The sequence below is a fragment of the Lissotriton helveticus genome, chromosome 1_1, assembly GCF_964261635.1.
Source record: "Lissotriton helveticus chromosome 1_1, aLisHel1.1, whole genome shotgun sequence".
Classification (NCBI taxonomy): Eukaryota; Metazoa; Chordata; class Amphibia; order Caudata; family Salamandridae; genus Lissotriton; species Lissotriton helveticus.
The window spans coordinates 1195721817-1196298532 of NC_136057.1; the positions used below are offsets into that span (position 1 = coordinate 1195721817).

Here is a 576716-nt window from a genome sequence, read left to right on the forward strand (position 1 = left end):
GTGGCACAGTCATATTCGTAATAGAGGCACACGAATATCGGCAGACAGAGGTATTCTATTCATGGATACACTTTCCAGCAGCAAACGCTGTAACAAAGCACTTCCACTATTACAAAACAGAGGAACCTCCTGAAGAGTACACTCCTTTCGAGGAGGTGGAAGTACCACTTAAATTTCAAGAGCACCTGCTCTTGTTTAATGGCGCCCTAAAACATAATAATCACATCACCAGGCTCGGTCCACTAGGTAGACCAGGAGCAACGTGGCCGGTCCTAGCCGGATACACACCACATCCAGACATCGAAAGAATGTCTGCAGCTGATCTTTTAATACAAATAAAACAATTAATAAAAGTACATAGACAATTAGTCCAATATGTAATGCAGACTTCAACAATTCAACCAGCAATTAAAATTCCACAGCTGACCCCTCATCAGGGGAACACAAATAAAATTACACCACAGAACATACAGTCCTGCCTAGGTAAAGTACCAGCTAAACGGGAACAAATACCATTCTGGTTAGCACAAAAAATCACCCAAATAGAGGCGGTGTTTCCAGACACCACCCCGTTGGAAAAACACAGGATTCTGACTATCTGTCTTCCAATGGGAATCGCACCACACGTGGAGGACTGTGACACTTGGGGTACAGTCTTTGCTTCCATTTACACAAAAACGCATGGTGTTCCATCCATCTCGGTAATACCAGATGTGCTAAAACAAATTCAAGATGAATACGGTCCAGAACCCGCTTTAACTCTTGGTATGAAATTACTAAAAGACTTCAAGCAGGTCTCGGCAATACTATTAGCCAACATAAAGGGAGAAGCAGCAAACGTGGCGATCCGCCAAAGGTTAAAAGAAACAGATATAGCAGACCAACCAGCTGAAATTGCCAGAATTATAGAAAAATCCTATGAGGAACTAGGTAGAGATAGTTTAGGTGGAATACCGGTAAAACCCCGACTGATTGAAAGTCCTGAAAAGGTATTTTTTAATAATTTAACATCACAAAAAAAGAGCTGGGATGGAAACAAACAATCCAATCCTAAAGAAAAGAAATTCCAGTCCAGAGGAAGGTCTCCTCGGCGGAGAGAAAGATCTCCAAACCAAGGACACAGGTCTCCCCAAAGTGAGCCCTCTGGGAAAAGATACAATCTTAGAAATGGGGATAATATTAAGAAGCCTGATAGATATCAAGAAATTGATACACGCCCCTCTCAATCTTTTCAGACTTCCTCGCAGAAATCGGAAAGAAGAGGACGATCAGAACAAAGAGAAGAGCACGCCAAGTCCAAAGACAAGGAACCTGCTCATCTAAAAAAGAAATTACAATTTCCAAAAAAGAAGGTAGCCAGTATTAAAGTAGTTAACAATGGCGAGAATACTGAGGACACAACTGAAAAACGGAGAATGGGCTCAGACAATGCTAGACAGCGCAGCAGAAGTGAGCATAGCTCGCAAAGTCCTTATGAATCATCTGGAGACAGTGGACACGAATGAATATCTTCAAGTGGAAACTGCAGACACCAGAGTTAGCAAACCTCACAAAATATATGAAATAACTTTACGTATAGAAGGGGATAAGACTAGAAAAATAAGGGGACTATTTTGGGATAATCTCTCCAAGGGCTATGACATCCTTCTAGCTGAAAAAGACTTGCCCCCAGAGTTTGTCAGGGACTGCCCTCATGGCGAAGAAATAATTATGCCTGCCTTCTCAAATCATATCCCAATTCATAAAAAATACACACTTGCCAGAAAGTGGGCAGTAGCTCAAGCTCCTGCTTTATATAAAAATCACGTAGGATGGGATGAGGACTCTCCTCCTCACAAAATCCAGTTAAAAACACAACCTACTGCACAAAGACAGTACCCAATTAAGCAAGAAGCTAAAAAACAGGTAAAAGAAATCCTAGATCAACTAGAATACCAGGGGGTGATTGAAACTTGCACCTCACAAATGAACAACCCTTTGTTTCCAGTTTCCAAACCAGACAATACATATCGTCTAGTTTTGGATTACAGACACCTTAACTCATGTTGCAAAACTTTTGCAGTGCAAAACTCGCATAGTGCTGCACTAATGAATAACATAGTGCGCAAAAAATACAAAACAAGATTAGACATCTCTAATGGATTCTTTTGTCAAAACATAGCACCAGAGAGCAGATATTTGTCCGCGTTCTCAATAAATGGCGCTCAAAAACAATTCTGTCGGTTACCCCAGGGGTTTAAGAACAGCCCAGGATTATTCTCAGCGAGAGTAACAGAGTTACTACAAACATATGATGACGAAGCATTATCTTATGTCGACGACATATACCTGACAGATGATGACTTGGATACTCACTTGAAGAGAGTGAACACCATAATACTTTGGTTCGCAGCAGAGGGTTACAAATTCAACTTTAAAAAATCTAGAATTGCCCATCTAACAGTCCTGTTCTTAGGATATGAATTATCAAGTGAAGGCAAAAGCCTGGCTGACAATTTCCTCGAGAAATGTGCCGTACTCCAAGCACCTAGAACACTAAAAAACCTACAGTCAATTCTAGGCTTCCTAAATTTCGGAAGAACATACATTGCAAAGTACGCAGAAAGGGTCAAGCCCCTTTATGATCTAATAAAACCAGATTTTAAAAGAACCAATTGGACTCAAATACACACAGAAATTCTGAGATCCTTACAAACAGACATGTTAATAAAAACAAAATTAGAAACACGTGATAACACACGCAATCTTGTGATTCGAGTCATCCCAGGAAGATGCGGATTCACATACCTGACCTCTAATGAGGGAGAAAAGGTACCAATTGCATTCAAATCACACTTGTACACTAAAGCTGAAATGAAATTTAGCCCAACGGAAAAAATTCTAACTGCAACACAGACAGCTATAGCGAAAGAACGAGCCCTGGCACAAGGTAAACGAATAATAATCGTAACACCGATACCAGCCTTAGAGGCTGTAACAAAAGCAAGCATTCCAAATGCTAAAGCGCTCCATCCGAGATGGATACAATGGGCTAATTCTCTTGCTGCAACAGACGTGGTATACGAATTTGATCCCAACTTAAAAACACAAGAATTTCTCCAATACGAGTTTGAATGTCCTCCGCCGACCGAAATTCTGCCTCTAGAACATTACTGTATAATATATACAGACGGATCAGCACAACCCGCAGTGGGGGGTAAACAAGCTTACAGTGCTGCGTGCGCGATTGTTAAAGGTCGCTGGCACGAAGGGAAGTTTAAACCAGCTATCACTAAAACACAATCTCTAGGAGATTGTACAGCTCAGCGAGCTGAACTACTGGCATTCAAGATGGCGCTTGAAAATACCGATCGAAAATTCCCCACACTCATAGTGTGCGATTCGTATTATTGCGTTCAGTCTTACAATGAATACTTGCAGATCTGGCTTCAGAATGGTTTTAAGGATGCAAAAGGAGGCACAATCAAGCATAAAATGCTCTGGGAACAAGTAGTTCTTTTACAAAAAGAACTACCAAAGACTCACGTGATACATACACTGAGTCATCAACGTGATGGCGTTCACGTTGCAGGGAATTCATTGGCTGATGAGGCCGCGAAGGCAGCTGTGCAAACGGCTTCCGTAGCTGCCATCACACGGTCAAAAAAAAAATAGACAGCGAAATATTACAGGCTGTCAGCGCTACAGAAAAGGATTAGATAGAAACACTCCCGAAAGGCTTTCCAGTAAAATACTCATACATAACTGATGCAAACAATGTTCCTTTTGCTCGAATCCCTGGAGTGGGGGATAGGGCAATTCCAAACACGGAACATTGGTTAGGACTAATCATAGCGGCACACGAAGGGCTTGCTTCTGTACATGCTGGCGTCTCAGCCACAGTATCATTATTAAAACAGAGATACTGGTGGCCACAAATGAGAAGACAAACACGGAACTATGTTCTAGAATGCGAAATATGTCAGAGAATGAAAGTATCAACGGTGAGATGACCAGCACAGACGCCCCTTCTAATCTCAGATAAACCATTAGCCTGTGTTTATCTGGACCACTGTGGTCCCTTACAAAGGGATGGTAACTATAAATACATCCTGGTCGCAGTGGATTCATGCACGAGATTCATATGGATGTGGCCCCAGCGATCGGCTGACGCCAGAACTGTTATAAAAGATTTGCGAGTCTTCATCGGCACATACGCAATTGGCATGCTGCATTCTGACCAGGGTCCTGCTTTTAGCTCTCGAGCTTATAAGGAGGCCATGACCAGCATGGGCATTGCATTGCGGTACTCTTGTCCATTTCATCCCGAGGGAAACGGAATCGTAGAAAGAAAAAACCGTGACATAAAGCAATCTATAACAGCAAAGGTATTAGGTTCGGGAGCTGGGTGGGTCAAACATCTAATAAGTGTCCAACGTAGTCTAAACAACCTGCCAAGAAATTCTCTGAAGGGATTCAGTCCGTACGAATTATTGTTTGGAACTAGGATGTTAGTCTTAGATCTTGACAGTCAGACTTCAGTGGTGAAGGAAAAATGCTTTGATATCAAAGATCGTTTGGCTATTTTGCAGGACTTAAACAAAACAAGAAAAGACCTGAGCAACATAAAGTTGAAACAGCAGCCAACAACCACTGAAGAACCACCACCTGTCCCAGCAAGACCTGTCTGGATTCCAAAAGTCGGGGATCTAGTCAGAGAAAAGATCGCGGTAAAGAAGGAATTTGGGCCTTCTTACAGAAAAGCAGTTCCTGTCTTGTCTATCAACGGGACAAGATCAGTTGTACTACCGCCGCTTGCTGGTAAAAAGGAGAACCGAGTTGTATCCATCGACCTGGTAAAACCACAATCATGTGGCCGATAACAAACAGTAGGCCAAGTGGACTCCCGATAAGTAGTAGAACACCAAGGTTTGCTACCAATACAGAGGTCCTAACTAAGAGGCTAATCACATTCGAAACGCCTACAGAAGAACAACAAGGACTGTGCAACAATGCAATGGAACTTAAACCTCTGAAAACCCAAATAAAAACATTTAGTAAAGACACACCAACCTACAATGAAGTAACAAACGAATATGCAAGAAACAGTAATCCTGAAGCAATTGGAACAATTGACAGAACTGCATCCGGCTACTTCATAAACTTCGATGATTCCTCTGAAGACCTCAGTGAATCAAAAACACAGCCATCAACAAAAACCTTTAAAGATAAAGCTAAAGAACTTTTGAAACAACTGAAAGAAACCTATCTGATTTCTCCATGGATTGAATTTTGGGTGGGCTTTGGTGCATTTATCCTCATACTTTGGCTCATCATGGTACTAACTTTGGGACGCTTCATTGAGGGAAAATATGCTAAAATGGACACAGCAAGTCAGAAAATCAACTTGATCCTCAAACCACACACATCTTCACACGTCGAGAAAAGAGAACTTTCTTCAGTCAACTTCACAGCCAATCCTATACCGGGTGGGGTAGCATGGGACAATACTGACTACGAAATTTATGGTCCGGTCGAAATCCTGAAATATCCACACCAAATCAAGATCTCATTGAGTGACTTTGTAAAACCAAGCTCATTTGCTGATGATTGGGACTTTGAAAGTATAAATAATATGATGTCTGACCTAGTGATGTCTGCTAAATTTACCAAACATGATTATTTGCAGGGTTCGACTAATTATGATAGTATGTACTGTTACAACCACTATGGTAACCATTTTTTACATAAATCGGCACAACCTAGAAATGTTTTAAATTATAATCAATGGGAACATTGTGCAACCCCTCCAAAAGGAAGCTCAAGAACCTTTTATGACAAATATTCATACTTTTCAGGGTTCAACACAAGTAATGCTGAAACATTTTATTTCAAATTGTCAAATAAGACAGGGACAAAGACCATGCTTACAAACACGAAATTGATATATTCAGACTCATTTTTTGAACAAATTAATACTTTTGGTTTTGATTATTGGGACAAAAATGTTGAAGTAAAAAGTGTTTGGGGTACAAAAGAATGGCAAGTACAAGGTATAGAATCATTGTTTAGAGCCTGCATGATCCCAGAACAAATTATATTTTTAAATGACACTGTTCAACAAACCACCTGTCTTGGCTTAGCCAAAATCAAAGACTTAAATAAACCGTCTATTCCAAAGCCAACAATGAACAGCAATAGCTCTACAGATGAAGAGATAGACGTAAACTATGTATTAAACCAAAACAGAACACATCCTGATTGGAAACAATGGTTGATCTGGCCCACAGATACTAATAACTGTCAAGATAGATTCCTGAACAAAACACAGGGGTTCACATTGACCAGGCCAGACCCTAGATATTCCCAAAGACAACACCCAGGGATAATAACCACCTACAGTGTGGGCAAATTATGCCTTCAATGGCTACAAACTTCCACACTGACAGAAATTAAGCAACACCTAACTTTACTTACTGATGGTGCTGACTTGCGTGATTTCATTATGGGACCGCGCAAACAGCGTCAAAAACGCTTCATAGCAGCCTCTGTATATGCAGCTTACAACGAGGCCTGGAAGGTAACTCAAATTGAGACAGCGGAAAGTATACGGGAAATTGACCGTATTAATTTGGAAAAATCACTTTCTGTAGTGGACAATGGGTTAATGACTCTGTCCTCCAGAATTTTTTCTTTGGACAGCATTGTGTCTTCAGCAATCGACATAATATCGCAAGACTTACTGTTGTTACAACACGGTCAGTCTCAATTGCGTTCTATTGTACAGCTTGGCTGGACGTTACAAAATCTGCGTTCAGGCTATGTGCCTTGGCGTTTAATCAACACAACGTCACTATTCAATATCTTTAACCTTACTGATAAACAAATCAGTATGGCACAGAAGGGTGCTGATTATACAATCCTGAGCATTGAGAAACTCGATAGATTACCAGTGACAATGTCAGAACGACCTGTCAGTGAATGGATAATACATGGGATAATTAATATTCCAATATCAACCTTCAGGTTTCAATACTGCCAAAAATATATTCAGGCTGACATGTACGAAAAATTGGGAAAAGGGTACATTAAGACAACATGGAATTTGCCCTATTCACATGCATGTGTCAGTAATAAAGGACAGAAAGTGTTTCTTAGTGGCAATAATTGTGCGATGTCACTAAGCGGTACACTTCTGTGTAATGGAATTAGTTTGCATGGAGCCTGTGAAGGGAACTCAAATAACCTTTCATGTCACCAGCTAGGCACACCTGCAACAGAGATAGAACCATTTTTTCAAAGACTCTATAATGGGAGTTACATTCTAATTGTGGACCGCAGATGTTGTAGTCTTATGCCCGGGACTCCTTATCTCGTAACTACGACTGCGAAGGTCAAGTGCTGTGGACGCTTATTGTTCCCCAGCTCCTTTCCAGACAGGGAGGCAAGGGCATGGCCTAACTTGAAAATTACTTCTATTCGAATAGATACTTTAAACAGAATGAAAACAGTGCTTCTTCAGACGCCGACCAGGCTCACGTCATCAAAAGAAACGTATGATCTCCTAGTCGCAAGGACGACTGCAGAGATTCACTCATTGTTATCAACTAATTCCCCCATACATTTCGCGGAAATCCTGAATGAAATCTTAAATATTTCTGATACCAGTGGAGTCTCAAAAGTATTTAAGACAGTATTTTCAATGGCATTAACACCATTCAAAGCCATACTGGGTATTTTTCCTGATTTCGTCCATTCGATTTTTGGCGGACTTCCCCTCATTTTGGGACTAATTGCAGGAATCCTATTCGTAGTCCTTATATTTCGTTATGGCAAACCATGTCACAGACAAAACACCTGCGACAAGGGAAGAAACAATCCGAGCCATTGGATACCGGGACCGGATATCAAAAATCCTGGGACTTTCCCGGCTTAGAGACCTGAACATGACTTGGTTTCTTTCATTTCGACCAATATGGCATCGATGTGTTTTACCTGTATTAAGGTGCTTGCTGTGCGGAGAAGAATGCGTGTTGGACACCTGTCTGACGCTACAATCAGATGCGCCAATGGATGCAGAAACATTGTTGAGTCCAATAACGGCTCATGCTTTGTGCTGCCCTCAACGGCTACCAATCCTGATGACGGCATTCGTGGAAACTTCACCACTACGATTTAGGGGTAGTGAAGTTCAAGATGAAAGCAGCATCGATCAGGTACGACCTTCTGTCAGCAATACTAATCAAAACGTCAATGGAGACAATCATGCGCACGAATGCATGGTTACACCTTTTTCCGAGTTAGTGGAACTCTCCCAGGAAGCTGTTGACAGCTTTTTCGACAGTCTAAATGATATGATGTTCTCACCAGAGCAGAAATAGAGACTTTTGAGCAAGCTAGCACACGGCGTTCCAAACACCCTGAATTTGGCCTTCAACTTTAATGATAAAATTACATGAACAATTTTCCCTCCAGTTCACGGACAGCAAATTTTTCGGCAGCCCCAAAATATTTTTACGATTTTTTCGGGACACTAATCATCTGCTTAAAGTAAGAACTATTCTTAGAGAACTAAAATTTCTATTTTTAGAAACTTTATAGACATTAGCTGCCCGCTGGTATGTTCATAATTATGTTTATTCTGTGATGAACTGGTCTCGAACTTTTTTTCTGTATTAAGAGCCATTTCATGTGTAAATTCTCATATACAACTTAGCAATAGTGTATACATATGCGTGATTACTTTAGCATTATTCTACAGCGTGAGTGCATATAATACATATGACTGCTTTTTCCGTATATTAGATAATTTCGAAATGCATTATGCGTATTTTGGGGTGGTAAGGTATACATGATACTCTACAGTATGTTTTACTATGCCTAGATTCGTAAATATGGCCATAGTTAGCGTGGAGTGGGTGTGATGTATTCCTATAGGTTCTGTATCGATCCCCCTATTCCTGACCCTGCTCTGGTTAACAAGTTAACTAGCAGCCATCCCATGATGCAGAAACCGTTATCTGATTAAGCCACACCACGGCACAGGAACGTGTTATCTTATTAGGTCATAACGCTTGCCATCTAATTAGACAAGCAATATTCCTCCAGCCCCTGATAAGGCATACGGAGTTCTCAAAACAAATCAAACCTATGACAACCTGGGAAAAACCATGCGGCCATTGTTTTGATTTCACCGAGAACTTCAGCAAAAGAATGTGCTAACGACCAGCTCCTATGACATCCTTATTGACGTATCTATGTCCATCCTTACGTCAATCTCGGCACCTTACAGGTATAAATATTACCGGTATTGCCTTAAGCAGACACACGCGGTGGTGACGAGATCGGAGCAGCCAGACTTGCCGAAGCCCAGAGCAGAGCAGACCCCGCTGGCGCAGCCCCGCCTTCCTGACGCGCTGAGAACGAGACGCTGCTTTCTCCTGCCGAGAAATCCAGCTCCGGCGCTTCCGAGCAGCCCTCGCAGGCAGCTTGGAATATCGAGACCAGAGACGAGAGATACCATCACTCATTCATCCTAAATTCCAGGTACAGAACTGAATAACCCCTTGCAGAGAATTCTTGAGTCAGTCACTTGGCAAAACAAACTTAACTTAAACTGCTACTTTCTATTCCCGCCCACTTATTAGGCTTAGGTCAGGTACACTGGGGTAGGCGTAGTTAGAAACACCAGTTGAGTACGATTAGTCAAATGTATATGTGTATGTATCTATTTTATCCATTTTAAACCACCTTATGGCTTAGAAACCATATAAATGTTTTTACAGTATTATTTTATACTTCTGCTTTTATTGTATGCACTTTACTTAACCATAAGTATTGCGATAATATCGATTCATTTCTCTTGTATGAGAAAAGAGACTGATCAATAAATACCATCTTTTTATTGAACACGCCCGTCTCTTCCTTTTCTCTACAATCTGGTGAGACTAAGAATGCACGTACTGACTGAGTAAAATAAGTTGTCTTTTGTTTTCACACGACTCTAGAGATACACTCTTGATTAGGGGAGAGCAAAGTTGTCATGTTCTATGGTTGTCAGAAACTAAATCCCTTCTTGTCTATCCAGGGAGGTTCAACTCCTCCTTGCCTATTCGAGAAAGTTTCTAGTGAACTCTGAGCTAGCTGGCAAACCCAAAACTTTAAGTCTAATATCGACAATAGAAGACCTAGTTAACGTCTGGTCTAGGCCTATACTATTGAAGGTATTATTCCAATGCGCAGAGCCTATTGGGATAATAGGAACTACACTACATGGTGATGCTAGCCCCTGTGTCTCTAAAGGCCTCAACTTTCAAGCCATTGATGAGGGGCTCCTGTCTGTACTTGCTCAAAGTGTTTGGGCAAGCAGTGAAGTTGGCAAACCCCATGCCATTTTCATAGACAAGAGTATCTGAGGTAGGGGACCTGGTTAGGCCAGAATCCACCTGTGTTCCAAAAGTAAATCCACCCAAATTCTTGGGGGTGCTCCCACCACCTGGGGGAACACTGCTAACAGTGACAGGAGGTGTTGGAGCCTTACCTGGAGGTATATTTTCCTTATTACCATTCTTTGGACAACAGCTGTCTGTTTTCCAATGGCCAACCTGTTTACAGGCATGGCAGTAAGGCTTTTTCTGTGTAGAGAAAGTGTCTTGGGACCCACCCCCATCCTTGGAGTTTTGGGGCCCTGGGGAAGTTTTCTCTTTGGTTTTATCCCCACCTTTCTCTTGAGGCTTGGTAGTCTCTTTCTTTTGGTCACCACCCTGGTTCTTAGGCCTGATCCTGGTTCTGACCCATTTGTCTGCCCTCTTACCCAATTCTTGTGGAGAGGTCAGATCAGAGTCCACCAGGTGCTGATGTAGAAGCTGATTTTGACAATTACTTAAGATTTGCTCTCTCATAATTAAATTATACAATCCTGTATAGTCTGTAACCTTACTTCCCAGCAACCAGCCCTCCAGAGCCGTAATGGCACATTCAACAAATTCAGACCAGTCCTGAGTCTGTGTCTTCTGGGGGTCTCTGAACATTAACCTGTACTGTTCAGTGGTTAAGCCTAACCCATCAATCAGAGCACTCTTCAGGACCAGGTAGTTTCTAGAATCCCCATCACTAACTGTGAGGAGTCTGTCTCGGCCTCTACCTTCAAAGGAGAGCCACAGGATTGCTGCCCACTGCTCCTGAGGGATCTGCTGTACTCTGCAGGCTCTCTCAAGTGCAGTCATCCACTTGTGGATATCATCCCCAACTTTGTAGGGGGGCACAATCTTACTCAGGTTTCTATTGTCATAGAACCTGTATTAAATCCTTAGGGATAGTGCTGCCACCAGTGGATCCTATTCCACTCTCTCTAGGCTGTCTTGCTCTAGCAAGCTTCTCTTTGGCCAGGGCAACTTCTAATTCTTGCTTCTGGATCCTAAGTTCAGCCTCTCTCATTTTGGCCTCATGTTCCCTTCTCTGAGGGCTAGACATCACTCTTCTGGAGTGACCATGAGAACCTCTAGAAGCTTGGGAGGTATTGGATTCACCTGGGTGTTTCCTCCTCCTCCTGGGCTCCTGGTTAAGTCCACCTGGGGGTCTGAATGGGTTGGACCCACTTTCAGTCCCAAATAGGCTTAAGTTAGTCTGGTTAAGCCTGCTGACTAACACCTGACTATTTCTCTCATCATCAGACCCACTTTCTTCCTCCTCTTCCTCTTCTTCCTCATCCTCAGGCTGAGTATCTCCAGTGTTCTGGTCTTCCTAATCTATCTGGATGACAGGGACAGGGGCATCAGTGTTTTCTTCTTCAGAAGGAGAGCCTCTATCTCCAGTCCCTGAGGGGCCTGGTTTAGAGGTCTTTAGAGCTTCAGACTGGTCTAAAAGCTCTCTGAGGTGACCTGCTGTAGGGGTAGGACCCGTTTTGATTCCTCTTAAGGAACACAGCTGCCTCAGTTCTTTAAAAGTAAAGATAGCAAATTTGGATGGTGCCCTTGGAGGGTCACTCTCAACAGAGATAGGTCCAGTGGATCCCTCTGCTCCAGACATTGCTCTAGTGTGGGTGGATATGTTGCAATCTACCTACACTGGTGTTTTCCTACTAAAACTAAACCTATCTAGTAGTTGTAGTCAGGGTGTGCTACTCCCTATCCTCTACAACAACTAAGTTCAGTAGAACTTAAGTATACTAGTCTTGTTTTAGTGTACCTATTAGGTACCTGTATGATCTTTCAAATGATACTCTCAAAGATTGTAATGGTAAAACAACAGCAAGCTCAAATCCCAATCTGCTGCTCACCAATGTGAGAAGTTGGCCTGGTATATGATGCTCACTAGTTCTAGTGATCACCTTGTACCATGCCAAGCAACCCTTATGATGATTGGTTGTAAAGTCAACCTTATAGACAAGCTATCCTAGGGGTAGCATGGACTAAGCAGTCTTAGGCTAAACTCTGTAAAGGCATGTGAAGCAAGCTTTTTTACCATACACAATCCCCTTGAATACCAAATGAAAGGACACCACACAGATATATATTGAAAATATATATAGATTTATTTCTACAAATATCCCCTATACTATGAGCACAGAAGCAAATGCGTTAAAACAAAACACAGTTTAAATATACAAAAGTTGCAAAATTTTGGATGAGCCCTAGGGGCCACCTAAACCATATACTAAAATAGTGGTATAAGAACCACTATGGGGAAAGTGAAGAGGCCTAGGGCCTGGGGAATCGCTGGAGCTGTTCGGGACTAGCAGTGATGAAGTCGGGAAAGGCCCGCGGGACTCAGGTGCAGCGCTTAAAGCGCACGCATGCACCAATGCAATGAGAATGGTGCGTAAAAGTTACAAAGTTAGTGTTTTAGGAACCTTCCGATGGACCTACAAGGATAAAACTTTAGACACAGGCACTAGAGGTGTATACCAGTGTGGGAACACCGGCGTTGCTGAGTTACCTCACCCACAGGAAGCGGGTGCACAGGTGCGAAGTAGTGTCGGGTTTCGTCACGCAGGTCGATGGTGCTTGGAGCTGAAGATGCTGCAGGCGGGTCGTCGAGAAGAGTTCCGGTGGATCCAAGGGTGGATCTGAAGAGGTGAAGACCTGAAAGCAGAGGGGACAATGTTCAAATTCACTAGCCAGTGACTACAGTGGAACCAGAAAGGAACCAGGCAATGTCGGGTGCAAACAGGTGAAAAGGTGAAGATTGTCTCTGCAGCCACGTGGACACGAAGAGGCCAAGGACGTCCAGGCATTGGTCACTAGCTGTCTCACATAGGCTCTCGCTGATGGCAGTGTCGGCAGCTTGATTGGAGCAAACAGGCCTTGGCTAAAGCAAGCCACGCAGGAATCAATTCAAGCTTCTCACTCGGACCAGCAAGGTCAGAGCGGGTGCTCCTTTTCAGGGGAGCAAGGGCCAGTCTGGAGCAACCAGACCAGCAGTGTAGTTTGTCGTTTTCGTTGCCAAGATGGCCGCTAGCCACGTGGCAAGTGGCCGGGATGGCGCATCAAGTGGCAAAGTGCAAAAGGGCCCCACGCAGATCGTGGAGAGGCTGGGGGGCTGATCTTCGGTGCAAATGCTGCTCGGTATCAGGGCTTCTCAAACCCCAAAGCACAGCATGGAGGGTGCCTCGGGTGCTGCGCAGTCAGCTTCTTGGGGGTCTTTTAAGATATCTGGTCCCACATCTCTCAGTGCCTCCACGGGTCTCTTCTTTTCAGGGACTGTGGATAGGGCTGTGGGATGTCTGGGAGTCTGGGTCTTGTCAGGCTCTGGGCTCGGGCTCCGGCGGGAGGCGGTGGCAAAGCAGACGTCGAGTTGCTGGTTGGTGCCTGTATTCACAGGGTGGTCACTCCTTGGCCACAAGGGAGATTCTCTTCAGTCTTCTGTGCAGCAGAATGTCGAAGTCCAGTTTTCTTCTTAGTTTCAAGTCGAGTTCCGGATGATCTGAAGTCTCAGGAGCCAGCTCCTACTCTTATTCCAATTCTAGGGGCCGGATCACCTGCTAGGTCCCTCCTCTGGGTGGGACCAGGAAGTGGGGCGGTTACACCCCCTTTCCTTTGTCCAGCTTCGCGCCAGGACTGGGGCTGGAAAGCCCCAGCACCGGTTTGAACTGGCCTATGCACGGGGACACCTTGTGTGCCCCAGGCATGTCTGATTCTATTCAGCCCTGTCCTACCCAATACACAAAATCCTGTCTGGGGTGGTGCTAGCACCTCCCAAGGCAGGAAACCCTTTGTCCAGGCCTCCCTCGCTGGAAGGACTCCCAGCAGCAGGAGGTCAGACTTGTGTCTGTGGTGGCAGCATCCATTTTGTGATGCTGAGGCTCAGTTTACCTTTAACCGGGGTTCAGGTTATGTACATGTCGTGTCCCTCTAGAAGGGTGGAATGCTACCCCCGTTGCCAGAACTGGCGAGGGGGTAGTATTCCAAATCGTATGACACCTTACTCGACATGTTTTGATAAAGCCAAACCAAAGATAGCATATAACCGCGAGGATTATAATGCACTTAAGAGTATATGGTATGGCAGTATCATGAAACAGCTAAAGGACATGGTTCCGAAAGCTGCAGACAGGCTCAGTTCCTGCCAGAGCACCATCTCACATATTTCCAAGCACTCTGCCTCCAGGATTGATGAGGCCTTCCATAGGAGTGGCTGATAGGAACATATGTGTCCATTTTAGGTTAGATATAGGCATACTATACCTAAGTAAGGGGTGGTTACACCGACTTACCCCAGCTGAGTGATCAGCCAGTTGTGTCAAATATGGAGGCCAGGCCAGGGGTGGCACAATACGTGCTGCAGCCCCTGGTAGGCCTTGGAAGCACCTATGCCCTGGGTACCTGGGGGACACTGTTACAGGGGCCAATAAGGTGAACCAGTTCCAATTGTGTATGAACCTAAGGTACATGGAGTCCATTTTAAGGAGAGAGCAATTAGCCTGGGGCCCTGAATAGCAGGATCCCAGGCCAACTAAAGTCAAAAACCATCTAAACACCAGGCATAAAGTTTGGGGGTAACCATAGTCAGATATCCACCTTCCTACAGAGCTCAGGTGAACCTTATTCTTAGGATCACAGTCCACTATGGGGGGCTGCTGGTACTTGATGTCGAGCACCCAAAGTTCATTCCCTGCAGTAAGAGAACTTCAAGTACTCATGTCCAAAGTGGGTCGTGGCGGAATGAAGACTAACAGTGTCAGGCTCTGCCTTCCGACCTCTTCGGGGCTGTGTTGCTAGGCCTATAACCTCCCCTTCTGAACCACCTTAATGTCTGAAGGATAATGTACAGACCACTAAGGGTGTCCACCCGGGGAGGGAAAGGAAGGGAACAGCTGGGAGGGAGACCTGAAACGACAAAGAACAACTAGATGAAACAACAACCCCCCCCCCCTTTACTCTGGATCTTCCAGTTCCCCACTCTTTCACACTCTTTACCACCCAGGAAATACCCTCAGATTCCTGCTCATACCTGTAAAGAAAGAAAGGTATGCGTAAATCAGTAGTAGACTCTCAAGCCTGAGGGAACAGGTACTCCACCCATCTAATAAGGAGACAAAGCACAAACACGTTGTAGAACAAAACCCTTCCTCAAAGAGACTGTTCTCACTCAGATTTAACAGACACACATACCTAATGTGCACAAAGTACTTTCCTCAAAGGGGGAGCAGTTCTCTTTGATTACGCCCCGCTTGGAGTCTGCTACCTGTGCAAAACATATGAAATAAGGTACATGTACAGTTAACTGATATAGGGATAAGGAACAACTGAAAAAGTTATTGTAATTAACCTGGTGTTATAAAGCACACCAAAACCAGGTTCTTCCCCACGTTAGTTAACTAACGTTTGCACAACTATGGGGGGAATAGTATTGTGCTCGACAAAGTTGTTTCTTCGCACTCTTGGAAGAACACTTTATAAATCCTGTTTTGTATTTAAGGCAGGTTGCTGTCGATAACAAATCTTTGCGGAACGAAATACAAGCGTCCTTGTATTCCTTGCCCTTATCCAAAATGTCCGAGTTTGCAATGTTCACATTCGCGTGCTATTTCAAAGCACGCCAACCACCACGAACTCAAAGTCAATAGTACAAAGGTGCCGGGTGTTACTCTCACACCCAGCTGTGATCCGAGTTTGCGTACTGTTCCAGTGCACGCTCACCACCTCGAATCCAAAGTCGACAGTACACGGGTACTGGGCGTTTGCTCACACACTCAGCCGTGCTCTTTCCCTCCAGCCGAAGGGAAATATCAAAGTGCGTTATGCGGTGGTCACAAGAGCGGGATTCCACAGGATATTCGAAACCAACAACACTGAATCCCAACCGAGGGAAGAATCCGCTTCCTTACCTCTTCAATCCGCTACACACCAACCGCTCGCCAGGAAACCTCGGAATTATCGGCGCTGGCTTTGTCTTCTCCGCTCCCTTTGAGGACTCGTTGCGCACATCCTGTGCGCCCCTTGTGACGCTCCCACGAGCATGACGGGAGTTGTAGTTTTCAATGAGTCTGTATGGCGTAATAAACGGGATCCGTTTTCCCCCTGCCTGACGGAATATGACAGTACATCCCCCTTCTCAAAGGGACGGAACCGGCCACAGGACGGTCCGGACACAAACGATGGAACCTGGCCACCAACTTAGGAGCATGAACCGCCGCAGCCGGCTCCCAAGAGTTCTCCTCCGGGCCATATCCCTTCCAAGAAAGCAAGTAATGCAGGTGACCTCTCACCCACTTGGAATCAAGCACCCTATGCACCTCGAACTCCCGATCCTGGTGAACCCAGACAGGCACAGGGGTATGACGCACAGGACAACGAGAGGGCTTCAGGAGAGAGACATGAAACACAGGGTGTATCCTAAAGTGAGCAGGCAAACGTAACCAAACCGTCACCGGGTTCACATGCCCTACCACCCTGTATGGCCCTATAAATCGGGAATTGAACACGCTATGTTTCTTAAACGTGATGTTTTTGGTGGACAACCAAACCAAGTCCCCCTTCCTATACACAGGGCCAGGCCTACGGTGTTTGTCAGCTTGATGTTTGTAGCGAGCTTTTGCTTTGGTCAGGTTTTTCCGTGTGGCCAGGAGTACCTTGCGAACACGTAACAACCTCTCCCTGACTTCAGGCACCTTGGTGCCAGCATTAGGTGATAACATAGGAGTGAAGCGAGGGTGAAAACCATAAGTGCTCTGAAAAGGGGAATGTAACGTGGAGGAATGTTGGGAGTTGTTGTAGGCTATTTCCGCCACCCAGAGCCAATCCACCCACGAGTCTGTGTTTTCCTGCACGTAACACCGAAGATACTGTTTCAGCGTTTGGATCAGCCTCTCCGTTTGCCCATCGGTTTGAGGGTGGAAACTGGTGGACAAAGAGGACTGAATTTGCAGTTCAGAACACCAAGCCTTCCAAAATCTAGCTGTGAATTGTGCTCCTCGATCAGATACTATGTCTCTCGGGAGCCCGTGTAGCCTTACCACATTCACCAGAAGTAGGTGTGCCAACTGGCCCGCTGATGGGACCTGAGCACACGCGATGAAGTGCCCCATCTTGGTTACGTAGTCGACTACCACCACTATAGCAGTTTTCCCCTGGTCTTTGGGTAGGCCCACTATAAAATCAACGGAAAACCTTTACCATGGAAGCTCCGGAGTGGGCAATGGCTGAAGCAGTCCCTGTGGTTTTTGATGATCCGCCTTCATCTGAGCGCACTTCGTGCAGGAGGCAACCCATTGCTGTATATCTGGACGAATCGAAGGCCACCAAAACTGTCTCATGACTTTCTCAAGTGTCTTCATAAATCCCATGTGTCCCGTGCATGGAATGTCATGGCACCATGAGAACACGGTTCGGCGTAAAGAAATTGTAGGAACGAGAACCTGTACACCTCGCATTGGGATTCCTTGTTTCACCTTCCACTCAGGATGGTGTCTTAGCCAAGTTCTCCACACACACGTTTGGCTTCCGATTTTCACCTTTGTTAGGAAGTCCTGTGTTTGGGTTACTCCTATGACCTTGGAGGGTGCAATGATGGCCCGCACTGGTGTAGAGGTATGCAGGGTAGGATTTTCCTGCCTCGTTAGTGCATCCGCTTTCCTGTTTTGTGCGCCGGGTCCGAAGGTCACAATGAACCGATATTCTTCAAAGAACAACATCCACCTTAACTGTCGGGGTTAGATGTTTTGCTGCTCGGAGGAATTGAAGATTTCTATGATCCGTGTACACAGTGACTTGATGTGTCGCCCCCAACAGCCAATGTCTCCACTCCAAAAAGGCATCACGGATGGCCAGCAGTTCCTTTTCCGCGATGGTATAGTTGTTCTCTGCCGGGCTAAGTTTTCTTGACATGTAGGCAATGGGGTGCAACATGCCTGTGTTTTCGTCTCATTGAGACAGTACTGCTCCCACAACGGCTTCAGAAGCATCGGCTTCTACGATGAACGGTAAGTCAGGTCTGGCATGCGAAAGCACTGGGGCTGCCGAAAAAGCTGCCTTCAATTTGTCGAAGGCGCTTTGTGTTTTGTCCGTCCACTGGAAGCGCTCATTCTTCCTCGTGAGACGGGTCAGCGGAGCCACCATTCCAGAAAAGCCTTGTATAAAACGCCTGTAGAAGTTAGCGAACCCTAACAGGCTTTGAATGTCTTTGACGTTGCACGGACGAGGCCAGTCTTTGATCGCTTGGACCTTCCGTTCTGCCATCACTTGTCCGGAGGGAGTGAGCATCACTCCTAAGAACTCCACCGTGGTTACATGGAACTCACATTTTGTGATTTTGCAGTATAAGTGATGCGCTTGTAGAGCTCGTAGGACCAAACGCAAGTGGTGTACATGTTCTTCTGTGGAGTCTGAATATATGAGTATATTGTCGATATACACATTGACATGACGGTCTAGATACTCTCTCAATACTTCATTAAGGAAGTATTGGAACGCGGCTGGGGCGTTACATAGCCCAAAGGGCATGACCAGGTATTCGTAAAGCCCATACCGCGTCTTAAAGGCCGTCTTCCACTCGTCTCCTTTCCTGATACGAACAAGGTGATAGGCACCTCGAAGGTCCAACTTGGTGTAAATAGCAGCGGATCTGACTTGCTCCAGTAGAACAGGAATTAACGGCAATGGATACTGGTTCTTGACGGTGATGGTATTCAACGCCCTATAATCGATACAGCAACGTTTCTCGCCGTTTGCCTTCGGAATAAAAAACAGTGGCGAAGCTGCCGGAGACCTGGAAGGGCGGATAAACCCCAATGCAAGATACTTGTCCAAATAAGCCCGAAGAGTTTCATTTTCAGGTAACGTAAGAGCATATATTCGGCCATTGGGAATAATCGCCCCAGGAACAAGATCGATACAGCAATCATATGCCCTATGCGGAGGGAGCGACTCCGCTTCTTTATCGCTGAATACTGCTTCGTATTCCTGATAGCAAAGTGGTAGAGACACTTCTTTTTCGGCGGCCGTCGCTATCCGGGCTGTTTTGGCCAGCGCTTGTGACGGACCGCGTGGCCCAGGCAGACAGTGCTCTTTGCAATAAGGAGACAAGAACTGCACCTGTCTGTTCTTCCATTGGATCACCGGTTGGTGTTTTTGCAGCCACGGAAGACCCAAGATTATGCCATATTGGGGTGCCTGAATTATGTTGAATGCCATGAGTTCACTATGAGCACCTTCATATGTGAGCCCATAGTCTGCTGTGTGATGTGTGATGGGTCCGGCCTCGAGTTCTTTCCCGTCAACTGCATATACGATTTCAGGTCTTTCTTTCCTAAAGAGTTGCACTCCCAGTCTCTGGGCTCCGATATGGTCCATAAAGCACCCAGTAGCCCCAGAGTCCACCATGGCGCGCACCTCTTTTTCCTCATCACCCATCGTAAGCGTCATGGTTAAGAATAAATGGGTTTTTTCATGGTCCAATTCAGGGTTTATAGAAGGGATAGTGTACTTGGTTGACGGTTCCCCCTCGCACACCTTCAAGCTTTGTAGTTTCCCGACTCTTGTCCGGAAAGTACTGCAGAGGATTGTCCAGGTCTCATTCTACCAGGTTTGGGTTTTACGGGACATTCCAGAAGGAAATGCCCTTTTTTTCCACAGTACAGGCACAACCCTTGTTTGCGACAATAGTCTTTTTCTCCTGTTGTCAGGGAAGCTCTCACCGCTCCTATCTCCATAGAATCAGATTGAGGAACGGCCTTCTCTCCCGCGGTAGGACCCTCATATGGCGTAACGGGTCGATCTCTTTTCTTGTGGTCCCCCTTGCGTTCCTTCATTCTATGATCCAGCCGTAAGGTGAGTTCTATAAGGGCCTTACACATCCGGGGTTGTGGATCGATTTGAGCCAGGACGTCTTTGAGATCTCCGTTCAATCCTTGATAGAACAAAGCGGTTTGTTTAGCCTCGGGCCAGTCGGTTTCTGCCACCAACCGACGGAAATGGTTCAGATACGTAACCAAGTCTGTGTCTCCCTGTTTGAGTTTCAACAGCTCTCTATCCGCTGTGAACGTTTCCGCTCTTCTGTCAAAAGTCTTTTCAAATTCAGCACGGAAATCGTCCCAGTTGTAGAGAAGAGGGTCGTCTCTTCGAACCACAGGGACTGCCCACTGAGCAGCCTCACCCCCTAAGTAAGAAATCAGGAAGGCTACCCTAGCTTGGTTAGTGGCAAACATCTTGGATTTGCACATAAAGTGCATTAAGACTTGTGTTATAAACACCTGCACCTTTTTGTTATCCCCGTAGAATCTTTCGGGCAGGGCTAAAGGGATATGAGCGGGCATCTCTACCACCACAGAGGTGGCGGCCATGGCTCCCCCACCCCCTGCCACCAGAACAGTAGGTATCCTATCTAAGCGTGCTTTTAACTGGGCATTTTCTGCTCGGGATGCGGCCACTTCTCTATTTGACGCGGTCAATTCTGCCTGAACCAGCGCTAACGCTGCTAACACATCGTCTAAAGTCGTCATCTTAGGGATCAACACAGCCAAGAAGCAGATAGAATTCTTGGGCCGATAATTCTGTCAGGCTCTGCCTTCCGACCTCTTCGGGGCTGTGTTGCTAGGCCTATAACCTCCCCTTCTGAACCACCTTAATGTCTGAAGGATAATGTTCAGACCACTAAGGGTGTCCACCCGGGGAGGGAAAGGAAGGGAACAGCTGGGAGGGAGACCTGAAACGACAAAGAGCAACTAGATGAAACAACAACCCCCCCTTTACTCTGGATCTTCCAGTTCCCCACTCTTTCACACTCTTTACCACCCAGGAAATACCCTCAGATTCCTGCTCATACCTGTGAAGAAAGAAAGGTATGCGTAAATCAGTAGTAGACTCTCAAGGCTGAGGGAACAGGTACTCCACCCATCTAATAAGGAGACAAAACACAAACACGTTGTAGAACAAAACCCTTCCTCAAAGAGACTGTTCTCACTCAGGTTTAACAGACACACATACCTAATGTGCACGAAGTACTTTCCTCAAAGGGGGAGCAGTTCTCTTTGATTACGCCCCGCTTGGAGTCTGCTACCTGTGTAAAACATATGAAATAAGGTACATGTACAGCTAACTGATATAGGGATAAGGAACAACTGAAAAGGTTATTGTAATTAACCTGGTGTTATAAAGCACACCAAAACCAGGTTCTTCCCCACGTTAGTTAACTAACGTTTTCACAACTATGGGGGGAATAGTATTGTGCTCGACAAAGTTGTTTCTTCGCACTCTTGGAAGAACACTTTATAAATCCTGTTTTGTATTTAAGGCAGGTTGCTGTTGATAACAAATCTTTGCGGAACGAAATACAAGCGTCCTTGTATTCCTTGCCCTTATCCAAAATGTCCGAGTTTGCAATGTTCACATTCGCGTGCTATTTCAAAGCACGCCAACCACCACGAACTCAAAGTCAATAGTACAAAGGTGCCGGGTGTTACTCTCACACCCAGCTGTGATCCGAGTTCGCGTACTGTTCCAGTGCACGCTCACCACCTCGAATCCAAAGTCGACAGTACACGGGTACTGGGCGTTTGCTCACACACTCAGCCGTGCTCTTTCTCTCCAGCTGAAGGGAAATATCAAAGTGCGTTATGCGGTGGTCACAAGAGCGGGATTCCACAGGATATTCGAAACCAACAACACTGAATCCCAACCGAGGGAAGAATCCGCTTCCTTACCGCTTCAATCCACTACACAGCAACCGCTTGCCAGGAAACCTCGGAATTATCGGCGCCGGCTTCGTCTTCTCCGCTCCCTTTGAGGACTCGTTGCGCACATCTTGTGCGCCCCTTGCGACGCTCCCACGAGCATGACGGGAGTTGTAGTTTTCAATGAGTCTGTATGGCGTAATAAACGGGATCCGTTTTCCCCCCTGCCTGACGGAATATGACAAACAGTTTGAGAAGTAACTCACAAGGGACTGGGGTACCAGCAAAACATACAAGCTAACCAGTTGTGATGAGAAAGTGGGATAATGATATTTGTGGAGCCATCAGGTCTAGAGAAATAATTTAAATAGTTACAGAATCAGAGTAACCATAATCAACCAATGCACACTCACTTCACTAGGGAGGGGAGTAAATATGAAACACCTTGCTGTCCATTTCTGGGTAAAATACACAAACATGAGCACCAGAGTAGAGTGCCCTTTAGGGAAAAGTCGAGAAAGATTTTCTTTGCGCGCAGAATGTTCACAAGGAGTATGGGCTAGTATAGACTGCAAATGATAATAAAATGAAGACACTTTTTTACAATAGTCGCATTCCCAAATTAGGCCTGGATTCTGGGTTTATAGCTATACAGGTGATTTTCTAGCATCAGATAAAAAACTATACCCTGTGGTACGTTATTTATCTGGTACAATAAACAGCACCGATTAAGAGTATCTGGGGAATAAAATGGTACTGTAAATACTTTACATTTTTTCTCCATTAGATGCTGGTATATTTGAGCTGTCAAAATGTAATGATTGCTGGGATATGTAATCCACCCAGTGATTATTGGATGTGACAAATACCACCCAACTTCAAATCTGTGGGAGAACCTGGCGGCTAGCAGTTAGCTGGTCGTGGAGGCTCCAGCGGTAAGGGACGGAGGTGCAGCTTAGCGGACACATCTTCGGGCAGTTGACGGCACGGTGGAAAGACGGGGGATGACAGACACGCCCCAGCGTTTTTAAAATAAATATTAAGGATTTTGCGGCTTACCGTCGAGCAATGTTGAGCACCGTCAAGCACCTTGAGACATACCCGCGTCACTTCGCGTTACGGAGCTCCAGGGCGGTCCGACAGCCGGCAACCCAGCATATCGACAGAGAGAGCGCCGAGCCATAAGACGCTCAGAAGGCATAAAAATCTCTCAAAATACAACCTCCCCGATGCCCCTACAGTGAGTTGTTTTTGGATTACTGGGGGTATAAGAAGAACTTTTGCTTTTTATAGTTTAACGCCCCAGGAAAGGCACTGGTGGTGACGGGGCTGATTGTGAATGACGCAGCAACAGCCGCGAATGAGGACGCGGCAACAGCCGTGATTGAGGGCTCTACAGGAGATAGGGAGAGAGCCTGTAATGAGACAGAGGAGGGGGGTCTCACACTGGACGCGGGCTGCCTTATAAGTCAGAAGGGGGCGCAGAGCAGCTGCCAGACTCTCCCATACCAGTAGAGGCTGGAGTAACCGGGGCAGCTTAGGACTCAGTATTCCCAGAATCCCCTAGGAACGGCCCAGAAGAAACTAGCAAATGAGTCCTCACATTAGACTCACCCTATATTTTAAACAGTGTAAGTGCAAGTCTTGTCGAGAAAGGCAGGGCAGTTACAGTTGGCGACACTTCAGGGAGGTACGGGAGAAAGAGCTTAGGAGGCAATATTGAAGGGACCCTAGCACTTAGATATGCTCTCAGAAGTACAAATAGGAACCATGATTTAAAAACGGCTGACGTATTTAATGCTTCTGACAAGTCAACTAAGAGCATAAAGACAGCATTCTCTGTAAGGTGTCCCAAAACTGCCACCATAATAAAGCCTAAGAAAAGGAGATGCAACAAAAACCTTAAGCTGACTCCACCAAACCTTATAACACAATCAATTCAGCTCAAAGCAAAACCTGTCCCTTCATTAAAAGAGTATTTTTAGGTCAGTACCTGGTACCCTAACTCTAAAACAAATGAATGGTGTCCCGGACACCCTGAGTGGTTATGTAGAAGGGCCTTATAGCTTTCCAGAAGGGGTCTTAAGTCCTAATAGGTTCCAAGTACTGGGGGCGCAACTAGAAGCAGCTGAAGTAGAAGGTTTCATGATGGCTGACGCAAGTCAGAAGCGGAAGATAGAGTCTCCATTCCTGACTCCAATGTTGATACTGTACCTAAAGATGGGAATGAACTAAAGGTGCAACAGAATATAGATAAAGGAGTGGGGAGTACATGTTCCCCCAATAAGAATAATGGGGACTCTCCGGCACATCAGCCTGTTTTGCAAATTCTTCAATCTTTAAGTCAGGAGATAAAAACGGGTTTTGGGTTAACCGGGCAGGGATGCCTCAAAGCCAGAGCAGGGCCACAAGAGGAAGACTGGGGGTTCTCCAGGGGAGCACTAGGGGGGGAGAAAGGAGGGGTGGGGGGCAGTCACTGGGTGGGGAGCATTGGGGAAAAAACCCCCAAAAAATAAGTCCGAAGCGCCAAAATAGGTCGTTCAAGAAAGATACCACTTGTATCGATAGAAATGTCACAAGCTAGGTTTGTTCAGGAAACATACCTGAAGGTTTTATCGTCGAACTTGAATGGGCTGAGGGCAAAATATAGAATAGAGAGAATTCTACAATACCTTAAAGACACTCCTGAACAAATTCTCATTCTTCAAGAGACTCACCTCACAGAAAAAGAGATGAGAGACTTGTGTAAAACCAAAAAATGGATCCAGGAAGTAATATGTACCACACAGCAATTGACTACAAAGGGAGTTGTTATTCTTATCAAAACCAACGCAGCTCTCTCAGTGGAAGGGGCTAAGGTAGATAAAAGGGATAGGTGGGTCATCTCTAAGATTAGGTACCACATGCATAAATTTACAGTGGCAGGCTACTACGCACCTAACCTGTATGACCCAGCTCCGCTCCGGGAGTTGCTGGCAGAGTTACTAGTTTATCAAGATCCATTAATTCTGGCTGGAGATTTTAATTTGGTGCTAGATCCCCTAATGGATATAACCTATAAGAATAGATCACCACATCATTGTAAGAAGAGATCTCTCCTAATAAATGCAATGCAGCAAATGGGATGGGTAGATGCATGGAGAAAAAGAATGGGGAATAAAAGGGGGTATACATTCTATAATAAAAAATATGGTCATAAATCTAGGTTAGATTTGTTCTTGATTAGTATGGAGTTGTTAGGCTGGGTGATAGACTCTAAACACCTAGGAGGTCATTTATCAGACCATTCAGTGGTCTTGCCAGTATTAAAACTACCCACTATGCAGTTTACTAAGAGATGGACCCTGGACTGAACCATTCTGTCAGAGGATGAAGTTGTAAAAAAGTTGATAGAAGAGACAGAGAGATATTTCGAGACTAACTTAGAAACTTCTCCAATCGAAATGGTATGGGACGCATACAAGGCATTTTTGAGGGGCCTGATTACATCTATACAAATTGCTAGACAAAGAACGTTCAGGGCCGAGATAGCCGGTATAGAGGCATTAGAACACGATGAGGAAACGGTGAGAGGCCAGTAATCTGGCACATTTTGAATATGGAGAATCAAGTGGGAAGCTCCTATCCTGGAAAACTAAAAAGGATCTAAGTAAAAACAGGATAAAAGGAGTCTTATGTGAGACCGCTGGGAAAATATTGGAGAATCCCAAAGATTGTAGAAGCTTTGTATAAGCATTTGGAACAGGTTTATAAGGAAGATCTAACCCCACAAGATAACCTGATTCACTCATGGCTTGATCAATATTCTCCGAAAAAATCGAGGAGGATAAGTCTAACAATCTTAATAAAAGCATTAGCTTAAGTGAGATAACTAAGGCAATCAAGACGGGGAAGAAGGGTAAAGCGCCGGGACCTGATGGGCTGCCAGCCGAGTTGTACAGAGGCGGAGATTCCGGCTTGGAGACGGAGCTTCTGGCTGGAGGCGGAGCTTGCGGCCCAGAGACGGAGCTTGCGGCCCGGAGGCGGAGCTTCTGGCTTGGAGGCGGAGCTTCCAGTTCAGAGGTGGGGATTTAGCCATGGCTGAGATCTCCACCTCTGGGCCGGAAGCTCTGCCTCCGGGCCAGAAGCTCTGCCTCCAAGCCAGAAGCTCCGCCTCTGGGCCGGAAGTTCCGCCTCCAGGCCGGAATTTCCAGCTCGAGTGCGGACGTAAAGTTAGTAGTCATAAATCCATTCTGTGAATACCAAAAGTAGTAAGTGCATTCTGTGAATACCAAAAGTAATAAGCTTAGGATTTTGTCTTAAGTTAGTTCTGTGAATCGGGCCCGAGTGTATAGCCTGGAACATAAATGTCCATCTTCCTATATTGAAAAGAGAGATAAGGTATCTGGGAATCAGCGAATCACACAGGATATCGATCATATCACCGACATAATTCTAGTTAGGATAGATAAAGAAATAGCAGATTCCTTAAAAAGCTGGGCGTTTCTTCCTTTGACATTAATAGGAAGAGTTAACATATTGAAAATGATGCTTTTACCAAAACTTATATTCCTATTTTAGAATATCCCATTAGCATTTAAGGAGGAGAAGCTAAGGAAAATACAAGCTAGAATGAATTCTTTTGTTTGGGCCTCCAAGGGCATAAGGATTTCATGGAAAAAGCTGCAAAGGAAGTAAAATAAAGGGGGGTTGTGTGCACCGGATTTGAAGCTGTACGCCTGGGTATTTTTATTAAGGGCAGGGAAGATGCTTCTAAACCAGCCTGATGACTCAGATACAGAAAAAATGCTCAATGAAATGCTAAGGGACATTAAAGGAGGAGACCAAGCCTTTATGTATAAGTTTGGCGACCCACGTTTCTTTAAGAAGGTCCGCTTAAAACTGCTGAGAGATATAGCGACCATCTGGTATAAAATCAGAAAAGCTTTGAAAATTGGTTACTATAGTGCTCTGTCTCCCATATGGGACTCGCCAGGATCTCCAGAGTGGTCCAAAGATGCACTTGCAAAGCCATTGAAAGTGGCAGGGATAGAATGCTGGGCTCAGTTAATGCCCGAGGGCTCTCTGATATCATGGGATGAGATAAACAACATTACAGAAAGAAAACTTTCAAAATTTAAATATCTTCAAATTAGAAGCTGGAGCCAGGCATCTGGCTCAGTAGCGGGCGTTTCAAATGAACTGGAGAGGGCATTACATGAGACAAAGCGGAACAAGAAAGAGACAGCGAATCTTTACTGGACGATGCTGGATATGGCTGACGGAGACTTTACTTTACCGATCGAGCTCTGGGGAGAATGCTTGCCAGATGAGAATACAGAAGAAATATGGCAAGTATCTTATGACTTACTACATTCTATAGTAGCTGCTGCCAATTTAAAAAGAAACCATCCTTTTTCTCTCCACAGAGTTTACTGGTCCTCATTTAGGCTGTCAAGATTTTCGAAGGGTCTTATCCCCTGCAGTCCGAAGTGTCAGCAGGAAAAAGCTGATGATATTTACATGTTTTTAAGGTGACCAATGACACACATTTTGGGGTGTGTTTATTGAAGGTATGAAAGCCATGTTCAGTTTTGAAATCCAGGTGAGCATTATTTTAGTTTTTTTGGGGTATTTTTCCGAATTACGATCTACTACCTCGAGATGTTAGTAAATTGTCTTTATATTTAATCTTACTTGCTCACAGAGAAATATGTTGCCTTAAAAGCACCGCACCGACCTACCTAGACTGGGTAAATGCGATCAAATTTACATTAAATCTAGATAGGGTTAATTAGAAAGGGAAAAAAGATTTTTGGCTGCCTTGTATAGAGTGGCTAGACAAGCTGTGATAATAGAGACCTATTTGTCCAATGATTATGCCTTTTCGCAGATGAACATATCCCTCGGATTAGTTGTATGGGCAATCAAGTTAGAAGAACTGAACTGACTAACTGCAAGGGTATTTGTGGAAAGTGTATCCATTAAGATCAGATCAGATTCTATATACTGCTGGTGCCAATCATCCGAATGGGGGGCCGCAGAACGAATACAGCAGATTCTGGGCACATCTTTTGGCGTATGAGGACAATGAAAAAGAAATTAAAAAAAAATACCACCCAACTTGAAATTCTGATTCCTGTACAAACAAGGGTTTCCATGGGATTTGGAAAACACAGACCCACTCATAATCAGGGTGAAAGTGTCAAACCTTTCAGCCCATATCAGAAGAATGCTTCATTCACGTAAAGATACTATGCTTACCAGTAAGTTATTGGAGTATTAGTTGATGGGGGATGGGTAACTACCCACCTCAAGTAATAATCGCAGTCCTTGTTTGGGTGAAAACACAAACCGAGAAACATTCCAAGCCAAATTAATAAATACAATAAATTGTAGTGAACAAAATTAGGCGAAACAACAAAAATCCAGTAGGGGAACCAAAGATATGAATTAAAAATGTTTTAAATAAAAACAACACCAAACGCGGTCAGCTAGTCAGGGAAGATTGGGACCTAGGCTCGATTGGAGGTCGACTGTGATGGAGTGTGGGTTGGCTACAGAAACCAGGTTTGACGCAATCAGAGATTTTACCTTCGCACTTCTGAAATGGAAGTCCAAAACTTCAGTGGGAAAAGGCAGCAGACTATGGCAAAGAGGGCTCCATGAGGTCAGATAGCTGTAAGATGAGGTACCAGTGAAGTCATTGACTTTTGGTGGAAAGCTCAGAGTAGGAGACATTCAAATTCACACTCAAGTAAGGTCCCTCACTGGCCGGAGACATTTGGCGCCTTGGGCCGCTGAAGATTTCTAATTGTATACTTAGACTCTTTTTGGAAGATAATAATCCTCAATTGGGGCAAAGCTGCAGGCTAATGCCAATGAGATCTCCACGAGTCCAGATACCTTCTCCTCAGGGTCCACCTGAATTGGATTTGCTGCTGAGGAAAATTAGCACCCAAGGAAGGTCCTTTACCAGCAGGATCATTTTGGCTCCTTCGCCTTGTGAATATTTCTTTGTTTCCAATTAAAAACCTCTATAGACAGATTCCTTCACGGTAACAAGCCTTCAAGTTGAAGCTGAAGAGGGTTCCACAAGACTGGATACCTTCTCCGTGAAGTACAGCTAAATCTGATTTTTTTCTGCGGAAAAGTGACAAATGGGAGAAACATAAATCTTAAGCCCAGCAAAAACACACCTTTGTAGGATCGACTTGTCATGTTTGTCCCTGTCCTCCCGAGATCTTTGGAACTAAAAAGTTTGTAAGTCCTAGGTTTCTCAGGATGTTCGGAGTAGTGCACATTGTCACAATTCAGGGTTCCAACCCTAAGAAACAGCACTTCGGGGGCAAGGCTCACTCCAGCAGAATCCACCAGCGGGTCCAGGACAAGTTCAGTTGGAACTGTTCAGCTGGGCAGTTGCACGAAAGGTCTCTCGAAGCTTGTTGCATCCCTCTAGTCTGAACTGGAGATTCAGCCTTGTGACCCATATACTCCCCTTCTTTGTCATGGGTACAAGAGGACTAACAGGTGAAAAGGGTGCTGCTCAGATCTCAGATAGCACGTTCATTCCTCTTCTGTTCTTCCATTGTGCCAGTGGTGTTCTACGGAGGGTACTGGGGATCCCACATTTATGCATGGCTTCAGCCTTTGGGTGGGAATGACTCCTGGCTCTACCCTAACCAATGAGGTAAAGGTTTCCAGGGGATACTAAACCCACATGCTGTTGCATTTCTTACGTGCTCTGGTACAAACAATCCTACAGTACCCCTCTATGTGTAAATCACAAATTAAAAAAACCTTCTCCTATTGTGCAGAACCTGTCTGCCCACCTCAGCTGAACCTGCCATGGATCCTGCTGGGGATTTCTGCTGGAGCAGGTCTTGACCCCAGAGGTGTGGGCGAGGGACATCAGCAACCCCTCTTTTGTGAGCACTTGTAATCAATTCTGGGGCAGCTCCCTCCTCAGTGTGATTGGAGCCTGGTTGACTGGGGGAATAAAAGAGGGACCTGTGCTGGTGTCATTTGCCTGAGACAGGGGTGGCCTATTTTAAGGTAAAGAAATGTATTAGCATGACCAATTGGCCATCCTGCTAGAGGAACAGCAACATCTCCCCACACCTTGTCTCATGTTCTAGCCACAGTTTTCAGACCTCATCCAGAAGTAGGCAATCAGTGGGCTGTAGCTTAAGGACAAAACAAACTAGCCTTCAAAGGCTTTAGGAAGGTTAAAGGTACCTTTCCAAAAGTAATTCACATTAATACTAATTAAAAAATGTGACTTCACCATTGAATTGGGCTTTTAATAAATATCAAAAACAGTTCAAGAATAACATTTCTTGCTGTTGCTTATTATTCAATTGAATATTGCATCTCAGTGTTTTCCTATGGAATAGCTAGCTTTGCTTCAGATAAATTAGATTTTGGGACCTTTTCACTGTAAGGACATGTGTAACATTACATTTCTAGATTTGAATACCATATACCCTGCCTTATTGGCAGTCAGGTCTGCTTAGAGATGACTTACCAATATTTAAAACGAAGATTCAGACCTGTTAAAAAAGTTTAGTTTGACAAATCGCATTGCAGTTTAAAAACATTTTTTAGGTTGCCTCTATATTGGATGGCACAATGGGTGCTGCAGTCCACTACAGCATTTAACTTAATTACAGGTCCTGGGAGTACTTTGTTACATATATTAAGGACTTATAGGTAAGTTAAATATGGCAATTAGGGGTATACAAATTTCATCATGCTCTGTGCTACCATTGTGATCATTTTTTTATATTATGAGCACAGGATGAAGCATGCAAAGAGGTACTTGAGTTTGCAACTTACTAAGCTCATTTCTGCAAGACAAAAAAGCATTCATTATTTTGTACACTGTATACAACAATAAGGTGCTCATTATAAACTTTGACAAATTGTTGTGCGGTAAAACTGTGGGTCCATAATCTTTAATTGCAGCTCATATCCCCACACTAAAATCTATGAGTTTGATCCCTGGAATGTGGAACCACATGGACCGCGAATACTGAATCTAATTTGGTGATATTTTTCATAGGAATGTCCGCAACGATTCATACTAAAACTTTGATTGCGATCCATTCTAAGTTGGGACAGGATGTTTTTAACTGGGAGAACAACTAAGCATGATCACAAATCATGCATTCCTCTGCCAACACTATGCATTGGGAATCTGTGCTATGTGAACATAATTAATAAGGATATTTTAACATGATTTAAGTTTGAAATCCACTTTTAATACAACTATGTGAAGATCATTCAATTGATTAACCACAATAATAAAGACTATTTTGGCACCCTTCCCGGGGTAATTTTATTATTGTGAAACAGCTTACGCTGTACACTCAGCTGTGCAGTGTTAAAGTCCCCTTGGTCAGATAACTAGAGGCTCATTACAGATTACATCAGCACATATGAACAGAAACTGCATCCACAATAGCATGCATAAATTGTACTACTGACATAACATTCGAATTACAAGAAGTGCATATCTGAAAACTCTTCAATTTATATTGTATAAAACTCTGCTAATGAGTTTCTTACACCCACCTTAATATATCTTTTGTAGAAATAGCACACCTTACTAGAAACAGAGCCTCCACATTGGCATATAGCCAATAAGAGGCCTGAGAAATCTACGCGCTGATCAGAGAAACAAAACATAAGAGGAGTCCCACTGAAAACATACAGTAAAATCGATGTCATTTGAAACGTCTACTATGCAGTGAAATCAAAATGTACATGCAACAACACTTATCCAGTAACATAAGCCTAAATGTATTCCGCGTGGTCTACAAGTAGCTCTAAAACCTACACTATGCTAAACAAACAAAAGGTTTGTAGAGCACTGGTATTCCATCTCCAACAAATGCTCTTTAGATTAATTTTTCTGATAGTGGAAGAACTTTCTAGAGTCATCAATGAATTAGAGGCAGAATTCACATAAATCAAAACCAAACTATCCATACGATTGTAAACATCTGAATGGCAAAAAACCTTGGAGGAGGGCAGCTGTAAACTCACAATATACACCAAAGTAAAGCAAACATAAGGAGATGATGGACGGAGCGCTGACACCTTTCAGCCACTCACCCCAGTCACATGTCTGGGTTGAATCCATTATCATTCTTTAGCTCACTTTGCCACCCCAGTTCAGACACGCTATAGCCAAATCAGTCTTGACACCATTGGCAACAAACTGGATGAGGTGTACTCAAGGAGAAAATTAAACAGAAACATCACCAATGTGCCATCAGAATAATGAAGTGCTTCAGGTGAGGCTAGGTCACCCACATTTGATAAATCAATTATTACATTCCCAACAAGACCAATAACAACCATGGATAATGCAGAAGCGCTTACAAATCCCACAACAAACAACAATGATTTTTATATCTATCAGTCCTGCATCAAACAACAGACTGCAAAAAAACACCAGCAGGAATCAAATCGGGGGGGGGGGACCTGAGAAGGAATCAGAGAGTTCATCATTAATATATCAAGTTCCATTCTACCAAACACAAAAAGCAATTCATAGATGAAGTGACTACTTATGTTCCAACATGCAACACCAACAGTTTGATAAAGAAAATAAATACGTAGAAGATGCACTATTTAAGGAATTCAAACCACGGAGTACATTTATGTCACCTATCATCCATAAAACATTGGACACTAGATTGGGACAAGACACCGTACAAATGTAAAAGCTACACCAAACAAGATAGAAATATCCTACAATTCGTGGCCAATGACAGTGAGATCAGTCTTAAATTCAACAATATAGGAGGCGGACTAGTGTTGAACGATACCGGTTACTACAGATGCAAGTTCTGGAACACATCCAAGACACCAACACATGCGTGCCTCTGTAACAAGATCCTACTACACAGGCTTTTCACATGACTCTAGAAACCACTCTCACTAAAGTTCTAGAATTAAAATGGATAACCACAAAGACAAAACATAACACCTTAAAAAAGACCTGCTCTATACATGCTGCCAAAAATACTTTAAAATATCTCGGGCCATCCAATTTGCCCAATTGTCTCACAATGTAGCTTGTCATAAGGACCCATAGGTAGCTTCCTAGATGAGTTTCTACAACCAATAGTTCATCTCATACCTGAAGGACGCCACCGACTTTCTCAACAAACCTGCAGCCATTAGGATTTCCAATGTACATAATGTCTAGCTGCACACTGGCTACATACAGTAGATGCCAGCTCACTCTATACTTCCATCCTCCATGGTGAAGGTATTGAAACAATAGAAGAGGCACTGCTCAACACAGGACAAATCAACGCCAACAAGGTATTCCTTATTGAGTTCCTTTGATGTTCTTTATACCATAGTGTTTGTCACTGGGAAGAGAGATTGTACTTAGAAAAAAACTGAACCTCTATGGTTTTTTCTAGGGCACCAACTTTGCAAAACTATTTATGATGAAATTTGAAGAGGAATTAATTCTGAAAAAGGACCGATGGATACAAGTACTCATCATGTAAGTAAAATTCATTGATGACATATCCATCATTCGGCATGGAGAGCACAATAAGGCACAACTCAATTTATTGGAAGTAGATCATATAAAAAACACTGAAAATTCAGTCAATACATCAGTGGAACCAACATAGCTTTTTTAGATGTGTTGGTGAAACTTCAGGAAATACGGATCATCACTGAAGTCTATCGAAAACCAGCCTGACCAAAACAACACACTACATTAAAACATTTTTCACCTGGAATCACTTAAGAAACATCTAACATTCTCCCAATTCATCAGATTTAAAAAATCACATCAGAATCACTAAGTTACAAAACAAGCTCTACAGGTATGTAGGTAGACTCTTGCACAGGAGATTACTTAGATTAATTGTAACTGATGCCAAAAAGAGAGCTAACGAAACTCAGAGATTACAGTTGCTAACCAAGACACATAAGCCACCTAATATATGTTTCACTTTGGTCTCTAAGATTCCAACACTAAGTTCCTGATTGATATATAGGTTGAAGAACGAATGTTTCACCATGGGGAAAGAGTAAATTACTCCCTTCCCATGATGGTGGAACTGCCTGCCTAATTTATAAACGACCAGGCAGTCAGTTATTTATAAAAGCATTGTCAGGAACCGCTTTAACGGCGGTTCCTGTCAATGCATTTTACTCACTGCTACAGGGCTGCGTTAGCAGGATACAACCCCATAGCAAAGTGTATACCTTTTTTTATTTACAAAACGAAAATCCTGAAATTGTGTTTTCTTTTTGTAAATAAAAAAATGTATGCTCCCCTTGCCATGGGCGTCATCTCCCATGGCAGGCAGAGTATTATTTCCAATTTAGTGTCCCTCACCTCCATGGTTTGCCTGGGTGTGAAAGACAGTAAAAATGGCTATATATACGCCCATCCTAATTGTCCATTTTCCCCAAACTCCTTACTCCACAGTGCTGTCGAAGACGTTTGGCCATGGTGGAGTTGGTGTGGTCTAGTGGCCAAACTTAAGGTCTGCCTACATATAGATAGGTCTGGTGAGTGGATCACTACATTGGCAGGGAGGGAACTCTGTCGCCACACTAAGTGCCAAGGTCAACAAAGATGAGATATCCTCCCGATAGAAGACAACTTTAGTAAATTTTACAATGAGAAGTCATTATTTGCCTATGAGAGGTCCACAAACATCAAAGAACTGATGACAACAAAACCACGGGTGATTACTTATCCATAAATCATGAGCACTACACCCTGCAGACGATGCATTCATTGAAATAATGTCACCATAACTTCATCAAGGGAGCATATGTGAATCATTCTCAAAAGGGCCACAAAATAAAACTTACGTGCAAGGTTAACTATAACACCAGCAATTGTATCTATGCTTTAAAATGCCTTTGCAGTCTTCTATATACAGGTAAAACAGAGCGAAAAATCAAAATTCATGTTCAGGAACACAAGAGTAATATATGTTTAAAAAAATCAAAATCGCAGTGGCAACATACTTTACAGAATACAAACATAACATATCACAATTGCGCTTCAAAATATTACAAACTCAGGAGGCTTTCCCAGGTACCAATATATACCAAAGTCTCCTACTAGGGGATTTACATTGGATTATACTTTGGCCACTCTGCAACCAAGGGACCTCAATGACGGAAGGGAAATGTAATTTTTCTTGTGATTGATTAGCTTATAATGTATTGCTAACAGAAGTAGATATATACTCCTATTAATATATTTGCCAACTTTAAGTAACGTCATTTACGAGGTTATTCACATTGTGTTTTGCAGCTGCAGGAAACTTATAGGCTTCGACCTTTCTTTCATTATACCTTAGACTAATGCACTTAATTCATTCTTTTTCACATGCTCCAACATGGCCGCACTTTTCTCTTACCAACTTGTGACCTTTCAGTTCATACTATCCTAGCCATGTTGACTTTTCTTGTTCTTTTCACTTTAATACGATGACAGGGATTTGTCCCTTCGAACACATGAGCAGTGGGCGTTCACTTCCTTTGCCTCTTAGATTCTCGCAGACCCTTCTCAGGCTCATGTCTGCTCTTGTAGTCCATGGGTTTTCACCACACTGTTCCAACATAGAGAAGTACATTCACATTGAAGATAAATAAGTGCCATCACTTAGCACTTCTACACTTAAATGCTCTCAATCATCTTCACGAACACCCAGTGCATTTGCAACCCACTTAGTTCTGATTACTTTGTTTGAAATTCGCACATGTGCTAAACGCACATACTACACTGCATGACTGCTACTATTCGACTTTAAAGCGATTTTCGCTCATCACCAGCCTTTCTATGTTCCTTGTTTACTTTACCACTGCAATTCACTAATATTTTTACCTCAACCACTCGAATGGCATCTGGATTGGGCATGTTTGCAACTAACCACATTGAAACCTTTATTGTTTTCTGAAATAAGTTCCTATAGGAAGTTTTTATCTGTGAGATCAACTATGCTCACATATAACATCTGTCTGTCAACTGTCTTATCTTGCTTTCTCTGTTCAACAAAGTTCAAATGCTGATTATTTATTTTTTTGATTCCAGAGTGATGTTGTACAACAAGTCCTTGATGAAGGATACATATATCGGAAATGCATTTCGAATGTGTATCATGTGAATATAATTCAATGACAAGGATTTTTGATTGTAATTGAAATAGGAAATCCACTTCTAAAACAACTAAGAATGTCATAAGAAATCAACAGATCATTCAATTTATTATGCTAAATAATGAACGCCGTTTTTGCACCCATGCAAGATTAATTTCATTATTGTGAAACAGCTTACACTGTGAACTCAGCTGTGCATTGTTCTAGTCCATTTGGTCAGATAACTAAAGGCTTATGACAAATAATGTTTATCGACTTCAAGACAAACAAAATGTGTTATTAAAATTATGAAATAAGTTGCTGGCCATGTATGATTTATTTCTTCATCCTCAGAATTCATAAGGAGTCCATGTCTATGGCTTACTTTGTTGTTTATTGCTTTATTTATATTTGTAAATGCTGCATCCTTTTGTGTCAAAGTTGTGCTTCTTTCGTGTGATAGTCAACTATACATTTTTGGTGTGCTTTCTTATCTTTTTGTTTTCTAATCCTCCGTTGATACTCGTACCACTAGATGTACAGCACGTTCTCAGTTTTCTTATGATATATTCCATTTGCCAACTTTCTCTTATCTACTTTACTTAACATTCAAGTAAATGTGTTTGAATACCAAACATTGTCAACGCCAATTGGTCTCAACGTTTAAAAGCAATACAGGTCTATTGACTTTCCTTTTGAAAAATGTTCTTCATCAGCAAAAAGAAAACCATCATTCATTGTTGATGCTAAACAGCATGAAAACCAAAAAATAAATACATGTAGGCTCTTGCTCGAATTTGATATCTACTGCCCTCCTCTTCAATAATTATTACCCTTTTGAATTTACCCCTGGTTTTCAAAGTGGACCCTCTAGCTAAAGTTGACTTAAACGTTTTGACTTGAATAGTGCATGTTTTTTTAGCCATTGCCTAGGTAATACCGTTATGTAAATTAGGATCATTGTCTGTCCAGGCCCCTTATATACTGGTTTCCCCAGGCTGGTTACTGTTGAGAATTAGTCCACATTTTCATCCTGAATTGGTGTATTCCATACTTCACAACCAGGAAATTACTCATCCCTCCTATTTTCTTCTCATTCTTAAGCTGAAGAGGAATCATGACAACAACTGGGTGTAACACTTGCATTCCAGACCTACCTTTTATACTCGGAGACTCTGTGAAAGCCTCTTTAGTGAATTTTTGATTTTCTGGTGGAGATATGAGGCATCTGTTTCACCTGCTCAACCGATTGATAAAGACTGTGGTCTCTCTGGCCTGTTATTTACAAAGATTCTCTTTGCCAGGTGTTGTGCAAGGGCAATCCAACAGTGTCATGGCTCCTCATGAGCATGGGCTAGGGGTGCCTGAATCCAGGACGTTTCCTAGGCAACAACGTGGGCAGGTTCCTTCTACATTTGCCTCTCACTACATGCTAGACGTGGGCGATTAGTGGTCCTTAGACTTTGGGAGTTGAATGCTTGTTCTCCTGGACTGAGTCTCTTCTGTAAATTAAAAGGTTTACAGCCACATGCATCAAGCTAAAATCCGGTCGCAAACGTGCAGATTCTCAGAATCTGCCCCTTTGCGACCGGTATTTTTGCATTAGGGATGCATCAGTCGCAATTAAGGAGTATTAAGAAATCGCAATATTTTTAGCGATTTCTTCATACATAGCCTTTTGCTATTACTTATTAGCGAATCCTTATTTTACGCTAATAAGGAATCGCAAATGGCATTGTTGATGCATGTGGCCCTAAATGTACAGCATTACTTTGAAGTTATTTCATTTGTTAGGAGTTGTGTCATGAGCTAACTATTTTGTTATATCTTCACAGTTTTAAGGACTGGGCTGAAGGAAAGGTTTAGGAGATAATGTACTTATTACCTACCAGTAATCCTCACGTCTCTGATTGCATTTCCAGAATCCAGTACTTACAACCTGCCCTCCTTCTCATTGTGGCGACCTGCATTGCTGGAGCTTGGAGATGACTGGATGTTTGATGAACAAGTGTATCTTTCTGCTAAAGGTACGAGTCTGGGACCAAAGGCAGAATACATATGAGAGCAACGGAGGGTAGGGAGTATTTTCATTTGAGGCTAGGCCATGTTTCTCTTGAGGGAGGTGGACCCCCCTCGTAGTCGTAAATTCTGGGTAGCAAACTAATGAAGAGTAGTGGTAATCAGTACATTTCACAGCAGAGTGAGTCGAACTTGCCAACCTGAGACATCAACAAACATCTCTGGCTTCGGTTACAGTTACTCTTTTTTTCTTCCCAAATGATTCTTCCCCAAAGCCAGACTATAAACACTGATCTAACTTCTCCCTCCACCCCATCTGTTCAATTACGCTCACTGATAGGAATGCAGGGTTGATCAAACTAAGGCACTCCAGCTATAAATCTGAGATCCTCTGCTTCTCTCTAGCCAAAGAACACTGCAATATGTTTTCGATTTGATTTGAAAGGGCAAACTACAGGCAGAGCACAGCTGGAGATCAGAACAGAGCGAAACTAAATGGCCTCCTTTAAAAAATAGATTTAAATGATCTTGGAAGATATCTGTCTTCTCCATTTCTAGGTTTCAATGTAGTTGCTCATTTATTCTAAGTGTTAGAACCTAAACTGGGAGAGCTGTATTCCCACGCGGTGTTTCTAAAAGCAGGTACACAGCATGCACGTGTCCAAGACAGGTTTATTTCTGGATAAAATTATACACTCCACCCTAGGTCCTCTGAGTTTAACTTTTCTCGCCAGTGTTAATTCCCTGCTGTGCTATTGTTTCATCCAGCGCTCGGAGTTGTTACTGTAAACTGGCTCTGGTTTTCTCGTTTGTTCCCACTGGATAATTATGATCCTGGAGTTTTTACTCTTAAAAAATGCTCTGCTATCCCACAGAAAGGGAAAATGACAAGTGGAAGATTTACTGCGACCGGTGTGGTTTCCGTCCAACTGTGCACACTCTATCCAGTGAAAAATTAGAGAACTCATAATTTCAACTGCTTTCCACTAGTTTCTAACTCCAATTTTATATAACATGTTGAGTAAATTTTAACTGAGAGTGTGCAAAAGAGCAGAAACCTGCCATTACACCCCAAAGAGCACCTGCTTTATGACGCTCTATCTATTCCATCTTGTTTAAATGGACTTGGGGGACGGGTCACTTCCCAGAAAATTTGCAGCTATCTGTCTTATTCCAATGTTAATTATAGGAACAAAGATTTTCAGAACTTATAAAGTGTAATTATCGTTTTTAGAGCGTTATATTTTTGTAGATTTTTTTAAGGGGATTGGTGAATTTTTGGATGGTTTGCACCATCACAAAGTTGATGTCTCAGGAAAATACGCGGTGTCTCGCGACTGCACGGCCAAGGGCAGTGGCAATGTTCCACTCTTTCTGCTCATGTCCTTTAAGGGTAGAGAGGCTGGGGTTCAATAGGATCAGGGCTTGGTAAGTGGAAATACCGCTAGCCCACAAAATACCAAAGAAACAGACTCGCAAAATTGCTGTGGTTAGGGAATTACCTCTCGAATCATATATTACAACAAATATATCAGTGTTAAAAACAGGGTATCAAAACAATAAAAAAGAAGTCATGAGTTATGTAGTAGATGTACATATTTACCGTTGTTGCAATTTATTGTAGACTCTGTTTTACACACCACACATACTATGCCCGCTGTCTGCTGAATTAATGCTACTCTTTTTAACTGTAATGGGGATGAAGCCCTAATCCAATTATTTCCTTAACTCTAACGCCCCAACCATGGTGCCCAGTCTAACCATTTTCATTGTCCCGAAGCCATACCAGCAGATAATCCCAAAAGACTCTGTACTATAGCTGGAGGGCAGGATCTTCATACAAGACTATTGAGCCATTCAAGTAAGAGGTAGGTTTTTATTCCATTTTAGGCTCTTAGGTTGCAGTTACAACCGGTAGGTTCTATTAGGGCTCCAGACTCCCTCTAGTTGTAATCAATGCCCTTGCTTCACTCCTCGGACAGACACTAACATTCCATTCCGCATCACTTTCTCACAACATCTACACTCCTGATTCTACAGCAAACCACCTCAGCCTATGCAAGTACAGACACATCTCATCACTACAGTCTCTTTCTGCTCCCCTTCTGGGTGGCAATCCTGGACAACCGTGTCAGAAGCACTGACTCCTGGCACAGACCCATCTCCATCACACCCCATGAGCTACGAGTGAGCACCCAGTGAAGGTCCTAAATAGCCGCATTAGCGGCCCTTAGTCCCTAACACTAAGAATCCCCAAGCCCACACCGAGGTAAAATGATAATGTTATGTTGGTGATCCTCTCAGATCCATGCTACCTACCTGTTTGCACAAATATGCAGCGCGTTGTAATAAATTATTACATTTTTCCTTGTCATTGTCTGTCACCGGGCCCCACCACCCCATCGCTCTAACCTGCAAAGGCCGTTGCTGAAAATAAGACCGACCTAAGTTGTCCACCAAGTTCTTAACCCAATTAAATACCTCAGGGAAACGTAATTAAATTAAATGGTAATTGATAGAGTATAACAAGCAAAGGTTTTATAACAACATTTGTATTATGCTGTAAGCCTATTATACTGCTATGGTCTGGTCTTGTGTTTCAGTGGCCCTGTTTGATTAATTTCTGCAGGGGGGGTGTAGTTTTCAAGTGCTAAATGTGAGTAGGTGGTTGCACTTTGTGGCCACTGGCGGTCATTATAGCCTGGGACTTATTTTTCATCACCATACTTTGTAGCAGACTAAGAGAGAGAAAGGCAAAACTAAAGAAGAAACAGGAGGAAGAGAAGCATAGTGAAGAAGTGAGAAAGCAGGGATATGAAAGAACATGTAATAAGTGAGAAATATGAAGTGTATGATTGTGGAAGAAAGATGTAAATGGAATCAAGCCTACACAGTCTTGGCATGCTTCAGTCCTGTTATTGAATAGTACCAGTGATGGGCTCCAAAGAAAAACGTTTAGCACCAGCACTTACTATTATTGTTATTTTTTACAATTAAGTACTTGCCTTATCTATTCCGGTTTCGCTAGGTTTGCCCTAATGCTTTTCTCTCCTTGGTTCTATAGTTGTGCAATGTTTCATATTCGATCATGGTTTGATGGTTTAGTTGGGTTCTATCTGCTAGCCTGCCCATGTGGCACTGTGCAAGTGTCACGCTTGTCTGAAGCTCTGCCTCTGCCTAGAACTGTATTCTTTCTTTTCGTGCAGTTCAACGGTCTTGATGTTATCTTGTTAAGCTATGCAGCAGGAACAGTACAAGAATGTTTTGACACGACGGGTGCAATATAGCTTTGCTGCTGAAGCACTTCCCATCCACTAAAAAAAAATTTTTTTAGGACCCCTTTGTTGCATTTTTTTGTCCCATCTGGTATTGGATCCGAAATTGCTTCTCTCAACCTATGAACACGTTGTCCCCGCCCTCGTCCGTAGGCTAGGATGAGAATTGTCCTCACTGTCATTCGATAACCAGTCAGCATATTGTTTTGACTTCTGTTATGGTGATGCTGTGCACTGTATCCCTAGTAGTTACACAGTGTTGCTGTGTTTTGCCTCTTCTCGTTGTATGCACATGGGGTTGAAGGTGGAGGCGGGTGATTAATTTCTCTTGGGTATCTGAACCGGATGTAAATTAAGGGCTGGCAAGGGCCCAAATGCACATCACACACTCCCACTGTGCATAACACACACATGCACAGTGCACAACAAACTAACCTTGATCTACACACCCTCTCACACTTTCTGTGCTCTTCACCTCTTCACACTTCTCAACACATACTCACTTTTCTGCTTTTCGCATACTTTCTTCATTATCCCTAGGACATACAGAGCACCACATTCATCCTTTTCCTTGACCACAATACACTACTGCATACAGAATACAATCATTCATTAAACTGTATGCTATTCCAATTGTTCACTTTGCATTAGCTTTTTGAGCATTACAGGAGAAAAAAAGGCTTTGCATCATCATTCAATATAGCTTTTTCAAAACAACATATTGCCCATGGATCCTTGGTAATTCAATGTGGGGGGAAAAGGTAGGCCGCCACAAAACCAAGCCTACTGCTCCAAAAGTAATGCTGTGTTTTGGGGAAGGAGGTGTAAGGAGATGCTGTAGAGCTGGTACAAATGAAGCTGACCACCCCAGGAAGAGCATTCTGGACTGCATGGCCTCCAAGACCTCTTAGCCCATAGGATCAAAGTCAATGATCGTGGAGTTGTCTGCTCCAAGAATTGCCATCATCGGAGAAATTGCTCTTGGGGACAACGTTAGATGCATAGTTGTTTACAGCTCTCCCAAGTCAGAGATACCTGAGGGAGCGACACCCTATTGGTAGTATACCATGTTACGCTCCCTGCATGTGATGGGTGACTGGAGGCTAATGGAGCTACAGTGTATATACCCAGCTCTGCAACCTTTGCCAGACCACTACTGCAAGATCCCCATGGATGAAGTGATAAGGGCCTCCCATGACTTCCAGTTCCCTCCTCCCCAAAAAGGTGTCCATAATGTGAGCATGGCACAGGACTTTGATCTTATGATTAGGGAGTTGCCTCACATCTGTGGCTATTCCAGTTTCTTCATGACACGTACTTGAATGGAACACATGATCTAACTAGAGCCATACCTCTTGGGGCCTCATTTTGAAGAACTGCAACACAGTGATGCGTCAGAAATACTTGCACCACCTTAAGTCATTTTTAACGCAATGGATGTGTCGTATTTACAATATGATGCACCATAGCCTAAGGAACAAGCATGAGTAAAAAACACAGATGCGTTGGTGGGGAAGGATGGGGCAGCGGAAAGTGACGCTGCAGCTAGAAAGCCGGTGTATGGCTGAACATGGACTTACAACAAGCTCCACCTAAGCTAGGCGTCACAAGCAGAGGCCATGCACCGCTTCTAATTGACACAGAAGGCCCAATGTAACAGAAATATTGTGAAGAGTGTAATTATGGTAAAGTCAACTAGGACACCATACCATATGTCCCGGATGTAAGGCATACAAGTATGAAGTATGGCAATGTTTCACATTACAGTTGGCATAGTGTACCTATATGTAAGATACCTAAGTATGTGTAACGTGTTGAGTAAAACAGTAAAATGAGCGGATACATATAAGTAAAGTGATGTAAAGTGACAGATCCTGTGTTACCTACCTTATTTGTGCACCTACTTATCCCAGGTGTCGGCATTCTACTAGTTGAAGGGATGTGATGTAATGACTAATTAGAGTGTTTTAAGTGAATTCAGCTGGCTGGCCAGAAACCTACTTCACAGCCAATGCATCTGAAAACTGAAGAAATTGTCTGGCCACCCACCAACTTGCCGTGGCCTGTTGGTACCAGATCAACCAGATCTAATCTTGCATGATCTCAACTACAGCACAACTTACTCCTGCTGCTCTCTACCTGCTTACTGACTGAACCCATGACTGACCCCATGATGGCCGCCCAAGTCTAAAACCCTGTTTATCTGCCATCGTTCAATCTAAAAAGCAGAGAATGAAACTTTCCATTTCGCTGGTGCTAGTGTTGCTATCGTAGCAACAGGAGAAGAAGATAATCTTGCAGAAATCCATCTTGGAAGGAAGAAGAAAATGTAGCATTAAATCCTATAGCTTCAGTATGCTTTTGAAAAAGGTCATTGTTTGCACATTTTTGTCGCAAAGCAGGAGGCGAACAAGAGGATTCCTCCTCACTTCATCCCCCCTGCTCTGCCTCTAACAGAGAATAATGGGGACCAACTGAATTCAAACTTCAAGGACTCATCCTCCTTGCCTGACCTCACGTTGGTTGCCTCAGTGGGACCCTCCTCGATGCTCTATCTCTCCTGGTCTAAAATCATTGGTCATCGTCCTGATCTTGACCAGCTCTTACCCGACCCTGGCCCTGCTCACCCACCAGGACATTTACTCTGAGAACTTTCCCTAGACTGCTGAGACATAGCAATTTTGACTGATGCCCATGGAGCTACCTTGCGAGCTAAAGGGGAGATAGACTATGGATTCCCTCTTTGGACATCACCTACCCAGCCGGTCTTTGAGCAAACTCTCCTGCGTCTCTTCTGACCTTATCACCCTCCTCCCCTTTCACCCAACCCCCTACCCCTTTCGGCTGTACTCTTCTCCTCTTTTGAGCTTTTGACCTTTGCCCTCACCCGTCCTTGCTCATAGTTCCCACCCTGTTTCTCCACTGGACTCTCTTCTGTGAACTTTCCCTCGTCAGTTGAAACCTGGCTATTTGACTGATGCCCAATGGAGCTACATTGTTTAGCTAAAGGGGAGACCGGCTGTGGATTCCCTCCTCGGACGTCACCTACCCAGTCGGTCTTTGGGTAGACTTCCTTTCGTCTCTCCTGACTTCCTTTCCCTCATCTTCCCCCTTCACACTTCCCCCTTCCCCCTTCCACTCTATTTGTCTCACCTTTCTTTCCTCTCTCAATGTGTTGCTTGTTTTTGATGTAATGCGTAATTGTTATCATTTTCTGTAACAGTGTGTAACCCAATGTAAACGCTCTAATACCTACGGGTCTAGCCAGCGCTATATAAAACTCATTAAATAAATAATGCATCATTCTTACACCTGGGTTTTTGAGGCTTAGGAATTTTGACACATTGCAGGCTGTACATGATGCTTGCAGATGCTGCATCCCTTTCCCTAAAACTCGTAAATACTGCAGTGTCAGTTTTATGATAGAAAATAGAAGAGAACGCCTACCTTGCATATGATTAACGCAGCCCATTCAGACACAGGAACAAACTGACTCAGTGCAAGGAAAAGTGATGCATCCACCTAGATGCATCACTTTGTAAACATGGAGCAAAGAAAGCGTTGCCAGTGCCTCAAAAAAAGTGATGCACCAGCATTACAAGCTCCATTGCGTCCTAATGTTGGCTTAGGTAGTTGATTTACAGTCCATAGAGTTGCCTCTACTCCTCTCCTACCTTTTTGCATTCCTGCAAAGGCCCTTTGGTGCAATGGTCTTGTGAGGCCAGGCCCAAAGAAGATTTTTTCAAGAGAATGGAAAATAATTTAGAATAAACTAATAGAAAAACATTCTGAGAATGGACCCAAATGAGTACTTTAAAATACAGACTATAGTTGCATGGTTAATAACTAGAAAAGTATGTATAATAAAAATTTGGCAACTGGAGCAGGTTCCTGTGATTAATGTTTGGGTGTCTTTACAGGCAAAGATGATTTGCACAGTGCCAATATGTGTTATACAGTTTATGATCCAAGGGTAAGTCAGCATTTCTCAAATGAGACCTGCACATTTTTTTTGTTTGAAATCTGTTTTATTTTCAAAGACAAGAAAGAAAGAAAGAAAGGGCCATGTATACACAGCGTTAAGCCTACAACCCATTCAGGGCCGGCCACGGACTTATGCAATCATTGCTTACCAGAAAGAAAAAGACTGGAAAAGGTCAATTTAAACACAGCATGCTGCCTACAACCCTCGTAGGGCCGGCCGCATGGTCTAGTATGTGCCGCAATAACAGCTCATTGTAGGGTTTCTTGAATCCTGTCTAGAAACAACAACGTTTTGAAGAGTCAACTCAGGTCTCTATATACACAGCGATAAGCCTACAACCTATGCAAGGCTGGCAGCGTTAATTGCAAAGGTTTCACCGTGGGGCCCAGGCAACAAAGGACCTATGATGAAAAGACATGTCGCCTACTACTCGCGTGGCGGACCAACTGCGTATACCAGTAGATGTGTCAATAATTACAGGTCATATTACATTGCAGGCCCTATTAAAAGAAGAACAATAACATTGCGAACATGGGCGAAATGCCCCTATGAAGTGGATAGTGAAAGACAGACAGAAGCAAAACAGGGATAGATGTGGAAGGGAAAGATGTGGTCAGATACAGCTATCTGGGTAGGCGAGTGAGCAGGTCATGGGTGACACGCAGCAATGGCTAACCGGAGGCACTGTGGGGTCACAGTGAACACGCTGGGAGCTGGGTGACTATAATTAGTCTGGACATGGTGTAAGTTTAGTAGGATTTGGCGGGACCAGGGCATCCTCAAAGAGACGTAGCTCTCTAAGCTTAACAGGTAGGTATCGTGCACGTTCAATTTTACAGAGGTGTTGAACCAGGGGACGCCACACAGTATTAAAACGAGTTTCTCGCAATTGCAATCGCGCATAGAAGAGCTCCATAGTTAAAACGTGCCACAGTCGCACAAACCAGGCAGCGATCGGAGGCGCCTTTGGCCTTTTCCAATAAAGTGCAATGAGTTGTTTGGCGGCCCCAAGCATATGCAAGGCTATAATCCAATCGCTGTGCGTAAGTGCTTTCAAGGTGGCAGGTTTGATGCCCAGGCGGATCGTGGGAGTGGATTCGGGCAGGGAGAACCCGAACACCTCCTTGATGTGACTACGGACTTCCTTCCATAGCAGGGTCAGGAGCAGGCAGGCCCACCAGATGTGAATGAAGTCGCCAGATGCATTCGAACATCTCCAACACAAAGGGGACGTGGAAGGGAACATTTGATGTAGCCGGACCTGCGTCATAATTTTATATGCATTTTCTCTCTGTGGGATGCTGCGACCCTAGGAATGTCACGCCAGAGAGGATTCCACTGTCCAGGTGTGATGTCCATTACCGACGCCAGGTGCCATTGATGTCGATATAAATGTAATGTCAATGTAGGTGGGTGTTGAACGATCTGGTATGTCCGTGAGATAAGTCCCTTTGAATCACCAAAGGAGTGGACCAGCCGCTCAAAGGGGGTGTAAGGACGGGTAGCCGCCTGCCACAAAGCAGGAAACGTTACCCAGTGCCGCAACTGCGCAGATTGTAAACTCGCTGCTGGCGGGAGACGAAATTCGTCCCTGCACTGGGCGTACGTCTTTAAGAGTCCCCCCTCAAACATGTCCCCAAGGACTCTGCACCCTCCCTGTATCCATTTGGCGAAGGCTTGTGTGTGGCAGGCCGGTGGGAGGAGCAGATTGTCTGCTATCGGGGTGTGGGGTGAAGGGAATGTCGTCAGCCCTTTGCGTACGGCTATTTTGTCCCATATATCAAGGACTGTTTTGGTAGGCATGGCCATATAGGCGCTGCAGGACCACGCCGTACGGTGGAGCCATGTGAGGTCCCAGATAGTGCGTCCCGTTACCATCTGGTCCATATGAAACCACACTTTTTCGCTTTCCGTAGTTGTCCATTCCGAGACAATACGAAGGTGTGAAGCCCAGTAATAGTCCAGGAGATTAGGGCACGCCAGACCCCCCCTATCCGCCAGACTCCCCCTATCTCTGGCAACATAAGGATCTTGTGGGAGAACCGTGGTTGACTGCCACCCCAGATAAACTTGGTGACCTCCTTCTGAAGGTCCAGTATCTGTTGTTGCCGTATGGGAGTGGGGAGACATTGTAACAGGTACAAAAGTTTTGGGAGGATAGTCATTTTGACAACGTGGAGCCTGCCAAGCCAGGAGATAGTCAGGGACTTCCACCTCCTCATGTCCTCCCGAACAGCTGCCTAGCATTCATGCCAATTTACCTGAGACCACGTGGCTAGGGAGGGGGTAAATTTCAGGCCCAAATAACAAACATGGTCTGCAGTCCACCGGTATGGAGCCAGCGCTTCCAAGGCTGGAAACTCCTCCTTCGGGATCATGAGGTTTAAGGCCCAGGACTTGGCATGGTTGATTTTAAGGCCTAACGCCTTTTCAAAGGTCTGCAGGAGGGCATGGAGCGCCGGAAGGGAGGTGTGTGGGCGAGCAAAGTAGGAATAAGATCATCCGCAAACAACGCCACTTTATTCTGGCAACCTCCTAAATATAGGCTATGGATTGCCGCCAGGGGCTCCACTACCAGAGCAAAAAGCAGAGGTGATTGGGGGCAGCCCTGCCGAGTGCCCGGTGTATATAGAAGGGGTCCTAGAGCTGCCCGTTAACACGGACCCGCGCCTGGGGGGAGAGAAAAGGCATCATAATTCTCGAGACCATGTTGTGTCCCAGATCGACCTTGTGTAGAACTGAGCAAAGAAAGCCCCATTCCATCCGGTCGAAGGCCTTCTCGGCGTCAAGCGAGAGAAGGCAAGCCTGTTTATCCCAATGATGCGCTTTCCCTTCCAAATGAGCAATTCTGCTCACGTTATCTGCCCCCTGCCTTTTGCGGATGAAGCCAACCTGATCAGGCTCCACAAGTCCCAGCAGGTGATGTTCCAGGCGTTTGGCTAACATTTTGGTATAGAGCTTGAGATCTGTATTCAATAATGCTATGGGGCGGTAAGAGGCGCATAGGGTAGGGTCCTTTCCCTGCTTGGGGATTTCAGCCATGCCCAAGGAAGGCGACGGCCCCTCCGTGTCCGAGAAGGATTTATATAGACGCAGCAAGTGGGGCTGGAGCTATGATATGAACATACGATAAAAGGCTACCGGCAGGCCATCCGGGCCTGGTGTCTTGCAGAGGGGAAGGTCTTTCAGCGCTGCAGTCAGGGCCCCCCAGCTGGGCTGCATGATTTGGGTGTATTGGGGTCCACGGGCAGTGGTCCCGCACCTCATCAATATGGGTTTGAGAAGGCGTGTCTGCCTTGTAGAGGGCAGTGTAATACTACCTAAAGGCCTCGTATTTCACCCACTCCGCCGTAGCCCTCCCTCCCCCAGGCACCTGAATGTTTGCGATGTGTGCCTTCGCCGCCCGGACCCGTAGGCGCCACACTAACAACCGTCCCACTTTGTTCCCCCCTCACAGTACCGCTGCTTCAAGGCCAGCAGAGAGTGTTCGGCTTTGTTAGTCCGCAGACAACGAAGCTGACCCCTAAGGTTTGCAAGTTTCCGTCGGGATGCGAGGGTGAGGGTGCTCTCGATCCTGCACCTCTAACTTCTTTATGTCCTCGCAGAGGCCATCTTCTAGTCTGCGGGCCTCCAGGGAACGCGCAATCACCAGAGACGTGATGTGGCCTCGGATCGTCGCCTTGAAGGCGTCCCACATCACGGGGAATGGAGTCTCGGGGAGGTCGTTGCTTGCAAAATAAGAGTCTATGGCAGTCCGTATTAATTCCACAGCATCCGGGTCCTGCAGAATATACGGCGATAAGCACCACCGCAGCGGACGGGCAGGGCCAGAGGCCGGGCCCTGCAGGAGAAGCTCGACATGAGCGCGGTCGGAAATCGAGATGTTCGACATAAATGGTTGATGCGTGAGTACGAGCTGTGCACATGCGAGTAGTACGAGTAGTCCCGCACCTCCTGGGAGTGATAACGCCACAAATCTATTAGGCTGAGGTCCGTTATCTGGTTATGAAGCACGGAGTACATGGCACCCGATCCGTTCGAGGAGGCTTCACTACGGTCCAACGCAGGATCCCACACCAAGTTAAAACCCCCTCCCACAATGAGAGCGGTGTCGCCCTGTGGCACCTGTTCCCTAAAGAGCGTTCGGAGAGAGGAGTCTTGCATCTGGTTTGGCGCATACACATTACATAGCGTGAGCAAGCGTCTGCCAACCACCACTCCCGCCCTGATGAAACGCCCATCTGCACTACAGAAGGCCTTAAGGGTCCCCCGCCCGATGCCCCTTCTGCAGAGGTTAGCCACTCCCACCGTTTTGGTGTCTGCGGCTGCCCAGAACTGAAGGGGGTATTTAGGATGTGCCATGCGTAGGGTATCGTTCCTAAGCAGATGGGTTTCCTGAAGGAAAACGATGTCTGGGCAATGCAGTAGGATGTAGCGCCACACCTGCCAACATTTATTGTTGGAGTTAAGCCCCTTAACATTGAGGGAAAGGATCTTTAAAGGGTCAGTAAGAGCCATTAACACCGCATGTCACTGGTTAGAGCACTAAACCTCCCACATGTCCATAGTCGGGCCCAAAAAGAGGGTAGTAAAGGGGGACCCCCCTACGCACCAACACCCACAGCAGCCTCCTAGACATCCACCCACCACACCTCAGGGAAAGCGTAAGAGAGGAGAGCAGAAAAATAGCCGGAAAAAAGAGAAAAAGAAGAACAGGCAACATCGGCCAACCGGGCCACATTGTTCCGTTCCAAGATTGGGCCATCCTGCACCCTAAGGTTTGGAGAACCCCAGAGACGTAACTCTCCCAGGAACAGTAGAGGGTAGGTCGTTCGCTGCTCGCAAGTCCCTTTCGATAAGGAGCTCCGGCACCAGCCACTCTGTCAAGCACAGGAGGAGGAGCAGTAACCAGAACTCAACAGCATACGGTAGGGGCATGCCAAAGGGAAATCGCAGAGAACAGTGTAGGGACAAAGGCTGTTCAGCTAGGGCCCAAGGAACCCAGGCCCCCATCTGAGCTGTCCCCCTCCAGGGACCGGATATGCTCGATAATGTCGTTTTTGGCCTGTAAGGATGCATGTGTGTCCAAAGGTGGCGACCGTCTGCGCCAGCGCACAGTAGACCAGGAGGCCTTGGCTGGCACCCGCAAAACAGGCGGGGGGCGAGTCAGGCTGGTAGGCCAGGAGGTGGGCAGACGTAGTAGTTGAGCCGCTTCCTGGTAGGACCGTAGCACCCTGTGATAAGGGCGAATGGATGATCCCATTGATATGGGATTTTCAGGCTGCGCAGTTTGTCCGTTACTGGCCGGCAGACCCGCCGTTGTCGTAGGGTATTGGGCACCAAGTCTTGGAAAATATGCATGGCATGTCCATCATATGTGAGGTCCGGCTTGGCTCTCGCCGCCCGAAAGATGGCTTCCTTATCTGTGAAAAAGTGGACCCTGGTCAATATGTCTGGGAGGAGACCCGACCCCCCCGCGGGCCCGGCAACACAGTGAGCCCGATCCAAAGCCAGCGGGGAGGCGTTCTCATCCCCCCAAACTTCATGGAGAAGCTGCGCCACATAGGTCATTATGTCCTTCCCTTCTGCCCCAAGAGGAACGCCACAGATAGGGAGGTTGTTCCGGTGGCTTCGATTTTCCTGGTCCTCTTGCTTCATCTGTAGCTCAATATGTTGATCTTACAGGGCAGCCAGGCGCTGCCAGAGCTGTTCTTGATCTCTGTGTGGGCATCAACCGTCTTCTCCAATCCGTCCACGCGTTCGCCCAGATCCTCGACATCCTTCCGAAGCTCCCGGACACAGGAGTGTACCTCCGTACGCAGGGAGCCAATTTCAGCTTTCAGTTTGGTCATGAAGGAGGCCATGAACGCTTCTGTCACTGGCTGCGACGCTGGCGGTGCTGACTGAGATGCCCCTTCAGGCTGAGAGGCCACCTCCGCCAGGGCAGACCCGCCCGCCTTTCCCCATAGTGTCGCAACCGACGTATCCTTGGAAGATGGCGCAGGGGCGTCTTTACCACGATTAGTACGAGTCATCATGAAGCTTGTATGGGCCGGCCAGGCGGCAGACCCGAAGATCCAATGTGGAAGGTGTCCTAGATGTACTCGTAGAGGCTCCCAGCACTCCCAGATAGGGCCCACTCCTGCGGGCCTCACTCTTGTCGCTTTTCACCTGCCCGTCAGGCAGTCCGGAGGATGCAACATCCTCAGCCACTCGTCCCTCCAGGATCACTGGCAGATGTAGATGGCGCGTGCCAGAGTGCCCTCCGGTCTGCAAGGCGACATAGAAGCCCCCAGTCGCTAGTGAACGACCATGGGTGTACGCAGGAAGATGGTTCCGTGAGGCGCTCGGCCACAGCGGGGATCAGCGCGGCGGAGTAGTAGGCTGATGGTCTGTCCCACCTCCAGCCCGGCAGGCCTCCTCTCGCCGGTCTCTGTCTTGGCTACTGAAGCTGCACACCCCGCGTCGAAGGACCCCCACTGCCGCTGATAGTTCTTGATAGGTCACCTCCACCGTGGAGTGCTGAGGATTAGTGCGGGCCCACCAGAGCCAGCGACCTCCATGCTGCCGATTCCGGCCAGGCCCAGGGGGTCAGAACGCTGAAACACCTATATGCAGTGGGGGAACCAGGTACAGGGGGGTAGGGCCGCTCTCAAGTCTGCCTCCCCAAAGCCCCGGCCTCGCTGACAGTGCAGGTGTGGACTAGTCCAATGTGGGGCTGGGGGCCCTAGGCCACAGGCCGCGTATCCCCTGGGCTCAAAAGGCAGTGCCACAAGTCCCCCAATGCACGGGTCTCCCTCGGATAGGGGCCACCTCCCTGCGCAGCCTGGGAAAGCCGCAGAAGCAGCACCGAGAGTCCCAGGGTCGCAAGGCGCAGGCAGGGCGCGCACCACTCCTCAGGTGCCCCACACCGCAATGTAACTTGAAAGGGCCGGGCACCGCCATAGGAAAGATGGTGGCTAGGTTCGCGCGGGCCCCCTGGGGTAGAGGCTTCCACTCACCGCGTCACTGTAGGTGCTCCCGTCCAACTGCTCGAGACTGGCCCGCACTCTCTTGGCCGTCGACTCAGGAGGGCTCAGGAAGTAGCGGTGCCCGCTCCCCACCGCTCGTCACCGCTCGCTTCTTCGGGCGCCGCTCCCCAAAATGGCAGTACAAGTCCGGCACAGGAGGGCCAGAGGTCCACCCCTCCTGTCCGAGCCGCCCTCTGCACTGTGTGGTCCCGCGGGGGGTCCAGATCCATTCTGCAGCGACTAACGGGGCCGCGGGGGCCGGGCAAGGGCCGCAGCGCCCCAGCATCCACCCCAGTCCTCCCGGTCCAGGCGCCACAAAATGGCGGATGTGCGGCCTGGCCCAGAGACCCAAGCAGAGCCGCACCGACTACACCGCTGCTGTCCGCCTCCGGGGCACACCCAGCACACCGGACAAGTCCTCACTCCCATCGCCAGGTACGTGCCCCCAGGGGTGGTGCTGAGCAGCCCCAGCTCCGCTGTAAAGGCGTATAATCGGCGGCGGACGTCCGGAGCTCCTCCGATGCGCGTCTCAAGGCATGCTCAGTGAGACCACGCCCCCCAAGACCTGCACATTTTTAAGGGGCTGGTTATGCAGGACCCTACTGTGAAAAACACCCTTATTGAAAATACAGTAGTTGGCCACATAGGGCATGCTACTGACAAAACACATGTGCTCTGTATGGCAGCAGAACTGAAATCCTAAGTATGTGCTTTATGTACATTGCCCATCCTCAGAGAATGCATTCTCCCACTGTTGAATATATAGGCCTTTATGGCATGTTACTTAGCTTTAAAAAAACGGATTTTCAGATATTTAAATAGCCTCTTGGCATTGAAAGTTTTTCAGTGGAGCCAGCTGCTCGTTTGGGTTTCCTATAGTGGGCGCTCCACTGATGGAGTTAGAAACTGTTACTAACCCAAGACCTGTGTATGTGAAGCCAGTGGTCTGTGTGCTTGACAGATATATGTTTCACAATGCTGGAGCCTAGCGAGTGTGTCATGCCTCACTGATCAATTTTCTATCCTCCAAAAAAATATATAAGGAAGAGGCAGAACTGTACCTAACGCGCACCTATAAAAATTATTTTATTCCTGATATGACTTAGGAAATCTCTTGAATATTTAAAGGTGTGCTGATAAGATAAACTTAATTCTACTCACCATGTCTCTTCCTCTCGTGTTCAAACTGACAAAAGCCTTCCTCCTGTAAATGCATCTCTGCCTTCAAACACGCATCAGCTGCTTTACTAAAACTGCTTTCTCGTTTCCATGAAATAATGCAAATAATATCTGAAGAATACGTCAGAATTGCTGTCCAGCTTTGTCATCACTCAGCAAAAGCAAGGCAAAAGCAAGGGAAAGGAAGGACGAATTTTCGTGTGCAACATAAAGGAGTGATGAGAATATGACAGAAAAGATTGAGGTATGGTACTGGAGGTTGTGGGGGACAAGACATTGGCTACTGGTGCTGAGGTCCAGGGAGAGGACCTTCCAGGTTAGAAAAAAAAGTACAGGTGTAGATAATGGGAGATGTGATTCAGGGACAATTTAGGAAGCAGAGGCTGATTGAACAATTTGCTTCGTAACTTTTTGGCTGTATGGATCCCTTGTTCGAATAGTTCATTCATCCTTACATGTCCTGCTCCTTTGTTTGTTCTCACTCTCTCACTATCTCACTTTGCATTTTCTTCCCTCTTGATAGAACGTACGATTGATGTAATCTCCTGTGCCAGCATCAGACCATCCATTCTGGGCTTGTGCACGTGGCAGCTGCACTTCAGTAGGGCATGCCTCCTGGTGCTCTGGAGCTCTGGAAGGATCTCCTGTTTTTGTCACTGATGTTCCCATTCAGAGCATTGGGTGAATCCAGACCTTTTTCACCTAATTAAGGGGCATATTAGCAAGGGCAGTATTGCCGCTTTAGCTGCACTTTTTGCCGCTAAAGCGGCGATGTTTTTATTCCCTATAAGCAAGCTGTCGCTAACATCTGTTAGCGACAGCTTTATGGCGAAAGCGACCGTTTTGGGTGCCGCTTTTGGAAAGGCGGGATTTCACCTCTAGAGTCAGCTTACCATTCTCCAGAATCCCGTCACGGGTCGACTGGACCTTTTTACCTGTCATAGAGTGAATTTAGGCAATCTAGTCACAACTAAATAAATCAATTTCAGAATACCCAATTGCTTTCCCCAAAGAACCACTGACTAAAGACTGAATTTAAAGGGTTTATTACATAACCAAAAATAACTGAAGGTACAAGCACCTCAACAAGAGGTTCAGAAGATAAACAGGTACTAATACAAACATAATCCTACGGAAAAGTCTCAAACGACTAATGAAAAGAACGAGAATCAACTCCAGAACCATCAAACTAAACAGGATAGCTATACCTTGAGTTCTGATACTCATCAGGATAAAAGACATAAATTCAGACTAGTCTGTCCCTACTCTATGCTAGATGACATCCCTACTCAACAATAGCTCAACCTAACCAAAGGTGTCAGCCGTGGAGACTTCCTAAGAAGTTCGCCACCTTCTCTCCTAGACTAAATTTCCATCACTGCTGCTTAGATCCTTGCCCATGCGACCGCTCTCTCTAGCTCCTCAGCCATCTGCTCTGCCTCCACCCTCGGGGCACTGTCCCTAATACAAAACCCCACAAAGTTGTTGACACGCCTATAGATACGCCCTCTAGAAGGTGTTAAGTTCTGTAAAATTCCACATGGCGAGGATCCATCTTTGTCCGTTCAGCCGTCCTTGGGTCTCAGGCTCTTCATCCTTTCAAGTTGCTTCTGTAAATTCCTGGTCTACTCCTCCATGTCTGAGTCTAGAATTCTAACATACTCACACAATGGGCCCTTCTACTCTACTATCTGCTTGATGAGGCGCCTGCAAAGAAATACACACATAACTCGCAGTCTATGATTATTGCAACATTTCTTAAAGGTCACATCTATCCCTCCTGTCTACAGCTCAATGTTTAAACAAGACATTTCTCAACCGGCCTGCACTGTTTCCATTAACTAGGCCTCTGCTTGGGTTTTAGGCCCAACGTTTTACATTAACTTGTTTTCTTAGTTCACTAGACATCAACCTTAAACAATAAATGCATCTTCTACTTTAAGCAAAACATATATATATATATGTAATTCGTTTAGTTTCAGACAAAGCAGATCTCAAGTTCTATTGCATTGTTAAACACACGTTGCATTAGGAGAAGGTTTCATTTAAAAGCATCTATATATGTCAGCAAGCATGAGTTGCACTTTGTAACGTTGGCTCTGCACATTTCTGATACCAATTTACTTTAGCACTTTTCATATCTTGCATCTAACTATGATTAACAGGCCTCTATATATGCGGGTGCTGACTACTTGTACATATGCTGCACCCCTACAAATTTCACTGTAAATGGCGCTCTCTCAGTTCCCCCCTTTGATGACCCGTGTCATCACCACCTTCACATCATCCTCAGGATAAGAACTGAACTAAACAGAGCTTGTGGCCATTTTTCCTCTCTTGAGCATCTCCAATGCCCTCAAACTGCGGTATTGATTATCTTGCAGTCTTTCCATTCGCATCTCTTGCACTCTCATTGATCTCGCCAATCTATTCGCCTTGTACCACTTGCACAACCTCACTAAACCCCACAAGGCGATCACACATGCCACTGCTATGATAAGGGGTTTCAGTACAAACCCAAGGAAACCCTTTCCTAGGTTGGCAAACCAGCTTCCAACCTTTCCAAATCCCTTACCAACAGTCTCCCATGTATTCTCTTGGGTCAAGTCCTCGATCTCATAATGGATCGCAGTAATGTTGCTTATATAAGTCTCCAGATCCTTAGAGTTGTCTGGTATATAAGTGCAGCATTCCTGAATCTTCAAACGTTTACAGACTCCGCCCTCTTTTGCTAGGAGGACGTCTAGGGCAAGACGGTTCTGTAAAACGATTGTCCTTATCGACAACATCTCACCCTCAACCAACACTAATGACTTGGCTGTATTCATTGACAGTTCATCCACTACAGTTGCTAACCGTCTTATCTTGATGTCATTCAAAATGACTCCTAACATAGGTATCGCTGCTCCAAACACATCTCCAATCACTGCTCCAGCACTCTCCCCCCGCTTTACCCTCCTCTGAGACCCTCCCTCCAAGAGAGCAAAATCCTCAGTATGGTAAATCTTGGGAAAGATAATTGCTAGATAACATGTTCCATACCACTTCTCTGGCAATCTCACATACGCATTCTTTCCACAGACAAAGTATACAGTAGGGATCACTTGCACCACGCTCTTCAAGAAGTCCTTCGTGTAGTACTCTAATGTAAAGGTGTGTTCGCACGTGGTCTGACCCACATACACATTTTCATAATACGTCTGTGGTCTGTGGAGACATAGCTTCCCTTTCTGTACTTCATCTAAAGCTATTGGACCGTAACTCCCTTTTGACTTGTGCTTCTTCTCTTCTTCGGTCCAATCTACCTTTCCTTGTTCTGAATCTCGCAACTGTTTTTGCTTCGTGTACCTATCTTCCACCTGCTCAATGAACTTCTTTTCCACCTCTGACAATGAGCAAGTCAAATTGTGTCGGTGTGCATACGGTGTGTCTAGTTCTCGTGTGGGAATGAAAAAATATCCCAGTCTGTCTTCCGATTTATAATAGTCCCACTTATTCAAATGCTTGTAAATTGGGACTTCTGGTAACACAGCATCATAATTTGAAAAATAATATTCAAAATGATTTCTACCATACAATATGCTAATCAACAAACTACAGGAAATTCCATATGTCAACAGAAGGTGATGATATCTAATACCCTCATCTACTGAGGCTGGCAATTGCATACACACATAGCAGTCTTTCGCATCCTTCGCATCAATGTATTCATACAACAGTTTTGCATAAGCGTTCTGTCCAAAATTTCCTTTAGACAGGTCAGTATGTAACCTACGACTTTCTGCAGCCAGTAAGGCCTTCTCTCTTCTTTCTCTTTCTTCCTTCTGGCTAGGGGTGTCAGGTGCCTGCGTCCCCTCAGCCTTCTCTACTGTTTCATGTGGTGCAAAATAGGAAACTGAAACTACTATAACTATAAGGAGAATCACTCCTGCTAAAAGGGTGCCTACTATGCACTTGGCTCTGCGATTCGGGTTTCCAGGTGCCATGGTTTCGGCTCAAGCAGTTCGTGCTCGGAAAGCACCCAAGTCTCTTTCTTTGCTATATGAGTCTTTTGAACCACACCTGGCAACTTGAATATTCTGTTTCAGTTCTTCTTTTTCTTCAATCAACAGACAGCCCTAACCCTTCTCCGTCCTCTGTGGAAAGTCCCTACTTTGTTCTTCTTCCACTCGGCTCTAGGTTAGTTTTAACAGTTATTCACAGCAGTCTTTTCAAAAGTCTTTCAACGCACATTTTTAAAGCTCAAAGTTCTTTTTAAAAGTCCAAAGTTCAATTTTACCGCTCTTTATAGTCTATGATTATGCCTGATCCGATTGCCTGCAACACATAATCCAAAAGTTCCATGCGAAGCACAACTACATCATAGGCTGGCATGTCCGGAACGAAGGTAGGAAAAATCAGTCTTTCCAAGAGTAAATCACGTATCTTGCTTAGGAGAGGGGAATTAGGAATGGTGAGTGTCAGGATACCTTCAATTTCAAGTCCAGGTATCAACAGTACCACTTGCAGCTTAACATTGGGGATTGTGCTGGTCACTTCCACTGACCTCATCCTCCCGGACCTCAGTACCCCTGGCATTGGTAATCCTAACATTTGTGAAAGGATAGGTCCACTCTGGAGTGGCATATCTTTGGCACGGCACTCGCACCCTCCTTGACCTTCTCGGTCCACTCTGCGCCGCTCCTTCGTTTTCTCCTTCCAGATCGGACTCTTCGGACACAGGGGCGAGTTCTCTTTCGGAAGCCAATCTCACATTCATTCGGCTCCGCCTTTCGGGCCAATGAGCTTCTGCACCTCTTGCTCGCCGGCCTCTCATTTGCACACCCTGTTCGTCCTCCCTGTCAGCCTCTTCTGCACTCAGATCACCTTCTCCGCCACTTCCTTCTTCTGGGGCGGATTCAGTGTCACTGTCATCGTGATCATACACAGCTTGATCAGGGGAGTTCCCAACTTCTACCGGCTCCCCCACAGCTTGACTTGTCCCCTCTTCTGGATCCTCTTCGTCGTTATTGTTCTCATCTACAAGAGGAGCTGTTCCTTCTTTAGGTGCTGGAGCTCGTCGGGTGTGAGAAGCATGGACCCAATTCGGCAGTCCGCCACACTTCACAGCAATAGTGGTCACGAGTATCACCTGGAAAGGTCCTCTCCAGCGTACATCCAAGCAGCTCTTCCTCACGTGCTTCCGTACGAACACCCAATCACCTGGGCACAGGTCGTGACAGAGGTCGCTAGCAGCCGGAACTTCAGCAGCCTGCACCTGAAGGGACACAGAACGGATGACATCAGATAGTCCCCTACAGTAATCAAGAATCAGGTCATCTGTGATATTCAGCAAGGCAGTTGTAGGAATAGATGGCAGTCTCATAGCCCTCCCCATCAGGATCTCGTGAGGTGAGAGCCCTGTCCGCCTATCTGGGGTACTGCGCATACTCATTAATACCAATGGCAGTGCATCGGGCCATTTTAGGGACGTGGATGAGCACACTTTTGCCATTCGGGCCTTCAGGGTCCCATTGATCTGCTCTACTATGCCAGAAGCCTCTGGACGGTAGCTACAATGCAGTCTTTGATCAATGTTCAGAGCAGAGCAAAGCATCTTCACAACTTCGCTATTAAAATGTTTTCCTCGGTCCGATTCCAGAGAGGTCGGAACCCCGAATCGTGGCACCAATTCCCTCAGCAATAGTTTAGCCACTGTGAGTGTATCGCTCCTGCGAGTAGGGTATGCCTCAACCCATCTAGAGAACACACACACAATCACCAAGACATACCTAAGGGTATTACACCTCAGCATTTCAATGAAATCTATTTGCATCCTGTAAAAAGGTCAGCCAGACCTTCCAATGTGACTCAGTGTAACTGGTGTTCTTTTCCCAACATTTATCTGTTGACACATCTCTGACATACTGCTTCCGCAGCCTGTCTAAATTTGGGATTATACCATGTCTGTCTGAACACACGCAACATCGCATCCCTTCCCAGATGCACAGGACCATGTATCTGTCGTGCCATCGCACTCACCAGCTCATTCGGCAACACAGCCCTTCCATCTGCTGAAACCCACATGTCCAGATCTCCCTTGACACAACCAGCCAATTCCCACACCTTTTTCTCATAGTCTGACGTCTGTCCTTGCATGTCTCTCAACTCTTCCCAGGTATCTGCCACTTCAAGCATCATGCTTAGCTCAGTTCTCTCCTTTGGCCCCTCGATCGTCTGTTCAGTATATGAATATCCCTGCTCTGCACAGTAACGTGCAACTTCATCTGCATAACGATTTCCCATAGTCACGAAGTCCGTGCCTTTGGTGTGTGCTGTACATTTAACCACTGCTATCGCTGCAGGACCCTGCAAGGCCTCCAGCAATAACCTGACAAATTCGCCATTCCTGATTGGGGAGCCAGATGACGTCATGTAACCCCGCTGAGACCACAACTGACCAAAGTCATGGACCACCCCAAACCCATATTGGCTGTCGGTGTAGATGGTAATCCGAATTCCGTTGGCTGCCAAACAGGCACGCGTCAACGCAATGATCTCAGCCACCTGTGCAGAGTGTACTCCTTCCAGGCAGGCTGCTTCAATTATTCCAGAAATAGTACAAACAGCAAACGCTGCTCTCAACTGACCAGTATTGTCTCTTATGCATGAGCCGTCCACAAAGTAAATTTCATCGGGGTCTGTCAACGGCACATCAACAATATCCGGCCTTGGTTTGGTGCACAGTTCAGTTACATCGAGACAATCATGGTCTTCCCAATCATCGTCTATATCATTTGGTAATGGCAACAAAGTAGCAGGATTCAAGACAGAGCACCTCCTGAGAGTCACATTCTCCGCAGCAAGTATAACCTGCTCGTAGCGTGTGAGCCTGTTGTTGGTTAAGTGCTGCGTCCTGGTCCTGGTCATCAACAATTCCACAGAATGAGGTACATGCACTGTCAGTGGATATCCCATAACAATGCTTTCACATCTTTCAATGCTGACACCTGTTGCAGCAACGGATTTGAGACATCCGGGCAACGCTGCGGCTACTGGGTCTAAGGTAGCCGAAAAGTAGGCAACTGGTCTACGGACTCCTCCATGATCCTGCACTAAAACTGCTAAAGCACATCCTTCCCTTTCTCAGCAGAATAATGCAAATGATTTATGGTAATCTGGCATTCCCAGAGCCGGAGCACGGCACAGGTCCTCTCGCAGCTCGAGAAAAGCCATCATACAGTCTGTGTCCCATGGTACCGGATCAATTACATCCTTGTGCGTCAGTTTCTGCAAGGGTTTTGCTTTCAGAGAAAAGTTTGCAATCCATTGTCGGCAGTAGCCAACCATGCCCAAGAACATTCTAACCTCTCTCTGGGTCGAGGGCACAGTCATTCTCATGATCGTTTCTATTCTGTCTGGTGACACCTTCCGCTTTCCCTGCTCTATTCTGTGACCCAGATACTGCACTTCTTGCAGGCAATACTGTAATTTGCTAGGTGATACCTTGTGCCCATTCTCTCCCAAATGGTTCAACAAGGCTATGGTGTCAATCCTACAAGCGTCTTCGGAGTCTGACGCAACAAGGAGGTCGTCTATGTACTGTACGAGAACTGAGTTCTGTGGCAGTACTAGACTCTCCAAATTTCTTTTCAGCAACTGATTAAAGATAGATGGGCTCTCTGTATACCCTTGTGGGATACGGCACCATGTTAATACGCGACTCTCTATTTTGAACGCAAAAAGAAATTGGCTTTCCTCATGCAGTGGGATGGAAAAGAAAGCTTGACACAAATCAATCACAGAAAACCACTCAGCTTGGAACGGTATCTGAAACAGTATTACTGCTGGATTCGGTACCACTGGACAACATGGGACAACTATGTTGTTAATTTTTCGTAGATCCTGTACTATCCTGTACTTCCCGCTTGGCTTCTGCAAGCCCATTATCGGAGAGTTACAGGGGCTGCCCATAACCTCCTTCAGGATACCTTGTCTAATCATGGACTCAATCACAGGTTTTATACCTTCAAGTGTCTCTGGGGTCAGCTTGTACTGTGGCGTTCTAGGGAAGTCAGCGTTCGGCTTTATATGTATTCTAACAGGCTCCACCCCTTTGATCAGTCCGATCTCTTCCCCCGACTGAGTCTCTCAAATCCCAGGGAAGTTCTTCCACAGTTATGGCAGGGTACAGTTCAATGCACACATGCGAATTTGCAACCTTAAAATCGGCATCATCATCATTAGTCTGCAACTCTACTCCCTTGGGGGTACAATAGATGGTGCAATTCAGCTTACACAAAAGGTCTCTTCCTAGCAGACATACGGGGCTAGAATCACACACCACAAACTGATGTCTATCCCTGAAACTTCCGATCTTTACCGGAACTGGCTCTGTCAGGGGATTTGTCATTCTTCTGTTTGCAACCCCCACTACTTGAATAGTCTGTCCTGAAAGGGGCAAATTAGGGACCACTGCGGACCGCACAGTAGACCTGGAAGCACCAGTATCCACCAAGAAGGTGGTGGGGTGTCCATCTACGTCAGCCTCTACAAAGGGTCCCCTCTGATCTACCTCTAGTACTGCTCCCCATTCAGGCACCGTCCTGACACTGGATCAAAGTAATAATGCTCATCTCCCTCGACTATGAAGGGCATCTGCTTGTAAACCTTGTTCCCTACTGAAATCTTAGGTGGTTGAGGAACCGGAGCCCTGGGGGCCGATGTCCCCCCTTTTGTCATTTGGGGCTTAGTCACTGTCACCTTCCGCCTCGGAGGGGCTTCGACTTCCTCGACTTCCTCCTCCTCCTCCTCCTGCACCTGGTTGTCCGGATTATGGGGGCACTCGCGTTTCCAATGCCCGACCTCGTGACACTGATGGCACTTGGTCGTCCTTTTCAGGGTCGCTATATCTATCCTAGGTCTCGGACCCTCCTCATTGTCTCTTTTCTGTCCCCCTGACTTCCTTCCCAAGGTGCCATTTCCTGATTGGCCCTGTCCTCCTGCTTGCATCTGAACTAGCATCAGTTTGTCCTTAAGCTTCTTCGTTTTCGAATCTATCTCATCACTGCAGTACCTTGCATACCTCAAAATCTCGTCTAAAGGCTTGTTTTGCCAACAGATCAAATGTTGCTGTATCATGAGGCAGATATCAGGCCTCAATCCCAGCACAAACTTGGATACAAACTGTCCCATATCCTTCGGATCCATCACATCTAATCCACTGTGAGTCTTGCATCTAACTATGATTAACAGGCCTCTATATATGCGGGTGCTGACTACTTGTACATATGCTGCCCCCCTACAAATTTCACTGTAAATGGCGCTCTCTCAGTTTGCATGTCAGCGATATTTATCGCTAATGACATGCAAAGGAGGCGTTCCCAACTTGAAAGCGACTGAAAGCAGTCGCAAACACACCTAGGCCCGCGCAGCGATAAAAAAATGCACGCTAACCATGTTTATTGCTGGATTTTAACACCTGCTACAATCCTGACTTAGGATGGGACATCATCCTGCCCCAAAACCTGTTGCACAGCTCTATGTGGCCACTTTGGCACACATGTATCCATTTAATTATAGCCCAGTGTTCCTTGTACTCTCATATTCAACCATTCTTTAAACTCGTCTTTCAACATCTTTTCTTCTTTTATCTGAATCCACAAGCGGAGTATATTGCAATTTTCAAATTTCTTATATTCAAACTGTGCCCATCCTGACCTCTTGTAAGAATACTAGTGGTGCAGAGTTCATCACAAGCAGTCTTTATTCAGTAAAAAACCCATTGCATTTCGGGCTACTCTGTGCCCTTCTTCGGGGGTCACTACAAATAACAACAAATAACAGCAATATAATTGTTATTAAATTTGCTAGTCATTAGTGCACATTTCATTTTGTCATGCAACACAGGTTCATAAAAGTTATACGTTGTGCCCTGTGGACTCCTTATTATTTGCATAATTCCTTAACCTTGCATAACGCACCACTCCCTTAATCCAATCCTCCCGCAACCTATATTAAACTTTCCCCCGACATTCTAATGTGACTGATACTCGTCACTTCGTTGTCCAAATCCATCACCCTTCTTTCACCATTACCGTCCTAAATGCCTCTTTTCTAGATGTACACCCCTCTTATTAGGAACATTTAACTCCGCACGTGTTTTCAAAGATAACCATCCTGATACCAATTGCATTTCTATATGCTTCTTCTTCTACCCAGTTTCAAGAATAAACTCATGTCCCCCCATGCCCAAGCTCGCTTACATTACGACATCCATCTTAATTGCTTGCATACCTGCCGTGAGAGCTTAAAAACCTTGCCGTCCTCACCGTCAACCCAAACAGTAATGGTGTTACCTTTCTCCCTCCCACTTAACAAATCCGCCACTCCTTCCTTTCACCCGATTGGCCCGATATTCAAAATTTCTCACCTTCCCTCCTAAAAGTTATTCAAACTATCTCTCCCATAGTGCATTTCACCGGTACAACGTCCCCCTACTCCTTGCAATCATATCAAATATGCCATCATGTAAAAAATGCCACGGTCATTTAAAGTGAGCTTCCGTCCAAGCGCAATCAATACGTGGAATCTTCTGTTGCCCTTGTGATGAACCGCAAATTAATAAAATGAATTTCGTAGCGCGCTCTGCATCGCATTTTGCAATGCAGGGCACGGAACGAAATTTGTTTTATTAATTTAATTGTTTACTTACCTGCAATCATCCATATTCCGGTGTTTATCACACCCCACCCTGCCCCTCCCCCGCCCTGCCTGCCTGCCTCACCGCAACTCCCTCCACGGGCCGCGGCTGCTTCAGTATTGTTGAGAACAAAAAGAAGTAAAACAGCGGCTTCTGAAATGTTTATTAAGATACAACAACCACCCCTCAGAGAACGTTGAACTTGCTTGAAATGAAGAGTGAATAGAATATATTTGCCACGGCTGTCCTGTATATATGTGTGTGCCGCTGAATATACAGTGGTTTGGCCTCTGATGCTGATGATTTTCCAAGAATAATACAAGCTGACATCGGTTGTCTCTTTCACTTTCCACCTATTCTCAGTATGCCAGTCTAACAGTGCATATCTTCAATACATGTAGTATTTTAGAGAGCTGAAATTTCCTTTTGTTGCAGATCCACACCTGCGATTATTATATGGAATTAGTGCATTTATGTTTCGCGGAAGTGCATCGTGATGTCCAGTGACTTGTTTAGAATAGCCTCTTGTAAACCAAGGGTCTTTTTTAAGAGAGCCCTGCATCACTTTTACACAAGGTAAAGTGGTACATGCGTGGTGCAGGGCTCTCATAAAGATTTATGAAGCCATGCAAAGCCACCCTGCGTGGTTTTGTTTGGCATCATCAATCATGAGTAAAGAGACACAGCGCAAATCGTGGCGTCACATGACTCTGTGCTTTTGAGGTGTTCCATGCGCGTTGCAGTGGGTTTTCCCATGCAACACACATGGAATTTGACCCTGCCCCAGATTTACATAGAGATGTAAAGCCAGGGAAGTGTCAAATCCATACGCCTCCCGAGGTGAGGCGTAACAAGGAGAAATATGGTTATTTCTCCTTGTTTTTTCCTCTTTCCACGTGTGCTGCATTCTGCCTCGTCGTTATTTTTGTGCAGGAAGGTGCACCTTCATGCACAAAAATAACCCTACATGCAACAGAAGCATCTTTGCACCATGGTGAATGGGTACCTATGTTGGCGGTAGGCTGCGAAAATGCTACCAGCACAGGCATAAAGGACAGGAATGCACCATATTGGTTAAATACACTGCTTTCCTTCCTTTTCACTTTGGCATAGGGTAGCGCAGCAAGGTGCCCTCCTGCGCTGTCCTCCGCAAAAATGCCAAAAATTAGGCCCCGCAAGTTTAGTCTACTGCAGAATAGGTTTTCAGTGGCCTGGTATCTTCCCACATACTATGAAGTAGCTTCTGTTCAGTTCAGAATTATCCCAGTGAGGAAATTAAAAATGGCAGCCAAGCAGAAAGCATTGGATACTTGACAACTGTACCCTTGCAACAGCATTTCATCCACAGGCAGAAAGGCAGAGGAAGCAAATACATCATTATGCCAACCCGGATAAACTGTATTCTATTTAGGTTGCGATTAAAAGCAACTCCAGTCTCAGGGGCATATTAGCAACAACCTCGTTAAAATTATCGCTGTTTTAGCGGCAGGAAACTGCCGCTAAAACGGCGATAATGGCCTTGCTAATATGCGTTATTGAATTCCAATAGAAGCCCAGGTTAGATGTGCAGGACATCCAACCTGGGCTTCTATTGGAATTCTATAACGCATATTAGCAAGCCCATTATCGCCGTTTTAGCGGCAGTTTCCTGCCGCTAAAACAGCGATAATTTTAACGAGGTTCTTGCTAATATGCCCCTGAATTCTTTGTTGTACATTCAAAGGCTCAGTGTAATTGTGGGGCTTCCCTAGCATTGCGCTACAGTGCAAATATTAAATTGTAGCAAGTAGTTTAGGAATATTTGACGTAAATATAAGTGGCCCACAAAACCGTGTTTATCTTGATATGCTATGCCTGAATATGCCATTTGCTCACACCCTCTGTCAAAATGGAAAACAAAATCAGGCCTGGCAAAAACGTTTCAACCCGTACTGCAGGTGGTTGCAACTAGAATGGGGTCATAGGGGAACGGTTGAGTCTTGGCAGTGTATACTACCCCGATTCCAACCCCTTGGCGTGCATCCAACCAGTAAAATGACAGAGTGGAAGCATAGCCTGCGTGGTGAGTCCCACCCCTGCACACCTTGAAATCTGAAACTGACATCATTACAAGAAAGTATTCTTAACTCCTAATAAGTACCCAGCAAACATAATGGATTTGGTGTTCCTGAGTTTTTATATGAAACTGGTTTGATTATAGCATTACATAAAATAAACATAAAACATGGGCACGGGTCCAAGTCCTACTTTCTTACTTATATTCAGCACGACCTTTGGCAGCAGCTTGTCTAGAATCTGATACAAAGAGAGAGTATGTATATTCGTTCATTATTGGAGTTATGTGGCTAGCTTTATCTGTGATGTGTGAGTTATTGTTTCCAACAACTAGCTTACAAAGATGTACAAAACTTAAACATGCTCTTAAGCCTGACAGCAATGAGTTCTGATGTACATTTCATCTATCCCATAAAACACCTGATGAAGTATATTCGCCTGCACTATCTTCTCATTAGCACAGCTGTGCTTCCCAATGGAACATTGTATTTAGGAAGAATAACCCCATATAGGCAGTGTTTTTCCTTTACATGCCTTCCACAGAGCGCTCTTTGTTACCCTCCACATCTGTCCATGCACAAGGGCTACTCTGCTCTCCTCTTTGTACAATATTTGAAGTGATGTATTTTTATTGCAAGCACAGTGAATTTAATATTGCGGGAGCACCACACAGCAGAGCTTATCAAGCAAATAATACTCTTTTCATTAGAAAGCCCGTCGAGATGGCTCTCAGCTGCAGAGCTAAAAGTTACATTTCTGTCTTCTAAAAGGGCATCTGTCTTGACTTGCAGTAATATCTTTGTTAGTGTCAACTTCGTATGGACCTGGAAGTCCAATATTTCTCTGAGCCACAACTGAGTTTTGTCCTGAACCGCAGAAAGACAACAAAGGATCTCTCTATAGCGACTTAAACTAATTCGCAGCACATTGAAAAATTCAATTGAAAGAGCAGCATTGATAAATTCACGGAAAGCTGGAAATAATGATAAATCGCTCTTTAACGAAGCGGTTCAATCGACACTTCTGCCGGTGCCAAGGACAGTAAGTAACAGGTGCCACTGCGGACCTATTAAATTGTGCCCAATCCGCCGACCTTGAAAGGGGTGAAAGCTGAGTGTACTTTCCAGGATTCAAATTCATTTTTTGTAGAACACAGATAATCTCGGCGGTGAGTGTCAGTTCGCTAAGCCATCTTGCTGCCATGCTGTACGTAGTACGTGGATGTCAAATAATGGCAGATAGAAGTAGCATATGCCCCCCTTATTTTGTACTTCGGTATCGGTGCCACTACCATCGCACCGAGGAGTGGATCAATTTTAATTTAATCTGCAAAATTTTCCTTCATTTACAAAGTTTGCGACGGTTGAAATGGTTTGTAACCTTATGCCAAACTTTGCAAAACTATGATGGGGAAACATTTTCCAGAGCTAACGTTTTTTTTTGCGAAAGAATCTTCCTTGTAAAATTAAACAGATTTCGGTGATCATTTTCTACAAAAACAATTTAAAATTCGTAATATACTGGAAGGTTGTGAAATTTGCAAAGCTTTCCAAAACAATTCACAATGTTTCTGGAAGAAAACTTTCACGCATATCCCTGCTTGCATGCTTGGCATGCCATATCAACGTTCTTCAGTTTCCACTCGTTGCCACAACCAAGCCACCTCAGCAATGAATAATTCACAGTTTAGGAGTGATGGGAGGCTCGAAGTATCATCTCTGTGGTGTCATTGGGTGTTAAAAACAATGGCATGTGTGCGTTCCTGTGAACTGATGTACATGTTGCAATTTGAGGACTAGTGTGCACACAAGACATGTGAGGCATTACAGTTATCTCATGTTAGAAATTAGGTTGTTGAATGACTGACGTGTGAGCCCTGGTGAAGCAGCAACCACAATCCTTGTCAGTGTTAAGGCACAGGAAAACCCAAAATTTACCTGTGCTCATTCCCTAGTAGCTTGGCACAGAGAAGACAGGCTTAACGTAGAGGCAATGTGTAAAGTATTTTGGCAACACTTCAAACAATAACACAATGACAACGGACCACCAAAGTACCCCACAAAAGAGTTAGAAATAAAGGGCAATTTTTAAGAAATAAAACAAGACCAAAATGACAAAAATCCAATTAGTAGGACCAGAGATATTCAATTTTAAATATTGTAGCAAAAATAGCATCAAAAGGCATAGAGTGCTAACTGTGGGTATCTGGTTGCGCTGACCCAGGACAAATTCACAAATTCAAGCAGACCACAATGGAGCATGGGTTAACCACAGGGACCACTTAAGATTCGCTGAACAAAGTACCTTCAATCCTGGATTGCAAAGCATTGCAAGGATCCACGTCAAAGGTGCTTCACGGAGCTGAAGCAGTGCGTCGGTCCCAAGATACGGTACGAGGTCCAGGTTGCATCGTCGTTGAAGATCCAATCAACAAGAGCTTGTGATGAGAAGTCCAGAGTCGGGGATGCGTTGGACAGTCTAGCAGAGTACTGTTGAGCAGAGTAGCAGTCTTTCAGCTGCACAGCAATCCTTCTTCTCGGCAGAGTATCCAAAGGTCCAGAAGCGTACTGAAGATTTGTTGTATGAGGCCCAGTATTTATACACGGTTGTGCTTTTGAAGTGGGGAATAGCTTCCAGAGGCATGCCTTTGAAGTGCACAGATTCCCCACCTTCCTGGCCCTGGCTACAGACCAACTACTGGAGGTATGCAGACCTTTGTGTGGAGACAGGACACAGACTATTTAAGTATATGTGGGGCTGGGCCCGGCTCATCCCATCTATCCTGCCAATGATGGGCCATCTAGTCACTCCTAAGCTCCCCACCGTGTGTGGCTGTCTAGGAGGAATACACACAGCCCGGCTGCCAACTACACCCAGCCATGTGACCCAGGCAGGCTGCAGGCACTAAATGGCTAAGGCAAGAAAATACCAACTTTCTAAACGCAGCATTTTGAGAATTGCAATTTAAAATCGGACTTCACCATAAGTAAGGCTTTTAATTTGTAATTCCAGAAAAAACAAACAAGAAATGGGCATCTATTCCCATTTGGAAATTGCACTTATAAAATGCAATAACGTAATCTTAATGTTATCCTATTGAAGAGGTAGTCCTTGCAATAATGAATAACGTATTTAAGAGTTTTTCACTACCAGGAAAAGTACATGCCCAATGTCTTAAATGCACTGCACCCTGCACTTGGGGCTATTGAGGCCCACCTTAGGGGTGACATGTGTATTAAAAAGGAAGGATTGGGCCTGGCAAAAAGTTTATTTTCCCAGGTCAAAATGGTAATTTACAATTGCTCACACATAGGCTACAATTATACTCTTGAGACATGTTTAAAGTGATACTTAAGTGTGTGGCAAAATCAGTGCTGCAGACCCACCAGTAGCATTTAATTTACAGACCCTCCGCACAGGTAGTGATGTTAAGCTAGGAACCTACAAGTAAATTAAAGTTGGCAATTAGGTGTAAACCAAACAAACATGTTTTAAGGCAAGAGCACAAGCACTTTAGCGCTGCTTAGCAGAGGTAAAGTGTGCAGAGTCCTATAGCCAACAAAAAGAAATTCAGCAAAAATAGGAGGAAGGCTCAAGGTCTCAGGTGACACTACAGAGAAGGCCGGGTTCAACATTCCATGTTTGTATATTAGTGGTTTATCAACATAACACCTGGTTTTAGGGCAAGTTTTAGTACAGAGACAGCTCTCTTGGAGGTGGCTGAGTTGGTTAGACAGGCGGCCGATTCAGGGGCATCCTCAATGTTGGTGCTCCTGGATCTGTCGGCGGCATTCAACACCGTCAACCATTCCCTACTGGCCAGGAGACTACAGGAACTGGGCATTGGTTGCACGGTTATGGCCTGGCAGAAATCGTATTTGGGCAATCGCACACAGAAGGTTGCTCTTCAACCATTTCTGTCCAAATCAAAACAACTCTGGTGCGGAGTCCCTCAGGGGTCAGCCTTGAGCCCCCTCCTGTTCAACCTGTACTTTGCCCCTTTGTTCTCCCTGATAACCACCTGGGGGATCAAAGCGATCTCCTATGCGGGTGACACCCAGTTGGTCTTCACATTAAGGGGCCGATTCCGATCTCGGTCGGAAGGACTCCGAATCGGGTTCGGGATTAGCGGGTCGGATTCGGAGGCTGAATTTCCGTCTGGTTTTTACACAGGTCCGGATAACAAAGTACGATGCAAACAAGCGCAAAATCTCCGTCCGAATCATTTCCGGGTCCGAACTGCTCCGTACAACCCGGCCGTAAGCTAACCGTGGCGTGCAATGGAGTTTGCATCGGGCCCCCTGTTGCCCGCAGCATTACGTCTCCTACCCAGGGGGAGGCCCATGGGTCTCCCCAACACAGGCATGCACGGTGCGGATGGCACTGACCGTACTCACTGTAGGGGCCGCACTTCTCCGTAACGTACCCATTCAGTCAATGGGAGCCCATGTACGCGTTGTACGACCGGCTCCCATTGACTTCAATAGGAGTCCTACCGAAACGAGTCTGACAGCATACGGCTGCATCGTACTCGCTCGGTCGGACTGCAGGAGTCCGGGTCGGTCGGAAAACACCCCGGATCCGGCTCGGTCGGAGTGCTTTCCGACCCAGATCGGAATCGGCCCCTTAAAGAGCAGATGAGGCCACATTTGAGAGTTTCAGGGGATGCTTAAGAGATATTGCGCTGTGGATGAACAGCAATAAACTCAAGCTCAATGCTGGAAAGACAGAGGTGCTGTTTTTTGGGAAAGAGCCACCCCCTGCTCCGGCCCTCTGGTGGCCTACAGAAATGGGCCCTCTCCTGCAGATTGTATAAAAAACTTAAGAGTGAAGTGGGAGGCTGACCTCTCATTTTCGACACAGACACGTCAGATTACATCTAACTGTTTTTGCAAACTAAGAAATTTGAAGAAAGACCTGCATCTGCTGCCAGAGGAGTGCTGGAAAAGCTTAGTTCAAGCCTTAGTGACATCTAGACTGTACTATGCAAATGGCCTCTATCTGGGCCAACCAAAGTTTTTGGTCAAGCACCTGCAGCTGGTGCAAAATGTGGCTGCGAGGCGGCTTAGGCAAGTACTTTTTCGTGAACATATCGCTCCGCATCTAAAAGCACTTCACTAGCTCCCAGTAGCCAAGAGAATTGAATTTAAAGCCTTGACATTGGCATTCCGAGCCATGCATGGAAAATGCTCTAACTATCTAAAACAAAGATTACGTGTATATAAGCAATCTAGACCCCTGAGGTACAATTCACAACTTTTACAGTGTATTTCCCGTCGCTTATGGGGGGCAGATCTTTTACGCTTGGAGCAACAAAACTGTGGAATTCCCTGCCCAGTAACTTCCGCACCATTGAAACTGAGACCCTTTTCAGAAAAATGGTTAAAACCTGGCTTTTCACTGTGGACTAGGGCTCGGAGACCTGGATTGTGTCCATCCTCTACTGCACTGCTTGCCTCTGTGGCGCCGGGACACCTCTGTTTGCGGTAGCTGTCGCGCTTTGCAAATGTTCGTATTATTACTATTAATATTATTTGTAAAGCACACATTCACCCAGAGGGGTGAACAGACAGAATATCGAGTTTAAAATGTCGACATACACAAATATGGAGTTCTAAATATCGTCATACAGAAATATCGACGGGAAGAATATCGTGGTCAAGAATATCGACTCGCATGTAAGAAACATCGGTTTTGTTAATATCATTCGCAAAATTATAGTTGTTTAAAATATCGATGTTTTCATTAGTGTTATGTATTTTAGTATGTAATTTAAAAGTATATGATCTATTTTTCTGTATAACAATTTGTTATGTTTTTAAATATATTTGTTACATTTTTAATAGTTAGTAATTTTATCTTAATTAAATTTTGCATTTTTAAGTTCTGTAGCGGGTTCTGGGTTTATAGGGGAATAGGGTGGGAAGTAATTTAACTATAACAAATGAATGATTATATTTTATGTATAAGTATTTATTTAATTTAAATGTTCTAGTGTTAATTGTGGGAATTAATTTTGTATTCATTATTAATTAATTGGCTGGTAATTATTAATTAATTAATTGCCAATTATGTTAAATGTGTAATTTTTTAGGAGTGGGTTGTGGGTTTATAGGGGAATAGGGTGGGAAGTAATTTAATTATAATATATGTATTAAGATTTTTATTAATATTTATTTAATTTATATTTTATAGTGTTGCTTGTGGGAGCTATTTTATTATTAAATATATATTAATTGATTGTTAATTATGATTAATTAATTATTTTGTAATTATTTGTGTTAATTGTGTTATTTCTTTAGGAGTGAGTGGTGGGGTTTATAGGAGAATAGGGTGGGAAGTAATTTATTTATAATTAATTAATAACTGTTTATTAATTAATGCTAAATAATTAATTAAAATTAAAATATGGGAATTGTGTAATACATTTTTTAGCTAAGTTGTGGGGTTTATAGTGGTAAAGGGTGGAAAGTAATTTATGTTTAATTAAGTAATAATTAGTTCATTATTAATATTAATTTATTAATTGATAAATATTTATGGTAAGTGGTTTATGTTATTTTGTGAGTGTTTTTGTGTTTATAATGGTAATGTTTGGAAGCAAATTAATTTTTATTTGTATAAAAAAGAATAATATTTGTTTAATTGATAATTAATTATGTTGATTATTGAGGTACATTTTAAAAATAATTTAAATGTAGGTTGTGAATTGTGTGGTGTTATAGGGTAGGAAATAAAAAATATTACATTTATGTAATAAATAATGTTTTTGTTTATAAAAATGTTCTATTAAAAAATAGTTTAAAAAAATATATATTTTTTATTTATTAAACATAATTGTTCTAGGTATTTGTTAGATCTTTTTAACATTCTAATCTGTTCCTCTCTTTTGTAATATTTAAAACATATATATGTTATATTTTTTGTTTTTAAAATATTTTGTGTTGTTGTTAATTTGTTTGTTTTTAATTTTGAACTGACTCCAGTGGAAATATACATTTCCCCCCTCTGCTATCCAACAGTTTCCCTACTGTTGCACAAACTGGAGTGGGAATAGTAATTTTTACCCATCCGCTATCGAACACTTTCCCTACTGTTGCACTCGCTGGAGTGGGAATAGTAATTTTTACCCCTCCGCTATTCAACACTTTCCCTACTGTTGCACTCACTGGAATGGGAATAGTCATTTTTACCCCTCTACTATCCAACACTTTCTCTAGTGTTGCACTCAATGGAGTGCAACATGTAATTTTAAAGACTATTACAAATTTTCATTTTCTAATTCATAATATCATGTTTCTTATTATATTTTATTTTAAAATAATCAACATGAATAGTTTATTAATAGTTTTAAAATAAATGTATATATATATATATATATATATATTATATTGTATATGTATGTTTAAATATTTTGTAAATTAAAGTTATTTTAATATATTTGTTAAAATGTATATTACATCTAAGAAAAATGTTAAAGTTAATTTTATTATTTTATATATTCAACATGCAATTTTATTTAAATAACAAAATTGATATTTTGTACATCTATATTTTTTCATCAATATTTTCGTTTGGATATTTTTGTATTTACAATTTTAAATATAGGATGTCAATATTTTTGACATCGATATTTTTCCATCAATATTTGTGCATGGGGATATTTAGGGAATCGATATTCTATCAGTGAACCACCCAGAGGGTATCTTGGTGCTGAATAACATATGTTTATTCTTACCCAACTCAATGGTACTCATGTTAGTGGCCTCAGAAGGATGAAAGGCTGAACTATCCACATAGGGCCGTTTTCCAGCTTTAGACAGGCGCGGCCTGTGCAGGTAAGAGGGGTGGGGTCAGGTGGGAGGGGATTTTGACAGATGAGAAAGAGGGAAAATTAAATAATTAATTCATTTTGCCTCGTCATCATCTGTCGAAATATCCCCCCACCCAGCCCCACCGCCCCATCTTTTTACCTCCATGGGCCGAGGCTGGTTTCAGATGACTTTAGGCAATCAACTTAAAAACTTGCTTGCCCCTACCCTGGTTGCCAAAGCAGTGAGCTTTGTGAAGAACTCTACATTTTGCAGCACTATTTTAGCTTGATGTCTCCTGGCAGTGGAAAATTGAACGGTGCCATCAGGCTTCAAAATGTGGCATATTTTGTACACATAAAAGTAATTTACGTATAGAAAAAAAATACCAATATATTTTCCATGTAGTTCCCTCTCTAATATTCAGCACTGACTGCTTCAGATTTTTTTCAAGATATTCACTGTGAACCCTGACAATGATTTGTAATACTTTTCAACACTGCAAAGATATATTTTACCCTATCTGCCAAGTAGTGATTGTTTGGATTGTGAAGCTTGTTCTCCACAAAATACTTTGAAGAGTTCACAAGCTTCATGAGGTTCACAAATGCTTATGATATTTGGCAAGATGTGGCAACATGTTTGCTTACTACAGGATGCAAGACATCCTCCTTTTTTTTATTCATGAGTGGGGAGAGTGAGAATAAAATTATATTGTCTCCACCATACATCATTTTATTTTTACATTTTCTTTATTCTTTTTGGTGAATTATCTGTCCATTTAGCAGAGTATGTATTATTGCATAGGTTGCATTACCAGCGCTATTTTTTACTCTCTTGAACACTACTCTGATTTATGACATCATTGCTTTCTGAATTTGGGCCATTACAACATTGTTACTGTGTTGAAACATTAATCTCTTCCATCCAATCATAATCCCTTAAGTCCAGATCATTTAGTTCTTGTTTATATTTAGCCAATTGACTTAAATGGCATACTCTCCCATCACTAAGGAGCGCTGAATTTCAAAACAACTTACACACTCTTATGGGATCAGAAAATCTGCTTTCACCTTTATGTACTTTTCTTTCTTTCTTCACTTTGATTCAAGAACCTATTTCAATAGTAAGTATTTTGACACCCTGTTTCTTGTTGTACCAATCTTTGTATGCTTCCTTAGCTACAAAAAGTTTCTTTTTTATACCCTCCACTACGCTACTCTGCTTGCAAGCAACCATGCTAAATCTTTACTAATAGAGTCATGTCCTCTTATTTTCACAAAAGGACATTTACCAGTATTGTTTTTAGGGGGTCGATTCCGATTCGGAAAAAAACTATCCGAATAACCGTTCAGAGCGTTTTTCCCGTACGAATCGTACCCTGCAACGTCCCGCGTACGTACGTCGAAGTACGATTCGTACCAGGAGCCGGACTCCGTACGAATCGTACAGAGACAGTAACACTCAAATCCCTGTACGACTCTCCATCGGAACCCGCTGTACGCAACATCTGTATGAATCGCGGCTGGTTTATACGACCCAGCAAGTACGATACATGTCGGGTACGCACCGTACGACCCTTTTTTTACGGGAGCTGTAAACAGCCTTAAAAGCAGAGTTCGCGCCGAAGCAGGTACGGAACAGCTTCCCCCCGGGTACGGTGCGTAACCCCCATGATCGCAGGGGTATGCCCCGTATACCCAGCATACATGGGGTACGGTGCGTACCCCCCATGATTGCAGGGGTACACACCGTACCCCATGTACGCTGGGTGTACGGTGCATACCCCTGCGATCATGGGGGCTATGCACCGTACCCCATGTACGCTGGGTGTACGGGGCATACCCCTGCGATCATGGGGGGTACGCATCGTACCCCATGTACGCTGGGATTCCGGGGCGTACCCCTGCGATCATGGGGAGTACGCTTTTCCGTACGAATGGCCCTTACCTGACCGTACGTATCGCGTCCTGATGCCCTGGTCCGGATCGTACTCGTCGGGTCGTACTGCGTGTGTTCAAGTCGTATGGAGAGGGCTCCGGATACGATTCGTACGGACGTTATTTTTACCGGATCGGAATCGACCCCTATGTGTTATTCTGTATGCCCTTATTAGTTTCTTTACTTCAGTTTTCCACTTCAAACCACCACTTGCATCTAATTGTATCACACATTTTAGGACATGGTTAAAGCGTTCCACTAAACCATTCCCTTAGGGATGGTAAACTGAAGTGGTCTGATGGATAATACCATTTCTTTCCAAAAATTATTTGAATGCTTCAGCAACAAATTGCGGATCATTGTCAGGCAAAATACACTTAGGTAAACCTTTCTTCATGAAAATGTTGTCTAGGAATCTATTCACACATTCACAATCCTCTTTGTCCACTATTTGTTTATTATGAAAAGTGGTCCATCACTACAATAATATACTTTTTGCCATACATTTCATCCTCAACTCGATCTGTAATGTTGATATCAATTATTTCCCATGGCATGTTGGGACATGCTATGGCGACAAAGATGTATGTAAAGTTTTTTTTAGATTTTTCTGATCTGTTGCAATCTACACACTCATATATCAATTTTTCAACAACACTGTCCAATCCAGCCCATCAATACGTACACTTTGTTCTCAAATTTGTCTTAACTATGCTTTCATGGCACAACCTGAGTAATTGTTTCCGTAAAGATACTTGTGGAACACATTTTTCACACCTTAACAAAACACCACGTTCTTCGCTTAATTCAGAATGAATTTCCCAAAACTTGTATTCTGTTTGGTTCATTTTCCTCTTCTCAGGCCATCCATTATCCATATGCAACAGTATATTTTGCAATTCCTTATCTAGCTTCATTTGTTCTTTCCATTCATCCACATTGATGCCAACCATTCACTCGTGGAATAATCCAGCCACACACTCCTCATCTATATACGCACCTTCAACTCCATCAGAAGGTAGAGGCAATTAACTTAAAAAATCTCCGACTCTATTCCTGATCCCGGGAATATATTGTACCTCATAGTTTAAGTCTAATAGTTTTTATGGACATTCTGGCTAACCAGCGGCAGCTCCTCTGCAATGGCGGAGGAGCATCATCCCACTGCCTGGCTCAGAGCCAGCAAATGTAAAATAAAATGATTAGCCAGTGATGTAGCGAATGGCGGGCCTAGGCATGGCAGGGGGGAGGAGCAGTGCTCAGTGCACTCCACTCCCTTAGTGCTCATGTGTGTTTGACCGGCCATGTCAGTCCTATCAAAACACACATGTGCACTGAGGTTTTCTCCAGCCCAGCTGCATGGAGCAACCGTTCTGGAGAAGCCCCCATAGACTTCCTGGTCTGAGCAGGGTCTCTTTTGAGTCCACTCAGGCCAATCCCGCGCTGCGCTGCAGCACAGGGATTGAATGCGAGTCTGTCAGAGGGGCTGCTGGGAACCCAGAAGAAGAGAAGAGGCGGCATGATGCTGGAGGCGGCTGGCAGCTGAAGGTAATTTTTTTTGTTTAAAAGCTATTATTTCTAACCACCATTGCGTCCTCCCCCGTGCTCCCCTTGCCGCCTCACCACTCTTTGGGGGCCATTAGTATGGTGGGTGGACTTTGTCCGCCCACCATACCCCCGGGAATCGGGACCGCCCGCAATGCTTGTGGTGATCCCGCACCCACAATTAGAATGCGCCCGCCACACTGGCGGGCGCATCACGCGTTTGTAACATTGCGGTGGGCGGTGCTGAAAGCACCGTCCACCGCAATGCCACAAAGGCAAGTTGTGCCTTTCAGTGCACAATGTGACAGGCACCGTGCGGTGCCTGCCATGTTGTACATTGAAATGCAGTGGGGTACCGTATGTACCCCCCATGTGCACCCCCAACCCCCCAGAGTCCCTGGGGCCCGCAACGGCCACCATAAGAAAACTCTGCATGCCTTTGCGTGGCAGCAATGCCGCCACGGAAAGGCATATTTCCACCCCATTGTAATGTGGCTGGCGGTGTCTAACAGACACCACCATCATATTGAACCCTTTTCTGCCCGGTCGACCGGGCGGAAATGTGGCGGACGGTCTTTCCGTCCGCCACGGACCCCCCAGCCATCATAATATGTGGCTAACCGGGGTGAAGCTTTTTGTAAACCAGAAGTAATAAGTACTTTGGTTAATGGTTTATTATCTGGTCTGACTGTCACATTGTAACCTCATACATACTGGCGAAAATGAACGAGGCCTCATACGCATGAAAGAGTCTCCCTTTCAATGACTGTTCATTTTTCCTCCGCTTTGAATAATGCCTGTGACGCAAAATCAACAACCTATTCAGTACCATTATCATCATATTTAGATAATACTGCCTTTACTTGCATCTGCCATAATGTAGATTTGATATCCTAGAATAAATACTTTTAAAAAAGGTGTTATCTCAGCTTTATCTTGGCTACATCTTACTTTGTTCTTAAGAGGATACCTAGTAGCATATGTTTTCTTAGAGAAATTTAGAACACATTTTGCATCAAACTCTATGAGTCTTAAAAAGCTCTAATGTCATCTTTGTTTTGGGGTGTGTGTGCAATCTGAATAGCATTAACTAAAACTATTTTTGGTTATAAACATCTTCTGCTTATGGGATGTCCTAAATAGTGCACGTCCCTCATTGCAAATTAGCATTTCCCATTTCCACTATAAGCCCCTCGTTCTCAAAATTTTCCAACACTTGCCTCAATTTCATATAGTGCTCCTCTTCAGTCTTACCCATAATTAATACATCATCCTGGAAAAACATAACACCGTTAAAGTCCTCAAATAAATTACTAATTCGTCTTTGGGACATTGCTGCAGCCGATGCCAAGCCAAAAGGTCCTGGCAAAAATTAAAAACACCCTATGGGTGTGATAAACTTCGTCAATATTCTACTATCAAGATGTTACATCACCCGATGATATGCAGATTTTAAATCTAAGGTGGTATTTGCAAACAGTTAGTTAATATTTGCCATGGGATATGGATCAACCATTATGCTTTTATTCAATTCTCATAAATCTACACCCAGCCTAACTTCGCAGTTGGTGCATCTGACTACTACCAAGGGAGACACCCATTCAGCCGACTCCACCTGTTCAATTATTCCTTCTTGAACCAATCTTTTTTAATTCTTGAGACACCTCATCTCTAATTGAAAATGGAACATGCCTAATTTTGTGAATACATGATTTAGCACATGCCTTAAGTTCAATTGTATGGCACAAATCATTTAGAAGTCCTACCTTCCCTGAAAATACTTTGGGATATTCCTCCAGCAGTTGTTCCATATCCTTTCCACCATCATCACTAGCTACTGATAATTCCAGCTCTGCTTCAATTAAATTAATCTGTTTTATTTCTTGTAACAGTAACACGTCAACCACAACCTTTGCACATCTGCTCGTAAGTTCTGTCTTCTTCACTATGCAATGACATCTTTCAATGGAGCTTCCTCGTTAACCCATAGTTTGTCTTGAATATTAGGATTACTAGAGGGCATTATGATTTGGTCAAGGATTAGCTTCGCTTGCAAGGCCCCAAATCTACAAGTTTTAGCTAGATGCTTAAGCGCTGAGACATACTCATCTGCTGTTTCAGATTTTCCTTGTTTGCACTGGAAAAATGTATATCAGTCCACTGCTATGCACTACTCCAGTTAAAAATGGGCATCTATATCTTCCAACACATATGTGAACACATCGCCACACATTGTTGTTCGTTTTCTTATCTATTTAATTGTAAGTTCTTAACCCACTTGACCAATGCAAATCAACAATATTTCCATTTTTTTTCCCCGGGTAAAAGTCTTACATCTCATATTTCTCAATATAATTGCAAAGATCCTTCCATTCCTGCCATGTCATTGTAGGTTCACCCTTGTTAGGAAGGTAGACCTGTGGAGTAGATAACTTCAATGAATTCACAGCACTCATTTTCCTTTATGTAGGCAACCTCTTCAAATGAAATAACAGCAGTCTACACGTGGTACGTCATACAATAGCGCCCATTGAATTCAGCTCGCACACTGAAGTACTCATTCAGATAGTGTGTCCACTGGAACTGAACCACAGGCTGCGTGCTTTACTCAAGGTTCCTTAGCTTTCAGTGAACACTTGAAATGCATACACTAAATGCCAGATGAGTCAGTGCATAGAAATATGTGAAATATGTGCCAGATGATTTAGCGCTTGTATATTAAGTCACTGCTAGAGCAGGCATGTGAAATATATGCCAAACAAGTGAGAGTGAGTAGCTTTGACTTGCCTGTAGCAATGCTTTCACTGTGCTCCTCCGTTTCAGGTAATTTATAATTGTTCTGTACTGGAGCGTACAACGAATGTGAAAGTATGCTTAAATACCTTGAATACGGTAACCGCCTATTACACGGGACTCTGAAGTCTGTTGTGCAGCACACCAAAAATTGTCTGACATCAGATCTAAGCTGGTATTACATATCTGCTCTGCTAAACACTTTCACAAGATGGTGGCACGCAGCACTTACCGAGGTCACGTATGTGACCTTTCATCAGCCAATATCTTTCAATGCAGGAAGAGCATGTCACAATTGCTGAAGTAATAGTAGTTGAATGCCAGTGCTGACGTCTCGCGGATGCCACACACCTGATGATGATTTCACCGACAAGAGGTACCATTGAAGGAAAACCATTGGTGATGTTAAATTTTGTCAGATTTTGTAGAAAATCCTGTAAAATTGACCAGTAGAGCCAGAAAATACCTTGCCAACCTGTAGACAATCTTAGATCGCTATATCAAACTGCCGGTCCCACGTGCTCTCCACTGGTAGAGAAAGGGACAAAGTAACTTGTTTTTATCTTTGTTGCAAGACTGCAATGTGTCTTTAGAGCGTTGATACCTTCAAATTTCTCCGGTTCTGAGTTGTGCCTGAAGAGGGTACACTATAACATGGAAGGTGCTCCAAATGGCAGATACCTGATTGCCATGTGCCACCTTTTTGACTTCCTGCCAATTCAAGCCAAGATATTTGGCCCTTACACAGACATCCCGATTTTTTTTATCAAATCCTCACAATATTCTGCCAAACACTGGAAGATTCTTTGATTTGGGAAGCTGACTTCAACTTGCCACTGTATCCAGAGCTTGATACATCAGGTGTAAGGCTCAGACCTCCCTCTGTATCTGAAAGAGTGCTTGCTGGTGTTATGGCAATGTTGAAAGTGGCAGATGCATTATGATTGAGGCACAGGCATCAACAGATTTTCTTATACTACTCATAGGTTGTTGTATATTTGACTGCAGAGCAGTCACCATTACCTATTTTAGGCTAGTGTTTGTAGAGTGGTGATTCATCCGCCTGATGCTTTTTTGTTTCTTGTGCCGCTCTGCCAAAGTGGGGACACTTCGAAACGCATCAGGCATCCAGGGCAGTTTGAACAGTTAAAGGATATCGTTGTGCTGGAGGCGTGCTTACCATTCAAGGCTCCTTGTGTGCAGCTGAGGTCCGGGTGCTCCTTTGTACGTTGGGTACTTCTGAGCTGGAATATTTACGCGGCGTCCCTTGCCGCGGAAGGAGCACCACCCTGAAAGAACCGGGGGCCATGCGGTCTTGACTACGGGCCGAGAACATGGGACAGCAGCGTATGGATTGTGTACGAATTCCACACAGCGAGGCCCATCTGTGGGCTTGAAAAGATACCAACTGAACATTAGCGCGACGTGAGGCACTACAAGTCCCATAAGTCCCATCCAGGGCGTGCATCTAAGCAAGAAGGGGTGTGGTGCCTCAAGCGCTCCTTCATAACTGCCAAAACCTCTGAAGAGAAGTGGGGACACTTCGAAACGCGTCAGGCATCCAGGGCAGTTTGAACAGTTAAAGGATATCGTTGTGCTGGAGGCGTGCTTACCATTCAAGGCTCCTTGTGTGCAGCTGAGGTCCGGGTGCTCCTTTGTACGTTGGGTACTTCGGAGCTGGAATATTTACGCGGCCACCCTTGCCGCGGAAGGAGCACCACCCTGAAAGAACCGGGGGCCATGCGGTCTTGACTACGGGCCGAGAACATGGGACAGCAGCGTATGGATTGTGCACGAATTCCACACAGCGAGGCCCATCTGTGGGCTTGAAAAGTTACCAACTGAACATTAGCGCGACGTAAGGCACTACAAGTCCCATAAGTCCCATCCAGGGCGTGCATCTAAGCAAGAAGGGGTGTGGTGCCTCAAGCGCTCCTTCATAACTGCCAAAGCCTCTGAAGAGAAGTGGGGACACTTCGAAACGCGTCAGGCATCCAGGGCAGTTTGAACAGTTAAAGGATATCGTTGTGCTGGAGGCGTGCTATACCATTCAAGGCTCCTTGTGTGCAGCTGAGGTCCGGGTGCACCTTTGTACGTTGGGTACTTCGGAGCTGGAATATTTACGCGGCGACCCTTGCCGCGGAAGGAGCACCACCCTGAAAGAACCGGGGGCCATGCGGTCTTGACTACGGGCTGAGAACATGGGACAGCAGCGTATGGATTGTGCACGAATTCCACACAGCGAGGCCCATCTGTGGGCTTGAAAAGTTACAAACTGAACATTAGCGCGACGTGAGGCACTACAAGTCCCATAAGTCCCATCCAGGGCGTGCATCTAAGCAAGAAGAGGTGTGGTGCCTCAAGCGCTCCTTCATAAGTGCCAAAGCCTTTGAAGAGAAGTGGGGACACTTCGAAACGCGTCAGGCATCCAGGGCAGTTTGAACAGTTAAAGGATATCGTTGTGCTGGAGGCGTGCTTACCATTCAAGGCTCCTTGTGTGCAGCTGAGGTCCGGGTGCTCCTTTGTACGTTGGGTACTTCGGAGCTGGAATATTTACGCGGCGACCCTTGCCGCGGAAGGAGCACCACCCTGAAAGAACCGGGGGCCATGCGGTCTTGACTACGGGCCGAGAACATGGGACAGCAGCGTATGGATTGTGCACGAATTCCACACAGCGAGGTTCATCTGTGGGCTTGAAAAGTTACCAACTGAACATTAGCGCGACGTGAGGCACTACAAGTCCCATAAGTCCCATCCAGGGCGTGCATCTAAGCAAGAAGGGGTGTGGTGCCTCAAGCGCTCCTTCATAACTGCCAAAGCCTCTGAAGAGAAGTGGGGACACTTCGAAACGTGTCAGGCATCCAGGGCAGTTTGAACAGTTAAAGGATATTGTTGTGCTGGAGGCGTGCTTACCATTCAAGGCTCCTTGTGTGCAGCTGAGGTCCGGGTGCTCCTTTCTACGTTGGGTACTTCGGAGCTGGAATATATATATATATATATATCTATATATATATATATATATATTATATGTGTATATATTTGATGTGAGTGTGGCATCTAGAGTGACAGAGCATCCCTGGATGGATGCTGGGCAGGACCGTGATGTTTTTTGTTGCCTTTTTGGCCCATCTTCCTCATCTGTTTTATATATATAATTAAGGGATCCTTGTTTCTTTTTGGTGTACCGGTGTACCCCCTAGTATGACTCCTGCTGTTTGTAGTTAAAGTTTCCTGGTCATCCACTCAGTCATTCCTGTTTCTTCTACTGCCAAACTATTTCATGCTGAATTGGAGTTTAGGCAGTGAAATGTCCTGAGTTCAAGGGTATGTGGCTTGAAAGCTGCATACCCTACTTATCAATACATGACTCAATTAACTAGCTGGGCTATTGTTTTGTTTTTGGAAGGCTAGGAACAGGTATTACAGAATAACACATAAATCATGCACTGTCGAATATCCATTTTCGGTATACCCATGTGTGCTTCTCGAGGTTTCCAGAGGTTGCACTGCTAGACGCAGTCTTTAGATCTGAGGTATGGCTAGTGAAAGCCAAATATTTAAAGATTAATGTGGGTCCTGTAGCCAAGATGGTGACAGTCTGGTCAGATTTTAAGGCATGTATTTCTAAAAAGCCTGGAGTTGTCTGGGTCATTTGCTGTCAAATCCAGGAATCAGAGACTCAGTTGGCTGCTCTACAGGACCACTGTGCACAACTAAAAGATAGAACACTATTGGTTGAATTAAATCAAAAACTGTTATCACATAGAAAATGTGCCCCACAGGCAAGTGGGTTTCTTAATCTAATATGTTAAGGCCAGTCTGTATGTATGGTGATGGAGAAAAACACAGGATAACACTTGAGTTCTGCTGGAGAGGTTCATGGTGCAAAATATGGCAACCAAAATTGAAAATTAATTGGAACAGGGAATAAAGAATACAGTGTGAATACTCATGGTAATCACAGGTTATTATCAACACCTGTACACCTACAGATGTACAGATCAATGAATCACATGTGAATGAATACCTACGAAAGGTACATTAGAATGGTTGTCGGAATCCCATAGGCTTTTCTGGTCAAAACCCATAGGTATGCCTGAGATGAAGGTATCTATTGATGGCTTAGCTGGGGGGAAATCCCCAGGAGAGAATGTTCTCACGCCCAAATGGTATAAGTAGTCTAAAGATGTGCTGGTGGACACCTGCTAAGGGTCTATGTAGAGACACTAGCTGATACACAGGAAAACCTGAGGCAGAGGAGGGGCAGGCAAAAAAACAAAAAACAAATAAATGAATTAAATAATTGCTGGTGTCCTTCCAGTGCAAATGGTACCCTTGTGGGAAGCGAGGGGATGGGGACAGCAGGCCAACAATTAATAAATGAATAAAACAACTGTATATTACAATCTGCCATAAACACAAATATATATAGCAGGGAAAACAATGGCCACAAATGTCATGGGCTTCTACTGTCAATGTTCCTAGAACAAGTTTTTTGAAAGTGGAATAAAAGAATTGAATAACACACTTGCTGCACAGAATGGTGGTAGATAACACTTCCACCACATGATCATCGAAGAAGGAGGAATTGAAAACAAAAACAAAATGGCAAACCCACACATACACTCACTGGCTATGCAAAATGGTGGTCCCCGTATGCCCAGCAAGGAAGGATACAGAGAAAACTAAGGAAAAAAAATGGCCATCTCACACACAAAAGCTATACAACATGCCTGCTGACGAATGGCCAGCAAAGAAGGAGGCATGGGGAACAAAGAACGTGGTTTCCCTATCCTGTCTGGAGCAGCTCCCTGTACTTCCCCCCTCCCCCCCAAAAACAATGTTGAAGCATTGAAGCATTGCAGGGAAGGATTGCACAGCTATATATTATTTACCCAAAATGTGCCTAGGCCCAAACACAGAGCTGCCATTATGCACTGCTAATATATGAGCAATGTCAGAAAGTAATATTAATCCCTTGTGTGCTGTTGACGAGCTCAGCTCGTCATGAGGGACGGTTGACCTGCCCTAATGACGAGCTGAGCTCATCACAGCTGTTGGAACGTTCGCACGCCGGGATAATTTCCCCGCTGTGCTGAAAGTTCTAAAAACGGGTGTGGTGTGACGAGCTCAGCTCGTCACAAGGGCAGCTCTGCTGTGCCTCATGACGAGCTGAGCTCGTCAACAGCACAGCGGCGCCGCGCGTGGCCTCCCCCCCCCCCCCACACAGCGGGGGGAAATCACCCCGCAGCCAAGGGGTTAAATAAACTTTGTAAAATGTTCCAACTACCACCAGGCCCACTGTAACCTCAATTACACATCCAAAAAACTTTTAAAAGTTGCAGAAAGGAAAGTAAATTACAATATCAACCATGCCACACATACACAAACAAAAAATAATGGGAACGCACATGGAAAAGAATGTAACTGAGAACAAAGGAAGATGTCTCGCTCAATGGACCTTAACTCCAGGAACCTCTGGACCGTAGTCACCAGCATACAAGCAAATAATAACCTTCATTTAATACAAGGCCATCTGCAAGAGTCTATAATTATTAAGAAACCTGTAACACAGCAGAACCGAGACTATAAAAGATGCATTAAACAACACATCCCAAGGCCTACTACAGGGCAGACTAGAGACCAACAGTAAAACACACTGTATAATTATTAACTAACGAGTACAAAATTCAGAAAAAACACAAGACAATGGAAAACATGTATATTCTAACCCCCAGACCACCAACCTCCCAAAAAATGCGCAAATATCCCTTACAAAAAACGTAACCCCGCCTGGGCCCCTACTCCAGATACAATAAAAAGGAATAAAAATAGTAGTGGCTTTCCCTCAAACAACAACGTTTTTGCAAAGTCCTGCATTGAACTTACTTGATTTTTCCAAAACAGTAAATGATTCCAAGGGTGTGGTGCAGCAGAGACTGCAGACAAGAGAGTTATGCTTTCCCTCTATAACCCAAATTCAAAATGACCAAGGACTGAACAAAGCTGAGGGAGAGTATTCATGATAGAAGGAGGAAGTTGTTGCTGTAAGTAGTCACCTAGTTTTATTGTACTTTCTACATGTTAAATAATAGGAAAAATGTGTTTCATGCAAAAAGAAATATTTGAACATTCCGTTGGGGTTAAAAAACCAACGTAAGTATGTAGTTTGAGTCGATTTTCTGGTTACTCGCCTTAGAAGAACTGCAGATTGTGTTTGGAATTGTAGATTCACCCTAAAAAAATTACCCGAACCGAACGGTCCATCCAGGTAAAAAATCAACGTGACATGTTTTTTGTTCAGCCATGTTAAAGAATTGCTCCTCACTTTGGGAAGATGCAACTCGAGTTTGTACTGATTGTGCTTCCATGCTTCACTGTACGACTTTTTCTCAAACAGGGCTTCATTATGCAACATGGCATATGGCATGGTCTCACTAATTCTGTGCAAATTATGTTACTTGAAATTACAACATTTTTGCCAATCATGCCTGCATAATTAAATTATGGCTTGTCCTACTCCTAAAGTCAGCGTTTTCCACTGCTAGGCCAGCAGCTTCTTCAATTGGGCTAGCTTTACAACCAGTCTGCAAAATTAGCTACTTACAGGATTTCCTGCTGCTGGTATCCCACATGGTCAGCGACTAGCTGCCGCCTCCCCCCCAATCCGGCACCCAACACCAAGGAACGTGGACACGAGACGTGTTTACTCTTTGGAAGGCGGGCGCTAGTCGCCCGGCCGTATTTATTAAAGTATGAAATTAAAAAAGGGTTTTAATTGCATAATCAACAATGAAATACAAAAATCAGCAGGACATTCAGTTATACAATCGTTATCAACAAGTTTGAGAGCCTGACCTTAACAAAACTCTAATACAAGTTGTTCCTAGCTTAACTAAACATCCTATCTTGATTTTTGTACATTTCTGGCCATATGGCAGGGTCACTACCGGTGTCAGGTCCTACAAGCTGCGCCTTCCCCTTAGAAGTGCGCATGCGCAGTGTTACCCCGGGAATTGCCCGGTCTACGCCCCAAACTCCATTTACCCACTAAAGGAGGGCCCTTACTCTGCGCCGGTGGCGTCATGAGTCCACGCGCGCGGGGTGGCTACCAGCCTAAGGAAAGCGTGAACTACTCCTACCCGCGCTCCTTTGCATATTACCTTGCCCCTGGAGTACTGGGAGTGGCCCGCAGGCTCCTCCCCCTGGGCGGGAACCTCCATAGGATGATGCCCGCCCCCTCAGACCTCAAATATGTGCTCACCGATAATGACCTTACCGCATGCCCCATACCTAATAAATACGACGACCTATGGAAAGAAGTCTAAAGGACAACTACACTGGCTAATAAATAACAGTATCCACGCATAGCTAAAGGGAAAAAAGCCCTAACGACCCATGGCATAAAATTACAATTCAGTTCACGCATGTTGCTCATAATCACAATATCTACATATATCTACAAAGGGAAAAAAGGCCTAACGACACATATCCTCAAATATAGCTCACTTCACACATCATTTTTCTACAAAGGGAAAAAAGGTCCTGACAACAGATCACAAAATACCCCAACAACCTACTCTCTCCCGCGGTCTATACCTATGAAACTTACCATTAGACCGGACATAACGCTGCTTAAACTTTGTACCAAGGGATGGTGGGTGGGAAACAAAGAAGCCCCGAACGCGGGGCACAGCGTTCAGCGAGGGAGCGTCCAGGGACAAGGGAGTCTCCTGGGCGCTCCCTACTTCTTATTCCCGAGGGGCCGGGTGGCCCCTCCTCACGCCCGCCCCCCCCGACCCGGAACCAGTCCATTGATTCCGGGTCAGGAGGGGCGCCGGCCAATCGGCGGTGGGCCGCGCCCCCAGGGCACGCCCCCACCGCCGAAGGACCCGCGGGGAGAGGGGGTGAGGCGGTCGCCGCGCCGCCATGCGTGCGGGGGGGCCGAGGGCCCCCCTTTTCACATGGTCAGCGACTAGCTGCCGCCTCCCCCCCAATCCGGCACCCAACACCAAGGAACGTGGACACGAGACGTGTTTACTCTTTGGAAGGCGGGCGCTAGTCGCCCGGCCGTATTTATTAAAGTATGAAATTAAAAAAGGGTTTTAATTGCATAATCAACAATGAAATACAAAAATCAGCAGGACATTCAGTTATACAATCGTTATCAACAAGTTTGAGAGCCTGACCTTAACAAAACTCTAATACAAGTTGTTCCTAGCTTAACTAAACATCCTATCTTGATTTTTGTACATTTCTGGCCATATGGCAGGGTCACTACCGGTGTCAGGTCCTACAAGCTGCGCCTTCCCCTTAGAAGTGCGCATGCGCAGTGTTACCCCGGGAATTGCCCGGTCTACGCCCCAAACTCCATTTACCCACTAAAGGAGGGCCCTTACTCTGCGCCGGTGGCGTCATGAGTCCACGCGCGCGGGGTGGCTACCAGCCTAAGGAAAGCGTGAACTACTCCTACCCGCGCTCCTTTGCATATTACCTTGCCCCTGGAGTACTGGGAGTGGCCCGCAGGCTCCTCCCCCTGGGCGGGAACCTCCATAGGATGATGCCCGCCCCCTCAGACCTCAAATATGTGCTCACCGATAATGACCTTACCGCCACAGGCCAGTATTGTTAACCGACGATCTGGCCTCCCCCTCTAGCCCCTATCTAAGGACACAGCCTCCTACCCCAGCCCTCCAGCCAAGCCCAGATATTGTCAGCCCATAGGACATTACCCTCTTCTGTCAGATGAACCCCGTCTTTCAAGTAATATTTTTGACCCCAGATGCACCCATGAGGTATTGACTGTAACACGGGGGTTCGGAACAACCTATCCAGCCGTGTGTTGATCCTCTTTACCGAGTGATTCAACGCCCTGACTGAATCGCCCCCCCGCCACTGAAGTCGAGGTATTAGTTGTGACCATACTAGTGTGCACCCGGGGCAGGTCCTAGCTATCCAACCCGCTGTTGAGATAATCTCCTCAATCAAGGTGCGCCTGCCCAGTGTTGCCAAATCGTTCTCCCCAAGGTGAAGTATCACCACTGACGGTGGAGCCCGCTGGCGTGCTAACAGCCCTTGGAAGAATCCCCTAAACTCGTGAAGACACAACCCTCCTCTGCCAAAGAACGTGATATTCAACCCTAGTTGTGCCGCCCTTTCCTTCTTGTCACCTGACAGGAAAACACATTCCGCTCGCTTAACATATGAATGACCAACAATCCAGACATTGTTCTTTGTTGTTTCCTGGTCGCCGCTCCGTGCCGATGAATATTGGCGGTGCCCGACGACAAATTCCTCCCCTGCGTAACAGGTCTGAGAAACTGTAAGAGAGCGGAAAAGAGACCAAGCGTGAGTGACAGGTAATCATAGCATGTCAATCCGAACATAACGTTTATAGCAGTCTGACGACCACCTCCCAATTGTCTTCACTCTTTCCACTGGGAGGCCCCCCGCCACCGCCTCAGTTGCTGCCCCAATCCTGAAGGAATGAGATCCAAAATCTCTAGGATCAAGACCCGCTTTTGTAACCCCTATTTCGAACACTCTCCTGAATTGATACCTGGTCAAGGGGCTCCCGTCGGCGTGACAGAGCAACGCCCTGCCTGCTGAACCGACCAATAATCCCATGAGTGATTCCACGTGCCTCACCGGGCAGCACGGGTTGGCGGGGGCCCGTTGCAGAACTATGGTGTGACCCCTAGCTTCTTGATCGGTCTTTGATTTCTGGATAATCACCCACATGGTGTCACCCCTTATCGTCACCCCAGCCTTCTGCAAGCCACCTAGTATGTCAGCCTTAGATCCTGCCACAAGTTCACTAATTCTCAGTGCCCCATAAAATGCCAGGGAGAATGCCGCCCTAAAAAGAAGCACTTCCCACTCTGAGTTACAGACAATCTCCAGCGTGCCCAGTAAGGCTGTTAGCCGGGCCAACCCCATGGGCTTCCTCTTATCCTTCTGGTGTCCTTGAATACGGCGCCATCCCCTTAAAGCCTTGCGTATCATAAAGGTATTGGTGGGATCCCGGAAGCCCCTAGCTTGAGCGAAGAATGACACTGCTGCCCTATGTCTGGTTGCCGCTGCTACTGAGCGCCCCTCTTTGTGCATCCATTCTAAATAGGCTGCAAACCCATCCTCCTTCGCCCAAAGCACTTCCCACTGTGGCCCCAAAAAAGAACAATAAGACAGAAACGCCCCTTCGTAAGCCGTCTTGGTCCTGGGGGCTAGGCTAGCGACCACGAGGTCTTGTAATCTGGGGCACCAATCTGCCAAAGTACTGCTGGGAAGTGTGCTGGCGAGGGGTCTGCTGTGGGGAGATGTTCCCTGAAAACCTGCATTTTGAAGCGAGAAAGGGCGTCAGCAGCATTGTTTAAAACACCAGGGACATGTTTGGCTCTAAAATTAGCATTCAGTTTAAGGCAACGCAGAACAATTTCTTTGATCAGACGAAGTATGAAAGGACACCGCGCCCCCTGCTGATTGATACATTCCACCACTGTCATGTTATCTGACCAAAACACCACTGATTGGTTACATAGGTGTTCGGGCCAAACCATCAGTGCCACCCATATTGGAAAAAGTTCCAGGAAGCCAATGTTGCCGAGCAAACCCCATGTGTTCCATTCTTCTGGCCATTGTTGAGCGACCCACCTATTCCCTAGGATGGCACCAAAGCCCACACTACCGGCCGCATCGGTCCATAGTCCTAACTCCGCTGATGTAGTGAGCGGGCCGGGCCAGACCACCCTACCGTTAAAATCCTCCAGGAATGCCATCCAAATAAGCATATCCTGGCGAATTTCAGACGATAGGCGCGTGCGGTGGTGCTTTTCCCTCAGCCCCTGCATCGCGTGCGCGATGGAGCGAGAGAAGGGGCGAGCCATTGGGATGATTCTTAATGCGAAATTCAGTTGCCCCACCACCTCCTGTAATTGCTGCAAAGTGACCTTCTCCTTCCGGAGGCATAACTGTAGCGACGTCTTGAATTTGCGCACCTTGTCCTTAGGTAGTCTAAAACATTTCTCCATCGAGTCAATCTCGATGCCCAGAAATTCCAAGCAGGTGGTCGGGCCCACCGTCTTCCCAGGCGCAAGCGGGACCCCAAAAGCCCGCATGAGCACGCAAAATTCCTGCAATGCTAGTGCGCACTCCTGAGAACCCGCTGTACCGAGGAAGAGGAAATCATCTAAGTAATGCATGACCCTTTGGTGGCCTGTCACCTGTCTCATGGCCCATTCAAGAAATGAACTAAACATCTCAAAGTAGGCGCAAGAAATAGAACAACCCATAGGCATGCATTTGTCCATGTAGAACCTATCTCTAAAGGTGAAACCTAAAAGATGTTGGTCTGCCGGGTGGACTGGGAGGAGGCGGAAGGCGGACTCTATGTCTGATTTCGCCATCAGCGCCCCGGGTCCAGTGGCCTGTAATAAGGTCACAGCCTGATCAAAAGAGGCGTACTTAACACTACAGATATCTTCGTCAATGGCATCATTCAGTGAGGCCCCCTTTGGCGCTGATAGGTTATGAATCAATCTGAATTGCCCCTTCTCTTTCTTGGGGACAACTCCCAGTGGGGAACACACAAAGTTGTGTACTGGCACTGCAGAAAAAGGGCCAGATATCCTGCCTAAGGAAAGCTCCTTGTCAATTTTGGCGGCCACAACAGCCGGATTGTGTGTGACTGATAATTGATTTCTACAGTGCGCACTGCCTGTGTATCCCCCGGCCGGGATCCTAAAACCTTTAGAAAAACCTTCCTGGAGTAGGGTGGCCGCTTTGTGGTCAGGGTATCTGTTCAAGAATGGAATCATTGCCACCACATCCACTGGAGTGGGGGGGCGTGACGTGTCTGACTTATAGTGGCCTTCCCCTACCTCTCTGTCCCGTGTTACCTTGCTTGGACCTACAGGTAGATTCTGGATGAGAGGGGTGCCCACAGGAGGCACATGCATGCCTAAACTTACACGCGGCCCTTGTGCAGGTACGCTTATTAAAATCCCAGCACACTCCTTTCTTCTCTGGCCCACCTGCCCTAAATTTCCCAGGTACTTCACTCGTTTGGGGGGGCCGAAAGGGCTGCTGCGGTCTAGCGAACACCCTGCCCGCACCGAACTGAGGGGGAGGTGCAGTGTCAGAGAACTGTTTGTGCCAGGCCATGGAATCTACCGAGTCCCATGGTAATGCTCTATTGAATTCCAATGCCTTCCTAAAATTTACATCATAACCCTTCCATGCTTCCCCAGAATACTGCTGACTCCACCCCACAATCCTGCTCGAGTAGCAAGCCAATGCAGCCTGCAGATCTGGAGGACGCTCAGCCTTAACTGCAGTGAAAACGGCCCATGCTTGCATCCAATTATTGAGATTTTCCTCAACCCTGAATCTAGTACACTGCGCCCTCCATTCACTTGGGAGCATCCACTCTTTCAGTGCTTTTGCCTGCTCCATTTCCCTATTATCCAATAATAAAGAATAAATGTACACGTATTTATCAGCCCAAATCATTTCTTTAACAGCTAAAGACACATGTTGCGCTAGATTTTCGCTCCTAGAAGGTACTACACCGTCCCCCAAGAGTGGCAATGCCACTTCCTTACCAAGTGCGGGCACCTGGGGCGGCTGCCCTTGTACTCCGTCCGGCTGGGGAACACTTGGACCTGCAAGGGGAGAAGAAATTGGCAATGCAACACTGTCGGCTATCGGTGCCGATCTGATTTTTTCCACGAACCTTGCCGCCTCTGCCGCATGGTCTGCAGAATTCGGGAAGGCTCCCCCTTTTTGGAGCCATGGCATCATGGCCGTCAACTGAGATACCAATTCGGGCGGCATTGAGTCTACGTTACCCCCCGGGACAACAGGTACCACTGGGGTTATGCCCAGTGGTCCTGGCACAGCTGGCGGGGCGGGCGCCGGGTGTGGCCCGCCTGTACCCGGGATTGTGGGCACCGGTGCAGGAGCAGACCCAGCGTCTACTGGTTGACCTGCCGGCACCGGCACTACAGGGGCAATGGGTGTAGGCACATGCGGGGGTGGGACCACCGCGGGCGGTGCGGCGGGTAACGGATCCACTGGGCCTGGGGCGGGGACCGCCTCCTTGGGTCTCTTGGACCTAGGTTTCCCTTGCGGGGTGACAAACTCCCCTCTTGGCACTGGTGCCACCCTCTTGCGAATCGGTCGCCCCGACGGGCCCGGTGCCTCGCTCTCTCTGTCATCCAACCGAGCCTCCCGCTCCTTTATTTGACCTAGCTGTTGCTTAATGTCACACATCTCCCGCATCATAGCCCGCATCATAGCCTCCATGTTGGACCCCCTTTTTCCACCCCTTGGGCCCGGCATGACGTTTACCCAAAAAACACCCGCTGCCTACTCTCTTAGTTCCCAACAGTTCAACTGTGTGTACCTTGCAGATGGAGGGTCACCAGGGGGCTTTCAGCACCATGCAACGGCGACCGCAACACTAGCGGCTTGTCCGCCTATGTAAGGGGTGAGTAAACCTAATGTAGACCCACCCGGCGGCCACCAGGAGCGATGAATGCTAGCCCCCCGTACCCCTCTTACCGATCCCTCCTGTATCCTCGCCGGCGATGATGGTCTGCGGTCACAGCCCCCACCACGTTGCGTGCCCTGTCTGCGAGTGAAATGGGCCAAAAATGCAGTTTAAGGTTTGCCTGGAATTGAAAACAAGTATTAATACCGTGTAATAAAGCAGGAACAAGACGATTGAACCCTCTCTGTTAACCACACTGTTGCTGTGGGACCTAAAAACACCTTGTATCAGTGACCTTCAAAATAACACATATGCCAAAGGCCGGTACACTTCTGCACAAAGATTTGCATTCATTCCCCTGTATTGTGCGCTTTTGTGCAACAACAAGTAACTTAATAATTAACACCACACAGTTAGTCAATACCATACAGCAGTGAAACAGTTATCAAATGTCACTTCTCGTTTCCTTGCAAGACAGCCATGAAAAACCTTTATCACAGAGGGGCTCCGATCCAGGTGCTGCCCTGGTCGACCCTGCTTCCCTTCCTTGCACAATAGCAACGGCCTAGACTGCCCTGTGGCCACAAGCGTGTGAAACGGAAGGCGCAAATGGTGGATTATGCAAAGACAGATGCCACTCTTTCCCGCGCCTCTAAATTACCCTTTACGGCGGGAAAATTCCCTTTGCCGGCCAAACAAGGCGCTTAATCCTTGCCGCTGCCGTGAGTTTTAACGTTTGAGCTCTTTACAGCTTTTACCAATTCTGCAGCTCTGGCAGGATCCGAACCCTAGCCTGTGATGGCTGTGCCCACCGAAGGTAAGTAACTTAACTTTGCAGTCGAGCCGCCCCTCTACACGATGGTGAGAGTACCGCTGCGCTCTCCCGTTCACGAGTGCGGCGCCCTCCCCGCCAAATACCTCCACACACGCCGGTCTCCTAACCGCGGACTCGCTCAGGTCCCCGATGCGGCGCCAATCCCTCGCTGCTCCTACTACCAACGCCCGTTAGACCTGTAAAACAAAAGGTGAAAATTATAGACAAAGGAAGCCCCGAGCGCGGGGCACACCGTGAATCCTTCGCCGCTCCTAATACGAGCGCCTGCTGGTTCCAGTGCGATACCTTGCTGGATCGAGTCAATGAACCTGGAAAAGAAAACGAAAAAATTATAAAAAACAAAGAAGCCCCGAACGCGGGGCACAGCGTTCAGCGAGGGAGCGTCCAGGGACAAGGGAGTCTCCTGGGCGCTCCCTACTTCTTATTCCCGAGGGGCCGGGTGGCCCCTCCTCACGCCCGCCCCCCCCGACCCGGAACCAGTCCATTGATTCCGGGTCAGGAGGGGCGCCGGCCAATCGGCGGTGGGCCGCGCCCCCAGGGCACGCCCCCACCGCCGAAGGACCCGCGGGGAGAGGGGGTGAGGCGGTCGCCGCGCCGCCATGCGTGCGGGGGGGCCGAGGGCCCCCCCTTTTCACATGCCTCCTTCTGTCTCACACCACACAGGCATCCATCTTGGACTTTCGTTGGGGCTGCCAGTGGGGTACATCACAAGCCTCTATTTTTAGATGGGGGGGATCGCCTCCAGCCCTTGACGGATTGAGATATTTGTTGTTTAGGAGGTTGCAAAGAAACTTGGTGGTGACATTCAGAGAGAGGAGGGTGTACATTGCGAAAAGGGAATCTCTCATGTAGGAGGGAGTTAGCTTTTGTCATTCGAGGAGAGACTGGTGGTAGAGAAGCGGAAAAGTGAATGTACCGAAAACCATAAAACAGTAAGAAGAGTAAGGGGAAACACATGTTATCATTTTAGCCTTTAATATTTTAAGTTTTAGTTCTTAGCTATCTAAAGGCAAGAAGGAGACTGACATGCGTATGAGGCTGCAACATGCATCATGAGGACCTACAAATACCACAAATGCTCAGGCGAAGGAGGTTTGCACGGGAACCATACATTTAAGTCCTGATCAGCCTTTGAGTCCCAGTTGGCACTGCATGAGTGCCACCAACATATTGGCAACCTGACAGAGGTGCTCATTTAACGTTAAACAAGTACTGCTGAAAGAAAAAAAATCCAAGCATTGGTAAGATCATATTTGCACGTCATATAGTACAACATATCGAGGATCAGCTGAATGCAGTACACGAGCAACTGTTGGGAAAAACCACACAAAATGGCCATCTCACTGTTTCCTGTTTTTTTTTTAATTAGATAGGTCGCTCCTTCTATGTATGGCTCAGTGAACGTACCTTAAGCTGAATAGTAAATTGTTGCGAGCATTTTCATGATTTTTTTATGCAAGCTTTATTTTAAATGTATTTTATCAAGTTTTAGAATCGATTTAACATGGTCTTTATTGTATGTTTTTGATGTTACAACACCATAAAGATCACTTAAATCAGCGCTACATGGTTATTAAAATAGTTCTTACACAGTAAAAACTCAGACATGAAATTCAATGGTGCATTTGATATTACTAAAACAAATTAGAATATTGCACATAAATAACTACGTTTCCCTACTGACGCTACAAGACTGCTTTATGGCACACGCAAAGAATGTTAATACATGTGCTTTTACGATAATACACAAACGTTGGCAGAGTCTTAGATCAGATTTCCAGTGGGGGCTTCCGATGGCGCAATAATATGTGATTTCTCGTTATTGCAGCAGGTTCTCCCGGAGACCAAGGCGACCATTTCTGTGCAGGTGCAGGCCGTGCTCCTGGGAAAGCCCAGCAGGCGCATTGGTTACGACTCGCCTGGTAGTTGCCTTGTTGCTATCTGTAGTTAAATTAAGAGCAACGAACGTTTATCGCCGGCATACATCTGCTCCCGCTCTCTGGGGTTTTCAGGCAACCGGCCTTCCATTCCAAGCAAGGTTCTCCCATTCTATGCGGGAGGCAGCCTTTTCCACTTTAAGAGCCCGTAAAATGCAACCTTAGTAGCAGCAAGCAAGTTACAGTGAAAAGATCACAATACAAATCAATGTGCATCTCTTGCTTTCACAGATGTAAACGCTACCAGTCCATTTCTGTCTGCCATGAACACCATGGACCACATGTATCAAATAAGCATTTTGCGATTACCAAATGGTAATCGCAGAATGCTATGTATGTAAGAAAGCGCTAAAGATTCTGCGATTCCTCAATATTACCTAATACCCATTAGGGGTAAATAGCAAATTGCTATTAGGTAATACTTCTCCATTTGTTCCTATGGGGCCTTTGTGATTACCTAATTGGTAATCGCAAATTAGCTAATGCATAGCCAAGGGTGCCCGGGGCCTAAGGCCCTTGTGAAGCCCCCCATAAAAAAAATGAATGTGGCATTGTAAATTCCCTAGGGGCATGTATACTCTACATGGCACTTTAAAAAATGGAGTTTTGTGCATTTTTCAACGTTTGCACATGGTTACCATCGACTTGAAGACATTTTCCTAAATGCACCGTTTGCATTTGGAAAATGCTTCATATATGTGCCAAGGGAATCACAATTTGTGATTCCTTATTTGTAGCCTCAATTTTAGGTAATTATAATTGTTGCGATTACCTAAAATTGCGACTACAAAGCCTTTAATACATCATGAAAGGCTATGTTGCATTAGCAAACGGCTGATTTTACGGAATTGCACAGTTTGCGAAGCGAAAAGCTATCATACATGTGGTCCCATATTTCCAAAGAGCACAGTCAATCAATTCCACCTTGTAGAAGCCAGTTATTTGTCATTTGTGATTCCACCTACAGTGGTTTGTCAAATCAAAACCTTTCACAACTTCATGAACTGTATGAAATTTTCCCAGCTCCACTTTTAATGCGATATACAGCAGTAAAGTACCAGCAGGAATTGTACATTATAACAATACTGCTGAATTCTTCCTCAAAATGCATAGTCTGTTTTTTGGCAAAAAACCTAATATTTATACAATTGTTTCACTTGTAGTTTTGAAATTTGGCCAATTATGTGGGTTGAGGTGGCAAAATGACAAAATCATCTTTTCAAAGTGAGCAAACGTTATCTATACAAACTGTTCACATACCTAATTATTTTCCTTTGTGATTCGCTCCAGAGTGACAAATCTACTAAATTGTTACATTTTTCGAAGATGGAAAAAGTGGGAACGTTTATTTGCACTAGTTTTTACTTCTTAAATAATGTCAGACTGGCCCACTTACATGGTTCCACTGTGTGTCACACAATATCTGCTCCCTTCATACGGTCACGTCAGCCAATATCACATTGTGGCAGTGAAGGCAAGCTGGAAACCTATAAAAAGATTGGACTTTTGAGCCTTTGAAGAGCAAATGTCCATTAAGGGGTGTGAAAACACATCATAATCAGCACCAGCATCAGCAGACATTTTGGGAATGGGTGTTTGTTGGAGGGGAGGGGCAAAACTGCCTCTTATTTACTTCTTGGCAAGAGGACCCACCCCTTCCAAGGCACACCACCTCCTCACATAGTGAAATAGAGCATAGAGCTCACAGCTCTTGCTCTATAGTTCTCCACAAGGTCAGAATATGGATCTTTACTGTCATAAGAATCAAATGTCACATTAGTTCTGTTTGTCATGCTTTCCACTTGGGAACTATTAAATTTCAACATCCCCTATCTGCTGGTCAACATAGACTACTTGCTGATTGACATTGACCGTCTGCTGATGGACTTTGAGACTATGCTGATCGACATTGATCACTGGAACTATTAATTACAGCGTGAAGTCAAAATACATATCTAAAAGGAACACATAAAGAGCATGCTCATGATAGAGATTGCAGCATAATGGGATATGTCAGGGTTCAATAGAATACACGATTCAAACATGTGGGAAAAGGCTAAACTCAGAATTATAAACCAAGGACATCCAACTCAACATATTGGAGAGCCATCATGACCTTTTGACCCCAAAGGAAACACTGCCTATTCCCCTTCCTGTTATAAACCCTTCTTGTGATGGCATGCATAAGTAAAGCAGGGCCTACCAAGCCGGACAGTGGCACATTTAGGGTAGCTCACCATGAGATCAGGACACATTTTTCCAGAAAGAATTATAATTTGCATCCCCTGATAACATAAAGAGGTGCCCAATGCAATACCAGTGATGTTCAAAAGTGTTCAAATTCATGGTGAAAGAACTAGATGGAACATACTGGAGGTGTTGGCAAAAACAATGATTCTTATCAATTTGATAAACATGATTAGTCAGAACATGGACAATTACAACATAACAAGAGGCCAGAATTAATTAAGCAAAATGTACAGCCTGGTAAGAAACTCTCAATCAATTATATAGCGCAGAGACATTATGTGTGGAGTCGTAGTGATAAAGTGATCATCTCAACAAACAGACACAAGAGATTTTCAACAGTGGTAGTGGATCTTTACTGTCATATGAATCAGATGAAGTGTTGGCTGGCATGGTCGCGTGTAAAGCTTCATTCCCCAGCATGTAAGGCTGGGATCTTTAAAACTCCACAAAATTGGTACATACTGATCCTGAGGAAATGTTTTAATCAATGTTCTTGTTCAAGAAACCGTCCAAGACTTCTCAAATTTGAGTACTATCATCAGACACTGCCCATGGGAATGTTGTGCTACAAAATATCTCTGATCACTTTCATTTTTTACAAAATTATTGGAGGAATTTCATTTCTACATCTTCAATGTTTTGACAAATCACCCCCCCCGCCCCCCCCCCCCCAAAAATAGAAAAATCCAGACACTGGAATCTTGCACATTCCCAATCCTCAACTATGTGTCCTAGGGAGGAAGTCCTGAACATCTTCGCTCCCACAATGCACCACACATGCCGTCCAGCATACTCCTATGCTCCAGCTTATCCCCGTACATGATGCCTTGAACATGCATACTGAGCAACACAGCCTCATACCTAATGACCTGCAGAGTTACCTCCCCAGCAATGCAAAGGGTTACCACCCTGGATACCTCCCCTCCCCCTTTAAAGTGCCATATCAGAAATCTAGCACACCCTTCCACCCACAAAGCCTGTTATCCTGCTCCCCCTTCCTCAACAAAGTTCCAAAACAAATTACTTGGTCACACCAATTTCCTCTGCAAAACCATAATGCCTCAAAATGTGTGCCCCCGCCTGATCTAAGCTGACACTTTATTCCTTGTTCTCCCTTCCACTAACAAAACCCATATCCGATGTTTAACACACTCTCTATTGCTCAAAGTGTGGATAAGTAACTGGCAGTCTGCACCAGTGGCGTAGTTAGGCTTTAGGCCCCCCGTGGTGCCCCCTGCGTTTGTGCGTTTGCTGCTCGCGGCGGCCTGATCGAAGGCGGGGGTGCTGGCAACAGCCGCAGGCAAGAGCTGGCGGGGGGGTTTGAAGGGGTGCTGCAGATTGGCTGAAGGTAAGAGCGGGGAAAGGGAGGCCGGACGCCACCCCCCAAAACTCATGCTGCCTAGGGCGGTCCTCCCCCACTGCCCCCCAGCTATGCCACTGGTCTGCACTTCTAACCGCCTCATACTCGGTAAAGAACATACTCTTCCTTTCAATAATGCTCCGTACGGGGGGGCGTGGTCTCGGCGCCAGCCAAGATGGCGGGATAGCGGCGGAGCTCCCGTGACGGACTCCGTTCTACATACCTTTGCTCTGCACCAACGGGCTCTCCCTCGACTAGGGTTACGCCCAGCTCACCAGCATGATGTTGTGAGCCTAGCGGTGCCTTTTTCCTGGTGATTTTAGACGGCCTTCGTCATCTTCCTGGAGGACTTCGCAATTTCGCGGCTCCGCCCGCCATTTTGTGCTCTGAGGCGGTGAACCGCGAAGCACTCGGCGCGTTGCGCTGTTTTTTCTTGGGCGGTGCCTGCAGATTGGAACTGCTGTATCCTCCTTCAAAATTGAGGTGAGCCCCCCTCTCATTGACTGCTAGCAGATTTGCGCATTTTCTGGCTCTCCTCAACCTGCGGTCCCGCTCTTGACCATGTGACCGCCATTTCCTATATTGGGACAGCGCTTTTTTGCCCATTCACAGCTGGCACTCCTTCTGCCTCACTTTCTTTGCTCCAGCTCATTCATTTCTTAAATTGCAGTGGCTCCCATGGTATCTGCAATTCGCTCCTCATGACGCCTTTAGTGCTACCTGTATATGGCTGATTTTCTGCCTCACCTTGGGACTTACGCTTCACCACTGGCTCCCTCACAGAGAAGTTGGCATACTGTGGTCATGAAAATCTAATAACAGCGTTTTATCATTGATTTCTCTTTCAGTGGAGGGGAGCTCCTACATTTTCTCTCTGCCTTCAATTTTACAGTGGGGCTATGCCGCTTTGCTGGTGTCCTTGTCACAGGGAACTCCTTCTCATCCGCCTTTTTCTGTTTTGCCCCTTGTGACGCATAGCCCTTTTTGATCTCATGGCAGCGCTATTTATGTGACTGATTACTATGAGCGCTCTCTTCTACGATAACTTTATCCTTCAGTGACTTTCTCTCTTAGTGCCATCTCATGTTCAGTTGGTTGCATTCTGGATTCTTGTTTTTCGCCTTATTTATGACATTTACGCCCAATTGACTTACTCTACCAATTCTTGACCGTGGGTGGCAACTGTTATATTAACTCTCGATACTCTGCTACTCATATATGGGGAGGCTTCGCAATTTGAAATTGGCCACTTCTTTCAAGGGTTCCGTCCCCTCAGATTCTGATTCTCCCTCACAAGATATGGAAGAAGGTGCAATGTCTAAGCCTGAGTCTCATCTGGGAGCGGTTTCTAAATCTCATAACGGCAGTAGGCTTCCGACCACTCTGGCCTCTTCTAAGCGTCACAAAAAGGACCCTCCATCTCCTGATAACAACTCTTCTCCTTCTTCATTGGATCTTATTCTGGATGAGCTGCGAGCTCTCAGACCCTTCATGGAATCAACTTCGCAAACACTACAAAGCATGCAAGATAAATGGACGACCCTGGACTCCCGAGTCCTGCTTCTCGAACAGTCTACTGAATCTGTCCATAGTTCTGTTTCTCGCATCCCGAATATGGAAGCTGAAATCCTTCAACTTAAGAGGCAGACGGAGGATTTGGAAAATAGGAATCCTAGGAACAACTTACGCCTTTATGGTCTTCCGGAACTCACGGAAGGGTCTAACCCAACTGCGTTCTTCCAATCCTTTCTTTCAAAAATATTGGATGCAGCTTCGGTGAATATACAACGAGCTTACCGTCTGGGCCCCAGAGTATCCACTAAACCTCGCGGCGTCATCATGTTGTTTCTTCAGTACACGGACCTTTTACAAGTGCTATCTGCCGCTAAGGTAAAAAAGCAAATCGTCTGGGAGGGCCATCGTCTCTATAATCTGTCTCAGGATGTCGCCAAAGCCACGGCTGACTGCCGGAAGAAGTTTCTGGACATGCGTCCACAGCTGAGAGCGCTCAATGGTAGGTATGGCCTGCTGCACCCGTGTCTTTTCAAGGTCACCTATCAGGAAAGAACAACTGCCTTTGAGGACCCGAAGGCTCTGCAAGACTTTCTTCGCCGACATGGAGCAACTGATATGGACACTTCCAGAGTCACCTGATGTGTTTTGGACTTGATTGGTCCCCTTTTTTGTCCATCTTGTCTGACCCACGTGACCATTGTCTTCTTTTTGTGTTTTGATCTCCTCCTAATGTTTGAACCTTTTATCATTGCCCTATGTTTTATCTCCCCTCTTGCAGATTTCCTCTCCAACCTTTTTACCCTGTTGTTACATCTGTTACTTATGTTGACTATTCATTTCACCTTCTTTTCTATTATGCAAGCGAAGGCCCGGTTGCGGTTGCTGTTTTCGCTGTTGTTACCGTTGTCTCTGGCGCCGTCACCCCCTGTTCCACGTTTGTCTCGTAAGTACGTCTTTTTGTCGTCTGTCTTGGACTGTACTGTCTTCATGTTCTCTATCTCTTTTTGTTCCTCCTTTTCTCTAGCACTGACTTTCTTCTCTTCTTTCTTATTTCTCTCTCCTCTTCATCTTTCTTCCTCCTCTTCTTTCTCTCTTACTATGTCTTTTCCATCTTTTTTCTATCCGACTATTTTTCCTTATTTCTCTGCTACTGTGTTTAATTTTTCTTACCTTTCTCTTTTTGTTGACTTAGTAAGCAGGATTTTGTCTTGCTCTATATATTCCTCATTGTTTTTCATTCCGTGTCATTACTTGGAACGTTAAGGGTTTAAACAACCCTATTAAAAGACAACGAGTACTGTCACATTTGGCTAGACTAAAGGCTGATGTGGCCTTCATTCAAGAGTCTCATCTTTCAGAGGCTGAGGCCTAAAAAGTTAAACGTTGCTGGGTGGGTCATGTTTTCTCTTCTCCCACTGATACTTAGAAGGGTGGAACTTTGATTTTGCTTCATAAAAAGTTAAATGTTTCTGTTATTTCTCAGGAATGTGATGATCAGGGTCGCTGGGTACAAGTTAGGTTGCTTATCGATAAGATACCTATTGTGTGGTTTAATGTATACGCCCCCACTGGTGTTGATAAATTAATCTGGCCCTCTATTTCTGTCAAACTCTCTACTCTATCTGATGATTATATCATTTTTGGAGGGGATTGTAATTTAATTTTTGACCCCATCCTAGACCGACACTCTAATGTTAAGTTTTCACCCTCTAAAATGCACTCCCAGTTCACAAATACTATTCACAACAATGCTTCAGTAAACATTTGGAGACTATGCAATCCAGATCTTCGAGAATACAGTTTCTACTCTCCTGCCCATAACTCTCAATCACGCATTGAATATCTTTTCCTTAGCAAACTGTTATATTTATATGTTATGTGGTTCATCACTTTATTATTGCTCACATGTTTCTCTCATTAGAATGTTGCATCCTTATGATGCCTTAGATGGTTCTAAGATGATGTCATGCCTGTGGCATCAGTGTCCAGCTGTGTCTGGCATGAAGATGTTCAGGTCTTCCTTTGGAGAATAAATCCACTTGGAAATATTACCCGATCTACTTGGTTTATATATCATAACACAAACCTCTCACACAACACGCTATACGTTCTGACATCGGTTCTATTCTGATCTCTGATGATGCCCCGGTGCTCGTTGACATTGACCTCCTCCCCTTTTCTCCCCATTCTGGAAGATGGAGGTTCAATAATTCTTTACTCCTAGACCCTATCTTTTGTACAGAGTTTTCTAAATTTACAACTGAGTTCTTTTTGCTCAATCACACCCCTACCTCCTCCTATGTTATGGTTTGGGATTCTTATAAGGCGGCCTCTAGAGGTTTTATTATTAATTTTGTCTCCCATAGGAAAAGGGCCAACGAAGCTAAATCCTCTTCCTTACTTGCAAATATTAAAAAACTTGACCTTGCCTATCATTCCACAAATTCAGACTCCTCTCTTAAAGAACTCATAGAAGCCAAAGTTTCTTTTAATAAATTCACCACTTAGGCTGCTTCTAACTCGCTATTGAAATATAACGCGCGATATTATGGGGGTCAAAATAAGATGGGGAAGTTACTTGCTAACTATCTCAAAATTCGAAAGGAACGCACAAAAATTGAGCAGATTAAATCTTCTTCCGCAGACACCTTGTTTAAAGATAAGGACATCCTTACTGAATTCATGCTTTTTTATAAGAAACTTTACACACCTGAGGTCGTTCCTTCTTCAGCTGATATCCTTTCTTACTTTCAGTCTCTTTCTCCTCCTCCCTCGTCTCATGTGAATTTCGAGCCTCTGAATGCCGACATTACACTTTCTGAGGTCTCTCATGCGGTCTCTAAACTGCGCAATGGCAAGGCTCCGGGCCCTGATGGGTTTATCATTGAATTTTATAGTCAATTTGCTTCCCTTCTTTTACCAAAACTGTTATCTCTCTATCAAATCTTTTTGGCTTCCGGTCTTTCCAGTGGTTCCTTCCAACAAGCCTTAATTTGTTTAATCCCTAAAGATGATAGAAATCACTCCTTATGTAAAAACTACCGCCCCATCTCATTAGTTAACACTGATTATAAGATCTTTGCCAAAATTCTAGCCCTCCGACTGGATCCTATATTACCTGATTTGATCGGACCCAAGCAGTCCGGTTTTGTGAAAGGTCGCCTCTCTTCGGATAACTCCAGAGTCTTCTTCAATATCCTCAGCAAGGCTTCTTCTCTAAATTTACCACTTGCTGCTATTTCCCTAGACGCAGAGAAAGCCTTTGATAGGATTGGCTGGGACTTCATGTTTCAAGCTCTCTCTTGGTCTGGTATTCCTTCCAAGTTCATTTCACTTATCTCTCTACTCTACTCCTGTCCCCAAGCGTCGATCTTTGTTAATGGTGCGGTTTCCGATTATTTCTCTCTCCAGAGAGGGGTTCGACAAGGATGCCCTCTCTCCCCTTTACTATTTGTTTTGGCTTTAGAACCCTTTCTTACCAAAATTCGTCAGGATAACTCAATCTCTGGTTTTCTTTTTGCCTCCCAGCAAGTTAAACTCTCGGTATATGCCGATGACATTCTTTTTTATTGCTCGAATCCGGTTTCTTCTCTTCCCTCTTTCTTGCAGCAGGTTTCCTCTTTTTCAGCTGTCTCAGGTTATCACCTCAATGTTGACAAGTGCGAAATTCTTCCTTTGAACTCGCAATGTCAAAAACATCTTTTTGATATTTCTGGTTTCTCGTGGCAGCCGACTAAAATTAAATATCTAGGTGTTTGGTTCACCCCTCTTTTATCAGACACTCTGAAGTTCAATTTCGATTACATTTCCCAAAAATTGGAATCCGCCATCACTCGTTGGAATCCGCTTTTCTTGTCTTGGTGGGGTCGCCTGAGTTCGATCAAAATGATGCTCTCTCCTCTCCTATTATATACTATCTCCATGATACCAATTCATATCCCCGAATATTATTTTAAAAAGACTGACTCTATCCTGTTGAAATTTTTGTGGAAAGGTAAAAAACCTCGCATTGCACTGTCTTCTTTGCGAAAGGAAAAATCTCAATCTGGAGTTCGTTTCCTTGACTTCAAAGCTTATCATCGTGCCTTCTCCCTCAAACAATCGGCTCGTTGGCTGTCCTCGGAGCTTCCTTTCCATCCTCCCCTTTGGATATCGATTGAGTCTTCCTTCCTTTCTCCCTTCGAATTTCGCGAATTCGTATCCTTTACCTCCTCTTTGAATAGTCTTTGTAACCCCGTTCTTTCTCATTCTCGTAAACTTTCCTCTCTGTATATGTCCTCTTTTTATCCTTGTATTTCCTCGACACACAAGCAGCCTATCTGGCATAACAAACGACTTTTGATTCGCAACCGTACTTTCTTCTGGAAGTCCTGGCATTCTTGCAGCATTCGATGGATTTCTCAGCTTCTTTCCCATAATCTCCCCCTATCTTTCTTAGATCTTCGATCTCAGTTTTCACTGCCCTCCGGTTCGCGCTCTCAATATGAAACACTTCATCCCATCCTACTGTCTTATCTTGCATCCCTGCCGGATTCTAACCCCATCCCCCTTACCCATCGTGCTATAGCCTCTGTTCTGGATTCCTCTCCTTCTGCTTCTTCCTTGTATAATTTGATCCATTCCTCTGCAGACAGGCCCAAATCCAAAGTTGAACTAGCATGGGAACAGGATTTCTCTTTAGTTTGGTCGATTGCTTTATGGGACAAAATTTGGTCCAAACTTCATAAAACTTCTAGGGCTGCCAACACGACCCAAACTCTTTACTTTATTTATAACCGTACCCTTTTTACTCCCGTTGTTTTATCCTCTTTCTCGGCAGACACACTCCCTACCTGTTGGTCTTGTCCCTGTCCATCTGCAAATTTACAACGCATTCTTTTTGAATGCCCCCCCATTTCTCAATTCTGGAACTTGGTTTGGTCACAACTTCAGGACATTTTTCATTTCAGCATTCCCTTTTCTCCCGCTCACATATTTTTGGACTCCTTGTCCCCTGCACTCCCCCAAACACATAATCACTATCTCCTAATGGACCTCTTTATCGCCATTGCTTTTCACCATATCACTTCCAATTGGAAACAAGCCGCTAATGTCTCCTTCCGGTCCTGGTGGAATGCTTCCACCATAGGTTGGATACTAATTTTGTTTACCCTGTCTCTCTAGCCATTAAGCGGGATCTCCTTTGGCTCCCTTTAGTGAATTATCTTTCTTTTTCTGCCCCTTCCTCCGTCACTCAAGATGTTCACTCTACGGAGGTACGCAAACCACCTTGAATCTTTTTTTTTGTCTTTTCACTTATGTATCTGTTTTTAGTTTTTACTGCTTGCTTTGTCGTTTTTCAGGTATTTGATTACTGATGTTTTTCTATTTTTACACCATCACATGCTGTATGATTCTCCACTCCCCTTCCTCCCTTTTCTTGTATACTTTATTGATTTTCATGCATTGACTGTTTCTTCACTGCTCTGATTTTCTTTGTTTTCTTTACTGTTTAATAAACTAAAAAAAAATAATAATAATAATGCTCCGTACCTGTCAGACCTGTCTCCTGCAGTGAAACACAGAGATGCAGTTTGAACTGCAGTTTAATGTTTCAGTGATGCACTTTCCATATCGCGAATTAGCACATTTGCAGATCATGTCTTTTTTATGCAATTGGGTCCCGGTTTCAGTCTATATGAGCAAACCGAAAGAACATGAGTCCTGGTGTAAACTGCGATTGTGATCCCAGTTACGCAATCCAACCTAGGTGCGATTCCAGGACTGAATTTAAAAGTGGCAGAAAAGTGGTAGCTCACAGATCAGAATTTTATTATTCATTTTGCAGCACTAATATTTCAACTAGAAAGTTTTACATAACAACAATGAAAGTACATCAATGAGGGTGAAGCTGTTAACACGATGTAGTCAAATAACAGTTGTTGCAGGGATAAGTTGTCCGATTGTGATTTGTGATGAAACACACACTAATAATGTTATAATGTATATCTAACTGATTACAATATACATAATTACAGCAGGGACATGATCACTGTCTTGTTTCAGGTTGCAGAGCTGGTTTTTCTGCATGCACTATTTTGAACTGCTGTAGATGAGAACCTCCAGTCAGAGGGGTTTAACAATTTGTTTAGAGGTCAACAGGAGGGTTTGAGTGTTCAAATGGTGATTTCAAGTTTGATAGTACGAGACAAACGTCTCCGATACCTCAAGTGGATAAGAACATGGAAAAAGGAAATATACCATACACTGCAATAAAACATGCAATATGGAGGCGGCATGTCACTATATTGAAAGGATGGTAGAAACAAGACTGTAAGGTAATGCACTTTTTTGTTTTCAAGTGAAATGAGCTAAATACATGAGAACCACAAAATAACTTTCCAACAATTTTCTAAACTACAGTTAATATTGTCCCAATAAACTAAGAACATGACGCATTTTGAAGATTTTCCTCACTTTTGATTCACAGTGATTCATGGTGAAGACGTTTTTTTCGTTAGACAAGTCTGGTTTTTTTCATGGGCTACGGCTCCTGTGCAATTTTCCACAAATTGAAATTCAGTGGATGCCAAAGAAGTACTACTAACAAAATGTAGCTGCACCTAGTTTATTGGGCACGCACCCAAGTTTGGGTTTGTCAAATTTAAATAGGATTTTACCATGGTGGGCAAAGAAATAACCATGACAGTATTTCCATTGGTGTTGGAGCAGATTTAAGAAAAAAAGTACAACATATATTAGATAAGCCTCACACTTCCTCAAAATGCATCAAATATTATAACCGGAGTGTGGGATGTGTTCTGAGCATTTTAGTGAGCGGCATAATGTGAAAACAAGTGTATCTATGCGGAGCCTTTCTATGCGACGCTGTATCGGCAGACATGGGAAGTGTCTCACTGCTAAGGCCTGATTTTTATTTTGGCAGACAGAGTATTCTCCATTGGCTTGGCGGAAAACTTTACATTTCCAGGCCGAGAATACCTTTCCCACTAGATTTATAAATGACCACCTAGCAGGCGGTCATTTATAAAGGCATTGGCAGTAACCACTGTCATGGCGGTTCCTGACAATCAGCCGCGGCCTGTGCAGGTAGGAGAGGTGGGGCCAGGTTTGAGGATGGAATTCAACAGACGACCACGAAGGAAAATTAAATAAATTATTAATTTTCTCTCGGCAGCGTCTATCAAAATCCCCCCCACCTGACCCCACTGCTCTTACCTGCACGGCCGCTGCTGCTGTCAATGCATTTTACTGTTTGCTACAGGGTTGCAACGGAAGGACACAGTCCAGAAGCAAACAGTATTTATTTTTTTCTGCCAAAAAGAAAAATCTAAGACGGAATTTTCGTTTCAAAACAAAAAAAAGTAATGCTTCCCTCGCCGGGAACATTAGAATGATTTTACTGTTCCTCACCTCCAGGTGTGCAGTAAAATATGGCTACATTTCCTCCCATCAAAATTTGGTGGACGAGCATGTAGCCATTTCTCCGATTGGCCATCGGAGAGGTTTGGTCACACTGGAGACCAAGTAGTCTCCGCCGGGGCCAAACTTAAGGTCCTCCCACAATTACATTTGCAGCCATTGTGACGGAGCATGCTCTCCGCCAATATATAAATAAATCAGGCCCTAAATGATTTACATTATGTTAGCCATGCACAGATTTGAAGGATCTGATCCCATAACACTTAGTTGTAAAGTTCCCTATTTAGCATCTAAATCAAATCCCACGTTATATGCGCAACAAAAAATTGCAGCAGTTTTTTGGACACAGCATAATAACAGGGTTTGGTATGTGTCTCTGTGCCTTTCAGAGCAATACCATGGCAAACACACATTATTGTGTTCTACATTACAGTCCAGGCAAACACTACAGTTCGGAGGCTCGGTAGCACACTTGAAAAATGTATACCTCCTAGTGATGTGTTCCTTTATAATCCTGCAGCAATTTGTGCTCTGTGGATAACTACTATTCAACACCTCTGCATATCCAACATAACACTTTCGTTGCTGGTGAGCAGTGCTTAATGCGAGCAGGTGATTACAGGTGGGACCCAACCCCCCCCCCCCCCCAACTCATTTTCGGGAACCATCGCTTACTTTTCCTCATCAGATTTTGGCGCAGAGCAAAATAGGGACAAACTCTTAAAGGAGGAAAGAAAGACGAAAAGATAGATGAAAAACAGTGAGAAAGGGAAAAAGTAAGGATGAAAAACAATCTAAAAGTGTGAGATAAACGGAAAGAGAGTGCCTGGTGGTGGATGAAAGAAGCATGAAGTGAAATCAGGACTATGCAGCCTTGGTATTCAGCACCTCTGAGGCTCTGACAATTGAGCTTCAAGCATAACTTTGGGCATCGGCCTTATTCATTTACAAATACGCACTCTCTGTAAGTCATGCATAATAGCATGTATTGGGTTTAACAGCGCTGTAAAGCAGCAGTCCTGCACCAAAAGATATGGGTGCTTTAAAAATGAAGTTCAAATTGTGCCACATACCATGAGACATGGTATGAAGCATTTGGAAATCGAAAGGAAGTTGCATAATAGTGTTTGAATGAGAATGAGCTACAACATCTGAATAACATGCATGTATTTGCAGATAATACCTATTTCAGTAATGTAGTGCAGCATAGGCGTGACACATAAGAAATGTCATTTTTGTATGCAACAATTTGCAGATTTGGGTAAGGGATGAGCATTGGTTTAGCAAGCAACAGAGAAGAGCTGGCTTTTTAGATGTTTCCTGAAGGTAAGGAGGGTGGGTCCTCTTGTGATACATAGCCGTAAGATGTAACAAATTGTGCTGTGACCCCAGAAAAGAATTGCAGCCTTAAATTGACAGAGTTAGTGCTAATGAGTCCTTCATGTTGGCTAGAGTTGGGTGACAGTTCCAATAAATAGGGAAGATTGCTAGGTTGGATAAATGTTTATGCAAGGCGGCTCACTTTTGAAGGTTCTCCTTAAATGTAGAGGCAGCGGGAGCAGTTTATGAAGTACGGGGGTGATGCTGTCAAATTTTTCTGAGACGGTGATCAGGCTTGTCAATGTAGAGAGAAACAATCCTCTCAGAGGTTTATTGCCATGCATATTCAACAGTTCGTTTGGGGTTAGAAAGAGAACTGTGTGATCAGCATATGATAGTTACATTTGAAAACAAAACACTATTTTTTTTAAGATTCCAGGATGAAGAGAGCAGTCAGCTAGACATAATGCAACAGGAATTGTAAGCTGTATAAATGTTGATGCTTGAGCCTCACACAGACATGCTTTTGATAATCTATTGAAATTTAGCAATAGTTTGGGGCATATTTACAAGGCTTGAATGTCGCTGCCATAGCGTACATTTTTTGACTCTACACCGGCTTTTTTTTATCGCCATATTTACAAGTTAGCACTAACTCCAGTTAGCGGCATTTTTCTTGCATAAGCGTGAATTTTCAACAGAGCCATTTCTGTCAGCATGACTTACCAAAAATGAGATGCAAGGAAGGCGTTCCTGCGTAAAAACTCACAGCGCGATATTTACAAGGATTCCCTTGTACGTCGCAAAACAAGTCCAGTTAGCGGTAGTTTTCTAACGTCAATACTTACCTGGTCTTAAAAATGATGCAAACACACCTGTATGTAAGGAAGACAATCCCAGTTCATCATTGACAACCTCAACAACGCCATGGAGCTTCTGCTACTGCAACTTGTAGCAACCAAAAAGACCACCACCACCAACACAGAGGCAGCGCCTCTGAAAAGAGCAGATGTATCACCAGAGGATCACCCTCATACACCTCCGGCCTGAAGAGTTCATAGCCCATTACAGCCAAAAAAGGGCCTCCTCAACGAGATGGCGCCAAGGCTGCTGTCAACATCACAGAGCAGCACAAACATCCCTCCACAGACAAAGGTATTTGCTGTGCTGCACATGCTTGCTTAAGTGACTTTTCAACTGACCACCACCAGATTGACCGGAGTTTCCCAGGCATCAACAAGCAAGGCTTTTATGCCATTGCTAGTTTCTGCACTGCCCACATCTATGGAAAAAGGAAGTACACCTACTCCATGAATGTGCAGGCAATAGTTGGCCATCTTGGTGTGTTCCTGAATGTCATGGCCAAGTACCCTGGCAGTGTCCAATATTCATTTATCTTCCACCAATCTGTCATCAACCAGCGGTTCCAGAATGGCACCTATGGAAATGGACTGCATGTTGGTAAGTACAACTTGAACACACCACACACCTCATGCCGCTCTATCATGTAGGTCAACAAATGTAAATTGCAAATTTAGGAAATTGCTTTGTGCATATATTGTTTCTGGGCCACAGTAATACACAATCCTATAATATCAAAGCACAGCATATATGTGACTAGTCCCACCAAGGGAGTGGCCTGGAAATGCACTTACAAAACACTTTATCACTCAAGGAATACATATCTTCCAAAATTAATTGAGCTTTATTTCCAAAGCATTAATGCAGTGCAGTGCTGCAACTCATTTGACTGTGCCGTGCTGGTTAATTCTGAAGGAAAGGGATGCTTCATATGTACAACAATATGTCGGATCCCTCTTCTCTCCCCAGCGCTGGTGCACAATTAGCTGCCATGCACCAACACAGGCACCCTTGCACCATGGTGCAAGGCTGCCTGCATCACAGGTATGATTGTTTACACCTTCCTGCACAAAAACAATCACAAGAGTTGATTTCCTCTTCCTATGTATGCTGCAGAATTCTGCATGCATAGAAAGAGGAAAATCGCAGAGATTTGTAAACATTTCTCCTCGTCGTGTCTCCCTACGCCTCCTCTGGTGAGGCGAATGATTCTGATGCAGGGATTGCTTTCTTGTAAATCTGGAAATGCGGACGAAAGCCATGGGTGTTGCAATGGAACACCCACAGCAACATCCATGGCAAACCCCTTTCACGCAAAGTTTTGCATGTAGAGGTGCCATATTCACAAGGACATGAAAAGCCACACAGTGTGGCTTTATATGTCCTTGTAAATATGGGGCATCAGGTTGCTTCTTCGGTGGGTCACATAAAGGGACTCACCTGCCGAGCAAGGGGCTTGTAACTAAGCCGTATTGAGTTCAATGCTTACCTTCAAGTGCCTGTGGTGTTAGCTCCCCTTAGTTCAATGCTTCACAATGATGGATATTGCAGATGCACATTTTAAGTAATGTGCTAAAAGTGCACACTCAGCAGTGACATTTGCTCACTACATACCTCACCTATTTAAAATATGTATGTCCTAACAGTATTTGATTCATGTCCTCAAAACCCCAGTGCATCATAGTATTTTCAAGTCATACCTCACTTTGGTCCATTCCCTCAGCATAGTGTTCACCTTCTAGCTTTCAGCATTCCTCATTGTCCATGTTCCAATATTCTTAAGCAGCTTCACAATTATTATTGTTTTACACTTTGGCTTGTCCTGTCGGATAATCATAATTGTACTAAGATGTATATTACATAAACAATTTTCAACAGCTGACTCTTTACATCACTCACACTCCTATTATTAAACAATGACCTATGCTGCATGTGCAATCAAGGTCTATCCTGCATCAATTACCTTACCTTTCACACTAATTTTCAGTCTGTCATCATTCTGTCCTGCTGTTGCCATGGCTTTGTAACTAACAAAAGGTTATCCATCAAGTGTTCATAATTCTTGCTTTGTGGGACACAGTTCCTAAACCCTCTGTTTACAATTGTAGCCTAATGTGAAATGTTGCCACTGTTGTTAAGTTTCTCCTTTGCCCTTACAATGCCAGTCCTGCCACAGATAGCATTTAAGAATAGGATGCCAAACACATCTGTCACAATCTCCCCAGCTCAATCAGATATAGTGTGTGCTACACTATGCCCTGATGTTGGTCATGTTGACATTCAATAAGACATTGTGGTCCACCAAAACCAGTCTCAAGAGATGAGGGAATGTCATCTAGCATGATGCTATGGTGGAGGACATGGCCATTGTCCCACTACCTGGTCATGTGGAGAAATAATGCTGAGCGTTTCAAATACAAATAGGTAATCAGTAAGGCAACCCATTGCAAATGGCAACATTGCCTTCCATGGATAATTTGATAGCCCGCAACATTCCAGATATCTTGAGACCACAACCTCAACATACCCCTCCAATGTAGTGCATCAATTTTACTGTGTTCAAGGGGTGTGCCAGCCTCTAGAATCCCACCCGAGGATACAGAAGCATATGGGTAATCCTCATATACACCATGATTAGTTCCTGTAACCTGTATCATACAATGTAAGCGGGAGTAACTCAGCTTACATTGCAAGGATTGTGACATATGTATTATATCCCCTAATGTCAGCTCCCCACAACAAGATAACATGTCCACAATGCTCAAATGCTGTCAGCTCAGTCATTGATAAATTATGTTTGAGCATGAACAACATGGATGTTGTGTATGTCAAACAAAAGCACCTACCAACACTTTGCTCTGCATTCAGGTTAGCTCAGCCCTCGACACAATCACTGATGTACAGTGGCACACCGAACATCATGATGAACCATGTGCACATCCAGATATTGTCCTGGACATTTATGTAAGCACACTTCATATTAAACAGCTACAACCAGGCAGTGGGAAAGCAATGTATCCCTGTTGTGAACTCAGTGGCCCAGAAGGTGTTCCCATGGGCAAGAGGAGAGATGACATTACACACTTCTATGAGTAAGCAAATGAATCACAGACACTAGTACTGAAATAGTCATGCTAGACAATGCTGCTTAACATAACACAACTAATGAAATAAATACCAGACAATGTAAACAACCAGACAATTATTGAGAGAAACTTCATCACCCTAGCTCTCATCCAAGGGACCAGCCTGTGCAGCCAATACACATCCCATTGCATACACAGAACACATCTCCTATCAGAACTAATAACAATGTCTACAAGGGCATTGTGTGTGTGTCACAATGGTAAACAGCACTGCAGCTGCCAGCGCAAACACACAATGATTGGATAACAAACAGTGTCAAAGATATGGTATACATTTGTACCAAGGTGTCTTGCCTTGCAGTGTATGCAGTGTACTTGTGCCAATGTTAATGCCCCAGCTCCATACACACATAGTAAATAATGTATGGTGTCTCAAAAATGGCCAGTTTGCACTAACATGTGAAGATCAAAACTCACAGGGTCAAAGACATCGGCTTTCATGTCAATGCCTGACACTTTGAAACTTTTACATCCAGAAATTTAAATGTAACTACATGTTTGCACTAATGGAAGTAACTCCTACAGCCATTGCCATGTGTCAAGTGAGCGTAAGGATGATGAGTGCAAATTTGTGTAAAGGCACCCATACATCCTGACAATTACACTATGGAAGTATTACAGTGGACCGGGCCAATTGCATTTTAGTGATGTGTAAGCTGTAAACAATAGGCAAGTTAATGGCAAAGATGCAGGTTATTTGTCTGAAACACACCATGTGGAAGGTGAATGTAGAATGCTGCACACTGGACACAAAGTCAAAAAAATGTAACCTCAAACACATCATGCTAATAGAGTTGAAGCTTAGTATGCCTGAACTCACAATTTAATAACACACCTTTTTGTGAATGTGGTTTTTGCATTGTGTGTTTAGAAACCACACTTTTAGAAGTGGCTGTTGTTTTGTGTTCTAACATTTCAGTGTGTCTCTGCCTGGTTGTGGATTGACTGTCTTGATTTAAATGCGATAGGCCCTGGGGAATGACTTGACCCAGGGGAGGAGGTGGGAGAGCATCTGGCTGACCTGCATCTGGAGTGTAGGGGGAGGAGTAGCCCCTGGAGGTGAAGAGGCCTGGGCTGCCGCCATGAAACAAGGGCTTCATCTCCTGCTGAGTGATTAAGGACCCAGACCCCCACTAATCAAAGGAAGAAGGTGTCACTGGCAGGGAGACACCCAGAACTAGTTTGGACAGGGGTCAGTCCCCCCCTGAACACAAAGACTTCAAAGACATTTAGGGGTATAACCATGAGAGCTGAAGCCCCTCAACATTGGAATTGGATTGATCAAGACTGAAAAGGATTGAACCTACTTCGTTGTCATGAGAAACCTTTGCCAAGGAAGAAACAGCTGAGGAGACTGAAGGAAAGGACTGACCCTTGCTGTGTGTTCTGTGACTGGCCTGCAGTTTGCTGCTGTAACCAAGGAGAGGCTAAAGGGACTTTGCTGTGTGCTGTGTCCTCCTGCTTGAATGGACTTTTATGTTTGCTGTGTCCTGAAGTAACTTATCCCCAAGGGCCCGAGGAGAGTTGGCTCCCTTTTGTGTGAATTTAGGAACACAAAGGTTTCCAGGTGTATCTCACCGACGCTGTGTGCGTGTGCTTTTTGCAGCCTGAACCCCTTGTAAGAATTGCCTTGTGATCGTGGGCACCAGGAATTCAAGTGAGTCTCAGCAACGCCGTGTGAGTGTGCTTTGTGCAGCCTGAGACCTTCGTGAGGATCGTCCTGTGATCGTGTGCTCCCAGAATCCAAGTGAGTCTCTACTGTGTGCGTGTGCTTTGTGCAGCCTGAGACCTTCGTGAGGATTGCCCTGTGATCTGGTGCACCCGGAACTCAAGTGTGTTTCAGCGATGCTGTGTGGTTTTTGCAGCCCGAGCCCCTCGTAAGAAATTGCCCTGTGATTGTGGGCACCACGAGTCCAAGTGAGTCTCAGCGATGCTCTGTGTGTGTGTGCTTTGTGCAGCCTGAGACCTTCGTGAGGATTGTGCATCCGGATCTCAAGGCAGTCTCAGCGACGCTGGGTGCGTGTGCTTCGTGCAGGCTGAGACTTTTGTGAGGATTACCCTGTGACCATGCACCCCCGGAGCTCAAGTGAGTCCCAGCGACGCTGTGTACGTGTGCCCTGTTGCAGCCTGAGATCTTCGTCATTGCCATCGGCCTGGCCCGGCATCCCCAGAGGAGCTGTGGCGCCGGTCTGGGCCTGCCTTTTTCCAAGGAGGGACCTCGAACCATCTCCATCGTCGTGGGGGTCCGAGTTCCACTGCCCAATTCAACAAAGTCGCATTGGAGGCCCAAGTCGCGAGGGAGAGAGAGGAGAGCGAGGTCGCACTCCCGGGTAACGCTCAGCGAGCATGCGTTTGTCGACGCCTGGGGTGGGGTGCGGGCCTGGAGAGAATCACTCTCGGCCTTTCCCATTCTCGCAGCGCAAGCCTCTACTCGGGCTCATATCACTGCCCGTACTTGCTGCGGAGTGGCAGTACCGGGGCTGGAGAGTGGAGCTTCAATTTGTGTTGCATCATACCCGTGTTGGGGCATATTTTGGCAGTAGCTGACCGCGAGTCAGCAGGAATGGCCTGGAGACGGTCCCGAGCACCATGATCAGTCCTGGAGAACATTATTTTGGTACTACGAACTGCCTGAGTATTGCATTACACATTACATCATTTTGGTATTACGAACTGCCTGATTTGTGCATCAAGCATTGCATTATTTCTGCATAACAAACTACCTGATTGTTGCATTACACATTGCATTTTTTTGCATAACGAACTACCTGATTGTTGCATTACGCATTGCACTATTTTGCATAACGAACTGCCTGATTGTTGCATTACACATTGCATTATTTTGGCATTATGAACTGCCTGATTGTTGCATAACGAACTGCATTAGGTTTGCTTCATGAAGTGCGTGATTCTTGCATTACGTACTGCTTAGCATTGCATTAGGACTGCATTGGATCATCTAGAATTGCTCCCACAACTCCTATAGTCGGATAGACTATATACTAATGTCAGAAACACACACACACCTCATAGACCACACAGAGATAGGACCCAGAACAATATCAGATCACGCACATATAAGCCTATCCCTATCAGGCAGACACAACGAGAAGCCAACACGCAGGTGGCGATTCGATGACGGCCTTCTTCAACACACATCGGCGAAGGCAGAGATAGACACAGCAATTAGAGAGTATCTGACAATCAACGACACACCAGAAACACCTAGAGAGGTACTATGGGACGCCCTTAAAGCGACCATACGGGGGATAGTAATGACAATAAAAGGGAAAATGAACAAAGCAAGGAACAAAAGGATCGCCGACCTGGAGAAAGAGATCAAAACACTAGAGAACAGCCACATAGCCAGCCTAGAAGACAACAACACACTCACAGAGCTAACCAAACTGAAGTATGAGCTCAACAGGATATTAAGCGAAAGAGCAGGGACCTGGATCAACAAATACAAATCAATCAACCTATGCACTGCCAACAAAGCGGGGAAAAACCTAGCAACCTATCTGAAAGGGAAACAAAAGCAGCACACAATTGGGGCAATCAAAGACAAACACAACAAGGCCCAGACTGCCAATAAGGACATCCTGGAGGTATTCAGGGACTTCTATGAGGGTCTATACACAAGAGACGACACGCTAAACAGACCGAGAACGAGACGTCCTAGAGCTAACAGTCACAGAGGATGAGATAAGGAAAGCCACGGCCAGCCTCAAAGAAAACAAGGCACCAGGGCCTGACGGCTTTACAGCAGGGTTCTATAAACAATACCTGACCACACTCCAACCCACTTTGAAACAGGTATTTGAGGAGTGCGTACGCAAAGGACGCATGACCCCATCAATGGCTGAGGCAAATATAATAGTCATACCAAAGGAAGGGAAGGACACGACAGAGGCGAAGAACTTCAGGCCGATCTCACTCATAAATGTAGACTGCAAGATATACGCGAAGATACTAGCCAACAGACTTAACGCCTACCTACCTAAACTCATACACAACTCCCAGGTAGGATACCTCAAAAACCGCATGTCCCATGACAACACCAGACTACTATGCCATATAATCAACCACTCGGCCCAGAGTAGCAAAGCGGCCGTAATGATAGCCCTGGACGCCGAAAAAGCGTTTGACAGAGTCTCATGGCCCTATCTAGATCACTGCATGGGGAAATTCGGGCTAGGACCCAACTACAGGAGGATGGTGATGGCGCTTTACAACAGCCCCAAGGCGCGAGTGGTAGTGAACGGCGGCACCTCAAACATACTAAACCTGGGCAGAGGTACGCGACAAGGCTGTCCACTCTCACCCGGCCTCTTCCTATTGGCAATAGAACCGCTCCTAACAATGATACGAACGAACGAAGATATAGCTGGGGTGCCAATAGGAGGAGAAAAATTTAAGCTAGCGGCGTATGCAGATGATGTGTTAATAATGACAGAAGACCCTGAGAGATCTATCAAGGCACTGACAGACACAATTGAGAGGTACGCCCAGGTCTCAGGGTACAAACTCAACAAGGACAAATCAGAATGCAAGCCCCTAAACATCCACACAACAAGTACAGTACTCGGAACGTCAGGCCTAGCGTGGCAAAATAAACCTATTAAGTATCTAGGCATTCTCTTCGAGAGGAACTTGAGCACGACACTAGAACATAATGAACAGGTTATAATCCAGAAAATCAAGGCCAAAGTAGACGGATGGTCGCCCAAGTTCACAACATGGTGGGGGAGGGTAGAAACAATAAAAATGATGCTCACACCAATGGTCAACTATATGCTAGCCATGTTACCCCTAACCAACACAGATGACTTCCACAAAAAGATAGACAAGATACTGAACGATTTCCTATGGAGAGGGAAGAGGGCCAGAATAAGCTTGCAAAAACTCAGACTATCAAAGGAACAGGGGGGGCTAAACATAACAAACTTCAAACGATTCCATGAGGCGTGCCTAGCTAGACAGGGACTGCACTGGCTAGACCCAAGACAGGACTACACACCGGCATGGCTAACACTAGAACAGGGGTTGCTAAAAGGTATGAAACCCATCACCCTCCTCACGGCCACCAAACACCCGGCAATCAGAGACAACCCGGTACTCAGAAACACAAAACGAGCTCTGCTAAAAATTGACAAACTTCTAAACACGAGCATCAAAGGAGGGCCCTTTGAATCAATCTGGCACAACCCATCCCTAAAATACAGGGGTAAGGTCCTAGACATGCACGACTGGTATAGCCAAGGGATATCCACAGCCAGGGACCTTAAGAACAAGGGCGCTGACGTAACATTCGACACCCTGAAAGGAGAGTACAACCTAAACAGCGTAGAACTATACAACTTCCTGAAGATAAAAGTCGCAATAAGGAAGGCGAACCTCAACACCCAGACACCCTCGATAATACAGCTGGCTAACAGCCTGAACACGCTAGGACACCAGGTAGCACACCTCTACAAGATCCTAGGCCCCAAACACACCAAACTCAATGACAAGGTCATAAACTTCTGGGGGGAGGCAGCAGGTCAAGCACTCAGTGAGGAAGCTAAAGCAGAGCTATGGAGGTCCACTAGTCGGAAAAAAGTGACGGCCACGCTGAACCAGACAAAATTCTGGCTGATACACAAGGCATACTGGACACCAGCCCGATTAGCCACCGTAGGCATTAGAGACAGCGACGTGTGCTGGAACTGTGATAAAGAAAGGGGAGACTTAGAACACCTCCTACTAAAATGCCCAAAAATCAAGGACTTCTGGGGGAAGATCAGAACACTTATCCACGAGATCACAGGCATAGACATACAAACAGACCTCACAAGCCTGGCCCTAGGGTTCACGTCCCAGGCAATCACAAAGACAGAGGACCGGGACCTCATAGATCTCCTGCTGACAGCCGCAGTCAAAGTAGTCCTAACTAACTGGAAGGACACATCAAAGGCGGCTCCACAGGCGTGGCTCAACTGGGTCATGTTCCTTAGGGGGGCGGACAACATGACAGCAAAACACACACCGAAGACGCACAAGCAGTCGACCATGTGGGGATCCTTAGACCACTACCTGTCATCACACAAGCCACCGTAGGCGTGAACGAGATACATCTGAGGGCGCTTGCTGAAATAGGTCAGTGCTAACAGAACAACGTGCACATCTCCTACTTTATCTATATCTCTCTCCACTGTCCCCCCGGGGCGGCGCGGGGCACAAGATGATTGATCACAGAGACGTACAAATGCCATGGAACACCAATGGACGCAATATGGACTATGAGACTATGAGACTACGAACTGGCGAATGATCTCAAGAGTACGGACTACCGCCCCCCCCCCTTTTCTTTTCTTTCCTTATTTCCTCCTTTCTTTCTCCTCTTCAGCCTATTTTCTTTTCTCTTTCTTTTTCCACTCATGTATAAGCCTCTTCCCTGTATGTAAAATTATATTTTTCTATATACAATAAAGAATTTCGGAATTAAAATACTGAAAGAGCCTAAAAGGGCTTTATCCTGACTTAGAAGCAAGGGTCCCTATTTGGCCTAAGGTACCTACCTCAGCCAATTAGAGACTCCCAGTTTTAACTTGCCCCAACAGCCGCACAAATGTCGTCTGCTCAACCGGCTGCACCAGCACCACCTGGCTTCCAGCCACAGCTGCACAACCGGCTGCACCAGCACCATCTGCACCACCAACTGCAGCTGCCCAACCTGCTGCAGCAGCACCACCGCCCACACAGAGACAGGCTACAACTTACGCCTTGGGCGACCCCAAATTTTTGTTGGACCTAAATGTTAGGTTTGGCTTGGCAGTTCGGGCTGGACTGTTTCCATGAGGCACAGGGTCAGACTGATTTGCATATAGCCATGTCTGAACTGGGGTGGCAGAGTGGGCTACAGAACGGTGATGGATCAAACCCAGATCTTTTGACTGGGTGTGAGTGTTTGATTGGTTCAGATGCTCCGTCCATCACCACCCCCTTTTGTACCGCTTTGGCCGCCATAAGTGTGGCAGGGTATGCTCAGACGTGAGTCCCTTGCTCACTTTGCCACTGGATTCAAGCAAGCCGGGCTGAAGACGGCTGTAATGCCAGAAACCGATCCTCGGAAGCTTGTTACCGGTCCAGGGAAGGCATGGCTTGGCAGTTCGGGCTGGACTGTTCCCATGAGGCACAGGGTCAGACTGATTTGCATATAGCCATGTCTGAACTGGGGTGGCAGAGTCGGCTAAAGAACGGTGATTGACCAAACCCAGATCTTTTGACTGGGTGTGAGTGTTTGATTGGTTCAGATGCTCCGTCCATCACCACCCCCTTTTGTACCGCTTTGGCCACCATAAGTGTGGCAGGGTATGCTCAGACGTGAGTCCCCTTGCTCACTTTGCCACTGGATTCAAGCAAGCCAGGCTGAAGACGGGTGTAATGCCAGAAACCGGTCCTAGGAAGCTTGTTTCTGGTCCAGGGAAGGCATGGATTGGCAGTTCGGGCTGGACTGTTCCCATGAGGCACAGGGTCAGACTGATTTGCATATAGCCATGTCTGAACTGGGGTGGCAGAGTGGGCTAAAGAACGGTGATGGATCAAACCCATATCTTTTGACTGGGTGTGAGTGTTTGATTGGTTCAGATGCTCCGTCCATCACCACCCCCTTTTGTACTAACCTGCTGCAGCAGCACCACTGCCCACACAGAGACAGGCTACAACTCACGCCTTGGGCGACCGCAGATTTTTGTTGGACCTAAATGTTAGGTTGGCGTCATTGGAAAGAGACATGGCAGAAGTGTTGACCCACCTTAATTACATTAAGGGTGCCTTGGGGCTCCCTTTCGGAGCCACTTCTGATTGGACAATGCCCCTCATACAGTCCCCCTAATCCTTGTTTTTTACTTGTATCTTGTTTATACATTGTATAATGTAGTGTTAAGTGTAGGTTTAGAGTAGGTTTATGTTAGTGTTAGCTTAGGTAAGGTTTTACATTAGTTTTGAGTTTGGACTTAAGTTTCCTTCTCCTTTGGGTGGGAGGTTAGTGTTTTTGTACTTGTTTAATAAAAAATGATATATATGTGTGTGTGTGTGTGTGTGTGTGTGCGTGCATGTGTGCTTGTGTGTGTGAGTGTGTGTGTGTGTGTGTTTAGGAGATAGGTTTAGGGAGCGTATGTTTAGGTTAAGTTGTTTTTGTCCTTTCTCCACATGTGCCTTAAGGGTAGGGGAGTTGATGTTTCATATATATTGTGATGTGGATGGGTTAAGTTAAGGAAATTAGGTTAGTGTTTAATATAATTAGCATAAGTTAGAATAGTGTATGTTATCTTAGCATTTTACATATAGGTTACGCTTAGGTTCTAGATTGTTTTAAATAAAGATATAGGGCCATATGTAGGTAAATACTATTTACCGATTCTAAAATAGCAAATTTTACCGATTTGGTATTTCAGAATCGGTAAATGGTATGTAACTAAAAATTCGGTAAATATTACCTATTCTGTAATATTCGGTATTACCGAATCGGTATTTACCGATTCGGTAATTCCCATTCATTCCTATGGGTCTGGAGGCTCATAGGAATGAATGGGAAGACATTCACTATTACCGATTCGGTAAATACCGAATCGGTAATAGGGAGATCTCATTCAAGGGTGGCAGGGTGTCACATTGACACCCTGTTGCACCCCTGAATTGTGCATGTGTGTTGAAAAAGCACAAAATTGCTTTTTCAAAGGTTTTCGATATTTACCACCAACTTGTAGTTGGTGGTAAATAAGGAATCCTTAATGCACATAAGCACTCTTAAATGTGCTTCCTACATACCTGATTCGGTAAATAATGATTCGGTAAATACAGATTCGGTAAATACCGATTCTGTATGTTACCGAATCATCACCTACATTGGAAATAGCTCAATACCGGTCGGTAAGCCTGAAATTTATCGAATTTTGGGTTTACCGACCGGTAATGAGCCACCTACATTGGGCCCATAGTGTTTAGCAATTTGTGGTGTCAATAATGTATAATGTGAATCAGAGAACTTTTGAGTTAGTATTTTGATACATCAGATTTATTCCCCCAAAATTTTTGAGGATCATAATTTTGATTGTCATGGCCTAGTGACAGGCTACTGTCATACTGCTGATTGATTGGGATTAACAGAAATGCATGATATGTAGGATGGAAAAGGTAAGTTCTGCTGTGCATAGGGATTGTGTGCTGAATAGGTTGGCATCTTAAAAATTTCTCTGAGTTGGAAAACATTGTAGGCATTGAGGTCCCACATCATAGTTTCCCTGATGTAGGTATGTGTGGTGGTACCTAATTGTCTGCGTCTTGAACTATGACAATCACTACATTTACCTCTTACAACAAAGGTACATTTATCAATGTTTGTCATTTTTTTACATTGTACTTTGGGTTGGACTGGTTTGTGTATATACTTTGATGAGAAATTGACAGTTCCTCAATGCAGTTTACCACTACTTTTTGCAGTCAATGTTTTTGAGCCATTTGTGCATATTTACAACTACAGTGGTGAAGACCAGCAGTAGGGCAAGAAGGCTAATTCTGCATTCCCTAACTATGGAAGCACAGGGCTGTGCCGTAGTTCAGACATTACAGCGCTGCGCTGCTTTTCTCCATGGACGTGTGTAGTATATCAATGCATATCGCAAATGCAGGCACACTTGCACCATAATGCAAAGGTGCCTGAGTTCTGGAAATGTTTGATCATGTGCTGGAAGGTGCCCCTTCTTGCACATACACTGACAATCAGAGTGTTTTGCTGTCTGTATGTGTCCAGCAAAATGCTGCACAACTAGATATATCAACAAAAGTTTTATTTACACAGCATGTCTTCTCATTTTCCAACATTTGTACATCATCCTTGGTAATATGGTGAATATTCTATCTTAAAATGTGTTTCAGCTGAAAACACATCTCGACACCCATTGTCCACCACATTGACACTAAGTATAGGGTCAAAGTGTGCCTCGTTAGCAAGGCAATGTTAAGCAACTTCAAGTGGCTTTACACTGACTTGATTGTGATCCAAGGCACTATCAAGACCTCAACATTGGGAAAAGTGATGATCCAGTGGCAATGGTGCCTTGGAAACTTGACCAATTGAGTCATTCACACATGTTCTGTAATCTCACTGCCTATAAAGGACACAGACTCAGCAGATCCCATTTTTTGGGATGTCCCCTGTATTTGTTGTACTGTCTACACTGCTTAGGCATTGTTGACACCTCTCCAGTTTGATAATCACAGACCACACATACCAGACAAATGAAAGTGCATTTATTTACACGCGTAAAGTAGAAATTGTCACACCAGACCAGTTCTTTTGACCACAACCCTAAAATTGTGTAGACAGAGTCCTTGTAGGGGAACATGTCATGAGATATGTCTAGGAATCAGAAATCATCAGTCAGGAGGATGATTAAAGTGTCTTTGAGGATCAATGGCCACATTGACAGTCGATAAAATGTTCAATGTGAATGTGCCATTGTCAATCTGAGGACAGTGACTGGTGATGTTCTGAGGCATGATGGTAAACAAAGGGCAAAGCCGAAACTGGCCATTTGACACAGATGAATGGTACAGCTGGCTTCTCCATATGAGAGATGTTTCCTCCACATCTTCCTCCTCTGATGTGTGTGGTGTCACCTGTGAGGGTGATGTTGGATTTGTGGCAGCCCAGGGAGACACAGACACATCAGGAGAAGAAGATTTGGATGCTCTAGGTGCAGCAGCATTCACCTGTGCCAATGGATGAGGCATCACTGCAGCAAAGATGATCTGCAGTGCTTGCAGGACTCCAGCAACATCACAGTGGTAGGCAGCAATGGCAGTAAAGTGGGAATCCTGCTTTCGCTTCATGTTCTCCAAGATCTTCCTCATTGCCCCCAACTCTTTGGCCACATCGCCTGTGCAGCTTTAGCAGGACAGTTCTTGTTGCCTCTGCGCCATCACACCAGAGATGTCCGCCAGGGACTGCTGGAGGCCACAGAGAGGACTGTAGGTGCATCTGATGGCAGCTGAGTGGACACAGATCCCCTCAAATTTGGCAGCCAGGATTTCCAATCCCGCCCGCACCATGTCTGCCATCTGATGCTGGTCGCCTACAGCATCTCACTGAAATTGTATCTGTCGGTCCTTAGAGTCCAGGTTCGTGGCTGTGGTAGTAGGTGGAGCCTGCTGGATGTTTGGTGGGGCATGTGAAGGCACCAAAATGGTACTGGATCTCCCCATATCCAGATATGGGCTGCATATGCAGTTGAGCAGCTCTTGGAGGGTGTCATGGTTAATGGGTGTTAGTTCTTCATCCTCATCGCCGTCATCGATGAAGAGTGGGACAGGCTGCTGAACAGAACGTGAGGTTTCATCCTCTGCAACATAAAGGGCAGATACTGTTGAATGTGTCTGTTACATGTTACCATTTCTTTTTGCATTTGACAAGCAAAGTGCATGACACTTTCCATTCTCCTGTGTTACATGATACACCTGTGACACATAGATTTGTAAATCAATGTACAAACTCCATAAATGTTACATTTAGGTTGTTCATTGATTTGGAAAGTTGCCCTGTAAGCCAACAGTGAGGTTCATATCATATTTATAAGCCACCTACTGCTACTGTTACATGATCTATTCAGACCTTTAGGTGGTGCTGGTTGCTTCACCTTGTTTACAAGGCAGCATTAAGCTACTTCATGTGGCTTAACACTGCATTGGAGATAAGACACCCTTACATACTCCAGTTTGCGTATAAGTGTTGGTCACTGAGTTTTCAGGGGGATATTCCACTGCACCCCCCATTGATGTTGCCACTTCCACCTATTTACAAGTGTGGCATAAGGAGGAGGCCACTCATGGACTTGAGCCCAGGGATACAGTGATTTCCATTTGGGAAAGACAAGGAGATGTGTTCAGATTCTCCCAATCTTAGATGTATCTATGTGTCTTAATGTATGCAGCACACATTCAAACAGGCCAATCCCATGAAGGGATGTTTGTGTGCAGGGAGGAACACCTTCCTGTTCATTAACAGTCATTCCCTCTATCCAGACACCCTTGAACTTTGGTGCAAGGGTGCCTTTGTTCATGCAAGGTAGATTTGACGCCCACAGGTACAATTGCAAGGGCAGGGTTGCAGCTTAAATTAGGAAATCTATACAACCCAGATTTTTCATTATGGTGAAATATTATATTGGTAATTTGAACTTAAACACACACATTGGTTTTCTGTGGTTAAGCACTAAAAAGTGTCTACATCATTAACCTATGTTTCAAATGGTAATCACTGACATCCTTTGTATTCAATTGTTTTTAGTGTGGGTGTTAAGCAAGATGTGAGTCAGATTAGATATGTCTTTTGAACACATGTATATGTCCAGTGATCCCTCAGTGTGTTTAAGAATGAGGTCAGGACAAACAACTGACTGCCACACAGTTATGTGACCCTGTTGACAAGTGTTTTATCATGTGGCTACTACTTGCCACAACAGGAAGATGGTGCAATCTGTTAGAAGGTGACATGTATTATGCAGCACACCAGAGGGTGACTTTCTTGGGCTGATGGTGTGATTTCACATCATACACTCCTTAGGCCAGATTTTGAATAGACATGGTGCTGCAAAAACTTAAAGTGTTCCAGCCAGCATTTGTCTACAAACACGGGGCTGGGCCAGTTTACAGATGTGCGTGCCATTCCCTTGTGTTTTCCACAGCAATGACAATTATGACTTAGTGCAAGCAGGAGGAAATAGGACTTTGAGGCAGGCTTCAAGGATTGGTGCATTGTTGTACAGCAGACCTTTGTTGAACAAAACAGAGGTGAGCACATGGATAATACATACTGTAGTGTACATGGGCCTTCAATGCATTTGTTCCTGGAAGACTGTTTACAGACATCAGTAGCGGCACTCAGGATTTATCGGGCCATGGGTGTAGACGGACGGAAGAATTACGTTTTTCACAAGCGCATTTTGAGATGTAAGGGATACTCCTATTTATTCGAGGAAGTGTTAAAGGGACCTTTGTGATGTGAACAGACATTGGGACAATTTATTAAGCCGATGGTTGCGGAATACTAATATTGAAAAGAAAATCTGGAGGAGGGAACGCTCCCAAATAAGAAAACGGGCAAGAAGAGACTACACTTGATTAATATAGAATATTTGCGTATTTCACAACGATTTCAGGAATAATACGCTAAGAATCATTCTAACATCGATAACAAGTTGAAAGCAACATTTCAGATAATAAGCCCTGATGACGTCCTAGACATAGGACGAAACGCGTTGGCTGTTGTTTATGTTGTGACTTGCACTCAAGAAAGAGAAAATAAAAGAATACTCAAGAAAACAAGACTCATCTGAAAGATTGTTTTTGATAATATTCTTATTCTGATTGTGCTATGCTCTAATTGATATAATACGCTCCTACATTATTTGCTGTATTGTGTTTGGTTGAATAGAGGTAGGATGATGCTTCTATAAGTGGTAGAGCGTAATTTTGCCAAAACCTGGTTGGAGAATTGCTTCTGCAGTGCACCTTTTAGATGCCCCTATATCGTCCACTTTGGTAGTATAGACATCAGTAGCTATGCATTTTCTCCCAGCCACAGTTGACTTTACCTAAAACCCTGGTTCCACGCATGCCAATATGTGTCATTGATCACCAAACCCAGGACCCTGAATACAATAACATACTGCCAATGGAACATCACGTTAAGCAACTTTCATGTGGATAAATGCATCTTGAGGACTAATAGCAAGGCAGTGTGTAGCCAGATAACTTACCATGAAAGGAACAGGGAATGTGTGGTTCAATGAGCATTGCATACACAAAAGACATGTTGATATTTAAATGAACCCATTCCTACAATGCTGGGGCTGTAAACAATACTTAAAATGCAGAACATGTGTGCAAACATTGAACACTCCTTGCACCTCCAGTATGTAATGTATAATCATTATGGAATGTGCCCATCAGCAACGCAAGGTGCTTGCAAGAGATGTGCGGCTTTTCATATAAACAACAAGGGTGAGTCAATTTCAAAAAGTTCTATCGGACATTTTTTGATGTGGTTATGTGTGCTGCATGCAGCTGCACACATCAAACTAGCAGGTAAGCAATTACAATTGCTTGTGGCATATTTCAAAGCCACTATCGCCACAGGATGATCACTCTTTTTAACTTTACTGTGGGAAACCATGCTTCGCAATATTTACAAGGCAGTGTTGACCCAATTGATGTGGCTTGGCAACACCTTGTAAATGAGGCACACTTTCACACTGTACTTGGGGACATATGTTCAAAACTGTGATGGAGCACAGCGTTAGCCTTCTTGGCTTAACAGTGCTCAGCCAATTCTGAAACGCAGGTCTGAACCGTCTTAACAACAATACGGTGCACTATGACATTTCATCCTGCGCTAGTGCAAAATGTAGATGCCTAGCACCAACGCAAACTCTCTTGCACCATTGTGCAGGAGTGCCTGCTTTGGCGCTAAGCAGCTACATATATCACCAGTGTAGGATGAAACACAAGACTGAGCTGTATTGTTGTACATACAGCGCAGCACTGCATTTCAAAAGTGGTGGAGCGCTGCGTTAAGCCAAGAAGACTAATGCCACACTCCGTCACTCTTATTGTAAATATGCCTTAGAGTAAGAAGACACATTACTGGTCAGTTAAGATTGTATGTATGCATGTGTGCTTGATTACTGGGCCCTTACACAACTCTTATGTGACTTTCAATGTATTTGTAAATTATAAGAGTTCAAGGAACATGTGTCCGCACCCCCAAGTACCTATGTAGCTAGCATTTGATCTGTGCACAGTGTGGGTGGGCAATGAGACGTTGGTAGATGGACAGAACAACATTACTCACACCCCCACATGTCCCTGGTTGTTGCTTACCCTGTTGCTGATGTAGTTGGTCATAGTCATCACTAACCTGTCTCTCTACTCCAACCACCGACTCCTCACAGATAACTGTGGACACCTGTTCCTCCGAGCATCAAGCCCCTCCTCTGGTGCTGGACTCCCACCTCTGGTCTGCAGTGTTGTCTGTGGATTGCTGTCCAGTTTCTGAGTAGTTTTGCGCTTGGCATCATGCCAGCACTTTTTACAGCTTGTCCCTCTCCTCTGCTACGCAGTTCACGTTGCTGACAATGGACTGCCAAATGACATTTTTGGTCCCCAATGACACCTTAGAGCTGACGGAAACTGGTGTTGATTCTCAGGCATCTCTGCAATCAGGATCTCATTTTCCTCCTGACTGAATCTGGTTTTCCTTTTCTATTCCCATGGCTGGTCATCCTGGCTGATGGAAAGGTTAAGGGGGTTGTTGTCTAGTTCTGAACTGGGTCCAGGCAGCTCCATTTGGCATTCAGGAGTATTTATTTGTATTTTTGGGTGTTTAAAGTGTTTTGGGGTATTATTTCCCACTAGACGCAAAAAAAGTGACGTCCAGGTGCCTAGCGTGAGTTTTCTTGCAGCTAGTTGGCCTACGGCCAATTTTTTCGTGATTCTGTCAAGATTTTTATCACCGTCCTGCTCGGGTTAGCAGAAAATGTTGCCGCTGCTAGCTGATCCTAATGCCATGTAACAACATATTGTAAATACGTCGTAAAATGGCAATGGGTTTTGGAGATAGACAGCGGTAAATAAATTGCCACTAAGCAGTGTCAAAACTGCTTAGCGGCAATTCTTTTACATATACCTCATTGTTTTTATTGATGTTAAAATTTTTATTAAGTGATTTTTCCTTCCATTTTAAGTTAACGTTCAAGGGTTTACATACCTAACTAGTGTGGTATGGAAAGACCAGGCCGGGTGGGCCAGAGGAGGCTGAGCCTGGGATTGTGTCTGCATTGAGGTGCAGTGAGTGATGTACAAGCCAAGGCACATACCCTGATACATGTTTTGTCTAGTTTACTTTGATAATATATTTGTATTATTTATTAATGCCAATTAAATACTTGAAAACATTAAAACACATAATGGTTTATATTTACTACTATATATTTTTAAATATGTGAATGAAGGATTATTGTAACAATTCTGATGTTCGATACAATTATTTTACTTGTAAACCCGCCCTCAGCATGGCTGACTATATTATATTGTTAATGCAAATCTAAATAATGTTTTACTTCATGTTATATCAATTTAAATGTTGTCATATTACAGAATACATTAAGCAGTACCAAATGTATTGATAAGAAAGTATATAATTGAAGTTCCATAAACATGTACTTCAGGTATTATTGCCTATGTCATGTTTTATATTATAATTCTAACCCAACAATTAGTATGAAAAGTACATATATGTATATATTTCACTCAATCAATCAGACAAACAGACAACGGTTGCAGAACAGTAATTTACTGTATGAAGTTAAAATATATTATTCTATGCCCAATCTTACAAACATTGGGTAAAGCAAATATATTCGACGGGCTTCAAATTTACATCTCCAACTACAGGCTCAGTAACTTTGGGAAAATTACGTATTCTGCAATTGGGTGTGAGTATCTGGTCAGATTACTATTCTAATTCTAATTTCAACACATGTTTGGGGTTTCTTTTTTTTATTTCAAATACACCAAATTAATATTGCTTTTATTTTCTCTGAATGGGTTGAAACCTATCTGTGTTTTCATGCATATGCTGATGAGAGCATTACTAGGCCTGGCTTGATGTTCTACTTATGATCAGGAGTAACAAAGGGACTTATTTTTACCTTCTGAAGTTCAGCTACTATAACAAAACTTTACAGATCTGACAGCATTTTCTCTATGCCTATCAACCAGAGTCCTCAGGGACAGTGGAACATTACAAGGGAACTCAGGAAAATAAGCTAAGATATGTGAATTTGAGGGGGCTAACCCTCTACATTTAGCTCTCATGTAGATTAGGGACACCTCCGGTCAAAAGTCTAAGATGAGTCGAATTGAAATTGTAATAGCAGACCCATGAATCTTCCTTATGCCTCTACTGTGTCTCAGTCTTTACTTAATTTTCATTTATAGATGATGTGACTCTAGAGTACTGCAAACAATTGTTTTGCTATCTCAACTTCTTCTACACCTATGTTCAAGCTGGACTTCACATAAAAATCCATCAGTAAAAGTTGGCGCTCCAACATCCTTTCCAGATTCTGCTTACTATGAACATGGCCATGAAGTATCAAGAACTACCCTCCTGGATCCCTGCTTCACACTACAAGGGAACTTATGAGCTGAAAGGCATCCTTAACAGTGCACTTTTACAACGTCATTAGGGGTGTATAAAATTTGCTAAATTTTCTTTTGTGTAATTATGCAGAATTTAGTAAGAATTTGGCAAAATGTGTCTTAATTATGAAAAGTGAAAAAACAGCATTTGGCGCTATAGTTTTAGGGTGAAATGGTCCTCGCTTCCATCTTGGATGTGGGAACGTATTGCATGCTAAAAATAGCACAAAAACTCAAGTGCCACTAATAGCTGCTGCTTGCATTCTGAATGTTTGTGTTGTTCTAATGTGCTCAGACAAAATCTTTGACAGAAATGACACATAATTACAATCATGACAAAATAGTGTAATTTCAGGAATTTCAAGTAGTAAGGGTAATATGAAATTTCCAAAATTAGATGAGATTTCGCTCGTCTAACAGAAATTTCTCTTGGGCCTACATGTTGTTAGGATGAAGTCCCATCACATGCAAACAGCTTCAGCCCATAAATTGGATAGTGAGAAGCCTCCCAGGAACAAAATCACTCAATGGGTCTAACCAGGATTGGATGGGCCTGTAGGGCAATCAAGCAGTGCTTGATGCGTTGGTTTACCAGACCAGTGTGTCGCATTTTTAGCAGTTGCTGGCCTATTGTATGGCCAGGTGGGATGGTTTTACTGTTGATATCTCTGAAATTACCCCTTTGTTTTAACTATCTGCTCCACTAATGTGGGCCACTTTTATTCTGGTGCCTGGGTCTATTTTTTGTCACAGTCTGACCCTGCGTCTGAACTTGCCATCTTTGCTACAAGCCTCTTTGATTGGATCATCATGTGGCTGTGCCAGGAGGGGGGCAGGTTGTTAGTTAGAAGTCAGCCTCACTGAGCCCACCGACCTCCTCCAGTGCAAATACAAAGTCAATGAATTCCCGCAAGTTTTTGATCTGTACAAACAGGATCAGAACCTCTATTCATGCTGCCTGTGCTCTAATGTGCCCATTTATTCTAATGGGATATTTTAATGGGATGTGCCAATGGTCCCAGTTACCTTTGAACAATGTGATGACCTACACCTGCGCAGACACTTTAGCATTGAGTGTGATAAAACTTGGCCATCCACTTTACAGCAACAGATCTTACTCCCTGCTATTCTTCTCCCTTCTTTTGCATATGGTCTGGTCTGTGTTGTTTGAAAAGGTTGCATCTTAATGGGAAGGAGGGAGATTAGTGAAGCCATTATGCAACACACTGAATCAACTCCTTTTCCTGTGTTCACCCCCATTGCGATTCCAAGATCAATCTGTTCCTCCTCACATCTGATCAAACTGAAACTTATTATGAAAGTGGCAATCAGGCTAATGTGTCACTATGCAAGGACTGGCCTGGAAGTATCCAGCTATTCTGTCTCTGCTGTGTCTGCTATCAGATATTTTGTGAAGCGACCTCCTGCCTTGCATAGGAGAAAAACCGAGACATTTTTCAGACAGCTAGATTTTTCTCCATTCTGATCCCAACCTATAGAATGGTACCTTCCATCTATAGGATTTGCAGGGTTGCCAAGTCGCTGGAGGAGGTAGCTCATGCTCTCAAAACAACCATCTGGTGCTTCAGTGGACTATGATATGGCAAAATAGAATGGCTCTTGATTTCATCTTGGATGCTATGGGTGATGCATGTGCTATAACTTGAGTAGATATTGTGCTTGCATTCCAGACATGCGCAAAGGCATGGATAAATGTGTAGTAACAATAGAGGAAAGTGTCAAAGACCTACCTACAATCAAAGGTTGGGAAACTCCGGTCATTCCTCAAAAGCTTTTTTGGAGGATGGGGTATACAAACACTTCAAGTTTTGTATAAATATTGTTGACATTCTACTAATATACATTCATTCATGTCTGAGGCTGTACTGCCAGTATCAAGATCATTACCAGAGGAAAGATTACAGTTTATGATGGTGTTAAGGAATATGATATTGATTCGAAGTCTGAATATGACACTTTGGAAAGTATTGAAGAAGATGTTGATCATAAAATATATTGATCAGTGAACAAGGAAATGTCTCAAAAGCTTCACAAATAAAATAGTGCAAGAAGAAGGGATTCTGAAATATTAATAATGTATTTTCTTCAATCAAGTAACTAGCCTGATTGAGGCATGTGTTCTTACTTATGCTATCATTACGGAAAGATGTGTTCATCTCTGATGTTGATGCAGGCTACGGATTGTCACTCAAGATGAGAAAATGAAAAAAGCTTGTTCAGGAGAAAATCTTAAAAAAATTATAACTCTTGAAGGCCATTTACCTAGTTCTCATTGAGTTCAGCAAGGCATCTGCTTATTTCCATTGCAAAAATTCTATCATGCAACAAATAATACAACCATGTATAGTAAAGAATAAATTAGATCTGTACTTATCAAGCTTGTCCCCACTAGTGATTTCACTAGGACCCTCCTCGATTGACTCCCTGATTCATAGACTATTATTTTTTCTTTTTCCCATAAATCCTTTGGGACTCTAAACTCGACATGTAAAGAGATTTCTTTGACACTTTGTTGATTTCCCCTCTAGGTTCAAGTTACCAAACACCAATGGATACCTTTTTGAGTGAGGCCTTCACTTAATCAATTCTTGCTTCAATGATTTTTACTTAATCATTTGAAATACCTTTTGGCAGACATCTTCACTTACCTATGTGAAACACCTTCTTTCTATTTTCAAATACTCTATGTTTCAGAAAGGTTGTCTTCTTGATGAATGTTATTCTAAGAGTTTGGGCCCTTTGATGTGTGACTCACCATGACTCTAATTATTACGTACCTGCCCAGGAACATTTAATTTTCACTTTAGTAGTTAGGCCACTAATTTGTTTTTGTTATCATTTTCATATGTCAGAGGACATTTTTGATCAGCATTGCAAGTGAGCACATGTTTTCAAAAGCTTGTAAATTCCATAGATATTGCAGCATGTGTGACTTCTATCAACTGTAAAAATTGTAGATTAAATACTTACTGTCTGAATGACTGCACACATTCAGTGCGAACATCATTGTGCATGCTATCCCACTTAGACATTACATCATATTACCTCGTGTGACCTTCTGCAACCTTATCTGAACTAATATGATGCTGCCTTACCGCAGTAAATTCTAGCCATGGACACCCTTTCATTGTTTGCTTTTTTCATTGGACTTTTCATGTTTAAAGATGTTTGGCAAGATCATGTCAATTGCATCAGTACTATCAATATAACACTAGTTCCAACAATAGTCTACCTTTTTGGCAACTTTGCAGTGACATTTGCACCAATAGTGATCAAATAAAGTTATGTGCACCAAATGACCAAAGCAGATACACCATTTTGTACTATCAGGGAGGTGCAAGATTCCGTTCAAAAGAGGTATACAATTACTTGTAGCAAGTGCAAAATTGCTCATTTTTTTTTTTTGTTCCTCATCTCAACCATGGCTGGCCCATTAGTACCGTGGACTAGGAAAACTGTGACTTGAGAAACAGACATTCTGTCTCAGTGCAAAACTGGAAGGAGTCAATTGTTATGAAGGAGCGCCAGGACCCTACAGCCATGTCAGTTTCACAGTAAATCACAAACCCTTATGTACTATTAGGATGGTGCTTGCCATTAGCCAGATTCCACCATTGCTTTAACCACAGATTAACCTTAAAGAAAAAGGACAGACGTGATAAAACGAAGAGAGTGCGACATGGCTTCATAATCATTGGAACTGGGGGGGGGGGGGGGAGGGGGGTAGGGGGGTGAACAAAAAAAAAAAAACCAGGTCCGGTTATTGAGACCAATCGAGTTTCAACCAAAAAGCTCCTTTTTCAGGTTTACCACCCCTGGAAAGATCCAATTTCGATATATGAAGCATGGAACAACTCCAGTCTTGTAGTGTCGGGGGAGAGGACTCTTTCCAACGCCTACAAATCTCCCGTCGGGCCACCAGCATTGAGTAGAACAAGAGGTTGTTATTTACAGTACGTTTTTTGTCCTTTACTCCAAAAATTACAAGGCTTAGATCTATATTCACAGTGGTGCCTATAGAAGATGTTAATTTGTTGCTTATTGATTGCCAATAAGATGCTAAATGTGGGCAGTCATAAAACATATGTGCGTCAGAGGCTGCGACCTGACCGCAGCGGGGGCAAACTACTGGCATACCTAATGAGAATTTGGACAACTTCTGAGGAGAATAGTAAGCCCTATGAAGGGTAAAGAAGTGGTTTCTTCGCAGCAAGGCAGGTTTAACAATATCCCAGAGAACAATAAGAGATATTTCTCATAGTTCATTTACATTTACTGCAGGTAGTAGAGAACCCCACAGCTGATCCGGAAGATGGAATATTCTGTCTATTTCCTCTAAGATTAAGTTGTAAAAGTGGGAAACCTCTTTAGTTTTTGGGGCGTTGTCGAGTAAGCAAGATTCTAGTTGACTATTGCCTCCCAATGGTCGTTGTGGACGGCGTGTGGGCCCAGATTTTTGTGCTAGCGCCCAGCTAGAAATCTGAAGGAATTTAAGTCTAGAGAAATTGGGGCCTACCTTACTCACTAGATGTTCCCAGGTAAGCATTTCCCCTTCAAAAAACAATTCTCCCCAAGTTAAGATTCCAGCATCTTTTAGTGGACTTGTCAATGCATCTTTAGTCCATCCCGGAGGAGCAGGAAGATCCCATATAGGAGAACCATTAGAATAGTAGCCTATTTTGGTAGTTGTTCTAAGATTATACCAGGTTCTCGCTAGGCCTTGCAATATCTTCAACTTAATTTTCTTAAAAAATATTGGGTCTCCAAACTTGAATAGAAATCCCATCTGGTTTAAACCTTCACATTTTAATAGTGTTGAAAACATGAAGCCGATACCCTGATCTGATGGAGTTTTGAGTAGTATTCGGGCATGTGTCAGCTGAAAGGCCCAGGCATAGATTTGAATGTCAGGACCTGCCAAACCCCCCTTCTCCCTACGACGCCTTAATTTATTCCAAGAAATTCTTGCAATCTTGTTCCTCCATATGATTGAGGTGATGTCGCTCTGCATCTTTGCTATCATTTTTTTTCAAAGTAAAGAGGCAAACTATTGAAAATAAAGGTCAACCTGGGTAAAACGGACATCTTAACTAAGTTGGATCGGCCTAGGAGCGTCAATGGAAGATGTCTCCAAGAATTAATTAACTTCCTACAATCTTTGGCCACCAGAGTAAAATTTGTATGGGCGATCTGATTGATATCCTTTAGGATTTTTATGCCTAAATACCTCATACTGTCACAAGGTTGTACTAGGAGTAGCGCTGTTATGCTGTTCCATGCCATAATCTCAGTCTTTGTGGCGTTAACTTCATAGCCAGAGATGTTACCAAATTGTTCTGCTAAATTAATGACTGACGGAAACGCTGTGCTGATATCTGAAGTTAAGATCATAAGATCGTCAGCATACAAAGATACTTTTTTTACCCAGTCTCTATATCTAAATGGAGCGATGTTAATTTCTTCACGAAATAATTGAGCGAATGGCTCTATGTAGATATCGAAAAGTAGGGGCGAAAGCAGGCAACCCTGCCGGGTGCCCCTTGTGATTGTAAAAGGTTCCGACAGTCCGCCGTTAACCAAGACCGAGGCCGAAGGATTGTGATACAATAATTCCACTGCTCTGCTGAAAGCCCGGCCTACGCCGAATTTTTCCAAGGCCCCCGACAGGTATTTCCAATTGACCCCGTCGAAGGCCTTGGCGGCGTCCAGAGTGAGAATAGCCAAGGGTAGCGATGACTTAGTTGCCATATCGATCGCACCTATTAGGTCGTATATTAGCTCGTAAAGTTGGCGACCTTTAACAAAGCCCTTTTGGTTGGGATGTAGGACTGAGGGGGCTACCTGCCCCAATCGCTTGGCTAGTAATGACGCAAAGATCTTATAATCAGCGTTAAGAACTGAAATTGGACGATACGAACCGCAGGCGGTGGCTGCTTTGCCTGGTTTCAAAATAAGCGTGATGGAAGCTTTGTTCCATGATGAGGGAGGTAAATCGCCATCTACCAGTATTTGATTGAATAATTTGGTGAGAAAGGGGGCGATATCAGCTGCAATATGTTTATATACCTCTGCCAGAAGGCCATCTGGGCCCGCCGCCTTTCCAGATTTACTGTTTATTATAGCAGATAATACTTCCTCAAACATAATAGGTTGATCTAACAAATTCACTTGTTCTTTAGAAAGTACTGGTAGTGAAATTTTATTAAGCCAATTTCCTACATCCGTAGAGGTGATGTTATTGTCCTCTCGATATATTGCCTGGAAAAAATCTTTGAAAGCTGACCTTATTTCTGGGTCCGAAGATGCTATACCGGAGCCAGTAATTATAGAATCAATATTATTACGCGTTTGATCTGTTCTAGACTTCCAGGCTAGTAGTTTGCCTGCCCCTTTGCCGAATTCAAAATTGGCTAATTTACTGGCTTCCCACCTTTGCAGAATACGCTGGTTTAATACAGAAGCCATTTGCCCTTTAAATTTCATCAGCTCCTCCTGCTTAGCATGTATGACATGTTCTGAGCAGTTGTTTAGATTTACTAATTCTGATTGGGCTTTTAATATTTTGGCCTCTATCAGTGTAACCGCTTGTGTGTGCTGTTTCTTACGAAACAAAGTTTTATTCTTAATGATACCTCTCAAAGAGCATTTAAAAGCATTTAAAAGCGTCCCATACTGAGCTAGAGCACGCAGAACCAATGTTGATTTTAAAACATTCTTGCGTCTCCACCTTAATATACTCCAAATCTTCGGGGGATGTAAGAAAAGATCTGTCGATTGACCACGACCTTGTCGGGGTTTGGGACTGCAGTTCGAAGTCTAAGAATATAGCCGAATGATCGGACAGGTGAGATGGTAGATATTATTCCTAACTGACTTATCCAAACATTTGTTTACCAGTATATACTCGATCCTTGATCTGTGACGGTACTTATAATTTCTAAAGGAAAAGCCGGATTTCTGACCCGACCTTACCCTCCAAATATCAATAAATCCATATTGATACATGTTTTTAATTAGAAGGTCTCTAGATTTAGAGTGTGCAAGTTGTCGACTAGAGGGAGATTTATCCAGCAGCGGATCAAGCACAATGTTAAAATCTCCCGCTATTATCATGGGTTCTGGAAAATGTAATAGCTCGGAGAACAACGTGGCCAGGGCAGATGGATCATCACGGTTAGGCCCATAATAGCCAACCAACGTAATGCATGATCCTCCTATCATAACAGCCGCAATTGCCCACCTACCATAAGGATCGACCTTTTGCTTCAAAAGTCTTGTTGTGATGTTTTTTTTAAATAGAATGACAACCCCTCTTGTATTAACTGTCTGAGATGTAGCGACTGATAAATCTATCCATCTGTTCTTTTTTACCAGATCCAGTACTTCAGCTTCAACCAGGTGTGTCTCCTGGAGAATAATGACCTGCGCATCAAAGTCTCGGATGTATTGTACAATTGTGTTGGCTCTAGGTTTGGTACGCAGGCCATTAAGATTCCAGGAGAGAATCTTAATGGTACTCATAGTTGGCATACCTAATGATAGTGATTAAGGGTCCAGCTAATACATTCCCCTTGGTACTACTAAGGTGAGCAAGATTCGTCCATTGTTCATTTATAAAGTTATCGACCGCCATTTTAGAGATGAGAAGCATTTTATTTTTTATTTCCCTAACCCTTACCCACGTGAACACCAACCCCCCCACCACTGAGGAACCCCTGATTATCCAACCGGAACAGATCCGGTTTGTGATACCCCTGATACTCTATCCAGGCTCAGGCGGGGCGTCACACTTTGAATTTTTAGAGGACTAAGTATAACTAAATTTAGTCAAGCCATTGGTAGGGACACTCCAATTTAATTAGATAGCTTAAAATGATATTTTTGTAGGGTTTTGTAGAAGTAAATTTGTAGACTCGTGCTCTATGTGATTTGATATTGAAAAATATGGTTTTTGTTTTTTTTAATAGAACATTACGTGATATTCAAGTGATTCTGAGTTTTTTTTGTTTTGTTTTTTTAGTGTCTTCTTTACTGAGTTAAACTACTATATTTGTCTTCTATTAGAAAAGTTCATATTGAGCTAGGTTTTTTATACTTTTCTTTCATAAGTAAGCTCTATAAACTGCTATGTGAGAAGAAACCTCAAACTTTCTCGGCCTGAGATTAAGCTAGAGTCAATTTTTAGAGGTGCCAAAACTTAAAAATAGTTTATCTGCTGCTTGAACCGTACGGACGTTGAACATTTTGTTGTTTAGCATGATCTTGAGTGCTGCAGGAAAGCTCAACTGGACAGATGCTCCCAAGTTTCTGAATGCCTCCATCCTCCGACCCAGCTCCCACTGTCTATCAAGGGTTGCCCTCGACAAGTCAGAGCGCACTTGAAAGGAAAAGCCTTCGCCTGTCAAAGATTTTTGTTTTAGGGCCAGATTTAGGATGTGATCCTTCAGTTGGAACGTGTGGAAATTTACTAGAATCTTGCGGGGCTTTGCACGCTGCGGATTACGCCTGAATGGATCCCTATGAATCCGCTGAATATCCATGTTGAGCTCCTCCTCTGTATGTTTTAAATTTAAGGATTTTATTAGGAGTTGGATAATGTATGCCTTAATGTTGGAACCTTCGTTTGCTTCTGGTACATTTAGGATGTGAATATTACATCGCCTCGCGTTGTTTTCCAAAACCTCTATTCTTTCAGCCAGTGCAGTATCCTCTCTTTTAAGCTTCAGTATTTCCTCCTTAGCATTGTCTAGTTCTATGGAGATTACTGCTATTGTCTCTTCCAAGGCTCCCGTCCTTGAAAATAAGCCGTCAATTTTGCTGTCCAGTGATTCACAGTAAGACCTAATCTCTCTCTGGATTTTAGATGACTCCTCAAATCCTCGTTTAATATCAGCTGTCAAATTGGAAAACATAGTTAATACTGAAGAGAGATCTAGAGGTGAGGTAGAAGTAGAGACAATGACTTCCGGTAGCAACTGTGCTTCAGAGCTGAGAGATAGCGGTATCTGAGTTAATTGCAGTATAGTGCTCTGAGTATTCTGATCTGGAATTGAAAGAACTTCAAGTACTTGAGACTGATTGTCTGACTCTAGTGCCTGACTTTCGTTTGCTGCATGGTTGATACAACTATCAGGGAGACCAGGGTCTACCAGTCCTGTGTTGTTAGATGGGACAGAAATACTCTTGTGGGGATTTAATGCATTAACACCACCAATATCATCATTAAAGTCTGCAGGGTTTTCTAGTGTAGCGGGTGGCTGTGTGTTTTCCATATTTAGAGAGACAGAGGCCATATTGCGAACTAATGATGGGCTAAGGATTGTCTCTGAAGGTTTTGTAGTAGAGATATGACTACTTTTTGCAAGGCTCAGGACCTGGGGTATTGCCTTAAAGTAGGAGCGGAGAGATGGTGTTATCTTTGAACCCGTGTCCAAGACTGATTTTATTGCCTTGGATCTCTTGGATCGTTTAGGCTTAGCTTCTGCCGAGAGGTAAGAAGAGGACTTACCAGGCATATTTTTAGTGCCGTCAATAATAATACCACTAGACCTAGTAGGCGCTGCACTAATTGGAATTTCTAATTTAGAACCTACAACAGTGTTGTCCCAGACCTCCTGCCCAGTGACCTGTGTGGACTCCAGAACTGAGGCGGAAAACGAGTTTGATTTGTCTAAAATTGCCCCCCCTCGGTTATACTGTGCACTCCCTACTTTAACTGCTTTAGCTGTTTTCCTCCCTCTACGACCCTTTCTGGGTACTACTAAGGTCAATTTTGTCGATTTTGTAGCTAACTCTGGTTGAGTAGTGGTTCTACTTCTAAGAGAGTATGGATTTTTTACTGGGCTGATAGGCTGCCTTGTGGCCCCCAACGTAGAACTTATATCTACCTTGAAACCAGAATGTGCAACAGCGGGACACTCAGACTGACCCATGAACTTAGTCCCATGCAACTCCCGGAGTTGAGCAGCCACCTCCTCCTCCACCCCTTGACCCGCTTCACCTCGTTTGCAGACCGATCAGACCGATCAGACACCGCGAAGCCTCCTGTCACCACCAGCAGCGCAGGAGCCGGCGTCAAGGAGCTCTTGAAGGTGGTCTCACTCTCCACCACTGCCGCCGCCGTTTGCTGTCCTTCCTTACCCGCAACCACTGGGAGAATGTCTCTGTAGAGAGAGCGGGCTTGTCTCCTGCGGCGGTACTCCAGGGCAGCACGATCCCACTTCCAAGGTGCCGGCGTGAAGAGGGTCTGCGTCCGTAGTGCTGGCTGAGCCGGCAATGGGAGAGTGAACGCCAGACGAGAGCAAAACACGCCCCCAGCAAGCACAAGCATGGAGACCGAAAGGAGAGCGAGCTAACGGCTCCGATGTTTTTCGGTGAACACAATCGGCAGAAAAATATTTTAGATAAAAAATAGCGGCTGTAAGGAATTTCCGCACACTCTAATCATGCTGGCGCATGAATGTAGCCCTCGTCAGGAAAGTAAAAAGCCAAAACTCTCCTTGAGAGACCAGAGCGGGGTATTGCGGCAGCTAGCCTGCTGCCGCCATGTTCCTCACCTCCTTTGGGTCATTGTTGTAGCAGTGTACTTGAACCAACCCTTGATTGCCTTACATGAGTTTATTCGCAGTTGTTTAGCACAGTACATCAGTGATAACATATCTCTAACAGATCAGGGTGGGTTCTAGACATCACATAGATTTCCAAAATATAGGTCTAATTTTTGGATGAATTTTGAATGTGGTTAATATTTGATACCACTGGCATATGGAAAGTTTATGGATCTCTTCATGACTAGATTTGTTGACCTTTGGTTTGATGCAGGCGAATCCAACTCTGTCTTTGATCATTCTAACTTACTTCAAATGAGGATCAAGGGTAATTGTGGCAGTTATTGTGCAATCAATATTTTTGTAAAACCACTTTGAACTTTTAAAGAGATCTGTTTTTTTAAGTTTGGAAATAGATTAAAGCACAAAAAGACCATGCCGGTCACCCTATAGGTTAATTAGTTTGCCAAACGGTGATCCAATGTGGTTCCAGGAGTGTAAAGCTCAAACTTCAAACAACACTGTTGCAATAAATAAAGGTTTTCTGCAATGGCTACAGATCTGTCTATGGATGTGATGAAAGAAATGGCTTCCTTCTTTCGATTAGTAAGAGTTGTCTTCTATTTCCTAAATGTGTTCTGCACAGACTCCTCACTGGTGCTCTTCTAAGGCTTCTTAGACAGTGTCACCTCACCACACCATAAGCTATATGTAAGTATGCATACATTAACTAAATAGTGTGTTTGTTTTGTGTATAAGTATATATATATATGTGTGTGTGTATATATAGTCACTGAAAGAAACAAAGGTTACAGGGACATTGTAGTAAGGCTCAGATTTCACTCATACAAAACCATTGAAATTCAGCAATTTTTAGTTATAGTTATAGTTATCTCAAGTAAATATAACTGATGCCATAAGGTAACTATTACCCATGCCCGCACCATGCACATTTTTCGCATCAACAATTTCACAGTAAATGTTGCAGTTATGTTATTAAGGATGTTATAGAAGATGTCATGAGTGATGTAATATGTGGGGTAATTAGTATTGCTTGGTAACTCTAACTATAACTGATTAATTTCAATGGTTCTGTACAAGTGAAATCTGAGGCTAACTATAACGTCCCTGCAACCTTTTGTTTCTTCTGTGAACTTTAATGATCTTTCAATGCTTTCATTCAAATCTCTGTTTATCACCTATAAGGCCCTTCATGACTAAACCACTGTTATTGAAGAAAACTTGTTCCTGGTACACCATCACCAGAAATCTAAGATCATTGGGATCCTTCAAAATGAACACAGTTAGATATAGAAAATCCAAATGGGGAGGAAGCAGCTTCCTGGTAGGAGCAACCAAACAATGGTATTGCCTCCCTTTGCATATAAGATCAGCCCCCTCCCTCACACAGTTGAGGAAGGCCTTAAAGGCCTGGATTTTTAACGAGTAGCTTCTACCTCTACACTTGCTCAGCACTCTCACTAGCGCCAAGACACCTCTGGGTATCTGTTGTGATTTACAAGTTTTTTAACACAAAGAAAACATAACTTAACATATTTCCTAACTATAACATTTCTGCAACCTGGATGTGTGAGGGGGTGTATGAGTGGCTGTGTGAGTCGTTGTGTGGGTGAGTAAGTTCATCTGTGAGTGTGTGGTCGGTGTGTGAGTGGGAGTCTGAGTGGTTTTGATTCTGTGAGTGGGTGTCTGAGTGGCTGTATAGGTGTATGAGTGGCTGTGTGCAGGGTTGTGAGGGTGTGTACGTAGATGTGTCAATATGTGAGTGGGTGAAAGCTGTGTGGGTCTGTGAGTGGGTATATAAGTGGTTTTGAAGGTCTGTGAGTGGTTGCATGAGTGGGTGTGTGAGTGATTATATGGGTGTGTAAGTAGGTGTATGAGTGGGTGTGTGAAAGCTGTGTGGGCCTGTGAGGGGTGTGTGAGATGTTTTGAAGATCTGTGAGTGGGGGTGTGTGAGTGGCTGCATGAATGTATGAGTGGGTATGTGAATGGCTGTCTGGGTGTGTGAGTGGATGTGTAAGTGTCTGAGTGGGTGTGTGAGTGGCTGTGTGAGTCTGTGAGTCCGTGTGTGAGTGGTTTTGTGGGTCTGTGAGTAGCTGTATGTGTGTGCGAGTAGGTGTGTGAATGGTTGTGTCGTTGTGTAAGTTTGTGTGCGAGTGAGTGTATGAGTAGGTTTGTGGATTTGTGAGTGAGTGTATGTTTTATTTAATTGGGGTCTGTATCCCTGGATCCTCCCCAAATCCACCTGAATCCATAAGGATCCGGGAGAAGCCAGGGAGGATCTACTACTCCTCACATGATAAAAAAAAGGTTTTGGACAATTTCTTGCCCATGAGGTGTACCTCTAACCTGACCCCTTCTACCAGTTTTATCTTTTTTCTCCCCGCTGGGAACTGAATCCCGATAAACAAAATGGTGGCTGCAGCTTTCCTCTCAGGTTGCGGCCAGCCAATTGCGACATTGCTGTTGTTGTGTAGATTCGCGAATCCAAGGCAGCTCCACATGCCTACATATACAAATTATGTTTTCAGTTACCATCACTGAAACTACTGAATGGATTTACATCAAATCACAAAAAGGTCACTTTTGAGACCAACCTGTAGCTTTCTGACAAATTTGGTGTAATTCTGTTCAGTGGTTTGAGCTGTAGTCATGTTTTATATCCTTATGGTAATTAACATGGTAAACACACTTTAGTTGACCCCCCATTTTTCTCGACCCCCACATGACGGATCAGTCTGAAATTTTCCATGCACAACTAGAATCAGGAGGGCACGTTTCGGAAAATGTCATCAAGATGCGTCAAAAAAACACTTTTTCCTATGAAAACTATGTCCTTACAATAACTACCTACTGGCAACCACCAGTAGGTAATGTATAGTCATGAAAAAACAAAGTTTGAAGGGATGTTAAAATTAGGTGAAAATATCAATTAAAAGAGACTGTTCTAAACAAAAAAAACAATGAAATTCACAATTTATAGTTATCTCAAGTAACTGTAACTTGTGCCCTAAAGTAACCATAAATTTTGCCCCTACCATGTACAGTGTTGTTATCAGTAATGTCATATCAGATGTTGCAATGATGTTATCTATAATGTAAAAGAACGTTATGAGTGATGTAACATACGAGGTAAATGGCAGTGCATTGTGAGAGTGCAAGATATAGTTACTTTAGGGCACAAGTTATGGTTACTTGAGATAACTGCAACTTGTGGATTTCAGGAGTTTTGTTAGTTTAAAATGGTATGTTGTAACTGACATGTTCACTATAAAAGCCCATAACCCATTGTTTATTAGTGAATTTCTAGTTGTTTTTTATATAAAGGAAGATAATATCACAATTCCTAACTATATTGTCACTTGAACCTTTTTTTTTTAAAGTTAATTTCTGTGTTTAAATTTTTTTTTAAATAAGAAGTCCATCACTGTGTGTGTTGTGGCGTTGCACACATGGCACCTTTTACATTGTTAAATCACATAGTCAGCTGAGCACACAAGCCAGGCCCTGTGGCCAACTCCTAGCTCGTACCCAACCCTTGCTGCTCATGGCCTTTGGACATGCGCAGCACTGGGTTGGGCATCCTTCTCCCAGCACCGCACAGCCTTTGGCTGTGTGCAGCATGGGGTTGGGCGCAGGGTCTGGTAGGGTGCTCGGCGGACCATGTGAGGTAACAATCTAAAGGGTGTCATTTTAAGTAAGGCAGACCTACTGAATTTGTCAAAGGGTCAGAGCACCAAAATCTAAAAATCAGGCCTATTGGCTTTTTCAAGGGGTCAGCACATCAACATATATAAAGTAGACATAATATCTTACTCAAAAATTCACCATTAATTTTATTCAAATGTATATTTAATAAACTCACACATTGCAGTTTAATAAAAGTGATTTTCTCAAAATATTTTTAATAAACACATTATTTTTTAAACATTAAGCAACTCTTTGAGTCTTATTTTTAAACATTTTTCAAGCCACAAAGTCCAGCCAAAAAGCCAACAATAAGGGATCCTTGCACTTTAGGTTAAAATCATGCATCTTTGGCTTTAAAAAATATGATAAGCTCTCCTGGGGTCATACATTTAATGACCCAGAAAACTTACTGTGTTGTTTTCATTTAATATCACTGTGGGCTGCTGAGCTCCGCTTCGGAGCCACTGTCTTGTTTTAAGAAAAAATATAAGTTGATGGCACAAATGGGGCCAACCAGGCCTCTGGAGGCAGGCTATCCCTATCCTGACCCCTATATAAACAAGATCAACACTGAAACTGTTAATGCTTCTAAGTCATTCTTGGGAGGCAAAACAAATTATCAGCACCACAAATGACAGATCCTTATTCACAGAATCAAGATGTGCAGATTTGTTACAGCCTCAGGGTTCAGTCAGTAATGAAGAAATCAGTTGATTGTCTCGATTTCCACAGAAATTAGAATGGCATGCAGAAGGCAACACCAAGATTCATATGGGAATGCCAATGGAAAGTGGAATTGCCAGGTTGGTGAATATCTACAAAGTCAAAGCTTTGTAAGCTTCAATAAAAATTGACAATGATTTTTCTGATGTTTATTCCACTATGTCCACTTCAAGTAAGCATAGCTGAATAAACAAGCAATTGAAATTGTTCATAGATCCCTAGTTTACCAGGGTGCATTCCGAAAGAAACCTCTTTACATGGAAAATGCTATCTCTGTCAAGAAAGGAGAAATATGTGGAATTGCCTATTTAAGGTAGCCCTATGACTACAGATAATTTGTAGTTGTATGGTTAGGTCTGACAGCTGTGCACCGGTTAAACTATGAAAGCCACAGTTCATCATAACAAATATTTGTGAAATACAAATTTACTCCTACCCATTTTATTGAACTTACAGTGATGAAAGTCTGGGTTGACCAGCTGGGATTTGAACCTGTGACCATGAGGTCAAACACACAAAATAAGTAAAGCTTTCTAAATTACAGACATATATGTTTCTGGACGGTTGCATGACATTACAACGAATGCCTTTACCATGCATGCCTTTACCAACCATCCTTTACCACACATTGCATTTACCACGCATTGCCTGTATCACACAGGTCTTTAACACACATATGCCTTTACCATGCATGACTTTACAAAGAAATGATAAGTATATATCAGGTAAGTTTATAAGTGCTGGTAAAGGCATTGCGTGGTGATTGACGTGTTGGAAAGGTTGTTTCTCTTTGTGGAGTTATCTTTGTGAACGGGGCTCACATTTCAGTACAACATTAATAATACATTTTCAAATTCATGTCACATTATCATTTTCATACCTGACCATCTAGGAGCACTTTCACTGATCCTCACTTCTTGTTTACAATTTTGTATGATTTTGTTTTTCACTCTGCCCAGCTCTCAGGCTGTTTAATTACAGGTGATTACTTATTCTTTCCTGGTTCTACGTAATTATTGCGATGACTTGTATTAATCATACAGAATAAACCAGTGCAATTTAGGAAACCTGTGCCAGTTTCCTGAAAACATGTTGCCAATTTCGACTGGCTTTCCTTTTGGAACTAAGCATTTTATGACTTTTAGAGCCTCAGAATTATCCAGTAGCGGCTCCTCGAGGGAGTGCAGCGGGCGGTGAGGTGGGGTGAGGGCTAGTAAACTCCGGAATGCCGCCGAATGGAGTTGAATAAAGAAATAAAACGAATTACATTGCGTGCACTGCACAGCCAAATCGGCGATGCAGTACCCATTTGAATTCATTTTATTTATTTATTTCTTTTTTCAATTCCCTTCAGCAGCGTTCCGGAGTTTACTACCCCCCCACCCTGCCCTCCCCCGCCACACCACCTTGCAGCACTCCCTCGAGGAACCGCTACTGGAATTATCTTGCGTCTGACCGACGTCCTTGAGAGAATGGGACCGACCGACAGGTAGTCAGTGGTCCCATTTGCCAAATTAGGATCTGACTGCCGTGGAGGCTGTCGGGATATGCCTAATTTCTAATTTCTAATTTAAAACATTTATAAAGCGCAGCGTGCACCGTGCGGTTTCTTGGCGCTAGTGGATAGTTCGTCACCTGAAGAAAAATAAAACCTGTCGTGGGTAGGAGGGGGAATTAAACAGGGAAGTCTTGTTTGAAGAGAAGCGTTTTTAGGTCTTTACGGAAAGAAAGTTAGTGAGTTGCAGAGCGGAGGTGATCGGGGAGGGAGTTCCAAAAAGTGGGGGCAAGGGTAGCGAAATTAGTTCCACCCCACTTTTTACGTTTGAAACGTGGGATTTGAAGGAAGGATTTGGAGGAGGAGCGAAGCTCTCTGGTGGGGACGTAATCATTTATTAACGAGGAAATGAAAGCAGGGGCAGTGCCTTGACGAGCCTGAAAGACCATACAACCGGTCTTGAACAGGGAACGCTCCTTAACAGGGAGCCAATGAAGCTCTCTGAGGAGGGGTGTGGAGTGGTGATAACGTGGGAGACCATAGACCAGCCGGGCCGCCTGGTTCTGAACCATCTGGAGTCTCCGCAGGCTATATGCTGGAATGCCGTTGTATATGGCATTGGCATAATCTAGCCTTGAGATCACCAGTGCGGCCATAATCAGCTTAAGTGCCTGTGGGGTGAAGAAGCGGGAAACAGTGCGGATAGTTCGGAGGGTGAAGAAACAGGAGGAGACAACAGTGCTAATTTGTGAGTGGAGAGTGAGCTGATTGTTAATTTTAACCCCCAGTGTTTTCACTGTGGTTGAGGGGGTGGGGGAGGGGCCGAGGGAAGAGGGCCAGAATCGGGAATTCCAGGGACTGGACGAACCACCAGTGAGAACCAACTCGGTTTTGTCCGGGTTCAATTTAAGATGGTTGTGGTTCATCCAGTCCCTGATGAAAGACATGGTAGACTGAAAGTTAGAGACAGAAGAAGGAGAAAGGGACAGATCAAAGATGAGCTGGAGGTCGTCGGCATAATTGTACACGGTAACCTCCAGCTGCTGGAGAGCAAAGATGAGGGGAGAGATATAAAGGTTAAATAATAAAGGAGAAAGAGAAGATCCCTGGGGTACACCACAAGTGACAGGAAGTGGAGTGGTCATAAAGTCTCCTAAACGGACCGCCTGGGTCCGGTCCCTCAGGAAGGAGGACAGCCAGATCAGAGCTGAACCCTCAATTCCAGCCGCCTTGACACGGGACAATAAGATGGTATGGTCAACCGTGTCAAAGGCGGCAGAGAGATCGAGAAGTACCAGCGCCTGATGATTATTATTGTCCATACCCTTCCTGAGGGTGTCCAAGACCGAAACCACCACTGATTCAGTCGAGTGCCTAGGGCGAAAGCCAGCCTGGCGGGAGGCCAATCCCCCATTAGCCTCTACGTGGGCACTGAAAACCGCGGTGGCATGGCGTTCCAGCACCTTGCCCAGGTAGGGCAGCAGGGAAATTGGGCGGTAGTTTGCGGAGATGGAGGGGTCAGCGCCAGGCTTTTTTAGGATGGGCACTATAGTGGCTGTTTTGAGCGCCGGGGTCACTACTCCCTGGGTAAGGGAGTTATTGAGGAAGGTAATGGGGGCTTCGGGACAGGAGGAGTAAATATGTTGCAGGATTCGGGCCGGACAAATGTCTGCTGGGGAACCTGACTTTACTTTGGGGATTATCTCGCGGAATCTAGCCTCAGTAAGGGGAGGGATGGAGGTAAGATGAGCATGGACAGTGGGAGAAGAGGGATCCACAAAGGTAGGTGAAGGGGGAGGAATATTAGCCTTGATGGTAACAATTTTCTCTAGGAAGTAAGCATTGAGTTGGTCGCATAGTGACTGGGATGGGGGAATTTGGAGTGAAACTCTATCAGAGTAGGCTAGGTCATTCACTATACTGAATATTTCTCTAGATTTGTTTTCAGCTGCCATTATTTTTGTAGAGAAATAGGTGGTTTTGGCAGAGAGAATTGCAGTTTTGTAGTCAGCAAGTGATTTGAGGTAAAGGGTTTTTGATAAGGGGCAATAGTTTCTTCTCCACTGTCTCTCCGCCTGTCGAGCGGTCAGTTTTAGTTCTTTTAGGTGGTCGTTAAACCATCTATTGGACTCCTTTGGTCGTCGGATGGAAATGCGACGCAAGGGAGCCACTGAGTCGCAGCCTTCAGTCAGCCAGGTGTTAATGGCGTTGGCTTGAGAGTGGGAGGAGAGGCCGGAGAGATTCGGAGTGGAGTTCCGGAGCAGGGAGGACAGGGAAGGGAGGTCGACTCTGTTCCAATTCCGCGCCCAAGTATTTCTGGCGTGTGGGACTTTGGATGCATGGTAGTGAAAGATGGAAAAGGAAATGAGGGCATGGTCGGACCAACAGCAGGGGGATACAGTCACCGAGGATATTTGGAGATTGAGGGACCAAACCTGGTCAAGTGAATGACCGTGGGAGTGGGTGGGGACAGTTATGTGCGGAACAAAGTTCAAAGAAGAAAGAGATTATGCCTCTTTGCATTCATGCTTGTGTTGCGGCACGGGAAAGCGCCACAGCACTAGCCTCAATGCAAAGAGGCATGTTTACAAACATCCTTGCACCCTGTGGTGCCTTCCACACGATACAGGGATGTTTAGGGGAGCACCATGAGTGCCTATAGCGGAGGGCCACAGGGGACAAAGGCCCTGCTAGGAGCCTCAAAAAAGATTTTTCGACAGCCTTTTCACGTTGGAATAACTGACGTGAAATGGCGGACGGAAAGGTGGATCGTAATCCCCACGGCAGTGCCTGAGAAGGCACCATCCCATTGTGGGGAAATGCGATCAGACCACCCGACGTGCTCCCTTCGTGGTGGGGGAAGAAGCATAATATGTGGATTCGGTATTTACCACACTGATTTCTGCATGTGTTGCCTTTGATTCTGTTATTTTTCCCTGATAACTGTTGCCTTTTTGTCTAGTGAAATCAGCAGATTAAAGGTTTGGCAATGTGATATATACCCCAGTACTTGGAATTCCGATTTCTTCTCATATCCCGGCTTGCTTTGAGACAAGACTTTATTCTCCAACTCAGAATCACGGGCATTGTGCCATTAAACCAGTAGCATGCCCCAAACCATTCCTGCCACTCACATTTGTAATTGATGCATGTGTAAAGCACACATAACTTGTTGACATTTCTCACGTATGAAATGTCCATGTTGACTTTTATTGTTAAACTGTGCATACCTTAGGTAAGTGTGCCTAATCTTTCTCTGGTGAACTTCCAAATTGCTTCAGGAAAAAAGCTCTGTAAGGTCTAATTCTCTGCCTCAAATTAAATGTTCTGAAACTCAAACACAATGATCTTGATTCACATAGCCATAAGTACAGTTTTAAGGCCAAAAATGCCTCTCTCAACATATTGCACGTACCCCTACAAAAAGATACCTATCCGACATAAATGCTTTCACTACTGCATAATTAATATGCCAAACCTACATCAGTTATGCAGTAATAAACCTCTCACAAGGGTGGAAAGTGAGTAGCTCAAGGTGTGGTTTGCTTTGGGTATTTGTGAACACCGATTGTCTTGTGAGTTTGTTGCCATTCTCTAGGCCTTTCCCTACCCTACAAATAGTCGGAGTCATCTGATATTTCTGAGTTTTGCTCTTGCCACGTTGTGACATTGCAAGCACAGTATAGTTAGTTATCCATTAGGAAAAGAAAGGAACATTGCACAGTTGTATTTTTTAACTTCTCTTTTTTTTCTTCAATGTCGATACTAGTTAGAACACATTCTTGCATTTCAAATGTGCTCTGTACCAATGCAAAATAGAGGGTAAAGGTTAACAATCTATTTTGCTTCGTTGCAAGTAAACATAGACTGCAGTCCAATGTTTTTCCAACCGAGCACACCCCAAGCCATAGTCTGCCACTGTCCCCAAAGCGCTTTGGTGCCTTGTGAGGGTTATGAAGCGCAACTAAAATATAGTATTCCATACTTCATTGAAGGAGACACCCAGGGTGCAAGGACCATGACGCTTCAAAGGCAAGACAGCTGTCACTACTTTTATACATTTTAATTCATTTTTAGTATGCTAAATGTTTAGGGGATTCAATAGACATAGAATATGAATGGCTCACTTTCCCTATGCTTCTCATCATTTCAATTTCCACAAGATCCTAAAATACTTTTTATGTATCCTTAATCGCTCGTTATGTTGTGCCACCGCCAACCATTCACCCTAAACCCATTCTGCACTCGCCATTTCCTTCATTTAAATGGCAATTAGAACCCGCTAGTTCAAATTAAAGTCTAAATTACTCTTGCATATTCATTAAATCCCTCAAAAGCCCAAGAGTGTTGGGAAAATATTAATGTACGATGCCAAAGGCAATTGAAGGGAACACGTATATACTATCTTTCTCATTACATTAAACCAGTTCGCAAACAACACTAAAATATGCACTTTTAGAACGAAATTATGAATTAGGGTCATGTACTAAACGTTCTCAAAATAGATAAATGCAGAAAGAAATGCCTTACCTTTATTTAATTTTTGTGTGAGTAGAAACAGAAATGCAAATTAAAATAATAAAGCACCCTTTTTCATAAACCTCTGTGCTGCATACCAAAGTACTATACATCCGACCGTGAATGACCATTTTGCAAGTATCTGTAGAAAAGGCCTGCATTGCAGACATTCCAATCATTTTTAAATGAACGAATCCTTGTTCAACACATCTCCCCAGAGGCCTAATGTCATGTGTTGGGAATACATTCCTCGGCATGATTTTGTTTTAAGCCACTGCCGCCAATCTCTTCTACTTTTTTCTGTATCGGTCTTTGTACTTTTCCCCCAGTAAACTCTTAGGTCATGCAAGGACACTGAGAGTTCTCTCGTTTTTCTAGAAACATCAGAAGTGGTTTCAGATCTGAAGGAGACATTGAAGGTGCAGCCCTCTTGGTGATCATAATTACACCAGGTTACAGGCCATTTCACCGTTACCCCTGTGGGGGAATTGCCTGACAGTTTTCTCAGGTAAAGTCTGTTTATTCTATTGTAACTGGGAGCCCTTGCCTTTTATTATGTTTGGGGCAGGCTAGCATTCTCTGCTTAGGGGTGTGTACGCTTTTACATTTCTGCTTGGATGGGTGAATGTATATTTTTTTACTCCACATGTGTGGACTGTACTTGAAAGTGGTGAGGGTGACCTTAAATTGGACTGTCAATATTGAGGCCTGCACGGGGACATGAGGTCATTTTGCCCACCTGCTCAGCAACCTGCAACAATAATCTGGGCCAAGGAGCTGCTCCATTATTTTTCCAGTTTGAGTAGGATGACCCAGACCCTTCTTGTACGCCTAGGGTGATTGTAGTTTCCTCTACAGCCATCCCTTGCCAGTTTTGAAGATCCTTGACTGCAGCCATGATCCTGTGGTTTAACCTGAGATTACCATTCTTCCAATTCTGCTGCCAGTGTTGAGAGATATTTATGTGCTCTAATTGAGGAAGCATTAACATTGAGGCATCTGTATACAATTCTTGAGAATTCATTTTACAGGTAATTGGCATTGTGGAGTTAGGTTACCGTATACATTCATTATTTGAAAACAGAAATTCCAGTTTTGATTCATGTCCTTCATCATCAATGTAATTATATTCCCTGCTTCAGGGAGCAAAAGGGTCTAAACTACCCTTCTATGATCTTCATGATAAATTCATCAGGAGTTCGAAAGACCCCACCCTACCCAACCTACGAACGTTTATAGTATATAGGTGTTTTAGTGTTCACTCCCTAAAGCTGGGAGGTGTGAAGACGCTGTGGCTATATAGTCAGCTGGAAAGCTAATTACAAGGTTTAATGAGCAAATCTGAGGCTAAAATGGAAGAACATTGAAGCCAGGTCTTTACAAGAAACACACCCAGTTATTGCTCGCCATTGTCATATATTTGGTTGGGCATCGTAGTTGAGTCGCTGCCATGATTCGTAAGCAGAAATAATCCTAGATTCTCATTTCGGACAAACTCAACTTGAGATTAATTACATCTCTACTCCTGAGCTTGCTCCCTTCCATTTATACCTCATCCAAGCAGATGATTCTTATGAGGTTAAAAGTTTACTTCTGCTTATTCTAGCTAGGAAGCAAGAGCCAAAGCATATTTGATCAATAACTATAGCAAACCTACTCCGGAGAAGAAGAAATACCAAATACTTTGCTTTCTCCACTGGACGGTTCAGGGCCACGAATTGGAAAGTAGACAGGTTCAAATTTCTCCTAAACGTTTAGAATTGCTACAACCAGTGATGAAGATTCACAGCACATTTACAGGCTAGAAAATGTAAAGGACATTTTATGTCTAGCATGGGAAACCCTGCATATTGTTAATTCCATACCAAGACATGAATAGTAGAGTGCTTTAGGAATGAGGTGTCATTCCAGTCACATCATGGGGGAGATATATACAATTCATAGATTAGGTCAGTCAGCCAGATAGGATAATTATAATGGTATGTTCAATAAAGTCCTAGGCCAAGGACGTTCATATAAGAAAGTCAGTGAAGGTTCTGTGTACTAGGGGTAGGTTATGAGTTGTAAGCAATTCAGCAAAGTAGAACCAGGAAGCTCAAGGAATGTGTTTGGGCCAAATATGACAATGTTGTTCAAAGACGAGGAACTTCTCCTGCTGGAACACACCAGAGTCAGAATTGGTTCAGATGGCTGGAGGATGTACTTACACACCATGGGAGCACTACCGGAGGTTTGTTTGCCAGTTCTTTATTTCAAGAATGTTGTGGTCTCTATACACAGGTTGTCAGCACCTCGCAAAGATTTGGAACCTATCCAGATGCTGTTCAGACAATGGGACGTTTAAGTGTTTGCAGCTCTATGTACTCTGCAGACCTATTTAACAAGGCTTCTCACTTCAATGTGAGCCAGTTCAGGGTGACCGAAACTGATGTCTTGTGTGCATGTCTTCTAGTTCCTGAAACTAATCTTGTAGCTTCATGGAAGGCAGGTTTTGAGGGGGGAGGGCAGCTGTAGCTAGCGGATTTCAGCGGCTAGAACATTATTCTACTTGCATTTAGTTTGTACTAAGGATTGTGCCAAAGATTTGAGATAGTTGTCAGGAATAAAAGATTGAGCTTCTGAGGAATTTTATCTGGTGTAATGCAGCTTTTCCAAAGAGGGAGTTTATGTGAGCTTCGATGTTTATAGTTTTGTTGAATACTCATCCAAGAGATTTGGCACATGTGACATTAAAGTGATAAGTCAAGGCACCACTCTCCTTTGTATAATGGAGCAGAAAAGGCATACATCTGGAAGTCTACTGCAGAAGTACAAATGCTAAAAGCCACAAATCAGAGACAAAAAAGTAGCAAGAAGGGAAGAATGTGTTGAAAACTCAGAGAACAAACGTTTTACATCGCATTTTCCTCTCATTATTGCCTTATTTATAAAAGCTTCAGAGAGAAACTGACATCACAGAAAATGACTCCACTTCATCTTAGATTGATAATCACAGATAACATCCTAAGGATAAACCCCCATCTTGGAAAGGGGTGATTATAAGTTGTGTCCATGCCCTTTACCTTGTATTTATGCCTATCATTTGGCAAGTGAAAAAAATGCCTATGTTTGACATACTTTATGAGGCATTAGATTATGCAATCCTGCCATCACCCTTTATGTTTTGCACTCTTTTAGAAATGGGGTCTATGGTTGGCAGTAGTTCACACACTGTCCGAATAGGGACTCTCTCTCTAGTCAGTATAAGTAAGTTAGACCCTCCGAATAACCTGTGCTCACTCCCTTGGAGCTTGGCAAGAGCCGCCAGGTTTATCTCCAGAGCAAATGTGTAAAGTACTTGTACACACCCACACAGTAACACAATGAAAACACCACAAAAGTACTCCACATGAGTTTAGAAAAATTGTCCATATTTATCTGAGTAAAAAAGGCCAAAATGACAAAAATCCAACATTCACAAGTCAAGGACGCTTTCTCAAAGATTAAATGCAGTTATAGCGCTTAGAAACCAAATAGCTCCAACTAGGGCTAGAACGATGTGCTTGATAGAGTCAAATCTCAAAGTTCAGGCTGATTGCGATGTAGCGTTTGGCCAGCTATGGAGTTGTACATACCCTGGTTACTGTACTTTGGAAACTATGACAAAACAAAGACGTTGCGAGGAGCTGGGAGGTGAAGCATTGCAGGTGCCTGTGCAGCGTCGTTTCCATACTGTTGGTGTAGGTTGTTGGCACATCGGTGCTCAGGACGTTTCCTAGATACAGATGAGGTGATGCAGCTTTGGTGCAAGGCGTCGGTTCCGCTGACGATGTGGGGTCGATGAAGTGTTGATAGTCAAGCCACACAGAGTCAATTTGGCTGTTTCAATGTCACACCACAGTGCCACCGGTGCAGCGTCGTAGTCAGAGTAGGGTGCCACTGAACACTTTGACACAGTACTCGGGACTCCCTCTGTGGCGGTTTTCCATTCTACGGCAGCATCAAGGCCTGTGTTTCCCATCATCGTTGCTTTGAGCGGGGACGGTTCCTGTGCAGTCAGCGGCATGGTGCCAAAGATTGACACTGCTCCGAAGTCACACTCGAAGTCAATGTGCTTCTTTTACCATGCTGATTACAATTTCAGTTTTGAGGAGGTCCTTTTGTGACTCTTTTATGTGGTTCCAGATGGGCCAAACATAGTACCTAATGAATGCTCCTTAAGGTATGTCTTGATAAGGCACTTGTGCTGACACACCACTGACATCTCCAAACTCCCTTTTGGGGTATTAAGCGAATCAGAGACAGCCATGGTACATGATCCTCATCTCATGCTCTGTCACTTTCCAGCATGCGGGTGATCTTTAACACAGTATTATTATGGCTATCTACCTGTTAACCTCTAGGTGATTCTCTAGGTACATCTCCTCTCTGGATCTTCCTATGCAGAAAACTCTTCAACACTGTTTGAAGTCCTCATTTGAATCACCTGCACAGAGCTGAAATGCGAAAGCTTGCCAAAATTCCAAACTCTCTCTTTTTTTGGGAGAACAGTTTGAAGTGGCAGCCAGCAGCTCTTTGTCTTTACTGACTCATCATGCTGATCACTCAAAATGCTGTGATGCTTATCCTGTATATTTTTCAAAGGAAACCTCTGGGTGTCTCAATGAAAATATGTTTTATATTTGTTAAATACAACATCCATTTACAGGGTGGTGCAGTACATCCAGTGCATCAATGTTGTGATAATATCAGTAAAATGAAGGTTAATGGAGATACACAGGCATGATGCAAAATCATTATTGAACCAAACCCTGTTTTTAACCTCTTAAGTGTGGGTGTCGGCTATCGCCTGACGCCCACACTCCATCCCAAATGTGTCTGTCATCCACTGGCTGATGCTAGAGAGGCCTTTAAAGGAATCTCTTTTGCTCGCAGAGGGCTTCCTTTTTCTTTTTCTGGTTGAGCTGCTGTGGAAGAGCTTCCCCAGCACCACAGAAGCTACTGAAATTATGCTAACGCTCATTTAACTTTCACTGCATATATGCTCCGGCCTATTATAGCCCCCAGAGCTGCGATTTTCATGGAGCAGGTACCATTGTAAAGGGTAGAAGCTCCTTTTCCCAATGGTATTCCTCCCTAGGAAATCCCTACTTAGGGATCGGTATGGTGACCCCAAGCAGGGATCTACCCACTAGACACCATGCAGTAGGTTTGGAGGGTGGACCATCACACCAGGCAGTGGTCTAGTCCTCCCTCCTCCATCAAGCAACAAAAGTCTTTCTGCCTCCAGGGTCAGACAGGAGAGATTTACTTCCCCCCTGCCAATGGACTGGTGCTCGACCCTCCCTTAGGCCCCGTAAGTCTTTGTGAACCCCCGGGAGAAGATAGGTCGGTTTAAACTCCAATCTTCCCTCTGGGGCCAGAAAGCCCACCAAATGCCAGGGAGATCTTTTTTTTATAAAAATGGATGCAACAACCTGCCCAACCATTGGGTCAAGCCCCCATATCAACATATGCCTGGTCATTTTTGGGTATTTTGCCACTAATTGAGGCAAAGGGGGCATTTGCTCCACTTAGTTCCAGAAGGGGTGGGGGCAGAAATCTCACTGAATGCCAGAAATATTTTTTATAAAATCATATTGTGGGGCCTTGCTCATATTGACATCAAACACCCCCCAAAATCCCCACAAGACTCATGGTCCGATTACGATGATGGTAAGACCGCCACCGACAGCCTGTCGGTGGCGGTCCTACCGCCTACGTTTGCATGTTTTCCTCCCGCCATATCATAATGGCGGGCATAGGATGGGGGTCGGAAAGCCCTACCGCCACGCATCCGATGGACTCCTTCAGCCCGCCGGTGCGGTGGAGGGCCTCACATTCCCTACAATAGTGGCTGTTCTTACCAGGCACTGTCTTAGGGATTACTATGTCCCTTTCCGCCTCCCTGTTCATGGCGGTTAACCCGCCATGAACAGGCAGGCATAAAGGGACTTTGGGGGCCAGTAGTGGGCCCCCCTTCCACCCTGGCCCTAAGCTGTGGGCACTGGGGGCACCTCTGGTGCCTCCCTACAGACCACTGCACCATGTGGCAGGCACCGCATGGAGCCTGCCACGTAGTGCAGGGATATGTACAGTGTTCTCTTTTTGCATTGTGGAGGGTGCTGCAGCCAGCAGCACCCACCACAAAGCAAAATATGGGCTTTGCGACGGCCGTGGTTGCGGTCACATCCTAACGCCTGCTGCGGGACCACCAACAACCTGTCTGGTTGTCCTGTCTGCAACAGGGTGGCAGGTGGACGATAGTCCACCGGCCATCCTAAATGGGCCCTCAGTCCTTCTGCTACTCCAGAGACTAATGCGTCGCTGTCTGTATGGCAAGAGAGAGGAAATTTTGATTCTTTTGGGCGTTGTTTTTACATATGGGCCATCATCAAAACAGGGTCAATAGGAATGCCCTTGTGGCTACTCATAAATTCCAGAATGTATCAATAACCACTGATCAGGATCTGGTGTATATTTTAGAAATACCTATGTTTCCTTCTTACCCATTTTTCACTCTTTATATTTTACCATATGAATTTCTCCATACTCGGTACAGAATGAAAAATCATTGTAAGGTGCAGCTCAGTTGTTGGCTCTGGGTACCTTAGGTTCTTGGAGAACCTACAAACTCTATATAATGCCATGACCAGAAGAGTTTAGCAGACGTCATAGTATATTGCTTTTGTAAATTGGCCTTTGTGAGAAGTTACAGATGAAAACATTGTCGCAAATGGCAGTTTGATCCTACTCATTTTGAATATTTATTTAACCCAACAGTTATTTTCCTCAGTAAAACATTGAGGGATCTTCACAAATGACCCCTTACTATTTTCAAAATGTTGTGTACCTTTTAGAAATGTATAGCTTTCTCAGGTCACCCAGGGGTTTCTCACTTGTTTCCACCACAAACTGAAAGTAGGTGGAAAGCACAAAAATTTGGAAAATGGGCTACCTCTTAGAAAATGTCAAATTGTGATACAAATCTTCCTTTTTTCTCAAAACCCCCCCAAATATATAACTATATTATGGCTATTTTCTTGGTTCCTTCCTTGGGAATCCAAAAACAATGGGTACCCTTAAAATCCCATGATTTTGGAAAAAAAGACACAATTTTGGGAGGATGCCTTATGTGGAAAAAGGTTTTAAACAGTGTACAAAATACATTTCACGCTTGCTATTAGAAAGTAGAAAGCTTGCAGTGTTTAACACGGACAACCAGGGCTGGACTCTGAAACAACAGCAGCCTTTTCAAATTTTGTCAGACCAGCCCTGATAGTGCGAGCCTGATCATTTCAATGGAAGTTTCACAGGGATCTCCCGTGAAGAAAGTTTTGAAAAAATTGCTATATATGGTGCATTTTTCAACACCTTTTTTGTTATGGAAGTTTGTCCAATCATTGAATGGATCTATGGAGATAAGAAACATGGCCGCATGACTCAAGAAATGAATAGTTAGATGAATGAGGATGGGGTGGATGAATTAATTCAAGAATGGATGACATTGAATGAAGACTTTTATCTTCATGGAACAAATAGGCTCAATGCACTGTTCAAGGCTGTGTGCTCTGATTTACATTTCAGCTTCTACATTATAACATCATCCACCCAAACATTACCACCACCTATCCTTGTGAAACATGCATAGCCAGGCCTGCAGGCATGTGTTTAACACAGTCCGGTATTTTGCACAAAGTGTTAAGCTTTAATCCAAAATGAGAGAGAAAAAGAGAAAACCATTTAGTGACTGAATTTCATAAAATGAAACCACAACATTTTATATCATCAATCCCGGCTTCCACTAGACCACGTTGTTGATAACCAGCAATTACTTTGTTCACAGTGCCTCCTTTTCCGTCATCATCACATGAGCGCTCCTTGAAAAAAATCAGTTTAGGGTGTGTGCTGCACAAAAACAAAAGACTGTAATGCTACTCCATCTATAGTAACACCTTAGTTGACATAGAGGGGACAAAAAACAACTGACTTCACTCACTAATAGCATTGTTGTCTTGCCAGTGGCAGAGGGACATGAATGTTTCTAAATTCACCTTGAGTGTCTGTCACTTCTAACAAGTGTCACTCAATGCAATGGAGTAATTAATATACGAAACTGAAATGCGTTGCAACGGTCACATTATAAAGAAATACACTGTTTTAAAATTTGAAGAGCCTTTATCATATATCTACTGGACTGTCTGAGCAAAGCAACAGCAAACCCCTCACTCCTTTCCACTAAAGCCCTGAAGGTCTGCTTGTGGTGACCCTCTGGGAGACAAGAAACAACCCAATTCAAAAGCATGATTTTGAAGTGAGCATGGTCTGACTGTCACGAATTAAACCAATGTTTTGCATTCTTTGAGCGTAAAGTGCCAAAGTGCTGCAGACAGAAAATGTGGGCAGCCCAGCTCCTAGCAACAAAACCGGCCCCCACCAGCAGTAAAACCAGCCCCTACCCTGCCAGCCCACTGGGAAAATACCCTGTGACGGTATGGCCAATCCGGTCCTCCGGGCAACTGTAATATTTAGCAAACTTCTCACACCAAATAAAACGTATTCACACTTCCTCCTATATGTGCACCTATAAAAAGGTGAAACTCTAAGCTGTTGAAAATGAATCATAGATGAAAAATAATAGCAATTAAAAAAATTACAAGCTCACGAAATAGCAAAATGTATTTTTTGTGTTTTGTAATTTGTTTTGGCACAATATACAGTAAAGGGCTTTACTTAAAATAAACAATATTCATGTAACCCTTTAAATATGTGCTATGCAAAATTTTCTGTGTGATGAGTTTATTTCACAATATGATTATTTACGGGAAGGAGCGAAGCTAACAGCTGTGCAAGAATAAATAATCGGGAATATTTCTCTGAAAACCCGACAGACTCCATAAATTCAATTGGCAAATAATCCTGAAACTGCTTCACAGTTTTGTGTCATACTGCTTTCCTATTTATTAGTCATACACTCTGCTCTCCTTTTAGTTTCAATCAATAAATTAACCTCCCCAGATAGAGACGCGTTCCCATTATTCACTTACTCAAAGCCTTAAATGAATTCCAATGAATTCCTGATTACAGTTATGTGACAGGCTATTACTGAAAACCCAAGCTAAAGGAAATATACAGGAAATGTCGGAATGCCGACAGTACACTCAGCCAGGGCAACCGGCTGCGACCCTGCGTGTCTGCGTTTCACTTTCACAATCCATAGCCAAACCTATTTGACAATTCGTAGTAGTTTGGGCACGATCGTTATATTACACATTTTATTTGCGTTCTTTTATATTCCGTGGTGAGAATTTCAGTGATTTGATATTGTTACAACCGGATCCGGTGGGTAGCTTATTTTCATGAGGCTATACTTGACTTCTATGAGGAAAGAACCAAATAGTTATTTTAGGGATTTTTATTTAACAAGTAATACATTCTGGGTCATATGTACAATGAAGTGTCGGAGAGAAGCGTTATAGGCTGCACTATATCTACAAGAAGGTGGTGCAGCCTTGTGTTCCCCCCTGCGGTGGCACTAAGTTTATCAACTTAGCGCCAACGCATGCCCATTGCACCATAGTGCAAGGCTGTCTACGTGCAGGGGAGGATTGTTTATGTGTAGGAAGGTGTCCCTTCTTGCACATAAACAATCCTAAAATGCCATTCTGTCACTTTCAGGTGTGCTGCTTCATGAAGCACTCATGAAAGTGACAAAATGGCATTTTTTGTAAAGGTTTGTTTATGTACAGGAAGGGACACCTTCCTGTACAGAAACACAAGGCAGCACACATGGAAAAAGCAAAAACTAGGGGAAATAATGCTTTTCTCCTCGTTTCGCCAACTTAAGACCAGGATTTACCTGGTCTTCATTTTGGCGATGCCTCCTATGTACGCCACCCTTGTACATAGGGGGCAGCACCAAAATCAATGGGTGTTTCTGTGGAACGCCCATCTCAACACCCACTGCACACCCCTTTCACGATAACCATAGCATGAAAGGGGGTCTTATGTACAAGGCAGCGTTAAGGCACGTTAAGTGGCTTAACACTGCCTTGTACCTAAAGCGCAGTCCCTTTCGACACCACAACGTCGATAAAAGTGATGCTGTGGTGGCTATAGGGTCTTGTACATATGCCCTTCTGTGTTTTTTGTCGAAGAATACCATGAAACTGCGCCCAAGACCAGTATCGCCAGAAAGAGGTACAATTATTCTGAGTGACATGTAACTCCTAAATAGGTGCAACCATTCTAATAGGGATTTTTCAGTTCACAGTAATTTGCACATATAATTTAAAGCTGATGGGTCTATGGACACTTTTATCAGGTCAAACTTGGAGGATTTGGTCCCTATAATATGGCCAGCAATTCGGGAAGGCAGCTGACATTGGGTTACATCAGTAGCGATGTGTTGGAACTCAATAGTACTTTTGCGTTCCAAAATGACTGATAGCCACAGTATTGGTAATGTGGGGTGTCTGATATTTCTGCATCAAAGTGCCTAAATGAGGAACAAATCCAGAAAGATGTCTAAATGAGCTAACTCATACCCCTGATATCTACCATAACATGCAGGTCATATGTTTGAATTCTGCAAGGCCAGTGAACCATTTCATCCTTAAAAAGATAGGCTATTTAGTACCACTGTATTTGAAAATCATAAGAACTGTGGTTAATAGTGCTTACAAATAGCAGAATATTATATTAATATATATTTATTATTGTATTATTATTATGAGCTGAAATCTGGAGTGTGCGAATTAAGAACAGAGCTAGATTAATGTGAGGATTTTAAAAACATGGAAGCAATGCTCTAAATAAGGGGACTACTTTATATGCTTGCCTATGCCTACTTAGACATTTTTTTAAGTAGTTCTTTCTCTGAATATTGGGATTCTAGTGTTGGAAAGAGGAATATTTTTCACCTTGTGAACTACTTTTATACAGTGTCCATAACTACTGCTTTGCTTTTGATAGCATCACAGCTAGTATAAACAGTTTACACTCTAAAAGGAGAAAGGTAGAACTGTGTGAGCTTCTTGTGGTGGCGATTGCCGGTGCATGTCCAAATCGCTGGCGGTGCCTCCTAATGGCATCTCTGCTTCAATGCCAATATAGCTACTGGACTCTGTAGTATAAATGGAGATCGGCACTCATGCATGGGGTCAACAGATTTTTATTTATCAAAAAACAGCAGTGTCAACATCAACATGTTTCGGTTCAAGATCAGTCTTGATCACGATGGAACTGTATGTGAGTAACTTTTGCAATGTTTACCTTATTTGTCCTAATATGTGAGGCCTGAGACATATGCTGTTTGAGGAGCGTGTGCTATGAATGCTGAGTAATAATTAATACTCCCTGTTTCATTTTTTATTAGTGATGTTTACAGATAAATACATACCGAAAACAATTTAATTTCTTGGCTGAATTTATTTGCAAATGAGTAAAAAAATGGAAATTAGGTTGAATTCATTGCATACGCTCCTCAAACATCAGATGCTTCTGCCTTCACAAATAGACATAGATTAAGCAAGTTATTTAAAGAGTCGGAAGCATTGCTTGCAACATGTAGAGCAGGAGTAGCTCCTTCGGTGTGCCGGTCAATAATCAAGCATCTCATTGCATCCCTGCCACCCAGCCTGGTACACCTTTTTTTCTGTTAATGCCACAACCAAACCCTTGAGACTTGTATACCTTTATTTATCCTACCTAACCACTGCCAGTAATTTATGTGAATAGGCTTCAAATATGTCAAACCATTTAATGTAATGTGTTGTATTGTCACATTTGTACAGTGTTTCATACCCCTGATGATGATGTGAAGTGCTCTAAAGTGGTACTTGAGTGGCCTTTTAGAGCTTATGGTTGGAAAGTTCTTGGGTGTAGAATGCTCGATGAGCGAAATATTTAAGGTGCATTCGTTTCATATAAATGCTTAAAACATAGTGCAACGAGCATTTCAGGATAGACGCAGCTCTTCGTATCTGCTTACAAATTTGGTTTAGTAGCTCATGCTCTGAGTATTTTGCTTAAAGTGTTGGAAAGAGCTATGGGTCTGATTATTACTTTTGCGGTGCTGCACTGTCTTTGCGCCGGCATAGCACCACTAAAGCATTGCAAAGACCACCCGCCTGATTACGAGTTGAACTGATGAACACTGGCATCGGATTTGAGAACGTTGCACTGGCGGGTATTGTAAAGTGGATGCTTGGCCAGCTCCTCCTTTGCCATGTGGGTTTCATGTTGGTCATCTAGCGCAGCCCTAACTAGTGCTACATAATCAAGGAAGGGATGGGCTTTCAACTTGAGGAGGATGGTTTGACAATTACTCTAGAATGCAGCAGACACACCAAACTAATGGGGATCATTAGTCACCAATCAAAACCAGTTTGCTAGTTCTCGCTGCCTTATATCATGACCCCACAGTGAACAAATGTTCATGCCTGTTTATAACCCAACTGATGTCATGTGGGAGAATGAGAATGGCTGTGTGGTGGACTATGGCGACCATCTTGGTATGGCTGTGTCGCCTTCAACACTGTTTAATAACGTGTCAACTTCATCTTCCGTACCTAAGTTATAAGAAGTGTAAGTTACTGTTGTAGCTCAGTAAGTTTGGACGTCTTCTGCAAAGAAGCAAAGTAATATACGTTAGATATACTAATTTTTAGGAGACTTCATTTTTAGGTGATTTTTATGTAAGAGTCGTGTATTTAGGAAACCTCCCTTTTCCCTCTCAGAATTATACAAAGGCCAATTGTAATGCAGAATTCACAGAAGAAATAAAGAAAGTAAGCCAGTGGTTGACCAGTATATAGTTCCAGTAAGTCAGACCCAACGGGTCTCTGAGCAATACTGAACTTTAAGCCGCAACATTCTGAAGTTGACCAAGCTCGAGCAGCGGATGAGTACCCACACACGTTTTGCTGGCATAAAGGGTTACCTCCCTGGAACGGAACCCGGTTCTGGCAGATATTTTAATGCCAGTACCTGGGGTCTAATGTCCTTGATTTTGTAGGTGCACACATGCGTGGTGCTCATTCTTACAAAATTATGCCACCGTTCAAAAAGAAGAGTGCTTTTTTTAAAATTCTTTAGCCTTGCTGCATAGGATCAGGGATGCTGTGCAGAATGGGCTAAACCCTATGGCAAAACTACTAGGCCCAAGGACGAGACCTATTGGCTTTGCCAGTGTTTGTTGTATTTGTGAATAGGTAAAGAAACACTACGGAAGTGCTACTTTTCTTGCTAAAAATGCATTGCTGAAATGGTCAAGATATATATTTTCCTTTTGCCCAACCTCAACTGGTTTGGAATTTGCATTATTTTGTTTTCTAACTTTAATGTCATTTTGGTGCTGCCTAAATACCTAATATTTTTTGAGGACCAGCCTGCTTCTTTGTACTTTTGTAGTCGTACTTAGTAATACCATGTTATATAAAACATAAGTAATCAATATTTAGAGATAAAAATAACCAAGTTTGTGTCTTGGTCCCATGTTTATTATCATCTAGTCAAAGCAAATTCTCTCTGGTTTGGTATTTTTTTCGGTCCTTCAAAGTGCTAGGAAAAACGGACCTTTCATCTCTCATATAAGTATTATGGACAACATTCTTTACATGTGTAGAACACAAACTTCAGTCTGTTTTAATTAAATCAGAATAAATCAAATCTTGCCTCTGGAAATTATTTTTGGGCTTGAAAAATGTAATCAGATCAAGACTATTTGCCTGGAATTAGATCTTCCTAGAATAAGTTGGCCACACTCAGATAATGTGTTGTTTTTATTACATGTGTACGGCACCAGACAACATTTAAAATATTTTGGAAAAACTTTGTAATGATGTTAGCACTAAGTTTATATTCCCATCCCTTTTAACCATAGCGGTGAAACAAAAAAGTAGAACCGCAATTAAATCCTATTTAGGGCTATTGCAAAAAAAAATACTTAAGAACATGACATCCTACATGCACCCTCCTTCATACAAACATGTGGCTTAAATTAGCCAATGTTGTCATTTAGGTCATGCTCAGTTTAATACACATTAATTGTAATGGGGTGACCCAGTGACCCACAGAACCTGGGTTCTAAAGTATAAACAAAAACAATGGTTCTGTCGGAAGTTTTTAGAAAATTTCTTTGTAAGGTTATCAATATAGATATAGATACTCTTCATACGATTCTACAAACAATAATTTCAATGTTAAAGAACACACCACGCAATTCTATTTTCAAGAAATATTTTCATTATCGATATATAGCACATGGATCAATCAAATGATAGAAACGGCTGTCCAAGACAGAAGCAACATGAAATCACAGATGTGGTTAAATGCTTTTAAGTGGCTAAAGGTGAATAGTGATGTGCTGTACAAGGGAAAGTGAAATAACACATGTATATACAAAAACATAAAATTATCATCAGTCCATTTTTCTGATAGTCATAACCAAGCAGGGTTAATTTCTTTTTGAGAGTTATGGCTTCCTATGGACATATTGACAAAACAACGTCGACGTTTCAACCCTGAATTTTGGTGCTGAGTTATTAGCATCAATGGCGGGTCTTCATCAGGAAAAAAGGGAAGAGGGGACAGCCTGAGAGTTGGAAAGTACTATGTTTGTCTTCTATAGCTTCCAAGTACTGATGATAATTTTATGTCTTTGTATATAAATGTGTTATTTCACTTTCCCGTGTACAGCACAATAATCAGACCACTCCCCACATGGTGCACTCCAAGTGCAGTGAGTAAGCCTGACCACTACAACGGAGGCTATGGCAGGCACTCCCCCCAAGAAAATTTAGGAAACAATGGTGCATTCTACAACACATTTATCATTATATATTTAATTGTATTAGCTTTTAAAGAATAGTAAATGATGACCTTACTGTGTACCAGGATACAACAATCTTTGTTGGAGTTTTTCACTGATACCCTTACTCTCACCATCCAGTAGTGCCTCTCAACTCTCCATAGCCCTCTATCACATGTATTTCATTTGTTTTATAACATCTCTCATACCATTGTAGGATGTCAGAGCACTTTGCATCACACACATATAGAGACAATGAATCACACATGTAAATCAGTGTTTAGAAAATGTTACATAAGGCACAGGAGACTACAAGGTGTAGGATTGACATGTCATTCATACTGGTAGGCATTTTTAAAGAGGGCTTGGTCTGGAGAAGCACAAACTCAGGATTCGGAACATAACATAGTAGTTAGCATTGACTTTAATAATAAAAATGTATTTCCACCCAAGTAAATCTTTTTAGCAGCATCAGGATAGTGAAAGACTGGGAAAAAACATGTTACTAACTTGTACCATGCAGTTTGCAAGCAGCTCTTTGATGACAGTTTACAGGTCACTGTGCTAGATTACGATTGTAACTTATAAACTGCACAGTAACAAAAGAATCTCTGTGACAAAAGCAGTAACACACTAGCCTATGCACATAAAATACAGTTTTTTAGGTCAAGGACCGTAGGCTGCGCTTGCGCTGTCTCGGTCAGAGATTGATGATTCTTTGTTAGGGGGCTTGAACCCGCCCCTCTTCTCCATTGGCTGGCTTCCTCAACGGAGGCAAGCAATTGGAGGAGAGGGGAATCACTCCATTCAAGCCCCGTCTTTTTCGGATTCGGGAGCGTTTTTTTTAGCTTCTTTCTTGTTTTCTTTCTCTCCTCTTCCCATTGGCTGGAATTTTACCTTCCAGCCAATGGGAAGAGGAGAGAACAAAAACCACGCCCCCGAATCTGAAAAAGACGCTGGTTTCTCCGAGGCCCTTGCCTCGGAGAAACATGGTGGTGTTTAAGCCTTCCGTGGCTTTTTTTTTTGTTTATTTAATTGTTTATTTAATTATTCAGCCGTGTATTCACATCAGCGTTTCTAACGCCGTATTGGGAAGTCAGAGAGCTGAATGGTGTGCAGAGGTGTCTTAAATGAAGGCCGGCCCGTGATCAAAGTGAAGCCCCGAGGGCCAGTATTGTTTTGTCACCGGCCCTCAATCTCCATAAGTGCTGCGGGCATGTTTTAAATTCACCGCCGACTGCCCGAGGCCAGGTTCGCTGTAAAGAGGAGCCGCGTTGCAGCAGAGCCTAGCAACCAGCGTGCTGCGCCAGAGGACAGGAGAGATCTACGGTGCCTGAGACCATTGCAGAGGGGAGCGCTGCCGGCGGGCCGTGTCCTGCTGATTTGGGAGCTGGGTTAGCTGGCTCACATGCACGCCATTACAGGCGTCTGGTACCGGGCTCAGCTTACAGGGGGCATTTCGCAAATCCTACTTCCTCACCTCGTGTACAGAGCTGAGGCGCTAAGGGGAGCTGTGTATCGTCTTTTTTGTGCATTAAATGCCACATACACACAAAGCTAGTCAGGGATTTACGGAGCCCGATTCTGCTGCTGACTGACTCTCTCTTTGTCCCTCAGTACTGGTCCCTGCGGGCGCTGATTGTGCGCGCTGAATCCGCACTCGGCCGGGGCACCCCTGCCCGTCTGTGGTGGTAAATTTACTGCTCATCTTGAGTGAGGGTTAAAAGCATGATCCGTGCTACCCCCCCAGCCACTGCTCCTCCTCCCCCACCTGCTGCTCCTCCCCCCACTGCTCCCCCCGCTGTGGTGGCACATTTACTGCTCATCTTGAGTGAGGGTTAAACACATGATCCGTGCTTCCCCCTCACCAGCTGCTCCTCCGCCCCCCCGCTGCTCCTCCGCCCCCTGCTGCTCCTCTCCCCCCGCTGCTCCCCCCGCTGCTCCTCTGTGCCCTTACACGCGCCTCCTCCTCTTCACTCTCCTTCATCTTTCATTTGAGTGTCGTGTTTGCACCGCCTAGTTCCTTCCATGCCCCCCCATTACCCTCCTTGTCTCCCCCTTCCTCGTTACACGTTCTCGTTGCATTTCTGCCACTTCTCCTCTTCACCCTTTCTCAGGGCAGCAACTTTTAACTGCCTTGGGGCATGGGGAGAGGAACTCACCGACCGAGATCTTGATTGGGGAGGCGTGGGGTGATGGCAGAAATGAGACATGACTGTATTCCTTTATTGGTTGTGAAGCGCCACTATAGCAACAGGGAAGCTTCAGACCTCTAGTACGAAGCCAAAGGTGAAAAGGAATTCCTTTGGCGATGATAACCAGTGTATAGACCACAGCTTCTTTGGAGATGAAGCTCTTCAGCCTATTGCAGTTGTTCCTGAGGTCAGTGTCCAGGTGAAGAGGCTGATCAGGGATGCTTCAGATCTCTAGCAGGAGGCCAAAGAATGAAAAGGAACCAGTGTAAAGACCACCGGGCAAAGAGGCAGCAGGAGAGTTCCAAAGCATGATGTTTTGAAGATGCATAGGTCTCAGGTCAAGCCATTTGGGTCTAGGTATGTGTACCAACACGCCATCGAGGGAGGCCTAGCTTATGTGGCACAAGCACATCAATTTCCAAAGGTAGGATGTAACATCACCCTACAATGCCTCATTGTTTGTGCTTGCTCTCATGCCCCCTCATTGTTTTTGCTTGCTCTCCTGCCCCCTCGTTGTTTGTGCTTGCTCTCCTGCCCCCTCGTCATTTGTGCTTGCTCTCCTGCCCCCTCGTCATTTGTGCTTGCTTTTCTGCACCCTCGTTGTGCTTGCTTTCCTGCCCCCTCATTGTGCTTGCTCCCCTGCCCCCTCATTGTGCTTGGTCCCCTGCCCCCTCGTTCTGCTTGCTCCCCTGCCCCCTCGTGCTTGCTCCCCTGCCCCCTCGTTGTTTATGCTTGCTCCCCTGCACTCTCGTTGTTTGTGCTTGCTACCCTGCCCACTCATTGTTTGTGCTTGCTCTCCTGCCCCCTCGTTGGTTGTGCTTGCTCTCCTGCCCCCTCGTTGGTCATGCTTGCTTTCCTGACCCCTGTTCCCTCGTCGTGAGCTTTTTTTCTGGCCTCTGTTCCCTGTGTGTGGCTCTGTGTGTGGCTCTGTGTGTGGCTCTGTGTGTGTGTGGCTCCGTGTGTGTGGCTCTGTGTGTGTGTGGCTCTGTGTGTGTGGGGGGCTCTGTCTGTGTGTGTGTGGCTCTGTCTGTGTGTGTGGCTCTGTCTGTGTATGTGTGTGGCTCTGTCTGTGTGTGTGTGTGGCTCTGTCTGTGTGTGTGGCTCTGTCTGTGTGTGTGTCTCTGTCTGTGTGTGTGTGTGTGTCTCTGTCTGTGTGTGTGTGTGTGGCTCTGTCTGTGTGTGTGTGTGGCTCTGTCTGTGTGTGTGTGTGGCTCTGTGGGTAGCTTTTTTGTAGGTGGCTCTGTGTGTGGGTGGCTCTGTGTGTGTGTGGCTCTGTGTGTATGTGGGTGGCTGTGTGTGTGTGTGGGTGGCTGTGTGTGTGTGGGTGGCTGTGTGTGTGTGTGTGGGTGGCCATGTGTGTGTGTGTGGGTGGCTTTCTGTGTGTGTGGCTCTGTGTCCGCGAATAATCTCTACTACTCTCTAATGCTCACCTCTTGCCATTGTAAATGACAATACCATTTATTTATGTTTTTTTTAAAAAAAATGAAAAAAGTCATGAGCAATGCCAATAGCTCTACCATTAATAATGCCGAGACCATTGCATTGTAAATGCTTGTTTTAAATGCATGGTACATGTTCTTTGCAGTAGGCATATTAACCCTTTGTGCTACCGTAGATAAGTCAAAGCTGCCAATGGACAAAACGCTCATCGCTCTCCAGCAGGTACGTTAATCACTCGTGTTATCTTGACACTTTTATTGTTGCCTGAAAACTGCAAATTTTACAAGGAACTATGCAGTGCTTTTAAAACTGCTGCCTGTGGACCCCTTGGGAATGTATTACTGATCCCTGGGGTTCCGCAGACCACAGTTTGGAAAACACTGCCAGCACATAATATGGGATGCCACCAATGATGTAATTTTTGATACTCTTGGTAATCTGTTGCCATGAGCCCTGGATTAAGAGCCATTATGGTTGCCACTGTGTTTTTTTTTACTTTCTAGTGGTACAGGGGTATTTAACACCACTAGAACCTGGCCGTGTTCAGGTTTGCACTCATTTTTTGCTTACAGTTCACGAGTGACAGGGCCATCAGTAAACCGGTTAGGCACATTTCATAGATGCCTGTCAAGCTAAAATGTTATTCTTATATGCACCCCCACCTTTCTCTGTTAAATGTTATTCCCGTTTGTACCTTTTAAAGGTTTCCCAGCATTATGGGCAGTGAGAGTGAGTCACTTAGTCATACATCTATAAACATATTGATTGTGTACTTCCACTCATATTCTGTATTGCTGATGCATACTTTCTTATTAAAGGTATAACAAGTCTTATCTAGAGGCCTCTGCATTGTATTTTGCCTTCCTGTTTCCCTGTTTCCCAAGGGCTGGACCTTCCAGTCCCTCTATCCATTTCTATATAGTGCTGGGCCTTTTATGCTTCAGATGCATTTGGGATGGTACACAAACTGTTGTTTGTTACTCATTTCTTTTTACGACAGGCCATGACAGATGAGGATGGGCAGGTGTCCTCTTCAGGACAAAGAGGCATCAGAGGTGGTTTCACCTGTGCCGGGACTCCCTCATCCTAAGATTCATTGAGGATGAAGGAGACCCTTGACTTGTGACAGCATTCCTGATGCCCACTTTGCAGTTATGACCAGTACTCTGGTTGGAGCTGTCAAGCACCCCGCGTCTCCTTGGTCTGCAGCGTTTTGTGCACCAAAAAAGAATGTGGGAGCTGACAAATGCCCTGGCACCCCAGTGAAAATGAAACATTTTCTCTGACACTTGAACAATGTGGGGGGGGGGCTTGCAGAACCCACCATGCCCAGTCCGCAGGGCTGAGGATATGAATTAGTGCTACTATCTTAAGACCTTGATTACGAAACCTGTTTTTTTCTGATGGGACTGGTAGCAAGAGCAAACACCCCCATAGGAGCTATGAGTTTTGTTAAAACACAGCGGTCCAGTGTCTTTCACCTGCCAACTCAACCTGTTAGTAACAGCTGGAGCCTTCTGGTGAATTATCAGGTGAGGAAATGGTAAATAACCAGGGGAACCGGAACTGAAGTGACTGATTCCTCATTAAATCCTAATTAATTTTTAAGAAGACCCTGAAGGTTCCAGTTTAAACCCTGGTAACTCGGCTCTAAGAGTTGCCATGCCACACGTGACACTACCTCAGGATGGGGTTACTCACTTGAGTGATCACCAGGGACCTCGCAATGAATCTCCAATTTTTGTACTTCCTGTCTTTTAAGCGTTTGTCTTGTATCCAGAATGCACCATCAACCTTATCTAAAGCTTAAACTAGGGTAATTCTAAAGTGCAAGGTGTGCTAGCCCTGTCTAGGGGCTTGCTGGACCTAAGTCTTTCAGGATACTATAGAGAACAAGCATTTGCAGTGCAATAAGACTTGTATTTACAAAACTCTCGCAAGTGCAAGACCTATTGTATTGCAAATGCTTGTATGCAAAAGTGCCCATGTGGCGCTTTCACTTTAATGTCGGCTGCGCTCCTTTTGTTAGACGAGCTGTGCCTAAAGAAATGGGTGTGGCTGCCATTAAAGTGAAAACGCGGTATGGGGTGCTTTTATTTAAAAAAGAATTTGTTTGTCAAGTACATTTTTTTTTCTCCATAGCACCCATTTCCTTAGAAGCAGTTCATCCTCAAGACCACCATTAAAGTGAAAGTGCGTCATGGGGCAGCTAAACAAATAAAAGTTAATAGTAAAAATAGACATGCTGCAAATAAACCAAAGGCATAGCCACCACTGTATGAGGGTGGTGTGCCGTGCTATGGAGCAAGAAAAATTGAAGCAATGGGGGAGAGCAGAGAAAACCATTTAAGCAAATAGTGCTTGAAAGCTGTAAATAAAGTCAACCAAGTAACAACACATGTAAAAGGGGTTGTCCTCATGGGAGGTTACAAAATGAGACAAGGCGGTACTAAGGAGGGACTAATAAGCCTATTGACCAATGAAAAGCTACAGTTCCCAAAGGACCAGTGGCAGCTCCTCCACTATGGTGGAGGAGCGTAACCCTATTGCATTCTTGCAGTGTGAGAAGCAAAAACATAAAATGGTAATACCTTTTAGTTATTACTATTTTATGTTTGCTTTGCGGACGGGCGGGTTGAAGGGGCAGCTCTGTAACTTACCTGTAATCGTCCGTCTCCCGTATTTTACACCCCCCCACCCTGCCCCTCCTTTGCCCCACGTCAGCACCCGGTGGAATGCCCTACACGAGCCGGCACTGGTAGGGCATGTTAGGGGTACAAGAAACGTTGTGGCCCAAAGCATTCTGTGGGTCTTGTAGAAGGGGGTAGGTGGCACCATCCCCATTGCCCTATTAGTAAAAACAAATAGGGCGAATGGATAGATGTGTGTTGTCCAGGTCCCCTCCATAAGCTACACGAGTTTGCAGTCTATGGAGGAATGGTACAACTGTCTGCTGCTCTGGTGCTATCATTTGAAATGAAAGATGAATTGAGGCAGGTGATACCTAATCTATGCGTTTATTTTGTTTTTTTATTTTGTAAATCCATTTCTTGCGCCTGGGCGAAGGAAGGAGTTTGATGGGCAATTTTTGCTCCTAGGCCTTCAGCTAGGTGTGGGGGTTATCAATATCCTAACAAGTTTCAAACAGAGGGGCTAAGGGCACATTCTAGCAATGGGCAGGAAATCTAATCTATTCCTCCTAGCAGTAGCACTATGCCAAGATGGAATTGCGAAATATCGGGTACATTTTAACCTCCTGCCTTTTGAAAAGTAGATGGGTCTAATCAATTTACCCACTGCACTTCACGAATGCTGGGATTGAGGTCATTATTTTCCCTTACAAATGGGGCAGTTCACCAAATGGGAGCAGGAGGGTTTGCAACCACCTTACCTTTGTGCAAGCATGATGTCTAATTGATTTCCCATGTAATTCAGCAATGTGGAAAAAGAGCAGGGGAACATTATTTATCTCTGGCCTTTTGGAAATCCCCCAGCATTAGGTCAGTGGGGGTGTGACTGAGCTGTACAAATACCATCCTTAGGGTGGTGTTTGTAAAAACTTTGTGCGGCTCAGTTGTCCTCCCGGTAGCTGGAGAGGGTCAGAGATTCTTCAATATTTATAAACCCTGTGCCTGCCAAGACTAAGATGTACTTCCAACCACCTTGGCTGGCCAGGCCTGACTGCATGGAGGGTATGATTGACCGCTCCCAGATCTGCATTATTTGGTCAGCCCAATTATGCATCATTCAGCATTGGCTTTCCCATCGAAATTTTTTGTTTTATATTTTTGAGGGCTAGCTGTTCAAAAGCTAATTTGGAGCATGAATATGTTTTGTATTTGACCCTACTTTGCCTTCAATTATCGATTTATTTCGGTGAACGTGAACAATTACTGATTAATACTTTGCTGGAAAATGCACAATGAACAATCATATTATTGATGATAGTTCCAAAATATCTGTACAAATAAGCTCCAGACCATGAAAAGGCACCAAATGAAAGAAAAGCCATAAGCCATATAAAATTGGCAGTTTTTTAATTAGCATGGTATCCTAGTGACTCAAGGTGGTGCCTGTGGACTCTGGAGATCCAAGTTCAAATCCTGTCCTCGATGCTAGACTCAACATTGTGTGATTGTGGGCAAATCAGTTAATCTCCCTATGCTGAAAAGGTATTTGTGTAATCCTCATTGATGTACTTGATCTTGAATTTTGTCTCCTGACCCCTCATGTAATGTGCAATAATCTGTCACTTCATAAATTGGCTTATGGTATATAAATATCAACACATACTTGCTATGAATCTTTTCTATAGGACAACTCATTTCCTTTGCAAAACTCACACATTTTGAGATTCCTTACTTAACTTTTGATGTGGTTTAGCAAACTGAACTCAATATGAACTCAAAAAGTGTGCACATTCAAAGATTGCTTACTGTAGATTGTTGCGTATTTGGTGCATACTTTCCAAGTTCATAAAATGCTTAAATGGGATTTTTTGATTGAGTGAAGAATCAAACAACACAATAGAGGCTTTACTGTGCCTCTGTAATATATGTTCAAATTATGACAGTACATTTTATCTATGTATACCTCCAAAACGTATTTTTTAATACAGGCATATTCTGACATTAGAATGCTCCTATAATAAAAATAATAATCCCTCTACTCACTTCTCGCTCCAATGTCCCATTCCTTTCAATTAATAAGGCACTATCCTGATGTCCATCAGAAGTGATGTTCCAATGTCACTTACCCACTCATCCTGTACCATACTCACACCCATCAAAGGAGTTAGTTAATCTTGAATGTGCCGGTGGGGAAAGGGGTAAGGGGAATGGAGCTTTTCTTCTACAAGTGTTTGTGAGATGACTCGGAAATCTGTCCTTCTTCTCGGGTATTGTGACTCTCCTACCACAATTATGGTTGTTTGACACCTTAAGATTAAGGGTCTGATTTGCAAAGGTAAACTTACACTTTTTTGTGAGTTTATTTTTTTTCGGTATTCAAAAACTTGGAGCTTATAGTAAGTTTGCGACTCCGGAGACTCCTCAGTCGGGCAGGCATGGCCCATGCAGGGCGTTATACCGGGGTGGTGATGCCAGGCGGGGGATGGTCAGGGTGGGGGGTTGTAAAATGCGGGATATGGACCATTACAGGTAAGTACCAATACTCTTTTTACCCTGGCACAGAGCATTGGCATCATGTTCTCCTTCAGGTAACTACAATTTGCTTGTGCAAAGTGTGTTGTTAGCATGAGGATTTGAAGTTTTTTCAATTGTCAATATACTTACTAATCAAATTATATGAGCTTCTTATGTTTCCTTATAAGGCATGTTGCACAACTAAACTGTGCGTTTTCTGTTGCATTTGAAGCTTGACAAGATGCAATTTCAGAAGCTTTGTTGGACGAATGCATCCTAGGCGTTAGCAGAATTCTTTCAATTAAGTTTTTCCAGAATAAGCAAAGCTGACTCCCACATCTTGGGCCTCATTTATGAGGCCTTGCGTCAGTTTTCCGCTTCCGATGCGTCACTTTTTGTGACGCATCGGCGGCGTAAAACATGCCTCCTGTTACGCACTATTTAAAAAGTGACGCATCTAAGCAGATGCGTCAGTTTGTAAACCCCTGCGCTACATTATACCTGCGTCAGGTATAATGTACGCAGAGGGGGCGTTCCCCCGTAAAAAGCCTCGTAATAGTGACGCAGTGAAATCTATGAGATTTCACTGCGTCACTTTTAGGACGCTGTTGCGTCAAAATCTTGCGCCTGCCTCACAGCAGGCGTAAGACTGACGCAAGCCCTTTCACATGGGGCTTTCCCCATGTGAAAGGACGCATTGCTGGAGTTGCGTCACTTTTGTGACACACCCCAGCAATGCGTGACTTTTGCGCTTACAGATACGTCAGAAATACTGACGTATCTGTAACTCTTTGCGACATGATGCGTCATACTATAAATATGACGCATCATTGGTGTTGCAAGGAGGACGCAGTGAAAAGTGACGCATCGCTGTTTTCACGCAGCGATGCGTCACTTTTCATAAATGAGGCCCCTTGTTCTCAGGTTCATGATTGCCTGGCAAAGCAAGAAGGGATTTGGGAATATGTTTTATTCGAAAGACCCCAAGATGTCTACTGAGATCTAACTAGTCATGCATGTACTCCATGTTGTGATTCCAACAGTAGTCTTGGTTCTGCTAAACCAGCAAAAGACCCAATGCACCACCCAGATGCCATCCATTCTTCATTCCAAATGCTGCACCCGAGAGGACGAATCTGCTGACAAACCACACAAGGGTCACTGTGACACAGATATAGGGAAAGAACATCTTCCATCAGACACTGCTGAAGACACCCTGTACTTGGAAGCTGGGAGAAAATAACAAAATCATTACTCTTACTGCACTCAGAGAGTGTCTGACGCCATCTTCCTAATACCCTGTGAGCAGCCATCTATAAATGGAGAACAGTCACCCAGCATTCTAATGAAACGGATTGAGAAAGTAGCACTGTGAGCTAAGGTGGAGCTGCAAGCAGCCAGCCAGCTCACACTTCAATTCAGAGCAGCCGCTATATGGCCTTGTGCCTGTACAGGGTCAAATAACTCTTCTGTGACTTGAAATGTTTTATAATGTCATTTTCGAGTGCTTTAGTCCATATACAAAAATAATTGTTTTCATTCTTACGCCTATTTTAATTCCTCCTTGGCCTGTTTTTGTTTATATAGTCGTCTTTGCTTTATTTTCCACACTCACTACAAGTTACCCTGCGAGTTATTTTCATTATTGCTTCAATTTTGTCCCTTTCTTCATTTCGATCTCCATTACTTAACTCATCTTAAACTGTGGCGGGTTCTGAAAGTATCTGCGTTGTTTATGTTTTTATCTATGTGTCTTTACTTCTCTAATAAGGACATTTAAAAAAGTGTGTTTTTGACCACCTACGGGTCCACTTTCTGACTCCTTTCAGCCCGTAGGCCTATTTTTTATTTAATGTGTTCCCCAGACACAATAAAATATTTATATCTGTTTGTCGCCTATTTACATTATCTTTTTCCTTGCAGCAAGATTATCTAAGCCAGCCCAGTTCTCACTTTAGCGCATTCAAAAGAGCTTGGGTGGATGTTGTGCATATTGCTCTGTCTAATATTGGGCGTCTAATATTGTCGACATGTGCACTTTTCCTCTGGCTGCATCATCATACACCATCATTAGTTTAATGAGATTGTCTATTTTTAATCCACCTGGTAAATGAATAGTTTATGAATGCAAATTCATTTTTGTTATGCCACATGGTTTTTGTACAGCACACGTTTGCCAATTACTTATCCTCTTAACTATATGCTTGTCTGTAGTTGTGGGTTTGCCCATGAGATAGGGGCTCCATGCAAAGAACGGTAGCATGTCAGTGGGAATGCTCTTGCCTAATGAGTGTGGTATGGCTTGAATGTAGAGTTTTCTCTCTGGAGGTGGCCTGTAAAGGAGTGGGTCTTGCAACCTGCTTCCATCACAAGATGGTTGATGGCCCACTCATTACAAGTTTGTAGTCTGTGAGCAATTTTTTGCTCTCTGATTCCACCTTTGTATTCATAGACAGGCGCAGGTTAGGTAGGACCAGTTTCTGCTCATTATCAGGACTCTCTCATCCCTGACTTCATCCAGAGGCCAGAAAATCCTCATTTTTGCTTAGACTGCTTACCTAGGCGGTTGTGTCTAGCGACAGTTGTTTGTGTAATGTGTGTGATATAAATTATAGTAATCAATTAAATAAGTCTCACACATAACTTAAAATTGAATTTAATTTGTGTTTAGCTATTGGTAACTACAATATTTTTTACGTTATGGGGAGCATAATATGGATGTATCAAAGACGTTTAATATTAAGAGCGAAGTAAGCACATTCATTGTTTTTAGAATGAGAGTTATTTTGAATATTTATTGATCATATAAAAAATGACAGACCACAACAAAGTTAAGTTAGAAAACTGGCTCGGCTCTAAGATTGACTTCATTGGTCATGGAAGATCCATCAAATATAAAACAGATAATGGCATAGTAACGGATGAACTAATAGGCACAAGACTAAATGCATATTGCTATGGATTGGTATTACAAGGGCAGTATGAAAGTAGGCAGTTTAATATGCTGGACTCATTATGGACACCCAGATCAATTTCTATAAGATATCATGATGTGCTTTTAGACTGCACTTGAAATAAAATTGTAGTATATAGAAACATTAAAATGATTATGCATGGGGGGGCGTGGCTACGAGCCGACCGAGATGGCGGCGTAGTGCAGGAGCTCTGTGACTGAAGCGGCTCCTTATGCATTAATCCGTCTGCCCAGCCGTCATATGGTGACATCTGAAGCCGGACTGGAGTGCCGACGCTGAGAGGTGCGGTCCGGTCTTATCCCGGGTGAAATCGACAGCCGCCAGGCGAAGATACGTCGAGGGGACGAGGAGGGCCCTGGGCGCCGTCCTGCCGCTGATCTCCAAGCCGACCGGAAGTGCCCTGTGGTCGGGGAGCCCGGCCGGAAGGTACCGCTGACCGGTGGCGGTCGATACTGTTGCCCGACTTGCTTGTGGCCGGTGGAGGGCCTGCCCAGGGTCACCATCAACCTGCCGTCGCTGCCGACTGTGAATGCGGAGGATCTGCAGCCCCGGAGATAGAGAGCCCCGGGACCGGGAGGTCCGACAGACTACTGTGCGGGCGGTGCGTGAAGGCGGCGCCCGCCCCCACCTCTCCCCGGCTTCAACTATAGCAGCCGGCCTGGTGTGAGGGCTCGGGCGCTAACACGCAGAGGGGCCGGAGCGATGTCCCCCGGGACCGACATCACTGTGCCTGGTGCGGCGCTGCAGGCGCTGGTGGGGCCCGCATCCATCGAGAAGCCCGGGACTGTGTCTGGTAGGGCTTGGTGTGGGCAGTGCAACAAAGAGATTTTACCGCCTGGGACACGAGCGGTGAGGGCTGGCAGGCAGTTGGAGGTGTGGTGACAGTGAGCTCTTCCCTACATCTGGTTCCCTTGCGGCAGAACAAGGGCCCTGGGCGGCAATGCCATTTTCCCGCCGCCATTTTTCCTGCCGCCATCTTACTGCCACCTCCCCACAGCCTGGAACGGAGGACGAATAACCATACTCGGCAACAATAACACGGGCCCCATACCGTGACAACCCGCAATTACTATGGCGGGAAGAGGTCCCAGGCAAACTGCGGCGCAGTCGAAGTTGGAGAAGTTCGCCTTTGAAAAGAACGCCGTGAAACACCCGGAAGGTCGCACGTCCACTGACAAAAGTCTGGAGGGGGATGGCTCCAAAAGAGTGACACTAGAGGATCTGATGAAGATGCTCTCCAGCGTCCAGACGACGGTGGGGTCTATCTCGACGGACGTTGGCCTGCTGAGGGCCGATCTCCACAAGATGACGGAGCGTGTGGCGCAGGTGGAGGTAGTCACCAAATCACTAGTAGAAGACACTTCCGAACTACAGCTCGCTGCAGAACGCATGGAAGCGGTCACCAGAAAACTACAGGAACGTCTGGACGATCAGGAAGGGCGCTCGAGGAGGAACAACGTCCGGATTTTGGGCATTCCGGAGTCGGAGGGCAAGCAATCGATGGATCTATATGTGGAGGACTTAATCAGGACAAAGCTGCAACCGAAGGGCCTCTCCCATTTCTTTTCTGTCGAAAGAGCCCACAGAGTCCCCGGTGGGAAGCCTAAAACAGGGGCACAACCGCGACCAGTGCTGGCTAGACTCTTTAACTTCCGTGATAGGGATGCCATACTTCAATCAGCCAGGGTCTCTGCGCCTGTCAAAATACGCAACTCCACCATTGCCTTCTTCCTGGATTATACGGCGGAGGTGGCCCGGCGACGGAAGACTTTCATGGGTGTAAAAAAGGCTTTGCAGGCCAAAGAGATACCCTATTCCATGCTTCTCCCGGCAAGACTGAGAATCGTGGATAATCATAAGGCATGGTTCTTCAACACCCCGGAGGCAGCGAGGGACTGGCTGGATGGTTGGAGGCGAGTGGAGGCACCACGGCGCCATGACAGGGGTCCCCGCAGCCAACAGACAGTTCCACGAGCGGATCACCAGACAACACAAGGTCATAGTCAGGACCTATTTGCAGAATCAGGTCTGGAGGACGGAGAACACCCGGAAGAGTAGACTCCTACAAGCACGAACGTTGACCGACACCTCTTAGGATAACGGACGATGTGCCTCTTGCAATTCCCTCCATGTTCGGCGGATGAGGCCCAGTGGAGCTGCTCGTGCGGTCTCAGAGCTACTTTTCCCCTTGCAAGCAAGTACTATGGGTTGGGATGGGACTAAGCGCTCTGCTAAGTTGGGGAGGCGGGCGGTTTCAGACCCGTGCAGCAGGGAGGCAGGGTGGGGGGGGAAGGGGAATGTTTGATTGTTTTAATTCCTGTAATATGCGACGATACACGGCACGTGATACATAACTCGAAGGGGACACTTTCCTTGTAGAGGTGCGATGCGGGACCCGTCCCCTATTGCCCTGTACGACATCACACACACACCTACACGGCAGTAATTGTGACGGCTACACCTGAGAATCACGCGCCACATCCCACTCATGCATCGACTCTGTCAGTCCTAACATGGAATGTCAGGGGACTGGGCGACAGGGTGAAGCGGGGCCTAGTACTACAATCCTTGAAACGCTGCAACCCAGCGGTAGTCCTCCTGCAGGAAACCCACCTGGTAGGCTCTGCCACAAAGGCGATGGATAGATGGGGGTATGGATTCGTTGCCCATGCAGATTTCTCCTCTGGCTCCAGAGGGACGGGAATACTTATTAGGAAGAACTTTCCGATGGTGTGTCGGCAGACAAAAATTGACTCCCAGGGCCGCTTTGCTGCTGCGACGATGCAGTGGGAGGGCCAACTTTTCAACTTTGTGTCCGTGTATGTCCCACCGGGCCTCCATGCCACGGCGCACACGGGCCTTGCGGCCTTCCTACTGTCATTGCCAACGGCGACGCTAGTAATAGGGGGCGACTTTAATGACGTTCTAGATCATGCGATGGACAGGCACCCACATGCAGCAACAGTGCGGGGAGGCGGGCGACTCACTGGACTGCTGGATGCCCTTGGCCTAACAGACTGCTGGCGATATAAGCATCCCTACGAGAAGCAATACACTTACTACTCGGCAACACATCACTCCCTCTCGCGAATAGATTATATTCTAATGTCCGGTGATGGTCTACACGGCATTGTGGAGGCGGACATCCGTCCGAGGGGAATATCGGATCACTCGCCATTACGACTCACATTCACAAATCACCGTTCCCATAGAAGACGCGTCTTTCATATTCATGCGGGCTATCTGCTGAGCGCCCCTTTGAGGAACACCCTTTCCGACACTGCTATCCGCTACTTTCAGGAGAATGCGGGCTCAGTGAGCTCCCAGAGTACCCTATGGGAGGCGTACAAAACAGTCATACGTGGGCAAGCAATTGCATCCTTTGCCGCCCATAAACGCACCCAGCGTCAGGAGCTTACCGCCCTTGAGGACGCACTTCAGGGCGCGATCTCTGCCCAAGAGACCCACCCTTCCCCGGCAGCCGCTCGGGCAGTTCGACTGCGGAACGTTGAGTGGCTGTCGTACCAAAGGGAAATGGTTCAGACCACAATTCAGGCCTCCCGCCATAAGATCAATGAGTTGGGCGATAAAGCTGGAAAGATGCTGGCCTGGCTCGACAAAAAAGAAAAAGCAGGCAGGGTGGTTGCTCAGCTGACACTACCTGAGGGACATTTGGTCTCGGACCCCGGAGCCATAGTCGAACTACTGGCTGATCACTTCGAGACGATATATGCACCCCAGGCGACGTACTCGACGGAAGAAGCTTATGAATATATTAAAGATCTGACGATCCCCTGCCTCTCACCTGAGGCAGCACTTGTGCTTGAGGCGGACGTCACCGTGGAGGAGATACGGGAAGCGACTGACGCACTAGCGTCCGGTAAGGCTCTGGGTCCCAATGGACTTCCGATAGAACTGTATAAGCACACTGCTCAGATAACAGCCCCCCATTTACTCCAAATGTTTGTGGACAGTCTGGAAATAGGGGAACTCCCTAGGAATCAATGCCTTGCCACAATAATCCCGATACATAAACTAAGTAAGGCGCCGGTGGCATGCACTTCCTACCGCCCCATCTCCTTACTGAATGCTGAACCAAAGATCCTTGCCAAATTATTGGCACAACGTTTGGCTCCCCACTTGGCCACTCTGGTACACCCGGATCTGTCTGGATTTATGCCAAGTCGTAACACCTCGCATAATCTGCGCCGACTCCAGGCGGTGTTGGCTCACCGGGAGTACATACAGGAACCAGCGGTAGTTCTTTCCCTTGACGCCACTATGGCGTTTGATACCGTGGAGTGGCCTTACCTGTTTGCGGTGCTTCGTCACATGGGCTTCGGCCCCAAGTTCTGCGCGTGGGTCCGCCTGCTCTACACCAGACCACTAGCCCAGGTAGCGGCGAATGGACATATCTCCAGAGATTTCCCGCTTGGTCGTGGGACGAGGCAGGGCTGCCCGTTATCCCCCTTGCTGTTTACGCTAGTCCTTGAGCCATTGGCGATTTGGATCCGGTGGGAACCATCCATCAAAGGCATCAGCTGGTCACCATCATGGGAGGATAGGATATCTCTCTATGCGGATGACATCCTTCTGTATCTAACCTCCCCCAAGAAATCTATCCTAGAACTACTGAACGTCTGCGAGAAATTCGGGAGGGTCTCGGGATATAGAATTAATTGGACTAAATCAGTCTTGTACATTCTTGCTGGTGATCCGACCTCACTTCCGGCGGACTGCCCGCTACGTTACACTACTGGGCCCTTTAAGTATCTGGGGATCCTGGTTTCTCCCGACCCGGACAACTTTCACGCCCTCAACCTGAAACCCCCACTGGAGCGTTTCAATCGGGACGTGAAGGTGTGGCGTTCCCTCCCTCTCACCCTCCTGGGCAAAGCCGCCCTGTTCAAAATGATGGCGTTGCCCCGCTTCCTGTATCTCCTTGAGAACACACCGTTCCCGGTCCCCCCCTCATACTTTAAGGCTATCTCGGCAGCAGTGTCCACTTTGTTATGGGACGGGAAACCAGCACGGATAGCGCAGTGCAAACTGGTGAAAGACTGGTATGATGGAGGTATAGCGCTCCCTAATATTGAACTGTACTATTGGGCAGCCCACCTTAAGCAAATCAATTACTAGATACATGCCCCGCAGACGGACCCCGCCTTTTTGGCGGATAGGCAGCGGATTGGACTCAGGGGACTGTTGAGAAATCTGTACAGTCGTAGCGTCCCGTCTGATCTCATAGGCCCGACCCGTCACACAGTTCATCTCTGGTATAGGGCACATGGACACCTTCAGTGCGCGAACGTCATTACACTGATGACACCCCTGTGGGACTCACACTGATTGGGGTTTATGGGTAACAGTAAAGGGTTCCAGTCATGGGACGACATAGGTATTTCAGTGGTGGGTGATCTCTGGAGGAAGCACAACATAGTAGACTTCACCTTTCTACAACTCAAACATGACATGGCCCAATCAGAATATTTCAGATATATGCAAATACGACATGCGTTACTCTCGGCCATTCCGGCAGGGACGAAACTACAGGACTCTACCCCTCTAGTGGACAGGCTACTAACAGAACATATGCCCCACAAAGCGACATCCTTCACGTATTGGAAACTGGTTAACAACCTCCCTGACATGCTAGTCAAACTGCGCCTCTGTTGGGTGGGTGATATTGGTGACCTTGATGACTCAGAATGGCAGGAGGATCTCTCCTCACCCAAGGAATCGGCGATTCTATCCAGACTTAAACTTGTTCAATTGAAAATTCTTCACCGCACATACTACACCAGAACGGTCCTTCACAAAATAGGGAGAACCTCTCACGAATACTGCCTCCGTGGCTGCGGAGATAGGGGGACATTTTACCACACCATTTGGGATTGTAGCCATGTAGCCGCGTACTGGGCAGCGGTGATGCGAACCATTTCCCAAACCTTGACTGTTTCCCTGTTACCAAACCCGCGTCGCTGCCTATTAAACATTTGGGAGGCGGAGGACCTCACCCATCGTCAGCAAGACTGGGTTGTGCTGGGAATGATGATTGCAAAACGAAATATCGCCAAACTGTGGGGCTCTAACGTGCTGCCCACGCTGAGAGACTGGTGCAGGGACATGGATGACGCCATGGTGGTCGAGAAGGCGGTATTTATCCATAGAGGATGCCCTGCTAAATGGGGGCTAATCTGGGGGGCCTGGAATAAATTCAGGGGTGATATCTGTGAGCCGCCGAGTGTTGACCCAGACGAGTGCCTCTCAGATTGAGGGTTGGGACTGGACTTTGTGTGTTGGTAGTTGTGTCTCCTGATGTGCTGATCTCTGCCCCTCGTCTGGATGGGCATTGTGATGTGGGGGTCGGGTTGTTGGCCGCACTGCCAAATATACAGTATACTGCTAATGTGAACGATTATTTTGTCACCTTCGAAGGAATGTTGGTACTTCACGTGCTTTTAATTTACATGGAAGTTTTGTTACTTGGTTAAAGTGAAAATCTCAGACCTAAGCCCTATCGTATACCTGAAAATATTTGAATTATGGTACACTTGGTTTCTATTCGCCGCCGGACCCCCGGGTTGTCGGCCACGCGGCTGTGTTATCCTGTTTATGATGCCTCAACTCTATTGCTGCTGCGGCCGGCCCGAGGGGTTGTAGGCCTTACGCTGTGTTATACTGGATATGTACAATAAAGGTCTTTAAAAAAACAAAACAAAAAAAAAAATTATTATGCATTATATATTGAAATTGGTGCTCGAAGCCTCTTTTAAACAGCCAGGGTTTGTGGGAGAATTGTAAACCCTGCACGCCATGATGACGTGATTTCTTTATCAAAGGCAACAAAGAAGAGGAACCATCAAATAACTTGGTTTTACAAGGAGAATGGCGTAACCTTGGATATAATACAGATGTCTCAGCCATACATGGAATTTTATCCTTAAAAGGCGCTACGAGGATGTGGAATTATATACAAAATCAAGCCTTTGTACTGAATGATGGTAAGGGACATGGTTTTGAACTTCTAACAGCGAAGTACTATGGATCTTGTAGTCTATAAACTTGCACTAACAAATTAACATCAGTGATAATACTGTGGAGCTGCAAAGAAATACATTTGAACTGATTTGACAGCGCATCAGAAAATCTTTCTAAATATTCCCTGATTTTGGAGACTGAATGTGTTATTTTGTGACCATTTCCATCAGAAGTCCTCTTTCACTTTTCAGGTACTCGGTTCACTGTTAGCCCTTCTTCACTGCCTATGTACTTCATTATTTAAAGACCAAACAAATGCCAAATTCCTGTTTATGCATATGATTAAGGCTCGTATTGAGTTGAAACGCGTTATGCTGATACTGCTGCCATGATTAAAGGACTGTCACTACTGATTGGTTGGTGGGCCTGTTTAAAGTCTCTCTGAAGGTGGAGTGTGTCCCTGTGCAATATATATACTCGCAGTTTGGATTTTCTCCGGGGTACCGGAACCCACAGAGTCCACCACGCAGCAAAGAAAGAAGTACGACGGTGAGGATGACATGGTGCATCACGCCGGGCCAGTCGGATTTCCAGACTTGCCCCCGCCAGAAAGGATTCCTGAGCTGCGGCGGTTAAAGCGGTATGGGGACTGGAGGAAGCGTAGCTGCACACATGTACTTTTGCACACACAGACTATGCAGAAATTGTTTTTCCCTTCCACTTTACTTCTGCGATACCTACCCATGCAGTGCTGTGGCATGCTGGACCTTGTAGGCGCCGAACATCAAGCGGACTACAAGAGGTGTATGCTATGTGAGGTCATCAAAGTGGGAGGAGCAGTGGTCTGTGAGTGAGAAGGCAGGACATTTCATCCTTACTCACACTCATTCATTTAAGCACATGCACCTGGCGCTGAAGAGGCAAAGAATGCCAAAATGCATCCGCCATAGGATGAGATTGAACTCTCCGTTGTTTGTGCAGCACAATAAAGCGCTTCCAAATCCGTTCCTCAGCTGTGGCCTTACTCGTTCTTTGAAGGAGTGGAGTTGATATATATATATATATATATATATATATTTTTTTTTTTTTTTAACGTAAAATGGGCACAGTGAGCAATGAATTCTTCTATAAATCTCAATTGTTGTCCTAATTACTCATACTGTGAAAATTGAATGAATGAAAAGTATTGACTATCAATTTCATAATGTTACTTGTTTTTAATGAGCACAATGCACTTTCACGTCATCACCATTGCATAGCCGGCATAATAATGTATTTTGCACACTACAAGATGGCCACTAGAATGTAGTAAATAACATGTCCCTCTTCTATGTTTCTGGAGAGTGTAGTGAACCAATGGCTTTAAAATGGTGATTTTAATCGCACAGTAACGTTACACTGACGAAGCCTGTGAAGGCGAAACGCGTCTGTAAGGGGTGAGGGGGGTTTGGTGATAAAAAATTCTGCAAACGGATACCAGTGTGCCGGCCTCCTTTTTTCTGACACCGGATTGGGACACGGAAAGTGTGCAGCAATATATATATATATATATATATATATATATATATTACCTACTGGCGGTCGCCAGTAGGTAGTTATAGATAGGATTGTTTTCCATAGGAAATCCGCAACATTCTATTGGGAATAACTTTGGCGCCGGTTGAGGAATCTACCTGAAATTTGCCTCGTGGTGCTCTGGTCCTTTCCTGAAAGTTTGGGGGGAATTCGTCAAGCGGGGGCCGAGATAAAAGGGGAGTCCCAAAACGTGTTTTCCCCATGTTAATTTCCATAGGGCGGTTGGACTCACTTTTAGCTCGAACGGCTGAATGGATTTCCACCAAACTTGGCAAAATTGTAGGGACTGGTAGCCCGATGTGCCTTTGCTATGTCTCAAGATATGTGCTCCAGTGGATTTTGAGTAATTTAGGTTCAAAAAAATATATATATCTATAAGCGCGCCCTGGTACGCGCACCGGGGCGCGCAATAGCGCGTACCGCGAATACGCGAGCGGAAAGCTGATTGGCTCTCGGGTGTTTGTAAACATTCCAAACAGACTGGAGCGGCCGCCATCTTGTGTCTCGGTAGGATAGAGACACAAGAGGGGCCAAAAACAAAGGGGGAAATAACCAAAAGGGGGCAGGGTAGACCCCCCCTGACCCCCTAGGTTTGATGTGGGGGACATAAAAGGGCCCCGGCGCTGAAAACGAAAAAATAAAAAATCGATTTTCGTGGGGGGAGCGACCGTTACGCGCCCCGGTACGCATACCGGGGAGCGTACCGTGGAGAAAAAAGCATGACAGAGTTTCCCCAAAAAGTTGCTTTTTTCATACATTAGAGGTAGTTCTAAAAAGAACTGTTGTTTTTATTCTTTTTGTTGTTTTATATTTCTTTTATTGTTTTTTTGAACATTTTTAACTTTTTTTGACTTTTATGAACAGTTTTATATTTTTTATGTATTTTTTAAGGGGAGAAACAAAAAACAGGGAATTCTAAAGGGCTTAACAGGAGCAAAAAAAAAGCGGAAAAAATTAATGTTGCCTTGGGCACTTGTGGTTATCCCAAGCACGGTTAATAAGTGTGATGCTTTGCTCTCCATAGCATATTGTTTGTCCACAAAATATACAAACCATTTTAAAATTAGAAAACTTTGTTTGTATGGTGGAGCACATCTCCCTAACTTCCGGTCGCGATGGGGTGGGAACATTAGTTTGGGAGGTGCTGGCAGAAGATTGGACAGGGTTTCTGGCCAGTTCCCTGACCTCTGCCCTAGCATAGTTATTTGGATGCTTGCGTTGCATATGCCTGATCATGGTGTGGTTGCCAAAGGAGTATTTTTTGTTGGGATTCCCCCTTGACAGCTCCTGATGACATATTAAGCAGGTTGCCTTAGGCGCATTTACTTTTTTCTTGTCCTTGGGGATTGAAAAAAACTGCCAGATGATGTGCTCTTTAGGTTTGTAGGTAATATTGTCCTCTCGGAGGAATCTCCTCTCCTCCTCGTCCTCGTCCTCCTCCTCTTCTTGATCTCCACCACTGTGAATTTGTGGTGGTCCTTGTGGTGGTGGTGGTGGTGGTGGTGGTGGTCCAGAAGCTCCAGCAGCTGCAGCTAATGTAGCCATTTTTTACTGAAATAACTGCAGGTCTACCTCTCTCAAAGCACACAGGTAGAATGAAGAAAAAAGGTGGGGTCTTTCATCATTTGGAAAAGAAAACTGTTCTGAACCAATGAAAAGTGTTATTTTTAGGTCACATGACCTGGCCTTACATCATTAGGAAACCAAAAGTGAAATGAACCAATAAAAAGTTTTATTTTCAGGTCACATGACCCGACGCGCTTACGCTACGCGCCCCGGGGCGCGCCTGGGGACGTGTACGCCGCGGGCGTCATACCTACTGCGCGGCTACGCGATACGTCACGATGTTGTTTTCGTTTGCGGCAATAGAGTTAACGGGACGCTCCCCGGTACGCGCATCGGGGTGTTTACTGGGGCGCTTACCGGGAAGCGCACCGTGAGCGCTCCATGGCAAAACACACAAAAAAATAAAATAAACATGATCACTATAGAAAAAAAAATAGTATTACATAAATATACAATATAGGATTCATTATAAAAAAGTAAAATATTTAATAGCTACAGAAATTAGCTATTAAAAAACCTATGAAATTCACTGAAAAAACCATAGGTTTCAGAACAGTTATAGTTAGGAATTAGCATTAAAAAAACCTATTAAATTCACTGAAAAAACCTTAGGTTTCACACCAGTTATAGTTACCTGGAAATTTTACTGACATAAAACCATTGAAATTCCCACGTTATAGTTAGTTGGACTCACTATAACTCGCGCGCCCGCAATGCACTGCTGATGATGTCACATATTACATCATTCATGACATGATTAGTGACATCACTGATGACATCACTGATGACATCTCAAATGACATCACTGATGACATCACTGATGACATCTCAAATGACATCACTGCATGCTCAAAAACGATGTTGCAGATTTTGGTCAAAAATGCTTGGGAGGAGCATGAGGAATTGTTAAAGGAAATACAATCGCTCCTTGACGAACTAGCTAAGGAAACTGACCAATCAGAGGTATCAAAAACTCTGCAGATCGTGGATGATAAGATACAAAAATTTGAAAAGGACTTAATCGCGAGAAAACAACGCAAATGTGAGCGCGATGAACGGGACTATGCATCAGGAAGAATCCTGACATTCGCAAAGACATTCGATAAGGCACGTTCTTCATTACTAAGGGACAAGGCACTTGGAATGGCAGACAAAGACAGAAGGCAATCTGGCACCAGCCTGAGTTCTGATGCAAGTTCAACTGATGTAAATATGCAAGACAACTCCAATGTAACGTTTTTTTCCGACGAGATGCGCCTCGTGATGGAGGCCAACGAACAATCTATAAGAGGGAGAACCCGATATCAAGGCCGAGGAGGCAAGGCAAAAGCAAGAAACGACGGCAGCGGCGCAACAGGCTCAGGAATTACTGGAGTGGGAAACAGAAGCCAGACACTGAAGAACAAGTAATGGATGCACAGACTACAGAATTAACGGTAATGAATTTATCAAAGAGACAATTAACTGATAATGAGGAAAAGGTCCTTAGGTTAGGATTAACATTCTGTCCTGACCTTCAATTTGATTACACGCAGACGCGTATAGATATGTATATGTTTGTGAGAAAACTTAAATTGCATAAAATACACTCGCATAAGAAAAATGACCTTGAATCAACTAGTAGTACTGTTGCAACTTTGAACCAGAATAGGGAATTGCAAAATGTCTTAGACACTCTCCATGAGGAAGGTAGGGTAGATCTGACACAATCCCAGGTCCCTGCCATCCAAGAGGGCACTGAACCTGCCCCCACACCTGATGTATTGTTAACCACTAACCTAGAATCTAATATTACCAGTGACCACACCATTCAGACCCAAATCGAGATACAGACCTCAGTTACCAAGGGATAACATAGACCTATTCCATGACCTTGTCAACAGTGACATGTTAAAACTTTTAAACAAACCTTTGGGTAAACAAAATATCACGCCAGAAATGAGGGCGGCATTAATTGAATTAAAGAACGACGATTCAATCGTCATTAAGCCCTCAGATAAGGGAGGGAATGTGGTTTTGTGGGATAAGAAAATGTATATCACAGAGGCCATGCGGCAACTATCTGACACCACGTGTTATACCAGAGTGGACCACACCTATTTGAATAAGCTACAGAAAAGGGTACACCAAAATATCTACGATTGGGAGAAGGAGAAACTGTTGAGTTGGGATGAGACCAAATTCCTAATCAATGAAAATCCCACTACTCCCACATTCTACCTACTACCAAAGGTTCACAAGAATCAGACACAACCACCTGGAAGACCTATTGTGTCCTCCATCAATAGTCTTTTAGAAAATGTTTCGCATTATGTCGATTACTTTCTCAAGTACTATGTCAAGGATCTGACCTCCCACCTAGAAGACACTAAAGACTTCCTACAAAAAGTAGAGAATATTAATTGGGAATCTCACTTCTGGCTTGTATGTTTAGACGTAGAAAGTCTATATACATCTATTCGACATAGGGATGGCCTGAGGGCTTGCGAATACTTTCTGAAAACAAGGAGTAGGCATTTGGAAGCACACTCAAGAATGCTACTTCAAATGATTGAACTGTGTCTAGAAGAGAATGTTTTTTTGTTTAATGGGTCATTATTCAAACAAATCCAGGGCATTTCTATGGGCACCTGCTTTGCCCCCAGCTGTGCCAACCTTTTGGTAGGCTGGTGGGAGGAGCAGGTGCTCAGGAGTGATGACCTGGAACATTGGACTACCTGCGTAAATGTTTGGCTGCGCTATATTGATGATGTTTTTTTTGTGTGGGAGGGAAATGAACATGAGCTACTGAAATTTGTGGATGCACTTAACTCAAATCGTTTGAACCTGAAATTCACTAGGCAATATAGCCAAAAAACCATTGACTTTCTGGACATCAAACTGAATATCAAAGACAACAAGATTGAGACCGAGATTTTTAGGAAAGAAACAGCCGGAAATTCCGTGCTCCACTCTAAAAGCTGTCACCCTCCTAGTTTCAGATGGGCAATCCCTTTTGGCGAGTTTTTACGCGCCAGGAGAAATTGCAGCACCAATGAAACATACCTGAAGCACAAAAAGACAATGCATGAAAGGTTCACTATGAGAGGTTACCACCCCAACATGCTCAAAAAGGGTGAAGAAAGAGTGGCCCTCATAGACCGGAAGGATGCACTGTTTAGAAACTCAACTGCCAGGCAACTACCTCTCAAACCTCCAATAAGACTAATAACCACCTACAACACTCAATCCTCCGCATTCAGCCAGATAATACGAAAGAGGTGGGACATCCTCTTACAGGACAAGGTGTTAAAAGAAAGATTAGACCCACACCCCTCCATAACTTACAGAAAAGGCAAATCCATCAAAGACCTGATAGTGCAAAGTCACTTAGAAAAGAGAAAAATATGGCTGACAGCGAAGGGCGGATTTTTTAAGTGTGGAAAATGTAAGGCATGCAGCTACAGTACCAATGTAAGGGAAGTTGAACTCAAGAGAGTGAGGAAGACATGGAAAATCAACAAAAACATTCAATGTACCACGGATTATGTTATCTATGTAGTAACTTGCCCGTGTGGCAAATGGTACATCGGTTCAACTACTTTCCCTGTGAAAAAACGAATCTTAGAACATTGGCGTGCGATCACGAACAAGGATTTCGCTTACAGCACGGCCAAACATTTTCACCAGTATCATGATGGAGACTGGACCAAGGCGAAATTCTTCGCTCTTGATTCAATCCCCAAACATGTCAGAGGAGGTGACCACTTGACAGCACTACGCAGAGCAGAATCCAAATTTATCCTACAAGCAGGCTGTATCGTACCATTTGGGATGAACATCGATGAGGAGATGTATGTACATTTATAAATTATCAAACCGTGAGCTTCCTATACCCCCTTCTTGATACTCAGATTCCATGACAAATATCTGATTTTTAAACCCTTTTTTTTTTATGAGAGTTGTTTTATTAATTGTAGTGTTCTGTGGGTGTGCCATTAAGCATTGTCGTATTGAGTTCCTGGGGAGACTAGACAGTTTGGATTAAGTGAAGGAGGACATGGTACAAATATGTGATTATCTTCTATAATAATATATTTGTCAAACTGCTTTGAATTAATTATTTTTCTTTCCATTTTTTCCCTTCTCTTTAGAAACAAGTTGTCCTGAAAGGAGTTATATACCACAATTAGTGAATACTGTTACGGGCACCATCACTCCACGAAAGACTATTAATTATGATTAAGAGCACGGGATTGAAAACTTGGGAAGTTAGCAGTTTGATTTACACAAACACGATTTATTGACTAGATAGAGATTATAGTTACCTTTTGATTTCCTCATAGTTGTGATTTAGATGTCACTAGACATATGGGCATGAAGACTACTAAACATAGATGGACATAACTGGGAAATAATAATGATTAAGTTACTGATTCTTTGATTAGGGGTACTAGACCCAATCCACTTGGTTATTCCCGTATAGTATTCTCCATCTCTTTTCCTTTTATCTCTTGCCAGCCCTACTTATATATCTACTGCATACTTTCTCTTATCTATGATTATCCCCTTTTATCCCCCTTTCTTTTAAATCTTTGATGTCTCTTCCTTCCAAATAGGTCTCCGCTATAATGCACAAATTGGGTACTATACCCTCATGCGTTTTTTGCGTTCTCTCTGAATTACATCTCTATCTAAATGCTTGTTTGGCCTCTAACAGAATACTTGGGAAATGTGCACTATTTCTTTCTTTTTGAATAACCCTTTTTTTTAAAGGTCTTGCACTAACTCAGCCTCCGTGTGATGTTTGTAAACACGGATGCTGTTTTCCCTTTCTATTGTTTTCAATCACTATAAATATCAAGTAAAAAAAATGGTGGTCATGTGACCAAGAGCCCGTGAGCTCGAAACGCGTCTGTTTATGCCCAAATAAACAAACTTTCCGGTACCTGGATGGTGTGGCTTGTCGTCCTTTTGCTTGGATTTCAAGAGGAAAACCGTGGATATATATATATATATATTACCTACTGGCGGTCGCCAGTAGGTATATATAGTTAGGATTTTTTCCCTATGGGATTTTTGAAAATTCTATGTCTAATAACTTTGGCGTTTGTGGACGGAATTGGCTGAAATTTTCAGCAAAATGGAACATTTTGTTTCTGAGCAGCCACTGGAAATTTGGGGGGAGTTGGTCCAGGGGGGGCCGAGAAAAAAGGGGGGTCCCAAAACGTGTTTTTAACATTGAGTTTTCCATAGGGCGGTTAGCCTCATTTTTAGCCCGAACGGCTGAATGGATTTGCACGAAACTTGGCAAATTTGTAGGGACTGGTAGCCCGATGTGCCTTTTGTAGGTCTCAATATATGTGCTCCAGTGGATTTTGAGAAATTAACGTTCAAAAAAAGATATATATCTAGAGCCGCGCCTGGAGCGCTCCCACGTACGCGTACAGGGGAGCGCTCCAGGCGCGCCACGCGATCTGCGCACGGCAAGCTGATTGGTTCTCGGGTGTCTATAAACATTCGAAACAGTCCGCAGCGGCCGCCATCTTGTGTCTCGGTAGGATTGAGACACAAGAGGTGGCAAAAATCAAAGGGGGAAATGAGCAAGAGGGGGCAGGGTACACACCCCCTGACCCCCTAGGTTACATGTGGGGGCCATAAAAGGCTCCCGCGGGTGAAAAAAAAAATAAAAAAAAATTCGATTTTCGCGGGGGTGAGCGCCCGGTACGCGCACCGGGGAGCGTACGGGGGAGCGTACCATGGAGATTAAAAATGACAGACTTTAAAAAAAATAAAGCTTCTTTTTAAAAATTGGAGGTAGTTCTGAAAAGAACTTTTTTTTTCATTTTGTTGTTTTATATATATTTTTTTTTTGTTTTTTTTGTTTTATATTTTTTTAGACTTTTTAAAACAATTTTATATTTTTTTTGTATTTTTTTCAAGGGAAAAACAAAAACAAGGATTCCAAAACTGCTCAACAGGAGCAAAAAAAATTGAAAATTTAGGGACTGGAAGAGCAGCGGTGTTGCTGTTTCTTTAGGGCAATCAGTTCAACACTCTGCTCCCCATAGCAGAGCAGTTCGTCACACTCTGCGCACAAAAATTTGATGCCCGCAAACACCGGCTGAATGTTAGGGATCATTCTTCCACGGGGTGGTCCCGAAGGTGTTGCTCCACCAGTGGAGGTGCTGCCGCCATCTGTTGGTACATTCCGTGCCAGCTCTCTGACACTCTCCCTGGCAAAGTTGTTAGGGTGTCTTCTTTTGACATGCCGGATCAAATTGGCATTGCCAAAACTATATTTTTTCAGAGGATTGCCTCTGGATAAACTACTCCCACATATTTTGCATGTTACTTTGGGAGCGTTCACTTTTTTCTGTCCTTCTGGGATGTCGTAAAATTTCCAAATGAAATGGGTTTTTTTCTTTTGCTGAGGAGGGTCCTCATCCAAAAATCCCTCTGAATCACTGCTGGATGACTCTCTTGCAGCCATTGCTGGAGATCAGAAAAGTAGGAGATAGAGTAGACACAACAGCTCTTGCTCTCTCCAAGTACAAAGCAATAGTGAGAGAAATGGGTGGGTTTCACACAATTTGGAAAAAAAAAAGTTCTGAACCAATGAAAAGTGTTATTTTAAAGTCACATGGTTTGACGCGCTTACGCTACGCGCCCGGGGCGCGTCCCGGGCGTGTATCGTAAGCGCATCGGGGCGCTTACGTTGCGCGATCGTATGCGCTTCCGGGTGCGCTTACGCGGTGCGTCATAAGACGCATCTCGCGGCTACGCGATACGTGTCTTATGACGCAAGGCGTGGCGGCTACGCGATACGTCACGATGTTGTTTTCGTTCTCGACAATAGCGCTTCCGGGACGCGCATTAGTACGCGCCTCGGGGCGCGCCGCCAGATTGCGCTTACCCGTGCGTTCACCTGTCCGCGCCCCGGGAGCGCACTAAAAATAATATTAAAAAAAAATAAAAAAATTATAAAATATAAAATTAGATTTAAAATGTATTATTTTTATAAAGATTTGCTATTAAAAAACCTATGAAATTCACTGAAAAAACCATAGGTTATAGACCATATATAGTTAGGAATTAGCATTTACAAAACCTTGAAAATTCACTGAAAAAACCATAGGTTATAGACCATATATAGTTAGGAATTAGCATTTAAAAAACCTTATTTTACTCACACAAAACCATTGAAATTCCATATATAGTTAGTTGCAGTAACTATATATCGCGCACCCGCAATCCACTGCTGATCATGTCACATATTACATCATTCATGACATGGTCAGTGACATCACTGATGACATCACTGATGACATCTCAAATGACATCACTGATGACATCACTGATGACATCTCAAATGACATCAGTGATGACATCATGACACACCAATACCAGTTACTACATACGCACTCACTGATTCCTACGTCTACACACACATTCACTCATTCACCCATACAATCACTCATAAATACAGTCACTCATTATTACAACACTATCATATGCACTCATACACCTAGTCAGTCCTGTGAAGAATCAATCACACTTCGATTTCCTCATCTATACAGTTAAACACAGAACACCATACTTTTCACACATAAACTAACACATACTTACTCTCTTATACAATCACTGATACAAGTACACATTGATATGCACAGTCACACACCTCCCAGCCAGCCACACACACACTCAGTCTTCCATACATCCACTCATTCTTCAATATGTAAAACATATTTAAACTTTACAAAAACACACAGACACTAGATGATGTCATCAGTGATGTCACTGACCATGTCATGAATGATGTAATATGTGACATGATCAGCAGTGGATTGCGGGTGCGCGATATATAGTTACTGCAACTAACTATATATGGAATTTCAATGGTTTTGTGTGAGTAAAATAAGGTTTTTTAAATGCTAATTCCTAACTATATATGGTCTATAACCTATGGTTTTTTCAGTGAATATATATATATATATATGTATATATATATAGGCTCTGATTTCACTCGTATAAAACAATAGAAATTCAGCAGTTGTAGTTACCCGAGCTAACTGTAAATTACAACCCCGCAATTCACTGCTTATGACGTCACATATTACGTCACTAATGACATGGCCCCTTTCAGTGGTCCAATGTGGCAATTTGGTTCCTATGCCTCTCTCAATCATCAAAGTGGCAGGCTTTCATCCCTGGAAGAATGGGGAGTTTACCTGTATGCATGGAGCATAGACTGAAGAAATGATTTAAGTTCAAGCTTTTCCAGGGCAGTGTGCTAAACGGTCTTCTTGAGGGTGCTCACAAATCTCTTGACAACACCATTTGCCTTTGGCCAGAGAGGTGTGTTTTTCTGATGCACGACATTTAGATGAGTGAGAAAATCTTTAAATTCTCAAAATTTAAAAGGTGAGTCATTGTCAAATATCAAAATTGAAGGAACACCATATATTGCAAAAATACTTTCTAATCTCGCAATGATTCTGTCATAAGTAGTTGATGACAGATCTTCCACATGGGGAAAATTAGAATAATCATCAACAATGACTTGTAGATGATGTCCATTGGCAAGGGTTTCAAAGAATTCAATTACAATCTTCTCCCATGCATGTTTTGGAAGATCAGACATTTTTAACGGATACAGCTTGTTTTGGGTGACAAGCAGTTGCACAAATTACAGGCCTTAATTCTTTTTCAACTCTTTCATCAAGACGAGGAAACCACACTCTGTCCTGTAGAGCTTGTTTATTAGCAATAATTCCACGATGTCCCAGTTTAATGACTTGTTGTCTCAGACTCTCAGATATGACAATTCTTTATCCTAGTAATATAAAGTAATTAAAACTTTTTACTTCACATATTTGAATTTCTGTCATTTAAGGTCATGAAGTGGTCAAGAATGTTTTAGTCACAAATCTCTGTCAGTGCTTGTGGCAGCAATGATTTGTTCCACCAATATGGCAGCAGGGGTGCTGGATTTCATGACGAAGTTAAGATAAGCATCAGCCACTTTAGAAGTGGAGCCATTGCACGGCATAGGTATACATAAGAAGTAGTCAGCAGGGTTTTAATCTTTTCCTGGACAATGTACAACCATATAATCATATTCCTGCGTTCACAACCCCCACCTCTCAATGCGAGGGGGGTCTTGGCTTTAGGTTTGCCAAAAATGAGGAGCAATGCTTGGTGTTCGATGACACCAGTGAAATGTTTTCCATACAGGTACACATAAAAAGGCGCACAAGCCCACACCACAGCGAGGCTTTCCTTTTCAGATTTTGAATAGGCATGTTCCATTGATGACAAACTAGCAAAAGAAACAATGTGTCTTGGGACATTGGGATGTTGAGTGTGCTGGGCAAGGATGGCACCCTGCCCCACCTGGCTTGCATCAACAACAACCTCTGTCTGCACTTTTAGATCACAATTTGCCATTTCAGTGGCATTATCCATTGCATGTTTGATTTTCTTGAAGATTTGTTCACATTCATATGACCATAACAAATGAAATATTTTGTTTTGTTAAGTCTCTCTAAATGGGGCACTTACAGTGACAAAGTCAAATACATACCTTGAACAGTAACTGGCCATACCAAGGAAGGATCGCAGCATAGTTACATCACGTGGGGGAGAAGTGGATGACAAAGCTTGTACTTTATTTGAATCCCGAGTCATTCCCCCATTAGAAAGGATATGACCAAATAACTTGAACTTGTTTTAGGAACACTTTCAGCATTTAAAGCGAGACCTGCAACAGCAAGTATACAACATACTTGTGTAAGAGCTTTCTCAAGTTCCATTCGTGTGGCCCCAAAAACTAGTATGTTATCACTGTAATTGAAAGCATTTGTGACTGTCTGTATTATGCGATGAATTCTTCAAATCAAGGCAGGTAAAGACTTTATCTCCATTCAACTGCAAAATCATGTCCGCACTGTGCGGACCTGGATGTTGTTCTCTTTCAATTGCCTTGTTCACTTGTCGCATATCAGTGCAGATGCCCATGGCTCCTCCACTGTCCTTCTTCAGCTCTACCACTATGGGTGACAACCATGGTGTCAGACAAGTGGATCGCTCAATGATGTTTTGTATTAATAGTGTCTCAATTTCTTTCAACAGCCTCTTGTAAATGAAATGCATTTTGACAATGTCATAAGCAACAGGACGGTTGTTCTCATATATGTAAAGTTGCATTTTTATTGTCTTAAGTCTTCCTAGTCCATGAAACAAACATGGAAACGGAGTCACTATCTCATGACAGGCATTGACGCTGTAGTTTACATAAATCAGCCCCATGTCAGCAGCAGAGTAAACATGCATTCAAAGAAGTGCCTTGCAGGACATGAATTGGTGCTTGTACTTTTGTCTTTTCATGCTACACTGTTGTAATGAATGAACCTTGACTTTGCTGTGGCGTTGAAGCAGTACAAGTATACACTTTGGGTTTCGACCAGGTTAAGCGGGCGCTGGAGACAATTCATTCTACTTTTCCGCTGGCATGATGTTTATCAACATGCCACTGTTTATTATAAAAGGTATGGAGGACTCATTCATTTTCAGTGTGATTTTGGGACAGTGCCTAAATTAATTTGCTATGATCACTTGCCGATCTCGTTTCGACCGGCATTCTACCTTGCAAAAAGCTAATCCTACATGCGCACGCCGTTTAACAGTCAACATCGATACTGCAGGGCCATCTTCCTCACTGTCACTTGACAATGACGGTGCCAAACTTTTAGACATGGAATTTGAAGACAATCGACATCGTTCAGTTTCTATTTGCCCCAACTGATGTTGTCGCTTTGCCTTGTAGGCGTGGTTGTAACGTCTCTGGAACATACATTTTGTTTTCTTAACATGACGCACCTGATCTTTCCCTCACTTTGCAAATTGTCACAAAATGGTTCTCTTTCCCACAGGTTTTGCATATCTGCCCATTGATGAGACATTTACCTTAATATGTAAACGAAAATCCACACAGCTCCTTTTTTCTTTGGAGACATTACTTTATGACTAGAAAGAAGGGGGTCCCCCTGAAACGATGTAGGCAGGTAACCAGGGGGAAATAATCAATCAATAAGAACAAAGGAAGTGCCTGCCAAAATTATTTAGATCAGGTCCTGCAAGAGGATCCTTACGATTCAAGCATAGGTAAAGGAGCACCCATCAATGGAGACAGAAATCAGATCCGCACAGCTTCTCTTGTCTCGACATTACCAGAAAACCTTTAGACAAAAGAAAACACATTTTCTGTACAGCCTTCACTTTAATTACAGGCATTCCACTGGCTGGAGTGGCACGATGACTCCACATATGGCAACCGTCAATTTTCGAGCAGTTTGATTAGACCATGGCAAACTCTCCGGGAGAGCCGTGAGGTTTACATATTCCTCTATCTCATCACTAGTTGTAGCATCCCCCCCAGTCCAGGTACATGCAAATGAACATGCCACAGATGGTGCTTGGTATTACAAGTCTTTATTCTTCAGCATGTAACCATTAACTGAACATTCTACATCAGGAATTCTTTCACTATACCCAAGTACTTACCTCACTGTTCTACAGAGTCTGTCAAGACCCAAAAGAGTCCATCATCTCTACCTCACAATTCACAACATTCTCTGGCTTTGAGATGCAAAACTGGAGCAGCTATTCTCTTCTCATACAAATCTCACACACAATTATTAACTCATCATCATGATTCTGAAAGCAGATTTGTCTATTACCAAATTAAAGTTGTTAAGCACATACTTAACCTAGTTAACATCTATGCCCCCACATTACATTACCCTTCTTTTTGTCAAAATATTACTACAGAAATTCTTCAATTAGATAATATCCTCTTTATTATGCGGAGCCTTAAATATTACTCGGGATCCATTGTTAGATCGCTCCTCTACATTGAAATTTAGACCTACTAAATCTTTTCACATATTGAAATTCTTTTTTACTACTACTAAACTTGTTGATTTTAAGAGACTCGCACATCCTACAAATAAATAATTTACTTTCTTTTCTAATGCACACTCCACTTTGTCTAGAATTGACTACCTCTTTTTAATACATTTTATGAATGAGTTTTTAAAAAAGAACGTATTTTCTTCTATTCTTTTTTTGTAGATAGATACAGTATGTAAATCAATTAATATTTAATTTTGTATTAATTATGTTTTGATGATTGTGTGAAATTGAATTATGCCTATGTCTTTTTATGATATTAATTTATCGAAAATAAAGTATTTTGACTGACTGACTACCTACTATTCTCTCCTCCACCTATGTCATATGATTACTGAACTTACCCTTAAACCTATTACAATCTCTGACCATGCTCTAATTTCCTTTTCGTTGATCCTGAAGTCCTGGCCTACTAAGAATAGAAAGGGAATGGATGCTGACATAGTCTTCAATCCAATTAATTGTACAGAATGTTCTACTGCCTTTAATTACTATTCACAAATTAATAACCCTAAAGATACTTCTAAAATGATCCACCGGGACACATTCAAAACATATATGAGGCGTCACTATATCCTTTATGGCTCATGAAAATAAAAAATGTTATGCTCAGCTTTCCACACTAGAGAAGCAATTAACTTTCCTTGAAAGACTTTTTATATCCTCACAAGATAATAAATACAAATCTCAACTACAAAAAGTATGACATGAATATAACAATTTGTTAAGTAAAAGAGCAGGCTTGTTTGTCTCTAAAGACAAATCAACCTACCATTCTCACTTAATTAAATCTGGATGACTTTTACCCAATTACTTACATATAAAAAAATACAGGACTCAAATACCAATTAAGAAATCAGATGGTACATTACTTCTCACTACAAAAGGGATAACAATATACAGTCTATTCTTTTATTCTTCTCTTTATCGCAAACATGCAGAGCTCCAAGATGATATTATTAATACATTTCTATAGGATCAGAAAATCTCAAATGTATATTCAGGAGATTAGCATGGAAAACACAATCTCTAGGTTCCAATATATCCAGATGGCATCCAAGCTGATTTCTATAAATGGTTTCTGTCTCAACTTTCCCCTATTCTACTTTCCCAATTTACTGTCTTTCAGGATACTTCTATGGTGAGTGGTCCTTTCAAAGAGGTATCTATTATTGTTGTTCCGAAACAGATAAAACTCTACTTTTTCAATCATTGTCCAATATCGCTCATTAACCAGGATTGTAAAATTTACACCAAACTCTTAGCTAACAGATTAACACCCATAATTAATACTATTATACTTCCAGACCAGACGAGATTTATGAAGGGTAGATTGGCTGCACATAACACCTGTCTTTTTTGTCACCACATTTCATCTGTTAATAATATCAAATATCCAGTGGGCTTATTCGCCTTAGATCAGGAAAAGGCAATTGTTAAAGTAAATTGCTTTTTTGAGTTTGGTTAAAGCACTATAACCAAAGCCTCTTCGACTACAATATATATCAAAGGTACTCTATCTGCTCCATTTAAATTACATAGAAGTACTAGACAAGGATGTCCTTTACCTCCCCTTTTATTTCTTATTACTATTGAACCTCTTGATGCTCTATAAACAAAATACTGAAATTGTTTAAAGAATACTATTTTGAAAATGTCTGATATCCTGGCAATGTTCTGTTGTATGTAAGCGGCTCTCTTACTTCTCTACCTATTATTCTTCATATTATTCAACAATATGTTCATATTTCTGGCCATTCTTTAACATCTTGAAACAGAATTGTTCCATTAAATATTTTATGTAATTCCTGGATATAAAATAAGAATATTCTATCGACTCCTGCCTTTCTAAAATATTTGGGTATTACTTTTTCTAACTCCACAAAAAACACAATGGATGTCAACTGCACTAAAATACTGATTAACACAAAGATAAATTAGATAAGTGGTCAGCTCTCCATTTATGCTAGTGGGGCCGTATTGAGGCAATTGAAATGGTTTTACTTCTTACGTTTTCTGCATTTTATCTATGTTAACATTATGCTTATCATCCACTTTTTTTTAATACAAATTATACAAATTAATTGCTAACTTTTCTTGGAACAACAAACCTGAATGCATTAGCATTAAAACTTTTCCAATTCTCAAAAAGGAAGGTGGTGTTGGTTTACCTGATTTTAAGAAGTATCAGGTGTCTTTAGCTAATTGCATACATATCATTATGCTTCCAAACTATGAACCTTGTATCTAGTCCCAAAGGGCGTTTATTAGAAAACAATCTCCTACAGCAATTTCCTTCACCTGTTTTTTTGACAATGGCTAACACCCAAGTTGGTAAATTCTCTCCCATCATTACTACCTCAAAACTTGCACTATTATTTTTATTCCCAATCTAAAACTCAAAAGGGTATCTTTTACTGGAATTCATAGATTGGTGCTGGTATCTTTTGTATTAGTGATATTTGCCAAGGGGATATGTTTTACTCCTTTGCTGAACTAAGTACTAAATAATACCTTCCTCAATCTGACTTCTCCAAATATTGATTGTTATGTAATGCACTCCTCAGCATCTCCCTTAATTCACTACCTTCCGCAAAAATATCTACTATGGAGTTTTATATGAGCGTCTGTGATCAGTCAGTTCACCTTGCCTCTAAAGTGTATACAAAGTTCCCTTCCATTTCGTCTCCTTTTACTGTTGTGGCCCAAAAATGGTCTTCAAACTTAGATATACAATGCTCTACTGCACACTCGAAATCTATCCGGTTAAACACAATTGCTAGCTATCCCCTGGTAACAATTATACAAACTTGTATACCAATGTTTTAGGTCTTCAGTAAAAATGTTTAAAGCAAAACTATTATGTACACCAAATTGCTGGAATTGCAAAACTGCTTTAAGTGAGTTTACAACATATATTATATGAGTGCCGTATTGTTCTTATATTTTGGAAAGATCTTTGGAATATTTTTTTACAGCTTTTTAACCTCCATATCCCTTTATAATTTCATGTACTTATTTATAAATCCTACACCTTTAAAATGTGTTCTCTAATGCTGATTTAAGCTTTTTGATTTCATTATCTCTGTGACTGTTAAATCAATTGCTTCTACTGGAAAGATGCAACTTTATGATCTATTAATGCTTGGTGGGAATAGATTATCTTTCTTAGATATGGACACTTTTCATCAGTTTGTACACACAAGGTCTCTACTATACTTGCATCTAACATGTGTTATACTCTCAACTTCTATATTACCAAATCTAATATATTGTAAGTCATATAACAATTTGTATTCTATTCATAATAATAGGCCATTTTATTTTCGCTTTTAGTTATTAGCTATTATGACTGTATAAATATACTGATGTAATTTGATGTTTGCATACTTTTCAGATAAATTTACCATTTTTATTCCTGACAGTTACAGTGCTATTTTTTGTATGGTCTTCACTCTGTATTCTGAATAAAATCAATAAAATTTGTGAGAACTAAAACAAAAAAAAAGTAGGACAGTTGGTCGAGTCCACCTAACAAGAACCCCACAAATAGGGTCAAAGACCCGTTACTTGGCATCAACCAAGAACACATTTCCAAGCACTCAAAGAGCCATTCTCTGCCTTTCTACAATGAATCAACATTTCAGTAAAACTCTGGATTTAGTATTAAGAAGATGTTCTATCAACACAGGCAACACAAATTCAGTCAGTTCAAGCTGTGAAACTATATCAGGAAACATCAATGAATAGATTCCTTGAGTTTATTTTAGAGGCAGATCATATGTTATAACTTCTGTAGTATTTTACTTTCATTGTTTTGTTTATGCTAATACCAAATTGATTAACTTACTAGTTACTTTTTCCTTTCTATAATGATCATAGAAATTGGCTTTGAAAAGGGAATATAAATATAGAGCTATTTATTAAATACTTTTTAAATTGAAATAAAATGGGTTCTGGAGTCTTTTAGATGGATGACGTCCATGCACAATATATATGCAAGGATTAAAATTTGAATTGTTTTTGGACGAGAGGTGCCTGGCATTGTTTGTTAGAATTGCCAAAATAACTTTATTCAATGTATGGTTGACGTTTTATATTCTTGTTGGTGGATATTATGCAGTGTTGTCTCTGTGCTACCTTTGTGAAAATATTTTCTACCTGAGGATAAAAGGGCACTCTTCTTACTTTCACTTGCTTCACCGTGTAGTTCCAAAATGCCATGGCTATACCATGCACCTATAAGCTAGGTATAACTACAATATCATACCACTTGGACTGATCAGAGACATCTGGAATCTTGTCTGGTGCTTGTTTATTAGCCTTATGAAGGCTCACTGAGTCGTATAAAGACTAAGCCGATCCAAAATTTGAGCATCAATGCTTTTAATTAATTACTTATAGCGTCTACAAATCCAATTGCCTTACTTATTATCTTTTCAGTGTGGCCAATCCTTCAAATATATCCATTCATTGCTGTTTATGGATAGTAAAACACAACAGATTGCCCCCTCTCAAATTATTTTGTATTAAGGACCAAATACACTCTTATTTTAATCCGGTCCGGTATATTTATTCATACCTTTTAATTATATTCTTTTTGTACAAACACTGTTTCAAATGGCAGAAAAAGAATACACCAAACCAACAATTACTTACAAAACATATTGGGTGAACAATTGACACAAACACATATTTACAAAATTGTCAAACAATGGATACACATATTACATCCAACATTCAATATAAATTGCAGTGCGAGATTTTGCAATATACAAGATCAAATCAATGATCTAACTTCGAAACTAAACAGAAGTTACTACATTCAAATAAGAATAAAGGAATGTATCACAATTATCCTGAAAACACCTTATCTGCACTAAGGTGTTTTCAGGATAATTGTGATACATTCCTTTATTCTTATTTGAATGTAGTAACTTCTGTTTAGTTTCGAAGTTAGATCATTGATTTGATCTTGTATATTGCAAAATCTCGCACTGCAATTTATATTGAATGTTGGATGTAATATGTGTATCCATTGTTTGACAATTTTGTAAATATGTGTTTGTGTCAATTGTTCACCCAATATGTTTTGTAAGTAATTGTTGGTTTGGTGTATTCTTTTTCTGCCATTTGAAACAGTGTTTGTACAAAAAGAATATAATTAAAAGGTATGAATAAATATACCGGACCGGATTAAAATAAGAGTGTATTTGGTCCTTAATACAAAATAATTTGAGAGGGGGCAATCTGTTGTGTTTTACAATTATATAGGGCCCAGCCCTCCTCAAGCCCCACCAAGGGTCTACCTCCTTTTTGTGTTTATGGATAGTGTCAGGATATTTTTGAAAGCTTGTTTAGCATCTATTGTGGAAAGATTCTAATGTGTTCTTTCGAATAAGTGGGTGGAAGCTGCATTTTGGACATAATTCATGATAGTTGTTTTTGTAATACTTTATTCGATAAAAATATATCATAAAAGTAAGTACATTTTCAATCATAAAACAACCATAAAATTCATCTGTCCAAATTTACAGCCAATAAAAATGATAAAAAGACTTATATACAATAAAAAGGAGGAACCCAAAGGACCTAAAGTATGACGCCAATACAATCATGTAAAACGAATCTGATTGAACTACAGTTGTCTAGCTCATTTTATTCTTTAATAGCTTTGTGCGTATCAGCCTGACCTTTCCCAGGTACTTAGCAACCCCACATACAATAGTCAGAGATGTTGTATCTGTTGTAAGGATGCGCAGGGCCATCCTATATTGTCTGACTCCCAACTTTATACATACTGGTTTCAGCCATCTTATTCTGGCCCCCCTGTAAGCTTTACAGGTAAACAAAAAGTGCAGTAAGGACTCACTAGGGCATGAACAACCTGGACAGGTAGCTTGATGGGACCGTGACTTTTTCCAACTCTCAGTAAATTCATTTAGTGGCAGTGTCCCGTATCTCAACTTTAAAAAGAGCGATCTGTCTCTTGGGATTTGAATAAAATCTAAAAAAAGGTTCAAGCTTCCTAACAGGTTTACGCTCTAGAAATTGATCGGTTAGAGTCCCCCAATTAGAGTCGTGTAATTCCTCAGCCTGCACCCAATCCCAGTATATTTTCTTAACAGTTTGTTTGGGTGGGGGGGATTGGGTTATCCAAGATTCATCCATCCCCAGGTTTATGACCAACTATCACAATTTGTTCAGCCACACGATCTTCTTTGAGCTGTTCAAATTGATGAGTTCGTCAGACACTGCTGCATAGTTTGACAAGTCGGGTGTCCTCCTCAGGCGCACCCAAAACAATAAAGGGCGAAGGCGTACTATGTCTTTGATTGAGCGTTTACCCATGTCATGGAAAAGGGGCTTTAAGGGTGTTGAGAGTGGGAGGGAAACTAGGTCTCTCAAAAACTTGTTCTCAGCTCTGACCAAGTCTGCGGTATTCTCAAACCCCCACAATTCTGAGCCATAAACTGCAGAGGCCAGTGCCTTCCCCTCATATACCTCAAGAGCCGGGGCTATTGGTCTGCTGATAGAGGCCCGCTGGTCTCTTAAAATTACTCCCGACACTCTTTTGTGGTTAAGAAGCATTTTGGCCACATTTCATTCTGTTATCAACCCTGACTCCCAAGTAGTCAAATGCCTCCACCACCTCTAACGGAGACAAATTAAGGGTAATATTAATCCTCCTTGATTTTTTTGACAGTGACAATACTATTAGTTTTGTTTTGGAGGTATTGATGATTAGACCCCGTTCTTCACAAAACAAACTAAATCTGTCTAACAGTTTCTGGAGGCCCGAGGGGGTTTTAGACATCGGGAGGGTATCATCTGCGAAGAGGAGGGTCGGTGTTTTCTCTCCCGCCAGGGCTGGGGTGTCGGCTGGGTCCTCTCTCAAATGGTCTATCACCCCATTAACAAAGAGAGAGAACAAGTCAGGGCCATCACACAGCCCTGGCGGACTCCCCTATTCACAGGTACCCTCTCTGTCAGTTGACCCTGACTACTCCATCCGATTTTTGCATAGTTATCCTCATGAAGTCTCTTAATAAACTCGAGGAGGTATCGAGGGAAGCCCATATCCTGTAACATCTGCCAAAGCTTATCGCGGGGCACCAGGTCGAAGGCGGTTTTCAAATCTATAAAGGCCAGGTATAAACTGCCTTTCGCGATGGACACAGATTTCCAGTATATCGCAAAGAAATTGAAAACCTGGTCCATCGTACCCACCTTCTGCCTGAATCCTGCCTGAAAATGTGTCAAAATATTTCCTTCGTCCAACCAGGACCCTATTCTGGAGACAATGACCCTGCCCGCTACCTTCTGGACCGTATCGATTAAACTAATCGGCCTGTAGTTGGCCGGGTTCTCTCTGGCACCTTTCTTGTATATGGTTACAACTTCAGATCCCTTCCACGACTCCGGGACAGATTGACCCTGCACAATCATATTCATTAGAAGGGCAATAAAATTAGCCCACAGCATAGGGTCGTGCAGAAAAAAATCGCCCGGAAGGCCATCCGGTCCTGCGGCCTTACCTGGGGCTATGTTCTTAACAACCAAATGTACCTCTTGGATTTTGAAGGGTTCTGCTGGTGCATAAATCTCTAAGGCTGGTTCTAATAGGGCACCTTGCGTTTGTTCCAATTCTATCTTGCCACAATACAGTTTTAAGAAATGGGAATGCCATTGCTGCTCAGTTATATGATTTGGAACAGGCTCTGCTCCCCTTCTATTGAGTTTGTTTTCAATTCCCAGAATAAGGTTGAATCCTTTAAGTGGGCCGCTATTTTAAGCTCCTGCCAATGTTGTTCCTCCCAGTTCCGCTTAGCTAGTTCTACGCTATTATTATACTCCTTTCTGGCCACCCTTACGGCTGCAGGATCTTTTTTCCGGAGGGCTACGGTTATGGCCTTTCTCTTTTTACTACACAGGGCCGTATACCATAAGTTACCACATTTAATTACTTTGCTTTTATGCCCTATGGACATCCTAGCAATAAAAAAGGAGCCCAATTTCGTTATTAAACTCCTGTAAGGATCGCTCAATTGGAAACCCTGCTCATTACCCTGGGCGATGTTGAGCGATGAAAGTTCTATGCTCTTTAGTTCAACTAACTCTCTAATACTAGTCAGCATATGCTCCTGACATGCAACCTTATGCCATTTTAGTCTACGATTGCAATTAGATGGGACTACCTCTTTTTTTTTTAATAATATGGGATTTGATACTTTTCCAATGCTTCCCCGTCTAATTTTCATGCACAGGGGATTGTGGTCACTATCCTGCGATTGTTTGACCTCCATGTCCACTAGGTTCTCCCATAGGAGGGTATCGAGCAATAGATAATCAATACGCGAGGGGCCGCTAAGTCTGTTAAAGGTCATAGCCCCGTTTGGGTCAGAGATTGTCCTACCGTTCAATGCTCGTAGGATATATTCTAATGTTAGGGCATTAATTTGGATCGCCCTAGGTGACCATTTCCGGATTGGCGCCAAACTCAGTGCATGGATAGACTGTCTCACATCATCTTCACTAGTTCCCAAAAAATCTTCCTCACTTAAGGGTTCATATGTGCAATTTAAATCACCTCCCACAATAATATTGGACAGGGGGGAAATACCCGCTAATGCTGTTTCTAGCGATGCAATGGTGGCTGAAGTTTGTGCCCCTGGGGTGCCTCTAGCATACACATTGAACAACTCCACATTATTGCCATTGTGAGGACCTTTAAATGATAAGTGTAAGATGTCATCCGCGGGTGAGTTACGCATGCAAATATCCCAGTTCAGAGCCACGCTGACCCATATATGGAGCCCCCCCGATGGTCGACCCTTCCCTAGGCTTGTCGCTGGAATAAAGTAGGTTGTATACCCAGACTTATATAAGGGGATCGTGCTCCAAGTCTCCTGGAACATGCAGACCTCGTATTTATTGATGAAATCATTTCATTCTGGAATTGCCAATTTCTTTTGGAGACCTGCTATGTTCCAGGAGAGGAGCTGGATCACTCTTGAATTTTCTTCCTCAACCCTGAGCAGATCCTGATTATCCAGACCCGTCATTTCCATGATATGGTAGTTGGAGTTGCGCTGATTGCGCGAGTCAAATTCTCGAGCTCGAGTGGACCCTGAATATCCAAACCCATCACTTCTGTGCTAGGGGGGCTTGGGGTTGCACTGATTATACAAATCGCGTTCTCGAGCTCACCCATATTGTTTGTTTCTACCGGTTGGTTCGGGTAGGTATCCTCGGATGGTCAATCTATTCTGTTTAGTTCAGAATCATCATGCTCCCTATCTATAGACCATAGTGGCAAACGTCTAATTTGGATATTAGAGTGATTCGGGGAACATGTCTGATACACTAATGCCACTAAGTTCTCCGCAATTACTGCGTTGCATAGCTGTACTTCAATGCAATCTGTGTGGGAGCTATACAAGGACAATCTTTTTACGCCAATCATGTCATCCCAGATAAGTGATCTGCATCCCCTCACATGGCGAAGCCAGTGGATTGCTTTCATTACCAGCGCCCCTACTAAGCTTTGTAACCCCTGTCATGTAAACAATTGCAGTTGAGTTTCTGTGGGCGATGTTTTTTGGTGGAATACTCGGAGGATCACCAACACTCTTTATTTTTTTAGTCATAGTCGTGCAACTGGGATCTATTTTACAAGGGTGGGGATTCATAATCTTGGCTGGTACTCCCCGTGATTTCGTGATTTCTGTATAAGAACTAGGGCTGGGCTGGCCAGCAGAGGTATTCCTGCCAGGTGGCATTTGGGCCGAAATTCCTTTCAATGTAGGCCCCCCTCCTGTCATAAAGTTAATACATGGAATTTCCCTTGTATTGGTTGCTGTAGGCGGAGTGGGTAGTGTTAGGGATTGTGGATCTTTGGCCCTATGCAATTCCCCTTTCTGTGTTAGTTCCTTCAACGTTTTTTTTATGAAGGCCAATTCCAGCTCCAGATTTCCCATTTTTCTCCAAAAGAATCCTATTGGAGTGAAGGCATCTAGAGTAAGCCACAAGACCATCACAACTTGTCTCTGGTTCCCTGGTGCCTTGAGCTAAGACTTCAATTAGATCCCCTGATTCCCCTTCTAGGACAGCAAAACTGTTGGAACAATCAATTCCTTTCTCACATGGTGCCTCATACAAGTTCCCCAGGTTTATGCTCTCTATTGTCTTGCTAGAGGAGTTAGACTTGATAAGGGAGTTGGTCTTATTTGATGACTCTGTGGGACCTGTCACAAAGGGGTCTTCAGGGGAACTATGAACTTCACAGATAGGGGAGGTAAGTGGGGGTTTTCTATTAAAAGTTGCAGGGATCACTTTCCTCCGGTTCTGCTTTAAAACCTCGGTCAGGGGGTCAGAATTATTCGCCACGTAATTGTTGGAATTCCCCACTAAAACCTCCTCACATTCACTGACAATGGCTTCAATTCTTGTGAGGACGCAGTTAGCGGCCGCATGTGGAAGCTTTTTTGCCTTTTTCCCCTTTTTTGCATGTACAGGTGGTACTCCCCCTCCATACACTTTCTTTTGCCCATTCTTATCTGAAAATTTTTAAATCAATCACTCCTGCACGACTTGAGACGCTGGGGGTACACGTTATAAAAACAATTCAGCACGAGGGAGCAGTGGACACGGAATTAATGGCTGCAAACCCCTTCCGGATCCCCACAGTACCTTTTAGTCCTTTAGTCCTTATATTCCAGATGTTAGAGGGGGGCCCTGCCCTGCCTTATCCTGCCGATGACGGGCAAAGATGGAGACGTTATCCAGGGATATAGTCAGTAAGGGCGGGCGGGAGCCGCAAGCGGTGATGAAGGCGGTGTGGGAGGGGCGAGCCACAGCCCACGTGAAGCAAACTGCTCCCTCGCAGTCAGGAGGGAGATCCAGGCACACGGAACCGCTGCGAGCGGCACCCCATGATAGTTATATATATTGGATCCCCTAAAATCTTTCTCAATATTGTGAAGAAAACTATATTTTTTACAAAATAAAGTGCAACAGTAGTTCATCTGGAACAAAAAACACAACAGTGATTTACCTGGAACTCATTTCTGTAGATTAATCTTTTTGCAAAGGAGCAACTCAATGTATAAAATAAATATAAAGATCCAACCGTATACGTTGTTTTAATACGCAGAACAATGAACAGTAACAAAAGCAATTGTTCAAATGGCACATGTACAATTCCAAATAGACAAAAGATAAAAGTGCAATGTGTCTCAGTTAAAAGTGAAAAATAGTGGTGCTATGAAGGAAAAAAACTTTTAAAAATGTGTTCCTTCAACACATATCCAAGGTCCCTCATATTGGAAATTTCGTTTGGCCATATTAATTTGGGTGTTTTGGAGTCAACAGTGTTTTGAACTCATTTGCAGGTCTCAATACTTAATGCCCCTGTATGATTAACATGAAACATGACCTGTATCAAACAATGTCTCCTTCTGCAGGCAACAGGGTGCCTTTACAACACCAGTTCACCTTAAAAATCTAAATTGTGACATCTTAGGGTGACCAATCAATCGGCTTTTAAAAGAAAATATAGACATAGAGAAGTTATTGAATACTTTTTTAATTTATATAAATGGTTCCTTGGGTCTTTTAAATAGAGGAAGTCAATGCAAAATATATCTGTAAGGTTAAAAAATGTGATTGTTGTTGGTCACGTGGTGTCTGGCATTGTTTTTTAGAATTGCCAAAATAACTTTATTCAATGTATGGTAGACTTTTTATATTCTTGGTGGTGGATATTCTGCAGTGTGACTCTGTGCTACCATGCACCTATAAGCTAGGTATACCTACAATATCAGACCACTTGGAATTATTATTATTATTAGACATTTGTAGAGCGCACTGTAACCCTGCGGGCCTCCTGGCGCTAAGAGGTAAACCGGAAAAGAGACTGTCAGCTGTGAAAAGAAAAAGGCATACCATCATGAGAAGTCTACTACTACCCCTGGGGATTATACCCTAGGAAAGAGCCAGGTCTTGATTTGTTTGCGGAACAGCAGCAGACTTTGTGTTCTCCTGAGTTCTAGGGGGAGACCATTCCAAAGGCAAGCTGCTGCCACGCTAAAGGCTCTCCCTCCCAGGGTCACTTTCTTTACACTGGGGATTCTGACAAGGTTGGTGGAAGAGGAGCGAAGGGTCCGGGTGGGCTCGTACCACTGAAACTTGCCCTGGAGAGGCTTAGGACCCTGTCCATGCAGTACTCTAAACACAATGCACATTGATTTGAACAAGATCCTTTGAGCTACTGGGAGCCAGTGTAGCTCCGCCAGTGCTTCTGTTGTTGAAAATCGACAAGTTCGGGAGAGTGCTAACTTAGCTGCTGCCGCCTGGATACTCTGCAATCTGGCAATCAGGTATCCCGGGGATTCCAGAAGCAGGGCATTACAGTAGTCCAGGGGGCTGAGGATGATACTCCTGACTACCGTTGTTCCTGCCTGTACAGGTAGCAGAGGCAGCACCTTCCAAAGACCTCAAATTAAAGTAAAGCAACTTCCCACCAGTTTGTTAACGCGGGTCTCCAGATTTAGATTCTCATTAAAACTGACCCCCAGATTGCACACCGTTTTAACTGGTGTCAACATGCCATCTGATGTTAGAGGCCAGAAGTCTGATGGCAGACTTCGGGTGATCCCCCACCTCTTGCACTGTAGGATCTCCGTTTTCCCACTGTTAAACTGGAGCGAATTTTCCTTCAACATTTTGCCATTTCACGCATACAAGCATGAAAGCTATCCAGTAAATCCGCCTGAGCACCATCCAGGGATATCAAAAGCTGCGTGTAGTCAGCGTAGTTAATCATGCTGATGTTATGAGCTTTGATAATTCCCAGCAAGGGTTGCATATAAGCATTAAACAAAATGGGACTGATAGACGATCCCTGTGGTACCCCATGTAAAACTTTCACAAATTCTGATTGGTACGGAGGGAGTGCCACCGCATGCCATCTATCAGACAGATAGGATCGCAGCCAACTAAGCGCCACCCCTTTCACCCCAAAGGTTTCCAGCCTTAAAAATAGAATGTCGTGGTTCACCGTATCGAAAGCGGCGGACAGGTCCAGCAGGATTAAAATTGACAACTGGCCCCTGTCCGCCCGTATTCGAAGGCTGTCCAGCCCCACCACCAAGGCTGATTCTGTCCCATGACCTGGTCTAAACCCAAACTGTTTCTCCTCCAGTATGTTGTTTGTCTCCAAAAAGAGGTACAGGGTCCTACTGACCCGACGTTCCACAATCTTGATCGGGTAGGGCAGGAGGGAAATTGGTCGGTAGTTCTTGTGACAACATGGATCAAGGGTGGGTTTTTTCAGGAGTGGTGTAATAACAGCCTGCTTCCATTTGGACGGCACAATACCTGTATTAAGGGACTGACAGCATAGCTGTCGTAGGATGGGAAAGATCTCTGACCCGAGTTCCTTCATTAGCTTGTGGGGCAGAGGATCCAATGGTGAACCAGAGGAGATTCATAAGGCCACTTGAATGAACTCCTCCTCCGAGGGAATCGGAAAATTATCCAGGGAGTCCCAAGGTGCGGCCAAATCAACAGCACCCTCTTCATTTAAACTTCTTGCCGTTTTTTCTGATCTAGCAGGGTGGGTGGAGGTATATCTTCCATACTTTCCACTATTTTATTTATTTTATCTTGGAAGTAGAGCGCCAATCTATTACATAACTCCTGGGAAGGTTTGATTTTGCTGTTATTGCAGTCAGGATGGGTCATGCCTCTCACTATCCTGAAGATGTCCCTAGATTTATTGGAGCTTTTTAGTATGGTAGATGCAAAGTGCTCTGCTTTGGTAGTGGTGACATCTGGTTAAATATAGATGATCAGTTTTAATATAGCACTAAATAAAGGGATTATTCTATTTCAGCCTATAACGTGTTTTAACAGAAAACTGAAAGCTTTAAACAATGCAGACAAATGGGGTAGCCAGGAGTTGAACTTAGATCTCCTCGGTTAGATGGGCGCAACTTAGTCACTAGCTATGTTTTTTTGTATCCCCTTCCAAGGAAGAGGACGGTTGCAATTCCTTTGATGGGTTCCCCTCAACAAAAAACTGTCAATGTATTTATTTTACTGCTGTGCTCAAAGATACTGTGTGAAGTGCATTTAGGAGTCAAACAGGACACAGTTGTTTGGAGTGGGCGAACTGATCTGAAAACAGAAAGACGGGAGATATGAGCTTGTGTAAGTGCTGCCAAAGACACAGGTAGGTATGTGGGGGTTACATGGGGAGTTATGAGAGTTCTGAAGAGAATCGAACTTGGGTTAGGGGATATATGAGAGTGTCAAATCGGACACAGGCAGGGCTTTTCAGAGTGGGAGACTGAAAGGGGGTTATTGGAGTGTAAAACAAAACATAGGCAGGGCAAAGAGTATGGGGATAATAGAGAACCTTGATAGGGAAAGGGTGGGACAACAGGATGAAGACACAGAAGAGGGGTACACATGTGGTACTCACAATGGAATGTGAGAGGCAGGACACAGAAGCTATAAAATGCAATCCCTCCCTTCATCATATCTTCAAGCACCATTACTTGTATGGCTGTCTCAGTTCTTCCTTAGATACTGAATTGGTGTATGACAAGATAGTTCCCCCCTTGCCAATGATAGTGTTCAAGCTAGTGCTGTCTCTCAGCAATGTCAGGATATAACATAGATCCAGCCTTCTCTTTATGGAGTAACTTCTCCACCAACGAAATGGTGATGTGCCTTATTCACAGCCACAGGAATTTGGTGTGTCAGTGGCTGCGGAATTTTTGGCATAATTATCGATATATCAATCTTACCACATGATCCACCCGCTAGAGCTTTAATTAAAAAAGATGAAATGTGTGATGCCATACAGTGGCAGATCAATTGCAAAGGTTTACTGGTCTCGCTCTAATTGTTGTTTTTTTATAGTCAGGTGTTAAACTGGTCATAAGGACAGCAAGCTGTTGTCCATACAGTATTAATGTGTGCTTAAATGTTAAATTAGTGAAATAATGCATCCACCGAATGAGTTACAATTCTTCAAATTGCTTATTCATGGCCTATAGTTTGTCAATTTAGTCACATAATTTGGTTCTGTATATTTGCTTAATTCTGTGTGATGCAGCCCTTTTATTTGTGGAATGACAGAACGTCCCTTGACAGCTCCAATCAACCAATAGCAGATTAATGTGGTCTGACACAACAACGATTGACTGAGTGCAGCTGACCTCGCCCTCTCCCTCTCAGTACACTTCATTAGCTCTATGAAGAAGCCAAAACAGTCTTCAGCCAGACCAAAAGAACTCTATGAAATGTCGATGAAAATGCCCGCATTTTTACAGTAAGAATGGCAAAAAAGGCATTGAATCATTCCATAATATAAAGACAGCAACAATGTCCAAAAAATACCCTTAAATTTGTAAGGTCTTGAGAAATTGCTAGTCATGACTTAGGTTAGCATAACCGCGCAGAGTCCAAACCGAGAGGTGTAATTAGTGAAGAATAACAGTTCACACACACAGTGCTTCATCAATTTATTGTTAAGTAAAGGGTAGCTGGTTTATGGGTAAAGGACAGTGAAGGGGAATTTCAGAAATTTACCCCTCATTCTGGATATTTCAACCAATTAAAAGCAGATTTCTCTTCTGTGCCAGAATGTGTATATTGACATTTCTCGGGAGGACCCTGCCGTGCAGCTTACCATGAACAATGAATGCTCAGAGACTTAGACATGAAAATAAATTCCCTACATAACAGTAAAACTCATCTTTCAGAAAATATTCAATATTTATCATGTGAACAAATAGAATAGAATGTGCAGTGCCTAAATATTTCACACAGATGTGCTTAATATTTTTTTCCAGCTTTTAGTAGACACTGCTCGACTTCTTTTACTTCATTCAGTAGATTTTCTGCATGACCTTACTTGACTAGAACGTGAATTTGTATTTCCCATGCCACTTTCACACGAGCTTTCATCATTGGCTGGCATACATATACCGGTTTTTTTCCTCGAAGGCCAACTTTGTAGGTCCATGGAAGCTTGTGAATTACAAATAACATTGCAGTCGTATAGCCAAAGCATATTAACAACTGTGTCAAGCTGCTTTTTCTGAATCAAAAAACGATATGAAAATATAGTTCTCAATGAATTTGAGAAGGATGTCAATTAATGCAATGTTTGCACCGTACACACATTTGCACACACGGATGTCCTTCTTTAGCAAATGTTTTCTACCTTGCTTGTTGCACCAGAAAACTGGTGACTGCAATACAGCATGCATATGTAAAATCTGTAAATCTGGCTTTGAATGCCCATCTTTCGTGTTTGTCAATGCTCGTTTTGTTTTGTCTTATATATCTGAGGCGATGTTGTCCCATTGGCAGTATAAAAAAAATAAACACCGAGCAAAGCAAAAACATTTTTGGCTGCGCAAAGCATACTGAAATAATGGGAATTTTTTGTGTTAATGTGCTTTTTGATTAAAAGGTCTTGGCTTATGCTCGACCTCAAATGGATTACCATCTTCAATGTAAATGAAACACAGCAAGCACATTGCTCTAGAAAAAAACATCCATTCCTTTTACCTGAAATGACCAAAGTAATAGTATCATTCTAGCAAAGTGAAGTTACATGATGGATAGACAAGCATAAAGTAATGAATAAGGCATGCTAGGTTCGTATTATGGAAAAGGGCACACTGTCTCTGTTTGCGTCACGGTGCACCTTGAAAGAGTTGTGCCAGGTACAAACAAGGACAGTGCACCCTATTACAATAAATGCGCTGGCCCTAGGGCAGCCACAAACCTGCCCTGTCATGGTGGCAGTACATTCAGTGAAATACGAAGCGGCTACTTCAAAGCCACTCTGTGTTTCATAGTGCAGGTAGCATGCCACCTGCACTTTAAAGAAGGGAGATAGATCCCCCTGCAGGCAGGTACAGTGAGTGACTGCACCTGCCTGCATGGGGATATCTGGGAGGTCCATGGGATTCCCTTTCACCCTCTGCTCCCCCCCTCCATAGGGCTGCCTTCAAGAGGTGCACTGATAGTGCACCACCTTTTTGTAGTGCATTGTGAGCGCGCCTCATGCGTACCTGTTTCCATCTGCATCCGCGTCTGTAATACAGCGGTGGCGCAGAGGCAAAGACACTCCCCTCTCATGACAGTGATGGTGCTACATGCATGCCAGCGCTATCAGTATTAAAGAAGCAGACACACAAGTGTCTGTGGCCCCTTCTGTATTACCATTGTACCCCGGGCTTGCGCCCTTTGAATCCTGGGGCAAACTGGGTAAAATGGCCCTTGGTAGTTAGGCCTGGGAAGATTTTCAGAAAAGCTACCCACTAAATGGTGAGGGCATTCATTGTTCTTATCACCCGAACCTCTCTCATGAGTTTATGTGCAATTTGAAAGCTTGAATACATCAAAGTTAAGGAATCATGAAGCCATACAATACAGCAAAACCTGTTATACAAAGAACTTCAAAAAGCATCAGAAAGCTCAATTTACTCCAATAAGGAGATCCAATAACCCAGATGGGTAATCATTCATGTGAGGGTGGGTTAATCCTCACTTTCAAGTCCTTAATAGATTTGAAACTTTCCAGTACAATAGCGAGAAAATTTTTCATTCTAAAGCAGGACCCGGAGGCAAGCATTATGCTAGTTTAAAACTTATCCACCACCAGAGCCACAGTGGTGGAGACTGGTTTGAAATAAAAACCTTTTGAAGGATGAATCTGATGACCAATCCACTGCATTCAAAATATCTCCCAAGTGGCTCCCAAAGCAAAAGCTTTTGAGGCCATCGCCCCCACCGAGTGGAGTGCACACCAATAATCTTGATGTTGTTTCCCGCTTCCTACATGATCCACCGCATCCATCGCGATAATGGGTGAGGAGACTGTTCGGAAAAGTTTCTCAAAGCAATCAACAGTTGCCTCCCCCCGTGGGGACCAAGCTTCGCCGTCATAGTCTCATAGGCCTTGATACACCTGACAACGCACAACTTTGGTACCTCCAGGAAGGCGGATAGGGAATTACCAGGGAATGACCTTAGTGCATCTAGCAACATGGAAAGTGACTCCATCTGGTGTGAAGGCTCTTCCCTTAACTTCTAGGGCCCTGACTTCCGACACCCTCTTACCGGAGATCAGGCACAGCAGAATGGCCATGTTAGCAGACAGACGTTTCTGGGAAAGGTTTCTGTTACTTGGCTATGAGGACAGGAGGTTTAAACCTTTATTCATGTCCCAGAGGACCAAGTACCTGGGTTCTGGAGGCAGGGACAGTATAATGCCGCAGAACAATTTTTGGACCAGAGGATGTTTTCCCACTGGCGAACCTGCAATCACTATATGGTCCACGGATCACGCTGATCTAAATATATTGACCAATCTGTAAGCCCTTCCTCCTGCTGCTAAAGAGGTCAGGAAATTCAGGATGTGAACAATGTCCGTCCGCATGGGATCCAGCTCGATAGAGGAAATCCGCTCCATCTCTCGATAGGCCAGGGACTTGTCACTTTGGCCTGCAATCCTCCAGGCTATGAGCTGGAGGTTGTTGCTTGTCACCAGTTGATGAGTGTTCCCGGAGGGGTCACTCAGAAGATGAGAATACTGGTAGAGATGAGTTGGAGAAGCCCAAGAAAGTTCCATCAGAATAGGAAACCACACTTGCGACTTCCACACTGGAGTGATCACCACAACATCCGCCTACTGACTGTGCACCTGAGCTGTGAACCGCATGATAATGGTGAATGACGGAAAGGGTGAACCCTGTTCCTACGACCAATCCTAGAGGAAAGCATCAGTCGCCACTCCTCCCTGGTCCGCTCTCCAGCTGTAGTGCGGGGCATTCCACACCTCCATGTGGGAGAGCCACCACTGGAGCTCCTCCCTGGCCTCGTCTGACAGGGGGACATACTGGGAGTTTGTGAGGCCACCGTGAAGGTGAGATGCTTTGAACCCTGAAATTTAGGGGCCCCGGAAAGATGGCCTGAATTGAGGATGACAATAGGCCTACCACCCTGACTATCTGATGGAGGGAGGTCCTCGGTTTCGCTAGTGTCCTCCTCACTTCGTGCCAGATTTTGGCCATCCTCTTGGACGGAAGGCTCATTGTTGTCGCCACTGAAATGATCACAAACCCCAGAAAGGTGGTGGAGCGCGAAGGGACCAGACTTCACGACCGTTTGATGACAAACCCTAGGGATTGAAGGAGATTCAATGCCATCTGTAGGTGATGGGACAGATCACTTGGACATTGGTCCATCAGTAGTATATTGTCCGGGTACACAAACATTTGTGTACCAGTTGCTTTCAGATGCAAAACACTGGAGTCAAGCTATCCTGGCTGAAGACGGCTGATAGCCAGAAACCGGTCCTAGGATGCTTGATTCCGGTCCAGGAAAGACATGGCTTGGCAGTTCGGGCTGGACTGTTCCCATGAGGCACAGGGTCAAGGCTGATTTGCATATGGCCATGTCTGAACTGGGGTGGTGTGGAGTGCAAAAAAACGATGGATTTAGGCCCAGATCTCTGTATTGGGGTGAATGTATGACATTGTTCTGCATTCTGTCCATCAACTGTTGGTTTTGCATTTGTCACCCCGAGTGGGATGGGTATGCTCAGATGTGAGTCCCATGCTCTCCACACCACTGGAGTCAAGCTATCCTGGCTGAAGACGGCTGATAGCGAGAAACCGGTCCTAGGATGCTTGATTCCAGTCCAGGAAAGACATGGCTTGGCAGTTCGGGCTGGACTGTTCCCATGAGGCACAGGGTCAAGGCTGATTTGCAAATGGCCATGTCTGAACTGGGGTGGTGTGGAGTGCAAAAAAAGATGGATTTAGGCCCAGATCTCTGTACTGGGGTGAATGTATGACATTGTTCTGCATTCTGTCCATCAACTGTTGGTTTTGCATTTGTCACCCCGAGTGGGATGGGTATGCTCAGACATGAGTCCCATGCTCTCCACACCACTGGAGTGAGGCTATCCTGGCTGAAGACGGCTGATAGCCAGAACCCGGTCCTAGGATGCTTGATTCCGGTCCAGGAAAGACATGGCTTGGCAGTTCGGGCTGGACTGTTCCCATGAGGCACAGGGTCAAGGCTGATTTGCATATGGCCATGTCTGAACTGGGGTGGTCTGGAGTGCAAAAAAACGATGGATTTAGGCCCAGATCTCTGTACTGGGGTGAATGTATGACATTGTTCTGCATTCTGTCCATCAACTGTTGGTTTTCCAGTTGCCTTCAGAACCTTGGTGAAACACTAAGGGGCCGATGACAGACCAAAAGGTAGAGAGGTGAACTTGAAAGTTTGACCCTGCCATTGGCATTAGAGAACCATGGATGTTTTGGAAAAATGAGAACCATGAGATGAGCATCTTTGAGGTTCAGCCGGATCATCCAGTCATTGAGTCACAGAAGATCTCGCCGGAGGTGGATGCCCTCCATCTTAAAGAGGCGGTATACCAAACACTTATTGAATTCCCAGAGATTGATCACCGAGATCAGACTGCCGTCCTGTTTCTGGACCAGAAAGAGATTGCTTATAAACTCAGAGGGTTGAGTATTGGAAAGACAGCTTGCCCCTTTGGATAAAAGTTCCTGAACCTCACGCTGAGATAGGTTGGAAGGGGGACCGTAGAACTCTATGTGGAACTCCTGTACAGTTTGGAGCAACCAGGCATCAGACGTGAGCAACTGCCAATTTTCTGAAAACTACACCTGGCGACCCCCCCCCAGCAACAAAATGAATGAAAAACTCACTGGGTGAATTGGAGTTGGCTCCTCCACTGCAGGGTCCGTTACAGTGACCTCTGGAGTATGACCACCCTTTGGTGGGGTAGAATCTCCCAAAGCATGAGGAGTCCTCCCAGTGAGTTTGCTGAGAAGGTAGGCCCTTGCGGGAGGTGGAGTAATGGGAATGGCCAGCCGAGTGCCCCTACCATGGCCAGCCCTGGAATAAACACACACATTAGAGATGCGCTTGACAGTGAATTCGGCCTTGTCAAGTGAATTAAATGTCGAGGCAAATTTCCAGAGCTCTTTGACATACGGGTCACCAAAGAGCCCACCTGGTGTCAACTGGCCCGCCTCTGAAGTTGCCAATTCCCCTAGCTTCGGATCAATCTTAATTCACAAAGAAATGTGTCTCTCTGTCGAGATAGCACAGTTGGCATTTCCAAGAAATATAATGGCTCATTGGGCCCAATTGGACAGTGCATCATGGGGGATTAACGCACCGGACGCCTTGGCTTCCTTTGACATATCAAAGATCTTTACAATCAGGCCAGTGATTTCCAGGGGCTTTATTTGGCCAGAAAAGTGGCCATACATGCATCTACCTCAGAAGTGAGGGCCACAAAGACGGGTGGAACATTCTGCCCGAAGGCACTTTCTAACCTCCTGATCAAAAGGCTTATGGAGCTTTCCAGCCGCATAATTGGCCACCTTGTCACAGGGTGTCTGCAGAGAGCAGCGGGGATGCATGACTTCCTCTGGGTCTTAGAGATCTGACTAGCAATCAGCGGGGACCTCAATAGTGGCCCCTGACCCACTAGGGGATTGGATGATGGTGTCCAGGACTGGTCATGATCAGACTCACCCTCTGAAACTATAGGGGAACCATCTGAAGGCGGTGGTGGGGGAATAGGCACATCCTCCCTGGGTTGTGAGAAGCCATTGGGGTTGGGCGTAGGGGGGTTTGCCCCTAAAAATGCCTCCTTCAGCCTGGCGAAAGCACTCAGGTCCAGCTCCGAGTCGTGTGGGTGTTTGCACGGGGTCTCAGAGTAGGAAGCAGGGCCCACTCTGAGGGTTTTGTGGCCAAAGGCCCAGGAAGATCTTCCCTCGGTGCGAGGGGTTGTAGGCACAGTTGTGCCATTTAAATAAGTCTCTTCTACAGAGGGGCCATTGCGCCCAAGACCACTTTGATTATGGCGGGGACTACCTCATCGCAGAAGTCATCTGCAACTGGGAAGTATTCTACACCCTCCTCCTCCTCATTGCATTCCCCATACTCCTCCATGGGGACTGTGAGGTAGGTATAGTTATCCTGTAGGTATATGTACTACACGGTGGCCACCCACCAGGTAAGAGGGAGTTGTTATGTGGGCGTGAAACCCCAGTAGTGTTCAATAGCCTGCAGCAGCTCTTGTAGGGCCCTTAAGGAAGGAGCCAACCCAAGATCTTAGTAGGCATGTGAGGATTAGCACGCAACTGACTTTGAAGACCTGAATGGAATGTGTAGCTATTTATATATATATGGCCCACAATGGAGGATCGTAATCCTCACTAGGTCCCAACAGTGGAGAAAGCCAGTCAGATAATTTGCCCTCATTTAATGTCAATTGGCCCAATACACACAATACATCACAGCCTGAAGAAGTCTGCCTTTTTTGCACGAGTCTCTGCATCCGAAATGGTCTTACCCCATAGGGCGTTTTCACTCCGGGCAGGTAGGGCACTCGGCTCGTGGATATCGTTGGCAGAGGCACTAAGCTAGATCTGAAACTGACACGCACTTCACGGGCCAAAGAGAACAAAGAGAACAAACAGCACGGTGAGAAGACACAAGAGGGGCACGTTCACTCTAGTGGTCGGCAGACCTCAGCGTGACCTGGCCGCGATGCCTCAGAGGAGGAACATTATTGTGGAGAAACAGCCGTGAAGAAGCGGTGCATTGTTCTTGTGGCCCCCGCTGCATGAGGTGAGGGCACCTCTCACCTGAAAGAAGAATTACCAATACAGTAATTAAGGCAAAACATTAAAAAAGGGGACCAGTGTTCTAATACTCACCTGACGCAGCTACAAGCAGCAAAGAAAGAGGGCAATAGACGAAGGACAATGCGAGTTGCAGAACATGGTAGCATATGATTAGACCTCAACTGGTTGGTTTCTAAACTTCATTGTTCCCTGATGTTATTTTTTCTGGCTGTTGTTTACAGTTAACATGGCTGCTATTCAATAAAATGAAGAAAGAAGAGCATAATCCTTACCTCCTGGTCCTGTCATTAAATGCATGGTCGTGAGATCTTCTTCTTAAATGCCTGCAAACGCTAGGCCTTTTAGCTAATATTTTTGGAAAACTATATTGTAAAATAAATAATGCGGGCCATTTTTTTAAAAAGAAATAATATTTTTTTCCTAAAAAAGCAATCCACCTAGAAACCCTGGAAAAAGTCTGATTTATTTTCTACACTTGCCGCATGCAATATGGGGCTGTCATTTAAACAATTTCCATGGCTGTATGCAACTCCAAATCAGGCGTTTAGTTTTGTTAATGTTCAGTTTGTTTGCTTTGTTTAATTGATTCTTATAAGATTTGTCACATACTTTGTTTGGTGCATTTTATGGTTCATATATTTTTATTTTGTTGATTTTATTTTTTTTTTTATTTTGAAATCAGCATCCAGGGACAGAAGAAGTGTATGTCATTATCATCACAAGCGAATATAGGGGTTGATTAGGATAGCGGTTTTTCCGCATCCTCCGGGCCGGCGGATACGCAAAAACCGCAGCGGACCCACCAAAGACCCACCGCCACATTAGGATGGCTGGTGGGTCCTGGTTTCCGTCCGCAGCTTTTCCGCCGCGGTTGGCTTACAACCACGGCGGAAAAGCACTAATATGGTGACGGTGTCTCTCAGACACCGTCAGCCATATTAGGATGCCCAAAAAGAAATGCTTTTCCACAGCGGGTTTTCCGCCGTGGAAAATCATACGGAGCTTCACTGCGGGGGCCCGTTGCGGGCCCCCTGGGTGAAGGGGGGGATGGGGGTGCACATGGGGGGTACCTATGGTACCCCCCTGCATTTGTATGCAGTAATCGGCAGGCACCGCACGGTGCCTGCCGCTTGCTGCATACAAATGCAATGTATGCATTTTTAACATTGCGGCGGGTGCAGCTTGAAGCTGCACCCGCCGCAATGTTAAAGATTGAGGATGCGACCGCCACCCTGGCGGTCACATCCTAATATGCACGGAGGGACCGCCGCAGCCCCTGCGGACGGTCCCTCCTACTCTATGGTGGCGGACGGATAATGTGCCCCTAAGTGTTTTGAAGGAGTAAATTCTGACTTTGAGTTGCTCTCCGATTTCCATGAAATCAGAAGAGATGGAGAACAAATTTGGTAAAGCAAACTGAGGATCTGGCTAAGAAGGATAGTCGGAATGGGGCTCATGGATTCAGCAGTGGTGGAGGGAGCCAGTGGGGCAGATGTCTCAATCTCTCCCAATGGAAAGCCCCGCACCGTGGCAAGGTGTTAATAGGATTGTGCAAAAACCATAGCCCTGAGAATGACAACTGCAGTGTCTAGAAGCACCGCCAGATTAGTGACTTAAAGTGTCAAAACTTCAGAGGGTACGGCCAGTGACAACAGCACCAGTCATCTACTGAGAAGCCACCTACGGCGCACACATGAAATATCGTGGTTAGCATGTGGTATTAACATATGGGCAACTTACTCTTTATAATGAAGTGCCTGATACCAAGTGCACCTTCCTAGAACACCTTTATGCATTTCCAAGGGAGACAGAACTGGTACTTAGATGCATTTTAGTGGTATGTGCATTACAAATGTCCTGGTATAATATTAATATTAATTGACATCTTCCAAGGAGTGTAATAGTAGGGATAACTAGCAATGATATTTGTTTAGCTTTGGTGAAGACTTGTTTAATTTATGTATTTATTTATTTAACATGATTTATAAAGGCCAAACAGGACCCAAGTGTATCAGAGTGCTGTACATAAGTTGGAAACAGAAGCAATTTTATGGGGTCTTTGAAGTCAGGCTAACCAAAACATTGGGCAAGGAATCTGTTCATTAGGATCCTTTTCACCTCTTTCTGGAAAATATGGGTCAATGGGTTTGACCGAATCTTGAATGGGAGAAAATTTAATATCCTCAGAGTCAATCCTGCAAAGGGAGAGTGTGTAGGTTTTTTATTTTCTAAAGAGCATTCTTAAAGCTTGCTGTGTTCCTTTACTCCCTGCTTTTATACATAAACAAAAAGAACCAAAATATTTATAATAACCCAAACCAGCCAGAAATAATAAGAGGAGAGGATGTGGCCTAACGTCTAGGGAGGTGGACCTCAAATCTGGGGAACTGGGTTTGAGTCTCTGCAACAACACTCAACATCCCGTGATTCTGGGCAAATCAGGTCATCTCCCGTGCCTAACAAACATGAATGTACCCTTATGTAACCCAACTGGTGCTCACGTAAAGTGCTCTGATACCTTCGGGTCAAGTTTGCGGTATATAAAACGTCGAAAAGAAATAGGAAAAATGACATAATGGAAGGAAGGTTTTGATTTAGAAGAGTTTCAGTAAACACCTTAGTGCAGAGTTTGAGGAAGGGGTCTGTTTCGTTTAGTTTTACAGAGTACAATTTGTTTTAGTTGAAAAAAAATGCCACATGGAATTTTCTTCACGAAACATGTGCTTCCTCTCAAGCTTGGTTCCACTTCATTTGTGCCTCTCATTGAGGAAGCCACAGCCTTTCTTCATTATTATAATGAAATTGAGTCAGAGGCTAAAACAGAGTGCTCTTTGGAGTGTCATCAAGGGCTTGTGCTAATATTCAAGAAATCAGTGCTACATAAAAGGCCTCTCTGTCTATCTACTCCTAATGTAGTCTCTCCCCTTCAGGTTTAAAGAAATTATATGACAGGTATGTAGAGTGCTTTTCATAATGTACTATGCTGCATCTAGTACAAAATACACAAACAGGATGTGTCATGCCTCACAGAAAAGGACTGTCTGTTACACCTTCAAACTATGAAGCGCTCCCCTAGACTTGAGATCAATTCAAGTGAATTTAAAATATAGTATGATCTCTTTATGAACAAGCGCCTCATGTGATGTAAGATGATAAAGGCTTGATTTGTGTGATGTCACATAAAACAAGACAGACATTTCTTGAATCCAAACATTGTCAGAATCAAATTAAAATTAAATGCAGAGTGTTCTTTGAACAGTCAAGCATTCTGGAGCCAGATCCTGAAGTCAACCAGCTGAAGATCTTCAGAAAGAAGTGTAATTAAACATTAAATTGTATTTTGAAAGAGGTAGCACCATGGGCTAAGCCCTCGTTTAAGTGAAATCCAGATAAAAACATCCATTAAATAATCTTTATTTTCCTTAGCATAAGAAATAAAATGCAGTTTTAAAAAAAAGCTTTGCCAATCTCCTCTTTAAAAAAAAAAGTCCCAAATAAAATCTCAATAACAGTAACCCAGGGCGTAGTTTGCTTAGTAGCACTACGCGTAGCTATGTGAAGTGCACTTCACACAACGCGAGCTACGCATAAGTATGCAAACTGCGTAGTGCACTGTGCAAAATGCTGTTTGCACTGATTGCACAGTGCCGAATGCTTGTCTGCACTGTGCAATCAGTGCAAATCGCATCTTGCACAGTGCAAGCTGTCGTTTTCTGCCGCTCGAGTAGATTTGTACTCGAGCGGCAGCTTTCTCAACGTGGACTGGTAGTTTCTCATCGCGAGCGGTCGAAAGCATATGCGAGCACTCGCAATGAGAAACCTGACCTCCCCGTGTTGAGAATCTCGCCAGGAGGTTAATTTTCCACGCTCGTGATCGGCAACTTGATGTTGCTGATCGCGAACGAGGAAAAAGTCTCGGCGGAATGTTATTTTGCTTGCTCGTGGTCGCCAACTTGACTTAGAGGACCGCGAACAAGCACAAAATGCCCGCTATGCGTTTTTGCACTGTGCTACGTGCAATTCGCATAGCGCGTAGTTGCGCAAACTACACGAGCGTAGCGCAGTCCTACGCCCAGGCCTAAATAACAGCAGCAGCACCTCACTCATCCATCTATTCAAGGGACATCCTTCCTGAAATAATTACAAAAAGGGGGTGGTGATGGACAGAGTATCTGAGTTAATCAGAACACTCCTACCCAGTCAACAGATCAGGGCTTGATCCATCACCGTTTTTTAGCTCACTGCACCATCCCAGTTCAGAACCTGGCTATATGCAAATTAGTCTGTCCCTGGCCCAGTGCATCATGGGAACAGGGCAGACCAAACTACCAAGCCAATTCTTCACTGGAAAGGAAACAAGCTTCCGGGGACCGGTTTCTGGCATTACAGCCGTCTTCGGCCCGGCTTGCTTGAATCCTGATGGTGCAATGAGCAAGGGACTCATGTCTGAGCATACCCTTCCACGCTTATGGTGGCCAAAATAATTACAAAAAGGGGGTGGTGATGGACAGAGTATCTGAGTTAATCAGAACACTCCTACCCAGTCAACAGATCAGGGCTTGATCCATCACCGTTTTTTAGCTCACTGCACCATCCCAGTTCAGAACCTGGCTATATGCAAATTAGTCGGTCCCTGGCCCAGTGCATCATGGGAACAGGGCAGACCAAACTACCAAGCCAATTCTTCACTGGAAAGGAAACAAGCTTCCGGGGACCGGATTCTGGCATTACAGCCGTCTTCAGCCCGGCTTGCTTGAATCCTGATGGTGCAATGAGCAAGGGACTCATGTCTGAGCATACCCTTCCACACTCAGGGTGGCCAAAATAATTACAAAAAGGGGGTGGTGATGGACAGAGTATCTGAGTTAATCAGAACACTCCTACCCAGTCAACAGATCAGGGCTTGATCCATCACCGTTTTTTAGCTCACTGCACCATCCCAGTTCAGAACCTGGCTATATGCAAATTAGTCTGTCCCTGGCCCAGTGCATCATGGGAACAGGGCAGACCAAACTACCAAGCCAATTCTTCACTGGAAAGGAAACAAGCTTCCGGGGACCGGTTTCTGGCATTACAGCCATCTTCGGCCCGGCTTGCTTGAATCCTGATGGTGCAATGAGCAAGGGACTCATGTCTGAGCATACCCTTCCACACTCATGGTGGCCAAAATAATTACAAAAAGGGGGTGGTGATGGACAGAGTATCTGAGTTAATCAGAACACTCCTACCCAGTCAACAGATCAGGGCTTGATCCATCACCGTTTTTTAGCTCACTGCACCATCCCAGTTCAGAACCTGGCTATATGCAAATTAGTCTGTCCCTGGCCCAGTGCATCATGGGTACAGGGCAGACCAAACTACCAAGCCAATTCTTCACTGGAAAGGAAACAAGCTTCCGGGGACCGGTTTCTGGCATTACAGCCGTCTTCGGCCCGGCTTGCTTGAATCCTGATGGTGCAATGAGCAAGGGACTCATGTCTGAGCATACCCTTCCACACTCATGGTGACCAAAATAATTACAAAAAGGGGGTGGTGATGGACAGAGTATCTGAGTTAATCAGAACACTCCTACCCAGTCAACAGATCAGGGCTTGATCCATCACCGTTTTTTAGCTCACTGCACCATCCCAGTTCAGAACCTGGCTATATGCAAATTAGTCTGTCCCTGGCCCAGTGCATCATGGGAACAGGGCAGACCAAACTACCAAGCCAATTCTTCACTAGAAAGGAAACAAGCTTCCGGGGACCGGTTTCTGGCATTACAGCCGTCTTCGGCCCGGCTTGCTTGAATCCTGATGGTGCAATACTCTGTCCATCACCACCCCCTTTAGTGTATCGTTTTGGACACCATAAGCGTGGAAGGGTATACTCGGATGCGAGTCCCTTGCTCACTGCACCATCAGGATTCAAGCAAGCCGGGCCGAAGACGGATGTAATGCCAGAAACCGGTCCCCGGAAGCTTGTTTCCTTTCCAGTGAAAGAATTGGCTTGGTAGTTTGGTCTGCCCTGTTCCCATGATGCACTGGGCCAGGGACAGACTAATTTGCATATAGCCAGGTTCTGAACTGGGATGGTGCAGTGAGCTAAAAAACGGTGATGGATCAAGCCCTGATCTCTTGACTGTGTAGGAGTGTTCTGCATTAATTCGGAATACTCTGTCCATCACCACCCCCTTTACTGTATCGTTTTGGCCACCATAAGCGTGGAAGGGTATACTCGGATGCGAGTCCCTTGCTCACTGCACCATCAGGATTCAAGCAAGCCAGGCCGAAGACGGCTGTTATGCCAGAAACCGGTCCCCGGAAGCTTGTTTCCTTTCCAGTGAAAGAATTGGCTTGGTAGTTTGGTCTGCCCTGTTCCCATGATGCACTGGGCCAGGGACAGACTAATTTGCATATAGCCAGGTTCTGAACTGGGATGGTGCAGTGAGCTAAAAAACTGTGATGGATCAAGCCCTGATCTCTTGACTGGGTAGGAGTGTTCTGAATTAATTTGGAATACTCTGTCCATCACCACCCCCTTTACTGTATCGTTTTGGCCACCATAAGCGTGGAAGGGTATACTCGGATGCGAGTCCCTTGTCCACTGCACCATCAGGATTCAAGCAAGCCGGGCCGAAGACGGCTGTAATGCCAGAAACCGGTCCCCGGAAGCTTGTTTCCTTTCCAGTGAAAGGATTGGCTTGGTAGTTTGGTCTGCCCTGTTCCCATGATGCACTGGGCCAGGGACAGACTAATTTGCATATAGCCAGGTTCTGAACTGGGATGGTGCAGTGAGCTAAAAAACGGTGATGGATCAAGCCCTGATCTCTTGACTGAGTAGGAGTGTTCTGCATTAATTCGGAATACTCTGTCCATCACCACCCCCTTTACTGTATCGTTTTGGCCACCATAAGCGTGGAAGGGTATACTCGGATGCGAGTCCCTTGCTCACTGCACCATCAGGATTCAAGCAAGCCGGGCCGAAGACGGCTGTAATGCCAGAAACCGGTCCCCGGAAGCTTGTTTCCTTTCCAGTGAAAGAATTGGCTTGGTAGTTTGGTCTGCCCTGTTCCCACGATGCACTGGGCCAGGGACAGACTAATTTGCATATAGCCAGGTTCTGAACTGGGATGGTGCAGTGAGCTAAAAAACGGTGATGGATCAAGCCCTGATCTCTTGACTGGGTAGGAGTGTTCTGCATTAATTCAGAATACTCTGTCCATCACCACCCCCTTTACTGTATCGTTTTGGCCACCATAAGCGTGGAAGGGTATACTCGGATGTGAGTCCCTTGCTCACTGCACCATCAGGATTCAAGCAAGCCGGGCCGAAGACGGCTGTAATGCCAGAAACCGGTCCCCGGAAGCTTGTTTCCTTTCCAGTGAAAGAATTGGCTTGGTAGTTTGGTCTGCCCTGTTCCCATGATACACTGGGCCAGGGACAGACTAATTTGCATAGAGCCAGGTTCTGAACTGGGATGGTGCAGTGAGCTAAAAAACGGTGATGGATCAAGCCCTGATCTCTTGACTGGGCAGGAGTGTTCTGCATTAATTCGGAATACTCTGTCCATCACCACCCCCTTTACTGTATCGTTTTGGCCACCATAAGCGTGGAAGGGTATACTCGGATGCGAGTCCCTTGCTCACTGCACCATCAGGATTCCAGCAAGCCGGGCCGAAGACGGCTGTAATGCCAGAAACCGGTCCCCGGAAGCTTGTTTCCTTTCCAGTGAAAGGATTGGCTTGGTAGTTTGGTCTGCCCTGTTCCCATGATGCACTGGGCCAGGGACAGACTAATTTGCATATAGCCAGGTTCTGAACTGGGATGGTGCAGTGAGCTAAAAAACGGTGATGGATCAAGCCCTGATCTCTTGACTGGGTAGGAGTGTTCTGCATTAATTCAGAATACTCTGTCCATCACCACCCCCTTTACTGTATCGTTTTGGCCACCATAAGCGTGGAAGGGTATACTCGGATGTGAGTCCCTTGCTCACTGCACCATCAGGATTCAAGCAAGCCGGGCCGAAGACGGCTGTAATGCCAGAAACCGGTCCCCGGAAGCTTGTTTCCTTTCCAGTGAAAGAATTGGCTTGGTAGTTTGGTCTGCCCTGTTCCCATGATGCACTGGGCCAGGGACAGACTAATTTGCATAGAGCCAGGTTCTGAACTGGGATGGTGCAGTGAGCTAAAAAACGGTGATGGATCAAGCCCTGATCTCTTGACTGGGCAGGAGTGTTCTGCATTAATTCGGAATACTCTGTCCATCACCACCCCCTTTACTGTATCGTTTTGGCCACCATAAGCGTGGAAGGGTATACTCGGATGCGAGTCCCTTGCTCACTGCACCATCAGGATTCCAGCAAGCCGGGCCGAAGACGGCTGTAATGCCAGAAACCGGTCCCCGGAAGCTTGTTTCCTTTCCAGTGAAAGAATTGGCTTGGTAGTTTGGTCTGCCCTGTTCCCATGATGCACTGGGCCAGGGACAGACTAATTTGCATATAGCCAGGTTCTGAACTGGGATGGTGCAGTGAGCTAAAAAACGGTGATGGATCAAGCCCTGATCTCTTGACTGGTTAGGAGTGTTCTGCATTAATTCGGAATACTCTGTCCATCACCACCCCCTTTACTGTATCATTTTGGCCACCATAAGTGTGGAAGGGTATACTCGGATGCGAGTCCCTTGCTCACTGCACCATCAGGATTCAAGCAAGCCGGGCTGAAGACGGCTGTAATGCCAGAAACCGGTCCCCGGAAGCTTGTTTCCTTTCCAGTGAAAGAATTGGCTTGGTAGTTTGGTCTGCCCTGTTCCCATGATGCACTGGGCCAGGGACAGACTAATTTGCATATAGCCAGGTTCTGAACTGGGATGGTGCAGTGAGCTAAAAAACGGTGATGGATCAAGCCCTGATCTCTTGACTGGGTAGGAGTGTTCTGCATTAATTCGGAATACTCTGTCCATCAACACCCCCTTTACTGTATCGTTTTGGCCACCATAAGCGTGGAAGGGTATACTCGGATGCGAGTCCCTTGCTCACTGCACCATCAGGATGCAAGCAAGCCGGGCCGAAGACGGCTGTAATGCCAGAAACCGGTCCCCGGAAGCTTGTTTCCTTTCCAGTGAAAGAATTGGCTTGGTAGTTTGGTCTGCCCTGTTCCCATGATGCACTGGGCCAGGGACAGACTAATTTGCATAGAGCCAGGTTCTGAACTGGGATGGTGCAGTGAGCTAAAAAACGGTGATGGATCAAGCCCTGATCTCTTGACTGGGCAGGAGTGTTCTGCATTAATTCGGAATACTCTGTCCATCACCACCCCCTTTACTGTATCGTTTTGGCCACCATAAGCGTGGAAAGGTATACTCGGATGCGAGTCCCTTGCTCACTGCACCATGCGGATTCAAGCAAGCCGGGCCGAAGACGGCTGTAATGCCAGAAACCGGTCCCCGGAAGCTTGTTTCCTTTCCAGTGAAAGAATTGGCTTGGTAGTTTGGTCTGCCCTGTTCCCATGATGCACTGGGCCAGGGACAGACTAATTTGCATATAGCCAGGTTCTGAACTGGGATGGTGCAGTGAGCTAAAAAACGGTGATGGATCAAGCCCTGATCTCTTGACTGGTTAGGAGTGTTCTGCATTAATTCGGAATACTCTGTCCATCACCACCCCCTTTACTGTATCGTTTTGGCCACCATAAGCGCGGAAGGGTATACTCGAATGCGAGTCCCTTGCTCACTGCACCATCAGGATTCAAGCAAGCCGGGCCGAAGACGGCTGTAATGCCAGAAACCGGTCCCCGGAAGCTTGTTTCCTTTCCAGTGAAAGAATTGGCTTGGTAGTTTGGTCTGCCCTGTTCCCATGATGCACTGGGCCAGGGACAGACTAATTTGCATATAGCCAGGTTCTGAACTGGGATGGTGCAGTGAGCTAAAAAACGGTGATGGATCAAGCCCTGATCTCTTGACTGGGTAGGAGTGTTCTGCATTAATTCGGAATACTCTGTCCATCACCACCCCCTTTACTGTATCGTTTTGGCCACCATAAGCGTGGAAGGGTATACTCGGATGCGAGTCCCTTGCTCACTGCACCATCAGGATTCAAGCAAGCCGGGCCGAAGACGGCTGTAATGCCAGAAACCGGTCCCCGGAAGCTTGTTTCCTTTCCAGTGAAAGAATTGGCTTGATAGTTTGGTCTGCCCTGTTCCCATGATGCACTGGGCCAGGGACAGACTAATTTGCATATAGCCAGGTTCTGAACTGGGATGGTGCAGTGAGCTAAAAAACGGTGATGGATCAAGCCCTGATCTCTTGACTGGGTAGGAGTGTTCTGCATTAATTCGGAATACTCTGTCCATCACCACCCCCTTTACTGTATCATTTTGGCCACCATAAGCGTGGAAGGGTATACTCGGATGCGAGTCCCTTGCTCACTGCACCATCAGGATTCAAGCAAGCCGGGCCGAAGACGGCTGTAATGCCAGAAACCGGTCCCCGCAAGCTTGTTTCCTTTCCAGTGAAAGAATTGGCTTTGTAGTTTGGTCTGCCCTGTTCCCATGATGCACTGGGCCAGGGACAGACTAATTTGCATATAGCCAGGTTCTGAACTGGGATGGTGCAGTGAGCTAAAAAATGGTGATGGATCAAGCCCTGATCTCTTGACTGGGTAGGAGTGTTCTGCATTAATTCGGAATACTCTGTCCATCACCACCCCCTTTACTGTATCGTTTTGGCCACCATAAGCGTGGAAGGGTATACTCGGATGCGAGTCCCTTGCTCACTGCACCATCAGGATTCAAGCAAGTCGGGCCGAAGACGGCTGTAATGCCAGAAACCGGTCCCCGGAAGCTTGTTTCCTTTCCAGTGAAAGAATTGGCTTGGTAGTTTTGTCTGCCCTGTTCCCATGATGCACTGGGCCAGGGACAGACTAATTTGCATATAGCCAGGTTCTGAACTGGGATGGTGCAGTGAGCTAAAAAACGGTGATGGATCAAGCCCTGATCTCTTGACTGGGTAGGAGTGTTCTGCATTAATTCGGAATAGTCTGTCCATCACCACCCCCTTTACTGTATCGTTTTGGCCACCATAAGCGTGGAAGGGTATACTCGGATGCGAGTCCCTTGCTCACTGCACCATCAGGATTCAAGCAAGCCGGGCCGAAGACGGCTGTTATGCCAGAAACCGGTCCCCGGAAGCTTGTTTCCTTTCCAGTGAAAGAATTGGCTTGGTAGTTTGGTCTGCCCTGTTCCCATGATGCACTGGGCCAGGGACAGACTAATTTGCATATAGCCAGGTTCTGAACTGGGATGGTGCAGTGAGCTAAAAAACGGTGATGGATCAAGCCCTGATCTCTTGACTGGGTAGGAGTGTTCTGAATTAATTCGGAATACTCTGTCCATCACCACCCCCTTTACTGTATCGTTTTGGCCACCATAAGCGTGGAAGGGTATACTCGGATGCGAGTCCCTTGCTCACTGCACCATCAGGATTCAAGCAAGCCGGGCCGAAGACGGCTGTAATGCCAGAAACCGGTCCCCGGAAGCTTGTTTCCTTTCCAGTGAAAGGATTGGCTTGGTAGTTTGGTCTGCCCTGTTCCCATGATGCACTGGGCCAGGGACAGACTAATTTGCATATAGCCAGGTTCTGAACTGGGATGGTGCAGTGAGCTAAAAAACGGTGATGGATCAAGCCCTGATCTCTTGACTGGGTAGGAGTGTTCTGCATTAATTCGGAATACTCTGTCCATCACCACCCCCTTTACTGTATCGTTTTGGCCACCATAAGCGTGGAAGGGTATACTCGGATGCGAGTCCCTTGCTCACTGCACCATCAGGATTCAAGCAAGCCGGGCCGAAGACGGCTGTAATGCCAGAAACCGGTCCCCGGAAGCTTGTTTCCTTTCCAGTGAAAGAATTGGCTTGGTAGTTTGGTCTGCCCTGTTCCCATGATGCACTGGGCCAGGGACAGACTAATTTGCATATAGCCAGGTTCTGAACTGGGATGGTGCAGTGAGCTAAAAAACGGTGATGGATCAAGCCCTGATCTCTTGACTGGGTAGGAGTGTTCTGCATTAATTCGGAATACTCTGTCCATCACCACCCCCTTTACTGTATCGTTTTGGCCACCATAAGCGTGGAAGGGTATACTCGGATGCGAGTCCCTTGCTCACTGCACCATCAGGATTCAAGCAAGTCGGGCCGAAGACGGCTGTAATGCTAGAAACCGGTCCCCGGAAGCTTGTTTCCTTTCCAGTGAAAGAATTGGCTTGGTAGTTTGGTCTGCCCTGTTCCCATGATGCACTGGGCCAAGGACAGACTAATTTGCATATAGCCAGGTTCTGAACTGGGATGGTGCAGTGAGCTAAAAAACGGTGATGGATCAAGCCCTGATCTCTTGACTGGGTAGGAGTGTTCTGCATTAATTCGGAATACTCTGTCCATCACCACCCCCTTTACTGTATCGTTTTGGCCACCATAAGCGGAAGGGTATACTCGGATGCGAGTCCCTTGCTCACTGCACCATCATGATTCATGCAAGCCGGGCCGAAGACGGCTGTAATGCCAGAAACCGGTCCCCGGAAGCTTGTTTCCTTTCCAGTGAAAGAATTGGCTTGGTAGTTTGGTCTGCCCTGTTCCCACGATGCACTGGGCCAGGGACAGACTAATTTGCATATAGCCAGGTTCTGAACTGGGATGGTGCAGTGAGCTTAAAAAACGGTGATGGATCAAGCCCTGATCTCTTGACTGGGTAGGAGTGTTCTGCATTAATTCGGAATACTCTGTCCATCACCACCCCCTTTACTGTATCGTTTTGGCCACCATAAGCGTGATGGATCAAGCCCTGATCTCTTGACTGGGTAGGAGTGTTCTGAATTAATTCGGAATACTCTGTCCATCACCACCCCCTTTACTGTATCGTTTTGGCCACCATAAGCGTGGAAGGGTATACTCGGATGCGAGTCCCTTGCTCACTGCACCATCAGGATTCAAGCAAGCCGGGCCGAAGACGGCTGTAATGCCAGAAACCGGTCCCCGGAAGCTTGTTTCCTTTCCAGCGAAAGGATTGGCTTGGTAGTTTGGTCTGCCCTGTTCCCATGATGCACTGGGCCAGGGACAGACTAATTTGCATATAGCCAGGTTCTGAACTGGGATGGTGCAGTGAGCTAAAAAACGGTGATGGATCAAGCCCTGATCTCTTGACTGGGTAGGAGTGTTCTGCATTAATTCGGAATACTCTGTCCATCACCACCCCCTTTACTGTATCGTTTTGGCCACCATAAGCGTGGAAGGGTATACTCGGATGCGAGTCCCTTGCTCACTGCACCATCAGGATTCAAGCAAGCCGGGCCGAAGTCGGCTGTAATGCCAGAAACCGGTCCCCGGAAGCTTGTTTCCTTTCCAGTGAAAGAATTGGCTTGGTAGTTTGGTCTGCCCTGTTCCCATGATGCACTGGGCCAGGGACAGACTAATTTGCATATAGCCAGGTTCTGAACTGGGATGGTGCAGTGAGCTAAAAAACGGTGATGGATCAAGCCCTGATCTCTTGACTGGGCAGGAGTGTTCTGCATTAATTCGGAATACTCTGTCCATCACCACCCCCTTTACTGTATCGTTTTGGCCACCATAAGCGTGGAAGGGTATACTCGGATGCGAGTCCCTTGCTCACTGCACCATCAGGATTCAAGCAAGCCGGGCCGAAGACGGCTGTAATGCCAGAAACCGGTCCCCGGAAGCTTGTTTCCTTTCCAGTGAAAGAATTGGCTTGGTAGTTTGGTCTGCCCTGTTCCCATGATGCACTGGGCCAGGGACAGACTAATTTGCATATAGCCAGGTTCTGAACTGGGATGGTGCAGTGAGCTAAAAAACGGTGATGGATCAAGCCCTGATCTCTTGACTGGGTAGGAGTGTTCTGCATTAATTCGGAATACTCTGTCCATCACCACCCCCTTTACTGTATCGTTTTGGCCACCATAAGCGTGGAAGGGTATACTCGGATGCGAGTCCCTTGCTCACTGCACCATCAGGATTCAAGCAAGCCGGGCCGAAGACGGCTGTAATGCCAGAAACCGGTCCCCGGAAGCTTGTTTCCTTTCCAGTGAAAGAATTGGCTTGGTAGTTTGGTCTGCCCTGTTCCCATGATGCACTGGGCCAGGGACAGACTCATTTGCATATAGCCAGGTTCTGAACTGGGATGGTGCAGTGAGCTAAAAAACGGTGATGGATCAAGCCCTGATCTCTTGACTGGGTAGGAGTGTTCTGCATTAATTCGGAATACTCTGTCCATCACCACCCCCTTTACTGTATCGTTTTGGCCACCATAAGCGTGGAAGGGTATACTCGGATGCGAGTCCCTTGCTCACTGCACCATCAGGATTCAAGCAAGCCGGGCCGAAGACGGCTGTAATGCCAGAAACCGGTCCCCGGAAGCTTGTTTCCTTTCCAGTGAAAGAATTGGCTTGGTAGTTTGGTCTGCCCTGTTCCCATGATGCACTGGGCCAGGGACAGACTAATTTGCATATAGCCAGGTTCTGAACTGGGATGGTGCAGTGAGCTAAAAAACGGTGATGGATCAAGCCCTGATCTCTTGACTGGGTAGGAGTGTTCTGCATTAATTCGGAATACTCTTTCCATCACCACCCCCTTTACTGTATCGTTTTGGCCACCATAAGCGTGGAAGGGTATACTCGGATGCGAGTCCCTTGCTCACTGCACCATCAGGATTCAAGCAAGCCGGGCCGAAGACGGCTGTAATGCCAGAAACCGGTCCCCGGAAGCTTGTTTCCTTTCCAGTGAAAGAATTGGCTTGATAGTTTGGTCTGCCCTGTTCCCATGATGCACTGGGCCAGGGACAGACTAATTTGCATATAGCCAGGTTCTGAACTGGGATGGTGCAGTGAGCTAAAAAATGGTGATGGATCAAGCCCTGATCTCTTGACTGGGTAGGAGTGTTCTGCATTAATTCGGAATACTCTGTCCATCACCACCCCCTTTACTGTATCGTTTTGGCCACCATAAGCGTGGAAGGGTATACTCGGATGCGAGTCCCTTGCTCACTGCACCATCAGGATTCAAGCAAGTCGGGCCGAAGACGGCTGTAATGCCAGAAACCGGTCCCCGGAAGCTTGTTTCCTTTCCAGTGAAAGAATTGGCTTGGTAGTTTGGTCTGCCCTGTTCCCATGATGCACTGGGCCAGGGACAGACTAATTTGCATATAGCCAGGTTCTGAACTGGGATGGTGCAGTGAGCTAAAAAACAGTGATGGATCAAGCCCTGATCTCTTGACTGGGTAGGAGTGTTCTGCAATAATTCGGAATACTCTGTCCATCACCACCCCCTTTACTGTATCGTTTTGGCCACCATAAGCGTGGAAAGGTATACTCGGATGCGAGTCCCTTGCTCACTGCACCATCAGGATTCAAGCAAGCCGGGCCGAAGACGGCTGTAATGCCAGAAACCGGTCCCCGGAAGCTTGTTTCCTTTCCAGTGAAAGAATTGGCTTGGTAGTTTGGTCTGCCCTGTTCCCATGATGCACTGGGCCAGGGACAGACTAATTTGCATATAGCCAGGTTCTGAACTGGGATGGTGCAGTGAGCAAAAAAACGGTGATGGATCAAGCCCTGATCTCTTGACTGGGTAGGAGTGTTCTGCATTAATTCGGAATACTCTGTCCATCACCACCCCCTTTACTGTATCGTTTTGGCCACCATAAGCGTGGAAGGGTATACTTGGATGCGAGTCCCTTGCTCACTGCACCATCAGGATTCAAGCAAGCCAGGCCGAAGACGGCTGTAATGCCAGAAACCGGTCCCCGGAAGCTTGTTTCCTTTCCAGTGAAAGAATTGGCTTGGTAGTTTGGTCTGCCCTGTTTCCATGATGCACTGGGCCAGGGACAGACTAATTTGCATATATCCAGGTTCTGAACTGGGATGGTGCAGTGAGCTAAAAAACGGTGATGGATCAAGCCCTGATCTCTTGACTGGGTAGGAGTGTTCTGCATTAATTCGTAATACTCTGTCCATCACCACCCCCTTTACTACATCCTTCCTGAAATTCCACAATAAGACTTACCTACCAGAGCAGCATACAAATGCTACAAGTTTGAAACTCATATGAGGATAGACCCAGCTGAGGCCCATGCAGGTAAGAGCGGTGGAGGGTGATTTTGACAGAGGGCGACAAGGGAAAATCACATAAATAATTAATTTTCCCTTGCCATCGTCTGTCTAAATCCCCCCATTCGGCCCCACTGCTCTTACCGGCACATGTCGCAACTGGTTAGACCTTACCAGAGATATCTGGAATTTCCCTTTAGATAAGTTAATTTCCATGCAGTCGAGGTCCTGTCTGGGTTTGTCAAAGTTAATAAGAGATTGCAGACACGCCATATATCTTCGTTATAGGTGTAATTTGATGCTAACAAGGTGAATAGCAATCTCTTTTAAGTCATTTAGTGATTCTTGAAATTAGATCATTTAGCCCTTTGCCCTAACACTTCATCTGCTTTATCCAAATATCAAAGTATATAAGCCATTTTCTGGGACTGGTTGCAATCTGATGGGTTCTACAATTGCAGGGTCTCAATGTATTTCTTGACCTCAGATTATAAGAGTCTACTGTGGTGCTCAAAGTACTCTTTTGGATATCGTACATTTTGTTTACCTACCGCTGCATTTATCTGTCATCCTTTACTGAGACTTTTTTGAACCTCCCTCCTGAGGAACCGCGTAGGTCACCCACATCACTTGATTCCTAGAGAACACTTAAAACTGATGGTTTATAAGAGTTCCCAGCAGCTGTATTTATCCCAATCTTTCATCAGAATCTTTTGTCCTCAGCAAGGATTCCAAACCATCAGTTTCTTTTTTGTGAGCGAAGGCATCTCCAAAAGAGATTACTAATTTCCCAGTAGGGCAGGCAAAGCTTTTGCGTTTTTATACTTCGGTGACTTAGTCCACGCGGTTAATTTATTGGGAAACAAATTTTGGGTCGGAATTTTTTAATAACTGAAAATGCCTCTAGTGACTAATCATTAATGTTTTGTGTCTACTATTATATCTTTGACTCTCTGAATTTCTTTGCCAGATGATATTTTTTTAGCATTCAACGAAATAGAATTAATGGACAGCCCAATACTGTACAGCCTAAAGCCTTCTACCCACGATTAAAAGATTACCCAAAATATAGTGATTTGTTTGTTTAAAGTCTTTAGAGAACATATCAGTGCAGCTGAGATCTGTTCCATTTTCCAACTTCTAATACTAAACACCCTTATCTTTTCTACTCCACCCAACCACCCAATGGGGCGAATGTATTATGCAAGAAACAGACATCAAAACTCCTCTTTTTAACCCCAATCATAGTTGCCTCAGAGCGTCAGGACTCAACATGGAGGACCTCTCTTTACAGAAAGAGCCCTGCTGTCATTGGCAACATTCTTGGGGAGATATAGGAGATAGAAGCAAAGTGGTTCTACCGCAAGGAAACCAAAGTATACCCTGGGAATTTTCTGATCTGGTGCTCAGCATGTTTTGGCTCATGCATTTCCAACACATTTTCCTAAGTGAATAAAGAAGGTCTGAATATGCATTGCTTGTTTAGTGTGGCTACTGGCTAGCGACAACCAAAGAACAATTTGAAGGATGCATGCCAATCCTATGATTGGAGTGAAATCACACTTGCATGATACTATGCTCACGAATTTCTAAATATGCGTGTAGTACTAATGGGAATTATCTTTGAAATGGCCACCACACTCTAAGTGATGGCCATTTTCAGTAATCTTCAGTCAATTACATTACTAAATAGGAGGTAGCACTGCCTTTTTTATTTAATATAAAATGATATCGATTAAATATCACCATTTTCTGATTTGGCTTAGAGCATGTGTTCTGATTTGATTTAAAGGCATGGGGTAAATTCGATGGTAGATGGGAATCAAGAACACGTTTGCAGGGAGTGATAAGAAGGTGAACCATTCACTTACAGAAGCACATTGGAGTAGTTAGAAAAATCGTCACGCAATTTTCTAAATTATACAGAATGAGAAAAGATTAGGGTAAGGATAAGAGTGAGGGCCATAGTTTTTCACTGACAATTATTTTATGCAATGATGTGTTAATGAAATGTCTGTCCTGTGCAAAATAATGCAAAATATCACTTTTACTTGGAATGCTATGTAATTAAATGAATTATAACGTAAGGGTATGTTAGTGAAATGCCCTGAGATGAAATTGAACAGATCTGTTCTTTGCAGTGGGCTATATTGATGAAAACGAGGCTGGGGACAGTAGGAGATCCTCTTGTCCGCTGAGGCCCATAACGCATAGTGAATTCCATTAACCCAAAGTCACTGCAAAGTTAGCCAGTGACTGTGAACGATGAAATAGCAAACCCTCCAACATCATAAATCACTGAGGTGTGAAACCCTTCATTAAGGGGCTGGAGTCCATGTGGAGTATGACAGCTGCCTCATTGCCTTGTTCAGGAACCACAGGGAAATATCCTGCCACCGCGCATCACTCCTGCGGTTCCAGAAGGAGCTGGAGGCGCTTCTCATCAATGAGATCCTATGTGGCATTGATTAGGGGATCTCCCAGGTCCCACTTACCGCTCATGCTCAATACAGAAGAAATTCCCCTTCCTTCTTTCACTCTCTTCCCTTTTCTACCTTTGTACACCACTCTGAAGCATGTCCATTACCACTCGGCTTGCAATGGTCTTTGGCTCTATAGCAAGGTATGAACAATACAATTTTGAAATTTACTTGGCTTTAAGAAATGGAATTGTATGTGAACCTTGTGTTGTCGTCTTGCCTTGTTCTTTTTACTTTTATTTAACGCTGCATGTGTTGCAGGATCTCACATGATATTTTGCTGTCAGGTAACTTTGTTATCTAAAAACATTGATACATATTTGTTTTGATTAGCTGAGTTCCAGGTGGACAGGTTGTAATGCAGGGATATACACACCTCCTCTGCTCTGTCACCCCAGACACAGCTTGGTGCACTGCTGGCAAATCAGAACAAACCATAACAAAACTCCTGAAGTGTTACACAGATAAGGCACTGGGGAGGATATGTATATTGTTACATAATTTGGTTTTCAAAATAAGAACTAGGAGTAACAAATTATGTAGGTCAGCACCACACTAGGGGGAAAGGTTGGAAGAGGCAAAGCAAAAATAGCTTTACATTTTCAATAAAAAGTTGCAACAATGACAAGAAGAACAGATAGCGTTAGTTATAGTGATATCAAAACGTGGGTGGAAACTGTAATGATAACAGTAGAGCATCCTTCAAATCAGATGACCGTATGCTGCCAATAAGAACAAATATGGCTGTAGCAGTGCTTCAAACATGTACTGTTGGCTAGTTTATCTTGTTTCAACAAGGTAATGTGCTTACACTTATCATGCTCATTCTATTTGCTCACCTGCTGCTATGCTAGCCACAAAAAGTTTCTTTTTATTTCTGTTCTACTACCCTTGACTTTAATGATTTTCCTCCCTGCCATGGCTTCCCCCATCTCCCCTTTTGCCTACTGATGTAGCAGGAGAGAGGTTACTTTATTTTGTTAATGGATTGTCTCGCATCCTGCTCCGCCACCCGCACTCCACTGTACACACAAATGTATGCCTGAAGGAGGGGCAGGCACTGACAAGTACTATCCAAACGGGCAGTACTCCAGCTGCACTCCCCTCTGTCCATTTCCTGATCTAAGTCTCTGTGGTTCTTCGCCAACACAATTCACAAAGGGGCAGATTTATGAGGCCCTTGCGCCTCTTTGCTCCGCAATTGCGTCACTTAATGTGACACAACGGCAACGCAAACAATGCGCCCTATTTACAACGTGACGCATCTCTGCGTCACGTTGGAAAGCCCTGCACCATAAGGAGGCGTTCCTGCGCGGGGGGGGCGTTCCTGCGCAGGAACGCCTCCTAAAAGTGGCTGAGTGAAATCTATGAGATTTCACTCAGTCACTTTCTACGTCAATTCCTTACGCCTGCTTGAAGCAGGCGTAAGGGTGACGCAACATGCGTTGAAGAGGTGGCCCCTGTGCATTGCAGGAGTCATGTCGCACTTGCGACATGACTCCTGCAATGCGCCGCCCGTACGCCGAGAGATGCGTCACGCATCTTCACTGCCTTACACCATGGTGCGCCGCATTGTAAATGCGATACAAAAGGGGATGATGGACGGAACCATGGGTGGCGGAGCAGTGGCGCACTGTGGCGCACATTAAGTGGCGCATCCCTGGGGATGCGCCAGTTAACATAAATCTGCCCCAAAGATTTTTAGGTGAGTGCTGCTTACTTACCCCAACGTCACTCCGTAGACTCCAGTTCCAACTACTCTTTAGAAAGCTTTACAAATTGGTTGCTCTGTGAGGAAGAAGCTCTGACTGTAGGAAATCCAGCCCCCCAATTGTTAGAAGTCGATGTAGAGTATCCTAGCTCCGGCTGCCTCTATTACGCATTTAATTAAACTGTAGCAAAGCAAGACCACTGGCAAGGCTGGTAAAGCATCAGTAGCAGTTTCTGAGCAGGGCTGCATGCATCCTTAAAATTAACCCAAGGGCCTACATCATCACAGGTCTAGATTGACAAAGGGATCACACATTTATGCAAATCACATATAAGTGCTGCACGTGACTGCTCTAGTTTCAGAAAATGCACAAGTGCATTTTGAGATGTAGGTGCATTCTGTGGAGCAGCACGTCTTTTCTCGTTTCTTCTCAGATTTCTTTCCTTTTGACAAAAGTGCTTTAATCACCACAGCTGGCTCCTTTTTGGCAGAAATGTGATGGGGTGGACAGCCGTGTCTGAGCTGCCATCTCTGCCAATTTATAGGAAGTAAATAATCAATGGCCCTAACAAGCAGGGAGTTTTCTCCAAGCCGTTGAGTGACAATATTAATTTTTCCTGCCAAGCAATCTAAAAGTAACTGATCTTAAAATGTCACCATAATGTAAGTATTATCTCCTTTGACAGGATAGCTCAGTGAGTTGAATGATTGCAGCTGAAGGAAGGGGTTGTAGGTGACAAATTTGAGTTCTTACTACGCTGATGCAGCCTTACATCCTTTCAAGATCACTATATTGAGCACTATTAAATTAGGTAACCATAGAATCTTGTTATATACAGCCTTCGGAAAAGGCAGAAGTGCTACATTACATGACAGAGGACCTGATTTAAAGTTTAGCAGATTGGATACTGCATCACAAATGTGAGAGATATCCTATCTGCTGTACTACAAAAGCCATAGGATATGATGCACTTGTAATATGGCAGACGGTGTATTTGTTACATTTGCCAAGGAGTATTCCATTCACCAAAGTCTAAATCTGGACCTGAACGAAGGGACTATGATTATACTTGGATTGCTTATGGTTTTGGCTCATTGGTGATTTGGCACAAAAAACTTAAAAATAGTGCTCATCCACCCAGGCTTAAGGTTGCCAAATTTAAAAAAGACTATGGACGGTGTTTCTTCACTGCCACCCACTTTCAACATCCTTTCGAGAACTTCTAATGAGTCTAAAGGAAAAATACACAGTTCAGATTAACATTAAACTTGGCATAAACAAAAAGGCCTCTAAGATCTGTATAATTGTTTGATGTTGTGGTATATTAAGGATCCACCAAGGGTTTAAAAAACAAAATGTGGTAAATATTGATATGCACTAAAACTTATCTGACTGAACCTCAGACTCAAAATTGAATGTGACCATTCCACTTGATTGACTGCCAGAAGTAAGACTGTAATATTAAACATTGCCATTGTTCACATTACCCGCAAAGCATGGCTTGTGGTCTCGTCCTCTGGTTGTGCTTACAACAGAACATCGGGCCACTCCCTATGTGAACCATTCCTTTACAGAAGCTCATGGTCAGCAGTACCTTTGTCAACAATACCTAGGCAGCATGGGCAATGTCTGTGCACCACCCATGCCCACTGCTCCTATTCACTGTGCCCAGAGACCTTGCCCTTTTCCTAGTATTCATGTCTGAAAATAGTCTTGTGCCTAGTGCAAGGAAGATTCTGCAAGGAAAACATGGTGATGTCATTGTTGGCATAACTGATGCTGCCACTTTCAGTGTCATTGGTGAGATCGGTGATGAGATCTTCTGTGATCCCATTTGCGGTTAGGAGCAGTACATGCAGGGTGGCAGGAAATACGTTTATGAAGCCAAAGGTTTTGAAACCTACAAAGTGGAGCACTGAATATATGTCATTTCCAAGATCGTTATCAGTGCATGTTTAAAGTAAATAAATAGTAGAGGTAAGTGTCTGTATGGGTTCATAAGTGGATGAATGAGTAGCTGTAGGGGTGAGTGAGATGCTGTATGGGTGGCTGTATTGGTGAGTCAGTGAGTGCGTCAGTGGCTGTATGGGTGAATGAGTGGGTGTCTGGATGGTTGTATGAGTGAGTTGCTTGATATGTAAGTGGCTGTATGGGCGAGTTAGTGGCTGTTTGAGTGGGGCTTTGGTTAAGTGAGTTGGTGTGTGATTGGCTGTATTGGAGAGTAAGTGTCTGTGTGAATGACTGTATGGTTGAGTGAGCGAATGTTTGAGTTCTTGAATCGATGTCTGATCGGGTATGCAAGTGGTTGTGTGGGTGTGTGAGTGCTTTTATGGGTGAGTGAGTGGTTGTGTTGAAAGGCTGTATGGGTGAGTGAGTGAGTATGTGAGTGACTACGTCGGTGAATAAGTGGGCATGTGAGTAGCTGTATGGGTGAGTGTGTGGCTATGTGAGTGGCTGTATGGGTAAGTGAGTGGAATAGTTGTGTGAGTGGCTGTACAAGTAAGTGAATGGGTGTGTGAGTGCCTCTGTGGAGGGGTGAGTGGGTATGTGTGTACTATTACGGGACTTGAATGGTTATGTGACTTGTATGGGTGTAGGAGTGGGTGTATGAGAGGTTGTATATGGGGTGTGAGTGGAAGTGTGAGTAGTTCTCTGCATGACGTCATCAATGATGTCATCAGTGATGCAACTGACCATGTTATGAGTAATGTAATATGTGAGGTCATAAGCAGTGCATTGCAGGGGGTAAGTTATAGTTAACTCAGGAAATTATAACTGCTGAAATTCACTGGTTTTCTATGAGGAAAATCTTGAGCCTAACTATAACGTCCCTGTAACCTTTATTTTTTTCAGTGCATTTCTAAGGTTTTTTAAATTCTATTTCCGAACTATAATGTCCCTGCAACAGTTAGTTTTTCTGTGCATTTCTAAGGTTTTTTTAAATCTGTTTCCTAACTATAACGTCCCTGTAACCTTTAGTTTTTCAATTGAATTTCTATAGGTGTTTGCAGATTGATGGACCTCCAACCAGCTCTCAGGAATACCGCTGTAAGGGACTTACTCGAGGTATCAATAGGGTTCTTGACCCCCAAAGTCCTTTAGCATCCAACAGTACTTTTTTCCCAACCAGTATCTCACCAGGAGGCAGATTTGCAGAATGGTGGAGAAATGGGGTGTGGCCTCTGAAGGCCTAACACCAATTGTGCTCTATAGAACTTACTGGAGGTAATAGGACGAGTAGTTGGCCCACAAGGACCCTCTGGAGCCAAGGGGACTTCACACCCTAACCAGCAGTTTTTGAGGAGGTGTTTTTGACGAGTGGTGGAGAAAGGGGGCATGGCCTTTGACAACTTCCCAGCAATCCTGCTGTGTGGGACTTACTGGAGGTATCCGGAGGGGTAGTTTGTCCCCAAGGGTCCTGAGCAGCCAAGGGAACATCATCTCCTCACCAGTATTGTGCCAGGAGGTGCATTTGCAGAGTGGTAAAGAAGGGTGCATGGCCCCCAAAGACCTCTTAACAACCCCACAGTGTGGGACTTACTGGAGGTACTGGGAGGACTTGTTGGCTCCCAAGAACCCTCTGGAGCCAAGCAAACTTTATCCCCCAATCAGTAGTGCCCAAGGAGCTGTGTTTGTAGAGTGGTGGAGAAAGAGGGCAATGCCTCCGAAGTCCTCTCAGCAATCAGGGTGTGTGGAAATTACTGGAAGTAACGGGAGGGCTTGTTGGCCCCCAAGGACCCTCAGCATCCAAGGTTACTTCATCCCCAACCAGCAGTTCACCAGGAGACATGTTTGCAGAGTAGTGGAGAAAGGGGGCAAGGCCCTCCGAAGCCCTCTGAGCAATTCCACTGTGTGAGAGTTACTGGAGGTAACAGAAGGGATGTTGGCCCCCAAGGACCCTCTAGACATAAGGGGACTTCATTCCCAAACCAGCAGAGCTCCAGTAGGTGCGTTTGCACATTGCTGAAGAAAGGGGATGGGCATCCAGCAACTTTCTGTTTTAAAATATTTATTTTTCTTTTCGGAGTGGGGGCTCACTCCCCTTGCCGATTTTGGCCCCCAGGACCACATCCCCAGGTGCCCAGCCTTTCCTTTTTTGTTATTCAAAAAGTAATAAGGCGAGGGATCATGTGGCCACCCTTCTTTGGCCGATTTTCTCCTCGCAGTCCCCATCCTCCAGGGCCTAGCCACTTTATAGTCATCGGAACCCTGGGGGAGCATCAAGGCCCCTGCGGGAGCTGGCATTGATTTGACACAGAGGGAGCTCCTAACATGCAGCTCCCTCTGTGCCACAGCAATTGTGCTCACTTTCAGTAAGTGAGAACCTTTTCTATGCTCTTGCTTGTTGAAAGCCAGCACAGTTTGCTATGGCTTGGCAGCAGCGGTAAAGCTGCAGTCAAGCCATAGGAAATAGCTATTTCCCGGTGATGGGCACCCTGGGACATAGGATGAGCTGACCCTGGGGGTCCCCAGGGCCACATTTGGCTCCAGAAAGGGGGGCCTCATGGCCCCACCAATCTTCACTTTAGGGGTCCGCAGCAGTACCACTGCATTAAATTATTTGAGTCTCGGAGAGGTGGCGGTCCACTGGACTGCGGGGGCCTAGCGGGCCCCCCACATTGATACATTTGCCCTGGGGAGATGCAGTCCCCAGGGCATTGGGGTTGCCTAGGGTAACCTCCACATTAATTGTAAACAATCCCCTGGGGAAGTGGCGGTCCCCGTGGCTGCGGGGGGCAAGCAGGCCCTCCAGCATCAATACATAGTTTTTCCCTGGAGGTGGCACCCCACACAAAATGAATACACACTGCACCAAGGATTTGGCCCACCCGGGGCTTCCTTCATATAAAAGATGTGGGGGTAGGCGGGGCGTGAATAATAATTATCTTAGGGCACGGGATATAGTTATTTGAGATAACTCTAACTTTAATTGGTGAATGTCAGTGATTTTTACAGTTTAAAACAAAACATTAAACCTAACTTTAACATTCCTTTAACCTTTTTCTTTTGATGAATTTCTAGTTTTTTTTTACATAAAGTAATATTTAATTACCATATGCCAATCAAACCAGCTTAATCAACTGGTTTAATCGGGACCGAGTCCTGAGTCCTAAGATGCCTGCCACCACTTCCTGGTTAAGTTGGTGGCAGATTTTAGTTTGAGATCTGTTGGGATCCATGGAGCCTGCAGTTCCATAGATATACAAAGATTTTTAGCATTAATTGCTCACAAAACTACCAACCGGATTTACACCAAAACACAAAAGCACTCTTTCTGGACCTAGATCCATCTTTGTGCCTAATTTGGTGTAAATCCATTCAGCGGTTTAGGACGTAGCTGTGTCTAAAGTTCTCATGGAGAAATGAATGGGGAAGACATGTTTTGGGACCCCCCCTTTTGTTCAGTCTCTGCTTGACAGATCACCCCGAAACTTTCCCTGCACAAACTAGGAAAAAAGAGCACTTTTTTGGAAACCCAGGCACGGACCTCGTTGCGCATACAAATATATATATTTGTGTGTGTGTGTGTGTATATATATATATATACATATATATTACCTACTGGTGGTCGCCAGTAGGTAGTTATAGTTAGGACCTATTATCCAGGGGGAATCCACAACATTCTATTTGGAATAACTTTGGCGCCGGTTCATGAATCTTTGCGAAATTTTCAAAACTGGTGGGCGCTCCAGTCCGCTCTTATCCTGAAAGTCTCAGGGTGTTTCATCAAACGGGGGTCGAGAAAAAAGGGAGGTTCCAAAATGTGTTTACCCCATGCCATTTTCCATAGGAACCGTTCATCGCAGCTACAGCCCAAACTTCTGAAAGGAATTAAACCAAATTTGGCAAAGAGGTAGCCCTTGGTTCAGACTCGTGCCTTTTGCTTAAATGGTGTAAATATGTTAAGTAGTTGCTGAGAAAATCAAAAGTAAAATCATAGATATATCTATGGCCGCGGTGGATCCGCGCATCCTGAGCGCACCCTTACGATCACAAGCCGCATCCTGATTGGCTGGCAAGTGGTTGTCAACATTCGAAACCAGGAAGTGTAGAATACATGGGTGGGGGAGCTCAACGGCTCCTCAGCCCTGGGGACCGCTACCCCCGGGACTTCCTAAAAAGTGGTGGGGGGGCTTAAAGGCCCCCCAAGCCCCAGGGACCCCCACCCCCAGGGCTTTGTGTACTGTGGGAGGAGGGCTGCGTGGCCCTCTCCTGGAACCATGGAGGGCCCTGGGGATCGCCACCCCCCAGGGCTGTCTCCTGCAGTGTCTCTGGGTGCCCACCCCCAGGACACTCAGCTACCGCCCTGTCATAGCAAACTTGGTTTGGATTTTAAAAGAGAGAGCAGGGAAACCTGCTCTCTCTTTCAAAATCCTAACCATCTTGCTTTTCCACACGGGAGCTGCATGTTAGCAGCTCCCCATGTGGAAAAGCAATGCCGGCTCCCAAAGGACGCAGGGAGCCGGGTGGGACCGTGGGGGCACTAGGGCTCCTGCCATGGTCCTCAACGTTCCAAATAGGCCTGGGGGATGGGGTCCCCGGGGATCATGAAAATTAGTGATAGGTGCTATTTTTTTTACAGTAAAATTAGGAGTCAGGCACCCAGCGCGGCGCTTAGCGCGGTACTCTGGTGTGCACGTATTGGATGCATGATTCCTAACCTGTAGGGTGCGCAACTCCAGCGCGTTGGGTGCACGATCCTGTTGTGTTGGGTGCACAACTCCTAACGCGTTGGGTGCGCGACTCCAAGCAAAAAAAAGAAGGAAAGTAATATTTTTCAGATATACATCAAGCTTATGTGTTTAGATCTTGGGTGGCTCTAAAAAGAGCTGTTGTATTTATTGAGAGATTTTGGTACCTATAAGTAAGTACCTAAACAGAGTCTAAAGTTGATGAGGAAGACTCTGTTACCCTCATCTGTAAAATGTACACCATCTCTCCTATAGATGCCATCCATATTGAAACGCAGATTGTTTTGGTAAATGGACCCCATCCTATAATCACAGAGAAAAGCAGAAACAGATGTATTGACATGTTTCGTAGCATTCTCAATCTGTGGACAAAATTGATTGGACCAGTTCCATTTCTGCTGCTGACATATGTTAGAATAGACAAAGCCAGTTTGGGGGAAATGTGACATCAATTCTCTAAAGGTGTCCTTCATAAGCATTTCTAGACCTGCCTCAGTCAAAGTGCCTAGGCCATTGCCACCACAGTGCAAAATTATGAGGTCAGGGAGTTGGAGATGCAAAAAGGATTTAACCAATGGCATCAATTGATGCCATTTTAACCCTCTCTGTCCAATCCATTTAATGTCTACATTTGGCAAAGCTAGGTCTTTGTCAATGCCTTTGTTTTCTGCATACCTTTGGCTCCAGAAAATATAGCTCTGTCCCGCAATCCACACTCTAAGCATCTTGAAGGGAGGTCTGGATGCACTCAGAAGGTGTCTCTATGTGAAATGGCAGTTTGAGAAGTGAGATGTTTCTATAATGGTGGATAAGATTCAGTTTTGAAAAAAGAAAAGATAGGATTGGTTGTTTGACAACATTCTAGTCTGAAAAGTAGGCTTCATGGTTCTGTTTTTTAAAAGCATGTTTCTTATTGGTTAAGAAAAACTGTTTGGAAGGAACATTACATAGGATAAGATGATATTTTGAAAAGTCAAGCACACTTGCTGTTTTGATTAGCAACATTGTGTGCTGAACTTGTGACTTGTGTGCTCAGCTGTGTGTTCCATGAACTGTTACTTTGGTAAGAGGCAGAAGGCAGATTGGGGGTAGGGTTCAAACTTATGTCAATTGGAAAGTGTTGAAATATGTAACCAATAGACATGTGTGTATGCTTTTGAATTAATGTGGGAAGCAATGTGATTAGATATTTACATGTATATGTGTGCAAAATGAGAGGCAAAGTTTGCCATTCTTTGGTTTCCCTGAAAGCAGTACAATACAGAGATTCTGTATAAGAAAGTCTGGTGTGTGACTGACCCACTTCTTAATCTACAAAACAATTTGAAAGGTGAGTTATTAATATGTGAGGGGATGTATGTGACGCATTTTGTTTTAATAAGAGTAATGTGGTTCTCCTGCTAAAGTGCAGGGAGCAGTTTTTCTTGTCTAGAATCACACTGTGAGTCTGTGTGCATTTGGAAACCATTGTGAGAGAAACATATGTTAACTTCATGTGTTTGTTGAGAGCTAACTACTTTAAAATTTGTAATGATGTAAAGTGTTAATAGCGTTATATTATTTATGTATTTGTAAAATGAGTAAGGCTTCCACAGTAAAGTGCAGTTCTAAAATATGTGGAATGTATGCAGTCCTCTCCCCTGTTCCAGACTAGTAAATGTTTTTTTGGTAAAGTGCAAGGGATACTGTTATTTGTCTAGAATCACACTGTGAGTCAGTGTGCATTTGGGAAAATTGTGAGAGAAGAATTTGGGTGCCTCCTGTGTTTGCAGACATATAAGTGCTTAAAAACCTTTATTGTTATCAAATTTTGGTAGAATTAGAAAATAGTCATTGCTTATGTATTTGCAAAATGAGTTAGGCTTTAACAGTAAAATGCAGTACTGAAATAAGTGGATTGTGTGCAATAACCTTCGTTTTTCTAGATCAGTAAATGTGTTTTGATGAAGTCCAAGGGATAGTCTTGTTTGTCTAGAATCACACTGTGAGTCTGTGTACATTTGGGAACCATTGTGAGAGAAGCATTTGGTAACTTCATGTGTTTGTTGACAGCTACCTGCTTTAAAACCTGTAATGATGTAAAGTTTTAGTAGCAATAGAAGCCAGTCATTCTTTATGTATTTGTAAAATGAGTAAGGCTTCCAAAGTACAGTGCAGTTCTAAAATATGTGGAATGTGTGGTCATCTCACCTGTTCCAGACTAGTAAATGGTTTTTGGTAAAGTGCAAGGGATACTGTTATTTGTCTAGAATCAAACTGTGAGTCAGTGTGCATTTGGGAAAATTGTGAGAGAAGCATTTGGGTGCTTCGTGTGTTTGCAGACACATACATGCTTAAAAACCTTTTTTGTTGTAAAGTTTTAGTAGGATTAGAAAATAGTAATTGGTTATGTATTGGCAAAATGAGTTAGGCTTTAACACTAAAATGCAGTACTGAAATATGTGGAATGTGTGGAGTCACCTTAGTTTTTCTAGATCAGTAAATGTGTTTTGATAAAGTCCAAGGGATAGTCTTGCTTGTCTAGAAGCACACTCTGAGTCATTGTGTATATTTGAGAACTGTTGTGAGAGAAGCCTGTGGGTACTTCATGTGCTTGCAGGTATATAACTGGTTAAAACCCTATCCTGTTGCCAAGTGTTGGTAGAATTTGAAAGCAGTCATTGCTTATGTATTTGCAAAATGAGTAAGGCTTCCACAGAACAGCGCAGTTCTAAATTATGTGGAATGTGTGCAGTCATCTCACCTGTTCCAGACTAGTAAATGTTTTTTTGTAAAGTGCAAGGGATACTGTTATTTGGCTAGAATCACAATGTGTGTCAGTGTGCATTTGGGAAAATTGTGAGAGAAGCATTTGGCTGCTTCATGTGTTTGCAGACACTTAAGTGCTTAAAAACCTTTCTTGTTTTCAAGTTTTAGTAGAATTAGAAAATAGTCATTGGTTATGTATTTGCAAAATGAGTTAGGCTTTAACACTAAAATGCAGTACTGAAATATGTGAAATGTGTGAAGTCACCTTAGTTTTTCTAGGTCAGTAAATGTGTTTTGATAAAGTCCAAGGGATAGTCTTGCTTGTCTAGAATCACACTGTGAGTCTGTGTACATATGGGAACTGTTGTGAGAAAAGCCTGTGGGTACTTCATGTGCTTGCCGGTATATAACTGGTTAAAACCCTATCCTGTTACCAAGTTTTTGTCGAATTTGAAAACAGTCATTGCTTATGTATTTGCAAAATGAGTAAGGCTTCCACAATACAGCGCAGTTCTAAAATATGTCGAATGTGTGCAGTAATCTCACCTGTTCCAGACTAGTAAATGTTTTTTGGTAAAGTGCAAGGGATACTGCTATTTGTCTAGAATCACACTGTGAGTCAGTGTGCATTTGGGAACATTGTGAGAGAAGCATTTGGGTGCTTCATGTGTTTGCAGACACATAAGTGTTTAAAAATCTTTCTTGTTGTCAAGTTTTAGTGGAATTAGAAAATAGTCATTTGTTATGTATTTGCTAAATGAGTTAGGCTTTAACACTACAATGCAGTACTGAAATATGTGGAATGTGTGCAGTCACCTTAGTTTTTATAGGTCAGTAAATGTGTTTTGATAAAGTCCAAGGGATAGTCTTGTTTGCCTAGAATCACACTGTGAGTCTGTGTACATTTGGGAACTGTTGTGAGAGAAGTCTGTGGGTACTTCATGTCCTTGCAGATATATAACTGGTTAAAAACCTATCCTGTTGCCAAGTTTTGGTAGAATTTGAAAGCAGTCATTGCTTATGTATTTGCAAAATGAGTAAGGCTTCATCAGTACAGTGCAGTTCTAAAATATGTCGAATGTGTGCAGTCATCTCACCTGTTCCAGACTAGTAAATGTTTTTTGGTAAAGTGCAAGGAATACTGTTATTTGTCTAGAATCACACTGTGAGTCAGTGTGCATTTGGGAAAATTGTGAGAGAAACATTTGGGTGCTTCATGTGTTTGCAGACACATAAGTGCTTAAAACATTTCTTGTTGTCAAGTTTTAGTAGAATTTGAAAATATTCATTGCTAATGTATTTGCAAAATGAGTTAGGCTTTAACCGTTAAATTGAGTACTGAAATATGTCGAATGTGTGCAGTCAATTTAACTCTTGTAGACTACTGAATAGTGTTGCTTGTCTAGAATCACACTGTGAATGTGTGTGCATTTGTAAAGCATTGTGAGAGAAGCATTTGGTAACTTCATGTGTGCTTGTACTGCTGTAATCATTCAGTAATTATCCAAGTACTTAGGCAGCAATTCAGGGCCTTAGCACATGTACTGCTTCAAACTCTTATGGACTATGCATGTAGTGTTGTAACCAACCTTCACACTTGTGTTTCAGGTCTACATTTCCCCAGTCAGTATCCATACAGTGCAGCAAACACCATGTTATTCCTTTTGCACTCCTCTACTGACCCTTTCAGCACCATGTATTAATCTATTCACTGAAGGAAAACGTAAGCAATTATAAATTCACTGAGTTTCTCTTAGGCTACTCTAATCATTCAGTCAGTATCCATGTACTCATGTAGTGAGTCAGGCTTTAGGACATGGACTGCTTTCAACTCCTATGCACTATGCAGGTAGTGCTCTATCCAAGTACACAATTGTGTTTCAGGCCTAGAATTCCCCTGTCAGTATCCATACACTCCAGCAAACACCATGTTACTGCTCTTGCTATCCCAAAATGACTCTTTCAATACCATGTATTAATTCATTCATTGAAGGAAAACTTAACCTATTATAAATTCACTCAGTGTCTTTCCTTATACTACTGTAATCATTCAGACGGTTTTAAACTGCTATTCACTATGCATGTAATGGTCTAACCACCTTTTCACTTGTGTTTCAGTTCTACAATTCCCCAGTCAGTATGTATACACTCCAGCAAACACCCTGTCACTGCTCTTGCAATCCCATAGTGATACTTTCAGCTACATATACTAATCCATTGACTGAAGAAAAACTCAAGCAATTATAAGTTCACCCAGTGTCTCTCCTTGTGGTACTCTAATCATTCAGTCAGTATCCATGTACTCATGCAGCGAACCAGGACGTAGGACATGGACTGTTTTAAACTCCTATGCACTACGCATGTAGTGGTCTAACCACCTTTTCACATCTGTTTCAGGTCTACAATTCCCCAGTCAGTATCCATACATTCCAGCAAACACCCTGTCACTGCTCTTGCAATATCATAGTGACTCTTTCAGTATCATGTACCTATCCATTCAGTAAAGTAAAACTCAACCAATTATAAGCTCACCCAGTGTCTCTCCTTGTAGTACTCTAATCATTCAGTCAGTATCCCTGTACTCATGCTGCAGAATGTATGATGTTACTTAGCATGCCCTTACTTAGCATGCTTTTTTTTACAAAGTTTTTACTTCGCAAGTGCCTTTATTTAGCAGTATTTTATAACGCATACCATTACTTCTCAAAATCATTGAAAACCATTAAAGTGACATTACTTAGCAGTACATTACTTCGCAAGTTTTTACTACGCATACAGATTCTTTTTTCTTTTGTTTCCCTACACACCAATACTACCTTCCACGCCCCCTACACTTCCCTAAACCCTAAAACACTACCCTACACTACACATACACTACAACATTACCCTAAACCCTAAAACACTACCTCCTACACTACAACACTACCCTAAACCCTAAAACACTTCCCCCTACACTACACATACACTACAACACTACCTTAAACCCTAAAACACTACCCCCTGCACCACACATATACTACAGCACTACCCTAAACCCTAAAACACTACCCCCTACTCTACACATACACTACAAAACTACACTAAACTCTAAAACACTACCCTATACTACATGTACACTACAACACTACCCTAAACCCTAATACACTACCCCCTACACTACACATACACTACAACCCTACCTTAAACCCTAAAACACTAACCCTACACTACACGTACACTACAACACTACCCTAAACCCCAAAACACTACCCCCTACACTACAAATACACTACAACACTACCCTAAACCCTAAAACACTACCCACTACACTACACGTACAGAACAACACTGCCCTAAACCCTAAAACACTACCCCTACACTACCCATACACTACAACACTACCCTAAACGCTAAAACACTACCCCCTATGCTACACATACACTACAACACTACCCTAAACCCTAAAACACGACCCTACACTACACATACACTACAACACTACCCTAAACCCTAAAACACTACCCCCTACACTACACATACACTACAACACTACCCTAAACCCTAAAACACTACCCTACACTACACATACAACACTACCCTAAACCCTTAAACACTACCCCCTACACTACACATACACTACAACACTACCCTAAACCCTAACACACTACCACCTACACTACACATACACTACAACACTACCCTAACTACACTGCCATACTTACCTCTCTCTCCTCGTGGTCCCTCTCTTCACCTTCAACCATGGATCCACTCTTCTCCTGCTTCATGGTGCACGTCGTGGTAGATAGTCTGCAAATAATTTAATTTGCGAAGTAACTGCATATGCGAAGTAATGGCATATGCGAATTAAAGACATGCTAAGTAGAAGCATGCGTAGTAATGGACTATGCGACGTAAAAGTTGCTAAGTAAAAGAATAACAAAGTAAAAGTTGCTAATTAATGGTTGTTTACCCATGCTGCGAGCTAGGCCTTGGGACATGTACTGTTTTAAAGTCCTATGCACTATGCATGTGGTGGTCTAACCACCTTTTCACTTGTGTTTCAGACCTACAATTCCCAAGTCAGTATCCATACACTCCAGCAAACACCCTGTCACTGCTCTTGCAATTTGCAAAAAACACAGTTGATGGACAGAATGTAGAACAATGTCATACATTCACCCCAGTACAAGGATCTGGGCCTAAAACCATCGTTTTTTTGCACTCCACACCACCCTGGGTTAGACACTGGCTATATGCAAATCAGCTCTGACCCTGTGCCTCATGGGAACAGTCCAGTCCGAACTACCAAGCCATGTCTTTCCCAGACCGGAATCAAGCATCCAAGGACCGGTTTCTGGCTATCAGCCTTCATCAGCCTGGATAGCTTGACTCCAGTGGTGTGGAGAGCCTGGGACTCACGTCTGAGCATACCCAGCCCACTCGGGGGGAAAATTGCAAAAAACACAGTTGATGGACAGAATGTAGAACAATGTCATACATTCACCCCAGTACAAGGATCTGGGCCTAAATCCTTCATTTTTTTGCACTCCACACCACCCTGGGTTAGACACTGGCTATATGCAAATCAGCTCTGACCCTATGCCTCATGGGAACAGTCCAGTCCAAACTACCAAGCCATGTCTTTCCCAGACCGGAATCAAGCATCCAAGAACCGGTTTCTGGCTATCAGCCTTCATCAGCCTGGATAGCTTGACTCCAGTGGTGTGGAGAGCCTGGGACTCACGTCTGAGCATACCCAGCCCACTCGGGGTGAAAATTGCAAAAAACACAGTTGATGGACAGAATGTAGAACAATGTCATACATTCACCCCAGTACAAGGATCTGGGCCTAAATCCATCGTTTTTTTGCACTCCACACCACCCTGGGTTAGACACTGGCTATATGCAAATCAGCTCTGACCCTGTGCCTCATGGGAACAGTCCAGTCCGAACTACCAAGCCATGTCTTTCCCAGACCGGAATCAAGCATCCAAGGACCGGTTTCTGGCTATCAGCCTTCATCAGCCTGTATAGCTTGACTCCAGTGGTGTGGAGAGCCTGGGACTCACGTCTGAGCAATCCCATAGTGACCCTTTCAGCTACATGTACTAATTCATTCACTGAAGAAAAACTCAATCAATTATAAGTTTATCCTGTGTCTCTCCTTGTAGTACTCTAATCATTCAGTCAGTATCCATGTACTCATGCAGCGAGCCAATCCTTAGGACATTGACTGTTTTAACGTCCTATGCACTATACATGTAGTGGTCTAACCACCTTTTCATTTGTGTTTGAAGCCTACAATTCCCCAGTCAGTATCCACACACTCCAGCAAACACCCTGTCACCGCTCTTATAATCCCATAGTGACTCTTTCAGTACTATTTACTAATCAATTTACTAAAGTAAAATTCAACTAATTATAAATTCACCCAGTGTCTCTCCTTATAGTACTGTAATCATTCAGTTAGTATGCATGGACTCATGCAGTGAGTCAGGCTTTAGGGCATGGACTGCTTCAAAGTGCTATGCACTATGTATGTAGTGCTCTAACTAAGTACACAATTGTGTTTCAGGTCTACAATTCCCCAGTCAGTATCCATACACTGCAGCAAACACCCTGTTACTCTCCTTGCATTCCTATACAGTTATGTATACACCTTGCATTACAATTTCAATAAGTGATGAGAAAAGAAAGTGGTTACATTATTTTTATTTAGAATGTGTTTGTATATTAATAGAAAAGTATAATTTATAAAGTTATTAATATACATTCATTTATGTTTATTTTTTACAGATATTGTTTATCTTCATTAAAATAAAGTTATCATGCCTGAAAAATCAAAGAGAGCTGAAGGACAGTTACTTGAAGAAAACTCAACAAGTACTGGATGACCAACATCATGTGAGTAAAAAGAAAAAAAACTTCTGGTAAGACAACAAAGGAATTTATTAAAAATCTTTCTAGGCCCAAAAAGAATGTTCAGAATGTTGAAACTACTGACAATGATTCAACCAGAAAAAATAATCAAAATAACAGGAAAGTAAAAAAAAGTACATTTACAATCAAAACATACGACATATGGTTAAAGAAGACAAAATCAGTATAAAGAAATACGCCAATTTTTAGAATAGAGTAGTACATAATTTGCTCACAGATATAAAGAAATATAGAAAAAGAGTACTATTATATAAAAAGAAGCATATTGAATCCATTGTTGAAAAGGCTTTTGAAGTTAAAAGGAAACTATTTATTTTAGTTTTAAACAGAATTTGATCACTAGATAAACCAGTCCATTTAATAAAGGCCAAAAGTAAGAGGAAAAGAGTAATTAACAGAACTAATTTTTGCGATGTTTGTTTGGGGGAATGGAAACACAGTTCAAGTTCAGAACCTTTCTTTAATGAAGAGAGTTATTTTCAGACCAATGATTTGTTGCATGCATTTGACACCAGTGGTCCAGCTCATGAGGTTAGATATGGTTGTCCAATTGATAAAGAAAAAATGGTTCCCAGAAGTGCAGAAGAAGTGATAGCTGATGAAGTTCTAGGCAGACGTCCTAAAGCCCCAGTGTACACTTGGGATTGCAGGACTATTTGTAGAGTACAACAAGAATCTATTGATATTTTACGCAATTATTTACAAGAATACAGTAAAAAAAAGTGTTAAACAAAAGATTAAGATGTTGCAAGGACTAGAACCTTACAGAGTGAGAAAGAATATTGGTGTGCAAGGTCATTCTCTGGCTTGCCTTTCTAGAAAAGCATGTCAAAGTGTTTTTCACCATTTCAGGATGTTAGCAGTACATCATACTCAAATGCGGAAATTAGTTAGAAGATTGTACTATGCAAAAAGTCCAGCACTAATGTTAAATAAGGTGAACATTGCTCTTTTGCGTGGATCTGTATTAGCTGTGAAGAAGGTTTGTAATGAAATTGAGTTTTGTTACTTTGGTCCTGAACAAGAGAGTACAGAAATTGATACATTAATAGAAGAAAATATTGTAGAGAATGTTGAACATAGTAGTACAAAAAATGTTTACGGTGAAATTACAAAGTTTAAGGTGATTTCAGGTGAAAGGTCAAATTATTCTTGTATTTGTTGCCGGCGAACTCACTATTAAAATAAGACTAAGAGTGTTGATCTGTATTTAAAATAATGATATGTGGAAGGAATTTGCATCTTATTTGTTGGTAGAGAATTGTTTTGATTTGGATCCTGATCAGCGTATTTGTAAATATTGTTACAATAAATTAGATGAGAATAAAATGCTTGCTAGAGCTTTCCATAATAATCTAGAGTTGGTAACTATTCATCCAGAATTGATAGATTTAAATACCTATGAGTCTATTGACATTCAATGTGTACACCCATTTCAGGCTATTGTTCGTATCGAGCATAAAACAGGTAAATTGCCTCCTTCAGATTTACAGAGAGGATTAAAAGGAAGAGTTGTATATTTACCTCTACATTTAAAGAAAAATGTTGAAACTGTTGGTGTAGAGTGTGTAGAAAATGAACTACTAGTCATTCTAGTTAATGACGTGCCTACTAAGAGTAAGAAAATCTGGCAAGATTTAGTGGATTTTAGGAAAGTGCAAAAGGCGACTTTATATTTGATAAAAAACAATGAGTACTATAAAAATGTGTATATGGGAGAAGAAGAAATACTTTTAGCAAAAGATACTGAAACGTTAAGTGGACAAATTGAAAAAGTGGACATGTCCAGAAGTGAAGAAATCTATGAACATTACAGTGTACATCCACTTCATTCAAAAAAAGTGATGGGGAATACTATTGAGTTTTTCCAAATGAAAAAAGCAAAGGGAAGTTCCATGAGTGTATGGGAAGAAACCTTGGAATCTCGTTTTTTTCCGCAGTTGTTCCCAACAGGAAAAGGAGGACGATATGATGAACGACCTGTGCAGATTCCTGCATCTGAATATTGGACAACAAGATTGTATGCAGAAGATCCAAGATTTCGACAATGTATCCCATATATATTTCATCTTTTGTTTGAAAACAGGAGTACATCTGCAAAATGTTTCTGCAAAGGATTTTATGGATAAAGTGCACCAGAGAGATGATCATTTAGAATCTCAGCTGATTAATCTGATGGCATGTCAGCGTGGAACTAATGAATACTTGTACCATCGTCATGGAGAACTTAAATGTCTGCTAAGGTTCTTAGGAACTCCTAAATGGTTCCTTACCCTAAGCTATGCTGAGTACGCTTGGGATGATTTGCTTGAATTTCTTCGAGAGGCATATTCCAATATAAAACATATTGAATACAAGACACCAGGAGAATTGTTCTCTTTGGATCCTGGTAATGTATGCAGGTATTTCAATCATAGATTTGAAGCTATGATGTCTTTTATCTGCAATAAAAAAATCCTCCTCTTGGAGAAGTTGTGAATTTTTTTGGGAGAAAGGAGTATCAAGCAAGAGGTGCTCCTCATATACATATGCTGATATGGATCAAGGATGCCCCTAAAGTTGGAACAGATTCAGATGATATTGTTTTGTCTTTTATTGAAGAATATGGCACATGTGCTATACCCAAAAGCACAGAAGAAAACAACTTAAGACAACAAGTCTTACAATTCCAAAGCATTTGTTGTGGAAAATACTGTAGACGAAAATACAAGTCTAAGGAAAAGTTTTATACCAAATGTCGTTTTGGTTTTCCATGTCCTGTAATGTCTAAAGGAAGAGTAAACAGTTTTATGTCTGATATGCGACATACCATCATCACAAGAAAGTCTTCAAAGAATACCTACAATTTAAGAAGAAGCGAAGAGTCAAAATATATAAATAATTACAATCCGGTTATTCTGTCTATGTGGAATGCTGACATGGATATTCAATACGATGCAGACAATTCCATTGCTGTTGCTCGATATGTAATGTCCTACATTACAAAACCAGAAAAGACGGAATTGACAGAAATGTGGGAAGAGATTTCTCACGAGAAGAGTCTAAGTAAGAAATTATACAGTCTCAGTTTGAAGATGTTATCCCACCGAGAAATCAGAGCATATGAATGCTCAGATTGGTTATCATCTATACTCCAAATCTAGAAGAATCATTTGGGTGAGTCTAGTCTTGCTGCAATGTAAAATTGAGTACTTAAATCTGTTCAAGAAATTGAATATTTAGCAGAAAAAGATCCAGAAAGTACAGATATTTTGAAAATGAATATATTGGACACATATTATCTAAACAGAAGTCATCATCTTGAGAACATGTGTCTCTATGAAGTGCTGCAAAACTACACTTTTAAACGGAATCCTACAGAGAACATCAATGATGGAAAATATGGAGTGATTAGTTCTGAAGGATGTTTGGTGAAACAAACAACAGGAAATTTGATTAATCACAGGAAACTGAGTTGTGACACTCCTGATAAAAAGGAATTTTACTATTTAGCCCTATTGCAACTGTTCAAACCGAGGCGTTCAGAATTGGAATTACTTGGAGATTTTCAGAGCTATGAAGATTCCTTCAATGCTTGTAAAGGTACCATAGAATGTACGGTTTTTCCAAATTATGTGAAATGTTGAATGATGAAATTGATCAAGAAGCTACTATTACAACTGAGATTGCTAGAAACAGTTCTCAAGACAGTCAAGGTTCTGCTCCACTGAGTCAAGATCCACTAGGGCAACCACTTGTTGAAAATGAAGCAGCAGTCACCATGAATTAGAGGGAAACAGCAATGCATCAAGCTCAAGAAGACATAATGAACTTAGCAAACTTGGAAGAACAACTAAATGTTAAATAGAAAGAAATATATCAGCAAGTGAGACAACAGATTGACCATGGATTTCTTCATGAAAAAGAAAGAATGCACATGCACATCATTTCAACCTATCCGAATGTATGTGAGTGGACAAGCGGGAACAGGAAAACATTTCTTAATTAAAGTAATCACCAGTTATCTACAGAAAACAACTAAGTCACATTTTTCTTGTGTTGTAACTGCTCCAACTGGGTTGGCAGTACACAGCATTAAAGGAATTACATTACATCGTTTACTTATGCTACCTGTGGAGCATGAAAACAAATTGGAATATCACAAGCTATCTGGAAATGCTTGTTTTGAAGTTTCAAGAGTGCTAAAGAAAATGAAACTTCTGATTATTGATGAGGTAAGCATGGTCTCAAACTTAATGCTTGCTTTTGTGCATTTAAGAATGCAGCAAATTCTTAAAACAGAGTATGACTTGTTATTTGGAGGGAAAACATGTCATAGTTTTTGGAGATCTACTGCAACTTATTCCCATAAAAAGACAACCAGTATTTAAAACACTTGCGCACGAAGACACCAGAAAGTCTTTGGGCAGCGTTGGAAACATTAACATTTGGTCATATTTTGAATACAAGGAACTCATTACAAATATGCAACAGGCAAATGATGTTGATTATGGAGTGCTGACAGAACATGGCAAAGAAGCTTTGCAGAGTCGATTACTTTCCAATTTGTTTCCAAATGAAAATATAGTTCCAGAAAAAATATATATGAAAATTGCAGAAAACATATCTATCATCTGCTTAATGCTAACACTGCGTGAGTGTTCTATATTCAATGAACAACTTTTGAAGCTGGAAAATGAAGAAATAATAAAAATGGAAGCCATTGATAAAATACAGCATGAAGGAATCACTATTATTTTGACAGAAAAACTGAAAGCAAAATTGGATTCTTTAGAAAAATCGATATCTAAAACTACTGGTTTAGAAAATAATCTACATGCATGTATAAACTGTCGGATAATTTTAAGGCGAAATTTGGATGTAGAAAAACGTTTAGTTAATGTAGCAATGGGTTGTGGATTTTGTTAATTATCAGAATAAAGATGGAATTGAATTTTTTAAAATTAAATTTGATCAGATTGAAGAAGTATAACAAATTGGTCGTTGTTCAGTTCGTTTTTTGCTTGTTAAAGATTTATATGTCTGTAGAAAACAGTTTCCACTTTCTCTGGCATATGCAATGACTATTCATAAATCTCAAGGTTTAAGTGTAGACTGTGCTTTGGTGAACATTGTGCTTTTCCCGAGTCAGAACTTTATCTGTTTGTTTTTGATTGATTTTGATGACACAAAGGTTACTGCAGATGCAAGCTGAGTATAATAGGTTAAGAAGAGCATATGCTCCCAATTTAGGTCAATATCCTGTACTTGAAAAGCGTGTGGTAGGTAGAAAAAGAAGGTATGAGAATATCTGTAATGAAGGTATAGAGAAGGAAAAAAAAAAGATAATGTTGTGATTGCAAGCAAAAAAAAAAAGGATACTCTTGAAGAGATTGTTGGTTATCAGTTTGAAAATAGTTCAGGTGTCAACTGCTATGCTAATGTAGTGGTCAATGTTGTTTTTTTTCTTCAAAGTTTGCAACAGCAAATTATGGAGAATCAGGAAAAAAGATTTTGTTCCTTGTTGCATTGTATTTATGAAAAATTGAGAACTGATAAAACGAAATTACAAAGCGTTTGTGATATTCGTAATCTTTTGGATGTATGTTCTGGTTCGACACAATTTACGCAGAATATCCAACAAGATGCTCAGGAATTTCTAATGTATAAGCTTACCGTATTGGAAAATGAAGGAATGGAAATTGAAAATCTTTTTGGCCTTTGTTATAAATGGGAACATTATTGTGAAAACTGTACGTATACATATAACACTAATATAGACACTGAAAGATTTATATATTTGACATTACCAGACTGTAATCGGTATCTTTCAATAAACTAACTTAATGCAGCAAATCAAAACATGGAGTGTAGCCAATGCAAATGAGAAATGTTATCAACATTCTTTATACAAAGATATGGCCAATATATAATTTTAATGATGCAACGTTGTACGGCTGATGGAAGAAATTTGGACACTTTAATAAAACATTTTGTAGCAAGTCAACTATCAATATAGTATGATAAGGGGAGTAGCTATTCTTGTTAAACAAAATTATGTAAGTATTGGATGGAAAATAATGGATAAAAACGGACGGTGGGCTATTGCAGAGTGTAGGATTGAAGGGAGACAGTTAACGCTATGTACAGTTTACGGAGCTAATTTGGATGACCCAGTTGCCCTGAATGAAATAAATTTATAATTAGCTATTTTCCCACAACCAGTAGTGGTTTGCGGGGATATGAATATAAATCTATTAAACAGTGCAATACAGGATGGTTTTGATAAATATATAGGCCGGAAACCGAGTATAAAGCACTTGTCAACTTATTAAACGATCAAGGTTTAGTGGAAGTATGGGGGTGGCTTAGGGGGGAAGACAATGGGTTTACATTTTTTTCACATCCGAATAAGAAGTTGGTCAGATTAGATTATTTTTTTGCACCGGAGACTACATTGGGCGGGGGTATAATAAAAACTTATCCTAAGATTACATCTGACCATTCTCCTATAGTGCTGGAATTACAGTGGGGTGTGAATAACCCTAAGCGCTCTAATTTTACCTATGACCGGAAGCTGGGCTTGAACAAGGAACTTAAGGAGCATATGGATAGCTGGATTCGGTCTTTTTTTAGTTATAACAAGGGGACGGCTAATGTTTGCACAGTAAGGGACACATTTAAGGCGGGATTCCGTGGTGAATGCATGAGTTTTTCAATTTGGCAGCAAAAGACATTTAAAAAAGAGATCGCCATGCTATATGACCAGCTAGCAGAGGCTGAGACCTTATTAACGAGGGAAGTAGTTAGTGGTCGGGAAGTTAGAGAATAAGGTGGCAAAGGCCAGGGCTAATGTTCTTGGGTTTTGGAGTGCTGAGAACGCAAGAAAATTTCAAACATCTAAAATGCAAAGCCATGAGTTTGGGGAAAAAATTGGGAGAAGGCTTGCGTTTAGACTGCGGATGAAGGAGTCATCTAGGAATATTCAAGTAATGAGGGATAGTGAGGGGGCATTACATTCGGAGCCGCAGCAGATTCTTAATATATTTTTGCAGTTTTACTCTGAATTATACACCCAGGAAGGCGGGAATGGATCTGGATCGGGCTCGGATTGGAATGATATGTTGGAAGTGGGGTTGAAGGCACTAGAGCCTACGCTAGCTAGTCATTTGGATTCTCCTATAATGATGTCTGAACTAGAAGTAGCCGTTAAGAGTTTGGCAATTGGTAAGGCGGCAGGGCCTGACAGAATTCCTGGGGAGGTTTACAGACACTTTTTTAATGATATCAAGGAAGAACTACTGAGATGGCCTAGCTGGGAAGCCCTCCTAGTACTTGGTCGGAGGCGACCATTGCGGTATTTTGCAAGAAAGGCAAAGCCCCTGACTTGGTGGGATCTTATCGGCCTATATCCCTACTAAACGCCAACAATAAAATCTACTCAAAGATTCTGGCCAATCCCTTATCTGCAGTTATAGCTTCTTTAGTATCTCAGCAACAGCGTGGCTTTATACCTAAAAGAGGCACGGTAGATCACATAAATAAAGTCATTACGTTATTTGACACCGCTGCTGTGAATAATAAAGAATTAGCGCTTTTTTTACTTGACGCGGAAACAGCGTTTGACCGGGTGCACTGGGGCTATATGTGGAGACTCATGGCTAAAATGGGATTCGGTCAGAAAATGTATTATAGCAATACAATCCCTTTATTCTTCACCAAAGTCTTGGATATCAGCCATGGGATTACTTTCAGACTTTTTGAATATTACTCGAGGGACTCGCCAAGGTTGCACTTGTTCCCCGGTATTATTTGCCCTGTATATTAATCCTTTTATAGAACACTTAAACCGGAACATACTTATCCCCCCGTATTATGTCTTTGATTATTTCTTTTCTGTTTTCGGGTATGCGGACGACATCGCGGTTGTAACAGTTAATCTGGGAACAGCCATTGTAGAGATTGAGAGGCTTGCTAAAGAGTTTGGATCTGTAACAGGGTACAATCTTAATAAATCAAAGACCCAGATCCTGTGTTCAGAAGCCTTAATTTGGGAAGATGAAAGGGTGGTTAAAGAAGTCATTTATTTGGGGATATTGAGTAAAGCTAATATGACGGAGCTGGTCGATGCTAACTGGAATGATTTGTATGTTAAAATTAAGAAGTCTCTTGATAGGTGGGAACGATTGTATTTTACCATCATTGGTCGCACTAATATTATTAAAATGAATGTCCTACCTAAAGTTTTATACTTGTTCAGGTCGATACCTTTGGAATTCCCCAAACACAAGATACAGGCCCTGCAATCCTTATGTGGCAAATTTATCTGGAGCCCTGGAAAGCCAAGACGGGCGATGAAGCATATGATGCTACCATTAGAGAGGGAGGGCTGGCGGTCCCGGATTTTTTTCATTATTATGTGATTTGTTTTTTATTGAAAATGAGGATACTGATAACAGGGAAGACAGTCGATCATATGTCCAACTACCCATCTATCTTTGAAATTGTACTATGGTCTTGTGCGAAGCAGAGTCTATTTATTGAAATAGACGGTAGCTATTACAAGCGCACTCGCTTCAAGGTTTTGCTGGGTGCATATAAGGTCTGGAGATGGCTTGCCAGAATAATGGCTATAGGGAAATTATCGTACTATACACCTTTTAAAGCATCTAGGATACTGCCTACGATATTTTCAGATGGAATGTCACAAAATTGGCAGAGAAAAGGGGTGAGGTGGCTTAGGGATATTTGTTTGGAAGATGGCACGTGTAAATCATTTGATGAGTTATGGGAACAGTTTTCTTTTCCTAGAGCCTATTTTTTTTTAATTTTTGCAAATACAGGATTTTTTTGTTAGACAGAAGTTAACTTTGCAAACTAACAAAGTAATAGAAGGGATCAATAAGCAGTTTAAAATAGGGCTTCTGTATCAGATATTATTAAGGGAAAAAACAGATGATCTTGAGAAAGTAAGGGCAAAGTGGGTAATACTCTAGGAGATTCAGAGACAGTGGTGGAAGATCTACTTTTGCTGTCAAAAGAGGCATTAATGTCTGCGAATTTAAAAGCCCAATTTTTTAAGACGGTGTTTGATTTATATTATACACCCGAACGCATGGCCAAGTGGGGCGAGGGATATGATGGCAAATGTTTTCGATGTAAGGCTGACCATGCAGACATTATTCATATTTTTTTCTCTTGCCCAGGTTACATTGTTTTATAGGAGGAATTGAAAAATTAATTTCATTAGTTATTAATATCCCTGTAACTATTACATCTGCTATGATGCTCTTCGGGAAAATACCCATAAATAGCTCCTTGGAGAGTTTATACCTTCATCGCCACTTTATTTTTTTTTCTATGACAGTGGCACGATTATGTATAGCCAGTGAGTGGCTTCAGGAAAAGCCGCCTGACTATCAACAATGGCAAGCAAGAATGTATAGCTTATATAAACTGGAGTGGGGGCTTTTCTCAATTAGTGGATCAAGGAGAAAAAAGAAGATGGGTATGAAAATTTGGGGCTCTTTCTCTGATTATTATGAAGATTGAGACTGGATATAAGTATGAACTATTTTTGTTAATAATGGATTTACACTGGCCATTAATTGCCTCATGTACTGTAATGATATATTTACTTGCCTCTGGTTCTCTAATGCTTTATTATTTATATTGTTTATGTAATATTTTGGTTTTAATTCTTATGTTGTACTAATGTATTGCTGTGAACATACAAAAAAAAAACCTATCAATATCAGGAAGGACTTTTGTAGCAGTAGCAATAATTTTCCATGCTGGTCCTTCCACAACTTCTGGACATTACACTGCATATCTAAAATGTGACAAAGCCTGTACAGATTGTAATGATGCTCAGTTGGTTTTTAAACAACTTTTGCCTAAAGAATTACCAAGTTCCTACCTAATATTTTTAAAGCCAAAGTTTTAGGAACATAATTCGGCCTCTGAGGAATTTATTAATATGTATTAATATGACTACTATTGGACAATTTCAATATAAAAGATTTCAAGAATACTATTTGGCCAAGAAGAAAGATGTATAGTTGAATTACAGACTTTATCTTGCACATTCTTTCAGCGTATATTTGTAAACAATAACATTTACAGTGTATATAAATTTACGTTAGAACATTTTCTTAGGAGTAAGCATTTTATATATGTATGATTTGCATTATATGGTATGTTATTGAGGATGTAGTCTTGTTTTTTTTAAAAATAATCTTATTGATTGGTTTTTTTTGCCCGCTGTTATGTGATGAGTACGATTGAAATCACTGTTTCAAGTGAAATTCAATATATTCTGAGATCAGCAAAAAAGGCAAAGAATATAATTTGTAAAATGTTAAAATTATGCTGTATTGTAAAAAATATAATATTAGATATTATAACTGTATATTTTCTTCTCTTTCACAGATCCTAATTCTAAAATGTGAAGTTTTCAGCAATTTAGATTATAAAAAACTACTGATAAAAATGTGTTGCGTTTTTTATTCCTATTACTATGAAGGTAAGCTAAACTAAGTATTAGAATGCACAATGGCCTGTGTTTGGACACAGTTGAAGAAAGGGGAGGTGGACGGAGTAGATATGTGTGGAAAGATACTTTGTGGGCGTTTTAAGTTACAGGATAAAGTTAACATAAATACTGAGTGTCACTAGCGGCCAACTAACCCACCAAATATGTGCAGAAAGTGCCAGAGAGTTGCATTGCAGAGAGGTATAAAATAGGACACGCCTTCAGAGCACCTCTATACAACGCAACTGTGTGGTGTTTCATAGAGAGACATGGAGGGCTAGGAGGGCCCAAGGACTTTCAGAATTAAAAGAGACAAAATTCCTTAACTTAAAGCATGTCACAAAGTGTGTTTGCACATGTCACATCAGGTCCCATCCCTTCCCTTCATTAATTTATAAACGTGTCCTATCAGTTTGCCAAAACATAAGTACTTATACATTTATCTTGTTCTCTGTTTGCAGTACTGAAATTGCTCTACTTATTACTTATATACTTAAGGATTGACCTAGCCATTAACCCTAGTACAAATTAATTTCTTTATATACTAAGCAAGCAGATCTGCAAGAAGCTACAACGTATTAATACAGTCTTCAAAACACCCAGTTTATACCTATGAAGATTTGGAATCTCACTGTTATAGGATATCTCGTGACCTGAAAAAAAAAGATTTGATTGGTTCATAATATTTACCATTGCACCTATTGAAGAACTGCACTCATTTAAATCATTCTTCTTTGAGCATCTTTGGAGACATAAGTATATGCTTATCTGCTATCACTCTCATGCAATTTTTCAAACAATGAACTAGCAATATGTTCTTAGTGTAACAGTCTGCCAATACCTAAGCACTTATGGGACAAATTTAGATGCATCCTCTACCGACAATGTGTCCGTTTTTGTAACATAATTATAGCGCAAGACACTCTTTCATATTTACAAAGAGAGGAAAAGGCAGTCTATGTACCTTTTCTTTTCCATGTAAATACAACCTCATCATATATACCACTTTGCATTAAAAAGGCATTCTATAGGTGTTTCTGTGCGTGTTTGCACAGAACACTGATAGAACAAGACACATCTCCAGATTTATCAGAAATTATTAATCTGGACTGGTATATGAATGCTGCAGCATCCTCCAATTGGTGTAGCAAGGCACACCAAGGAGAATTATTTTCATTCCTTCTCATTTTTTCTCTATGATTATATGCTAACATGCACAGCACAAAAACAAATTCCACACGACACTGATATCCTTGTTCCATGGTGCAAGGGCACCCGTGTCACCACATGGCTGCACTTTAAGCAACAGTGCAGAGGGAAGCACAGACTTGCAACATATTTATGTACATATGTTGCATGCCTGTGCTTTGGAAGTACCACAGCATGCTGCAGCTAAAGAGCTTACAGTGTCATGCTGCAGCACTTCCTTATAGTTCTGCACTTATACATTCACCATACACCACAAATGCATTCTTTCAGTCAATTATTCATTACGCATACATTCAACCGAACTTTCACACACTATCATACAAATATAGCTCTTTTTTTAACCAGAGAAGTTAGTTCTGAAAAAAACTTGTTTTTTCTTTTTTTAAATCTTTTTTGTGTTTTTCTGAGCGATTTTTTGATTTTTTAGTATTTTTTTAAGAAAAAAAAGAGAACTGGAGCAACAAAACAATGAACTTCTGGGGGTAAAACAAAAAAAAAATCTAGCACCGATGATTTTCTAAGGCCCGGCAAACCAAGTCCACAGACTGCTCTCTATAGCACAGTAGCCTATTACACTTAATGTAGTGTATGTTTACATTGGCCAATTGGGGACGAATGCTCAGATGTTGACTTGATAGCGACATCCCCGAAGTGCTTGCTACTGCTGGTGGTGGATTTTCTCAGAGTCTTCGGCACTCCTCACGTGCTAGATTGACGGGATGTAAACTGTTTAAGCATGCTTGCGGTCCCGCAAGAATACTTTTTATTCCGATCTCCACGTGAGAGTACGACTTTGCATATTTTACAAGTGACCTTGGTAGCATTTACTTTTTTTAGTCCTGCAGGAAATGTAAAAAATTTCCATACGATGGAACTGTATCTCTCAGGACATGCAGGCTCCTGTAGAAATTCTTCATTGTTGGATTGTTCAGAATCAGATGATTCTTGCTGTCCAGTAGCCATTGTTCTTTAATGAAAATCAAAATCAGGTCTCCAAACAGCAAAAAATTAGGTTCTTCCTAGTAGAGTTTTTCCTCCAAAGAAGGTCTAGGAAGAATGATTGAAATGGGTGGGGTCCTTCAATAGTTAGAATAGGAAGTGTTATGAACCAATCAAATCTCTTTTTTTCTGGTCAGAGGGTATTCGCGTAGGGTGCGCACATGCAGCTCGCACCCAGCGCGACTTTGCAAAATTGCATTTAAAAGTTAAAAGTAAAAGAATATTATTTTTATGATTAGCTCAGATAATGTCTTGCCTTAATATTTATATTAAATACATATGTATATGTTTTTAGATATTAAAACACTTTGCGAGAGTCGCACACCCACCGCGCACCCACTGCGTGCAAAACGTATATGAAGTCACGTGAAAGCGTGCAAGGGTCACGTAATGTAATACTTATGTGTTGCATATGCGCCAGAAGTAGCGTACCTGTCGCATAGCAATCGCGAAGGAAAATACGCACCCATCGCACACTCTACGCGGATCCTACACAACAATCCTAAAGTGGCAACTAGGTTCCGCGCTATGTTCGAAAAAGGTACGCTTTGGGTGTGCGTCTACAAAAAAAATTTGAAAAAACCCCCAATAAATACAATAATATAAATATCTTTAAAAACTATCAAATAAAAAAATCTTAGAATTTCAATATTTTTATAAACATTTTTTTAATTAATATTTAAAATATACAATGTAATAAAAAAACAAAATATCTAAAAATAAATAGTTTAAAAAATATACTAAATCCATATAAAAAAAATATATAACAATTAATACATTTGAAAATTATCATTGAAAAAACCTTTGAAATTCACTGAAAAAACCATGGGTTTCAGACATGTTATAGTTAGAGATTAGCATTTAAAAAACCTTAGAAATTCACTAAAAAAAACATATGTTTCACACATGTTATAGTTAGCTGGACATTTCGCTCATACAAAACCATTGAAATTACCCCGTTATAGTTAACTATAACTCGCGCGCCCGCAATGCACTGCTGATGACGTCACATATTACATCACTCATGACATGGTCAGTGACATCACTCATGGCATCACTGATGACATCTCAAATAACTCTCCTGGTATGTATGCACATATGTAGATTTACTTATGTAAAACTAGTAGTACAGCTGAAGGTTTAGCTAGGACAGACCTAAAAACAACACTTATTGTAATATGTGCATCACTTCTAGCTAGCAGGGGTGTTACCTCCTACACATGGCTTGTCCTGACTTACACTAGGCTCTTCCCTTGCTACCCTTGTCTCTAGGGGCCTTGAAATTCGCTGCAACAGCAGAAAGTAAACATGGCTCTGAAACCTGTGTACTTGAGGGTTTAAGTGTCAGAGAAGGTGTCAGACATAGGATGTCATGTGGGTCATAGGTTTATGACCTAAAGAGTAATATAAAAAATGGGTTTCCTAGTATGTCAAATTCAACCCCCACTCTTAAAAATATGTCCTTATAGAAGGTCACAGACACATGATCACTGCCACAGTCAGGGCTTTAATAAAGACATACAAGAAAAAGAACTGATCCATTATCTTCATTCAGTGTAAGCATCATAACTCCACCAAAAAAGTATTCTTTAGTGTTTTTTATACACCCACGCACACACACCCACACACACACACATATACATATACACACACAAGTATATAAACATATGCACATATATATTCATATGCATTCATATATTTCCGAAACCTCGTTTCTCTTCTCACAAGGAAGTCGGTTCTTCCAAAATATGTAGTTTATTTAGTTAAAATGCTTGTTAAACCCTGACGTGTTTCGGCTGTCCTGCAGCCTCGCTCACATTTATGGGGATATTCACAAGGGAGTGGCGGATAGAGGCTTTAGTCTTCTTGACTTGGCCACTTCGGAAATGCCTTGCGTTTCTCCCTGCCATGTCGCTAAGTTTCACAACTTAGCGCCAACGCAGGCACCCTTGCACCAGAGTGCCTTATGTACAGGAAGGTGTCCCTTACTGCACATAAATATACCTAAAATGCCAATTTGTAACTTACATGTGGGCTGCTTCATGCAGCACACATGCAAGTTACAAAACGGCATTTGAAAAAAATGTTTGTTTATGTACAGGAAGGGACACCTTCCTGTACATTCACTAACCATGGCATTTTGCTTTTTCCATGCGTGCTGCACAAAGCAGCACACAAGGAAAAAGCAAAAAACGAGGAGAAATAAAGCATTTCTCTTCATTTCACCAACTTTTTGGTGCTGCCTCGTATTTACGCTGCCCATGTGAATAGGAGGCAGCGTCAAAATCAATGGGTGCTGCGGTGGAACGCCCACCACAACACCCACTGTACGGCCCTTTCACGCAACGCTGCCTTGTGAATAAGGCAAGGCCCCTATCGCCACCACAATGTCACTGAAAGTGACGTTGTGGTGGCGATAGAGGCTTGTGAATATGCCTGCCCCTTAGTGAGGTGTCATTTTGTGTCTCTATTTACATTGCATAGCATGTGACAACATCATAATAAGTGAAAACAGACTGCTTTATCACAGTATTATCCACCACCGATATTTTTGGCACAATAGTAAGTGATCATTCCATGTTTAAAATGTAAATAATTCTCATAATGATAACAACATTACAAACACAATACTATAAAGGCACCTTGTTCTAATGTCGCTACAGTTTAAATAAAAAAATCAATTATTTAACATTGCACATACAATTTAAATATATATATATGTGTATACTAGCTGTATCCTGCCACCCGCTGCTGTGGCTCAGTCTGGTTAAATGGAAGAGAAAGAAAAGAGTAAGCACACATTTCTAATATATTTAATTTCACAATGCTTGTGGGCACACAATATGTTTTTGTGACTATTGTCACGTTGTGTATATATAAACACGTGCTAATTTTGCAAAGTGAACCAACTCCTCCCCGCTCCCTCCACCCACTTCCCGGTCTGCCATCCTGACACCAACTGTTCATCCTAATATATGTAGACTATTGTCTCTATGCGTCCTTTCTTAATGTTACAAAGTGAACCAACTCCTCCCCCCTCCTTCCACCCACTTCCTGGTCTGCCATCCTGACACCAACTGCCCATCCTAATATATGTAGACTATTGTCTCTATGCGTCCCTTGTAGTTGTTGCACAGCAACTAAATCGATAGGGTCTTTTCGGCCTCTTGATTAAAAACACACGCGTATTGTACATGCGCGTATATTCAAATCCAACGTTGTGTATATATAAACACACGCTAATGTTGCAAAGTGAACCAACTCCTCCCCGCTCCCTCCACCCACTTCCCGGTCTGCCATCCTGACACCAACAGTCCATCCTAATATATGTAGACTATTGTCTCTATGCGTCCTTTCTCAATGTTGCGAAGTGAACCAATTCCTCCCCCCTCCCTCCACCGACTTCCCGGTCTGCCATCCTGACACCAACTGTCCATCCTAATATATGTAGACTATTGTTTCTATGCGTCCCTTGTAGTTTTTGCACAGCAACCAAATCTATAGGGTCTGTTCGGCCTTTCGATTAAAAACACGCGCGTATTGGACACATGCGTATTCTAATCCCACGTTGTGTATATAAACGCACGCTTAATCGAATCCAACGTTGTGTCAAAATTTAAAATCAATCAGTGAAGAACTGTCGGAGATTTAAGATTTTGAACAAACGAACATTGACATTTTTATGTGTCTGTTCGGACTTTCGATTAAAAACACGCGTGTATTCGACACGCACGTATTAGAATCCAACGTTGGGTATATAAAAACACGCCCGTATTTGAATCCAACGTTGTGTCAAAATTCCAAAGCAATCGATGAAGAACTTTCGGAGATTTGCGATTTTGAACAGACGAACATTAAAATTTTTATTTATATAGAAGATATACACATACAACTGGAAACAGTTATCATTATCAATTAGCACTAATTTCCATAGATACCAGATTCAAGTTGGATGCACTTCAAGAAAAAATAACTTGCTATCAGGCTTTTGCATGATAATGAGATTGACATATATTAAAGGCAATGATTCCCAGCGTTTTACAGCAATTGTCAGAGTCCATATACACAAAGATTAAAAATATTATATACTATACCATAAATTTATAATGAATAATTTATCCTTTTCCACATACACTTTCCATTTTATACAACTTCATAGTGTCCCACTCCACATATAATTTAAAATTGATTGAGTAGCTACATGAACACTACAAACTATTGCTGTCACTTATAATATGCTTTGCAATTTCCACGTCTACCAAAGAGTAATAGTCACCTGATACTTGTATAGGTATATTTAAAAGGAAAAACTATACCCATTTGATCTTATACATCTGTAATACTCGCATGATGTCATCTTACTCATGATCATCAGTTCTCACTCTGTAACCTCAGTATAATTCATTTACTTTTCCATCTACCAGTCTGGCTATAAAAGATGAAATCCGGTGCATTTTGATTAAATGAGCATTGTTCATAGAAACAAAATATATACAAATCTCAACCTGAATTGCCCTGGGTGTTGGTACCACCCCGAAGAAAGACATCACATAGATATGTAGCAAGAGGACTTTGCAAGGGCCTACAATTATGCTGAGGGTTAACTCCTTTCAACCCCTGATGCTTGACTTGGCCAGGGATTGGAGGTCTCCGCCTCATTGCTTTTTAGCAGTGTCTTTTCTCTCAAGTATCCCCTTATTTCTCCGTTATTTGCTGCCTGGATGACCACCCCTGCATGAAGTACACACATGCCTGAATTTGCATGACGGTCCCATTGGCAATCACCTTTTTCATACTTGCAACAAATGGTTCCTGCTGCTTTGTAGCCCTCTTTCCTTAAAGGACCCTTGGGATTCCACTCGCAGGACTTCTGATTGTACTTGTCTTTGAAGAAGTCATTATGAAAAGACTACTTGTTTTTTTTACCTCTTCCCTGGACAGCTCGTACTGTTAACCCCTCCCTTGTTTCCAGCTATTTGATCGGTAAACCCTGTCAGGACTTTGTAGCTCGGTTCCGTGTTGGGTTATTCCTGCATCTTTAGCCTGAATTCCTGGTTGTCTTTTCACCATGCCTCCCCCTGAAACATTCTTTGAGCCTTGTTTATCCTAGATTTGTATACACATAGGATAGCATAATTCTGGGAGAGTGTCTTCAAAATGACACATGCCATTGTTCTAAATGATTGTAGCCAATTATTGATGGTTTTTACTCTCCTGACCCTATGCTATTTTTGCTCCTCATCCTTCTGTTGCGTCAGGTCTGTCCCTCCCTGCTGGGCGTCGACTAAGAAGATGTCAATGTATTCTTTTAGCAAGAGAAACAGAGGCGGGAAGACATCTGGAAGAAACTTTATATTCAGGTAAGTTTCACCCATGACGAGCAGCAATCGGCCAGTCAGAAGCCCAGGATAAACTGACTCGGTCAACTGGAATCCTAACCAATCGATCCCTGCCATCATGGGCGTAAAAGACAACACACTTGAAGGATAACAACAATGAATATAAACATGTTGTGGGGTGCCTTGGCAGGGACCCGCAAGGAGGTGCGTGGGCATACCACGAGACACACCATGAGAATTACTACATCACAATACCCAGGGCACAAGTCCTAAAAAAAGAAGTGGGGGGACGGTGTCACCGGAAGTGACGTAACAACAGGTAGTGACATCACGAAAGGTGGCTCCGATCTCGTCCCAGAGAGGCCAAAAAGGTGAAGTCCAGATGTTTGGCAGGGGGGACGTGTCCTCCCTGTAAAATAAGTGGGGGGACGCCGTCCACCCGCGTGGTACCCCGACTCGAGCCCTGACAATACCACAATTCTTTGCTCCAAATCCTCTGAATAAAGGGGTGATACTTGCTAACCTGTTTCCTTTGACACTACTGGCAAGTCCTCAGGGGCTGCTCTGAGGTATACGCTAGCCTGATTAACTGCCATGGCAGGTTTTCTGAGTCACATGATCAAGCGCTCATTGTAGCTTGGTCCCCATATAGGCTTGAGTGCCTCAACCCAAGGAAATGTCACCTATACTACTCTGGCACTATCCCTCAGCTGTTGCCCTGTGGATAGCTTGGCGATATACTTTTATGCCTGTAGCACATGCCCAGGGTATAGCAGCACATAACTGGCGTTATCAGTTCCTCTCCTCATGTGATCTTGCCAAAATTGCTTCCCTATGTGTTGCTGCTGCTGCAGGCCTTGTGACAGCACCTGCAATAGCTTCTGCCTGTTACTAGTTGTTGTTGGTGCCACTGCCTGCTTCTGCGTAAGATTAGATGCCTAATGTTGCTCGATGGGTCCATTTGCTGGAGTGGTGCCTGTTGTGCCCAATTTAGCACACCCAATTATGGGTCAAAATTGTTATTGAAAGCAAGCACATTGCTGCGTCAAACTTCTCAATCATGCATTACCCCAGTGGTGCATGCGCCCAGCCACTGCATTTGTGGCCCCCCTTTTCAGTGGATGTTTTGTGCTTGCAGGCTAGTGGGCCAGGTGTGGCCTGACGTTGCTGTGCTAGTTTCAACACCTTACAATATTCGTTCTCATTCTGTTTGCTGCTCCCTACCCCTGCACCAGCTGACCTTGCTGCACACCACCATTTATTTGACTGGTTGTCTGCTCTCCTTGCTTCTCTTCTGTCTGGTCTGGTTGTGTCCCTGATTGTACGGCATTCACTGTAAGTTGTTGAAATACCCGAGATAAAAGAATGTAATGCCTCCTGGATGGAAGGATGGAGGGTAATACCTGTAGTCACACATTTGTCAAGGGTATTGACCCACTTGTGCATCTAGTTTCCCAACTGAGCACTTGAATGCAAGCACTAAAGCATAAAATTCCTTAATCCATGGAATTTCCTTGTCACATTCAGACATAGTACAAGTAAGGATCAACAGTCCTAACAAAATCCAGAGATCCACCTGGGCCTAAATACTGGACGAAACATGTCAACTTTAGTGTGTGGGAACCATTATAGTTTTGTTACGCCCCTGCTTGATGTTTTTTTTTTTTTACCATACCAGGGACATAGAAATAGAAATCCTTACAGGGTACCCCTAAATCATTTTAAATGTTCTGTTCCAAAACTCAAAATATATTTTCTATTAAAGCTCCCAGAACATGTTAAGCCTGAACAGATGTCACACAGTGCTGTCTGGGGGGAGCACCTTATCCTGAAGCATGCCAAAATACGTGGGTCAATTTTTTCCTCCCCAAATAATTGTGATTTCTTTACCTTGATTAACATACTTATATGATATTGTTTTTCTTGTTGCCGTTATTGTATGTCAAGGATAAACCAAAATAATCTAGTCTTGGCGGCCAGTTGTACGTCGGTATTAGGGTTTGAGGGGAAGGGTGAAGTCTTTCAGGGCCTTTTCATTAGCCCCTCTTGAGTTCATGGCTGTTTGATATAGTTCATGTTAGAACCGTGTTTCGGCTCACCTTGCCTTGACAGACTTGCTTGTGTCATACAGTACTAATCATGAAGATTGATAGCTGCTGGGGTCATGTTGAGTTATGACCACTATCTCATTGCTGCAATCCTGCTTTAATCTCACTACAGTCTCCAGGGATGACCACTGTTGGACCTGTATTCTGAGATGACCTCCCATTTCTCTCACTAATGAGAGCAATAGCTCATGAATGCGGATCAAGTCATCCTGAGATCTAAACTACAGCTGTAATGCACGAGCATCTAAATAATGTTTTGTGGAAAACACATGACCAGTTGTACAAATTGTCATTAATATCTAATGAAGATATCAGTCTAACATCGACTTTCTGCATCTTTGCCTGGTGCAGCTTTTTAGAAGCTATGTTATTGGCCTGTGCTTGTAGTAAAAGTGAAGTTTTCCAGCTATGATGAGCTGTTTTAATGCTCCGCATAGTAATTGATAAAATTGCCCACGCACTCACATGACTGGCAGAGGATGCCGCTGTGTGGGTGTAATTGGCATTTACTATCACTGCCTGCTACCGAATGCTTCCGGTAATTCCTGTCTAGTTAGTTTGCAGTTGTTTCATCCTGTTTCTGCAAGAGATTGGATTAGTCAGTAACTGTGATTTTAAGGGCGTGTTGTGAAAGTTCTTCTTTACTATGGATGGGGACATTTGAGGTCAGTGCCTTTTCAATGTCTGGCTCTCTGCTACCCCACTCATCTTTGAGCATCCATCATCACTGGTTCCTATTCACCAGTGCATTGATGCCCCTCCCTTACTGCCCGGCTTTCCTTTACACAGGATTCACCGTGGAGCTAATCAAGTGACTAGCCCTCTGCTACTAATACCATCTCCTTGAGACCAAAACTTTCAGTCATCTCTGATTAGCGGCTGAAAGGAGACAGGCAAGTCAAACATTATAACCCTATACATGCTTTTCAACAGAGGTCTATGTCTCTGGTCTGCTTGTTTGAATTATCCTGGAACAGGCTTGTTGAATTTCATTGTGGACAGTTGGGTAGGATGAAGGCCTACTCCCCTTCCAGCCACTTTGATTTAAATTGCTTTGAGGGTATAACTTGAGCCTACAGATGCAGGCCTTTGAGGCCTGTGACTTTCCTGGTCACGTTGCCTTGTTACCCTCCCTACTTCGATTGTTCCTGGTCACAGGTCCCTTCCCACCTGGGCCACGATCCCACCACCCTTGGCTCCCCTTCCTGCTCCAACCCAACTCTTCCTTTGCTATCTCTCTTCCCAAGGCACTGGGTTAAATATGGGTATGTTCAGGTGATTGGCTGCCATTTCCAGTGATACTACTTCATCGAGACTGAAGCCACCAGCCATCTTTGACTGGAACTGGACTTCCAGGGAGCTGCAGAATTAAGGTGGGCCTCAAGCTCTATAACACTCTGCATGCTTTGCGACAAATGCACACATTGGCAGCTTCGCCTGATGGAAATGTCTGTGTTGTGCTCTGTTGGACTTGGCTTGGACTTTTATAAAGTCTACTTATTTTTTATATAAAACCTGTGTGGTGTCCATTTGTAGTGTTGTCACTGGGTTACTGTATGTGGTCACAACTGCTTAACTTACAACTCCTCTGAAATAAGTCTGGACTGCTCGCGCCACACAACCTAGAGGGTGAGCAGGGGTTATTTTAGGAGTGTAATCCCCTTGTCCTGACTAGAGGAGAGGGTCCCTGCTTGTCACAATTACCTACCTGTGCCAACCATAGACCCCCAAATCTAACATGCTCCTACTGAAATGCATTGTAACTGTAAACAGTTTGATGCAATGGTCACTGTAATTTGAATTGCCTTTTGTGCATTCATTATCTCATGGACTCAGGAGTCTGAGGTCAGTGCCTTTCCTGAGGCCGACTCACTTCTAAAAACTCTGCTCTGGCTGTCCCAGAACACCTCTCCTAATGGTCTTAGTGCCCATCCACTTCTTTCCCCGATGCTAGTACTCCCTCATTTGGTGTGTGTAAGTGGCGCCATAGCCGGCATAAGCTGGAGGATTGGAACTGCATTGGCTGTGAGGGATGTGCATGCTGGATGGGGGCTGTTCTAATGGCCCTTCTAAGACCGTGTGCTCATCCCTGCTCAGCCACTAGAGAAGAGATTTCTGGATATTTTGTGGTGGTAAAGGGTCAGTGGGGGACTAAGCATCCTGTTTAGTTTGTGTTCATTGTATGCTAGGGAAAGGTTCATATCTATCAGATTAGTATATTTGTCACACATTAGATATGCCACAACAACTAGGACATTTTAGACTATGCATAGTAGCATGGTACATGGTTAATACCTAGCCTGCAGGGTTGTAGCTATAAATGCTGCAACTGGTGCAGTGGCACCATGACCCAGGAGTGTAAAGGCCCCACTGCACCTCAGTTACTCCCCAGTCAGGGACTAAGTCAGTGGTGGTTACACCACTGCTGGCCTGGCTGTGATGCTTTAAGGCAGTGTTTAATCCTAGCTACACCACTGAACTCTGCAATGGCACAGGGGAGTGACATGCGTCATCTTTGTTGATCAGTGATTCTCACAACCTAACATTATATGGAAGAGTATATCATTGAAGGAGCAATGACCTACAAAGTGTGAAGGATGGGCAGTAAACGCCTTGAAATTAAGCACAACATGCACGGGAGGATATACAGGATTAATGTAATCAAAGAGCAGTGCTAAATTATTACAAATTAAATTGAAGAGCACTACTCAGCTATTATTGAATTTAATTGTGTACATTATACTGCTGTTTCGGGTGCCAATCAGCCCCGTTGTGTGGGTTGCCTCACTTATGTAATATCCTGTTTCGGAAGCGAAAAGAATAATTAGCAGCTAAGAACATGAATGGGTGTGGGGCTGACTCATACCTCATCTCATTACTTGCAGGTACATGACCTCAAATGAATCTATATAGAGTGGAAAACGGTCTTTGGCAGAGCCTCATTTTGCAGCATTGTTTTTGCCCAGAATTCACTTTGACTCAGGCACTAAAGTAGGTGCCAGTTTTGTTGAAATGTTTTATTTCAGTTGTCTATCAATTAATGGAAAATACAAAAGATTTTCACACATAACAGCTGCGTTTCCCAAAATCTGGGTCGAGATGTTTTTGGGTGGGTTGGGAAAGTCTGAGCAATAAAGAAAGATGCCTTTAAATTCTGTGTTTATCTTGTCACATTTGGGGCCTAATTTATTTGTGTTGCCCTTGCTCCACACATGTGACCCAGGGTGACACAAAACCAAGACTCAGATTTACTAAGCCACGCAAGGCCACCCTGAGTGGCTCTGTGTATCTGGTAAATCTGGTGCAACGCAAGTCAGCACAAATCACTAACTTGCATTAAACTGCAAGGTAGGGGAGTTGCATGGTTAGCCTGGGTGTTTCCACGCATCCACCCATGCATTCTGATTCATTCCCAGATTTACCAACACTAATAGACCTGGGAATGCGTCAGAATTATCCCCTTTCTCACCAGAGGCACAACAAGGATAAATATCTTTATTTCTCATGTTGTTTCCTCTTTCTAAGTGTGCTGGATTCAGCAGCACACTTGGGAAAAGGAAAATGCCTCTGAGGATTGTTTTTGTGCAATCCTCCCTATAATGCAGGCACTCTTGCACTACAGTGCAAGAATGCCTGCTTTTGTGCAAGGCAGCACATTGTGCACAATCAGTAAAATGGTAAGCCTGTGCAAAGAAAGTTGCCATTTCAAAGGAAAATATGCTATGTGGAAATGACAATTCTCTAACACAGGATGCTTTAGTTACATTACAAAAATGGCCCACCTCATGCCCATTTTAGGTAATTGGGTTGCAAAGAGTTGTTTCTCTAGTGCATTAAAAAAGTTTGGAAACCACTGCATTAGTGCAAGAAAAGTAGTTTGCTAACATACAAAAATGGTCACGCCCTTAAACTATTAAGTGTCGTGTATGACATCACAATTTTTCATCTGAGATGCAGAATAAGAATAATACCAGATATGTGAATTGATATTGAATAACTCCACTCCCGTCATCCAAAAATAAAAATAAACTTAAAATATGGTTTAGAATATCACATTTCAAGTAGTAAATTGTCACAAAGGGAAAAGGCACTCCGATGTAATTAAGTGGAAAATGTATTGGAGGCAGCACAGTAGTCACAGACCAGCAGCCTGAGCGGCTCCAAGAGATGTCAGGCAGATTCCAAATTCCAAGAAGTTACAGACATACTATTACAGAGCTATTTAAGAATAAAAAAATACCAAGTATGTATCCTAAAACAAGAATAAAACTAACTGTAAATAAATTAAACCAAGAATGTAACCAACATACTATTAATCAGGATGTATACTCTGTTCTAAACCAAAAACAAATGTACTCATTAATTACCCAGGTTACATATGCCAACGTTTTCGGCGTGAATGGCACTGTGCTAATCATATGTGTTGGACTTGGCCCTTTTGGCAGGTTCACCCCTAAACGTTTTGCTTTTAAGTGTGGCCTGATGTTAGTTCTTTTGGGCTTCTGCACACTTTAGCACTGTGTCCCAGTGTAAAGTGTGTGCGCAGTCTGAGTGCGTGTGGTGAGATTGGCCTGCCCTCCCATAGGAATGCATGGGGAGATGAGTGTCCATGGTAGTTCCTGATGTGAGAGGAGTGCAGGGGCAAGTTTGGCATGTGCGAACTCGTGAGATTAAATGCTGCACAACGGTGTGCGCAGATTGAATGTGTTTAGTGGAGAAGTGCCACTTTTAGAAGTTGGCATGTCTGTGTGCAGTGAATGTGATTTGCCTGTCTGGCTTGTGAGTGACAGGGGCTGGCTGGTGTGCCTGGCTCCAGGAGCCAGGATGGGTCTGCCCGGTGGTGAATAGGGAGATCTGCATGTAGATGGGAGGGAGGAATTGCACCTGGGACCTGAATAGGGCTGTGCCTTCCCTCCACAATGCTGGCTCTGCCCCCTGTGGTGCATCTGATGTCCCTAGCCTGTCCTGGAATAGGGAGAGGGGCTGAGCAAAACAAAGTGCTCCAGGACCAGTTGTAACTGGTTCTCCCCTTGCCCTACAGCTTTAGACAAAGGGAAATCTGTATATAAGAAGGGGCTGTGACCCCATGTAAAGGGTTGTTGTTCTCTTGATCCTGACTTGAAGGGGGCCTGCTGCTGCTGGGCGCCAGGAGGAACCACCACTGAGGACTGCCTCCCTGTTGGCGGGCCCTGTGAGCTGGCCCCTGGGCCCAACCTTTGCCCCCCTGCCCTCTGAAAGACTGTCTTTGGGGCCTTGCGCTTTATTGCCCTGAAAGCGCTCCTTTTTATTCCTAAAGAGGGCTTTGCTGTCCTGAGATGCACCATGCTCGGCCCCAGGAGGACTGCTGGGAGCCTGCAGCGCGAAGCTGAGCATGTGGGATTCCCCCTACATTCTTAGGTGAACTTTGAACCGAATTTGGCGCGGGTGCCCACCCCGCATATTTGCCGTTTATTTGGATACCCCTAGCGGGTGCCCAGCCCGCCAGGGGCTTTGTGCCATTTTTCTATATCCCTAGCGGGTGCCCACTCCGCCAGGGACTTTGTGCTGATTTTATATCCCTAGTGGGTGCCCACCCCGCATGGGATCTTGTGCGAAGAAGATTGGGAGCCTACCCTGTATTGCAACCTGCAGCCGCCAGGACATCAACACTGAGGGCCGCCGCTCTGCCCACGGCGACCTGGAAGTAAAGGGCAGCCTGCCGGAAGCGAGCGGATGATCCAGTGGGGCTCCCAAGCTCAGGGAGAGCCCCGCCTGCCGCTGAGTGTGACTACGGGCTGGGAGGAGGACTGGAGCCCACCCCGCTTCCGCAAGACACTGCCTGTAGTCTTGCCGACTCCCCATTGAAGTTCAGGTCCCAGAAGAGGGACCGGGTGAAGAAGAGACACCCCACATGTGAAGCCTGCAACCGGGAGTCCCCCGACCCGGTGCGAGGCTTAATTGCGGTGCGGGTCTCCCATAAGTGCAGCGAGCCCCACAAGTGCCACTGCTGACAAGGAGTGAGGCGGAGGGGGCCCTCAACCAAGGAGCGAGACGTCGCTGAAGCCGCCCCAGCCAAGGAGAAGTCCGGAGGGGTCCTGCCACAGGAGACCGGAGAGAGCGCAGTGGAGTCCCGGTGAGTGGGGCTCTGTTCTAGCATTGTTACTGCCGGCTGTCTGTCGGTTCTCAGCTGCCCCGCAGTTGCGGGCAGCTGACTGCTTATCTCCACCGTTGGGGCTGAATTTTGTGTCAGAGTCCTGGAGTGGGGCTTCCAGGCACAGTTGAGCCTGTTCTTCTTTTTGCTTCACAGCGGCGCCGCAGTTGTGGGCCGCTGCAAAGTGGGGGCAGATTTTGTTGAGAAGGCCCAGTGGGGGCCTAAGAGGCACCAGGAGTGCCAGACTTTATTTGCACAGTTTTCTTACAGCTGCCCTGCGAGAGCGCAGGCAGCTGCATCCTTGGGGGACAGTTTTATTTAGGGTCCCCGAATGAGGCTCAGGGGGCACACGGAGGCCCATGCTTCCTGCCACAGCTGGCCAGTACTTAGTGGGCAGCTGCAACGTTTAGGCTGTGCACCTGTCCCCTTTTGCCATAGCCGCCTAGACAGCGCGCCCTGACTGTTGGTTGTCAGAAGGTGCCAGTGCCCATTTCTGGTGATTCTACCGCTGCCCAGCAATTAGGGGGCAGCTGCCTCGTTTAGGCTTGATCTTTGGTGCACTTCACTTTTGCTGCATGCGCAGCCTGCCCTGATTTTTGGGACAAAGGGTATTTGAGCCCCATGGAAGGCCAGTTGGCCTGGGAACAGTACCTACCGTGATTCTTGCGCAAGGTGATTGTTGATTTGTGATTATGATGGTAATTACATGATGCCTAATACGATGTATGCGTAATGTTTTTATGCACCCTGTTTTAGACCTCTAAATGTGATTTAGGATTAGGAGGTTGCTTTGCCTAGTATGGTTTATACTAGTCAGTTTGTGTTTCCCTGCGTGATCTATGCCTAAGGTGATTAGTATTGTGTAGTGTGTTCCTACCTTTAACCATTAGTTACTGGTTGTGCTCTACAATTATTATCTGTGCTACATTTACAATTGGTGATTTGTGATTGTTCTGACAGTGGCCCAATTGGCCCTGTCAGGTGTATATAATCCCCTGTAAATACTGCCCAGTGCCAGTTGGCACAGTGTACATTGTGTGATTATGATCTAATGTGTTTATGGTAATACAAAGGCTATTTTTATATATACACTTGTGTAGAGTTCCTTTTGTAGTGTGCCCAGTTTGCTGCTGCTGTGCGTGTGTTGCGCAAATGCTTTACACATTGCCTCCAGGATAAGCCTGACTGCTCGTGCCAAGCGACCAAGGGGGTGAGCAGGGGTTATCTTGACGTGTAACTCCCTTGCCCTGACTAGAGTGGTGGTCTCTGCCATTTCTAAAAATATGTTTAAGACTTTGCTTTAGAAATGGCAAAAGACTTTAGAGCATATTCTCAAGAACTTATCGCCAAGTTAGCTGCACTTTCTCGCAGCCAAAGTGGTGATAAATGTATCGCCCTATTCACAATTTGGTGCTAACATACGATATCACCAGTTTTCCTGCGATAGCAGCCACTAAAAACATTGCCACAGATGACACATGCAACTGACGCGAATAATATGCAGAGTAAGCATTCCCGTGCAAAAAGCTGCAACAACACCACTTCACAACATTCTCAATGACCAGCCAGATCGACGATAAGATCCCAAAACATGCAATAAGGCACGTTAGCAGCAGGGATTTAACACCTGCTCTTACCTGGTGTAAAGTCGGACGACAACCTGCACCATAAAAGGGAGCCCAGCCCAGAGCCACACCTGAAGAACAACAGATGCTATGGAGCTACTGATCATGCAGCTCGGACACCCAAGAGGGCCACAACACTCACCGCCACCACTCCCACCACCCCAGGCACCCCCCCGGACAAAGTTATTTTACATCAACTTTATGAAATCATGAACAAAACTACTCGCCTGATGTCGCACAATTACAACAGTTAACATTCATGTGTGGTCAGAAAAAGGAGAATCATTCATTCATCTTTGAATTTCCAAACGAATCATTTCATTCAAATTAAACTCAAAACAACTATTTGGAAGAGTCATGGCGGGTCTTCACTGGACAATCTGTAAGTCATATCCTGCAAGGCAAAATTCAAGATAAGAAGGTGTGTCATGCGCTCATCAAAGGACAGAGAGAGAGAGGGAAAGAGAGAGAGAGGAAGAGAAAGAGAGAGAGAGAGAGAGTGAAAGGAATAGAGGGAGAGAGAGAAAGAGAGAGTGAAAGGAAGAGAGAGTGAACAAGAGAAAGAGAGAGAAAGAGAGAAAGAGAAAGAGAGAGAGAGAAAGAGAGATTGAAAAAGAGAGGGAGAGAAAGGGAGAGTGAAAGGAAGAGAGGAAGAGAGAGTGCCGACACTGCGGAACCAGGCCTCACTGCTCACCGGCTGCCACTGGTGTGTCTCCAACCATGTGCCGGCATACACTGCAGTCCACCAGGTCCCTTATCTGAAACAGAGTCCAGAGTTATGAATGGCAGAGTTCATATAATTGCACATGCCATCATTGCATGCCCACCCCTGCGCACATAGGCTGCTGCACCCCAGCCCCTCCCGCCACCCACCGGTGAATGCCTGCCCGCGAGCACACAGGCCTCACTGCTCACCTTCCGCTACCGGCGTGTCTCCAAGAGGGCCTACCACGTGCCGGTGCAAGCTCCAAGCCTGTGGCCCGTGACCTTGGCATCCTCCACATCATGCAGCCCCGCACCTCGGGCCACCATGTCACACACGTGATTCTGGGTCTTGATTTCACAATGGCAGAGATCGTTTCACAGCAGCATCGCAGGCTGCACACCGGCTCTGCTCTTTAGGTGCCACTAAATCTGTGAACCGCAAAGCAACGCCATGTGGTGGTAGGCCCGCGCTGCCCGCTGGCTCAGGCCTACACTGTGGTCTAGCAAGGCTCATGTGGTAAATAAATAAATAATACCTCTCTTTTTGAATGCATAAATGAATAACAGATAGCTCAATAAATAAGAGTCAAGATTCGAGGTAGTAGGAGTTTTGCAGGTTTAATACAGCATAAGGACAGGAACAGGACAACCTGCACAGGAATAGGATGGCAACCGCTGCCGGGGGCAGGATCTGGAATGGCTAGCCACTTTTAATAACAGTACATGAGCATATATACATAACGCAAACACATAGCATTACATTGCAATAGGCGTAGCAGTGGGTGGAGCAATAGGCATGACGCGTAGCAGTCGCGAAAGATAAGGGTGAAAAGAGGTGTAACAGGGCGTATACATAGACATGTGATGCAAACGTAACAGAATATGTCATAAATGGGGCGGAAACCATGGAGGGGGCTACCTAAGGAGCCGGGACCTCTAACCTGATGGTGCGCGCAAACTGGCAATGACGTGTTACTAGGAGAAGCTGGGGGCTATGAACTCTGTGCTAGGAGCAGAGACTGAAGTCTGGAGAGTCAGGGCGACATGTACCTAAGCAGTATCTAGTATCTGATGTTTAGAGAACATGTTGATATAAACTAAGGATCAGGAGGGGAAAGGCTAACAGACTCTAAGACTGGAGCATGCATTATTCTACATGTAGTGCGTGATGAAGAATATTAAATGACCATTAAATGCAGTATTTCTCTTACATGGAGACGTAAAGGCTAGACAATGACGGAAACTATTGATGCGATTCAGTAGCTTTAGGAATGCAGAGAAGGAGGACTGAACTGATAACTTGGAATCATAACATACTCTTGGCAGACTCAGAGGCAGAGCCAGGCTGAACCGGGCACTGTGAGGCTGGAAGTAAGTGAAGGGTCGAGGATACAGGTGGGGCTGTATCGCTCCTCAGCGAGGGCTTCAGGAGACAGAAGCTGAATCTGGTGTCCGGGCCCTTTTGAGGCCTAGAAACGGGGACTTTACAATGGAATAACGTGCACACTGAGAAACGTGGCAACGTAACTTTACATAGGCCTGATATTCGTAGTATTCACGAGAACTGGAAACTGGCATACTAGAGGTGGACACAACTATAATTGCGTCTTTAATCGAACATGGGGAATAACATATGCATATTAATCATACACACATAACATATGATGGAGGACGCGTAGGGACACAGAACATGGCATAATTTACTTTTCCACATTCCCTCCTTGTCACTACGTTTCCATCAGGAAACATCAATATTCATGATACCATCTATTATTTCATACAGTATCATTTGCTCGTCTCGAATTCTTTTTGAACGGGATTTAGAACGGGACCTAGGACTAGGAATACAAGATGTAGCACAAATGCCGCAAATCGCAGGGCCACATTGTATACAGAGGCAGCAGCTGAATATGATCGCTACTGCAATACCTAGAAAGGACAAGACTTTCCATCCCCAGGCGGAAACTATATTCCAGAACCAACCGGACCATGTCCAGGTGCCTGGATTTTGGTGTAACAGATGGGCAATTTTATGAAGTCTGGTTATAGCTGAATAAACAGACGGCGCGTTATTTGGAATGAAAATGCAGCAACTAGATCCGATGACTCTACATGCCCCGCCCCTATCGGCCAGTATGACGTCAAGGACGAGACGATTTTGCAAAACTACAAATCTCATAGCAGATTGCTCTTCGGTTAAGTTACCTAGAGCAGAGGCAGTCTCATTTACTACAGCTTCAAGGGTTCTGGTTAACCTGCGGATTAGCTTACTATTCTGGATAGGTCCTATAAAGAAGAAAAAACCTCTATTGAAATCTGTATACTGTTCTAGAGCAGTTTCAGTATAATCGACAATTGGGGACTCGATCTCCCTTCTATGTCTAATGTGTACTAGATGTGTGTTTCTATGATAATCAGATGGGGCTAGGAAAACAGGTGGCAGTAGGAAGGCAATGTAACAGGTTCCCTCCCAATCAAGGGGCAGACGAACATATGCGGTTTGACCACAAATAAAATAAGAATGACGTGAAGCTTTGAAAATAGATTTCCCACTGTCACTATACTTGACAATAGTAGTACAATCGCTATGTCCTACGTGTGTAGAACCATTATTTCGGACACATAATTCGCCTCTGACTGGTAGTACTGAAATTGCAGGTAAGTCTGGAGTAGTATCAGACTGAACATTCAGGACCATGAAATTCGAAGAATAATTACCTAAATTATACACTTCATTTTCTAGATCTAACCCGGTTCTGTGGGGAAGACCTTGCTTGTCTGGAAAACAGGTACTGTTAAGAAAAGACATATCTGTTGAGGATGACGTTAACGTGGACCATGCTCCACACGAACCATTATGTGAAAAAGGATAAGGAAAGAGTGGCAGAACTCCCTTCGGTGTCTGGAAAGGGGGGAGTCGACCACATACCCAACAATTAGTGGCATTGCTGGTCTGGTGTGAATAATGTAACATGCGGATAAAATAATTATTTCGCATAGCGAGGCGGTAAGAGAGTTCATGAGGAGGCAGATCACTAAACGTGTGCTCTACCGTAACATTAGAAGACTTATTTACATGAGAAACTGGTAAATACAGGTAAAATGCATAACTGGTGCAGGAAATCATAATGCTGAGAAATAATATGAAACTTAGAAAAACGATACATCGGATTGAGTTTTGACTAACTCTCTCACTATGGGGGTCTATTTTATACATGTCAGAAACAGTCTAACCGTTTCACCTAGGGGAGGACTTAGACAATCAAACTGGCTGACTTATTTTACTAGACCGGAGTTTCAACTTATACTCCTGCTGCGGAGTTTTCTCTAACAGGGAGGGTGCAGTATCATTGTTCTTTGCGGGACAGTCCTTGAGAATAGTACTTTGGCAGTCTTTCAAATCCTGAGAAATGTTCTTTGAAACGGGCTTCAATCCATAAAATTTCTTTATGTGCGAAAGGTGCACCCAACCTTTGCGTCCCTCCAACTTCACGGCTGTGCGGGTGGCGAGGAGGACCTGTAGGGGCTCCTTCCAGCGAGGCTCTAGCGGACTTGAGCGGTCAAAATTTCTCACTAAAACCATGGATCCGGGAACGATTTCATGCGGTGCCACCTCGGTATTGTCTGGAAATGCGGCGGCAACCTGTGAACGACAAGAGTTGAGGGCAGACATCAAGGAAGCTAGGTAATCTGTCAGCATATTACTTGAAACATCGGTAATACTTCGGGGTCTGGGTGTACCCCACATGTTAGGGGGGCGGCCGAAAACGACCTCATACGGGGACAGACCTGATCTGGAATGTGCGACCATGCGCATATAGAACAAAGCGACTGGCAGAGCTACTAGCCAGTCTACACCTTTCTCTTTACATACTTTGGCGATGCGGATTTTCAGGGTCTGGTTATGTCTCTCTACGAGACCTGCTGCTTCAGGGTGGCGTACACAATGGAACTTCCACTGGTACCCTAACAAAAGGGAAACATGCTTCATTAACTCTGAGGAGAATGGCTGGCCGTTATCAGAATATACGACCCTAGGGAGTCCATAACGGGGGAAGAACTCACGAACCAACTGCTTGGCAGTGGTCGCGGCTGTGTAATCTGGGACTGGATATGCTTCTGTCCACCTGGACAAAGCGCATACAACTACGAGGACATACTTGAAACCTCGACATCGCTCCATCTGAATATAATCCATCTGGAGGACTTCAAAAGGGTGGTCAGGAGGTTGGAATTCACCTTGTTCCACCGGGACACTTTTACCTGGATTAAACTGACAACATATCATACAGGTACGGACTTTCTGCTTGGCTGCAGCTCGTAAATGCTTGTTGAACCAAATGTTCTGGATACTGTCTAACATAGCTTTTTCTCCTAAATGTGCTGGACTATGTGCGGTATTGATAATGACTTGAACCATAGAGTCGGGGAGAAACCATGTGGCTTTTCCCTTCGTCACCCATCCTTGATCTGTCTGGACCCCTCCTTGTTCGGACCATTTCTTGATTTCTTCGGGAGTAGCATGTAACTGGATATCTATGACATCTTGAGTAGGGTCCTTAACTGTCATACATGTAGTCGGATCTGGAGTGTGTGTCATGTTAACTGGAATGTCTGGAGTCTGAGCTGTAAGCTTGGCTGTGCGATCTGCTAGATCATTACCCTGGGAAATAATGTCAGTAACTTTCGTATGTGCTTTGCATTTCATGATAGCAATGGATGTCGGTAAGTGTATTGCATCTAACAGAGCTTGAATAAGGAGACCATGCTGAATCTTGGTTCCATGAGAAGTCATGAAACCTCTCTCCTGCCAGAGCACTCCAAAGTCGTGTACGACTCCAAATGCGTAGCGTGAATCTGTGTAAACATTAACTTTCAGGTTCTTGGCGTGTATGCAGGCTTGTGTCAGAGCAACTAGCTCTGCTGCTTGAGCGGACAGGGTGTCAATACGGTGTGTCTCAATAACTTCAGTGTCAGTGGTCACTGCATACGCGGCGACTAGTTCTCCTGTACTTGTTCTCATGCATGAACCATCCACATAAAGTGTCAGGTCAGGGTCTGGTAACGGAATATCGGTCAGGTCTTGTCTTGGCTTTGTCGTAATGTTGACTACTTCCACACAGTCATGTGTGGCAGGATTTGGATTAGCTGATGGTAACAGAGTAGCAGGATTGAGAACGTTGCAGCGTCTGATTTCTATGTGTGGCTGAAACAGTGTCAATTCATAACCTGTTAAACGTGCAATTGTCAAGTGCTGGGTCTGTGTTCGATTTAAAAGAACTTCCACGGAGTGTGGAACTTGTACTGTCAGGGAGTGTCCTAATACTATGGAATCACTTTGTCTGATAGCTAGTGCTGTGGCTGCAACTGACTTGAGGCACGCAGGCAGAGCCTGGGCTACAGGATCTAATGTGCTCGAAAAATAGGCACATGGCTTGTATTGTCCTGCTTGATCTTGTGTGAGAACAGATAATGCTGTACCTTCACGTTCTGTGACGAAAAGTGTAAAAGGCTTACTGTAGTTTGGTGTAGCTAGAACTGGAGCTTGGCATAAAGCTTTCTTTAACTCATTGAAGCTAAGTATGTGTTCAGATGTCCAAGGGAGAACAGTTGGTACGGCTGCCTCCTGTGTCGTTAACTGTATCAGTGGCTTGGCTAGAAATGCATACTGAGGAATCCATTGTCGGCAATAAGAAGTAAGGCCGATAAAAGCACGTACCTCCTTCTGGGTCTTGGGCTGAGGAAGACTCGCTATTAACTGAATACGGTCAGGTGTCAACTGCCTACCCCTCTTGGACAGTAAGTGTCCTAAGTAGACCACTTGCTGGACACAGAATTGAAGCTTCGAAGGGGACACCTTGTGCCCCATCTCGGCTAGGAAATACAGAACTGTGAGGGATGCTCGCTCGCAAGCACGTTAAGAACGGGCTGTGATCAATAGATCATCGACATACTGGAGCAGGGCAGTGTCAGTTGGCATGTGAACATTATCAAGTTGTCTCTTAAGTGCTTGACTGTAAATACTAGGGCTTTCTGTGAAACCTTGAGGAGCTCGTGTGAACATATAGCTCCTTCCATTTAAACAGAATCCGAAAAGAAACTGGCTGTCTGGATGAATGGGAACACTGAAAAACGCGTTCTTGAGGTCGATTACAGTAAAGAACATGGCTTCGGAATCAATGGCTGTTAATAGGGAAGAGATATCTGGGACCACTGGGTACTGGGGAATAATACATTTATTAAGTTCTCGTAGGTCAATCACTAATCGATATACTGGGGGTGCATTTGGATCAGTACGTTTCATGACTGGAATGATCGGAGAATTGCATATATTGGAGTCAGTTTCTACAACCACTCCTTGAGCGATGAGCTCGTCAATAATTTTGGATAAGGCTGCTACAGCCTCAGGTGGCAATATGTACTGTCTGATTCGTGGTAACACTACACCTGGCTTGAGAGTCACACGATGGGGTGTGATTTGCATGTAACCTACATCAGTTGGACCTTGCGCCCATAAATGCTGCGGAACATTAGACAATCTGGGATCAAAATCTCGTAATACATAGTGACCCTTAAAGTCACGCAGGAACAGACGTATTCCCTCTGGGGAACAGCATATAACTGCACCTAATTCTTTCAGTGTTTTAATGCCTAATACGTTTTCTGGACATGACTTAGTAAGTAACAGATCAGTAGTACGGGACAATGGACCTACTTCTAGAGTAACTGGCTTTGATATTTCATTTACAATGGGTTTTCCTGAAAATCCAAGGGAAACATTTCTTGAGCCTGAGAGCGGAGCCCCTGGAACTTCGGCGTGACTAATTGTGGTCCTACTTGCCCCTGTATCAATCAAAAACTTTCTGTCTTTCCCTAATACTTGACTGTGAACATAGGGACCTTCTTGATCTACAGGTATCTCGATGAGAGGCAAGCCTACCTCCCTCTCTAGGCTGTTTCATGAATACGGCTGATACTCTGGATACTCGGACTGTGCATACTGGTACATCTGCTGTGTAACATGCTGTGTTGCAGCGATGGGCTGCGGTGCTGTAACTGTCTGTGGTGCATTCTGTGGCTGAGGAGTCTGTGAAACTTGTTCTTGTCTAGGTGGACGTGGTCTTTCTTTAGTCTTACCAGTAGCTATGTTGTGTTTCAGAACTGCACACTCGTTTATAAAATGACCTGGCTGTTTACAATAATTGCAGTTCCCTTTAACAGGAGCTGCAGGATGACTGGCTTGATTCGGACCCCTCTTCTGACTGTCTTGAGGAACAGATTGTGCAACTAGTACTTTCATTTTCGTGTCTTTCATACGCTTTCTCTCGTGTTCTTGTTCTTCCCTGATTCTATTCTGGTGGTATTGGAGCATCTGTAACATCTGGGACGGGGTATTAGCTTGCCAGGTACTTTCGACTTTCAAAACTCGATTTTTAATTGGTGGACTTGAATTCTCGACTAATTTAGTAACAAAAAGGTGAGGGTATGACTCACTACTTGTCTTGAGGCCACTGTTGATGCTAAAACATTTCTCAAATCTAGAATAAAAATCACTAATGTCTTCGTCTTGTTTCTGTTTACAGGCTGAGATTGCATCCCAGTCTTCCTTTTTCGTTGTTAACAATCTGGGTAAAACTTGAATCAATAATTCAGGTAATTCTTTACATTTCGCTCCAAGACCGGTACCTGGTACTCGTGCCTTATCTTCAGCTTCTAGAACTGCCCAATCTATCTTTTTCTCTCCCACCTCCCATTCTTTTTCCTTGAGCTTTTCATACACCCCTGCGGGCAGCAGAACCTTTAACATTTTAATTATATCTGGATACGTGTATTCTCCCATACGGAGCATATCTTTTAATTCTCTATGGAACCCTGCTGGATCTTTATCATGACAGGGAATTAATTTTTTCATCTCTAAGAGTTCCATCTTTGTGATCGGAGTGTAAACAAACACTCGTTCTAGTTCGCCACCCGTTCCTCTTACTGGGTGGACTTCTCGTAACGGGTTCTGTCTTTCTATGTAAAAAGGTTTACTTTCTGGGGGTGAGACATGAACAAAATGCGGGTTCAGAAACGTTCTATATTTGTGACGCTGTTCTAGAATGACACTAATCAAATCGGTACCTAGACCTTTCCATCTATACTGGAGTAACTCGTTCAGGATATCATGTAACGGGCCTGGATCAGAGTGCTGACCCTCATACAGAGTAATGAGGTGCTGGATCATATACATACCCACCAGTCGCTGCTCGGCTGGGGGCAGTTTCAGAAACATTTGTGCCACTATTTCGTCTGGAAAAGTGATAGAATCAGTAATCCATCGGACTGCTGATCGGGCTAGTTCTTGTTCATGCATAGTACTTAACTCACTGTAACCGATTCGTGATTTCAGAATGTGGTCGGTAGCTTGAAACACTTGTTCTAGAGAACCTTGTTCTGGTGCTGGATGATGGAAAGTTGACTTGTGTTCTAGGCGTAAATGGCGATCTGGAAATCTAGATTTTCCTACATACGCTATTCTGGCGGGATTCTCGTCGTCTACCTCTTCAGTATCAGAGTTACTTTCTTTCTCGCTTACTTGTGCTGCTTTACGCTGTTCGTGTAACTTTATTATTTCTTTACGGATTTTCTTGTACATACTTTCCATAGCACTGATGGTCTTGTGCTTACCCTCGGCTATATTATCGCTCCACTTTGTCAGGGTTCTCATTTCGACTTGATCTTTGGACGGGTAATCTTGTTCTCTTATTAAACAATTAATCAAAAACTTTAGTATCATGAGCTGGATCTCAGCTTTCCTTTGAGACATGACTTCGCCAATGCTTTCTGGATCATCCCCTGTACGGATGAAACGATATATTCTGTCTAGATCTTCTTTCATATTCGGTAGGGTGACTAGATACTCGGCCACCTTTCTTACGCGTAATGAATATAAAACCATATTATCCTCGCCTGGGACTGGATCATAGCCGCATTCGGTAAGGGCTTTCCTTATTCCTGCAACAGACTGATATCTGGGCGTGCGCTGTGACGCTTGAGCATGTAATTCGACTGACGTTAAACGCTTGTGTGGCGGCGGGGTTTGAGGAGGACCTCCTCCTGCGGCCCCTAAACTAGAATCGTCAACTGATACTCTTCGTACTAGTGTGGCGGGAAATTGGAATGCGGGCTGAACTGGTATGGCGGACTGGACCTGGGGGACCGTAGCAGGCACTGCAAGGGGTACCCCGGTGTCTGGAGGAACGGGAAGTGCCTGATTTACAGGGACTGGCGGAGCGCGAACAGGATTTGCATATTCTGGGACTGTGTCGTCCAAATAGGACGAAATGAAAATATCAGCTGCGGTCGGTTTGTGACGTAGCTTGGTCGGAACTAATGGTGGCGGGAAATTACTGAATGCCTCTGGGGTCGCTTTTGGCAAACCCTCGGCAAGAAGAGGCTACATACCCTTAATAAGGGCATTCCTCTGTCTGTCTGACTGTTCGGCTTTAACTTGTTCACCTATCTCGATTAGTTCTTTTTCTTGGGCTCGTTCTAAGGATTCTCTACTTAATTCTGACTTTCTGATTTCTTTTTCCGTTCTTTTATGAGCTTCTTTGCGCCATAACTCGATGGCATCTTTCTGTGACTGTCTGGCTTTCTTTTTCCATAATGCCTCTTCTACTCTCATGATGCACTCGGCATCCCACGTACCTGATACGGGCCATCTATACTTTTCCTCTAACTCTTTGGTATACTCTACCCATAAATCTAGATATAATATGGCACTTATGCCATGCTTCTGATACATAAAATGACCTGGACTGTCCCTAGGCGGGACTGGAACTGCTGCTTCCAGCAGACCCTTTCTAGTTTTTAACTGACGTAACTTAGAAAACAAGGGCATGACTGAACTGTAACTGAGACACAATACGTAATTACACAATAAACACGATAATTACTTCACACTCATACCACAACATCAAAATACATGAAGAACATTTAGAATAACAGTTCGAACAGAATACTACCTGGAATACGGAACACAGAATACATGAATTTTCTCGAGAACAGAACTGACTAGAACAGAAACTAGATGCACTGCTGAAAAAGTACGAAACTTACCGGTCTCATAAAGAGACACGTCAGGACCCGCATCCACCGAAGTGGACACTTCGTTTGTGGGTCTGTGTACCACCAACCCACGGACCAGAGTCAATTAAATTGACCCTGTCTAGATACTACCCCAGTAACGGTACTCACCGGGCAGCAAGAACGGAAGGCCTCGGACTGGACTGGACTGCTACGACGACGGACGACGAACTTCGGACTTCAGTTACGGGTGGGCCTCCGGATACCTCGGACCTTGGACTCTCGGCTTGGGCTCTGGTCGGGACTCGCCGCGTTCCTCCACCGCCTCGTCTGGATGCTGGACCGCCTCCTCCGTCTCCTCCGTGGGCCTGAGGGATACTTGAAGCAGAAATATCTGCACGTGCACGGTATGGTTCCGTCACGGCTGCAGAGGGTCAGGGGGCCGGCGTGGCTTCACCGGCGCATGGGGAAAGGGCAAGCCCTCTTCGGGCGCCATTATGTGGTAAATAAATAAATAATACCTCTCTTTTTGAATGCATAAATGAATAACAGATAGCTCAATAAATAAGAGTCAAGATTCGAGGTAGTAGGAGTTTTGCAGGTTTAATACAGCATAAGGACAGGAACAGGACAACCTGCACAGGAATAGGATGGCAAGCGCTGCCGGGGGCAGGATCTGGAATGGCTAGCCACTTTTAATAACAGTACATGAGCATATATACATAACGCAAACACATAGCATTACATTACAATAGGCGTAGCAGTGGGTGGAGCAATAGGCATGACGCGTAGCAGTCGCGAAAGATAAGGGTGAAAAGAGGTGTAACAGGGCGTATACATAGACATGTGATGCAAACGTAACAGAATATGTCATAAATGGGGCGGAAACCATGGAGGGGGCTACCTAAGGAGCCGGGACCTCTAACCTGATGGTGCGCGCAAACTGGCAATGACGTGTTACTAGGAGAAGCTGGGGGCTATGAACTCTGTGCTAGGAGCAGAGACTGAAGTCTGGAGAGTCAGGGCGACATGTACCTAAGCAGTATCTAGTATCTGATGTTTAGAGAACATGTTGATATAAACTAAGGATCAGGAGGGGAAAGGCTAACAGACTCTAAGACTGGAGCATGCATTATTCTACATGTAGTGCGTGATGAAGAATATTAAATGACCATTAAATGCAGTATTTCTCTTACATGGAGACGTAAAGGCTAGACAATGACGGAAACTATTGATGCGATTCAGTAGCTTTAGGAATGCAGAGAAGGAGGACTGAACTGATAACTTGGAATCATAACATACTCTTGGCAGACTCAGAGGCAGAGCCAGGCTGAACCGGGCACTGTGAGGCTGGAAGTAAGTGAAGGGTCGAGGATACAGGTGGGGCTGTATCGCTCCTCAGCGAGGGCTTCAGGAGACAGAAGCTGAATCTGGTGTCCGGGCCCTTTTGAGGCCTAGAAACGGGGACTTTACAATGGAATAACGTGCACACTGAGAAACGTGGCAACGTAACTTTACATAGGCCTGATATTCGTAGTATTCACGAGAACTGGAAACTGGCATACTAGAGGTGGACACAACTATAATTGCGTCTTTAATCGAACATGGGGAATAACATATGCATATTAATCATACACACATAACATATGATGGAGGACGCGTAGGGACACAGAACATGGCATAATTTACTTTTCCACACTCACACAAATACTTACCAGTCCGGACCACCAGGACTTCGCATTATCGCAGGCTGCACTTCCGCTCAGCACTTAAGGTGCCCCTACCTCAGTGCACGGACAGTCACCATCCCGTGACAGTAGGCCGGTGCCGGCCGCAGTGTATCCGGTGCCACCAATTCTGTGCAACGCAAGTCATGACTCTTTATGATTGGGTATCGTGGTGCGGACGCCACCATGTCACTTACGGCAGTGGGGAATGTGATGTGGTAGGGCCCTAGGCCCTCATGCATAAATAATGACCTCACAGATACACCCAAATAGAGAGTGGGAATGTCGTAGAGCACGTGCACCCGGCCCTTTTATTGGCAGGGTCACATGTCCTGTGATGCCGGTGCTGGATGGGTGTGGTGCGGGTCTAAACCAGCTGTGAGGAAGTGGCTCTGGCATGCTGACAACTAGACCTGTGATCAGCAGATCACTACAGGGGAGACCTAGGCCATGTAGAATTGTCATCCCCTCCTGTAAGCATAAGCGGAGTGGGCTGGCCTGGCATGTGCCAGTCCAGCGTAGGGGTGTGACAATGTCCACGGGGCTCTTGGCGTGGTTCCGTCCTGGACTGTACAAGGAAGTAATTAATGCGTGTGTCTCTGCTGTAGTGTCGGTGCCACCCGGACTGCCATCGGTAATGTTGCACCCTGTGACTCAAGTCCCACAACATGCGCAACGTAAGATAATCACTGACCCTACGTTCATCCATACTTCCACACTTGAATGATCATAGACATGACACATCTGTGTGAATATGAATGTTTAACACCTTCCATGCTCATGACGAGCTGAGCTCGTCATGCAGCACAGTGCTCATGTGCTGATGACGAGCTGAGCTCGTCATGACCACACCCGTTTCTATTGACCTTCAGCACAGCAGGAGAATAACTCAAGCGGCCAAGGTGTTAATGCACATTCAATGGAGTGTTGTAGCTGGAGCAGTAGAGGGTCATGCAAACCCCACTTTACATTGTTGGCCCATGGAGGCCAGCCAGAGTCCTTTAGGGAATGACAAGTTCAGCGGAAGAGGAAGTGTTCATTCCGCATTCTGATTGTTGTGTCATTGGTAACTAAACAGAATATGGCAGTCCATGTCGAGGTCCAAGGTGAGTGTCGCAGAGTGTATCGGGGGACTTTGGAAGGTGATGATGCAGAGGGCAGAACCAAGTAGAAACAGACCATATGGCGGAGATAAATGCTACTGCTTCCTTCTTACCAATAAGGCAGATTCATCCACATCTTTGACCTCTGCTGTTTCATGTGCCTCACAAGTGGATGGTGGTGTTCTGTCTCCAGCACTGTGTGGCAGTATGTATGTATGTATGTATTGGTAATCTTTTATAGCGCGTATCTGTCACCCCACGGGTATCCTGGCGCTTTGACTGAAAGGATCCTGCTGCGCACCCTGCTGTTTGAAAACTAAAAGGATGCAACCCTAGGAAAGAGGTATGTTTTAAAATTTTTCTTAAAGGAGACAAGATCATTCATACTTCTCAGTCCTAGCGGGAGAGTGTTCCATAATCTGGCTGTCGTAAAGCTGAAAGATCGACCGCCCAACCGCGATCTCAGAACTTTAGGCACCACAGCTAGGTAGGCAGAAGCCGAACGAAGGGACACCTCAGGGGCCGGAGGTGGAATGTCTGCCGCACTGTGTGATACTGACACTTCAGCGGGCGGAGATGTGGATGGAGTGGTAGCAGCAGCATTCATCCGCGCCAGGCCTTGTGGCAGCAAAGCCATGAGGAGGGTCTGCAGGGCATTGAAGAACCCAGCTACCTCTCACTGGTGTGCAGCTGTGGCAGCCGCTCTTTCCATCTGCGTATGCTCCATGTTCTCCATGATCCTCTGCATGTGTCCCAACTCCCGGGTGACATTGCTGGAGCCACTCTGACTAGACAGTTGTTCTTGTCTCTGACTCAGGACTCCAGCGATGTTTGCCATGGATCATTGGAGAGCATGAAGCGGACTGTGGGTGTCCATTGTGGTCTGTGTCATTGGTAACCAATCAGAATATGGCAGTCCATGTTGAGGTCCAAGGTGAGTGTCGCAGAGTGTATCAGGGGACTGTGGAAGGTGATGATGCAGAGGGCAGAACCAAGTAGAAACAGACCATATGGCGGATATGAATGCTACTGCTTCCTTCTTACCAGTAAGGCAGATTCATTCACATCTTCGACCTCTGCTGTTTCATGTGCCTCACATGTGGATGGTGGTGTTCTGTCTCCAGCACTGTGTGGCAATGACACCTCAGGGGCCGTAGGTGGAATGTCTGCCGCACTGTGTGACACTGACACTTCAGGGGGCAGAGATGTGGATAAAGTGGTAGCAGCAGCATTCATCCGCGCCAGGCCTTGTGGCAGCAAAGCCATGAGGTGGGTCTGCAGGGCATTGAAGAACCCAGCTACCTCTCTCTGGTGTGCAGCTGTGGCTGCCGCTCTTTCCGCCTGCGTTTGCTCCATGTTCTCCATGATCCTCTGCATATGTCCCAACTCCCAGGTGACATTGCTGGAGCCACTCTGACTAGACAGTTGTTCTTGTCTCTGACTCAGGACTCCAGCGATGTCAGCCATGGACCATTGGAGAGAATGAAGCGGACTGTGGGTGTCCATTATGGACTGTGAGTGGTCCCTGATGGGACTTACACACCCACATATGGCATCTACTTTGGCTGCCATGCGGTCGAAACCCACCTGCACCTGTTCAGCCATCTTCTCCTGGCACCCCAGCACACAGCGTTGGAAAGCCATGTGTTGGTCCTGGGAGGCAGTTGTGGGCGTGGGTGCTGCCTGCTGTGTGGTCTGTGCAGGGGGTGGGGTCTCCTCGTTGCAGCTGGGCTGCCCTTCTCCTGGAGGTGGATTGACGTAGCTGTCAATGAACTCTTGATCGGCATCGGTGTCGAAGGAGTGAAGGTTCACTTAGTCATCAGTGAAGAGAGGTTTGGTCTGCTCTGCAGGAGGGGTTGCTTTTCCCTCTGCAATGTGAAGGGGAGATGCAGTTTAACATTGTGTTCACAAGTATGTTGATGCATTGTACATGTTTACATACAGAGTGTATGACAATGTAAATTGTGACTGGGAGGAGCTGCCTATTTGATGCGGGGCAGTGGACATTTCGATAACATCACGGATGTGTGTTTGTACTTGTACATTATCAACTCACATTTCCTTGCCATGCCAAATGTAATTGGCCAGTTTCTACACACAAGCGGCACCAGTTGTGTCCTCTGTTCTGTTGTGAACGTGTTGCGGTTTGTACCACATTGTTGTCAATGTTGATGTGCTCTGCATGTTATGTATGTATGCTGTATTTTGGGAGATTCACCCATGCAGCTCTGATTTTGCTGCCCCTTATCCCTTTCATGCGGTGTGCCTTTGACTTCTGTGCTTATACAGTGCTGAGATGTTGCAGACTTGGGTACATTGGGCTCTTGGTGGGAGTTGGGTTTCTAGGGCATGGTTTGTCTGCAGGTGTGTTGTTGACGTCAGGGGTTGTTTTTGCACATGGATGTGTCAGAGTGTGACCTGCTCCTTTACGGATGTGGTCCACACTCAGCCACCTCAGTGTCGTGCCATTGCAACATTTCATGATATGTTGACTGCAGCAATGCTATTCGTCATGCACTGTCACTTGTATTGTCAGTGTTGCTCACAGACACGCTGCTCTGCTGGGTTTCACACATATGCATGGGTTGATTGTGAGATTGGTGGTGTGTGGGAAGGGCTCCCTCTGGGCACATAGTCGACGGGGGCCTACTTGCTGTTTCTAGGTGTGCTGCAGTGTGCCAATGGGATCAGAGACATGCTCCAGAGTCATTGTGGGTGTGCACTGTTCTATACTAAATTGTGCATGTGTGCCATTGTGCCCATCTCCCCCCGTCCTCCCATTTCCTGGTCGTTACTCACCCTGTTAATGTTGTGTCAGGTCATGTTGAGCAGTGTCCAGTCCCCCAACTCCTGCCACCGTCTCCACACTGAAGACTGTGGACATCATTTCCTCCATCTCATCCAGCTCCTCCTGTGGTGCTGGACTCCCACCTCCAGTCTGCATTGCTGACTTCTGGTTGTTGGTGAGTTTCTGCTTGGTTTTGTGCTTCACATCATTCCAGCGCCTCTTAACCCCTTCCATTGTCCTCCTCAGCACTCCGACTCAATTCACCTTGTCCACGATGGACTGCCATATTCCGTTTGTTGTTGCCAATAATACAGTGGAGGTGACGAACAGTAGTTGATGGTGTTCTTTCACCTCCGTTATCAGGATCCTGTTTTCCTGCAGACTGAACCACGTCTTCCTCTTCTTCTTGTCCTTACCCTTCCCTGACACCGAGGTCCCAGGCTGCTCCTCCGGGGGGCTTGTGGGATTCTGGTTGTCCTCTGTACTTTCTCCGGCTCCCTCCATTGTGCTTCGCAGATATTTGTTTTCTACTTTTATTGTGATTTTTCCCACCTGAGGTGTGTGAATTGCACGCCTGGCGAAGATTATCGCTGATTTATGTTTCGCGGTTGGGCCCATCGCAACTTTTCTCATGTTCGGATTTACATTTTTATCGCCGCCCTGGTGACTTTATCGCGAACATTTGATGTGTTATCTGGAGAATATTGCATGTTATCGCCGTGTTGTGAATAGGACGTTAACATAGAGTTATTTTCCCGCGATAGACAATGATATGAAACATTGCATTAATCGATTTTGGCAATGATTATCGCACGTTCTTGAGAGTATACCCCATTGTCCCTTTCTAACCCAGCATGGATACCAATGTGCTAATGCTATGATTAAAATCATTGATAAAAAAGCAGACATTTTAGGTGACCTCTTGGCTTGAGGAAAAGAGGATGGTGTTATATTATCAGGGGCTGAATGACAATATGAAAGACGTCTTGGCACAAATAGACCCCCAGTCAACCACTTGTGTGGATTTGATTAATCTCACCTTACGTCTGGTTCATCGCATGGCAGAAAGAGGGGGAGATAGGAAAAGAATGGAGAGGTCTGGGGCAAGTGGGGAAGTGGTGTCCCCTTCCATTCTGAAGGAAACAGGGATGGAACCTATGGACATAGGAGCCATTAGACCCCCTTTAACGAAAGCCGAACGAGAAAGCAGGAGAGCCTTAGGCCTCTGTATGTACTGTGGCAAAAAGGGGCATTACGTAAAAGACTGTACTTCTAAACCTAAGAAAAGGAATTCCACATTTTCAGGAAAACAGCTAGCTGTCATAGCCACGGATGATCCTTCAGTGGGGGAGGTAACTAGGGGTAAGGTCAAGAGTGAGGACAACACTCCACAGGATTTGCAGTTACCATCGCTAGCTGTTTGAGGGGTAAAGCACACGGAACCACACATAGTTCTACCTATGTTCCTTAGGTCAGGACAACAAACACACCAGATCCAAACCATGATTGACTCAGGGGCTACTGGTGATTTCATAGATTCCGGGTTAGTTCAGCAGTTGGGGCTGGTACGAGTGCTTAACACAAAACCAGAGACTGTTTTGGCAGTGGATGGAACCCCCTTAAAGTCTGGTCCCATCACTGAACATACAGAACTGTTGGAGTTAATACTTGAAGGGACCCCACATGATCATGTGGAAAACATCTCACTGAACATCCTAGAAGCCCCTCAATATGAGGTAATACTAGGCATGCCATGGCTATGGCTACACAATCCTACTCTAGATTGGAGGAGGAAAACCATTAGTTTCAACGGGGAGGACTGTCAAGCCAACTGTCTCAGAAACAGTGAATCAACGTTATGGCTCTAGCACAGGTGGTACAGATAGCCACGGCAGCTGAAAAAGACGTTCTATTACCACAGGAATACCATCTATATAGAGAAGTCTTTAGCGAAGCAAGGGCAGAAAAACTACCACCTCATCGCGACTACAATTGCCAGATTGATTCGGTAGAAGGTGCTGTCGTTCCCTCGTGTCGTGTATATGCCTTGTCAGACCCAGAGACCAAACATCTGAGAGCCTATCTGGACCATTTCTGTTCCATTGGCTTTATACGACCATCTCGTTCCCCTGCTGCCTCTCCTCTGTTTTTCACGGCTAAAGCCAATGGCGAGCTAAGGGCATGCATTGACTACAGCCAATTGAACAAAAACACTGTGAGGAACAGATATCCGCTGCCACTTATCCATGTACTATTGGACCAGGTGAAGGAAGCCAACATCTACACTCGCCTGGATCTAAGAGGGGCGTATCATCTGGTCCGGATATGGAATGGCGACGAGTGGAAAACGGCCTTTAAGACCCGTTTCGGACTCTTCGAGTACTTGGTTATGCCGTTCGGGCTGTGTAATGCCCCGGCGGCTTTCCAGTACTTTTTAAACGATGTCATGAAGGATTACATAGACCAATTTGTTGTCATATACATTGATGACATTCTGGTGTATTCAATCTCTCCGGCACGACATGTAAGTCATGTGATCATTATTCTCAAAAGGCTATAGAAACATGGCTTGTTTTATACGCTCAGTAAATGTGAGTTCAGGGTGTCTGAGGTTGAATTTTTGGGGGTGATACCGAGTCCCCATGGTTTTCGGATGGCGGAGAGAAAAGTGAGGGCCGTCGAGGACTGACCTGTGCCCACGAAGGTGAGGAAAGTGCAATGTTTTCTAGGGTTTGCAAACTATTACAGAAGATTCATTTCGCATTTCTCACAGTTAGCAGCTCCTGTGACTAGGTTGTTGAGAAAGGGAGTTCGTTTTTGCTGGAATCCCGAGGCAATGGAGGCCTTTGTCCAGTTAAAAAGGTCTTTTTGCACTGCCCCCATTTTGCGACATTCACAATCTGATCTTCCTTTTGTCATGGAAGCAGATGCTTCGGATGTCGCTATAGGCGCATTGTTGTCGCAAAGGGACAAGGAGACAGGGCAGCTACATCCGGTAGCTTTTCTCTCAAAGAAGCTGAACCCGGCCCAATTACACAATGGGAGATAAGGAACTTCTGGCCATAAAGAGAGCTTTCAAAGAGTGGAGACACTATCTTTGTGGGGCTCAATATCCAATCACGGTCTACACCGACCACCGTAATTTACAGTTCATGAAAACAGCAAGGCATCTATACCAAAGACAAATGCGATGGATGCTGTTTTTCTCTGAGTAGGAATTCATAGTCACTTTTCGTCCAGGGGCAGAAAACAAGAAAGCCAATTCCTTGTCCAGGCAGGGCAAGACAGGAGATCCTAAAACGGAGGAACAGAGGGCTATCATCCAACCTAACAGAGTATTGTGTTCAATCACCTTAGACCATTTCTTTGAACAAATCACCAGCGAAAGGTCTCCTACGCAGTGGCAGACATAGGCCGACCAAAATACCCAACGAACTCTCAAACATGGCGTACCTATGTATAGTAACAGACTATTTCTACCTACTCATGACCTACGGATGAAAGCTTTCAACTGGTGTCATGATGCAGTCACCGCCGGGCATCCGGGTCAACTGAAAACTGTGCGACTGATGCAACGACAGTTTTGGTGGGAAAGCCTGGTCAAGGATGTAAAAAACTGGGTGGCTCAATGTGAAACGTGTGCCAGGGCAAAGGGTGAACAGGCTAAGAACAAAGGGATGTTGATGCCTTTGCCAACTCCGTCTCAGCCATGGCCTACCATCAGTTTGGACTACGTAGTAGCCCTACCTATGGATCAGGGATGCAACGCTATCCTAGTGGTGGTTGACAGTCTTACTAAAATGGGCCACTTCATCCCCTGCAAAAACCTGCCTACGGCCAGTCAGACCGCACAACTGCTGCTGACACAGGTAGTCCGCTTGCATGGCATCCCTCGGGTCATCATCTCTGATAGGGGTCCTCAATTCGTTGCCCGTTTCTGGCGGATGTGGTGTAAGGCGTTGCACGTAGAAGATGCCCTCTTGACCAGTTTCCACCCACAGACGGACGGGCAGACCGAACGTCTGAACCAAACCCTCAAGAAATATCTGAGATGTTATGCTGATGAGGCTACGGAATCGTGGGTGTCCTTGCTTTGGCTGGCCGAACTATCGTATAACAATGCGTGGCATTGTTCCACAGGAGACACGCCTTTTCGAGCCAACACTGGATTTCATGCTAACACTCTACCAGTGGTCATTCCGACGGATGTGCAGAACCATCCTACTGTGGCCTTACGAATGAAGGCTCTTCATGCAATGCATCGGAAAATCAGGGGTCATTTGGAAAAGGCGAAAGTTTCCTACAAAATCTGGGAGGATGGACATCGCCGGATCGGGCCTGAATATCAAGTGGGTGAAAAAGTCTTGCTCTCCACTAAGAACATTCGATTCAAGTATCGCAGTATTTTCCATCCGCGCTATATCGGTCCTTATGTTGTTGTACGTAAGATAAACCCGGTGGCGTACAAATTGAAGTTGCCGGTCTCCTTGACGATCCATCCGGTGTTTCATTGCAGCTTGTTGAAACCTGCGCAAGGCGCTTGGCGCAGGGCTGCACCTCCTGTCTTGAAGGATGGTCAGATGGAGTATGAGGTGCGTCGCATTCTGGATTCCCAGTACCGCCGGGGTTGGTTGTGCTATCTGATATTTTGGAAAGGATATAAGCCGGAGGATGATTCGTGGGAGCGGTGCTCAGGGGTCCATGCCCCCCGTGCGGTGCGTTTGTTCCCTTCCAGGTATCAGGGGAAGCCTGGTGCTAAGAGGCGCTTGGGAGGAGGGCATGCTGTCAGGAACTGACTTGGGGCGCCTACTATATTGCCGGACTACAACTCCCAGAAGGCTTTCAGGGAGGAGTTGGCCATTTAATCACATGACACGCTAACTGCGTTGTACGTGATTCTCATTCCTATCTTGATTCTGAAGAAGTTGGCTGCCGGCTTGGTGGTTCTCCGCAGCGCGTTTGTTGCCGTCGCAATTCTCCGGTTCTCCCGGCTGGGAGACGAAGCCTTTGGTTCGCCGGTAATTTCCTTGGATTTCTCCTTTCACCCGACCGGACAGGCCTGTCCGGTTACATTCCCGCTCGCGGCTGCAGCGGGGAAGGGAATTAGTTTGGCGTGGTCAGACGCTTTACATAAGAGACGGGTGCCACTTCAATTTTGCTTCATTCCGGTGCCCGAAGTGCCAGCAGCCTCTCGCAAGTGTTGGTGGGCATTCCTGGCCATCTGGAATGGACTTGTGGGTCCCCTGGTAAGGTACCTGGATCCGGTTGAGTTCTTGCTGTTTCTTCATAGGCCCATAAAGACAGACGGGGGCGCTGGTAAGCCTTGGCATCCTGGCTGGATGTGCTAGGTCTTTGCTTTTCATTTTGTTTCGAGACTTTATCTTATTTGTTTTGGGAAGCAGGAACTATCAACAAGAATTCTGAATATTGCCCTGAGGAATTCTCTTATTTTTCTTCCTATTAAGCAACCTTAGTACAAAGACTTCCATTTGTGTAGGAGTGCTTTCGTGACTTTGGGGGAGATTGAGCAAAAGACTATTGACCCTATCTCTAGATGTGATATTCTTGTTTCATTGAACTTCAGGAAGGGATTCTTCTGGTTCGGTCTATGTTTACAGGTGTGTTGATTGCTAGCGAGAACTATATGAGAGTAGATAGCATAACTTCTCTGTCTTTAACCGTTGTGTGTTCTCATTACAGGTATCCCTTCCACAGCTGCTCCCTCCCTTCCTTTTCCCTCGCTTGACTACCTCTATGCGCTGTGTGTTCTTCATTAGCCAGAGTGTGGGAAAGTCAGGAGGTGGACCCCTTTAAGCATCATCCAGATCCTGAGGAGTACGACCAGGTCGTGACAATATCTGCATTATTCAGATTAGGGCTACGCATAATAGGCTCAGTCTATGTGTTTTATAGAGCGTAGAGATAGATGTACACTATTCAGTTTCCCCAAGTGGGTAAAGAATGTCTTAATATATTAATTATGATGTTTTAAAAAAAAAATGTAATTGTTGCATTATCCTCAGTGAGTAAAAGCTACTCTGTGGTACTCGGTCCCGTGAAGTATCCTGCAGAGTTGCAATGTCTCCCTGTCCTTTGATGTTGTAATGCTAGTTAGTGAACTGATGGATGCAATTACATCAAAACAAAACAAAAAATGAAGTCCAGGCGTGGTTTCTAACATGTTCCCAACTGTTAAAATACAATTTACTGTATAAAAAGAACAGTGTCATGAGGATGTGCACTGTGGGTAAGGTGTGTGAGTATAGTATAAACTTGTATACAGCTCTTCGTCCAGGTTAAATACATTGAGCTCTTTACTATCCAGTGTGAGAATGAAATATGTTTCGGGCTTTCTAAGTTCCCTTTGTCTGGCTTCCCCCTCCTACTTTTAGAAATTTTAGTTATACAGCTATATCTCATCCAAGTGGATTACCTCTGGTGTACTTTCCCAAAATGATGAGCTACTGGGTAGCTACGGTCATTGTTGTTCATTGCCCTAATATGTTGAAAGACGTGTTTGTACACAGGCAGTGTTTCTCCTGCCCAATTAGACTTTCTGGCAAAGCTAGTTCTGCAGGTCAGATTGCCTTTAATCCTAATGGTCTTCTTAAAGGGGGTCTTTAACATAGTTAGGTCTTCTCCATTCATGCATGCTTTGCATTTTTTACACCTATAAAAGCCTGCTTTTGGAGTGAGCCATGTAGGTATAACTTGCTCTGTGGTCAGTTTACTCCTTACGAAGTAATCTCTCAATGACTTCACTTTTCTATATGTTATTTGAGGGTGAATTGTTGCTAGGGATCCAGGATTGTAAGTGGTGATCAATCTATGAGGCTGACTTTGTGTGTTTTTTTCTTTTTGGTCAACAGGGATGAATTGAAAAGGGATATCTCTTTCCTTTATTTGCATGCTCTCTGTGATGCAGTGCAAAGTATAGCATCTGAATATCCTCGCTGTTTGAAGCATTCCATCAGTTGTGTTTATGCTGCATTATAATGCTCCATAGTACTACATATGCATCTAGTTCTATCGGATTCCCCAAAGGGTCTTGATTAGGGGGGTGGAGTGAAAACTATCAACATGTAAGATTGTATTTCCAGCTGTGGGTTTTCTGTATATGGTGGTTTCCAATGTATCTCCATTCACCGTTATAAGTACATCCAGGAATTCAATGTTTGTGCAAATAGTTTTGCTAGTGAATTTCAGATTTACATCATTCTGGTTTATCTCTGAGAGAAACTGGTTGGCTTCCTCCTCAGTGCCTTTCCATAGCACAAAGAGGTTATCAATGAACCTAAGCCAAAGTGCTATATTGTCTTACCATTGGTCCTTCCCACCCAACACCTGCTCTTCCCAAAAGTCCATATGTAAATTAGCGTAGCTACGGGGGAAGCAGGTGCCTATAGCTGTACCTCTTAACTGCTGGAAGAGCTCATTGTTAAATAAGAAAATATTTTTATTCCAGCACCATTGCATCATTTCCAGTAGCATGTTGTTACGTGCTGCATATTTTAAGGGTCACATCCTTAGGTAGAGTTGTGTTGCATTTAAGCCATCATGATGTCTTATGATTGTTTATAATGTGGATACATCAAGGATCAATAGGAGCATATCATTTTCCCAAAGAATATCAAAGATACATTGTAAAAATTCATTTGTATCCCTGATATATGCTGGGTGTGTCATTACAATGGGATTTAGGAAAAAGCCAATATATTTTGAAACATTCTCAAAGAGACCGTTTTGTGCAGCTATAATTGGTCGTCCCGTTGGAATAGTAGAGTTTTTATGTACTTTCGGTATCATATAGAACACCCGCAGTTTAGGATGGTCTTGCTTTAAGAAATTATTAACTTAATAGTCCTAGGTTCCACCATGTATTCAATTTTTCTGTGGTTCTTGCCACATCAAACACTGTCACAGCAGTATTTGTATGACTAGTAGTGTCCCTGTCAGGCACAAATAAAATGCTGGTGAGGACAGACAACTTACTGGACCAGAGGAGCCAGTATAGCAACAAGAACCGTGGCACATATTTTTGCTATCTGATGTATGATTTATATGTTCTTTCTAGTGAACAGTGTTTTCTGCTATGTTTTGTGTTTTGTTGTCGGTTTGTTACTCATCACTATGAGTATAAGTAACTCTAATAAAAAATAAATTAAAAAGGAAGTCATTTCTTCACACTAATAATACTATGCTTGATACTGTCTTAAATCAAGCAAACTCAAGCTGCTTGTTTCATTTTGGAGTGGCAGAAAGTCCTCACCTGTTCTTGAGGAACACTTTTAGTCTCTCTGGAGCTGAGTGTCAGGTCCTTTGTGCCAGCGTTTGTTCACAGGATGCAGGTGTCCAGGATAAGGTAGAGGTCAGAAATTGGGCATAGTTATACATTCACTAGATTTAACTATTTCAATAGTCACAGAGAGTTTTGGGGATGGCTGTAAGCCTGTCAAAGAGCTATGTGGTGGACGTACATTGCAGGCATCTTAAATCACGAAGAGCATTGTGTTACACTGAAGTCTATGCTTCTAGGCTCCCCATGTGTCTCCCTGTTGGTCAGAATTTCCAATGTATGTGGCACAACCTCATCTGCATATGCCTTCCCTGAGAGGCAGTGAATGTAATCACTATGGAGTCCTAATTGGAAGGCATCTAGGGGCATATTTCCTATTTTCTAGAGCAATGTGGCACAGTAACCTAAGTGGCTGCACTGTGCAAGAGCCAGATCTACTAAGATATGGCACTACTGTTATCATCCCCAGTGCTCAATGAATAGAGCAAAAAGTACAGGGGGCGTCGGGCACCCCTGGTGGATGCCGCATTGGATTTGCACAGTACCAGCAAGATCCACTAGTTTCACCAGACCCTCTATTTGTAAAAGACTTAGGGGCCGATTAGGATGGCGGACGGATCGCCACCACCATGCAGGCGGTGGCGACCGTCCGCCATCTGTGCCCGTCCGCCACCAATTCCCCCCCCCTGCCATATTACAATGGCGGGGGGACCGCGGCGGACAGAAACACCGTCTGCCGCTTTTCCGCCGTGGTCGCCTTGCGGCGGGGACGGAAAAGGGTTCATATGGCTGGCGGTGTCTTCCAGACACCGCCAGCCATATAACGATGGCCGGATGAAGATGCCTTTCCGTGGCGGCATACAGGCTTTGCTTTGGGGGCCTGTTGCGGGACCCCAGGGTGAAGGGGGGGTGGGGGTGCACATGGGGTGTACCTATGGTACCCCCCTGCGTCTCACAGTACAACATGGCAGGCACCGCGCGGTGCCTGTCATGTTGTGCTGTGAAACGCACAACATGCATTTTTGACATTGTATGTTACTGCACATATCGCAATGATGAGTTAAAAACATGTTTTAATATCTGAAGGTCAAACCTGCTGATAATTCTCCCCGGAAAGATGATCACTGTTGACTGGAACATGCAGATCTTGGTGGGGTAAACACCAATATCCACATGTTATCCTCCCCACAACTCAAAATTTGGTGGAATTTATTGCACCTGATAAATTCGACTCGCCGAGCTGCAGTAATTATCAACAGCCTGATTCATCAATCTCCCGTTTTGCGAGCCCCTAATAGCGAATCATAAGGAATCGCTATTAAGGACTTGCAAAACGGGATTCATGTAGGAATTGCAAAAAATATTGCGATTCCTACATGTTCCTTATTTGCGATTAGCAAATTGCTAATCGCAAATAAGGAATAACTCCCCATTCATTCCTATGGGCCTACAGGCTGCCAGGCGCACTGAATGTGGTTGCTTGGAGTGCCTCTAACAAAAACCACAAAGATAGTTACCTTCAGCGCTAGTATCACGTCATTTGTTTGTGGTAAAATGAGTCACTATGTCATGCAAGGGAAAAGAACAACACAAAAGGATTCTTTTTTATACACGATAGGTATTTGATCAAACTCTGAATTTGTCAAAGGATGCCATCATCGTATTTTTCAGATGTAAAATAGTCCTGCATGGATTCCACTGGAAGCATGTTCTAGGAGTTGCAAGGTTGCACTCAAAAAACAATGGTATGATAGTCAGACTAAAATACTCCCTAGGCCTCATTCAAGATGTGATTGACAATGTTTCCAAGAAATGGCTCATATAAATTATCCTCAATAAGTCAGCAGTTTGAAGGCAGCTGACCCAAAACCCATTCACTGTGCATTGGATGTGAGGCATTGCCTTTTCTAGACCTATAAAAGGCAATACTGACTTTGCCTTAAAATTTGCAGGGTGATTTTCCATTTGGTCAAAAGGGAAAACCATCATAAATATTTTATGTATCCACCTCATTAGAGGACGGGCTGTCTCCATTAGCTCCGCCCTCCCTTTGACTGCTGACACACCTGAGACAGGAATACTAGTTTGTATAATTCAGAAGGTTTGCCCAATTTATGTGACATACATTTTTTCTGTCAGATCTGCCATGTGAGACATGGGACATTCTGGACAGGAAGAGGCAAACAATGTCCTCAATGTGCAGAGACAAAGTCCTTGTGTGTCAGGACATTTGTTTTTGTAACAAATAAACCCTCCACGTATCCATTATGCTGCCATTACCTGGAGACTTGTCGCGCATGCTTTTTCACTGAAAGTGCCTCTAACATATCAGTTGATCACCGCTAACGCTGAACCCTTACAATATGGCGGCTAGGTTTCTGTGGGGCAAATGTAGGCAAAGTCTCAATAGCTCAGAGTGCTTGGTGTCCATCTGCCCAACAATAAATTATCTTCTTAGTTTTATCTCTCAAATTTGTAAAGTGAAAAAGTCCTTTATTTTTTGAACAAATCAAAAATAGCATGTAGTCCGTAAACGGCACTTTAACTGGGGCAGGCAATTAATTTGGAGCAAATGGTGTTTTAGTAATTTTTCTCTTTAATTATGTATTTATCTACTTAGTAACAGTACAGAGTTTCTATGCATTAGTTGTTCACAAGACTGATACAGAACACTTTTTTCAGGTACGAAGATTCCTTTGTCCATTGACCTGAATCACAGAAAACAGCCTGCCATCTTGTAGCGTGTTCCTCGTTATAAAGAAATAAGAGACATTTCTTAACTAACTCTTGATTTGCAAATTACATTCAATTTAGAAATTGTTCTCCGAAATGAGTGCAATAAATGCATCATGCTCTAACCTTTTGCCTTTATTTAAAAGCAATCTGTTGTAGTTCTCCTTTAATCATGTACATTCCTAGTCTAGAATGTACCCAGGTCATTGGTTTAGAATGTGTTGTGTGGAGTTGGAGTCAGTTATTTCTTGGTCTTTGCCTGAACAACTTGCCTCCCTGTTGGGTAATAATAAACCTCCTGTCACACCACTTTGTGTGCACTCATCTTTTTATCATTGGCGACGATGGACCCAACAGGTGTTAAAGAACCCTGCGTGACTTGTTTTTAAAGATTTTGTAAATAGCGATTTTCTGAAAACAAAGGAAAACTAATCTGATGTGGATTTTATGACTGGAGCGACTGTAACGAGAGGAGCGGGAGCAGCACGTAATGAGAGGAGCAGCGCCTTAGCGGTGAAATAATCTTTTGGCAAGTACATTCTACCTAGTGAAATTTACTTTGAACTGTGCCTACCATCTCTGCTGCATCTTTTAAAATATCCCGCGAGCTGCATCTGTTGTGCCTCGAGCGTCTTTGCTTGTGTGACACGTTAAGAAGCAGGCGCACCTCAGTAAGCTGTACAATCTATCTGAAGCTTCCTTGTTTATGTGACGCGCTGAATGTGGACGCGCACGCATCTCGTCACGACGTCTCCTGACTCAACGCGCCTACCAACCCTTGTTTATGCGACGTGTTGAAGTAGGTGTGTACAATTTGTCACACGACGCCTTGATTCAACACGCTTGCTCGAAAGTGACGTACACACCGTTTTTCACGCATTTAGCGGTGATATTCTAGTTTTCAATCGTTTTTCTGTTTTGAGGCAAGTTCTTGGATGTTCCATAGCGCATTTTGACTGTTTCTGCGCTAATTCGACCAAGGAGAAAGAGGGGGTAAAGATTAACTAGTTAAGGTATGCAGAACTAAAAAAAAAAAAATTTTTTTAAAAGATGCCTTCACTTGTGAAGGGGTTCCCGAAGTTTTGGTTTCGGATAACGGTGTTCAGTTCACCTCCCAAGAAATGTCTGATTTTTTAGGAGATTTATCTATCACCCATCATAAGACTGCTCTTTATTCCCCGCAGGCGAATGGCCTTGTAGAGAGCATGAATAGGTTAATTAGAGCGTGTGCTCAGACTGCTTTGGGAAGAAGGCTTCCGCTAAAACCTATCCTCAGGGAAAAACTTTGGGCTCACAGAAACACTCCTAACAGTGTGACTGGTGTGTCACCTTTCAAGAAACTAAAAGGTAGAATTGCTGGTTCTAAACTTAATCCTGTGTGGCTTTCGGTCAAGGACAGAGGTTGTGTAGTCAAGGATGAAAGGCTGTTGAACTATCAGACAAAGTACAAACAAAGATTTGATTCTTTAAAAGGTGCCAAAAGTATTTCTTGGAAGGTGGGTGATTTTGTTTTCATTAAAAAAGCTGTTTGGTCACCCAAGGGTGAGTCTAAGTATTTTGGGCCTAGACGCATTATTAAAGTCATGAAAAATGTTGTGATGCTTGCTGGTGGAGATGTTTGGAGTATGTCTCGCTTATCAAGGTGTGCGGAGGGGGATGGTATTGTGAAATCTGGTTTTGACGGTTTAGGAGGGAAATGTTCCAAACACTTACCTCTGAATGTTTCTCCTAATCATTTACCTCAGAATGTTTCTTCCAATCACTTACCTCAAAATGTTTCTCTCCGCAGCAATAGCACAAGAGTTAGAAGATCTCCCTTGTATCTCCAGGATTACTGTTCAAAGTGAATTGTTCCTTTTTACTGTTTTCAAGATTACTATTCAAAGTGAATTGTTCCTTTTTACTGTTTCTCCTACCTTGTCCTTTCCCTTTTCCTTGTTCCTATCCTTTTTTTTTTTTTTCGAACCTTTATTTGTAGCAAATCATAGTACAGAGATGGGCCTACAACCATCGCGGCCGGCCGCTAGTAAAGTCAAAACATTGCGAGCGATAAGCAGTGTGGCAACAATTCAAGATACAGGATAAGATAGTAACAATACAGAATTCGGATGCGTTATAGCAGCTCGAGTAAGGATATGAAGGGTTCATTTTACTAATAAAGAGCAAAAAGAAGCGTCACGCAGTCACACGCATTCCCACGATAGTGCATAAATCAGGATAGATGAAACAGTGTCTATACGATGAGGGGGGCCCCAGGGGACAAAATATACATAACAGGAGAAGCGAAGGCACAGCCCCAGCATACGATAGGTCCAGACCCACCCTTCAGCACCATACACACCGCAAGAAACACAGGCAACGACGACAACTGAAAAAAAGGAAAGACTAAAGGGCCATAGTAACGAACACAAACATACGCCCCACCCGCAACCCCCCACCCTGCACACCCGCAGAAGGTCATGGCCTACCCCCCAGCCGCGTGCATGTCGCCCTAATAGAACCCGAAATATAGAGAGATAGAAAAGAAAGAAAAGAAAAAGAAAGAAAGAAGTGGAGGAGGGCCCCCAGTGCGCCGCTCGGCCCCGCCCTGCACCCCAACACTACGAAAATCCCAAAAAGGAGTCAATACCACAAAGAAGATCAATAGAGCCTGGGTATAGGAACAAAGGAATAGCAATCACAGATATCCACAACACCGCCCGTCAACAATAAAGCAAATAGAGGACAGGCCAGCTCAGCCCTGACCCTGTCTGATAAGAATACTGCCTGAAGTTCTATCAATAAGCAATGGGAAGCACAGTCTCGAAGGTCCAAACAGGATAGGTGGGCCAGGACAGAACAAGGCCATAAAAGAGCATAATAATTCAAAGCCACCCAAATACAGACAGTAAAGAGAAGGCAACCGCAGCGCCGGTCCCATGAACTTCCAAAATCTGGTACAAAAGAACAGCAACCAGGAGGAGAAAGTCAAATAGTCCGGCCGTAGCCACGAACCCCCGGGGCCAGTCCAAGAAGAAAAACAACGCTCCACTCTCAACCGCCAGTCAAACATGTGCCCCGAGGACAAAGTCATACAGGCGATCAAGACGGCCAGCACGGGCAAAGAAGTCCGGGCTCCAAGCGGTCCGAGGAACCCTCGAGGTACCAGAGCCTTCCCCACAGAGGCAGCAGCATGGTCAGCGGCCGACTCCCGGAGCAGGACCATGGTCGACATAGGCGGCGAAACAGCGAAGGCATCCAGTCCCATACCCAGGACTCGGGCGTAGCAATCAACAGTCTCCTGCAAAGTCTTTAAGGCAGCCAACACATCTCGGGGTGTGAACTCTGTCGTGCGACGCGGGCATCCCTATCCCATCTCTGCAACAGCCGCCCGGCTCGGACGTGAGCCGCAAAGAAAGGCGCCAGCCGCCATCTTGAGCCGATCGGTGCCGGTCCCCTGCACAGATCCAAGGATCGGGCCGCACCGTGGGGACATCGCAGGATGCATCACCAGGACAAACAAATTGTGGGGCAGGGTCCAGAAAGGAGAGCCACCAAAAGGCTAAAGTCCTGCCGGGCCCCTGGAGCCGCCCACCTATATCAGAGCGATCTCCGGTTATGCCTGGGCAACAAACGTTGGGGAGGGGGCAGGAGTCAAGTGCCCCCTCCGACCCCATGCCGCCACTCTGTCCCACGAGGGTCCACATCGATCAGTTTGTGTCGATACCGCTGGCAGCGGTCGGTCAGAACATCGGCCCCCACCGGCGAGGCGCCGCTCCACCCTCGACGGCCGTCGATGCTGCGGCCGAGGCCGGAGGCCCCGCCTAATCAACGCCCCGGTCCCACCATCACACGGGCCGCAAAGCAGACGGGGAGATTTCTCAGGATCGGCGGCACTTAGACGCTCCGGAAGCAGACGGTAGGTGTTAGCTTTCTCTCCGGAGGCAAAGGAGCGCACTTTGGGCCAGGATATTCGGCAGGATAGTCGTGTGGGGCAAAGGGGCTCGCGGAGCCGAGCGACTATGCGGCCATTTCAGATGGCTGCTTGGCTCCTCCTCTATCCTTTTGTTTTTTAATATTATAATAAGGGAGATGTGTTGTAGTTCTCCTTTAATGATGTACATTCCTAGTCTAGAATGTACCCAGGTCATTGGTTTAGAATGTGTTGTGTGGAGTTGGAGTCAGTTATTTCTTGGTCTTTGCCTGAACAACTTGCCTCCCTGTTGGGTAATAATAAACCTCCTGTCACACCACTTTGTGTGCACTCAACTTTTTATCACAATCGTCCCTTAGTTTTTAGTTTTTTCCCCATAAAATGTGTTTATAAATAGGATGAAAACAAAGAAGCTTGACAACCAACAATAACGTTGTGGAATTCAACCAACCTTTGAATTTTATGGGTGGAAATTTAGAAAAGGAAGTTGGCTAGTGTTAGTGGTTAGCATGGTCCTTAGATCACTGTGATATTTCTTACTTCCACAGGAAGGTAGCTGAAAAATCAGAGATGCCAGACAAATACAGCTACACCCTTCTGTTTGTACTTTTTTAATGTTAGCTTCTTTGAAGTAAAAATGTCTGGCTTCAGTCCAACTGGCAATCACGCCTCCCTGTACTAATGCTCTTGCTTCATGAAACATACAGGAGATCATGATTTTGATTTTTTTGGGGGCCTTAATCATTTGGTCAAAAAGCGTAGACATGGTCCCCGCAGGAGAAAATCATACGGAGAAAAGTGGGCCGACATAGGAGCCATGTTAGTGTAGGAAGCCAAAATGTAAGCTCAAAAATAATTCCCCAAAACTGCCAACATGATTGAAACAGAGGTTGTGAGCTAGCCAACCACACATTGATTTTGTTGCCAACAGTGGAATGCAAGGCACAGTGTAAATGTTTGTAATTTTAAATCTGTTTATTTTCCTAAGACTTGGATTAAAATGCTAAACTTGTTTGAATTAACGGCCCCTGTTAAAAATGTCTCAGATTCACTTGATCTACTTTTTTCATAAAGTACAAAATATGTTGATATCCCTGGGTGGAAAGTTAATGTCTGTCATGAGGACATTCAGATTAAGTGTCCAATGGATAGGAAATTTAATCTCGTAGTTTGGACAGGATTGTGTTTTGTGGGGTGTCACTAAGATTGATTTGGATATCTTTGTCCTTGTGTTCAACGGCTCCCAGACTACGAGGATGATTTGGACTTTCCTTATTTTTCACCAGTCTCCAGTTCCTTTAAGCTTTTTCTTCAATTTTTGGCTTCTCATTTTAATAGCAACATTTGTATCTGCTATGAATGAATGGAGAACCAAGTAGCTCCTTTTCAGTTAACCTAACAAACAACATGGCAGTTTAGACTGTAATGGGATCACCCCCTCTTTAAACCTTGATCACCCTCCAAAAAAACTCCTTAGCAGGAATATCCTCATAAAGACTTTACATGACCTACAATTCTAGTCGACATATTTATAGGTATGCATTTGAAAATATATCTCCTTCTAGGCTGTATGGACAACCCTCAGTAGTTTGGCAAAATACAGTACACACATTCTTGAGATGGACACAATGGCCTATAAACTCAATGGCATGCTGTGTTAAATCACCTTTTAACTGGATCACTCCTACATTCTATTTTATTCAGCAACCTGCAATGCCTCAAAATCTTCAGCACAATTCTTGAAATAAACATCTAAACCTTATAAACTTTTAGTTACTAAGAGGATAGCACTGTATTACAACTCGTTAACACTGGCATGTGCCCAGATATCTACTGGTGGATAATCTATTGTCAACAGAAGCTTTGGGCTTAGTAACAGTTTGCAACAGGCTTTGGGTTTCAGCAACAACCTACTATGAAACATATCACTGGAACCCACATCAGGGGCACTCAGCCTGCACCTTGTTTAATATGGAGTCATATTTTCACTCCAAACGTTAACGATTTGTAAATGGTGAACCATATAACTCTGAACATGCAAAACCACCTCCGAGCTTTCTCTGTTTCTATGCTATGCACCTGCACATGTACACACAGTAATTCTATGCTGATTGTGACTATGTTGTTATCAGTATTGTCACCAGAGATTTAATCAAGGATGTCATTTGAGATCATCATTAATATCATGCATGATGTCACTTAACATGTCATAAGTGATCTAATATGGTAGGTCATAAGCAATACATGGCCAGGTTAGCTATGTAAATTATAACTTGCGGATTTTAGTAGATTTTTGTTTTGTAAATGTTAGTTTTTAATCTCAAAGAATATTAATAATAATAATAAGGCATTTATTGAGTGCACAGCTACCCTAACGGGGTGTCCCGGCGCCACAGCAGACAGAGAGCAAGGCCGCGGCAGTAGCAGTGACTAGTCCTGGCGGCTAAATAGCCAGGTTTTGAGAGACTTGCCAAACTCCGGTTCTGACTGAATCAAGCGTGAAGGGGTAGTTTATTCCAACATTGAGTGGCGCCCACTGCAAATGATTTACCTCCTGATCTGGCTTTTTGGAACCTGGGGGTGGCAAGCAATCGTTGAGTGTTAGACCATAGGGATCTAGTCTGAGTGTATGGGCGAAGTCTCCTCCTGAGATAGGCCGGCCCTAGACCTTTGCCTGCCCTAAATGCTACTGTCAGAGCCTTAAATTTAATTTGTTTAGCAATATCTAGCCAGTGTAGTTGTCGTAAATAGGGGGAGATGTGTTGTCTGAGCGGAATGCCGCAGACTAGACGGGCCGCAGCATTTTGTTCCGTCTGAAGTCTGCGGAGCAATCCTAAAGAGAGACCCAGGTATAATCCATTTGCGTAGTCCAGATGTGAAGTTATCGAAGCATGGACCACAGTTTTTTTAATAGAGTTGGGCAGGTAGTTAATGAATTTTTGTTTTGATTTTGTCAAAACAGGCGGCGGAGACTGTTTGCACCTGAACAGCAAGGGATAGGTGTAGCAAATTTGAATGCAAAATAAGGAATCGCAAATTTGCGATTCCTTATTTGCAATTGCATTTAAGGAATCGCAAATTTAGCGATTCCTTAAATGCAATGTATGAAGCACCCAAGTTCTGCGTCTTCTCATTAAGAAATCGCAAATTACCACCAATTTCAAGTTGGTGGTAATTTGCGATTTCTTTCACAAAAGCACTTTTTTGCATTTGTGAAGGTGCCATGTGGCGCACATACATGCCCTTAGGGCATGTATGTGCGCCATATGCGCACACATGTGAATTTCAGGGGTGCATCAGGGTGTCCTTATGACACCCTTGCACCCTTGAAATTATTCTCAATTTGCGATTCGCAAATTGCGAATCGCAAATTGAGAATAACTTCACATTCATTCCTATGGGCCTCCTGGCCCATAGAAATGAATGGGAAATTATTCCTTAATTGCGATTCGCAATTTGCTAATCGCAATTAAGGAATTTAAAGAAATCGCAGAAAAATGCAAATTTCTACATACATACCAATTTGCTAATCTCAAATAGCGATTTCTAAAAAATCGCTATTTGAGATTCACAAATCTGAATGTTGATACATCTGCCCCTTAGTGAGAACGCAAAAAACAAACTTTTCCATTGAATAAATAAAAGCAGACCATATACATGCCTTTCCTGATTCACATAAAAAAATGCAATTTGAACAAATTCCTTAAAATTCTCAAAAACGGAAGACAAAAATTGTATTGTTTTGTTATAGGTTTATTTTCCTTGTCCACACTGTCCTAGACATGGAAGCCAACAGTGTCCCAGGGATGGGGTTTCTGGTACACTGTGATCAAGCTCCAAGGTATGGGGTCCCCGGAGCCAATCTTCGGGGAGGCCCCTTCCCTGAAAAAAGGAAAATGCAAGGATTGGATTCCCAAGGATGTCTTTGCAGCTTGGGGAAGAGGGCCTTGTGCCCCACTCCCCCTTTCAAACATATCGGTCGCAGGTGATCCAGTCCCTGGGGCCTGTTTGAGACTCAGGGAAGGGGAGGATTGCCTCCTTCCCATGTAAAAAATATCAGCCCAAAGGATGGGGATCCCATGACATCTTTGAAACTTGGGGGGTGCACAATTAAGAAAATACTGCCCCCAGGGCCATATGAAGGCCCAGGATGGGAACCGCATGCCACCTGATGGAGCGAGATAGAAAACAAAATTTTGTTTAATCTCGTGAAGTCATATTTCCATAACATGAATAATAATATTAATGATTTGTGATATGTCGTGCTAATACAACTTAGATTAAACTTTACACATGGGGGGACTAACATGTGTGCTCATAAACGTGCATAAATGTTGCATCTTTTTGTTCGTGCAAAATAATAAAATAATTTATTGTTTTCGTTTTTGTCATTACTAACTGCTGCAAACTTAAAAGAAGCATGTGCTTGTTTTGCTTTCCCTTGTCTGTATGATGTCATTTCTACTATTCTAGGTGCATATGAGTCTCATGGAATAACGGAGACTGGTAGATATAAATGCTGCTTTATTTGTTTGCAATGGCTAGGTAACATTTTGATTAATCGGGTGGGTTAATTAATTAGTGAACCAAAGGGTGGATACAGAATCTACATTATTTCTTACATTAATACTTTTCTTGTGTTTGTTTTATACTAGAAAGTTTAAAGTTGCCTGCTTTTGGGCCTAGTCACTTGAGTCGCAGAAAAGAGCTGACTTGTAATTCTGCAGAAGTCACGAGACGCCCATTCTGAATTAAAGCGTTTACCAAAGCTGCATTCACAAAGCAAAAACTGATGTGCTGCCGTCATTCTGTCGGACATGGCCAAGGTCGAAAAAGAACATTTTGTCAGTCCTTAACTTGGCATCCGCGGAAGTCAATAGAAAGTCAATGAACGCTGCGAGAATGACTTTATACAATTGTTGCAACATAAGGAAGCTCCTGGTTGCACTCGGAAGGGACAATGGTCTCTAAGAAAAGTGATTTAATGGAAATTTTGAAATGTGGGTGACATGTCAATTGTCACTCTCAGCCAATGGGACGTCGAAGATTTCTGAAAACTTTCCTTTGCGTAGTTAGTTAGCGTAGAAAGGTATAAAAAGTCATGCCCCTAGGGATGGGCTGGCTGCTGCTTTCTGACTTTCCGATGAGGGCGAAGTACTGACGGACTTTGCGTGGAGCACGTAAGAATTCTCAAAGAACTTTTACTTTAATTTCTATCTATTTAGCTCAGTTAGGGAATTAGGTTTTAGAAATGCTAAACTTTATATATTCACTTTGATTTTGATTTACTTGCTTAAATCGTATTTTCTCATATTTCTTTACTATCATGCTTGCTTTATTGCTAATAAAATTCATTTATAAAACTATCAACTTATATACTATAATTTAGTAAATAAAATCTTACTTTTGACAAACAAGCTGGTCTTGGTTATTCAGAAGTGTAGGTTACTATTAGCTAGATCACGTCGCCAATGGTGGTCGTTTAAATGGTCAAGTTTTATTCTAATGATAATATTCTTTCCGCAGATGTATAAATATGTATATAGTTTGTAGATAATGTGTATATAGATTTAATCTGACCACCTGATTCAGTAGGCCCAAAATATGTCAGGTTTATAAATGGGTCCATATTTAGTATAGAATTTTGTTTATAGGTTATGAAGTTGGGTAGCGTTGTTTATGATATATTTTCTATAGGCCGCTGGATCAATTCTCTGGTAGCAGAAATTGATGGTTGCTAAGGGGTAACCAAGGTAATATGTTGGTTGCTAAGGGTTACTAAAGTGTTATGGTATGGAAATAGGATCGATGTTTTAACACATGTTAAGTTTGTTTTTCGTGCTATCTATAAGCTATACCGGTATAGATTGTGTGGCGAGAAATTAGTCACGCAAGCCATCTGTTCTGTTTGTAGTGATATCGCCGAGTATCACAAGAGGTATCGCCGTGTACCATAGTGTTGTCGCCGAGCAGCACAGTTTTAGGGCTAGGTCTGAATCTTGTAAAGTGAGGGTTTTCTAAGAAATTAAAGTAGCATGAGAATAGGGACAAAGCGCCTTCCATAAAACTCACTATGATGAGAGTATTAGTTATATCCGAGCTTGAGTGAAGGGTAAATTAGCGTCGGTACATGATTATCTATAAACAGGTTAGAGTCCTGTACGGGTACATGTTTCATATCTATAAACAGGTGAGAGCCCTGTACGGATAACGTCGTTATTTTGCTAACGGTGCATGATTTCTATAAACAGGTGAGAGTCCTGTACGGATTTCATGTGTGTTTGAAATTAGGGAAATTTCAGTGTGAAAGTGCGAGTTTGAATTGTATTTTATGTTCAAGTAGAACTCTTAGAACTTTCACTTCGCGGTGGGTTCAGAGCAAAGCGAGTTCATAATTATACGTGTTAGAAGGGTGGGGTAAGGTTACTCTACTGACAATTGAATATTATCCTTAGTGTGAATAGCGCCGTCTATTCTGAAGTGTGGATACTTGAATGTATGTAAACTATCCTAAATAGTGAAACGAACAGATGTTGTCTTTATAGTCATCGTTAAAAATTAATTTACACTGAAAAGTGTTCTTAAAATGGCGCTGTGAAAAGATTTTGTGAAGGAGGGGTAAGCGCCAGGAGTGAGAAACGAGAAACCGCAGCTGCTGTGTACGTCACAGAGCCGCGCTGGGATTGGGTGACCTACATCACAAGCTATATTCTGATTGGCTCTTGAGCCTCTGACGGCCTGTGAGCTGATTGGTCTTTCGGAAAAACTCCAAATTTATTGGTTGAGCAGAAAAGTGACGTAGCTCAACTGTCATTGGCTTGTTGGTGTGTTTCGCGCACGGATTGGTTGTTTTTCGGAACATCCCGGAAATATTTTACGAACGATTTTGTGAATTAGTTTTAACTCTTAAAAATGAGTTATCACTTTAAACATGTTGAGAAAAAGCCAACATTATTTCAGAAGTTTAAGAATTTATTTTCACCTGACAAGAAAATCGAAACGCGAGGTGGTAAACTACTTCATAAGTATAAAACACCTGCAGCGTATATGGAAGGTGAATATGGATATCATACTGTCTTATGGTTCGATAGTTGGAAACGCTATACTAAGAACGACGGTGTTTTAACTTGGCCTGATGATGGTTCATTTAATGTAAAAGTTTTAAGGAATTTACGAGAGAAAATGAATGCTCTTGTTCCGAAACCGAGACCAACTCAATTTGAAGCTTTAGTTGAGTGGGAAGACGAGATGTATCAATTACAAAGAGAAGCTAGTGGAATTAAAAGACCTTCTAAAAATCCATCTTGGAAAAGAGAAACTCATGAAGATAGATTGCGAATGTGGAGACAGGGAAACATGAGTGAAGGATTGTATTTAATTCATGAAATGGTAATGGGTTCTCCTACAGGAAAATCTATGGAAAGTGAATCTGAGGATGCAGTTATGGAAGAAATATATACAACTGCTAGAAAGAATCAGCCTTTGAGACCTCCTAGATCATGGTCTACTCCAGTGGTTTCTACTGAAACTTCACCGAGTGCACCTCCAATTAATGAAGCTCCTAAACTTTATCCAAATAATTGTGAAATCATTGAAACTCCTAGAAGACCAGAATTCGAGAATGCTCGAAATGAAGGTAGACATTTTACAATGGCTCCAAGAGCAAGAGAACCTCCAAAAGATTATACAAGAGAGGCAAGAAATGTTGAAGATGTTGATTATAATGAATATTTAAGATCAAAAGAAGAATTAATAAAAAGAATGACAAAAGGCATGGAAGCTGTAACAGTTCCAGTAACAATTGGTCCTGTTCAGCCCGTATTTGATCAAAGGGAAACAAACAAAACTGGTTTAACTATTCCTTTAAATACAGAAATTCAAAAGGCTGCTGAAAAATTTTATTCAGACTTATCTGAAATAAACTCTTCTAAATCGAGAATGCCTGATTTAACTTTTAATGAGGATTTATCTCCAAAAACACCAATGGGTGCTATATCAGATATAGGGAGTCCTGAAATCAGGGTAACCACACCAAAACTTGATGTGGCCAAATTAAAAGCGAATATCGAAGAATTAATAATTGGAACAATTGGTCCAGATAGTTTAAATTACTATCGAGATGATGAACTACTGTTCATTTGCAAAAGCATTCAGTGGAAAACGAAAAACAAATATGATCAACTAGAGGATCTAGCAGCTGAACTTGAAATCGATGTGAGTAAACAAAAGAATTTTGCAAAGCATTACAGATTAGACTTTTCAGAAAGTGACATTGAGAGTTTAAACTCAATGGGAAGAATAGTTCACATTAAAGATTTAATTGTCTATATCAAAAAGCTAGGAGAACTGAACAAATGGAGAGTAAAATGGACGAAAAAGAAGGAAGATGAAAGATTGGAAAAATTGTCAAAACAATTTCCAATGAGAGAAATTGCAGGTGGAGGATATGTTCATGTCCCTTGGTCGAGACAGGACATTCTGTTATTTACAAATGACTTTCCAAAATTGAGGGAAAAACCAGTTGAGTGGTACAGACAAGTTGATAGATTTATCAAAGTGTCAAAAGTTCTGTGGATTGATTTAGATGGATTTTTTGACATTGTCGTTCCATCAGATCTTTGGACAGAATGCAAAATATCGATTAGTTGGCCAAAAACAGAACCTGAGCGAATCAAAGAAACAGGTGCTCCAAATCCACTTGTAATGGATTTTTATGAAAAAGTAATTGTTTGGATGAAAAACAAAATTCCACCCAAAGAAGTCGATTGGGTTAAAATAGAAAGAACAGAACAGGAAACAAAAGAATCAGTTCATTCTTTTTATGAAAGACTACTGTTAATTTTTAAACAATACAGTGGTTACGAAAAATTAGATGAAAAAGACATGAGTCATTTTGTCTATAGATTTGTTTATGGACTAAAACCTGAAATTGGAGAAATGATCAGAAATAGTATTGTCGGATGGCAATCACTATCTGTAGATGATATTCTAAGAAAAGCAAAGTATTGCAGTGATGAAATAGAAGTAAAACAGAAAAAGCTGAAGGAGAAAGCCATGTGGGCTCAGGTAAAGGTGGCTGAGCAACAGATTGCCAGCATGGGTAATAAGAACACTAATTTCGTTCAAACTGGAAATACAAACCAGATACAAGGAAAGTTTAAAAATAATAATTTCCCAAAGAAATTTAGCCCAAAGATAGAGGAGTTGAAGCAAAGATTACCTTGTTTTAATTGTGGCGAAATTGGACATTGGAGAGACGAGTGTCCTCATCCTCCTAAAAACTTAAAGAATCCCTTATTGAATCCACAGATGCAGAATGGTGTTGACCTGCAGCGACAGCTACAGATACAACAGGGGTTAAACGAATTTAATATTCAGCGACAGTTACAGCAACAGCAACAACAACAGGTGAATAATCGTCAAGACCAATTGCCACAACCACCTTTTCCGAATTGTGGGGGAGTTCAAAAATATAATCCAAACGTGGGATTTCAGGGAAGTGAACAGGTAATAAAACCACAAAAACAGCAAAAGCAGCAAAGGGTTCAAATGCAAAATGCTTCACAACAATTCTTATTAGCAGAAAGTCAAGACAGCGATTCTGATGATTATTGCTGACGGTGCCCGAGAGAGGAGGAAGAGTGTGTTGTTGGAGCCACTCTTGAGGTTGACCAGTCTGGTCCTTTTGTAAACGGGAAAGTTAATGATGTAGACATCACTTTTCTAGTGGACACTGGTGCTACCCGTTCTACTGTTAGATCAGTGGAAATTGAAAACCTACCTCTCTCTGGGGATACCATCCAAGTTGTCGGAGTAAGTAATCAGCAAATTAAAACTGACTTAACTGATCCAGTACCAGTTGAAATTGGAAATTATAGAGACAAACACAGATTTGTGGTTTGTAATAGTAGTCCAGTGAATCTATTGGGCAGAGACATCCTATGTAAAATGAATTGTAGAATATATTGTTCTCCTGATGGAGTTGAGTTACAAACAATGGAGGAAGATGGTTTATACAGAATGACAATGATGATGATGGAAGCAGAAGAAACAAAATTGTTTCCTGCATTTGAAGAAAAAGATTTACCTGAAGAACTCAAAGAAACAGTGAAATCTGAAATATGGGATTTTACTGGAAATGAGATGGGTCTGATGAAAAACGTAGATCCAGTAAAAATTACATTGAAACAGGGAATAGAATTTCCAAACACTCCACAATATAAAATGAAAACAGAAACAATTGAAGGTATTACACCTATAATTGAAAAATTAATCAAGCAAGGTGTATTAAAAGAAATGAAGAGTAGCTCTTGTAATTCACCAATTATGGGAGTTAAAAAGTCTAACGGAACATTTAGAATCGTACAAGATTTGAGAAAGGTTAATCAAATTGTCGTTCCATGTTGTCCTGTGGTTCCAAATCCAGCAGTAATTCTATTTCAGATTCCACATGATGCTGAATGGTATACAGTCATTGACCTTTGCAATGCATTCTTTACTGTTCCCTTACATCCAGACAGTTATGAAATATTTGCTTTCAGATTCCAAGGTAAGACCCTCGGATGGTCAAGAATCCCTCAGGGCTATACAGAAAGTCCTTCAATCTTTAACGAATTGTTAAAAAGATCATTAGAAGACCTAGACTTACCTGGTAGGTCTACGTTAGTGCAGTATATTGATGATTTGTTAATAGCTGCAAAGACAAGAGAAAATTGTGTAACAGACACAATAATTCTGTTAAATCGCCTAGCAGAAGAAGGACATAAAGTGTCCCCAGCAAAACTACAGTTTTGCAAACAAGAAGTAAAATATCTTGGTCGCAGAATTGCAAAGGGAAAAAGACAAGTAACAATAGAAAGAATAAAAATGATTCAAGCAATGTTACCACCAAGAACACAAAGACAGGTAAGAATGTTCTTGGGAATGGTTGGTTACTGTCGACAATGGATAAGTGGATTTTCAGTAATTGCAAAACCACTACAAAGACTGACAAAGTCAGATGTAAAAGATCCAATTATTCTCAATGATGCTGAGATGGATTCTTTTGAGAACCTGAAAAAGAGCTTATGCCAAGCTCCTGCTTTAGGTATGCCAAATTATGAGAAAGATTTTGAACTGTATTGCAGTGAGAGAGAAGGATGTGCATTATCTGTGTTAATTCAGAGACATGGAAATTTAAAGAAACCTATTGCATACTTCTCTGCAGTTCTTGATCCAATTGCAAAAGCATTACCAGGTTGTTTGAAAGCAGTTGCAGCTACAAGTATCAGCCTCGAACAAAGTGAAGGGATCATTATGGGATTTCCTGTGAAAGTTTTTGTGCCTCATTCAGTTGAAATATTACTGACAAGAGGTAAGACTCAACATTTAACAAGTAGCAGATTGACAAAGTACGAGAAAATCATACTGGGAGCAGATAATGTTTCGATTTCAAGATGTTTAAATCTGAATCCTTCTACATTACTGCCTGATTCTGAAATTGTTGATGACATTGAAACAGAACATGAATGTTTAGATGTCATGGAATTCTGCACTAAACCAAGAAAAGACATCAAAGACAGACCTTTGTCTGAATCGGATTTTGTCTACTTTGTAGATGGGTCATGCTTAAGATCCGAAGGAGGTGTCTTAAAAGCTTCATATTCAGTTTGTACAGTCACAGATGTTGAAGAAGCATCATGTCTTGAAGGAGTTCGTTCAGCACAAGTGGCTGAATTAATTGCTTTAATTCGTGCATGTGAAATATCAAAGGATATAAGAGTTACCATCATTACTGATAGTCAGTATGGGTACGGAGTTGTGCATGATTATGGACAACTCTGGTCACAGAGAGGATACATGACATCAGCAGGATCACCAATTAAAAATGCAGTTTTCATTAGGAGATTAATTGAAGCAATACAATTACCAAAAGAAATCGCCATTGTTAAGTGTGCAGCGCACACTAGAGGAACTGATTATATTTCCAATGGAAATGCCTTCGCAGATGAAACAGCTAAATACTGCGCAAGGAAAAATTATGCATATAATCGGGAGAGGAGTAAAGAAACTGATTCAAATTCATTAATGCTAACAACTGTTGTAGAAACATGGCATGAGATTAGAGATTTACAAAATGAAGCAGAAGATGAAGAAAAAGACTTATGGTTAAGATCAGATTGTAGACCACGTGAAGAAGATGGAGTGTGGGTTTACAAAGATGGCAGAGTAGTCTTACCAAATTGCATGATTGCTGACATGGCTAGACTATATCATGGTCCAGCACATCTGGGAAGAGATTCTATGGTTAGACTTTTCAGAGAAACATGGTTCAATACCAAGTTTAGAACTATTGCTGAATCTTTTTGTCAAAGGTGTTTGTCATGCCAACAAATGAATCCAAACAGAAAATCAGTGGTGGGGACAGGAATAATTGGTCGAGAAGGTGGTCCCTTTACCAGGTTACAAATGGATTTCATTGAAATGCCCTTACACAATTGTTTGAAATATGTACTTGTAATTGTATGCTTATTTTCGAGATGGGTAGAGGCTTTCCCTACACGACATTGTGATTCAATTACAGTGGCAAAACTAATGCTCAGAGAAATCATCCCAAGGTACGGTTTTCCAGTCACTATTGAGAGTGATGGAGGAAGCCATTTTGATAACAAACTGATGAAGTTAATTTGCGAAGCTTTGAGCATTGAGCAGAAAATACACTGTGCATACAGACCAGAGGCATCAGGAGTAGTCGAACAAATAAATGGAACAATTAAAAACAGATTTGGAAAAATGTGTCTTGAAACAGGTATAAAGTGGACAGATGCTCTTCCACTTGTTTTGATGTCATTAAGAAGTACACCAGATAAAAAGACAGGTTTGAGTCCTCATGAAATTTTAATGGGAAGAGTTATGAGGCAAGCTTTTGTACCTGTAGGTAAACTGTTGAGCATAAATGACAGTGCAATTTTGGATTACTGTAAAAGGTTATCTGATATGGTAACTTCTGTGTCTAATCAGGTGGGAACTGAAGCTCAATCAGATGAAAAGGTTTTGACACATGATCTGAGACCTGGCGATTGGGTCAGAACGAAAGTACATCGGAGAAGGAATTGTCTAGCTCCTAGATGGCAGAAACCTAGGCAGATAATTTTGATCACTACTAATGCTGTAAAGTGCAGAGGATTAAAACGTTGGATTCATCCTAGTCATACTATTCCAGTACCAACTCCTGAGAGTTCTGATGTTGAAAGTGATACAACAGACGATTCTGATTCTGAAACAGAAGGCAAAACAGAAGGTGAAATAATTCCAGATTCTGAAGATCGACAGGAAAGTCGACATCTGGAAACTGTGCCAGTGAATGGAAATTTGACAAGAAAAGACTTGGAAATAATTGAAATAGATTCTGAAGGTGAAGAGAATCTGTTAAAAGGAAAGATAACTGAGGATTCGGTTGTCTCCATAGAAGACAAAGAAGCAGAACAAAAAGAAATTTTAGACCAGGAGAGTATCGAAAGGCAGAGAACAAACTCTGAAGTAAGGAACAGAAATCCGAAATCTGGGAAGTTGGAGGTAATTGAGGAAGAGGAGGAAGACGAATTACCAAGTACCAGTGATGGAAGACGAAGTGAAGTTCCTGAAGGAGTGAAATTGCCGAATAGAGAAGTTCCTGAGTCAATTGAAATTTCAGACTACGAAACTGAAGAAAGTGACGTGGAAGGTGAAAGTGAAAACAGAAAGAAAAGGACTTGGAAGTCAGAATCAAATAATTCTGAACCAAAGAAGAAGTACGTGAGAAAAGCAGACTACTGGCCAGGTGGAAGATTGAGAGTGAGATTAATCAAAAAGCCAAAAGAACAAGTTGAAGAAATCAGTAGTCAAAAGAGTCCTGGAAAAGAAGTTGGAGTTGGAAGAAAAATTGAAGTGATATCGAGAAAAGGGAAGAGAATAATAAGACCAAACCAAAAATACAAGTCTCCTGAGTGGACTTACTTAGTAATTCCACCTGTTATTGACATATATGATAGTAGTGAAGAAGAAAACGAAATCCAAGAAATTAGTGACAATGATTGAGATACAGAAATATTGAATTGGCAAAAGGCTGAAGAAAATTTGTTAGTTGACACAAGGTCGAAGAAAAACTGTTTAATTGAAGAAAACTTATGTATGACATAAGGTCGAAGAAATCTTGTTTAGGGTTTTAAAAATAAAAAATATTTTAAAAAGGGGGTGTAAATAAATGTAGAATTTTAAAATTTATTTTTATTTTTTGAGGCTAAAACTAACCAAGAATGCCTTATGTTAAGGAGAGCACATCAAAGTGTTCTGTTTTTAAAAGATGCTGTAAGATGACTCTGGTGTGTCTGCTCATTTTAGTTCTGCTCTGGTTAGTACTAGCTGTGATTATCCCTTTGGAAATGAATAGAGAATTACACAAAGTTAACATAACAAGCAAAGCTCTAGTTAGCCAAACTAAACATAGTGCATCTGCAAAAGTTATTGATCATCAGCCTAACATTCATCAAGACAAATCAATTGGTGATTTCTCAAGTAATACATTCACAAAGCTATTGAGTGAATATGTTAAGGTAATGGATGCAAAAGACTGTTACGTCTGTGTTAAGTTACCTGCTTCTGTTTCTGAGGGAGTAACATATAATATGCTTCCTCTCACTTATGCTGTAACATGTAGTGTATTAACTAGTTTATTTTATCAAACTGGACGTTTAGAATATTACTATTCAAATTATGATGAAATGTTTGCAAATATTAAGATTGATAATGCTTTAAATAAGCATAAGAAAGCAAAACAAATGAGAGAATTTTTCCTTGTTACTAATGAACTCACTTACGAATATGCTTACAAGAATAATCTAACATGTAAATTAAGTGCTGAAGGAAAGAAATTTTTGAATATGGTTGAGGAGAGAAGAGCAATTTATAAGAGGAATGAATTAGTCAAGCAGACTAAGTCAGCTTTCTGGCAAAAAGAGGATGAGAAATTAAATGGCAAAATGCTTGAAAATATTGCAATTCACATAGACAAACCAGTTAGTGGAAAACTTTGCATTAGAAGAGATAATACACTTTTTGATAATTATTTTGTAGGTGCAAGTAACTGTGAAGATACTTATCAGATTTTGGGAGGTTGGGGATTTAAAGGTGGAAAAGATCCTATCTTTCCTGGGATTTATTTTGTTTGTGGTGACAAAGCCTACTACAACCTTCCAGACCATTGGTATGGAACTTGTTATGTGGGAATTGTTCTTCCTAAAGTGTTTCATGTTGACAGAGATTCAGAAGGATTGTTTAAAATTCATAATTATGTAAATAGAGTTAAAAGAGAAACTTTTACTGAAGTTCTGGGAGATATTTTTCAAGCTGTAATACCTTTTGTTGGTATAACCCTAAATGCAGGGAGAATCAGAAAATTGTCCACTATAGTTGATAGATTATCAACTGACACAGCTGATGGATTTCAATTAGTGAATGTTGAAGTTATTGCAATTAGATCTATGGTAATACAAGACCGTCTTGCTTTAGACATACTCCTAGCAAAAGAGGGAGGAGTCTGTGGCATTTTACATGTGCAACATTGCTGTACATATATACCTGATGAAAGTAAGAATATTGAAATGTATATTAAGAATATTACACAAATGCATTCAGAAATAATTCCTTTAGAAGAAGAAGATTTTACAGGGAAACTTTCAAAAAGGTTTCAAGCAATTAAAGACTGGTTTCATAATATCGGAAGTTCAATTCTTGGCAAGATTCTGGCACCTTTGATTATAATAGTATTCATTTTTATTTTGACCAAAATAGGTTGTTTGTTACATAAAAGAAAGAAACAGTTGAAAGAAAAGAAAAGAATATATAAACTCAGAAAGGAACAAGAAAGAGAGATCGAATTACAGGAGTTACATGGAGAGCGTTATGTTAATTCCAAAGATTATGCAGAAACAGACTTTTAGATTTACTGATACAAATGAATTTGAATCGATTTCTTAGAAATTTAAATTATCAAAATTTTGAGTGCTGGTGTGGTGATTTGTTAATCACCAGATGAGGGAGTTGATGGAGCGAGATAGAAAACAAAATTTTGTTTAATCTCGTGAAGTCATATTTCCATAACATGAATAATAATATTAATGATTTGTGATATGTCGTGCTAATACAACTTAGATTAAACTTTACACATGGGGGGACTAACATGTGTGCTCATAAACGTGCATAAATGTTGCATCTTTTTGTTCGTGCAAAATAATAAAATAATTTATTGTTTTCGTTTTTGTCATTACTAACTGCTGCAAACTTAAAAGAAGCATGTGCTTGTTTTGCTTTCCCTTGTCTGTATGATGTCATTTCTACTATTCTAGGTGCATATGAGTCTCATGGAATAACGGAGACTGGTAGATATAAATGCTGCTTTATTTGTTTGCAATGGCTAGGTAACATTTTGATTAATCGGGTGGGTTAATTAATTAGTGAACCAAAGGGTGGATACACAATCTACATTATTTCTTACATTAATACTTTTCTTGTGTTTGTTTTATACTAGAAAGTTTAAAGTTGCCTGCTTTTGGGCCTAGTCACTTGAGTCGCAGAAAAGAGCTGACTTGTAATTCTGCAGAAGTCACGAGACGCCCATTCTGAATTAAAGCGTTTACCAAAGCTGCATTCACAAAGCAAAAACTGATGTGCTGCCGTCATTCTGTCGGACATGGCCAAGGTCGAAAAAGAACATTTTGTCAGTCCTTAACTTGGCATCCGCGGAAGTCAATAGAAAGTCAATGAACGCTGCGAGAATGACTTTATACAATTGTTGCAACATAAGGAAGCTCCTGGTTGCACTCGGAAGGGACAATGGTCTCTAAGAAAAGTGATTTAATGGAAATTTTGAAATGTGGGTGACATGTCACTTGTCACTCTCAGCCAATGGGACGTCGAAGATTTCTGAAAACTTTCCTTTGCGTAGTTAGTTAGCGTAGAAAGGTATAAAAAGTCATGCCCCTAGGGATGGGCTGGCTGCTGCTTTCTGACTTTCCGATGAGGGCGAAGTACTGACGGACTTTGCGTGGAGCACGTAAGAATTCTCAAAGAACTTTTACTTTAATTTCTATCTATTTAGCTCAGTTAGGGAATTAGGTTTTAGAAATGCTAAACTTTATATATTCACTTTGATTTTGATTTACTTGCTTAAATCGTATTTTCTCATATTTCTTTACTATCATGCTTGCTTTATTGCTAATAAAATTCATTTATAAAACTATCAACTTATATACTATAATTTAGTAAATAAAATCTTACTTTTGACAAACAAGCTGGTCTTGGTTATTCAGAAGTGTAGGTTACTATTAGCTAGATCACGTCGCCAATGGTGGTCGTTTAAATGGTCAAGTTTTATTCTAATGATAATATTCTTTCCGCAGATGTATAAATATGTATATAGTTTGTAGATAATGTGTATATAGATTTAATCTGACCACCTGATTCAGTAGGCCCAAAATATGTCAGGTTTATAAATGGGTCCATATTTAGTATAGAATTTTGTTTATAGGTTATGAAGTTGGGTAGCGTTGTTTATGATATATTTTCTATAGGCCGCTGGATCACACCCCTCCCCAAAAGATAAAACATGTTCTGCCTCCCCAGTCCATGGTCCTCCTGGGAGATTTTTTAAAAAAGGTTGAAGACTGTCATCTGTTTTTTTTTATCTGCACCCTGGATCCAGAGATCGTCTGCAGACCTGTGGAACTGTTTTGGTCTTCTCAACAGGCCCTAATGGGAAAGGGCATACCTACCCTGTCCCCTATATGATTTTTAAAACTTTTTTTAGGGCAGAAGTATGAGGGACTAATTTAGATTTTGGCGGACAGTCTGTTTGCCTGCCAGGTCAACAGAATTATGACTCCATCACCCTGACGGAGATTCCACCCACTGAATTTGTAGGTGACCGCCAAGCTGGCGGCCAAGTGGCAAGAACTGCCTTTGCAGTTTCATGCAGAGTTTTATTTGCACGGAGGAGGGAGCCCTGCACAAAAATGTTTTCAAAAAGTAAGGTCCAAAAAAAGATTTTCATTTTGGAAATAAAAAAGAAAATACTCCCCTCACCATGGGAGCCTCGCCTATAGAGAGGTGAGAATTTAGCGACTTTTACTGTCTCTTGCCCTCAGGATTTTCAGGACGGTGACAAGCAGTGAAAACTGACCTCTGATTCCACCCATCTAAATCAGGTGGGCGGAATTACATATTTGATTAAGATCGCTCTTACTCAGCAGGTCCATAGGATGGGATTAATCACGGCTGTGACAGAGAAGTCTCTGCCATGATTAAACATATGGTCCACCCACATGTGAATGAGACAGGCAGACCATTATCTTGGCAGCATAGATATTTTGTCGCCTTTGAAACAGAGTATATATATCTGCCCTTGAGACCCCAAGTCCAAAAATGGCTGTTGCCAGTTCTTTGTTTATGTGGTGGCAGTCAATCTGATTTTATCTCAAGATCTGTTGGCTCAGCGGATCCTCCACGATGTGAAGAATGCAAAGTATTTGAATCGTAATTTTCCAAAATGTACTGAACAGATTTACACCAAATCACAAAAAGCACTCTTCTATTCTTTTTTTTACATGGGTGCGCCAGTGCCCCGCTGAGGCACCCACAACATGCCTACTTGTTGGGGGCCATGGGAGGAGCCTCAAGGCCCCTGTGGCCTTGTTGTGTCCCCTGCCAGCACCCATCATGGATGCCATTAGGAACTGGCTCCAATCTCTTTTTGTCCCTTTCGGGCGGGAGCACCATTTTTCTCTGCTCCTGGGCCAGATCAAAGTTGTGTTCCCTCTACGCACTCTTCTGGGTAGGTAATACAGCAGTGTCTCAGGAGACAGGGTCCCAGGATGCTGCACTCATCTGGTCCCAGTGGCTGGGGCCCCGGAGCCTATCTATGACCACACGCTCAAGCCCCAAAATATAAAACTCAGCCCAGAGAGGTGGGCTAGGGGAGGGGTGCCACACGGTATACAACCTTTACCACGCAACTTTTACAACGACCTACCATTACCACGCATTTTTTACAACGCAGGATCCATTACAACGAAGTACCATTACCACGCATGTATTTACAACGCAGGTACCTTTACAACGCATACCATTACAACGTAAGTATTGGTAAGTATATCATTTTATTAAAAATATTATAAGTTTGCGTTTTTGGGTAAAGGGGTATTTTTAGGGTTCAGGGTTAGTTTTGGGTTTTTGGGTAAAGGGGTATTTTTAGGGTTCAGGGTCAGTTTTGGGTTTTTGGGTAAAGGGGTATTTTTAGAGTTCAGGGTCAGTTTTGGGTTTTTGGGTAAAGGGGTATTTTTAGGGTTCAGGGTCAGTTTTGGGTTTTTGGGTAAAGGGGTATTTTTAGGGTTCAGGCTCAGTTTTCAGTTTTTGGGTAAAGGGGTATTTTTAGGGTTTAGGGTCAGTTTTCAGTTTTTGGGTAAAGGTGTATTTTTAGGGTTTAGGGTCAGTTTTCAGTTTTTGGGTAAAGGAGTATTTTTAGGGTTTAGGGTCAGTTTTCAGTTTTTGGGTAAAGGGGTATTTTTAGGGTTTAGGGTCAGTTTTCAGTTTTTAGGTAAAGGGGTATTTTTAGGGTTCAGGGTCAGTTTTCAGTTTTTGGGTAAAGGGTATTTTTAGGGTTCAGGGTCAGTTTTCAGTTTTGGGTAAAGGGGTATTTTTAGGGTTCAGGGTCAGTTTTCAGTTTTTGGGTAAAGGGGTATTTTTAGGGTTCAGGGTCAGTTTTTAGTTTTTGGGTAAAGGGGTATTTTTAGGGTTCAGGGTCAGTTTTGGGGTTTTGGGTAAAGGGGTATTTTTAGGGTTCAGGGTCAGTTTTGGGTTTTTGGGTAAAAGGGTACAGGGTAAAAATTAAATATAATTAAATTTAAATTACATTAAATTAAATTGATTAAATTAAATTAAAATAAATTAAATTAATTAAATTAAATTACATTAAATTAAATTAAATTAAATCAATTAAATTAAATTAAATTACATTATATTAATTTTAATTAAATTACATTTTAAAAAATATTATATACTTACCAATACTTACGTTGTAATTGTATGCGTTGTAAAGGTATATGCGTTGTAAATACATGCGTGGTAATGGTACTTCGTTGTAATGGATCCTGCGTTGTAAAAATTGCGTGGTAATGGTAGGCGTGGTAAAAGTATGCGTTGTAACGTCATACATCTGTGCCACACAGCCCATCCCATAAAAAAAGAATTAGCCTGATTGGTGAGGATTCTCTGGGCCTAAAAAAGGCTTACGGGGATGGTCCACCTCCTCATTTACATAAAAGCAGCCCCAGTAGATGGGATCCCCGGGGCCTAAAATAGTCTTGGGGTGGGGTGGCACACACCTATCTCCCCATTTAAGGACAAGTGGCCTTGGTTAGAGGATGGAGTCCCCTTGGCCTTAACATGCCTTGGGGGGCACACAACCCATTCCACAATGAAACTATAAGCACTGACTCCCCAGGCTGTGGCGCGCCCTGGAGTCCCATAGTTAAAAAGGGTGAGAACTCTTTATCTTATCGGTGCCACAGATCCATTTTTAACCATGGGGGGGTTCCTCTAGGACCCACCCTCCAGGCCAATAAAGGCAGAATAACCCTAACCTCCCCCTATATGCTTTTTATAACCTATTTTAGGACAGGGGCTGAGTCTCCAAATCCTATAATGATCACAACCATATCTTTGTTAATGTGGTGGTAGCTAATCAGATCACACATTTTCATGTGTTAGAACCACGGATCTTCTGATCCATGAAAAATGCAAATATTTTGAACCTTAACTTCTTTTAAACAACGCGATAGATTTACACCAAAATTCAAAAAGCACATTTCTAGACCATGATCTAGATTGCTGCTAAATCTGGTCTACTTTTTCTATGGAAAATTGCATGGAGAAAAACAGATTTTGGATCCCCCCATTTTTCAGTCTCTACTTGATGGACCATCCTGAAATATCAATAAGTCAAAATAACAATTTCCCTTTGGATTGTTTAAGCACACACTATTTTTACCTCATATCACACACATGCCAAACACACTTATATCACCAGAGAGTGTCACAAAGTCTCCAAAAATAATATGTAATTGTTTTATTCAATTTGGTTCTACTAAAAATATTTTTTTACAAATTACATTAAAAAACAGATCCAATATTACACCATCAATTACCTACGTGCTTTTATTGTAGCAGCGTGACGAGTTTCGGTGATTCCTGTTGTTCCTACCACCTTGTTCAGGCAGAAATACTTGGTATCTCCCAATTGTCTCATCTGTTGTAAAAACATTAAAACCAAATATAAGAATTTATGATTCTAAACAAAACTGTGTCATTCACTTAAAATCAACACATCATACAAATCTTATTACAAATTGCTCGAATTTAAAATGCTAGATGAAAACCATAACATTTCTTTTTTTTAATTTATTCGGTATTGGAGAAAATATAAGCGAAAATGTCAACAATTTTAGACACTATTAAAAACACACTCGCAGGCATACACATCCAACTTTTAAATCTCAAAACACTTAAGTTATGGATGCTTGTGAAATACTCATTTATTTAACATTTCTTCATGCTGTAAAAACAGCTATGAGAGATGCCTACCAAAATTGGGCATCTGATTAAAATCAGTTTACTTAAAAATCTGGCTCCACAGAATGGACGGACCATAGATACAACGTCCCTTAGTTGTGATAAACTGAACTCTCACGGAGTCTAGAAAAAATAGATATATATACACGCTAGTTCATAGTATTACAAATTATTGTTACCTCAGTCTTTTGAGTGTTTCTTATAATATGTGTTAGTATGCAGATACTAACACATACGTACTGTCTTATACAATCACTGATACAAGCAGACACTCATTTATACACCCACTCTTGAAATCACTTACTCTCACGTAGTCATTTATATACTCTAACACTCACATATACTGACGTAAAACATATGTAGTTACTCACACATATACCACTGAGACATTCATTCACTCCCCAACTCACCCATACAGCCCTTCCCAGATGTACTTTTGAATCCATACAACCAGTGAATCACCCACTCAGACATCTATGCACATAGTCACACCCCCCCACCCACCCACAAATATACTCAGGCACCCATACAGATACTCAGACAACAAATCAATAACCCATATAGACACTCATGTAGCTACTCACCAACTCATGCAGCCTCTTACACACCAACTGAGAGACTAATACAGACTTTCACACAGTTTAGTCACTAACCCATGCATTCAGAAAGACATGTTCAATCACTCACTAATACAGTCAGTCACGCACCTACTAAATAATCCATTCAGGCCCTTGTAAATCCAGTCATTCTTCAATACACCTTGGCATAGACATATATGAAAAATATTTAAACATTACAGAAACACACATTCACTGGATGATGTCATCAGTGGTGTCATCAGTGATGTCATTTGAGATGTAATCAGTGATGTCATAAGTGATGTCACTGACCATGTCATGAGTGATGAAATATGTGACGTCATCAGCAGTGTATTGTGGGCGCGCAAGTTATAGTTAGCTCAACTAACTATAACGGGCGAATTTCTCTGGTTTTATATGAGTCAAATGTCCAACTAACTATAACGTCCCTGAAACCTATGTTTTTTTGTGAATTTCAAAGGTTTTTTAAATGCTAATTCCTAACTATAACGTCTGTAAAACCTATGGGGGCAGATTTATGATAACTGGCGCATCCCCAGGGATGCGCCAGTTATTTTGCGCCGCTGCTCCGCCACCCATGGTGCGCCGCATTTACAATGCGGCGCACCATGGGGCAAAAACGGCACAGATGCGTGACGCATCTGTGCCATCAAGGTGGCGCATTGCTGGAGTTGCATCGCAAGCGAGACGCAGCTCCAGCAAGGCTCGGGGGTGCCCTATCTGACTGATTGCTGCGTCAAGACCTACGCCTGCTTCAAGCAGGCGCAGGGTTTTGACGCAGCATTGGCCTGAAAGTGACTGAGTGAAATCTTATAGATTTCACTCAGCCACTTTTGCGAGGCGCACCTGCCCCGGAACAGCCACAAGTGGCGCAGGGCTTTACAACGTGACGCATCTGCCTAGATGCGTCACGTTGTAAATGGGTCGTAGGGATGCGCCACGTTTACGCCGCAGTTGCGTGACGCAAACGTGGCGCATTACCAACATAAATCTGCCCAAGTTTTTTCAGTGAATATATAGATGTTGGACCTGGCCCTTTTTGGCAGGTTCACCCCGAAACTTTTTGCTTTTTCCTAGCCTGTTTCTGGAACCTAGTGTTGATGGTTTTAGGCCTTTGCACACTTTTTCACTGGGGTACAGTGTAAAGTGCGTGAGCTCTCTGTGTATGTGTGGTGAGTGACCTGCCCTCCCATAGGAATGAATGGGGAATATGTATGCCCATGGTAGTTCCTGATGTGTGGGGAGTGCAGGGTCGAGTTTGATATGTGCGAACTCGTGAGATTGAATGCTGCGTAATGGTGTATGTGGCATGGTTGTGTCTAGTCTAGAAGTGCCACTTTTAGAAGTTGGCATATTTGTGTAGTCTGTGACTGGCGTGTGATTGGCTGGTGAGCCTGGCCCAGGAGTGCCTGGGCCTGCTTGTGGTTTGACTGTCTGTTTTGAGGGTGACAGGGGCTGCAGAGCCCCCAGGAGGTTGTCTGAGTCAGCCCGTGGATGAAAGGCAGCATCTGCTGCCAGGGAAGTGGGAGGAGATAGCACCCGATAGTGAATGAGGCTGTGCCTGCCTGCCACAATGCTGGCTCCACCTCCCCGCTGGGCGACTGTCACCTCTGTGCCTGATACTGAAAGGACTTCCCTATAACCAGTTCTAGCTGGTTCTCACACTGCCTGCACAAATACTTCAAAGACTTTTCTGTGTATAAGAAGGGGCTGTGTCCCCTTCCAAAATGTTCTTGTTTTTGGACTTGAATCTGCCAGGGGCGTGCTGCTGCTTGGGCCCAGGGGAATCCCTGGGCCCTGCCCAGCCCCTGGACTCCTGAAGGACTTTGCTCTGCCCTGGGATCCTTTGTACCTTCTTCCTATCCCCCCCAGGACTTGCTGCATCCCCTGAAGAACTTCTGTGGAACCTTCTTGCTATAGGGGTCATTCCTAGGGGCCTGTGGGTGCTACCAGTGCCCCCAGAGCGATGGAAGCGCTTTATTTTATCTCCTAGCGCTTGAGAGCGTTTTTGCTGAAGGGCAAGCGTGTTGCCGTCACGCATTTTGCGTGAGGATTGGCAGGTGCCTACCCTGCGACTTGGCCCGCTGATGTGATCGTTTTGTGAGTGCCCACCTCGCTTCTCTATTTTATTTTAATAGCGAGGGTGCCCACCCCTCGTTATGCCCCTTTGTTCACCGCCGCGGCCCGAGCTGTGTTTCTTGGCCGCCAGAGATGCCGCGCTGTGATTGGCGGGCCTGGGAGGTTCGCCCTGTGAGGCCGCGAAGTGATTGGGCCGCTGGTGGAGGTTTGTCTCGGAGCGCCGCGCTCCGATTGGTGGATGCTCCAGAAGAGGCTGTGGCGTCGAGAGGGGCTCGTCCAGGAGCCGCTACCGGATTAGCCCGTGTGCTCCGAGCATTGCTGGGAGCCGCCGAGAGCCGTGACGAGAGGAGCGCCTTCGGGGGAGAGGGGCCCGAGTGATCGGCGTGACCCGGTGAGTGCCTGAGAAGGGAGAGGGGCATCGGGGCACATTGCCGGTGCCCGCCCCTCCCCTCGAGTGTGAGGCTCGTGTGGGCTCTTGGTTTGAAGAGCTGATCCCGGCCCAGCGAGGCCGCAATTACTTAATGTTAAGAGCCCAGCGAGGCTCGTGTCCGCAATTACTTGGTATTGAGAGCCCAGTGAGGCTCTTGGGGGCATTTGATATTTAGAGTCCAGAAGGGCTCACCGCCCACATGATGTTTAGAGCCCAGTGAGGCTCTTGGGGGACAGCAGTGCAAGAGCCTGTGTGGCTCCAACGTGGACGTATGTGTTTGGAGAGCCTGTGTGGCTCCAACCCCTGCGGCGCAGTTTGTCTAGGGCCAGTGAGAGCCCTTGCCACAGTTTGAAGTTCCCAGCTGCCCAGCAATTAGTGGGCAGCTGCACCGTTTAGGCGCTTGGGATTGTTCACAGGTGCCCAGCAAGTAGTGGGCACCTGCACCGTTTAGGCCCCTGACTTTTGGACCACAGGGCGTCTTAGCCCCAACAAGGCCAGTTGGCCTAGGGACTGCCACAGGTGGTGGCTTATGTAGGTTTTGCGCAATTGTGTGGTTTTTCCTTGCACCTCTGAATGTTTTAGGCATCATGTGTCTTTGCGCTATTGAGTTGTGTTTTCTTTCCTGGCACCTCTGAATGTTTTTAATGCATCATTTGTCTTCCTTGATTTTACACCTCTGAATGTGTTGGTTGATGCATCATGTGTTTTTCTCTCCTTACACCTCTGAATGTTTTATGCATCATGTGTTTACCTGTTTCCCTACACCGCTGAATGTGTTTTTGATGCATCATGTGTAATGTGTTCTTGCTTCTACCCCTAAATGTATTTTATTCTTAGGTGGTTGTGTTGTGCCTAGTATAGTTTATACTAGAGAGGTTATGTGTCCATGCGTGATCTAGGCCTATGGTTATTAGTATTGCGTAGTGTGTACTTACCTGTTCCCAGTAGTTACTGGATGTGATTTATAACTGTTATTTTGTGCTATACTTATTCTAAGTTCTAAAAGTGCTATTTCTAAAAGTGTTGATTCTGACAGTGGCCCATGTGGCCCTGTCCTGTAAATAATCCCTTATGAATATTGCCCGTGCCAATTGGCACAATGTACATGTGTGATTTTTATCTGATGTGTTTTGACAATACAAAAGTTATTTTAATATAACCTTGTGTGGAGTTCCTTTTGTGGTGTGCCCAGGATGTTGTTGCTGTTGTGCGCTGGCGCAAATGCTTTACACATTGCCTCCGAGTTTAGCCTCACTGCTCGTGCCAAGCTACCAAGGGGGTGAGCAGGGGTTATCTTGGCGTGTGACTCCCTCGCCCTGACTAGAATGGTGGTTTCTGCCTGGCTTTGGCGTCAGCCTTAGCCTACCAGAAATAGCCAGTTCTAACAATAGATATATAGATATATATATATCCTACTCAAAAGTTTAGTAGGCGAGCTTTCAGGAACAGCTTAATCAAACCAAGAGAAGAGGGTCAAATGTCAGCCATATTGTAGTGTTTACAAATTAGTCAGCACACATGAGAAGTATATGCATATCAAAGCAAAATACAATGGCACATAACCAAATATGCATCAAACCTGCTGCGTTATGGGCAGGACTGAATGTTGTTATAGACACAAACATTAATATTAGCAACAATAACAAACAATGAACCTAACACTTAATGTGCTAACGGTGCAAATGTAAGCCGCTACCTGGGCTGAAAATGCCATTGAGTACATGTCACATGTGTGATCCTCTTTTGGCGTGCTGTAAATCAAGCAAATACTATAAAGAGACCTAAGGTATGCCAGACATTTGCAGACCGTTGTGTGCCCCTCTTCTCTTTTCACCATGTAATGTTTGAAATGGCACCTGAGTGGTGTGTGTATTACATGTGACCAAGGCTGCTGGGCTGCCGAAACGCGTTATTGTAATTAAACAGTTTTCTACTTTGAACTTGGTTTGATTGAGCTGCTCCTGAGAGCGCGCCTTCTGAACTTTTGAGTAAGCTATTGACAGCCGGTACACTCTGCCGGCATGCGGCCACTCCCCTTGGGTCCGTTCGTTTCGGAAGGAGCTATGAATGAAGAAATATATATATATATTTTTTCTTGTGTTCTGTTTTCACTTTATCACAGTTCGTGTGTGGCATAAATACTTTTACGCATTGGCTCTCTTTAAATCCTGGCTACTTTGTTCCAAGGAACCAGAAAGTTAAGCAAAGGTTTATTTTTTGACTTCAGTGATTCATTCAGTGAAGGATTTTGATTATAATTTGAAAAGGGTCCCACCCTCTTAAAGTAATACTCCAATTTCTTACAGTCTTCATGTCTATGCTCCACTGGCCTCGCCCTCGCCGCTATCCCCGCATCCAACGAACGACCTCCAGCGGCAGATCCTTCTCCTTCCTTGCCGCTAAGACCTGGAACTCCCTCCCCACCCACCAAAGGCTTACCCAAGACCTGCTCACCTTCAGAAGACTCCTCAAGACCTGGCTCTTCGAGCAGTAGCGGCACCCCCTCCCCTCAGCACCTTGAGACCCTCACGGGTAAGTAGAGCGCTTTACAAGTATTTTGATTGATTGATTGATACTTTGTGCAGCCAGCTGCAGTTTCCGCTGTATAACACATCAGGGATTTAACACTAAAGAATTATCTCATACTTTTTCTAAAATATATAGGCAATGTTCATGGTGGGTACATAGAACAAACAAGATTGCCGGATTGGAGAGACAAAGCCAAAGTGTCAGCGGCATGGATTTCCAGACCACCAGACAAATGTTTACTTTCTTGGGACTCCTTTTTGAAGCCATTTGTTGCACTATGCTACTGTTATGTGATCATTTTTAGTAGCACTAGAACACAGATAAGTACAATAGCATATATGTGTAGCACCAATCATGAATCATCAATGAAAAATTAAGAAAGCTTTACATAAAAACGCAAAACTTTTCAAAATAGAGGATATCAGAAAAGGACCAACCTGTTCCATGATATCCTCGCGGTGAGAGTATGCTTTACAAATACACGAATAACTAATTTTGCCACACATATCAAGATGACCACATTCATCTGAATATCATGTTTGAGAAGTTACTCTGCAAGATTCTCAGAAATGTTTGTTCTAAATAGCATGGAGAAAAGATCACATTGTGTTGTCTGCTTAAATAGTTTAATGAGTCTATGCTGTGGAACTCTACGTCACAATGAAACTGTGCGTTCCTATAGCAGATCTAATTATTGTATGGAATTGTTTCCAAGTAAACATTGTTCCAACCCGTGCATAACCTGAGAGCTCCAAAAGAACTGTTCAGCTTAAATTGGACTCTGTAAATAATTAACAAGATCCAAACTGTACCTTCAGCATCAGTTTTGTTCTGTGAATATGAAGGATGTTTTCCAATAGTGCATCATAAATTTAATGGACAGGAATAACAGCTTCCTGGAATAATCCACTTAAATGCACTGGCCACAATAAAAAGAAGTGCACTTCTGGAAATTCTCCTGTGATTTGGTTTCATTGTGTATCCCTGTCAGGGAAAGTTTATCTGGTCTTATTTTAAACCTCAAGGCTTCGGCTCTTTTTCTGCTTTGGAAAGTAGCCTTTAGAATAAACTGTGCATGTACAACACTCCTTCATCTCTTTTTCTCATCACAGTACTTAGTACGTCTGATTCAAAAAGCCATTTAAACTAGCTTTTACATGTTCACTTAGCAGGATTTGCGACTGCTAGGTATTGACAAAATGTGACAGAATAGCCTTCAATTCAGTTATTTATTTATTTATTTGTAATGTTTATGGCACAAACCAGACTCACCAGGGTTGGAGAGTGCTTTACAGGAAGCAAGTTATATACGAACTGAAAAAGTTGGAGGGGGAAGGCTAAATGTAAAGAGTGCAGCTGTAATCTCTTTGTACAAAGGTACAACTATAGGGACAAACAGGGTAAGGATTCTGCATGGATTACTGCAATTTGTAGGTGGTTGGTGTTAGAAATGGGATTCCTGGTTGGCTGAGGTATGCACCCAGGCCGGGCAGAAACCACCACTCTAGTCAGGAAAAGCTAGATACACACTAAAGGTTTATCTGTGCTCATCCTCTGGTAGCTTGGCACAGAGCAGTCTGGCTATACTAAAGAGGCAACACAATGAATACAACACAAAAAGACTATACACAGGTTGAGAACAATAGAGAATATTTATCTTAGCAAAATAAGACCAGAACAACAAAACTCAAATTAGGAGAAGTCAAGATGTGATTTTTTTAAAGATTAAATGCCAAAATAGTGCTTAGAAGTCACTAGCGGGCAAAAGGTTACTTGAGGACATGAGGGACCAGTGCAAATCCAAAGTTTAGGACAACTGTGATTGACTGCAGGCTGGCTACAGGACCCAGACAGGTCTCATTGAAGAAATACTTTGGATGGAGCTTTTGTTGATGTCAAGAGTCTACCGCGTCGTCATCCACCTGCGGAAATGGGGTCCTGCATTGTCATCGAGCTCCATTGAGTGACTGGATTGCGTCATTGTCGAGTCAAGCAGAGCGTCGTCATTGAGCCATGAAGACTGTTTAACTGCTGTCGGGCAGCCTCTGCGTCTACGTCAAAGGGTGCTGTGCAGAACATCTCACGCAGTTGGTGCAATGTGTCAGTTTTTGATGAAAACAGCTGCAAACCTATTTCTGAGGCCCAGAGTTTGGAGGGGGTCCCTCAGGCAAGGGTAGGACTCTCGGAAGGCAGAGTTCAGCAGCACCTGCAGAATTGTATGAAGTATTTTGTGTCCCTGAGTCTTCAGGAATAGTAGGCAAGACAGCAAGACATTGGTGATCATTTGGAGGGAAGGCAGGGTCTTTGCAGCAAAGTCGGAGAGCAGCAGGAAGTAAGGCAACAAGCAGAAAAGCAGTCCTTCTGGAAAATCAGTCCAGTTGAGTTATTTAAGCAGCACAGCAGCCCTTCTGACAGAGAATCAGTGCAAGATCCAGAAGTGCCTGGTTTTAGGGGGTCAGAGACCCAGTACTTATACCCAAAAGTGCCTTTGATGTAGGTGTGACTTCAAATGTTCTCTCTGAAGTGCACAAGGATCCCTTTCAACCCAGTCCTGTCTGTCAGGCTAACTCTGGAGGGTAAATCAGTGCTTTGTGTGTGGAAAAGACACTATCTATTGAATTGTAAGTGTCAGCCCCTCTTTTTCCTCCCTGCCCAGGAAGACCCCTCAGAATTAAGATAAATGCAGATGAGTGCTCTGGATGCAGATGAGCCTCACCTTTCTGTGTTTGTGGCTGTGTAGAGGGAAAGCACAATGTTTAGCTGTCACTCAATCCACACGTGACTTGGAGATAGGCTGTCAGGCACAAAGAGCAGTAAGTACACAGAAATGTCCAAAAAGTGGCATTTCTGAAACAGTAATGTTTAAACGAAACTTCACCAGTAAGGAGGATTTATCATTCCCATTCCCAACATATGAAACATGGAAAAGCTACCCCTCTCTGATCAAGAATTACGACTTAAAGAGAATTAAGGAATTCCCAGTGCTAACTTATGAGAGGAGTATGCCCCACAGTAGTGGAGAATGAATTAGGCTGTTTGTCACTACCTGGACATGCAAAACATAAATGTACATGTCCCTTACTTTTACTTGCATAGCACCCTGCCCTTAAGGTTACCTTGGGCCTACCCTAGGGGTGACCTATATGTAATAAAAGGGATGTTTTTGGCCTCGCAAGTAGTTCCAAATGCCAAGTTGAAGTGGCAGTATTCTGCACTCACAGGCCCTGCAGTGGCAGACCTGAGGCAGGTTTGAAAGGCTACTTCTGGGAGTGCCACAATCAGTGCTGCAGGCCCACAAGTAGAATTTAATTTACAGGCCCTGGGTATATAGTATACCACTTTACAAGGGACTTACAGGTAAATCACATATGCCAAGCAGGTGTAAACCAATTATACCATGTTTAGAGGACAGAACACATGCACTTTAGCACTGGTCACCAGTGGTAAAGTGCTCAGAGCCTGAAAGCCAACAAAAGCGAGGCCAGAAAAATAGGAGGTGGAAGGCAAAAACTTTTGGGTAAGCCTTCAGAGAGGGTCATTTTCCAACATTTGGGCTTTAGTACATCTAATAATGGTGCAAATCAAGCATACGGTAAGCAACAAAAATTACCACAATGTGCGACCTTGAAAACATTTGTAAAGCCCTCACCTTACCTTTGGCTGCCTGGAAATGCCCAGAGATATGCTCCAGGGTTGGAAGGGAAACAAAGACTTCAAAACATGATGAGCAGGTAGGGGACAGGATTTCTACGTTGGAAACGAGAATCCTGTCACACGTATGGGCTCATTACGATGTCGGACAGAAAGCCTCTGCCCGACACGTCTCGGAATCAGGACCGACCTACTTGCGGTCGGAGGTTCCGACTGCCGGAATACAATGAGACCAAACACTGTTCGGTCAGATTCCCATTGTTTCCTAGGGGAGCTTGTGTTATACCTGAGAGCCGGCCATAGTACAGGCTCCTACGGGAAAATTGGGTGTGTGTATAAAACCCTACACCCTGTGGCAGGGACCCTATGGTGCCTGCCACACAGTGCAGGATTTAACAGGAGGAGGCATCTTAGATACCCCCTCGGCCACCAAGTGTAGGCTGCATGGGGATAGGGGGCCCTGCCAGAGGCTCCCAAAGTCACTTTCCAAAATCCTTCCCATATCAGGAAGGCCAGCATGGAAAGGCTGTTGGAAACCGACATCGTAATCCCAATGGCAGAAACGCCGGCCATAGAGGGGTACGGTATGGTTCCAACCGACAGGAATACTCTGCAAGTAGCTTGGAACTGAGTCCGAATGACTGGCCGGTGTATGGTCCGTCTGCGAACATCATAATCGGGAGGTCGGACTGTAATCCAACCGAGATGGTGGGAAAGGCTCCAACGTGGTCGGGAAGATTCCGACTGCCGGGCAGAGGCTTTCCGCCCGACATCGTAATGAGCCCCTTAGGGTATTTCCTGCAACTAACAACAAAGTGATGAAAGGCATAATTACCAGTGGCTGAGACTAATTCAAGCGTTCTGCCCATCATTTATCACTTCTTTGCGTGAGAGTGTAATGGGTATGCTCAACTGTACGTCCTGAGCTCACTAGACTGGACTGAAACTGCACATTATGGTTGAGATTCAAACGGCCAAAACCAGTTTAGGGGGTGCATGTGTTCTCATCTGGAGGGGACCTGGTCTGGCAGTTCAAACTGTACAATTCCAATTGGAACAGTAACAAGAATGATTTGCATATGACTGGCCTCCAACAAGTGTGACATAGTGAGCACAAACTATGGACCGGAATGTTGCCCAGAGTAACCACCAGTGGATGATATTAATTCAAATATTTATCCTTCACTTTTTACTTTTCTTAGTGGGTTGTTCAGGCACAAGTCACTACAAATATCAGATTATCACTGGCTGTCAGAAACTTTAAGTCCTTTCTCTGAATATTCCTGTTGATGTTCTAATTGTATTTCGTATGAAAAGAGTAGGTAATGTTGTTCTACTTCCCACTTTATGCTGCAAAGCTCTTTGCAGGTTCTTAAAGAAGTGACTCTGCCGTGCATGAGTATGCAAAAGCATTGCTAATGCAAGAGGATGGTGTATTTATTCATTTTTTAATTAAACAATTCCTCCCATTCATTCCCACTAAGGGACAATTATGATGTTATATGGACCCCCACCGACAGCCTGTCGGTGGAGGTCCGTCCGACATCTGGTGGCGTGGTCCAACTGCTGCATTATGATGTGCGGCTGTCGGAGGTGGTGGGAGGAAGGATCAACCGACGTTTGCGACAGGCTTAAGGAGCGAATACAACCATCAGTCGTACCTTGCCATGAGGCGGTGCCTGCTTAGGCATTGCCGTAGGACTTACGATGGCCCATTCTGTCTGCTTTTTCATGGTGGTCTGATTTTGAGGGTCCCTAGCAGGGCCCCAGTCCCCTGTGGGTCTCCGCAATGTGCCTCCCAATATCCATGCCCTGTGAGCCAGGCACCACATGGTGCCTGGCACACAGGGCATGGATGTTTGTAAATATCTGTTTTTCCATTGTGGCTTGTGCTGTGGCAAAATAACGATGGAATAAACCCAGATCTGTGACTGGGGATGAATGTTTTGCCATTGTGCAACATTCCATCCATCATCTTGTGTGTTTTGCTGTTCACCCTATGTGGGAAGGGTATGCTCAGACATGGGTCCCGTGCTCCCTACGGCACTGGAGTCAAGCTATCCTGGCTGATGACGGCTGACAGCCAGAAACTGGTCCTAGGATGCTTCATTCCGGTCCAGGGAAGACATGGCTTGGCAATTCGGGCTGGACTGTTCCCATGAGGCACAGGGTCAAGACTGATTTGCATATGGCCATGTCTGAACTGGGTTGGCTTGGTGAGCAAAATAAAGATGGATTAAACACAGATCTGTGACTGGAGGTGAATGTGTTGCCATTGTGCAACATTCTGTCCATCATCTTGTGTGTTTTGCTGTGGCCCTAATCGGGCAACAGCACAAGCAGCAATAGATTTTTTTTATTCCGACCCCCTATACGGCGGTTGCATTATAAATAGGTGGGTGGGCCCTGTGACTACTTGTCGGTCGGTTCCAATTCCACTACAGTGTTGCTGATCGGCATCGTAATGAGCCCACGTGTTTGGTGGCAATTACTAATGTTACTGTGCTATGATTTGCTTGCCCAGATTACATGATTCCAATATATTGGGAATTTTAATTTTCCTATTAATGTTTACATAGTGAATGAGCAATCTGAACAATAATGTTGCCTTTTGTTAACTGTTTTCTTTGTTGTGTACCAGGCACTGATAGGTTTTGAGGCATATTGGCATTGTTATATTGCATTATGTTTGATTACCCTTTGGCCATCAGGCTGCAAACAGCTTTGTTTTTAGAAAGAAAACTCATCTGTTATGGTGGCTGAGCAATTCCTAATCAAGATGTTTTATGCCAATTGGCAAAAGAATGTTGGTGCTCCTCTTTTTATGAGCTACAGGTACTTTAACCTTTCGTTTATAATTGCTTAATTGGTGCCCTTTGCTCTGTGTTCCATGATTGTTGCTTATTCAAGGAGTGCTGAAATGTTTGCCACATTTACTAAATTAGCAAGCTGGATCACTACAGTTAATTAGGCTGCAGCTAGGTTAGCCTTTTACAGCAGATGCCTCTATGTTGTTTTTTACATAGAAAATAAGTTATCATTCTAACACTGTTGCATTCTGCTAGTGCTCTTTAAAAATGTTGTTTCCCATTGCACACTGTCATTTGCAGACGCTCAGTGGGCTTGTTATAGAAGTAGTTACATTTTCTTCGAATTTAAGTCTGGGCTGTTGAGCTTCATTTTCCCCTCTACTCAACATTCATATGAATGCCATGTCGTCCTTTGATCTTTAGAGTTCTACTTTGCTGCTGAGGGTGGGGTTTAGGGTCTATTGGTGTAAATTGTAGAAGAGTCTTCCGTCTTGTAATAGGATTTCTGACCCTGGTAGAAATTGCCCTTGTGGCATGTGGAATGAGTGTTGGGTTAAGGCACAATGCTGTTAACTGTGGCCTGGTATACTACTTGACTTTTGTCTTGAATGTTTGTAGCTGTCTTTCTTTCTTTAACTGCATGTTTTGTGTGTTACCTTATTCGTTTCTTTCCTGTGTGCCTGTGTTTATTCTTCTTCAGTGATCTGCATATGCATGGCATCATACTTCTGTTGTTATGTTACTTGGTTTTAGACCCACTCTTGTTTTCTTGCTTGCTCACATCTGATCATAGTTATTACATTTGGAAAGCATCTTTGCTAAGTAGGAGATTACTGTACTGCAATTTCTTTTTGCTTCAGTTGCAAGTTCTTTCCTAAAATGTCACCTGGATGTCACTTTGTTGATATTTATTTGTGGCTGGCTTGTAAATGATATTTGGTTTTCTCTCTGGTCTTGTAATTCTCGTTTTGGATCTTACTAGACAATTTTCTGGGGACTGTGAATGCGAATGGTTGCGATTGCATGTTATAATCTACTTTGAGGTTAGGTGAATGTTGCTGTGGGGACTCCTGCTGGGCTATTAATGTTTGCGAGCCCATGTGATTATATATGGATGGAGTCTTACCCCTGTTGCTGTCTCCAACTCAGAAGTAGTACAAGGCGGTATCTTGAGAGTGATTTCATGGCTTGAGGATATTCTGTAGCATATCATATTTTGTTTGTTATTTCATCGCAGTGGTCTTTTTGCTTCATTTGTAGAGTTTCATTTTGGTGTGACTTATTCTCAGTCATTATTACTTAGTATCATTGTCTAGCTCCAGGACCATATCTTGTCCATTTAGACGTACCCGTCATAAAGACAATGTGAATATGGCTACACACCCTGCCGGTTCATGGGCATAGTTTAGGCACTGTCACTCCTTGAGACCAGGCAGCTGATTTACTAACATTTTGCATTGTGGCAGCACCATTTGTTTAGTATAGCCATGAAGCTAAATGGTAGCAGCGATTTACAAAGCCACACAAGGGACAAATTGATGCTCTTGACTATGAAAAAAAAAGATACCTTACAAAGGGGAAGCTTTCCATGGGTGGAGAATGAGCGTTCCAATGGATCCACCCATAGGTTTTTTGACACAATCTCAGATGCACTATCAATCAATCAGTATTTGTTGAGCACCATTTATCACCACAGAGGTATACAGGTGCTGGTAATATTGTGCCATAATGGTGCACCTGGGATTTCGCCATAATGGTGCACTTCTCTAACCTAGTAGAAATATCCTTACTTCTCATTACTTTTTTTCTACGTGTGATGCATGCCGTATCACACAGAGAAACTGGAAAAGGCCTTTGCAGATCATTTTTGTGCAGAAAGATACCCCATCCTGCACACACAAAAACAATCCCATTCGTAAAGCAGGTCCACTTGCACCACTACTACTTAGGGGCAGATTTACAAGCCCCTTGTGCTACCAGTACGTTACTTTTTATGACGCATCGGCAGCGCATTTCTCTGCCCCATATTTACAAGGAAAGAAAAAGCGACCCGTGTGGCTTTTCCTTTCCTTGTAAATGTGGCCCCTTTATATGCAGCACTTTGCTTGAAAGCAGCATTCCATGGGTGTTGCTGTGGATGCTCCCACGCAACACCCATGGAACCAGACCCATCGCCAGATTTACGAGGAATCGTAAACCTGGAAATGCGTCAGTATGCTACGCCACCCTAGGCGAGGCACAACGAGGAGAAATGTTTTCATTTATCCTAGTGTTTTATCTCTTTCAATGCGTGCTGCATTCTACAGCATGCATTGAAAGAGAAAAATGCCTGTAGTGATTGTTTTCATGCAGGAAGGTGCCCCTTCCTGCACAAAAACAATCTCCCCATGACGCAGGCTTCCTTGCACCATGGTGAAAGGGTGCCTGCTCCAGTGCATGGCAGCTGTTTGTGCACCAGCGCAGGGGAGAACACAGGAATGCGACATATCATTGGAAATATGTTGTATTCCTGTGCTCTGAAAGTGCCGCAGCCTGGCGCAGCCAAAGAGCTTGCGGAGCCGCGCTGCAGCACTTTCTTGTAAATCTGCCCCTTAGTTCATAAACCCTGACATAATGATGAAATTAGATTTTTGATAACTTAGGAAGAAAAGTAGCTTTTTCAAACTGTCCTCTACCGTGCATAATGGCTTCAATCAAACAATCATTCAAGGATTTATAAAGCGCTACAAATCACCCGTGAGGGTCTCAAGGCACTGGAGTTGCTACCTGCAAGGTGGTGAGCTGCTCATTTGAACAGCCATTTCAGAGTCCTTTCCTGAATTGATGGAGCTATGAGGCAGTCCTGAGGTGCAGGGGTAGGTGGTGCTTAAAACAAGTTTTGCCACTCATCACACATCGAGAGCTGGAATGCGAATACTTGACTGGGAGAGTTATTAATCCAAGCTTAGAGAGCATTGACCTGCCTTTTGAGCCCAGGAAAGGCCCGGCTGTTAACTAGGGGTGTGTGAAGTGTGTGTAATTTGTTTTCACATAATTACCCGAAATTTTTGGAAAATTGCACAAACTTATGCTTACTTACATGAAATGCAAATTCAGCATTTAGCACTATATTTTAGCATGAAATTTGCCCTTGCATCTATTTTTGGTGTGAGAATGCATTTTGTGCTAAAATGAGTGGCAAAAAGACAAGTGTCATGAACAACAGAAAAAGGAAAAATGAGGGGAAATAAAAGTATTTCTCCTCATTGCTCCTCCATTACGCCTTCCCTGGTGAAGCGTAGGAATCTGACGCATTCCTGTGTTTATGAAAACCTGTACATCTGGTTCCATGAGAGTTGCATGGGAACACCCATTGAACGCCCCTTTCAGGAAGAGCACTGCATGAAAGGGGACCATATTTACAAGGCCATGAAAAGCCATGCAGACTGGCTTGGTAAATATGATCCAGCACACTGCATCACCGGAGCGTCGAAGACAGTGACTCTCTGGTAGCGCAAGGGGCCGAGGCCTTCAGTGCGGGAACAGGACTGGGTTACACCAAGCAGATTATCTACAAAGGGATGCTGAGTCTGTAAGAAGAGGCACCTACATCAGACCAGAGCTTGTCATTAAGGTTTGGAAGATGTGTAAAGGTTCATTAAAGTCAGTGCGCATGTTGTTGCACTCCGTGGTCAAAGTTTAAGTTTATAATTAGCGAAGACAAGGTTTCAATCATTTGGAACGAATCACATAGAACAGTACATTGTTAGAAAGGGAAATAGCTGAAAAAGGGAAGCCAGTTAATACAAGCATTGGCAAAGCCAACTGGTACTGCCCAAGACACAGAAGTGCAGACCTAGTGGCTTTTCCACTATTTGTTTTTGCCCCACATGGCCACGGTGCATGGGCATGCATGTCTGGCACCCATCTTGGAATTATTTTTTTCCTATAGAAAAATGCATATCAAAATGATTGCCGCACATTTGTGAGCATGCATGTGGTTACATTGTATTGCATTTTCTTAAATCCTAAGAGAACACATTTCAAGATAGCCTCCGCACATGAATATGCATGCACTAGCATGGACAGCCGTAGTGGCCTGGTTAAAAAAAAACAGTAGGATGGCTGCTCGCCAACACTGGATCAAGAAATATTATGATTTTTTTTTCTCCCCCCCCCCCCCTGCACAGGACATGAAAAAAGCAAAAAAATACAATCAAGTTTCGATTTTCTAGGACATTTCTATATCTCAGGTTACAATAATTCAGCCTAGCAAATTATAATTGGTAACCAAGAGCATCACTCAAAACAGCTGGAAAAGAAAAACCGTGAAAAGAGGATCAAATAAACATAACCCCATGGATACAGCGTGGTTAATATTCCTGGTTTACATTGCACACCCGCCTGGAAACTCTATAGAAGTTCTGTGTTTCCTACCACCCTATTCTTCCAGTCTGTTATTGGTTTCCAGATCTGAAGACCAAGGGATCTGCCCTTCTTCCCTTTTCTAGCATATAGCGCTTTTTCCATGTTGTATATATACAAAAGCCTGGCCAACCATTGCTGCATAGTGGGGGGGAGCTTATCTCGCCATGCCGAAGCTATGCATAGACGAAATACGGCCATAGCTACAAACAAAAAGTTCTCCAACTGTGGTTGCTCTCCAGTACCATCCAATCCCATTAATATTACTTCGGGTGTCATCATTAACTTACAGTTCAGAGATCTATCTGAAAACCCTTTGATTTCTTTTATCAGGGGAGCCAGGTTGGGACATTCGCCAAACATGTGCACTATATCTCCCTCCTGGCTATCGCATCTTGGGCATGTTATCCCTTGTGTACCCCCCACTGTGCAATTCTGGCTGGAGTATAGTATAGCTTGTACAGGGTCTTATAGGGCTGGGCTTGCAATGAAGAAGAGCGGAGAACCTCCTGACCCATCTGTAATGACTTCTCAAAGATCCCCTCCGTAATCCCTAACGCATCCATCCATTTTGCTTCAAATCTACCCGTCGTCTCCCCTGTGTGCTATAAGTTCGGCATAGAACCTTTTTATAGTGCAGCCATGCCCCCTTCTATTACTTGTAGTATTATATTATCTCCAAATCCTAAAGGTCCTCCTCTCTTTCCAGCCAATAAGCTTCTTATCTGTAAATACTTAAAAAACATTCTTGTGCTGACCCCAAATTTTCTCTGTATCTCTGAAAATTGGCGCACTCCTAACGGGCCTATCAGATCCCCCATTCTTTTTACTCCTAACCGTCCCCATTCCTTGAAAACAGTATCAGCAAAGATCTCTGGGGGTAATGTGGGGTCATTCTCTAACCTGATATATGCATGATATCTACCAGTCCAAAACTCTTTTTAAACGCCTTCCACACCTTTTAAGCTGCCTCCATGGTCTTGAATCTGGTCCTCTTAAAGTAGCTCGGTTCAGTATATCTCAGGAACACATTCTGTGCCTCCTCGCCTAAAATTAAACTGAAAATCTCTAATGAACCGGTGTAGAATTCTAATTTCATCTCCGCCCCACCGATAAGGCCCGTTATTTGCTGCAGCACTGCTGCCCAATAATAGAGTCTCAAATCCGGTAGTGCCCACCCCCCCCCCTCTCTCTTGGTAATGCCATAAATTTTAGTGCCCTTCTTGTTTTACCTTGTGACCAAATAAACCGGTTTATTATGAGCTCTATTCTACTAAACAAAAGTGGGCTATAAATAGAGGGATAGTTCTAAATATATATAGAAATTTCGGCAGGAAATTCATTTTGATAAAAATGTACCCTGCCAACTATGGACATGTGCAAATTATGTACCCTATTCAAATCCTTCTTCGCTTTCGAGATGATAGGAGAAATATTTAAGTCCACCAGATTACCCAGGTCAGCAGTGATAGTTATTCCTAAGTAAACCCCCTCAGCCACCACCCGTGAATCTGTGCATGTTGCGTATGTATTCTTTATAATTTGTGTCTTAGTTTTATTTAGTGCATACCCCGCAACCCACCCAAATTGCTCCGCCTCCTGCTCTATTTTACTGATAGCCTCTGCCGGTGAGGGTGTGATAATCGCGATATCATCCGCGTATGCTAGTACCTTAATCGGTCCCATTTTAGTATCTAGCGGCCTAATTCGATCATTTAGCTCCAATTTCTTAATTAATGGGTCTATGTAAAGTGCAAAGAGCAGGGGTGAACACGGCCACCCCTGTCGTGTGCCCGTGTAATTCTAAATGGGATAGTGCGGCCGGTATTCACCCTTACACACGCCGTTGGTCCTGCATATAATGATTGTATTGATTTTATAAATCCTTCCCCGATTCTCCCTTTCCTTAGCACTGCCCACAGAAATTCCCACGCCACACGGTCGAAGGCCTTTTAGACGTCTAATAGCATGGCTGCCATTGGTTTCTCCTCTGCCCCTTGTACGTCAAATAGCGTGATCATCTTTCTAACATGCAATGTCGTTCCTCTATGTGGATTAAATCCATGCTGGTTAATGCTTGCTAGTTGCACTATTACCCTAGCAAGTCTGTTCGCTAATATTTTAGAGAAGATTTTTAGGTCAGCATTAATCAAAGTAATCGGGCGGTATGACCAGGGCTCTGCTGGGGGTTTCCCTTTTTTTAGGATTACGACAATATCTGCCCCTGCCCAACTAGCTGGTATAGAGTGCCCTGCCTGTGCCTCCCTAAGTGTCCTGACTAACTCTGAGATGATTGATGCAAAAAACACTTTGTAAAATTCTCCGGGTATCAGGTCCGGCCCGGCAGCCTTGCCGGAAGGCAGACTGAGCATAGCCTCTTTAATTTCTTCTGCCTCTAAACAAGTCTCGAGAGAGTCCCTATCTACCTCCTGTAGGGCTTTGCTTGTCAGTTCTTGCAAATACCTCTGGATATCGGAAGGGTCCCTATCCTGCTCCTCCTCATAAAGTTTACTATAGAACTCCCTAAAGACCTCGAGGATTCCTTCCCTATCTGAAACCATATTGCCTCCACTGTATCTTATCTCTTTAATTTCACCTTTTGCCATCCTCTGTCTCGTGCATGTTGCGAGTGTCCGTCCTACCCTTTCACTATATTCATAGCATTGCTCTTTCTTAGCATTGTATATTTTAGCTGATTTTATTGCTATACTCTCTGCTGCATCTGCTTTAGCCACCATGGTCTCCATTAGATATTGTTCCAGCTCCCGCCCCTCTATGATGGCCTGTTCAAGTCTCTGCTCTGCCTTCAACAGATCACTGTTTACCTGATCTACCTTAGCTTTCTCCTTTTTCTGATTGGCTAGGCTAAAGCTCAGTGTCTCACCTCGCACCCCGGCTTTAAAAGTATCCCAATCATTTCCTGAATTAGTGCTCCCTCTGTTAACGTCCCAAAAGACCTTTATCCAAGCGTGCATGTGTGTAATATAGTCTATATCCATCAGAAGTTCTCTTTCAAATGTCCATGATTTAGCCTGTCTTTTAAGCCCAATACCCGTAATTGTCAATAATAGGGGGTTATGATCAGACAATATACGGGGTAGCCTTGCTATCATGAGGGTATTTGAAAGTAACCCGGAGGTAAAGAAGTAATCCAAATGGACACACTTCCTATGGGGGGCCGAGTAGTAAGTGAAGCCATCCTCGCCCACTTTAAGCTCTTCCCAAACATCAATAAAGGCGTTGTTACTGGCCATACTTCGGATTGCTCTGCACACCCTTTTTTTCCTTCCTTGGTATAGTCCCCTATTATTCAGTCCCAAACCTGATACCCCGTCGATGTTGAAATCTCCTGCGAGGATCACTCTTGGTGCCCAGGTAGCTAGTTCTATATCCAAGAACTCAAATACTTCAGGGTCGTCCTCTGTTGACCCATAGACGGACCCAAGTGTAATCCAGACTTCTCCAATGAGACACTCAATCAGGGCCAACCTACCCCAAGGATCTTCTAATTTCTTCCTAGTGCTAATATTAAATAGTTTAGTTAGAATGGCCACTCCCCTGATCTTGTTCCAGCAAGAAAGGCTTGTTACCTTCTATGTGTGTCTCTTGTAAACATATAAATTCCGCCTGAGTGTTTTTAATTAGTAAAGTTACCTTTTGTCTTTTCAGCATATCATTCAGCCCACATACATTCATTGTTAACACCCTAACTTTTGAACTCATCATTAATCTTTATTGTTCCTGAACCTTTTAAGCCAGAGAGATAGAGTATCTTTTTCTACCCTCAATACCACCCTTGCTGCAAGTACCATTGTCTGGATCAAGAAATAACTGATGACTTCATCTTCATAAGTGCCTTTCTGCTGCTCGCATTGAGACTGAGGAGCTATTTTTCTTTCTTCTTCCCTCCCACCACCTTACCTGTATTGCTTTTTACCTACCAATTCTCACTTGCCTGTATTGCTCCTTCCCCTCCTTCCCCTCCTTCCCCTGCTTGTCCATGTTACCTCTTTCTGTCCCATCCCCCATGTCTGAGTTGCTGCTTCACCCCCATTGTCCTTGCCAATGTTGCTTCTTCCCACTTACTCCCACTGCTATTGTACTGTACAAAAATAAAAAAAATTATATGATGCAGCCAGCACTGGCAAGGTAACAGCACTTTTTTTGCTTCCCATTGACTGTTCCCACCTGCTTTCTGTTGTCTGTTTTACCCACTTCGACCCGCCATAAGAAAAGAAAAAGTACCATGATCCGCCCAGCACTGGACATTTCATAGAACTTTTTTCCTAACTTTTGACTGCTTCTGGCTTCAAATGCAACCCCAGGTGTGATGTCTTGCCTGCCTCCGAACCTGAATATACTGCAGAGGCAGGTATTAGACTACCAATTGTCCAAATCCTAATCGTCATTTGTGATTTGATTTTGCAATGTATGTTTTTAGGATCAACCAAATTGATCTACTATGTTATTGAAAATGAGTTGGCAATTTTATGCATAGATCATAGATCGGTCCATTCTATGAATTCTCTAATGTATCTCAATGCAAGCAGTTAGACACCCTTTGGGATCCTGTTCCCCCCAATTTATTTTTGAACGTATACAAATGCACACAGGTGTCCCGTCAGTTTCGATCTGTCAGTCACCCTGGGAGAATTGATTACTGAGCGCAGCATGTAACTATATTTCTTTTAACATGCCCCTTAATGATAATAATATGATGCCACCTGGCCACTGCCTCTCACTTATTGTGGCCTGACATATACCATCGTTGGACATATTGGGAGGCATCTTGGTGCACTCTTTGACTTGATGAACTAACCATCCTATGATGGCCGCCACTACACACCGTATTTTGAATACACTTTTGCCTTCCTCCATTTCCATGCCGATCAGTACCATGTGATCGCAATTTAAAGAATGGAGTTGTTCGGCGAACTCTGTTACGCTGTTGTGGCCTGAATTCTCAGCAAGAAACTAAGCATCAGGTATGTCTTTAACCCCATGGCCCCTAACTTGGACACTGGTTAACTTCTGTTCCGAGTGGACTCTCACGGAAACTTTGTTTTTCGTGTATTTTATACAGATGCCTGACTGAATCAAAAGACTTGACAGTGTATATGACGAGTATCTCGGTGCCCGACTCCATTCCTTTGGCTACCGGTATGCGCCCCTTCTGCTTTGTTCTTTTGTTGGATTGTTTGACAAGCTACGTGCCCCTGACGCTCGCTTTATTTGGTGACGGTCTGATTGTTTCCTTTCAGAGACCCACAGTTGCCCGATTTATTCCGTATCTATCCACACATTGATGTGATTTGGTGTTTTCTCTGTGGAAGTACATGTATGCAAGTGTCCCATACCATCCGTGATCTTACCTGGAATTACAACGTGGCGCACATTGTAAGTTCACTGATTCTGTTCCAGATACGCCTTTCGCCATCTAATCTGTCTGGCATGGGTTGACTCAATTCATCTTTTCTTCCCTATCCAGAATGACGCCTCTCTCCAATGCTACTCACCCATCTATGTACGGTAATCATTTCTGAGACCAGAGGTTGGTCTTGGAGTCCAGGCTCTATGCCCTGTAGGACTGTTAGTTCTTTCTCCGCCTTTGGAAACGAGCATCCTTGGTATGTCTTGCTTGCCTTAATTTTGATGTGCTTAGTTTTTAATTAATTATTTATTTGGGAGTCGACCCTAATTGTTAATTTATGTACAAGATAGGTCTGTGTCCCTGTCTCTTGTCCTGATGAAGACCCCACTGCAAGGGATCAATTCAAGCCTGCTTCCATAAAGGGGTCGACACGTCGACTATGTCCCTGTGTTTCCAGCTTCACTCCAACATTTGTGTTATTCATTACATTCATGAAGCATGTCGTCTTGTAGTGTTATATTTGAACCTACGGTCATGTACATTTAAGTTAGAGTATTTGCTAATCTACTACTGTGTGGCCTTTTGGCTTTTTTCTATGTCACTTACCCCTTCTTACACTCACTGCACATTTCCCTTCCCCTTTCCAGGGCACTATAACCAATAAGTTTTAAGTATTGTATCATGAACTGTTGCCCTATTGGTAGGCTTAACTTCATTGCAATTAAAACATTGTTAGAAGATTGACTCTTTTGTCTATATATTTGGACTAACTTGTGTGGTTTGCAAATAATTTTGAGTGTGTTTACTGGGACCCTTCTCTCTCAGCGCTATACTTACCCAGGTCCCAGTGACGATATTGGGTGAACCCTTTCTTTGCAACCTCATCTGAGCTGCAGCAGGCCTTACAGCATCACGAGGGAACCTTTTAGAGGTGCATCACACTCCATGCTCACTATTTACAAATGAACCAGAAGTTGATTTATCATCATATCCTGTCCGGGTTCACTGTATTGTCGATGTGTGAGTATGAGAAGCTGGAAATGCATAGGTAGCATTGTTTCTGCTTGTGTTTTTTCATGAAACTAATGCAAGAAACCCTAACAGACTTTTTAACATAAGAATGTGGACTATAGGTATAGTACTCAAACTGCATCTGGTGATGTTTAAGTAATAATTTTTTACACGCCTTACCAACCATACCCAACAAATCAATTAGCCTCTGACTCCACCACGCCAGAGAGCTTTCAGAGACCCTCTGAGGGGTACAAAGTACTAGACAGATGTTAAAATTCATTCTCTCACTTTATAAAAAGTTATGTATCTATTGTCACAGAAGAGGCTGATTTCCTGATACATTGAAAGACCACTAAGGCATGTAGTTTGTCATCGACTGCTTGCTCCCTCTCACCCTCTGTGTTTGCTTGATTCCTCCAACTCTCCCTCTCATTGTCCGTACCTACGTGATTGTTTGGCTTTGTCAATGTTTTTAGCAATATGCATGTTTTTCTTTTGAAAAGTGCTATCATGAGGCCATATCACTCTTTTTCTAAAAAAAATTCAGCCATGCTGCTCAACAGCTGCGCTGTCAGGCAACATGGCACAAAGGATAGACAAAGTCAATAGCGCTCAACCTATTGTTGTTGCCAATGCTTGTTTAATAAAGAGAGCAGGCACAAGGAAAAAGGGGGTGAGCTGGAAGAAACAGAGAAAAGGAGAGAGAAGACTGCTTTATGCACTAAAATACACATTTCCAATGATGGGCAAGATCCTTATAGCCCGGCTCAGGCTCAATCCACTAAATTGGTGCATGGCCTAGTTGAGATATTACAGGACAATAATGGGTTTTGTGGTGAGCTAACATTATAACAATAATTTAAAAAAAATAGTAGGAGAAACATCCAATTATTCAATTCTTATTCAAGTTTATTCCGAACACAATATCATGGACAAATTACTAGAAACCATATTTAGGAAATGTCATTCCATATCATTCCAAATTGTTTCCACAAGTATTTTTACAGTTGACTTATTGCTAATACACAATATTTTTAGTTCAACATGTGTTTCATGGCCACACATAGTGCTTCTTCATGGCTGAAATAGAGAAAAAAAGAAGAAAAGAAAACATTCTTGTATTATAATATATATATACTTTTCACATTAAGTGATATAACATACATATTCAATTTTCAAAGAAACATGGGTCTCCATCTTGTCAGACCATCATAAGTTAAATGTTTGTGTTCTCATCAAATTTTTCACTAACACACTTGTAACGCAATACTTCCCAACTCTTTACTTATTTGCACCATGAGTAAAATGGAATTACTAATATTTATCTTCAGTGTTTGACACTAGTCCCCAGTGCACTCGCCAAATTGAATTAAGCTGATATAAATCTTGCCTGATGAAATGCTCATATCATTCGGATTTAAACCTATTTTTTACACTCTTGCTATTTCAAAATATCTCTGAAGAGAAATGTTTCTAAATGAAAAAGAGAAAAAGAAAAAAAAAATCAAACAGGTAAAAACATTTTTTTTTAAAGTGAAAATCATATCCAGTCTCAATTACATCTAGTATTTCTACATTAATTCGCTCCAAAATGTTTTCATAATTATTTTAAATTAATCCAGTATCTCCAAAACCCAAATATGTCAAAATTCTAAACATTGATTTCACTAGTTCCTATAGAGCATACCAGATCATAGGAGTCTAGAGCATTTTTATTTCTTATTCACTGAGTTTAACTGCTGTTCTGCTCAATTGCATTACCATTTCTAGAGGTCCATTTAACTAACCAGCATCATTAAATGGAGCAGTGTATTGCTCCAAAGAAAACCCACAACATTCAGCATCATCAAATTGTAGTTAAATCATCTCACTCACCCATTCAGGATTGTACCAAGTACATGTAGGTGGCCAAAAATCTTTCCTATTTCCTTCTGTAGTATGCGCTGGTTCCCCACATTAGTTTCCTTTGATAGTGAATAGAAAATCAAAAGAATCAAAAAATACATATTTACTAGTCACTTATCCAAATGACATTGAACTGACAATATCCTAAAAAGACATCTTGTTTCTTTAATCTGCTTCTTGGAAAACGGCACTGAAACTAAACCCAACATTACATACTTTGCATATGGCGACATGATCAAACAATAAGCACCCATGTAAAACCTAAGTCACACATGTAACATTTTAAAAACAAGCACAAACTGAGATTTCAAACATCTGAATTAGATCGAGCCTCGCAATATCACATTGCCCCTTCTTAGTGCACTCATTAGTTAATCTATTTTATAAAGCACATAAACAAACCCACATTCTGTTAAGTATTTCATGGTGTACTTCGGTTATCAACTCGCCATCAAAACTTTTTATGATCCTCAGCCAGAAACACAAAATTAAAATTCATTTTACCCAATGACTTATAACATAGAACCCACCCAATGTCAGAGTGCAATACTAACCAACATACCATATGCATTGCTGCTTCCTTGTAAACTTGAAATTCAGATACTTCCTAGTCTAAAATGAAAAATAAACTTGTGCGGTCTTGTTTCAATCTAATCTCTCGATGCATCCAACGTTCTCTCTCTGATTTTAGGTACAGGCCATGAAAAACTGAGTTGCAGCTTCCCTGTAACATACCGTATGCACAAAAAATCAACACAGCTACTCCCTTTAAATACTCTATTTAATTGCAGTGTGACTCCACCAATCAGTGCCTAAATGACCGATTTTGAATTTTAACCTATATCCAAAAACTGAAATGGAGTAGAAGATTTGCCCAGTTTAAAAATAAGGTTCATCCTGTTCGACAATGACATCTTAGTATGCACAATATTTTACCTTGCAACTCTGTCCATTGCAATAAAAAACATAGTTCAAATTTGTAAGACTTACGAATATTAGCTTATCTAATTGTAATAAAAGTTAAATATAAAAATGAACAGGATGAAATACAAATATGCCATTTAGTCTTCAAGTCATTACTAGGTCAATTCTAAGCATAACTGGACCGGATAAGTACATGATCTTCGACTCCTCCACCACAGTGCTTTCAGGGTCAGACTCCTCCTGAGCCTACTAAGGAAGTCCTGGGCACTCCTCCATTATCCCTCTGATCTGCCTATGTCTCCCCACAGAGAGTTGGACCACCAGAGCGGACTGCCAGAACTGGGCGATCGCTTCGCTTGTCTAATATGTGGCTTACGGTTGCCGATCGAGACTGCAGCCACCCATGCTTACGACGAAGACCACTGGACCTTTTATGGGGGTAAGAGCTCTTTGTCCACTGTCTCAGACTGCTACAGTCTTCTTTTCAGCACTGCCGCTCTACACTGTTTATGCTCTCAGGGCTTACTTGCACTCCATGTAGGTGACCCTTAATCCTACAGCCTCACCGAGTGAGCCTGAGTTCACCCTTGACGATGTTAATGGGCGCTTGTTTAGGAAAGCAGTGGGTACTAAATATCCCAGCATCCCCTTCCTGATCCCGACTGATGCATCGAACTCTCAGAGCTGCTGCACCGCACCACAAACCAAGACTGTTTGCTGTGCAAGTCGACTGCTCTCGACAATCCCTACTTCCATGACTAAGACCCATTAGTAACCGATTAACTATCCTCTTGGGTGGCAGGTGATCGGCAAGTCCACCCCGGCTTACAAACCTCCTCAGTTGCATCTGCCAGGTCTCTGCTGGGGCCGGATTCCTCCTCAGCTCGACGCTGCCTGTGTTCTCGCAAGAGGGCTCTAGTCGGTGCTAGCCTAGCTTTCAGAGACGCTGTGAACTTTTGGTATCTATCTTACTGGTGGCCTGTCATTTACTGCTGCTCATATGCAACTACATTCTATTTTCACGGGGCCAGTTTAAGCACTGTGCTCTCTGCTCCCCAGCACATCTAGTTCGGCTCTCGCCTCACCTGCCCTGTTGTCTGGCTAACAACCATGATACTCTCAAACATCATTTTAATTGCATAGAGAGGGTCAGTCTATCATGATCCTCTCTATCCCAGCACTCCCCTGCCTCACTATTCACTAGTTTGCTTTTCCTTACGCTATCCAAGATGGCCCCAACTCAGTCTTTTAAGCCTCTCACTTCCACCTACATAAGCAGTGAAATAGGATGAACAGCGTGAACGAAAACTGAATTAGGACTTTGTAGTGTCCTGTGTATGTAATTATCCTGTTACTTTCTCTGTAGCTGCTCAGCCTGCGTGAATATGCTGCATATAATGTTGGTGTGGTCAAGCTGAGTGGAATGTTTGGGTGCCTGTGAAGTGAAGTGTGACAGTTGGAGTATGGACTGAGCAGATGGCAGACTGCTCCTGGTGGGGTTGCTCTACGTGAACTTACCAACTTGTAACCAAGACTCAATAACCCTACTTAAACTACATCTCGGTTACTGGATACTACATATTTTTGGTGACGATTTGGAGACAGATCCATGCATGAAACTGAACCAACTAATGATGATTTCTACAAGAAACAGAGGATTCAACTTCTAAGGAACTTCAGAAAGCTACGAAATACAAGGCTAGACAGTAACAGAACGTCCATCAGCCCCACCAATGACCTTCACATCGGACGGCCCCAGCCTGGGGGTACTTCATTTGATTAAAGGACTCGTATTTGCTTCTAATCTGACAACTTGTAAGAGTTCAAGTACGTCTAGCTATCTGATCTAAGGAACAGCCACCACCACAGTATTTGCCTGCACTGTTGAGTCAACTGATAATGGTGAAGTTTTAAAGTAAACAAGATTTACAACTAGGACATTCTACGTGCTGCACAGTCATCGATGCATGTGCTCTCGGAGGGAGATTGCAGCACACTTTGCCATTGTGCTGTGTTTAATTGACTTTCAGCGTTAGGTTTGTGGAACATGGCGATTTTCGCTTTGTCTGTGCTTGCAACATTTCACTGGTGTGTTCCTTTATGCCGCTTACATTGCGTGTGTTTCAACTGCTGAGAAATGCACAATATATTTTTTTGTTCAATAACGTGGTCACGGTACCAGCAGGCGAAGCAGGCCATCAGATGTGAGACTGATACTGTACTAGGGGGCACATTATGATGGCGGTTTTCCCGCATCCTCCGGGCCGGCGGAAGCCACCGCCGGCCCGGAGGATGCGGGAAAACCGCTGTGGACTGAAAAAGACCCCCCGCCAGATTAGGATGGCTGGGGGATCGTTTTTCAGTCCGCAGCTTTTCCGCAGCGGTCGCCTTCCGACCGCGGTGGAAAAGCAATAACATGGCTGGCGGTGTCTATCAGACACCGCCAGCCATATTATGATGGAGTAGAAAGTATGCTTTTCCGCCGTGGAAAAGCATACGGACCTTCACTTCGGCGGCCTGTTGCGGGCCCCCTGGGTGAAGGGGGGTGGCGGTGCACATGGGGGGTACCTATGGTACCCCCATGCATTTGCGTGGACAAAGCGGCAGGCACCGCACGGTGCCTGCTGCTTCGTGCACGCAAATGCCGTGCATGCATTTTTAACATTTGCGGCGGGTGCAGCTTGAAGCTGCACCCGCCGCAATGTTAAAGATTGAGGATGTGACCGCCAGGGTGGCGATCACATCCTAATTGCACAGGAGGGAACTCCGCAGGCAATGCGGAGGTTCCCTCCTACTCTATGGTGGCGGACAGACTCAGGTCCGTCCGCCATCATAATCGGCCCCTTGGTTTGGTTTTTTTCACCTGAGATCTGTCTGGAGTGTGGGCAGTTGAACCACTGCGATGCAGTTTGAAATCGGAAGCTCGAGCTGTGTTGAGAGCGTTCATCTTAACTGCTCCGCGGGGTCGCGCTGAGATTTTGCAAGAACTTCTTTGACGTCTCTCTTGTAAGGCAGCACTGTGAGCTGCCAAAGGACGCTATCCAGCATGCTCCCTCCTGCAGCCACTTGGTGCTGTTTGCGCCAACGCGGCGCCATCTTGGGTTGCAGTGAAGTAACTGCAATGAGCATTTGTACATTTGCATAGAATGAAATGCATGTGCACAAGCCAGCAGGAGCACAGACAGTCTGACTCCCTAAAGGATGAGACCGCCGCATATTTGCTTTCCAAGTATTTTCCACATCTTCAATGTGTACTGTTTGGGAACTCCTTGGTGGAAATTTGTTGTGTTAATGGGTTAGTCCACAATCTTGCTGATTGTGCAACATGAGAGGAATAGGACTCACTTACAGTGTGCCGGTATTGGCGCTTTCTGCCTATTACTACATCAGTTCAACATCGAACTTTATTGGATAACAGCATGCTGACAAACCCATATCCTACAGTTGTTGTCTCTTGAACAAACTTTGTTATGTGATTTTTTTCTTGCTGTTGTCATTGTTATATTCATTTACATGTAACTTGATTTAGTATTCTTGGTTTGCTGCATGGAGGTTGTTCTACGTTTCTAAAGAATGCCTTTTTTTCAAAGTTTGTCTTTCTTCTCTCCAGAATACTTACCACAATATGCCAGCTTCACATTTGATGTTATTCTTGGTATATGATGTTTTACATTTTTTTTATGTTGTCATTACCAAGTTATGTGGCTGGTCTATGCTATTACTACTACATGTAATGAGCACGATACATACTATTCTTTTGTCCTGCCTTTTTCCTCATTCATTTTATGTCTTTAAATATCTTTATGTGCAGTTGTGTACTTATCTCTTGTATGCTATTATCTTGTGTTGGTTGGATTCACCTATGCTGGGCATTGTTGGAAGCATGTGTGTTTCTTTGCAGTGTTCCTGGTGGGTTGGTGAAGTTACAGTCCAGGTATGTTTTTATCTAGTTTGCATGCGTCTTTGACTTTTTACTCCACATCTAATGCTTTACAGCTGCATTGTACATGACATATCCCTTACTTGTGGGATTGTGTTATGGATAGGTGGTGCCCATTTTCAAAGAGTGTTTGTGTGCTCTTACATGAGGGACAGCTAAGTGTCTGGTAGGTACTCATTAGTATGGGGAAACATCGGATCACTGAAAGAATATCGATAACAGAAATATAGACTTACCAAAATATCGAGTAAAAAATAAAGAGTGCAAAAATAACGAATCCCTATCTCCAAACAGGTAAGTACAAAAATATCGAATAAAAAATATCGTTGTAAAAAAATTTAGTTAGTCAAAATATCGAATTTTTTAAATGTCTTAAAAGTAATTGAAAATTAATGAAATAATAAATATAATTACCTTAAACATTCTTAAAATACTTAAATAACCTTAAAATTAATAAATAATTAATGTAACTAAAAAAAAAACAATTACATTTTTTAATACATATATATATATCTAAACATAATATTAATGAAAAATATACAGTATTTTTACCGTAGGATATCGGGAGGGTTAAATTTACTATTACCACTCCAGTGAGTGCAACAGTATAGAAAACATTGGATAGCGTAGCAGTAAAAATTACTATTCCCACTCCAGTGAGTGCAACAGTAGGGAAAGCATTGGATAGCGTGGGGGTAACAATTACTATTCCCACTCCAGAGAGTGCAACAGTAAGGAAAGCGTTGGATAGAGTAGGCATAAAATTTACTATTCCCACTCCAGTGAGTGCAACAGTAGGGATAACATTGGATAGCGGGAGGGTAAAAATTACTATTCCCACTCCAGAGAGTGCAACAGTAAGGAAAGTGTTGGATAGCGTAGAGTTAATAATTACTATTCCCACTCCAGTGAGTGCAACAATAGGGAAAGTGTTGGATAGCGTAGGGGTAAAAATTACTATTCCCACTCCAGAGAGTGCAACAGTAAGGAAAGCGTTGGATAGCGTATGCATACAATTTACTATTCCCACTCCAGTGAGTGCAACAGTAGGGAAAACATTAGATAGCGGGAGGGTAAAAATTACTATTCCCACTCCAGAGGGTGCATCAGTAGGAAAAGCGTTGGATAGCGTAGGCATAACATTTACTATTCCCACTTCAGTGAGTGCAACAGTAGGGAAAGTAAATACTTCATATATGAATAAAAATACATTAGATATTAATACCAATTACAAATTAATTAAAAGTAATTAACAATTTTATATAATATTACAGTAGGGAAAGCGTTGGAGAGCGTAGGGGTAAACATTACTATTCCCACTCCAGTGAGTGCAACAGTAGGGAAAGCATTGGATAGCGTAGGGGGTAAAAATTACTATTCCCACTCCAGAGAGTGCAACAGTAAGGAAAGCGTTGGATAGCGTAGACATAAAATTTACTATTCCCACTCCAGTGAGTGCAACAGTAGGTATAACATTGGGTAGCGGGAGGGTAAAAATTACTATTCCCACACCAGGGAGTGCAACAGTAGGGAAAGCGTTAAATAGCGTAGAGAAAAAAAAAACTATTCCCACTCCAATAAGAGCAACATTAGGGAAAGCGTTGGATAGCGTAGGGGTAAAAATCACTATTCCCACTCCAGAGAGTGCAACAGTAGGGAAAGCATTGGATAGCGTAGGCATAAAATTTACTATTCCCACTCCAGTAGTGCAACAGTAGGGAAAGCATTGGATAGCGGGAGGGTAAAAATTAATATTTACACTCCAGTGAGTGCAACAGTAGGGAAAGCGTTGGATAGCGTAGGGGTAAAAATTACTATTCCCACTCCAGAGAGTGCAACAGTAGGGAAAGTAAAAACTTCATATATGAATAAAAATACATTAGATATTAATACCAATTACAAATTAATTAAAAGTAATTAACAATTTTTCATAATATAATAATTAATCAATTAAAAATACTAATAAAAATTAATTATTAACTATTAATACAAATTATTTACCAAGTAACAATTAAATAATTAACAATTTAAAAATAATTAAAAATTAAAACAAAAAACCAATAAATAAATTAAAATATTTAATTAATTAAAATTAAATTACTTCCCACCCTATTCCCCTATAAAATCATAACCCGCAACAGAAAATAAATTAATAAAATTAACATCATTATCAATTAATCAATTAATTAAAATTAATTACCAATTATATTTTAATTCATTACCAATTACAAATTTAAATAACAATTAATTCAAAATAAATACCAATAAATAAATTAAAGAATTTAATTATTTATAATTAAATAACTTCCCACCCTATTCCCCTATAAACACACAACCCGCTACAGAAAATAAATTAATACAATTAACATATTTATCAATTAATCAATTAATTAAAATTAATTACCAATTATATTTTAATTAATTACCAATTAATAATTAATTAAAAATTCAAAATAAATACAATAACAAATGTAATTAATTATAATTAAATTACTTCCCACCCTATTCCCCTATAAACCCATAACCCGCTACAGAATTATATTACGCAAAAACTTAAATACCATAAAATAAATATACACGTTTCCCACATATACTAACATAAAAAATCACTTTAAAAAATTGGATAATATTAAAAAATTGATATTAACTTACTTACCTCAAATTCTATATTTTTGTTGTCTATATTCTGTCCATTCGATATTTTGTCCATTCTATATTTTAAATTCGATATTACTGCTATTCTATTCGATATTTTTGTAGTCTATATTCTGTCTATTCGATATTGTGTCCATTCTATATTTTTAATTCGATATTAATGCAAATCGATATTAAAAACTCGATATTTGAGTGTATACCGAAACATCCTTTACCCCACATGCGTTACTTTGCATGCCATTTACCCCACATTTTTACACCGCAATATTTTACAACACAGGGCTTTACACCGCAACTATTACAACGCATTCCCCAAAGTAACGCCCTGGAGGATTTAGAATAGAAAATTGTGTTGTAATGGGGCATGTGTTGTAATGTATTGCGTTGTAAAGCCTTGCGTTGTAAAAGATTTTATGGTATAAAAAATGAGGGGTAATGGCACATGGAGTGAAAGTGTGCGGGGTAAAGTGTCCTATTCATTAGAATGTCAGTCACCCCACACCCTTATTTGAGGGAGTGAAATTGATGATAGTCCCATTTCTATTATTTTTCATTGCAGACCCTTACTCTAGGGGTCACTTAAGGGGTACAGGTCCCATACAGACAGTTCAAGTTTTATTCCCTTCTATTAGGGATGGCTAAATGATGTGTAAGTCACCCTGTGTACATGTTTTCTTTGACGGTGTGTAATCACCTTGTGCTACACGTTTTGTTTGATGGTGTGTAAGCCACCCTGGGCTACATGTTTTCTTTGAAGGTGTGTAAGTCACATTGTGCTACACTTTTTGTTTGACGGTGTGTAAGCCACCCTGGGATACATGTTTTCTTTGATGGTGTGTAAGTCACCTTGTGCTACAGGTTTTGTTTGATGGTGTGTATGTCACTTTGTGCTACACGTTCGGTTTGCTGCTCTTTGGTAAGGAGCAGCTGTATGGGTTTTAGTCACCCATTACTTTTGTGTAATAAATGTGTCTACCAAGCGTTTCATGCGTCCAGTTCTGGTCCTGCTGTGTTGTGCCTCTTCTCATGACTGTCTGGCCAGTGGGCATGGTTGGTGGTAGTCATGTTTCTCATGCCATATTTTATGCTACACCTTTTGAAAATTATAGAGCGGGAGGATATGTGATACATTATCCTTTATATTTATCTATGCATCTTCTCAATGCTTCTCAATTCGTTACTGTATATTTTTCTATCCATCTTCATCCTATTTTGTACTTTTATCTATTGCACCTACTTCTCATTCGCTTGTATATTTTTCCTCTACATCTTCTTTATATTTTTCTTTAATGCTTACTGTGGGTTTTCACTGCATATTTATTAGGCTTGTTCAGGTTTGGATTTTATTCCTTCTTGCAATTGTGTACATTAGCATAATTTCTCATTTTTATGGTTCTTCTTGTTAAAACCTTATTCAGGTTTGCAGTTTCATTTTTGCGTTATATAAGACGGGAAGATATGTAGTATCCTGTATATGTAATTATCCTGTCACTTTCCCCCTAGCTGCTCAGCCAGTTTGAATGTGCTGCGTGGAATGTTAGCATGGTGATACTGAATGGAATGTATGGGTGCCTGTGAGGTGAAGTGTGACATTTGGAGCATGGGCTGAGCAGCAGGCGGACTGCTCCCGGTGGGCCTGCTCTACATGAACTTACCAACTTGTAACCAAGACTGAATAAACCTACATGAAATACATATCGGCTACTGGACTTCATCACTACAGATTTCTCATTACCTATCCTAGAAGCAACCACCCTCACCTCCACTTGCTTTTGGTAGCCATCTTGTAGTGGCTCAAACCCTTTTTTTGTTCTCAACCTCTGTTACTCTCTCTTACCAGCTCCTCCCTCCTTTTGACACTCATCTTGATACCTCCCCATATTAACAAACTGATTCCCCTATTGCCCCCGCAGGATATAGTTAGTTCAATTTCATTTATCCTCTAAATCTAACCAAAAATGAGAAAATGAATCTCAAACATAAAACTCTCAAAGTGAACATAGAAACATTTATAATAGGTTCCTGTGTTTGCATCAACAAGAGTACGATACTTAATGACCTTATCTTCTCTACCAAACGTTGTGCTTAGTGGAGAAAGGTGCTATCCCCCGTAATCAAGACTGCCTCAAACAAGAATATACCTGCAAGGATATAAACTTAGCATCGCACCCCCTCCTATTTGTACAATGCGGATGCCCCTATCTCCAGCTACAATGTTGGGAATATGCTCATTTAGTCCTCTACTCATAACTTGGAACTCCTTGCCATTATTTTCCTTACCTTAAAGTCAAGCTAGACAATGACACAGTCCCCCCTTATCCAAACCCCTCATGAATTCCCTTCCTGATGATAAGCAGTTCCCACCTACTCCCTCCTACACCTCTTCCTATTATTCTCCCATGGAAAAAACCGACTCTCCCACCTGTGCTCTGTACATATCTGAATAATATCTTCATATACCTGCCCTGCCCTAAACCATGTATCCCTCAATTCTCTTACCTAACCTACTAGTGAACTATTTCTTAATACTGCTGTCATTCAGGTTAGGAGCCACACCACCCCAAATCAGTGATCCAATGCTATGGTACCTATAGCTGCTCCTTCTAACTACTTGTCACCCATCTCCTCTGATTTAATGTGCTCCCTTTATACAGTGCTTCCACCAGACAGGAGCCCAATAGTGATCTCTTCACCACTAGTCTCTATGGCCACCTTCCTTCTTACCCCCAGCTCTACCTCAAAGTACAAATTCTTTTTTCACGACACAATTTTATTGTTGACAGCCAAATCAGCCCTGAAATGTCCAGGGTTACCAATATTACAGAATAGAAAAAAATGGACCGTGGAGCCAACACAAACACTTGCGGCACCAATCATAAAAAGTCACCAATTAATTCAGGATATTGAGCTATCTTGTGTGCAAACTTCCAAAAGGGACCCCTGTCCAAGAGCACCCCCCTTTTCCTAGGGGAAATTAGACAAACAAACTAGATCAGAGCTGCAGCACTTTGAAATGAACAAGTCCATATGAATAATCATTGTTCAATGAAGCGCGGATTGAGATCTTTTCTTCTTTATTTTTTTATTCATAAACAGCAACAGCCAACGCATTTCATCCTATGACATAGGACTTCTTCAGGGCAATATCAGTCTGAGGCAACCAAAATATGTGGAAGATACGGTTGTACCTGTGTAGATAAATAATTCTCAGCAGGAATAGACATCTGATATCTGATCTGTGCGTAGGATAAGTAATCCCAATAAAGACCAAAAGGGTGTTATTTAATATACTCCAATATCCAATAGTCGTAGGTTGATGAAGCACTCCATTTCAGAGATTGTAAGATTACGCCCGCTACTTTTTTGGGTGTGTCTAAGAGGGACCCCAGAACTGGCCAACTATGCTGTTGCACTGAGCGAGATTATCAGTTTAGACACAGGGAGCAAGATCAAATGGATCTGCAAATTAAAACAGTTGGTAACAGCGATAGGGTATGGAGATTCATGGGCAAGTCAGACCCCACCAGCGAAGCAAATAATCAAGAAGACATACTGGGAATGGGTAAAACCGGAGGAGACGCGAAAATCAAACTGGGGGACTCTCACAGAACAGTTTCTGGAGCATAAGCCTGAGGCTAGATTCGAATACTATCTCGATTATATACAATCTCCACGAGATAGAACGCTATACATGAAGCTCAGGTTAGGAATTCTCCCTGTTAATGATTTAGTAGCAGGCTGGAGAAGCAATAGTTTATTTTCTGTGAGATGCCCCGGTTGTCAGGCGCTCTCAGAATCAAACCCCCATTTCCTCTTTGCTTGTCCCGCATATAGGGCTGCCAGGAGGAAATGGCTTAAACCCACTTGTAAAAATCTGGGGTTTATGGATTACAGGGTAGCATTACGCACATTTAAAACAGATCCTTCTTCTCTCAGTATGACCTGTGCGGTAGCCAAATACTTGGGCAGTGCCTGGTTGATACGTACTAAACTGCTAAAACACAACAAGAGTTAGTGATTCAAGGGTCCCAAATCTGTATTATTGCCCCCGTTATATGACATTTGTTTTTATTGTATATACTGTATTAATTTTTTTAATTACCTTTTAGATAAATTATTATTGTCATTAGTTTTATGTAATGATGGTTGTCTTTGATTGCTAAATCACGTTTGTACATGCTTTTATGATATTTTTTATATCGAATAAAGTACATACAACAACAACAATAGTCGTAGGTTGATGAATAAATGAAGTGGTATATTAGCCACAGTTAAATCGAGACTTGTCCTGGTAATACTACAGCCAGCACATCTTGAGTGAGACTCTTCGCAATAGCTGCCGTACTTTGTGATATAAGAGAACTCCGGCATAGTTTCTGGCATCTCTCTCGTTATTACAAAATATTTAACAGTGATGTGATGCCAACATTTTCAAAATGCAAATAATACAATTTAGAAATTAAGAATATCTGGGCAAAAAAACCCAACTAATAACAAACAACAGTGCCATATCCCCAAAAAAGAGTTTAGAACATGCAGTTCCCAGCCACCTGAGATGAAGAGATGCATACTGTCTCACAATCTTGTCCTCATGGCAGTTCCTCAGTCGTATATGTAGGGGGGATAGTCTGCCCACCTCTTCCATATTTTGGGATGTTTCTGAGGGTATCCCCTTGCTTTGAAATCAGGTATCTCAAGACCCATAGAGAAATTGAGGCCCTTCTTTCAGACCCCAACAGATGCCGGGCTGCATCCTTCCATGCCCTGGCAATATCACACTTCACTAACATAAGACCAAGAAACAGAAAATGGCACTTGTACCTATTGCCCCTTATTCCCTCTGTGATATGAAGCATGGCCAGTCGCGGCGACAATAGAATGTCGCATCCCAACACTTCCGAGAGACATCCAATCACCCCTCGCCAAAACCTTGATAGCGCCTTGCACTGCCACACTGTGTATATGAACGTGCCCTCTGCATCCCTCCATCGCAGACAGTGAGGGGAAGCGATCAGTCCCGTCCGCCAAAGTCTGTGTCTAGTGAAGTAGACACGTGGAGATATTGAAATTGTATAAATCTGAGGCACTGCATGCCTCAACCCAACCATTGTCATCTATGGGGCCTAGATCAAGTTGCCAAGTGTCCTGTGTTCTAGTCCGTGTAGTGGGGCCATTGATCACAAGTGCACAATATATCTTAGTTATTTTATGGTCACCCAATTCCCACATAAAGAGTTTAGCCTCAATGGGATTAAAGTTGGTTATTTCTTCTTTGATGGGCTATGTAAGGGGAAACGGCATGCTGGAACTGGAGGTACCTATAAAACTGCGAACGGAGCATGTCATATTCTGTTTGGAGTTCATGGAAGGACTTTAAGTTCAGGCCATGTAAGACCGCCCAACCGTAGATATACCAATGGCCTCCCAGTCCTGGAATACACACAGCCGTGACAATTGTGGTAATGGGTCATAATGCCATAAAGGAGTTTCCTTTGTAAATCTACCCCACCAACCCTTTCCAAGTAGCATCCGCCTCAAGTCAGAAACACCATCCTGGTCGCAGGTAGTAGAGTTCTAAGCGTTGGGCCAAAAAATAGGATCGTATGTAGTGAGTGGTGTCCAATAACCAAAATTCGACCGAGTATGTTGGGTCTCGTCCATCCCTATATCACCAGTCATTAAGGATAAGAAGATGCAATGCAGCATCGTATGCCTGGACATCTGGAGTCGCAATACCCCTGCAATATGTAGATTGAAAACTTGTACTTAAAGATACTCGTGGTAAACTGCCCCCACCCAGAGGAAGCGGACAAGAATTGCATTCCTTTGTCAGAACCAGGTGAGTGATATTGGATAGCAGTGGTTTTGAAGACTGGGCAGAGAGACCATCTTAAATATGGCAGAACTGCCAAACAGAGATAGTGGTAAGTGCGACCTGGTTTGTGTCCACAATGGGACTAGATTTCTGTCCCATGAAGTGGACTGGTAGGCCGACAGGAACACCCAGAGATAATTAAACCCATCGGGGACCACGTCACCTCCCGTGTCCACTCAGCCAGTTGGTTGCCCCCGCTTAAGGGCCACAAGAAGGATTTACCAGCATTCATATATGGGCCAGAGGTCTCACCAAAAATGTGCATTATCCTTAGTAGGCCAGATCAATTAGGATGCATGACAAAGAAAAGCACATCATCCGCATAGTGATATGCAGTTCAAAATCTCTTGTGACCACTCGAAGCCACGGACCTCAGCATCAATCCTTACCCAGGCAGCAAGCGGCTCCATGGCAAGTGCGAAGGGCTAGGGGGATAGGGGCATCCCTGTTGGGTTCCCCGCCCAATAGAGAAAGTTTGCAAGGTTGAGTCGGTCACACAAACAGAAGCTGTGATGTCAGTGTACAGGAGGTGAATATATGTGAGGAGGTGAGTGCCAATGTTGAGGCTACTCAGAACAAAGTATACATTCTGATCAAAATCCCATCACCCTACCCCTAGATATTCCCAATTCTCATATCCACTGCCTCAAACCGAGGACGTCTCCCCTCACCCCCAATATAATACACAATTCCCCAAATCTACGCAATAGCAATCCCAACCCCAATAGCTCCCACCAGTTCTATTCTACCCTCATTGCAATAAAATCAGATCTTATGTTGATGCGAGCTGATATCCTTAATCTTCTATATATCACCTCTAACCTGGAACATTACTTGTCGAATCACTTGAGCTCCCATCAGGCCCCTAACACTCCCACCCCATGCCCTCCAGCTGTCAGTACTGCAAATACACAGGGTACTCAACCCATATGGAGATGCAAACCAAATCTAGAACATTCCACCAAACTCAACAAATTAATCAGACACCTATCAAACAATTATATACTTTTGCTTCTCACATCCCATAACCCAGCCCCTAATGGGCACATTCTGCCAGCAGAAACCATCTCCCAACCACCCAGGGAGCCCCATCCTAGACCCAGATCCATCAATAAAATGAACCTTAAACTAGTCCCCAGGGCACACTCTTCTACCACGGTTAACAAAGCTTACCAAAAATGCTCCCTACTCAATTGCCGATTGGCTGTGAAACACACTGCCGTCATAGCGGACCTTATACTCAACCTCAACCTAAACCTCCTAATTCTCTTTGAAACATGGTAAATGAATCCTCATCCACTATTCAATACATCCTAGTTTCACCCAGCTATGAAATCATCCATCTGTACTGTGTGGACCACAAAGGGGGTGGTTAGGCTTGTATACATCGGTCCAACCTCACAGTAAATCAGACTTACACTAAGTCAATATCTTATTGCAAATATCTGAGGATCATTATCACAACCAAAGATAACTCAGTCTGTACTCTGCACACCATCTACGACCCACCTGGAGATAATCATAGATTCACCGAACAAACCATGGAGATAATTTCTACCAACAATGATCCACATAATAACTAACCCTGGGCGTAGCACTTCGCTACGCCCACGGAGTGAGCGTAGTGTTGCCTACTTCGCCATTTGCGAAGTAGGCGTAGCAGGCAACACTACGCCCACTCCGTGGGCGTAGCGAAGTTGCCCGCCACCCGCCTCCCTCCTCCCTCCTGCCCTCCCTAAATACTTAAATAATTATTTCAAAAACAATAAACACCACTTACCTTGTCGGCTGCGTCTCCGGGCTCCCTCTGGTAACCGCGCCGCCATCATGGATCGTAATGCGCATGCGTGGCTGCCCGCGCATGCGCATTTCTCACAAGAAATGGGCATGCGTTGGCGGCCGCGCATGCGCATTACTATCCATGATGGCGGCACGGTTACCAGAGGGAGCCCCGGAGACGCAGCCGACAAGGTAAGTGGTGTTTATTGTTTTTAAAATAATTATTTAAGTATTTAGGGAGGGCGGGAGGGAGGCGGGTGGTATTTAGCGAGGGCGGGAGGGAGGCGGGTGGCGCGTAGTGGGGCTACGCGAAGTGCGTAGGTGGACGTAGTTCGGGTCCACTTCGCATAGCTTCGCGTAGCCCCACTACGCCTACTACGCCCACCCTTAATAATAACTAGGGGTGGGCGGTAAACTCTGCTCCTCTGGTGGAGTTTGTGAAGTTTTGCCACTATGCGCTCTGCTTGGAACGTGGAGTTCGGCAAATCTCCACCAACCTGCCGGCAAAGCGGAGCTTACCAGTGCGCTGACCCCTAGTCTTAGCAATCCTGCTGTGGGGGACTTACTTGTGGCAACAATAGGTTCTTGGCCCCAACAACCCCCAGCAGCCAATGGAACCTCCCCCACCAACTAGTAGTGTGCTTGGAAGTGCGATTGCAGAGTGATTGAGAAAGGAGGTGGGCCTTCGATGAAGTCTCAGCAATCCCACTGTCGGGGACATACTGGTGGCAACAATAGGGATTTTTGGCCCCCAATCATCTTCAGCAGCCAAGGAGATTTAATCCCTCAACCAGCAGTGCACCAGGAGGCATGGTTGAGAAAGGGGGCACAGCCTTCAATGAGTTCTCAGCAGTCCTACTGTGAGAGACTTATTGGTGGCAACACTAGGGTTTTTTGGCCCCCAACAACCTTCAGCCTCCAAGGGGACTGCATCCCCTAACCATTAGTACACCAACAGGTGCGTTTGCAGGGTGAATGAGAAAGGGACAGGGCCTCCTATGAGGTCTCAGCAATCCTACTGCGAGAGACTTACTTGAGGCAACAATAGGGGCTCTCGGCCACTAACAACCCTCAGCAGCAAAGGGGACTTCACCCCCCAACCAGTAATAATTATACTTTTTATTGTTCGATTATTCAAATCTTTACAATATTAAACAGTCATAAAAATAGTCATGTTAAAAAACCTGTGAAAACGTGTGCATTGGGTTAAGAGCAGCAGGTCAAAAAATTTTATACATTAAAAAACAGGTTGAAATAGGAACCAGTATCTAAAAGTAAAGTGAACCCTCTCAGAACAGTCCAATCAAAAAATATATAAGCTTTATATTATCAAATATGCACGATACACAGGAATTACTTCATTCTGTGATAACACAAGTTTCAATAAATGGTAAAATCATTACAAAAAACATGTGGTGCACGTGACTGTCAGTGAACAAAGTGATCAGTGCATTCAATCCAGTGACACATATGTACAATATATACAGTGAAATTAGGGGGGGGGGAGGCCAGTATGTTCAATTCGTACTCCAAGGAGACAGGGGATAATTGTACAAGCTCCTGGAGTTATCTTGACCGGTGGTGAGCGTCGACGTTTCGACCCTAGAGCGCCCCAGTTGGTGGTCGCGGCGGGTCTTTATCAAGACAGGGACCGTCCGTTCGTCTGTGCGCGAGTCTTCAATGCTGGCAGTACTCGCGCACAGACGAACGGACTCACTCCATGTTTTTGCTGTTTCCAGGGGTCGGACCTTTTGGCCACCCACCAGGCAGTGATATTTGGATCTGCCTTACATACGGTCCCTGTCTTGATAAAGACCCGCCGCGACCACCAACTGGGGCGCTCTAGGGTCGAAACGTCGACGCTCACCACCGGTCAAGATAACTCCAGGAGCTTGTACAATTATCCCCTGTCTCCTTGGAGTACGAATTGAACATACTGGCCTTTCCCCCCCCCCCCCAATTTCACTGTATATATTGTACATATGTGTCACTGGATTGAATGCACTGATCACTTTGTTCACTGACAGTCACGTGCACCACATGTTTTTTGTAATGATTTTACCATTTATTGAAACTTGTGTTATCACAGAATGAAGTAATTCCTGTGTATCGTGCATATTTGATAATATAAAGCTTATATATTTTTTGATTGGACTGTTCCGAGAGGGTTTACTTTACTTTACGTATAGATGAAACTGAATTAACCATTCTTTAAAGCAATTTCTCGCTACCCGACAGAACCACTTTGTATTCAACCACGCTATACCCAGGTTCTGAGGGACACAGGGTCACTCCTTTTATGTAAACCAGTATCTAAAAGGCCAGGAAAGGGAAAGGCAGTTAAGATATGGAGTTTTAACTAGCACAGGGCCAGGAAAAAGGTCTGTTGCATGAGAAGGAGGACCGAAGTCAGTTGGTTGTTAGAGCAGTTTGATGGGTTGGGCCCGGGCATTGTTGTGCTGCCTTTATGAGGGCCTTCTTGATGCCTTGTATGAACTTCACAGTTCTAGAGATAGTGCCCTGGTCTGATGAATTAAAAAAAGAGGCCAGAAAGGTTTCCCTACAGGTGCGCACCCCTTGCTGGTTCCATTGAGAGCACAGAAGTTTACAATGTAGTCTAGGCTGGTTCCGCAAAGGCAGATGGTGTGGACCAGGTTTTCAGTTGCCAGGCCACATAGCCTGCAGGTGGGGTCCCCTGCTGTCCTCAACCAAGGCTTGTTGTGCGGTAGCAACGGAAAGTCTCACAGTAGACAAGACAGAAATTTTCTTTTTGTCCTGGAATTTAATGCTTCCCCCAGATACTACTGAGGTCTCAGGATTTTATAGGTGTTTAATATGAGCCAGGCATGTGAACATGTTACTGGTGTAGCCCTGTCTCCTAGCAATGCTGAAATTTTGGATGATTTTGATGCTGCCTTTTTAAATTGAGCAAACACAACAAGATGATGGACGGAGTACTGAACTTTTTCAGACACTTACACCCAGTCACAGATCTGGGTTGAATCCATCATCATTATTTAGCTCACTTTGCCATTCCAGTTCAGACCCAGCCATATGCAAATCAGTACTGACTCTGTGCCTCATGGGAACAGTCCAGACTGATCTGTAAAGAAAGGTCTTCCCTGGACCAGAAAAAAGCATCCTGGGACCGGTTAAATTGGTCTTGGCTTATGGTGGTCGACCACAGTTCCACCAGGTCTAACAGGTTGTTGGTGTTGCTGAGGTGTTTACATACAGGCGAGTGTGGCTTCTTTATGATCTGCTCCCATATGTGATGATTGATAGAGTTAAGCTCTGAATTTTTTAACTTGTGACAAAAGGTGACTTTGGCTGCTCCTGTGGCATGGAACTGCTTTGTGAACTTCTGGCAGTGCGGCCTAGCAGCATCATGTTAAATTCCCCTGTCACTATTAATGGGGTGTCTGGACGTTGCCTTTCTAAGCTGATGATATGGTCTGTTTTCTCTTTTGATAACTCCTTGCGATCTTTCCATGTTGATGACACGTAGATGTTTATCACCATGAGACCCTGTTCCTTTCCTTTGATTATGAGTTAGATGCAGTATCTGGAGTCTGTTGAGTTCAGTTGTTTCAATCTTGTGCATTTTGAGCGTAGATGATATATATATATATTCCTAAGCCACATTTCTATCTCCTGAATTTTGCATTTTGTTGACTGGAATCAGGGCATGAGTGAACCCCGAGATTGATATTGGTTTCAATGCCCAAGATTTCTGTAGCGCTATTATAGAGAATGTGTGAAGATAATTCAGTGTTCCGGGGTCAATCATCTTGGCCTTCAGATCATGGATGCACCATGATCATAGTCTTAGGTTTTAGATTGTCTGTTTCAGTCCAGTCCCCAGAGCATTAGTTCAATCTGTTGTTGGTCGTCAGTTGATTAAAAACGCAACGCACCACCATTTGAGCTCATCTCCTAGTTGATTCTGTGGGCAAGTGTGTGGATCTGGTCCTTTGCTTTGGGTGGTCCTCCTAAAGGAGGCACCTGTTGTGTTCCTGAGGACTGAGTATGGCATGGATGAGGAGTGTGTTTTGGTGTTTGAGCGTATTCTGTCAATGTGAGTGGTACCCAGGTTCGAAATAGATTTCCACTAAGATCCCCAAGTCCATAAATTGTTACTTTCATTCCTTTTTTTTAGCTGTTTCGGCTGATTTCCCGGTGACTTTAGTTGAGTGATTCTATTGCCCAGGACCGGGGTTGATGAATTGGACTAATTCTTTTCCATCTGGTTGGACCCCTGATACGGTGGGGATGTGCCTCAAGAGTCTTAGTATGTTACCTCGAATTAAGATAGCTTCCTGTCTCAGGGAGAGATATTTTGGATGAAGAAAGGTAACACTTGTTAGCCTCCTGGGGCAGTTTTCTTGAGCTTCCTGCCTCAATTACATCATGTGGCTTGAGGCCTGACATGCTTGGTGGTTGACACAGGGCGGGAAGTCTGAGATTTTTCTTCTAGACCCCGGTGATCCCCTCCCGTTGCTTTTATAGTCCTCCAGGGTGTGTGGGTTATAAGATGAGTCATTGTTCTGAGACATTCAGAAGGGGTCAATCCCTGTCCTGCTGTTTGTGAATGTCCTTGCTCGATCAAGTAACCCACTCTTGTGTACTTTGTGTTTTTCCTCAGGATTTAGATTATAGAATTCTCCATGGGACATTTGATGGAGGTCGGTCCCTATCTTGATGTTACTGACCGTCCTAGTTAAAAGAGTAGTTAAGCCAGGCTTGGCATGTCTTATGGGTGATGCAATGTGTGTATTTATTTCTTGAGTGGCCTTTCCTTTGAGTACCACTGAGCCGTGGTGTGGGCCCTTTGTGTCTCTTGGGCCCTTGATGCTGATGGCCATCCCACCACCCTCATCCCCTTTTTCATAGGTGGTGTTCCTTACTTCGTGTGGGGTGCCTCACATGGGGATGTTTATTTCATGTGTCTTAAATGAGTGTTTCAACGAAGTTGCAGTGTTTGTAATTTTTGTCCCTTGGCTCATATTGAGGTTCTTGTTGCTGTAAAGGTCCTGTGCTTCAGGCGCCCTGCTTGCTGGTGATGTTTTTGGTTATGCTTCTCTGCTGGGTTCCGATGTTGTCTTACACCTACTGCTCCCCATATGGACCAGGATTATCAATGCCTCTCTTACACAAGGCTCCATTCCGGCCTGTCTCTAAAGAGGCCAAGTCACCCCTATCCTTAAACAAGCCCCTTTCCGATCCAAACTACTACTGTCCTTTCTCCTGCATCCCAACATTAGCCAAACTGCTGGAAAATGTGTACATCTACAACTCTGCAACCCCATTGCGCAATACAAACTCCTCGAGCAATGCCAATCTAGTTTCAGACTGGGTCACAGCACTAAATCTGCCATGGTCCACATTGTTGACAATGCTTTATGCTTACTCAATCTAAATGATTCTTGTTTATTAATCCTACGTGACCTATCAGTGGCATTTGACAAGGTCAAACACAAGATTCTCGTGAACCTCTTAGAACATGGAACGTGTTTCTCCAGTACTGTCCTCATTCTTAGAAAATAGATCCCAAAGAGTTCTGATCAGCCATGCCTTATCCGACGAGACTCCACTCGCGATCGGCGTACCCCAAGGTTATACTCTGCTCCACCTTGTTCAACCTGTACATGGAACCCCTGGCCAAAATCCTCAAACTCTCTAACATCTCCTTCCATATGTAGGCTGATGATATGCAACTTTACATGAAAATTGCCTCACCTGAAGACATCAGCATCCTTAATAGCACTCTGATAAAAACTCAACACTAGCTGACTTACGACCACCTTACGCGTAATGCCAGCAAAGCCAGATTCCAATTCATTTCTCCATCCAATTCCAACTCTAACATCAAAGACTTGCTCCCACGTCTTACAGCCTTGAACTGTACCCCACATATTGTCAATGCAGCAAAATCTTTAGGAATAATACTGAACAATAACCTATCTATGCGTAACCACATCAGCGCCTCTACTAGAGAGGCCAATCGTCAACTTCACACACTAAGGAAACTAAAACCATTCCTGCCCATTGCAGATCTCAAAATAGCAGTTCAAGCTCTTTTACCCTCCAAACTTGACTATGGGAATGCTACGCTAGTGGGCCTACCAAAAATAAAACTAGCACCTCTGAGGGCTACCCTGAATATGGCTGCTCGGCTCATCACAGGCACTAAAAAAACAATCATATCACCACTGACCTGCAATCACTGAAATGGCTAACCTTTGAGGCTAGGCTCCATCTACGAATCACCTGCATGACACAAAGAGCCATTCACCTAAAACATCTGTGCAATTTGGCCCAGAAACTGGCTCTGTCTGGTGGAAACAGATATTCTGACAGCACATAACCCCAAGGATTCAACAAGAATAAAACTTACACGTTAACCTTCTCCGGAACTGCCCATACAATTTGTACTCTCTCTCCCGGGGATCACTGAAATAAATAATATCGACTACCAAAATATCGACTACCCAAAATATCGAGGAAAAAATATCTACAACCAAAATATCGAGTTTGTATGTACAAACAGGTAAGTACAAAAATATCGAGTACAAAATATCGTTTACAAAAATATAGTTGTAAAAAATATCGACTTTAATAAAAACAATGTTTAATTACATTAATATAAAAAATTAAATAATAAAATATAATTAACAATACTTAAAATAACTTTTAATAATTAAATAATTATTGAAAGTAAAAAATAATATTTTTTTTATCATATTTCTTAAAACATATATATATATAGTAACAAAATTTAATTAAATAATAGCCAATATTATTAACGTACAAATACAAAAGAGTAAAAATTACTATTCCCACTGCAAAGAGTTCAACAGTGGATATATGACGTTACAACACAACTTTTACAACGCACTACCATTACAACGTAAGTATTGGTAAGTATATAATAATTTTTTTAATTTAAATTATTTAAAATTATTTAAATATAATTTAATTTAATTTAATTTCATTAAATTAAATTAATGTAAATTTAATTTTACTTTATTTTTACACTGTACCCCTGTACCCCAAAAACCCAAAACTGACCCTGAACCCTAAAAAAACCCTTTACCCAAAAACCCAAAACTGACCCTGAACCCTAAAAATACCCCTTTACCCAAAAACTAAAAACTGACCCTGAACCCTAAAAATACCCCTTTACCCAAAAACTAAAAACTGACCCTGAACCCTAAAAATACCCCTTTACCCAAAAACCCAAAACTGACCCTGAACCCTAAAAATACCCCCTTTACCCAAAAACTAAAAACTGACCCTGAACCCTAAAAATACCCCTTTACCCAAAAACTAAAAACTGACCCTGAACCCTAAAAATACCCCTTTACCCAAAAACTAAAAACTGAACCTGAACCCTAAAAATACCCCTTTACCCAAAAACTAAAAACTGACCCTGAACCCTAAAAATACCCCTTTACCCAAAAACTAAAAACTGACCCTGAACCCTAAAAATACCCCTTTACCCAAAAACTAAAAACTGACCCTGAACCCTAAAAATACCCCTTTACCCAAAAACTAAAAACTGACCCTGAACCCTAAAAATACCCCTTTAATTTAACATAATTAGCAATTAATCAATTCAATTAAATTAATTACCAATTACATTTTAATTAATTAACAAATATTATTTAATTACCAATTAATTAAATATTACTACCAATTAATACATTTACATATTTAATAAATAATAATTAAATTACTTCCCACCCTATTCCCCTATAAACCCACAACCCGCTACAGGAAATACATTATTTTAATTTACATAATTAGCAATTAATAAATTAAATTACATTAATTACCAATTACATTTTAAATAATTAACATATATTATTTAATTACTAATTAATTAATTATTACTACCAATTAATAAATGTACATATTTAATTAATTATAATTCAATTACTTCCCACCCTATTCCCCTATAAACCCACAACCCGCTACAGAATAAAATTACACAATAATTTAAAAAAAATCATTAATTAAAAATAATTATAACATAAAATGACACTTTTCACACATATTATAACATAAAAACACAATAAATAATTACATATTATTTAAAAAACGATATTTTTTACTATCTAGATTATATACTTGGATATTTTCACTTTCTATATTATTTACAGTCGCTATTACTTCACTTACCTTAAAAACGATATTTTGGCTGTCGATATTCTGTCCTGTCGATATTTTCTCCAAACGATATTTAAAACTCGATATTCTGTCCAAACGATATTTTGGAGTCGATATTATGTCTGTGCACCCTCTCCCGGACACCATGACCAATCCCTCATTAACCCTCTTCAAAAAATAAGTAAAAATGTTACTGCTAAATAGACTCTTTCCTCTCTGATGTGATTATCTGTACTACTGTGAATCCAGCTGCTCCTGGCCTCCTGATATTACCTGTGCATAGTCTATGTTGCTTCCATTGTATAACGCTCTAATATCACCATGCAAACTTATATTATCTTGTACATCCTTTGCCATTTTCCATTGTACAGCTCTCTTTGATACCAGAAATAGTCTTGTTCACGCTATATAAAACTTGTTAAATAAAAATACAATCTGAACCTAGGATTCGAACTTCCTATGTGCCAGTATCCTTACCTAGTTATAAATCTTGGAACAGGGATGGTTCCAGATTTATAAACACAACTGTGACTAGGTTAGCACTATTGCTTGGGATGGCTGGTAGGGAAGCCACTAGACAGGATGTTTGAATTTGGGCTCAGTCGATTATCATATTCATCATAGATTAATTAAAATTTTGGGATTACATTTTTCTTTTAAAAAGTAATGAGTTACTTATCTGAATTAATTTTAAACGAAGAACATGGTTGATTGAAAGAAGTAGAGCTTTGAACTTAAATAGCTTTATTATTAAGATGCTATTGACACATTTTATGATTGTCACTTCAACTGGGTAGTTCTTTCGATTTTTTTTTTTTTTATGCAGTTCAATATTTGGAACAATTGGTTTAGGAGTTGATTGATGAATTTGTTTTGGTATTAAGCAGATTGTGGATGTGGTGCCTTGAAGGTTTGAAAACCTTTCCACCACAGCAAGACAAGGTTAGCACAATGGTTCAATTGACTAGTTAAGGAAACCGCCACCTAAGGTGTTCAAATCCTAAGTTCGGATGACTATATGCCATATTTTATATTAGTTAATATTTGTAATTCTTACAGACTTTAAACACAGTTTTGATTGCAACAGGCAGAGTTGCAAGGTAAAATATCCTTCCTGCTAGGATGTCATTGTCGAACAAGATTAATCTTATTTTTAAATTGGGCATATGTTTCTAATCCGTTTCAGTTCTTGGAAATAGCTTGACATTCAAAATCAGACAGTTAAGAGCTGTTTGGTGAAGTCGACACTGCAATTAAGTAGAGTTTTTAATGGGAGTAGATGTGTCAATTTTTTGTGGCATATGGCATGTTAAGGGAAGTGGAAACATGGTTTTTCATGGTATGTACCTGAAATCAGAGCAAGCATATTGAATGCATTGAGAGGTTAGATTTGTAAAACTGTATCTTACCCGCACTGTTTGTTTTTCATTTTAGACTACAAAGTTGATGAATTTCAAGTTTGCAAGAGAGCAGACATGCATATGGTATGTCGGTTTGTTTTGCACTCTTACATTGGGTGGGTTCTACATTATAAGTCACAGGGTAAAATTTGTTTTAATTTTGTGTTTCTGGTTGATGTCCATAAATGTATAATAGTGAATTGATAACAGAAGAGCAACATGAAATACTTAAGCTGAATGTGGGTTTGTTTATGCGCTTTAGAAAATAAAAATTAATGAGTGCACTAAGAAGCACCAACATGATTTTGCTAGGCTCATTCAAAATCAAATGTTTGAAATCTCTATTTGCACATGTTTCAAAAATGTTACCAGTTTGAGTTAGATTTTACATGAGTGTGCATTGTTTAATCATGTCGGAAACCAAGGTTCCATTTTTGGGCTCTTGCGACCCTATTAGATTGAGCCATATGCGAAGTATGTAATGTTGGGTTTAGTTTCAGTGCTGTCTTCCAAGAAGAAGATTAAAGAAACAAGATGTCATTGTTGGATATTATTACTTTAATGCCATTTGAATAAGCGAGTAGAATACATATATTTTTTATTCTTTTTATTCTCCATGCTCAGAATAGAATCAGAATCAAAGGAAACTAATTTGGGTAACCAGCGTATATTGTAGTAGGAAATAAACAAATTATTAGCCACCTACACGACCTTGGTACAACCTGGAATGGGTGAGTGAGATAACGTAACTACTATTTATGATGCTGAATGTTACAGGGGTTGGAGTAATACACTTCTCCATCTAGTGATGCTTATTAGCTAAATGGCGCTTAACAAATGATAATAAAATTGAAAAGAACGGCTATTAAACTCAGTGAATAAGTTAGAAAAATGCGCTAGACTCTTTGATCTGGTAGGCACTATAGGAACTAGTGAGAGCAATGTTTAGAATTTTGACAAATGTGAGTTTCGGAGATACCGGATTAATTTAGAATAATTGTGAGAACGTTTTGGAGTGAATTAATGCAGAAATACTGGATGTAATTGAGACTGGAGTTGATGATGATTTTCACTTTTTCTATCTTTTTACCTGTTTGATTTTTTTTTTTTTTGTTTAGAAACATTTTTCTTCAGAGATAGTTTGAAATAGCAAGAGAGTGTAAAAAAAGAACTCCAATTGCGAATGATACTAGCATTTGTATCAGACAAGATATATATCAGCTTACCACAATTTGGTGAGTGCAATTGGGACTAGTGTCAAGCAGTGAGATAAATAGTAGCCATTTTGCTCATTGTTCGAATAAGTAATAGTTGGTAAGTATTATGTTACAAGTGCATTTGTGAAAAATTTGATGAGAACACAAACATGGATCTTAAGCTGGTCAGACAAGATGGAGGCTCTTGTTTTCTTTGAAAATTTAATATGTATATCACTTAATAAGAAAAGTATACATATGTTATAATACAAGAATATTTTCTTTTTTTCTTTTTTTCAGTATTTCATCCCTGAAGAAGTGGCATGAATGGCAGTGAAACACGTGTTGGCAGACAATATTTTGTGTTAGGAATAAGTCAACTGTAAAAATATTTGTGGAAACAATTTGTAATAGTATGGAACGACATTTTTTAAACAAGGTTTCTTGTCATTTTTCTATAATAATGTGTTTGGAATAAATTTGAATAAGAATTTAATAATTGGATATTTCTTCTACTAATTTGTTGTATTATTCTCATAATGTGAGATCCCTAAAAAACCCATGTTTGCACTAAAAATACAGAATATGATGTAACCAGTGGAATGATACAAGCAATCCAATTATAACAGAGAAGCAGATAAGGAGAAAGAAGTACAAAGAAAGAGAGGAAACCGATGTTTAATGAAGTGGAAAGGGGGAGACTGAAAGGGTGGAACATGGAGGATTTATTCACAGAAATAGTCAGTACAGCTCAGAAAATGCAATTCGAACCAGAACAATTTAAACTGCCACAAATAATAAGCAAACTGTATGTAGTTGATTCACTACTATGCAGTTATTTGTTCTATTTATTGTAGCGCCGGTATCCATATGAATCAACCTTTATAAAGTGAATCAACTATAAACGGTAAACTGCATCTACATAGGTATATTAAAGATCACATGGGGCCATATTGCATTGAGCCCCAGGGGGTGTAATAGTTGTATGCACACACGTTCTGCGCCCTAGAGCACATTGGCATTACAGAAGGGGCACCAGACGCTTGTGCAGCCCCTTCTGTAATACTGATTGTGCTGGTACTACATGTGTCATGTCACTGTGAGATCTCCAGGGATACTACCTCATTTCCACAGGGGTGTAATGCTATGAAAATTAGGAAACACGTTGATTCCATGCCAGCCCTACATAATGGTCATGAGTGCAGAGGTATAACAACTGCCAGGGGGGCTCACTAACTTTTTGCCAGAAAAGGCTGGTGCACAATCTGAACACTTTCTGAAGGTGACCTTGAATGAGGGCAAGCGCTGTTCTTTGGACTCCGCCCCCAAACATCCTCCTGCAGGCAAGTGCAGTCACTCATCACACCTACCGATCATGAGAATGCTATCTCCCTTTGTAAGGCATGCTGTAATGTCACCTGCACAGTGGAAGATACTTTGGCTGCTTCAGCCAATCCTCCTTTCACTAATGCACTGCCCACAGCGAAGGAACGAGCTTCCGGATGCCCAGGGGGCATCTCATTATATGTCATAAATTACACTGCGCAGGTCTGCACCGGGCAGTGCTAGTTAAGGGTGGGAGGCTGTGCAAATCAGATCAGTGTGTTGTAATCAAATTGTGGCCCCGGATGTTCCATCAGTACTGAAAAGGCAGAAACAGAATGGATTGAAAATGGGAGATTGTTGCACTGATAAATAGGAAGAAATGTGAAGGAACTAAAACATGAAGAAGCACAGGCTTGGAAACAGAGATAAGAAACTGAGAACCCGAACAAAGAAAATACATTGTGGAGCATAGAGAAATGAAAGAACATAGTAAGGTGGAGCAAATAAGTGCAGGCATTTATGATACAGAGATACCAGACTCTGGATAGAGATGTCAGTGGCAAACATCAAAGCTGATTCTGGTAGGCAGACACAAGACCTTTGATAGTCAAGAGACAAAATAATATAACTGCAAGCTTTTTTAATAGATTGAAGCAGTGTGAGCAGAAACTTTCAAAGGACAACCTATAGTAAAGAACAATAGTTATTACGGAAAAAGACCAAGGACAGAAGTAGTACTTTGAGCAAAGAGAATGTAGAAGAGATTTAATTTTACAGATATTAAAAGCTGTTGGCAACAGTTCTGGACAACAGAAGATAGTTGTTCAGAAAAAGTGAGCAATAAATCAAAGATTATTCCAATATTTCTCAATGCAGAAATAACTGGAGGAGGAGCTATATTGGAAGGGGCCAGTAAAATAGAACCTCCGTTTTCTTAGAATTCAGTTTTAAAAAATATTACAGCAGTCAGCTTTCAACAAAATAAAGGCAAGCGGTCATCTGATCATGAAGAGAATCAGTAATAGAAGAAAATTACAGACAGTTGCTAAAGGCAAGAAAACAAAGAAGTGACCGGTATTCTGTCAAATATTAGGGGTGTGCAGAACTTGCAGAGTTTTACTCCACAGAATCCCACAAAGTTACATAAAAACTCTGTGAGATTCTGTGGTGATCCGCGAGTGATGGAATTTTGGCACATTGCGCTGCTTGCACTGATTTCTAATCAGCACATACAGCACCACCCACCGCACCAGACGGCACTGCTTCTTTCTGCTGCTCGGGTAGATTTTCTTCTCGAATGGCAGCATTCTCAATGTGAATGGTAGAGACCTGCCGTGACTGCCAGCATTGAGAAATCACACCTGGACTCATCCTAGCGCTCAATTTTTCTAGCTCGCACTCGCGAACTTAACGTTGGTGAGCCACACAAGAGAAAAACTCCACCACGCAGCAGTCCGGAGAGTTTTTGTGGAACTCCGTGAATTCCACCGGTGGAACGGTCTTTAACGCCCACCCACCCAAAATTCGTTTTAAACATAATCTCATCATGATACAAACAGACAACAAGTTACAAAAATACACTTTCTGTTTATCACTGTATTGTATGTCTTTTGAAAATTTTATTATTTACATTAATATTTGTATGTTTGTACCTTCAGTGTATGTGAAACGGTCGTGTATTTTTGTAACTTGTCTGTTTGTATTATGATGAGAATACGTTTAAAAGTAATTATCTTTATGAATTAAGTCTAGATACATTTTTATCTAATGTGAATTACATAAATAATGTTATTAAAATACTATCTCTGTCTACACTGAGTTCACTATATCATGTTGTCAGTTAATATGGTCTGTTGATTGTTAGAGACCTTCATGGCCTAGGGAATTTTCCCTGATTGCATATTTTCCCTGCCCTAGGAATTTCAGGTATCTGCAGGGGGCCCTTGTTATTTACATTGGTTAATGGAGGTAGTCCCTAAAACACATAGTAACAATGGAGCAATTATTCGAGAACAAAAAAATTTCAACAACAGAAGACTTAAAACATGTTATAAGAAGGGCAGACCTTAAACTGATACACCAATGAAGTAATCCAACATTAAAGGCTCATTACAATTTGGATGGTGACTTACTCTAGGTGGAAAACTGCGTCAGCTAATTCTGCGTGGTCCAGTGGTCACTCACCTGAAATGACCAAGTATGAGAATCCACTGCCTAATTTTACTGGTATAACCACAGGGTGATGTGGAGGTGTAGGGCACAGTGAGCCGCGCCACAAGCCCCTCAGAATCCCTATGACTGCCCCCCTAGGAAGGCACCCTCCCTGGTGCAGCGCACACACTCTTGTTTACCATCTGTTCATAATAGGTAATAAAGGTGAGCGGAAAAGTCCCATTCATTGGGGAAAGCATTTGAAAAAGAGCCTGATGATTACTGCTTTGAGAGTTTTTTTACCCATATTGAGGACTTGTGGTACTCAGAATTAGGTTGTGGTTATATAAGCTGCCATTGTGACCTCTAGCTCCACCACTCAATAACGGGCATCTTTGAATGAAATCCTGCATTTTATGGTTGCAGCAGTATAGCATAATGGATCCTTGGCTGTTTACAATCCACTAAGCGATCTGTCTCTTTTTTCCAATGTTCAAACAACTAACTACATTTCGTGTTCGCAGACTTGTATTACTGCAATGCACTCTGTACTATGCCCTCCCCCCCAAACAATTCTGACAACTTGCAAAGACTTACCTTCCAGTCAAATATGATTAAACATGTGAAAGCAATCCTCAAACCATATCTCAGAGTGGAGGTGAGGATGAGGTTTAAAATACTCTGTACATACTCAAAATTTGAATTATACTCATATAGGTTTTTAGAGAATCCAAGTTGTGAATTCAATAGATCTTGTGAATCAAAATATCTGTTACTGCAATTGTGAGTTGGCCACATTTCCCAGTATGTAGACATAAAAAACTTGGTTGTTCAATAAGTTGTGGTTTAAACACAGAAGTACACAAAATCCTCAGCACACATCTGTAGAGTAATATAAGTACCAATGTCTCGTACTCGAGGACCGGACAGACTGATCTAGTTGCGGCTATACTAAGGCGCGGAGCGGGGTGCTTTTACTGAAAATTATGGATTTGCTCACTTTGAAGCAAGGATACTAGACTCACTCGCAGTCTAAAGCATATGGGATCGAATTATCACCACATGGAAATTTGCTACCATTGACATTGAAGCCTTGAGAAAGTCACTGGACGATTTCCCAGTTTGTGTGACGAAACACGTGTTGGCTGATCAGAAACATAAGAATAAAAGACAGAGAAGATTTCTGAAACTTTGTTTATAATTTGTGTATACTTGCAATGGTATTTAATAATGCTCGACAGATGTGTGCTGAGGATTTTGTGAATTTCTATGTTGGCTTTGGCCACAACTTTGGGGGAGATTGGTGGTTCTCCTCACCTTACAGCACTGTAACTCAATACAATTCCTGAACTGATATATGTGCAATTATTCCTAAGGTGACGTATAACCTATAACTATACCACTCTCTATTAAATAAGCAGAGAAGTATACAGAGTTATGCTATGTTTCATTAGTGCTTGTGATTACACTGTGGGCAAAAAAGCAGGCATGTGTGAAACAATGGTAGGTGAAGCCATTTACATCAGAAGCTAAGAAATAGTGCTTTGTGGAAGATCTTAATTCTGTCCTTTAATAATTTCTAAACCTTGCAGATCTGCCCACCAAGTAGCATTGAGCACAAACAGAAAAATCAGGCTTGATAAGAAGAACTGCAAGTCGTTGTGTTTGAGATCGCAAATGAGGATGCTGGTATGTTCACAAACACTGAACAATGGAACTTCCTTGACAGATGGACCAAGAAGTATGAGAACATCCACATAAAATTTAGTTCAGAGGCATTATTTCTGTTCATATAAAAAAGAAAAGGTTAGATCCATTATCAATGTGGAATGAGGGGTGGATGATGGACTAGAGATAGATGCTAGGGACCAGCTGCAGATGAAGAGTGCATGACATATGTTGAATCACAGTAGCCCATTCACTTATCTATCCACTGATATCAGAGTTTATGCATAAAGCCACCCAATGACGGCATTCCTTGTTGCAGGTGCCACAAAGGGAACAGGTAAAGATGAAGAGTCTAAAGGAACAGAATCGGATACAAAATGAATGCACTCTAGAACACCTAGTCTGCTCTGGCCAGCCATGCAATCTATCTTTCTCAACACTCTGGAAACAGGGATGCCACATGCTATGACTATGGTAAAGATGTTTAATATCTTTACCTACACTGGATTGCTCACATATGCACTGGTTTCAAACTCCAAACCTTGGAGGATAGCCATCTTTCATTCATAACAAGGAGAAGATTCAGTCAGTTGAAAGAGTGCTACAAGATCTGGAACGTTTTTACAGAGGCAAAAGCCTAGGTAAATCATATGAGTCATTGACACAGACACTTGATGATCGAGGCATAGAAGGGACTTACCTTCTAATATAATCTCAGACAGTTGATGGAAGCAACTAATGGCCCCAATCATATGTTTGTGGCACCTATGATGCATTTAGAGAAGCAGGCACAGACATATTTTAAAATAGCAATGTATTACACCAGACATGACAACTCCGAACCCATTCTGCCATCTTGTTCTTTTCTGCACCTCACATACATGAACTCTGATGGCTTGGTACTATTTGTTCATCCTCTCACATTAGGAGAAAGTAAAGCAAGAACCCACTGCTTGTGTGATAGATTACCAAAGCATCATGGTGTTTAAAAACAATGGGAGGATAAAGGCTAATATTGGGTATCAGGTGACAGTATCCATGAAATAGATATTGGGTCTAGGAAGGAAATGAGCTGAGTGGGATGATGGGTACAAGGAGAGAAAGGAGAGAGGTGACTGAAGCAAGATATTGGAGTTAATATGTATGTAGCATTGTTGGAAAGTGGATTATTAGTAGGGGCAAATATATATATCTACCACTGGCAATAAGGCCACTAACACAGTATAGGGCTCAGAATAGGTTTTGGGAATTATTCCTATGCTCAACCCTTGGTAGGGTATGTAAAGCATTTAAAAACACCAATTCAGTAAATAATTAAGACACAACATCAAATAAAAATTCAACACCAATTTATAAAAATGGGAAATATTTGTATCTTTTAAATAACACCAAAACTAAACAAAATCTACTGTAGGGAACCAGAGATATGAATTTTCATAGATTAGTCATTTTCTAGTGCTTAGAAACCAACAGTGCCACTTTTGGTCATTTTGTTGTCTCTGACAGGGACACATTCACCTTTAGCAACTGTTCTGGAGGATCTCTCACCAGTGTTGTGCAGCCTCCTCCAGCAGGCTGGGTCCTGTTAGAATTCCTTCCTGAAGTTCTTCTTGCGGGTCCCAAAGTATCCAACACACAATCCAAGGTTCTGGAATCTCCAAGAGGGCCCTTGAAAGTGTGAGACTTCAACTCCCACAATCCACTTGGACAAAACCTTTTTAAATCCACTGGTAATACTACAGGCTGGGGATTCTTTTTGGGGATGATCCAGGTGAGCTCTGTTATTCTGACCAATTAGGACAGACCCCTGGTAGGCTTAATTGGGACTTACAAACAAGAAAGTCTTATAACTTCTTGAATGTACATTTTAGGAGAAATTCAACAATATCATATTGTTGGGTTTATTAATACCATTCTGTGAAGTATTTGAATGGTACATTTATCCTTCTCGAATCAAGAGCTATTAGGTAATACCTTTCTGCCATTTTAACCTATGTGGTAAGGGATGTGCAATGGGAAAAATGACTTGGGCCATTTGTCCAGCACCAGGGCTTATAAAAACATATTTTATACGTACTCTGTCTATATGCACAGGGCCCCCACCCCTGGTATACCTAGGGGAGACTTTAGGGGTTCTGAATATGCAGAAATATTACAGATCCCCTCTCCACAGTGCTCCTACCACCAAAGTCGATTTTGGACAGAACTTTATCACAATGAGGGGAGTGAAATGTGCAATTTCACTTTACCCAGGGCATATAAAACTCATTTTATAAGTGTCCACTTTATAGATACCTGACCTGCCACCCCTGGGACTCCTAGGGGAGACCATGGGGTTCCTAATATGGTCCAACATTGTAGGTTAACCATAGTTAGGTGCCCCAAACACAAAAGTGGAGTTTGGGCACAATTTACTTTTTAAAAGCAGTCCTGTAGCACATAGCCACTTTTAAACTGATCTCAGGCTTCATCAGTGCACACATGCAAGTGCAGGAAGGGCTGCTGGCCTCAAAACTGCCATGCCCTATTATATTCTAGGTACTGATAGGTAGTTTCAATCACCCTGCCCTATTATGTACTAGGGCCCTATCGGGTAGGTCATGCCAATGACAGGGTTACCCCCAACCCTTAGTGTACCCTAGTGTATGTAGGTATTTTTACTGTATTCTAAGTGTGTTCAGCATAGCACTGGCCCTGGGCATGGTTAGGCAAAGCCCAGGGTCAGTCAGTCAGTTACCACCAGTACCAGTCAGCAAAACGTTGAGGGGTGCCCAGGTCACAGGATGACTTTGCAACAAGCATGTTGTGGTTTTTAGAGTTAAGGGTGAATTGATGACTCTCAGAATAAAAAACAATCGAACAGTAAATTATTTTGTGCTACTCTTCTCTGCTATGGCTTTGTAACAAATTGACTACATTTCATAGTCCTTGATATGTCAGTAGTGTGCTGGACCACCTTCTCCAATCTTCAGCTCCAGGACCATCAAAATTACTAAATCACCTAGAGGATGGCACAATGGAAAAGGATGGAACCAATAGGTGAGCTGTTTTAGATCAATGCTGATCTGCTCCTGGGGCAATTTTGGCAATTTAATGGAGCTTTACTTGCCCTGGGCTGGGCCCTTAACCTGTGAGATGGTCGAGTGTGTTCTACATGACCAATTGTCGACCAGCAAGAGCCCACTAACATGGGCCACACCAGTTACTGATGAGCAACGTCACTCAGTCTGTTCTATGCGGCTTGCTTCAAAGCCACCAGGCCAGGCTGTAAAGTGATTTCGATCCCAATGCACTAGTCACTTTCTGACTTCTAACCTACTACATTTCTTAAGGGGAAGAGTCCTTTCATATGGCCTGTGAGGCAGCACGAGCAGTGGAGAGTATATTTTGCTTGTATCCTTTGGTGGGGTGTCTGCTTCCCTGCTGCCAAAGTTATGATGCCACAGTACTGGCCACTGCCCACCAAGCAGGTCCAGCCCAATCACCTGATACCACCAAACCAGGCACTGTCCTGGCACTTTAATCAGCCTCTGGGTGGGAGGGCACCAGCTGGCACCACCAGGGTCTAGGCCGACCCACCTACACCTATCCTCACTGACCAGCTGGCCTCAGGGATGTTGCTCCTCTGAGGAGTCACAGCCTAGGCCGCTGTCTCACATCACTGTGAGCCCACCAAGTGCAGTGCTCTACTCAGTAGCTCACCAATTTGTGGAAGCGTCACTTATACCACCTCTAAAGTCAGAATGGTTGAGGGTTGAAGCATACGCGAAGCAGAGTATAATTGGTAAGTGTCCGCCATCTTGGCCATTCGGCTACAACTGTTCCCGCATTTTAAAGCACATTGTATTAGACAAAGTAGGTATGCAAATAGAACCAGAACACAAAACACATTACCAAACCTACTAAATACACTGTTGCTCATTAGCATAAACCTAATTATAATAACAGCATATGACTTAGAGTAATGGAGCTCCAGCGAGGGATAGTATTGTCAATTTAAAAAACCACTCCGCTCTATTTAGGAAGAATTATCATTAGCTTTCCTTTGGTATAAGGGTGTCAGCTCTGTGGTGCATCTGCTGCCTGGGTCCTGTCTCAAAAGTGCCCCGGTTTTGAATGCTGATAATAATTATCCCGCGTAAGGCTAGGGACGTCCCTTACCTTAATAAAATACACTATGGGGCATATAAGCAAGATCCTCGTTAAAATTATCACCGTTTTAGCCGCAGGAAACTGCCGCTTAAACTTCGATAATGGGCTTGCTAATATGCGTTATAGAATTTCAATAGAAACCCAGGTTAGATGTCCACATGTAACCTGGGCTTCTATTGGAATTCTATACCGCATATTAGCAAGCCCATTATGGCCGCTTTAGCGGCAGATTTCTGCTGCTAAAACAGCGATAATTTTAACGAGGTTCTTGCTAATATGCCCCAATATGCTTTACAAGAGGACAGACCATCGTCACAAGACTATATATTAATATTCATGACACACATCCCTACAAAAGACTGCTTCAAGCGAAATGTGTTGCTGTCCGTGCTTTCTTTGATGTTGATATTTAATGCAGAAATAATGGCAGCTACCTGTTATGTTGGCCGATTGTGTACTAACGCATAGGTCTTAGGCACAGTGTGGACATGCAACAACTAGCAAGTTTATCTAAAAGTAGCGATGAAATGATAATAATACCTTGTTGGGATGCTACTGTTTCTACTTCTTTTGAAGTTTTATAGTGTTGGAAATTATAGGTGCTTTTATTATCCAATATAATGCAAAGCGTGACAGCCTGCGCTCCCGGCGAAGACGCAAAGCGTTCACTGTTTACTAAAATGGCGGGCGGCGCCGGAAGCAGAGTTCATTTTAGGTCTACTTTCTAAGTCTGAACACACAGCGTTTGTACGGAGAGACTTGAAATGTTTGGCTTCTGTGTGCATGAAAGATGGCGCGCTTATGAAAGTGTTCCGGAAATTTGTACCGACTCTAATGCCTTACGTCTTTCCAAGACAAGATAATCCAGGGTGTCTTTCTGAAACTAAATACTGAGCTCACACATTCACCACTCAGTCTCCTGGCTCTGATTGGTGCGCCATTATCGGAAGAGCCTATGAGAATGTTTTTTTTTTCTCGTCAAAAAAGGCTTTATTATATTTTCAGGACCAGATTTACATTAACATTGCGTCAGGAAAAACAGTGTGAGACGAAAGGGCATTCCTCTGTGAGACGAATACATGGTAAATTAATCAAAATATAATTATGACGACTAATGGTAAAAAAAATACAATGATAGGCTAATAAGAAACTACACGAGGTGAAAAACATGACACTAATGCGGATATAGATAGAGAAGGGACGACGAATAACATAAATAAAATAAAGACTGCTTATGCCAGGAATGAGAGCAGAACAAGGGCTGCTTTTCACGCACAGCTCCTGAAGACAGCAGCCGGGCGCGGTTTCTTTATTTTTTTTGAAGCCACAGCCAGTTTTAACTGCTGATTATGCCTGCACCAGCCAAGTCCATGCCAACTCCCAAGAAGGGCTTCAAGAAAACCCTGTTCGAGCCACACAAGAAGGACGAGAAAAAGTGCAAGAGTAGCAGGAAGGAGAGCCATACCATCTACATTTATGTTATGTTATGTCAAATTGTATTTATAGACCACCAATTACCGGAAGGTCTCTAAGCGCTATAACATAAATCAGAGGTCCAGAATCCTTTCACGCAACTATACACAACACACAGCGGAGTGAACTTATCCAAACGCCTCTGTAAACAGAAGGGTTTTAAGTCTACACCGGAACGGTAATAACCTGGCTTCCTTGCGCATATCATCTGGTAGTTTGCGGGATAGTGACTGAAAATGTACGGCCCCCTAGAGCCATTCTATTAAAACGTGGACAGGATAACAGACAAGACTGTGATGGCCGAAGAAAGCGTCCGGGCACATAAGGCCTCAGGCGATTTTTGATGTATTGGGGTGCCTCTCTAAACTGAGACTTATGTGCAATATGCACAGCCCCTTGAATTTGACCCTTTGCTTGATGGGAAGCCAGTGTAACTGCTGCAACAGATTAGTGGCGTGGGCTCTTCTTGGCAACTTATTATTCCACCTTGCTGCATCATTCATAACCACTTGGAGCTTCCCCAAAATTAGCGCCTTCACGACCGTCTGCATGGTGGAGTAAGATAGCAAGGTCACCAGTTTCCGAAGTTGCCGCATTAGGCCAATACAACTCCCCATACCAGCAGATACTTGGCTATTTAGGGTTAGTAAAGTGGCCAACTTTATAACCAGGTTCTTCACTGCCTGCACCGGAGTAGGGGTGTGCCCAGCTCTTTACAAGGCGATGAAGCAAGTGCCCCTAGAAACTGGCATCTCCTCCAAGGCATGGACATCACAAACTCCTTCCTGAATGACATCTTCATACGCATTGCTGGGGAAGTCAACCACTTGGCTCACTGTCCCCAGCAGCGCATATTACCTCCAGGGAGATCAAGACCGCTGTGCTTCTGCTGTTCCCAGAGAGCTGGCCAAGCACACCCAATTCCAACTCCAACTCTTGTAATTTTGTGAATCACAGGGTATGCAACCACTAAAGGGCTTAATGCACAAAGCCCCTTTCTAAGTAAAAAAAGTCTTCTCAACTCAAAAAAAGGATTTTACAATGCTTTCCGCATTGCAAGTAGGAGGGAGCATACAAGAGGCATTCCCCTCCTATTTCTGATTTCGAAAGGAATTTATCATTGGTTTGTGACTGCAGGTGTGGTCTAAAGCTTGATGAGTCACCAACCCCAGAGCTCGCGTGGAATCTCATTCGAGTTGGCGAAAGTGTCCCTTTGGGACACCTTCTTTGTGAATCACATCGGTGGCCTTGGGGATAGCAGGAAGAGGTTCAGAGGGCCAGTGACTTCTCCCCCTTATGTCTTCCCAAATTAAAAACATTTCCTTAAAAGCAGCTCCAGTGCCTAAACCGAACAAGGGATGCTTCAAAGAAGAATATTTCCCAATTTGGAAAGCAAATCCAGGGACAGGCGTCTGCTTGCCCCTTCATACGCCTCCATCCTGGCACTGGGAGACAATCAATGGGGTCGCACACTTTAATCTTCCTAATTAAAATTCACTGCCCAGATTATTTTGCTCCCCAGTGAAAGGACTACTCAAAGGCTTAGCTGAATGTTGACCAGAAAAAGGTTCAACAAGTCACTATTTTAGAGGCTAATTTGCTTCCTGACATGAAGAGAAAAAAAACATTTGTGATATCAGTAACGTAATAAAAATGTCCTTAACTGCCCAGTCCTTCCAAAATCTTGCAGGTCTCTAAAGCAAAAAACAAAAGTTCAATAAAAAAAGATGATTAGGACTAGTCTGTGATTTTGATTGTCACTTGTGATTCAAAAACTTTTTTGATGGCTAAAAGAACAGGAGGTTGATAAGAGATAGATCAGTGCTCATTGCCAACAGATTGTGGGAGAGGGAGGAGGTCCACTAAATCTTTCTGCACTTTAAACCGTGGCAGAGTTCTTGTTTAATCCAGTGACTTCTGCAGCCGCTTAAGGCGTTTCTCTCCAAAATTGCAATGTAATGAGATTTTAAATCAGGGTCAGTCATACCTTTTTAAAAGCTTTCAGTGTAGTTAGAATGATACTTGGTTGATTCCCTCTCTAAAGGAAGTTATTAATTAAGCAATCAAGCGGGCTAACAGGCAGGCATAGAAAGATCTGTGAGCAAGAAGTGAGCGGGATTAAAAGAGGAACAATGGATTTTAGCTATTTCAATGCATCCACACCATGATAGAAAATTGGAGGGCAAAGCCTGTGAGGTGACTTTAGACAATAATCTTTTGGTACTGTTTTGGATAGTTTTGTCTCTCTACTCATACTATGGACTATGAAGATTGAGACCAACAATCTCACAACTCCATGATGTATACAAAAGTTCGAGTAATCCTCAATAATATTAAGTCCGACTAGAAAAGAGGAAGTAGCTTTACTATAAATCCAAAGTTATAATTGCAGTTTTTATGGTGTAATGCCTTTGTTATTACCACGTTGCATTTTGAGGCCAATCTCTCATCAGAAGAACAAGAGAACACAATTTAAATCTGATGAGAAAGCACAAAAGAATAAACATATTGTATTTCTTCCTTTTAAAAGTCTGAAATGGAATCAATCACTCATACTACTTCAATCAATATTCTTAACCATATTCCAACATTTCTGTTAGCACACTGTCCTTCAGGTCTGAGTCACTCCTCAGGTTTCTCATAAACCTCTGCGTCTTTGTGTAAAGGTAGAGATTAATGTGGTATTTTTCTCACGTACTTGATATTTGATCTCAGAACAATTTCCTGTTTTTAAATGCGTAAAAGCAGGACGTCAGAGATCTTCCAACAAATACATGGTCTGTCCAATAGGGTAACCTTTAGCCAATATCTCAATGCAGAGTACTTCATGTCTTTGTAATGTCTCCTTCATATCTTCTCCCTGTTACTCATTTATAATACCGGTTGTTATGTTATGTTATGCTGATTTGTAGAGTGCACAATCACCCAGGAGGATATCATGGGCTTAGCAGCTGCGAGTGTAGCCAACCTAGGGCCTAGTGGGACTACTCAAAAAGCCAGGTCTTCAGCTACTTGTGGAATTCAAGCAGTGTGGAGGATGCTCTTATATGTAGCAGCAGGTGTTCCCATGCTTTAGGAGCGATGAAGAAAAAGGCTTGACCACCGGATCTGGTTCTCTGTATGCGTGGGGTGTGTGCAAGTAGAAGACTGGACAAGTGAAGGTGTCTGGAATATTTGTAAAACCAGATGTGATTGTTCAGGTACACTGAGCCAGTGTGCAGTAGTACCATGAAAGTGTGAGTGAGAGGTCTGATTTGTGCTCATTTGTGTATGTGGAATCAATTGAGCTTTTTCAGGTGTGGTGTGATGTAAATGCAACATTGAAGACTGAGATTGATTTTGCTTGTGAAGTTCTGAATGCTTTGCAGGTTTCTGGTGAGTATTTTGCTGATCCAGGCATGGAGGGTGTTCTTGTAGTCCAGCTTGCTTGTGACAAGGGCGTGGCTGACAATTTTCCAGGTGCTGAAAGGTAGCCATTTGAAAATCTTCCTTAGCATCTTCAGGGTATGGAAGAATGAGGCTGTGTCTGCTTTGACATGAGCTGTCATGTTCATTTTGCTGCTGACAATCATAATGAGGCTCTTGGCTAAGCCCGGGCAACATACTCTGCTCCACCAGCGGTGTTTGCAGAGTTTTACCAACTTCGCACTCTGCTGGGAACCTGAAGTTGAGTCAAAACTCCAACTCCGTGGTGGAGTGGAGGACACCCCTCAGCCCCCTGCGCCACTGCGTAGAAAAGGGTAAAAAAACACACCTTGTCTTCTGTCGTCTGCAGGCCGCCCTCCTCCTTGCCATGTTCTCTCGTCCTCTTTTTTGTCCTCCTCCTCAGGTTGCCGGTCACAACCCCCAACGTTTTACGTCTTGAGAGCGCAGTTCACAAAAGACATAAAGCGTAGGGGGTTGCCACCGGAAATGCGAGGAGGAGGACGACGGCAAGGTGGAAACACCACGGCGAGGAGGAGGCCGGTCCACAGACGGCAGAAGACAAGGTAAGTGTTTTTTTTACCCTTTTAAAAAGACTTGTGGGGCTGGGGCAGAGCAGAGTTTTTTTTAAATCCATGGAACTTCGCGGAGTGCCACACCGCATACTCCGCCCAGGGTTACTCTTGGCATGGGTGGTGGGGTTGGTGTCGGTTCTAACTTTTCTAGCACACATATTGGATTCCACTGGAAAGTGCTCTTCACAAAGATCACAATATCATCCCTGTCAGTGTACAGCTTTGGAGAGTTGGTCTTTAGCTAGTGGAAGATTTCAGTCATGCAGTCAATTAACTTGATCCTGTGCTAACTGTCTTGGTTGTGAGGGAGAAAATAAGTTCTGTGTCATCAGCATAAGAGATGTCACTGATTTTGCAAGAGCATATCATTTTGGTTAGAGGATCACATGCACTGAAGAGGGTTGGGCTCAAGGAGGATCCTTGTGGAACTTTGCAAACAATGTTGTCTGCATCCGAGGTCTATGGTGCCAGGCTGACTGTCAGGGTTATTCCAGTCAAGGAGGAATAGATCCATCATAGTGTGTGTCCTTGGATTCTGACTTAGTGTAGCTGTTGGATGAGGTTGGGGTGGAAGACCATGGCAAATACTGTTGAGAGGTCCAGGATGATGAGGGCCACATGTCTCCTCCATCCAGAGTCATGCGGATGTCATCAGTGGAGGCAATGAGGGCAGTTTCCAAGTGGTGGCTGGTTTGGAAAACTGAGACTGAGTGGTGTTGAAGGTCAGTGACCCATCTGTTGAAGACCTTTGCCAGGAATGGCTGCAGGGAGATTGTCTGTAGTTGATGAGCTGTGAAGGGTTTGCAGAGGGCTTCATCAGCAATGGGCAGACAGATGCATGTTTCCAAGCATCTGGGAAGGTTGAGGATGAGGTGAAGGCAATCAGAATGGGTGTGAGCACTAATGAGTTGCAGTTCTGTGAAGTAAGCGTGGTGGGGCAGTGATCCTGGGGGCCCCTTGAGTGGATGGACTTCATGGTGGCGGCAGTTTCTTTTGGGGTGATGATGGGCCATGTGGTTAGAATTTGTTCTTTGGATAAGACCATGACTTGTTTGGTGGCATCTGTTGGGTTCAGTTATGTGTTGAAGTTGCTGTAAATGGTGGTGATTTTGTTGCTGAAGAAATGAGAGAGATTGTTGCAGAGGTTCTGTCAAGGGGTGATCAGGTTAGAGGCAGTCACTGCTGAGATAAAATCCTTCACAATGATTTCTTTGCTTCTGTTGGTGCTGGCATTAATGTGTCTCGCAGAGCGGTGCATTCGGTAGTCTGAAACAAGTCATTCTTTTCTTGCACATTAAATCCTTCTGTGTATGATACTTGTGTGCCACCCTCTTTTCTGATTGAAAGGTATATATATATCTATATATATATATATATATATATATATACATATATATCTTAAAACCACTTGAACATCAGTGCAACATCGAGCATAATTGTCCAACAAGGCTCTGAAGTAAGGACTTCCCGTTTTTACATCTTGTGACTACATTGCACTATGGGAGTTGATGTTTTCAAGCTGTGTCATGTGATTAAAAATAACTTTGAAATAGCAACCCAAAGCGCATGTCAGTGTCTCCTTCCTCCTGTGATCAAGGCTACCCAGCCGAAACATTAGGAAAAGGGAAGATGGCGCTGCAGGACTGTGCATGAGCTTGAATTGCAGTATTGGGCCTCATAACCTCGTTTTGCATGGCAAGTGCTTTTGTGGGATGTTCCGTGCCCATTCATAATGAGGCCGCCCTAAAGGGTCTTGGGCTCCAGAAACGGAAAACTGTTGTTTTTGGATATTAACTGAGGAGCCTGACTCACTCACGCTCCCTACCTACGGAGGTTTTGCTAAATCAGCGAAAATGGGATGCGTGTGGAAGGGATTCTAGTAGGATTACTCCTGCAAAGATCGTGCTGCAACAGAAAGTTCCTGCTGGTCGCACGCAGAACAAAACACTGCTGCATATTTCACCTGACTGCCTTTATATCTTAAAACCACTTGAACATCAGTGCAATATCGAGCATAATTGTCCAACAAGGCTCTGAAGTAAGGACTTCCCGTTTTTACATCTTGTGACTACATTGCACTATGGGAGTTGATGTTTTCAAGCTGTGTCATGTGATTAAAAATAACTTTGAAATAGCACGCCAAAGCGCATGTCAGTGTCTCCTTCCTCCTGTGATCAAGGCTACCCAGCCGAAACGTTAGGAAAAGGGAAGATGGCGCTGCAGGACTGTGCATGAGCTTGAATTGCAGTATTGGGCCTCATAACCTCGTTTTGCATGGCAAGTGCTTTTGTGGGATGTTCCGTGCCCATTCATAATGAGGCCGCCCTGAAGGGTCTTGGGCTCCAGAAACGGAAAACTGTTGTTTTTGGATATATATATATATATATATATATATATATATATATATATATATATATATATTTATATTTATATATATATATATATATATATATGTGATAAAGGCTCCACGGAGCTGAAACAATATGGCGACTAAATCTGCCAGGATTGGACTTGTCCAAGCAAAGCGGGAATCGTTGGTCGCTGACACTAACACGCCGAACTGGAGATATATATATATATGTATATATATATATATAGGGCGTTTGTGAAGAATATATATATATATATATATATATATATATATATATATATATATATATATATATATATGTTTTTTTTCCTGAACAACTCTCACAAGAAGAGCAAAGGAGGGCACTCCCGGTAAGCAGAAATTAGTTTATTTGGTTTTGCACAGTGCGATGATTTCTGTTCTGGCGCATTTTGGCTGATCCTAGCCTTTCTCAAAGGTCATGTTACCATTCCATTTTTTCAAATTTAAAGGTACACTGCATATAGACATAAAATAAACAATATCCGTTGCTAACATGTCCCCATCATTATGCATTCTGTATATTAAACTGGCTGAATATATATTCATTTCAACATCATTTTTATATTTTTAAATTTATACTTTTTAAAGAAAAATATTTTATATAAAAACAAGCCAACTCAACACTATGATACCATATAATTCATACTAGGATCCGGGAAACATTTAAGGAAGCATACTCTTGGGCCAGTGCCCAAACCTGATTAGAAGCATCATGCGTCATTTCTTGAGTCAAACCTATGGTTACAGGATACTGGGTGTTGTAACTTGTCCCATGGTTCTACCCACACCCCCATGCTCCCCCTACGCCTCCCCTCCTCTTGGTATGGCCAGTGCTATCACCTGAAGGGAGCGATAGAATGTTGGGGAGACAAAGCCGTCAAGCTGGGAACACCTGTGTTTATATAACTCAATAAACGTTCTGGAACTTATCCATGTGTAGTGCGTCTTTACTACACTTTTGGCGATGTTGGACAAGGGGCTGAGCCAGGGTCAGCGAGGTGTTTCTTCCCTGGAGTTGTTTGGTGCTTGGACGGAGAAGAAAAAAAAAAAGAAAATTGTTAACCTACCCTTCCTGCGGACGAAATCCCTGCTGTGGCAACAGCGGATGGAAAGGGAGAGCGCTCGTTGCAGTGATCGCCTTCGATACGCAGAAAGCAGTGTGGAGTGCCGCCTGGTCGAAGGTGAGCAGGTGCTGTGCGAGGGAGAAGATTCGAGGTGGCTGGCCTGGTGGTGACCTGTGCAGGAGTTTCTTCTCATCCTGAGGCGTGCCCCGCGTTTAAGTGTGCAACAGGTATCGGAGTGCAAAGGAGCCTGTTTTAATGCTGATGGGGAGCGAAGGCGCGATCAAGAGGAGTGTGTGGAGAACGCGACGCGGCGATTAACTTCTGGTGACATTCTAATTCCCCTGTCGTCGAGCGTGAACTGGATGAAGAAACCGTTTTGTTACGTTCTTCGCTTCTGTGGTCTGGTGTGCATGGCGTGTGAGGCATCAGACTCGCGGGAGAAAAACAACGAAGTCGGACTGTTCCTGACGAGGCGTCGACGCCCTCCACAGGAAGTTCCCGCCCAGAACAGTAAACTGAGTGAAATCCAGTAAAAAAGAAAGAGGACTATTTTAGTCCCTTTAGCCTTTGTTTCTATGTCTAGGATGTTTAGTGGAAAAGTGGTTAAAAGAAAGTACATTTTCACCGCACTGTAGGAAAAAATACAGGTACATTTATTTCACATTTCTCAGGAAGGGAAAATTGAGGAAAGAAAGGTAAATTTAGCTGATAATTCCGCCCTGCCTTTGGGGTAGCATTTTGGGATAGTTACCAGGGCTAAACTATAGGGAACCCTATTTTATGGCCATGGCAGGGGCAGGAATGAGCCAGCCTCCACCCTTCTTAAATGAACTTGGTGAGCCGGATATTCCATGGAAAAGATGGGAAGGTATATTCAAGTCCTACCTCATAGCATTTGGGGGAGGTAATTACAACAATGTGAGAAAGCAGCATATTCTACTGCATAATTTGGGAATTCATGGAAGGAAGGTGTTTGAGGACATTACCGGCAGGCAGGTAGATGATGAACAAGAAGAGGTAGAAGGGACCAATGTATATGAGTATACGTTAATGAAATTGGAGGAACATTTTAAAATTAAACTGAATGTGGTACTTGAGAGGCACACATTTTACAAAATGGCGCAAAAGAAAGATGAAAAAGTCACTAACTACGTTGCTGTCCTGAGAAGCCTATCAGCCACGTGTGAATTTGGGGCTTTGACTGACTCGATGATAAGAGACCAGATTGTTAGGTGCACTAATGGCCCTAGGATACAGGAGGAACTCCTTACAAGGAACCCTGACCTAGAGGAGGCTCTGAGTATTGCTAAAGGTTTAGAGCACACTGCATTGTGCATGAAGGAGATGAAAATACATGATGGGGCAACAAGAGAAAGAAATGAGAGCAAAGTGGTACAAGAGGGGGAGACTGTTTGTAAAGTGGAGGAGAAGGCAAGGAACAGTCAGCGCAGCAATATACAAGGGTTATTATGTTACAAATGTGGTAGTCCTAATCACCTAGCGAACAACTGGAAATGTCCTGCAAGAGATGTGTTATGTAGGAAATGCAACAAAAGGGGGCATTTTTCAAAAGTATGTAAGAATTTCAATCCTAAAGTACACATGGTGGAAACTGTTGAAATTAATGATGGGGGAGAGAAAACCTTCGTATTTCAGGTGGGGGATGGCGAAGAAAATGAGTGTAATGAATATCCTAAATGTGAAATTACCCTGGATGGAGAGAGAATTGAAGTTTTTGCGGATTCTTGCTACCCTTATACGCTAATAGACAAAAGTGTGTTTGAAGAGAAGTTTGCAAAACATGGGGTGGAACTAGAGAAAGCTGACATAAGTCCAGTAGGCTACTACAAGGAACGGATACCATTAGAGGGCATGACTAAAATGAGGATAACATTTAAGGATAGGCACACGGTGGGGAAAGTGTATGTCACCACGAGGGGTTCTAACCTCCTGGGGTGGAAGCACCAGAAGGAACTAGGGATTAAGCTAGATCCCAACAATAGAGAGCAAGTACTTTTAGTGGAACCACCCAGTATTGCTGAAAACCTGACCCAGGAATTTAAGGAGGTATTTAATGAAAAGCTTGGTGTGTTAAAGAACTATATGCACAAAATTACGCTGAAGGAAGGGGCTGTACCGGTAGTACATAAAACACGTTCCATTCCCCTGCGAATGAAGGAGCCATTGAAAAATGAGTTGGACAAACTGGTCAGCCAAGGGGTAATCAAGGAAATAGAGAGTTCAGCATGGTTGGCTCCGGTTGTGATCATGACCAGGGATGGAGGAAAGGACATTAGGCTGTGTGTAGACCTGAGAGACCTTAACGCAAACATTCAGGTAGACCGATACCCCCTCCCGAGAATAGGAGAGATGTTGAGCACTATACAAGGGGCCAGATTCTTTAGCGTTTTGGACTTGTCCTCGGCCTACTATCAGATAGAGCTACATCCGGAGTCACAGTCTCTGACAGCATTCACGACTCCTTTTGGAAACTTCAAATTCCTACGGATGCCTTTTGGGTTGGCGTCCGCGGCTGCGGCTTTCCAACGGGTGATGCAGCACATTCTCAAAGACTGCAGAAAAACAATGTGCTTCCAGGATGACATCCTGATTTACGGCTCAAATGAGGAGGAACACAGAGAGAACATAAAAGGAGTGTTAAGGAGATTAAGGGAGGTAGGGTTCACCACCAGAGTGAGCAAGTGCAAGTTGGGGGTGAGCTCAGTGGATTACTTGGGCCACACAATTTCGGAAGAAGGTATCAAACCTAAATCTGACCTTGTCAACGCCGTTAGAGATGCTCCAACGCCAACAAACAGAGAGGAGGTGGTGTCATTTCTTGGTCTGGCTGAGTACATGGCGAAATTCATTAAAGATTTTGCAACCAGATCTTATTCTTTGAGGGAATTGGTAAAGAAGGACAGCATCTTCAACTGGGGAGAAAAACAAGAGATGGCGTTCAGAGATATAAAAAAAGCAATCATACAGGCACCCTTCATAGGAAAATTTGATCCAGAAAGAGACATAATAATTACTACAGATGCAAGTAACCGTGGAATAGGCGCAACCTTAGCTCAACGAGGAGAGAAGCAGTTAAAGGTGGTGGCTTTCGCTTCCAGAACCGTCACCTCTCCGGAAGCTAACTATTCCACGGTGGAGAAGGAGGCCCTAGCTGTATATTGGGCAATCAAACATTTCAAGTACTACGTGTGGGGAGTAGAATTTGAGGTGCATACGGACCACAAGCCGCTGGTGCGTTTGTTCACCAAGAAAAACATGGAGGAAATGACCCCGCGTATAGCGAAGTGGGTGTTGGGCCTGCAAGGATATAATTTCAGAGCAATATACATACCGGGCCAACAAAACAGAGTGGCTGATTTCCTGTCAAGGTCTCCCATCCGCTGTGATGCTGAGGAAGAAAAGGTGGATGACAACATTTTGGAAATAAGTGTAGCAGCAGTGGCAAAAGAAGAATGGGAAAAGCAAATGGAAAAGGATGAGACATTGAAGAAGGTGATGAAGTACATTGTGGCAGGTTGGCCCCAGAAGTGCAAAGAGCTGAGTACTGAAATTCAACCGTATTGGAATGTAAAAGAAGACCTTTCGGTGGATGCGAATTTCATCATGAAGTCGGGGAAACTTGTTCCTGCAGAGGGAATGAGGCATCAAGTGATCACCTTGGCACATGAAGGTCATTTGGGCAGAAGCCTATGCAAGTCACGGTTGAGAGCAGACTACTGGTTCCCAGAAATGGATCGAGAGATGGAGGAGAAGGTACGAGATTGTTACGTGTGTAGCTTAAGCGACAAATCGAAAGTATCAAACATTCCCCTTTGATTCCAGTGGAAGTACCAATGGCACCCTGGAAAAAACTTGGCTTCGACATTACGGGACCCATTCAACGAAGGGGCTCACAGGATTGGTACCTATTAGTAATGATTGACTATTACTCAAACTGGATAACTCACAAGGTGGTAGTCAATATCAACACAAAGTCATTGATACAATTCCTCAGAGAAGTGTTCTCAAAAGAGGGTATTCCCTCAACGTTGATAACGGACAATGGGGTGCAACTGATCTGGGAGGAAATGAAAGAGTTTCTAAAAGACTGCTCGATAACTCATATCTGCACTCCGTTGTATTGTCCTACGGCGAACGGCAAAGTGGAAAGGGCAAACCGCTTGTTGATGGAATGTATCAATCTTGCCAGCAAGTCAGGGGAAAACGTGGAGGACGCCATCATGGAAACTCTGTGGGCTTATCATACCACCCCCAACTCCACTACTGGACACTCACCGTTCAAGCTGATGAGAGGAAGAAAAGCTGGATCAAAGCTGTCCCCGAATTGGATGGGGAAAGGTGGTCATGTGGAGGTGGATCAGAACGAAATGAGAAAGAGAATTGAAGACGAGCAAAGCAAATACAACGAGTGGTACGACAGAAAGTGGGGTGCAAAGGAGAAGAACCTCAAAGAAGGACAGATGGTGTACATCAGAAAGCCGGACAGAATGGGGAAAAGAGAGGTCAGGTTCTACGCCCCAGGGAAAATAAAGGAAGTCAAGAGCAATGTGGTAGTCATGGAGGACGGGAAATCGTGGAGTCAAGACCAGGTGGTCCCTGTGACCATTAAGAGAAAGCAGATAGGTGTTGGAGTTTCGGAGTCAGGGGACAGATGGCAGGAAATGGGGCAGAGAAGGGAAAGTCACAGGAGAAGAACCACCCCGTTCTGGCACAGGCAGTATAGCATGAGGTAAAGACTTGAGCTTCCACCTAGATAGGGGGCACATGAGATCTCCGGTCAGGTTAATCTAGGCCTTATCCTAGGAAGGGGTCTTCTGCGCAAGACTCAATGTTATGGTGTTTAGTACTTTACTTTTTGGTTCTTTTCACCCCATGGTTCACTTACCAGTTTTACCCTGACCCTCACTCTCCTCACTCTCTCTCGCTCGCTCTCTCTCTCTCGCTCGCTCTCTCTCTCTCTCTCTCTCTCTCTCTCTCCCACTCTCTCTCTTTCCCTTCTCTCCTTTGCCTCTCTCCTTCTCCTGCACGCCCTCACCATCCCTTCTGTCGTGCACCCCGTTCATTCACCCTTTGTGGTCTCCCTAGGGAGGATGATGTGTTGTAACTTGTCCCATGGTTCTACCCACATCCCCATGCCCCCCATACGCCTCCCCTCCTCTTGGTATGGCCCGTGCTATCACCTGAAGGGAGCGATAGAATGTTGGGGAGACAAAGCCGTCAAGCTGGGAACACCTGTGTTTATATAACTCAATAAACGTTCTGGAACTTATCCATGTGTAGTGCGTCTTTACTACACTTTTGGCGATGTTGGACAAGGGGCTGAGCCAGGGTCAGCGAGGTGTTTCTTCCCTGGAGTTGTTTGGTGCTTGGACGGAGAAGAAAAAAAAAAAGAAAATTGTTAACCTACCCTTCCTGCGGACGAAATCCCTGCTGTGGCAACAGCGGATGGAAAGGGAGAGCGCTCGTTGCAGTGATCGCCTTCGATACGCAGAAAGCAGTGTGGAGTGCCGCCTGGTCGAAGGTGAGCAGGTGCTGTGCGAGGGAGAAGATTCGAGGTGGCTGGCCTGGTGGTGACCTGTGCAGGAGTTTCTTCTCATCCTGAGGCGTGCCCCGCGTTTAAGTGTGCAACAGGTATCGGAGTGCAAAGGAGCCTGTTTTAATGCTGATGGGGAGCGAAGGCGCGATCAAGAGGAGTGTGTGGAGAACGCGACGCGGCGATTAACTTCTGGTGACATTCTAATTCCCCTGTCGTCGAGCGTGAACTGGATGAAGAAACCGTTTTGTTACGTTCTTCGCTTCTGTGGTCTGGTGTGCATGGCGTGTGAGGCATCAGACTCGCGGGAGAAAAACAACGAAGTCGGACTGTTCCTGACGAGGCGTCGACGCCCTCCACAGGAAGTTCCCGCCCAGAACAGTAAACTGAGTGAAATCCAGTAAAAAAGAAAGAGGACTATTTTAGTCCCTTTAGCCTTTGTTTCTATGTCTAGGATGTTTAGTGGAAAAGTGGTTAAAAGAAAGTACATTTTCACCGCACTGTAGGAAAAAATACAGGTACATTTATTTCACATTTCTCAGGAAGGGAAAATTGAGGAAAGAAAGGTAAATTTAGCTGATAATTCCGCCCTGCCTTTGGGGTAGCATTTTGGGATAGTTACCAGGGCTAAACTATAGGGAACCCTATTTTATGGCCATGGCAGGGGCAGGAATGAGCCAGCCTCCACCCTTCTTAAATGAACTTGGTGAGCCGGATATTCCATGGAAAAGATGGGAAGGTATATTCAAGTCCTACCTCATAGCATTTGGGGGAGGTAATTACAACAATGTGAGAAAGCAGCATATTCTACTGCATAATTTGGGAATTCATGGAAGGAAGGTGTTTGAGGACATTACCGGCAGGCAGGTAGATGATGAACAAGAAGAGGTAGAAGGGACCAATGTATATGAGTATACGTTAATGAAATTGGAGGAACATTTTAAAATTAAACTGAATGTGGTACTTGAGAGGCACACATTTTACAAAATGGCGCAAAAGAAAGATGAAAAAGTCACTAACTACGTTGCTGTCCTGAGAAGCCTATCAGCCACGTGTGAATTTGGGGCTTTGACTGACTCGATGATAAGAGACCAGATTGTTAGGTGCACTAATGGCCCTAGGATACAGGAGGAACTCCTTATAAGGAACCCTGACCTAGAGGAGGCTCTGAGTATTGCTAAAGGTTTAGAGCACACTGCATTGTGCATGAAGGAGATGAAAATACATGATGGGGCAACAAGAGAAAGAAATGAGAGCAAAGTGGTACAAGAGGGGGAGACTGTTTGTAAAGTGGAGGAGAAGGCAAGGAACAGTCAGCGCAGCAATATACAAGGGTTATTATGTTACAAATGTGGTAGTCCTAATCACCTAGCGAACAACTGGAAATGTCCTGCAAGAGATGTGTTATGTAGGAAATGCAACAAAAGGGGGCATTTTTCAAAAGTATGTAAGAATTTCAATCCTAAAGTACACATGGTGGAAACTGTTGAAATTAATGATGGGGGAGAGAAAACCTTCGTATTTCAGGTGGGGGATGGCGAAGAAAATGAGTGTAATGAATATCCTAAATGTGAAATTACCCTGGATGGAGAGAGAATTGAAGTTTTTGCGGATTCTTGCTACCCTTATACGCTAATAGACAAAAGTGTGTTTGAAGAGAAGTTTGCAAAACATGGGGTGGAACTAGAGAAAGCTGACATAAGTCCAGTAGGCTACTACAAGGAACGGATACCATTAGAGGGCATGACTAAAATGAGGATAACATTTAAGGATAGGCACACGGTGGGGAAAGTGTATGTCACCACGAGGGGTTCTAACCTCCTGGGGTGGAAGCACCAGAAGGAACTAGGGATTAAGCTAGATCCCAACAATAGAGAGCAAGTACTTTTAGTGGAACCACCCAGTATTGCTGAAAACCTGACCCAGGAATTTAAGGAGGTATTTAATGAAAAGCTTGGTGTGTTAAAGAACTATATGCACAAAATTACGCTGAAGGAAGGGGCTGTACCGGTAGTACATAAAACACGTTCCATTCCCCTGCGAATGAAGGAGCCATTGAAAAATGAGTTGGACAAACTGGTCAGCCAAGGGGTAATCAAGGAAATAGAGAGTTCAGCATGGTTGGCTCCGGTTGTGATCATGACCAGGGATGGAGGAAAGGACATTAGGCTGTGTGTAGACCTGAGAGACCTTAACGCAAACATTCAGGTAGACCGATACCCCCTCCCGAGAATAGGAGAGATGTTGAGCACTATACAAGGGGCCAGATTCTTTAGCGTTTTGGACTTGTCCTCGGCCTACTATCAGATAGAGCTACATCCGGAGTCACAGTCTCTGACAGCATTCACGACTCCTTTTGGAAACTTCAAATTCCTACGGATGCCTTTTGGGTTGGCGTCCGCGGCTGCGGCTTTCCAACGGGTGATGCAGCACATTCTCAAAGACTGCAGAAAAACAATGTGCTTCCAGGATGACATCCTGATTTACGGCTCAAATGAGGAGGAACACAGAGAGAACATAAAAGGAGTGTTAAGGAGATTAAGGGAGGTAGGGTTCACCACCAGAGTGAGCAAGTGCAAGTTGGGGGTGAGCTCAGTGGATTACTTGGGCCACACAATTTCGGAAGAAGGTATCAAACCTAAATCTGACCTTGTCAACGCCGTTAGAGATGCTCCAACGCCAACAAACAGAGAGGAGGTGGTGTCATTTCTTGGTCTGGCTGAGTACATGGCGAAATTCATTAAAGATTTTGCAACCAGATCTTATTCTTTGAGGGAATTGGTAAAGAAGGACAGCATCTTCAACTGGGGAGAAAAACAAGAGATGGCGTTCAGAGATATAAAAAAAGCAATCATACAGGCACCCTTCATAGGAAAATTTGATCCAGAAAGAGACATAATAATTACTACAGATGCAAGTAACCGTGGAATAGGCGCAACCTTAGCTCAACGAGGAGAGAAGCAGTTAAAGGTGGTGGCTTTCGCTTCCAGAACCGTCACCTCTCCGGAAGCTAACTATTCCACGGTGGAGAAGGAGGCCCTAGCTGTATATTGGGCAATCAAACATTTCAAGTACTACGTGTGGGGAGTAGAATTTGAGGTGCATACGGACCACAAGCCGCTGGTGCGTTTGTTCACCAAGAAAAACATGGAGGAAATGACCCCGCGTATAGCGAAGTGGGTGTTGGGCCTGCAAGGATATAATTTCAGAGCAATATACATACCGGGCCAACAAAACAGAGTGGCTGATTTCCTGTCAAGGTCTCCCATCCGCTGTGATGCTGAGGAAGAAAAGGTGGATGACAACATTTTGGAAATAAGTGTAGCAGCAGTGGCAAAAGAAGAATGGGAAAAGCAAATGGAAAAGGATGAGACATTGAAGAAGGTGATGAAGTACATTGTGGCAGGTTGGCCCCAGAAGTGCAAAGAGCTGAGTACTGAAATTCAACCGTATTGGAATGTAAAAGAAGACCTTTCGGTGGATGCGAATTTCATCATGAAGTCGGGGAAACTTGTTCCTGCAGAGGGAATGAGGCATCAAGTGATCACCTTGGCACATGAAGGTCATTTGGGCAGAAGCCTATGCAAGTCACGGTTGAGAGCAGACTACTGGTTCCCAGAAATGGATCGAGAGATGGAGGAGAAGGTACGAGATTGTTACGTGTGTAGCTTAAGCGACAAATCGAAAGTATCAAACATTCCCCTTTGATTCCAGTGGAAGTACCAATGGCACCCTGGAAAAAACTTGGCTTCGACATTACGGGACCCATTCAACGAAGGGGCTCACAGGATTGGTACCTATTAGTAATGATTGACTATTACTCAAACTGGATAACTCACAAGGTGGTAGTCAATATCAACACAAAGTCATTGATACAATTCCTCAGAGAAGTGTTCTCAAAAGAGGGTATTCCCTCAACGTTGATAACGGACAATGGGGTGCAACTGATCTGGGAGGAAATGAAAGAGTTTCTAAAAGACTGCTCGATAACTCATATCTGCACTCCGTTGTATTGTCCTACGGCGAACGGCAAAGTGGAAAGGGCAAACCGCTTGTTGATGGAATGTATCAATCTTGCCAGCAAGTCAGGGGAAAACGTGGAGGACGCCATCATGGAAACTCTGTGGGCTTATCATACCACCCCCAACTCCACTACTGGACACTCACCGTTCAAGCTGATGAGAGGAAGAAAAGCTGGATCAAAGCTGTCCCCGAATTGGATGGGGAAAGGTGGTCATGTGGAGGTGGATCAGAACGAAATGAGAAAGAGAATTGAAGACGAGCAAAGCAAATACAACGAGTGGTACGACAGAAAGTGGGGTGCAAAGGAGAAGAACCTCAAAGAAGGACAGATGGTGTACATCAGAAAGCCGGACAGAATGGGGAAAAGAGAGGTCAGGTTCTACGCCCCAGGGAAAATAAAGGAAGTCAAGAGCAATGTGGTAGTCATGGAGGACGGGAAATCGTGGAGTCAAGACCAGGTGGTCCCTGTGACCATTAAGAGAAAGCAGATAGGTGTTGGAGTTTCGGAGTCAGGGGACAGATGGCAGGAAATGGGGCAGAGAAGGGAAAGTCACAGGAGAAGAACCACCCCGTTCTGGCACAAGCAGTATAGCATGAGGTAAAGACTTGAGCTTCCACCTAGATAGGGGGCACATGAGATCTCCGGTCAGGTTAATCTAGGCCTTATCCTAGGAAGGGGTCTTCTGCGCAAGACTCAATGTTATGGTGTTTAGTACTTTACTTTTTGGTTCTTTTCACCCCATGGTTCACTTACCAGTTTTACCCTGACCCTCACTCTCCTCACTCTCTCTCGCTCGCTCTCTCTCTCTCGCTCGCTCTCTCTCTCTCTCTCTCTCTCTCTCTCTCCCACTCTCTCTCTTTCCCTTCTCTCCTTTGCCTCTCTCCTTCTCCTGCACGCCCTCACCATCCCTTCTGTCGTGCACCCCGTTCATTCACCCTTTGTGGTCTCCCTAGGGAGGATGATGTGTTGTAACTTGTCCCATGGTTCTACCCACATCCCCATGCCCCCCATACGCCTCCCCTCCTCTTGGTATGGCCCGTGCTATCACCTGAAGGGAGCGATAGAATGTTGGGGAGACAAAGCCGTCAAGCTGGGAACACCTGTGTTTATATAACTCAATAAACGTTCTGGAACTTATCTATGTGTAGTGCGTCTTTACTACACTGGGCATTGCCAACTCCAAGATATTTTGATCATCTAGAATGCTGCACACACATAATACATTATAAAGCTAAGAATGAGAGAATATAAATAAAGAAATCAATAAATCGCAACTATGATATGGTAATCAATGGATCAATCCCCATAAAATATGAAATTGTATAAATCCTATAATTCTTATAAATATAATAAATAACCATGTATGTGCAAAATTTCTTTTTGTGCATAAAGTGTCCGAGTGCAAACCTATAATTACAATATATTGCACATAGCCAACTCCAAGAAATGTTGTTCATCTTGAATATTCTACCCATAAAAATACATTATAAAGCTAAGAACGATAGAAAATGAATGAATGAATCAATAAATAAATAAATAGCGACTGTGATATGATATTCAATAGGTCAATCCCCATAAAATATGTAATTGTATAAATCCTATATAAATTAATTCATATCAAAAGTACTAAATTACAATATATCAATCCAATCATGCTTATAAAAGTAATAAATAACAATGTATGTGCAAAACGTCTTCTGAGCATAAAGTGTCCAAGTGCAAAATATCACCTATAATGGATCTTAGATGTCTATATATATATATATATATATATATATATATATATATGTATGTATATATATATATATATATACACACACACACACACACACACACACACAATGATATTCTTATATTGTATATTCTGTTTCACTGTATTTTTGAGATGATATTCATGTCACACAATATTTTCATTTCAATTTTTTTGTTATTCACCCAAGTTATTCAGGAGTAGAGTTAGTTTACTTAAAAAGGCATCTCATAGTACAGCATTCAAGTGAATTATTTGCTTTAATTGCAATATCCCTATGCCAGGAGACTATCTGCCTTCTTCAACTACTTCATAAAATGTGTCTTCCTATGATCCAAAAAGTTATTTGTTGGAATATCAGATTAGTGCCTTGTGCCACCTTGTAGGTGTTGTTATATATAAATATATATATATATATATATATATATATATATATATCAGCGCCATTCCCCACGAGTTCCTGAGCAAGAAATGTTACCCACAGTCCTGCAAGCTCTGTATTTAGGCTGGCGACAAAAGACTCCTCCCCCAGCTCATTCAGCTCACCTGTCGGAATCCTGCTATACTGTAGGCAGACTCCAACTCCCAGCACGCATCATGTTCATGCTGCTGGGCCGGTGGTGTGGGGTGCGGTTCTTGATAGTAAATACCAACTCTAATGTCTTTAATATCTGCAGGTTGGGTTAGTCAGATTTTCTGGGAGTGCTCCGTTGTTACAAAGAGTTCCTCCGGTCCCCTCGGACTGTCATAACCGAACAGATAGGGAAGGTGATGTGCAGGGACAGCCACATAGCCACACGACGTCTTGGTGGAGGTAAATACCTCGCTCCGCACTCGTTTTCCACAATGTCACGGTGGACTCTGGATTTGCCGATCCCTCGGCACAATACTTACTGCAGGGCAGCTGGTTGCCAGTCTGAATCCGGGTCACTTCTGATTGCATCTCTCCTGAGGCGGAAGCCGGGAGGCCAAACCCCTGATTCTAAAACTATTACCTGAAACTGACAAGCGCCGCTTTTAATAGCGCTTAGCGCCTTTTAAAAACACTTTACTTGCTGTTTTAATCGTGTCACTGTGATTATTGTGTTTAATTTGTGGCAGAAGCCAAATTGCACCTTCTGACCGGAGCGAGTCGCTTTCTCATGCAGAATAATTGCATGACTTGAAGCTTCTCAAGGCTCCCGGTCTCCCTTAGCAACACCCCTCGAGGCACTCACTTCACGGGCGCCATATTTGAAGGGGGATTGGACAGCGCTCTAGTGGCTGGGCGACTTGGCCCCAACCACTACAAAATGAAGTCCTCATCTCGTCCGCGCAGCGGGCGGGCGCAGCGGGCGCGCCGATGGCGCGCCGGAGGCGCGCCAGAGGCAAGCCCGTCTGGGCCCGTCCGGGCCAGTCCGGGCACAGGGCCATCCACTATGCCCAATTTCCATCATCACCGAATTGTTCACTCTCGGGACTACCTCTTACAATTCGATACAGCCTCACCTACCATTACCCCTTCACCCCCGCCATCGTGCCAACCACCCCAGACCGTCACTTGTCACTCACCTTACATTGTTAGCCTAGCCCTTCTCAATTGCAGATCCGCTTGTAAACATTCTTTAGAAATCAAAATCCTAATCCAAGATATTAATCTGGACATACTTTTCCTTACGGAAACTTGGTTTACATCCCATTCTGAAGCTGACATGGTGAATATGCTACCCAATGGTTACCTGATACAACATCTTAATAGACCTAAGGGAAAAGGAGGCGGTATAGCGATTGTCTACCGTAACTCCATTAATTGCAGGATACAAGAAGGAGGAATCGATGACTGCGAAAGCACACTCTTTTCCCTCCAAATTACTCCTAATAAATCCCTTTCGGGCACCCTCATATACCGACCACCTAGTAATTTAGGTAATTTTGTAGGCTCTCTCCTTGACTTTATGACCTCATCCTGCACCACAACCTTCAATCTTATCCTGCTGGGTGACCTGAATCTCCACTTTGAGGATAGATCAGACAGCACCGTAAAGGACATTATCTCCGAACTCAAATCACTGGACTTACACCTCTTAAATTCGGAGGTAACCCACATCAAAGGTCATCTCTTAGACCCTATTTTCTCCAATCTACCGAAAATAGAAATACGACCAACTCTTCCACTACCATGGTCGGATCACTTCCTCATTCCATTTACCTGGCAAATTGACCCTAACACCCCCCTAATGTCATCAATAAGAGAACATGACAGAATTTGGTCCAAACTCTCATTTGAACGTTGGACTCAAGAATTGATAAGCTCGGCCCCCACTGCTCTCCCCGATCCCATAAAAGCTGACGAAAACTTCACCAAATGGCTCACATCCACTCTGGATACAGTTGCTCCCAAAAAAATCATAACTAAAAAAACCACCACCTTCAAATCCCCATGGTACTCTCAAGAATTGAAAAACCTTAGAAAAATCTGTAAGATCAAAGAGCGGAACTGGAGGAAAAATTGGGACCCTATTATTAAAGATGAATATAAAAAAGCTATAAGAACCTACAAAGTAGCTCGAAAATCAGCACAATCATCCTTCTTCAATGAAAAAATAAAAAATGCATCCAACTCTTCCAGAGAGACCTATAAAATCTTTAAAGAGTTACTCAAAACCCCTAATCCACCCTCCTCTGAGCAACCCACAACCTCCAGATGCAATCAAATTGCATCCTTTTTTCAGAATAAAATCATCAATATTTTACAAACCCTCCCACCCATAACAAACTATGAACCCCCTGAGGAACAGGTGCTCCCCTCAACTGGCCCGACCTTAGATAGCTTTCACCTACTGTCCAATGAAGACTTCTTGAAAACTCTTTCAAGCATGAAAAGTGGCTCACCCACCGATCCTGCCCCCATCCGTATCCTCAAACAAATTGGCCCTGTCATTTCACACCTAGCAACAAATCTTATCAATGCCTCCCTCATTCAAGGAATAGTTCCCCCAAACTGGAAACATGCGATCGTCAAAGCCCTTCAAAAAAAGCCAGGCCAGGACCCTTCAGATTTCTCGAACCTGCGCCCAATCTCTCTCTTACCAGGTATGAGTAAGATTGCAGAGAAACTAGTCAACCAGCAACTATCTAACTATCTTGAAAGCAACAATCTCCTACGCCCATCACAAACAGGTTTTCGCCCCGGCCAGGGGACAGAGACCGCCCTGGTAAAGGTAGTCGAGGAAGCCAGATGCATCTTGGATTCAGGGGGATCGGTTTTACTGATCCTCCTGGATCTAAGCGCTGCATTTGACACGGTGGACCATAAGATCTTGATCCAGCGACTACTCAACCTGGGGGTGAGAGACAAAGCACTCAGCTGGCTTTCTTCGTTCCTGAAGAATAGAACCTTCCAGGTCTGTGAAGGCAATATAAAATCGGACCCATTTCACCTCCAGTGTGGGGTTCCACAGGGCTCTTCATTGAGCCCTACATTGTTTAACACCTACATGGCCCCCCTGGAGGATGTGGTAACTCCCTTTGGGATAAAAGCTGTAACATATGCCGACGACACCCAAATGGTTGTGTCTTTCTCCCTTGAAGGTGAAAAAATAAAAAACCTCCATGACTGTCTTGAGGGAATCTACGAGTGAATGTCTAAATCAAGGTTAAAACTCAATGGCTCCAAGACTGAGCTTATGCTGCTGGGTCACCAATTGTCACCTCTCCCGTCCGCCATGTGGCCCTCCTGCCTAGGTCCCCTTCCTCAGCCCAAGACGGAACTAAAGAGTTTAGGCTTCTGGATAGAACAGGATCTATCTATGAAGACACAGGCCAAAAAAACTGCTGGCACCTGTGTCGGCCTACTCCGCTCAGCCAGGAAAATTCTCCCTCTACTCCCTGTACAATCTCAAAAACTACTTATACAGGGACTTATACTATCGAGGTTAGATTATTGTAACGCCCTCTTCCTGGCAGCCCCAGAGGCTACCTTTAATGTTCTTCAAAGAACACAGAATGCCGCTGCTCGGATGCTGACAGGAACACCTCGGAGACTCTCTGCCAAACCAGCACTAAAAGCACTCCATTGGCTGCCGATTCGAGAAAGAGTTATATTTAAGGCCCTATGCACCACCCATAGGGCCCTGCAAAACCTAGGTCCACCAATGCTGAAGACCATGATATACCCTTACAAACCCAACAGGCCCCTCCGCTCCTCTCAAAGGAACCTGGCTACGGTCCACAGAGCAAAGAAAGCCCGCACTGGAGGACGCCGATTCTCGGTTACAGCCGCTACTCTTTGGAACGCGCTTCCAACTCAGCTTCGGGCCGAACCCAACCACATGAAGTTCCGAAAATTACTCAAAACGCACCTCTTCCCACAATAAAACTTCTTTCTTTTTTCCCTTTTCCCCTCCCCTTTCCTCTCCTCAGCTGTATATGCAATCTCAGCGCTGGGACGCTCATGGGCAGCCATGCGCTATACAAATCCTGCTTTCATTTCATTTCATTTCATTCATTCATTCATTTCAGGGCCATCCGTATGCGCTCCTGGCTTGGCGCCAAAAATATCCAAAAAACCACTCTTCTCGAAAGAATTGCAGCGGAGGCCAGAGGGGGTTCCAAAGGGTTCTCTTTATTACTCAGGTGCACAGGAGTGTTTAAGGCGGATGCATTTCGGCGATTTGAGCCTTCTTCAGCACCATTCCCCACGAGTTCCTGAGCAAGAAATGTTACCCACAGTCCTGCAAGCTCTGTAATTAGGCTGGCGACAAAAGACTCCTCCCCCAGCTCATTCAGCTCACCTGTCGGAATCCTGCTATACTGTAGGCAGACTCCAACTCCCAGCATGCATCATGTTCATGCTGCTGAGCCGGTGGTGTGGGGTGCGGTTCTTGATAGTAAATACCGACTCTAATGTCTTTAATATCTGCAGGTTGGGTTAGTCAGATTTTCTGGGAGTGCTCCGTTGTTACAAAGAGTTCCTTCGGTCCCCTCGGACTATCATAAACGAACAAATAGGGAAAGTGATGTGCAGGGACAGCCACATAGCCACACGACGTCCTGGTGGAGGTAAATACCTCACTCCGCACTCGTTTTCACCCAATGTCACGGTGGACTCCGGATTTGCCGATCCCTCAGCACAATATTTACTTCCGTGCAGCTGGTTGCCAGTCTGAATCCGGGTCACTTTTGATGACAGGGCCATCCGTATGCGCTCCTGGCTTGGCGCAAAAATATAAAAAAAAACACTCTTCTCGAAAGAATTGCAGCGGAGCCCAGAGGGGGTTCCAAAGGGTTCTCTTTATTACTCAGGTGCACAGGAGTGTTTAAGGCGGATGCATTTCGGCGATTTGAGCCTTCTTCAGCGCCATTCCCCACGAGTTCATGAGCAAGAAATGTTACCCACAGTCCTGCAAGCTCTGTATTTAGGCTGGCGACAAAAGACTCCTCCCCCAGCTCATTCAGCTCACCTGTCGGAATCCTGCTATACTGTAGGCAGACTCCAACTCCCAGCATGCATCATGTTCATGCTGCTGGGCCTCTGGTGTGGGGTGCGGTTCTTGATAGTAAATACCGACTCTAATGTCTTTAATATCTGCAGGTTGGGTTAGTCAGATTTTCTGGGAGTGCTCCGTTGTTACAAAGAGTTCCTCCGGTCCCCTCGGACTGTCATAACCGAACAGATAGGGAAGGTGATGTGCAGGGACAGCCACATAGCCACACGACGTCCTGGTGGAGGTAAATACCTCGCTCCGCACTCGTTTTCCCCAATGTCACGGTGGACTCCAGATTTGCCGATCCCTCAGCACAATATTTACTGCAGGGCAGCTGGTTGCCAGTCTGAATCCGGGTCACTTCCGTATGCGCTCCTGGCTTGGCGCAAAAATATCCAAAAAACCACTCTTCTCCCGTTATAGTTTATTCAGCTAACTATAACTTGTGCGCCGGCATTGCACGACTGATGACGTCACATATTACATCACTCATGACATGGTCAGTGACATCACTCATGACATCACTCATGACATCTCAAATGACATCACTGATGACATCACTGATGACATCATCCAGTGTGTCTTTCTGAAAAATTAATATGTTTTATATATGTATATCTAAAGGTTGATGGAAGAAAAAATGTGTAAATAAGTGTCTAAATGGATGTTTATTTTGTAAAAATGATTGTATTACTGACTTATTAAGTGTATCTTAGTGAATACATGTATTAGCGAGAAATGTTTAAATATGAAAATATCTGTATCAGTTTCTCACTTTGTGTATAAGTGGCTGCATGGGTTGGTGACTAGCTACATGAATGTCTATATGGGTTATTAGTTGGTTTTTTGAGTATCAGAATGAGTGTCTGTATGGTTTGGTGGGGGGTATTACTTAGCGCACAGATGCATGAATGACTGACTCACTGTTTGTATGTGATTTGAAGACAGAATGAGTGGAGGACTGTATGGGTGGATGAATGTGTGTATGGGTGTGTTAGTTCGTGAATGACTGTCTCAATAGTATCTTTATGAGTAACTACATATGTTTTAAACTAGTATATGTGAGTATTGATGTATATAAGTGAGTATATGTGAGAGTGAGAGATTGGAAGAGTTCCTGTATAAATAAGTATGTGTTTCAATAAGTGATTGTTTAAGAGAGTAAGTATGTGTACGTTTCTGTAGAAGTAAGTGTAGTGGTGTTTGTATAGCTGTATATGCAAGTAAATGGATGTTTGATAGTTTATTTGCATGTGTGAGTATGCGTGTGAGTAACTTTATGGATGAGTATCGGTGTGTAACAGTATGTATAGGTGTATGAGTACATATGATTTGTGAGTACATGTATGAGTGACTATATAGAACTGTTGATGAATGAGTGGATGTCTATGTAGATGTTGGAGTTACCTAATAGAGTGTTGTAACTGGTATTGGTATCTCCATTTTTTTGAAATTTTTTGTTTCTATTCTTGAATTTGTGTATCAAAGGTTATATAAGGGTGAGAAGAGGTCTGCCACTCTTTCACAAGGATGATGTCATCTGTGATGTCATCAGTGATGTCATTTGAGATGTCATCAGTGATGTCATGAGTGATGTCACTGACCATGTCATGAGAGATGTAATATGTGACGTCATCAGCAGTGCATTGCGGGCGCGCGAGTTATAGTTAGCTGAACTAACTATAACGGGGGAATTTCAATGGTTTTGTATGAGTGAAATGTCCAGCTAACTATAACATGTGTGAAACCTAAGTTTTTTTCAGGGAATTTCAAAGGTTTTCTTAAATGCTAAATCCTAACTATAATGTGGCTGAAACCTATGGTTTTTTCAGTGAATTTGAAAGGTTTTGTAAATGATAATTTTTAAATGTATTAATTGTTATAGTTTTTTATAGTAATTTACTACATTGTTTTAAAGTATTTATTTTTAGATATTTTATTTTTTAAATTACATTACATATTTGTAATATAAATTGATTTTTTTTTTAAATATATTGAAATTGTAATTTTTTTATTTAATATTTTTTTAATTAATTTATATTTTATATAGCAGTCAATGTTAGCCTATGGAAGGGAATTCAAGTTACTGTAAGTATGGTTAGAATTACTTTTCAGGATCAGTAGTGGGCTGAAAGATGCAGCACTGAGGTCTCTCCTGATAACAGGTGAGTAAATTGGAATTCGTATTTCGACTGATTTTTGAGGATTTTTTTTAAGTTCCAAAACTCCACACGTAGAAGAATTTCCAAGTAAAACATGTCAATGTTAGCCTATGGAAGGAAATTCAAGTTACTGGTAAGTAAAGTTAGAATTACTTTTCAGGGACAATAGTGAGCTGAAAGATGCAGCACTGAAGTCTCTCCTGATAACAGGTGAGTAAATCGGAATACATAGTTCGGCTGATTTTAAAGGAATTTTTTAAAGTTCCAAAACTCCACACTTAGAAAAATTTCCAAGTGAAACCAGTCAATGTTAGCCTAAGAAGGAAATTCAAGTTACTGTAAGTATGGTCAGAATTACTTTTCGGGATCAGTAGTGGGCTGAAAGATGCAGCACTGAGGTCTCTCCTGCTAACAGGTGAGTAAATCAGAATTCATAGTTTGGCTGATTTTAAAGGAATTTTTTAAAGTTCCAAAACTCCACACTTAGAAAAATTTCCAAGTGAAACCAGTCAATGTTAGCCTATGGAAGGAAATTAAGTTACTCTAAGTATGGTTAGAATTACTTTTCAGGATCTGTAGTGCTCTCAAAGATGCAGCACTGACGTCTCTTGTGATAACAGGTGAGTAAATCAGATTTCGTAGTTCGGCTGATTTTACAGGAATATTTTGCTCAATAGTGAAGGAAGGGGGCGGGGCCTGAGGTAACATGTGTGCAAACACGCCCTGTAGCGCGTTTTAGGTTGGGGAATTAATTCCCCTTCAATCCTGAGGTCCCCTGTGAGCCAACTAGCCCACCAGGTACCTCCAGTATAGTTTAAAGTTTAAGTTTAAAAATTTGTATAATGCACTACTCACCCAGAGGGTCTCAAGGCGCTTGAGGGAGGGGGTACTTTACTTATCGAATATCCAAGGTTTTAGTTGTTTTCTGAAGGAGAGGTGGTTCTGTGTAAGGCGGAGGTGGGTGGGGAGAGAATTCCAGGTCTTGGCCGCTAAGTAGGAGAAGGATCTTCCCCCCATGGTGGATTTTTGGATGCGTGGAATTGCGGCGAGGGCTTGATTGGACGATCGTAGTTGGCGGGTGGGGGTGTAAAAGGACAGGCGCGTGTTGAGGAATTCGGGTCCTGTGTTGCAGAGAGGTGTTCAGAGGGCACGCCCCCTTTTTACAACACTCTGCAGCACAGCTCCGTGGCGCTTACTGGAGATACCTGTTGGACTAGTTGCCCCCTAGGGGTCCTCTGGATTGAAGAGGAATTAATTCCCCAACCTAAATAGCGCCACAGTGCATGTTTGCACTCACATCACCCCAAGCCTCGCCCCCTACCTTCACCACTGTGCAAACGCGCCCTGTAGCGTGTTCTAAGTTGGGGGATTAAGTCCACTTGCATACTGGGGGTCACTGTGGGCCAACTAGCCCACCAGAAACCTCCAGTATGAGAAATGCGCATGCGCGGCCGCCCGCGCATGCGCATTAGTATCCGAAATGGCGGCGGCGCGATTCCAGGGACGGGAGAGGGAGCCCCGGGGACGCGGCGGACAGGTAAGTGTTTTTAAAACCTTTAAATCCTTTTATTTGCATATTTAGGGAGGGTGGGAGGGAGGCGGGCAGCGCGTAGTGGGGCTACGGGGAGTGCGCGGGTGGGCATAGTTTTGCGCCCACTTCGCGTAGCTCCGCGGAGCCCCACTACGCACAGGGTTACTTATGACCCCGGGGACCCCATCCCCCGGGGCCTGCCCTCTCCATTGGGGACCATGGGGGTCCCCAAGCCCCCCACGGACCCTGCCGGCTCCCCGCATCCTGCGTGGAGCCCTGGTATTGCTTTTCTGCTTGGGGAGCAGCTAACATGCTGCTCCCCATGCAGAAAAGCAATACGCTTTGATTTTTTAAAGAGAGAGCACCGTCTCACTGTTGATTTATGGGATTTGCAGTCCGTAGTACGCTGAATACAGCACACGCCCACTGAAGGGTTTGTTCAGAATAAATAAACTGGAAATGCAAACAAATATTGTATCGAGTGTCTTTTCAGCTAGCCCATGAGGAAGGGATGTCATACCCTGAAACTCGTCGGGCACAATTAATATGCAGGCGGAAGAAGCATGTAGAGAGTTAACCCGGAGGGCAGAGAACTGTCGAGTGCTTCTCAGAATGCTTCAGGGCAATTTGTGTTTTCTCATATATATATATATATATATATTCACTGAAAAAACCATAGGTTATAGACCATATATAGTTAGGAATTAGCATTTAAAAAACCTTATTTTACTCACACAAAACCATTGAAATTCCATATATAGTTAGTTGCACTAACTATATATCGCGCACCCGCAATCCACTGCTGATCATGTCACATATTACATCATTCATGACATGGTCAGTGACATCACTGATGACATCACTGATGACATCTCAAATGACATCACTGATGACATCACTGATGACATCTCATTTGACATCATTCTTGTGCTAATACGATAAACCTCTTCAGACTCTAATATAACCTTAGATACACTCAGTGTATACAGACACTCACACACTGCCACTCATCCATGGAGTTACTCACACACCCAGTCAGTCATGCAAAGAAACAATCTCACCTCCATTTCTTCAACTATACAGTTAAACACACCTTACTTATTGAAACATATACTAACACATATTTACTCTCTTATACAATCCCTGATACAAGTTCACAATGATCGATACAACCACTCACTCATTCAGTGGCTCTCATGCACAGTTATTTATATATGCCAACTCTCACATGTACTGTGTTTTACATATGTACTTACTATGACATGTAGCATTGAGATATCCATTCACTCATCAATACACTCATGCACACAGTCAACTGCCCATGTAGCTGTTTCCACATGCACTCTTGAACTCATACACCTAGTGAATAAACTGCTCACACATCTATGCATAGAGTCACACACCTTCCAGCCACCCCCACACAAACTCAATCTCCCATAGAAATACTTGGGCAACCAATTAATAACACATATAGCCTCTCGTATAGCTAATGATCAACACATGCAGCAGTTTACAGAACAACAGACATAATGATGCACAAATTAAGACAGTTTAGTCACTAACCCATGCATTCAGTGAGACACATTTAATCACTCACTCATACAGTCAGTCACGCACCTACTAAATCCTTCATCCAGACACTTATACATCCACTCATTCTTCAATATGTAAGACATATTTTAACTTTACAGAAACATACAGTCACTGGATGTTGTCATCAGTGATGTCATCAGTGATGTCATTTGAGATGTCATCAGTGATGTCATCAGTGATGTCACTGACCATGTCATGAATGATGTAATATGTGACATGATCAGCAGTGGATTGCGGGTGCGCGATATATAGTTAGTGCAACTAACTATATATGGAATTTCAATGGTTTTGTGTGAGTAAAATAAGGTTTTTTAAATGCTAATTCCTAACTATATATGGTCTATAACCTATGGTTTTTTCAGTGAATTTTCAAGGTTTTGTAAATGCTAATTCCTAACTATATATGGTCTATAACCTATGGTTTTTTCAATGAATTTCAATGGTTTTTTAATAGCAAATATCATAAGCTGTCGAATGTCAAGTACGTGGTAAGTGAAAACATTTTCGTGTTTATGCACACTGATCTGCTTTGAATGGTGCCCCCCCCCCCTCATTTCTATTAGGAGTACTCTCTCTTTGCAGATAGTGAAAGGTAGTTAACGCAGGCCTTTGCCCCCGTTGTAATCCGTCGTGCCTGCTTCTCTCTCCATTTGATTGATTGTTATCCAAGTATTTACTGTTTTAGAATTAGTTCTCTTTGGTTCATTCTCTATTTACAAACAAACACAGAGTCGCAATACTCTGTTTAGTCTTTGCAGATAACGAAAAATCGTGTAAAAAAAAAGAAAAGGAATCGAGCAAAATCAGTAGGCCACTAATGGGATCTCTTTTTGACCTCGCTAAAATAGAAACATTAGGAACAACCCCTCATGACAAATACAAAACTAGTGAGATGAACTGAACTCCACACAATGATGGCTGCAAAACAGCTCGGCTCCGCCACCCACCCCGCCCAAAATAACGATAAAGAACGGCTGCCATGATTGGTTGCGGAATGACCACGACGGAGCTACGAAATGGTGCTGCTCTCATGCTAACCCCAGCTTCAGTCTGAAACATCCAGAAACACTGTAGACTACCAATTCGATCAGTTCCGGTAGCGCCCCAATGTAACCCGGTAGAGAAGAACTAGCCCTCCCCTCTTTGACTGATGGTTCTTGTTGCCTGTCCCTTCTGTTGTCATTTAACAGAACTATTTAGCCTGCTGAAAGGGGTTGTGTTCCGACCGCTGGTTGGTGGAGACATTTTGACTATATTCTGTACCTGCGTTGTCGCATAATGCGTCATATGACGCGCCGCGTTAGCGCATCCGGAAGTCATCCGGGGCGCGCAGCGCGTAACGTAAGCATAACAAGTCATGTGACTTGTTAATAAAACTTTTCATTGGTTCATTTTACTTTTCTTATTGTAATGATGAAAGGCTTGGTCATATGACCTAAAAATTACGCTTTTCATTACTTCCGAACATTATTTTTTCTTAAATATATGTTATAATGTTCTAGGCTAATGTACTTTCCCGGAAATTTTACAACTGTCCTGCAAGTAAAATATATTCTTTTTTCGAGAAAAAGAGCGTTTCTTCGTCCCATGACGGAGCCGTTGAGCAAAAGAGGGTCGACCTGCTGTCTTAGTCGCCGATACGCCTGAATATGAGATTCTTATCGATCACTTTATGTTGCAGGAATAGAAAACACAACAGCCCTTGACCATTTATCTTTACTGCGTTCCTTCGTATTATACCTTTTACCCTTCATGTAATTGGTCTGCTTTATTTCACTTGCCTTTTAATGATTCTAAAACAGTCACTATTATTAAAAACTTTACCAATGTATATACTACTACCATGTTTTCTTTTAAAAACCTTTATTGTGAAAATTTCATTATGCAAATATGAGCCTATAACCACGTGGGCCTTCCACAGAGCAAACTGTAATCGTATTTGATGAATAGACATTTACACTGTAGAGGAACGTAACGGGCGGGCCATTAGGTTGCAAGAACTAAGGTGTCTAACAGTTACGGAATCGGTGGACGTACATTTTATAATTAAAATACGACAGGGCCAGTTACAATAAAATTATCTAGATATACATTTGCGGGCAAGTACCATGGGTGACGTTAATTCGAACTTTCAACAGTACAGTAATCAATAACACATCAGAACTTAATATCAATAGGGATGTCGAAATATTCAATCAATTCTCGTCCCCGCCCGCCATGTGCTTCAAAACTGCATACGTATCTCGTGATTTCAAGGTTCTGCAACCAGTACACAACAAGGAGTTACGAGTCCCATTTATTCCGGCGCCATTTTGGGCGAGGACGGGCAGGTCCAGGATATAGTCAAAATGTCTCTACCAACCATCGACTATGATGATGTTCATATGCTGTATTTATTAGAGTAACACTCATCTGTCCACATGAAATTAATTTGCCACAATCTAAACATGTCATTTTAATCTTTCCAAAGTTCTTCTAAATATTTGGGACCGTTTCCCTTGCCTCTGAAGCTGTCAGTGCCACTTCTTTGATGAATGTACTAGCAGGTCAGGGGTTCTCCTCCAAATCTCTCTTTTATGCAGCACTATAATTAATTGGTGCCACCTCTCCATATGACGATGCATGGTATAGTTACCACAACTATATTTTTTTTCGGTTCCTCTGGAGAGTTCATCGTGGCAGATGAAGCGTGTAACGTACCGGGCATTTACCTTTTTTTGCATGTACAGGAAAGGAAAAAAAAATCGAGCGTCCGAGTTCTAAGGTGTCCCAGGGCCATTTTAGTGGACCAGGCCCAAATCCAAAGAACAGGCCGCCATTTTGAGAGTCCTCTTGCAGCCGCCTGTCGCTGTAGCATCAAGAGCAGCCGAAACTCAGCTGAATGGCAACTGAAACGGTAAAGGGGCGCCCCACTACAGCAGACGAGCCTCCACCTAGGAAGGCCCATTCACGCCGGCTCCCCCCTCCTTCGGGCACCCCACGCCGTTATTCGGAGCAGTATTGTAGGATGGCCACACCAGTGCGGCAACTTGCTAGACATCACCTCGGTGGTAACCGAATCTCAACGCCTTGTGGTGTCTTCTATTCAAAAAACATTGTTATGCTGCCTTCGACCTATTCGCCGCAAGTGCGCACACAACTCAACTGCATAGCTTGCTAGACACCACCTCGGTGCCATCCGGATCTTGGAATGTCAGCACCTTTTGGTGTCTTCTCTTCAGAAAATATTGTTGCGCTGCCTTTGGCCCCATTCGCACATCAGTCCGCTACTGACGCCATCTCACAGGCTAATGGGGCGCCCCACGCCGACTTTCAGCATTGTAGAATGACCACACCAGTACAGCAACTTGCTAGACATCACCTCGGTGCCATCCGGATCTCGGCGCCCCACTGCAGATGAAGTGCCTCTCAACTATGAAACCACCACGGTGACATCCGGATCTTGGCGCGTTGTGCTGCCTTCGGCCTATTCGCACATCGGTCCGCTACTGACGCCATCTTACAGGCTAATGGGGCGACCCACACCGAGTTTCAGCATTGTAGGATGACCACACCAGTACAGCAACTTGCTAGACATCACCTCGGTGCCATCCGAATCTTGGCATCTCAACGCCTAGTGGTATCTTCCATACAAAAAATATTGTTACGCTGCCTTTGGCCCCATTCGCACATCAGTCCGCAACTTAGACATCACCTCGGTGCCATCCGGATCTTGGCATCTCAGCGCCTTGTGGTGTCAGTCAGAAAATATTGTTGCGCTGCCTTTGGCCCCATTCGCACATCGGTCCGCTACTGACGCCATCTCACAGGCCAACGGGGCGCCCCACGCCGACTTTCAACATTGTAGGATGGCCACAGAAGTGCGACAACTTACTAGACACCACCTCGGTGCCATCCGGATCTTGGCGCGTTGTGCTGCCTTCGGCCTATTCGCACATCGGTCCGCTACTGACGCAAACTCACAGGCCAACGGGGCGCCCCACGCCGACTTTCAGCATTGTAGGATGGCCACACCAGTGCACCTTACTAGACACCACCTCGGTGCCATCCGGATCTTGGCGCGTTGTGCTGCCTTCGGCCTATTCGCACATCGGTCCGCTACTGACGCCATCTCACAGGCCAACGGGGCGCCCCACGCCGACTTTCAGCATTGTTGGATGGCCACACCAGTGCGGCAACTTACTAGACACCACCTCGGTGCCATCCGGATCTTGGCGCGTTGTGCTGCATTCGGCCTATTCGCACATCGGTCCGCTACTGACGCAAACTCACAGGCCAACGGGGCGCCCCACGCCGACTTTCAGCATTGTAGGATGGCCACACCAGTGCTGCAACTTGCTGGACACCACCTCGGTGCCATCCGGATCTTGGCGCGTTGTATTGCCTTCGGCCTATTCGCACATCGGTCCGCTACTGACGCCGCCTCACGTGCCAACGTATTTTCTCCGCATTTTATACCCTATGCCGCATAACAGGTCATGTGACTTGTTTATAAAACTTTTCATTGGTTCATTTTACTTTTGGTTTCCTAATGATGGAAGGCTTGATCATATGACCTAAAAACAACACTTTTCATTGGATGAAAACTTTTTTTTTTTCCCAAACGATGAAAGCCCCACCTTGTTTCTGGATGTTTCAGACTAAACTGGCGTCAGCATGAGAGCACCACCATCTCGTAGCTCCGTCGTGGTCATTCCGCGAGCAATCATGGCAGCCGCTCCCCACCAGAAGCCTGCAGGAGTCGGGGCCCCCAAAACTTTTGATGAATTCTCAAGGCGGAGGGGACGCTTTCGAGAATGGGGTCCAAGACCTAGCAGACAAGCGTCCGATTTCCAAGGTGTCCCAGGGCCATTTCAGTGGACCAGGCCCAAAAAGGAAAGAGCCTGCCGCCATTTTGAGAGTCCTGTGACAGCCGCCTATCGCTGCACCGCAAGAGTGGGCGCAACTCAGCTGAATTGCGGCTTTTGACACAGTGGACCAAAAACGGACGGAATGGCAACTGAAACGGTAAAGGGGCGCCCCACTACAACAGATGACACTCCACCTGGAGAGGCCCGTTCACGCCGCCTCCCCCGGGGCGCCCCACGCCGTTATTCGGAGCAGCATTGTAGGATACCAAAACCAGTGCGGCAACTTACTGGACATCACCTTGGTGCCATCGTTCTGCTGCCTTGGAACTATTCGCACAACAGTTTGCTACTGATGACCCACCCCCCGCGACGCCCCACGCCGTTATTTGCTGGGTGGCAACTTACTAGACATCACTTTCGTGTCATCTAGATTTCGGCGCGTTCTGCTGCCTTGGAACTATTCGCACAACAGTTTGCTACTGATGACCCACCCCCCGCGACGCCCCACGCCGGAAATCTGGACGTTGTGCTGCGTTGGGACTATTCGCACAGCCGACCGCTACTTCGTTGTTTTTCCCTAAAAATGTTTATATGTTATTACTATTTTTGTTTTCTTGTATATATTTATAAATTATTAAAGTTTTATAATCTTACTACTTTGTCGGAGTGCTATATATTTTTAATGTGACACATAATTGTAAAAACTTTGATGTACAAAGAGTCATCCCTGGAATCTTCCGCTTCACGCTCGGTCCCCTCCCCAATCACAATACAGGATGGTTTTCAGATAATAGCAACGCTTCTGCTGTGACGGATCTCATCGAGTGTGGGCCTTGATCTACTATAACTCCTTTGAAGAGGGGTGATTCTTTACAGCTGTGGCCATAAACTACATCTGCAGGGCTAGCTGATAGCCTAGGACCGGCCTGGACAATCGGACACAGAGGAAAAGGAGTGTCAGAGGGTGTGGTAGTGAATAGGGTGAAAAGGAGGTGTCGGGCGGGCACAGGGTGTGATTCTCAGGGAAGAGCAGCGCAGATGGGGGGAGGTTTATTACCCATGCATAAGACAGAGAGCGGGGGTGACCACTGCCTGGGTGAGATGCTTGCGAGGGTGGGGAGCCATGCTAAGGATCGACAGCGTGCACAGAGTGGGTCTGGTCAAGGCATCTAAAATGGCTGCCGTGCACGACAAAAGTGTGGCATTTGAAAAAAGACAAGATGGCGCAGACAATGTTTTTCAACACTTCCTGATTTCCTTCGAATCGAACGTTAACAGACGTTGGGGCATATTACCAAAGTTAAGCGATATTTATCCCTAACGATGCATTGCAAAGATTTTTTTACCGTCAGAAATTATCGCAGATAAACCTTGCTATTATCAAGGTTTATCGCAAATACGATAAAAAACGACCGCAATGCATTAATATCGCTGAAAACTCAGCGATATTCATGCATTACCGAGCTAATGCTCTTAGCCATGTTATCCACCTCCCATTGGATAACATGGCTAAGAACTGCTCAGGGCAGCTGTTACTTTTTGGAGATATTCGCGCTTATCTCGAATATTTCCAAAAGTTGATAATAGGAGATAGCGATGTTAGCGACTGTTTCCAGTCGCTAACATCTTGGCATGCCCACTTTGCATGTCATTAGTGATAAATATCACTCACATGCAAAGTGGGGCCCAAGATGGTCGCTATCTCCTACTAGCCGTCGCTAACTGGTGTTAGCAACAGCTAGGTAATACAGATATAATTTTATCTCCGCGAAGCGGAGCGCTGTTACAGATATATATCTTGTTTTTGAACGTTAATTTCTCAAAATGCACTGAAGCACATATATTGAGACCTAGCAAAGGCACATCGGGCTACCAGTCCCTAATATTTTACCAAGTTTCGTGCAAATCCATTCAGCCGTTCGATTATTATTATTATTTTTTTTTTTTGCCCCGAGGGGCCCTTTTAAAACCTCCACATCAAACCTAGGGGGTCAGCGAGGATCTACTATGCCCCCTTATGGTCATTTGCCCCTTCGCTTTGGCCTCCTCTTGTCTCTCGATCCTACCGAGAGACAAGATGGCGGCCGCTACGTACTGTTTGGAATGTTTACAGACACCGGAGAGCCAATCAGCTTCGCTTCGCAAAGCTCCGTAACGCGAAAAGTACACTAAGCGGTGCGCTGTTACAGATATATATCTTTTTTTGAACGTTAATTTCTCAAAATCCACTGAAGCACATATATTGAGACCTAGCAAAGGCACATCGGGCTACCAGTCCCTACAATTTTGCCAAGTTTCGTGCAAATCCATTCAGCCGTTCGATTATTATTATTATTTTTTTTTTTTGCCCCGCGGGGCCCTTTTAAAACCTCCACATCAAACCTAGGGGGTCAGCGAGGATCTACTATTCCCCCTTATGGTCATTTGCCCCTTCGCTTTGGCCTCCTCTTGTCTCTCGATCCTACCGAGAGACAAGATGGCGGCCGCTACGGACTGTTTGGAATGTTGACAGACGCCGGAGAACCAATCAGCTTCGCTTCACAAAGCTCCGTTGCGCGAAAAGTACGCGTCCTGGAGCGCTGCCCGGTCCGCTGTTACAGATATATATCTTTTTTTAAACGTTAATTTCTCAAAATCCACTGTAGCACATATATTGAGACCTACAAAAGGCACATCGGGCTACCAGTCCCTACAATTTTGCCAAGTTTCGTGCAAATCCATTCAGCCGTTCGGGCTAAAAGTGAGGCCAACCGCCCTATGGAAAACTCAATGTTAAAAACACGTTTTGGGACCCCCTTTTTTCTCGACCCCCCCTGGACGAACCCCCCCCCCAATTTTCAGGGGCTGCTCAGAAACAAAATGTGCCATTTTCCTGAAAATTTCAGCCAATTCCGTCCACAAACGCCAAAGTTATTAGACATAGAATTTTCAAAAAACCCATAGAGAAAAAATCCTAACTATATATACCTACTGGCGACCGCCAGTAGGTAATATATATATATATATATATATATATATATATATATATATATATATGTATGTATGCTGACGAAGGCTCAATATGCCGAAATGCATTCGCCCTGGTGGATTTGACAATTAAAGGCTTCCTAACCTGTTCCCGTGTTGGCCTCCGCCTTTTCATTTGGGAAGGATTTTTGTGCATTAATTACACGTCTGCCAGTGGCATGTTGGGAGGCCCCCGCATATCAAGCGGCCTGATTGTCTGGTGGCAACGCTTTGGCTTTTGTTCCTGTCATGTACTGACAAAATCAGGCCCACCACAACACCCGGGTAGAAGAAACGCGGTGATGAGGACACTGTTCCTTGCGCTGGGCTAGCAGTATTTCTGCATGCCCCCGCGAAGATGACTTCTGGGCAGAGTGGTTGTGCGGTGGGAACGGAAGGAGGCCTTTACAGTCGATATGAGGGGGAACATTGGATTTGCAGCGCACTCCGTCCTGTGAAACGGCATATCTTACTGTCATCACCGCCGCGGGACCCCGAATCGGACTGCTGAATTCTGGGTCCTGTAGTTCAAGTACCTACAGTATTAACTACACCTGGCGGAGCCCATTTAGGAGAGGAGTAGCCGCAGCCAATCCAGCAGCGGCAGGACATTTTAAAGTGTGGACTGCATCCTTGCCCTTTATTTTCCACAGCGCTGTCGAAGTCTCAAGATGCCGAAATGCATTCGCCCTGGTGGATTTGACAATTAAAGGCTTCCTAACCTGTTCCCGTGTTGGCCTCCGCCTTTTCATTTGGGAAGGATTTTTGTGTATATATATATTACCTACTGGCGGTCGCCAGTAGGTATATATAGTTAGGATTTTTTCTCTATGGGTTTTTTGAAAATTCTATGTCTAATAACTTTGGCGTTTGTGGACGGAATTGGCTGAAATTTTCAGGAAAATGGCACATTTTGTTTCTGAGCAGCCCTTGAAAATTTGGGGGGGGTTCGTCCAGTGGGGGCCGAGAAAAAAGGGGGGTCCCAAAACGTGTTTTTAACATTGAGTTTTCCATAGGGCGGTTGGCCTCACTTTTAGCCCGAACGGCTGAATGGATTTGCACGAAACTTGGCAAAATTGTAGGGACTGGTAGCCCGATGTGCCTTTTGTAGGTCTCAATATATGTGCTCCAGTGGATTTTGAGAAATTAACGTTTAAAAAAAGATATATATCTGTAACAGCGGACCGGTTAGCGCTCTGGTTCGCGGACTTTTCGCGCAACGGAGCTTTGTGAAGCGAAGCTGATTGGTTCTCCGGCGTCTGTCAACATTCCAAACAGTCCGTAGCGGCCGCCATCTTGTCTCTCGGTAGGATCGAGAGACAAGAGGAGGTCATAATAAAGGGGGAAATAACTATAAGGGGGCATAGTAGATCCTCGCTGACCCCCTAGGTTTGATGTGGAGGTTTTAAAAGGGCCCCGCGGGGCAAAAAAAAATAATAAAAATAATAATTGAACGGCTGAATGGATTTGCACGAAACTTGGCAAAATATTAGGGACTGGTAGCCCGATGTGCCTTTGCTAGGTCTCAATATATGTGCTCCAGTGGATTTTGAGAAATTAACGTTCAAAAAAAGATATATATCTGTAACAGCGCTCCGCTTCGCGTAACGGAGGTTTGCGAAGCTGATTGGTCATTCTGTCACTGGGCTATAGTTGGGCTACATCTGGCTGATATTTGGGCTACATTTGTTTTTTTGTGTGTCTGGCGGCCATCTTTGGGCTACATTGGGCTACATTGGGCTTCATTGGGCTACATTCGGCTAATTAGCAAATAGCTCATCGCAAACTAGGAATGGTAAAGAATCGCTATTTATTCCTTAAAGTTCGCTATTTAGGAAATGCAAATAACTTTGATGATACATATGGCGGTTCATCTCTAACAAGATAAGAAGCATAGGGATAGATTTATGATGACTGGCGCATCACCAGGGATGTGTTAGTCATTCTGTGCCGCTGTTCCGTCACCTATGGTGTGCTGCATTTACAATGCGGCGCATCATGGGGCAAAAACAGCACAGATGCGTGATGTATCTGTGCCGTAAAGGTGGCGCATTGCTGGAGTTGTATCGCAAGTGTGATGAAGGTCCAGCAAGGGTCGGGGGTGCCCCTGTCGCAGGGTTTCTGTTCTCACACAGAACTGTGGACAGAGGATTGGAACCTCGGCGAATTAGGGTGTCCCAAAACTCACGTTAGTAATCAAAAACTATTTAGCAAGCTAGGTACAGTGTCACATTGGATATAACAAACTCTCAATGTTTAGACAATCCAGAATATGAACTTATAGTACCTCAGGATACGTGGAACTCATGAACAGTCGGTCGTTATATATTTCTTAGAAACCAGAACATGGAGTTAAGAAGAACACATGTGTATTTGAAATGTTTATTTACTAATGCCGTCTTCTCAGGCGTAGTACCTTAGATAATAAAAGTACACATATTATCAGTAGCAAAATTACCAGCATAGTTACTAGTACATAAAAAGTGAATGGTGATAGTATGTTAACATGCTGTAAATGAATAAGAGTTAGCAACACTTATAAGCAGCCGCGGGCCGTGGAGGGAGTTACGGTGAGGCAGGGAGGCGGGGAGGGGGAGAAGCAGGGTGGAGAATACAAGTACACATATTATCAGTAGCAAAATTACCAGCATAGTTACTAGTACATAAAAAGCGAATGGTGACAGTATGTTAACATGCTGTAAATGAATAAGAGTTAGCAACACTTATAAGCAGCCGCGGGCCGTGGAGGGAGTTACGGTGGGGCAGGGAGGCGGGGAGGGGGAGGGGCAAGGTAGAGAGGGCTCCACCCTGCTTCTCCCCCTCCCCGCCTCCCTGCCTCACCGTAACTCCCTCCACGGCCCGCGGCTGCTTATATCTCACCCTCCCTAATACACATATTATATTATTTGCTAAGAAGGTCTCTTTGTGTTGGTTTAGGGCGTGCCCATACTTTAGTGTCTTAGATTTGAAGGAATCACATCAGCATACACCAGCTCTCTCTTCATGTGAACCGCATCAACTGTTGTGTATGTGTGTTCGGCAAAGCAATATAAAACCCGCCTCATGCCCAGAATTGGCAGAAGTTGCACTTATGTTATGAGTATGAAGTCGTGGAGATCAGACCTCATAACAATTCTGTATCGTGTTGTTCTTGAAACTTTAGCACTCGCTGTACAGATATAGTTTAACAAGTAAAGCAGATAGTAGACCAATAACATATTATTCTCATGTAAACCACGATGAACTACTAGGTGGAAAGCTAAAGCAACAACTAAGTGTCGTGTGCAGAAGTTGCAAAAAAGGAAAAATGGCGTTTAAACCGGTAATGAGCCCATGCTAACTTAACACGGTGTAAAGATATCCAGGACCTAGATGACACCTCCTCATGATCCGGAAACGAACTGAATAAGATAATAGAAGTGCCATCTCATGAGAGCAGATTGCAAGTTTATATGTGGACGGTCCGCAAGGTAAAGCATTAAAAACTAGGAAAATTCAATGCTAAAGAAAAATAAAACAGCCAAGTACTTTATCGAGTCTTAAGCCAATAGGCAAGGTAAATAATAAAAACTTGACAAATAAGTCAATGAATTGTCAATGAAATGCTAGTACTCAGCATATGAAACATGAAAAAGGTCTATGACATAACTGTGTATGCAAAATAAGCTGCAACAGCCTCCAATAGGAAGTCACCGTCTTCATCCGAAAACAGTTCAGCCATCCAATTTAAAAGCGGAAAAGAACATACGTGCTCTCCCAGCACCGGATCCTCTATCACCATCAGAGGACAGCTCGGTGGGTTTTCAAGAAAGCTGTGTTCCAAGAAAGACTGTGCTGCCGCCAGTAAATTCCAGGGACCAAGTAGTCCATGCATCAATGCCACAGCCATAATCCTTTCGCCAGGACAAATCAACTCGTGAGTAATGATAGGAGTCATCAGCTGATTAAAGTCGACGTCAGGAGAAACCGGTCCGCAGAGACACAAATCAATGGCCCAATCGAAATCACAGGTCAGGCAGTGAAATACAGGCTGGACACAGGTGAAGTAGGAGAACCGAAAAGATAATCCATATGCCGTGCTTAATATTGCCAACGGCATTGTGCCATAATATTCTAGCATGCGATTGCGGAACAGTGTCAGCAGCTGCAGGGTCGGAGGTTGCATAGGAGGGACATCCATATTTAAAAATGTAAAAAAGCACAAGAGCGTCCGCTGGTAATGCAAGTAAAAATGCAATCCACGAACCAGAGTGGAGAAAATGGAATGAAAGGGAGCAGGGATGACTCCAAAGATTTTCTCAAATGAAGTCACGAGACCACTGGTAACAACTTTAAAAAAGTGTGCCAGGGATTTTGTGGAGGATGCGTTAAAGATAGTCGGAAACATGTTGCTGAAATTGAAAGGCAAACCTGTGTACGGGTGTTCGCTATGTGAAGTACGAAAGTTTCACGGGCCGAACTCAAGGCCACCTCTCTCTGAGACAAAAGAGCTCTTATTCTTGTCATGCCGTTGAAACGTGTCCCAAGGTTGGTATTTGTGGCCAGATTGAAAACTCCCTATGTTCATGTGTGGGAGGAAATAGAACATTTCTGCAGCAAATAACCCGTTCACTTACTGTTACGATAAAAGGAATACTTTTAATTAACTCAGAACAATCTTCATTATTGAGCATCAAATAACTACCATTTTCCAACAACTTGAACGTGGGGATGATAGCAGGAACTGGCGTGCCTTGCAACACGCAAGCCATATTTGGTCGGTGTTTGTTGCATGAATCGTGTAACTGTATGTGCCTACACATTAGTGAATGATCTGGCGTCTCAGTGCATTCCTCTCCATTCAGATAAACTTCTTGATCATCTTTGAAACATCTGTATGTGTATGGAAGCGACCAGACCTCATGAACAAAAGCACTACCTAAAGGTTCATAAAGACCTATTGGTATATATTTCATACAATTTGAAAACTTATATAAAGCAAAAGGCAGCGTTATTAAACCGTGGATAAGGCATGTTGCCAAAAAACCCGCAATCCTCTGCTGATGATGTCACTGAGCATGTCATGAATGATGTAATATGTGACATCATCAGTAGTGGATTATGGGTAATAGTATCTCTAGTTTACTCCCCTATAGCTGTCTTTCTTTTAACATAAGTGTGTGTTTCCTTCCCTTATACTTACTGTTTTTGGTTCGCTTCCAGTTCGCGTACCAGCGAGCGAACTAGGAAGCGAACTAAGAGAAATAGAGGTTGGCACAGTTCCAAATATTGTACCAATTTTTTAATAACGGGGAGGTAGTTCTGAAAAGAACTTTTTTTTTTATTTTTCTGAACATTTTTTTACTGTTTTTGAATTTTTCGGAACAGTTTTATATTTTTTTGGGTTTTTCTTGGAGGGGGCAATGAAAACGATTCATTGTAAAGGGCTCAACAGGAGCAACAAAACAAAAAAAAGAAGTATTTATTATTTTGGGCGTTTCGGACAAACTTGCATATGATAGTCAATAGCTCTGTTGATCAGAGTGATGCTTCTTTCTCCGTAGGAAATGAATCCATCGCAAAATACGCAGGTGTGTTTTACTTCACCAAATCTCATTTGTATATTTGGCACCATCTCCCTGCCCTCTGGTCCCGTTACTTCCGGTACAACAGATCTTCTGGCCATAATAGGGAGATTATCTAGGTCGTTCCGAAACTGTGCAGCACTGTAGTTGTTAGGATGCCACCTAGTCATATGGCGATGCATTGTGTAGTTTCCGAAACTGTATTTTTTGTCGGTCCCTCTGGACAGTCTATCTTGACATATAAGGCAAGTTACGTATCTTGCATTTACTTTTTTCTGACCTTTGGGAATTTTAAAAAATTGCCAAATGAAGTTTTCTTTCCGGTGAGACGTCTTGGGCTGCTCAGGCAAAAACTGCCTCTCTTCGTGCTCGTCCTCCTGTTCCTCTTCTTCTTCTTCTTGTTGAATTACAACTTGAGCAGGTGGTCCACTCTTCCTTGGATGTGGTGGAGGTGGTGGGGAAGCACCAGCTGAAGCTACTAAAGAAGCCATTGCTCAGTGATCACAAAGGGTCTTTCTCTCACAATGATGAAAGTCAGAGTGAGGAAAGAAGGAGGGATTTTCATCATTTGGGAAAAACAAGAGTTCTCAACCAATCAAAAGTGTTCATTTTAGATTATATGACCTAGTCTTACATCATTAGGAAACCAAAAGTGAAATGAACCAATGAAAAGTGTTATTACCAAGTCACATGACTTGCTGTGTTTACGTTAAGCGCTTTGCAGGGCCTCCCTGTTTGCTTCCAGAAACCTGCGCTTTGGCACTCGCTTCGCGTACCAGTTCGCTAACGTAGCACGTCATATGACGTATCAAGCGACAACGTGGAACGTCATGCGGACGGGAGGCGTCACGATGTTGTTTTCTAACGCGGCACTTGCGGTAAAGAAACGTTTACCGGCTCGCGGTCTATTTCGCGGCATCAAGGTCAGCTAACGGGAAGCTTCCTGATTCGCGAAGCGGGAACGAAGAAAAAAAAATATTTAAAAAAAAAAATATTCATAAACATATAAAATATATTTTTGGATTTAAAGAAGAATACATTTTACAGCTACAGATATTAGCTGTTAAAAAACCAATGAAATTCACAGAAAAAACCATAGGTTATAGACCATATATAGTTAGGAATTAGCATTTACAAAACCTTGAAAATTCACTGAAAAAACCATAGGTTATAGACCATATATAGTTAGGAAATAGCATTTAGAAAACCTTATTTTACTCACACAAAACCATTGAAATTCCATATATAGTTAGTTGCACTAACTATATATCGCGCACCTGCAATCCACTGCTGATGATGTCACATATTACATCATTCATGACATGGTCAGTGACATCACTGATGACATCACTGATGACATCTCAAATGACATCACTGATGACATCACTGATGACAACATCCAGTGACTGTATGCTTCTGTAAAGTTAAAATATGTCTTACATATTGAAGAATGAGTGGATGTATAAGTGTCTGGATGAAGGATTTAGTAGGTGCATGACTGACTGTATAAGTGAGTGATTAAATGTGTCTCACTGAGTGCATGGGTTAGTGACTAAACTGTTTTAAATTGTGCATCATTGTGTCTGTTGTTTTGTAATCTGATGCATGTGTTGATCATTAGCTATATGACTAACTATATGGGTTATTGATTAGTTGCCCAAGTATTTGTATGGGAGACTGAGTGTGTGTGTGGGTGTCTGGGAGGTGTATGACTCTGTGCATAGATGTGTGAGCAGTTGATTCACTAGATGTATGGGTTCAAAAGTGCATGTGGAAACATCTGTATGGGCGGTTGACTGTGTGCATGAGTGTATTGGTGAGTGAATGGATATCTCAGTGCTACATGTCAAAGTAAGTACATATGTAAAACACAGTACATGTGATAGTTGACATATATAAATAACTGTGCATAAGAGCCAGTGAATGTGTGAGTGGCTGTATGGATTATTGTGAACTTGTATCAGGGATTGTATAACAGAGTAAATATGTGTTATTATATGTTCCAATAAGTAAGGTGTGTATAACTATATAGTTGAGGAAATCGAGGTGTGATTGATTCTTTGCAAGACTGACTAGGTGTGTGAGTAACTCCATGGATGAGTGACAGTCTGTGAGTGTCTGTTTACACTGAGTGTATCTAAGGTTATATTAGAGTCTGAAGAGGTTCATTGTATCATCACATGAATGATGTCATCAGTGATGTGATCAGTAATGTCAAATGAGATGTCATCAGTGATGTCATCAGTGATGTCATTTGAGATGTCATCAGTGATGTCATCAGTGATGTCACTGACCATGTCATGAATGATGTAATATGTGACATCATCAGCAGTGGATTGCAGGTGCGCGATATATAGTTAGTGCAACTAACTATATATGGAATTTCAATGGTTTTGTGTGAGTAAAATAAGGTTTTCTAAATGCTATTTCCTAACTATATATGGTCTATAACCTATGGTTTTTTCAGTGAATTTTCAAGGTTTTGTAAATGCTAATTCCTAACTATATATGGTCTATAACCTATGGTTTTTTCTGTGAATATATATATATATATATATATATATATATTACCTACTGGCGGTCGCCAGTAGGTATATATAGTTAGGATTTTTTCTCTATGGGTTTTTTGAAAATTCTATGTCTAATAACTTTGGCGTTTGTGGACGGAATTGGCTGAAATTTTCAGGAAAATGGCACATTTTGTTTCTGAGCAGCCCTTGAAAATTTGGGGGGGGTTCGTCCAGTGGGGGCCGAGAAAAAAGGGGGGTCCCAAAACGTGTTTTTAACATTGAGTTTTCCATAGGGCGGTTGGCCTCACTTTTAGCCCGAACGGCTGAATGGATTTGCACGAAACTTGGCAAAATTGTAGGGACTGGTAGCCCGATGTGCCTTTTGTAGGTCTCAATATATGTGCTCCAGTGGATTTTGAGAAATTAACGTTTAAAAAAAGATATATATCTGTAACAGCGGACCGGTTAGCGCTCTGGTTCGCGGACTTTTCGCGCAACGGAGCTTTGTGAAGCGAAGCTGATTGGTTCTCCGGCGTCTGTCAACATTCCAAACAGTCCGTAGCGGCCGCCATCTTGTCTCTCGGTAGGATCGAGAGACAAGAGGAGGTCAAAACAAAGGGGGAAATAACTATAAGGGGGCATAGTAGATCCTCGCTGACCCCCTAGGTTTGATGTGGAGGTTTTAAAAGGGCCCCGCGGGGCAAAAAAAAATAATAAAAATAATAATTGAACGGCTGAATGGATTTGCACGAAACTTGGCAAAATATTAGGGACTGGTAGCCCGATGTGCCTTTGCTAGGTCTCAATATATGTGCTCCAGTGGATTTTGAGAAATTAACGTTCAAAAAAAGATATATATCTGTAACAGCGCTCCGCTTCGCGTAACGGAGGTTTGCGAAGCTGATTGGTCATTCTGTCACTGGGCTATAGTTGGGCTACATCTGGCTGATATTTGGGCTACATTTGTTTTTTTGTGTGTCTGGCGGCCATCTTTGGGCTACATTGGGCTACATTGGGCTTCATTGGGCTACATTCGGCTAATTAGCAAATAGCTCATCGCAAACTAGGAATGGTAAAGAATCGCTATTTATTCCTTAAAGTTCGCTATTTAGGAAATGCAAATAACTTTGATGATACATATGGCGGTTCATCTCTAACAAGATAAGAAGCATAGGGATAGATTTATGATGACTGGCGCATCACCAGGGATGTGTTAGTCATTCTGTGCCGCTGTTCCGTCACCTATGGTGTGCTGCATTTACAATGCGGCGCATCATGGGGCAAAAACAGCACAGATGCGTGATGTATCTGTGCCGTAAAGGTGGCGCATTGCTGGAGTTGTATCGCAAGTGTGATGAAGGTCCAGCAAGGGTCGGGGGTGCCCCTGTCGCAGGGTTTCTGTTCTCACACAGAACTGTGGACAGAGGATTGGAACCTCGGCGAATTAGGGTGTCCCAAAACTCACGTTAGTAATCAAAAACTATTTAGCAAGCTAGGTACAGTGTCACATTGGATATAACAAACTCTCAATGTTTAGACAATCCAGAATATGAACTTATAGTACCTCAGGATACGTGGAACTCATGAACAGTCGGTCGTTATATATTTCTTAGAAACCAGAACATGGAGTTAAGAAGAACACATGTGCATTTGAAATGTTTATTTACTAATGCCGTCTTCTCAGGCGTAGTACCTTAGATAATAAAAGTACACATATTATCAGTAGCAAAATTACCAGCATAGTTACTAGTACATAAAAAGTGAATGGTGATAGTATGTTAACATGCTGTAAATGAATAAGAGTTAGCAACACTTATAAGCAGCCGCGGGCCGTGGAGGGAGTTACGGTGAGGCAGGGAGGCGGGGAGGGGGAGAAGCAGGGTGGAGAATACAAGTACACATATTATCAGTAGCAAAATTACCAGCATAGTTACTAGTACATAAAAAGCGAATGGTGACAGTATGTTAACATGCTGTAAATGAATAAGAGTTAGCAACACTTATAAGCAGCCGCGGGCCGTGGAGGGAGTTACGGTGGGGCAGGGAGGCGGGGAGGGGGAGGGGCAAGGTAGAGAGGGCTCCACCCTGCTTCTCCCCCTCCCCGCCTCCCTGCCTCACCGTAACTCCCTCCACGGCCCGCGGCTGCTTATATCTCACCCTCCCTAATACACATATTATATTATTTGCTAAGAAGGTCTCTTTGTGTTGGTTTAGGGCGTGCCCATACTTTAGTGTCTTAGATTTGAAGGAATCACATCAGCATACACCAGCTCTCTCTTCATGTGAACCGCATCAACTGTTGTGTATGTGTGTTCGGCAAAGCAATATAAAACCCGCCTCATGCCCAGAATTGGCAGAAGTTGCACTTATGTTATGAGTATGAAGTCGTGGAGATCAGACCTCATAACAATTCTGTATCGTGTTGTTCTTGAAACTTTAGCACTCGCTGTACAGATATAGTTTAACAAGTAAAGCAGATAGTAGACCAATAACATATTATTCTCATGTAAACCACGATGAACTACTAGGTGGAAAGCTAAAGCAACAACTAAGTGTCGTGTGCAGAAGTTGCAAAAAAGGAAAAATGGCGTTTAAACCGGTAATGAGCCCATGCTAACTTAACACGGTGTAAAGATATCCAGGACCTAGATGACACCTCCTCATGATCCGGAAACGAACTGAATAAGATAATAGAAGTGCCATCTCATGAGAGCAGATTGCAAGTTTATATGTGGACGGTCCGCAAGGTAAAGCATTAAAAACTAGGAAAATTCAATGCTAAAGAAAAATAAAACAGCCAAGTACTTTATCGAGTCTTAAGCCAATAGGCAAGGTAAATAATAAAAACTTGACAAATAAGTCAATGAATTGTCAATGAAATGCTAGTACTCAGCATATGAAACATGAAAAAGGTCTATGACATAACTGTGTATGCAAAATAAGCTGCAACAGCCTCCAATAGGAAGTCACCGTCTTCATCCGAAAACAGTTCAGCCATCCAATTTAAAAGCGGAAAAGAACATACGTGCTCTCCCAGCACCGGATCCTCTATCACCATCAGAGGACAGCTCGGTGGGTTTTCAAGAAAGCTGTGTTCCAAGAAAGACTGTGCTGCCGCCAGTAAATTCCAGGGACCAAGTAGTCCATGCATCAATGCCACAGCCATAATCCTTTCGCCAGGACAAATCAACTCGTGAGTAATGATAGGAGTCATCAGCTGATTAAAGTCGACGTCAGGAGAAACCGGTCCGCAGAGACACAAATCAATGGCCCAATCGAAATCACAGGTCAGGCAGTGAAATACAGGCTGGACACAGGTGAAGTAGGAGAACCGAAAAGATAATCCATATGCCGTGCTTAATATCGCCAACGGCATTGTGCCATAATATTCTAGCATGCGATTGCGGAACAGTGTCAGCAGCTGCAGGGTCGGAGGTTGCATAGGAGGGACATCCATATTTAAAAATGTAAAAAAGCACAAGAGCGTCCGCTGGTAATGCAAGTAAAAATGCAATCCACGAACCAGAGTGGAGAAAATGGAATGAAAGGGAGCAGGGATGACTCCAAAGATTTTCTCAAATGAAGTCACGAGACCACTGGTAACAACTTTAAAAAAGTGTGCCAGGGATTTTGTGGAGGATGCGTTAAAGATAGTCGGAAACATGTTGCTGAAATTGAAAGGCAAACCTGTGTACGGGTGTTCGCTATGTGAAGTACGAAAGTTTCACGGGCCGAACTCAAGGCCACCTCTCTCTGAGACAAAAGAGCTCTTATTCTTGTCATGCCGTTGAAACGTGTCCCAAGGTTGGTATTTGTGGCCAGATTGAAAACTCCCTATGTTCATGTGTGGGAGGAAATAGAACATTTCTGCAGCAAATAACCCGTTCACTTACTGTTACGATAAAAGGAATACTTTTAATTAACTCAGAACAATCTTCATTATTGAGCATCAAATAACTACCATTTTCCAACAACTTGAACGTGGGGATGATAGCAGGAACTGGCGTGCCTTGCAACACGCAAGCCATATTTGGTCGGTGTTTGTTGCATGAATCGTGTAACTGTATGTGCCTACACATTAGTGAATGATCTGGCGTCTCAGTGCATTCCTCTCCATTCAGATAAACTTCTTGATCATCTTTGAAACATCTGTATGTGTATGGAAGCGACCAGACCTCATGAACAAAAGCACTACCTAAAGGTTCATAAAGACCTATTGGTATATATTTCATACAATTTGAAAACTTATATAAAGCAAAAGGCAGCGTTATTAAACCGTGGATAAGGCATGTTGCCAAAAAACCCGCAATCCTCTGCTGATGATGTCACTGAGCATGTCATGAATGATGTAATATGTGACATCATCAGTAGTGGATTATGGGTAATAGTATCTCTAGTTTACTCCCCTATAGCTGTCTTTCTTTTAACATAAGTGTGTGTTTCCTTCCCTTATACTTACTGTTTTTGGTTCGCTTCCAGTTCGCGTACCAGCGAGCGAACTAGGAAGCGAACTAAGAGAAATAGAGGTTGGCACAGTTCCAAATATTGTACCAATTTTTTAATAACGGGGAGGTAGTTCTGAAAAGAACTTTTTTTTTATTTTTCTGAACATTTTTTTACTGTTTTTGAATTTTTCGGAACAGTTTTATATTTTTTGGGGTTTTTCTTGGAGGGGGCAATGAAAACGATTCATTGTAAAGGGCTCAACAGGAGCAACAAAACAAAAAAAAGAAGTATTTATTATTTTGGGCGTTTCGGACAAACTTGCATATGATAGTCAATAGCTCTGTTGATCAGAGTGATGCTTCTTTCTCCGTAGGAAATGAATCCATCGCAAAATACGCAGGTGTGTTTTACTTCACCAAATCTCATTTGTATATTTGGCACCATCTCCCTGCCCTCTGGTCCCGTTACTTCCGGTACAACAGATCTTCTGGCCATAATAGGGAGATTATCTAGGTCGTTCCGAAACTGTGCAGCACTGTAGTTGTTAGGATGCCACCTAGTCATATGGCGATGCATTGTGTAGTTTCCGAAACTGTATTTTTTGTCGGTCCCTCTGGACAGTCTATCTTGACATATAAGGCAAGTTACGTATCTTGCATTTACTTTTTTCTGACCTTTGGGAATTTTAAAAAATTGCCAAATGAAGTTTTCTTTCCGGTGAGACGTCTTGGGCTGCTCAGGCAAAAACTGCCTCTCTTCGTGCTCGTCCTCCTGTTCCTCTTCTTCTTCTTCTTGTTGAATTACAACTTGAGCAGGTGGTCCACTCTTCCTTGGATGTGGTGGAGGTGGTGGGGAAGCACCAGCTGAAGCTACTAAAGAAGCCATTGCTCAGTGATCACAAAGGGTCTTTCTCTCACAATGATGAAAGTCAGAGTGAGGAAAGAAGGAGGGATTTTCATCATTTGGGAAAAACAAGAGTTCTCAACCAATCAAAAGTGTTCATTTTAGATTATATGACCTAGTCTTACATCATTAGGAAACCAAAAGTGAAATGAACCAATGAAAAGTGTTATTACCAAGTCACATGACTTGCTGTGTTTACGTTAAGCGCTTTGCAGGGCCTCCCTGTTTGCTTCCAGAAACCTGCGCTTTGGCACTCGCTTCGCGTACCAGTTCGCTAACGTAGCACGTCATATGACGTATCAAGCGACAACGTGGAACGTCATGCGGACGGGAGGCGTCACGATGTTGTTTTCTAACGCGGCACTTGCGGTAAAGAAACGTTTACCGGCTCGCGGTCTATTTCGCGGCATCAAGGTCAGCTAACGGGAAGCTTCCTGATTCGCGAAGCGGGAACGAAGAAAAAAAAATATTTAAAAAAAAAATATTCATAAACATATAAAATATATTTTTGGATTTAAAGAAGAATACATTTTACAGCTACAGATATTAGCTGTTAAAAAACCAATGAAATTCACAGAAAAAACCATAGGTTATAGACCATATATAGTTAGGAATTAGCATTTACAAAACCTTGAAAATTCACTGAAAAAACCATAGGTTATAGACCATATATAGTTAGGAAATAGCATTTAGAAAACCTTATTTTACTCACACAAAACCATTGAAATTCCATATATAGTTAGTTGCACTAACTATATATCGCGCACCTGCAATCCACTGCTGATGATGTCACATATTACATCATTCATGACATGGTCAGTGACATCACTGATGACATCACTGATGACATCTCAAATGACATCACTGATGACATCACTGATGACAACATCCAGTGACTGTATGCTTCTGTAAAGTTAAAATATGTCTTACATATTGAAGAATGAGTGGATGTATAAGTGTCTGGATGAAGGATTTAGTAGGTGCATGACTGACTGTATAAGTGAGTGATTAAATGTGTCTCACTGAGTGCATGGGTTAGTGACTAAACTGTTTTAAATTGTGCATCATTGTGTCTGTTGTTTTGTAATCTGATGCATGTGTTGATCATTAGCTATATGACTAACTATATGGGTTATTGATTAGTTGCCCAAGTATTTGTATGGGAGACTGAGTGTGTGTGTGGGTGTCTGGGAGGTGTATGACTCTGTGCATAGATGTGTGAGCAGTTGATTCACTAGATGTATGGGTTCAAAAGTGCATGTGGAAACATCTGTATGGGCGGTTGACTGTGTGCATGAGTGTATTGGTGAGTGAATGGATATCTCAGTGCTACATGTCAAAGTAAGTACATATGTAAAACACAGTACATGTGATAGTTGACATATATAAATAACTGTGCATAAGAGCCAGTGAATGTGTGAGTGGCTGTATGGATTATTGTGAACTTGTATCAGGGATTGTATAACAGAGTAAATATGTGTTATTATATGTTCCAATAAGTAAGGTGTGTATAACTATATAGTTGAGGAAATCGAGGTGTGATTGATTCTTTGCAAGACTGACTAGGTGTGTGAGTAACTCCATGGATGAGTGACAGTCTGTGAGTGTCTGTTTACACTGAGTGTATCTAAGGTTATATTAGAGTCTGAAGAGGTTCATTGTATCATCACATGAATGATGTCATCAGTGATGTGATCAGTAATGTCAAATGAGATGTCATCAGTGATGTCATCAGTGATGTCATTTGAGATGTCATCAGTGATGTCATCAGTGATGTCACTGACCATGTCATGAATGATGTAATATGTGACATCATCAGCAGTGGATTGCAGGTGCGCGATATATAGTTAGTGCAACTAACTATATATGGAATTTCAATGGTTTTGTGTGAGTAAAATAAGGTTTTCTAAATGCTATTTCCTAACTATATATGGTCTATAACCTATGGTTTTTTCAGTGAATTTTCAAGGTTTTGTAAATGCTAATTCCTAACTATATATGGTCTATAACCTATGGTTTTTTCTGTGAATATATATATATATATATCATACATATATGTAATATAGATTTTTTTCATTCAAAATAGGTGTATTATACATTATTCTGTAATTAGTTCGTACAAATTAGTTATATTAACTTTACTTGTCAGTATTAGTTACATCTGTATTAATTCTTTTAGTATAGTTGGTATTTTTTTAAGTTCTTTTTTTTAACTTTTAATTGTTAATTTATAATTTAGTAATGGGTTGTTGAGTTGTAGGAGAATGGGATCAGAGGATAATTAAATTATAAACGTTATGTATTCAATTTTTTTATAGTAACAAAATATTTAATTGGTAATTAATTACAAACAATCATTGATTAATTGTTATTTGAAAAATGTAAGTGCATTTTGTGGCTTTAAATGTATATTTTAATTTTTGTAATATTCAATTACTAATTTATATTTCAGCAATGAATTATTGGATTTGTAGGAGAACAGCGTTGAAAGTAGTTAAAGATGTATATATTTTGTGTAAATTAATTTGATATGCTAACTAAATATGTATTTTTCAGTTACATATGTAAATTATATAACTTAGTATTTGTATGTAGCTTATTAGTTATATGTTAATTGATAATGAATTCATTAGTGTCTTTAATAATAATCTTTGTAAAATGTATTTAATATATATTGGTGGCTTTAATTCTATTAGTTTAATTTAATTAGTGTTTTAATGTTATTATAGTATTATTTTGGATAATTTGTTTAATCATTTTGTGGTGTTATGGTTTCTTTATTAGTAGTAGCAAGGAAACAGTATTTATTTTGAATGTATTTCTTTTTATTCTAGTTGTTAAATCATGTTGTATTATTAATTTATTTTACATGTATTTTGTTTGTTTATACAGTATATATTTTCTATTTTGATAATAATTTGATAATTCTATGTCGTTATTAAATATTTTTTAAATGATTAGGAGTTGACCGGTATATTGGAGTGGAAATAGTAAATATTATCCATCCATTGTCTTTCCCTACACTTGCTCAGATTGGCGTAGGAATAGTAAATCTAACCACGCAAAATCCAACATTTTCCCTACTGTTGGCTATTGTTGAGTGGGAATAGAAAATACAAACCTTCCAAAGCTCAACACGTTCCCTACAGTTAAATAGATTGAAGGTTGAATATCAAACATAACCTCTCCAAACCCCAATACGTTCTCCACTGTTGCCTATGTTGGATTAGGAATGGTACATTTACTTAAAATGTACTTTTTTATGTTCATTTTATTATTTAAGTGTGATACTTGTTCGTTAATATGTTTGTTAAATCTGATTTTAAGATATGCTTTATATTACTAATGTATTTTTGTCTAATTGCTGTTATATGTTTAATAAATATATATATATATATACGTTTATCTAGATATTTCTTTGTATATTTAGTTTGCAGTATTAATTAAAAATATTTGTCCTATGTTCATTTTAATATTTATATTAGGTTACATACAACTGTTTAATAATTTTTTATGTTTGAAAGACTAAATATATTATTTACATTCGTTATTAAAATTATTTGCTTTTAATTATATTACAAGTTGTAGTTTAATATTTTAAATAAATTACGTATAATGCTAAATATGTATTTTACCTTTTTTGAAATATATTCAGTTATAAAATATTTTGACAAAATGTTTTGGTACATACAATGTAAGCAAACTCAATATTTTTCTAGGCAATATTTTTTACACAATATTCTTGTGTTGCGATACTATTATTCTCAATATTCTGTCAACCAACCTATATTAGTCCTTAAAAAGTATAGCATTTGAATTCTTCCACATTGTTTTGTTATCTCAAACTGGAAGTTAGGGGTCCATTACGATGGTGGGCGGACCAAGTTGTCCCCCGCCACCGTAATGGTAAACGGGACCGACGGCAAGAGGTGCGGCGGTCCCGCTGTGCCTATTAGATTGCCACCAGCACCATGGCAGTCGCATCCTGCATATTTAAAATGAGGCGGGCGGTGCTGCATTCAGCACCCACCACAATGTTAAAAAGCATGTTGTGCATTTGCATGCACAACGTGACACGCACCTCGCGATGCCTGCCACCTTGTGCATGCAAATGTCGGGGAGTACCATAGGTACCCGTCAAGTGCAGCCACTCACCCCCAAACCCCTGGTGGCCTGCAACGGACCCCCAAAGAAAAGACTGCATGCCTTTCCATGGCGGTAATGCCACCATGGAAAGGCTACTCTCAGCTATCATCCTAATATGGATGGCGGTGTCTTGCAGACACCGCCATCATATTAGACATGTTTTGCGCCGGTCAGCGAGTCGACTGGCAGAAAAGCGGTGGATGGTCTTTCTGTCCGACGCGGACCCTCCAGCCATCCTAATATGGCAGGGGGTCTTTCTGGTGTGGATGGCGGACAGTTGGCCCCCGCCGGGCCGGCGATGGCCACCACCGGCCCGGCAGGGTGAACCGCCCGCCTTCCTAATGGGTCCCTTAGTATTTTGCCACTTTCAGCTTTTGCTGAAATTCGATTGGATGCTACATAAGGGCATGTGCTTATCCAATGCTGATGCCTCTTTAAATTGTAGTGATAACAATTTGTTTTCTTTCTCAGTAAAACATTATGTGGGCCGATTGGTAAAGAGGTATCTATTTTGCTGCTCCGAAGGTGGCCTAACCTTTTTATCGACTTACAAAAATCAATATTTAATTGCTAGAACTTGGGTTCTCTGGTTGGCAATGGTTTGCACCTTTGTCCAAATAGGGACCCTTGCTTCTAGTCAGGGTAAGGGGGTTACACTCCTGAAATAACCCCTTCTCAACCCTGTGGTAGCTTGGCACAAGCAGGAAGGCTTATCTCAGAGGCAATGTGTAACACATACAGTAATACAGTAAAAACACTACAGATGGACACAACAGTGACTTTATAAAAATAAGTATTCTTTAGATAGAATTAACACAAGACCCAAACAACAAAAATCCACAATACAGTATTTAGAAAATGACTTTAAGATGGTCCAAATAACTCAGGGGCATATTACCAAGCAATAGCGATAATTATCGCTATTGCTTGGTTAGAGACAAAATTTTACCGCTGAGCTGCGGCGATTTTTATCGCAGATAAACCTTGGTATTACCAAGGTTTATCGGAAATGCGATAAAAAACGGCCGCAATGCATGAATATCGCTGAAAAGTCCGCGATATTCATGCATTACCGAGCTAATGCTCTTAGCCATGTTATCCACCTCCCATTGGATAACATGGCTAAGAACTGCTAAGGGCAGGTGTTAGCTTTGGAGATATTCGCGCTTAGCGCGAATATCTCCAAAAGTTGGTAATAGGCGATAGCGATGTTAGCGACTGTTTCCAGTCGCTAACATCTTGGCACACCCACTTGCATGTCATTATTGATAAATATCACTGACATGCAAACTGGGGCCCAAGATGGTCGCTATCTCCTACTAGCTGTCGCTAACTGGTGTTAGCGACAGCTAGGTAATAGGGAGATAATTTTATCTCTGCTTTCTTGGCTGTTAAAGCCAAAAAAGCGGAGATAAACCCCCTTGATAATATGCCCCTCAGTTCACTTTAGATGGTAAATGCGGCATGTTTCTCACAAAGTACCTTTGGATTCGTCACGCAAGATAAACAAAAGGTTCGCAGGGAGAACGATGCATCTGTTCCTCAGTGCTTGCTCAAAGTAGGCGATCCGTCTGTTCCTTACCGGAGAGGAGGGATGCAATGACAAACTGGTACGACCCAGTTGCGATGCAACGAGATGACCCCTTGATGCAATGCGACAATCCAGTGTATTGCGAGAAGATGGCGCCCTTGATGCGATGCGCCGACGTGAAGCCGATGCGTGCACGCGCGATGGCGGTGCGGCGACTCTGTAACTTTGGAGCCACGACAAGCTCTGCCACACGCTTCTCCGGTGATGCGACGACACACAGCTGCGACGGAGACACGCTTCTCTGGTGATGCGATGGCGACCCTTGCGGTCGCAACACGCTTCTCCGATGATGCAACGGCAACAGCTGAAGATGCGACATGCTTCTTCTAATCGAGTCGCGCTTCCAGCTCCCAACAACACGCAGGCTTCTGCAGACAGAATTCCCAGCAAGGAAATTCAAGGGGGAGCTGGTGGTGAAGTATTGTATCCCTCAGACTTCAGCAGGAGGCAAGCACAGTTCAAGCTCTTGGAGAGTCTTCTTCAAGATGATGAAAGTTGCAAATAAAATTCTTTCTCCTTTCCTTGGCAAAAAAGAAAACACTGCAGGCCAACCCCAGAAAACAACACACTGGCACAGAGGAAGTCAAAAATCTCCTGCAGGTTCTCTGGTTCTTCTCCTTGGCAAAAGGTCCGTCTTGATATCCAGAAGTGATCTAAAGTCTTGGGGTCTGGGCCTCAATATTTATACTAGCAAATACTTTGTCCTCTGAAGGAATAGGGTACCTGTACCTAGCCAGAACCCGTTCTGTGCAGCTTCCTGCCAGGGGATTGAGACGGCATTGTTGAAAGCAGACCTGGCCCAGGTGGCTGAAAGGAAATCTCCTCCCCCTATTCTCTATTCTGTGAGTGCTCAAAGGAGTGAAAGGAAATCTCCACCCTCCCCACTCCCTGTGCAGCCAAGGGTGTATTCAGCCAGGCCCTGACTCATCAGACTGCTGAAGCCCAAGCCCTCCTGTCACTCACAAACCAGGCATGCAATACACAACCTAGCAGAGGCAGGCTGGATGGTTAGGTCAGAAAATACCTACTTTCTAAAAGTGGTGTTTTAAACACAGAATGGTAAAACCAACTTCATTAAAATATGTATTTTATCATTCTGAGTTCAGGCATACAAAATTTGTTTTTCTACCATGTTACTTGGTTCAGTTAGGATTATAAGATGTTATAATCAAAGTGCCCGTTCTGGCCTGTGGGGACAGGTAGCTTTGCAATAATGTAAAAAAACTAAATTAGCTGTAATTCACTATCAGGACCTACCACACACATCAGGGCATGCCCTACCTTTCACATACAATGTACCCTGCCCCAGGGCCTACCTTAGGAGTGGCTAACATGTCAAAAAGGGAAGATTTAGGGACTGGTAAGTGGGTCGACTGGCAGCACTAGACTGCACACAGGCTCTGCAATGGCAGTCCAGAGACACACTTAAGAATCTGCTTCTGTGGGTGGCACAATCAGTGCTCCAAGCCAACTAGCAGCATTAGATCTACAGGCCCTGCGCACACATGGTGCACTGTACTAGGGTCTGACAACTAAATCAAATAAGCCAATCATGGAGTCACTAATCCATTACAGTAATTTAACATAGGGAACACTTGCACTGTGCCTCTTAATTAGCTGCCCAGACGTGGGTCCCTTGCTCACTTTGCCACTGGATTCATGCTAGCCTGACTGATGACGGCTGATTGGCCAGAAACTGGTCCCAGGATGCTTGTTTCCGGTCCAGGGAAGACATGGCTTGGCATTTCGGTCTGGACTGTTGCCATGAGGCACAGGGTCAGACTGATTTGCATATGGCCCTGTCTGAAATGGGCTGGCGGAGTGAGCTAAAGAATAATGATGGATTAAACCCAGATAAGTTGACTGGGAGTGAGTGCTTGCAATGTTCAACACTCCATCCATCATCCCTTTTGGTTTTGCTTTGTTCGCCCTAAGTTGGCAGGGTATGCCCGTACTTGGGTCCCTTGCTCACTTTGTCACTGGATTCAAGCTAGCCTGGCTGATGATGGCTTATTAGCCAGAAACCGGTCCCAGGATGCTTGTTTATAGGTCCAGGGAAGACATGGCTTGGCAGTTCGGGCTGGACTGTTCCCATGAGGCACAGGGTCAGACTGATTTGCATATGGCCATGTCTGAACTGGGGTAGCGGCGTGAGCTAAAGAATGATGATGGGTTAAACCAGATCAGTTGACTAGGGGTGAGTGCTTGCAATGTCCATCATCTCCTTTGGCTTTACTTAATAAGCAGTGGCACAGTGCCCAAAGCATCTAAACCAGCAAAAACATATCAAAAACAGCGGAGACAACAGTGAAAAAAATGAAAGGGAGACTTATGCCAATGGTACCAGGTCTAACACGTGTCCCCTCCAGCTGAAATGTGGGGAGAACTACCCAACCTCTTGGGAGTCCTCTTCACTAAGGCGAAAAAATCTGGACTGACCATCAGCATTGGCGTGTTCTGTACCAGAGCGGTTCCACTGCGAAGTCCATCCCCTGTAGGGACATGGACCACGGAAAAACCAAAGGTGGTGATGGACGGAGCGTTGACAATACAAACACTCACCCCCAGTCAACTGATCTGGGTATAATCCATCACCGTTCTTTAGCTCTCTCCGCCACCCCAGTTCAGACATGGCCATATGCCTTGCTCACTTTGCCACTGGATTCAAGCAAGCTGAGCTGAAGACGGCTGAAATGCCAGAAACCGGTCCTCGGTAGCTTGTTTCCGGTCCAGGGAAGGCATGGCTTGGCAGTTCGGGCTGGACTGTTCCCATGAGGCACAGGGTCAGACTGATTTGCATATGGCCATGTCTGAACTGGGGTGGCAGAGTGGGCCAAAGAATGGTGATGGATTAAACCCAGATCAGTTGACTGGGGGGTGAGTGCTTGTATTGTCAACGCTCCGTCCTTCATCTCCTTTGGTTTTTCTTTGTTTGCCATAAGTTGGCAGGGTATGCTCAGACGTGAGTCCCTTGCTCACTTTGTCACTGGATTCAAGCAAGCCGGGCTGAAGACGGCTGAAATGCCAGAAACCGGTCCTCGGTAGCTTGTTACCGGTCCAGAGAAGGCATGGCTTGGCAGTTCGGGCTGGACTGTTCCCATGAGGCACAGGGTCAGACTGATTTGCATATGGCCATGTCTGAACTGGGGTGGCAGAGTGGGCTAAAGAATGGTGATGGATTAAACCCAAATCAGTTGACTGGGGGTGAGTGCTTGTATTGTCAACGCTCCGTCCATCATTTCCTTTGGTTTTTCATTGTGGGACATGGACCACCTCAACAACTTTGGGTTCTCACCCCTCATCTGCATCAGCCATCTGAGAGGGCCTGTGGTCTCTCTGAACCCGGAAGTGAGTCCCAAACAAGTATGGTCTCAACTTCTTCAGTGCCCAGACCACAGAAAATGTCTAATGCTCAATTGCACTCCACCTCTGTTTCAGTGGAAGTAACCTCCTACTGATAAAGGCTACAGACTGGTCTAGGCCCTCCTCATTTATCTGAGAAAGAACAGCCCCCACACCATGCTCTGAAGCGTCTGTTTGAACAATGAATTCCTTTGAGAAGTTGGGCGCCTAAAGCACGGGTGCTGTGCACATGGCAGTCTTCAGAGCGTCTATAACTTTCTGACAGGTGTCAGTCAGGTCACTTTCTTGGCTGCTTACTGTAATTCAGCTCAGTCAAGGGTGCAACAATATTGCCATACCCTAAAAAGGCTCTCACCTGTGTCTGGGTTTTAGGGGGGTTCCCATGCCAGGATGGTATCCATCTTGGGTTGTATTAGCACCACCTGGCAGCTTACTACCTGGTGCCCCAAGTATACCACAGAACCCTGCCCGATCTGGCACTTACTCGCCTTGATTGTGAGGCCTGCTCTGCGCAGCACCATCAACACTTCCCAGAGTTGGCACAAATGTTTTTTCCCAACTGGAGCTGAACATTGCAATGTCATCCAGGTAGGCGTCTCTGAAATCTTCCAGTCCAACCAACACCTGGTTGACCATTCTCTGAAAGGTGGCAGGGGCTTTCTTCATCCCAAAGGGCATAACTCGGAACTGGTAGTGCCCATCAGGTGTGGAGAATGCTGACCTTTCTTTGGCACCATCATTCAAGGTGATCTGCCAGTACCCAGACGTCAAATCAAACGTGCTGAGGTACCGTGCAGCCCCTGACCGATCAATGAGCTCATTAGCTCTGGGGATGGGGTGCGCTTCAGTCTTGGTGACTGAATTGAGTCAGCGATAGTCCACACAGAATCGGAGTTTGGGTGTGGCGACAGGCGCAGCAGCCTTTAAGACCAAGACCACTGGACTGGCCCAAGGGCTGTTAGAGGACCCAATCAGCCCTAAGGCAAACATCTTTGAGACATCCTATTTGATGTAAGCTGTGACCCTGTCAGTCACTATGTAAGCCTTGTGCTGAACAGGAGGAATGTCTCCAGTGTCTACATCATGGATGCACCACTCATTGACACTAGGAACCAGGGAGAACAAATCAGAGAATTGTCCTAACAGTTAGTGACAATCATTCTGTTGCTCAGGGGTCAGGGTGGAAGAGAGGTTTACACCATCCCCTGACCCATCTTGCTCTGTTGCAGACAGGAGGTCATCTTGCTCTGTTGCAGACAGGAGGTCAGGAAGGAGCTCAGTCTCCTCCTACATTCCAGCATCTGTCACTCGGAGCATGCCCACTTCGGACCTTTCTAAGTGGGGCTTCAGGCGGTTGTCATGTAGGACCCGCAAAGGGTTCCTGGTAGATCGCAAGTCCAACAAGTAGGTGACATCACTTTTGCGCTCCACCACCTCAAATGGTCCGGTCCTCTTATCCTGGAGCACACATGGCTCCCGTGGGGCCATGACCCAAACTTTCTGACCAGGTTGATGCTCCATCAGAGTGGCATTCTGATCGTACTACTGCTTCATCTCTTCCTGGCTGGCTTCCAGATTCGCCTGAGCGAGTTGCCTGAAATGCCAGGTTTGGTTTATGAAGGCCAGCATGTAGCTATATACATCCTGGTGAGGTTTCCTGGGAGTTTTCACCCAGCCTTCCTTAACCAGACTCAGAGGTCCTCTTACCGGGTGTCCATTCAGCAGTTAAAAGGGACAGAACCCTTAGTACTTATGTGGCACCTCACGTTAAGCAAAGAGAAGGCATGGCAAAAAGACGTCCCACTTACACCTCATAGGTTCCTCAAGACCGAGGATCATGCCTTTGAGGGTCTGGTTGAATCCCTCAACCAGCCCATTACTTTAGGGATGGTAAGGAGTGGTGAACTTATACATTACTCCACACTCCTACCACAAGGAATTCATATACTTAGAAATTAAGTTTGTACCACGGTCTTACACCTCCTCTCTGGGGAACCTCACATGGGAGAAAATCCCCAACAGTGCACGTCCCACCGCGGTTGCCATCACTGTCCTGACAGGGATGGCTTCTGAGTACCAGGTAGCTTGGTCCACCAAGACCAGGATAAACCTGTTGCTCATGGCTGTCTTGGGGTCCAGAGGCCCCACAATGTCAATGCCCACCCTTTAAAAGGGGGTGCTGGACACAGGGAAGGGCTGGAGATGAGCCTTGTGCTTCCTCCCTCTCTTCCCACTTGCCTGGCAAGTTTGACAAGTCCTACAATGAGTATCTGAATTCTTGCGCATCTAAGGCCAATACAAGTTGGTGACAAGCCTTTTAAAGGTCTTGTCCTGCCCCACATGTCCAGCTAAAAGGTCAACATAAGCCAAACCCAGTAGGAAGGCTCCGAAGTGCTGGGGTACCACCAGCACATGGGCTGACCCAGGCTCAGCAGCCTTAGGCTCACTATACAGGAGGTCATTTTCCCAGTAGATCCAAAGTAATCCAGACTGATCACCTGCTGGCTGGTTTGTGGCCTGTTGCTGCAAACCCACAAAAGAAGGGCACTTCTTCTCATCTGCACAACATTTCTTCCTGGAGGGTCCTCCTTCTTGCTGCAAATGGTTCAGTTCAGGCAGGTCCCCCAGTTCAGCAACTTGCTCCCCTGTAGGTTCCAGGGCATCCCCCTTAAGGTCTGCCTCCTCCTGGGCCGTGGGAATAATGGGGGCTTGTTTCCCACGCCCCCTACCTCTTCTCTTCAAGGCAGGTACATGAGCCATACTTTCAGGCTCCTCTTGAACACCCTTAATGGCTGCCATAGACCAAGTGGTCACACACGCCCACTCGAGCAGACCCAACATCTCTAAATGAGACTTTCTCTCCACCTTAGGCCAAGGAGAGCTCTCGAAATCATTGCCTAACAGACAATCTACAGGCATGGCTGGCCTCACAGCTAATTGGCGAGTACTTGAGACCCCCCACTCAGAGGGAACCTGGGCCACCTCACAGTGGCTTTCTGAGTTGTCTGCGGCAACTACAGGGAAGAATGCATGGGGAATCACCTGCTCCTGAAACACCAGCCGACAACTGACAGCTGTCACACTGACCCCGGTGTCTCACAGAGGCACCACCCTATGGCCATTGACGGTCACCCACTGCCTGTATTTTTTAGTGTTATCAGGCAGCTGGGTCCTGTGGGCCACCTCCCAATCTCCTAAACAGACATGGGACATTTCTGCAGGACCCCACCTACCTTGGGCACCCATCTCCTCCCCTCTCAGGGCTACACTTGCCATCTGACGGGGTGGTGCATGGGGTGGTGAATTGCAGTCCTTCTGGGGACACTGGGGAACATACCAATGGTGTTCCACTTGCTTACACTGAAAGCATGTAGGTGGCCCCCTGTGAACATGTTTACCTGTTGTAGGCTCTGACTTTTTCTCTGGGGAAGTCTGGGAACTCCTACCTTGGTTCACTTGGGAATTACTTTGGGGCCCTTTCTGGAACTCCCTCTCTTTACCCTCCCTCCACTCTTTTGCTGGGGATCCTGCCCACCCTTGACAGCATCTCCCACATGACCCATGGCGACCCGGGTACTCACCCAGCGGTACGCCTCCTCGGCAAGCCTCCTAAGGTTAGTTAGCTTGCTATCAACCAGGTGCTGGCGTAGCTCTGGAAAACAATTACCAGATTAGTGCTCCCATGCAAACATATCATAGAGCACCTCAAAAGTACTCACTTTGCTTCCCTTCACCCAACCATCCATAGCTCTGCAAAAGAAAGACACACATTCTACCCAGGTGGTTGCCTCTAGCTTTTTATAATTCCTAAACCTCTGTCTACAGAGTTCTGAGGTCAAACCATAACTGGTCATCAGGGATTTCTTCATGTGCGCATAAAGCATCCTACTCTCACTGAGCAGGTCTAACAGTGTATCCTTCTCATCACTAACAAAGTGGCCCCACAACCCAGCTCCCCAATCCTTCTCAGGGACCCGGTGGGCCAACGTTGCCATTTCATAGGTTGCAAACCAGTGCCCAATATCCTCATGCTTATGGAAATCTTAGATGACATTCTTGGGGAAATATACCCTGCCTTCTGCAGTCACAGATGGTGCGCTGCCACCAGAGGGACTCATTTCTAAATTCTTAGCCTTAAGCTCCAATTCCCTCAAAAATCTCTCATGCTAATTTCTCCTTTTCCCTTTCAAAAAGCTAATCTGTTAATCTCAAGCTCCAGCTTCTTACTTTCTAGATCCTTTTGACCCTCCAACTTGAGCTTGGCCATCTCCATTTTATGCAATCTATTTCTCTCCCTGTCCTCCAGCTCTCCTGGGGACAGGCCCTTGGAAGAAACACTGCTGCCTAAGGGGGAAGACACCCTCTCCCTGGCTGAACCCAATGTCCCATCTAGCTGCCTTTTGCATTCTCAGCCTCCTCAGCAGGCACTTCCACATCCTCTGGGGCATCTCTTGCTTCCACCCAGGCCCTCAGCGCCTTTTGGAACTCATCCTTCTTGGTGAGGCCTGGAGTAGCAAGTAGCAACTTAAAATTTTCTACAGAAGGCTTTCAGCTGTTTCACATTGTAGGCCTCCAATCTTTCTTCCTCAAAATCTAGTTCCATGGATGCGGTGGATGATGTTTTACTCATGGTAATAAGAACTGGCAGTGTTCAGCAAAAATAACAGTTCCAAGGGAAAAGAAATTCTACCCAAAAATGTAAGTGGTTGCGTTTGGTCTGCACTCACTAGTAGTGTACACCAATCACTGTATATGAGTCGCAAATGTAAGTCCAAATCCTCACCGCTGACCACCAATGTTAGAACTCGGGATCTCTAGTTGGCAATGGTTTGTACCTTTGTCGAAATAGGGACCCTTGCTTCTAGCCAGGGTAAGGGCCTACACTCCTAAAATAATCCCTGCTCAACCCTGTGGTAGCTTGGCTCGAGCAGGAAGGCTTATCTCAGAGCCAGTGTGTAAAGCATTTTTGAAAACATACAGTAATACAGTGAAATCACTACAGATGGACACAACACTGGTTTTATAAAAATAAGTATTCTTTATATAGACTTAACACAATTCCCAAACGACAAAAATCCACAATACAGTATTAAGAAAATGACTTTAAGATGGTAGAAATAACTCAGTTCACTTTAGATGGTAAATGCAACACGCTTCTCACAAAGTATGTTTGGATGCGTCTCGCAAGATAAACAGAAAGTTCGCAGGGAGAACGATGTATCGGTTCCTTCCTTCGGGGGTGGTGATGGTTCTGTTCCTCAGTGCTTGCTCAAAGTAGGTATTCCGTCTGTTCCTAACTGGAGAGGAGGTGATGCGATGATTTCGTGCTATGTACCGGTTGCGATGCGACAAGATGGTGCCTTGATGCGATGCGACGTTCAGGTGCGATGCGAGAAGATGGCGCCCTTGAAGCGATGCGACAACATGAAGACGAAGCGTGCACGCTAGACTGCCGTGCAGCGACTCTGTAACTTTGGAGCTACAACAGGCCCTGCGACCCGCTTCTCCGGTGATGGGACGGCAACCCTTGCGGTAGTGACATGCTTCTCTGGTGATGCGACGACAAACAGCTGCGACGGAGACACGCTTCTCTGGTGATGCGACGGCGACCCTCGCGGTGGTGACACGCTTCTCCGATGATGCGTCGGCAACAGCTGCAGATGCGACAAGCTTCTTCTCATTGAGTCGCGCTTCCAGCTCCCAACAACACGCAGGCTTCTGCAGACAGAATTTCCAGCAGGGAAATTCAGGGGGAGCTGGTGGTGAAGTCTTGTATGTCTCAGACTTCAGCCAGAGGCAAGCACAGTTCAAGCCCTTGGAGATTCTTCTTCAAGATGATGAAAGTTGCAAATAAAAGCCTTTCTCCATTCCTTGGCAATAAAGAAACCACTGCAGGCTAACCCCAGAAAGTAACACACTGGCACTGGGGAAGTCAAAAACTCCTGCTGATTCTCTGGTTCTTCTCCTTGGCAAAAGGTCTGTCTTGATGTCTAGAAGTGATCTACGATCTTGGGGTCTGAGCCCCAATATTTATACTAGTAAATCCTTTGTCCTCTGAAGGCAGAAGGTGCCTTTACCTAGCCAGAACCAGTTCTGCGCAGCTTCCTGGCAGGAGGTGGAGACAGCATTGTTCAAAGCAGACCTGGCCCAGGTAGCTGAAAGTAAATCTCCTCCCCTTACTCTCTATTCTATGAGTGCTCAGGGGAGTGATAGGAAATCTCCCCCCTACTCCCTGTGTAGCCAAGGTCCTGACTCATCAGACTGCTGGAGCCCAAGCCCTCCTGTCACTCACAAACCAGACACGCAATACACAACCTAGCAGAGGCAGGCTGGATGGTTAGGTCAGAAAATACCTACTTTCTAAAAGTGGTATTTTCAAACACAGAATGTTAAAACCAACTTCACTAATCATTCTGAGTTCAGGCATACTACATTTGTTTTTCTACCATGTTCCTTGGGTCATAAGATGTTATAATCAAACTGCCCATTCTGGCCTATGGGGACAGGTAGCCTTGCAATAGTGAAAAACGAAATTGGCTGTGATTCACTATCAGGACATGCCACACACACCAGGGCATGTCCTACCTTTCACATACGATGCACCCTTCCCCAGGAGCTACCTTAGGGGTGACGACTAATATGTAGAAAAGGGAAGGGTTAGGGACTGGTAAGTTGGTGCACTTACCAAGTCGACATGGCAGTACTTGACTGTACACAGGCTCTGCAATGGCATGTCTGAGACACACTTTATAAGCTGCTTCTGTGGGTGGCACAATCAGTGCTGCAAGCCCACTAGCAGCATTTGATCTACAGGCCGTGGGCACATATGGTGCACTGTACTAGGATCTGACAAGTAAATCGAATAAGCCAATTATGGAGTCACTAATCCATTACAGTAATTTAACATAGGGAGCACTTGCGCTGTGGCACTGAATAGCAGTGGAACAGTGCCCAAAGCATCTAAACCAGCAATAACATATCAAAAACAGAGGAGACGACAGCAAGAAAAATGGAAGGGAGACTCACGCCATTGGTACCAGGTCTAACACTATTGAAAAGCAAGCCTGCTTAAGATGCAACTTAATGTCTGCAGCCAAAAATGAATTCATGAGGGTTCCACCTCTTGTATATTCCCTTATTGAAAATTGAGGAAGTTTGAAAGAGATTATTAGCAAAGGACATGATCTGTCATCTGTACCTTGAGTCTTTAATGATGGTAGAGCATAACTTATGTCTGTGCCCCCCTCTTTGGTGCACCTTCACAAAAACAATCTCTGGGGAATAATTGTGGAAAATAGTTGGAGAACATTTAACATATAGACTTATAGGTGGGTAACAGTGATTTAAGTAGCTGTTTTTTTTAGTTCTGAGTGATAACATACAGACAACTAAAGTGAAGCTCGAGGTAAAAACACATCAGCGTAATTCCGTCAGACCGAAACGTCAACGCACTGACACCATTTTGCTTATAATTGTATGCTGATTAGACAGAATGTAAAATCAGATTAAATGTTCTGTTTGATTCCTTAAATATGGTGCTTTGTTTTCCATATGCACTCAAAGCAAAAGGTGTTTGTATGCTACTGGTGAATGAACAGATAATTCCAGTAGTATGTCCGTTGCCAGATTGTGATTCGTACTGAAAAGTCTTTTGAATAAAATAACCCTTTATACAATTGAGTGTTTATGAAGGAATTCCCTGTATTAATCAATTGATGATCACTGCTGTGACAATATTACAAATAACAAATGATGTTAAATGATTCCCCTAAGGACACTGATACAGGTTATCACTTTAGCATTAATTTATTGGGCACCTCACCCAGTGGTGTTGGGAGGCAATACAGAATATGAAGATCTGTTTCCTAATGGATTATCATTATGTGTTTTTACAGAATTGATATCACCTGATGAAGGGCGATGGCCCAAAATGCTTTGGGATGGGACACTGCAATTGGACCACTCTGGGCGAATAATATATCATTTTGTGAAAATTATGATTTATTGAAATATTTTGTTGTTTCAAAAGGCGGGTGGAAAGTGAACATTGCCTTGATAAAATAAACTCATTGCATTTGAACTTAATATAAGTGTAATCATTTTCAAACAACCCCTGGACGTAGGCGTATTTGCGGTGCTAAAGGGGAACGACCCTAAGAGGGGACGCAGCTATTTTATTTGTTACACACGCTCCATGATCAGAGAGCGAGAACCTTTATAGCATGCTGCAAACTGAGTACTGAGATTAATTTTTGGAATTACAGTGCACGTTCCCTTTAATTTATTTGTGATACTCAACCTGCCCAAGAGGACACACATCACCCACCACCTAAAAGACCTCCACTGGCTCCACGTTCAGGAGAGATGCCATTTCAAGTTCCTGACCTATGCCTACTAAGCCCTCCATAACAAAAAACCAGCCTACATGTACCACGGCCTGGTTTCCACAAACCTACCAGAAACCTCTGCTCTGCACACCTCGCCTCGCTCAGACACCACGTATCTGCCACAGCCACTACAGAGGACTTTCCTTCTCCCACTTTGACATCAAAGCCTGGAACACCCTCCACCTCCAAATTGCACCTTCACTGACCCACTTCAGGAAGGGACTGATGACCTGGCTCTTTTACTGATACCTGCAGCACAGTACCTGGATTCCCCTGGGGTGATTAGTCATGCTATACAAATATTACTTGATTGATTGTATGTCCTTGCCTACTTGATTAAGTAAATAGGACTTAGCGACAGAAACCATGGTTGGTTGCATGAGAACACTCAATCACCACCCATGGTACGGCCCTTTGGTGCAAAGTAATGTAAAGCAGAGCTATGTGCTGCTTTAAATGCAATCAACAAGAGAGAAAGGGTCAAAAGGTCACTCTTGTACCCCTTAGCAATAATGTATATCAATCAACAGAAGAGTGACAATGTAAGCTTAGACGGCGACAAAAGTAAAAGAAAATCAAGGAGTAGTTAGTTTCTACCACCAGAGCAAGTACATAAGTAATAGGGAGATAAAGTGAGCATGCTTAGTGAAAGAAAAAGAACCCTCAGGCACCAACGGAAAGTCGGTAGCCAGTTGTCTTCATTGGGTTCTTGTTAGGAAATTAGTATCGAAAGATGTGATAAGCTAAAGTGAATTAAAAGGAGTGTGGTCTACTCCCCAAACCGAAACATTCTTTTAATAAGAGGGTAGCTCTAACTCCATTAAAATCAATGATAGCGGACGTATAAATGGTTGTATTAATTTGAACCATAAAGTCCTATTAATTAGTCAGAAGGAAGGAAAGAAAAAGTAGGTCGACATGTTTCTGCTAGTGAGCCAATAGTCAGCTCAGCATTCGTCAGGACCAAAGAAGTCCTCACTCCGCGGTTGACGCACGCTAAGGCACCAGAACCAAGGGTGTGGGACATAAAACTATACAACCTTATGTGTGATAGTTGCACAGGTGTTGTCTCCTATGGCCTCTCCAGATTTTGGGAGACAGGGAATTCTGTAACATATAAATGAAACCGCAAAAAACAAATGTAAAGAGTCATGCATAATAGTTTGAAATCATTTGAAAACACATTTGCTCACTCCGAAATTTCTCCCACCAATCTATTTCATTTTAAAGACTAGATGACCATTTCGCATAATATAAATGCGAGATACATTTATTTTGTAACTTGTAATACTGCTATGAACCTAGCAGGGTGCTTGGCGTATTAATTAACCAAACTGGTCCATGCCTCAACAAATGCACGTGTTGCTTTTACAAACACGTCATGTGGCAAGTCAGTAGTTAACATTTAAAAAAAGTGCTCGCTAGACAAAAAACGAAATCATAATAAATGTTATAAAATTAAACACCTTCAAAACGGAAGACTCATCAAAATTAATTACGATTAAATAGGACACTCACAGTCAATCGGTAGTGCATGTGCCCCATGGGCTTGTGGCAGGGGGAATCCTTCACGCCCAGTGTATCTGTCAGGGAACGAGTAATGAACATTCAAACAATTGCGAACATTCTAAATTTTGTTAATTTGGCCTGTCATAAATCAAGGCAAAGAAGTGAGCAGCAAAACGCAGAGGAAACCTCTCCTCTTTCAAAACCTCACTTGCTACTGGGCGACTGCCCGCCGTAAAACACCTACAGCGTCCACATCCACAGCCTGCAACAAACACGGAGCCATTCTCAACAAGGGTCTTAAGTGAAAAAAACGCAATCCACGTCATACCTGGTCACGTGACTGCTCCTTGGCTGTTCGTTCTTAAAGTGACAGTGTTGTTTATTTATTCTTTCACTCGGGACCTGTTTCTGTCCCGTTGTATAAATAATAATATCTTTGTATGGTACTAAATCACTCACACAGATAAAACCATAATACAAGCAATATTGGACAGCCACTGTTTTACCAGTAGAATTCATTTTAGAATGGTATAAGGCCGTTTTTGACACAGAAGGTACATTCATACAGCAAATGAAAATCCAGTAACATAGAAAGTAATAAGAATGTTGTGGTCATTATTATATTGTAGCAAACTCGCGTGTCACGTTCAGCATTCTACTGGAAAGATCTTAAAAAGGGGCCAGAAATGGTATAAGGCCGTTTTTGACACAGAAGGTACATTCATACAGCAAATGAGAAACCAGTGACATAGAAAGTAATAGATATGTTGTGGTCATTACTATATTGTATAAGACTGGTGTGTCACGTTCAGCATTCTACTGGAGAGATCTGAAAAGGGGCCAGAAACAGAGTCCTAACAGGACAGGGTACTACATAAAGAGGGGTGAGATATCACCCAGCAGTAATCAGGGGATGTAAAACATAGAGCTAAATAGCAACAAAAGGAAAAAGGGCTAGGAAGAGTTACCTCCGCATCACTGACCCCCAAGGTATGTCATCATTGAGGCCCTGTGTATGCGTGGACAAGCGATAGATCCATCTTTGTTCCTTCTCAAAGATACTCTTCTCATTCATATGTGTCAGTTGCTCTATTATTGTCCATCTGAGGTCATTTGGACAATGGCCACATTCAAGGAAGTGGGTGGTTAATTTTGTGGTACTCCTACCACATCTCACATTGCTACGATGTTCCCCAATGCGTGTTTTTATCTTCCTAGTTGTCATTCCCACATACCTGAGGTCACAGGGACAGGTTATCAAGTAGATGACATTACTTGAGTTACAATTAGTATGTCCCCTAAGGTGCCATACTTTACCCTCCTCCAAATTTAGAGTTTTAGTTGTTGTAGTGAGGTGACACACGCTGCATCCACCACATGGGAAATTACCTGTTACGGGGGGTAGGCCCCATGCATTCAAAACTGTTTGATCATGCAACAAGTGGTCAGTTCTTGGACGTGTATGCACAAGAGAGTCTTGCAGACTTCTCTCTCGTTTATATGAGAACAATGGTTTTTGCCAATTGCGTCCATTACTTGTAAGGATGCGCCAGTGTTTGTCTATGCAGCGGCTCACAGCGTTCCATATATTGCTGTAGGTCGTGACGCAGGTAAGTGGAACATCAGCAACATTCTCCTTGGTATGGTCTTCCAGCAGAGCCTCTCTGTTATTATTTCTCGCTCTCTTGTGACTTTTGTGCAATATTCTTTTCGGATAGCCCCTGGTTAGTAACTTTTTCGTCAGATCTTCAGCTTGATTATTAAAGTCACTAAGGTTGCTACAATTTCTACGGATTCGTAGATATTGGCCAAATGGTAAATTTTCCCGTAGCGGGCGCGGGTGGAAGCTAGCAAAGCAGCGCTTTGGTGCCTGAAGGAATTTAGACTGCATCTTAACATAGCGCTTTTATTGACAAGCAGCGCTTTGGTGCCTGAAGTAATTTGTGAAATCTGAATTGCAGTAATTGTTGCAGCGCTCCGCTGCCAACATTGTTTGCCATAGCGCTTTGTGGATAGTTAATCAGTGCGTCCTGTTTACCTTTTGGCTTGCGGCCATTTTGTCGTTGTGTATCCCAGCCCGTCCCCCCACCACGCTCCCGCCTCCCAGCTGACCCCCCCTCCCACTGGATGATAGGAGCTGACCCGACCGCCCCTACGCTGTGACCATCCCTGACTCCGTCGGAGACGGTCGCTCCCCTCCGGCCTTAACATCTGGTATTGTAGCGATCTGCTGAGCGTGCCTTGCATCTATTAGACATAGCGATTGGTATCCAAGCAGCGCTTTTGGTGCCTGCAGTAATTTAGACTGTATTTTAACTTAGCGCTTTTGTTGACAAGCAGCGCTTTGGTGCCTGAAGGAATTTCGACTGCAACTTAACATAGCGCTTTTGTTGACAAGCAGCGCTTTGGTGCCTGAAGGAATTTAGACTGCATCTTAACATATCGCTTTTATTGACAAGCAGCGCTTTGGTGCCTGAAGTAATTTGTGAAATCTGAATTGCAGTAATTGTTACAGCGCTCCGCTGCCAGCATTGTTTGCCATAGTGCTTTGTGGATAGTTAATCAGTGCGTCCTGTTTACCTTTTGGCTCGCGGCCATTTTGTTGTTGTGTATCCCAGCCCGTCCCCCCCACCACGCTCCCGCCTCCCAGCTGACCCCCCCTCGCCCCTCCCTTTCCACCATCCACTTATGTCAGACATTTTTGCGCGCAGCGTTCACGCGCTGCGGTAGCGCCCCATGCGCGCCGAAGGTGCGCCAAAGGTAAGCCCGTCTACGCCCGTCCGAGCCTGGACCGCGCCCAGCGCCAGACCCCCTGGCCCTCGCTACACCCAACCCACTAGAGTCACATATGATGCCACAACTCTCCTCGCCCTTAACCCCGGACGCACACCACAATGCTGCGAGGCCACCCCAGGACATACCCACGGCCCCTTCGCCTGCCTCTCCTGCAAGTTCAACTGCTTCAGGACCCTCACCAAACCAACTTCCTCCACACACAGCTCCGACTCTAACCACCTGAAGTGCTTCCTGCTGAACACCCGCTCGGTACACAGACACGCAACCGAACTCTGGGACCTACTCGACACTGCGTCACCAGACATCGCCTTCCTTACAGAAACATGGATGAACACATCATCAGCACCCGACATCGCCATAGCCATACCGAACGCTTACAAGATTATCCGAAAAGACCGTACTAATCAAACAGGAGGAGGCATCGCCATCATCCATAGGAACACCATCAAAATAACGACAAGCTCCGACGATAATCTTGCAACCGCCGAACATCTCCACTTCCAGATCCACCACGACCCTAGGACCACTCTTAGAGGTACCCTCATCTACAGGCCTCCAGGAACCCGCACTCAATTCAGCGATGACATCACTGACTTCGTCAGCCCACATGCCCTCGCCACCGAGAACTACATTCTCTTAGGAGACCTCAACTACCACCTTGAAATCAAGCACGACAGCAACACCTCCACCCTTCTGGACAACCTGGCCAATATCGGACTCAAACAACTTGTGGACACCCCCACCCATTTAGCCGGACACACGCTTGACCCCATCTTCACCTCCAGCAAGCACATTTCCTTCGATCGCACCACAGCTCTCCATTGGACGGACCACAGTTGTGTTCACTTCAGCTACAAAACCTCCCTGACCCACAACCACCCACAACGTATTCCTCGGAGAAACTGGAACAAAATCACCTCCGACCAACTCCTCACATCACTCAACCAAAACCCTCCTACCCCCTCATTGGACCCAAATGAAGCGGCCACCAATCTCAAGCAATGGATCACCCACAGTGCTGACGAATTAGCACCCCTGAAAAAGCACCAGACCAAATCAGCCAGCAAAAAGGCTCCCTGGTTCAATGATGACCTTAAAAAATCCAAGAAGCTATGCCGCACCCTGGAGAAAACATGGAGAAAAAACCCAACCACCGACAACATGGCCACCCTCGAGGCAGCCACCCGCAAACACCACCAACTGATTCGATTCACCAGGAAATCAGCATTCAAGGATCGTCTAGACAACACCCACAACAGCAAGGAACTTTTCAACATCGTCAAGGAATTCACCAACCCCACCGCCGCATCTAACGACATCACTCCCTCCCAAGAACTCTGCGATGCATTATCCTCCTTCTTCTACAACAAAATTGCAGACATTCACAACAGCTTCAAGAACACTCCCAACGATCAACCCTCCCCACCCCCCCCCAGATCCCACACCGCCAACTAACAACCTCAGCGCCTGGAACCCAATCACTACTGAAGACACCATCCGCCTAATGAACTCAATCCACTCTGGCTCACCAACCGACCCCTGCCCCCACCACATCTTCAACAAAGCTGACTCCATCATCGCACCCCATCTCCGTGATGTCATCAACTGCTCGTTCAACTCTGCCACCTTCCCAGAAAGCTGGAAACACACCGAACTCAGCGCCCTCTTGAAAAAACCCACAGCAGACCCCTCTGAACTTAAAAACTACCGACCCATATCCCTCCTCCCTTTCCCAGCCAAAGTTATTGAGAAAGCCGTCAACAGCCAGCTCGCCGCCTTCCTTGAATCCAACAACTCCCTCGACCCCTCACAGTCCGGCTTTCGAGCCAAACACAGCACCGAAACCGCCCTCATTGCAGCGACAGACGACATCCGAACACTACTGGATAACGGAGAAACAGCAGCCCTCATTCTACTCGACCTCTCCGCCGCTTTCGACACAGTCTGCCACAGCACCCTTATACAACGCCTCAGCAACATCGGCATACAAGGCAAAGCCTTGAGCTGGATCATCTCATTCCTCACCGGGAGAACTCAAAGAGTCCGACTTCCCCCATTCAACTCAGAGGCCACTGAAGTCATCTGTGGAGTACCACAAGGATCATCACTCAGTCCCACCCTCTTCAACGTTTACATGAGCCCAATCGCATCCATCGCGCGCCAACACAACCTTAACATCATCTCTTACGCCGACGACACCCAGTTAATCCTTTCCCTCACCAAAGACCCTAACACCGCCAAAACCAATCTTCACGAAGGCATGAAAGAAGTAGCCGAATGGACGAAACATAGCCGCCTAAAACTCAACTCAGACAAAACGGAGGTGCTCATTCTAGGATCCTCCCCCTCTGCCTGGGACGACTCTTGGTGGCTCTACCGCCCTGGGCACAGCACCCACACCCACAGACCACGCACGTAACCTTGGCTTCATCCTAGACTCCTCTCTCTCGATGTCCAGACAAGTCAACGCAGTCTCATCCTCCTGCTTCAACGTACTCCGCATTCTCAAAAAGATCTTCCGCTGGATCCCCCTCGAGACTAGAAAGACTGTCACCCACGCACTGGTCACGAGTCGACTGGATTATGGTAACACACTATACGCCGGAATCACAGCAAAACTACAGAAAAAACTCCAACGCATCCAAAACGCATCAGCGAGACTCATATTGGACATCCCTCGCCAAGATCACATCACCGGACACCTAAAAGACCTCCACTGGCTTCCCGTCAACAAGAGAATTACGTTCCGTCTTCTCACCCACGCACACAAGGCACTCTACAATCTAGGACCCGAATGCCTCAACACTCGACTGGCCTTCTACACACCCACCCGCCAACTAAGATCGTCAAATCAAGCCCTCGCCGCAGTCCCGCGCATCCGAAAATCCACCATGGGTGGCAGATCCTTCTCCTTCCTAGCTGCCAAGACCTGGAACTCACTCCCCACCCACCTCCGCCTTACTCAAAACCACATCTCCTTCAGAAAAGAACTTAAAACCTGGCTATTCGACAAATAATGAACCCCTTCCCCAAGCGCCTTGAGACCCTATGGGTGAGTAGTGCGCTATACAAATGTCCGAACTTGAACTTGAACTTGAACAAAATGAAGGAGGTTGTTTTTGCTTGTCGGTTTGTAGTAGGTTTTACTCGTCAAATGGTCTCCTTCCCTAGTTAAGATGACGTCCAAAAAGACAATGGAATTGGGGTCATATTGATGAGTCAATTTCAAGTGGGGGTCACAGGTATTCACCCAATCAAAAAATGATAAAAGGCTTTCCTCTGAGCCCTTCCAAATTAGGAGATAAAAGGCTTTCCTCTGAGCCCTTCCAAATTAGGAGCACGTCGTCAATGTACCTCTGCCACAGGATAACATTGAGAGCATAAGGATTGTTGGCAGCCAAAATATGGGTCTTCTCAAAATTGTACACATACAGACCTGCAATACTAGGGGCAAATGTACTGCCCATAGAGGTGCCCGTCTTTTGCAGAAAGATGGTGTCTTCATATTGAAAGAAATTGCGTTTCAGAGCCAATGTAGCACAATCAATAATAAAGGTTTTAGAAGTGTTATAGTTCCAGGTGGTCTGTTCTAAGACATCTGCCAGTACTTTCAAAGTTGCATCCTGCGGGATGCAGGTATACAAACTTTCAATGTCTAAAGAGACCAAGAAACACGGCTCCTCAGGCAATTGAACAGTGAGGAGCATTGAAAGAAGACTTTTGGTATCCTTAATGTAGGTGCTGGTGGACTGTACAAGTGGTTTAAAAAAGAAATCGCAGTATTTAGAGAGTGGCTCCAACTGAGAACCAATCCCCGAGACTATCGGTCTTCCTGGTGGAGGGAACCGATTTTTATGAATTTTTGGGAGTGTATAGAAATAGGGGATTTTATCTTCGGAATTGGTTAGGAAATCAGCTTCCTGTTTACTTATGTAGCCATCCCTTTCTGCTGTCATGACCAGTTCTGTTATTTCATCTTTTAGGAAAGGGGAAGGGTCTTGTTGGAGGATGGTGTAGCTGGTAGTGTCACTCAGGAGTCGCCTGCACTCCTGATCATAGGCAGAAGCATCCTGAATGACAATGCCACCCCCCTTATCTGTACTCTTGATAACAATCTCTGTGTTCTTTTGAAGGGATTGGATGGCTTTATATTCACCAGCTTTCAGATTCTTAAAAGAGCTCGGTTCTGCTAGTGACTCTACTTCAAGGAACACTGCCTGCTCAAAAGCTATTAGATCAGCAGGCATAAAATGTGCCGGTGGTGTAAAGGAAGACTTTTTCTTGAAATTAGTGTCACTCATTGCTGCCTGGTTTCCTGTCGAATTTTGTTGTTCAAAAAAGGTTTTTAACCTGAGTTTTCTAAAGAACTCTCCGAGTTCGCATTGTAATTTGAAGCGATCAAGGCGTTGTGTGGGTATAAAGCCGAGTCCCTTTTCTAGGACAGCTGTTTCGTCCGAATTAAGAGTTACTTTTGATAGATTAGTTATCAAGGTCTTGTATTGCTGGGTCCCGCCCTCTGATCCTGGGTTTTGCTCCGTGTGTTGTCTCCCACGGATTCTGTTGGACCCCAATGGACTTGATTCCCCCCTCTCCTCTTCCCCCTGCCCCTCCGGCCAAAACCTAAAAAAGGTTGGGGGTACGTATTCTGCTAGAAATGTTGTGGTGGTGGGACAAAATGAGGATTCCAACCGAATTGGGGTGGAAATGGGGGTTGTTCGAAAGGGTTGGGCTGGTAACCTCCATTCCCCTGTTGTGGGTATGGGTACCATTGTTGGGTGTTATAGTTTTGTCTCCCTCGACCCCTACCTCGCTGTTTATTCCCTCTACAGCCAGTACTAGAATTACTCGAATCTGAATCACCAGACGTATTAGCATCATAATTAGTTCGATCTGGTGGGGTATAATCAGAACTAGCATAAGGGTAAGTTTTGTCATATGACCATTTTTTCAGATCTTTTTGGAATTTTAAAACCTTAGATTGGGTAAGGTTTTCTTTATATTGAGTAATTTCTTTATTGTATTCCTCAAGTTTCTTTTTGCAACCAGTGATTGTTGTCTTTATATGGGTTTCTGTTGCCTGTATATCGATTAGGAGGGCTTCTGACAGTCGCATTGCAGTCTTAATGATTAAAATAGCCCAATCGTGCGTGCAATGCCAGGCTATCTGGGCCCATTCTTTCCTGAACACACTGTCCTCCAAGAATATCCGAGGTGCATTAGTGACGAGTAGACCTTTTGGGGCCATTTTATTAATCAAATATTCTTTCATCATTGTCCCATGCAGAATGGCCCTAATCCGACTCTTTTTCTGCTCACCCAATTTGTCCCAATCAGAAGTTTGTGATATTGCTTGGGCCACTAACGGGTCAGCAAAAAGCGAAGGATCACTTAATATGGCCTCTGCTTCCTCTCTAGAGTAGGACAAACCTGAATCTTCCATAATGAAGGTGTAAAATGAGCACTTTTCAAAAAGGTAATTAAAACCAAAACTCTCACGGCTGCACGCTGCTAAGTTAAATGCAATCAACAAGAGAGAAAGGGTCAAAAGGTCACTCTTGTACCCCTTAGCAATAATGTATATCAATCAACAGAAGAGTGACAATGTAAGCTTAGACGGCGACAAAAGTAAAAGAAAATCAAGGAGTAGTTAGTTTCTACCACCAGAGCAAGTACATAAGTAATAGGGAGATAAAGTGAGCATGCTTAGTGAAAGAAAAAGAACCCTCAGGCACCAACTGAAAGTCGGTAGCCAGTTGTCTTCATTGGGTTCTTGTTAGGAAATTAGTATCAAAAGATGTGATAAGCTAAAGTGAATTAAAAGGAGTGTGGTCTACTCCCCAAACCGAAACATTCTTTTAATAAGAGGGTAGCTCTAACTCCATTAAAATCAATGATAGCGGACGTATAAATGGTTGTATTAATTTGAACCATAAAGTCCTATGAATTAGTCAGAGGGAAGGAAAGAAAAAGTAGGTCGACATGTTTCTGCTAGTGAGCCAATAGTCAGCTCAGCATTCGTCAGGACTGCTTTGCCTTACTCTCAAGTGATCTACCAGCATAAAACAGGCTGTACGCTGGAAAGTAAATAGTTCAAAAAGATTAAGCGTCATTTTGCGTACCTTTTGAGATGCAAAAATGGCGTTAAATCTTAGTAATTAGACCCCTTAGAATGTGACAGACATGCTAATGACTGTTATTACTTCACAGAGATTCCCACAGAGGAATGGGCTGTTTTATAAAGTTCCTTAATTGGCCACTGTAAACCTAGACAGTAAACTAAGAAACATGACAATTGTCTCTGTATTTGGGGTGGTCAGTGCTTATATTATTCATAGCTGCATTGGTTTTAACTTCGATTCATTTTATTCTTGTGTATTTGTTGTTTGGACATGTCTGGTTTAGAAGTGATTAAAAACCAGCAGCACTTTCTTCATGAGGGCGGGGGAGTATCGCCCTCCCGCCTGCTGTGAGCCGTGCTTAATCAATGTGAACAATAAAATGGCAACTAAATGATTTCGTTACCATTTTATTTTTCACAAAGTGCACTGCAGCTGTCAGCCTGCCCTGGGGCCGGGAGAAATGTCCTCTGCTGCATGGAGGACTAGAGTAGTGGCTGTCCAGACACTACAAAGTGTGCAAGTCAGTTTGGCCGGTTGTTTTCTGCCGGCCAAACTGACATGCGCAGTTTGAAGCTCTCCAAGCAGCTGTCTTTGACAGCTGGGTGGATACCAAGCACGGGCCTATAGGGCTGAAGGAGCATCTAGCCAGCCTGCTCCATCCAATCCTGGCACTGCTCTCATGCTAGTAAACAGCATGAGTGCAGCTTCTGGATTGCTTAGGGAAGTTACTTCTTCCACTCACGCCTGTTGGAACCACTGACTGCGAAGGACACAGAGGACGCAGGTCGGGTAAGTACATTTATTTTATTTTTAATGTTATTGTAATGCATGTGAGTGTTTTTATTTTGCATGCTTGTTTTATTTATGTGTTTTGGGATTTGGTGAGGCACTTTGGTCGTCTCACCACTTTCATATGTCACCAGCCGCCCCTGCACAGCTTTTAACGTTTTTCTGGTAAAGGGTCTTATGACACCTTAAGTGTTTATAAAATTACATGCACTTTCTGCTTTATATGTAATATTGTAAATAATTTGTTTTAAGAAATACAATAAAATGACCTACTTACCACATGAATGAATGAATGAATGAGAATTTGCTGAGCGCACACATACGCAAACAGCCATCATGGTGCCTCTCTCACCTCTGCTCTCGAACCCTTGGTGACTGGAGGTTTTGCCATGAGTCCATGACCTATTCTATCCAGTGCACCTCCATTCCAGCATACTTTACAGCAGAAAGACGCGCGTGGCATTGGCAATGCATTTAGCATGGGTACACTCTCATTGCCAAGACTGCGTGAGAAGGGAGACATTTTTTGGCAGCTAAAGATCTTCTCTACAAATAAAAGCGAAGATGAATGGCTAGGCAAAGCATTAATACATACTGCAATTATTAATGAAAAAATCCACGAAGGCACGATAAAAAGGTCAGTCGTCCTCACTGTCTGCATTGTGAAATGTACACGAGGCCTGGTGCCAAACTACGGCGAAGCACATCCGTGATCCTGTTCCCAACAGTTATTAGACGTCAGACCGTGCAGTTTTTTTTTTTAATATAAACAATAATTTGCTGTGTGTAGATTGAAGAACGCCCTCTGTCACGTAGAGGGTATCTTGGCACTGCCCCCCGCCATAGGCAGCGCACCCCCTCAAAGCCACAGCAATTTGAAATCGGAAAGGTATTTTTTTTAGAACAATCTACTTCCTTAATTAGTTAAAAGATATATTAAACATCGAATATGCACAGTGTGAGAGCACAATAGTGCCTCATATGCCAAAAATAGGCCTGCCTTCCTCAGTGCTTGCGTTGCCAGCTGTCAATGAAATCCTTTAATGGGGCAGGTTCGGCATCCAATATAAACACGGGAGGCACTGTACTTTCCAGGTAACAATATGACCCAGGAACTAAATGTGAAAATGATACTGATAAACTTAACATAATGTACCTTTCCCCTTGGAAGAGTTCCACCTGTCAAACCCTATAGCCTTACAGTACACTTTATTGTTTTGCCTCACGGAAGGAGATGCAGATTGTTAGCTGTAGAATGCGACTTGAACATGAAATGTAATTGTCATCATGAATTTATGGCCTGCAATGTTCAATAAAATATCTTTTTCTAGCCAAATGTGATCAAAACAGTTGTTATTGCTAATTCGTGTCAGCCTAAAAGTGGTGGATGGAACTCCACCAATAGTAACAGGACACATTTAATGCAAACATTTGCACGCATCAGTTTTTCTTTTCTCAGCAGCAATAAATGGCACCTATCACGAGTTTCTCCCTAAAATGGGGAATAATATGAAGGTGTTGGTGCTTAGAGCGAAAAAATCTTGATGTCCCGGTAATTCCCATGTAATTATTCCACAAGAGGATGTGCGTCTAGTGCACCCTGTATTCATCGGGTGAATGTAAAAAGCCAAACTCATAAACTGAAATGTGAGGCAACAGGAGTTGCCGCACATTTTGTAATTTATGAGGCTACTAGTAATGAGGCTCAATGTGGTCAAATTATGCCTAGGCATCAGTCCCTTATCTCGCTGTGCTATAGCATCTCGAGCCGGACTTCCCAGATGGGGTCCAATAAAGTTCAAACATGTCTTGTGTTCCCATTCAAGGGGGGGTGGCGCTTCCGTGACTGCTGTGCCTATGGTTGGTTGGTCCATGTCTTCAATGGTACAGACGAGCAAAAACAATCAACTTGAATTCTGGCAAAATGTAAATGTAAAATGTAAATGTGGGTGTACTTGTAAAGCGCACTGCGACTCCATGGAGTATCCTGGCACTGAAGACCGTTGGGGACCGTCCTGGTTTTCCCTGTGAGATGGTCCCTTTCTGGGTATCTCCAAGGTGAAACCAGGCATCCCCGGCGTCTGTGGGGGGCCGTTGTAGAGATGAGGCAAGCTTAATGCCCAGAGTTGCTGAGTGTGTTCCCTGGGCCATTGTAGAGATGAGGCAAGCTTAATGCCCAGAGTTGGCGAGTGTGTTCCCTGGTTAGAGTAGGCACCGAGGCGAGAATTATCAAGTCTGTTTTGACCCTGGTCCACAACCCTGCCACGTTGGGAATTGAACCCTGGTCCCGGGCCATTTTCTGCTTATGGGTCTGCCGCCTCTAACCAGTGAGCCACACCCCTCCACGGCAAAAAGACTACTTTGAGCATTCCATCCTTCACCTTTTGCTTTTCCTACCTGCTTATCAATTGTCACAACGGATACCTAGAGATCAAAATAAAATATTATCACAAATGTTGTTCCTCAATGTGTGATACCTTTACAGGTGGAGAGCGGAAATGGTTGTTCATGAATGCAACATTGTAGCAGTATGGCTAGATGTTATTAAGGGGAAATGGCACTTCTCTCCCTGGTTAAAAGAAGAACGTATGGGAGATACATCTCTTCCAAATTGTGGGGGGTGGGGCTGTTACATGTCTATTAGGTTTACAACTGATTATCATCACAACTTAGATGCCAAGATTGTGGAGAGAAGTGTGAAGGTTGGGAGAGGGCACGAGAAAGTGGGAGGGTTTTACCTGAGGGCGACAGGGTTAAGGAAATCATGAGCATTATTTATGCTGTTAGTCCCTGTCTATTCTGCAGTGTCCCAATCACAATAAAAGGGCTTCTCTAAAGACCGTGGGGATGATCAGTAGACAACAAAAGAATCCTAAAGAGATTACATTATTACCCGAACAGGCAAAGTATAAGGTCAAGCGTGTACATATTTTAGATATTCTTTTATCCTCTAATTAGCTTTCTAGGTAAATCAAAATACCTTACTAACCATTTTGATTCAAATGCACAGAGAGACATCTGTGAAAGGGCCAGAGACAAAAAGTGAGGTTTCGTTAAATAAATTCAAGATCTGAACCTTGCTACTGCATGTATGCTCATACATTCTGGGACGTATATTGTATAACTTCTATTGGACAAAGCTAGCTGGGGAGCAATACACAATCAGGCAATGCACAAGAGAAAACAATCCTGGATTGTGTATAGGCAAAGAAAAAAGTCACATGACAGAAATTCCAACTACTCATAATAGCAGCTGGAGCAGATGCCCCTTGCTCTCATGAGAAACACTGAAAAGACTTTGAAACTAAGATACACAGCTGAAGCCTCTTTGCGGATCTAACATAAATCTAACTTTCTTGCTTATGTGTGCCAAGGTGAAAACGAGGCTTAAGCCCTCGCAGACGAGAAGGCAGCACATCTTGGTACACCATAGGAGTACATTGTGAATGGGTTTTTACAACAATATTACTGATGGAAACTAATCAATGTAGTACTATTTGGGCGTTTACACACTGAACTAGTCAAAGCACAGCCTTCTTAATGTGGCATACATGAAAAAGTGATAATCAGCAGCAAAGTCATCCTGTGATTCATCCCACAATAGGCTCCCGAGGGCTTGGGCAGCAATTAATGTCCACACAAGTTAAGGTTCGAACTGAAATAGACCAATCAACAGCTACAGATGTTAAAAGTCAACAGTGGTTTCCTGTTTGGATATTGTTTTCTACACTTTTTCTTCCCAGACAGAAAAAATCTGTACTACCTCTGAATTCACAAATTGTAATTCACATGTATATTAGGGTAATCCTTGGATGTCACCAGAATTCCTTCCCCATTCCTTGCATCAACTCCACACAAAGCTGTTCAGACCCCGTCTCACAGCACTTCAAGACCTGTATTATGCACCAATTAAACCCCATAAATGGGATACAAGCAAATGGTATACTAGGACCTATTTTGAACTTTACCAAATATGGTCTATGTCCCACACTGCGGCCAACTCTTGCACATCCTGCATTCATCTCCGACATCAATAGTGAGCAACACCCATCACACACAACTACTTTAATTAGACCTTGTCATCACCTATTGCACACAATGTGGGGAGACCTTCGTCAATGCTTGCTGACATAACTGTTAGAAAGATGACAGGCACAAGCAGGTGAAATCCAAACAGTTTATTGGAAGCGGCAGAGCAACAGATGAAGGCAGCCACTATGCAAGCAGGGACAGGCAACTGACCCTGATGCCTAGAAGCTACACTGAGTTCCAAATGGAACTCTGAACATACAAAGAAATACAAGTCTATTTAAAGATATAGAGTAAAATATACATGTAAGTGAAGGATGTTACAATAACACCATAGCCAAATTTCCTGCAGGGACTAAGCAAAGAATACATTGTATATGTGCTGACTGAACTGATGACCACTGGTCAGCATGCTTTGCGGTCTTCAGATTATACATGTCCCTGTACGAGTATGTGACGTTACAACACGTATTAATACCACATGTGCCATTACAAGGCCGTGGTATATATTCACATATATATATATATAAATATATATATATATATACATATATATATATATATATATATATATATATATAAATAAATATATATGTGTGTGTGTGTGTGTATATATATATTTTTAACCACCCCTAACACCCTAAAATCACACTTACCACCCCTTAACCCACCCATACCCACCCTGAACCCCAAAACTCCTACCCATCCTGAACCCTAAACTTTCCCTTGGCACCCCAAACCCCATACTCACTCTGAACCCTAGAATTAGCTTTGGCACCCCAAAACCCATACCCACCCTGAACCCTAAAATTACCCGATTATATACTTACCTTATACCTTTACCATTCATGCCTTTACAATGAAAGCCATTGTGGAGGCATGCGTGGTAAAGGCATATGCGTTGTAATGGCATGCATTGTAATAGCAGTGCGCTGCAAGAGCACTTGCGTTGCAATTGCATGTTATCTAATAGCATGTGTTGTAATAGATTTGTTGTGATGGATGTTCTCACCACTGTACACTTTGAAGAAGAGATGAGTTTAAAATTGGCTTAATTTGTGGTTGCTCTTGGAAAGTGTTTATTTATGCTACCCCATCATTGTGCAAAAACTCTGCATCTATGATTAAAACAAAAAAGACTTCAAATAGTGTTTTTTTTGTTTCTAGCCAGCTATTTAACAGTTCCTCTACAGACTTCCTGTCTTTTGTTATCGTCTTGCCAATAGTCCTAATTGCATGAACGTATTCTTCCTGACCTCATTTCCGGTCACTGTTTTTCAATTTCAAGAGCATTGGTCATGTTTGGAGTCCCTCAAAAATCAACGTTGTCCCCCACCCTTTTCAACCTTTATATAGAACCCCTTACCGAAGTCATTCGCACCGCAAACATCTCCTAGCATATGTACGCCGACGACACTCAGATCTACATAAAAATCTCATCTCCCAAGGAGATTCTCTCCCTGAATGAGGCCCTGAAGTTGACCATCCAATGGCTCTCCTCCAGCCAACTTAAACTCAATGCAAAGAAAACTGAGTTCCTTCTAATTTCCCCGCCAAACAGCAACTCTGAGATCCAGACATGGATCAAATCCATCAAAGCCTTAAAATGTCCCCCGGCCATTGTGGACTCGGCCAAATCTCTGGGAATAACCTTGGATTACAACCTAAACATGCGAGACCACATCAACTCAATGGCAAAATCTGCCAGATTCCACCTGAGCTACATATGGAAAGTGAAACCCTTTCTTGACGCTCCCAACCTAAACCTTGCAGTCCAAGCACTAGTCATCTCTAGGCTGGAATATGGCTGCTCCACCCTCTCTGGTCTACCCAAGATCTCCCTAGCACCCTTAAAAGCCTGCCTCTTTACAGCCGCTAGGCTACTCACCGGCACTAGGAAATTTGATCACATCACTCCCCATCTGAAAGCGTGGAACTGGCTTCCTCTCAAGGCCAGAATTCAGCTCAAGCTGGCATGCATCATGCACAAGGCCCTACACTCAAATTCCCCTGCGTATCTTACACAAAAACATGTGCTATCCGGAGGTAGCAGAAACTCACGATCGGCTAATGCCCTCCTACTCCAGCCTGCACGCTTTCGGGAAAAAAAAACTATAATCGGGCGTACACTGGGGTTGCACCAAGAATATGGAACTCCTTCCCACCCGCCATCAGAAGAATCCCCTCTCTGGCACGCTTCAAAAAGGAGGCTAAATCCTTCCTCAAGGGTAAATTCCTCGGCTAACCCCGTCCCACAACAACCTCAGAGACTATTGCCATCCTCCTTCGACCTCGCCCCACCAAGAAACCCGGCGCCTGTCTTCAGCAAATGTAATATTGACTATCCTTGTATACTCCCATTCCTCTTGTATTCAGCACCCCCCCTGCCTGATGTACAGTATACTCTTGTTTTATCATGCCTCTTGTATGACTCTGTGACTCTGTAAAGCGCTCTGATACCCTAACGGGTCAAGTTCGCGCTCTATAAAACACTAAAATAAAAATAAATAAACTGTGTCACTGACTGATTCTTCAAATTGAGTGGGAAGTCACTTCAGGAAACCATGAAGCTCAGCAGCAGGTTTATTAATGCACTCTTTCACTGCTGGAATGCATGTTTTCATAGACAATGCGGTAGAAAATGTGAGGTGTGACCCTTCTGTGCAAGAGCCTGGAAGTACGGAGGCCCAAGGTAGATGGAACAAATTGGGAAAACAATTTACAACAGAACTGGTCCAGGCCATTAAGGTGTCAGTATATGGGCCAAGACACTGATCACATTAGTAATGAATTTAATTAAGAAGTCAGAAGAGGGAGTAACATTTATTTGAATCTTCTCAATGGCACTATCTGCCGGCATGAACCTTGGCTCATTTTATAAACTAATGGCATATAGCTTCTTATGCAGGTGGGTAGTGTTCGCCACTCTTACGCACTCCGCAAGTACTTCAGGTAGATACATTCCAATATGAATAACTATTATTGAAAGCAAATCAATTCTGCGATGGATTTCAATATTTTCAGTGATCAGCTTTAATATTAAATTCCGCTACCTGAAAATCTATTCTTACCATCTAGGTTGAAGAACTAGAATCCTTATTTATTATACAACACCCACTACTGCAGGTGTGAGCGGTTTCCTATCACCGTACCCGCTTTGAGCGTATTCATGTTCTTGTGTTTTCCAACAGTCAGAGCCACATTTGGTGTAGGTTTCAATTACTGTAACTACATAAACTATGTGAGTCTGAACGTCACAGTAAATTATTACACAAACCACAGTGACTTTACATTTCAGCCACAAAACTTGGATCAAGTGAACACTGAGTGAACCCTTAACCAAAACTCGAAAATATCCTCGAGGGATTTCAGTGCAGCAATGAATACTTATCTAGGCTGAGTCTTTGGTGAGAGTAATCACTTTTATTCATATATTCTGAGATTTAGAATATTATTTTTGTTGTATGAATATGAATGCATGTAATAAGCATTTGGTTAATAAAGACCTTCTCTCTTCTAACGTAGGAAATGTCTAGACGTAGTTGTATATGAAAAATAGATTCTGAATTAACTTATCTCTGTGAGTCCTAAAGCTCCTGGGATCGTTCTGAACCTGTCCTCCTGTACCTGACATCATCATGCAAGATCAAAAGAGGATCTTTATTGTTTCATCCTTGTTGGTACAACCAGTGCTTTATATCTCTAGACATGTGTCTAGAGTTACACAGCCCAGGCTGCCCCAACAAGGGTGAAACATTAAAGACTGCTACTTAGGTAAGTGGTATAATGATCTGCATTTACCATGATGCATTGGGGCAAACTGAGTGCTGGGATGTGAGGCAGAGTGTTCCCACCCTCCTTCTGTTTGACAAGTCTCCCTTGAGCGACTGAGCTGACGAGTTTGTGTTGATGCCCCATAACCCAGTGAGTGGTACAGAGAACTGAGAAGACTTTGGGTGGCATTTTCAGCACCTAGAAAATGACTTGTTGCTCTCCACTGATGAAGGAATGAATCCAGAAACATGTGTCTAGAGTTACACAGCACATGCTGCATCCACAAGGGTGAAAAATTAAAGACTACTACCAAAGTAAGTGTTGTCATACACTGCATTTACCATGATGAAGTTGGGCAAACTGAGTGCTGGGACATAAGGGACAGTGCTCCCACACTCCTTCCATAGAAACAGACATATTCACATACAACTCTGATTTAAACAGTTTATTATTGGCTACATGTTTCCAACCAAAATCACTGATAAAGAATCTCCTATTTAGTGATAAAAGTATAAAAAGTAATTTCAAAAGAGGGTTAATTTCAAGTTTACAACAGCAATATGTTTGGACATTTTGATAAGCGGGTTCACACTCAATACATTATGGTTCTAAATGACACAAAAATATTGATTACATCCAGAGAAAAGGCATTTACAGTCAAAGAAAGGAATAGAATAAAATAGAGTTGATTATATCATACGGCAGGCACAGTTACAAGAATCAAACACCTGTGGAAAAGATTTAGAACATTAATAACAATGGCAGAATATTGGGGACATTAGAAAGACTTTTAGTTATGTATTTGAGAAACAAGAACCTGCAGAATGTAATGACTAAAGCTGACAGTGGTTTATAGCAAGAATGATATCAACATTGAGTACATAAGTAACTGACATTGTTTCAATTGTAACAACACTATGAAAGGATTGACTTTGCAAATTCCAAAAAGTGGTACAGATATTTTGTTGAAACTGTTTTGTGTACATAAAAATGTCGTTTATTTGTTTAAGTGACCATGTAGTTTAGGCTATGTTGGATACACTTTGAGTAGCATGAGAACACAAATGAATGAACCTTAGGTGCTAAGATCAGTAAGGTTGAGGATTTAACCAAGAAGATAGAATATGTGAGAAAAATATATAACCCCTTAACTACATTATGCAACCTAAAAATGCTCATCAGTATTTAGAGAATGTACTACAGTTCTAAAATCATCCTCAATGCCATTCCATGTTGTATGGCTTGTACCAGGGTGTTCCACGCAGATACATAGATTTTATTGCTGGTGTACTAAAAGATCAGTTTCCAGAATATACCCCTCTGAACAAAAAAGAAAACAGCATCATTAACATGCATTACCACTACCATGCAACACATTCATTAGACAAGTTGAAGGTGAAAGGGAAAGCTAAGATACATCAGGGCTAATATCACATGTGAACAACTACTACATGTGACACAAGGGAACACTACAATGTGAGCAGGCAGTGCCATATCCTTATAGGCAGAGAACATAATGTCTTCAGAGTGCAGACGTTGCTCAGTGGCTCCCAGTGCAGTTTACAAATTCCAAGAATCAGCCACTACTGATTAAAATTTAAAGTGATAGCATGAAGGAAAATAATGGTGGGCAAGGCCTGAATGACATCTGGGAGAAGGATTGAGGTGCAGCTTGGAGGTCTTTCATTAATGAAGCATCTGAACTGAGGTAAAAAAAACTCATGGTAAAAAAGTGATTTAATAAGACAAGGGAATGGAAAAGGTGGCCAGTAAATGTAGCAAAATCCATTTGTCCTACCATTCTGGTCAACAGAGTTTTCCTTGAGTTTACTTTATTTGCTGTACCTCTTTGTGAGATTATGGCGAGCCTCCTAAGAGGGAGGGCTATACCCCTTGACTTTCACTAAATTAGTATCCTGAAGTAAGCAGTACATCCAGATGATGAAAAAGAGCTCACAGTACCAAAGATGCTAAGGCTGAATCTCTTTGATGAGGCCAGAAGCCCAAAAACCATCTGGAACACTTGAGTTCCAGGTAAGATTTATATTTAGGCTTGGTTGCTCCATCGGTACCAGGGTCAATACTGGTTTGAATACGGTTGGTCCCATGTTGCATTCACAAGGACAAGCTAAGCAATGATGGCATGGAATATTAACTAGAGGAATTCCCAGTGCCTTCAATTGTTTGAAAAACTTTCATCGATCACTTCTTTTCTGTGCCAAAGGGACTCAGACTGCATCTTCCCAATGAGGCACAACAAGTCCTTCTGGTTTCCTTGTATTCCGATTCAGAATAACACTGCCTTGGAGTTCAGCTGGACTTCTCCATTTGAGTAAGAAGAAGACTGATTTGCATATAGTTTTACAAAAAACATATTTAAATAAGTGCTCTCTCAGCATTTATTCGCTGCAAGTTGTATATCATAAACCCCATTGGCATGCTAAATGTAGTTGAGCAATTTCATTTAGCCAATATTTATCTAAATTCAATATTTCCTCAGTTGAGCTCTTTTAATATGTAAGAGACATGAAGAATGATTTTTTTTAGGTTTAGGTGAGCTCATATTGAATACATGCAAATTAGATGTGTTATTTGGTCAGTATCAAACAATGTTCATTCAACAGGTTAGACTTACTTAAGGTTCATCCTTAGTGAGCGCAGGTGATTTGCAGGTGCAAGCCTCTATCAGTGCTTATTTTGGCTCAGTTCCATTTGAGTGAAGAGAAGATGTATGAAACTGGTTGGGTATCTTATTAAGGTTTAGGTAGGGGCATCCAACTTTATTGAAGGAAAACATAAGTTAAAAAGACTATACACCTCTACAGAGATGAATTTCAATAAATGATTTATGCATTTTCATTCAATGAAATGTGTGCTGATAGTATTATGTTGGCCAAACGTACGGTGATGGCCTTTTTGGCACAGTGACCTGTTCGATATGTATAGGAAACAGTTGTAGCCTTTATTGATACTTTGCATGAATCAATGAGCATACTTTTTATCCTGATGCTGTATTAGTGTAGTGCAAAGAATACTAATGGAATGACTGCCATTACTCATGGGGTGTCTTTACCTTTACTGCATGTACAAACAGACATGTGCCACAACAAGAACATGTTTTTCACCAGCAGTAATTTCAATGCAAAGAAGAAGGCCCACAAGTCATAAAATGTATCATAAGAATTACATTCAAAGAGAGTGCCAATGCAGCAGCAGCATACCTTTGTGCACACCAGTAGTGGCTCCAGTGAAGAAGTAGCCTGATGTTTGGTAGAGTAAATCATGTTTCCTGGTACTCCAGCCATTGGTTAACCCCTTCACCGCGGCGCGAATTTCACCAGGGAATTAGTGCCACGTGGGGGAGCAGCAGCCACATGATGGAACCACGCCGTCCTGAGCACACGCCGCCCATGGCTCATGACGGCGTGGTTCCGTCATAAGCAATGAACAGGTTAACTATTGTTGGTTAACTATTTTTGAGCGTACATGAACTTGTACATAACAAAATTTGACTGCTTAAAATTCAGCTATTTCTGCCATTTGTGGAATTACTTTCATGTGCAACAGGCATCCTTCTCCTTTAATCCATTCTGCTGTGTAATAGTTATGTGAGGCAAAGAAGGGGTTGATGTCCCAGGAATCGCCTAACCTTGATTAATGGATGAAATCAGAGTGTTTGATTATCCTGAAAATGGCAAAACCATTACCCATTAGGCCATGAATCTTATAGGTTTGGAGCATAAGTGGAGCAAAGAGGTATATGGTTCTAAGCATTAGACCAATGTGTATAGGTCTATCAAAAGTTAACAGCCAACCTGTGTTTCTTCCACTCCAGCTGCTAAAAGTGAACTCTTACGTATTAAATGTAACTGCAGTGAACAGGCTGTATTTCTTCAGAATGAGATGGAACTAATAAATCGACTTGAATATCGAGGATCTCAGCCAACACACCTTAAGGAGACCATGAATAAGGTTATAGCTGTCAACTGTATAGATACTCTTCAAACAAATATCACAGTGTCAAATTAAGATACATAATCTATATGCTTTAAAACTGACTATTATAATGGCCATCATAAGATCAGGTCAATTCTGAACCAACACAAGCACCTATTATTGCACAACACTTGTCTCTCTGACAGTAATATGGATTTGCCTGAAAATGGATTCTATAAGGCACACAATATCAAAACAATTCTGTGAAAACCTGAATTTATTGACCAGTAAATGACTAAGACCACTTTATTGGATAGACCTGCCGGTTTTCATATTTGTCATAACTGTAAAATTTGCAGATTTGGTCTTCAAAAGACCCTAGAACAGACTTAACCCCGGACCACACATAAAGACTCACAATTGAGTGGATTTCAATAGCAAATTTACAATTTACGTGATTTTTTGCCCCTGCAATAAACCATATTTTGGCAGAACAATTCAAACCTTACGATTGTGGACCCAGGAACATTATCGGATCATCAATCAATTTACCACTGGGAACCCGCTGACTGATCATTTCAATGAGTTTCATCCTCATAACAAAATATCCACTTTTGCAGGAATAGAAATTGAGATGATTTGAGACTTCGACAAACGAAAAGTGAACCTACACCACACAATAAAGAACACTCTCAACAAGGATTCAAGGATGCATTACTGGTTATATGCAAATAAACATTGGGGCAACCTATTATCTCCTCCTGAGGTACTACCAGATATAATGACTGATAACATAATAAATTTTCCACCAACTGTGTATTGTGTACTCAAATTTCAAGTTCTTATCTTCACGTTCTAACTTATATGTTCAGTCACCCCTAAGTGGTTGTAATCTCAGTACTGTTACTGTGAACTTTTTCTATTGTGAACCATGATGCTCTGTCCACTACGTTACATCTGTTTACCTGTTAGACAAATGACATTCGATATTCTTTGTGATTTCTTGATAACTTGCATCCATGATTTTTCTGAATTTTAACACATGACAAACTGTCTATAACAGTCATGCTATGTGAGCTGGACTTCACATGCCCTTTCATATTACTATATTCTTTTGGATATCAGAATGCCAGATCTTACTAACTTTGATCTGTCATCTGGTAAATCAAACAGATGACCTTACACTGGGCTCGACATTCCGTTTCCCCAATATTGCGTATACTCTGCACCATATGATCACACTAGCTTCCTACTGACACTACTTTGTTCTCCAATATTCTATTGCCAGCTGACCATGGCTGATATAGAGAATATGATGATTTTTCTGAGCTATCGGCACTCATATTAAGATTTACTTCTAGGCTTTAGCTTGCACTGGACTTTAATAACTTTGAAATCACCTCTGTCCTTACCTACTTTTACCTAACTTTCGTAATATACTTTTCCTCTGCTTGTTTACTTTCAATATGGTGACTATCTTCGCCCTGGCTTGTATTCATATTTCACTCTCTGTTTCTGACCACACTCATACTGGAAGTGTTCCTAATTCCAATCAAATCAAATCAAATGCCATTTGTGGAGTGCCTGATTACACCAAACAGTGTGTCCTTTGCTAGAATCTGAGCATCGGACAGGAGATAAGGTAAAAGATAAAGCCAAAATCTAAACTAAAAGCAGAGGGTAGCTAACATAGAGCTGAAGTTAAATAACATAAAACTAACCCAAGCTAAGGTGCAAATAGCCAGGTTTTTAGTTGTTTACAAAAGGTATGTTCCACAAATTCAGTTCGCAGATTCAGATGCAGAGTGTTCTATTTTTTTGCTGTGAGGAAGCTAAATGAACGAACTCCCATTCTGGCTCTTTGAATTCTTGGAACCAGATTGACCAGGGGGGTCCCTCTCGATCTTAGATTCCGTATAGGAGTGCAGGGAGTGATCGTGAATCGAAAGTAGCAACAGCTCTTATTCCACAAAATTCTGTGGCAATAGCACATGGCCATGTAATGATTCTTTTCTTCATAGGCAACCAGTGAAGAATAGACAGGACCTTAGAGGCAGAAGTTATTCTTAGGAGATTGAGAACCAGGCGTGCAGCTGCATTCTGAATGCAATGATGTTTAGTTAGACTGCCTTTAGATGCTTCTATATATAAAATGTTGCCATAGTCTAATTGAGATGTGACCAAGGCATGGACAATTGTTCTCCTGGCCGCAATAGGTAAGAGATCAAGAAGTTTCCTTAGGACTTTAACAGTTCCAAAACACTTGCCAACAACTTACCTAATTTTATTTTCAAATGAGAATTTCAGATCAAACCATACCCCCAGATTTTTTGTTTCTGCTTTAGGGGTAGATATTTGCCCCAAGGTCTCAGGCCACCAGTCTGAAGACCCGATAGAGGGAGCTTTCCCAACTATCAGTACCTCAGTTTTGTTTCCATTAAGTTTTAGGAAATTATTGGACATCCAGAAGGTCAGCTACTGTAAGCATAGTGAAAAACGAAAGCTGCTGCCTCGGTGTGCTGAGATAGAGTAGCACAAAGTTGTGTATCATCCGCATAAGACACAATTGTCCCATTGTGTTTTTCCACAATTTCTGCAAGGGGACCATTATAAAAATTAAATAAGGTAGGGCTCAATATAGAGCTCTGTGGAACCCCTGGGCATGAGGGGAAAACTCTCTGCCAAAAAGGATGCTGAGCAACCTGAAAGCTACGATCAAGAAGAAAGGATAGGAGCCAACGCAGAGCTAAGCCCCTAACACCGCATTTGCTTAACCTTCGAGGAAGTATATTGTGTGAAACAGTGTCAAAGGCATCTGCACACCTTCTCAAAGTTTCAGCGGCCAGGAGAAGGGCAGATTCCATTTAGTAGGAAGCTCTAAAGCCTGACTGTTTAGGGTAAAATAAATCATTCACATTAATGTATGTAGTAGGTTGTTTGTTCACCACTTTCTCCGTGATTTTAGCTAATAGTGGTAGCAGGGAAATATTACATAGATTTTCTAGTACCATAAGGTCAGCAGAAGTTTTTTTCTGAAAGGGGAGAACTATTGCCTGCTTCCATTTCCGAGAGACCTCGCCTAGCGAAATGAGTGTCATGAGCTGTTGAATATATAGGAGGATAATTTCCTTCCCTTGCATCAACATTTTAGTCGGGGATTGGATCCGAAGGGGAACCTGGCTTAATACCTAAATCTAGGTCAATCGTAGGGTCAACTTGCCCTGTATGTCTACTCCCAACATTGGGACCATCCTTGTGCCACTCTAACATTCCCAAATCACATTCCACTCCTTCTCTGACCTCTTTTCTTCAGTGGAAGTCTTTTCTGTTTAGATCACAGTGTAGCTTGACATGGCATATGGACCACGCCAATCAGAACCGCAATGGACTCCCCGTCACTCCAGACAGCCTAGTAGTTTTCATGAACTATCCACAGGTATCCCCCAGACCTGTACAATTTCCATAGTTACAATTTGTTTTATTTCCATTGAGCATTTCCCTTAATTAATTATGTTACCATTCTAGAATTGATTGTGCACACTACAGTTATACTCAGGACTTATTGATTTGCCAGTAAGTGTTTTAAGGGTCTGTTTTTTTTATATAGTGCGAACTCGGCCCAATGGCATCAGAGTGCTTTACATGAGCACCAGTTACGTTACAGACAGCCACATATGATTTTTGGTAGGCACCGGGAGATTAAGGGATTTGCCCAGCAACACAGGATGTTGAACGTCCCTGCTGAGACTCGAACCTGTTTCCCAGCTTCGAGGTCGACCGCTCTAGCTGTTAGGCCACACCCTCTACCTTATGCGTCTGTGGCCCATAAGCATGTTTCACATGCTGTACAAGTCTTTCCGCACTACACTAACTTCCACTTCGACACCTGATAAATCTAGTCTATTGCACTACTGTCGTGATTATTTAATACTATATGCATATTTTTTCTGCTCGCTCTCACCTAGACTGTAGTCAGGATTATCTGATATGCATTTTGCCCACAGACAAGCTACAGCACTTGCCAAATTATTGTTTCTTGATACCTGACAAATCTGCTTTATGGCATTCCCTTGGTGATTGATTGATGCTACATACACGGGTCTTCCTGCTTGAGTCTATCCAGTCGGTAGATAGAACCACAAGGTAAATAGATAATTCGCCCACAGAAGGGACTACCTTTTACCAGCTGTACATACAGTCAGGCCCTTGAGCTCACAACTGGTGTATTTTACCCTGATATTCAAGCATCAACGGACTTATTGCTACTACCTACCCTCTTATTCACCTATCTTTGGGACCTTGGTGAGACACTTAGGGCCATATTATCAAGAATGGCGATAACATTATTGCCGCTTTAGAGGCAGGAAACTGTCACTAAAGCGGCGCTAAGGGGCTTGATAATATGCTCTATAGAATTCCCATAGAAGCCCAGGTTCTGGTGTGAAGAACCTCAAACCTTGGCTTCATTGGAATTCTATAGGGCATATTATCAAGCCCCTTATCGCCGCTTTAGCGGCAGTTTCCTGCTGCTAAAGCAGCGATAATGTTATTGCCGTTCTTGATAATATGGCCCAGAGTCTGCGAGATTGTTTACTATTGATGGATTATTTTTCTTTTATGGCCCCTTCACACGACCCTGCCCTGACAACATTACTACTTTGAAATCTGGTTCTTGCTGGATTCTGTATGTAATTATATTAATTTATTCTTATTCCTATTGATGCTGTTAACTAATATCTGTTGATTTACTATATATGCATGTTGAGTTCGACTGGATCCTGATCATCTCTTACAAATAATATGTAACATTGTGTAATTTCTGGAGACGGTATGACTATTAATGGTATTATTACACCATGCTTGGTGCCACGTGCACATTGTATTTTTCTTTATGGCAGACTTGTCCTGTGTATATATTTTGTGCTGCAAACTTACCATTCTCTCTTTATATTTATCACATTGCACTTTAATGGGTTTGTCATAAGGTAGGAGTGGAAGACTCAGGGCAAGAAGATGACTACAGCGATATGCCTTGATACCCGGAAGTAAAGGACAAGAAATCTGGTGTTCTGTATTTACAGAATCTCACTGGAAGGCGGACTGAAGGAGCAACAGCGGAGAGCTTGCTGACATATGGAATCCTCTGGGGAAAGGAAGAAAATGAGGCAGAGGTGCCCTTTAAGATTGTGGAGCCAGAGAGCCACATGATCAGCCTCCAACCCAATGAGAGGACCAGTCCGGTTGTGCTGATGGCGTAGAAGTCTCATCAGAGGAGCACAATGGGAGAGACAAGACCAGGCAGGAAACAGCGTTGCAGAAGAAGAACGTCCTTTTTCCTCAGAAAGTGGTGGCACCAGATGACAGGGAATCCCACGAGGAAGCTGCAAGGGATCTCACCAACACCATGAGACATTTCACCATGTCCCTCTGGATGTGTCTCGCCCAGGTACATGCACAGTGCACTGGGAGGAGGACAGCCGCTTAAGGGTTCCCCAATATTAAACTACAGGTCCCGACCATACCCACCCAGAAGTAAATGGAGGAATTCCTTTCTTTCAGTTTTTTTGTTTTTCTCCTCTTCCCCATTCACAGAATTATATTTTTCTATTTCAGCCTCCTTTCTTGGACTCCATGAAATAAACCCCGGTGCTGCTAACTAGAGTAAAATACTCTAAAATTAAAAGAAAACACACACAGACACTTCCTGGTGGATTGTATGGGGGATCTTTATCATGTGGAGCGGTAAGTGATCCCCGCCCCCCTTTCCTGCACCCTGAGCTCTGCTCTGTTCTCAGACACTTGTACCCGCCGCCCCAAGGCTTTTTTTGCACGCTATCCGCATGCGTTTAACCCAGCATGGGTCCCGCGATCCCTGCATCCAGCGGCCCTGGCTCCTCGCTTTTAGTGCTCCCAGGTTCCTTCTATTGAACAAGCCCTCCAGCCCGGGTCCTGCATTCTTGTCCCCCAGCACTCAGTCTCACGCCTTTGGTAGAGACTCTCCAAGCGCCCTCACAGCTCGGTATTGGCTCCTATCAGCCCTAACTTCCTGCACTTAATGCTCCTTCCAACGCTGGAGACCCTTTGAGCTCCCTCCAAACATTGGGCCCTCATTGTCTGACCTCAGTGTTCCGGGTATGTTTCACTCTCTGTAGCCCCAATGGTCAGGGGCACAACCTCTTTTTTTGGGATGATGGCACCATTTCACCGTCCACTAATCCCTAGACAGGAGCCCATTTACCCGAGCACTGCACTTCTCACTACACACCACGCTCACATAGGGTTTTAGGAAAACCCGCCTGACTCATTGAAAACATCCCTGAACTCCTCCCTCGCAGTGAGGGGGTTGTAGCTCGCATCAAGACTAGGTTCTTGACGTGAGGAGGCACCCCTATGTTGAAGCATGACACCTTTGGTGTGTGAGGGGAACCGTCCTTAAAAAGGGATCCCCGCTTCTCAGCTAGGTTGAAACATTTCCCTCAGACTTACGTTCTGGACCCATGGGTTATTTTGTGATAAATATTACGAGTGGGAAGGTTGCCCACGTATGTCCTTAAATCTCCTCATATCCCCCTTTTGTGTGTTGTACTGATCTTTTCCCTCACCACCCCTTTTCTTCCCCTGGATAGTTATCAAATTAGGACAAAACACTTACCTGCTCTTTTCTTCTCTGGTTGAAGGGCATCTCCTGGTGGTGGTCCTGGCCTCCAAGATCTGGGGAGAAGAAGAAGAAGACATAAAGAGGAAGCCATTAATAAAGTCTTGTGAATTGATGAAAACAAATAAAAGAAGTCTAGGATGAAATAACACGGTCTCAAGGCTGAAATATCCTGCTTCTATTTCACAGAGTAGTATGTATGGGTATGATTGAGCTACTATACAACTTTGGGTTGCACTATCTATGTGGTTATACTTATTTGATGTTTGTTCAAAATCATGTACAAACTGTCTGCGCCGGGAGGGGTGAAACACGTGTCAGCTGTTAACTTGTAATAATCCTATACACCTTGGTCTAATGCTTGGAACCAGTACTTTTGCTTTGCGATGATAAAACTGCTCTTTTCAAATCAAAACACTTGGACCTACTGTTATACCTGGATTTTTCAGTGGGTTTATCCCGAGAATTTTTGCTTTTTGGCTTCCTGTTGTTGACCCTGTTTTTGTTGGTTTTAGGACTTTGGGCACTTTACCACTGCTGTTCAGTGTTAAAGTGCATATGCTCTCTGTGTACATTATTATTATGGATTGGTGATTGTGCCTCCCACACAAGCATCCTTGCAAAAGGTTCTCAGACCTGCCACGGCAGTGTCCGTTTGCATTCTCTACTGCCATGTCGACCTGACAAGTGTACCCACTTGCCAGGCCTTATCCTTTCCTTTTATTACATGTGAGTCATCTCTAAGGTAGGCCCAAGGTACCCCTGTGGGCAGGGTAAAGTGTATGTGAAAGGCAGGACATGTAGTGATATATGTGACACGTCATGATAGTGAAATGCAGTGTATTTAGTTTTTTCACCATTGAAAGGCTATCTGTTCCATAGGATAGAATGGGAGTTTTTCCTAACCTCTTATAAGTATAACTTCCCATTGGAACAAGCTTTGGAGTGACAGGAGCTGGGGATGTGCATTCACTGCAGACAGCCACTGGGGGGAGGGGGTTTGGACTGCATCCTGCCTTTCCTGGATGAGTAAGGGTTAGGCAGAATAGACCTGGGCTGCATTTAGAGTAGTGGGAGGAGATTACCTTGCACCTGAACTGGCCTGGTCTGTCTTACACAATTCTGATTCCACCTCCTGCCAGGAAGCTGGACCAGAGAGGACAGCACTGGTTTTGACTGAGCACAGAGCCTCTCTGCCACAAAAAAGCAAATAGAAATGGAGTATAAATATTGGGGCCCAGACCACAGAACTTTAGAATATTTCTGGACTCAAAAGGAACCTCTGCCAAGGAGAAGAGCTGGGTAAGCTGAAGGAGGAGCACTGCCCCTTTGCTGTGTGCTGTCTGTGGTTGGCCTAGAGTGGCTGTTTCTGCCAAGGAGATGCCAAAACTTTGCTGTCTGCTGTGTATCGTGCTTGAAGAAGATCTCCAAGGGCTTAAAGTAGAGCTTGACTTCTGTTCTGAAGTCTCAGGGACACAAAGACTTCACCACCAGCTCTGGAGTTCTGACCTGCCAAGAGGTTGCCTGTTCCTGTGTTGGTCTGCTGTAGGGTGTTCCTGATGCTGGGAGCTGGGAAAAGAGAAGCAACTAAAGAAGTGTGATGCATCAGCTTCCGTTTTTGATGCAGCACCACTGTGTCACTGAAGAAACCGATGTAGCACCTGCCTGTGGCTGGAGAGATCACCACATACTGAATCTCGTGCACCGATCTCCGAAGTCCGAGATCATCTCATCGATTCTGTTGCAGGCCCTGCTGAGCGACTGCAAGAACCGATGCATTGTGGGACCGTGGCTGGAGAGATCAATGCAGCACTGTTGCCGCTGCATCGAGAAATGCCGCATCCATGAATCCTCACTCATTGCACAAGGGCACCAAGTCTACAACAACGCCGGGGCCGCAGTAAGAAACCGATGCATCACCTCCCCCCACAGTAAAAAACCGACGCAACACCTCCACTTCAGTAAGGAACTGACGCATCACCTCCCCTGCGTGGCATTAAGGAACCAGTACATCACCTTCCCTGGAGCAAGTAACCAACACATCACCTTCCTTGCTCGTAAGTAACCGACATATCACATTCCCTCTGGCTGTTTTTGTTTAGGATTTTGACGCACCGTCGAAATTCTTGGAAGAGATGTGGCGCAGCGGCCAGGGAGCATGACTCTAGACCAGGGGGTTCATGGTTTGATCCCTGGCTCCGGCGGCAGGTTTGTCCAGTGCCATGTGACTCTGGGCAATAGCTTGCTGAATCTTCCTGATGGCCCCCAGCACCGGGGCACCTCTACGGAGCTAGCTGTGCGCTTTACAAATGCTGGCATTTACATCCAAGGTACTTTTTATTCAAAGTGTCGCAACTATAGTTGCTATGGACAGAACTGTTTTTACATTTTAAAAGTCAGATCTTAATAACTGTATGTTAGAATTATGTCGCTTTGGTCTTGTTTGGTTTAGATAAAGATTACCAGATTTCTTAACTGGTGTGGCGTCCGTTTGTAGTGTGTTCACTGAATTACTGTATGTGTGCACAAATGCTTTACAGACTGCCTCTGAGATAAGCCTGTCTGCTCATGCCAAGCTACCAAAGGGGGGAGCAGGGTTTGTCTAAGGGCATAACTCCCTTACCCTGACTAGAAGCAAGGGTCCGTACTTGGACAATCTTGCAAACCAGTGCCAACAAGAGACCCCCTATTTCATACACTCACAGATCTACATATATTGATAGCTAAGAAAATACCTCTTTACTCAAATTATCCTCCAAACATAAGTGTACTAGGTATGGCTACTTGATGGGCTTGATACAATATTGTCAATAGTCTATGCAGTCTTGGAGGCCATTTTTTTTGTGTTTGTCAGTTTATTGTAAGGAACATCAGAATTACATTGATTGTACAGTATACATGGCTAGATCAATTGATTTACTGTAAGGTGAAATGGTTTAAACCTAAAATAAGAAGTGAAATATATACAAAATGTAGCCTCATATTTTATGAACCACTGCTAGGAGATGTACAAGGCAATATGGATATGTCCTCTGCATGTTTTCACAGATGTGTGCCAGTTCCCTCAGAAACTCAACTCAACTAAACTTTTCTCTTCAGTCCTGATTTTTTGGTGCCCATTGTCCATGACAGACATGTACATGGGCTGAGCCCCAGGCCTTTTCAAAGGGTATATGACCTAGAGAGTGGCTGTGTGGTTTGGAGGGACGCGTACCAACAAAGGAGAGAGTAAGGATTCTTCACCGTAGTGAATGGAGGGTACTCCTAGTCCACGGGACTGAAATATAATATAAACAAAGAAGGAGTATCACCAGACAGAACCGGAGGTTCTTAATGGGATGTCAACAGTGGTAGCAAAAGGATATTATACTTTTGTTAAGAAACCCCTCACTCACCAACCTGGTTGGTGACATGCTTCATCATCGGGGTCCACCCAGATGTCCAAGTGCCATCCGGGTGAGCTGCGAAACCTGACTACAGTGGAGCTGGATTTTTGTGTTGAGTGCAAAAAAGTGATGTTAAAATTGTCCTGGTAAAACTTTATTCAAAAGCTACTGGACAATAATAAAAAAAGAAAGTGTAGATACTGGTAGGTTATAATGAACAATAGTATCTATGTGTGTTATATAAAAACAGCGGATCTACATGTTTCAACCTGTAAATGGTAATCCCAGGTTTTCACCAGGACCAAATTAGGAAAATGGGTGGTGTACACACACTAACGTGTACCCAGGCCTAAAATCCTAGAGCCTAACTGCAAAATTGTGCAGCAGGCTGCCTCAAAAACATGAATAGGTGAGGATAAAGAGTGACCTGTGGGAGGAAATGAAAACAATCACAAACAGATAGTATACATGCCTTTAACGTTGTGTAGGTTCTCAAGATGCTGCATGCTTCATGCGAATCCCATTTGAAAAAGAATTACAGTTAATAGTGTGCCAGGGACGTGGATACCTGCATTGGTGGACGCTGGTTTCTGGTGCAGTAGTGTTCGCTGGCCGTATATCATTAATAAGTGCTGCTACATTATAGCCATCAATGCATGCTCACTCGTTCGCACAGATCAATGAATGTGTGCGTGGTGGCTGGAAAATAACATTAAAAGTCGTCACTCGCACACAGAAATTTATTCGTAGCGTGACTATAAACTCACTCGCACAACGGTGAGTTTGATTAAGTTATGCATGCATATATAGTTTTATACAAGTCGAAAGACAGCTGTCACAAGGAGGAATATTACTCTATTGAGGGTTCTTAAATGCTCCAGAGGAGGGCTTGCGGAAACCTAATCTGAGGTATGAAAAGGGTATAAATGCCGTGAGCATATCAGAAAGGCTGAAGGGCGGCTCGAAGTGAGCCCATGGACGCCGTGGCTGCGTGGCGGTATGTCAGCAGCGTCTGGCTATTAGGAAAAAACTTACAGTTTCGAAGAAATCCGATTGCGGAAAACCTACATGCCTCTTCGTTGTCCCCGTAGCAATGAGGAGCCGCCGCCGAAGGGATTAACTAGCGGAGGTTTCCGGGATGCGCGTGGTGAGGCGTGGTCACGTGTGGCCGCGCAGTGGAAGAATGCAGATAGAGCAAAGCGTCGGGCGCATAGGAGGCTCCTTGCTAAGTAACCGCATTGAGTTCAAGCGATGTACTAATGCTCGAAAAGGGGGAGTGGACCTGTGCACCCGGGGGGGTTGCGGAATGAAACCGGGAATAATACACCGGTCAGTGGACTCGATTAAAAACACTAATACCCATGTGGGAGGGATCAAAAAGAAGAAGAAGGTCTCAAAAAACTGGCAGGGGAAAGGCAAAAATCCCATTGGGAGGGGATGTACATAAAAACAAAGGGTAGAGAAAGGAGGAAATCCTCCAGGGGAGAAACCCTTTGTTTGTACTAAGGAAAAAGGGGGACCCATTATAGTGAGTTCATGGATGGTCAAAACAGAGAGTGTGTGGGATCATCTTTGAAGGACGGAGCCCCAGGGTATATTATCATTCAATCCTATAGTATGAGTGGACAGTCTATAAATCCACCTTTGTTCTTTTTCAAACAATCGTTTTTGTAAATTTGGTCCTGCCTTAACCTGTACAATCACAGACCATCTCATGTCATTTGGGGTGTGGTTGGCTTCCAAAAAGTGGTCTGTAAGTCTGGTTGCATTCTTTTTGCAGCGGATGGTGCTGCGGTGCTCACAGATCCTTTGTTTGACTTTCCTGGTTGTCATTCCTATATATGTTTTACCACATGTGCAAGTGATATGGTAGACTACGTTGGTACTATTGCAGTTGGTATGTGATAGTTGCTTCCAAGTTTTGCCTTCCTCCAGGTCTAAGGTTTTTGTACTTTCCGTGAGGTGGCATACTCTGCAATTACCACAGCGGAAATGTCCAATGACTACTTGGACAATCTTGCAAACCAGTGCCAACAAGAGACCCCCTATTTCATACACCTACAGATCTACATATATTGATAGCTAAGAAAATACCTCTTTACTCAAATTATCCTCCAAACATAAGTGTACTAGTTATGGCTACTTGATGGGCTTGATAAAATATTGTCAATTGTCTATGCAGTCTTGGAGGCCATTTTTTTTTGTGTTTCTCAGTTTATTGTAAGGAACATCAGAATTACATTTATTGTACAGTATAAATGGCTAGATCAATTGATTTACTGTAAGGTGAGACTTATGAATCTCTTTTCATAGATTTGAAATGGTTAAGACCTAAAATAAGAAGTGAAATATATACAAAGTGTAGCCTCATATTTTATGAACCACTGCTAGGAGATGTACAAGGCAATATGAATATGTCCTCTGCATGTTTTCACAGATGTGTGCCAGTTCCCTTAGAAACTCAACTCAACTAAACTTTTCTCTTCAGTCCTGATTTTTTGGTGCCCATTGTCCATGACAGTGATGTACATGGGCTGCGACCTAGGCCTTTTCATAGGGATATGACCTAGAGAGTGGCTGTGTGGTTTGGAGGGACACACCAAGAATGCCTTCCTATGACATGGGACTACTCCCATTGTCCTGGGACAAGATCGTAGAGCCGTAGTGGCTGCATGCCATTCTTCTGCACTATAGGACAGGCCTTTTCCCTTTCCATGATGGGTGAGACAGTTACCAGCCTCACTTAGGTAAATATATGCTATCTTGATGTGTCTTGATCTTGTACTGACATCCCCAAATGAGTGGCATATGCACAGGTAGTGTGATTGCATGTTGAAAACAAGTGTGTGAATGCGAGGCTCATAGATTCCATTTTGTTTTGACGCTTGTAAAGTATGACACTAGATGGAGGTTAAGGGACAGCCTCCCCAGACTGACAAATTGCAGTGCTGACATTCCTGAGCTTTGGGATAAGTATCAGATAGTAAGGTATAGGAAGAAAGAGACATGACTGCCATAGTTTTGCAGCAGTGAGCTTTTTAGCTGAGATCTGCTGATTGTCCCTTCCAGAGTACCACTATTGAGCTTTGTGGAGATTGTGTGGAGGTGTAAGCTGCTATTTCCCTTGTTAAGCTAAGGGAATTACACAGGCAGTACCTACCACTTTGTCTGTCCCAGATATGCTACTCCCAGAGGTAGATAACAGGAAAATGCAAACTCTTCACTCATGGTTGCACTCATGTTTTGGGTGCTCCAGGCTGAGACACCTCTTGTCATTACCTGTTGTGGAAAACATCACATGAAACAAAGACTGTGTTTGCTTTGCGGAAAGATAATGCATTAAGAAAGGGAGCTCCTTCAGACAGGTTCAAGGTCACTGAACATGGAATTAACATTCCCTGTCTGCAACATGACTTTAAATTTGAGACTGAAAATTCTCCAGTTGGCTCCAGATTTCTCGCTGACTGAAGAGGTGGTACTCTGCAGAGTATCAAACAAATCCATGAGATTCAGGGCTTATGTCATTACTGCCAGTCCCCCCCCCCCCACATGAGGGGACATCATTTAAATAGTCTGCACGGAGCTGCTAGAGAAGAAGTGGGTCCACTTTGGTAGTGGAGCCAGGTACATCTACTCAGAGAGAGAAGAGCTGGATACCCCTGCAGGAGGAGAAAGTCAGGAGGAGCCTAGCTGCTGTCCCAGAAAGGGACAGCAGTGAAGTATAGACCAGCACAGCAGCAAAGTAGGTACCCACCCAAATGCTTGAGTGACTTTCTCTGCCTCCCTAATTACAGTTAAATAATCATTGGTGTACTGCATCCAAACAGTCAGAGAGGGAGTGATGCGAGTGCTTACTTGTGTGGGTCTCCATGTAAAGCTATCAATCATCAAACTGTAAATGGTGGGCTGAAACAAACAAAGAGAAGGCGACTGCAAGAATATTACATGACATCCCCTGCCTCCAAAACCAGTGCCTGACACCAAAGTCCTTTGCTTACTCTAGCAGCAAGTAGATGATCAAAGAAGGCTTAACAATTGGATTTTCACTTGTTTGTGATGGGGACTTTTGCTTTGGGCCTGTTCCCCAAGGAAGTCTACTATTTTGGAAGACAGGGATGCCTAACACAGACTCTGGAGTGAGAACCTCTAGATGGAGACCTTGCTGTGCTCAGGTAACTCTCACACCCATGAATATGTGCTCACTGGTTATTGGGACTCTTTCAACTTTAAGAAAAGCTATGGTGGCAGTTCCACTAACTTGTGCATTGAAATACTGTCCTATGTCCAACGATACAGAAGTCTGCTAATTATAGAGAGTCTGCAACTATTCTTAATTGGATACATTTTTGCCTATTTTCCATGTAATACCTGTTATATAACCCAATTCTCACAGGTATATTCTTTTCTGTGGTAGTTTGTCTTGATAAACTATAATATTTATTTTTTTATAGAAGTCAAGCATTGAATTGAGCGATCATTTCTGCATGCTATTTGAGTACTGTTGAGCTCAGGTCTGTACCCCCTTACAACCTCCCTAAGAATCTTTGAAGTGCTTGCCTCACAACCCTGAGGGCTAAGTGCTGAACGGGTGTTCTTGGTTTGCACCTTTCATTGCTGTAGTAGGTCAAACAGTGGTAAAAGGCCTCTACCACCACGGCTGTGGCATAGTTAATCCTGCTGAACAAAACCACCCGAACAGCTTCTGATGACAAAATATATACAATTAGTTATGGCCATAAATGTACTTTTACTGCTATGTGTAGGTTTGAATATACAATGTATCTATTATAGACTTTTAAAATGCTTCCAAGATGGCATGTGATGGAGTGTGTTGGACTTGGACCTCTCTACAGGGTTACCCCCCAAACCTTTTGCATTCACCCGCCTATTTTCCTGAATTTGTTTTTGCTGCCCTTAGGACTCTTTGCACTCTACCACTGCTAACCAGTGCCAAAGTGCTCACTCTCTAAGACATGGTAACATTTGCTTATACAGCTGCCGGTGTGGTAATGGGAATGAGAAGAAGGGATGGGAAATGGTAGCTTTTAAATCAAAAGGAGAGTCGTGTCCATCTTTGCAAAGAGGAAAATACCCTAAGTGAGGACATAAAGTGAATCTCTGTAAAAGGCAGAGATTGCTACCTGGAACAGAGGAATGAACTAAAGTAAATAAAAAGAAGGAAAATAATAAATAGAAATGAAAGAGTTAAGATGGCTTCTGTGCTGGCATATCTACCACCGAATCTTCAGATTGGTATGCCCTATGTTCACTAGGTTACAGCGGCATGTGATGGCATACATTACGTTCAGCTTATTACAATTGGAGGACTGGTGTAACGTGAATCTCACATTGTCATAAACAGATTCTTTTGCTTTCACAGTGATATCACAAACACTGCAGTTTCCACATTTATGACGACGTAGGAAGGGTGCAAGTCTCTATAAATGATTGTGTGTCCGATCAGACCTCGTTGGTGGCAGACTAGGTTTAACAAGGTGGTGCTTAATGATTTTACTCTTATGGAACACAAAAATGGGACACTCTAGTGTGATTTTGCCTGTATTTAGTACGCCCCAATGTTTCAGGATACTCTTTTTGACTGGGTTGGAGATAGGAGAGAAATTTGTGACACAAACCATCAAGTTGTTATTTTTCTTCTCCTTAGGGGTCAGTAGTACCTCCCTAGAGCAGTACCCTTTTCACAGACCTTTTGAACAAACTGCAGGGATAACTTCTCACTATCAATTTGTTGGATAAGGTTTCAGCTTCCTTGATGAAGTCTTTTATAAAGAGACAGTTTCTCCTAATGCGCTGAAACTGGGAGCAGGGAAGAGAACCCTGGGATGACAGTTCAAGTAGGAGAGTAAGGTATTCCTCCCAGTGATTTAACAATATAAAGATGTGCATAGTTCGACATCGGGTGTCCGAATAATTAAATCTAAAAAGGCCATTTCTGTTCTGCCCTATTTGAGGGTGAATCTAAGACCTCTGCAAGTATCATTAAGCCAGATAAGAAATTCTAAAAGGATTTCTGCCCGGCTCTACTAGATCATGAAAATATAATTTCTGTACCTGTTCCATAACAATATATGGCTACGGAAAGGGTTGACATTGTAAAGGATTTTTTTTCTAGGTTGTCTTTAAATAGTATTGCGAAATTAGGGGCAAAAAATAAACCCCAAGAAAGTGCCCTTGACTTGTTGGTAGTAGTCCCCATTAAAATTGAAGAAATCACTGGTCAGAGTGGCCCTGCAGTGCCACCCACTTAGGTAGCCCCTCAAAACATGCCTCAGCTCTTTCACTGCAGTCTGAATGTAGTTTAACTCTCTTTTGTATTACATATAAGTCACCCCTAAGGTAAACCCTAGGTAGCACATTGGGCAGGGTGCATAGTAATTAAAAAATTGCGTTTTACATGTCCTGGTAGTAAACAAACTCCTAAATTCATGTATCACTACTGCAAGGCCTACCTCTCTCATAGGATTGGGTTGGCTTACTACATTTAAGAAGTGCTAGCTTTTCATTGGGAACAGGTAAACATTTCATGTTGGATGTCTGAGAAATTGTACTTAAGAACCCTCTTTAATCGTAAAGTCAGATGTTAAGTTACAATTTTGAAAATGCCACTTTAAGACAGTTGGATTTTTTCTGCTCTAACTTTTTGGTGCTTACAGTCTGTTCCTGGGCCATATGACTGGGAGTAGTTGGAAGTTTGACTTTGATAAATCCTTCCATACAACCACACAATAGAAGTATTAGGTATGGCTGGGTGGGCCATCACTGGCAGGGTGGGGTTGTGGAGCTGGGCACAGCCCCACTTGCAACTGAATAGACTGTGCTCAGCTTTCACACAAAGGACTTGGCACCACTGTATTATATTATATTATTCATGCAGCCAGCTTGGAGAAAGGGCAGGACAGGCTGGAAACTTCCAGCACTTCAAAGGGAATTCTCTAGAATATTTTACTAGCCTGCCTTGAACCCTCATGGCTCCATGAGTTAGTTGACTGGCATCCTGCTCAGAGCCCCAGGGACAGAAAAGGCTCCAACCATCTTAACTGCACATCTGGAACCAGCCTGAGTGAGTCCTAACTCCCCCCCCCACCCCAAGAGATGCCTCTCCAGTCCTGGCTCCTTGGTTAAGGTGTTAATGGTGCCCAGTAAAGCAAAATCCAAAACCTGCGACTCAGAAACTTTTTGACTAAAAACTGCTCTGAGAGCCAAGAGGAGAATAGGACCATCCTGCTCATCTATCCACCCAAGGTGCATCGACGGTCGTCACGAATTCACAACAGTTCCCGGTACGTTCTTCTCTGCAGCAGCAAATCTTGTTCAGCAGACCTTCATCAGAGGGGTATCCAGCCTCGTGGAAAACTATTCTGCTATAGCCTCCTGCTTTGTCCCGCTGGAGATTTTTGGCTTCTAAAAAAGAGCCTAAGTCCTAACGTAGAAATCTTCACAGGAAGTTCATCCATAGGCTCCCCAACGCTGATGCCTTCTCCTTGGACACCGCCTGCAGCCCTGCTCCACTGAACTACTACACTCTCAGAGATTTTTTCTTCAAATTTCAAAAAAGTCCAAAGATAAGCGTTGATCGGGCTAATTCCACTTATTGTATCTGACTCTCCATCATGTTCATCCATCTTTTTCGACATTGACTAGTTCTCACGTGACTAGGTTCCCAGGGTTGGTGCTTTGATCTTTTAGTCACTAGTTTGTGCCTTAAACTTTAAAAATTCATAACTCTTGTTTTTCTGACTGGATTTGTAACATTTTTGTGTCAAATAATGTATTAAAATCTACTCTGTTGCTTTAAGTGGTGTGGGATTTTTCTTGTGGTTTTTTCTGTTTATTACTTTGTGGGTGTTGCATAAAAACTTTACACATTGCCTTAAAGGCCAGATTGCTTTTTTTGTGCCAAGCTACCAGAGGGTTAAGCACAGGGTAATTTTGTGACTTTTGTGGTTCACCCTGACAGGGATTGTGGCTGTTCCCACAACAGGGTTAACACCCCATTCAACCAACAACCCAATTTCTCACAGAGTGACTTTTTAGAAGATAACTGTTATAATTCTGCTTGTGAACTTAGCAGAGATATACCTTTGTAAATCCCTTGGCGGTGCTATAGGTGACAAAATGGCTAAGCATCGTTAGGCATCATAGAATAGAAATTAGAGGATAGCCTTGAGAGGAGACCTAGAAGGTGAAACAACTTATGCTACCTTATTCCTACCTGAAATTGCAATTTAGCTACATGATATATTCCGATGATATGTGTTGGTAAAGGCACATAAAACCACCACTTCCCAGTAAAGTTCATCTGGGGCTTCTGAGGTGCTATAGGCACTTCTACAGGTCATATGTTTGATACAGTCAAACGGCAAATCCCTGAAAAAAATATAAAATTTTTGGGACAGCACTTGAAAATCAATCAGTCTATCATCTAGAATGCAGACACAGAGGATGAGCAGCGCAATGGCTGTCATTAGGACCTGACGACACCTTCTTGCCAAAAGTTGGTGGCAAGGGATCATGTGCAGCTGAGCACTGTTAAAATTCCGTTTTCAAGTAGGGGTGGTGCAGGGAGCCCTGAAGAACATAATCATGAAGGATGGTTATTAAAATCTACATTCTTCAAATTAGCAGCATACAACCCCAAACCCGCCACTTATGAACGCAAATACTTAACCAGGAATCAAACACTCAAAATGATAACCAAAAGAAACATACACGTGGTTTAGGGGTCCTGGTGCTCCCTTTATGATTTTCCATCGAGGAATATCAACACCGATGTTATTAAACGTTCTGCTGCCTTACATAATGCAGAAAAAATAAGTGATTATTTGGGGACATATGTATGAAACTATTTCACGTTCGCAAACGTTGCGAATCGCAAAAAACAGCGTTTGCGACTGTGAAACAGAGAAACGCAATGTACACATTTTGGAGAACCGGGCCTTATGGGCCTAGCGGTGCAGGGCACGCCTGATATCTCCGGGTTCACCTGCCTTATCAGACAGAGCCACGAGACACTCCGTTAGGCGTAGAAAATCAGGTTTATTAGCTGCAGCTAAGCACAGTGGTCCTAGAAGTACAAAATGGTAAATTCTCAGGAGACTGCCACTTCATTCCGTGGCGCACAGTCTTTTATACCATACATATTTACAATACCCACTCCCAAAACATACAAAACTGACAAATGAGAAAAGTTCAAAAACAAGCTATCGAGTATCTTGTATACGCCCTTCTTTCAGACCCCGTGTTCTCCCCTTCCCTCAAGTTAATCAATGCTAATGCATGTAATTTAATTTGCAGGTGGCAGGACGTATTTGTGAGCCTCAAAGGACAGTTGTGTAACAAGAGAATACACGGAGAGAATAGTGAAGGCCAGTTAAACAAGATAAAATGAAGAAAGAATGGTGAGACCCAAACAGAAAGGTAAGACAAGGATCAACCAGTCTAGACATGGATTAACTAACTCGGCCAGTCCCTGACATCGGTTTCTTAGACAAGGACAAAGGGTTACTTTTTAACAGGAGAGATGAGCAGCTGAAAAGGCAAAAACACTATGTTCGCAGTGTCGCCTGAGTGAGGGCAACACAGAATGGCGGCTGTCACAAAATGGCGGCTGACTACGAAGCGAAGTCGAAAATCACAGAACCTCAGACCCTCCTTTTGCCATTACTCAGGCAAAACACAAAGGACTCACGCTAGTCTGAGTCAATGTCAATGGTCATGAGGTCATTGAGCTGTTGCTGCAACATCATATTAATATTTTCTGTTTGCTGTGACATAGGCTTTGGAACACACAAAGTGGCACAAAGCCCACAGATGGCGGGACCACATTGCAAACAGAGGCAACAAGAGAAAATGATGGCCAAAATCATTCCAAGGAAGGTTAACACTTTCCATTCCCATGTGGACAGTAGTCCCCAAAACCATCCCATCACAGACCAATCTCCTGAGGCCTGATGAATAGACTCGGAAATCACATGTAGCTTAGAAATGGCTTGGTATACTGTAGGGGCATTATCAGGAATGTAAATGCAGCAACTAGACCCAATTAATTTACAAACTCCTCCTCTATCAGCAAGAACAATATCTAAAACCATTCGGTTTTGTAAAGTCATAAGACGATCCGCCTGAAGTTCAGCCGTCAAGTTACTCAAGGCTCCGAAGTTACATTTATCGTAGCCTCGACAACATGAACCAACTGTCTAATGTTTCTGCTATTAACCATTGGGCCCTAAAAGGCAAGAAACCCTTTAATAAAGTCTCCTCCCTCTTGTCCAGCTGTGTCTCCAGAATCAATAACCCCTCTACTATATCTCTTCCTGTGATGTCCTGAAGGAGCAGTCTATGTAGGGGGAAGAAGAAAAGCTATATAACATGTTACTGAAAAGTAGGCAGGAAGCCAGGTATAGGCCCTATCGTGACAAACAAAATATGTACCTTGAGATGGTACTAACGGAGAAGAAATCAAGGGAAGAATAGACATAGGTATGTGAACAAACCCTCTTTTCCTGTTTCTTCTTATTATTCTGACCAGTTACTTGCAAACATAGAATACCTTTATGAGGTACAGTCCAAATTGGTAAGGATCTTCTTTCTTTAGCCCTGTCAGTGAGACTAGTTATGTAACGAGTCACATTCCAACCATCATATGCTCGTTTCTCGTCCACGGGAATCTTACTAATGTCGGCAATTTTAGCCATAGTCACTATTCCCTTTATCAAAGGACTATGACTATAGTCTGATCCACCAGTATATATATCACCAGGAGGATATCGAAGTTGGTTCTGATATGCATTGGAAAACATAGCCAAATAAGCCCAAGCAGAACCTTCATATGAAAACGGGAGAACTAAATATGGCATCCCTTTCTCAGCGTTATGGGGCATAAGCCCACAGACCCAACAGTCAGTAGTGTTGACTACCAGTTGATGCTGATGTAACAACTGGATAAATGAATTGTTAAAATATTCTGGTCTCCTAACTTGTTCATGATCTGGGACTGTATAGAACTTATGCGGAGAGTTAGTAGAAGAAGAGGGCAAAGGAACAGAAGTTGGAACAGGTGCTGGCTGCATAGTGTGGATAACCAATCCCGCACAAGCTAATAAACTACATAAACACACTAGAATACATAATGCTACGCCTCATCGACTAAACAACAGTTTCTTGTATTTGTTTCTTTTTACAATCTTAACATCATTCCCTTCCATCTCAGTATCCATTTCTCTAAAGGCGTTGCTCACGGTAATATTCCTAGATCACTTAGGTGTGATTATTAGCCGTCCTCTGACACTGCAAGTCCTGTTGACCTAGTCACTATTCAGGTCACAGCCTAAGACTCCTGCCGTGACCCTGCAACTTGATGGATAGTGGAAAGGAAATGTCTTTTAAAAAGGTAATCAAAGGAAAAGAAAACACAGTTCAATTGTCTTTTGACAACCTAGTTCTTAGGTTGTACCGTGTCTTGCCAAGTATCGTTTGGTCCCGGAACAGAGTTTCTGGGTTGGAAGTGTCCAATCTTAAATGTGAAGGTACAGCTTCTTGTAGCACATCATCATCCTCTTCCTCAGAGTTTGTCCAGTCTAGGTGTGCACTACTAATAGGTACAAATCGGGGTACTTTCTCACATTCACTATCACCAATGCCTTCTTGAACCCACTGATCATAAGGTAAAGGCAGGGGTACCCTCTTACAGTGCATGCCGTGAACCCAGTTTTTCTTCCCAACGACTTTCACAGCTGTACGTGTTGTCAAAAGCACTTGTTGCGGCGGTCCCCAACGAGGTTCCTGATTCTTTTTCCTCTGGAAATGCTTGAGGCAGACGTAGTCGCCAGGTCGGATGGAATGACCTGGATCTGAGGAAGCCTCCAGTAAAGCAATTTGGACCTGTTGATGAATAACACGTAATTTAGTGGTGAGGTCATGCAAGTAGTCAACCAACAATGGATATGGAATGTCGGAATATTTCTTTGGTCGAGGGACTCCCCAGACATTTGCATAGGGACTAAGTCCTAAACGAGAATGCACAGCTGTTCTCGTAGAGAGAAGTGCCAAAGGTAAAGCGTCAGGGCAAGCAAGGCCTGTGCCAGCCTGAATCTTGGCTAATTTGAGCTTGAGAGTGCCATTATAGCACTCTACCAAACCCGCTAACTGAGGATGGTTTGCCGCATGGAATTTCTGTCTAATCCCAAGACCCGCACACACCTTCTGCATCATTTGACCGACAAATTCACTTCCATTGTCACTCCAGACAATGCACGGCAAAACAAATCTTGGGAAGAATTCTTTCAAAAGGACTTTGGCGGTAGACAAGGGAGTATTATCCTTTAGGGGTAAGCCTCTATCCATCTGGAAAAAGGCACAGACCACCACAAGGACATACTTGAGGTTGTTGGAACGTTCGATATGAATGTAATCTATTTGTAAAACCTCAAAAAGATACGTAGGGGGAGAAAAATGACCTGCCGGAGTTGGCGTTCCCTTTCCTGGATTATGCATTAAACAAACAATACAATGCTTCACCACATTTTCCGCACATTTAGGAATACCTTCATTCTGCCATACTGGAGCCAGAAGCTTACATATTCCTTTCGCACTGATATGAGCTGGACCATGCACCATAGTAACTACAGGCAGGACATAGGCATCTGGTAACAACCTCCGTTGGTGTTCCGGTATGCAGACAAAATATCAGTATTTAAATATTGATATACAATTATATCGAAGTTTGAATATCGATGGGACAAAATATAGAAGGTAAGTAATATCGATAAATTTAATATCGATATTAGTAATATCGAAGTTTTAAATATCGATGTCAGTGATATCGATGTTAATAATTTCGATGTTACTAATATCGATTTTTAAATTATTTTTGTGTATATTATTAAGTATTTATTATGTTTTTAATTTATTTTTATGTAATTTAATTAAATTTTGTATTTTAGTACTGGAGCGGGTTGTGGGTCTATAGGGGAATAGGGTGGGAAGTAATTTAATTATGTTAAATTAATTATTAATTAGTAGGAATTATACATTATTTTAATTAATTGGTAATTATTTTTAATTAATTGGTAAATAATTTTAATTAATTGATTAATTGATAAATATGTTCTGTAGCAGGTTGTGGGTATATAGGGGAATAGGGTGGGAAGTAATTTAATTATGTTAAATTATTTATTAATAAATAGGAATTATAAACTAATATTTATTAAATGGTAATTATTTTTAATTAATTGGTAAATAATTTTAATTAATTGATTAATTGATAAATATGTTCTGTAGCGGGTTGTGGGTTTATAGGGGAATAGGGTTGGAAGTAATTTAAAAGTAATTAAGTAATAATGTTCTTTAATTAATTGTTTGGTTAATTATTTATTTGTTAATTAATTATTAATTGTTAATTAAATATTATTAAATGGTATTTTCATTAATTTTATAAATTGCATATATTTTGTTCACATGTTTTTAATAATTATGTATTGGTATTTGTAAATGGTTTATATCTATTTAATAGTTAATATTTTTATTATTTAAAATAAAACATTTATTTATAAGTATGTTATTTTTACCCAACTCTTTCCCTACTGTTGCGCTCTCTGGAGTGGGAATAGTAATTTTTACCACTACGCTATCCAACGCTTTCCCTACTGTTGCACCCCCTGGAGTGGGAATATTAATTTTTACCCCTACGCTATCCAACATTTTCCCTACTGTTGCACTCTTGGGAGTGGGAATAGCAATACTTACCCCTACGCTATCCAAAACTTTCCCTACTGTTGCACTCTCTGGAGTGGGAATAGTAATTTTTACCCCTACGCTATCCAACACTTTCCCTACTGTTGCACCCCCTGGAGTGGGAATATTAATTTTTACCCCTATGCTTTCCAACATTTTCCCTACTGTTGCACTCTCGGGAGTGGGAATAGTAATTTTTATCCCCACGCTATCCAAAAATTTCCCTACTGTTGCACTCTCTGGAGTCGGAATAGTCATTTTTACCCCTACGCTATCCAACACTTTCCCTACTGTTGCACTCTCTGGAGTGGGAATAGTAATTTTTACCTCTATGCTATCCAACACTTTCCCTACTGTTGTGCTCTCTGGAGTTGGAATAGTAATTGTTACCCCTATGCTATCCAACTCTTTCCCTACTGTTGCACTCTCTGGAGTGGGAATAGTAATTTTTACCTCTACGCTATCCAACACTTTCCCTACTGTTGCACTCTCTGGAGTGGGAATAGTAATTCTTACACCTACGCTTTCCAACATTTTCTCTACTGTTGCACTCTCTGGAGTGGGAATAGTAATTTTTACCCCTACGCTATCCAACACTTTCCCTACTGTTGCAATCTCTGGAGTGGGAATAGTAATTTTTACCTCTACGCTATCCAACACTTTCCCTACTGTTGCGCTCTCTGGAGTTGGAATAGTAATTTTTACCCCTACGCTATGCAACACTTTCCCTACTGTTGCACTCTCTGGAGTGGGAATAGTAATTTTTACCTCTACGCTATCCAATACTTTCCCTACTGTTGCACTCTCTGGAGTGGGAATAGTAATTTTTACCCCTACGTTATCCAACACTTTCCCTACTGTTGCACTCTCTGGTGTGGGAATAGTAATTTTTACCCCTACTCTATCCAACACTTTCCCTACTGTTGTGCTCTCTGGAGTGGGAATAGTAATTTTTACCCTACGTTATCCAACACTTTCCCTACTGTTGCACTCTCTGGAGTGGGAATAGTAATTTTTACCTCTACGCTATCCAACACTTTCCCTACTGTTGCGCTCTCTGGAGTTGGAATAGTAATTTTTACCCCTACGCTATCCAACACTTTCCCTACTGTTGCACTCTCTGGAGTGGGAATAGTCATTTTTACCTCTACGCTATCCAACACTTTCCCTACTGTTGCACTCTCTGGAGTGGGAATAGTAATTTTTACCCCTATGTTATCCAACACTTTCCCTACTGTTGCACTCTCTGGTGTGGGAATAGTAATTTTTACCCCTACTCTATCCAACACTTTCCCTACTGTTGTGCTCTCTGGAGTGGGAATAGTAATTTTTACCCCTACGTTATCCAACACTTTCCCTACCGTTGCACTCTCTGGTGTGGGAATAGTAATTTTTACCCCTACTCTATCCAACACTTTCCCTACTGTTGTGCTCTCTGGAGTGGGAATAGTAATTTTTACCTCTACGCTATACAACACTTTCCCTACTGTTGCACTCTCTGGAGTGGGAATAGTAATTTTTACCCCTACGCTATCCAACACTTTCCCTGCTGTTGCACTCTCTGGAGTGGGAACATTAATTTTTACCCCTACGCTATCCAACACTTTACCTACTGTTGCGCTCTTTGGAGTTGGAATAGTAATTGTTACCCCTACGCTATCCAACACTTTCCCTACTATTGCGCTCTCTGGAGTGGGAATAGTAATTTTTACCCCTATGCTATCCAACCCTTTCCCTACTGTTGCACTCTCTGGAGTGGGAATAGTAATTTTTACCTCTATGCTATCCAACACTTTCCCTACTGTTGCGCTCTCTGGAGTTGGAATAGTAATTATTACCCTTACGCTATCCAACACTATCCCTACTGTTGCACTCTCTGGAGTGGGAATAGTAATTTTTACCCGTACGCTATCCAAAATTTACTTAATTTTTTTAATTAGTTTTACATTGTTATTAATTGTAATTTATATTATTATTTTATGTATATAAATGTATTTGTAATTTATTATATTTTCATGTATTTATAAGTTATTAAAATAATGCATTATATTTGTATTATTATTAGTTTTTATACATTATTTATTAATTTTAAATATTATAATATATTTTTAACTATGTTTATTATGTTTATAAGTATTATTTTGTTAATATTACATTTTATTTAAATAAAAAAAACTATATTTTTTAAAAAAACAATATTTTTGACATCGATATATTTTTTTCGATATTTTTGTACTTACCTTGTTAGAGATAGGATCCCGATATTATTGTCCTCGATATTTTTGTTGCGATATTTCGGTACCTCGATATTTTTGTAGTCGATATTTTGTCATAGATTCGGTGTTCCGACAATTCCGTCCAACATCCTGTCTCATCCAACATTCCCGTACTTTCTCTCCACTTGCTTAATTCCTTCTCAGTCGCTTCTGCTTGAATCAATTTCACACTTTCCACTGTGTCCTCACACATACCTCCTTCTCTGACCCAATTTGCAGGTCCTGCAACATACATATGGCTCTCAACATTTCTCGCTGTTTCTTTCGCTACTTCATCTGCAAATGCATTTCCACGACCCACATCATCAGTGATCCTTTTATGTGCGCTGCATTTCACAATCGCTATTTGGGTAGGCAAGGCAAGTGATTCAAGAAGGTCAGTAACCAACTGACCATGCTGTATCTTAGTCCCATGGGAAGTAAAGAATCCTCTTTCCTTCCACAAGCGATCTAAACTATGAGCTACGCCAAAAGCGTATTGACTATCAGTGTAAACAGTCACTCTCTTTCCTTTTGCCAACACACACGCTCTCATCAGTGCAATCAACTCAGCTGCTTGTGCTGAATTGTGTGTAATACGTGCAGTTTCTACTACTGTATGCAAAGTAGTAACAGCATAAGCTGCAGTCGTATCACCATTAGGAAGCTTAAAACAGACCCATCTACCCATAGGATCCCATCCGGATCCACGAGTGGTGTATCTTTTAAATCTATTCAGCCTTTAGTTTCCTCCTCCTTTTGGAGAAAACAATCATGCTGATCTTGTGTACCCTCCTCTTCTGGAGTAGGTAACAATGTTGCTGGATTCAAAACATTACATCGCTTGATGTGTATGTGGCTAGCTAAAAGCGTCAGCTCATACCCAGACAAGCGAGCACTTGTGAGATGTTGTGCTTTCGTTCTGTTCAAAAGAGTATCTACTGTATGTGGTACTATAACAACAAGAGTGTGATCTAATACCAATCCAGCAGATTGACGAATAGAAATCGCCGCTACTGCTGTTGCTCTGAGACAACTAGTCAATGCCTTGGCTACTGGATTCAAAGTAGCCGAAAAATAGGCACATGGCCTTTGTTTGTCTCCAAATTGTTGTGTTAAAACAGATAATGCACAACCTTCTCGTTCATGCACGTAGAGTGTCAAAGGCTTACTATAATCTGGAGTACCCAACACAGGAGCAGAACACAAAGCAGTACGTAGATCAGAAAAACTCTTCTGACATTCGTCAGTCCAGGGAAGAGGTTGGGGTGTGTCTGTCAGAGAAAGTGCCAACAGGGGTTTAGCCAACAGGGAAAAATTCGGAATCCACTGCCTACAATAGGAGGTAATGCCCAAAAAGGCATGCACCTCCTTTTGTGTGGATGGTACAGACATTCGTGAAATTGCATGAACACGTTCCGGGGTCAATCGCCTTCCCTCCTTCGACAAGAGATGACCTAAATAGGTAACCTTTTGGCGGCAATATTGTAACTTAGAAGGTGACACCTTATGCTGTAAATCAGACAAATGACGCAAAAGCAAAACTGTTGCATTTTTACAGACATCTTCTGAATCAGCAGCCACTAACAAATCATTCACATACTGAATAAGAGTAGCACATGGAGGCAAAGAGAAAGTGTCCAGCTGGGACTTCAAAGCTTGGCTATAAATGGAGGGACTCTCACAGTAGCCTTGAGGTGCACGTTGAAATCTAAAGCTTTGGCCTCCAAGAGAGAAACCAAAGAGATCTCTAGTTTCCTCAGCAATAGGAATGCTAAAGAAGGCATTATTGTGATCAATAAATGAGAACCAAGCAGCCGAAGCAGGTATCATTGTGAGCAAAGCAGTAATATCTGGGACAACAGTAAACTGAGGGACAACAATTTTGTTGACCTCTCGAAGATCAATCACAAAACGATACACAGGTGGTTTAGAGGGATCCGTACGTTTAAGAACAGGCAAAACAGGACTATTGCAAACATTTCCTCTCGTTTCTTCGACAACACCTTTCTGAACTAGCCAACAGAGCTCTTTCACCATCACTATAAATCTTGTATTGAGGAATACGTGGCAACTGAAAATCTGGCTTTACAGTGATCACATAAGGTGGAATTCTGAGCAAACCAACATCATTCGGACCTGTGGCCCAAAGAGTAGCAGGAAGTGAACGCAATTCAAGTGGTAGTTGATCTTTAGACAGATACATAGGAGAAATCAATTCATCTCCCAACGTAAGATGTACACCAGAGGAGGAACAATACAACGTTGCATGTAGACGTTTCAATAAATCCAAACCCAACAAATTCTCACCGCAACCAGTCGTTAAAATTAGCAGGGCTTTCAAATCATAAGGACCAATAGAGATGGGCAAAGGACACAAAACTGGGTTACTAACTGGGGCGCCAGAGAATCCTACGGAAAAATTCGTTAAGCCAGACAAAGGTGCCCCGGGGAGTTTAGAGTGAATAATAGAACTTCTCATTGCACCAGTATCCAAAAGAAACGGTTCTGAAACACCCAATGTAACAACGTTAACATAAGGCCCATCCTGATCCACTGGAACTGATACCACTCCCTTGCTTCGTCTTCGGCTGTCCTAGCTAGTATAAAAATCAGTATTTTCGTCCTCCACACAATAATCATCGCTGTAATATTGTGCAGACTGAGAATTCTGCTGATCAAAATAATTCATAGTGTTTTGAGGGGGTAAGGAACGCTGTCCTTGAGACGGCGCACCTCGCCCTCTACCCCTAGGTGTTGACTGAAAACCACCACGGCCTCGTGGCCCTGGTAGTCCACCATTACGCTGCAATAAAACTGGACAACTATTCTTGAAATGACCTTCCTCTTTACAATAGGCACATTGATTAGGACCCAACAAAGATCGCAGAACAAAATTTACAGGTTTCTGTAACAATCTCTGAAACTGTGGAGGCTGTTGCAATTGACGCTGAGCAGAATGAGGGGGATAGGCTTGTTGCAAAAGAACCTTTGTTTTCAACTCTTTAATCTTTTTCTCCACTTTATCATTTTCTTCCTTATCCCTATTCTCGTAATACTGAGCAGTGGCTAATATCTTGGCACATGAAGAAACGGCCCACGAACTTTCGGAGTCTTTCAATTTATGCAATAATTCGGGAAGTAAATTAAAGACAAATTTATCCACAAATAATCGCTGTCCACCCTCAGTACTCATATCCTGACCACTGTGGTCGATGAATGTCTCCTCGAAACGAGTAAAGAAGTCAGAGACACTCTCATCTTTCTTCTGTTTACACGCAGCTAACTTATCCCAATTAACTCGGAGGGCCGGCATCATCGTTTTCATTAGAGCTATTATTCTACCAGGCAATGCAGTAATTAAATCATCGGGTTTAGCACCACCTACTTGTTGCGCATCTGCAGCAGTTAAAGCAGCCCAAGTACCACCTAAAGCTTGATCGTGGTCCTCCTTACGAATCCGAGCTCATAATGCTTGAGGGACTACATTTCCCATCAATAAATCAATATCTGCTAGATTCATAATGCACGCATCAACAGTCTGGGACAATTCTTTATAATACCCGGCAGGATTCTTACGAGGATCCGGTAGAGACTGTTTAAGCACCAGAACTTCAGATCGTTTCCAAGGGACATGTACCCATATACGCTGAAAATGAGCAGGGACAGGCGGAACAGCAGCCTGATCCCCTTCCCTCCATATCAGAGGTACTTCTCGCTTAGGACAGTGTTTCACTTTATGCCTGACCGCAGGATCCGGTTCAAGAGAAGCTTGAGAGAAAAAGGAAGACCTAAAAGTGATAAGTGTTCGAACATCCTCTTCGACATCAGAACCCACAATAAGGCCCTTATCAAAGTTAGTCTGTATATCAAACAAACCCTGAGGAGGTAAATCCAAATCCATATCACCCCATCCTTTAATCAAAGTATTACACATAACATTAAAAACATATCTCTGCGTAGGCGCATTCCACTGGAGAAAAGTATTGAAAAATCTCGCGCACGTTATACTGTGGACCACTCATGATCCAATTATGAGCGAGAGAGTCTAACTAAATTTGTTCGTCAGTATCCGGAATTTGACTACGGGACTGTCTTCGGGACGAAGCAGGAGTCAAATTAGGAGACCCGAAGAAAGGTAACAAAATACCGGAAACGGTCTCAATTAATCGTTGACGAGCCGTAGGAGAATTTGATAGTAAGACTGGAGACAACGTGTTAAGCACAGCAGGAGAAGAACTATCAGTTGTAAAAGAAACTGACGTTGAAGGAGACTGAGGCACAGAAGTCAGGGGCAAAGGAAATGGGGGTGGAATTACTGGAAGAGGCAATTGCGGAGGAACTGGAACAATTGGTTGAGCAACAGGTTGCTGAACAACAGGTTGCAATGGAGGTGCATTAGCGCCCAATACATAAGGCGGAGGTGATCGCAACAGATGAGACATTAAAGGATCTTCATCAACATCTTTACTCTTTGTGGGAGGAGGCAACACCGGATAACATCTATCTATTGCCATGCAATGCTGCCGTTCTGAAATGTCAGTCATTTGATCAATTTCATTATTTTTAAAATGTTGAGCAGCCTGTAGGATCGTCATATCCTGTGCTTTCTTATCTTTCTTTGCCTGCTTAATTTCTTTCTGTTTGGCTTCCTTACGCCATAGGCGGAAAGAGTCAAACATTGCCGGTCGGGCTTTTCGCTTAAATAAAATTGCTTCTAAATTGTCTAATATGTCAGGCTCAAAGCTACCATTTTGTGGCCACTGCAAAACACCATCTTTCTTTGTATATCGAATCCATGTTTCATTGAAAATAATAGGACCAAGACCATGTTTTGAATAGAGCTCATAAGTGGGAGTTCCAACAGGAGGAATTGGACAAGAGTCCTCTAGCTGGGAATCGCTATTACAAATAAAACAACAAAATTTCTTAAACTTACTAAGTCCTGGCATTTCGTAACGAACTGGACTATTTCTCAAATTTCAAGGGGTTTAAGGCAATTACTTACAGCACAAACATACTTACCCCTCGGCTTCGACTAATTCATTTGTCAAATAAAAAACCCAAACAAAAAGAGTGGGAGCTACCCACGTATACTTAACTAAGTATTTTCTCACGCCAACAGGTGTCCGTCTAACATCTCGCGATACCAATCATCACCAGAGGGCCAAGGCAGGGCGACAGTCAGGGCAGCAGTCGTCTGCAGCCGTCGGAAAAGGAGTAGCCGAGTTGAAATAGACCTTCGGTCCACTTTCGACATACAGGGGTCGCTTGACGTGGTTCGCGAATCCTCCAGAATTTTCTTGCGAGGCTCCTCACGACCTTCGGGCTGAACCGCTAACACCGAAGTCGCTCCACGTTGGGACGCCGATTGGAGAACCGGGCCTTATGGGCCTAGCGGCGCAGGGCACGCCTGATATCTCCGGGTTCACCTGCCTTATCAGACAGAGACACGAGACACTCCGTTAGGCGTAGAAAATCAGGTTTATTAGCTGCAGCTAAGCACAGTGGTCCTAGAAGTACACCAATGGTAAATTCTCAGGAGACTGCCACTTCATTCCGTGGCGCACAGTCTTTTATACCATACATATTTACAATACCCACTCCCAAAACATACAAAACTGACAAATGAGAAAAGTTCGAAAACAAGCTATTGAGTATCTTGTATACGCACTTCTTTCAGACCCCGTGTTCTCCCCTCTCCTCAAGTTAATCAATGCTAATGCATGTAATTCAATTTGCAGGTGGCAGGACGTATTTTTGAGCCTCAAAGGACAGTTGTGTAACAAGAGAATACAGAGAGAATAGTGAAGGCCAGTTAAACAAGATAAAATGAAGAAAGAATGGTGAGACCCAAACAGAAAACTAAGACAAGGATCAATATGTCTAGACATGGATTAACTAACTCGGCCAGTCCCTGACATCGGTTTCTTAGACAAGGACAAAGGGTTACTTTTTAACAGGAGAGACGATCAGCTGAAAAGGCAAAAACACTATGTTCGCCGTGTCGCCTGAGTGAGGGCAACACAAAATGGCGGCTGCCACAAAATGGCGGCTGACTCCGAAGCGAAGTCGAAAATCACCGAACCTCAATTTCCGCATCGCAAATTACGAAATCACAATTTTTTGCGATTTCTTAATTTGCAAGTCAAGAATTCTGCGAATTCACAGTCTGTGATACGCAGGCTGCGAAAATCGCAAATCAAGAAATCGCAACTTAAGAAGTCGCTAAGGAATGTATCACAAATTCGCAAATTGCGAAATATGAAAATTCGCAAATTTGCACTGCAGAATTACCACCAAGTGAATGCAGGTGGTAACCAGGTGCAAGCTATACAAACAGGCCCACAATACAATAGGGACTTCTACAATGGCAGCACTATATGTGATAGCCAGGAGGCTGAGAATTCGGGCAGCAGCACAGAGGAGGAGGCCACAGGATTAGATCTTCAGAGTGCGCGTCACTCTGTTCCAGCAGACTGAGAAGGAGATCCATGAGAAGTACAGGCTGGACACAAATACCATTTTAAACCTGATAGAGGAGCTGAAACCCTATCTGGAACTCCCAACACGCAGGACCCAAACCATTTCCACCTATGTGCAGGTCCTGTGCTCACTGCACATACTGGCCTCAGGGAGTTTTGAAGGGGTGATAGCAGCAGCAAGTGGAGTCTCACAGAGTTGCCTGCCACTCTTCTTCCGTGCATTCTTAGATGCAATGCTACATTGGTTACAACATCACATACAATGCTGCAGCAAACAACAGGCATTACAGCAAACAAAACTGGAATTTTACCAGATTCTACGATACCCCACGTAATTGGCTGCATAGATGGGACACATGTGGCCCTCACACCCCCAGCAACCAATGAATATGTATTTAGAAACCGGAAATCATACCATTCCCTGAACATACAGGTCATCTGCAATGCCAAACATTTAATCAATGACATTGTAGCCAAATACCCAGGCAGTACTCACGACTCCTTCATCTTTAGACATAGTGGGATACACAGACGTCTGAATGCTGGTGAGTTTGGTGAGGGCTACCTGCTAGGTAAAGGCATGGCACACATACCTGCATAGAGTACATCTTTTGGTGGTGGGACATTGACTCACCTCTGTTTTTCATCCCTGCAGGTGACAGTGCGTATGCAGTACGGGACTTCATTCTGACTCTGTACCTAAATCCAGCCAATGCAAGGAAGAGGAGATACAACTGTGCACACAAATCTACGTGCTGTGTAATAGAGCGAAAGTTTGGGATCCTGAGAGCCATTTCTGCTGCCTGCATAAGAGCGGAGCAGCACTCAAATACAGCCCTGAGACCTACTGCAAGATTGTGGCTACCTGTGCAATGCTCCACAACATAGCAATGAGAAAAGGCATCCCAATAGAAGTGAGTGATACAGATACGTCGGACGATGATGGCCCAGCTCCCCCTGGCAGACCAGCAGTTGGAGTTGGGGCACCTGTCGGACAGCAGAGAAGGGCTGAGATCACACAGAACTACTTCTAGGTGAGTAATGATGACATGAGGAAACATCATTTTTGTAGCAGATCTGTGTTTATTCACACCTTTAAATGCAGGATGCAAGTTTGTCACACAGTCTGACCAACACACTGAGTGTCGCTGTCCTTAGCACATGTTAGTTCCACAGTGCAAGTAGTCAGGCAAGTCATGAGTGTTGTAGGAATGGGTTGCCTCACCCATTTGCGTGAATCATTGTTCCAAATTCACCCCATCCTTGGACGGCAGCAGTGGCACATCTCCACTTGCATGCTGACACTGCAACGTGTTAGCTGGCTAGTGGCAGTGCACAGGCGGTTCACCGCCTTGGTGTAGATTTGCAGATGTAGGTTTGAGCGTTGGCTAGTCCTGTGCATGGCTTCCTGGTCCCTGATTAATGTTGCAGAGTTCACGGATAGCACCTGCCATGCCCATCACGCCCTCTTCCATGTAGCGCAGGCTCTTGTTCATTCTGCATAGCTGTCGGTTAGTGAACCTCATTGATTTGTGTTGCGGGCGCTGAATCTGCAGCATGCTGCCCTGCAGTCCTGCAAACAATGTAGCATCTTCATCAGTGGTACAGCTGGTCCTGGGCCTTGACCTGCGTCTGACTGCTCCTGATTCCCTATGTTGGTGTGTGTGCTGCTCACGCACCTGGGTGACACCCTGCCCTGGCTCTGCCTATCCATCCTCCTCCCCTGTGGACTGTGGTTCATCCTCCAGTGGTGGCAGTGGTGGCACAATGGTGCACTTCCTACGTGGGACAGGTGTTGCGCTGTCTTCCAATGTCCTGGCTTGTCCTGTGGATGGAAAGGGGAATATTTGATTTTGTGACTGTCTGCATTTATCACTCAATAAAATGTTCTGCATTTGTATTGGCTGACTGCTATCTCTCACTTTTCCCCTGTACATGAATTCACATACTGCATTAACATTGCTAGGTCTCATTGCCTCACTGTTATGCATCTGACTACATCTCCCATGATGCATTGCTGTGTGTGGTGGGAAAAGTGGACCAGAGTGACATGTGTAGTTTGTGTTTGGTGCATTCCTGACTGTGTGAATGGGATGGTGATGTGTGCGGCTGCATTTGGCATGCATCTTACCTTGGCTTGTGGATGCAGGGTCAGAGCTGTCTATGTCAGCCACACCACTGAAGCTCTCGGGCAGGAGGGTTGACTCCACCAACTCCTCATGGGGCGATGAGTCGGTGGCAGTAGATGTTCCACACCCGGTCTTGTTGGCCTCCGCCAGCCTGGCTGCCACCTTCTCCTTCGACCTTTGGTGCATGTCATACCAGCCCTTTCTTAACTCCTCCATCGTGCGCTGGGTTACACCATCTGCCATGACCTTTTTCTGAATGTCCAGCCAGATCCTCCTTTTCCTGGACTCAGGTACCCGGAGTGCCTTCTTGCCAAATAAAAGTTCATGGCTGCACACCATCTCCTCAATGAGCACCTCCTGCTCCCTTTCACTGAATTTCTGTTTTCTTTTTCTTCCTGCACCCTCCTTGTTCTTCTGTTTTCCCTGGGACTCCATTGTAGCAGTTTCACTGGTGTGCTCACTCATCTGCCTCTCCTCACAGCCTCTGACTCTGTCTCAGGCAATCAGGTGCAGCAAATCACTCCCACTTCCTGGGTGTGATGTCATCAAGCTGCATCTGAATTGCAGATTCCCTACATTTGCGATTTCTTATTTGCAAAATTCGCAAGTAAGGTATTCTAAGAAATTTCTGTGATTTTTAAGGAATCGCAAACAGTTACGACTTTTTATTTACAGTAGCGATTCGCAAAATGCGATTCAGCTAAAAATCACATATTGAGAACCGCTAATTGGAGTTTTGATACATATGCCCCGTGGTGAATTATTTGAGTTAACCTCAAATGCGAACCCAAAGGCTACTGCAGTTGTTAGACTGATGTTCATTAAATTTGCTATGAATGCTTCTTAATATTAGTATCTTATCTGAGTCCAGAGTTTTCCAGCATTGGCCAATGCCTGGCTGAGCCATGCCAGATTGTTCGGGATAATCACTGGCCCTGTACATTATTCCCATTTAAACTACTTGTATGTAAATATATCTTGTAGAAATCTCGGACAGTTCTCGCCCTGGTGGACTGAGGTTGAAAATTCCTAATTCTGCTCAATTCCATAGCATAGGGGACATTTCTTGGAAAAAAGTGAATGCCAATTATGCTCTTCCAGCACAGGTCATTATTTGGATGCTGCAAGGCCAGATAAACGGTGCCCTGACTGTGCTGCCATCCTGGAACCTGATGATTTGTGTTTTAATCCATGTTTGCGCACTTCAAATGGAAATCGTTTGATTAAGGGCAAATCAATACATCTGTGCGACTCACGTTGCAAAAGCGTGCATTGTTAAAGCTTGTGAGGTATATATGCACAAACAAAATGGTACAGTGTTCTCCACTCTACTGTTCCAGTTATACGTTTATATATCCTGCCTCACCGCAATGGGTTCTGTAACCTGGCCTCCACACGTCATTCCGTTCGAGATGCTCTTGATGCATTAGCAACGGTCCCTGTAAAATGCCCTGCTGCTCATCGGAGAGAGGACCTTGCTGCATCAAATACTAAAAAAACATTTTTTTTTAATTGTGTGGTTCCCTAGTACAAATACTGTACTGCCAGATAACACCAGTGTATTTGATAGCACGAACGCCTTTAAGCACTTCTTTTTGAACCCAAAAGTGTACTATAAATATCGTAATCAATAAAATATAGATTCACTGGTTTGAACTTCAGAACGCCAGTTTCTTCAACAGTCCCTTCACGGTATCCTGTAAATGTGTTATGGGCGGCCTGTGTGACCTTCCACTCCAACTACTGCCGGAGTTAAAAGCAACAACTGCTAAAAGCACACATATTCATCTTCCAGAGCTGCGCTTCCCAAACGTTAAAAGGCTTTAGCGTTGTATATTTCTGAGAGAGCCACAAATGTATTGTTGTGGAAGCAGAACACTCGTCTGTAAAGCTGAGTAGCTGTACTGCTTCAATAAAGTAGAGAGAAAAATTAGTCATATACCTGGGAAATACCGTAAACGTAAATTTTTTTGATCATTTCTATAGGCAGAGGATGCTATGAAAAAGAAAGTCGGAAGAGAAAATATATTTCCCTGAGACCAATTACAGATATAATAATGAAATCTCTGTGTCTGTAGAGATGGAAAGAGGGCCCTGTGTGGTCTCTTAAAAATTAAATTCAGTTACAGCATTCAGGCCCACATTAGAGGGGGGCTGTGAACGCCGCTCTGCCGGCAGAGTTCGCAGAGTTTTGCCCACTCCTTGTAGGGTTGGAGTACTGAATAACTCTGCGAAGCAGCAAGTGCAAAGTGTTTTTGCCAATGTTAAGTTGGCTAGCGTGAGCAAGGAAAATCATACAGTAGATAACCTCCTGGTGAGATTTCTCAACTTGAGCACTCAAGGCAGGTTGCTACCACTTGAGGTGAGAGGAGACCCGGCGGCTCGTGTTGGGGAAGCTGCTGCTCCAGTAGCGCATTTACTTGAGTGACAGAAAGAAGTAACACCCTCTTGTTCTGCATGTGTTGCAGTTTGCGCTAATTTTCAAGTGCAGGACAAACTCTCTGCACTAAAAATCAACACAAGCAGTGCAGCTTACCACACAGCGGTGGAGTTTTTTTTCAGTACTTCGCTGAGTTCTGCGCAGCCCTTGTCCAAATGCCAGAGGTACTCCCTCCCTAGAACAAGACGACAGTCCTCCCTTTTGCAAGGAGCAAATCGGACACAAAATGCTGGGGACTTCCATGACAATGTGTGCTTTTTGAGTCCAACAAAATATTTTTGCAGTTAACAATGAGTTTTTTTCAGTGATGGCCCGGCAGCTTTGCCAATGATTTTTTTCTTTTAAGTTTGTTCAGCCCGTTGGAATAAGTCACTTTTGTCTATTTATTTTTGTAAATCATCAAGGATTGAAACATGCTTTAGTTTGCTTTCAGCCTTGATGTAGTGTGACTCTCATGCAAAAGATCATCATTTAAAGTAACCACGTTTTCGTTACTGAGAGAGAACAGTATTTGGATCATTAAAACAGATTTTTCTTTTGTAATTTTTTATGCTCATGGTACTGCCACCCGCTCCTGCCTTTATTCCTTAAGTCCTTTAAAGTAAAGCAACCTATTATTGGCCACTTTATGGCTCTATTTTTTGCATTTTGATTTAAATGAAACAGAATAGTTCTGGCATGAACAGTGGGCGGTCGATGTGTGCCCACACACAAATATTACGATTAACTGATGGCATTGAGCTAGCTTTGGTGCTTAATTAGTAAAACAAGAAGTGGCAGGGCCCTCGACAGGAGCCCACTGCAGCTTGCACCACGCATTGCCCCTCCCATCGCTACCAGTGACAATACTAACACAACGTAGCATAAATCGGGTGGAAATAAAACAACACTGAAAACCAGTAAAATCTGCAAGATAGTCAAGAGCGCTGCCGACCATTCCAAAGCAGAACCCACCCGAATAAAGACAATATCAGGGTAGCCAAAAAGTCTGCGAAAACTGCATGGACAAAGGCCAGCAAGCAAACTTCCTGTGTTATGGTGGACGCTGCAGCAGAATAACTTGAACAGCTGTTTGCTGTTTGTCTCACACTCTGATACCGTGCTGCATACTTAACGAGTGCTGGAAGGAGGGAGGGTTGGGTGTAATGAGGCAGGCCTGTCAAGTATCACGCATGAGGTGTGACGCTCACGCATTTCAGTGCCGTGTTCCGCGTCACCGCACTGAAATGCATTGTCACGCATTCATGCCACTCTGAGACTCTGGCTCGGCAGGGTGCCAGCACACGCTGTGCAGGCTCTACTGTTCCCCGCAGACGTGCTGCCAGCTGCAGCTGGGCTCAGTAAGTTAACAGTTAAATTTCTACCCTCAGCTCAGGATTGCCTGCGAGTGCTACAAAGTAACAAATCTGCCCGGGAGACAGCCTCTCTTGCTTGGCTGCATATTTCCTGTGCCGGCCGCGGCGCGGCGCGGCTTTCAGAAAGCACTGACTGACTGAACTGCCCCTATTATCAAGAGGGGGGGCGCCTGCTCTCATGGTGCTACTACTAGCTGTGGCACACCATGAGGGCCCGGATTAAATCTGGATGTGGCCATAATTAGTGTCTCGTCGTCAAGTGAGTGAGGTAGGTTAGCAGCGGCGGGGGTCATAATCTGAGTCAAACTTCTCCCTGTGTTGCTGACTTAGTCTGCACATAGAATTCACCCCCGCGTTGCCGTACTGGCGGGGAGGCCAGATCAAGGACAGTGTCAGTAACCGTTTAATTTCTGTGACAGTCTCGGACTGACGCCAGCGTGCCGTGCACTCTTCTTCAGGCAGACTTGGGGACGAGTCTGCAGCTATAAGCTGCTACAGTGTGTAACAGAAATTCACGCGCTCAACATAATTGATGTAAATGACATCATGGCGCGACTTAGTGACAGACACCCATCCTTATGTTATCACTGCTCCTCTGGTAATATTGATTGTGCCTGCTTTAGTGCCCTCGTTTGATTGGAAAAAGCGCAGCACTTCCAGGCAGGCCTGTCAAGTATCACGCATGAGGTGTGACGCTCACGCATTTCAGTGCGGTGTTCCGCATCACCGCACTGAAATGCATTGTCACGCATTCATGCCACTCTGAGACTCTGGCTAGGCAGGGTGCCAGCGCACGCTGTGCAGGCTCTACTGTTCCCCGCAGACGTGCTGCCAGCTGCAGCTGCGCTCAGTAAGTTAACAGTTAAATTTATACCCTCAGCTCAGGATTGCCTGCGAGTGCTACAAAGTAACAAATCTGCCCGGGAGACAGCCTCTCTTGCTTGGCTGCATATTTCCTGTGCAGGCCGCGGCGCCGCGCGGCTTTCAGAAAGCACTGACTGACTGAACTGCCCCTATTATCAAGAGGGGGGGCGCCTGCTCTCATGGTGCTACTACTAGCTGTGGCACACCATGAGGGCCCGGATTAAATCTGGATGTGGCCATAATTAGTGTCTCGTCGTCAAGTGAGTGAGGTAGGTTAGCAGCGGCGGAGGTCATAATCTGAGTCAAACTTCTCCCTGTGTTGCTGACTTAGTCTGCACATAGAATGCCCCCCCCCCCGCGTTGCCGTACTGGCGGGGAGGCCAGATCAAGGACAGTGTCAGTAACTGTTTAATTTCTGTGACATTCTCGGACTGACGCCAGCGTGCCGTGCACTCTTCTTCAGGCAGACTTGGGGACGAGTCTGCAGCTATAAGCTGCTACAGTGTGTAACAGAAATTCACGCGCTCAACATAATTGATGTAAATGACATCACGGCGCGACTTAGTGACAGACACCCATCCTTATGTTATCACTGCTCCTCTGGTAATATTGATTGTGCCTGCTTTAGTGCCCTCGTTTGATTGGAAAAAGCGCAGCACTTCCAGGTAGTGAATTAGTCAGTGCAGCATATTGGTTTCAATATAGAAATGACATGTTATCAGGGACACGCAAGGGCGGGATTCAAACACTTCCAGTACTCTCTCCTTGCAGGAGGGTCGGAGCCCGGACAATACTATATTGAGGAGTGACGCTGCAACCTCGTCTCTAACTGCTCTCTGCAGAGACATCTATCTTCCTAATGAAATACATCAAACACCGATCTGTTTTTTGTGGCATAGAAAGCTTTCTCTATTATACTAAGACACTCTTTAAACTACCGCAGCCAAACCTGCTTTCTGCTATAGTTCCTCGGGTGCAGTCAGGTGTCCCACATCGACACATTGTTGCAGAGGAGCCGTGTCCGGTCGGCGCGCATTCTGTGACAGGATGTTGAATTTTCTGCCTGCCAGCCGGGCCCAGAGTTACAGGTCTTCACTTCCCCCTGACCGTGACATGTTCTGTTGCTGTGCCCTGCCCAGGCAGAGCCCAACTTGTGCCCCAGACTCAGCACACCAGCATGAGTCTAATAATGAGAGCCGGTGGCACAGACTGAGGCAGGCCAGCATGGCTCGCTCGCTAACTCTCTGAAGAGCAGACAGGCTAGAGATCCACGCGGTGCCAGGCCACCAGCACCTCTCTGTGGATCATTCAGACAGCCGTCAAGAGATTCAGGTAAGTCTGATATGAATTTATTAACCTTCTACTGATGACATTTGGTATGTGTGTTACGAATGAAGCAACAGCCTTTATTTTCACAGCGCAGCGAGACTCGTTATGTCAGAGATAAGTCAGGTGATTAATGTTCCGCTGGAGAGAGGTCAGAGTTTTATCTAGTGGCACTTTCAGTTTTCACCCTAACCATTAAGTAGCCCAGAGGGTTAATATGCTTACAGCAAAGAAAGTCTACCAGCATATTGTATTTTATTGAACTGTATTATATGTGGATAGCTCAGTGGGTTGCAGCTTTGCAGCTTTTGTCAGAGAGATCCATTTGTTACATGTGGTTCAGCCACACGTGAAGCTGAGGTGGTGGGGGGTGCTGATTTTTTAAGAATTTAAAAAATAGCTTTAAAAGCACCTACTGCACAGTTCGAATTTCTTGTTGCTCAAATGAGTGTGATTTCTGATATTTGTCTATTTCCATGGACTTCATTGCATGATTTTGGTCGTAAGAAAGTGGCACACGTTTAATCATTGAATGACTCATAAATCCACGGAATGTATGAAAATGTCACATAAGCAATCTGAAACATTAGCAGCTATACTCAAATGGGTGTTATTTCTGCTATCTATATGATTCCCTCATCTTCATTGCTTGATTTTGCACATGAGAAAGTGTCACTCATAGTCCTTGAAATGTCACTCATAATTACACTGAAATTTTGAAAATGTCACACATAGTAATCTGAAACCTTGGCAGCTATGATGAGGGCAGGGAAGCGCAACACAGCATACATCAAAATACCTGTATTTTGTGGCACGCTCTGGGTCAACTGGTGCCCCACCACGTTATCATGGCGAGCAGAGCTTTGTTTAACCGACGCACCACAAATTGCTTTCAATTTTTCCCATACAGCAACAAGAGAGGAAAGTGATGGGCAGGAGAGAAACTGGGGAGGGGGTGGAAATAATGGGGTGCAAGGCTGTAATAAGTTGGCAGGGACAAGACTTCCTTCTGGGCAGCCCTCCGCTCTGTAAAGTGGTGACGTGAACTCAGGAGTCCTGGTTGCTAGGCGACCCTCCGGCTGCAGTGCGGCTCCTCTCCTTAACGAACCCGGCCTGGAGTTGTGTCACGCATGCGTCCGATGTAAGGCATGGGACGTATGCGAGACAAAGAGTGCCAAATCACCCGCCAATGAAATTGCAAACAAGCATAGAAAATGCAATCGGACTCGTATTTTCACGAGACCGATTGCATTTTAAACGGCAGTGCACACCTGAAAGAAGGCACAAACAAGAGAGGGTGGGAGAAGGGGTGGCAGTCTAAGAAGTTACTGACTATGGGAGGGAACAGGGAGAGGTAGGGAAACAAAACAGTTTTTTAAGTAATAGGGCCGATAGCCGAGGAAGGACAAAAATGTCATCGTGGCAGTCAGGAGGCAGGACTAAGAAACCAAGCACCAATCACAATGCAGTATTTGTGATTAAAGCCAATCAAAAAGATGGGCGGAAAGTGGGTGGAGCTTCCCCCACTATAGTGTATACAGCATCTCTCTGACGAGACAGCGCATGCGCTTCCTAGTCCGAGACCTAAAAATGAGTTTAGTTGACATTTCAATAGAAATTATCCAGTGAAGCATTGTACAGATTGTGAAATAGTACCAAGTGAGCATTTAACTTTGTAGACAGCCCAGTGAGAACAGGCATCACAGAAATGCCATGCGTGGAAGGAGATGGGTGAGACTTAGCTCATGTACATTTAACTGGAACTGCATTTATATCAACAGTTTGTGGCACATAGTAAATATTTTTCTTCTCCATGATGGATGAATTCTTCCCCCTCACAAATGAGACTGTCAAAATATCTTCAACTATTACATTGGAGCACAGTGTTACAACTTCACATGATGCATATAAAAAAAAATGCACAATTCGTATCCGTTTTCGAAAATTAGAGAAAGTGCAACTGGCAGCATTTTTCAGTGAGTCAAGCACTTCCTGCTGATATTCAAATCTTGACTCAGCCAATTTAACCCTTAATGCTGTGTATCAGTAAATTGAATATTATATGAGGCGGCAGGAGCAAGTCGTATTCGAAAGTGTGAAAATAATATAAACAACAGCATTGACAACTGTAAAGAACAGGCTAATTACATTTATTACATACTCATACTATGTATTTACATTTCTAACAAAATCCTTTCTGTGTGTATATTTTTGGAAATCGTCATTTTTCCTCTTCACTATATGAATGAGGAATGAGAGTGAGGCGACCGCGGAAGTAGAAGTGAAGGTTCTAAGATGGAAGGTGCAGTAAGGACCTCTCACTACTCATTTGCTTGTCTCCACTGATGAGCGCTCTAAGCACCAAATTCAGGCTACATTTAAACTTTTTCCTGGAAAGCACCCAGTTTTTCAAATTTTTGTTTAATGGCAGACTCCATTCAGTATCAGCTTAAAAAAAAATCTCTTCTTTGGATTTATCAACTAATTGACTAATTGCCTATCATAGGATGTGAGTTGAAAAGTTAAGTTCTGAAATGGTGGGAATTTTCAAAGACTAACTGGATTTCTTCAGGAAATCTACAACATTTGTAGCCGCGGCCTGTGCAGATAAGAGTGGGTGGGGTGGTGGGGCCGCGAGGGGGGAATTTCGACAAACGACAATGAGAGAAAATAATTATTTATTTCATTTTCCCTTGTGTTTGTCTGTACAATATCCCCCCACACCGGCCCCATCGCCGCACAGCCCTTACCTGCACGGACCATGGCTGTACATTTGGGGATAGCCGAGAGAATGTATAAAATGTTTTGCATGTCAAATATGTCAGGCCACAATTCCTCATGAATTAATGGTGCGTAAATGTGCATAAGCACACTTAACTTTTCTTCTCCACAGAAAAATATATTTTCCTCTAGAAAGCCTTCAGTTAGGCTGAAGAAACGTCAAGGCCTTCTCACCCACTTGCTAACCTTTGAATTGGACATGCTTCTACTTTCATAGGAGTAACTTCTCATATGTTTCCTGGATTGGAAACTACCTCTAAGAGATAGGTGAATACCCACAATCTTGAAGGTGTTTACCAACATCTGTGCGTGCCCTAGCTAGAAATCTGACAATCATACATCTATCCCTGGAGTCCTAGGAAACATTTAACGAATTGAGACTTTCTGTTATATAGAGACGTATTAACTTTTGAGATGTTACTATGGCTCAGAGCAAAAAGGTACATTGCTATCTTCAAATTGGGCATGAGATCCAGTCCATTTCTAAGGTCCAGTCCTAGAATGCTTCTGCAGAATAGCTTTTAAAGATGCAGCCATGGAACCAATAAAGATGTTGAATACAATGCAGCCATGTATAAAATGTCATGAAGTGGTTCAGCTGCTTAGCTGAAATTTGCAGACTTTTTTGTGAGCAGAAAGTGTTAGGATTGAGATGTCCAAACTGTGAACACTCTCCAAAGATCGGTGGCTACTCTAGGACATTGGCTCCCAAACATTTTAGAACCTGATCCACTTTTTAGAATGACAAACTCTCACCACCTACCTAACTTTAATGGAGATGAACACGGGTGATTTTATTATGTAACTAAAACATTGTGTTTTAGCGCACTGTAATTTGCAGACAGCACATTTTCTTTTGACGTGGACACTAATTTTACACAGACATACTGCTTTAGTGATAAAAGTATATAGTGCATGAAAGATAATCTGTAGAAATAGGAATTCTGTGAATATTTCAGTGGCGGTTTCTCCATTAGGGCCCTGGGGCTGCACCCCTCTGAAATTCCTACATGTTTGCCTAAAAAAATAATAACGATCAACAAAACAATGGGGCAGATTTATGAGTTCTGGCGCATCTCTGCAAATCAGCAGGGATGCGCCAGAACTGATGCGTCACGCAATTCCCTCCTTGCGGCACCACAGATGCGGCACATTTACAATGCGGCGCACCATGGTGCAAGGAAGGGCAGATGCGTGACGCATCTTGTGGTGTACGGGCGGCGCATTGCTGGAGTAGCATCGCAAGTGCGACGCAACTCCTGCAATGTACAGAGGCCACCCATACATAACGTGGTGCGTCCCTCCTTACGCCTGCTTCAAGCAGGCATAAGGATTTGACCCAGCAGCGTCGTAAAACTGACTCCGTGAAATCTTGTAGATTTCACTGCGTCAGTTTTACGGGGCTTTCCTACGAGGGAACGCCCACCCTGCGACAGAACGCCCACATGAAACCTGACGCAGGTTTCATGTGGCGCAGGGCTTTACAATGTGACGCATCTGCCTAGATGCGTCACGTTGTAAATAGGTCGCAGGGATGCTCCACGTTTCCGCGCCGTTGCGTCACGCAACGGCGGCGTAAACGTGGCGCAAGTCCGGCATAAATCTGCCCAATGTATTTAAGTCTGGGCTGTCTGTCCCAGGTTGCCTGCCCCACCTCACTCTCAAGCACGAGATGGAAGCCAGGCAGTGAATCAATTCCTTCAATGTCAATCCTGACACAGGGCTTACCATTGTAAAGCCCTAAATTATAGTTTACTGTGGATTCTACTGTGGGCAAGTGATGCTGTCCACGTCACAGTTTTGGGCATCAGAGTTTGCATCCTGCGTGAGTTCTGAGTTCCGTCATTCACAGGCATAGGTGACTCCCTTTCTCATTCGTCGCACAGGAGGACTGGATGCAAGCACTTATGATTTGGTGCCTTATTCTCATTGAATTTAAGTGTTATAACGATAATCATATGTTATGAATATTGTGTTGAGACCCCTATGTCACGTTAACATTTCACATTTTTACACCCCAGGCCTTGGATGCAGGTTGCTGGCCCCTTTAGAAGTGGAGCTGTTGTATGTGTTTCCCCATGAAATTGCCCCAAAAGACTAGCAGGTTTTTTGTTCCCTTGCGAAGTTGATCCAAATACCTGAGTCAAGTGCAAAGGGAGAAATATGTGCTTATAGTAAAGACAGTTACATGCTGTTTGGCATTAAACTGGCCCTATCTTCATGCCCTTAACATTGATGCCAAAAACATGGATTGATTTACGAACAATGAATCTTAAAAACATAAAGGTAATCCATTTCAGCTATTTAGTTAGTCTTCTATTTCACATTGTACTTAATCTTGAATTCCCCAAGAGTGTCAGCTATTTCATCATGTTGTGCATTTGTTTTCATGCATCATGTATAGTGCATAGTTTGAGTCCTGCTAGGCATTTATGAAGGGCTTTGATTGAGAGCTCTGGTGCTGAGGCTGAAGGCAAAGCAAATGACCTGTCAGTGGGTTGGCCTCTCTACACAGCACCCAGAACATGCATTCCAGTTTGCAATTGAAATTCTGTGTAAATGTGTATAAAGGGGTACACAGATGTCAAAATATTTACAAGGCAAAAGTAAAAGAAACTAAAATGCTGACATGTAAGTGAGCACAGTTGAGGCTGGTGAAGTGAGGGAGATGTCAAGAAGTGCATTCAGGGGAGAGTGAAAAGCGGGTGCTGAAGAGGAAACAGATGAGGTTGAAGATGTGTAGATGGATGAGATGTGCAAAGTAAAAGGGCATACATAGCTAACATAAGGCACACATAACTGAAGGTCAATGCTCCTTCCACAGGCGTCAATAATATTTAATTCACAGTCTCACAACTTCAGAATGTAAACATTTTCAATGTTAATTATCTATAACAAATCGTTGCTGTTCGTTTATCTTAAACAGCTAATAACCATTGCCAAAACCATAAATACTGGATGGTTTAGGTGTATGTCAGTTGTTGTGTAATATATGTGGATGCAATAACATCTCAGAAAGAAACCACACTGATGGGGTGGCACACTATGGAAATCACAGAAATGTATTTGACATGTTCCCTTTTAGAGAGCTCCACTTTTTTCATCCCACTCACATCTTTCTAGATGACTGATTGCAGCCAACAGCTGTGGGTGCTTCCCCAAGCTTCCCCAAGCCTGGTTAGAGCATTTTCTTACAAAGTCGATGCTGCATGCAGTGCACAACATTGAACAAGCACACACTTAAAATGGCCTGAAGTTGTCACACTATACAATTTGCGCATTATAGTTAATGCTAATCATACTAATGCAGTAAGATATGGGGCAGTTTTTAATGTGTTTAATATTTAAAGACTATGTACACCCCGCTGCTTTATAAACCTTGCTTTCTCACTAAATTCATTTGCTTTGAAATGCACCATTTGCCAATCTTTTTTTTAAAATTTTCTCTGGAGAAGCCCCCAGGCCTCACCCTTGTCTATTTAACTTGCTCACTTTGCTCACCTATTAAAAGTCATACCCAACTTTTATACTCCACCACTTTCAAATGTCACCACCCACCACTGGAATATTTATCATTTGTGCATCACCAAGTAACATGTCTTGATTTGTTTCCTTCCTATTACATCTCTGTTACCTTCTTGGTGCTCTAATCAGAGTGACACACTCACATGAACAAATTTAGTTATCACAGTTGTGTATCAGAAGGGATAGTGTTACGGTGTGATGTCTGTCCCACTGTAGTATGTCTTTTACAGTCATACTCCGGTAGGACAGACATAACAGTTACAATAGTGTGACCTGGTCATTCGGCCTAGCAGAATTCAGGCAGAGCTTGTTCTCCTCACGTCTGCAATTTTTGTTATTATTGGTCAGCCTACCAGCTATATCTTGAACTCTGACCTCTCATTTTCAGGATAGCCACCTTTTTTTCCCCATAGAAGCTTTCAATCTTCGCTTTGTTAGTATACCCTCTATATTATAGGCTTACACCTCAAACTATCCTATATTTATTATTCTTTCTTTCAGCTCTCGTTCTTCTTGTTTCAGGTTCTTCTTTATCTTGTGATTCCTGATGATGCCACCCCCAACTTCTTGAGGGATCTAAACGTCGTTGACTACCACAACAGATCCTAGATGGATTATGTTTTTTATAAATGTGCTGTGTTGTTCTTGTTTTTAAGCTACACAACTTTGATAACTGAATTTGTTCACATGTGTATCACTTTGATGACAGCAGCAAGCACATTTCTCGCTACACACCCACTGCGCTATTACAAAGTTATTTATATATGTTATGTTATAACTAATGATTATAATAACCATTTTGTTCATTTGTAATAATTGCACTGTTTCAACTGTGAGACCAGTATTACTTGTACATGTACTTACCCAAGGTCACCGGCGATCCTCGGGTTCCTTTGTTGTTTGCAACCAACTGAGAAGTGGCATTTTTCATATATTTTCAGTTTAGAGAACCAGGTGAGAAGGGTCAGTACTTGTGTGTTACATTATTTCCAGCCGGGAAGTGCCAGAGCTCATATATTGTCAGTATTACAACCCAGATAAGAGGTAACAGTGCTTGAATAGTATCAGTTTTGTCAACGTACTGAGAAATTGTACTGACATTATGTTATTAGTATTGTAGCCTGGCAGAGAAAAAAAGCATTTCCAACCTATCCTTTAACTGCTGGTGTGTGTTTATGAGTAGTGTTGCTACTTTACTAAAGAGTGCCAGTGGTTTACTATCAGGAACATTGCACATCAGCTATGGGTGGGTAGAACTTGCAGAAGTTGACTCCGCGGAATGCCACAGAGTTATATAACAATGTCACAAGGTTCCGCGGAGTTCCACCAATGGGTACAAATAGGCCTGTCACGCTGCTCATGCTGTGATTTAGCTCCAGTTGCATGCTTGGTGCTGAAACCAACAGCACCACGCGGAGTGCCAGAGGGTGCAGCTGCTCAAGTTGATTTTGCTGCTGCTCGATAGATTTTCTACTCAAGTGGGAGCCTTCTGACCACGAATGGTCGCGAACACCCATGACCATGTGTGTCAGAAAAATCTCACTGTATGTCCTCCTAATGAGCGTAAATTGTGCTCACTCGTGCTCACCAACTTAACGTTCTGGAGCCTTGCACGAGAAAACATATGCCAAGTGGTGATTGGCGGAATTTGGCAGGAACTCTGCGTTACTTGCCAAAATTCAGCCAATTCCGCTGATGGAATGAAATGTTCCCCACCCCTAACGTCAACTACCATTACTAATAAAAAAATATTACAGACACTGAACATGATCAGTATTATCATATAAAACACTGCAACCTGAATGATTTTCATATGTTATCATTGCAATTCATCTGCAAATGGAGACAACTGTGTGTACTCTCAAATAAAGGATTGCAACCCGACTTAGGCCTGCCATATCTTAAACATGTCAGTACACACATATGTAAATAGGGAAATCTGTCTGAGAAGTAATAATGCTGATATTAGAAACTTATTGAAACTTGTCTGATAAATATCAATGGATACTTTTGTACCAAATTATTGGTGCGTGCAAGCTATCTTTGAAGTGTCAGTATTTTAGTACTTCTCACTATGACAAACTGATCTTCAAGAGCCCTGTTTATGTTCGTCAATCAAGGCTTGAGTTGAAGATTTGCTCTTGACTTGATAGCTGGTGCCGATAACAGTGGACCTATGTGAACTGGTTGTGGGACACTTTGATGAATTTTACAAGCAAATAACTTTTTCTTTTCACACTTCTAACCAGCATAGTGACTACCTACCTCTCCCGATGAATGCCCAGAACTACATGATAGGGTCCTAAGATGGGCAGAAACATGTCGATATGATTTTAATTTGTCTAAAGCTGTCATTACCCTCCGAGTTTTAATCTGCCATTTTGGGATTTCTAATAAAATTATTGGTTCAACATTAGGCAGTTACAATTCTATTACTCATGAAAACTCTGCACTCATACCCCACCCACACTCAGCTCTCTAAACGGACATAGCTTAATCCAACAAAACCCCTTCTAGAGCTCGTTCCAGTGCCTCATTTTGGTTGAGCAGGATGTTGTAGCCAACACCATTGCATCACTTTTCTTGGTATCGTCGGGAACACAATAATGAAGCATGCCACTTTATGGTTGGGTGAAGACTTCCATTCTAAATAGAGAAAAAAGTTCTTCTTGAGTTATAGAAATCTCACTTTATGCACTATGACTGACTTCATCTGTTTGTGTGGTGAAATTAGTGGTTCACTTACTTTCAGTTACTTTGTTAAGCTCAGCGGTGTCTGTGCTGCTCGACTTCATCATTGGACAATTATAAAGCTTTGATGCTGTGTTATGCACATGTGGAACAGTTTAGATAAGGTGATCTTTTGGTAATGCGAGTTAGGCTTTATGGAGTGTGCTTGCAGTTACAAAGTCATGGTGGCATATTGCACATATTCCATTGTTGTAAAGTCTGACCAAGATGCTAGGCAGACTTGTTAGATCTGGGGGTCTCTAGTTGGCATTGGTATTAACCTTTGTCCAAATAGGGACCCTTACTTCTAAGTCAGGATAAGGGGATTACACTCCTTAATTACCCCTGCTCACCCCCTTGGTAGCTTGGCACGAGCAGACAGGCTTATCTCAGAGGCAGTGTGTCAAGCATTTGTGAAAATACACAGTAATACAGTAAAAACACTACAGATGGACACAACAAAGGTTTTATAAAAATAAGTATTCTTTATATAGACTTAAACACAAGACCACAAACAACAAACATCCACAATACTACACTTAAGATTACTTAAAAGATGATTAAAGTTGCTTAGTTCAAGTTGTTGGCAAATGCGACAAAGTTCTCAACAAAGTACCTGGATGCGTAACACAAAGTAAACAAAAGTCTCGCAAAAGGGAAGATGCGTCGGTTCCGTGATCCGGGAGAACGGTTGCGTCCTGCCTCAATGCTTGGGCAGAGTAGGGGGCTCGTCATGAGCCTTAAAGGAGCGAAGGTGATGCGTAGATTCTCGGCTTGCGGGCCTGTTGCGGTGCGCAAGAGGGCACCTTGATGCGATTCGATGATCCGGTTGCTATGCGAGAAGATGGCGCCCTTGATGCGGCGATGCGATGACGATGCGAGGACGCCCTGGTAGTTTTGCGACGACTCTGTACTTTGGAGCCGCGACAGGCCCTGCGACACGTTTCTCTGGGGATGCGATGGCGACTCTCTCGATGGCGCCACTCGTCTCCGGTGATGCGACAGAGGCAGCTTCGATGAACACACGCTTCTCCGGCGTTGCGATGATTTCAGCTGCGGCGGCAACGCGCTTCTTCTCGATGCGTCGCGCTTCCAGCTCCCAGCGGCACGCAAGTCACTGGAGTCAGAATTCCCTGCAAGGAAATTCAGGGAGCTGGAGGTGAAGTCTTTTGTCCCGGAGACTTCAGCAGGAGGCAAGCACAGTTCAAGCCCTTGGAGAATATTTTGTAGATGAAAGTCCTTTACAAAGTTCCTTATCCTTTCCCTTGGCAATGAAGCAGCCACTGCAGGCCAACCCAGCAAACAGCACACTGGCAGAGGGGCAGTACATCTCCTGCAGCTTCCTTGGTTCTTCTCCTTGGCAGAAAGGCTTCTTATTCCAGAAGTGATCTAATCTCTTGGGATCAGGGTCCCAATATTTATACCCCAAAATCCTTTGTTCTCTGAAGGCAGAGAGGCCTCTGCCTAGTCCAAACCAGTTCCTGAGCACTTTGTTTACATGACTCTAATTCTTCCTTTCACTGTGCAGGGCAGAGACATCAGACACCCCACGGGAGGTGGAGCCAGCACAGGGGCGGGAAGACACAGCTCTGGAGTACTCTGTTGACATGATTCTTCCTCTCCTTTCACAGTGCAGGGCAGAGACATCAGAAAAGCCACAGGAGGTGGAGCCAGCATTGTAGAGGGAAGGCCCAGCCCTATTCAGGTCCCAGGTGCAACTCCTCCCTCCCATCTAGATGCAGATCTCTCTATTCTCCACCAGGCTGCCCCAGCCTGTCTCCTGGAATCCCCCAGCCCTGTCACTCACAAACCCAGACAAGTAATACACAACCCAGCAGAGACAGACTCAAATGGTTAGGCAAGACAATACCTACTTTCTAGAAGTGGTATTTGCAAACACAGAATATTAAAATAAACTTTACTAAAATATGTATTTTATTATTCTGAGTTCAGGCATAGTAAATTCGAATTTCTACCTTGTTCCCCGAGTCTGTTAGGATTATCAGAATGTAATAATCTAGCTGCCCATTCTAACCTATGGAGAACAGGTAGCCTTCAATAGTGAAAAACGAAAATGGCTGTAATTTACTATTAGAACATGCTACACACATCAGAGCATGTTCTACCTTATATTTACAATGCACCCTGCCCTTCGGCCTACCATAGGGGTGTCAAACATGAATCAAAGGGAAGGTTTAGGGACTGGCAAGTGGGTGCACTTGGCCAAGTCGACATGGCAGTGCTAGGCTGCACACAGGCCTTGCAATGGCAGGCCTGAGACACACTTTACAAGCTGCTTCTGTGGGTGGCACAACCAGTGCTGCAAGCCCACCAGCAACATTTGATTTACAAGCCCTAGGCACACATGGTGCACTGTACTAGGGGCTGAAAGATAAATCAAATAACCCGATCATGGAATAACCACTTAGTACATCAATTTAACATAGGGAGCACTTGCACTGTGGCACTGATTAGGAGTGGCACAGTGCCCAAAGCATAAATCCAGCAAAAACATATCAAAACAGAGGAGGCAATCCGTCAAAATGGAAGGGAGACTCACGCCAATGATGCCAGGTCTAACAAGACTCTGCAAGGCATGGTCACACGAGGAGACAGATGAGCTGTTTGCATTGCTTGCGATCTATATGAGTTTGGTCACACATTGCCTGCGTAACTCTTTTCTTTTGGAGTGGAAAGATTATGAAACAGTGTCTGCTAGAATCATTGGCAAAGACAAAAGGCTATACATATAGGCTTTGCCAATGCTTGTTAGCTGTTAAGCTTAGTTCAATTTTGAAAGAAGAGAGTGCAACTTTTCTATCCAAAGGGAGAAACTTTCAATTATACAAATAACTTCTTCACTTTTAGTACAACCTTTTTGTTTTGACTTCTCAGAGTTATGGCCTTTAGAGGCTACCTAGATGACACCCTGTCGAGTACCACAGTTGTGAGTCAAAAGGTTTTTGTGCCAAAGCAACAGAGCAGGGAATACTGCAAGGGTTCTCACTCTCTCACATGTGAGGTGTGTCATGAGACTGACAGTGTGGAGACTGCTCCAGACCTGGCAGACACTTAAGCCGGGTGAAATGTTCATTTGGGGATCCTAAATTATCCTGGGAGACCATCTAGTTATCTTCATTATACACTAACCTCGAGCATAAAAGATGATTAGCAATTATAATGATTGTTATTAGATCATTAGCATAGGTGACTATTAGAAAACGTGATGTAATAAAATATTCTTAACATTTTATAAAAAGTCTAAGAGGACCTTGCATTGCATTTCCTGCTGATCTGTAGAAATGTACCCACATTCCTGAATATATTACCCATAAGGTGTTGATAATGAGCCCAGCTCTCGTGTTGTCAGGCTTCCAAGTGCCTGCCACCATAAAATATTAATTTCCCGTTCGCACCTAAAACAAACTTTTTTGCGCAGTATTTAATTAAATAAAACACGGCTAATAGTCATCACTTGTTACGAAAGATGTGCGTGGAAATAAGGTGGGAGGTACTGTGTGTGAAATGCACACATGTAAGGCAGTGGCAATATATTATTGCTAAATAAATAATTAATAATAATGACAAATATATTTATCATTGATAATATAAAATAAAAAAACATAATGAACCAGGAAACATTCTTGTTATTAAAAAAAAAACCACTAAGGTGTTAGGACCAAGAGTCAAAGGCCATAAAATATCAATGAAAGGTGCCAACTGCAACAGATTGAAATTAACAAGTTGACTGCTAAGGCTTTCCTCCCTTGATGCTGACCCCTTTTTTTAGGGCTCGGCCTACGTCACCACGAAGTGGGGCGGAGCTCCGAGCTCCTATTGTTAAAGAAAAAAAACAGTTTCTTTAGGGCTCGGGAAAGAAACATTCCTTAGTGTGCGAGCTTTTTTTTATTATCTGAATGGTGATTGGTCGTCGCGGTGCTGTTTTTGTAGTAGGCTTGATGCCATAGGGCATATGTAATGTTAGGCGGCCATGTTGGCATATTCTGTGCGGTTACGCGCACGGCAGACTATTAATCTTAATTAGGAGCTGTCAGAGTGCCCGTGTAATGCAATCCAGATGGTCTGAGCGGTGAGCGCGTTCAATGTAAAATGACGAGAGGCGAGGCAGCAGGCGAGGCTCACAGAAGATGACTCATACGTGCTCGTGCTTTCACTTGCTCTCCGTGCTCAGTCTGTTCTCTTTACTTTGTATTTCTGTGTGTTCAGTCTTTCTCTGCCCCATGTCTGACCATGTGCTCTCTGTGTTTCTCCGTGCTCAGTCTGTTCTCTTTACTTTGTATTCCTGTGTGTTCAGTCTTTCTCTGCCCCATGTCTGACCATGTGCTCTCTGTCTTAAGCCTACAGTTTTACTGCTTTGCATACTTTCATCAGTGACGCAATAGCCTGAATGTATTAACACAATTACCCTCAAAGGGCATTGTTCCCAATGTGAAACACTATTAGCATACTGATGGAATTAAGATTTGCTGTCAATCACAACAACTGTGAAGTATTAGGGAGTTTTTTTGTATGCTCCTACCACTTTAGCCTCTCCATATAGGAGACCTTTATGACCTGACTGACTTTGTAATCTAAATGACAATCACGGGGCTCTCGTGTTTATTTTTTGTCGCCCGCATTCGTTACAAAGGGAGCATTCTTGGAATTACTCACATACGGACATAGACCAGAGACTCATATTCTGCTCATAAACTAGAACAGGAGTTCAAAACCACCAGTACTACCAGTAACACCACAACCAGTACTACCACTACCAGTACCACCACCACCAGTACTACCACTACCAGTACCACCACCACCACCAGTACTAACACCATCAGTACTACCAGTACTACCACCACCAGTACTACCACTACCAGTACCACCACTACCAGTACTACCACCACCACTACTACCGCCACCAGTACTACCACTACCAGTACCACCACCTCCAGTACTACCACTACCAGTACCACCACCACCAGTACTACCAGTAACACCACCACCAGTACTACCACTACCAGTACCACCACCACCAGTACTACCACTACCAGTACCACCACCACCACCAGTACTAACACCATCAGTACTACCAGTACTACCACCACCAGTACTACCACTACCAGTACCACCACCACCAGTATTACCACTACCAGTACCACCACCAGTACCACCACTACCAGTACTATCACCACCACTACTACCACCATCAGTACTACCACTACCAGTACCACCACCTCCAGTACTACCACTACTACCACTACCAGTACCACCACCACCAGTACTACCAGTAACACCACCACCAGTACTACCACTACCAGTACCACCACCACCAGTACTACCACTACCAGTACCACCACCACCACCAGTACTAACACCATCAGTACTACCAGTACTACCACCACCAGTACTACCACTACTACAGCCAGCAGTACTACTACTAATACAGCCACCAGTACTACCACTACCACCACCACCAGTACTACCACCACCACCAGTAATACCAGTACCACCACCACCAGTACTACCACAACCAGTACTACCAGTACCACTACCACCACCACCAGTACCACCACCACCAGTACTACCACCACCAGTACTACCAGTACCACCACCACCACCAGTACTACCACTACCAGTACCACTACCACCACCAGTACTACCACCACCAATACCACCACCACCAGTACTTCCAGTACTACCACCATCAGTACTACCAGTACTACCACCACCAGTACTACCACTACCAGTACCACCACCACCAGTACTACCACTACCAGTACCACCACCGCCACCAGTAGTACCAGTACTACAGCCACCAGTACTACCACTACCACCAACACCAGTACTACCAGTACCACGACCACCAGTACTACCACTACCAGTACTACCACTACCAGTACCACTACCACCACCAGTACTTCCACCACCAGTACCACCACCACCAGTACTAACAGTACTACCACCATCAGTACTACCAGTACTACCACCACCAGTACTACCAGTACCAGTACCACCACCACCAGTACTACCACTACCAGTACCACTACCACCACCAGTACTACCAGTACTACAGCCACCAGTACTACCACTACCACCACCACCAGTCCTACCAGTACCACGACCACCAGTACTGCCACTACCAATAGAACCACTATCAGTACCACTACCACCACCAGTACTACCACCACCAGTACCACCACCACCAGTACTACCAGTACTACCATCATCAGTACTACCAGTACTACCACCACCAGTACTACCACTACCAGTACCAGCACCACCAGTACTACCACTACCAGTACCACCACCACCACCACCAGTACTACCAGTCGTACCACCATCAGTACTACCAGTACTAGAGTGCATAGGGAGTGCATAGTGCAGAGTGCATAGGGAGTGCATAGTGCATAGGGAGTGCAGAGTGCATAGGGAGTGAAGAGTGCACAGCGCATAGGGAGTGCAGAGTGCAGAGTGCAAAGGGAGTGCAGAGTGCAGAGTGCATAGGGAGTGCAGAGCGCATAGGGAGTGCAGAGTGCATAGGGAGTGCAGAGTGCATAGGGAGTGCAGAGTGCAGAGTGCATAGGGAGTGCAGAGTGCATAGGGAGCGCAGAGTGTAGAGTGCATAGGGAGTGCAGAGTGCATAGGGAGCGCAGAGTGCAGAGTGCATAGGGAGCGCAGAGTGCAGAGTGCATAGGGAGTGCATAGGGAGTGCAGAGTGCATAGGGAGTGCAGAGTGCATAGGGAGTGCAGAGTGCATAGGGAGTGCAGAGTGCATAGGGAGTGCATAGTGCAGAGTGCATAGGGAGTGCATAGTGCATAGGGAGTGCAGAGTGCATAGGGAGTGCAGAGTGCATAGGGAGTGCAGAGTGCATAGGGAGTGCAGAGTGCATAGGGAGTACATAGTGCATAGGGAGTGCATAGTGCAGAGTGCATAGGGAGTGCAGAGTGCATAGGGAGTGCAGAGTGCATAGGGAGTGCAGAGTGCATAGGGAGTGCAGAGTGCATAGGGAGTGCAGAGTGCATAGGGAGTGCAGAGTGCATAGGGGGTGCATAGTGCATAGGGAGTGCATAGTGCAGAGTGCATAGGGAGTGCAGAGTGCATAGGGAGTGAAGAGTGCAGAGTGCTTAGGGAGTGAAGAGTGCACAGTGCATAGGGAGTGAAGAGTGCACAGTGCATAGGGAGTGCAGAGTGCACAGTGCATAGGGAGTGCAGAGTGCATAGGGAGTGCAGAGTGCATAGCGAGTGCAGAGTGCATAGGGAGTGCAGAGTGCATAGGGAGTGCAGAGTGCAGAGTGCATGGGGAGTGCAGAGTGCATAGGGAGTGCAGAGTGCATAGGGAGCGCAGAGTGCATAGGGAGTGCATAGTGCAGAGTGCATAGGGAGTGCATAGTGCAGAGTGCATAGGGAGTGCAGAGTGCAGAGTGCATAGGGAGTGCAGAGTGCATAGGGAGTGCAGAGTGCATAGGGAGTGAAGAGGGCAGAGTGCATAGGGAGTGCAGAATGCATAGGGAGTGCAGAGTGCATAGGGAGTGCAGAGTGCATAGGGAATGCAGAGTGCATAGGGAGTGCATAGTGCAGACTGCATAGGGAGTGCATAGTGCAGACTGCATAGGGAGTGAAGAGTGCAGAGTGCATAGGGAGTGCAGAGTGCATAGGGAGTGCAGAGTGCATAGGGAGTGCAGAGTGCATAGGGAGTGCAGAGTGCATAGGAAGTGCAGAGTGCAGAGTGCATAGGGAGTGCAGAGTGCATAGGGAGTGCAGAGTGCATAGGGAGTGCGGAGTGCATAGGGAGTGCATAGGGAGTGCAGAGTGCATAGGGAGTGCAGAGTGCATAGGGAGTACAGAGTGCATAGGGAGTGCAGAGTGCATAGGGAGTGCAGAGTGCAGAGTGCATAGGGAGTGCAGAGTGCATAGGGAGTGCAGAGTGCATAGGGAGTGCATAGGGAGTGGAGAGTGCATAGGGAGTGCAGAGTGCATAGGGAGTGCATAGGGAGTGCAGAGTGCATAGTGCAGAGTGCATAGGGAGTGCAGAGTGCAGAGTGCATAGGGAGTGCATAGTGCAGAGTGCATAGGGAGTGCATAGTGCAGAGTGCATAGGGAGTGCATAGTGCAGAGTGCATAGGGAGTGCATAGTGCTTTGGGAGTGCAGAGTGCATAGGGAGTGAAGAATGCACAGTGCATAGGGAGTGAAGAGTGCACAGTGCATAGGGAGTGCAGAGTGCACAGTGCATAGGGAGTGCAGAGTGCATAGAGAGTGCAGAGTGCATAGGGAGTGCAGAGTGCATAGGGAGTGCAGAGTGCATAGGGAGTGCAGAGTGCAGAGTGCATAGGGAGTGCAGAGTGCATAGGGAGTGCAGAGTGCAGAGTGCATAGGGAGTGCAGAGTGCATAGGGAGTGCAGAGTGCATAGGGAGTGCAGAGTGCATAGGGAGTGCAGAGTGCATAGGGAGTGCATAGTGCAGAGTGCATAGGGAGTGCATAGTGCAGAGTGCATAGGGAGTGCAGAGTGCATAGGGAGTGCAGAGTGCATAGGGAGTGCAGAGTGCATAGGGAGTGAAGAGTGCAGAGTGCATAGGGAGTGCAGAGTGCATAGGGAGTGCAGAGTGCATAGGGAGTGCAGAGTGCATAGGGAGTGCAGAGTGCATAGGGAGTGCAGAGTGCATAGGGAGCGCAGAGTGCATAGGGAGTGCAGAGTGCAGAGTGCATAGGGAGTGCAAAGTGCATAGGGAGTGCAGAGTGCATAGGGAGCACAGAGTGCATAGGGAGCGCAGAGTGCATAGGGAGCGCAGAGTGCATAGGGAGCGCAGAGTGCATAGGGAGTGCAGAGTGCATAGGTGTTGGACAGGCCCCATGAAGGGCTCGCTCCCTCCCCGCATGACAGGGCCCTGGTACCGGCCTTCCAGGTACTACCCGCAGAAGCAACCCGCAACCCGTCCCCTCCGGGACGCCTGCTCCTGGATATCTCTGTGTCACGGGCCCGGGCCCCCCGTCAGCCCCATTGCCCGGCCCAGCCGCCATCTTGGACACTGCACCACGCGGCCGCGTGGCCTCAGCTCAACCCCAACCCCGGGCCTGGCCAGGTCCCGACATCCCGGCACCACCCTCCACCCAGGAGGTGAACGGACCACTTGGCAGGTCAATGGGAGTAAGAGGTGTCGATGGCTCTCTCCCGCCAGGTGCCGATCACCCCCAGCCTCGCCGGGCGCTGGCTCCACCCCCCTGCTGGGTGTCTGGACTCCCTCATCCCGGACCTCCCGACCTCCAAGAGCGAGGGTCCGGACATCAAAGAGTGCCAGACCTATAACTGAGGCAGCCCCAGAACAGGAAGGAGTTGTATCCTGGAGTCGAGAGACACCGCGACGAACTCATCCTTGACGGACTGCTGGCGCTGCCGCAGCCCTGCCTTGTGAACTATTGTCCTGCCTGATGGCGCTGCCGCGGCCTTCTGCAACCTTCATCCTCGTGGGACCTGCTGGCGCTGCCGTGGCCCGTTGTCACCTTCATCCTCGTGGGACCTGCTGACGCTGCCGCGGCCCGTTGCAACCTTCATCCTCGTGGGACCTGCTGGCGCTGCCGCGGCCCGTTGTAACCTTCATCCTCGTTGGGACCCGCTGGCGCTGCCGCGGCCCGTTGCCACCTACGACCTCTTCGGGACCTGCTGGCGCTGCCGCGGCCCGTTGCCACCTACGACCTCTTCGGGACCTGCTGGCGCTGCCGCGGTCTGACCCGTCCGAACCCCGAGCTCGAGGATTGTGAGCTATCACCGTTCCACCGCCGTACCTACGGGTACCAAGACTGTCCCGCTACCCCCTTCCCTAAGAGAGACTAGAATTGAGAGGATCATCGTGTCCTGATCTCATTGTATCGTACTACCTTACTTCGAGAGCTGCCTATAAAAGGTATTAATCTGATCTTCGTGTGGTGTCCATCTGTGGGGGGGAAGTTACTTGTCTGTACGATCGCTGGGGACGGCCCTCACCGGAGGCCTCTCCCCTTGTGCTCGGCCGACCCTCCAGGTCCCCGTCTAACATTGGTGGCCAGCGGCGCGATCCGAACCAACGCGTACCGTACAGATAGTAACTCACCCTACGACTAAACCACAATGATGACCAAAGAGAGCGGATCGGCAGAGAAGTTCCAGATGGAAAAGCTGGAGGAATACAGCCACCGAGAGCTAAAACAATTTTGCATGGACTTAGGCATTGCTACCACCGGGCTAAGCACAAAAGAAGACTTCAAAAACGCCCTAGAGGCCTGGACAGAGACGAATACCGCCACACCCCGGGACCTCGAAGCCCCGGAAGTCAACACCACCCTGACGGAAGAACGGAGAACAGGTCCCTCCCGAGAAGAGATCCAGGAGCGGGAAAAAAATAGACTACACGAGCTGGACTTGGCACGGCTCAAATTAGACGGAGAATTGAAGCTGGCGGAACAGAAAATAAACTTAGAACACTTACGGCTCAGAGAAGAGCGAGAGGAAAAACAGAGACATAGGGATCTAGAAGAAAAAAGACTGGCATACGAACACGAGTGCAAACTAGCAGAGATAGAAATACGCAAACTGAACACAAACCTAGGGGTGCCCGAGCCACCGCGCTCCCCGGGTACTACCGAACAGAAGGTCCACATCCCCAAGGATGTGGTCCGAGAATACCACCGTAACGACGACATACAGCAGTGGTTCAAGGCCTACGAGATCGCCATGACTGCCCACCGGATCGCTCGAAGTGACTGGGGAGCTGGGCTATGGGGAAGATTCGTCAATGAGGGCCGTGATGCCCTGCTGCAGCTTCCGGACCATCAAATGACGTCCTATGACCACATGAAGGCCGCCCTCCTCAGCCGATATGGGCTTACGCCCGAAATGTACCGCCAGAGGTTCCGCAACTGCACCCGGATCCCAGGTACAACTTGGTTGGAGTACGTAAACTATTTCAGCCGAGCCTTCGAGGGGTGGATCAAGGGTAACAACGTAACCACCTACGAACAACTCTTCAATCTCATTGTGTGGGAGCACCTCTCCAACAACTGTTTCGTCGAGCTCAGGCAGCACCTCCTCGACAGTAAATTGACTGAACCCCGGCAGCTCGCCACCGAGGCGGACCGGTGGGAGAGCACCCGAGTGGCCCGGAGTGGGCCGAATGAGCAGAACAGAACCAACCAAGGTCATCATCGTCCCCGAGGAGGAGGAGGAGGACCGGGCCGGGGCAGAGACGCTGTCCCGGTCACTCCCGCTAACACCACCCCGCCCCCAGCCGGCCGGGGAAACCCCCCGATGCGCCCGGGGTTCCGAGCCAACGTTACGTGTCACCGATGCCAGCGAGTCGGCCACTACGCCAGTGACCCGACCTGCCCAAAGAACCAGACCCCCGGGCCCCGCCAGGTGGCGGCCGCCGTCCTAGGAGAAGAACAAGTCTCCGAAGACACTGAAGCATGCGAGTCGGAGCAGTTCGAGTGGGAACCTGCCGCTATGACCCTGGCCTGCCTAGGGGGAAGAGACATGGTCCCGCGGACTCCCCTGCCAGCCAACACTCGGAAGTACAGCCAATGGGTGAGCATAAATGGGCGCCAGGCCGAAGCCCTGCGTGACACCGGGGCCAGTGTGACGGCCGTCCGTTGTCACCTGGTGACCCCAGAACAAATCCTGCCAAACGTTCTTTGCCCCGTCCGATCGGCAGACAATTCGGAGAGCCTGTGTCGGATGGCCTGCGTCCCCTTCGAATGGGGAGGAGTGTCCGGCATGCTAAAAGTAACTGTCCGCGACGATGCCCCCGTGGACTGCCTCCTGGGGAACGATCTCGAGAGCTCCCCGTGGGCAGCTGTTGAAAGAAGAGAGCATCTGGGGATGTTGGGTCTCCCGGACTGGGCGTGCGTGACCACCCGGTCCATGGCCACCCGCACCATCCCTAGCCCGGAAGAACCCGAATGGTCAGCACCTCCTCCCCCGATCGCTCCCGAAGACGACTCCATCCATACCGACCACCCGGAACCAACCCCAGAGGGGTCCGCACAGCCCCCCGAACTTCCCGACCTGGCTCAGTGGCGTCAAGAAGGGGGGCCCACCCAAGAACAATTCCGGCAGGAGCAAAAGACCTGTCCCTCCCTCGAGGGACTGCGACAGCAAGCGCTCGCCCAGGGCCAAGGAGACACCACCGGGGCCCACTGGGTTTATTGGGACAATGATCTCTTGTACAGCGAGCAGAGAATCGCAGAGCTGGGGGCCGGTCGAGTGCTGGTGGTGCCCCTCCACTTCAGAGACTTCCTGTTGAACTTGGCCCATGATGTCCCCCTGGCTGGGCACCTGGGGCAAGACAAAACCTACCACCGCCTGGTGACTCACTTTTTTTGGCCCAAAATGAGAAATGACGTCTCCAACCACTGCCGGTCCTGCCCGACCTGCCAGGCCAGCGGGAAGAGCGGCCGCAAACTCAAGGCACCCCTACAACCATTCCCCGTGGTGACCACCCCGTTCGAAAGGGTGGGAATAGACATTGTGGGGCCCCTGGACCCCCGAACAGCACAAGGGCATCGCTTCATCCTGGTCCTGGTGGACCACGCCACCCGCTATCCTGAAGCGGTCCCCCTTCGTACTATAACAGCCCCAGTAGTGGGTCGAGCCTTAATGGGGATCTTTTCTTGAGTGGGCTTCCCCCGGGAAGTCGTCAGTGACAGGGGCACGAACTTTATTTCAAAGTATATGAAATCCCTCTGGCAGCAGTGCGGGGTCACTTACCGATTCACAACCCCCTATCACCCCCAGGGAAACGGACTGGTCGAGCGATTCAACCGCACTCTCAAGGGGATGATCATGGGGCTAGAAGAACCCCTACGCCGCCAGTGGGACGTGCTACTACCGTGCCTCCTCTTCGCCTACCGAGAAGTCCCCCAGAAGTCCCTCGGCTTCAGCCCCTTCGAACTCCTGTACGGACACCCCGTTCGCGGGCCTCTCAGCCTAGTGAAGGAGGAATGGGAAATGGCCCCCCTAAAATCCCCTCCAGACGTCTACAAGTACCTCCTGACCCTCCGCAACCAGACCCGGAAATTCAGGGAGATCGCCAAAGCCAATCTGGAGGCCAGTCAAGAGGACATGAAGAAGTGGTACGATCAACATGCCTCCTCCATCGAGTTTGAACCGGGCCAGCAGGTATGGGTGATGTCCCCCATCGAACCGTGTGCCTTGCAGGACAAATGGACAGGGCCCTTCAAGGTGATCGAGCGCAAGAGTCCCGTCACCTATCTCATCGACCTGGAGTCCCCCCGGAACCCCCTCCGGGTTCTCCACGCCAACAGACTCAAGCCCCACTTCGTGCGCTCAGAGCTCAGCCTGCTGATGGCTACCGACAGTGGCGCAGAAGGAGACTCCGAGCCCCTCCCTGACCTACTGAGGACCCGTGAAAGAGATGGTTCGGTGGACGGGGTCCGACTCTCCGAGGCCCTGACCCCAGAGCAGCGTCAAGATTGTCGGGCCCTCCTGCTGCCGTTCGCAAACCTGTTCTCCCTCGCACCCGGAGTCACCTCCTGGTGCCTGCACGACGTGGACACTGGGGACAGTCCTCCTGTCCGACACCGGGCGTACCGAGTACCGGATCGGGTACGTACATGCATCCAAGAAGAAGTCTCCAAGATGCTCGCCCTCGGGGTCATCGAACCTTCGGACAGTCCCTGGGCCAGCCCGGTCGTCCTGGTCCCCAAGGCCGCGGCCCCGGGCACCACACCTGAGCTCCGATTCTGCATCGACTATCGGGGTCTGAACGCGGTCACCCGAACCGACGCTCACCCTATCCCCCGAGCAGATGAACTAGTCGACCGCATGGGGGCAGCCTGCTACCTAAGCATCTTCGACCTGACAGCGGGCTACTGGCAGATCGGCCTCACCCCCAGGGCCCAAGAACGTTCCGCTTTCTCCACCCCGGATGGGCACTACCATTTCAGAGTGATGCCATTCGGCATGAAGAACGCTCCAGCCACTTTTCAAAGACTGGTGAACCAGGTATTGGCGGGCCTCGAGGAATTCAGCGCCGCCTACCTGGACGACATCGCGGTATACAGCCGCCACTGGGCAGACCACCTCCACCACCTCCGAGAGGTCCTGCAGGCCCTCCAACAGGCCGGCCTCACCATAAAGGCCAGCAAGTGCCAAATCGGTCAGGGGTCCGTGACCTACCTCGGACACCAAGTGGGGAGCGGTCTGGTGGCCCCCCTCCAACTCAAGGTAGCTGCCATTCAGTCCTGGCAACCCCCCGAAACCCAGACCGAGGTCCGAGCCTTCCTGGGGTTCACCGGATACTACCGGCGGTTCGTGAAGGACTATGGCAGCATTGTGGGGCCCCTCACGGAACTCACGTCTAAGAACCACCCACAAAGAGTCAACTGGACTCCCGACTGTCAAGCGGCCTTCGAGAAGCTGAAGGCCGCCATGTGCACCGCTCCTGTGCTCCAGGCCCCCGACTACAGCCGCGAGTTCATCGTTCAGACCGATGCCTCCGACCATGGTATTGGGGCCGTCCTCTCCCAACTGAACCCCGAAGGAGTCGACCAACCAGTGGCCTTCATCAGCAGACGCCTACTGCCCCGAGAACAGCGCTGGAGCACCATTGAGCGAGAGGCCTTCGCAGTAGTATGGGCCCTCAAGAAGCTCCGGCCTTACCTCTTCGGAACCCACTTCCGGGTACAAACAGATCATCGGCCCCTGCAATGGCTCATGCAAATGCGGGGGGAGAACCCCAAACTATTGCGATGGTCCATCTCCCTGCAGGGGATGGACTTCACTGTAGAGCATCGCCCTGGTCAAGACCACGCCAACGCGGACGGCCTGTCCCGCTTTTTCCGCCTCGACGAGGAAAGTCCCCAAGAGGATGGGTGACTCTCCCCGCCTTCAGCTGGGGGGGACGCATGTTGGACAGGCCCCATGAAGGGCTCGCTCCCTCCCCGCATGACAGGGCCCTGGTACCGGCCTTCCAGGTACTACCCGCAGAAGCAACCCGCAACCCGTCCCCTCCGGGACGCCTGCTCCCGGATATCTCTGTGTCACGGGCCCGGGCCCCCCGTCAGCCCCATTGCCCGGCCCAGCCGCCATCTTGGACACTGCACCACGCGGCCGCGTGGCCTCAGCTCGACCCCAACCCCGGGCCTGGCCAGGTCCCGACATCCCGGCACCACCCTCCACCCAGGAGGTGAACGGACCACTTGGCAGGTCAATGGGAGTAAGAGGTGTCGATGGCTCTCTCCCGCCAGGTGCCGATCACCCCCAGCCTCGCCGGGCGCTGGCTCCACCCCCCTGCTGGGTGTCTGGACTCCCTCATCCCGGACCTCCCGACCTCCAAGAGCGAGGGTCCGGACATCAAAGAGTGCCAGACCTATAACTGAGGCAGCCCCAGAACTGGAAGGAGTTGTATCCTGGAGTCGAGAGACACCGCGACGAACTCATCCTTGACGGACTGCTGGCGCTGCCGCAGCCCTGCCTTGTGAACTATTGTCCTGCCTGCTGGCGCTGCCGCGGCCTTCTGCAACCTTCATCCTCGTGGGACCTGCTGGCGCTGCCGCGGCCCGTTGTCACCTTCATCCTCGTGGGACCTGCTGGCGCTGCCGCGGCCCGTTGCAACCTTCATCCTCGTGGGACCTGCTGGCGCTGCCGCGGCCCGTTGTAACCTTCATCCTCGTTGAGACCCGCTGGCGCTGCCGCGGCCCGTTGCCACCTACGACCTCTTCGGGACCTGCTGGCGCTGCCGCGGCCCGTTGCCACCTACGACCTCTTCGGGACCTGCTGGCGCTGCCGCGGTCTGACCCGTCCGAACACCGAGCTCGAGGATTGTGAGCTATCACCGTTCCACCGCCGTACCTACGGGTACCAAGACTGTCCCGCTACCCCCTTCCCTAAGAGAGACTAGAATTGAGAGGATCATCGTGTCCTGATCTCATTGTATCGTACTACCTTACTTCGAGAGCTGCCTATAAAAGGTATTAATCTGATCTTCGTGTGGTGTCCATCTGTGGGGGGGAAGTTACTTGTCTGTACGATCGCTGGGGACGGCCCTCACCGGAGGCCTCTCCCCTTGTGCTCGGCCGACCCTCCAGGTCCCCGTCTAACAATAGGGAGTGCAGAGTGCATAGGGAGTGCAGAGTTTAGAGTGCATAGGGAGTGCAGAGTGCATAGGGAGTGCAGAGTGCATAGGGAGTGCAGAGTGCATAGGGAGTGCAGAGTGCATAGGGAGTGCAGAGTGCAGAGTGCATAGGGAGTGCAGAGTGCATAGGGAGTGCAGAGTGCATAGGGAGTGCAGAGTGCATAGGGAGCGCAGAGTGCAGAGTGCATAGGGAGTGCATAGGGAGTGCAGAGTGCATAGGGAGTGCAGAGTGCATAGGGAGTGCATAGTGCAGAGTGCATAGGGAGTGCATAGTGCAGAGTGCATAGGGAGTGCATAGTGCATAGGGAGTGAAGAGTGCAGAGTGCATAGGGAGTGCAGAGTGCATAGGGAGTGCAGAGGGAGTGCAGAGTGCATAGGGAGTGCAGAGTGCATAGGGAGTGAAGAGTGCAGAGTGCATAGGGAGTGCAGAGTGCATAGGGAGTGAAGAGTGCAGAGTGCATAGGGAGTGCAGAGTGCATAGGGAGTGCAGAGTGCATAGGGAGTGCATAATGCATAGGGAGTGCAGAGTGCATAGGGAGTGCAGAGTGCATAGGGAGTGCAGAGTGCATAGGGAGTGCAGAGTGCATAGGGAGTGCAGAGTGCATAGGGAGTGCATAGTGCAGAGTGCATAGGGAGTGCACAGTGCATAGGGAGTGCATAGTGCAGAGTGCATAGGGAGTGCAGAGTGCATAGGGAGTGCAGAGTGTATAGGGAGTGCAGAGTGCATAGGGAGTGCAGAGTGCATAGGGAGTGCAGAGTGCATAGGGAGTGCATAGTGCAGAGTGCATAGGGAGTGCAGAGTGCATAGGGAGTGAAGAGTGCAGAGTGCATATGGAGTGAAGAGTGCACAGTGCATAGGGAGTGAAGAGTGCACAGTGCATAGGGAGTGCAGAGTGCACAGTGCATAGGGAGTGCAGAGTGCATAGGGAGTGCAGAGTGCATAGGGAGTGCACAGTGCATGGGAAGTGCAGAGTGCAGAGAGCATAGGGAGTGCAGAGTGCATAGGGAGTGCAGAGTGCATAGGGAGTGCATAGTGCAGAGTGCATAGGTAGTGCATAGTGCAGAGTGCACAGGGAGTGCAGAGTGCAGAGTGCATAGGGAGTGCAGAGTGCATAGGGAGTGAAGAGTGCAGAGTGCATAGGGAGTGCAGAGTGCATAGGGAGTGCAGAGTGCATAGGGAGTGCAGATTGCATAGAGAGTGCAGAGTGCATAGGGAGTGCAGAGTGCATAGGGAGTGCAGAGTGCATAGGGAGTGCAGAGTGCATAGTGCATAGGGAGTGCATAGTGCATAGGGAGTGCATAGTGCATAGGGAGTGCATAGTGCATAGGGAGTGCATAGTGCAGAGTGCATAGGGAGTGCAGAGTGCATAGGGAGTGCATAGTGCAGAGTGCATAGGGAGTGCAGAGTGCATAGGGAGTGCATAGTGCAGAGTGCATAGGGAGTGCAGAGTGCATAGGGAGTGAAGAGTGCATAGGGAGTGCAGAGTGCAGAGTGCATAGGGAGTGCAGAGTGCATAGGGAGTGCAGAGTGCATAGGGAGTGCAGAGTGCATAGGGAGTGCAGAGTGCATAGGGAGTTGAGAGTGCATAGGGAGTGCAGAGTGCATAGGGAGTGCAGAGTGCATAGGGAGTGCATAGGGAGTGCAGAGTGCATAGGGAGTGCAGAGTGCATAGGGAGTGCATAGGGAGTGCAGAGTGCATAGGGAGTGCAGAGTGCATAGGGAGTGCAGAGTGCATAGGGAGTGCAGCGTGCAGAGTGCATAGGGAGTGCAGAGTGCATAGGGAGTGCAGAGTGCATAGGGAGTGCATAGGGAGTGCAGAGTGCATAGGGAGTGCAGGGTGCATAGGGAGTGCATAGGGAGTGCAGAGTGCATAGTGCAGAGTGCATAGGGAGTGCATAGTGCAGAGTGCATAGGGAGTGCATAGTGCAGAGTGCATAGGGAGTGCATAGTGCAGAGTGCATAGGGAGTGCATAGTGCTTAGGGAGTGCAGAGTGCATAGGGAGTGAAGAGTGCACAGTGCATAGGGAGTGAAGAGTGCACAGTGCATAGGGAGTGAAGAGTGCACAGTGCATAGGGAGTGCAGAGTGCACAGTGCATAGGGAGTGCAGAGTGCAGAGTGCATAGGGAGTGCAGAGTGCATAGGGAGTGCAGAGTGCATAGGGAGTTCAGAGTGCATAGGGAGTGCAGAGTGCATAGGGAGTGCATAGTGCATAGGGAGCGCAGAGTGCAGAGTGCATAGGGAGTTCAGAGTGCAAAGGGAGCGCAGAGTGCAGAGTGCATAGGGAGTGCAGAGTGCATAGGGAGTGCAGAGTGCATAGGGAGTGCAGAGTGCATAGGGAGTGCAGAGTGCATAGGGAGTGCAGAGTTTAGAGTGCATAGGGAGTGCAGAGTGCATAGGGAGTGCAGAGTGCATAGGGAGTGCAGAGTGCATAGGGAGTGCAGAGTGAGTAGGGAGTGCTAGGGAGTGCTAGAGAGTGCAGAGTGAGTAGGGAGTGCTAGAGAGTGCAGAGTGAGTAGGGAGTTCTAGGGAGTGCTAGAGAGTGCAGAGTGAGTAGGGAGTGCTAGGGAGTGCTAGAGAGTGCAGAGTGACTGCAGAGAGTAAGCTAATGGCAATGTAAATGACTGCCATTTATTTATCTGTTTTCAAACCCAACACATAAATAAAAATGTTGTCATTTACAATGCCAATAACTCTAACTTTTCCAAAGGCGAAACCATTGCATTGTAAATGCTTTTTTTAAATGGGTCCTTGTGTTAGTGGGAAAACAAAGCTTCGAATCTGTTTTCCCATCTCCATGAAGCATGAGGCCAGGGAAGAGGGCAGGAATGTGACACTACTCTGACAAGACGAGATTAGAAGTAATTAACAGAAAACAGATGTCCTCTTCACTTTTATGAGTCCAAGAGTGTTTGAGAGTCTGTTTTTTCTACTTTCTGTAACTTCACATGTTTTTAAAACTAAACATTTGTTGTCTTATGCCTTATATCAGTGTGTTGTTAGAACAATCTATAGACATAGTTAAGTCGAATACTGAAAACAGCATGTCACACCATATACGCACCACACAATCATACACGATACACACATAACACACACACACCACACACACACCACTCTCTCACCACCACACACTCATCACCACTCACCACAACACACTCACTACCACAGACTCACCCCCACAGACTCACCGCCACAGACTCACCCCCACACACTCACCACTACAAACAGAAACACACACACAAACACACACACAACAACATAACACCAGCCATCAGTGCACCCTTTCACCAGGGCCAAACACCACCAGCCATCAATGCACTTTTTCACCAAGCACAAACACCATCAGGCGTACAACACCAGGCAGCCGTCAGTGCATTCTTTTACAAGGCACACTCACCAGCAACCGTCAGTACACTCTTTCACAAAACACACACACCATCAGCCATCTGTGCACTCTTTTACTAAGCACACATACACCAGCCGTCAGTGCACCCTTCCACTAGGCACACACACCTCCAGGCACCAGTGCACTCTTCCACCAAACACACACACCAACAGCCATCAGTGCACGCATCAATTGTTAACGCATCCACAATTGACTTTTGTACCAATCGCAGTATGATACACTTTACTTTTAAACATATTCATGTAAAGCACAGCATGACACCATTGGTAAAATTACAATACAACTCACATAATACCACTACACACCACATGCACACACTCCATCACACATGACGAAAACACATTGCCATTTACAATACCATTAGCTCAAAATCAAAAAAATCCGAGCCCGATTGCATTTCTAATGCTTGTTTATGTGTGGGGCAGTGTGCACATAAAAGCTGGTAACTTTTATCCACAAAAAGTATCTAGGCCAAATGTGCATCAATTTTTCCCATATTTTGAGGCTTCTAACGGTATCTAGGATTTGTGGATTCCCCAGGAAGGAACCAAGAAAATTGGCAAAATATAGCAACAATGTGCTTTTGTTGGTAAAAAGGAAAAGAAGACCTGTGCAAGAAAGTGTATGCTTTCTATCCTAAACATGGCACCAACTAAAGGTTTGCTTCTCAACTTTCAGGAACATGCAGCATTGTAAATGAAAACTCAGGGCCTTATTTATGAGACCTTGCGACAGTTTTGCGCTTCCGTTGAGTCATTTTTTGTGACGCATCGGACTCGTAAAACATGCCTCCTGTTGCACCCTATTTACAAAGTGACGCATCTAGCGGATGCGCCACTTTGTGAACCCCTGCGCTACATTATACCTGCATCAGGTTTAATATATGCAGGGTGGGCGTTCCCACGTAAGTAAGCCTCGTGGACATGACGCAGTGAAATCTACCAGATTTCACTGCGCCACTTCTGGGGTGCAAATGCATCAATATGCCATGCCTGCCTCAAAGCAGGCGTAAGACTGACACAAGCCCTTTCACATGGGGCTTGCTCCATGTGAACGGACACATTGCTGGAGTTGTGTCACTTTTGTGACACACTCCAGCAATGCGTCACTTTTGCTCCATACAGGTACGTCAAAAATACTGATGTATCGTAACTCCTTGCGACATGACGCATCAATCATGTCGCAAGGAGGGCACACTGAAAAGTGACGCATCGCTGCTTTCACGCAGCAAAGCGTCACTTCTCATAATGAGGCCCTAATTTCTTAGCACGGTCTTTGCATTTTTGGAACTTCTAGTGCATTGTTCCTATATTTTTTACGGTTACAACGTACTTCCGTTTGAAGCAGAAACACATGTGAAACACATTGAATAACTCAGAAAGCAGTTCAATTCTGAAGCATAGACAAAATTCCAAACTGAGCAAGGGGTAATTTGTTTAGCCTGATCGGGTTTTCCAGATTAATGTGCCATCCTGGTATGGCAAAAGATCATGAAATTCTCTTTTTGAAACGTTATCAGCCCACTCTTGCATCTCCTTTACGTTCATTTACTGTTTTACTTGTTCTTCAAATGTTCCACTAAATGTGGCTCCTATGAGCTTCGACTCTGGAATCATCTTCTGAACCTCAATAGAATTCTTCTGAAATTCAGTGTCAAGGCCTGATAATGCATCAACCTTTCCATTTTTTACTCCATGGTCTGTAGGTGATAACAAAATCATAGCAAATGCAAAAAGATGATGGGCGGAGTGCTGAAACTTTTCAACCACTCACCCCCAGTCACAGATCTGGGTTTAATACACCATCCATTAATTGTTATTTTTACATTTGTCGATCTAAGTGGGAAGGGTGTGGCTATACGTGGGTCCCTTGCCTACCATGCCACTGGAGTCAAGCTATCCTGGCTGATTAAGGGTGTAGGAGGCTGACTTAGTATATGGTGCACACTTAGTTAAGTGAAGCACCTTGCACTAATCCATATAACCCTTATGGGGATTTTAGTGGTAGCTGCCGAGAGCAGCCTTCAGGCTTAGTCCAGAAGGAGTGTTAAGCAGCTTGTTTTACAAAATCTAGTCATTTAGTGTAGATTAATCAAAAAAGAACCACACAGTGTAGTTATAAAAATATGTCTATTTATTATACACACTCACTAACACATTGCTATATCTTCTACCTGAAGATATCAACACAAATACACACAATACTTCAATTGTAAACTGGTAAGTAAGCACTAATACACAGTGGCCTCCAGGGGGAGACCAAACCATATGCTACAGTAGTGGAATGCGAACTGCAACTGTTGGACTTGGCCGTTTTTGCAGGGTCATCCCTGAACTTTTTGCCTTCCTCCTATATTTTTTCTGACCTGTTGTTGGCTATTTTATGACTCTGGGCACTTTACCACTGCTGACCAGTGCTAAAGTCCATATGCTCTCCCTATTGTAAATGAATATACTAATTGATGATTACAAGATTGACTATTTGGTTTACTTGTCAGACCCTAGTACAGTCCACTGAGTGTGCCCAGGGCATGTAATTTCAAATGCTGCTAGTGGGCTTGCAGCACTGGTTGTGCCACCCAAAGAAGCGACCTTGTAAAACGTGTCTAAGGTCTGCTATTGCAGAGCCTGCGTGCAGTCTGGAACTGTCATGCTGACTGGGCAAGTGCACCCACTTGCCAGTCTCTAAACCTTCCCTTTTCTTCATATTAGTCTCCCCTATGGTAGGCCCATGGACAGGGTGCATTGTAAGTATAAGGTAGGACAAGCCCTGATGTGTGTGCCATGTCCTAATAGTGAATTACAGCCATTTTTGTTTTTCACTATTGCAAGGCTACCTGTTCTCCATAGGCCAGAATGGGCTGCTAGATTATTACATGTTTCTAATCCTAGCAGACTCAGAGAACATGGTAGAAATTCAAGTTTAGTGTGACCGGACTCAGAATAATAAAATACATCTTTTAGTGAAGTTTATTTTAAGATTCTGTGTTTGCAAATACCATTTTTAGAAAGTAGATATTTGCTTGCCTAACCTTTCAAGCCTGCCTCTGCGAGGTTGTCTATTCCTTTGTCTGGAGTTTGAGTGACAGGGCCGGGGGATTACAGGAGACAGAATGAGTCAGCCCAGTGGTGAATAGAGAGATCTGCATCTAGATGGGAGGGAGGAGTTGCACCTGGGACCTGAATAGGACTGTGCCCGCCCCCCACAGTGCTGGCTCCACCCCCTGTGGTGCGTCTGATGTCTCTGCCCTGCACATTGAAAGAAGAGAAGGAAGACTGTCAACAAAGTGCTCCAGGACTGTACTTGCCTTCCACAATGCTGGCTCCACCTCCTGTGGGGCGTCTGATGTGCCTGCCCTGTGCTGTGAAAGGAAAGGAGAAGTCTGGTATACAGAGTGCTTAAGAACTGCCTTGAACTGGGCACAGGCCCCTCTCCCCTCAGAGAACAAAGGACTTTGGGGTATAAATATTGGGACAAAGATCCCATGAAATTAGATCACTTCTGGACTTACAAGACGAAACCTCTGCTGAGGTGAGGAACCTGAAGAAACTGAGGAGAGACTATTCCCAAGCTGAAGTGCTGCTTGGGGGATTGGCCTGCAGTGGTTGCCTGACTGCCAAAGAGAGGAGAAAGAACTTTGTGGACTTTACTTTCAACTCGTGAAAAGATCTCCAAGGGCTTGGAAGAGAGCTTGCCCCCTGACCCAAGTCCCAGGAACAGTGGACTTCACCAGCCTTTGTGAATTGCTGCTGGAAATGCTGCTTCAGTGGCTACAGAGGCAGGGAGCTGTGATCAACTCTCATGACCAGCCCAGTGTCCTGTAGGCACCACATCAGGCAACGTCCGCCTCGAACAATGCAAACTCTGAGCTCACCGACTCTGTCCTGACGCCGTCACCGAGCCGTTGCCTGCACAGTGACTGGTGGGCATCGCGATGTGCAACGCCTCGCTACACCGACTCGTACTGGTCTCACCGACGTGGTCACTGCTGCTGACTTGGAGTCCCGTGAATGCACCAGAGTTGGGCACCGCCTCGAACGCTTCGTGACGCACCGCCCGACTCGCACCGCTGTCCGGACTGATCAACGCCAGCTCCTGAACTCCGGCTCCGTTGCCGCACCGCAAGCTGCAAGCACCGCATCGAAACACCGTCTCGCGCTGCAACGAACACCTTAGATCCACCGACTCTGTCAACGGGCCGCTGCCTGCACCGCATCAAGGGACAACGCGTCCTGCAACGCTTTCCTTTCTGCACCGTGACGAACACCAGAACCGCCTCAAGTAAAATGTACTGTGACTGAGTCTGTCGACAGTTGAGTGGGCCCGTACCGACGCAATCCGCTGGATTTGCTAGACTCTTTGTTATTTCAACAACGCTGTAGCCAGACCGAGCTACCGACTCGCACAGAACCTTGAATTAAGCCTTTTAACCAGAACTCTTGAAATCTAATAGTACTGTGGATTCTTTTTGTTGTCTATTGGTCTTGTTGTAACTCTATATAAAATATACTTATTTTTTATATAAAAACTTGTGTAATGTCCATTTGTAGTGTTGTCACTGGGTTACTGTATATGGTGACAAATGCTTAACTTACAACGCCTCTGAGATAAAGCCTTGCGGCTCGTGCCAAACTATCAAGGGGGTGGGCAGGGGTTATTTTAGGAGTGTAATCCCCTTATCCTGACTAGAGGAGAGGGTCCATATTTGTCACAAGTACCTACCTGTGCCAACTAGAGACCCCCAATTCTAATATTGGTGGTCAGAGGAAGGGTTTCTGGATTTGCATTTGTGACTCATGTACAGTGATTGGTGAACACTACTTAGTGAGTGCAGACCATAACGCAACCACGTACTTCTGATACTTGTTTTTGCCAGGGATCTCCATTTTTTAAAAGTAATGCCTGGTTCAGTCAGAATGGAAAAGGCAGCATCCATTGCATCTGTTGACTATGATTGGGAGGAAGAGAAACTAGAAAGCTACACAAACAACCAGCTCAAGAGCTTCTGCAAAAACTTTAAAATTTCTGTGACCAGACTCTGCAGAAGGGAGCAGTTCCAAAAGGCGCTGAGGGCCTGGGTCGAGGCAAGAAATGCCCCTGGAAATGAGATTGGATTTGAGGATGCAGAGCAGCAGCTGGAAGGACCACTGGGTCCAGAAGCGAGGGGCGCAACCTCCCCGTTGGGTAGCAGTGTTTCTGCCCGAGGTCTATTCCCAGAAGAGTTGGCAGACAGGAAAGAAAACGGGAGGCATGAAATGGAGCTGGCCAAGCTCGAGTTGAGTGGACAACTGGAGCTAGAAACTAGGAAATTAGCCCTGGAAGAAAAGAAAATGCAGTTTGAGCATGACTTAATGATGAGGAAGCTTGATTTAGAGCTTGTGGGGCTTGAGGCCAGCAACAAGAAATGTGTGTAGCTCAGAGATTGAGCTTTTCTGAGTTGGAGGTGGAGTCCAGCTCAGATGGTGGCAGCAACATTGAATTTTCTAGTTCTGAGGGAGTAGTACCCACCCAAAGATGAGGCACCTGACTTGGAGGGGGTTACCATACACCAGGAGGTTCAAGGACATGAGGTAGCTCCAGTAGTGCGCAGTGTCCCTGAGGGGAATAGGGTAACTGGCGTAGGGGTTCATGGTCCCAGTGGTGGGAGGGACACTCTACTGACTCTAGATGAGAGATGCAAGAAGAGGGGTTCCCCCAAATTTAAGTCCTGGCATGTGAGTGTGAAGACCACCCAGAAGAGTGTGGGTTGTGTCACAGGATCAGTCAGATGCTGTCTTGCCAGTCTCAGGAGAGTGGCATGGAGTACGTGTGCGAGGCACTGGATGGTGAGGTGAAGGGTAGTTTGGTTAACCCCTGTGGAGGATGTTTGATCCAATTGTGGGAGAGCAAATTTTAAGTCCCTGTTTTCCAGAGCTCTGCCAACACCTGTTGGAGAGTGAGTTCTCTGACCCCAGGGAACTCACATTGGAGGCAGACCTTTCGGTGGATTCCAGAGGGTCTGGAGAGGCATGGGGGAGTGACCCTTTGGGGAGTGGCTCAGGTATCTTACAACCCAGAGTGGTGGAAGTGGTTCAGTGTAGCCCAGCTAGGTCCCAGTGTAGTGTGAGGGGTGTAGGGGCTCACATCCTGTCTCAGTGGAGAAGGAGTGAGTGTGGGACTGTGTGTCCCCAGGTGCCCGAAACCCAGTCTCAGGGCCTGGATGCTTCTTTAAGAGAACATCAGGTAGAGAGCCTAGGCTGTCCTGATGGGCCGCCCATTGAGAGGGATCCCATAGTATCTGGTGAACTTGGAGTGTCTGTAATCAGGCCTCCATCAGTTCTGGTGTCTGGCAGTGCCGTTCCAGTTGAGAGAGTACAGAGGTTCAGACTTAGGGGTGAGAGGGGGAAAGAGTCCCCAGTGGAGGAACCAGTGGGTCAGGGGCCAGCCAGAAGGGCTGCGTCACCAGTGAATGACCATGGTGACACCACTTCTGTCCTGGGGGATCTTCGCGCACTGTCAGATGGACAGGGGTCGGGAGATCTGCACAAGGCAGACTGTCACACGACACATGAGTTATGTGACCCCCTCGGGGAGGGTATATGCACTCCCCAGGAAGTCCTGGTTTGCCAGGCAAGTGTTCAACCGCAGGGTTTGGTTCCAAGGTTTGGAAGCCAGGTTCAGGTGTTGTCTGACCTGGAGGGAGGGGCGACTGTAATCAGTGTCCTAGCCAATGTAGCATCTAGGGGTACCACTCCAGGTGGGTGGGTTCAGCACTCTGGAAGCGGGTGCAGAGGGAGGGAGTCCTCGCCTCTGGCCCAGGTGCAGCCTGAGAGTTTAGACCCTAGGTTGGAGGTCCAGGTTCAGGGTGTCCCCTAACCTGGTTGCACAGTTGCAGGATAGAACCCGTGAACTGGTGGGCGAATTGTGCAGGACACCTGCCACAGGTGCCCTGACAATTCTGTAAGGGGGTACCGCTCCCGGTGGGGGGGTACAAAGCCCCAAGGAGGAGGACCGGCTGTGGGAGAGCCCACCCCAGTCTCCGGTCCAGCCGCCGGGTACAGGCCTGGGGCTGGTGGGTCAGTCAGGATGTCATACCTGACCTGACAGGAGGGAGAGTGGAAAAATGGTGCCAAGCACTTCGGGCTACTGACCTTTGCTCTCTGACACCACAGAGGTTTGAGAGCCCTGAGAGGCATAAGGCCTGGGTCTCATCCCTGACTACTGTCAGTGGCCACTGTGACTTGCTGTCTGTCTGTTGGGACACACCTGTGAGCAAGTTAAGGTTAGATGCTGCCCAGGTGGTATCCCCAGGTGAAGAAAAGGGTGCCCCATGGATTCGCTTGGTGGACCCTGAGAGTATGGGCAGAGGAATTGAAATGGGTTCAGATTGGTGTAGAACGGGAATATGCCCCTGCTGTTGCGGGCCAGGTCCATGTTCGAACGCCCAAAGCAGAGAAGCCCATCAAGGTAGTGATTGGTCTACCCTGCGTTTTGGCTGGAAGGGAGTTGTGTTGGACTTCGCCCTTTTTGCAGGGTCATCCCTGAACTTTTTGCCTTCCTCCTATATTTTTTCTGACCTGTTGTTGGCTATTTTATGACTCTGGGCACTTTACCACTGCTGACCAGTGCTAAAGTGCATATGCTCTCCCTATTGTAAATGAATATATTAATTGGTGAATCCATGATTGACTATTTGGTTTACTTGTAAGTTCCTAGTACAGTGCACTGAAGGGTGCCCAGGGCGTTTAATTACAAAATGCTGCTAGTGGGCTTGCAGTACTGGTTGTCCCACCCACAGAAGCGGCCTTGTAAAACGTGTCTAAGGTCTGCCATTGCAGAGCCTGCGTGCAGTCTGAAACTGTCATGCTGACTGGGCAAGTGCACCCACTTGCCAGTCCCTAAACCTTCCCTTTTCTTCATATTAGCCACCCCAATGGTAGGCACACGGGCAGGGTACATTGTGAGTATAAGGTAGGACAAGCCCTCATGTGTGTGGCATGTCCTAATAGTGAATTACAGCCATTTTGTTTTTCACTATTGCAAGGCTATCTGTTCTCCATAAGCCAGAATAGGCTGCTAGATTATTCCATGTTTATAATCCTAGCAGACTCAGAGAACATGGTAGAATTTCGAGTTGAGTATGCCTGGACACAGAATAATAAAATACATCTTTTAGTGACGTTTATTTTAATATTCTGTGTTTGCAAATACCACTTTTAGAAAGTAGGTATTTGCTTGCCTAACCTTTCAAGCCCGCCTCTGCGAGGTTGTCTATTCCTTTGTCTGGAGTTTGAGTGACAGGGCTACGGGATTTCAGGAGACAGAATTAGTCAGCCCAGTGATGAATAGAGAAATCTGCATCTAGATGGGAGGGAAGAGTTGCACCTGGGACCTGAATAGGACCGTGCCCGCTCCCCACAGTGCTGGCTCCACCCCCTGTAGTGCGTCTGATGTCTTTGCCCTGCACACTGAATGAAGAGAAGGAAGACTGTCAATAAAGTGCTCCAGGACTGTACTTGCCTTCCACAATGCTGGCTCCACCTCCTGTCTGACGTGCCTGCCCTGTGCTGTGAAATGAAAGGAGAAGTCTGGTAAACAGAGTGCTTCAGAACTGGCTTGAACTAGGCACAGGACCCTCTCCCCTCAGAGAACAAAGAATTTGGGGGTATAAATTTAGGGACCATGATCCAATGAAATTAGATCACTTCTGGACTTACAAGACGAACACTCTGCTGAGGAGAGAAACCTGAAGAAACTGAGGAGAGACTATTCCCAAGCTGAAGTGCTGCTCGGGGGATGGGCTTGAAGTGGTTGCCTGACTGCCAAAGAGAGGAGAAAAAACTTTGTGGACTTTACTTTCAACTTGTGAAAAGATCTCCAAGGGCTTGGAAGAGAGCTTGCCCGTGACCGAAGTCCCAGGACCAGTGGACTTCACCAGCCTTTGTGAATTGCTGCTGGAAACACTGTTTCAGTGGCTACAGAGGCAGGGAGCTGTGACCGACTCTCACGACCGGCCCGGTGTCTCGTAGGCACCGCATCAAGTAACGTGCGACTCGAACAAAGCAAGCTCTGAGCTCACCGACTCCATCCTGACGCCGTCACCGAGCCTTTGCCTGCACCGCGACTGGTGGACACCGCGACGTGCAACGCCTCGCTACACTGACTCGTACTGGTCTGACCGGCACGGTCACTGCTGCTGACTCCGAGTCCCGTCAACGCACCGGAGTTGGGAACCACCTCACACGCTTTGCGACGCAATGCCCGACTCGCACCGCTGTCCGGACTGATCAAGGCCAGCTCCCGAACTCCGGCTCTGTCGCCGCACCGCAAGCTGCAAGCACCGCATCGAAGCACCGTCTCGCCCTGCAACGCACGCCTTGGATCCACCGACTCTGTCAACTGAGTCATGTGTCTCATTTATTGACTATTATGTGTATCTGCAGATGTCTAACACTCCTCTCTGATAAGTCTAAGGCTGCTCAACCACACTACCTCGTAGAAAAGCAACTTGGGATTGCTATTTCAAGCCCCTGTTCCAGTCGCAGATGGTATGGCTCTCGGGTGGGGGACAGGTAGGGTGGAGTCGTGGGGTGGACCGGAGGGTACAGGCGAGTGGTAGCGAGGGAAGGGGGGTTGCGCGAGGGGTTAAATAATAATAATATAAAAAAACAACGTACCTTTCCCGGGTCCTGCATCTTCACTGCAGGGTCTGCTCCTGCTTTCTTGATACCACAGGAATAGGAAGCAGGAAGCCTCCCTCCCCTCCCCTAAGTCAATCACTACGCTGCAATGGCAGCATTGTGATTGGCTGAGACGCTCACCGCACAGGCATCTATGGGGAGGCCATTTTCTCCATTTATGCTGCATGCAGCTTACATGGAGAAAATGGAGTGCGCATGACTGGTTTGGTCGGCCCCAGAGTGCCGACCAAACAGTCAGGGCCAGCAACATTGGGCTAGCCACCCTCCTCCCCTGTCCTAGAGCAGACCGCCCACCCTCCCGCCCCCAACCTAACCCTTCTTCTGATTTCTCGCACTGCGAGAAGCAGAAACATTAAATGGTATTTATAATACCATTTTATGTCTCTGCTTCTCGCACTGACAAGAAGCAGTGGGGCAGGGCACGAGTCGGGGTACCACGCGGGTGGACGGCATCCCCCCACTTATTTTCGAGGGTTTTTCAGGGTGGACGCCGTCCACCCTGCTCAATCAAAACCGCGTCCACCATTACTGATGAATCATATTTGCCTCTAGGCTGCGCGTGTGTGCCCGAATGCAGACTTGCTTCCTACAGCGCCCAGACGCTCTGTGGGAGTGCGCTCTCCCCTCGAGAAGCAGAATACATAACAAAAGGGTATCGTCAAAACGTCCCTTTTCAAAGCGGGAGGCGCACCAGGAAGCCCAGTACAGCAATTAAATTACAAAGGGGCTGCTTACAGTTTTCCAAGAGGCCCTTAGCAGGCAGTGTGAAACTAATCCTATGTGAATGTGTTTCACACTGCAATGAGAGGGTGTGGACGTGTCATTCAACCAGTGTTGCTGAAATTGGAACTGGGGGAGGATTGCGAGGCCGGCACTAGGGTAAGTATATTAAAGTTTAAAAAGCACCTTCTGCCTCGTTCCTAGCCACAATAAAAATGTTACATAGCTTCGGTGATTAATGTTCTACTTGGAGTGAGATCGGAGTTTTGTCTAGTGAAAGTTTTGACTCATTGTTAATATGGGTTAATATGCCTGATGCAAAGGACGTGTGCCATACATCACAGACCTGTATTTATGAAGGTAGCTCAGTGGGTTACTGCTTTTGTTAGAGGTATTCTTTAGTTACTTGCAGTTTCTAAGTTAAAATCCTAAAATGGAACAGCGAGCTATCAACTGTAATCAAAGCGCTGCATGCAAACTGCAAGTTATATATTAGAGTGTTATACTTTTTTCCCCAGTCTTCCATTTTTTTATTGTTGCAAAAAAGATTTGTTTGGGTAGAAAACAATTGTTATTATTACAGAGAACTCTCAAGTATGGTGTTACATTTTGAATCCTGTTAAAGGGTGGTTGTAAGGGAATCTGTACCGGTAGTGGTCATTGGGGGGCGCTAACTGGGCACCACCAGTGCTAAAGCCGGCCCTGGAAACAGGTTCCAGTATTGATACTCAAATGAAGAGCTCCAATACTTTCCAGTCGATGTTGATCAAAAAACTGTAAAAACTACATTAAACATTCATCTTAAAGTATAGGCAAAAAGTTTTAAACCAATCCTCCTTTTTATTTATCATCACAAAGAATACACCTTCAAATACACGACTTCAGGCTTTGCTCTGTACAAAACCCCTGACTTGCCTTTTAGTTCACTAATAGCACTGTCTTTTGGGGGGAGGTGGTGGGGGAGCTGGAACGATTCTCAGGTCTTGTTTGATAAATACTTTGCACATAATCTGAAGTACTAACATGAGGTGCTTTCGATAGTTTACTATAGTCTAACATAATCTGTGCTGCATGATTGACACACCACATTTTTTAAAGGCTTGCCTTGTGTATGGGTTCTTAAGAGCCAGAAGAGACCCTTGGCTCCGCTGTCCCTGGTAATTTAGTGTCTCGCCCACCTTTGCCTTTTGCCATAGTCCGGGTCACTGGAATTATGCGTCAGGAGAAGACCAAATTATGCAGCAGGGTGGAATTATGAGGCAAGCAAAGGCAAGTTATGTAGTATAATGCTGCATATTTTATGATAGAGTTACTTTATTATTTTGAAATTTGCACATGCTAACACTAACTGTATTGTATTGTATTGTTACTTGTATAGCGCATGGCTACCCGGAGGCATCCCAGCGCTGCGCGGGGCTAAGGGGAGGGGGTCTGAGCTTTTATATGAACAGCCAGGTCTTCAACTGTTTTCGGAAGTTCAAATGGTTTGGTTCGCTCCGTAGATGCAATGGGAGGGGATATATGACGTTACAACGCATACTTTTACCACGCCTACCATTACCACGCATTTTTTACAACGCATGATCCATTACAACGCATACCATTACAACGCATGTATTTACAACGCAGGTACCTTTACAACGCATACCATTGCAACGTAAGTATTGGTAAGTATATAATATTTTTTAAAATGTAATTTAATTAAAATTAATTTAATGTAATTTAATTTAATTAATTTAATTTATTTAATTTAATTAATGTAATTTAATTTAATACATTTAATTTAATGTAATTTAAATGTAATTATATTTAATTTTTACCCTATACCCCTTTACCCAAAAACCCCAAACTGACCCTAAACCCTAAAAATACCCCTTTACCCAAAAACCCAAAACTGACCCTAAACCCTAAAAATACCCCTTTACCCAAAAACCCAAAACTGACCCTGAACCCTAAAAATATCTCTGTACCCCAAAAACCCAAAACTGACCCTGAACCCTAAAAATACCCCTTTACCCAAAAACTGAAAACTGACCCTGAACCCTAAAAATACCCCTTTACCCAAAAACTGAAAACTGACCCTGAACCCTAAAAATACCCCTTTACCCAAAAACTGAAAACTGACCCTGAACCCTAAAAATACCCCTTTACCCAAAAACTGAAAACTGACCCTGAATCCTAAAAATACCCCTTTACCCAAAAACTGAAAACTGACCCTGAACCCTAAAAATACCCCTTTACCCAAAAACTGAAAACTGACCCTGAACCCTAAAAATACCCCTTTACCCAAAAACTGAAAACTGACCCTGAACCCTAAAAATACCCCTTTACCCAAAAACTGAAAACTGACCCTGAACCCTAAAAATACCCCTTTACCCAAAAACTGAAAACTGACCCTAAACCCTAAAAATACCCCTTTACCCAAAAACTGAAAACTGACCCTGAACCCTAAAAATACCCCTTTACCCAAAAACCCAAACTTATAATATTTTTAATAAAATGATATACTTACCAATACTTATGTTGTAATGGTATGCGTTGTAAAGGTACCTGCGTTGTAAATACATGCGTTGTAATGGTAGGCGTTGTAATGGATCCTGCGTTGTAAAAGTTGCGTGGTAATGGTAGGTTGTTGTAAAAGTTGCGTTGTAAAGGTTGTATACCAATGGGAGGGCATTCCATAGTCTGGAGGCATTGAGTGAGAAGAGGCTACCGCCACTTCTGGCCTTCTTGATCCTGGGAATCACCGCAACTGGGCAAATGTTTCATCTCATTAGTACCATTTACCACCTAAATACATCCATGTTTAAGCTACTTTAAGTATATAGTTTATTCAGTCTGATAATATGGCAATGTGGGCTGTATTTGGATAATTAGCAAAATGGCATCTTGGCAATATCTGTAACTGAGGGATAAACATGCTGCCCAAAAATGCAGGGCATATAATAGAACGTAGAATATTCTGTAACCTTTACTACCGCTCCCTATGGAGGACAACCCACCCAACGTATAACTCTTTACTGTGTCGATGGGGAACTCTTTAACACAAGTGTATCCATTGGTGAAGTAGATGTGCTTTTAGCAAGACTGAATGCTGAGTGGGCTGTCATATTGTTACAGCCCACTTCACAAACTTCTTTGTTTTTCAGAAACAAGCCCACAATTCAAGGGTTTGTTTCTGAAAAATAAAAATGTCTCCTACCCACAGGGAGATTTTCCCCTACAAGTGGTGGGCAGTGTTCATTTTTCCTGCCAGGCATGGCAGACACTGAGAGTGGTCTGCCTCAGCAAATCCGCCCCAAGTAGGCAGACCTTCAGAGGTACTGACTGGAGCGTCATTTCAGTGGAATGACCTCTGCCTATAACTGTACCCCAGTGGACAATGGTCACACTTGCAGAACCCAGAGGCTCTTCCTTCCAGTTACCCGTACCACCCTTTCTTCGGGACGTGGAATAACCAGACTTAACACGTGCTATTATAGGACACTCAGGGTGTCGGGATGTTACTTCCTGCCGTGATGTCACTTCCTGCCG

General features: G+C 43.9%; 1 protein-coding gene across 3 annotated transcripts; it reads right to left on the reverse strand.

The window, feature by feature from the left end:
* Nucleotides 1-124911: 124911 nt before the first annotated feature.
* On the reverse strand, nucleotides 124912-472391 carry LOC144772462 (uncharacterized). Of its 3 annotated transcripts, none has more exons than XR_013599754.1 (3): nucleotides 346885-347025; nucleotides 340387-340487; nucleotides 124912-126018 (listed from the first exon to the last, which is right to left on the reverse strand). XR_013599754.1 is itself a non-coding variant. In XM_078656806.1 (3 exons), exons 1-3 carry the CDS (start codon nucleotides 472218-472220, stop codon nucleotides 125762-125764), a joined length of 444 nt encoding a protein of 147 aa, XP_078512932.1. In that variant the 5' UTR covers nucleotides 472221-472391; the 3' UTR covers nucleotides 124912-125761. The 3 variants fall into 3 exon arrangements, 2 of the variants coding, with proteins under 2 accessions (XP_078512932.1, XP_078512942.1); XM_078656806.1 differs by lacking the exon at nucleotides 346885-347025 and adding an exon at nucleotides 472131-472391 and having other exon boundaries at nucleotides 340391-340487; XM_078656816.1 differs by having other exon boundaries at nucleotides 340391-340487.
* Between the last annotated feature and the right edge of the window lie 104325 nt (nucleotides 472392-576716).

Coding starts and splice junctions, on each gene's coding strand:
- LOC144772462 (XM_078656806.1), bottom strand. CDS start 472,220: ATGTTCATTACTCGTTCCCTGACAGATACACTGGGCGTGAAGGATTCC. Junction 340,488..472,130: donor ACATGCACTACCGATTGACT/GTGAGTGTCCTA, acceptor TTTTTACAACAG/ATGAGACAATTGGGAGATAC. Junction 126,019..340,390: donor CGCTGCTACAATAAAAGCAC/GTAGGTAATTGA, acceptor TTTATGTTGCAG/AGGATGAAACCTCACGTTCT.